This window comes from Rattus norvegicus, chromosome 3 (assembly GCF_021556685.1).
Source record: "Rattus norvegicus strain SHRSP/BbbUtx chromosome 3, alternate assembly SHRSP_T2T, whole genome shotgun sequence".
In the NCBI taxonomy this organism is placed as follows: domain Eukaryota; kingdom Metazoa; phylum Chordata; class Mammalia; order Rodentia; family Muridae; genus Rattus; species Rattus norvegicus.
This window is the reverse complement of record NC_141536.1, coordinates 82,930,792-83,507,507: the sequence shown is the minus strand read 5'-3', so window position 1 is coordinate 83,507,507 and position 576,716 is coordinate 82,930,792. Positions and strand designations below refer to the sequence as shown.

The 576,716-nt window shown below is 37.0% G+C and overlaps 1 protein-coding gene across 12 annotated transcripts in view; it reads right to left on the bottom strand.

Moving 5' to 3' along the window:
• Positions 1-538,629: 538,629 nt before the first annotated feature.
• Lrrc4c (leucine rich repeat containing 4C) overlaps positions 538,630-576,716 on the bottom strand; it is a 1,368,573-nt gene continuing 1,330,486 nt past the window's right edge. For 7 of the 12 annotated variants that reach the window (XM_087651928.1, XM_087651926.1, XM_087651927.1 and 4 more), the window contains 2 exons: positions 567,606-567,658; positions 540,493-543,158 (listed from right to left, as the gene is read on the bottom strand). In XM_087651928.1, coding sequence (XP_087508054.1) covers positions 541,194-543,116 — 1,923 coding nt within the window. In that variant the 5' untranslated portion in view covers positions 543,117-543,158; positions 567,606-567,658 and the 3' untranslated portion in view covers positions 540,493-541,193. 12 annotated transcript variants of the gene reach the window in all.

Here is a 576,716-nt window from a genome sequence, read left to right as displayed (position 1 = left end):
CCTTGAAAAAGAAAGAAAGAAATCTTCTTGCAACAATCCATAAAGAAGATAGCCACACAAATATAATTCCACCTCTCACAACAAAAATAACAGGGAAAATTATGATGCCTTAATATCTCATAAAATCAAGCGGCTCAATTCCAAACTAAAAAGGCACAGAATGACAGCCTGGATAAATAAACAGGACCAGCATTTTCCTGCACTTCAGTGTCAAAGAAAGATCCTGCCTAAGATTAAAGGCTGGGAAAAATTTTTTTCCAAGCAAATGGTATCAAGAAACAAGCTCGGGTAGAAATTCTAATATCAAGTAAAATCAACTTTCAACCAAAAGTTATCAAAAAAGAAAAGGAAGGACATTTTAAATTCATTAAAGTAAAAATCTACCAAGATGAACTTTCAATTCAGAACGTATATGCTCCAAATGCAAGGGCACCTACATTCATAAAAGAAACTTTACTGAAGCTCAATGAATACATTGTACCACATACGATAATAGTAGGAGACTTCAACACAGCACTCTCATCAAAGGACAGATCATGGAAACAGAAACTAAGTGGAAACACAGTGAAACTAACAGAAATTATGAACCAAATGGATTTAACACAGATCTCTAGAAGATTTCATCCTAAAACAAAAGAATGTACCTTTTTCTCCATGCCTCATGGTACCTTCTCAAAAATTAATCATATAATTGGTAACAAAACAGGGCTCAATAGATAAAAGGAAATCAAAATAATAATACGAATTCTATCAGATCACCATGGACTAAGACTGTTCTTCAAAAATAATGAAAATATCAGAAAGCCCACATGCACTTGGAAGATGAATAACACTCTATTGAATGACAACTTAGTCAAGAAAAAAAATTAATTAAATACATTTTAAAATTTAGTGAAAACAAAGGCACAACATACCCAAACTTATGGGACACAATAAAAGCAGTGCTAAGGAAACAAAAACAAAAACTTATAGCTCTGACTGCCTCTGAAAAAAAAAAAAAGGAGAGAGCATACCTCAGCAGTTAGACAGCACACCTGAAAACTCTAAAATATAAAGATGCAAATTCACCCAAGGGGATTATACAGCAGGAAATAGTCAAACTCAGGACTGAAATCCACCAAGTATGAACTATACAAGAATAAATAAAACCAGGAGCCGATTATTTGAAAAAAATCAACAAGATAGATAAACCCTTAGCAAGACTAACCAAAGAGACAACATCCAAATTAACAAAATCAGAAAAGAAAAGGATGAAAAGGGAGACATAGCAACAGAAACTGAGAAAATTAAAAAAATTAACAGATCCTACTACAAAACTCTCCACTCAACACAACTGGAAAATCTAAAGGAAATGGACCATTTTCTAGACAGATACCAGGAACCAAAGATAAATCAAGATCAGATAAACAATTTAAACAGTCCCTCAACCCTCTAAAGAAATCAAAGCAGTCATTAAAAGTCTCCCAACCAAAAAAAGCCCATGACTGGGTTTAGTGTAGAATTCTATTAGACCTACAAAGAAGACCTAATACCAATACTTTTCAAACTATTCCACAAAATAGAAACAGAAGTAACACTACCCAATTCATTCTTTGAAAGCACAATCATGTTTATATTCAAACCACGCAAAAAGACCCTACAAAGAAAGAGTACTTTAGAACTATTGGCCTCATGAATATCAATGAAAAAAATACTCAATAAAATTCTCACAAACCGAATCCAAATACAAATCAAAACTTTATCCATCATGATCAAGTAGGCTTCATCACAGGGATACCATTGATCTACCTAATACATGGAAATCCATCAACATAATCCATTATGTAAAAAAAAAACTTAAGGAAAAAAACACTTGATTATTGCATTAGATGCTGAGAAAGTATGTGAGAAATTCAACACCCCTTTATGATAAAAATCTTGGAAACATAATAAAAGCAATATACATCAAAACAGTAGCCAACATCAAACTAAATGGAGAGAAACTTGAAGCAATCCCACTAAACTCAGGGAGAAGACAAGGCTGCCCTCTCTCTGCCTACTTATTCAATATGGTATTTGAAGTCCTAGCCAGAGCAATTGAAAAACAAAAGAAGTCAAAAGATTTCAAATTGTAGAGGAAAAAGTCAAAATATCACTATTTGCAGATGATATGACAGTATACTTAAGTGACCCCAAAAATTCTAAAATATAACTCCTACAGCTGATAAACAACTAAAGAAATGTGGTTGGATATACAATTAACTCAAATCAGTAGACTTCCTCTACTCATAGGATAAACAGGCTGAGAAAGAAATTGGGAAATGACACCCTTCACAATAGCCACAAATAATATAAAATACCTCAGTGTGACTCTAACCAAGCAAGTGAAAGATTTGTATGACAAGAACTTCAAGTCTCTGAAGAAAGAAATTAAAGATTATCTCAGAAAAGGGAAAGGCCTCCACTCTTATGGTTTGGCATGAATAATAGAGTTAATGGCCATCTTGCTGAAAGCAATCTACAGATTCAATGCAATCCCCATCAAAATTTTAACTCAATTCTTCACAGAATTAGAAAGAGTAATTTGCAGTTTCATTAGGAAAAGCAAAAAAGCCAGGATAGCAAAAACTATTTGCAACAATACAAGAACTTCTTGGGGAAACACAATCCCTGACCTTAACCTGTATTACAGAGCAATAGTGATAAAAAAGAATGGTATTGGTACAGAGACAGGCAGGTAGATCAATGGAATAAAATTGAAGATCCAGAAAAGAAGCCACACACCTATGGTCACTTAATCTTTGACAAAGAGCTAAAACTCTGCAATGGAAAAGAGAGAACGTTTTCACCAAATGGTGCTGGTTGAACTGGAGTTCAGCATGTAGAAGTGTGCAAAATGACCCATTTGTGTCTTTTTCTACAAAGCTCAAGCCTATGTGGATCAAAGACCTTTACATAAAACCAGATATACTAAAACAAAAAGAGAAAGTGGGTATGCCTCTCAAATACATAGACACAGGAGAAATTTTCCTGAACAGAACATCAATGGTGTATGCTATAAGATCAAGAGTCAGCAAATGGGACCTCATAACATTGCAAAGCTTCTGTAAGGCAAAGGACACTGTCAATTAACCAAATGTCAGACAACAGATTGGGAAAAGGTCTTTACGAATCCTACATCTGAATGAAGGCTAATATTAAATATATACAAAGATCTCAAGAAGTTAGACTCCAGAGATTCAAATATTATTATTAAAACTGGGGTATACAGCTAAACAAAGAATTTTCAACTGGGGAATACCAAATACCTGGGAGTCACCTAAATAAATGTTAAACATCCTTAATCATCAGGAAAATCAAAAGACAACATCTCTGTGATACTATCTCACACTAGTCAAAATGACTAAGATCAAAAATTCAGATGACAGAAGATGTCAGTGAGGATGAGGAGAAAGAAGAGCACTCCTCTATTTTTGGTGGGATTGCAAGCTTGTACAACCACTGTGGAAATCAGTCTGGAGATTCCTCAGAAAATTAGACATTTTACTACCTGAAGACCCAGGTATACTACTCCTGGGAATACACCCAAAAGATGCTCCAACATACAACAAGGACACGTTATGTTCATAGCATTTGTATTTATAATAGCCAGAAGCTGGAAAGAACCCAGATGTCCCTTAATAGAAGAATGGATACCAGAAATGTGGTACATTTACACAATGGAATACTACTTAGCTATTAAAAACAATGACTACATGAAATTCTTAGGCAAATGGATGGAACTAGAAAATGGCATCCTGAGTGAAGTAACCAAAGTTAAAAAAATACACATTGTATCCATTCACTGAGAAGTGGATATTAGTCCAAAAGCTTGGAATACCTAAGAAAAAATTCACAGATCATATGAACCACAAGAAGGAAGACCAAAATGTGAATGCCTCATTCCTTCTTAGAAAGTAGAACATAATATTCATGGGAGGAAATACAGGGGCAAAGAGTGGAGCAGGGATTGAATAAAAGGTCAATCAGAGATTGCCCCACCTGAGGATCTATCCCTTATGCAGCCACCAAACCCAGTCAGTATTGCTGATTCTAAGAAGTGCTAGCTTGCAAGAACCAGATATGTGTGTCTCCTGAAAGTTTCAGCCAGTGCCATATTGATACAGATGAGAATGGTTTCTGTCTACCATTGGACTGAAAAGGGGACCCCAGTGGAAGAGTTAGATAAAAGACTGAAAGAATGGTTGTGGTTTGCAACATCAAAGGAAGAACAACAATATCAATCAACCAAACCTCATCAGAACTCCTGGGGACTGAACCTCCAACTAATGAGTATACACAGAGGCTCCTATGTCTCCAGCCACATATGTGGCAGAGGATGGCTTTGTCCAGCATCAATGGAATAAAAAGCCCTTGATCTTGTGAAGGCTTGTTTCCCCAATGTAGGGTAATCCCTGGGCATTGTTGTTGGAGTAGATGGATGGGAATTATAGCATCCTCATAGAAGCGGGGGATGGGGATAGGGGGTCTGGGAGAGAGGAGAAAGGGGATACCATTTGAAATGTAAATTCATAAAATATCCAAGAAAATAGAATTATTAGAGATAAAGATAGTGATAAAACCCATGCCCATATTACATATTAGAAATATTATATAATGTGTACTCCACTTTTTAAAGAGAACTTAAAATCAAGTAGCTCCTGTTTTGCTGTAAAAAGAAACTTTTAAACAAAAGTTTTTATGACCCAAAATCACATTGGGGAGAGAACTGGACCCTCAGAAGTGTAGACACGCTGGAGAATTCAGAGGAGACAACTACCTTCTGCTCACATTTCTGACCCAGGAAATCACCTAGTGCTATCTGTGACCTCTGGGCACAGGGACCAAGGAACAGTCAGGGGCAGGACCACTCGGTTTTTGCCTGAAGCAAGAGCTGAAAGCCAGTCACCAGGAGCACCCACATACTAGAGAGCAGAGGTAAGAACAACTTTTCTGCTCCAAGTGACCTGCCTGGTGGCCCTAGGACACACTTCCAGTTTCTGGCTGTACCAGGAAGTGAATTGAACTCATCCCACAGCTTCCTGCACTCAAACCCCCTGGATGGGCAGGGGAGGGGAGTACAGACAATCCTGAGACCTGAGGACAGACCACCACTTCTGCCTGCTGCTGCCCATGTACCTGGCCCAAGAGGAAACTGCATAGTGCTTCTGGATACAGGAATATGTGAGCAGTTATCAGCAGGAACCTTCTGGTTTCTGCCTGTGCCTGAAAATGAAATAAAACAGTCCCACAGCTCCCTGTACCCAAATCCAATGGGGTAGAGAAATGGACCCTATGTGTGGACACTCCTGAGAACTCAGAGGGGACAACTACTTTCTGCCCACAACACTGACCCAAGAGGAAATTGCCTAGTGCCATCAGTGACCTCTGGTCACAGGGACCTAAGAGCGGTAAGGGAAAGGAAGCTTCTTTTTTCTCCCTGCACTGTGAGTTGAAAGCAAGTCGCCAAAAGCACCTACACACCTGATAGCAGAGCTCTCTGTTCCCAAATTCGGCTGAAAGAAAACATGACTATAGCAGCGCTGACTCACAGAACTACAGGACATTAAAGCAACTGTCAGAGACAGCAAGACAAACCAAAACCAGAGAGAACATGATGACAAGAAGCAAGCACAGGAACCTAAGCAACAGAAAGAAAGACTACTTGGCAACATTAGCACCCAGTTCTCCCAACAAAGCAAATGTTGGATATTCAAACACACCTGAAAAGGAAGATTTAGATTTAAAATAATATTTTGTGATGATGACAGAAGACTTTAAAAAGACAAAAATAACTTCCATACACAACAGAAAATATCAACACCATCGTCAAAGATAATGTAAAACTCAAAAAAGTTCCTAGCCCAAAACATCCAAGAAATTCGGGACATAATGAGAAGATCAAACATAAGGATTATAGGTATAAAAGAGAGTGAAGACTCCCAACTTAAAGGGCTAGGAAATATCTTAAACAAAATTATAGAAGAAAATGTTCCTAACATAAAGAGATGCCCACAAACATAAGAAGCACACAGAACACCAAATAGATTGGACTGGAAAAGAAATTCCTCCTATCACATAATAGTCAAAACACCAAATGCATAAAACTAAGAAAGAATATTAAAAACAGTAAGGGAAAAAGGTCAAGTAACATTAAAGGCAAACCTATCAGAATTACGCCAGACTTCTCACCAGAGACTATGAAAGCCACAAGATCCTGGGCAGATGTCATACAGACCAAAGAGAAGACACATGTCAGTCCAGGCTACTATATCCAGCAAAACTCTCAATTAACATAGATGGAGAAACTAAGATATACCATGACAAAACCAAACATATACAGTATCTTTCTATAAATCCAACCCTACAAAGGATAATACATGGAAAATTCCAACAAAATGGAGAGAAAATACACCCTAGAAAAAGCAAAAAAGAAATTTCCTTGCAATAAAAGCAAATAACAGAGATACACAAACGTGATTCCACCTCTAACAATAAAAATACAGGAAGCAACAATCACTATTCTTTAATATCTCTTAATATCAATGGATTGAATTCCCAAATAAAAGGACATAGACTAGCACACTGGATACATAAAGAGGACCCAGTAGATTGCTGTGTACAGGAAACACACCTTAGAGACCAAGACAGAGACTACCTCAGAGTAAAAGGCTGAAAAACAATTTTCTAAGCACATGGTCCAAAGAAACAAATTGGAATAGCCATTCTAATATTGAATGAAAATGACTTTTAACCAAAAGTTATTAAAACAGATAAGGAAGTACACTTCATTTTCATCAAAGGAAAAATCCACCAAGATGAACTCTCAATCCTAAATATCTATGTTCTAAATGCATGTGCACCGACATTTATAAAAGAAACCTTACTAAAGTTTAAATCACACATTGCACCAACACAATTATAATGAGAGATTTCAATACTCCACTATCATCAATGGACAGATCATGGAAATGGAAATTAAACAGAGACACAGAAAAACTAAAAGAAGTTATGAACCAAATGAACTTAACAGATATTTATAGAACATGTCATCCAAAACCAAAAGAATGTAACTTCTCAGTACCTTATGATACTTTTTCTAAAACTGACCACATATTCAGCTACAAAATGGGCTTGAACAGATACAAGAAGTAGAAATAACACCATGCATCCTATAAGATCAGCATGGAATTAGGCTGGTCTTCAATAACAACAAAATCACCAGACAGCCCACATATACATTGAAGTTGAACAATGCTCTACTCAATGATAACTTGGACAAGGAAGAAATAAAGAAAGTAATCAAAGGCATTTTTGAATTTAAAGAAAATGAAAGTACAACACACCCAAACATATGGGAAACAATGAAAGCAGTGCTAAGAGGAAAACTCATAGCTCTGAGTGCCTCCAAAAAGAAACAGGAGAGAGCAGACATTAGAAGCATGACAGCACACATAAAAACTCTAGAACAATAGGAAACAAACACACCCAAGAGTAATAGAAAGCAGGAAATAATCAAACTCAGGGCTGAAACAAGTAAAAACAAAAAGGACTATACAAAGGATCAATAAAACCAGGAGCTGATTCTTGAGAAATTCAAAAACATAGATAAACCCTTAGCCAAACAAAGGAGAGGACACAGAGAATGAATGTAAATTAACAAAACCAGAAATGTAAAAAGAGACATAACAACAGAATTTGAGGAAATTCAAAAAATTCATCAGATCCTATTACAAAAGCCTCTATACAACAAAACTGAAAAATCTGGAGGAAATGGAAATTTTTTCTAGAAAAATACAAGGTAACAAAGTTAAATCAGCAACAGATAAACCATCTAAACAATCCCAAAACTCCTAGAAGTAGTTACTAAATGTCTCCCAACCAAAAAGAGATTACGACCAGATGTGAATAACAGAGAATTCTATCAGACCTCCATAGCAGACCTCATACCAATACTGTCCAAACTAGTCCACAAAATAGAAACAGATGGAGCACTACCCAATTCCTTCTATAAAACCACACTCATGTTTATACCTAAACTACACAAAACCCTAACAAAGTAAGAGAACTTCAGATGAATTTCCCTTATGAATATCGATGCAAAAAAAATCAAAGTTTCACAAACCGAATACAGGAACACATAAAAATTATCATTCGTCATGATCAAGTAGTTTTCATCCCAGTTATGCAGGGATGGTTCAATATACAGAAATCCATCAACGTAACCTACAATAAACAAACTCAAAGGAAAAAAATAACACATGATCATTTCCTTAAATACTGAGAAACCATTTGACAAAATTCAACACTTTTCATGATAAAAGTTCTGGAAGAAACAGGAAGTCAAGGCCAATACCTTAACATAGTAAAAGCCATGTACAGCAAACTAGTAACTAAACTAGTAAACTAAACAGAAACTTGAAGCAATCCCACTAAAATCAGGCACTAGACAAGTCTGCCCACTCTCTCCCTACTTATTCAATGTAGTACTCAATGTTCTAGCCAGAGGAATCAGGCAACAAAAGAAGGACAAAGGAAAGAAATTGGAAAGGAATAAGTCAATATATTACTATTTGCAGATGATATGATAGTATACATAAGTGACTCCCCAAATTCCACCAGAGAACACCTACAGCTGATGATCAACTTCAGCAAAGTGGCTTGGTATAAAATTAACTCAAGCAAATCAGTAGGCTTCCTCTACTGAAAGGATAAACACACTGAGAAAGAAAAGGGAAATGACACACTTAACAAAAGTCCCAAATAATATAAAATACCTTGGTGTGCCTCAAATCAAGTAAGTGAAAAATCTGTATGACAAGAACTTCAAGACTCTGAAGAAAGAAATCAAAGATCTTAGAAATTGGAAAGATCTCCCATGCTCAAGGATTGACAGAATTAATATAGTAAAAATGGCCATTTTGCCAAAAGCAATTTACAGATTCAATAAAACCCAATCAAAATTTCAACTCAATTCTTCATAATGTTAGAAAGAGGAATTTGGAAATTAATTTGGAGTAACAAAAAATCCAGGATAGCAAAAAATATACCCAACAATTGAAGAACTTCTGGGAGAATCATCCCTGACCTCAAGCAATTTTACAGAGAAACAGTGATTAAAAACTATATGATATTGGTACAAAGACAGGCAAATAGATCAGCAGAATAGAATTGAAGAAGCAAAAACGAACTTACATCTATTGTCACTTGATCTTAGTAAAAGGAGCTAAAAACATCCACTGGAAAAGAGATAGCATTTTCAACAAATGGTGCTGGTTCAACTGGACGTTAGCATGTGGAAGTATGCAAATCAATTCATTCTTATCACCCTGTACAAAGCTTAAGTCCAAGTGTATCAAGGATCTCCACATCAAACCAGATACATTCAAACTAATAGAAGAAAAAAGTGGAGAAGAGTCTTGAACACATGGGCACTAGGGAAAATTTTCTCAAAAAAACACCAATGGCTTATGTTCTAAGATCAAGAATCAACAAATGGGATCTCATAAAACTGCAAAGCTTCTGTAAGGCAAAGGACACTGTTCTTAGGACAAAACAGCAACCAACAGATTGGGAAAAGATCTTTACCAATCAATCCTAAAACTGATAGAGGGCTTATATCCAAAATATACAAAGAACTCAAGAAGTTAGATTGCACGGAGACAAATAACCCTATTAAAAATGGGGTTCAGAGCTAAACAAAGAATCCACAGTTGAGGAATGCCGAATGGCTGAGAAACACCTAAAGAAATGCTCAACATCCTTAATCATCAGGAAGATGCAAATCAAAACAACCATTATATTCCACCTCACACCAGTCAGAATGGCTAAGATCAAAAACTCAGTAGACAGCAAATGCTGCTAGGATGTAGAGAAAGAGGAATACTCCTCCATTGTTGGTGGGGTTGCAAACTGGTACAACCACTCTGGAAATCAGTTTGGCGGCTCCTCAGAAAATTGGACATGGTATTACCTGAGGAGTCAGCTATATCACTCCTGGGTCTATACCCAAAAGATGCTTCAACATACAAAAAAGACACATGCTCCACTATGTTCATGGCAGCCTTATTTATAAGAACCAGATGTTGGAAAGAACCAAAATGCCCTTAAACAGAGGAATGGATTCAGACAATATCCTATATATACACAATGGAGTACTACTTAGCTATCAAAAACAATGACTTCATGAAATTCATAGGCAAATGGAATGAACTAGAAAATATCAGTGTGAGCGAGGTAACGCAATCACAGAAAAAAACACATGGTGAGTATACAGTGATAAGTGGATATTAGCTCAAAAGCTCGAATTACCCAAGATGCAATCTACAGACCACATGAATCTCAAGAAGAAGGGTGACCAAAATGCAGGTGCTTCATTCCTTCTTAAACTGGGAAACAAAAATATCCATAGGAGGGGATATGGAGGCAAAGTTTAAAGCAGAGACTGAAGGAATGGTCATTCAGTGCCTGTCCCCCATGCGGCCCATATATATACAGTCACTAAAACTAGTTAAGACTGATGAAACTATTAAGTGCATCCTTACAGGAACTAGATATAGATCTCTTCTGAGAGACTCAACCAGAGAAAGTCAAATACACAGGCAAACTCTAGCAGCAAATCACTGAATTGAGAACAGGACCCCTTGGGGGGAATTAGAGGAAGTATTGAAAGAGTTGAACAACAATGCCAACCAACCAGAGCTTCCAGGGACTAAACCACTACCCATAGACTATACATGGACTAACCCATGGCTCCAACTGAATATCTAGCAGAGCCTTGTTGGGCACCAGTGGAAGGAGAGGCTCTTTGTCCTGCCAAAGTTGGACCCCCACTGCAGGAGATGTCAGGGGGGGTGTTGGTAAGGGGGAGTGGATGTGGAGGAAGTAACAACATTTTATGGGAGGAGAAGAGGGGGGATTTTGGGCTTATGGACAGAAAACCAGGAAAGGGAATAATATTTGAAATGTAAATAAAGAAATATATCCAACTAAAAATTACATATATATATATATATATATATATATATATTAACGATCAAAAATATACAATAAAAAACTTTTGTTACTGTTGTTTTGTATATATTCTATGACATGCATGTCTGCAAGGAAGAAAGGGCATTGACTACAGCAACAAACACTAGTTAGTCATATTGGCTCTTCAGACAGGAAACAGTAAGCAAGCCATAATTGGGGCTTGCAAATTAAATCTCAAGTCCTGCTTTACATGTCTTCCCTCCTACAGCCAAGTGTCTACCTCTTAAAATCTCGGTAGCCTTGCCAAACACCTCTACACCTTGGATATTCTATCTATTGCAACATGGAGTTCTTTTCATATTTCATCAACAATATTCACTAATATAAGCTACTGTTGACATCAAACAGTAAGAATAGCTGCACACCCAATGTAATTCTTAATTTCTTGTCTTCCTGTAGAAATTGGAATCTTCATTGGTAGTTGAAATTCTGTCTATGGGGTTGAACTTTTGTTACTTTTCTAAAGTACTGAAGAAAATTTTGGGAATAGAATATCAGTAATTTCCCAATATGAGTAGCATGTCAAAATGATGCTTTCCAATCAGTTGTAACGTTGTTATATATACATTACTATCTATGAAAGCTTAATGAAGATATTTTAAATGATATTTTTAATAAAATACTTAAGGGAATTTACTCAATATATTTTTCTCACATACTTGTTAAATATTCTTAACTTAGGGTTAAAATGTGGTCATTTCAATTTGATATTCTGTGATCCTTAATACCTTAAATAGGCTTTAGTAGTGCTAATGTTTGGAAAGATATTACTTTAATTGTACCTTGTAGGAAAAGAATACTTAATATTCATTAATCAAATTACTTCGTAAGGTAGTTAATGTCACAAACAGCTTTGCTTCAAAATATATTTAGATGTCGCTGTTTATATTGCTGTTGAGATCAATAATCATCAAATTATTTAAACTAATTAATTCACTATTGGAAACTATAAATATTTATAGTTTAAATTATTTATGATTATAAATAATATTTTCAGTGCAATAATTATCTAGACTATAAATGGAAAAGAAATGTAAAGTAAGAATAAATAATGCACTCTGTACAAAAAGTAGCTATTAAGTACATGGAATAGGTTCGTAAGATAATAATGGAATCTATACATACATAGGACAATGTATTATCCATATAATAATGTAAGCATTGATCAGCATTTATTGCTTAACAGTCCAAGCTTACAGCCCAACAATTAATCTCTGTCAAACTGTGACAAAATCTCTGTCCAGAAAAGGGATGTATATGCTGTGCAATGTCTTAATTGGTAAACTTGTTTGACTACCATTGCAAACAGGGACCCATCAATCCACCCATAAAAATGTCAACCCCAAATTTGTCCTACCTACAAGATGCACAGGGATAAAGATAGAGCAGAGACTGAGGGCATGTCCAAGCAATGACTGCTCCAACTTGAGTCCCATCCCATGGGAAAAAAGCCAACTCCTGACAAAACTAATTCTCTACCATGCTTCTAGAAAGGAGCCTAATATTACTGTCTCCTAAGAGGCTTCATCCAGCAACAGATGAAAAAAGACACAGAGACTCACATCCAAAAATCAGAGCCAAGGAGGTCCTGTGGAACAGTTGTGGATAGAATTGAGCAAGTCAGAGGGCTCAAAGATACCACAGAAAAAGACCTATAAAGTCAAGTAACTTGGAGCCATAGGGACTCACAGAGATGAAACCACCAATCAAAGAGCATGAAGGGGCTGGACCTAGGCCCTGTGCATATTTGTAGCTGATATCAAATTTGTTTTTCATATAGGACCCCCAAAAATTTGAAGAGAGGCTTTCTCAGACTCTGTTGCCTGCCACTGAATCCCCTTCCCCTACCTAGACTGCCTGATGGGGACTCAATATAAAAGGATGTGATTAATCCTGCTGGGACTAGATGTCCAAGGGTAGGTTAATAAAAAAAGGGGGTCCTCACCTTCTCTAAGGACAAGGGAGTAGTCAATTAAAGGCTATATGCAAAGAAAAAAACAAAAATAGAAAGGAAAAGAAAACATGTTGGACTACAAAAATATGCAATTGTCAAATATTTTAATATATACAGAGAACTTAAGGTATTTTTTCTCTAAACAAGAATAAGGTATCAACAGAAAAAAACATAGAAACATTGTAATACAATAAATATGAAATAAAATGGCTAGAAAATTGCAAATGAGCAAGGGAGCTATCTAAATTTGCTTACTTTTCTTAATTAGTTTTGCATATCTGTGTAACATATTCTCTCTAAAATGAAGATGAGATTGAAACAAAATATTTTCTGTGGGACCAGATTAAGAAAATGATCACACTCACACTTTTCAGGCGTAAGAATAACTATGGCCAGCTTTTATGTTTTAGTTACTACTATAATGGATAAGTACATATGTCCAATAATTGTAAAATTCCACTTACAGAGATTTGTTCTCTGTTACTGTAAATTTCAAGTAATGCTCTCTTTTACCCCACACTAGTGACAGAACCATGGGGCCTCATGGCATCTGTTTGTTTATTTTCATCTCAGTCAACAAAGTGTTTCACCTGCTTTGCTCCATCCCATATCACACTGCAGATGGCTACTCTCTGAGCCTGGTAAAAATCTCCCTACCCATCTAGTTCCCAAAGTAGGCTGCCACCATGTCAGACGTACACATCCCAATTCCGTTGTGGCCCAGTGTCTCCAGCCACCACACACTCTCTTAAATTTAATTAAATTGCTACATGAAAGAACACACAACACAATAACTTCTGATCCAATTGATAATGTATAATTGCCCACCTAGACATACAAAACCCTGTACACGTCCATACCTTAAGAATATTCATAACAACCTGTAAATGTACAGAGAGGAATCTTAACATCTGCCTCCATGTTTTCTTGGCTGCTACTCCTGTCCTTTAGACTCTTCCTCCTCTCTGAAACTTTTCTCCCGCCCATCCTTCCTTCTTGTCCAATGACAGGCCTTGTTCTATCTTGTACCTGCCTTCACCTGCATAATGGCATCATCCTACAGTCCTCAAGACAGAATTAGATGGATATACAATAATGTTCATAAAATAAAATGGTAGGAATGGTTAAATTTTCTTCAGTTTTTTATACAAACTCTTTAATCAACAAAACTTTCAAGTTAGTCTTCTTAGTTTGTTTTTCATAAATGGACAACTTGAAGTAACTTGAAGTAACAGCTCTGAGGAACAATCCAGGCTCTCACTTAATCAGCTTTTCATAATCAGATAATTTTAAGGAACCGAGTGAGTTGGACTATTTTATCTGTTGAATGTCCCTCAGCTTCCCTGTACTTCAATAGCAAGGCAGCTTGTAGACTATTTGAAGTTAAGTGCTGGTAAGCTCACGGTCTACCTGTAAAGTAAAATCATTTTGTAACCAAAAGGTCAGTTTGGAACATGCTTGTATCAGATCGGCCTGTAGGCCAGTCTGTGGGCATTTTCTTTGTTAATGATTCATATCAAAGGGGTAAGCCACTTTAGGTGGTACCAACTTTAAGCACTGTTTTTGGTATATATATATATACACCAGAGAAACAGTTTGGTAAGTAATGTTCCTACTTTACTTGTCTTCTGCCTCAGATCTCAACTCTCAGTTGCTGACTAGAGTTTCTGCCCACTCCTTTCTTCATGACAGACTGGAAGCTGGAAGCAAAAATATACCTTGTCACCCGAAATTTGCTTTTTTTTCACGGTATTTTGGCAACCCAAAGAAAAGTAAACAGAGATAGAATTTAGTACTCGCAAAAAGTGGCACCGATGTCACAGACCTGACCATCATTTGAGGGAAAATGGAGGAAAAAATTTACACTGGATAGATCATGTAGTGATTGAACCTTAATTGCATCTTCTGTAGGAGCTGTGAAGACATGACTACTGACAGACATGCAAACAAAGGAAGCCTGGCTGGTAAAATTTAGAAGGAATTAGAAGAGTCACTCAAAGACTCTACTGGGAATCTTATTAGATATTCTATACTGATTTCATGGTTGCTGGACAATTCACGCTGAAGAATCACCAGTAATTAATAAGAGACATGCATTACTGAAGGGAAATCTTTGTTTTACAGTGAAAGTTAATGCTGGTTTAGATGGAGCTCAAATATTAGCTGTCATTAACAAGGGACCAGCATAACTCAAATTAAATTCTTTTTGTAAGCACTTCATGGAGGTCAGTACATAGTATCATGGACGAGTAGAGGATAACGATACATCTCAAGCTCTCAAGCATACCTCATACTACACTAGAGTCACCTGCATGTTGCTGATTTTGCCAGTGTGAGAGCTGCTTGTTTGAGGTGGTCATGGAAATAATTTGATATTTGACAGCACTGAAATCACTGTGGCGAAGACAGAAAAACACTAGGGAGGTTGCATCAGAGAAAGTTGAACATTTAAAAGACTCAGTGAATATTTGTTTCTAAACAATTTTATACTGTGACTATAACAGGAGAATTTTGTGGATAAACAAAAGAAGAAATGATATAGTCTAATTCTCACATGTTTGTCAAGTTGACAAAGTCTTCACATTTTTTTTTTTGTCAACATGGACACAAGCTGGAGTCATCTTGGTATAGAGAAGAGAGTTGAGAAAATTCTTCCATTAGATTTGCCTGTAAGAAAGTATGTGAGGCATTATTTTGAATAATGACTAATGTGGAAAGGCCAAGGTCTATTATAGGCCATGTAACTCCTAGCAGGTGATCTCAGTTTAAGAAAACATACTGAGCAAGCCCATAAGTCATGTCCCTACTTGGTCCTTGCTTCAGAATCTGCCTCCACATTCTCCCTGATGATAGATGTGTTGTAAGCTGAATGAACCCTTTCCTATCCAAGTTGCTTTTTGGTTGTTACATTTTGTTACAGCAATGGAATGCAAACTAAGAAAAGAAAAAGGATAAAAGGTTTAGAACATGGCTACTATTCAATCTTCCCTTAGTACTTTACATATTATGATTAATAATATGATCCAAGGCTATTCCTTAGCCCCTATTATATTGTCTGTACAAGATTTGCCCTGCCAGAAGGGAATGGGGTACAGTCGCTTTTCAGTGAAAAGATAACTGTCACAGCAGCTACTTGTTCATTCCTTGTCCTATATGGAGAATAGATTCCTGTACTATATTGCTGTGTCCACAGTTTCCTGATATCTGCAGCCCAGATGGTTGTAATTTTCCTGGGGCAAACATGTGAGGAGACAGCTACATTTTTCTAACTCTGGAGATAGCAGCTAAAGGATTTTATTATTTATTTGACATGTTTTGGTGGCAGTGGCTTCTTGACCCATGGATCACACTGGTGCAGCATTGATTTTTCTTCCACAATTCAGAAGGACAAAGCCTGCTTCTTGACAACTAGTCTTCCAGACTGAAAGAAAGATAGCTGTTTCCTCAGAGAAGGGTTCAAGAGTTTTGTTCTGGAAAGAATTCTTGCTGGCACAGTTTTGAACTAACTTTTGAATCCATACTAGCAATTTGGAAAATAGCCTAATTTTTCTCTTTGTAACAGTTAATCATAGGCTATATATTCATCATTGGATGAACATTAAATTTGTTTCCTATATTTAATCATTGAAACAATTCAAATAATGTATTAGGAAACAGGAGCAATTTTATAATATTTATACATAATGACATATAATAAAATAACTGAATTTAAAAGCTACATGTATTCATTAATTAAAATGAAAATGCATTTTGTATTGTGCTGACTAATGGTGTAGGTTACACAATATGATTGTGTATTTGTGTCTATAGTAAGAGAGCTGAAAGCAATAGTGCAAAACTACTATTCTTCAGTGCTACTATTTGAAGCCATTCTCACAATCTTTTGTATATACTCGTGTAGTCGTAAAGTTTGTTGAAGAACCTTGGCTTTATAATATCAAAAACCTACATTCTTTGTGATAAAGACAAGACAACACTATTATTTCAGTCAGAGGGTATGAATTTCATTATTCATTGAGTTGTCTGACTTTCTCATGTATAATTTTACATTAATTAAATTGTATCAGCCATATTCAGTTCCTTTTAAAATTATGATGATAAAGAGCTAGGATAAGATATGAATGCTCATTATTCTCTTATTTTACAAACTACCTTTTAACAAGTACTTTTTACTTGTCTTAATATATTCACTTCACATGGCATTCTTGACAAAGCTTTCCACATACATTGAATGTAAAAACCCTTTTTACTTTAATTGAACAATTATGTGTTCTTGGTATCATACTTAGGTGAAACTGTGAACGTTCAATACTTTCTTCTTTAATTCTCCTATGTAGTTAATAAATCTAATATACTTGTATTTTTCTTACTTTCTCTTTACTTACATTGTAAACTGTAGGAAGTAAAAAGAAAAGATCAAAGCTGTGTTTTGTGATCAGATATAAGAAAATATTGTCCATGTGATAACACTTGAGATTGTGTCACCTTCAGTGATGTTCAGTGGTTGTGGCTTTTGTCTTTTGTTTTGTTTTGCTTTGTTTGCATATCCCAGAATTCTGTAGATGATCAGAACCCATAGAATAAGTAGATATTAAAGTATATGTATTACCTTAGCTACCAATACCATGATGTTGGTAGCAGAAAAATGTCTGTGCCTATATCCTAATATTTTTTTTTCAATCTGTGAAGCTAGATACCTCAGCCGTCCAAGTCTAGGACAAAAGGGGTAAAAGATTCCTGGAGATTTATTGGTCTTCAGTCTACATTGGAAGGCAGAAAGGCTGGGTTTTGATGTCCTTGAGCTACAAGTGGAAGAAACAGTAGCAGAAGCAGCAGCAGCAGCAGCAGCAGCAGCAGCAGCAGCAGCAGCAGCAGCAGCAAAATATAAACTCCCAGGTAGATGTGGACAGGGTTGGCGAACTTGCAAGTACAAGAAGACAATGTAGAACGGTGTCTCTCAACCTGGAGATCCAGCAATCCTCTCACAGGGCTTAAATAAGCCCATAAGAAAACACAGATATTAATGTTACTAATCATAATCATCATGAAATTACAATTAGGAATTAACAATGGAAGCTATTTTATGGTTGCGGGTCACCACAACATGAGGAAGTCTATTTAAAGGTTTCAGCATTAGGGAATTAAGAATGGTGAATTTGTTCACCATTTGAAAACCTTCCTATTTCAATGTACTTTGGAAAACAAAATTTTGGTTGGGGTAAGATTCAAAGGAAAGCATTTGTCCTTAGCTCTACCTTTTTGTACAGATGAGCTTTAAAGTGATGATCTCAGTTTTTACATTAGTTCGTAGTTTATTCTTTGTATACTAGATTCATCCTAAATTCTAAACTACTGCTCTATGAGGGATTCCAAAGTAGGATTTCCAAGTCGGCAAGCTAGAATTATTACAATAATTGTTCCATAATTCTATCATTAATAGTTACTCTTTTTATGTTATGATTCTTACTGCTGAGAAGAGACACTATGACCACAGCAAGCCTTATGAGGGGGAACATTTCTTTGGGTTGGCTGACAGGCTCAGAGGATCAGTCCATTATTACCATTGTAGAAAGCATGGCTGAGTGAAGGCAGGCAGGCATGGTGAGTGCAAAGCAGGAACCAAAAATTTTATATTTGGAATGACAGGGAGCAGTAAGAAAGAATGGCAATTGGCCTGGCATGAGCATTTGAAATCCCAAAGCTCATCCACAGTGACATACTCTATCCAACAAAGTTACATCCACTCTAACAAGGCCATGCCCCCCAATAATGTCAATTCCTCTGGAGGCTGTTTTCACTCAAACCTCCATAGCTCCTGAATAAGTTTTTCCTCTCCTTGGTGATATTTTCTTAGAGTTTTGAATTTCAGAGTCTATTTCAGACACTTCTTGACACATTTGAAATTTTGAATTGAACATCACTCATAACAATTTTGTTATATTTTTCTGGTTTGTTTATAATCACTGCTTTGAATATTCCTTCAACTCCCCAACACCTTTTCTTTTTCCTTATGCTATTTTGTAACTCAGTTTCTAGCCATTCAAAATTACACGGTTAAAAATTATTTTGGCATGTTTCCCAAGGCTTATTTTATTTTAATATATTTCCTCGTATAAATATTTTAGATTATATTGTACTTTATTATTAAATATCTTCTCTTTGTTTTTTTGTGATTGTAATATATTAAGAAAAGAAAGAATCCATATATGAGGTTTTGAGATAGGACCATGATATTTAGATTAGATAAAGTCATCACCATACATCATCCATGATTAAAAGATTGATCATTTCATTAGAAGAAGAAAGAGACCAGATGGCAAATGCACAGATAAGCGTACATTCACATTCCCTAGCACTTGCCACGAGATGCCCTGCACCATATCTGGACTTGTTTGTCATAATCAGGCAAACACACACTTGTGCCAGAACTGTGAGCGAAGGTAAAGACATTTTCTGCCTAAAAGTGCCTATCAGTGGGGGTTCTGTTATAGCAATAACAAGAAAAGAAATACAGAAATTGTTTGCTATCTTGAAGGGCTATTACTGAAAATGAATGCCTAAAAATATAGAAAATCCATTTAGATGTAAATAATGAGCACAGGCTGGAAGAAATGAGAAGCAGGCTAGAAAGCATTTGAGATAAATGCTTCTCTATAAATGATAACACTTCCTTAGATAAGGAACCTTGGGAAGCGGTCCAATAGGGAGAAAGGATTTTGCTGGTATGTAGCTTTAAGAAAAAGAGTATCTTGTGATTTTTGGCTATGGGTAAAACCTTAAGTACAGTGGAGTTTGAAGACATGCTGAATCTGCATCATGAGCTTTCTTCTACCACTTATATCACATCACTTTTCTAAAACAACAAGACGAGTAAAAGAGCCATTTGTTTGATATGAGACAGAAACTTCTGGCTCACATCCTTTAAGAATCATTCAACCCACAACCATCAAGAAAAGAGTACGAAGGTAGAGAAGTATAGACTTAGGGAAATTGAAGAACTTCAAGTCTTTGCATACCTTCATTACTTAATTTTTTATTAATAATTCCATTTGTTAACTTCTCAAATGATATCTTACTTCTTGGTTACCCCTTCCACCAACACTCCATCCCATGATATCCCACGTCCCAGTTACCCCTCCATCCCATCCCACATCTGCTGTCCCCTCACCCTCTACCTTTGTTACTTTAATTCCTCAAATCTTTGGAGTCTTCCCTGTGTAGTGTCTTAGGCAGACTGAGGATTTCTTCAAACACTTTGTCTCATCACAGGTGAAAAAATTCTAGATTCGAAAGTTGAAACTGTTAGATTCTAGAGTATCTATTTCTCTGTCATTTTCGCCACCATAAGACAAATAACTCTAGAAAATACAGTTATACTAATATCTTTCAAATCAAAGCATTTTATAACCACAACAGGTTATTTGCTTGATCATACAAAACTAAATAATCATTTTATATACACTGATTTTTATATTAGTTTCTAGATTTCTACAATCTAGAAAGCTGAATTATTTTTTACTATAAGGGGAATTTCAATGAAAAGACATTTCAAAAATCTTAGGACACGAAGTTAGAAGAAAACATGGCCTTCATGGAGCTGGTTAAAGAGCACTGGATTCAATTTTCAGTGAGAAAGCAAGTAAAAATGGAGCTCCTTCTCCTCCTCACCCCCAATTATTAGGCTCTAACATATGCCAGACATAGAAACATGAATTTCAATTTCAAACCTATCATTTCTTTAACTAAAAGTTTCAGGTACATTCCCATCACAGGGACTATAAAGTAACCAAATATTTGAGTGCCACAGTCTTTTCCTTTCCTGTTTTTCTCTTATCTAACAGAAGTGACACTATTTTCTTTCTTCCAGTGCTAGAAAAAAAGAGTGATCTCTTTTCCAAATTTCTCTCCATTTTCTTTTTTTTTATTAACTTGAGTATTTCTTATATACATTTCAAGTGTTATTCCCTTTCCCGGTTTCCGGGCAAACATCCCCCTCCCCCCTTCCCTTCCTTATGGGTGCCCCCCTCCCAACCCTCCCCCCATTGCCGCCCTCCCCCCATAGTCTAGTTCACTGGGGGTTCAGTCTTAGCAGACCCCAGGGCTTCCCCTTCCACTGGTGCTCTTACTAGGATATTCATTGCTACCTATGGGGTCAGAGTCCAGGGTCAGTCCATGTATAGTATTTAGGTAGTGGCTTAGTCCCTGGAAGCTCTGGTTGCTTGACATTGTTGTACTTTTGGGGTCTCGAGCCCCTTCAAGCTCTTCCAGTTCTTTCTCTGATTCCTTCAACGGGGGACCTATTCTCAGTTCAGTGCTTTGCTGCTGGCATTCGCCTCTGTATTTGCTGTATTCTGGCTGTGTCTCTCAGGAGCAATCTACATCCAGCTCCTGTCAGTCTGCACTTCTTTGCTTCATCCATCTTGTCCAATTGGGTGGCTGTATATGTATGGGCCACCTGTGGGGCAGGCTCTGAATGGGTGTTCCTTCAGTCTCTGTTTTAATCTTTGCCTCTCCCTTCCCAGCCAAGGGTATTCTTTTTCCTCATTTAAAGAAGGAGTGAAGCATTCACATTTTGATCATCCGTCTTGGGTTTCGTTTGTTCTAGGGATCTAGGGTAATTCAAGCATTTGGGCTAATAGCCACTTATCAATGAGTGCATACCATGTATGTCTTTCTGTGATGGGGTTAGCTCACGCAGGATGATATTTTCCAGTTCCAAACATTTGCCTACGAATTTCATAAACTCGTTGTTTTTGATAGCTGGGTAATATTCCATTGTGTAGATGTACCACATTTTCTGTATCCATTCCTCTGTTGAAGGGCATCTGGGTTCTTTCCATTTTCTGGCTATTATAAATAAGGCTGCGATGAACGTAGTGGAGCACGTGTCTCTTTTATATGTTGAGGCATCTTTTGGGTATATGCCCAAGAGAGGTATAGCTGGATCCTCAGGCAGTTCAATGTCCAATTTTCTGAGGAACCTCCAGACTGATTTCCAGAATGGTTTTACCAGTCTGCAATCCCACCAACAATGGAGGAGTGTTCCTCTTTCTCCACATCCTCGCCAGCATCTGCTGTCACCTGAGTTTTTGATCTTAGCCATTCTCACTGGTGTGAGGTGAAATCTCAGGGTTGTTTTGATTTGCATTTCCCTTATGAATAAAGATGTTGAACATTTCTTTAGGTGTTTCTCAGCCATTCGGCATTCCTCAGCTGTGAATTCTTTGTTTAGCTCTGAACCCCATTTTTCAATAGGGTTATTTGTTTCCCTGCGGTCTAACTTCTTGAGTTCTTTGTATATTTTGGATATAAGGCCTCTATCTGTTGTAGTATTGGTAAAGATCTTTTCCCAATCTATTGGTTGCCGTTTTGTCCTAACCACAGTGTCCTTTGCCTTACAGAAGCTTTGCAGTTTTATGAGATCCCATTTGTCGATTCTTGATCTCAGAGCATAAGCCATTGGTATTTTGTTCAGGAAATTTTTTCCAGTGCCTATGTGTTCCAGATGCTTCCCTAGTTTTTCTTCTATTAGTTTGAGTGTGTCTGGTTTGATGTGGAGGTCCTTGATCCACTTGGACTTAAGCTTTGTACAGGGTGATAAGCATGGATCGATCTGCATTCTTCTACATGTTGCCCTCCAGTTGAACCAGTACCATTTGCCGAAAATGCTATCTTTTTTCCATTGGATGGTTTTGGCTCCTTTGTCAAAAATCAAGTGACCATAGGTGTGTGGGTTCATTTCTGGGTCTTCAATTCTATTCCATTGGTCTATCTGTCTGTCTCTGTACCAATACCATGCAGTTTTTATCACTATTGCTCTGTAATACTGCTTGAGTTCAGGGATAGTGATTCCCCCTGAAGTCCTTTTATTGTTGAGGATAGCTTTAGCTATCCTGGTTTTTTTGTTATTCCAGATGAATTTGCAAATTGTTCTGTCTAACTCTTTGAAGAATTGGATTGGTATTTTGATGGGGATTGCATTGAATCTGTAGATTGCTTTTGGTAAAATGGCCATTTTTACTATATTAATCCTGCCAATCCATGAGCATGGGAGATCTTTCCATCTTCTGAGGTCTTATTCAATTTCTTTCCTCAGTGTCTTGAAGTTCTTATTGTACAGATCTTTTACTTCCTTGATTAAAGTCACACTGAGGTACTTTATATTATTTGGGTCTATTATGAAGGGTGTCGTTTCCCTAATTTCTTTCTCGGCTTGTTTCTCTTTTGTATAGAGGAAGGCAACTGATTTATTTGAGTTAATTTTATACCCAGCCACTTTGCTGAAGTTGTTTATCAGCTTTAGTAGTTCTCTGGTGGAACTTTTGGGATCACTTAAATATACTATCATGTCATCTGCAAATAGTGATATTTTGACCTCTTCTTTTCCGATCTGTATCCCCTTGATCTCCTTTTGTTGTCTGATTGCTCTGGCTAGAACTTCAAGAACTATATTCAATAAGTAGGGAGAGAGTGGGCAGCCTTGTCTAGTCCCTGATTTTAGTGGGATTGCTTCAAGTTTCTCTCCATTTAGTTTAAAGTTAGCAACTGGTTTGCTGTATATGGCTTTTATTTTGTTTAGGTATGGGCCTTGAATTCCTATTCTTTCCAGGACTTTTATCATGAAGGGGTGTTGAATTTTGTCAAATGCTTTCTCAGCATCTAATGAAATGATCATGTGGTTCTGTTCTTTCAGTTTGTTTATATAATGGATCACATTGATGGTTTTCCGTATATTAAACCATCCCTGCATGCCTGGGATGAAGCCTACTTGATCATGGTGGATGATTGTTTTGATGTGCTCTTGAATTCGGTTTGCCAGAATTTTATTGAGTATTTTTGCATCGATATTCATAAGGAAAATTGGTCTGAAGTTCTCTTTCTTTGTTGTGTCTTTGTGTGGTTTAGGTATAAGAGTAATTGTGGCTTCGTAGAAGGAATTCGGTAGGGCTCCATCTGTTTCAATTTTGTGGAATAGTTTGGATAATATTGGTATGAGGTCTTCTATGAAGGTTTGATAGGATTCTGCACTAAACCCGTCTGGACCTGGGCTCTTTTTGGTTGGGAGACCTTTAATGACTGCTTCTATTTCCTTAGGAGTTATGGGGTTGTTTAACTGGTTTATCTGTTCCTGATTTAACTTCGATACCTGGTATCTGTCTAGGAAATTGTCCATTTCCTGAAGATTTTCAAGTTTTGTTGAATATAGGTTTTTATAGTAAGATCTGATGATTTTTTGAATTTCCTCTGAATCTGTAGTTATGTCTCCCTTTTCATTTCTGATTTTGTTAATTTGGACGCACTCTCTGTGTCCTCTCGTTAGTCTGGCTAAGGGTTTATCTATCTTGTTGATTTTCTCAAAGAACCAACTTTTGGTTCTGTTGATTCTTTCTATGGTCCTTTTTGTTTCTACTTGGTTGATTTCAGCTCTGAGTTTGATTATTTCCTGCCTTCTACTCCTCCTGGGTGTATTTGCTTCTTTTTGTTCTAGAGCTTTTAGGTGTTCTGTCAAGCTGCTGACATATGCTCTTTCCTGTTTCTTTCTGCAGGCACTCAGCGCTATGAGATTTCCTCTTAGCACAGCTTTCATTGTGTCCCATAAGTTTGGGTATGTTGTATCTTCATTTTCATTAAATTCTAAAAAGTTTTTAATTTCTTTCTTTACTTCTTCCTTGACCAGGTTATCATTGAGTAGAGCATTGTTCGATTTCCACGTATATGTGGGCATTCTTCCCTTATTGTTATTGAAGACCAGTTTTAGGCCGTGGTGGTCCGATAGCACGCATGGTATTATTTCTATCTTTCTGTACCTGTTGAGGCCCGTTTTTTGACCAATTATATGGTCAATTTTGGAGAAAGTACCATGAGGAGCTGAGTAGAAGGTATACCCTTTTGCTTTAGGATAGAATGTTCTATAAATATCCGTTAAGTCCTTTTGGCTCATGACTTCTCTTAGTCTGTCGACATCACTGTTTAATTTCTGTTTCCATGATCTGTCCATTGATGAGAGTGGGGTGTTGAAATCTCCCACTATTATTGTGTGAGGTACAATGTGTGCTTTGAGCTTTAGTAAGGTTTCTTTTACGTATGTAGGTGCCCTTGTATTTGGGGCATAGATATTTAGGATTGAGAGTTCATCTTGGTGGATTTTTCCTTTGATGAATATGAAGTCTCCTTCCTTATCTTTTTTGATGACTTTTAGTTGGAAATTGATTTTATTTGATATTAGAATGGCTACTCCAGCTTGCTTCTTCAGACCATTTGCTTGGAAAGTTGTTTTCCAGCCTTCCACTCTGAGGTAGTGTCTGTCTTTGTCTCTGAGGTGTGTTTCCTGTAGGCAGCAGAATGCAGGGTCCTCGTTGTGTATCCAGTTTGTTAATCTATGTCTTTTTATTGGGGAGTTGAGGCCATTGATATTGAATGATATTAAGGAATAGTGATTATTGCTTCCCTTTATATTCATATTTGGATGTGAGGTTATGTTTGTGTGCTTTCATTCTCTTTGTTTTGTTGCCAAGACGATTAGTTTCTTGCTTCTTCTAGGGTATAGCTTGCCTCCTTATGTTGGGTTTTACCATTTATTATCCTTTGTAGTGCTGGATTTGTGGAAAGATATTGTGTAAATTTGGTTTTGTAATGGAATATCTTGGTTTCTCCATCAATGTTAATTGAGAGTTTTGCTGGATACAGTAACCTGGGCTGGCATTTGTGTTATCTTAGGGTCTGTATAACATCAGTCCAGGATCTTCTGGCCTTCATAGTTTCTGGCGAGAAGTCTGGTATGATTCTGATAGGTCTGCCTTTATATGTTACTTGACCTTTTTCCCTTACTGCTTTTAATATTCTTTCTTTATTTTGTGCGTTTGGTGTTTTGACAATTATGTGACCGGAGGTGTTTCTTTTCTGGTCCAATCTATTTGGAGTTCTGTAGGCTTCTTGTATGTCTATGGGTATCTCTTTTTTTAGGTTAGGGAAGTTTTCTTCTATGATTTTGTTGAAGATATTTATTGTTCCTTTGAGCTGGGAGTCTTCACTCTCTTCTATACCTACTATCCTTAGGTTTGATCTTCTCATTGAGTCCTGGATTTCCTGTATGTTTTGGACCAGTAGCTTTTTCCGCTTTACATTATCTTTGACCGTTGAGTCAATGATTTCTATGGAATCTTCTGCTCCTGAGATTCTCTCTTCCATCTCTTGTATTCTGTTGGTGAAGCTTGTATCTACAGCTTCTTGTCTCTTCTTTTGGTTTTCTATATCCAGGGTTGTTTCCATGTGTTCTTTCTTGATTGCTTCTATTTCCATTTTTAATTCCTTCAACTGTTTGATTGTGTTTTCCTGGAATTCTTTCAGGGATTTTTGTGTCTCCTCTCTATGGGCTTCTACCTGTTTATTTATGTTTTCCTGGAATTCTTTCAGGGATTTTTGTGTCTCCTCTCTATGGGCTTCTACTTGTTTATTTATGTTTTCCTGGAATTCTTTCAGGGATTTTTGCGATTCTTTCAGGCATTTTTGCGATTCCTCTCTGTAGGCTTCTACTTGTTCTCTAAGGGAGTTCTTCACGTCTTTCTTGAAGTTCTCCAGCATCATGATCAAAAATGATTTTGGAACTAGATCTTGCTTTTCTGGTGTGTTTGGATATTCCATGTTTGTTTTGATGGTAGAATTAGGCTCCGATGGTGCCATGTAGTCTTGGTTTCTGTTGCTTGGGTTCCTGCGCTTGCCTCTCGCCATCAGATTATCTCTAGTGTTACTTTGTTCTGCTATTTCTGACAGTGGCTAGACTGTCCTATAAGCCTGTGTGTCAGGAGTGCTGTAGACCTGTTTTCCTCTCTTTCAGTCAGTTATGGGGACAGAGTGTTCTGCTTTCAGGCGTGTGGTTTTTCCTTTCTAGAGGTCTTCAGCTGTTCTTGTGGGCCTCTGTCTTGAGTTCACCAGGCAGCTTTCTTGCAGCAGAAAAGTTGGTCTTACCTGTGGTCCCCGGCTCAAGTTCGCTCGTGGGGTGCTGCCCACGGGCTCTCTGCAGCGGCAGCAACCAGGAAGACCTGTGCCGCCGTTTCCGGGAGCTTCAGTGCACCAGGGTTCCAGATGGTCTTTGGCTTTTTCCTCTGGCGTCCGAGATGTGTGTGCAGAGAGCAGTCTCTTCTGGTTTCCCAGGCTTGTCTGTCTCTCTGAAGGTTCAGCTCTCCCTCCCACGGGATTTGGGTGCAGAGAACTGTTTATCCGGTCTGTTTCCTTCTGGTACTGGTGGTGTCTCAGGCACAGGGGTCCTGCCGCTCCTGGGCCCTCCCCCACGGGAGCCCAGAGGCCTTATACAGTTTCCTCTTGGGCCAGGGATGTGGGCAGGGGTGAGCAGTGTTGGTGGTCTCTTCTGCTCTGCAGCCTCAGGAGTGCCCACCTGACCAGGCGGTTGGGTCTCTCTCTCACAGGGTCTGGGGCAGAGAGCTGCTGCGGGCCGGGATCCGCGGGTCTTCTCTCCATTTTCTAAATCCTACTAATACAATTTTAATAGTGACACCATTTCAGTGATCTCCAAACACAAAGTATGTATCCTCCACTTATCATCACTCCTTTCACTGAATCTTAAAAACAAATTGTATATGTGGGTGACTAAAACTGACAGTGTCTCTTGACCTATATTCTCTACATGCCCTCCACATAGTACAGTCTTTTTATTACAGCAGAAATGGTCATTCAATAGCCTCCAAACAGTCCAGATACTAATGAAGTCAATATAGACGGATCACCACTGGCCATTAAACCATTACTTGATGAACAAAATTGTACAATTACATGTGGTTAAAAACAGTGGTACATCTCCAGCTCTAGGCTACCACTCAGACAAAATTTGCCTCATTGCTACATATCCTGTCTGCTTAGTTTCCCTAGTCACTTCTCTACTAGCATTTAACTTATTGCTTCTAAGACCACTTTGATAAGCAGATAGCTTGAGCACTGAGAGAGAGCTTCGACAGAGCATGAAATTTCTGTCTCAACTTTTTAAAATTCTACTACAGAACAGATGTTGAAATGGAAAATGTTCCAACTGCTCTTAGAGGAATTTACCCAGAGAAATGGTGAATTAAAATGCTTTCTTCCCTTCGGTTGCTGGAAGAAATACTTGTTTATCTGTGCTGCTTTTTGGGAAATGCCATAAGAAAAAGTTGTGCTGAAACCATCTGAAAGATCCATTATTCTCCTACCCTTTAGTATCTGTCCTCTACAAATTTCAGTACCTGTTAAAAAATTGAAATCATTAATGTGAGATAAGAAGTCACAGATACATATTTATTAAACTTCATATTTACTAATTTTTTTTATTTCTTCCCTGACCAAATTATCATTGAGTAGAGAGTTGTTCAGTTCCCATGTCTATGTGAGCTTTCTGTTGTTTGTGCTGTTATTGAAGAAGAGACTTAGGCCATGGAAGTGTTGTAGGGTGCATGGGATTATTTCAAATTTCTTGTATCATTGAGGATTGTTCTGTGACAAATTATATGATCATTTTTGGAAAAGGTACCACGAGGTGCTAAGAAGAATGTGCATTCTTTTGTTTTAAGGTGAAATGTTCTGAAAATATCTGTTAAATCCATTTGATTCATAACCTCTATTAGTATCACTATGTTCTTTAGTTTCGGTTTCAGTTACTTATCCATTCGTGAGAATGTGGTATTGAGTGTCCCGCTATTAGTGTATGGGGCTCAATATATGTTTTGAGCTTTAGTAATGTTCCTTTTATGAATGTGGGTGACCTTGCATTTAGGGTATAGATGTTCAGAATTGAGAGTTTCTCTTGGTGGATATTCACTTTGATAAATATGAAGTATACTTCCTCATCATGCTTGATAACTTTTGGTTGAAAGTCTATTTTATTGGATATTAGAATGGCAACTCCAGTTGCTTGGAAGACCATTTTCTATCCTTTTACTCTGTCTGCTTTTGTTATTGAAGTGTGTTTCTTGTATGCAGCAAAATGCTGGATCTTGTTTGCATATCTAGTCTGTTAGCTTATATATATATATATATTTTTTTTTTATTAACTTGAGTATTTCTTATATACATTTCGAGTGTTATTCCCTTTCCCGGTTTCCGGGCAATCACCCCCCTCCCCCTCCCCTTTTTTATGGGTGTTCCCCTCCCCATCCTCCCCCCTTGTTGCCCTCCCCCCAAAAATCTGGTTCACTGGGGTTCAGTCTTCACAGGACCCAGGGCTTCCCCTTCCACTGGTGCTCTTACTAGGATATTCATTGCTACCTATGAGGTCAGAGTCCAGGGTCAGTCCATGTATAGTCTTTAGGTAGTGGCTTAGTCCCTGGAAGCTCTGGTTGCTTGGCATTGTTGTACATATGGGATCTCAAGCTTATGTCTTTTTATTATGAGTTCAGTCCATTAATATTGAGATATATTAAAGACAGATGACCATTGACTCCTGTTACATTTGTTTTTGTAGGAGGATTTATATGCTTGAGGTTCTCTCCTTTTGGCTTTGTTGTGAGACACTTAATATCTTGTCTTTTCTTTGGTATAGGAAACTTCCATGTGTTGGCGTTTTCCTTCTATGATCCTCTGGATTGCTGGATTGATATATGTGTGTGTGTGTGTGTGTGTGTGTGTGTGTGTGTGTGTGTGTGTGTGTGCTCTTCTGGCTTTTACAGTATCTGTTGAGAAGTCTAGTGTAATTCTGATGGTCTACCTTTGTATGTTATTTGGCTCTTTTCCCTTGCAGCTTTTAATATTCTTTCTTTATTCTGCGTGTTTAGTGTTTTGATTATTATGTGATAAGAGGAATTTCTTTTCTGGTCCCATTTTGTGTTCTATAGGCTTCTGTAAGGCAAAGGACATAATCAGTAAGACAAATATACAACCTAGAGATTGGGGGAAAAATCTTCACTAATCCCACATCCAATAGATGGCTAATATCTAAAATATGTAAAGATCTCAAGAGTCTAACCACCAAAAATACCCCCAAATAACCCTATCAAACAATGGAATATAGAACTAAACCAAGAATTCACAACAATGAAAACTCTAATGGCTGAGAAGCACCTAAAGAAATGTTCAAAGTCCTTAGTGATCAGAGAAATGCAAATTAAAATAACCTTGAGATTCCACTCTACACCAATCAAAATGGCTAAGATCGAAACCTCAGGTAAGGATATGTTGGTAAAAATATAGAGAAAGAGGAACACCTGTCCATTCCTAGTGTCATTGCAAACTTGTACAACCACTCTGGAAATCAATTTGGAGGTTTTTCAGAAATTTGGAAATAGATCTGCCTGAAGACCCAGCAATACAACTCGTGCGAATTTTCCCAAAACATTCCCCACCAAGCCATAAGGGCACATGTTCTATTAAGTTGATAGCAACATTGTCATTGATAACATTGATAATCAGAAGCTGGAAACAACTCCTGAGTATGGCAATACAGATTCAAAAGAACATGCCTGGTATTTCCTCATTAAGAAGTGGATATTTGCCAAAGCATACAGAATACCCAAGATACAGTCCACAGAACTCAAAAAGTTCAACAAGCTGAAGGGCTTAAGTGAGGATACCTTAGTCCCTCTTGGGAGGGAGAAGAAAGCAACCAAAAAGAGGGAGGGAGAGACGTGTGAGGGAAAGTGAATGGGAGTAAGGTGAGCGGGGAACATGATTTGGTATTGGGTGGGAGAAAAGGACTAAAGCCCTGAGGGCCAACAGAAAAAGGAAATTGACTACCTTGGGAAGTAGGATGTAAGGAGGACCCTCCAGAATGCACCAGATACCTGGGAGTTAAGAGACTCTCAGAGATCAAAGGGTGGGGATCCCTAGATGAAATGCCCTACAATGGGGAGAGTGAACTTGTAGAACCGACCTCCAGCAGAAAGACAGAACATCAAGTGAGGGATGGGGTTGCTATCCCACAGTCAAGACTCTGCTCCTGTGGCTGAATTAGGAAAAAGCTGGAGGAAGCTGAGGTGGAGGATGACCCTCCCTGTAAGAGGACTAGTAGTCTCAATTAACGTGGACCACTGAGATGTATCACACACTGAATCACCCACCAGACAGCATACACCAGCTGATATCAGGCCCCCAACACATATACAGCAGAGGACTACCGGGTCTGGGTTCAGTCAGAGAAGATGCACCTAAACCTCCAAGGACTGGAGGCAACAGGAAGTTTGAGTTCTGGAGGGGTAGGTGGGATGCAGACATCCTTGTGGAGATAGGGAGTGTGGGGAGGAGGTATGGTATGTGGAACAGTTGGACAGTGGATGAGGAGGGGAATAAAATCTGGGCAGTAAAAATAAATAAATAAATAAATAAATAAATAAATAAATAAGTCACATATAGCTGTATGTACTTATAACTTAAGATCAGTCATTTAATACATCCTTTACCTAAAATTCTCACATTCCTGGAATATGTTTGATTCAAATTCACTCCTCATTCCCTTCTATAAAATTCTTCCAATCTGTCCCACTACTTTCCAAATTTTATGTGCCCTTTTCAAGTGCTCACTGATTCATGTCACTGTCACCTGTCTGTACATGCATGTAAGCTGCTACTAGAGCCTGGGTAGCCTCTCAATGGCTGTAACTATGAAAAAAAATATAACTTTCCTCCCTGCTAGCCATCATTTGCCAATAACTTCTCTAATAATTATAAGATGTGCACATTTTAAAAATTTATCAAAGGCACATGAATATGTTCTTTTACTTTTAAAATCTGCACTGTTTCTGCAACCATCTGATTTTTTCAAGTTATATAGTTTTTGTTTGAAGACTCCCAACAAAAATCTTACTGTGCTTTTTTACATATATGTGCTGTGAAAAATAAATATAATTGATTCAAAGTTGAGGACTCAAATCCTTAGATGATTAGGCATACCCTCTCCCACTGAGGTCAGATAAGGCAGTCCTCTGCTACATATGTGCTGAGGACTTGGACCATCCTATGTATGCTCTTCAGATGGTGGCTTACTCTCTGGGAGCTCCCAGGGGTACAGATTAGTTGACAGGTTTGGCCTTCATATGCGGTTGCCAAACGATCTCTGACCTCAGTCCAATGGTTGGTTGTAAGTATCTGCATCTTTCTTGGTCAGGTGCTAGTAAAGCCTCTCAGAGAGCAGCCATGCTAGGCTCCTGTCTGCAAGCATAACACAGCATTAGTTATAGTATCAGTATTTGGTGCCTGTCTATGGGATCCATTATTGGGCCAGTCTCTGGTCAGCCTTTCCTTCAGTCTCTGCTTTACTTTTCTCCCTGCATTTATATTACACAGGAACAATTCTGGGTCAAAATTTTTGAATGTGCATTGTGTCCCTATCTCTCTCCCCGGGGAGCCATACCTTACTACGAGAGGTTCTCTCTTCAGATTTCATCTTCCCACCTTTGTGTGACCTTAGCAAAAATGCCCAAGAGTGGGGTTTTCTTTTTCTAAGTATTTCTTATCACATCCCAGTCACCAGGCTCTTCAAAAAGAGACCATGGATGGCAAAGGCTGTTTATTTCGCTTTATTGCATATTACCAGTCTTCTATGTCATTTGCTAGATTACTATAAAATTTTCTCAACTCAAATACCAATGGAGAGCTGAGGAAGAGTCTACCATCCATTAGTCTATATACAATTACTCAAACACATTTTGTGCTAGCATTCATTATTCATCCATCTATCACTTTCTGGGAAAAGTGTGAATATTATTAATTCAGCAGATACTACTAAAACTATAGAAACATATCGGGGGTTGCTAAGCTCAGTACTTTAGCAACATCTTTCAAGCTTTAAAACTATTCAGGGTGAAGCTTGTTAGCACATGCTTATAATCCTTGTTAGGCCAGACTGAAGCAAGAATAAAGGGTTTGAGACCATCTTGGGTTTCATATGGAGTTTGCCCATTTTCAGCTATATAATGAGAGGTCCAAAACATGGTCCACTTCCCTATGTATTCTTCCGTAATAGATATACTACATTTCTTGAAAGAAACTAGTTTATTTCTGAGATAGGGAATAGCTATAAAATATATGATATGCAAATCACATGTATAAAACAAGTGAATGTAAAATGAACAATTACGTACTCTTTATTTCCATACATCAAATACCAAATTCTCTGTTCCTCTGTGTTTTCACATTGTTAATTTCATTTATTTATTTAAGCTTTGGAGCATATTTTATCTTCTAAATACTTGAGTATATATGTATATAATCTCAGTACAAAACATCCTCTTAAACAACTACAGAAAAATTGCCAAATTATTTAAACATATATAAATATATTAAAATTTTGTAAAATATTATATAGCTCCATCATTTTCAATCAAGTCACTAATATTTCTAGTCTTCAATTACTTGTGAGACAGAGCCTAATCTTAGCATTTTATTACATGAGCTTTTAATATGTTTTCATTTCTTTGTATGCAGAAGACTTCATCATCATTTTGGTCTTTTGTGTCACTGATAGATTGGACTCTACAGGACATTGGCTTTGTGCTCTTAGTCATTCCACCACAGTCACCTAATGCTGACTTAAAGGTATCCACCATGTTCTGTTGTGCAGTTATAGGTGTTATATAGTAAGGGAATTGTGTTTTGTGAATTATTTTATCTCTTTGCTCTGGTGTGGAAACTATTCAAGACATTTTTCCTAAGGAGCTTTTTAATTCTACCTACAATATGCCAATCATTCTGCCACTATCTTTAAGGAGACTCTGAAATTTCTGACATAACGACTACAATCATCCAACAAAACCAAGAAAAATATTCAAACTCATTGTTTCCCCAGCGTAACATCAAATATTCCTCAAAATAATATTCCTTCTGAAGCCTACCCTATTAGAATTATGAAAATTAATACATTTTAGTGGAAACTCTGGTTAATTTTGACCTGTATTATAAAAATACACCAAGAATTAAGTGTGTATTTTAGGCTCAGACGACATTTGGGACATTCACATTTTTCTGCCACATTAAAGCAGCTTCTTATAAAATAAACATTTAAAATTCTGAGAGGAGTTAATTATAGGCATTTCTGTATCCTTCCAGCACCAGATTCAAATGAACTGGAAATCTCACAGGTCAACTGTATTTTCGTTTTTATTATCCCAGCTGTGTATCCTTTTAGACCAATCACAACTCATTGTCCTGTGTGATTCTACTCCAACCCTTTCTGATGTGTGTGCCTAAAGCATGAATAATTTCTCTAGAGTGCTTTGCTAAAACCTACTTTGAAAGAGGTAATCCTAAATTCTTCCAGAAACAGATATCTCTTTTTAACACTCCAACATCAGCAAGTCAATAAGGGCCACACAAGGCAAACAAGAGATTGGTTTCCTGTGTCTGTTACTCTTCTAAATGCATTAAGCAAATATCTGGCAAGAAGCAACTTGAGGGGTCAAGAATTTATTTTGGCTATTAGTGCAAAGATACTGTCTCCTATGATGCAGAGGGGTTAATCACATTTTATCCACAGTAGGGAAGTAGAAAGCAAACCCAGGATAGCACTGGCCTTAAACAATTGGGAATGTCACCACTAGTTTGTAATTCTATTATCTCTATTATAACCTCCAACCTTTCTAAATATGGTAAAGACCTTACAATATACAATGCTCGCATGTGCTGCCTGTTCAATACGTGTTTGTTTAGCAATTTTGGATTATTGAATATAATCAGTTAAGCTACATGTTAGAGGAGAATAGTTTTAAATTTTTTGAAACATATAGAATATTTGAGAAAAGTGTAATTCTATTTACCACTGAAAGGTTTATTGTTCCTTTTTATTACAGAGATGGAGAATGCGTGCTTAAATTGAAGGCATGACAATAATTTCTCAATATCTCTGAACATAAGTGAAGACGCTTTACAGTTACTTGGAGTCAGTACAAGGGTAATTTTAGAATGCTTGTTTTCCCTAACTCTTGACTCATTTGATCTCTCATCTTCTACCTTAACCACATGTACTTTTATTATTTCTGATTCATCCCTTTTATTCTAGGTGATCTTTCTTAATAGTAGCTTATTGCTTCTGATTCATCCCTTTTGCTCCATGTAACCATTCTTAATAGTAGCTTATCAAAGACTGCACCAGGAATTCTTCCCTCTGACTTGTCAAGTTTCTAATATCTAGGTCAATTAAAGTTATAATCTTCTTGATTCCATTCAACTGCTCTTAATTGCATACTTGGAAAACTCAGTACATTTAGCATTCATTAGTCTCTTCATATTTTTTTCTATGAAGTTTAAGACCCCTTTACTTCAATGTTTCTGAAAGTGTGTCTGAAACTTTTTTATTGTGGTTCTGCACTTTAATGCTTTATTGATGCATAATGTTCATGACATTCTCTTCTATCCATCCACTTTCTCCAGTCTCTCTTAGAAAGTGAAATTGCCACAGAGAGAAGATTGGAAAAATTAATGGCTTTCTGGATAGCAAATTCTGAGTTCAAGTTCTAGATTTTTAACAGATAGTCTATAATCCTTTGCAATTTTCTTAACCTCTTTAAGCCTTGGGTTAATTGGGATAAAGAAAATCATCATAAAGCCACTACATATGTTGAAGAGATAGTTTGTGTAATAGGTCTGTCACTTGAAATAAACTCAAGAACTGATAATGCCACAATTATTATTGGTGTGCATAATTTTGTTTGTTTTTGAAGCTGTGGTCCACTCACATTAATACCAACCTTTATCTAATGCCTATTGCCATTTCCACTTATCTCAAATTAATTACTGTGATTTATTATTAAACCAGCTTACATTCCTTCACTGATGTCAGATACTTGTCTCAGTCATCACCGTATTTACAGAATCTATGAGAAAATCTATTATGAGAGCGACTCAGTACATTTCTAAGGAATTGGATAAATTGTGAGCCATTGGTACTTTAAATTCCAAAGTACTGTGAAGTATAGTGGGATAAAAAGAAGTATGTAAAATTTAAAATGTATCAAAATATGGATAAAATTAATTATTTATTAACTTATAGACACTCCAGTGATTAATTATCAAGTTGTACTTAAGCTATCTGAGAGGCTATAAGGATTGTTGTGTTTTAGCCAAATATTAGGTGTAGCTTGTGAAATTCTGCAGAGGAGGGAGAAGAAGGAATATAGGAGTCAATGGGGTCAAGCCTGCCATAAAAACCCCACAAAATCAACTAGCCTGGGTCAATATGAGCTCACGGAGACTGAACAGCCAAACAAGGAGCCCTACATCGGATTGACCTACTCTGCACATACGTTACAGTCAGGTAGCTTGGCCTCTTCTGGGACTCCTAACATTAGGAGCTGGGAATGTCTATCTCTATTGCCTACCATTGGGATCCTTCCTCCTTCTGGGATGCCTCTTCTAGGCTCAATAGGAGAGGATGTTTCCAGTATTACTGCAACTTGATATCCCAGGGCTGGTTGATATTCACGTGAAACCTCCTCTTTTCTAAAAACAGAAGAGTGAATAGTGGGGAAAATTAGTAGATGAAGGAAGGACCAGGAAGAGAGGAGGGTGATGAGACTGCAGTTGGGATACAAAATTAATTAGTTAATTAATCAATCAAGCATAAAGAAATTTTTAGAAAATTAAAACATTCAGAAAAATGAATTGTAGTGCTGCTGGTGGCAATTAGGTTCATCCAAATGAATGGAACTTTCTCATTCATGAAAATGTCTCCTGAATTAGGTGAAGGTGCTAATGGATAGTATTAATTTGGGAACATGATCTGAGCACAAGGCCTAAGTGTGATGCTCAGTTGGATAAATTATGGTTTGATTGTTCATTGCCCTTTGAATATATGAGCAAAAATTTGTTTTGAGGGAAAATCACACAGCGTTTGATAATAAGAATAGGGCCCATATACCAAGGCACGCACAGTGTATGGTTTGACATAGTAACGAATATTTTCACATTATTGATTAGGGATTTGGGTGGATTCCACAGCTATTAAAATAATCCAAATTAATAAACACTACTCTTGTTTGTAAGATAAAAAAGTATTGCAATTAAAAAAACATTATTTTAGATATTAACCACTCAGAATTTTGATGTCTCCAACATTATTGAAAACATTCTTTCTGTACTTTATTTTATATTTTATGTTTTGCATGTAAGTACTTTTATGTATATTTTTTGAAATATAAATAGTCTTTATTGATTTTGCTCTTGTCTATTGCCACACTTTTGAGGAATAAAGAATACATTAAGATTTATATCATATGGGTTGGGGATTTAGCTCAATGGTAGAGCTCCAGAAAAAAACAAAAGAAAAGAAAAGAAAGATTTATATCATATTTAATGTAAGATGTAGTTTTTAATATTTTTAGGAACTTGACAAACAGGCAAAGAGAAAACGTTTTTGGAAGTTTTTTTTTATTTAATTGGCTGTTTTATATTTACATTTCATATGTTATCACACATATTTGGTTTCCTATCCATAATCCTCCTATCCCCTCACCCCTCGCCCACTGCCCCTTCTTCTATGATGGTGCTCCCCCACCCACATGCCCACCCTTTCCTGCCTCCCCGCCCTGACATTCCCCTACACTGGGGGATCGAGCCTTGACAGGACGAAGGGCTTCTTCTCCCTTTGGTGCCCAGCAAGGCCATCCTCTGATACATATGCAGCTGGAGCCATGGGTCTGTCCAAGTGTACTCTTTCAATGGTTCAATCCCTGGGAGCTCTGGGTGGTGGGTATTGTTTCTGTTATGGGGTTACAAACCCCTTCAGCTCCTTCAATCCTTTCTCTAACTTCTCCAATAAGGACCTTGCCCTCAGTTCACTGGTTGGTTGGCTGCCAGTGTCTGCCTCTGTATTTTTTATGCTCTGGCAGAGCCTCTCAGGAGACAGCTACATCAGACTCCTGTCAGCATGCACTTCTTGGCATCCGCAATATTGTCTGGGTTTGGTAGTTGTATGTAGATGGGCTAGATCCCCAGGTGGGGCAGTCTCTGAATGGCCTTGAGGAAACTCTTAACTGAAGAAGTGACTCCGTGAAATTGGTCTATGGGGATTTCTCTGTAGAATTTACTTATCTGCTATTTGATGTGAGATAACCCATGTTTCTTTGGCTAGTGCCATGCCTAGACAACTGGACCTAGCATGAAAAGAAAAAAAAAAGAAAAAATGAACAAGGAAAATAAATATCTAGGTTTATCAAGAGCCTGAGCAAAAGATAGTAAGCAGCTATTCCAGATTGTCAGTTAAATACACCTGAAATTAACTAAAACACGTGGTGCTGAGCAAATCTGTGAGCCATTGCATTTTAATTAAATCATTTGAAGTAGGAAGAAACACTTTATTTTTTACATAAAGTACACTGTTCGCTTTTTTATTTATTTATTTTTTTACATTTCAAATGTTATTCACTTTCCCAGTTTCTTGCCCATAAGCACCCTATCCTATCCCGCTCCCCTACTTCTATAAGAGTATTCCCCTTCCCCAACCTGACATTCTCTTACACTTGGGAGTCCAGTCTTGGCAGGAATAAGGGCTTCTGCTGCAAACAGTTTTAATCCGGATCTTTCGAAGTTGGAATATATACCATTAATACAGGTTATGCCTTCTGCTCACAGCCTACATAAAGGACTTGGAAGAAGGAAACTTGATTCCCCTGCCTGCTGCTTTCACTGACAAATCCATTCCTTCAGTGACATTAGAGTCTGCTTCTTCAGATTCTGATATATATGGAAGACAAACTGAGACATGTAGCCTCATAAAATGAACAGGTACTGGATTCTTGGACCTTTCATTGGTATACAAATATTTTTCCCCTAAACAGACTACAGCCTATATAAAAAACAATTATAATAAATATATGTATAATAGATAATAATATGTAAAAGTTATTATAATTATAATATAGAATAAATATATGACAGATATGTTTTATTATACGTATGTTTTTCTAGAAAACCCTAATAAAGATTTTGATACGACATGTAGTTCTAAAGCAAGAGATGTATAAGGACAGATATTTTACAAAACCATGATAGGCTTTTTAATTTGCTAACATAGTTACTGATGTCTCTACTGAGAGGTAGAGATTACTGAACAATCTCTGACCATTTCACACAATTAAGGAGAAAAATGCAGTTGATTATCCTGATTTACTAATTCTGAGAGACAACAAGTTTGGTGATTCTTTATATATATTTTTTCATAATTTGTAGAAAAATAAGAAGAATGATTAATCTGGTCAGTTGTTCCTATCGGTTCTGGATGAGACCCATGAAAAAAGAGACAAACAGCACTTTAGAATGGGTTGAAGGACAACAATGGACTCAGGGTTAAAACTAACTGCTTCAAGTACTACATAAATTCTGAAGCCGTGGTTCTGAACTTTCTTTTTAAAATTTTTATTGGATATTATATGTATTTATATTTCAAATGTTATCTCCCTTGCTCCCTCCTCCACCTCACCCTCTTTTCCTGCTTCTATGAAGATGCTCCCACTGTCACCTATCCACTCCCACCTCAATGACCTCGCATTCCTCTACACTGGGGAAATGAGTCTTCACAGACCAAGAGTTTCTTGATGCCAGACAATGTCATCCTCTACTACATTTGAAGCTGGAGCTATAGGTCCCTCCTTGTGTACTCTCTGGTTGGTGGTTTAGTCCCTGGGAGCTCTGATGGATCTGGTTGTTTTATATTGTTGTTTTTCTTATGGGGTTTCAAACCACTTCAGCTCCTTTAGTTCTTTCTCTAACATCTCCATTGGGATCTGACCCTTCTAAATGCTGTAACCTTTTAATATATTTTTTTATGCTGTGGTGATCCTCAACCATAAAATTATTTCAATACTACTTTATAACTATAATTTTTGCTGTTATGATTTGTAATGTAAATATGTTAAGCAGAATATCTGTTATGCATCTCCCAAAGGGGTCATATCCTTCAGGTTGAAAAATGCTGTTGTAAGCTTTCTATGCTTGTCCTGGAAGAGAATCTTGCCTTCAGCAGCCAGAGAACTCATGTTTTGAAAAATCAAACCAAAGTTCTCATTACAAAGTTGTCTGAATTACAGAAAAATTCATGTCCCAGCCTTGCAGGCTATTCATGGTTAAAGTAAGCATATTAATTGGTAAAGAATGTTATCCTATTACACTATGTAGAGTAGTGTGAGACCATTGAAGTTGGAACCACTTATACTCAGTTTGATTACAATGCTTTTAATTGGGTCCTAAAGTAACAGGGGTCAGGTGTAAGCACTGAAACTCTGAATAGCAAAGTAATTTTGAATGTAGTGATGAGAAAATAGACAAATATCTATGATGTCCTAACTGAAATAGGTAGCATAGCTAAATGAAGTTTATGGTATCATGACTTGTATGAACTTTTGCTAATGTCAAATTAATCCTAATATTCCAGTCATAAAATAGATAAAAAGCCTACTGCCTCATGTGATATACCCAAGAATTGAATAAGTGAAGAAGAGAGGACCAGGGCTTGGTTTATGATCATTATCATTATCATTATGTGGGTATTACCCAGAAGTGGACAGCTACAGAATTACAACCCCTTTCTAGGACAAATCTGAAAGACACAACGTAAGAGAAATCTTCACGGTGTGCAAAATTTCTGGCAGTTTCCATGGCCGTACATTATGTTTGAGAGGAAAATTTGTAAAAGTAAATTTTACATATCTGAATTAATTGTTGTCTTGGAGGCTTATAGCTGAATAAGGTCTTTCTTTCTAGTTCTAACTGTACTCTTCCTGGCTGATTCAACTCAGCTGCTCTGGCTTAAATTCCTCTCCAAGATAATTGATTCAATCTGTCTTCTCTCAACTTCTCGATGAATTGCTCTGCTTGGCTTTAGACTACCTCTGGCAGTTTGTTCTAGTTTTCTGAGACTTTCCTATTCTCTAACTTTAACTACCTCTGCTTCCCTGCACTGAATTACCTGAAATCAGGAGCAAACTCAACTCCACTACACTGTGCTAATTTCACTGACTCCCAACTGATGGATGAACTGATTCAATTCCAAACTGACTCACGTCAGTTCTACCAGAACCATTATATGCATACATATTTACAGAATATTTTATCTACCATCATATTAATTTACTCTGTATTGCTTCTAACCAAGGAACATTCTTCATATCTAAATAAGAGTGACAATACACAGAATCTTTGATTCTATTGGTATTACAATTTTCCTATTATTTTGAAGCCGCTAGTTTGAGAGAAAGTTATAATGGACTTTTGAAGACACAGTTACAATGCCACAGTTGTATGGCAGCAACTTGATGAGCTGAAGGATCACTCTCCAGAAGGTAGTATATGTTTTGAATTAGTTTCCAATATATGGTGTAGTTTCTCCCATAACCAGGATCCTTTGAGCCAGGAATCAAAGGGTGGAAAAGGTAATAATAGTTCCACTCATTATCAACCCTAGTGAACCACTAGGAAAATTTTGCTTTTTGTTCCAATGATCATTATTTCTGCTCGTCTAGTAATTTTGGTTAGGGAATTGGGACTGTACCTTCCAGGAGATACAACAACCATTCATTGATATATAGCAGCTTAGAGTTCCCCTGGGCCACTTTGAAGTTCTAATACCATTAAGTAACCAGGATAAGACAGGGATAATAGTATAAGTAAGGATGAATGATCAAGATTACAAAACAGAGATTGTATTGCTTGACTAGAGTAGAAGTAGGAAAGATTACTTCTGGAGTGTAGGATATCCTTTAGGGCAGCTCTTGATATCACCATGCCCTGTGGTTCAGTAAGTGGGAAACTGTAAGAGTCTAATCCAGGAAGTATTGTAAAGGGCACAGACCCTCCAGCGATGAAGGTTTGAGTTAGCTATATGGGAAAGCAACAGAGACCTGATGAGATCCTTCCTAAGAGAGGAGAAAATTCAAAATTTGTAAGAGAGGAGAGTAATAAATGCTAGCTAAAGCTGAAAAGTTGCAGAAATAAGGATCGTAAGTGACACGGGGCTTTTGGTTTTATTTTCTTAAGAATGTGTATAGATTTTTATATTTTTATTCTTTGATTTCCTTTTCATGTAAGTAATATCTATTGAGAGAGTACTAGTGATTATCATATTTAAGTTTGACACACTAAAAGAATGCTCCCCATGAGACATTGAAAGTTCTTTTAAATTAATATTGTGTTTCTAGTAATAGGGAGAATTAAATCATGTCAGGCATAATTATGGCCTAGCTATTGTTTTCATTTAGAATTTAAGCATGGCACTAGGAGATATTATTGTTTGTCAAGTTGATAAGAGGTAGACATGTTATAGCTATTCTTGGTTATCAACTTGACTATACCTGTAATTAACTAAAACCCAAGTTGCTGCATACATCTATGAGGAAATTTATAAGTTAATTCTATAATTTGAAGTGAGAAAAGCCAAATTCAATATGTATCTTTTGAAGTAGAAATATAGATCTTTAATTTTGTTTATACTGTCTATTTGAAGAAAGAAGTATGCTCTCTTACCCATTCACTCCCTTGTCCCTGCCCTGTCATTTCCCTATACTGGCACATCGAGCCATCCCAGGACTAAGGGCTTTTCCTCCCATTAATGTCTTATAAGGCCATCCTCTGCAAGACGTGCAGCTGGAGCCATGGATCTCACCATGTATACTCTTTGGTTGGAGGTTAATCCCTGGGAGCACTGACAGGTCTCGTTGTTTGATATTGTTATTCTTCTTCTAACTCCACCATTGGGGACCCCATGCTCAGTCCAATGATTGGCTACCAGCCTCTGCATTTGTCATGCTCTGGAAACAACTATATCAGGCTTCTGTCAACAAGCACTATTTGGCCTTCACAATACAGTCTAGGTATCGAATCTGCCTATGGGATGGATTTCCAGAGGGGGGCAGCCTCTGGATGGCCTTTTCTTAACCTCTACTCCACATTTTGTCTCCATATTTTCTCCCTTGAGTCTCACCTTCTAAGAAGGACAGAAGTATCCACATTTTGGTCTTCTTCTTCTTCTTGAGCTTCATGTGGTTTGTGAAATGTATCTGCAAGCTTTGGGGCTAATATCCACTGATCAGTGACTGCATGGTTTGTGTGTTCATTTGTGACTGGGTTACCTCATACAAGGTGATATTTTCTAATTCCATTTATTTGCCTAAGAATTTCATGAAGTCATTGTTTCTAAGAGATGAGTAGTATCCATTGTGTAAATGGACTATATTTTCTGTATTCATTCCTTAGTTCAAGGACATCTGGGTTCTTTCCAGATCCTGGCTAATGTAAATAAGACTTCTATAAGCATAGTAGAGCATGTGTCCTTGTTATATGCTCAAGCTTTTTTTGATTATATGCCAAGGAGTGTTATAACTGGCTCCTCAGTTACTACTAGGTCCAATTTTCTGAGAAACCACCAGACTGATTTCCACAGTGGTTGTACCAGGTTGCAATCCCACCAAAAATGGAGGAGTGTTCATCTTTTCCACATCCTTGCAAGCATCTGTTATCACCTGAGCTTTTGTTTTTTATAAATTTTTATTAGGTATATATTTTTTTGCTTACATTTCAAATATTATTCCCCTTCCCGAATTCCTGTCCCTAAGTCCCCATCCACTTCCCTTCCCCTTCCACATAAAGGTATTTCCCCCATACATCCCCCTTACTGCCACCCCCATATTCCCCTGCACTGGGGGTCCAACATAGGCAGGATCAAGGGTTTCCCTTTCCACTGGTGTCCCAACAATGCTATTCTGTGCTACATATGCAGTTGGAGCCCTGTGTCAGTCCATGTATAATCTTTCGGTAGTGGTTTAATCCCTGGAAGCTCTGCTGGGTTGGCATTGTTGATTTTATGAAGTTGCAAACTCTTTCAATTCTTTCAATACTTCCTCTAATTCTCCCCCAAGGCGGTCTTGTTCTCAGTTCAGTGGTTTGCTGCTAGCATTGACCTCTGTACTGGATATGCTCTGGATATGTCTCTCAGGAGAGATCTATATCCAGTCCCTTACAGCATGCATTTTTTAGCTTCATCAAATTTACCTAGTTTTGGTGGCTGTATTTATTTGGGCCACATGTAGGACAGACTCTGAATGGCCTTTTTTTGTGTCACTGCTCTAAACTTTGCTTCCATATCCCTTCCTCTGGCTATTTTCCCCTATAAAGAAGGAGTAGGAGCATCCCCATAATGGTCATCCTTCTCCTTAAGCTTCCTGTAGTCTATGGATTGAATCTTGGGTAATTTGAGCTTTTTGGCTAATATCCACTTATCAATTAGTGAATACCAAGTGTGTTTTTCTGTGATTGAGTTACCTCACTCAGGATGATAGATTTTAGTTCATTCAATTTGCCTATGAATTTCATGAAGACATGGTTTTGAATAGCTAAGTAGTACTCCATAGTGTAGATGTACCACATTTTTTGAATCCATTAATCTGTTGAAGGGCATCTGGGTTCTTTCCATCTTCTGGCTATTATAAATAAGGCTGCTATGAACATAGTGGAGCATGTGTCTTTGTTGTTTGTTGGAGCATCTTTTGGGTATATGCCCAGGAGAGATATAGCTGGGTCCTCAAGTTGTGGAATGTCCAATTTTCTGAGAAACTCCAGATGTTTTTCCAGAGTGGTTGTACCAGTTTGCAATGGCAACAAAAATGGAGGAGTGTTCCTCTTTCTCTGCATCCTTGCCAGCATCTGCAGTCACATGAGGTTTTTTTTTATTTGTTTTGTTTTGTTTTGTTTTGTTTTATATTAGCCATTCTGACTGATGTGAGGTGGAATCTAAGGGTTGTTTTGATTTGCATTTCTATGATGAGTAAGGATGTTGAACATTTCTTAAGGTGCTTTTTGACAATTTGATTATCCTCAGCTGAGAATGTTTGTTTAGCTCTGTACCCCATTTTTAATAGGGTTATTTGGCTCTCTGGAGTCTAACTTCTTGAGATATTTGTATATTTTAGATATTAGCCCTCTATCAGATGTAGGTTTGGTAAAGATCTTTTCCCAATATGTTGGTTGCCATTATGTCCTAATAACAGTGTCTTTTGCCTTACAGAAGCTTTGCAGTTATATGAAGTTCAATTTGTCAATTCATGATCTTAGAGCATAAGATTGGTGTTTTGTTCAGGAAATTTTCCGCAGTGCCCCTGTGTTTGAGACTGTTCCCCACTCATTTCTTCTATTAGTTTGAGTGTAGCTGGTTTGATGTGGAGGTCCTTCATCCACTTGGACTTTAGCTTTGTACAGGGTGATAAGCATGGATCGATCTGTATTCTTCTACATGTTGATCTCCAGTTGAACCAGCACTATTTGCTGAAAATGCTCTCTTTCCTCCATTGGATTGTTTTAGCTCCTTTGTCAAAGATCAAGTGACCATAGGTGCATGGGTTCATTTCTGGGTCTTCAATTCTCTTCCACTAATATATCTGCCTATTTCTGTACCAATACCATACAGTTTTTATGACTATTACTCTATAATACTGCTTGAAGTCAGAAATGGTGATTCCTCCAGAAGTTTTTATTATTGACTATAATTTTCGCTATACTGGATTTTTTCTTATTCCAAATGAATTTGCAAATTGCTCTTACTATCTCTTTAAAGAATTGAGTAGGAATTTTTATGGGGATTGCATTGAATTTGTAGAATTTCTTTGGGGAAATGGTCATCTTTACTTTATTAATCATGCCAATCCATGAGCAAGGAAGATCTTTTCATCTTCTGAGACCTTCCTCAATTTCTTTCTTCAGAAACTTTAAGTTCTTGTCATACAGCTCTTTCACTTGCATGGTTGAAGTCATTCCAAGATATTTTATACTATTTTGTATTATTGTGAAGGGTGTCATTTCCATAATTTCTTTCTCAGCCTGTTTATCCTTGATTAGAGGAAGGCCACTGATTTGTTGTAGTTGATTTTATACCCAACCACTTTGCTGAAGTTGTTTAACAGCTTACATAGCTCTCTGGTAAAACTTTTGGGGTCACTTAAGTACACTATCATATCATTTACAAATAGTGATATTTTGATTTCTTCCCTTCCAATTTGTATCTCTTTGATCTCCTTTCGCTGTCTGATTGCTCTGGCTACGAATTTGAGTACTATCTTGAATAAGTAGGGTCAGAGTGGGCAGCCTATGTCCAGTCCCTGAGTTTAGTGGGATTGCTTCAAGTTTCTCTCTGTTTAGATTGATGTTACCTACTCATTTGCTGTATATTGCTTTTGCTATGTTTAGATATGGGCCTTGAATTCCTGATCTTTCTAGGGTTTTTATCATGAAGGGGTGTTGAATTTTGTCAAATGCTTTCTCAGAATCTAATGAAATGATCATGTGGTTCTTATATTTGAGTTTGTTTATATAGTGGATTACATTGATGGATTTTTGTATATTAAACCATCCCTCAATCCCTGGGATGAAGCCTAATTGATCATGAGGGATGACTGTTTTGATGAGTTCTTGGATTCGGTTTGCAAGAATTTTATTGAATATTTTTGCATCAATATTTATAAGGGAAACTTCTGAAGTTCTCTTTCTTTGTTGGGTCTTTGTGTGGTTGTGGTATAAGAGTAATTGTGGTTTCATAGAAGGAATTTGGTAGTGCTCTGTCTGTTTCAATTTTGTGGAATAGTTTGGACTCTATTGGTATAAGGTCTTCTATGAAGGTCTGATAGAATTCTTCACTGAACCCATCTGGACCTGGGCTCTTTTTGATTGGGAGACTTTTAATAACTGCTTCTATTTCTATAGGAATTATGGGGTTATTTAGATGTTTTATTTGTTCCTGATTTAACTTGGGTACCTAATATCTGTCTAGATAATTGTCCATTTCCTCCAGATTTTCCAGCTTTCTTGAATACAGGCTTTTGTAGTAGGATCTGATGATTTTTTTAAATTTCTTCAGATTATGTTGTTATGTCTTCCTTTTCATTTCTGATTTTGTTAATTTGGATACACTTTCTATGACCTCTGGCTAGTCTGGCTAAGGGTTTATCTATCCTGTTGATTTTCTCAAAAAACCAGCTCCTGGTTTTGTTGATTCTTTGTATTGTTCTTTTCATTTCTACTTGGTTGATTTCAGCCCTGAGTTTGATTATTTCCTGCCTTCTACTCCTCTTTGGTATATTTATTTCTTTTAGTTCTAGAGCTTTTAGGTCTGCTGTCAAAATGCTGACATATGCTCTCTCCTGTTTCTTTTTTCTGGGCACTAAGATCTATGAGGTTTTCTCTTAATACAGCTTTCATTGTGTCCCATAAGTTTGGGAATGTTGTATCTTCATTTTCATCAAATTCTAAGAAGTCTTTAAATTCTTTCTTATTTCTTCCTTGACCAAGTTGTTATTGAGTAGAGCATTGTTCAACTTCCATGTATACGTGGGCTTTCTGTCATTATTGTTGTTATTGAAGACCAGTGTTAGTGTGTGGTGATCTGATAGGATGTATGGGATTATTTCTGTCTTCCTGTATCTGTTGAGGGCTGTTTTGTGACCGATTATATGATCAATTTTCAGAGAAGGTTCCATGAGGTGCTGTTAAGAAGGTATATCCTTTTTATTAAGGTTGAAATGTTCTATAAATACCTGTTAAATCCATTTGGTTCATAACTTCTGTTAGTTTCTCTATATCTCTGTTTAATTTCTGTTTCAATGATTTGTCCATTGATGATAGTGGGGTGTCAAAATCTCCTACTATTAATGTGTGAGGTGCAATGTGTGCTTTGAGCTTTAGTAAGATTTCTTTTATGAAGGTAGGTTCCCTTGCATTTGGAACCCTTTTTATCTTAGCCATTTTCGTATGAGATGGAATCTCAGATTTGTTTTGATTTCCATTTCCCTGGTGACTAAGGATATTTAACATTTCTTTAGGTGCTTCTCAGCATTTGATATTCTTCAGATAAGAATTTTATTTTTAGCTTTGTACCCTATTTTTAATAGGGTTATTTTTGGTTCTCTGGAGACTAACTTCTTGAGATATTTTTATATATTGGATATTTACCCTCTATGTAATATAGGTTTGGTAAAGATAAATCTATTTCTTCACTAGCATTACGACACTACTTCTTTGGAATTCTGCTGTACATTAAAGGCCAGCATAGAAATCAAGCCTCATGAACAAAACCATTACTGAATGTTTTCTTGTACCTTCAGTTGATAAAACAAGAATTATTGAACTAGCTGGAATACAGCCTCTAATCCATTTAATAATTTCCTTTTATCTATATCATACATTTTTATCTATAACATATGCCATTTTATCTACATTATATAAAATGAATATATATATATATATAATATCAATATGCTATAGCTAAAATGAATATATATCATACATATGATATACATAAAATTAATTAAGTGATATAAGTATTTCATCTATATATGATATAGATTAGAGGAATATATTAAATATACATGTGTATATATGTGTATATACTTTATTTCTTTTATCTAGCTTATACAGACATATTCATATTCATTCTACCTGTTTTGTTCTTCTACACAATTCTGATTAATACAGCGGAATTCCTCTATATTCTTATTTCAGTTCCAGACTTGAGACCTTTCCTTAAGTATCTGCCCTGATTTCCTTCGGTGATAAATTGTGACCAGAATGTGAAAGATGAAATAAACCCATTTCTTCACAAATTGTTTTATGTTGGGATATTTATTGGCTTCTACCTATATGTCATAAGAATCTTCATATGACAGCACTCTTAGCAAAAACATATTTTCCTTAATAAGGTAGAATAACATTATGCTTTCATGTATAGGGACTAATTTTCATTAGATTGTCTGGGATTTCTCTGTTTCATTTATGATAATATTTTTAATATTATAAATGATTCCCTCTGTTAAAAGAACATTCTTTACATGAATCTTTTCATACTTGTTTGATTTTCCCAATATAACCAATTTGCAAGTAGAATTGCTTCAACAAATCATCCTAAAGAATTTTTTGTTTGATAGTTATTATATTCTGAAAAGCAGTTTCTATGTTTCATTATCCTTTTTATTAGAGGACAGTGTTAAACCTTTCTACTTTCATGATTATTGAGAGATGAAACATCATATCTTAATATTAATTAATATGAACAGATTTTATATTCATGTTTAGATATACTGAATTTTATTGATTTCCAGCTTTGCTCATTAATGATATGATAGAGTTCATAAGCAACCCCAAAAATTCCACCAGAGAACTACTTAACCTGATAAACCACTTCAGCAAAGTGTCAAGGTAAATTAACTCTAACAAATGAGTAGCCTTCCTCTACTCAAACGATAAACAGGCTGAGGAAGAAATTAGGAAAATGACACCCTTCATAATGGTCCCAAATAATATAGAATATCTTGGTGTGGCTTTAACCAAGCAAGTGAAATATCTGTATGACAGTAATGTCAAGTCTCTGAAGATGAAATTGAGGAAGATCTCAGAAGATGGAAAGATCTTCCATGCTCATGGATTGGCACGATTAAAGATGGCAATTTTGCCAAAAGCAATCTACAAATTCAATGCAATCCCAATCAAAATTCCTACTCAATTCATTATAGAGATAGAAAGAGCAATATGCAAATTCATTTGGAATGACAAATCCCAGGATATCAAAACTATACTCAACAATAAAAGAACTTCGGGGGAATCACTATCCCTGAACTCAAGCAGTATTACAGAGCAATAGTCATAAAAACTGTATGGTATTGGTACAGAAACAGGCAAGTAGAGCAGTGGAACAGAATTGAAGACCCAGAAATGAACCCACACAACTATAGCTACTTGATCTTTGACAAAGGAGCTAACACCATCCAATGCAAGAAAGATAGCATTTTCAAGAAATGGTGTTGGTTCAACTGGAGGTCAGCATGCGGAAGAATACAAATTGATCCATTCTTATCACCATGTACAAAGCTTAAGTCCAAGTGGATCAAGGACCTCCACATCAAACCAGACACACTCAAATTAATAGAAGAAAAAGTGGGGAATAGTCTCAAATACATGGGCACTGGAGAAAATTTCCTGAACAAAACACCAATGACTTATGTTCTAAGATCAAGAATCGACAAATGGGACTTCATAAAACTACAAAGCTTTTGTAAAGCAAAAGACACTGTCATAAGGACAAAACAGCAACCAACAGATTGGGAAAAGATCTTTACTAATCCTACATCTGAAAGAGGGCTAATATCCAAAATATATAAAAAATCTCAAGAAGTTAGACTGGAGAGAGCCAAATCACCCTATTAAAAATGGGGTACAGAGCTAAACAAAACATTCTCAGCTGAGAATTATTAAAAAAAGGTTCAACATCCTTAGTCTTCAGGGAAATGCATTTCAAAAGAACCCTGAGATTCTACCTCACACCAGTCAGAATGATTAAGATAAAACATTCAGGTAACAGCAGATGCTGGCAAGTATGTGGAGAAAGAGGAATACACCTCCATTGTTGTTGGGATTGCAAAGTGATACAACCACTCTGGAAATCCATCTGGAGGTTCCTCAGAAAATTGGTCATTGCACTACCTGAGGACCCAGCTATACATCTCGTGCATATACCCAAAAGGTGCTCCAACATACAACAAAGACACATGCTCCACTATGTTCATAGCAGCCTTATCTATAGTAGCCAGAATCCAGAAAGAACACAGTTGCCTTTCAACAGATGAATGGATTAAAAACATGTGATACATCTACACAAAGGACTACTACTCAGCTATGAAAAACAATGACTTCATGAAATTCATAGCCAAATGGAGTGAACTAGAAAATATCCTGACTGAGGTTACTCAATCACAGAAAAACACCCTTGATATGCACTCATTGATAAGTGTATATTAGCCAAAAATCTCAAATCACCCAAGATGCAATCTACAGACCACAGGAAGCTCAAGAAGAAGAATGACCAAAATGCAGATGCTCCCACTCCTTCTTTTTTTTTTTCCTTTATTAACTTGAGTATTTCTTATTTACATTTCAATTGTTATCGGTTTCCGGGCCAACATCCCCCTAGCCCCTCCCCTTCCTCCCCCCATTACCACCCTCCCCCCAACAATCACGTTCACTGGCTCCCACTCCTTCTTAAAACAGGGAAATATATTTAAAGGAGGGGTATGGAAGGAAAGTTTAGAGCAGCGACCCAAGGAATGGCCATTCAGAACCTGGCACACGTGGCCCATATATATATGTACAGCCACCAAAACTAGATAAGGTTGATGAAGCTAAAAAATGAATGCGGAAAGGGACTGGATATAGATGTCTCCTGAGAGACATATCCAGAGCATGTCCAATACAGAGGTGAATGTTAGCAGCAAACCACTGAACTGAGAACAAGGCCCCCTTGCGGGGAATTAGAGGAAGTATTGAAAGAATTGAAGGAGCTTGCAACCCCATGAAAACAACAATGACAACCAACCAGAGCTTCCAGGGACTAATCCACTACCAAAAGACTATACATGGACTGACCCAGGACTCCAAATGCATATATAGCACAGAATAGCCTTGTTGGGGTACCAGTGGAAGGGAAAGCCCTTGGTCTTACCAAGGTTGGTCCCCCACTGCAGGGGAATATGGGGGAGGGCACTAAGGGGAATGTATGATGGGAATGTATAAGGGGGAGGGGGAGGGGAGTGGTGGGAGCTTATGGATAGGAAAGCGGGAAGGGGAATAACACTTGAAATATAAGTAAAGAAATATATAATAAAAAATTTTTTAAAATGTACCTTACAAATTTTACTCATTTTGTTTAAAGGTAAAAGCACTTCTTAAGACACTGTTCAGATATTTCAAACTGTGTACGTATGCATATTCTTTATTTATCTCTTTCCAGTTACACAAATATGACAAAATTACATTTATAAAATATGCTCATTAATTAATATAACATATTCCATAATTTAAAAATTAATATGAAAATACAAATATACTATTACAATTAACTTAAATTTTGTGAACATTTTTTCAGGAATGGATAAAAGTTGTAGACTGAAACAAACTACATGAAGAGTAACTACATATGAATATATGTTGTTATATATTGCAATCCTCTCACAGAAAGTCCTCAGGCTCATTGTAAGAAATACAAAATTATTTTCTTGACTTTTCTATTATTGCTTAAAAAGTTATTTTTTTTAACTTTTGTGCTTTAAATTTATAATGTGCACGCTTTTAGAATATGTGTAATTCTCTATTTTCAATTCTAATAATGTTATATGTAATTCAGAATGAACTGTTCAGATACTTCAGGGTTTACTAAAACACACTTTTCTTTTTTTGGGAAATAAGCAATTGTATTTTACCACTGATATTTATGATTGCTTTAACCTCAGCATGACCCAGTCCATGGACCAGTAGCACAGAAATTGGTATTGGAGATGAGAAAGTGTTATAGAAAAACCACCTAACAAAATACATGGCAGTATTTTAAGAAGCAGAGAAAAGTCTGCAGAAATAATTTTTGGATACCAGAATGATGACAATCTATGTCATCCAATAACAGTAACTCCATGCCTTACAATACTAAACGAACTTCTCCATAAAATTACTCCTGAAAACATGAGGTAGCATATGCTGATTTCTGCTGCCTCCAGGCAGCAATGAAAAGATTTCAGAAGAGAATGAATTGGTTTGTAGACCGAATGAAAGGAAAATTAAGAAATCTGTCTCTAATATTTGAGGAACTTTATAGTCGAGGGGTAGGTTGTCCATCCCTAATGCTAGAAGAAAATTAGGAAGCATGTTGACACAAATAATAAAGGAAAAAACACCTGAGTAAAAACATTTTAGTAAGAAATCTAAGATAGAAATCTTTACATTCTCTTTACTAATTTCTAGATAGATCGCTTTGTCATTTGGATGAACTGGCTCTAGAAAAAGTAGGTTAATAATGGACATTTCACCATAGTCAAAAGATATGTAATTATGTTGAGAGTTCTAAGTTATGAAAACAGTATTAAATTGGGGGAAGGGGGGCAATGGGGGGAGGATGGGGAGGGGAACACCCATAAAGAAGGGGAGGGGGAGGGATTAGGGGGATGTTTGCCCAGAAACTGGGAAAGGGAATAACACTGGAAATATAAATAAGAAATACTCAAGTTAATAATAATTAAAAAAAAACTTAAAAAAATTGATGGATATTTGTTATTTCTTATTCTATGGGACAAAGCTCTATTATAACTTATACTTTATAAATCAATGTGAAAGTGTGTGGACACATAAGTTTGGGTGCATAGTACTGTGTATCACAGTGTCTAGTACAGAGGCTGACATTCAATCTCTTTCCCTGCAGGGGTATACAACTTCAAGTTGTCCTCTGCTTTTAAATGGCACTTGAGGTCATTAAGCAGTTAACCCTAAGCCATCTTGCCAGCATCCATGCTAAAAGGACTTTTGATACTAAAAGTTCATTCTTTACACCAATATAGCTTTAATATAAAAGTGAAGAGAAACATGAAATTATATTGGTTCATGGACCTTGACTATTTTTCCTTATAGCATGAGAACAAAATCAACATGTACTTCCATTTATCATTTTCATAAAATGCCGCTATTTGATTATCTTTTGATGATTTTAGTTGCTCTATTTTTCTATAAACATAAAATTCTGATTATAGATAGATAGATATGAGAAAAACAGAGACATGGTAAATATATGATAGCTAAAAGTCAACAGCAAAATTTTAAACATTTTATACGTAATTTAATGAACCAATCTTTGTTACTATGGGGATAATTGTATATAAAAATAATACAAAATAATACTGACATCACCAAAAGCCTCATAATGAATAGCTTGATCTAAATTGGCAGTGAAACTAAAGGACTCTGATTGAATTACCCCATAAAGTAATAATTATTATCAGAAAGAGACATCTCAAGCTCCTATAAAACTAAATGCAATTTCTGTCATCAATAGATGGAGTAGCATGAAATCAGGATCAGACACAGGTGAAAGGCTTAAATGATGGACACAGGTTGAGTAATATGCAAAGTTATATCTGCCTTTTGAGTGATGGAGCCCTTACTGAAATTAAGAACAAAAACAAGGGCTAATGGTTCCAAATATTAAAATTATACTAATGCCTTATGAGTGTTTGAGCTTTAAGTTGAATATTCAATCTTAATTGCAATGATATGTTTAACTACTAAACCCAGGATAAGGTAAGAGGTGGGATAAAAAAAACATTGGAAATTTAAGGAGTAATGAAAAAAGAATCAAATACTTATTATTGTTCTTTTTCAATCTTTGCTCTCAAATTCATGATATATTTTAAATGTGTTTTATTTTGCATTTACGTTTGTATATATGTAATTGTGTATGTAGGAAGATGCAGGGATGGAGGAAAGGGGGAAGGAGAGAGAAATCTTACATAAAAGCCAAAGAGAGAGAGAGAGAGAGAGAGTGTGTGTGTGTGTGTGGGTGTGTGTGTGTGTGGGTGTGGGTGTGTGTGTGTATGTGTGTGTGTGTGTGTGTGTGTGTATGTGTGTAAAACTGAATTGCTTATATTTTTCCATCATATGGGTTACCTAGATTACTTCAGGTTCATATGCTTGAATGAAAAAACAATTAAGTTTATTATTAATTACTCTAAAATCTGTGCATGTAGGTTGACTAATGTGTACACTGTCATTCAGTAGGACAAGTAACCTTTAAAACACAGTTAAGAACTTCATGTACAATAAATTACATCATGATAATTCAGCACACAATGGATAGTACACATTATAGAACTCTGCCATTGCTAATATTATTCAATGTGTCAGAATATATTTTCATTGTCACTCAAAAGGAGTAATATGTGTAGTTTTTATAAAAGATATATGTAGGATATTCAGTAAAAGAGAAATGAGTGAAAACATAGTATGTTCAGTACTTTGTGCAATTCTAATTTAGTATGCCAGATAAACATTATGTAAGATCTTTAAAATAAATATTCTTATTGACAAAGAATGAAAACCACAGTGATAACGTCAGATTAAACAGAAAACTCAATGGGAAGAACTGAATATGTGTGATACATTTGTCAGTTGAGTAGAAGAGAGAATGAAGATTTGAATTATGGTTGTCATCATGGAAATTTAGATTCTATATACTTTAACACCCTCAATATCAGTCTAACAACATATGTTACTTTTTATTCATAGACAATACAAAGTTATCTTATATAGTTAAATGATATGACAATGGTTACTTTGGTTGTCTTTTCTGGTCTGCTAACCTTCGTGTTCTCAGTATCTGTAAAGAATGGAAAACATTTAAACCACTGCCTATTTTGTGTCTGTTACCTTGTTTTGTGTTCAGTTGATGCTAGGCATTGTTATGCAAAATAAAGTGTAGGTATTATGAATCATTTCACCAAGCTTATTGTATTCAACATTTACAAATTTAACAAAGACAGATTGTCTCCTGACTAAATATATACCTTAATTATAGCATTTATTTATCAATCAATGTAACTATTATTTATTTTGTATGTGGACATTCTGTGTGTGTGTGTGTGTGTGTGTGTGTGTGTGTGTGTGTGTGTGTGTGTTGCACATGATGCAGTCTACATATAGGTGGTTGATCGACAGTTTGTTTTCACCTTCTACTATGTGAATTCCAGGGATTTAACTCAGGTCGTTGTGAGACTTGGTGTCAAATACATTTAATTGAGGAACTAGTTCAGCAATTCTGTAGTTTACAATTTAAAATAATGTAAACTTGGAAGTTATAATTTTCTCATATGAGCCTATGCTACTAATAAATTATGCATACCTGTTGATAACCTTACATGGTCTGAGCAATGTCTCAGAATAAACGACATAAATGTATGTGCATGAATGGCCAAACTTAAATTGTTTGAATGATTATGTGTGGTCACAGATAGTAAATAAATAAAGAAATGTCATGCTCATTAGAGAAATGAGGACATTTGCCACTAGTGACAGAAATGATACTGCATAACCATCTCAGAGGATTGGAAGTCTCCGTGAAGAAATTATGTTTGGGTACATCAACCAGGTACCTGAGCATCTTTAATTTATCTTTAATTAAGTGAACTTACATGCTAAGTCCAAGATCCCCATCCAAATGAAGCAACTCAACAGAGATAACCAAAGCATCTCCCCTTCATTGATATTCTATTATTATTCTTCACACACACGGTCATAGCTACAACTCACACACTGGTGGAAATATTTCATACTGCAGGGAAACAATAGAATTATGACTTGAGGACAGATCTGTTCTACTGCCAGGGACCTTGTATCTCTCCATTAATTTCACTGTTTCTCTTATCTCTCCCTGTTAATTTCTAGGAAAAAAAAAGTGATGTTCTCAGCAATGAGATGAAACTATGAAAAGAACAATGTTTTTAAAACAATGGAAAGAAACCCTAACATTTGAACATCTTAGATGTCTTGACAGTTCAATTTAAAAAGAACAATTCCTTAACGTCTTACCACTTATCTAATTAACAACATGGAATAATACTAACAATTTCTCTTTTAAAATATTTAACAATTGATTTATTTGGTTATCTTCTTTGCAATTTTATACCAAAGGAAAAACAACATAAGTTCAGAAAGATGCATTTTTAAATTGAAAATGAGAGAAATGCTCATGAAAATTAACACTGCATAGAATTAAGGAGAGTTAGGACTTCAAAACAAATAATTACGTAGTGGTTAATGTTTGTTAAATTAATTCAACAACACAAAATTATGAATTTTCTACAGTATGTATTAGCTCTTTTGATATGTGAGCTAATATGCTTTCGTGATGTCTTGACCCAGAGGGTAAGGAGAAAAGAACAGGCTAATTAAGAAACTGGAAATGCGTCAACAGATGCAAGAAAATTGAAATAACACCTTGTATTATGAGACCACCATGGATTAAAGCTGGGTTTCAACAACAACAGGAACACCAGAAAGACTAAACACTCATGAAACTCTCTACTCAATGATGTCTGAATTATAGAAGAAATAAAGAAATAAATTAAAGATTTTCTAAAATTGAATGTAACTTAAGACATGCCATATCCATATTGATAGGACACAATGAAAGCAATGCTAAGAGGCAAGTTCATAGCACTAAATGCCTCCAAAAAGAAATTAAAAATTTTAGATGGCAGCAATTTAAAAATTCAACAGAAAGATCTAGAAAAAAAACAAGCACACTTAGGAGGAATAGAAGTTAGAAAATAATTGAAATCAAAACAAAAGTCAATCAGTTAGAAGCAAAGAAAATAATACAAAGAATCAAAAAAATCAAGAGCTGGTTCCTTTAGAAAATCAACAAGACAGTCAAATCCTTACTCATACTAATCAAATGGACAATTTACAAATAAACAAAACAAGAAATGAAAAGTGGGGGAAATTCAAAGAATCATTAGGTCTTACTTCAAAAGCCTGTACTCCAAAAAATTGAAAAAATCTTAATGAAACTGTTCACTTTCTAGAGAGAAACCCCATACCAAAGTTAAATAAAGATCAGATTAACAATTTAAACATACCTAAGCCCCTAAAATAATAGAAACACTCAGTAAAAGTCTCCCAACAACAAAAACAAAGACTAGATCCAGAAAGTTTTAGTACAGAATGCCACCAGACTTTCAAATCAGAGGCAATTTCAATACTTCTCAAGCTATTGCACAAAATAGAAACAGGGAGAATACTGCTAAAGTCACTCTGTGAAGATACATGCACCCTGATACCTAAACAATACAAACAATCAACAAAGAAAGAAAATTTCAGATCTATTTCTCTTAAGAACGTTGAAGCAATAAACTCTAAATTACTCATAATACAAGTTCAAAAACATATAAAAAACATCATCCATCATGATCAATTAGTCTTGTTAACTGTGATGCTGGTATGGTTTATTATACCAAAGTCAAACAACATAATGCACTATATAAAGAAACTTAAAGAAAAACACATTATCATCTCATTAGATGTTGAAAACATTTTTTGACATATATCCAACACCCCTCATGTTATAAGTATTAGACAGACAATGGTAGCAATGCATATTTAAACATAATCAAAGCAATATACAGGAAGCCAATAGTCAATGAAGCTGAATAGAGAGAAATTTTAAGCAATTCCAGTAAAATTATGGACAAGACAAGGGTGCTCAATCTCTCCTATCTATTCAATATTACTTGAAATTCTAGCCAGAGAAATAATAAAAATAATTGAGATCAATTGGAAAGAAAGCAGAAAAGAACAAGTCAAAAAGTATTGCTGTTCGCAGATGATATGATAGCATACATAATTGACCCCCAAAATTCAACCAGATAATTCCTACAGCTAATAAACAGCTCCAAAAAGTGGCTGGATAAAAATTTAACACAAAAATATCAGTAGCTCTCTTTTAAATAGGCAGAAATAAAAATTATGGAAAGAACACCCTTTTAAAAAGCCATGAAAATATTAAATATTTCGGTGTAACTCTAATCAAGCAAGTGAAAAATCAGCAAGACAACTTCAAGTCCTTGAAGAAGATATCAAACGATAAAAAAAAAAAAAACCTCCCATGATCATGGGTAGACAGAACTAACATAGTGAAAATATCACCTGTTCCCAAGAGCAATCTACAGATTCAATGAAATCTACATAAAAATTCCAACACAATATTTATAAACCTCAAAAGATCAGTTTTCAACTTTATATGGAAAAAATAAAAAACCCAGGATATCCAAGACAATCTTGAACAATAAAATAACTTATTGAGAAATCAAAATTCATGACCTCAAGCTGTATTACAGAACAGTAATGATATTAGTTACATGATATTTGTATAGAAACATACAGGTTGATTAATGAATTGAATTGAAGACTCACAAAAACCCCATACACATATGGGCATTTTATTTTGGATGAAATAAAATGAAAAAGAGAAAACATCTTCAACAAATGGTGCTGATCTAACTGGATGTCTACATAGAGAGGAAAGAAAAAAATCCATATTTATCACCCTGCGCAAAACTCAAGTCTTAGTGGATCAAGGACCTCAAAATAAAACTGGACACCCTAAATCTTATGGAAGAGAAAGTTAGAAATACCCTTGAAAATATTGGCAACAAAAGAATTTCCTGAAGAAAGTACAAATGCTCGGGCTCTAAGATCAATAACTGATAAATGGGACCCATGAAACTACAAAGTTTCTGTAAGGCAAAAGACATTCTCAATATGACAAAACAGTAGCCTATAGATTGGGAAGGAATCTTCACCAACCGTACATCTGACCAAAGGGGCTAATATCCAAAATTTATAAAGAATTCAAAAAGATTCACACCATCAACTCAAATAACAAAATTAAAAAATTGAGCACAGAGCTAAACAGAGAATTCTCAACAAAGCACTCATGAAGAGCCAAGAAGCACTTAAAGAAATATTCAGAGACATTAGTGATCAAGAAAATGCAAATCAAAACTACCCTGAGAATCCATTTTACACTGGTCAGAATGCCTAAGATCAAAATCTCAAGTAATACCACATGCTGGCAAAGATATACAGTGAAAGACACACTCCTCAATTGCTGCGGGACTGCAAATTTGAAAACCACTTTGGAAATCAATTTGATGGTTTCTCAGAAAAATGAGAATAGCTCTACCTCAGTAACTAGATATATTACTCATGGGCATATAGCCAAAAGCTGTTCCACCAATCCAAAAAAACAGTTGCTCAACTATGTTCATAGCAGCTTTATTCCTAAAAGTCAAAAACTGTCAACAGCCTTGATGTCCCTCAAGTGAAGAATGGATAAAGGAAGAGTTGTACATCTACATAATGGAGAACTATTCAGCTATTAAAAACAAAGATGTCATAATCTTGCAGGCAAGTGGAGGTATCTTGAGAATATCATCCTCTTTCTATAGCCGAACAGGAACTACAATAGAATGATAGGGACACAAAAATCCCCACAAATATTTCAACCCAAAATTTTTCCTTTCTACAAGAAATATGGGAGCAGGGAGTGAAGTGGGGACTGAGGGAATGGCCAAACAATAACTTGCTCCAACTTGAGACCTACCCCATGGGCAAGCACTAATTCCTGACAGTATTAATGATACTCTGTCAAGCTTGCAGACAGGAGTTTAGCATGGCTGCCCTTGAGAGACTTCACCCAGCAGCTGACTCAGGTACATGCAGATACCCACAGCCACATAGTGGATTAAGCTTGGGGACTCTTAGGGAAGAATAGAAGAAAAGATTGTGGGACCCTAAGAGGATAGAAATTCCAAAAGAAGCCTAATAGAATCAACTAAGTAAGCCCGTGGGGCTCTTGAAGACTGTACCACCAACCAAAGGACATACATGTGCTAAACTAGGCCTCCCTGCACATATTTAGCAGATGTGCAGCTTGGTTTTCATATGGGTCCTGAACCACTGGAGCAGGGGCTATTCCAAAAGCTCCTGCATTTATGTAGAATATATTCTTTTAGCTAGGGGTATTTGTCTGTCCTCATTGCAAAAGATATGCCTAGCCTCACAGATTCTTGATGTGTCAGTTTGAGGGGATACTTACAGAGGGGGTTGGTTGGTTACCTAAGAGGAGAAGTTCACTGGGAATGGGGGAAGGATTATATTTGGGTGTGTGAGGGGGTGGGGGATGACTTGCAGGGAACAGTTGGTGAGATGTAAAGTGAATATGTGGAAATAAAGAAAGGAAGGAAGGAAGAATGAGAAAAGGAAAGAAAAGAAGAAAAAGAGGAAAGAATTATATAATTGGCCAAATTGTGAGACTGAAGCTCAGTGGTAAAGCACTTGCCAAGCATGTATTAGGCCCTAAAACCAAACTCCTCTTCTCTCCTCTCCTCTCCTCTCCTCTCCTCTCCTCTCCTCTCCTCTCCTCTCCTCTCCTCTCCTCTCCTCTCCTCTCCTCTCTCTGAGTGTGTGTCTGTGTGTCTCTGTGTGTGTGTGTGTGTGTGTGTGCACGAGAGATTCAGAGACAGAGACAGAGAGACAGAGAGTCAGACAGAGACAAACAGAGAGACAGACAGAGGCAGAGAGACATACAGAGGCAGAGAAATAGACAGACAGACACATAGAGAGAGAAAGACACACACACACACACACACACACACAGAGAGAGAGAGAGAGAGAGAGAGAGAGAGAGAGAGAGAGAGAGAGAACCATATTTAAAATGGCACCTGAAGCATCTTTTAAGTTCCATAGAACCATGAAAAAGGAGAAAGCAAAGAAATGAGGATGTGTGGACATTGTAGTAACAAGAAGGAAGAATCACTGAACAAATATTTCTTTTTTTTTTTTATTATTAACTTGAGTATTTCTTATATACATTTCGAGTGTTATTCCCTTTCCCGGTTTCCGGGCAAACATCCCCCTCCCCCCTCCCCTTCCTTATGGGTGTTCCCCTCCCAACCCTCCCCCCATTGCCGCCCTCCCCCAATAGACTAGTTCACTGGGGGTTCAGTCTTAGCAGGACCCAGGGCTTCCCCTTCCACTGGTGCTCTTACTAGGATATTCATTGCTACCTATGGGGTCAGAGTCCAGGGTCAGTCCATGTATAGTCTTTAGGTAGTGGCTTAGTCCCTGGAAGCTCTGGTTGCTTGGCATTGTTGTACTTTTGGGGTCTCGAGCCCCTTCAAGCTCTTCCAGTTCTTTCTCTGATTCCTTCAATAGGGGACCTATTCTCAGTTCAGTGGTTTGCTGCTGGCATTCGCCTCTATATTTGCTGTATTCTGGCTGTGTCTCTCAGGAGCGATCTACATCCGGCTCCTGTCGGTCTGCACTTCTTTGCTTCATCCATCTTGTCTAATTGGGTGGCTGTATATGTATGGGCCACATGTGGGGCAGGCTCTGAATGGGTGTTCCTTCAGTCTCTGTTTTAATCTTTGCCTCTCCCTTCCCTGCCAAGGGTATTCTTTTTCCTCATTTAAAGAAGGAGTGAAGCATTCACATTTTGATCATCCGTCTTGAGTTTAGTTTGTTCTAGGGATCTAGGGTAATTCAAGCATTTGGGCTAATAGCCACTTATCAATGAGTGCATACCATGTATGTCTTTCTGTGATTGGGTTAGCTCACTCAGGATGATATTTTCCAGTTCCAACCATTTGCCTACGAATTTCATAAACTCGTTGTTTTTGATAGCTGAGTAATATTCCATTGTGTAGATGTACCACATTTTCTGTATCCATTCCTCTGTTGAAGGGCATCTGGGTTCTTTCCATTTTCTGGCTATTATAAATAAGGCTGCGATGAACATAGTGGAGCACGTGTCTCTTTTATATGTTGAGGCATCTTTTGGGTATATGCCCAAGAGAGGTATAGCTGGATCCTCAGGCAGTTCAATGTCCAATTTTCTGAGGAACCTCCAGACTGATTTCCAGAATGGTTTTACCAGTCTGCAATCCCACCAACAATGGAGGAGTGTTCCTCTTTCTCCACATCCTCGCCAGCATCTGCTGTCACCTGAGTTTGTGATCTTAGCCAATCGCACTGGTGTGAGGTGAAATCTCAGGGTTGTTTTGATTTGCATTTCCCTTATGACTAAAGATGTTGAACATTTCTTTAGGTGTTTCTCAGCCATTCGGCATTCCTCAGCTGTGAATTCTTTGTTTAGCTCTGAACCCCATTTTTTAATAGGGTTATTTGTTTCCCTGCGGTCTAACTTCTTGAGTTCTTTGTATATTTTGGATATAAGGCCTCTATCTGTTGTAGGATTGGTAAAGATCTTTTCCCAATCTGTTGGTTGCCGTTTTGTCCTAACCACAGTGTCCTTTGCCTTACAGAAGCTTTGCAGTTTTATGAGATTGAACAAATATTTCTAATGCTGAGTGAAATATGTAGCATTCCTTATAACTCTCCATATGTTAAAAAGATTTCAATATATGTTTGTCAAATCTTCACGTCTTTGAAACATGGAAAAGAGTTGATTCTCAGTAGTTTACTGGGTTCTTATCTTAGCAGAGGCAATGACTATAAGCAAGATGAAACTTACGTATTTTTTCTCAACTCTTTCACACTCCCTTATTTAACACTCCCTTATTTCCAAGACAAACCAATCCTATTTAAACCTGTTGCCATCTTTAAGGACTGTCAATTATAACTTCTAACCTATTACAGGGACAAGAGCCATGGAAGCAATGACAGATCTGACTGTAAACACAGCATTCTAAAATGTTAACTAACATCTTAACTTAAAGATCATATAAACTCCCATCAAATAAGGTTCTTTGCATGGAGTTCCAGAGTGGTGGAACTGAATGTTGTCAGGGAGAATGAATTGAGCTAATGATATTCTGAGCTATTTAGTAAATGAGAAATAAAAAGTGTTTCCAGGTGCATGTAAACTAAAAAATGTTTCTTTGAATTGCTCATTAATAGGTCATTTAAAATGTATTTTAACTTAAATAAAGACAACAGTTTTAATTTTCTTTTATGTTTAAATTTATTATGTCACTAACTTGAATTATTTATTAAAATATTTGAAATAAATAGATTGTATGAATTGTCCACAAAACATAAATATATAAAAATGAATCAATCAATAAATGCTGCAACTATTAATACAGCTTCAATGGCAATCTTGTTATTTTCTACCATTTGGTTAGAAAAATGAGATCAGCCAAAATTTTTGTTAAAGAGTAATTAGTTGATTCATTTCATGAAAAATATGAGGTCAAACTTACATATGAACTTTGAAGGCCTTATTAAAGACTTTAGGTTTTCCTTTGACTTAGACAGAAGAATTGTGTATTTGCTATCACAAATCTTCCAACTGTAAATATGTACAAGGCGGAGAGCCACAACAAGTGTACAAATAAATAAGATGAGATTAATCACTCCCCAACATGCAAACTCTTCAGAATCTTTTCTCTGACATGTCGTGTTTGGAATTCCCCTTTGAATCTGAGTTGGAAACATGAATATTATATTTTCAGAATGCTACTGACCCATAGGGTCACCTATGTTCCTTCCCAGAGATTACTTTGAGGGTTTCATACATGGTAGGACTAACGATATCTTTGTGTGTGTGTGTGTGTGTGTGTGTGTGTGTGTGTGTCACTATTTCTTCCTTTTCATAAGGGTTTCAGTGTTAATGAATACTTTTTTTTCAGCTTCATGAAACTTAACAAATTCTGAGAAAAACTTGCTTGCTCTTATGGCTCTTGTCTCATGTCCTATCAATATAATCATGCTATACAGTAATTATTACAAACAGCTATTTTCCCTATGGGAAAAAGAACAGGATTCAAACACTCCCCAGGCATGACTGGCACCCTTCATTTTAAAACTATTGCTATTGTCTAGCTCATTTTCACACAAAGGCATATCTTTTTTTTATCTTTATTAACTTGTGTATTTCTTATTTACATTTCGATTGTTATTACCTTTCCTGGTTTCTGGGCTAAATCCCCCAACCCCTTCCACTCCCCTTCTCTATGGGTGCTCCCCTCCCCATCCTCCCCCCATTATCGCCCTCTCCCCAACAATCTTGTTCACTGGTGGTTCAGTCTTGACAGGACCAAGGCATTTCTTAATGACCCCAGTGAGAGAAAGCACACCACACCTTCATTTCCATAGCATCCTTGATAGAAATCAGAGTTTGTTATTTTGATTTTCCTTTTGTTTATTTATTTTCCTCACAAGACTCTTTCTTGAACATGAAGGCTATATTTTTTTGTCCTTGCTTCAAGCATTATCAGTAATGTCGCATATGCACAAGTTTGACTGAGTGAATAAAAGATACATCATATTGTTGTAATTCCTTATATGAAAGTTGATACAGAAAGTGCTTCTGCCCACCAATACTTCCCTTACTATTTCTGGTCATAAAGTTACTAGAACTCTTAAATCAAGGTCAAGCAATAAGGATTTCAATTCTAAAATTCCTCCTTTGTTTCTTTGGTTTCTAATCTGACTACAAAGGATTTGAAGGAGACAGTATCATTGCTGTTGGTTAGAGTGACCCTGATGCCCGGTGTGAGACAATGGGGCCAGGGTCCTCCTCTGAGTCACTTACAACAGAGAGCCAGGTTTCCTGAGCGACTCATTAGTACAGTCTATAATTGATAATCTTGGACAAATTTGCAAAAACAATAAGTTTATTATTTTATCTGAAACATACTCAATATGGTTTCAAATATTTAGACTAGCAAAGTTAATATTTCAGGAACATTGTTGAAAAACAAACATTAATTGTTGTTAGATAAAAGAAAAATGGTTTTGAACTGTATGTCTGACTTTATTGTTTTCTTTGAGGACATATTACATTTTTGTAAAGTACTTGATTTGTTTGTTGCTCTGATAACCTAATATATGGAGAGTTTGGCAGATTGAATTAAGTTGGATTATACCTCCATGTAGATATACATTTATCAGTCTTTGACCTAATGTTTATTTAGGATGGAAATAAAAGAAGGGTGGGGGTGGAAGTGGAAGGATGGAGGGGAAGGAGAGAGAGAGGGAGAGAGCGAGAGCGAGAGAGAGAGAGAGCGAGAGAGAGCGAGAGAGAGAGAGAGAGAATTTACAAACATTTAATAATGATATATCACATACACTTCTTTGGATGTGAAATGGACCTAAGTGATACCTGAGCTTCACTCCCAGAAAGCATGCACTTCCAACACTGCACAAAATTTCCATGGTTGTTCTTTAAGTAATTATTCACTCTTTCTTTCTTCTCAGCTGTGAAATCACAAAACTATGAAGTTAAGCTCTCAACTACTTAGTTATGGGTTTCTTTCAAATAGTTCTTTTTTCTACTTCAAAATTACTACCAAAAACACTTTACTGTTACCTAAAAAAATATTAGTACAGTTCTTCCACTTACAGAATAGTTCTAGCTGTTTTATGCCAGTTCATCATGTAGTTTCCATCTTCGTTCTGGTAGAGTGGGGATATTGATTTTCGGATGGTGTGCTTTCATTCAATGTAAGAACAGCTCACTTCCTTCCCACAAAGTGTGGGGATGAGAGTTTGTTGCATGAACAACAGAATAAATAGGGAATAAGTATTGTATTATGTATTCAAACTTCCACATCATAGGAGTAAAAAGTGATTGAAATGGTCCACTTATGTAAATTACTACCATCCATATACTAACAATGATGCTTGTTTCCTCAAGCTACTAAAGTCTAGGGCATAAGTGTTTTTAGGAATGCATTTTAAGAGATTAAAATGGCTCTGTAGTTACAAGTGCTTGTTGCTCTTCTAAAAGTCTGAACTAAAGTTCAATTCTCAGCACCCAGAGTGGTTGGTTTTAAATCACCTGTTAAACTAGCTATAACTGGATTCACCATCCTTTTGTGGCCTCCATGGTCACCCACACACATATTTTTTTCAAAATATAAAGTAAACTGTGCTATTACTTTTTAAAGGACTGATTGATAAAGAAATGGATGGCTATATATACAAGAGACAGAGAAACAGAGACACAGCAAGTCATTCTGCCTTAATGAGCACTTGAATTTTCTCCAATTAACCTGTTTATTTTATAAACATTTCCTCAATGATGTTGATTGTTAATAGTGTTTAATTTTCATCTCTTCCTTTGTTAAAGTTTACTTCCTACTTATCCAGGATTATGAAAGCTTTCCTTTCGGGATATTTACCACCTAGTCATTGGGTATCTCTACCAGTCTGTGGCCTCATCCGAACAATAATATGCTTTGAGTTGTGGAGAGAAGAAAAATAAATATTTGTTTATTTTCTCTAGAATATATCATGATTGAGTTATTCATTATTTAAAGCCTGTTAACATAAAGAAAGCATTTAATCCAGGTTTAGTGAATATAACATTTACTGGTATAGATGGATTCAGAAATTAAGTTCCCCGCAACAGAGATTATATGTATATGTATATGTGTATGTATATGTGTATGTATATGTGTATGTATATGTGTATGTATATGTATATGTATATGATGTATATGATGTATATGATGTATATGTATATGTATATGTATGTGTATGTGTATGTGTATGTGTATGTGTATGTGTATGTGTATGTGTATGTGTATGTGTATGTGTATGTGTATGTGTATGTGTATGTGTATATGTATATGTATATGTATATGTATATACATACTAAGGACATGAAATAGAGGGGCACTGAGCAATGCACATTTCTTTGCTGTGTCTCTGCCTTTGCTTATTTTTCCTGGGTATAGAGAGTGCCTCTGTGGGGTGAAAACCTCCTTGCTTCAGAGGAAGACAACACAATTCTTTTACTCTGAACATACTGTGACAGAAATTTAGAGACACAAGCCTTATTTTTATGTACTCTCAAGTACGAAGGCTTCATATTTTCCCTGAATATTGTCATTTCTATTACTACAACAATCACCAAATTACTGTCCCTTTATCCTTAAAGAATTAATATTGTAAAAATGTAAGTAAAATAGTATCATTTCCCATCACAAAATGCAGCAATCACCTGTATGACTTTTCAATTCCCTCTATAACATTAAGGGTGTAATGGTTCAAAGCTCCATGAATTAGATTCACAATTTTACTGTCATTGAGGCAGATGTTTGAAATGAGTCTATTAGAGCTAGAATTAAAGTGCTATTGGCACTTCCTCTGAATACTCATTGAGAATACATTTTCTGGCTCTTCCCAGTTAGTAAAGGCCACCTTCATGCCTTACCTTGCAGCTATTCATCCTTATGCAATGCTTCTTGCTTAGTCAAATACTCTTCTACTGACTTGGTTTGTTTTCTTCCTACTAATAACCACAGTGCTTAGATCCACCACCCAGAATACCTCTCATCTCAAGATCACTAATGACATTTGCAAATTTTAGTTTCACACATGAGATAACATATTTATAGATTCCACAAGCAAGAATTTAGGAATATTTGGAGGATACTATTCTATGTGCCATACATTCTCATCTCAGTCAAGTGAAAGCATAGTATTCTTCAACATTATTGAATTTATGAAGATGAGGCACTGTAGAAATAATCAGTTGTACAATGACATGAGACCACATCAACTTCAGATATAAAAATAATCTGTATGATATGGAATAAAAAATTGTCTATAAACACTGGCTAATGACTGTGATATAAAACTAAGAAGAATTTGGTAACTTTATTTTTTTATTTGTAAAAATATTTATTTCTTTTTTCCCATCTTTATTAACTTGAGTATTTCTTATTTACATTTTGATTGTTATTCCCCTTACCGGTTTCCAGTCCAGCATCCCCCTAACCCCTCCACCTCACCTTCTCTATGGGTGTTCCCCTCCCCATCTTCCCCCCCTTACTGCCCTCCCCCCAACAATCACGTTCAATGAGGTTTCAGGACCAAGGGCTTCCACTTCCACTGGTGCTCTTACTAGGCTATTCATTTCTACCTATGAGGTTGGAGCCCAGGGTCAGTCCATATATAGATATTGGGTAGTGGCCTAGTCCCTGGAAGCTTTGGTTGGTTGGCATTATTGTTCATATGGGATTTCAAGCCCCTTCAAGCTCTTCCAGTCCTTTCTCTGATTCCTTCAATGGGGGTCCCGTTCTCAGTACAGTGGTTGGCTGCTAGCATTCGCCTATGTATTTGCTGTATTCTGGCTGTGTCTCTCAGGAGAGATCCACATCCGGTTCCTCTCAGACTGCACTTCTTTGCTACATCCATCTTGTCTAATTGGGTGGCTGTACATGTATGGGCCACATGTGGGGCAGGCTCTCAATTGGTGTTCCTTCTGTCTCTGTTTTAATCTTTGCCTCCATATTCCCTCCCCAGGGTATTCTTGTTCCCCTTGTAAAGGAGTGAAGCATTCTCATATTGGTCATCCTTCTTGAGTTTCATGTGTTCTGTGCATCTACGGTAATTCGAGAATATGGGCTAATATCCACTTATCAATGAGTGCATACCATGTGTATTTTTCTGTGATTGGATTACCTCACTCAGGATGATACCTTCCAGTTCCATCCATTTACCTATGAGTTTCATAAAGTCATTGTTTTTGATAGCTGAGTAATATTCCATTGTGTAGATGTACCATATTTTCTGTATACATTCCTCTGTTGAAGGGCATCTGGTTTCTTTCCAGCTTCTGGTTATCATAAATAAGGCTGCTATGAACATAATGGAGCACATGTCATTTTTATATGTTGGGGCATCTTTTGGGTATATGCCCAAGAGAGGTATGGCTGGGTCATCAGGTAGTTCAATGTAAAATTTTCTGAGGAACCTCCACACTGATTTCCAGAATGGCTGTACCAGTCTGCAATCCCACCAACAATGGAGGAGTGTTCCTCTTTCTCTACATCCTCACCAGCATTTGCTGTCACCTGAGTTTTTGATCTTACCCATTCTGATTTGTGTGAGGTGGAACCTCTGGTTTCTTTTGACTTGCATTTCCCTTATGACTAAAGATGTTGAACATTTCTTTAGGTGTTTAGCATTTGGCATTCCTCAGCTGTGAATTTTTTGTTTAGCTCTGAACGCCATTTTTAATAGGGTTATTTCTCTCCCTGCGGTCTAACTTCTTGAATTCTCTTAATATTTTGGATATAAACCCTCTATCAGATGTAGGATAGGTAAAGATCTTTTCCCAATATGTTGGTTGTCCTTTTATCCTAACAAGAGTGTCCCTTGCCTTACAGAAGCTTTGCAGTTTTATGAAATCCCATTTGTTGATTCTTGATCTTAGAACATAAGTCATTGGTGTTTTGTTCAGGAAATTTTCTCCAGTGCCCATGTGTTCCAGATGCTTCCCCACTTTTTCTTCTAGTAGCTTCAGTGTGTCTGGTTTGATGTGGAGGTCCTTGATCCACTTGGACTTAAGTTTTGTACAGGGTGATAAGCCTGGATCGATCTTTATTCTTCTACATGCTGACCTCCAGTTGACCAGCACCATTTGCTGAAAATGCTATCTTTTTTCCATTGGATGGTTCTGGCTCCTTTGTCAAAAATCAAGTGACCATAGGTGTGTGGGTTCATTTCTGCATCTTCAATCTTATTCCACTGGTCTATCTGTCTGTCTCTGCACCAATACCATGCAGTTTTTATCACTATTGCTCTGTAATACTGCTTGAGTTCAGGGATAGTGATTCCCCCAGAAGTCCTTTATTGTTGAGGATAGTTTTAGGTATCCTGGGTTTTTTGTTATTCCAGATGAATTTGCAAATTGTTCTGTCTAATTCCATGAAGAATTGGATTGGCATTTTGATTCAATGCGGATTGCATTGAATCTGAAAATCGCTTTTGGTAAAATGGCCATTTTTACTATATTAATTCTGCCAATCCATGAGCATGGGAGATCTTTCCATCTCCTGATTTCTTCTTCAATTTCTTTCTGCAGAGGCTTGAAGTTCTTATCATACAGATCTTTTACTTGCTTGGTTAAAGTCACACCGAGATATTTTATATTATTTGGGACTATTATGAATGGTGTCATTTCCCTAATTTCTTTCTCAGCTTGTTTCTCTTTGTGTAGAGGAAGGCTACTGATTTATTTGAGTTAATTTTATATCCAGCCACTTTCCTGAAGGTGTTTATCAGCTTTAGTAGTTCTCTGGTGGAACGTTTGGGATCACTCAAATATACTATCATATCATCTGCAAATAGTGATATTTTTTACTTCTCCTTTTACAATCTGTATCCCTTAGATCTCCTTTTGTTGTCTGATTGCTCTGGCTAGAACATCGAGAACTATATTGAATAAGTAGGGAGAGAGTTGGCAGCCTTGTCTAGTACCTGATTTTAGTGAGATTGCTTCAAGTTTCTCTCCATTTAGTTTAAGGTTAGCTACTTGTTTGCTGTATATCTCTTTTAATATTTTTAGGTATGGGCCTTCAATTCCTATTCTTTCCAGGACTTTTATCATGAAGGGGTGTTGAATTTTGTCAAATGCTTTCTCAGCATCTAATGAAATGATCATGTGGTTTTTATCTTTCTGTTTTTTTTATATAATTGATTATGTTGATGGTTTTCCATAAATTAAACCATCCCTGCATGTGTGGTATGAAGCCTACTTGATCATGGTGGATGATTGTTTTGATGTGCTCTTGAATTTGGTTTGCCAGAATTTTATGGAATATGTTTGCATCGATATTCATAAGAGAAATTGGTCTGAAGTTCTCTTTCTTTGTTGGGTCTTTGTGTGGTTTAGGTATAAGTGTAATTGTGGCTTCATAGAACGAATTCGGTAGTGCTCCACCTGTTTCAATTTTGTGGAATAGTTTGGATAGTATTGGTATGAGGTCTTCTATGAAGGTCTGATAGAATTCTGCACTGAACCCATCTGGACCTGGGCTCCTTTTGGTTGGGAGAAATTTAATGACTGCTTCTATTTCTTTAGGAGTTATGGGGTTGTTTAAATGGTTTATCTCTTCCTGATTTAAGTTTGGTACCTTGTATCTGTCTAGGAAATTGTCCATTTCCTACAGATTTTCAAGTTTTTTGAATATAGGCTTTTGTAGTAGGATCTGATGATTTTTTGAATTTCCTCTGATTCTGCAGTTTTGTCTCCCTTTTCCTTTCTGATGTTGTTAATTTGGACACACTCTCTGTGTCCTCTCGTTAGTCTGGCTAAGGGTTTATCTATCTTTTTGGTTTTCTCAAAGAACCAACTTTTGGTTCTGTTGATTTTTTTATGATCCTTTTTGTTTCTACTTGGTTGACTTCAGCTCTGAGTTTTATTATTTTTGCCTTCTACTCCTCCTGGGTGTATTTGCTTTTTTTTGCTCTATAGTTTTTAGGTGTGCTGTCAAGCTGCTGATTTATGTTCTCTCCTGTTTCTTTCTACAGGCACTCAGAGGTGTGAGTTTTACTATTAACACAGGTTTCATTGTGTCCCATAAGTTTGGGTATGTTGTACCTTCATTTTCATTAAATTCTAAGAAGTCTTTAATTTCTTTCTTTATTTCTTCCTTGACCAGGTTATCATTGAGTAGAGCATTGTTCAACTTCCATGTATATGTGTGCGTTCTCCCCTTATTGTTACTGAAGATCAGATTTAGCCCATGGTGGTCTAATAGGACACATGGGATTATTTCTATCTTTCTGTACTTCTATCTTTTATGGTCAATTTTGGAGAAAGTACCATGAGGAGCTGAGAAGAATGTATATTCTTTTGGTTTAGGATAGAATGTTCTATAAATATCTGTTAAGTCCATTTAGTTCATGACTTTTCTTAGTCTGTCTATGTCTCTGTTTAATTTCTGTTTCCATGATCTGTCCATTGATGAGAGTGGGGTGTTGAAATCACCTACTATTATTGTGTGAGGTGCACTGTGTGCTTTGAGCTTTAGTAAGGTTTCTTTTATGTATGTAAGTGCTCTTGTGTTTGGAGCATAGATATTTAGGATTGAGAGTTCATCTTGGTGGATTTTTCCTTTGATGTATATGAAGTTTCCTACCTTATGTTTTTGATTACTTTTAGTTGAAAATTGATTTTATTCGATATTAGAATGGCTACACCAGCTTGCTTCTTCATACCTTTTGCTTAGAAAGTTGTTTTCCACCTTTCACTCTGAGGTAGTGTCTGTCTTTGTCTCTGAGATGTGTTTCCTGTACGCAGCAGAATGCAGGGTTCTCATTGCGTATCATTGTGTTAATCTATGTCTTTTTATTGGCGAGTTGAGACCATTGATGTTGAGAGGTATTAAGGAATAGTGATTATTACTTCCTGTTATATTCATATTTGGATGTGAGTTTATGTTTGTGTGCTTTTCTTCTCTTTGTTTTGTTGCCAAGACAATTAGTTTCTTGCTTTTTCTAGGATGTATCTTGCCTCCTTATGTTGGGCTTTACCATTTATTATCATTTGTAGTGCTGGATTTGTAGAAAGATATTGTGTAAATTTGGTTTTGTCATGGAACATCTTGGTTTCTCCATCTATGTTAATTGAGAGTTTTGCTGGGTACAGTAACCTGGGCTGGCATTTGTGTTCTCTTAGGGTCTGTATGACATCTGTCCAGGATCTTCTGGCTTTCATAGTCTCTGGAGAAAAGTCTGGTGTGATTCTGATAGGTCTGCCTTTATATGTTACTTGACCTTTTTCCCTTACTGCTCTTAAAATTCTTTCTCTGTTTTGTGCATTTGGTGTTTTGACTATTATGTGACGGGAGGAGGTTTTTTTTTTTTTTTTTTTCTGGTCCAATATATTTGGAGTTCCATAGGCTTCTTATACGTTTATGGGCATCTCTTTCTTTAGATTAGGAAAGTTTTCTTCTATGATTTTATTGAAGATATTTACTGGTCCTTTGAGCTGGAACTCTTCACTCTCTTCTATACCTATTATCCTTAGGGTTGACCTTCTAATTGAGTCCTGGATTTCCTGTATGTTTTGGACCAGTAGCTTTTTCTGTTTTACATTATCTTTGACTGTTGTGTCAATGATACCTTTGGAATCTTCTGCTCCTGAGATTCTCTCTTCCATTTCTTGTATTCTGTTGGTTATGCTTGTATCTATGGCTCCTTGTCTCTTCCTTTGGTTTTCTATATCCAGGGTTGTTTCCCTTTGTGCTTTCTTTGTTTCTATTTCCATTTTTAACTCCTTCACCTGTTTGATTGTGTTTTTCTAGAATTCTTTCAGGGATTTTTGTGTATCTTCCCAATAATCTTCTATTTGTTTATTTATATTTTCCTTCGTTTCTCTAAGGGAGTTCTTTATGTCTTTCTTGAAGTCCTCCATCATCATTATCAAATGTGATTTTAAATCTATATCTTGCTTTTCTGGTGTGTTTGGATATACAGTGTTTGCTTTGGTGGGAGAATTGGGCTCCGATGATGCCATGAGGTCTTGGTTTCTGTTGCTTGGGTTCCTGGGCTTGCCTCTTGCCATCAGGTTTTCTCTGGTGTTACCTTGTTTTACTATTTCTCTAGTTGCTAGACCGTCTATATTCCTGTGTGTCAGGATTGCTTCAGACCTGTTTTCCTGTTTTCTTTCAGCCAGTTATGGGAACAGAGTGTTCTGCTTTCGTGTGTGTAGTCTTTCCTGTCTACTGGTCTTCCACTGTTCCTGTGTGCCTGTGTTCTGAGTCCACAAGGTCCTTCGCTTGGAGCAGAAAAGTAGATCTTACCTGTGGTCCCACGGCTGAAGTTTCTTGTGGTGGGCTGCTTTTTGAGCTCTCTGTGAAGGTGGCAACACGGAGGGCCTGTGCTGCCTTTTCCCAGTGACTCCATGCACTGCGTCCCAGATGGCATTAGGTGTTTTCCTCTGGAGTCAGAAATGTGGGCAGAGTATATTCTCTTTTGGCTTCCCAGGCATGTCTGCCCCCTTGAAGGTTTAGCTCTCCCTCCCACGGGATTTGGGTGCAGAGAAATATTGACCAGGTCCCTTCAGGTCCGGGCGGTGTCTGGACCACAGGGTACCTGCTGCTTGAGTGCCCATATCTTCATGTTCCCAGAGGCCCTATACAGTTTCCTCTTGGGTCACAGATGTGGGCAGGAGTGGGCAGTATTGGTGGTCTCTCCTGCTCTGCAGTCTCAGGAGTGCCCACCTGTCTGGGTGATGAGCTCTCTCTCCCAAAGGGTTTTGGAGCAGTGAGCTATCGACCCGGATCAGTGAGGTTGGGGCTCCAGCTAAAAACCAGAAGTGTCTGGGCAGAGGAATTTTACCTCTGTGTGTCCTGAGTCCACCAGGCAGGTTGCTTGGAACAGAAAAGTTGGTCTTACCTGTGTTCCCGTGCCTGATGTTGCTTGTGGGGGGCTGCTTTCGAGCTCTCCATGAGGGTGACAACCAGGTGGGCCTCCGCTGCCTTTTCCCAGACTCCTGTGCACCAGGGTCCCAGATGGCATTAGGTGTTTTCCTCTGGAGTCCGTAACTTTATTTTAATATATGCATATATTTATTTATTTTGAGAATTCCACGTGTAATAATTATATTTACATAATTTCCTCCCTATCTCTTCTCTTTAATTATTATAATGTACATAATTTATAACACTACTTTATGTTTCTCATAAACATGTTTATGGCTGATCTTTTCTCACTGACCACCTATCAGGGAGATAATTCTTAGGTCAGACTGATTCTTCTTCTCACAGAAATCAATATAACCCCATAAGTCTTCATCTAGAGGTAGGGAGTTCTGACCTTCACCCCATCCAAATTGGCCTACAAATTGTTGGTGACACTTTTCAGATCTTATTTAAACCATCTTTTCTTCAGATTTCATGGATTTACTTACCCTGTCATATATAGAAGATACTATATCACAACAGATATTTTGATACTTGGCTCTTATAATTTTTCCATTCTCTTTTCTTTGTTTCCTGAGTCTTTGGTGTATGCATACATTGTAGCTATTCTCTGTGTCTTGACCAGTTATATCTTTCTATAATCTCATCCTACCTCAAATAACAGCTACTTAGATGGGGGAATACTATTATACTATTCAGCTATTAAAACACGACTTAAGAAATTTGCAGGAATCAAAAGTTTCCAAATGGAACTAGAAAATAACATCCTAAGTGTGGTAACCCAGGCACAAAAGAACACACATGGTATGTACTCATTGATAAGTGGATATTAGGCTAATCTCCAAATACTCACAATGTAAATCACAGACGATATGAGCTCAAGAAGAAGGAAAAACAAAGTGTGGATGCTTAAGTCCTTAGAAACGGAAACAACATACACACAGGAGATACAGGGTGGGAGTGACTTGAAAAAACACAAGAAAGAGAAGGGGAAATGGGAGAATCAAATATGGGAGGAAAGGAGGATGATTGGGAACTAGGGGTAGCCACCAGAAAGTCCCAGATGCCAGAAATGCAAGAGTTTCCCAGGACCCAACAGAGATGACATTAGCTAAAATACCAAACAAATTGGAAGGAGAACCTGTAGAGAACATATCCAGGGGTTAGGCAAGGCCACCAGTTGAGTGATGTGGCCACTCACACTTCTCAAAATTTTAATCCAGAATTGTTCCTGTCTAAAAGTATTAAGAGAAATTTATTGAGTATCTTTCCATTGATATTAATGAGGGAGATTGGTCTGAAGTTCGCTTTCTTTGTAGGGTCCTTGTGTGCTTTAGGTATAAATGTAATTGTGGCTTCAAGAACAAATTGAGTAGTGTTCTTTCTGTTTCTAGTTTGTGGAACAGCTTGAACAGTATTGGCATTTGGTCTTCATTGATGGTCTAATAGAATTCTACTCTAAACCTATCAGGTCCTGGGCTTCTTTTGGTTGGGAGACTTTTCATGACTAGTTCTATTTATTTAGGGGTTATGGAACTGTTTAAATGGTTTCTCTGACCCTGATTTAAATCTGGTACCAGGTATCTCTCTAGAAAATTTTCCATTTCATCCAGATTTTTTCCAGTTTTGTTGATTTTGTATAGGATTTTAGAGTAAGAGCTGATTTTTTTAATTTCCTCAGTTTCTGCTGTTATGTCTCCCTTTTTATTTCTGATTTGCTTAATTTGGATACTCTCTGTGTGTCATCTGGTAGTGTCTGACAAAAGGTTTGTCTATCTTATTAATTTCTTCAATTAACCGGCTCCAGGTTTTGTTGATTCTTTGTATAGTTCTTTTTGTTTCTACTTGGTTGATTTCAGACTTAAGTTTGACTTTTCTCGCCATCTACTCCTCTTGGGTGAATTTGATTCTTTTTGTTCTAGGGTTTCAGGTATGCTATCCAACGGTTAGTGTACGCTCTCTCCAGTTTCTTTGTGGAGACACTCAGAGCTATGAGTTTTCCTTGTAGCTCTGCTTTCATTGTGTTCCATAAATTTGGGTATGTTGTGCGTTCATTTTCATTAAATTCTAAAAAGAAGTCCTTAATGTCTTTCTTTATTTCTTCCTTGACCAATTTATCATTGAGTATAGTATTTCTCACTTTTATTCAAGTAAGTAGCTTTTTCCTTACAATAATAAGCTATATAAAATAATAAAAATTGTGCCAACTATCAAGAATAATTTTTATTCATAATGTCCAGTCCATGTAGATTTGACAAACTTGGAGAAATTATTCTACTATTTATTCTACCTTGATGAGTTCAGAATTCTGTACTTAAATTAATTCCCATCATAACTTGCTTCACCAACCTAAAACATCTTCTTAGACTTAAGAATATTTTATTAAATCCTAAACATCTTAAACATAATTGTGAGGCTATAACCATTAGTCTTCTATGCCATAATAGACATGGGATAGAATAATTATTACTCAAGTATCCAAGAAGTTCAAAGCAAGAATCTTCCAAAATTCTAGAAATGAGAGAGAAACTGGTTGCCTAGACAGTCAACCAATGTTTGTCATCATTGTAGGAGCATCCATCTTCTGCTCACTGGTGCAGAATATCTGACAGACATTTTTTTTTTAAAGCAGGACTGCTTACTTTGTCTTGGGAAATATCAGGAGTTGACTCCTTATGTGTTATTTGTCCAGTTTGAACAGTATTCTGTTAGCAGTGGAAACAGGGGCAGTTTCTTGACCAGTAGAAAGTGTTCTATTTTTGAAGCAAACACTATATGAAGGTTATCTAATACTCATCTTCCTTGAAGTAGATTGGGCATGGGGCCAGCAGCAGCTACACCTCATTGTCAAAAACAACAAACAACAAACAAAACAAAACAAAAATATTTTAATATTAAAACTTCTTTAAATGCTACATTATGTAGATTTTTGATGTTTTTGAAGAACAGCTCTCTATAGTATATCAGAATAGGGAACTCTTGTTACAGTCGTTTATGTATGTTCAACCTTGAAAATAATGTTTGGTAATTACTAAACAAGTATCTAAAATAACGATAAGTTTGATTTTTCTAATGACTAACTTGCATTACTTAGTTATCCTACACAGTTTACACTAGAACTACTCACCCTGAAAAAGAATTTATGAGTTCTCTGCACCCAAATCCCGTGGGAGGGAGAGCTAAACCTACAGAGAGGCAGACAAGCCTGGGAAACCAGAAGAGACTGCTCCCTGCACACACATCTCGGACGCCAGAGGAAAAAGCCAAAGACCATCTGTAACCCTGGTGCACTGAAGCTCCCGGAAGGGGCGGCACAGGTCTTCCTGGTTGCTGCCGCTGCAGAGAGCCCGTGGGCAGCACCCCACGAGCGAAGCTGAGCCTCGGGACCACAGGTAAGACCAAATTTTCTGCTGCAAGAAAGCTGCCTGGTGAGCTTGGAACACACGGAAGCAGAATTTCTCTAGGACCAGGCACGTTCTGTGTTTACCTGAAGTCCCACACCCGCGGATCCCAGCCCGCAGCAGCTCTCTGCTCCCAGACCCGGTGAGAGAGAGACCCAACCTCCTGGTCAGGTGGGCACTCCTGAGGCTGCAGAGCGGAAGAGACCAACAACACTGCTCACCCCTGCCCACATCCCTGGCCCAAGAGGAAACTGTATAAGGCCTCTGGGCTCCCGTGGGGGAGGGCCCAGGAGCGGCAGGACCCCTGCCTGAGACACCACCGGACCCTGAAAGAAACAGACCAGATAAACAGTTCTCTGCACCCAAATCCCGTGGGAGGGAGAGCTAAACCTTCAGAGAGGCAGACAAGCCTGGGAAACCAGAAGAGACTGCTCCCTGCACACACATCTCGGACGCCAGAGGAAAAAGCCAAAGACCATCTGGAACCCTGGTGCACTGAAGCTCCCGGAAGGGGCAGCACAGGTCTTCCTGGTTGCTGCCGCTGCAGAGAGCCCGTGGGCAGCACCCCACGAGCGAACCTGAGCCTCGGGACCACAGGTAAGACCAAATTTTCTGCTGCAAGAAAGCTGCCTGGTGAACTCAAGACACAGGCCCACAGGAACAGCTGAAGACCTGTAGAGAGGAAAAACTACACGCCCAAAAGCAGAACACTCTGTCCCCATAACTGACTGAAAGAGAGGAAAACAGGTCTACAGCACTCCTGACACACAGGCATATAGGACAGTCTAGCCACTGTCAGAAATAGCAGAACAAAGTAACACTAGAGATAATCTGATGGCGAGAGGCAAGCGCAGGAACCCAAGCAAGAGAAACCAAGACTACATGGCACCATCGGAGCCCAATTCTCCCATCAAAACAAACATGGAATATCCAAACACACCAGAAAAGCAAGATCTATTTTCAAAATCATATTTGATCATGATGCTGGAGGACTTCAAGAAAGACATGAAGAACTCCCTTAGAGAACAAGTAGAAGCCTACAGAGAGGAATCGCAAAAATGCCTGAAAGAATCGCAAAAATCCCTGAAAGAATTCCAGGAAAACATAAATAAACGAGTAGAAGCCCATAGAGAGGAGACACAAAAATCCCTGAAAGAATTCCAGGAAAACATAAATAAACAAGTAGAAGCCCTTAGAGAGGAGACACAAAAATCCCTGAAAGAATTCCAGGAAAACACAATCAAACAGTTGAAGGAATTAAAAATGGAAATTGAAGCAATCAAGAAAGAACACATGGAAACAACCCTGGATATAGAAAACCAAAAGAAGAGACAAGGAGCTGTAGATACAAGCTTCACCAACAGAATACAAGAGATGGAAGAGAGAATCTCAGGAGCAGAAGATTCCATAGAAATCATTGACTCAACTGTCAAAGATAATGTAAAGCGGAAAAAAGCTACCGGTCCAAAACATACAGGAAATCCAGGACTCAATGAGAAGATCAAACCTAAGGATAATAGGTATAGAAGAGAGTGAAGACTCCCAGCTCAAAGGACCAGTAAGTATCTTCAACAAAATCATAGAAGAAAACTTCCCTAACCTAAAAAAAGAGATACCCATAGACATACAAGAAGCCTACAGAACTCCAAATAGATTGGACCAGAAAAGAAACACCTCCCATCACATAATTGTCAAAACACCAAACGCACAAAATAAAGAAAGAATACTAAAAGCAGTAAGGGAAAAAGGTCAAGTAACATATAAAGGGAGACCTATCAGAATCACACCAGACTTCTCGCCAGAAACTATGAAGGCCAGAAGATCCTGGACTGATGTCATACAGACCCTAAGAGAACACAAATGGCAGCCCAGGTTACTGTATCCAGCAAAACTCTAAATTAACATTGATGGAGAAACCAAGATATTCCATGACAAAACCAAATTTACACAATATCTTTCTACAAATCCAGCACTACAAAGGATAATAAATGGTAAAGCCCAACATAAGGAGGCAAGCTATACCCTAGAAGAAGCGAGAAACTAATCGTCTTGGCAACAAAACAAAGAGAATGAAAGCACACAAACATGACCTCACATCCAAATATGAATATAAAGGGAAGCAATAATCACTATTCCTTAATATCTCTCAATATCAATGGCCTCAACTCCCCAATAAAAAGACATAGATTAACAAACTGGATACGCAATGAGGACCCTGCATTCTGCTGCCTACAGGAAACACACCTCAGATACAAAGACAGACACTACCTCAGAGTGAAAGGCTGGAAAACAACTTTCCAAGCAAATGGTCAGAAGAAGCAAGCTGGAGTAGCCATTCTAATATCAAATAAAATCAATTTTCAACCAAAAGTCATCAAAAAAGATAAGGAAGGACACTTCATATTCATCAAAGGAAAAATCCACCAAGATGAACTCTCAATCCTAAATAACTATGCCCCAAATACAAGGGCACCTACATACGTAAAAGAAACCTTACTAAAGCTCAAAACACACATTGCACCTCACACAATAATGGTGGGAGATTTCAAAACACCACTCTCATCAATGGACAGATCATGGAAACAGAAATTAAACAGTGATGTCGACAGACTAAGAGAAGTCATGAGCCAAATGGACTTAACGGATATTTATAGAACATTCTATCCTAAAGCAAAAGGATATACCTTCTTCTCAGCTCCTCATGGTACTTTCTCCAAAATTGACCATATAATTGGTCAAAAAACGGGCCTCAACAGGTACAGAAAGATAGAAATAATCCCATGCGTGCTATCGGACCACCACGGCCTAAAACTGGTCTTCAATAACAATAAGGGAAGAATGCCCACATATACGTGGAAATTGAACAATGCTCTACTCAATGATAACCTGGTCAAGGAAGAAATAAAGAAAGAAATTAAAAACTTTTTAGAATTTAATGAAAATGAAGATACAACATACCCAAACTTATGGGACACAATGAAAGCTGTGCTAAGAGGAAAACTCATAGCGCTGAGTGCCTGCAGAAAGAAACAGGAAAGAGCATATGTCAGCAGCTTGACAGCACACCTAAAAGCTCTAGAACAAAAAGAAGCAAATACACCCAGGAGGAGTAGAAGGCAGGAAATAATCAAACTCAGAGCTGAAGTCAACCAAGTAGAAACAAAAAGGACCATAGAAAGAATCAACAGAACCAAAAGTTGGTTCTTTGAGAAAATCAACAAGATAGATAAACCCTTAGCCAGACTAACGAGAGTACACAGAGAGTGCGTCCAAATTAACAAAATCAGAAATGAAAAGGGAGACATAACTACAGATTCAGAGGAAATTCAAAAATCATCAGATCTTACTATAGAAACCTATATTCAACATAACATTAAAATCTTCAGGAAATGGACAATTTCCTAGACAGATACCAGGTATCGAATTTAAATCAGGAACAGATAAACCAGTTAAACAACCCCATAACTCCTAAGGAAATAGAAGCAGTCATTAAAGGTCTCCCAACCAAAAAGAGCCCAGGTCCAGACAGGTTTAGTGCAGAATTCTATCAAACCTTCATAGAAGACCTCATACCAATATTATCCAAACTATTCCACAAAATTGAAACAGATGGAGCACTACCGAATTCCTTCTACGAAGCCACAATTACTCTTATACCTAAACCACACAAAGACAGAACAAAGAAAGAGAACTTCAGACCAATTTCCCTTATGAATATCGACGGAAAAATACTCAATAAAATTCTGGCAAACCGAATTCAAGAGCACATCAAAACAATCATCCACCATGATCAAGTAGGCTTCATCCCAGGCATGCAGGGATGGTTTAATATACGGAAAACCATCAACGTGATCCATTATATACACAAACTGAAAGAACAAAACCACATGATCATTTCATTAGATGCTGAGAAAGCATTTGACAAAATCAACACCACTTCATGATAAAAGTCCTGGAAAGAATAGGAATTCAAGGCCGTACCTAACCATAGTAAAAGCCATATATAGCAAACCAGTTGCTAACATTAAACTAAATGGAGAGATACTTGAAGGAATCCCACTAAAATCAGGGACTAGACAAGGCTGCCCACTCTCTCCCTACTTATTCAATATAGTTCTTGAAATTCTAGCCAGAGCAATCAGACAACAAAAGGAGATAAAGGGGATACAGATCGGAAAAGAAGAGGTCAAAATATCACTATTTGCAGATGACATGATAGTATATTTAAGTGATCCCAAAAGTTCCACCAGAGAACTACTAAAGCTGATAAACAACTTCAGCAAAGTGGCTGGGTATAAAATTAACTCAAATAAATAAGTTGCCTTCCTCTATACAAAAGAGAAACAAGCCGAGAAAGAAATTAGGGAAACGACACCCTTCATAATAGACCCAAATAAATAAAGTACCTCGGTGTGACTTTAAACAAGCAAGTAAAAGATCTGTACAATAAGAACTTCAAGACACTGAGGAAAGAAATTGAAGAAGACCTCAGAAGATGGAAAGATCTCCAATGCTCATGGATTGGCAGGATTAATATAGTAAAAATGGCCATTTTACCAAAAGCAATCTACAGATTCAGTGCAATTCCCATCAAAATACCAATCCAATTCTTCAAAGAGTTAGACAGAACAATTTGCAAATTCATCTGGAATAACAAAAAACCCAGGATAGCTAAAGCTATCCTCAACAATAAAAGGACTTCAGGGGGAATCACTATCCCTGAACTCAAGCAGTATTACAGAGCAATAGTGATAAAAACTGCATGGTATTGGTACAGAGACAGACCAATAGACCAATGGAATAGAATTGAAGACCCAGAAATGAACCCACACACCTATGGTCACTGGATTTTTGACAAAGGAGCCAAAACCATCAAATGGAAAAAAGATAGCATTTTCAGCAAATGGTGCTGGTTCAACTGGAGGGCAACAAGTAGAAGAATGCAGATCGATCCATGCTTAGCACCCTGTACAAAGCTTAAGACTAAGTGGATCACAGACCTCCACATCAAACCAGACACACTCAAACTAATAGAAGAAAAACTAGGGAAGCATCTGGAACACATAGGCACTGGAAAAAATTTCATGAACAAAACACCAATGGCTTATGCTCTAAGATCAAGAATCGACAAATGGGATCTCATAAAACTGCAAAGCTTCTGTAAGGTAAAGGACACTGTGGTTAGGACAAAACAGCAACCAACAGATTGGGAAAAGATCTTTACCAATCCTACAACAGATAGAGGCCTTATATCCAAAATATACAAAGAACTCAAGAAGTTAGACCGCAGGGACCAAATAACCCTTTTAAAAAATGGGGTTCAGAGCTAAACAAAGAATTCACAGCTGAGGAATGCCAAATGGCTGAGAAACACCTAAAGAAATGTTCAACATCTTTAGTCATAAGGGAAATGAAATCAAAACAACCCTGAGATTTCACCTCACACCAGTGAGAATGGCTAAGATCAAAAACTCAGGGGACAGCAGATGCTGGCGAGGATGTGGAGAAAGAGGAACACTCCTCCATTGTTGGTGGGATTGCAGACTGGTAAAACCATTCTGGAAATCAGTCTGGAGGTTCCTCAGAAAATTGGACATTGAACTGCCTGAGGATCCAGCTATACCACTCTTGGGCATATACCCAAAAGATGCCTCAACATATAAAAGAGACACGTGGTCCACTATGTTCATCGCAGCCTTATTTATAATAGCCAGAAGCTGGAAAGAACCCAGATGCCCTTCAACAGAGGAATGGATACAGAAAATGTGGTACATCTACACAATGGAATATTACTCAGCTATCAAAAACAACGAGTTTCTGAAATTCGTAGGCAAATGGTTGGAACTGGAAAATATCATCCTGAGTGAGCTAACCCAATCACAGAAAGACATACATGGTATGCACTCGTTGATAAGTGGCTATTAGCCCAAATGCTTGAATTACCCTAGATCCCTAGAACAAACGAAACTCAAGATGGATGATCAAAATGTGAATGCTTCACTCCTTCTTTAAATGAGGAAAAAGAATACCCTTGGCAGGGAAGGGAGAGGCAAAGATTAAAACAGAGACTGAAGGAACACCCATTCAGAGCCTGCCCCATATTTGGCCCATACATATACAGCCACCCAATTAGACAAGATGGATGAAGCAAAGAAGTGCAGACGACAGGAGCTGGATGTAGATTGCTCCTGAGAGACACAGCCAGAATACAGCAAATACAGAGGCGAATGCCAGCAGCAAACCACTGAACTGAGAAAAGGACCCCTGTTGAAGGAATCAGAGAAAGAACTGGAAGAGCTTGAAGGGGCTCGAGACCCCAAAAGTACAACAATGCCAAGCAACCAGAGCTTCCAGGGACTAAGCCACTACCTAAAGACTATACATGGACTGACCCTGGACTCTGACCCCATAGGTAGCAATGAATATCCTAGTAAGAGCACCAGTGGAAGGGGAAGCCCTGGGTCCTGCTAAGACTGAACCCCCAGTGAACTAGTCTATGGGGGGAGGGCGGCAATGGGGGGAGGGTTGGGAGGGGAACACCCATAAGGAAGGGGAGGGGGGAGGGGGATGTTTGCCCGGAAACCGGGAAAGGGAATAACACTCGAAATGTATATAAGAAATACTCAAGTTAATAAAAAAAAAAAAGAAAAAAAAAGAAAAAGAATTTATACACACACACACACACACACACACACACACACACACACACAAAACCATCCTAATTTGTAAAAATATAGATAATCCATACCAAATATAAAAATATTTGGCTTGTTGATAGACTCTGGTTTAAAATTTGATGCAATAAATTATCCTTTTACCTTACTCTTCCTATATTTTTCTTTTCATCCTATCTCCCAACTATTCTCTCTAACATTCATAGGAGAAAAAAGAAGGATAAAGGAAAGGAAAAGAAAGAGATAAACATTCCTGAAGATAGCCTACCTCATTACATTTCCTCCTTTCCAAGACCATAACAACTTATAACTGCCCTCTTAATCTATGGTAAACATCCACCATTCATAGAACAACCAAAAACCATCCACCCTATCTCTTGGGAATGGATGTATAACACTCTTTTTATTACTAAACATTTCATCTATTTACATTTCAAATATTACCCCCCTTCTTGTTGTTCTGTCGACTAACTCTCCACCTTATCCTCTCTCCACTTTGCCTGTAAGATGATACTCTCCAACCCACTCACTCACTCCTACCTAATCCCTCTAGCATCCCCCTTCTATAGGGCATGAAGCCTACACAAGACCAAGCACCTCACATCCCACTGATGCTAAATAAATAGTCCTCTGCTACATATGTATTAGGAGCCATGGACCAGCTCATGTACACTCTGGTTTTGCCTTAGTCCTCCCCCTAACTCTTCCATTGGGGTCTTTGGAGTCAGTCCAATGGTTGGTTGTGAGGGTGTGCATCTGCCTTCATCAGGTCCCTCAGAACAACTCAGAGGACAGCCATATTAGGGTCTTCTGTGCAAGTATACCTTGGCATCAGTAATAGTGTTGGGATTTTGTGTCTGTGGATGGGATGAAACCCAAGGTAAAGCAGGTTCTGGATGGCCTTTCCTTCAGGATCTGATCAATTTTTTGACCCTGCATTTTCTTGAGATAGAAACAAATCTTGGTTAAAAATTTAGAGATAGATTGGTGGCTCTATCCTTCAACTGGGGGCTGTGCATGTCTACTGAGCGTAGTCTCTTCTGGGTTTGTCTTCCCTCTGTTGATTATCCCAATTGATTCCTGGGAGCCTCTCACATGTCTGGGACTCTCTTGTGGTTCTGCCCCATCCCTGTTCCTTATCCTTTCTGGGGGCACTACTACATATTTCTATTCATTCCCCTAGCCCTCTAACACCTTTCCTGTCGTCCTCCTATGTCGATCTCCCTTTTCTCCCATTTTTCCCTCCCACCAAGACCCCTCCATCACTGCCTCTTATGATTATTTTGCCCCCCTTCTAATTTTGACCTTCCTTCTTGTTAAGCTTTATATGGTCTCTGAGATGTATTATGAATATTCTGAGCCTTTGGACTAATATCCATTTATTAATGAGCACATTCCATTTATTTACTTTTAGGTCTAGTTTACCTTACCTAGTCTTAGAACTTGAGCCATTGCTATTCCCTTCAGAAAAATGTCCCCTGTTCCAAGGTGTTTGAGAATATTTTCCACTGTCTCTTCTATTAGATTCAGGGTGTCTGGTTTTATGTGGAGGTCCTTGAACCACTTGGACTTGAGCTTTGTAAAAGGAGACAAAAAATAATCAATTGTCATTCTTCTACCTGCAGACTGCCAGTTAGATCAGTACAATTTATTGAAGATGCTTTCTTCATTCTATGATAGGTTTTGGGTTTGTGTCTGGGTCTTCATATTAAACTACATGTCTGTTTCTGTACAAATACCATCATGTTTTTAATCACTAGTGCTCTGTAAGTCAGCTTGAGGTCAGGAATGGTGATTTCCCAGAAGTTCTTTTATCTTTCTCTGTGAAGAATTGAGTGGGAATTTTGATGGGAATTGCATTGAATCTGTAGATTCTTTTTGGTAGGATGAGCATTTTTTACTGTGTTAGTCCTACCAATCTATGAGCATGAGGGACTTTCCATCTTCTGATGCTTTCGATTTCTTTCTTTAGGGACTTGAAATTCTTGTCATACAGATCTTTCAGTTGCTTAGTCTGTGTTACACCAAATCATTTTTAATTATTTTTGACTACTCTAAAAGGTGTTTTTTCCCTAAATTTTTCTCTGTCCATTTTCCCTGTGTAGAGGAAGACTGCTGATTTAAATTTATTTTATATTCAGCCATATTGCTGAAGTTGTTTATCAGATGTAGGTGCTCTCTTGTAGAATTTCTAAGGTCTTCTATGTATACTACAGTATCATCATTATTCTTAAATTTATGTAGCTAGAATTTTTAATTACACCAGCTTGTTTCTTGGGACCATTTGCTCAGAAAACTTTTTCTAGACATTTACTCTGAGGTAGTCACTGAGGTGCATTTTTTGTAAGCAGTAAAATGCTAGGTATATTTATATAACCACAATGTTATCCTATGTCTTTTTATAGGAGAATTGAATCTATTGGTGCTGTCCAATGATTAAAGACGAATGATTGTTGCCATTATTTTTGTTGTTAGAGATGGTATTATGTTTGTGTAGTTTTGTTCATTTAGGTTTGTTGTAAGGATATTATTTTGCTGGATTTCTTGAGTACAATTTCCCTCCTTGTGTTGGAGTTTTCCTTTTGTAACATTTGTAGGGCTGAGTGAGTGGAAATGTATTCTTTTTTTTTTTATTAACTTGAGTATTTCTTATATACATTTCAAGTGTTATTCCCTTTCCCGGTTTCCGGGCAAACATCACCCTCCCCCCTCCCCTTCCTTATGGGTGTTCCCCTCCCAACCCTCCCCCCATTGCCGCCCTCCCCCCAACAGTCTAGTTCACTGGGGGTTCAGTCTTAGCAGGACCCAGGGTTTCCCCTTCCACTGGTGCTCTTACTAGGCTATTCATTGCTATCTATGGGGTCAGAGTCCAGGGTCAGTCCATGTATAGTCTTTAGGTAGTGGCTTAGTCCCTGGAGCTCTGGTTGCTTGGCATTGTTGTACTTTTGGGGTCTCAAGCCCCTTCAAGCACTTCCAGTTCTTTCTCTGATTCCTTCAACGGGGGTCCTATTCTCAGTTCAGTGGTTTGCTGCTGGCATTCGCCTCTGTATTTGCTGTATTCTGGCTGTGTCTCTCAGGAGCAATCTACATCCGGCTCCTGTCGGTCTGCACTTCTTTGCTTCATCCATCTTGTCTAATTGGGTGGCTGTATATGTATGGGCCACATGTGGGGCAGGCTCTGAATGGGTGTTCCTTCAGTCTCTGTTTTAATCTTTGCCTCTCCCTTCCCTGCCAAGGGTATTCTTTTTCCTCATTTAAAGAAGGAGTGAAACATTCACATTTTGATCATCTGTCTTGAGTTTCGTTTGTTCTAGGGATCTAGGGTAATTCAAGCATTTGGGCTAATAGCCACTTATCAACGAGTGCATTCCATGTATGTCTTTCTGTGATTGGGTTAGCTCACTCACGATGATATTTTCCAGTTCCAACGAAATTGCCTACGAATTTCAGAAACTCGTTGTTTTTGATAGCTGAGTAATATTCCATTGTGTAGATGTACCACATTTTCTGTATCCATTCCTCTGTTGAAGGGCATCTGGGTTCTTTCCAGTTTCTGGCTATTATAAATAAGGCTGCGATGAACATAGTGGACCACGTGTCTCTTTTATATGTTGAGGCATCTTTTGGGTATATGCCCAAGAGAGGTATAGCTGGATCCTCAGGCAGTTCAATGTCCAATTTTCTGAGGAACCTCCAGACTGATTTCCAGAATGGTTTTACCAGTCTGCAATCCCACCAACAATGGGGGAGTGTTCCTCTTTCTCCACATCCTCGCCAGCATCCGCTGTCACCTGAGTTTTTGATCGTAGCCATTCTCACTGGTGTGAGGTGAAATCTCAGGGTTGTTTTGATTTGCATTTCCCTTATGACTAAAGATGTTGAACATTTCTTTAGGTGTTTCTCAGCCATTCGGCATTCCTCAGCTGTGAATTTTTTGTTTAGCTCTGAACCCCATTTTTTAAAAGGGTTATTTGTTTCCCTGAGGTCTAACTTCTTGAGTTCTTTGTATATTTTGGATATAAGGCCTCTATCTGTTGTAGGATTGGTAAAGATCTTTTCCCAATCTGTTGGTTGCCGTTTTGTCCTAACCACAGTGTCCTTTGCCTTACAGAAGCTTTGCAGTTTTATGAGATCCCATTTGTCGATTCTTGATCTTAGAGCATAAGCCATTGGTGTTTTGTTTAGGAAATTTTTTCCAGTGCCCATGTGTTCCAGATGCTTCCCTAGTTTTTCTTCTATTAGTTTGAGTGTGTCTGGTTTGATGTGGAGGTCCTTGATCCACTTGGACTTAAGCTTTGTACAGGGTGATAAGCATGGATTGATCTGCATTCTTCTCCATGTTGACCTCCAGTTGAATCAGCACCATTTGCTGAAAATGCTATCTTTTTTCCATTTGATAGTTTTGGCTCCTTTGTCAAAAATCAAGTGACCATAGGTTTGTGGGTTCATTTCTGGGTCTTCAATTCTATTCCATTGGTCTATCTGTCTGTCTCTGTACCAATACCATGCAGTTTTTATCACTATTGCTCTGTAATACTGCTTGAGTTCAGGGATAGTGATACCCCTGAAGTCCTTTTATTGTTAATGATAGCTTTAGCTATCCTGGGTTTTTTGTTATTCCAGATGAATTTGCAAATTGTTCTGTCTAACTCTTTGAAGAATTGGATTGGTATTTTGATGGGGATTGCATTGAATCTGTAGATTGCTTTTGGTAAAATGGCCATTTTTACTATATTAATCCTGCCAATCCATGAGCATTGGAGATCTTTCCATCTTCTGAGGTCTTCTTCAATTTCTTTCCTCAGTGTCTTGAAGTTCTTATTGTACAGATCTTTTGCATGCTTGGTTAAAGTCACACCGAGGTACTTTATATTATTTGGGTCTATTATGAAGGGTGTCATTTCCCTAATTTCTTTCTCGGCTTGTTTCTCTTTTGTATAGAGGAAGGCAACTTATTTATTTGAGTTAATTTTATACCCAGCCACTTTGCTGAAGTTGTTTATCAGCTTTAGTAGTTCTCTGGTGGAACTTTTGGGATCACTTAAATATACAATCATGTCATCTGCAAATAGTGATATTTTGACCTCTTCTTTTCTGATCTGTATCCCCTTGATCTCCTTTTGTTGTCTGATTGCTCTGGCTAGAACTTCAAGAACTATATTGAATAAGTAGGGAGAGAGTGGGCAGCCTTGTCTAGTCCCTGATTTTAGTGGGATTGCTTCAAGTTTCTCTCCATTTAGTTTAATGTTAGCAACTGGTTTGCTGTATATGGCTTTTACTATGTTTAGGTATGGGCCTTGAATTCCTATTCTTTCCAAGACTTTTATCATGAAGGGGTATTGAATTTTGTCAAATGCTTTCTCAGCATCTAATGAAATGATCATGTGGTTCTGTTCTTTCAGTTTGTTTATATAATGGATCACGTTGATAGTTTTCCGTATATTAAACCATCCCTGCATGCCTGGGATGAAGCCTACTTGATCATGGTGGATGATTGTTTTGATGTGCTCTAGAATTCGGTTTGCCAGAATTTTATTGAGTATTTTTGCGTCGATATTCAAAAGGGAAATTGGTCTGAAGTTCTCTTTCTTTGTTGTGTCTTTGTGTGGTTTAGGTATAAGAGTAATTGTGGCTTCATAGAAGGAATTCGGTAGTGCTCCATCTGTTTCAATTTTGTGGAATAGTTTGGATAATATTGGTATGAGGTCTTCTTCTATGAAGGTTTGACAGAATTCTGCACCAAACCCGTCTGGACCTGGGCTCTTTTTGGTTGGGAGACCTTTAATGACTGCTTCTATTTCCTTAGGAGTTATGGGGTTGTTTAACTGGTTTATCTGTTCCTGATTCAACTTCGATACCTGGTATCTGTCTAGGAAATTGTCCATTTCCTGAAGATTTTCAAGTTTTGTTGAATATAGGTTTCTATAGTAAGATCTGATGATTTTTGAATTTCCTCTGAATCTGTAGTTATGTCTCCCTTTTCATTTCTGATTTTGTTAATTTGGATGCACTCTCTGTGTCCTCTCGTTAGTCTGGCTAAGGGTTTATCTATCTTGTTGATTTTCTCAAAGAACCAACTTTTGGTTCTGTTGATTCTTTCTATGGTCCTTTTTGTTTCTACTTGGTTGATTTCAGCTCTGAGTCTGATTATTTCCTGCCTTCTACTCCTCCTGGGTGTATTTGCTTCTTTTTGTTCTAGAGTTTTTGGGGTGCTGTCAAGCTGCTGACATATGCTCTTTCCTGTTTCTTTCTGCAGGCACTCAGCGGTATGAGATTTCCTCTTAGCACAGCTTTCATTGTGTCCCATAAGTTTGGGTATGTTGTATCTTCATTTTCATTAAATTCTAAAAAGTTTTTAATTTCTTTCTTTATTTCTTCCTTGACCAGGTCATCATTGAGTAGAGCATTGTTCAATTTCCATGTATATGTGGGCATTCTTCCCTTATTGTTATTGAAGACCAGTTTTAGGCCGTGGTGGTCCGATAGCACGCATGGGATTATTTCTATCTTTCTGTACCTGTTGAGGCCCGTTTTTTGACCAATTATATGGTCAATTTTGGAGAAAGTACCATGAGGAGCTGAGAAGAAGGTATATCCTTTTGCTTTAGGATAGAATGTTCTATAAATATCCGTTAAGTCCATTTGGCTCATGACTTCTCTTAGTCTGTCGACATCACTGTTTAATTTCTGTTTCCATGATCTGTCCATTGATGAGAGTGGGGTGTTGAAATCTCCCACTACTATTGTGTGAGGTGCAATGTGTGTTTTGAGCTTTAGTAAGATTTCTTTTACGTATGTAGGTGCCCTTGTATTTGGGGCATAGATATTTAGGATTGAGAGTTCATCTTGGTGGATTTTTCCTTTGATGAATATGAAGTGTCCTTCCTTATCTTTTTAGATGACTTTTAGTTGGATATTGATTTTATTTGATATTAGAATGGCTACAACAGCTTGGTTCTTCTGACCATTTGCTTGGAAAGTTGTTTTCCAGCCTTTCACTCTGAGGTAGTGTCTGTCTTTGTGTCTGAGGTGTGTTTCCTGTAGGCAGCAGAATGCAGGGTCCTCGTTGCGTATCCAGTTTGTTAATCTATGTCTTTTTATTAGGGAGTTGAGGCCATTGATATTGAGAGATATTAAGGAATAGTGATTATTGCTTCCCTTTATATTCATATTTGGATGTGAGGTTATGTTTGTGTGCTTTTCTTCTCTTTGTTTTGTTGCCAAGACGATTAGTTTCTTGCTTCTTCTAGGGTATAGCTTGCCTCCTTATGTTGGGCTTTACCATTTATTATCCTTTGTAGTGCTGGATTTGTAGAAAGATATTGTGTAAATTTGGTTTTGTCATGGAATATCTTGGTTTCTCCATCAATTTTAATTGAGAGTTTTGCTAGATACAGTAACCCAGGCTGGCATTTGTGTTCTCTTAGGGTCTGTATGACATCAGTCCAGGATCTTCTGGCCTTCATAGTTTCTGGCGAGAAGTCTGGTGTGATTCTGATAGGTCTGCCTTTATATGTTACTTGACCTTTTTCCCTTACTGCTTTTAATATTCTTTCTTTATTTTGTGCGTTTGGTGTTTTGACAATTATGTGAAGGGAGGTGTTTCTTTTCTGGTCCAATCTATTTGGAGTTCTGTAGGCTTCTTGTATGCCTATGGGCATCTCTTTTTTTAGGTTAGGGAAGTTTTCTTCTATGATTTTGTTGAAGATATTTACTGGTCCTTTGATCTGGGAGTCTTCACTTTCTTCTATACCTATTATCCTTAGGTTTGATCTTCTCATTGAGTCCTGGATTTCCTGTATGTTTTGGACCAGTAGCTTTTTCCGCTTTACATTATCTTTGACCGTTGAGTCAATGATTTCTATGGAATCTTCTGCTCCTGAGATTCTCTCTTCCATCTCTTGTATTCTGTTGGTGAAGCTTGTATCTACAGCTCCTTGTCTCTTCTTTTGGTTTTCTATATCCAGGGTTGTTTCCATGTGTTCTTCCTTGATTGCTTCTATTTCCATTTTTAATTCCTTCAACTGTTTGATTGTGTTTTCCTGGAATTCTTTCAGGGATTTTTGTGTCTCCTCTCTATGGGCTTCTACTTGTTTATTTATGTTTTCCTGGAATTCTTTCAGGGATTTTTGTGTCTCCTCTCTATGGGCATCTACTTGTTTATTTATGTTTTCCTGGAATTCTTTCAGGGATTTTTGTGTCTCCTCTCTATGGGCTTCTACTTGTTTATTTATGTTTTCCTCGAATTCTTTCAGGCATTTTTGCGATTCTTTCAGGCATTTTTGCGATTCCTCTCTGTAGGCTTCTACTTGTTCTCTAAGGGAGTTCTTCACGTCTTTCTTGAAGTCCTCCAGCATCATGATCAAAAATGATTTTGAAACTAGATCTTGCTTTTCTGGTGTGTTTGGATATTCCATGTTTGTTTTGATGGGAGAATTGGGCTCCGATGGTGCCATGTAATCTTGGTTTCTGTTGCTTGGGTTCCTGTGCTTGCCTCTCGCCATCAGATTATCTCTAGTGTTACTTTGTTCTGCTATTTCTGATAGTGGCTAGACTGTCCCATAAGCCTGTGTGTCAGAAGTGGTGTAGACCTGTTTTCCTCTCTTTCAGTCAGTTATGGGGACAGAGTGTTCTGCTTTCGGGCGTGTAGTTTTTCCTCTCTACAGGTCTTCAGCTGTTCCTGTGGGCCTGTGTCTTGAGTTCACCAGGCAGCTTTCTTGCAGCAGAAAATTTTGTCTTACCTGTGGTCCCGAGGCTCAAGTTCGCTCGTGGGGTGCTGCCCACGGGCTCTCTGCAGCGGCAGCAACCAGGAAGACCCGTGATGCCGTTTCCGGGAGCTTCAGTGCACCAGGGTTCCAGATGATCTTTGGCTTTTTCCTCTGGCGTCCGAGATGTGTGTGCAGGGAGCAGTCTCTTCTGGTTTCCCAGGCTTGTCTGCCTCTCTGAAGGTTTAGCTCTCCCTCCCACAGGATTTGGGTGCAGAGAACTGTTTATCTGGTCTGTTTCCTTCAGGTTCCAGCGGTGTCTCAGGCAGGGGTCCTGCCTCTCCTGGGCCCTCCCCCACGGGAGCCCAGAGGCCTTATACAGTTTCCTCTTGGGCCAGGGATGTGGGCAGGGGTGAGCAGTGTTGGTGGTCTCTTCTGCTCTGCAGCCTCAGGAGTGCCCACCTGACCAGGCGGTGAGGTCTCTCTTTCTCACGGGGTCTGGGAGTAGAGAGCTCGGAAATGTATTCTTTAAATTTGGTTTTGTCGTGGACTATCTTTTTTTCTTCCATCTATGGTGAGTGAGAGTTTTGCTGGTTATAGTAGTGTTGACTGGCATTTCTGTTCTATTTGGGTCTTCCAACATCTGTCCAGGATCTTCTGGCTTTCAGAATTTCTGTTGAGAAGTCTTGTATAATTATTATAGGTTTTCCTTTACTTATTTCTAGGCCTTTTTGCCTTATACCTTTTAATATTCTTTCTTTGTTCTGTGTAGAGTTTTGATTCTTATGTGATAGGAGAATTTTCTCTTTTGTTCCATTCTATTTGGCTGTAGGCTTTTTGTAGGTTTATGGCCATCTTTCTTTAGGTTAGGGAAGTTTTCTTTTATGATTTTATTAAAGATGTTTTCGGATCCTGAGTCAGGAATCACCACCCTCTTCTATTCCTATCACTCTTAGGTTTTGTCTTTTCATTGTGTCCTGGATTTGATTCATGTTTGGTATTTTCTTAGACTGTTCTTCAATGGTATTTTTTGTCTGAGATTCTCCTGTTTATTGTATTCTGTTGATGATGCTTGTTCTCTTACTCCAGATCTCTTGCCTAAGTTTCCCACATCTAGATCTTTCTCTGTTTGTGATTTCTTTGTTGCTTTTATTGCCATTTTTAGGTCCTGGATGGTTTTGTTCAATTCTTTCACTTATTTGATTATATTTTCCTGTATTTCCTTAAGAGAGTTACTTATGCCCATCTCTACTTAAGTCCTCTATTATCTTCATGAGTTGCAATTTTAGGTCAGAATCTTGCTGTTCAGGTGTTAGAGTATCCTGGGTTTGATATCATGGAAGATGGTACTAAGTGGTATTGGTTTCTGTTGCTTGTATTCTTATACTTGCCTGTTGCCATCAGATTATCTCTAGTATTAACTGCCCTTGCTGTCTCTGACTGGAGCCTGCACCTCCTTGTAGGTAGGTGGAGCTCTGTGAACTGCTTAAAGCAGGCTCCAATGGGAGGTTAAGAGTGCTATCTCTCCTTTGGGGAGCCTTCTGTGTCCCTAGTTAAGGCAGGCCTCCTCTGACACTGACTATAGCAGAACTCCTGGAGTCAGGCTGTCTTTGTGGGGTTGTTGGGTCTGGGCTGGAACATCTCATTTGCCCCAGGTGGAGTTGTAGATTGAAACAAAAATGTGTCTCTGGAGACCAGCACCCACAACTAACCTGGAACCCTGAGATATCTCAGAAACTGAGCCACCAACCAGGCAGCATACAAGAGCTGGTCCAAGGTCCCTGACACATGTATAGTATAAGACTGCCTGGTCTGACCTCAGAGAGAGAAGAGTCACCTAATCCTTAATGAACTTGAGGATCCAGAGAATATGGAGGCCTGGCAGGGTGGGCAGGTTGGGGTGGGGATGGTGGTATGGACATCCTCTTGGAGATAGGGGAGGAGGAATGGTATGGGAAACTATGAGAGAACAGATAAAAATGAAAGTAAGGGGACAGGACTATAAAAAAAGGTTAAAAATAATAATAAACTTTTTTTAAAAAGGAAATAAAATGTGTCTCCAGCCTATAACTCTCTGAAAATTATTTCATGCTGTCTTTGGTATTGTTTTCCTTTTACCCCCTAGCCCCAAATCAATTGGCATTTTGGTCAGAATTAAGAAAGATGATTATTTTCTGAAAAGGGGGAACAAAAATATTCATAATAGCAGATATGGAGTCAAAGCTTAGAGCAGAGACTGAAGGAATGTGGATTCAGAGCCTGCCCCACCTGGGGATCCAGCCCATATACATAGAGCTACCAAACCCAGACAATATTGCTGATGCCAAGAAGTACATGCTGACAGGAGCCTTAGAGCTGTCTCCTGAGAGGCTCTGCCAGTGCATGAAACATACAGAAGTGAATGCTTGCAGCGAACCATTAAAATGAGAACTGGGTCCTCATTGGAGCAGTTAGAGAAAGGATTGAAGGAACTGAAGGGATTTGTAACCCAATAAGAATAACAATACCAACCAACCATAGAACCCAGGGGGTAAACCACCATCCAAAGAATATACATGGATAGACTTAGGACTCCAGATTCATATGTAGCAGAGGATGCCCTTTTTGGGCAACAATGAGAGAAGAAGCCCTTGGTGCTGCCAAGGCTGGACCTCTCGTATTAGGGGAATGTCAGGGCAGGTAGGTGGGGGGTGGGGAGTGGATGGGTGGATGAACACCCTTCTAGAAGAAGGGGGAGCATAGATAGGATAGAGGGTTTATGGACAGAAATCTGGGAAAGGGAAAACATTTGAAATGTGAATAAAAAAATCCAACAAATAAAAGTCTTAAAAAAATAAAGAAAGATGATTTTTATCAAAGTTGATTTTATCAACTGGAAAGGATTTTCCTCCTGTGGAAACCATTATAAAGCCTCTCCCCCTGGATAACATACTTACTTCTCTGCATTCTGAGATTAGGAAATCCTTAATATATAGATACTTGTTTAGTTTACCAGCTTTTTACCCCATAATCCAGTGTACTTCAGTAGCTACACTAATTCACTAGCATTTTTCTAAAATCTAAAGTTAATACTGCATTATCTAAGCTATTTTGGGAGCTCTCTTTTTCCCCTTTCATTCTAGTAGCATGTCCTTTAAAGTTCTTAGATCTTTCTGTAATTGCCTGTGTTTTAGGATTTTAAGGAATACCAATAACAATGTCAATGCCATAATGTATTAAGATGTTGCATTCTTATAGATACACGTGGCTGAACATGATTAGCTTTAATCTGCAAGACATTTCAATATTGCCACCATATCTAATAAATGTGGAATCTCAGAATCAGCCTTTTTAGAACTTAATGCAAAAATATATTCAAATCCTGAGTCTGAATCAACTGTATGATGTGTTAACATATATGCATTCTTTATTTCTCCGGACTCTGCCAAGTGGAAAACATAATCTATTTTATAATATTTCTTTAAGTTAGCATGGTTTAAAAGAATATGGATTCTTAAGTCAGAATATTGCGTCTCTGTGGACTGCCTTTTTAATTCCTCAAGGCTTTATGAATTTTTCTCATATTGAAGTACATTTTCTGCAGGATCCACATTAGGTTTTTTGAATATTCTTTACTCTTACTTAAAGAATTCTTCAATCTCTGTTCTATGCCCCAATCTAGCATTCCATCTATCAGTCTTTTCTGTCCCTAAGTCTGCTTTATTCTGATATTTTTTTTAAAAAGGATGTATACAACTACAATTTTTACTGATTTGTATGCTGATCTTAAGTATAAAACTATAGAGTCAAGTGTCCTCTGGCATTTCATTTTTCACCATTTTTAAAGCATAGATAATATTGTCTTTTTAATATCTAATTTATCCTTAAAGACTTTTCTAGTCTGTTGACTATTTGGCTTTTTCTACTATACCTTTTCACTACCACCATACACACATAATCCTGTTTACACACACCCTGCCCTTTGTGTGTGTAGGATCTTTCTGCCCTTTAGCTAGCTTGTGCCTATAGTTTCTAGCTCCATGTCCTTATCCTGGGCTAGCAGGCTGTAGACCCTTGTTTCTGCCCCATTTGTGTAGGTCTCTTTCTCTGGGAAGTTTTAGACTTTTCCCAGCAAAGACTGAAATTGGGCCCTCTTTCTGTCTCTAGCGGGCTTTTTGACCATTCTCTGGAACCATGTGGTGCTTGGGAGAAACCACAACTATTATACCCTCAGATTCTGGTTCTAGAGAGACCATGAACAGCTCCATCATGAAGTTAGCCCCTATGCCTCGGCTAACTACCCTCTGCTTATTGTGCTGCAAAGCTTTGGTTTCTCTTGAAGAAACTAGGCCTGTGAAATACACTGGAATTTGGTTCCCCATATCTTTCTCAGAAAATTTTTTTGTTTGTTTTGTTTTGTTTTGTTTTTTTGCAAGGAGTGCTTTTTCATGCCTTCCACCCAGAGATTTTCAGGCCCCAAGTTTGGATTCCATGCCACAAATTGGGGGCCATTTTTAACTGCAGGCTTTACCACCCACCCACAGGATCCACAAAATAATGACTCCGAGACTTCTTATAGATGAATAAGTGCTTATGACAATAGTTTAAGATCATTTCACCTAGTTTAAGTCATGCAACATGCTTAGATACCTCTCTTCACTTTCATTTGTTTATCGAAATCAGCATTCAGGGTGAATTTCCTTACGCACTTAACTCTTTCCCAGAATCCTCTATCTCTGCAGCATATCTCACCTTCTATTCCTGCCTCAGCTCGTTGTCCATAGGCTTTTATTAATAGGTGATAGTCTCACACACAACATAAAGATTCTCTATACACTCCAATCACATGCTCATATTCTTATATCTGTTTTGAACCATTTCCAATAGAAGTCTCCCAATTCTCCCTGGGGCTATCAGACCTTTACATAAATATGTCTGTATCACCTCTATATTTAAATTTTTTTCTACAGTATACAAAATTATCTAGATACTTACACTGTGAGGTTTCATGCACTTCTCTATGTCAATTCACCCAAAACAATATACACAACCTAAGACCCTGACATGTGTTTAATAAGCAAATCAATAATGCAAGGAATAAATTATTTTCAGTTTATATATTTTCTATTTAAAATCACTGTTCTTGTAACCAGGTTTTAGGAAAATGATTTAGGACTTTTTTTTGCTTCTGCAAATTATTGATTTATGGGAAATCTAGTTAATCTTACCCAAACCACAGACCTCAGCATAAATTATATTTCCTCATTCTTCATATGTTTTTGAAATTATTTAAGCATCTTGATTACCTACTCAGCATTTTAAATGATTTCCATTTTCTTCTTACTTATGTTTCAGAATGTTTAAAAGGAGAGGGAGAAATGGATATAGATAGATAGATGTTTGATAGATAGATGATAGATAGATAGATAGATAGATAGATAGATAGATAGATAGATAGACAGACAGACAGATGGATTTACAGGGAAGAACTTACTTTCTTCAACCTTCTTGTCATTTCTGATCTAGTTTTAAACAAAGGTGCCAAGTGGAGGTGAACCAGAGAAATTGATTTAAATACACCGTTACCTAAGTTAAGAGACTTAAAAAAGCAAAGCCTAGGATCAAGGGAAAACTTATCTGAAATTCTGCTTATGTTTACTAAGTAATGAGCAGTAGTATAGAAATAGGACCTGGCAAATCATATAACACTAACTAACCAATAAAGTCAGGAGTCAAGACAGTCTCATGTTCTTATTCCTTGTGGCTTCTCTGTGAGTACAGGACAGGATTCTTTCTAGAGTGAACATCTATTCAACTACTTTCAGACAGGTTACAAATTTCATTTCCAGAGCTTACATGAAATATGTGAAAATTAGAGTACTATATCTAGGTTTTTACAACTTAGTCTAAGGAGTACAGTTTCAGTTACTACAACTTGTCTTAGGAACAGAGAACACTGATTTTCATGAGTACATTTCTGGATAGAAGAGTACATTTCTGGGTAAAAGAGTAACAGATCATGAGAAAGAACTTTCTTCTAATATCATTTAGTTCAAACATCAGGCATTCTGGAGCACTATTTATTAGAGGTATCTGTGGGCCATAACAGTCACATCAGGAAAGTGGTTAATTTCTCCTACTTTTACTATCTGATTATTTGGCTAGATTCTGCTTGTGATTCAAATTTTATTTCTCCCAAATACACAGACTATATTAACTGCAATTTGCATTTTCATCATGAAACATTGGGACAGATGACCCTTACCTTAGCATCAAATCTTTGAATCTTCCAATCTTTCTCATTGTATTAAAGTACAGTTTCTCTTTTGAGTGTATGTGGTCTACATGGAGAATTTTATAGTGATGAAATCTTTTTCATTCACTTCTTTATTTCTGTGGTAAAATAGAAACTAAATGTCCTGTTTGTTAGTAATAGAGTAAGTAAATAAGTAAATAAGTAAGTAAGTAAGTAAGTAAGTAAGTAAGTAAGTAAGTAAGTAAAAAAGAAAGTAATTTCTCAGTATGCAAGTAAGTAAGGCTTATTTCAGGCTCACAGTTGAGAAAGTGTAGGATTGTGAGTCTGTAGTTCATATTGTGTTTGTCATTGGGAATCAGAAAGAAGAATGATGATACTAAGATGTGCCTCCCAGTTGCTTTTTCAGTTCAGAATCCTGGTCTATGAAATAATGTGACCTGTAAAAGTAGTTGAGTCTTCCAACCTCAGTTAAACCTCTTTCCAACTGTCCTTACAGACATAAACAAAATTTAGCTTCCATTAAATTGACAAGGTTACCCATCACAAAATGAAGGTTACATTCTTTTGTGGAAAGTAACACGCCTCACTTAAGATTACATAGCTAATGAGCTACATAAGGGAAACCAACTAAAGTAGGTGATCAAAAAGATAACTACAGTTTTTGTATGTTTCTGCTGTATATTTTTATCACCATTGTTGTTTGTTTTGTTTTAACTTAATTTATTTCCTTAAGAGCATAAAGGACATTCGGAATTCAAATTCAATTTCTGTATTGATAAAATTACTTAGAGGGTTAGAGAAATCTTTTTTGTTTTAATTTATTTTTATTCGATATTTTATTTATTTACATTTCAAATGTTACCCCTTTCCAAGTTTCCCCTCTGGAAGCTCCCTATACCATCCTCCCTCTGCCTGCTTCAATGAAGGTGCTCCGCCCACATCCACTCCTGTCTCCTCACCCTGGCATTCCCCTACACTAGGGCATCATGCCTTCCCAGGAACAAAGGCCTCTCCTCCCATTGGTGTCTGACAAGACCATCCTCTGCTACATTTGTGGCTGGAGCCAGGGGTCCATCCAGGTAACTACTTCTGATCGAAATGTATCCAAAATGCTAACTAGAGGTTGCGTCCTTAGTGAGTAGGGTTAATTTATTTCTTTTTCTTATTTATTCTCTTCCCAAACACTCATGCCCCTTGCCCTTACCTTTTCCCCTTCTCCTCCTAGAGGGTGGTGCCACCCCCTGGGTATCCTCTAAACCTAGCAAGTCACGTTCCTGTAGGATTATGGGCACATTCTGCTGCTGCCAGACAGAACATATTCCATTATCAGGAACAAGCTCCATAATCAGTCTCCATTCCAGTTGCTGGGGGACTCACTTGAAAATTGAGCTGCATATGTGCTGGGGGCCTCAGTCATGCCCATGTATGCTCTTTGGTTTGTGGTTCAATCTCTGAAAGCTCTCAGTGGCTCAGTTTATTTGACACTGTTAATCTTCATGTGAAGTTCCTATCTCCTTCAGGACCTTCAATTCTTTCCCCATCTCTTTCACAAGAGTGGCAAACTGCCATCCAATGTTTTGACTGTAAGTGTCTGCTTCTCTTTCAGTCAGCTGTTGAGTAGAACCTATCAGTTATGCTAGACTATCATTAAATAGTCTCTAGGATTAGTGTGTGTCCTTAAGATGAGTCTGAAGTTGACTGATTTCTTAAGTCTCTAATCTATTTTTGACACTGAATTTCTTTTAGTCAGCACAAGTTTGAGCTTGAAACTTTTCTGGGTGGGTTTGTGTCCTTATCCCTCCATTGGGGATTGGGCCTGGCTACAAATGAGGGCTTCTTCTAGTTCCATGTCCCCACTCTTAGGCATCTCCACTAAGGTATTGAACATTGACTCCTGGGAGCCTCCTACATCCCAGGTCTCTGAACCTTCCTAAAGATTCTCCCTATATCCCCATCCTGAGAAGTCACAGATTTCCATTCATTCTCCTGACCCTTTGGTCTTCTCTTCTGTCTCTTCTCATACCTGATTCTACCCAGTTTCATTACCCCTTCCTCTCCCACTCAGTTCTCTCCATCTTTCTGCCTCCTATGGCTATTTTATTCCCCTTTCTTTGTGAGATTCATGCAACCTCAACTTAGACCTCCATTCTTGTATAACTTCTTTGGGTATATGGATTTATCATTAATTTGTAAATATAAAAGAAACAGAATGTAACAGATCATTTGGTTAGAAGTAGAGTCTCCAGATATAGTGACATTTCATAATTTGACTCATCAACTATTCAAAATATTACCATATTAGTCCCAGGATTTTGGAATATGTAAGCATTCATCATTTACATGTATCTTATGTAGGCTCAGATTATTTTCAAAACCTACTTTGTTAAGGGTTCTTAAGTTCTAATATTTCTCCTCTATTTGTCAAAACATAGGTAGAGGGAAAAAAAACAAGGTTTGTAGGAAAAGGGTGAAGTGGACCTGTTTAAAAGATCTTCCTTGGAACAATTCCACTCTTTGTTGCCAGAATATCAGCAGTCCATTTCAATACCCAACACCAAACACAAATAGTGGCAACATGATCCAGAAAAAAACAGCAAGTCTCCACCAAATTGTCATGAGTTACCAGTCAGAATCAAGAGGAGTGCCATGAGAAGTCCTTTGGCATGTCTCTCGTTATAAAGTGATGACCAACAAAGATGCGCAAAGACGAGCAGTGTCCTATCACTGTATGTGGGGTTCCATTATATTTTTTCTAACCATCATGTGCCCTCTCAAGTATCCGTTTTCAGCAAAACAGCTAATGTCCTTTAACAAGACAGCTTCCAGAAAAACATCATGTTACACAACTGAGTTGTTGAATAAACTAGAAATTAACACTTCACACTTGTTTCTTTATTTAATCATACTGTATTGCTTGATAGAATACACAACATTTAGACACAGTATCAGAAATATTGCAATAAACTCTGGGAAGATAGAAAGATGTTATTAGGTTTGTGTAGTCTCAGACAACTACAAATTGTCCACATCAGCATATTTTCTTCACAATGCACAACTTTTAGATATACTTTTGATAAATTTTCAGAAAACATAATACATTTTGACATAGAAAAGGTAATTAATTTTAAATTAGGATAAGGCATAAGTGAGTTTCATAGAAATAATAAAATAATGCAATGCAATGAACTCAGTACCTCTGATAATCACTATTTCTGACTACAGGGTCCCATTATAATTACTTTACCAGACTTACTGCCAAGGAGCAAATGATTTTTCCACTGAAGACCTACACTTTATGAATTACTGGTGGCAACTATAGAACATTTACTTAAAAAATTATTTTAGATTTAGGCTCCATTCTTAATAATGCAGGCTCTGAGAGGACAGTCTAATTTTTCACATCTCACTATTGCAGTCTCAGAATAGTATATGACACACAGTATCAAAAATGATTGGAAGGAATAAAACCTATAAAAAGATTATAAGGGTATGCTCAGAAGGTACTGAACATTGGGCTGAGGGGTTAGCTCAGGTGATAGTGTGCTTGTCTAGCATGCTCCACATGCAGGATCACATAAACCAAACATGCTGTCACATTCCTGTAATCTCAGCACTTTGGTGATAGACAAAGAATGGAGGATCCCTTACTGCACATAAAGTTGGAGGCCGTCTGGCACTGTAGTGCCCCATGACATCTCTTTGATATTTTCATCTCACACAACAAAGCATCTCACCTGCTTTACTCCATCCCATATCGCATTGCTGATGGCTACTCTCTGAAGCCTGGCAACAATCTCTCTATCCATTTAGTTCCCAAGGCAGGTTGCCAAACATAAGCATCCCAAGTCTGTGGCGGCCCAATGTCCTGCCACCACACACTCTCTTGAACTCAATTAAATCACCACATGAAAGTACACACAATACAATAACCTCTCATCCAATTGATAATATATAATTGCCTACCTAGACATCGAAATCCATCCCTTAAAAATATTCATAACAACCTGTAAATGTGCAGAAAGGAATCTTAACATCAGCCTCCATGTTCTCTCTACTGCTTCTCCTCCTCTCTTGCTCCTGTCTCCTCCCCCTCTCTTATAATTTTCTCCCACCCATCCTTCCTTTTGTCCAATAACCTTGTTCTATCCTACACCTGTCTTCACCTGTATAATGACATCATCTTACACATCCTGGGTTACATGATATCTTTTCTCAAACAAAATAAAATAAAAACTATGTTTCTTCATTTTCTTAAACATACATGGGACTGTAGTGGGCTCAGTGGCTAAATGCCTGCCCACATATATGAGAATCCTCAGAATCCATGTAAACAAACAGTGAGTGGTTTTAATGATTCACATATAATTCAGGTCTCTGATTGCAGACAAAGGGAATTCCCAGAGAAAGACTAACCCTATTGGTAAAGTCTGTGTTTCATTAAGAGACTCTGCTTCACTAAGTAATGTTTTAGAAAAGCAATGAAAGATTATTCTGCACATCCGCTATGCTGCACCATAGGTATATGCATGCATGGTCATGCACACATAATGAACAAGCACATATAATATAATACATACAAATATACTTGGAAAATGAAAATCACACATGCTCAGATATAATAGATACAAAAGGGTCATAGAAAGTTGTTAGGGCTAATTGAGTGATTATGTTGATTTCTGGGTAAACTTTATTAAGAGTAACTTTGTTTTAAGAGTTAACTAATATTGAAAATAACAGTCTCTGTAATAGGAATTACATAAGATTTTTAACAGTGCAGGCTAGAGATCTAGGATTTATTTTTGTCACTAAAACTACCTAACTTTATGCTGAAAAGATGGTAAAACAGTGCTCATCTATGAGCTACAACCCTACATCCTGTATAGCTTTCTAGTGAAAATTCTCTTTGATGTGAGTAAAACTTAGAACAACTGAAAGTTACAGCATTTTTGAATAAATACAAATATCCAAATACACTAAAATGTTGCTCATCCGTCTTAGAATAGAGTATCTGATATGTTTGCTTCTTTACTTGCTTCTTACCTTAGGTGACATTTTGTGCACAATCTCTAAATAGAAACTTAGAGATAAAATTACTTTCACAATTGTAAATCTTAAGTTTTCAGATGTTCTCAGGCTGTTTACATTCAAGGATATTGATGACTTGATTTTCCTCAAGACTACAATGTTGCAGCAAAAATTTAAAAGAATGTTTTCTACTAGTTCCCACAAGCTGGATTCGCTTGCTCCGGATGCTACTCTACTATGTGGTCCTCAAGCAGTCCTCCTCCAGCTGCCTCCCTTTCAGCTGCTTGCTCCACACGGTCCCCTGGTCGGTAGTTACCATGCCTGACTCCCTCACACACATATCTCGTTCTGTGGGCCCTGCGTGATCTCACTCCTTGTGGGCAACAGAATCAGATCTGACACTTCCCACTGCCTCTCAGCCATCTCTCGCACACACTGTCCTCTTTAGCCAGGTAAAATCAAAGTTTCAGAAACTTGTAATTTAGCAGTTAGATTTACATGTTAAATTCTCGATCCACAATTCATCCACATAATAAATTCACTGCCAATTGATAAAGATATAAAATGCCCGCCTAGACAAGATAAAAATCAATCTAGTTCACCTAAATCTGAACTATCCTCCTCCATAGACTCATCTTGACCTCCCTCCTTCTTCCTTCTTCTGCCTCACAAAAACCTTGTTGCCACCCCACTCTTTACTGTCCAGTCATATATTGCCTTGACATCAGCCTACACTACAAATCATTGAGGACACACAACATAGTTCTTTTTCATTGTAGCATCACAGTAACCTTGTACTGGTGATCAATCAGAATATTTGATTGGTAGGAACATGTTCCATCCTGATGACAGAGTAAAAATACAATTAATGACTCACATGAGACATGTTTAGATGCAATCCTCATGTATTACAGAGCTGCTCTTGTGGACACTTGAAGCAGTCACTTGAATTAATGTTTTTATGGTATCTGGAGCTACTACTCCTGCTCTGAGCTTGTCACAATGCTTAGAATCACTTCTATCATTAGTGTTATCATCCTCAGCGCTGAGAACTGCTTTTGCACTGACTTTAACTCCCTGGTAAATTTTTCAACAGTTGCTCTTGGAACACATGCAACTCCCTGGTTTAATGTTCACTGACTCCTTCCTTTATGGTTGATGTGCACACAGATCATAATTTATGTTATCACAGGTAATCCCAGCTCGCTTTGTACAGAAGCTTTGCCTGACATTGAGGCCAGTGTTTCAAATTTTCTGTGTACCATCTGGATGTGGATCACAGGAGGCAATAACAGGGAAGACATCGGTTAGTCAGCAAGAGATTTGCCATCTCACTATGATCCCTCTAACAGCCCACTGAAGTGTGCTTGCCCTCATTTTTCAGATGACAATACTGGAACTGAGGGCCTTTACATCTTGTGCTCAAGGCCACTGGGCAAAAGTAAGTACCACAGTAAGCTGTTATAAGACACATAACACGGTAGCAAATATATACACATAAAGTGCAAGGCTTGTATATTTAATCTTTGTGATGTTGGTAGGCAGCATTCCATGGCTACTTCATCACAGTTCACTGAAAATCTAAGTAATTTCAGCAAAGTATCAATTTTATTTGCTGAACTGAAATATAATGGATTTCCAACACAGAAAATAAAACAGTGACAACCCTGAAAAACAGTTTAATGATAAGTACAGTCATTTGTTTCAGGAGAAAAACTGTCTTAACTGTGCATGTCTCTGTGTGTATTTGTGCATGCTTTTGTGTGTGTGTGTGTGTGTGTGTGTGTGTGTGTGTGTGCCTGTGTTTGTGTGTGCATGCACTTGTGGGAGATGTATGAATGTGTTCTTACTTGCTAAAAGGGTTTTACACAGATAGCACCAACTTCAATGAAGTGGTAAAAGAAAGTTGGTTTAGCCACTATGGTTTAAAAACATTCAGTCCCATGTTAAAAATGAGATTGCTAACACCTCTGGGTTGTCTCTGTATGAATTTTCCATCCGTCTCCCCTCTCACTTGTGCATAGCAGTACTTTTAATATTTTCCATGACAGTAGGAAGAAAGCATTAGCAGAAGGTATCTTTCCTTTAATTAAAAATATTAAACTTAAGGCAAAGCAGTCTTGAGACTCACAGATTACATCTTGTTGAGGATCTATTTTAGGTTATACCTACCCCACAAGTACAGGAAAAGGCTTCAAAGAGTTCACAAACCCCTGAAACTTTATAAAAATATATTTGCATAGTTCTCAGTGTGTGTTCATAACTTTCATTAAATTCCAGCATGGCTGAAAAATCACACTGCACTTGTCTTCTCTAGCACCTGTGCCAACTTGATACCTTAATTAACTTTTTTTTAAAAGATTTGTACTATAAGGTGCAACATCTAAATGTTTGCACCACAAATACAAAGAAAATAGTTGCCTCTATAATTAAAAGTTGAATTAAAAATGTGAAAATAACCAGCAACCCTTCGTTTGAATTCAATCACTTAACTATAAGCAGATATTCATCTTTCTCTAGAAATACTCATCTGAGTCAGTCTCATGTTTATTTGTGGAATTGTTAGTTAAAACATAAGTATAAATAATTGATAGCATTTATAGTAAGAAACCAAGAAGGAGCAGTCCTGAGAAATCATTTCTAGCACATTGGATCTTTTATGACACAAAACAGCACAAATGAAATCTAGAGGATTTATTTACATATTTGTGCATAATTGTGTGTGTGAGAGAGTTTAACAATGTCTGCAAAATGAAAAGGGGCATATCATTTTGCAAGCAAAATGGAACATGAATGCTGTTGAAGAAAGGGTACTTTGAAGAAGATGGGAGGAAAAATGAAGAAAGTGATGTGTTCATATTTCAACTAAAGTCTATAAAATTCAATAACAAGAAATATTTGGTTTTTGAATCCCAAAATTAACAAAGTTGAATTTCTACATAGTTACATGACAATAAAAAGGTTTCATATATTTTCAAAACACACAAACTAATAACATATTTTTAAATACTTAAAATTTTGTCAAGGCGTTACTGGCCATAAGAAATAGTCCACTTCTCAACATGCAGTGTCTCTTTCCTTTCCTTTCCTTTTTCTTTTTTTTTTTTTGGATACTTTTATTTACATTTCAAATGTTATCCCCTTTCTCGGTTTCCTGACCATAACCCTGCCCCCACGCAATCCCCCCTTCCCCTTCTTCTATGAGAGTGTTCTCCCACCCATCCTGTCACTGACATTCCCCTACACTGGGGGTTGAACCTTGGCAGGATTAAGGGCTTCTCCTCCCATTGGTGCCCAACAATGCCATCCTCTGCTGCATATGCAGCTGGAGCTATGGGTCTCTTCATGTGTACACATTGGATGGTGGTTTAGTCCCTGGTATGTTGGTATTGCTGTTCTTGTGGAGTTGCAAACCCCTTCAGCTCCTTCAATCCTTTCTGTAACTTTTCCAATGTGAGCCCCATTCTTAGATCAATGGTTGGCTATGAGCATCTGCCTCTGTATTTGCCATGCTCTGGCAGAGCCTCTCAGGAGACAGCTATATCAGGCTCCTGTCAGCAAGAACTTCTTGGCATCAGCAATATTGTCTGGATTTGGTGGCTGTATGTATATGGGCTGGATCCCCAGGAGGGGTAGTTTTTGGATGGCCTTTCCTTCAGTCTCTGCTCCAAACTTTGTTGAATTGTCTCTTTATACTAACTCTACTACTACAGTATAGGCATGCTTAACTTTACCTCCTCATTTTTAAACCAGCTTCTAGTGCTTTATCTCATCATTTTCCTTACTTCATGTCTAGTCACATCTTGAGGAGAAAGAGAAAAAGGTTTTGGGCTCTTAGTAAAGGTGCTGTCAGATAAATAATGTGTGGTGGTGCTTTACTGCATAGTGTACCTGTTCTTTAAAAGCATGACTAGTGTGAATATGTAAGATAACCGAGTTTCAAAGCATTGGCTCTGCAATTGAAATAACCTGTTAAACATACAATTTTCTACACACAAACAACTCATTTGCAAAATATATTTTGTAACACATTGTTTGATGGTCTTCATAAAGGCCAAGGAATATTAAACCCATCCCACTGTCTGTTGTAGAAGTTTAGCAGATGAGCACCCTTACACTGGCTTCCTTTCCTCTCTGTGTATGCTGAGACATCATACCTGCCTCTAGATTGATCTGCTTGCAGAAAATCAAAGCCAACACCATTTTTCAAGCATGCACTGTTTCTTGAGATATTTTTCAAGTGTCTTCATCATAATTAAAAGTATTTTTTCCTCTGAAAGCATATTAAGCATATATTTTCATACATCTCATCAAGTTGAATGTTTCAAACTTTGTCTTATATCTTTTATCTTTTGTGTTATTCAATAATTTTATATTCTATTTTATCTGGGCAACTCTTTCATATGTCTCTCTGTACACATCATTTTGTCTGTTTCTCTGACTCTGTGTTTTTCTCCCTGTTTATCCATTTCTCGGTCTCTCTATCTCCCTGTGTGTGTTTCTCTATGTCTGTCTGCCTGTCTGCCTGTCTGCCTGTCTGCCTGTCTGTCTGTCTGTCTCTCTTCTTGTAAAATCATCCTAGTGCTTTTCTCTCTTATTTTCCACTAAATTATCCTGTAATAGTACATTAAATGAATCTGATAATTTTCATACACAGACATTTGATCAAATTACAGATGTGGAAATATTTCCCTTTCTCTTCAGAAACTCACAATAGTTGGCTTCACCTGAGGTTCTGAAACTAATTAGATGTTATTTCTATTGATACAAAATAAAAAGAAAATTAAGACATACTACATTTCTGCAAAGGCTATTCTTATTCTGTATATCACAAATTAAATGACAAACATCTTAGATTTCTGGAAAAATATATTTGGATGATATTATGAACACATAATGATCATGTAATGATCCTAAGATCATTATTAAAAGTGAATTTGTGAGAAAAGGACAAAGAGTTGAATGGTGTCAATTTGTCTTATTAGGTAAATCTTTACTTAAAATTCTAAACTCAGTTGTTCTCATTGCCGTCTGGTATTTCTCTTATTCTTCATATGCAAATTCTAGACAATAGATGTTGCTCTGCTAGCATTATTTGTGCTGTCAATTAATTAAAGACAAAGTGTTTCTTGGAGTAAAGCAACATTTTTAGTGAAGGAAGCTCCTGAGAAATACAAGACGTTACAAAGGAAATTAAGGTAACAGAAGTCAAGTCAACAAAATCTTCAAGTGCTTAGAAGAATTGGCTTTGTTCTCTCCACCTACACATGATTTGGAAAATATAATGAGGCATAATTTCAGAAGACATGCTTGCTGCTTTCAATGACTTATTACTGCTGTGATTGTGTTTCATTTTTCTTGTTATTCTCTGAAAAACACTAATTGCCAACTGTGGTATTCTTCCTGTGGCATATCTTTTGACATCAAAAAACATAAACCAGTATTACAGCTCAAACCCAGTTACATAACTTTTTGGTTTAAGCAATCTTATGATCATCTAAGTAAAGTCTCCTTATTTTCATATCCATTAATAACTTCCTGTTGAATGAATGAATGGATAAGTGATCACAAACCATGTCAGATTAAGAAACATAAAAACCAATAGAGGGTGTGATCTCTAATAACTACATGCCACTTATCAAAGTTCTTCAAATTCACATCGTGCCATTTAAAGCTTTGCTAGGTGATCGTGCTTTCTGGTAAGCAGCAGTATTCATTATTAGCTTCTTCCTAGATTGGTCTAAGCAACATATAGAATTCCAACAAAAATTGTAGGCAAGTAACTCGAAGATGGCTCAGGGCTTAAGAGTTCATTGATGCTTTTGTAGAGGACACAGAATGCATAGCCACCTGTGACACTAGATCATAAACATGCAATGTCCCCTTCTAGTCTCCACAGGCATCACAGAAGAAGCTCTACTTTGAAATGTAAGACAGAAGACTGCTAAAAATGAAGCCTAGTATGTTATTGCCTCTAAAATTCGAATAGCATTAATATCTATTTCTTGAAATTCTTGAAAAGGAGAAATAGTAAGTCAAAAAAAGAACTAGCTTTCACAAAGTGAAATTACATGGAATAGTGGTAGTTACATGATATCACAGCTGTTGTGAGTTATAGGCAGGAAAATCAATAGTTCAACATCATCCTCTGGTTAAAGGACAGTCTAAACTATACCATACTTCATCCTAAATAAAACCAAAACTGTTGTTTTTAAGTTAAATATATTTAATATATCAATGCGTAACAGTAAATGTAAAGCAGAAACTTTTGGTGAAGTTAAGACTTTGTATTGTGTTTATTGCTAACTTCAGGAATTATTTATCCTTAAAAGTACAGTATAGTCAGTAGAAACCATGCATGTCTTTTGGGACTGAGTTGCCTCACTCAAGATGATACTTTCTAGTTCTATCCATTTGCCTGCAAAACTCAGGATGTCCTTGTTATTAATAGCTGATTTGTATTCCATTGTGTAAATGAACCACACTTTCTGTATCCACTCTTCTATCATGAAACATCTGGGATTTTTCCAGGTTCTGGCTATCACAAATAAGACTGCTATGAACATAGTGGAACACATGCCTCTGTGGCCTGGCAGGGCATAATTTGGGTATATTTCTAAGAGTGGGATTGCTTGATCTTTAGGTATATCTATTTCCAATTTTCTGAGGAACCTTCAAATTGATTTCCAGAATGGTTGTACCAGTTTGCAAACCCACCAGCAAAGGAGGGGTGTTCTTCTTTCTTCACATCGTTGCTATCATGTGTTGTCACCTGAGATTTTGATCTTAGCCATTCTGATTGGTGTAAGGTGGAATGTCCAGGAAGTTTTGATTGGCCTTTCTCTGCTCACTAACAACTTCAAACATTTCTTTAGGTGCTTCTTAGCTGTTCAATATTCCTCTGGTGTGAATTCTTGGTTTAGTTCTATACCCCATCTTTTATTTGGGTTGTTTGGGATTTTAGTGGATATCTTCTTGCCTTTTGTACATTTTGGATATTAGCCCTCTATCAGATGTGGTTAGTGAAGTTTTCCCCAATCTGTAGGTTGTCAATTTGTCTTATTGACTATGTCCTTTGGTTTTCAGAAGCTTTCCAGTTTCATGATGTCTCACTGATTAATTCTTTATCTTAGTACGTGAGCCATTGGAGTTCTGTTTAGTAAATTTCCCTCTGTACCAATGAGTTCAAAGCTCTTTCCCACTTTATCTTCTATTAGATTAATTGTATCTAAATTTATGTTGAAGTCTTCCATCCATTTGGACTTGAGCTTTGTGCAAGGTAACAAATATGGGTCTATTTTCATTTTTCTATATACGGAGAGCCACTTAGACTAGCACTACTTATTAAAGATGCTTTCTTTTTTGATTGCATATTTTTTGATTCTTTGTGAAATATCAACTGTACACGTGTGGTTTTATTTCTGGGTCTTCAATTCTATTCCATTGATCAAAGTGTCTGTCTCTGTACCAATACTATGCAATTGCAATTGTTATCATTATGGCTCTGTAGTATAGCTTGAGGTCAGGGATGGTGATTTCCTCCAGCAGTTGTTTTATTGTTACAATATTTTTCGCTTTCCTGGGTATTTTGAGTTTCCAGATGAATTTAATAGTTGTTTTTTCTTTGTCTTTGATGAATTGTGTTGGGGTTTCGATGGATATTGCATTTAATCTGTGGATTGCCAATGATAAGATGGCCATTTTTATAATGTTAAGTCTGCCAATCCATGAGCATGGGAGATCTCTCCATTTTCTGAGATCTTTTTTTTTATTTTTTCTTGAGAAATTTGAAGTTATTGTCATACAGATATTGCACTCTTTTGGCTGGAGATATTCCAAGATATTTTATATTATTTGTGGCTATTGTGAAGGAAGTTGTTTCCCTAATTTCCTTCTCAGCCTGTTTATCATTTATATAAAGGAAGGCAACTGAATTATTTGACTTAATTTTATATCCAACCACTTTTCTGAAGTTGTTTATCAGCTGGAGAAGTTCTCTGGTAGAATTTTTGGGATCACTTAAGTATATTATCATATCATCCTCTAATAGTGATACCTTTTTTTCTTCTTTAAGATAATTTTTATCCTCTTGATCTTCTTTTGTTGTATTACTCTTCTAGCTACCACTTAGAATACTATATTGAATACTCATGGATGGAGTGGGCATACTTGTTTTGTCCCTGATTTTTGTAGGATTGCTTCAAGTATCTTTCTGTTTAGTTTGATATTGGCTGTTGGTTTGAAGTAAATTGCTTTTATTATGTTTAGATCCCGGCCTTGAATTCCTGATCTCTCCAATACTTTTAAGATGAAGGGATATTGTGTTTTGTCAATTGCCTAAGGCATTTCTTTCTCTAAGGAGAAGATCAAGTGATGTTTTTTTCTTTGATTTTGTTTATATAATGGAATGCGATCATGGATTTTCCTATATTAAAACAACTTTGCATCTCTGGGATGAGGCATACTGGATTGTGCTGAATGATAGTTTTGATGTGTTCTTTGATTCAACTTGCAAGAATTTTATTCAGTATTTTTGCATCAGTATTCATTAGCAAGATTTTTTGATTGGGTCTCTGTGACTTATGTATCAGTGCAATTGTGAATTAGTGTTCCTTCTTTTTCTATTTTATGGAAGATTGAGGAATTTTCATGTTAGGTCTTCTTTGAAGGTCTGGTAGAATCCGTCTGGCCCTTTCATACCTAAGATCCCAACCATAGAACTCAAAAAGTTCAACAAGCTGAAGGGTACAAGGGAAGACACCTCAATTCCACTTGGGAAAGAGAAGAAAGGAATCACATGGGGTGAGTGAGGAAGGGATCTCAGAGGGAAATGGGGCAGGAGGTTGAGAAGGGAGCATGATCTGCTATTGGGTGGGGGAAAAGGACTGAAGCCCTGAGGGCCTTCAAAAAGAAGAGAAACAGGCAACCTCAAGAGTTAGAAAGTTAGGTGGACTCTCCAGAATCTACCAGAGACCTGGGAGTGAAGAGATTCTCAGGACTCAAAGGGAGGGATCTTAGATGAAATGCCCTACAGTGGGGAGAGAAAAATTGTAGAGCCCACCTCCAGCAGAAAGATGCAGCATCAAGTAAGGGATTGGGTTGCCATCTAACAGTCAAAATTCTGACCCATAAGAGTTCCTGTCTGAAAGTACTGAAATTATAGAAATGGAGAAGAGCCGGAAGAAACGAAGGTCCAGCAACAGGCCCAAAGTATGATCGAGCTGAAGGGGAGGTCCCAAGGCCTGACCCTAAGCATCCCTTAATAATGCCTGACCTCTGAAAGACCTAACAAGCAGCTGAAAGAGTCAGATGCAGATATTTGTACCCTATCAATGGACAGAAGCTGCTGACCCCTGTGGATGAATTAGGGAAAAGCTGGAAGAAGCTGAGGAGGAGGACTACCTTGTAGGAAGACAAGCAGTCTCAATTAACCTGGACACCTAAGATCGCTCAGAGACTAGACCACCAACCAGGAAGCATATACCAGGTAATATGAGGCTCCAAACACATACATAGCAGAAGAATTCTGGGTCTGCCTTCAGTCAGAAAAGATGTACATAACCCTCAAGAGACTGGAGGCCTCAGGGAGTTCAGACGTCTGGTGGGGTGAGGGTGTGGGTGGGGACATCCTTGTGGACATGGTGGTGGGGCATGGAGGAGGTATGGGATGTGGAATAGTTGGGAGGTGAAATGGGATGGGAATAAAATCTGAGTGTAAAAAAATAAATAAAAATCATACAGTATAATCTCTGATAATCTTCCAAGAAAATAATACTACAATAGTCAAACACCATTTCTTCTCCTATTTATGAATGACATCAGACTCTTCTTAATAATTTAAATATTCTTCTTTTGCACAAGGAGTCGAGGAATGAAGTAAAAGACATAAAATATTTGTAAGAATGTAAATAAATTCTAAAAAAATGTGTGTTTGGAGGTTTATTGGTCATACAAGTTACACATCTCCTTTTGAGTGAAACCAAGATTTCAATAAAGTCTTGAGTGATCAGAATTAGCTTTCTACATGGCACCTTAAATAAAAGCAAGTCAGGAAAGGAGAGCACATATCCAATAGAATGTGCGCATGACTAAAATTGCTCTCAGTGTATCAGATAAAATGATTAGGTTCACTCACTAAAGGAACTTTGTACCATCAAAGAAGTGTCAACCCTTTCCAAAGACTTTAATGATGAGATATAAGCAGAGGTTCCATGAGCAAATTTGCATTTGAGAAAGATGAAGGTATTATCAAAGTAAGGGGTCGTTCTTTTTTTTTTTTTTATTAACTTGAGTATTTCTTATATACATTTCGAGTGTTATTCCCTTTCCCGGTTTCCGGGCAAACATCCCCCTCCCCCTTCCCCTTCCTTATGGGGTCGTTCTTGAAGGGAGACATAGTAAGGAAAGAAAGAAAATTCCAAGCTTAGTTTAAATGTACAAAAGGACCAAATGATTAGAGATTTAACTGAGTGATATTTCTGTGCAGGAATAGAAGACAATGAATCTTGAAGATAAGTACAAGGAAGAGCAAAATTTTCTGAAAGTGTACAAGTTGTAGGCTAATGAAAGGAAAGAGAAAATATTTACAGGAAATTGCATACATGTACACTCCTGACAAACTGTTCACTGGAATGGAGAACTCTGAAGAATATTTCAGGTTTACCAGGCCTGAAGGTATCAGTCTTCAAAACATTAAGTCAAAAATACTATGAGATGGATACAATTTAGTTCCATGCTGTAAATATTATGTTTTATGGTCATAAGTAATATTAAACTAAATTTAACTATTGTGTCTATAGACAGTTCCTACTAATCTGTGCAAAACACAGATGAGACTGCTGGACCTGCTTCTGATCAGTGGTCATCTTCGGCTTAACTGAGCCAAAAAATCTCTAATGAATTACTTACTATGAAGTTTTGCTCATCTTATATTCTCCATCTTTGAAAAATTTTGTACCATTTTAATGTCTACTACATGGCAAAAGTCTCTCTTGATTTTGAAATGGCAAAGATGTATCAAGTCTATTAGTCATTATAGCTACTAGAATAAAGAAATAACTTAGTACAATGAAAGAAATGGATATGAAAGGTGATTGGGGTAAGAATGGTGAAATTTCAATAATTATGGCTTTATTATTTTATACATTGTTAATGAGAAAATTAATTCAAAGCTAGGGTAGAAAATAACCTTGTTATTATTACACAAGTATAAAAATTACTAGATAAAAATTTTTAAAATGAAAATATTCTGTAGAATAAAACACTAGAATAATGAATCAAGGTTTTAACTATTTTAATTTTCATAAATAAAAATGTAATTTTAAAAAATAAAATTAAAAAATGAAATGAGAGGCTTGGGAAATTGGTTCAGTTGGTAAAGTACTTGCTATCTATGCATGAACAAACTACTTTTGGCATATGTCTCCAAGAATACATATATATGTATACCTAGCTTTGTAATTTCTAGTGAGTTTTCATAGAAAATTTAACAAGAATGTCAAAGTTAAAGAACTCTTTCAAAGAACCACATGACTTATGTCCTGGAAAAATCTGGTTATTTATTTTTACTATTGTCCTATTTTATTTTTTGAGATTATTATTCTATAATTTGGCCCTTCCCTTTCCTGACTCCTGGATCCATATGTGTATCCCCTTACTCTCTTTCAAATTAATAGCTTCTTTTTCTTTACTTTTTGTTCTTGTCTTTGGTGTGTGAATGTCGGCCTCTGAATGCTGGTTGGAGAGCATATATTCCTAAATACATAAAATATAACATGTTCAGTCTGTAAGACTGTTTAATGTGATCTGTATGTACATGTTTTCATGGAAAACCTGCCTTTATACATTCATCAGAAAAATTCTATGTTATAAATGGTGTTATGTGAATGACAAAATGTGGGAATAGCTCCAAAGATTCAAGAAGAACTTCTTATTGACTGGCCAAGTCAAGTGACTTTACAGCTTAATTAAGCCTTTCCTGTGGCATATTCCTTAGCCTTGCCACATTAGTGAGAAGACATAAAAGGAAAGTTAAAATATAACTTTGGGGTCTATACAATACAATATCATAATTTACAAAATTATATCGTAATTTTCATAATTTCCAAATGACACTCATGAATTTGAGTCTCATTGCCATTTGCACCAAGAAGTACAACTTAAAATACGGCCACCTATAAAACTGAACTTCTTTACATTTTCCTTTGGTAATTTTACAGGCATGTTAAATATTACTTTCATATTGAACCCCATCAAATATTCCACCATACCCAAGGAAGAGCAATGTATTTGTTCACAGACGAATTCTCATGGAAAGGGTATGAACAAATACCTTCCTTTATAGACTCAATGAAAATTAATTCAATATTTTCATTATTATGAGATTAGATATAGTTGTTAAAACATTTAAATTATAAGAGCATCTTTTTTATTTATTTTAGCAAGTGAATGAAGTTAATTTAAGTGCTAAAGCTACACATTTTTAATGGGATTTGATAATGAACTACAAATCCAAGTTTAGTAATTTATTTAATGTAATTAAATAAAACTAATTCAAAACTAAATTGTATCACTCAAAACAAATAAAATTATTAAAACCGATATTTGATTTTAATAGCCAAACCTAAAAGTAGCTGGTCAAGGCAAATATTATTAACTCGTTATAGTAAATTTTCTTTCTTTTAGAAATTGAGTTTTAAAAATTTATTTACATTTCAAATGTTGTTACTCTTCCCAGTATCCTCTCTGCAAATTCCTTACTTCAGCCCACCTCTGCTTGGCCTCTAAGAGATATTCCCCTACTCACTCACCCACTCCTGCCTCACCCCTCTAGCATCCTACTTCACTGGGGTAAGGAGCCTCCACCAGACCAAGTACCTCCCCGCCTATAGATTCCAGGTAAAGCAACCCTCTGCTACATATATAGCTGGAACCATAGACCCCACCAGCTTTGAGGGGTCTGGTTAGTTGTTCTGTAGTTCTTCCTATGGGGTTGAATCCTCTTTGGCTCCTGTAGACCTTTCCCTAACTCTTTTGTTGAGGTCTGCGAACTCCATCCAGTGGTTGGCAGTGAGTGTGTGCATCTGTCTTAGTCAGGTGCTGGCAGAGAATATTGGAGGAAAATCCTACTGGGCTCCTGTCTGCAAGAACACCTTGGCATCAGCAATAGTGCTGGGGTTTGGTATCTACAGATTGGACAGATCTCACAGTGGGACAGTCTATGGATGGTCTTTCCTTCAGTCTCTGCTCCATTTTCTGTCCCTGCATTTCCTTTAGACTGGTAAAATTCTGGGTTAAAAATTTTGAAATAGGTGAGTGGCCAGTTCCCTCAGTTGGGAGTCATGCCTATCTACTGGGGGTAGTCTTTTCAGGTTCTATCTCCTTTATTTATTTATTTATTTATTTATTTATTTATTTATTTATTTATTTATTATTTTTCGCTAATGCCTTTCCCATTGGGTCTTGGGAGTCTCTTATATCCCTCATTTCTTGGAATTTTTAGTGGTTTTCACACACACACACACACACACACACACACACACACACACACACACTGATACATATTTCTATTCATTCTCCTGGGCCTCTGGAGTTCTCTCCTGTGTCTTGCCATACATGAGATTTGCCCCACCCTTTTCCCCCCTCCCTATCACCTCTCCCTCTCAGAACACTATATCCTTCTGCCTCCAGTGATTTTTAATTATTTTGCTCCCGCTTCTAGGTGGGATTGAAGCATCCACACTTTAGCTTTCCTCCTTGTTAAGCTTCACATGGACCAGAGCAGTATTTTCCATCTATGGCAGAATTTTGACATAGAGAGTCTTGGAGGACAATCCTATTGGGCTCCTGTCTGCAGGAGCCTTGACCTTGAGCAGGTCATTTATCTGGTAATCCTAGCTGGTCTGAGATTTTGAAAGTGAGGGCAAATGAAGCCTAGAAGTTTTAATTTTGTGACATTATTTTTCATAATTTAAATCTGACATCCGTTCTACATCCTCTTCTGTGATGGTCTCTGAACATTAGTTAAGGTTATGTCCAGCTTTAGGACAGCCTACATCACAATATTGATGATATTTTCTGGAAAAGGAAAAAAAATGATCTATATTGATAGTAGCTCCAGACTATAAATTTAAAAATAAATAATTTAGAAGGCAATATGACATTTTAGTCATAAGCTTTTGACAGGATTACAGTGACAGGCACGAAAATACCTGCTGTACAACAGGTCTTATATCAATCAGAATTCTGTTAGTTACTCCACAAGACATGTTATTATTGCACCAGTGAGCACAAATTGCCTTTTAGATAGGTCCTGTAGAATTCAGGATCCAGCACTTGGTAATATGATTGATCACCCCCCCCACACACACACACAAATACACACACACTCAAGCACACACACACAAACACACACACAAACACACACACACACACACACACACACACACACACACACACACACCAGTTCCACACAAACTTGGTACTTTGAAAAGCACTGTTGTATGCTATGAATACCAGCTTGTGAGGAAGATATTTCCAGGTTGGTTTAAGATCAATTTATTAATATCTAGCAGCCAAAATGATGCCTGGCCATGAGGATTTAGCAACAGAGCCTTCATGCTTAGATACAGTGTCTAACCACAGGCAATAGCAGTAATTTGTGTCGCATAGAAGACTTCTGGAGATGCCTATGGAAATGGTCCGTCCCTTTGACTCTGAATATCACTATAATCCAACTCTTATGGGAGTCCTACTAACATTTTGAAAAAAAGAAAATAATGTCACAAAAGCATGTTCACTTCTCTGTGTATTTGAACACTGATCAAATGAGATAGGAAATGGCAACAAAATAAGTATGAACTGATGGAAGATTGCATAAAGAAAATATAGTCCACACTGATATTGAGATAAGTAAATATTAAAGTGAACAAAAGCCTGTCAACTATGACAGTGGGGATGGAAATGGAGTCATCACTGTGTTAATGGTGATAAGGCAGGCCTAGAAAGGTAGAATACAATAAAGTCATGCTTATAGAAGGAGAGTAGAATGTTGATAACTAGAAACTATGAAGAGTAGCTCAGTGAAGGATATGATATAAAATGGGTAGTTAGTTATAGTCAGTAGAAAGTTCTAGTGTGCTTCTCATAGTAGGATAACCATAGATAATTGTGAATACTATATTTTCAAGAAAATGAAAGAAGTCTCTTGGTGTTTTTAAGAACAAATAATGAATATTTGGAATATATATTTACTTAGCATAATTTAAACATTCCACAATTTACACACTTACTAGAATATCACAGTATACACTATTAACATGATATGTATGTATCACTTACACGTCACTGATATTAAAGGGTAACAAATTAAGAGAGATTTATTCACCTTTGTGATTCTTATGCCTTATACAATATAGATTTCATCTCTGGCTTCTGATAGTAAAACACTTTAGGAGTGATCAGTATTCCAGATTTCATTGATACATACTGAAAGTCAATGCAGGTCAAATAAAAATAAAAAAATATGAATGATATGCTTAATTAAAGGAGAAGGGGAACAAGTAACCTCTGTACAAAAATAGCTGTAACAAGGGAAAAATAATTTATACTCAATAAAATGATGATATTGTTAGTAATTCTTAAACATCAGAAGTTTTTTGTTTTTTTGTATTTCCTTTGAAATTAAAATATAAAGATATTTAATTTAATAAATAATATATTTTCAACTTCTAGCACTTCCCATACATCCCATTCCTTTTTCTAAAATCAAGCAATGTCTAAAATATTCTTTTTTGTAATTGTTGCTACATACATATAACATATACGTATTAATTTCTGAAACATATACAAATGCACATGCACACAGACACACAGACACAGACACACACACACACACACACACACACACACATGATATGCTCTGTCCATATAATGCTACTTATGTTGACTATTTCAAGTCTCACTACTTCATATTTAATAATCCATTGCAGTGCCTTATCTGGATAAAACCCAAGGTCTCTGATCTAGTCACTAATGTTTGTTTACCCAAAGAGTCTTGTATAGATTCCTTCAAATGTAGGAGACCTTAAGTCCATTCCAAAATTGGTTGGTTACTTCCATAAATTTTGTGCCACCCACCATATTCCTTGCATATTTTGCAGGCAGGACAAATTTGAGATGTATGGTTTTGTGGCTGCCATTGAAGGTTTTCTTTTGGTAGCCTGCAGAGTACCTTTTCATCCAAAAGAAAGTAGAATATAGTGTTCAAGTTTCCATGTAGTCACCAGCTTGACCTTTCTATTTTCAGTTAGATGAATGAGTGTTCAAAATAAGACCTTACTGTCAATTTGTAGAAAGCATCCTACTGTATTGACAAAAGTCTGTGTTTTTCATGAATTTACCTGGGACTCCTTTGGCCAATGACTTCAAGGAGCTTCAAATCAGCACTCAATTCTAGATTTCTTTGCCCACATTCCCTTTCCCAAATATACCTCTCTTCCTCTACCTACTTGATCATTCTGGTCTCCATTCCCTCTCCTCCTATCCATAGAGATGCAAATCAACACAACCCTGAGATTCCACCTCACACCAGTCAGAATGGCTAAGATCAAAAACTCAGATGACAGCAGATACTGGTGAGGAAAAAGAGAAAGAAGAACACTCCTCCATTTTTGGTGGCATTGTAAGCTGGTATAACCACTCTGGAAATCAGTCTGGAGGTTTCTTACAAAATTCGACATAATGCTTGCTACCTGAGGACAAAGCTATACTACCCCTTTGCATATAACCAAAAATGCTCTAACATATAACAAGGACACATGCTCCACTATGTTCATAGCAGCCTTATTTGTAGTAGCCAGAAGCTGGAAAGAACCCAGATGTCCTTCAACAGAGGAATGGATACAAAAAATGAGGTACATTTATACAAGGGAGTATTACTCAGCTATTAAAATCAATGAGTTCATGAAATTCATAGGCAAATGGATGGAACTAGAAAACAACCTGAATGAGATAACCCAATCACAAAAAAAAAAAAATCACACATGTTATGCACTCACTGATAGGTGGATATTAGCCCAAAAGCTTGGAATACCAAAGAAACAATTCTCAGATCACATGAAGCTCAAGAAGGATGGCCAAGGGCCATTGGTTCAGTTCTTTTTAAAAGGAGGAAAAAAAATATTCAGAGAGGGAGACATGGAGACCAAGTTTGGAGCACAGACTGAAGAAGTGCCCATTCAGAGACTGCCCCACTGCTCCAGCCCATATACATACAGCCACAAATCCCAGACAATATTGCTGATGCCAAGAATCCCATGCTGAAAGAGCCCAATACAGCTGTCTCCTGAGAGGCTCTGCCAGAACATGACAAATACAGAGGCAAATACTCGCAGCCAACCATTGAACTGAGAAAAGGGTCCCCATTTAAGGACATAGAGAAAATATCGAAGGTACTGAAGGGGTTTCCAACCCCATAAGAACAACAATACCAACCAACCATAGCTCCCAGGGACTAAACCACCATCCAAAGAGTACACATGAATAAACCCATGCGTACTTCAGCTCTTGGCTTCAGTGGCATGTGTAGCAAAGGATGGCCTTGTTTGGCACCAATAATAATCACAGCACATGACGATGGAAATAGAAGTATTAGCGGAATGAGGATACCTTAATTAAGCATCAGTTTTGTATTTGGTATATTTGAATCACCCCGTCTCTTACACAAAATTATGTACCGAAGTCTAATGTTATTCGTTTTTATTCTCAATAGGTCTTTACTACATTACCAATCAATGCATTTACATATATATATATATATATATATATATATATATATATATATATATATATATATATATATAGAACCACACGACTTATGTCCTGGACTTATGTCCATATATATATATATATATATATATATATATATATATATATATGTATATGGCTAGACTTGATCCTCAAGATGTGTACATTATATTTGTGCTTCAAAAGTGCTAAGTATTAACAAATAATATTCTATTAATAGGAAATTTATGGAACAAAAGTAGAGAGACACAAAAAGTAGGAAACACTTCACTTTTATTTTTACAAGTGTTAAAAGTTCAAAAATATTTACTGAGAAATTCCATGTCATTGCCTTGCTGTTCCTCAGGATCAGGAAACAGTTTTTTCCAGAAGATCAAGTTGAATGGTGTAAGGACAGAACAAAGCTATACCACATGTATTGGAAGAACAACTGTCAGAAGATAATCATTGTTAGAATTCAGCACAGTCTTTCGACTTTATCATTACCTTTACTTTTCTCTTGCCTAAGTATCTAATTCCAGAAACTTTAGTATTTTCACTGACAAAATTATAGTCTTCCAAGCACTAGAGATTTTTCTGTTTTTACTGTTGATTTCATATCCTCTGGTGATCCACCAGGTGATTATCATCATTATGACTGAATTAATAAACACATACAAATGTATGGGTGAAGGAAGGAACAGTTTGTGAATGGATGAATACTCCAAGTTGACTAATTTTCTGTAATTTAGGCATATGTTTCATTAAATTTTTTGAAAACTACATAGCTCATTATAGAGCAATTTAGTTAAGATTCCTTAGAATATTTCCTATTTAAAACCTTTTGATTCTAAGATATTTTTGATATCTTTGGGCTCTCTCTCTCTCTCTCTCTCTCTCTCTCTCTCTCTCTCTCTCCCTCTCTTTATCCTTTATCTCTCTTTCTTCTTCTTCTTCTTCTTCTTCTTCTTCTTCTTCTTCTTCTTCTTCTTCTTCTTCTTCTTCTTCTTCTTCTTCTTCTCCTTCTCCTCCTCCTCCTCCTCCTCCTCCTCCTCCTCCTCTTCCTCCTCTTCCTCCTTCTTCTGTCAATGACTGATGTGTATCTTTATTCACTTTAGAGTTTTCTATTAAGATAGGACCTCTGTAGCTAGACTGGCTGGCTTGTCAATCCTAGGTATCCTTCCCAGCCTTCTGAAATCTGATTTAGTGCTAGTATTAAGGATACTCCCCTTCTGAGTTTTACATTGGTGATCCACATTCATATCCTTATGCTTGGATCGAAAGAACTGTATTCATTCAGCTTCCTTCAGCTCTTGTTTAAAAACATTTACAGTTATTTTTATGCTAATGGGATTTTAACTCATCTACTTTAAACAGAACATTCACAATGCACAGAACATTATGAGCGTTAATCCTACATATATCATAACAATTTAAATTTCAAATGCTGATATACCATCTGCTTCTTCTAATACTTTAAATCACCCATTAAATTCATAGCCAAAGGAGATATAAGATTTGTAACACGAGAGAACAATGGAATATATGCTAGAGAAGGTCAAACAAATCAAGGACGACCAAAATTAGGCCTTACTATATAATTGTCACCTACCATGAGCATGGATTCAGAAAAGTTTTGGCTATTCTAGTTTCTGGAATTTTAGTTTAAAAGAATCATAAGCTAAAAACTGAGTAGCCTGTGTCATATTTCAAACCTTGGAGAAGCTCTTGGTTACCTATCCATATCAGAACCCCGTAGATGTGTCAACCCTTATCACCACATTGGATTGTCAGATATGTCACAAGTGAGCAAAAGCACAACAAAGCAATTATGTAGCATATTCCAGTTAAACAGCTTAGTGACACACTCAAAAGTCTCATTTTGCACTCCATTACCTAGAGGCTAACTGCAGCCTGCAGGGAACACTAATTAATGTAAACCCATTCACCCAGCCACAATATTCTGTTTGCTTATTGGTTATTTCTTTGTAAACTTTAAGAAGAACAAAAAGACCCTGTTCTTCTTGGCAGTGTGTTTTCATAATGCCATGCCAGTTCAAATCATGGTAAGCTATTCATCATATTATTTAAAGACTTAACTCCCTGTAATATTTTATCAATTAAACATAAACAAATATTCAAATATTTAGCTGCACAAATCTTCTCTTAAGGTTAATAATACAGATCAAACAATGGAAGACACTTTCAGAGTCTTCTATTGTTGAGGTAGATACTATGTTACAGAAAAGTGGTGGCTTAGTAGTGTTCTGAGATGTATTATAAGAGACTAAAAAGGTTATTAGAAAATTTATTAATAGCCATAGACAGACAGAGAGGCAACAACATTTCCAGCACTACAAAGAAATTTCATGCCTCAGCACAAGAGCCAGACACATGGTAGTTCTCTACATAGAATCTGAGCCCATTTGTTAGAAGGAAAGTCTCTTACACCTTTTGAGGATAGGAATTTTTTCTAGCAAAAGTCTGAACCTAGTTTGTCCCATTCCCAGACACAAAGAAGGGAGAAATATACAGAATAATATATGACAAACATTTGATGTACATTCGCATCCCAGGCGATTGATACATCATGGCACGCATATGTTGGCCAACTCAGAACTCATTGTTGGAGCAATTATATCTGTCAATCCCTATAAAAGGGTAAAATCTCTTGAAAATATTATAAATTCACAGGGCCTATATGCTAAAATTTATATCTTAGGTAAAATATATGTCAAAATATATGTCAACCTTTAATAGCTATCACATTGTCTATTCCCATCCCTTTTCTCTTTATTATTCCTCAGTTTTCATAGTGAGAGTACAAAAGTATGTAAATTGAAATTGTTGGCATTGAGGATGATATGTATAAATGACTGAGTACCAGCTTTATGTTCTCTTCTCTTGTCAGGCACTCCAAACTATGTCAGGGAGGAATGTTCCCTATTTTGCTCTAAAGTCTATTATATTGTTCCTGTATTCTTTTGGAAATGAGGGAGAATAGAGGATGTCCTTCCATGCCCTTCTTCTTGGATATTTATATGCTTGAGAGTACTCACCTGGAATATCTCTTTCCTTCCATCTCTGTATATCCCCATATTCAACATATCTAGCTCATTCAAATCCTGATAACAAACAAGTTTAGTAGCAAATTTCTTTGATAGGAAGAATATAGACAATAGCAGAGTAACACAATGATAAGATACAAATATACCTGGTCTTAGAAGACACCATAAAGACAAAGCAGAAGCTTTATAGCTATGATCAATGTTTGATTCTTAGATAACTTAACAAAGAAGTAAACACTCCACCTTGGTTGCAGAGTTTTCAAATACTGCATATAATCTTAAATTTTTTTAGAAATCATTTTCATATTAACTCTGACATTTGGCTTTTCATTTTTTTATTCTACCCTAGACTATATTTGTGAAATTTTAAACACATAGTTCATTAACATCTTGTTTCTTCCCATCTGCAAGATCTATGAAGACTTGTATTAGTCTATTACGTTCTCTCTCATTGATCTACACCTAAAACTGAACTAGATAGCTAAGATTTTACAAATGTCATTGCTTTAATACACATCATTTTAAAAGTATTCCTCATAAATTTAAATTTTTCTACATAATCCTTTATGACAGACATTTTCTTCAGAATTTCATTATTTTCCCCCTTTTCTAATTACTCTTGTAATTGAAAGGTACTTTACTGATAATCACCTTCAAAAACTTCATTTCAATACTGTGAGTTTTCCAGTCTTGAGTATTCTAGTATTCCTTTTTTACATCTACTTTCTGAAGCTTGGGTGTTTTGAACACTGCTAGGCACATTAGAATGAAGTCTGCAGTTTGATACCGATGTGTTTTCCTTGTAAAATTGTGCTCGACACCAAATAGTATTATAATGTTTTCAGGATAATATTTAAATGAAATTTTACTCTTAAATTGTTATTTCCGCTTGCGAAGAAAACCTTTCTATTAAGCACACACTCGAAATGTTGAAATTAAATCTCTTCCTGGTAAAGTAATGGCCCAGGGCAGCTCCTTAATAGATAAGAAGGCAAGAGTCATTTAACTTCCTAGAGTGTTCTGCAGAGATTCAGAAATCCTCTCCCTTTTCTTTTTACTGTGATGCCACAACTAAATTGTTTATCTATTATGAGCCCCATCTTTGCAGTTGGAAAATGGTTTTGAGATTCTAAAACATAATGCTTTAAATGGCCAGAAACTTTATGTGTCACCTCTTTCTGTTTAATAAAAATAATATAATTTATATCATTCATTATTTTGAATGTAAAATTATGTCATATGTATAACATTTGCTTTTAATTGCTTGCCTTTTGTTAGTATTTTGCTTTAGTGTATCCACGAAATCATCAAGATATGTAGAGAACATTTTAAGGGTGTCTAGCATGAAATCAATAATTCAGTAAATATCTTCTTCCTTTTCTATATATCTTGTTTACATTTATGGGAGACTGTATTTTTTCACTCAAACTTTACTCTACTAATGCCTTTCTTACTTATTTTGAAAAGCATATGAGATTTGTATCATTCCATTTGTCACAAATTTTGGTGTAGTATATCGGATCTCTGCATTTTCTGAAAGTGTTGGATCAATTCCACACACCATGCCTGGCTTGTTTTCACACTGAAACATAAATCCCAAGGAAGATCAAGATACCTCACATAGATCTTTGCAGACAGTCAACATATCAATATGCCTAGAAGCAAAAGATGAATTTCCCCACTGTTTGATCAATAGAGCAATAACTGCAAGTGCTATGGATGAAGATAAAGCTCTCCTTTCTGTTTTCATATCTCACCACTTTATTTGACTTGATCTCATCTGCTTTAGAGAATTCTATTGCCTGACTACACACAATGCAAAGAACATATTTCATTCTATTGATTCTCAATTTCCTCATCATTAATTTCATTGACTCAGTATTAGGCTTTTAAATTAGAGCCAAAGGAAGCTCAAATGGTGAAGTTCTGTCAATTTACTAATACAAATTCTTTTACTTACTTACCTCCCTGCCTTTTCCTTCCCTTATTTCCTTCCTACCTTTTCTGTGTTCCTTCTTTTCCTCTCCCCCTTTCTCTTCTTCTTCCCTTGTGCTTCCCTTCTTTCCTTCCTGTCTTATTTTTGCATATTGAAGGTGTAGAGTTCTTGCTATTGTAGGGTTTTTCCATGATACCCCCAAAGCAAACAAACTTTACACTGAAATCTCTACTTTTAGTAGTACTGTAGTGAATGACTCCAAAATGACCTCTAATTAGTGTTTATATAATTCAATCTAAATTCAAGACTAATGTTTGTTCACATGATCATCAGTGAGGAACTCTGAGTTGGTGATCTACTGGTATTAAGACAAAAAAATGTGAGATCTTTGGATGAAAAGTAATGAACATTATAATGAAATACATGAGAACATGACAAATATCAAAACGATATCATCTTACCAGATGTACATTTGGAAAAAGATGATGGAGAGCAGGGAGCACCTGCCATTGATAACTAATTAATCTTTAATTTTCATGTGGTCTATTTGTTTTCATACTATTATAAGGTCCAATCTTTGCATTATGAGCTCCTTTTTTTCTTACATTCCAACTGAAGACAAGAATTAGTATTGTATAGCACAATAGTGAGCAAAGCAAATGGTACCTTACTGTAAGTATGGATCTAGAGTATTAGAAGAAATCCCCCTGTTCAGAATTGTATTCAAATTATTCAAAATCTGGGTAGTTGTAATGTATTGACATGAGTGCTCTGATAAAATCTGATTCGAAACATATATTCTTTCTTCTTTCAATTTTCAAGCAAAATATAAATTTAGATATAACTATCTATAAAGCTACAACCATTGTCCTTGCTCCCAATTCAGAGTACCCAAAGAATATCCCATCCCTCTCTTCCTTGTTCACAATTATGAGAAAAAATTCATAAATTATTTAAGAATACCACAAAATAATTTAAGTTGTACTCTTGAGTATATGTATCAGTAAGTTATGGCCAATTGAACAAAGTACACGAAATACCTTATCATGATAATGAGGCCAACAATGTGTCTAAAGAGAAGAATAAACAGAAGAAAAACAAGAATATTTTATTTTATTTGGTATTAAATTTTCATAATGCTCACTTCATAAATTCTAATTCACTAAATAACTGGAACAAATAAAAATATATTTATGTTGGCACAGGTGAAAACTGAAATGAAAGAAATTGGTTAAATGAATACTTAAATATTTTCAAATAGAAAATATCCTGAGTTGTCCCACATATTTTTGTATTTAAATTAGCCAATTATAATTCTATAGGTGTTAGCAACTTCATTATAAAACATATATGTAAGAACCTGGATTCAAGCCAAAACATTTTTTCTAAAAGTCAATGACCTGACTATTATTGTTTTAGCATTAGTGAAAAAATTCAATTTCTTTTGAGAGACAATTGTTCAATTAAGCATTGACTTCAACACTACAAAATATACCATGCTAAAATTCAACTCATAACTTAAATAATTACATCAAATAAGTTGTATTTACACTAAGAAATAAAGTCACATAATCCCTATTTCAGCAGTTATGAGTCGTGACATAGAGTAAGATAGATGCCTATTGGGCATTAACACACTTAAAGTTTTGAGGGAGAATAAGGTAAATTATCCTTCATGTCTTTCATTTATGAAAATTAAAAACCTTCATAAACACATGATGATATTATTTTCTGTGTCTAGGTTTGTGACCGTTTGATTTTCTACTATGAATATTGGTTTTAAATATACCGTATTGCATGAGTGCATGAATAAGTAACTCTCGTGGCCTCAGTTGAACATATCTGTCCTATTTAAAAGAAATATATTGTGTCTTTTTTTTTTTGCTATGTGAGAAAAAAACTAGCAACAATAAAAAGAATGAGAAAGTTAAATAAGTACTACTATGGGTGATGAAGAAGCCAAAAGGGGAAACTACAGAAACATCATATAAAAAGCACTATTTTGTATAATTTTGCTGATAAATGTGTTTAGGCAGAATCCGTTTTCATAGACAATGTATTCTCTGAGGTCCTTTCTCTTTCTGCTACGCTGTTGCTCTTCTTCCTTTTTGTGTGTGTTTGTGAGGATCATATGTGTGAGTGTTTTTCATGAGTGCAACGGTGTATCTGTAGCCAGGCTGGTAGTCCACATTTACTTACATACACATGCAGACGCTTCTTAGAAAACCTACACATTTGAAAATGCTATTACCCTAGGAAGAATTAGAATAATAACAGAGAGTAATCATTAAAAATTAAGTAATAATTAAAAATCTGCTTTTGTGTTTTGAATTTTGCCTTCATAATTTTTATTTATTTTGCCTCCTCTGGTCATTGTCAAATTTCACAAATGATTAATCTTTAATGTTTTGTTCTTCTGGTGGTCTTGGTTACTCCGTTTCAACTTACTCGATATATTTGTCCCCTATTGTAAATGGGAGCATAAGGTGAAATGTTTGTGGGAGTACAGAGAAGGGAAAGGATAGGGAAGAAAAAGAACACATTGAAGTTCTCTGTGAACGCGTGATATCTAACAACTCTATTCTACACACACACACACACACACACACACACACACACACACACACACACACACGTAATGTTTTTTTCTTTTGACTCCATGGGAATTAAAAGTGGTTTTTCAATCTGAATTTGTTTTTAAATTGAAAATACATTCTTCTCTTATATAATACATAAAACAACATCCTCACCCACTCTATTCCTCCTTGGTTTCCCCTAAACTCCCCTCTCCCCATGAGCCACTTAGCTGAGAAGTCTTCAAGAAACAATAAGCAAAATTACAAAAAAAATACAATGTAACAGGGAAAAACCTCTTACACTAAGGCTGGACAGGCAACCCAACAGGAGGAATAGAGCCCTAAGAGCAGGTTCATCATAGGCCCATCTTCTTCTACACTTATGAGTCACACACACACACACACACACACACACACACACGCACGCACGCACGCACGCACGCACGCACACACCCTAACAGCAAGAACAAATATGGAGAGTACCTAGTGCAGACCCCTACAGGATACATGCTTCCGCTTCAATTTCTCTGACCCCATATATATTCTCCTAAGTTTATCCAGTGGATCTTTTTCCCCTGTTATCATCTCTCGACTCTGATTCCTTGGATCTTTCTTCCTTCTCATCCACAGAATTCTTGCCACTCCAGGGAAAGGACACAATGGAGACTTCCAAATTAGAAACTCTTTCTGCTTAATGTGTAACTGTGAATCTCTCCATCCTCTCCTATCTGTTGCCAGGTGAAACCTCTCAGATGAAGATTGTATAAGACACAGATCTATGAGAATGTCAGAATATCATTAGGAATTATTTCTTTTAAGACCAGATGTATTTGTTCTTGCCCTGGAACAGGGCCTTGTTTGCCATTCAGTCTCTTGTTCCTGGTCATCTGTGCAGTGTAGGTCATGGGCTTTCTTATATTTGGAGTCAGACTCAGGTTAAATCAAACATTGGTTAGATACTCCCAATATTCTGTGCCATCAAGCAGACAGGACATGTAGGTCATGTTTTCTTGCTGGGTTGGTGTTGACATTTCCTTTTAGCAGAGTACATAGTAGGCTTTCTTTGCCTTTCATTGTCAAAGAGCCTAGAGCATAGGCAGGGGAAGCTCTGTTTCCATGTTTAATTTATCTGTGTGTATGATGTCCTCTTCAAAGGGACCCAATACCAATTACAGAGATCATCGATCTCTCTGTTTACCAGTCAAGGTTGTTTGAATATCTCCAGGCAACAGGCTCAGCCAAAAGCTCAAACATATCTAACCCAGTGTTTCCCATGGGAACCTTGTTCACCTACAAAAGACCACCAGTTCTGAGTCCATAACCTTACTACTAGAGAATTAGTGATATTAATGATGCTAGAAGTGACTCACTAAGGTCAGCCTCACAGGATCCAGGAAGTTCTCACTGAATTGCATTTATAAATTCTCCACTAATTCCACCAATCCACCCCTATACTCTCTCCCTCCATCTTGTTTTTCCCCTAACCTGGTCACTCTGCCCATTTAACCCACCTTCAGTCTACTTGAAAACACTATTCTCTTTCAGTATCCCAGGGAGATTCATGCTTCCCCTTAGGAACTCTCCTCTTAATTTCTCTTGGTCTGTGGATTTATAGCTTGACTATATTTATTAATGGCTAGTATCTGTTGATAAGTGAATACATACCCTATATGTCCTTCTAAGTTTGGGTTACCTCACTCAGGAAAATTTTTTGTTGCTGATTTTTTTTTGTTGTTGTTGTCTTGCTTTGCTTTGTTTGTTTGTTGTTTTTGTGACAGAAGCCATCTAAGAAAGGCTATGGCAAGCAAATGAGTTTCTTGGAGATGTCCCAGTATTTTGCATGGCTCCTAAGGGGATAATCTGGAGCACCATTAGTGATAGGTGCAAGAAGGTATCTCACAGTAGTTTTAATTTACATTTCCCTGGTGGTAAAAGAGCATTTCTTTAAGGGTTTTCCAGATTCTTCAATTGGAAATTGTCTGTTTAATTCTGTACTCGATTGTTACTCATGTAATTTGGCTTTACAGTTTTGGCATTTTTTAATATCTAGGTTTTCTATTTTGCTTTCTTTATATATTTTGGATATTAGTCTCTATCACGTATAGATTGGGAAAAAAATACTTTCCCACTCTTGAGAATATCATTTGAGACAATTCATAATGCCCTTTGCCTTAAAGAATCCTTTAGTATTATGAGACCATATGTATTAATTGTTGATCTGAATGCCTGCATGATCAGTGATTTATTCAAACAGTCTTCTGTGCCAATGCATTCAGGGTATTCCCAAGGGTTTTCTTCTATCAGTATCAGTGTATCGGGAATTGTGTTAAGGTCATTAGTCCATTTTGACTTGATTTTTTTCAGGGTGATGGGGATGTATGTATTTTCATTCTCCTACATATAGATTTTCAGTTTGACTGGCACAATTTGTTGAAGATGCTATATTTTATCTAGTGTGTATTACTGGCTTCTTTATGAAAACTAAGAGGTGCATAGGGGTATGATAAACATCTAGGTCTTCACTTTGACTACATTGACCAATCAATGTATCCATTTCTTTACAATACTATGTTTCGTTGTTTGTTTGTTCACTAAAACTATGTAGTGCACCTTGAAATCAGGAATGGTGATACCTCTAGAAGTACTTTTATTATTCAGAATTCTTTTAGCTATCCTGGATATTTTGTTTTTCCACATCTATATGAGAAATTTCCTTCCAAAGTCTATATAGAATTGTGTTGTTGCTATTGTTTTTTTAATATGGATTGCACTGATTCTGTTAATTGATTTTAGTAGAATGGCATTTTTTGTTTTTTGGTTTTTTTTTTTACTATGTTAATTGTGCCAATCCATGAGTATTGGCAGAATCTTTTCATCTTCTGATATAATTTTCAATTTTTTCTACAGTGATTGATGTTATATCATACAAGTTTTTCACTAGCTTGGTTTGGGTTACTCCAAGATATTTTATATTATATTATTTATATTATTTTATTTTATTGTAAAGGGTGTTATTTGACTGATTTCCCTCTTAGTCCATTTGTAATTTGTATTAAGAGGTCTATACAATTTTCTTTTTTGAGTTAATCGTATATCAAACTACTTTACTGATGCCATATATCAGGTATAGGAGTTCTCACTACGAATTTTTGAGGGCACTTATGTATGCTATCACATCATCTGTAAATGACAATACTTTGACTTCTTTCATTCAATTTTGAGTCTCCTTCAACTTAGCTACTCTTATAGCTCTAGCTTAAATTTCATAAACTATATTGAATAGATATGGAGAAAATTAGATGAACTGTCTTGTCCCTGATTTCAAAGAATTCCTGAATTTTATTTCCATTTCATTCGATATTAGCTATAGTATTATTGCAAGTTACCTTTATTATGTTTTATTTTTTTCCATGAATCAACAATGTCTCCTAGACTTTTAGAATGGAGTGATGATGAATTTTAAAAAGACAATTTTGTATCTAATAAGAGGATCATGAGTTTTAATCTTAATTTGCAACTTTTGTAATTACTCCAGAAAAGAAATACCTAGCCATTACATTTTGACTTTTTAAAACATATTTCAGTACAGATGATTTTTTTTAAAAACTGACCAACGAAGAAGTGTTTCTATTTCATCACATCCTTGCCAGCATCTGCTGTCGCCTAAAATATTTGATGATGTTGTTCTTTAGAAATGTACATATTTTTAAATTGGATATTTTTTATTTATATTTCAAAGGTTATCCCTTTTCGCAGTTTCCCATACATAAACAACTTATTGAATTCCCCCCTCACCTATAAGGGTGTGCCCCATCCCCAACCACCAGTCTTCCAGTCTCTCTGCTCTAAAATTCCCCTACAGTTGGGGATCCAGTCTTGGCAGGACAAAAGGCTTTTCCTCCCATAGTTTCCCAACAAGGTCATCCTCTGCAACATATGCAGTTGGAGCCATGAGTGTGTCCATGTGTACTTTTGGTTTGTGGCTTAGACCTTGGAAGCTCTAGGTGTTGCTCCTTCTGTCATTTCTCTAACTCCTACAATGGGATCCAGTTCTCTGTTCAATGGTTGGCAGCAAGCATCTGCCTCTGTATTTTTCATGAGCTGGCAGAGCCTCTCATAAGACAGCTATATCAGGCTCCTGTCAGCATGCACTTCTTGGCATTAGCAATATTGTCTGGGTTTGGTGACTGTATGTATATGTATGGCTGGATCCCAAGGTGAGACAGGTTCAGGATATCCTTCCCTACAATCTCTGCTTCACACTTTGTCTCCATATTTCCTCTTTCCAATATTTAATTGACCCTCCTAAGAAGGACTGAAGCATCTGCACATTGATCCTCCTCCTTGAACTTCATATGGTCTGTGCATTTTATCATTGGATAATACAAGCTATTGAGCTAATATCCACTTATCAGTGAGTGCCTAACATGTGTGTTTTTTTGTGATTGTGCTACCTCAATCAGGATGATAGATGATATTTTCTAATTCTATCTACTTGCCTATGAGTTTCATGAAGACATTGTTTTTAATAGCTGAGTAGTGCTTCATTGTATAAATATTCCATATTTTCTGTAGTCATTCATTTGTTGAGGGACATCTGGGTTCTTTCCAGCTCCTGGCTATTATAAATAAGGCTGCTATGGATATAGTGGAGCATGTGTTCTTATAAGTTGGAGCATCTTTAGGGTATATGCACATGAGTGGTAGAACTGGGTCAACAGCTATATTTTGTCGAATTTTTTGAAAAATCTCCAAGCTGATTTCAAGAGTAGTTGTACCAGCTTGCAATCCCACCAACAATGGAAGAAGGTTCCTCTATCTGAACGTCTTTGCCAGCATCTATTGTCACCTGAGATTTGATCTTAGCCATTCTGACTGGTGTAAGGTGAAATCTCAAGGTTGTTTTGATTTGCATTCCGCTGATGACTAAGGATGTTGAACATTGCTTTACATACTTCTCAGCTATTCAATATTCCTCAGCTGAGAATTCATTGTTCAGCTCTGCTCCCAATTTTTTAATAGGGTTATTTGATTCTCTGGAGTTTACCTTCTTGAGTTCTTTGTATATATATGGGATATTAACCCTAAAACTGATATAGGATTCCTAAAGATCTTTTCCCAATCTATTGTTTGCTGTTTGTCCTAATGACAGTGTCTTTTGACTTAAAAAACTGCAATTTTATAAGGTCCCATTTGTCAATTCTTGACCTTAGAGCATAAGTCATTGGTGTTGTGTTCAGGAAACTTTCCCTAGTCCCCAAGTATTTGAGTCTCTTCCCCACTTTTTCTTCTGTTAGTTTTTATATGGTTGGTTTGATGTTGAGTCCTTGATCCCCTTGGACTTCAGCTTTTTACAGGATAATAAAAATGGATTGATTTGCATTCTTCTACACACTGACCACCAGTTGAGCCAACACTGTTTGTTAAAAATGTTATTTTTTTCCACTGGATGGTTTTAGCTCCTTTGACAAAGATCAAGAGACCATTTGTGTGTGTTCATTTCTGGGTATTCAATTCTATCCTATTTATCTACCTACCTGTCACTGTATCAATACTATATAGTTTTTATCACTATTGCTCTGTAATACAGTTTGAGGTCAGGGATGGTGAGTGGCATATAAGTTCTTTTATTTTTGAGGATAGTTTCCCCTATCCTGTGTTTATTGTTATACCAAATGAATTTGAAAGTTGATCTTTTTAACTCTATGAAGAACTGAGTTGGAATTTTGATGAGGATTGAATTGAATCTGTAGATTACTTTCAGTAAGTTGGCCATTTTTACAATATTAATCCTGCCAATCCCTGAGTATTGAAGATCTTTCCATTTTTGAGATCTTCTTCAATTTCTTTTTTCACAAACTTCAAGTTCTTGACATACAGAAATTTTATTTTCTTTTTTACAGTTTATAATATTTGTGAATGTTTTGAAGAGTGTCATTTCCCTAATTTTTTTTTTATTAACTTGAGTGTTTCTTGCATACATTTTGACTGTTATTCCCTTTCCCGGTTTCCGGGCAAACATGCCCCTCCCCTCTCCCCTTCTTTATGGGTGGTCCCTTCCCAATCCTCCCCCCATTGCCGCCCTCCCCACAACAATCTAGTTCACTGGGGGTTCAGTCTTAGCGGGACCCAGGGCTTCCCCTTCCACTGGTGCTCTTACTAGGATATCCATTGCTACCTATGAGGTCAGAGTCCAGGGTCACGGCATGTATAGTCTTTAGGTAGTGGCTTAGTCCCTGGAAGCTCTGGTTGCTTGGCATTATTGTACCTATGGGGTCTCGAGCCCCTTCAAGCTCTTCCAGTTCTTTCTCTGATTCTTTCAACGGGGGTCCTATTCTCAATTCAGTGGTTTGCTGCTGGCATACGCCTCTGTGTTTGCTCTATTCTGGCTGTGTCTCTCAGGAGCGATCTACATCCGGCTCCTGTCGGCCTGCACTCCTTTGCTTCATCCATCTTGTCTAATTGGATGGCTGTATATGTATGGGTCATATGTGGGGCAGGCTCTGAATGGGTGTTCCTTCAGTCTCTGTTTTAATCTTTGCCTCTCCCTTCCCTACCAAGGGTATTCTTTTTCCTCATTTAAAGAAGGAGTGAAGCATTCATATTTTGATCATCCGTCTTGAGTTTCGTTTGTTCTAGGGATCTAGGGTAATTCAAGCATTTGGGCTAATAGCCACTTATCAATGAGTGCATACCATGTATGTCTTTCTGTGAATGGGTTAGCTCACTCACGATGATATTTTCCAGTTCCAACCATTTGCCTACGAATTTCATAAACTCGTTGTTTTTGATAGCTGAGTAATATTCCATTGTGTAGATGTACCACATTTTCTGAATCCATTCCTCTGTTGAAGGGCATCTGGGTTCTTTCCAGCTTCTGGCTATTATAAATAAGGCTGCGATGAACATAGTGGAGCACGTGTCTTTTTTATATGCTGGGGCAACTTTTGGGTATATGCCCAAGAGAGCTATAGCTGGATCCTCAGGCAGTTCAATGTCCAATTTTCTGAGGAACCTCCAGACTTATTTCCAGAATGGTTGCACCAGTCTGCAATCCCACCAACAATGGAGGAGTGTTCCTCTTTCTCCACATCCTAGCCAGCATCTGCTGTCACATGAGTTTTTGGTCTTAGCCATTCTCACTGGTGTGAGGTGAAATCTCAGGGTTGTTTTGATTTGCATTTCCCTTATGACTAAAGATGTTGAACATTTCTTTAGGTGTTTCTCAGCCATTTGGCATTCCTCAGCTGTGAATTCTTTGTTTAGCTCTGAACCCCATTTTTTAATAGGGTTATTTGTCTCCCTGCGGTCTAACTTCTTGAGTTCTTTGTATATTATGGATATAAGGCCTCTATCTCTTGTAGGATTGGTAAATATCTTTTCCCAATCTGTTGGTTGCCGTTTTGTCCTAACCACAGTGCCCTTTGCCTTACAGAAGCTTTGCAGTTTTATGAGATCCCATTTGTTGATTCTTGATCTTAGAGCATAAGCCATTGGCGATTTGTTCAGGAAATTTTTTCCAGTGCCCATGTGTTCCAGATGCTTCCCTAATTTTTTTTTCTATTCGTTTGAGTGTATCTGGTTTGATGTGGAGGTACTTGATCCACTTGGACTTAAGTTTTGTACAGGGTGATAAGCATGGATTGATCTGCATTCTTCTACATGTTGACCTCCAGTTGAACCAGCACCATTTGCTGAAAATGCTATCTTTTTTCCATTTGATGGTTTTGGCTCCTTTGTCAAAAATCAAATGCCCATAGGTGTGAGGGTTCATTTCTGGGTCTTCAATTCTGTTCCATTGGTCTATCTGTCTGTCTCTGTACCAATACCATGCAGTTTTTATCACGATTGCTCTGTAATACTGTTTGAGTTCAGGGATAGTGATTCCCCCTGAAGTCCTTTTATTGTTGAGGATAGTTTTAGCCATCCTGGGTTTTTTGTTATTCCAGATGAATTTGCAAAATGTTCTGTCTAACTCTTTGAAGAATTGGATTGGTATTTTGATGGGCATTGCATTGAATCTGTAGAACGCATTTGGTAAAATGGCCATTTTTACTATGTTAATCCTGCCAATCCATGAGCATGGGAGACCTTTCCATCTTCTGAGGACTTCTTCAATTTCTTTCTTCAGAGTCTTGTAGTATTTATTGTACAAATCTTTTACATGCTTGGTTAAAGTCACACTGAGGTACTTTACATTATTCGGGTCTATTATGAAGGGTGTCGTTTCCCTAATTTCTTTCTTGGCTTGTTTCTCTTTTGTGTAGAGGAAGGCTACTGATTTATTTGAGTTAATTTTATACCCAGCCACTTTGCTGAAGTTGTTTATCAGCTTTAGTAGTTCTCTGGTGGAACTTTTGGGATCACTTAAATATACTATCATATCATCTGCAAATAGTGATATTTTGACTTCTTCTTTTCCGATCTGTATCCCCTTGACCTCCTTTTGTTGTCTGATTGCTCTGGCTAGAACTTCAAGAACTATATTGAATAAGTAGGGAGAGAGTGGGCAGCCTTGTCTAGTCCCTGATTTTAGTGGGATTGCTTCAAGTTTCTCTCCATTTAGTTTAATGTTAGCAACTGGTTTGCTGTATATGGCTTTTACTATGTTTAGGTATGGGCCTTGAATTCCTATTCTTTCCAGGACTTTTATAATGAAGGGGTATTGAATTTTGTCAAATGCTTTCTCAGAATCTAATGAAATGATCATATGGTTTTGTTCTTTCAGTTTGTTTATATAATGGATCACGTTGATGGTTTTCCACATATTAAACCATCCCTGCATGCTTGGGATGAAGCCTACTTGATCATGGTGGATTATTGTTTTGATGTGCTCTTGGATTCGGTTTACCCGAATTTTATTGAGTATTTTTGCGTCGATATTCATAAGGGAAATTGGTCTGAAGTTCTCTTTCTTTGTTGGGTCTTTGTGTGGTTTAGGTATAAGAGTAATTTTGGCTTCATAGGGGGAATTCGGTAGTGCTCCATCTGTTTCAATTTTGTGGAATAGTTTGGATAGTATTGGTATGAGGTCTTCTATGAAGGTCTGAAAAAATTCTGCACTAGCCCATCTGGACGTGGGCTCTTTTTGGTTCAGAGACCTTTAATGATTGCTTCTATTTCCTTAGGAGTTATGGGGTTGTTTAAGTGGTTTATCTGTTCCTGATTTAATTTTGGTACCTGGGATTGTCTAGGAAATTGTCCATTTCCTGCAGATTTTCAAATTTTGTTGAATATAGGCTTTAATAGTAAGATCTGATGATTTTTTTAATTTCCTCTGATTCTGTAGTTATGTTCCCTTTTCATTTCTGATTTTGTTAATTTGGACACACTCTCTGTGTCCTCTCATTATTCTGGCTAAGGGTTTATCTATCTTGTTGATTTTCTCAAAGAACCAACTTTTGGTTCTGTTGATTCTTTCTATGGTCCTTTTTGTTTCTACTTGGTTGATTTCAGCTCTGAGTTTGATTATTTCCTGCCTTCTACTCCTCCTGGGTGTATTTGCTTCTTTTTGTTCTCGAGCTTTTAGGTGTGCTGTCAAGGTGCTGACATATGCTCTTTCCTGTTTCTTTCTGCAGGCACTCAGCGCTATGAGTATTCCTTTTAGCAAAGCTTTCATTGTGTCCCATAAGTTTGGTTATGTTGTACCTTCATTTTCATTAAATTCTAAATTCTTTCTTTATTTCTTCTTTGACGAGGTTATCATTGAGTAGAGCATTGTTCAATTTCCAAGTATATGTGGACATTCTTCCTTGATTGTTATTGAAGACCAGTTTTATGCCGTGGTGGTCCGATAGCACGCATGGGATTATTTCTATCTTTCTCTACCTGTTGAGGCCCGTTTTTTGACCAATTATATGGTCAGTTTTGGAGAAAGTACCATGAGGAGCTGAGAAGAAGTTATATCCTTTTGCTTTAGGATAGAATGTTCTATAAATATCTGTTAAGTCCATTTGGCTCATAACTTCTCTTAGTCTGTCTACATCTCTGTTTAATTTCTGTTTCCATGATCTGTCCATTGATGAGAGTGGGGTGTTGAAATCTCCCACTATTATTGTGTGAGGTGCAATGTGTGTTTTGAACTTTAGTAAGGTTTCTTTTACGTATGTAGGTGCCCTTGTATTTGGGGCATAGATATTTAGGATTGAGAGTTCATCTTGGTGGATTTTTCCTTTGATGAATATGAAGTGTCCTTCCTTATCTTTTTTGATGACTTTTATTTGAAAATTGATTTTATTTGATATTAGAATGGCTACTCCAGCTTGCTTCTTCTGACCATTTGCTTGGAAAGTTGTTTTCCAGCCTTTCACTCTGAGGTAGTATCTGTCTATGTCTCTGAGGTTTGTTTCCTGTAGGCAGCAGAATGCAGGGTCCTTGTTGCGTATCTACTTTGTTAACCTATGTCTTTTATTGGGGAGTTGAGGCCATTGATGTTGAGAGATATTAAGGAATAGTGATTATTGCTTCCTGTTATATTCATATTTGGATATGAGGTTATGTTTGTGTGCTTTTCTTCTCTTTGTTTTGTTGCCAAGACGATTAGTTTCTTGCTTCTTCAAGGGTATAGCTTGCCTCCTTATGTTGGGCTCTACCATTTATTATCCTTTGTAGTGCTGGATTTGTAGAAAGATATTGTGTAAATTTGGTTTTGTCATGGAATATCTTGGTTTCTCCATCTATGTTAATTGAGAGTTTTGCAGGATACTGTAACATGGGTTGGCATTTGTGTTCTCCTAGGGTCTGTATGACATCTGTCCAGGATCTTCTGGCTTTCATTGTTTCTGGCGAAAAGTCTGGTGTGATTCTGATAGGTTTGCCTTTATATGTTACTTGACCTTTTTCCCTCACTGCTTTTAATATTCTTTCTCTGTTTTGTGCGTTTGGTGTTTTGACTATTATGTGACGGGAGGTGTTTCTTTTCTGGTCCAATCTATTTGGAGTTCTGTAGGCTTCTTGTATGCCTATGGGTACCTCTTTTTTTAAGTTAGGGAAGTTTTCTTCTATGATTTTGTTGAAGATATTTACTGGTCCTTTGAGCTGGGAGTCTTCACTCTCTTCTATACGTATTATCCTTAGGCTTGATCTTCTCATTGAGTCCTGAATTTCCTGTTTGTTTTGAACCAGTAGCTTTTTCCGCTTTACATTATTTTTAACAGTTGAGTCAATGATTTCTATGGAATCCTCTGCTACTGAGATTCTCTCTTCCATCTCTTGTATTCTGTTGGTGAAGCTCGTATCAACAGCTCCTTGTCTCTTCTTTTGGTTTTCTATATCCAGTGTTGTTTCCATGTGTTCTTTCTTGATTGCTTCTATTTCCATTTTTAATTCCTTCAACTGTTAGATTGTGTTTTCCTGGAATTCTTTCAGGGATTTTTGTTACTCCTCTCTATGGGCTTCTACTTGTTTATTTATGTTTTCCTGAAATTCTTTCAGGGATTTTTGCAATTCCTCTCTGTAGGCTTCCACTTGTTTATTAATGTTTTCCTGTGTCTTTCTAAGGGAGTTCTTCACATCGTTCATGAAGTCCTCTAGCATCATGATCAAATGTGATTGTAAATCTAGATCTTGCTTTTGTTGTGTGTTTGGATATTCCTTGTTTGCTCTGGTGGGGGAATTGGGCTCCGATGATGCCATGTAGTCTTGATTTCTGTTGCTTGGGTTCCTGAGCTTCCCTCTTGCCATCAGATTATCTCTAGTGTTACTTTGTTCTGCTATTTCTGACAGTGGCTAGACTATCCTATAAGCCTGTGTGTCAGGAGTGCTGTACACCTGTTTTCCTGTTTTCTTTCAGCCAGTTATGGGGACAGAGTGTTCTGCTTTCGGGCGTGTAGTTTTTCCTATCTACAGGTCTTCAGCTATTTTGTGGGCCTGTGTCTGGAGTTCAACAGGCAGGTCACTTGCAGCAGAAAAGTTGGTGTTACCTGTGGTTTCGAGGCTCAAGTTTGCTCGTGGGGTGTTGCTTATGAGCTCTCCGCAGTGGCAGCAACCAGGAAGATCTTCGCTGCCCTTTCCGTGAATTTCTGTGCACCAGGGTTCCAGATGGCATTTGGTGTTTTCCTCTGGCGTCAGAGATGTGTGCAGAGTGCAGTCTCTTCTGGTTTCCCAGGTGTGTCTGCCTCTCTGAAGGTTTAGCTCTCCCTTCCATGGGATTTGGGTTCAGAGAACTGTTCATCTGGTATGTCCCTTCAGGTTCTGGCAGTGTCTCACATGCATCCGTCCTGTTGCTCCTGGGCCTTCCTCTATGGGAACCCAGAGGCCATATACAGTTTCCTCTTGGGCCAGGGTTGTGGGCAGGGGTGGGCAGTGTTGGTGGTCTCTTCCGCTCTGCAGCCTCAGGAGTACCCACCTGACCAGTATGTGAGGTCTCTCTCCCACAGGGTTTGGGAGCAGAGAGCTGCTGGGGACCGGGATCCGAGGGTTTGGGACTCCCAGTAAACACTGGAAGTGCCCGGTCCTAGAGGAATTTTGCCTCTGTGTGTCCTGAGTTCAGCAGGCAGGTCTCTTGCAGCAGAAAAGTTGGTCTTTTTTTTTTTTTTTTTTTCTTAACTTGAGTATTTCTTATATAAATTTCGAGTGTTATTCCCTTTCCCGGTTTCTGGACAAACATCCCCCTCCCCTTCTTTATGGGCGTTCCCCTCCCCACCCTCCCCCCTTGCCGCCCTCCCCCCAACAATCTAGTTCACTGGGGGTTCAGTCTTAGCAGGACCTAGGGCTTCCCCTTCCACTGGTCCTCTTACTAGGATATTTATTGCTACCTATGAGGTCAGAGTCCAGTGTCAGTCCATGTTTAGTCTTTAGGTAGTGGCTTAGTCCCTGGAAGCTCTGGTTGCTTGGCATTGTTGTACCTATGGGGTCTCGAGCTCATTCAAGCTCTTCCAGTTCTTTCTCTGATTCCTTCAATGGGGGTCCTATTCTCAATTCAGTGGTTTGCTGCTGGCATACGCCTCTGTGTTTGCTGTATTCTGGCTGTGTCTCTCGGGAGAGATCTACATCCAGCTCCTGTCAGCCTGCACTTCTTTGCTTCATCCATCTTGTCTAATTGGATGGCTGTATATGCATGGGCCACATGTGGGGCAGGCTCTGAATGGGTGTTCCTTCTGTCTCTGTTTTAATCTTTGCCTCTCTATTCCCTGCCAAGGGTATTCTTGTTCCCCTTTTAAAGAAGGAGTGAAGTATTCACATTTTGATCATCCATCTTGAGTTTCATTTGTTTTTACCTGTGGTCCCGAGGCTCAAGTTTGCTCATGGGGTGCTGCCTACAAGCTCTCCACGGCGGCAGCCTCCCTAATTTCTTATTCAGCTTGTGTATCCTTTGAGTAGAGGAAGGCTACTGATTTCTTTAACTTAATTTTATATCCAGCCATTTTGGTGCAATTGGTTATCAGGTTTCAGAATTCTCTGGTGGAACTTTTGGGGTCTATTAAATGTATTATCCTTTCATCTGAAAATAGTGATATTTTCATCTTCCTTTCCTATTTGTATCCTTTTGAACTCATTTTGTTGTCTGATTGCTCTACTTAGGACTTCTAGCACTATATTAAATAATTAGAAAGGATTTGGGTAGCCTTGTCTAGACTTGTCTTTCATGGGATTGCTTCAAGTTTCTCTCTATTTAGTTTGACATTATCTACTTGTTTGATGTCTATTACTTTTACTGTGTTTAGGTATGAAACTTGAATTCCTGATCTTTCTAAGCCTTTTAACATGACAGAGTGTTGAATTTTGTCGAATGCTTTCTCATCATCTATTGAGATTATATTGTGGTTTTTCACTTTGAGTTTGATAATATAGTGTAGTTTGTTGATGGATTTCCATATTTTGAATGATTCCTGCATCCCTGGGATGAAGCCTACTTGATCATGATGGATGATCATTCTGATGTGTTCTTTGATTCAGTGTGTGAGAATTTTATTGAGTATTTTTATGTTGATATTCATAAGGGAAATTGGTCTGATGTTCTCTTTCTTTGTTGGATCTTTTTGTGGATAAGGTATAAGTGTAATTGTGGCTTCATAGAAGGAATTTGGTACTTTTCTTCTATTTCAATTTTGTGGAATAGTTTTGAAAGTATTGGTATTAGGTCTTCTATCAAGGTCAGGTAGAATTCTCCAATAAACCAATCAGGTCCTGTGCTTTTTTTGATTGAGAGATATTTAATAACTGCTCCAATTTCTTTAGAACTTTTGGGACTGTTTAGGTGGTTCATCTGATCCTGATTTAACTTTGGTCTATAGTATCTGTCTTAAAAAATCTCCATTTCTTTCAGATTTTCCAGTTGTATCAAGTATAGGCTTTTGTAGTAGGATCTGATGATTTTTTAAATTTCCTCAGATTCTGTTGTTTTCTCTCCCTTTTCATTTCTGATTTTGTTAATTTGAATATTCTCTCTGTGTCCTCTGATTAGTCTGACAAAGCCTTTATCTATCTGATTTTTACTATATTGGTGCTGCCATTCTGTGAGCATGGGAGATCTTTCCATCTTCTGAGATCTTCTTCAATTTCTTTCATTAGAGATTTGAAGTTCTTGTCATAGAGAACTTTAATTTGCATATAAGCACTCTAAAAATAAGTCTGGTTGACCATCAGAAAATTGGACATAGTTCTACCTGAGGACCCAGCTATACCAATCCTGGGCATATACACAAAAAGATGCTCCAACATATAACAAGGACACATACTTCACTGTGTTCATAGCAGCCTTATTTATCATAGCCAGAAGTTGGAAAGAATCCAGATGTCCTTCAACAGATGACTGGACAGAGGACCTGTGGTACATTTATACAATAGAGTGCTACTCAGCTATAAAACAGTGAGTTCATGAAGTTCTTAGGAAAATTCATGGAATTACAAAATATCATCTTGAATGAGGTAACCCTGTCACAAAAAAAAAAACAAACATGGTGTGCAATCATGGATATTTGGATATTAGTCAAAAAGCACAGAAAACCCAAGATAACATTTACAGACAACATGAAGCTCAAGAAGAAGTAGAACAAAAGCATGTATGCTTCAGTCCTACTTAGAAAGGAGAACAAAATACTGAAGGAAGTTACTATGGAGACGAAGCGTAGAGCAGAGCCTCAAGGAAAGACCATCCAGAAACTGTTCCAGCTGAGAATCCATCCCATACCCAGATACCAAACCCAGAAACTATTATGTATGCCAAGAAGTGCTTGCTGACAGGAACCTGATATAGCTGTCTCCTGAGTGGCTTCACCAGAGTCTGACAAATACTGAGGCAAATGCTTGCAGCCAAATATTGTACTGAGCATGGAATCCCCAATAGAGGAGTTAGAGCAAGGACTGAAGGAGCTGAAGATTTGCAACCCATAAGAAGAACAATAATATCAAACAACCTGATTTCCTTCTCCCCAGAGCTTCCAGATTCTAAACCACCAACCATAGAGTATACACGGAGAGACCCCTGGCTCCAGCTGCTTATGTAGTAAAGCATGGCTTTGTAGGACATCAATGGGAGGAGAGGCCCTTGATCCTGTGACAGATACCCCAGTGTAGGGAAATCTCATTTCAGGAAGTCTGGAGTTGGTGGGTGTGTTGGGGAGCACCCTCATACAAGCAGATGGAAGGAGGATCATATGCAGAATTTCTAGAGGGAAAACTGGAGAAGGGAGTAACATTTGTTATGTGAGTAAATAAAATATCCAATAAAAATAAAACCAAAAATATGACCAATGTTGTTTATTCTTGTGAAACATTAAACGTGAATAATATTTTAGCATTTTCAAGAATTATTTAACTGTATTATATTTAAAATATTCTGACCGGAAAAAATCATTTGAAATCCAGCCAGGATCTAAGAAAATAACAAGATTTAAATCTACTTTTCTAAATCTTAATTTTCTCAAGTGTAATCTGAAATAAACATAAATTCAGACTGATTCAAAAATGTTTATGAACTTTATTTTCACATAAATACTAATTACACAAATAAATATTGTAAATCTATTCTCTACTTTTAAGGCAAATTCTTGGCTTGAGAATATTGCTTAAATGATACTTTTTCAGCAATAAAAATGTTTTTATAAGACAAAATTATTCTTTGTTGTTTCTTTTTTTACAAATTTTCTTTCATGTGATTAGGAAACCCTTTGAATTTGTAAACAGAGGGAAATACTGCAGTTTCACTCAAGATTAATTTCATTTATATACTTTTAATGGCATATTAAAAATTAAATGCTGTACCAAGATGTACTTGGAGAGAGAAGTCTGGTATGACTGTCCTCTAAGAGGCTCAGCCAGCACCTGACTAAACAGAAAGCAACCACTGCACTGAGTCTGGGCACCTTAATGGAAGAAATAGGGGATAAAAGAATCATTCAGGATTGCAACTCCATACGAAGAACAAAGGTATTAATCAACCAAACTCCTCAGAGCTCCCAAGGGCTAAACCACCAACCAAAGGGTGTACATGGGTGCATCTATGGCTCTTGCTACATATGTAGCAGAGGACTGACTTATCTGACATGTATTGGATGGGTTGCACTCAGTACTGTGGAAACTTGTTGCCCCACTGAGGGGGGCAGGTGCTAGAGAAGTGAGGAGGGAGTCGGTGGGTTGGTGTAGGAGTACCATCTTAGAGGTAAAGGAGAGGGAAGATGGAATGAGGGTTTGTGGAGGGGAGACCAGGAAGGGGGACAACATGGTATGTATTCACATTAAGTGAATATTAGCACAAAACTTCAGAATACCAAAGATACAACTCACAAACCATATGAAACTTAAGACGAAAGTGTGGATGTTTCAATTAAACTTAGAAGGGGGAATAAAATAATCACAGGAGGTAGAGGGAAAAATAGTATTGGGAGGAAAAGAAGAGGGGGAGGATGGAAAGGGTACAGAATTAGGTGTGGGAATAGACAGGAGAAAAAGTATAGAGGGTCAGGAAAATGAACAGAAATACATAGCAGTGAGTAATGGGGAATTGGGGGTAGTCACTAGAAGGTCCCATATGCCAGGTAAGTGAGAGGTTCCTAGGATCCAACTGGGATGACATTAGCAGAAATACTCAATTAAGGGGAGATAGAACATGTAGAGACAACCTCTAGTAGATAGACAACGTCCCCTGGTGAGTAATGGTGCCCACCCATCTCAAAAAATTTAACCAAGAATTTCTCCTTTCTACGGAAATACAGGGACAAAGAGTAGAGCAGAGACTGAAGGAAAGGCCATCCCCTGACTGCCCCACCTTGACATCCATCCTATCTGTAGACACCAAACCCCAAAACTATTGCTGGTGCCAAGAAGAACTTGCTGACAAGAGCCTGGTATACCTGTCCCATAAGAGGCTCTACAAGCACCTAACACAGACACAGAAATTTACATCCAACCATCAGACTGAGCACCAGGGCCCCAATGGAAGAACTGGCAGATAGACTGAAGGAGCCAAATTGGATTGCAACCCTAAAGGAAGGACTACAGTATCAACTCACTGGACCCCTCAGTGCTCTCAGGAACTAAGCCATCAATCAAAGAGTATACATAGGCCAGTCAGTGGCTCCTGCTACATAAGTACCAGAGGCCTGACTTATGTGGCATCAGTGTGGGGTGGGTGGGGATAATTTGTATTGTGCAGGCTTTTTGTCCCAAAGAAGGGGGATGCTAAAGGGATGAGGTAGGATTGGTTGCATGGATGATGGGGCACCCTCTTATAGGCAAAGAGGATGGGGTATGGAGTAGAGGTTCATGGAGGTGAAACTTGGGAGTGAGACAGCATTTGAAATGCAAATAAACAAAATAATTAACAAAAAGAAAAAAAGAAAAAAATTTCTATTGTTAAGTATTATGAATGAGCATAATAATTCTTAGTATCTAATGATAGTACTTAAATAATTATTAAGGAATATCAGAAGTTTTGCATATTTGATCATAGGAACTTGCTGGTTAGTCAACGTTTAGTACTTAGTGTTGTCCAGGATATTGAGAAACCTTAACTAATGAAATTAATATCGCCTTTAACTGGCTACTAATGAACAATTCCTAAAGTTTATTATGACTTTCATATACCTGTACACCTAAGTGAACACACACAATAAGCTAGATACAGAGAGATATAGAGACAGAGACAGAAACACACACACACACACACACACACACACACACAGAGAGAGAGAGAGAGAGAGAGAGAGAGAGAGAGAGAGAGAGAGAGAGAATTATTTCACATTTAGAAATTGTGGGAAATAGTGTCTTTTCATTTCTTTGCCATCATCTATTCTGAAGTATTTCTTAGGTACTTTGTCCTTTGCTTATGTGTAAAGGGTAGAATAGTGATTACAGGAAATGAAGACTCCATTAGCTTGAGTAGTGCCCTTTGACTGATAGACATAATATTCTCAAACTACAGTGCTTCACACTGCCAATCTTTTCTAATGGAGAATCACTACACGCCTATCTATGGATCTCTGGAAATACGTTTTCTCCTTATAATGAGTGGAACAGAAGCAGGTAAAACATAAGAAATCATTCATTAAGTGAAGCTAGAGAGCCATTCTGCTCATAATTCCTGAGCATTAAGAAAGACATTATAAACCTTGAAGAGTGAAAATCACAGGTATACACATATGTCACCAGCAGAGAGGGGGAAAGGTTAAAATGCCACAGCTGATATAGAAGGCCTTTCTTCTTTGGAAACTCCTTCATACACATCCAAATAAATTTCTTATCAAAGTATTTTCTCAGTATAATTAACATAAAATTTCAAGTGAACTCCCATTATTTATCAAAATTAATGTGATTTTCATGTCTCAATTTTTGAGAACAATGACTTAAATTATAAACCAATAAACCATACAGGAAAAAATGACTCAAAAATAAAAAAAATAATGATTTGAGTATCTATTACAATCAAAATTATTCGAAATTACCCATATGTAAATTTTATATGCTTAAAGATATAATTGCTACATTAACTAAAAGCACTGTTTAATTAATTGAGACAACGCTGCCTTAAAAAAGGAATAGAGATTGCTTGAGATGTTTGTGTTCCTATGTTTACAGCTACAGAGTAAGAAGGCAGTAGCAGATGGATCAACTGTGAAGACTTTTCACAAAATTGACTTAGCAGCTAGAATAGGTGCAAACCCTACAAACTCTATGTGAGGTTCATATTCTATAAGCTAAGTAACATTCTTTTTTTTATTATAACATGTTTTTTTATTTAATGATTAACTTTCAGTAGATACTTTCTATGCATTAAATTACTTAATTTTATTTATTTATTTATTTTTATTAACTTGAGTATTTCTTATATACATTTCTAGTGTTATTCCCTTTCCCGGTTTCCGGGCAAAAACCCCCCTCCCCCCTCCCGCATCCCCTTTATTATGGGTATTCCCCTCCCAACCTTCCCCCCATTGCCACCCTCCCTCCAACAGTCTAGTTCACTGGGGGTTCAGTCTTAGCAGGACCCAGGGCTTCCCCTTCCACTGGTGCTCTTACTAGGATATTCATTGCTACCTATGAGGTCAGAGTCCAGGGTCAGTCCATGTATAGTCTTTAGGTAGTGGCTTAGTCCCTGGAAGCTATAGTTGCTTGGCATTGTTGTACATATGGGGTCTCGAGCCCCTTCAAGCTCATCCAGTTCTTTCTCTGATTCCTTCAACGGGGGTTCTATTCTCAGTTCAGTGGTTTGCTGCTGGCATTCGCCTCTATATTTTCTGTATTCTGGCTGTGTCTCTCAGGAGCGATCTACATCCGGCTCCTGTCAGCCTGCACTTCTTTGCTTCATCCATCTTGTCTAATTGGGTGGCTGTATATGTATGGGTCACATGTGGGGCAGGCTCTGAATGGGTGTTACTTCAGTCTCTGTTTTAATCTTTGCCTCTCTCTTCCCTGCCAAGGGTATTCTTGTTCCCCTTTTAAAGAAGGCGTGAAACATTCACATTTTGATCATCCGTCTTGAGTTTCATTTATTCTAGGCACGTAGGGTAATTCAAGCATTTGGGCTAATAGCCACTTATCAATGAATGCATACCATGTATGTCTTTCTGTGATTGGGTTAGCTCACTCAGAATGATATTTTCCAGTTCCAACCATTTGCCTACGAATTTCATAAAGCCATTGTTTTTGATAGCTGAGTAATATTCCATTGTGTAGATGTAACACATTTTCTGTATCCATTCCTCTGTTGAAGGGCATCTGGGTTCTTTCCAGCTTCTGGCTATTATAAATAAGGCTGCGATGAACATAGTGGAGCACGTGTCTTTTTTATATGTTGGGGCATCTTTTCGGTATATGCCCAAAAGAGGTATAGCTGGATCCTCAGGTTCTTCAATGTCCAATTTTCTGAGGAACCTCCAGACTGATTTCCAGAATGGTTGTACCACTCTGCAATCCCACCAACAATGGAGGAGTGTTCCTCTTTCTCCGCATCCTCGCCAGCATCTGCTGTCACCTGAGTTTTTGATCTTAGCCATTCTCACTGGTGTGAGGTGAAATCTCAGGGTTGTTTTGATTTGCATTTCCCTTATGACTAAAGATGTTGAACATTTCTTTAGGTGTTTCTCAGCCATTCGGCATTCCTCAGCTGTGAATTCTTGTTTAGCTCTGAACCCCATTTTTTAATAGGGTTATTTGTCTCCCTGTGGCCTAACTTCTTGAGTTCTTTGTATATTTTGGATATAAGGCTTCTATCTGTTGTAGGATTGGTAAAGATCTTTTCCAATCTGTTGGTTGCCGTTTTGTCCTAACCACAGTGTCCTTTGCCTTACAGAAGCTTTGCAGTTTTATGAGATCCCATTTGTTGATTCTTGATCTTAGAGCATAAGCCATTGGTGTTTTGTTCAGGAAATTTTTTCCAGTGCCCATGTGTTCCAGATGCATCCCTAGTTTTTCTTCTATTAGTTTGAGTGTGTCTGGTTTGATGTGGAGGTCCTTGATCCACTTACACTTAAGCTTTGTATAGGGTGATAAGCATGGATCGATCTGCATTCTTCTACATATTGACGTCAAGTTGGACCAGCACCATTTGCTGAAAATGCTATCTTTTCTCCATTGGATGGTTTTGGCTCCTTTGTCAAAAACCAAGTGACCATAGGTGTGTGGGTTCATTTCTGGGTCTTCAATTCTATTCCATTGGTCTGTCTGTCTGTCTCTGTACCAATACCATGCAGTTTTTATCACTATTGCTCTGTAATACTGCTTGAGTTCAGGGATAGTGATTCCCCCTGAAGTCCTTTTATTGTTGAGGATAGTTTTAGCTATCCTGGGTTTTTTGTTATTCCAGATGAATTTGCAAATTGTTCTGTCTAACTCTTTGACGAATTGGATTGGTATTTTGATGGGGATTGCATTGAATCTGTAGATCGCTTTTGGTAAAATGGCCATGTTTACTATATTGATCCTGCCAATCCATGAGCATGGGAGATCTTTGAATCTACTAAGGTCTTCTTCAATTTCTTTCTTCAGTGTCTTGAAGTTCTTATTGTACAGATCTTTTACTTGCTTGGTTAAAGTCACACCGAGGTACTTTATATTATTTGGGTCTATTATGAAGGGTGTCGTTTCCCTAATTTCTTTCTCGGCTTGTTTCTCTTTTGTGTAGAGGAAGGCTACTGATTTATTTGAGTTAATTTTATACCCAGCCACTTTGCTGAAGTTCTTTATCAGTTTTAGTAGTTTTCTGGTGGAACTTTTGGGATCACTTAAATATACTATCATATCATCTGCAAATAGTGATATTTTGACTTCTTCTTTTCCGATCTGTATCCCCTTGACCTCCTTTTGTTGTCTGATTGCTCTGGCTAGAACTTCAAGAACTATATTGAATAAGTAGGGAGAGAGTGGGCAGCCTTGTCTAGTCCCTGATTTTAGTGGGATTGCTTCAAGTTTCTCTCCATTTAGTTTAACATTAGCAACTGGTTTGCTCTATATGGCTTTTACTATGTTTAGTTATGGGCCTTGAATTCCTGTTCTTTCCAGGACTTTTATCATGAAGGGGTGTTGAATTTTGTCAAATGCTTTCTCAGCATCTAATGAAATGATCATATGGTTTTGTTCTTTCAGTGTGTTTATATAATGGATCACGTTAATAGTTTTCCATATGTTAAACCATCCCTGCATGCCTGGGATGAAGCCTACTTGATCATGGTGGATGATTGTTTTGATGTGCTCTTGAATTCGGTTTGCCAGAATTTTATTGAGTATTTTTGCGTCAATATTCATAAGGGAAATTGGTCTGAAGTTCTCTTTCTTTGTTGGGTCTTTGTGTGGTTTAGGTATAAGAGTAGTTGTGGCTTCATAGAAGGAATTCGGTAGTGCTCCATCTGTTTCAATTTTGTGGAATAGTTTGGATAATATTGGTATGAGGTCTTCTATGAAGTTCTGATTGAATTCTGCACTAAACCCGTCTGGACCTGGGCTCTTTTTGGTTGGGAGACCTTTAATGACTGATTCTATTTCCTTAGGAGTTATGGGGTTGTTTAACTGGTTTATCTGTTCCTGATTTAACTTCGGTACCTGGTATCTGTCTAGGAAATTGTCCATTTCCTGCAGATTTTCAAATTTTGTTGAATATAGGCTTTTATAGTAGGATCTGATGACTTTTTGAATTTCCTCTGAATCTATAGTTATGTCTCCCTTTTCATTTTTGATTTTATTAATTTGGACACACTCTCTGTGTCCTTTCGTTAGTCTGGCTAAGGGTTTATCTATCTTGTTGATTTTCTCAAAGAACCAACTTTTGTTTCTGTTGATTCTTTCTATGGTCCTTTTTGTTTCTACTTGGTTGATTTCAGCTCTGAGTTTGATTATTTCCTGCCTTCTACTCCTCCTGTGTGTATTTCCTTCTTTTTGTTCTAGAGATTTTAGGTGTGCTGTCAAGGTGCTGACATATCCTCTTTCCTGTTTCTTTCTGCAGGCACTCAGTGCTATGAATTTTCCTCTTAGCAAAGCTTTCATTGTGTCCCATAAGTTTGAGTATGTTGTACCTTCATTTTCATTAAATTCTAAAAAGTCTTTAATTTCTTTCTTTATTTCTTCCTTGACCAGGTTATCATTGAGTAGAGCATTGTTCAATTTCCACATATATATGGGCATTCTTCCCTTATTGTTATTGAAGACCAGTTTCAGACCGTGGTGGTCCGATAGCACGCATGGGATTATTTCTATCTTTCTGTACCTGTTGAAGCCCGTTTTTTGACCAATTATAAGGTCAATTTTGGAGAAAGTACCATGAGGAGCTGAGAAGAAGTTATATCCTTTTGCTTTAGGATAGAATGTTCTATAAATATACTTTAAGTCCATTTGGCTCATGACTTCTCTTAGTCTGTATATGTCTCTGTTTAATTTCTCTTTCCATGATCTGTCCATTGATGAGAGTGGGGTGTTGAAATTTCCCACTATTATTGTATGAGTTGCAATGTGTGTTTTGAGTTTAGTAGGTTTCTTTTACGTATGTAGGTGCCCTTGTATTTGGGGCATAGATATTTAGGATTGAGAATTCATCTTGGTTGATTTTTCCTTTGATGAATATGAAGTGTCCTTCCTTATCTTTTTTGATGACTTTTAGTTGAAAATTGATTTTATCTGATATTAGAATGGCAACTCCAGCTTGCTTCTTCCGACCATTTGCTTGGAAAATTGTTTTCCAGCCTTTCACTCTGAGGTAGTGTCTGTCTTTGTCTCTGAGGTGTGTTTCCTGTAGGCAGCAGAATGCAGGGTCCTCGTTGTGTATCCAGTTTGTTAATCTATGTCTCTTTATTGGGGAGTTGAGGCCATTGATATTGAGAGATATTAAGGAATAGTGATTATTGCTTCCTGTCGTATTCATATTTGGATGTGAGGTTATGTTTGTTTGCTTTTCTTCTCTTTGTTTTGTTGCCAAGACGATTAGTTTCTTGCTTCTTCTAGGGTATAGCTTGCCTCCTTATGTTGGGCTTTACCATTTATTATCCTTTGTAGTGCTGGATTTGTAGAAAGATATTGTGTAAATTTGGTTTTGTCATGGAATATCTTGGTTTCTCCATCTATGTTAATTGTGAGTTTTGCAGGATACAGTAACCTGTGCTGGCATCGTGTTCTCTTAGGGTCTGTATGAAATCTGTCCAGGATCTTCTGGCCTTCATAGTTTCTGGTGAACAGTCTGGTGTGATTCTGATAGGTCTGCCTTTATATGTTACTTGACCTTTTTCCCTTACTGCTTTTAATATTCTTTCTTTATTTTGTGCGTTTGGTGTTTTGACTATTATGTGACGGGAGGTGTTTCTTTTCTGGTCCAATCTATTTGGAGTTCTGTAGGCTTCTTGTATGCCTATGGGTATCTCTTTTTTTAGGTTAGGGAAGTTTTCTTCTATGATTTTGTTGAAGATATTTACTGGTCCTTTGAGCTGGGAGTCTTCACTCTCTTCTATACCTATTATTCTTAGGTTTGATCTTCTCATCTAGTCCTGGATTTCCTGTATGTTTTGGACCAGTAGCTTTTTCTGCTTTACATTATCTTTAACAGTTGAGTCAATGATTTCTATGGAATCTTCTGCTCCTGAGATTCTCTCTTCCATCTCCTGTATTCTGTTGGTGAAGCTTATATCTACAGCTCCTTGTTTCTTCTTTTGGTTTTCTATATCCAGGGTTGTTTCCATGTGTTCTTTCTTGATTGCTTCTATTTCCATTTTTAATTCCTTCAACTGTTTGATTGTGTTTTCCTGGAATTCTTTCAGGGATTTTTGTGACTCCTCTCTATGGACTTCTACTTGTTTAATTATGTTTTCCTGGAATTCTTTCAGGCATTTTTGTGATTCCTCTCTGTAGGCTTCTACTTGTTCTCTAAGGGAGTTCTTCACGTCTTTCTTGAAGTCCTCCAGCATCATGATCAAATATGATTTTGAAACTAGATCTTGCTTTTCTGGTGTGTTTGGATATTCCATGTTTGTTTTGGTGGGAGTATTGGGCTCCGATGGTGCCATGTAGTCTTGGTTTCTGTTGCTTGGGTTCCTGCGCTTGCCTCTTGCCATCAGATTATCTCTAGTGTTACTTTGTTCTGCTATTTCTGACAGTGGCTAGACTGCCCTATAAGCCTGTGTGTCAGGAGTGCTGTAGTCCTGTTTTCCTGTTTTCTTTCAGCCTGTTATGGCGACAGAGTGTTCTGCTTTCGGGCGTGTAGTTTTCCCTCTCTACAGGTCTTCAGCTGTTCCTGTGGGCCTGTGTGTTGAGTTCACCAGACAGGTCACTTGCAGCAGAAAAGTTGGTGTTACCTGTGGTCCCGAGGCTCAATTTTGCTCTCGGGGTGCTGCCCAAGAGTTCTCCATGGCAGCAGCAACCTGGAAGATATGTGCCGCCTTTTCTGGGAGCTTCAGTGCACCAGGGTTCCAGATGGCGTTTGGTGTTTTCCTCTGGCGTCCAAGATGTGTATGTAGAGTGCAGTCTCTTCTGGTTTCCCAGGCGTGTCTGCCTCTCTGAGGGTTTAGCTCTCCCTCCCACGGGATTTGGGTGCAGAGAACTGTTTATCTGGTCTGTTTCCTTCAGGTTCCGGCGGTGTCTCAGAGGCAGTGGTCCTGCTGCTCCTGGGCCCTCCCCCACGGGAACCCAGAGGCCTTATACAGTTTCCTCTTGGGCCATTGATCTGGGCAGGGGTGGGCAGTGTTGGTGGTCTCTTCCGCTCTGCAGCCTCAGGAGTGCCCACCTGACCAGGCGGTCGGGTCTCTCTCCCACGGTGTCTGGGAGCAGAGAGCTAAGTAACTTTCACATCCAAAGAGTCCACTGTTTCCAATTTCCAGTAACAGCCATGAAAATATTCTTTTTGCTAAATCTGCATGGTTGTTGAGCCTTGAGGATTGGAGAAGTATGGCTGAATAAAATATGCTTCTATTCTTATTACAGAAGCACAGAACTTTAGAAATATATTTTCAAAGTTACAGGTTTAAAAGAACACATCAAGAGCCATGAACATCTATACAACTGCTACATTATTCTTGTCCAAGAGAAAAGAGAAAGGTGGGTGACAGACAATTCAATGTCATGAATCTCATTTGCAATCCAATGCAAAGTTATTATGGCATGTAACATATTTTCTGATTGTCTATCCCCCACTTATTTTAATCAGACTTTCAAGAGTGACAGACACTCATATTTATATATATATTATTTTCCCTAAATTTCATAGATAGCACTTCTACATCTATATTACAGTCAGACAAACTAAGGTCCAGGCTATGAATGTGGACATGTCAATCATTCAGCTGACTAGATAACTAGCTATAGGCAGGAGAACTGACATTTTTGAGGTATACCTTCTAAGAAGAATGAGGCCTTATCTCAAAAACAAAGAGAATACAATTCAAAAATAAAAGTAATTCTCATAATTCACCAAGATGATAAGCATTGTCTCTGAAAAATGAAAATCAACAAACTTAGTTTCCTAATGCATTCTTTTCATTGCTTTGAAACATGGTTACTTTTATAATAATGGAGAATTCACTGTGCATTAGCTTTATGACAGATACAACAAAGTATACAATGGTTGGATTTAGTTTGATATAGCAAATTATGTAGGTTAAGGAGAAAATGCATACCTCCAACATATCAAGTTTATTCAAATATTAATATCATGAAGGATTAATTATCTGAACAAATGGTATTAGTTCTTGCAGATTTAGCAACATTATGAAATACCTTCACAATGAGGTAATTGATTTAATAAAAGACTCACTTTACAGAAGAAAAATTGCAATCACTAAGGAATAAAATAACTACTGTTATATAGCAAATACATTAATGGGAAGCAATGTAATGTAAACAGTGATCCACACAGCATCGATATTGACATGGAAACTATATGCAGCCTTGTGTAGATATGTGCTTAGAACTTAAGTGAGAGACTGTCTGCTACATATTCCATATGCTCCAAGCAACCATAAAAGGTAAGATAAGCAGGGATCATCATGTGTTTAAATTTAGAGATATTATTAAAGACTTAAAATGATAGGCACTTTGTGTCTGGTGATAAAGTCCAAGGATTCAAGCCTGTCTGTCATTGTCTCACAGTGTGCTGCAATGGTACTTTGCTGATTCCCAATATGTACCTACAGCCATTTCATTCAATTTTTGTCCACTCTGATTATGGTCTCTATTTTCCACATAAGTAATATAGCACATTACTATCCCATCAAATTGTCCTCGTATTTCTTTTTAACAACTAATAATAGTAAGAGAAAAGAGTAATTTTATTTAAAAAATGCAGAGTCTGGCATCCTTTTCTCAATTAAAATTTTAACTCATTTCATGTCTGTTTAAATTCTCTGTGGGAAAGAAACTTGTATAAGAGTTAAACATCACATAAATGTCTGTTTACATCTTTGATTATTCAATATATGATTGTCCATTTTTATACTGCAGACTACTTGAAAGAAATAATCTCGTAGTCTACTTTTGATCTGTAGTTTTAAAACTGTCAGGCATCCTGTTAGAAATTAGCAAAGCTGTTATTCATTATGACCAAGCTTCTGATAGTTATGCAGAAGTGGCGCTATACAGAGAATTACTCAAAATATTGTAGTTGATATGGACAGATAAAACCAAATAGAAAAAAATAGAAAAGCTGATAACGATAATAGTATTTGACTTCAAAATATGATTTAGGTCAACAATGGGGGAAGGTGCATTACCAGATTTTATTTTATTCAGTAGAATGCCTTCCAATAATTTGTTTCTAAAAAAAAAATAGCTTAAGTCTAAGTGTATCAAGCTTCTAATACAGAGGAACCTACGTTCTTGAGCACAGGGAAAAACATTCTGAACAGGACACCAAGGGCTTATGCTTAAAAAGCAGCAATCCCTATATGGGACCTCATAAATTTGAAAAGCTTTTGTAAAGCAAAGGACACTATCAATAGAGCAAAAGAGAAATCCACAGATTGGAAAAATGTACCAACCCTACATTTAATAGAGGGTTAATATCAAATATATACAAAGACCACAAGAAGTTATACTCCAGAGAACGAAATAACCCTATTAAAAAGAAGAGTACAGATTGCAGTTTTCACCTGCACCCTGAGCTGGCCCAATACCACATCTCTCTTTACCCAGATCCCATAAGGAACAGAGATGGACTCTCAGAAGTGCAGATAATCCTGAGAGCTCAGGGGAGACCATTAATTCTGCTCACATTCCTGGCCCAAAAGGAACCCACTTAGAATTGTCTGGAGACAGGAAATTAGGACAGTCAGGGACAGGATCCCTCCAGTCTCTGCCTGAGCCAAGAGCAGATAGACAGACTCCAGGAGCTCTGACCCAACTTAGAACAGAGGTAAGACCACCTCTTCTACTCTGAGGGACCCGCCTAGAGCCCTCGGAATACAGGAACCCAGGAGCACTCTGGAACAGGATACTTCTGGTTCTACCATTCACCCTGATCTGAACACTATCACACGTATCTGTACACAGATCCCATGGGGGAGAGAGCTAGACTCTCAGAAGTATAGACAATCCTGAGAGTTCAGAGGAAACCACCAATTCTGCTCACATTCCTGACCCAAGAGAAACCCGCTTAGAGTACTCTGGACACAGGAACATAGAAGCAGTCTAGGACAGGATCGTTCCTGTTTCTGCCTGCACCCTGAGCTGAACCTCTGGGTGACACAGTTTTCTGTACCCAGATCCCACTGGAAGAAGGTCAGTCCCCAAAAGTGTTGACACACAGACTTATAGCAGGAACAAGCCACTGTCAGAGACAGAAATACAAGCTAACACCAGAATAACCAGATGGTGTCAGGCAAGAGCAGAAACTGAAGCAACAGAAACCAAGACTACTTGGCATCATCGGAGCCCAGTTCTCCCAACAAAGATAATAGTAAATATCCCAACACACTGGAAAATCAAGATTTGGAATTAAAAACACATCTCATTATGATGATAGAGGACTTTAAGAAGTAGATAAATAACTATTGTAGAGAAGTACAGAACAAAACAGGCAAACAAGTAGAGGCCTCTAAAGAGGAAATACAAAATTCTCGTAAGGAATTACTGGAAAACACAACCAAAAAGGAGAAGGAATTGAACAAAACAATCCACGAGTCAAATAAGTAAACAGAAACAGTAAAGAAATCATAAAGGGAGACAACCCTGGAGACAGAAAACCTAGGAAAGAGATCAAGAGTAATAGATACAAGCATCAACAAAACAATTAAAGATATAGAAGAAAAATTTCAGGGGCAGGAGACACTATAGAGAAAGGCTGCCTACTCTCTCCCTACTTATTCAGTATAGTTCTTGTTCTAGCCAGAGCAATCAGACAACAAAACGAGATCAAAGGGATACAGATTGGAAAAGAAGTCAAAATATCACTATTTGCAGATGATATGATAGTATATTTATGTAACTCCAAAAGTTCCACAAGAGAACTAGTAAACCTGATAAACACCTTCAGCAAAGTGACTGGGTATAAAATTAACTCAAATAAATCAGTAGCCTTCCTCTACACAAAAGAGAAACGATCCAAGAAAGAAATTAGGGAAACAACACCCTTCATAATAGTACCAAATAATATAAAATACCTCGGTGTGACTTTAACCAAGCAAATGAAAGATCTGTATGTTAAGAACTTCAAGCCCACACCCGAGGATCCCGGCCCGCAGCAGCTCTCTTCTCCCAGACCCGGTGAGAGAGAGAGACCCAACCGACTGGTCAGGTGGGCACTCCTGAGGCTGCAGAGCAGAAGAGACCACCAACACTGCTCACCCCTGCCCACATCCCTGGCCCAAGAGGAAACTGTATAAGGCCTCTGGGCTCCCGTGGGGGAGGGCCCAGGAGCAGCAGGACACCTGCCAGAGACACCGCTGGACCCTGAAGGAAACAGACCGGATAAACAGTTCTCTGCACCCAAATCCCATGGGAGGGAGAGCTAAACCTTCAGAGAGGCAGACAGGCCTGGGAAACCAGAAGAGACTGCTCCCTGCACACACATCTCGGACGCCAGAGGAAAAAGCCAAAGACCATCTGGAACCCTGGTGCACTGAAGCTCCCGGATGGGGTGGCACAGGTCTTCCTGGTTGCTGCCGCTGCAGAGAGCCCGTGGGCAGCACCCCACGAGTGAACCTGAGCCTCGGGACCACAGGTAAGACCAAATTTTCTGCTGCAAGAAAGCTGCCTGGTGAACTCAAGACACAGGCCCACAGGAACAGCTGAAGACCTGTAGAGAGGAAAAACTACACGCCCGAAAGCAGAACACTCTGTCCCCATAACTGACTGAAAGAGAGGAAAACAGGTCTACAGCACTCCTGACACACAGGCTTATAGGACAGTCTAGCCACTGTCAGAAATAGCAGAACAAAGTAACACTAGAGATAATCTGATGGCGAGAGGCAAGCGCAGGAACCCAAGCAACAGAAACCAAGACTACATGCCATCATCGGAGCCCAATTATCCCACCAAAACAAACATGGAATATCCAAACACACCAGAAAAGCAAGATCTAGTTTCAAAATCATATTTGATCATGACGCTGGAGGACTTCAAGAAAGACATGAACACACTTAGGGAAGCACAGGAAAACATTAATAAACAAGTAAAAGCCTACAGAGAGGAATCGCAAAAATCCCTGAAAGAATTCCAGGAAAACACAATCAAACAGTTGAAGGAATTAAAAATGGAAATAGAAGCAATCAAGAAAGAACACATGGAAACAACCCTGGATATAGAAAACCAAAAGAAGAGACAAGGAGCTGTAGATACAAGCTTCACCAACAGAATACAAGAGATGGAAGAGAGAATCTCAGGAGCAGAAGATTCCATAGAAATCATTGACTCAACTGTCAAAGATAATGTAAGCGGAAAAAGCTACTGGTCCAAAACATACAGGAAATCCAGGACTCAATGAGAAGATCAAACCTAAGGATAATAGGTATAGAAGAGAGTGAAGACTACCAGCTCAAAGGACCAGTAAATATCTTCAACAAAATCATAGAAGAAAACTTCCCTAACCTAAAAAAAGAGATACCCATAGACATACAAGAAGCCTACAGAACTCCAAACAGATTGGACCAGAAAAGAAACACCTCCCGTCACATAATTGTCAAAACACCAAACGCACAAAATAAAGAAAGAATATTAAAAGCAGTAAGGGAAAAAGGTCAAGTAACATATAAAGGGAGACCTATCAGAACCACACCAGACTTCTCGCCAGAAACTATGAAGGCCAGAAGATCCTGGACTGATGTTATACAGACCCTAAGAGAACACAAATGCCAGCCCAGGTTACTGTATCCAGCAAAACTCTCAATTAACATTGATGGAGAAACCAAGATATTCCATGACAAAACCAAATTTACACAATATCTTTCTACAAATCCAGCACTACAAAGGATAATAAATGGTAAAGCCCAACATAAGGAGGCAAGCTATACCCTAGAAGAAGCAAGAAACTAATCGTCTTGGCAACAAAACAAAGAGAATGAAAGCACACAAACATAACCTCACATCCAAATATGAATATAACGGGAAGCAATAATCACTATTCCTTAATATCTCTCAATATCAATGGCCTCAACTCCCCAATAAAAAGACATAGATTAACAAACTGGATACGCAACGAGGACCCTGCATTCTGCTGCCTACAGGAAACACACCTCAGAGACAAAGACATACACTACCTCAGAGTGAAAGGCTGGAAAACAACTTTCCAAGCAAATGGTCAGAAGAAGCAAGCTGGAGTAGCCATTCTAATATCAAATAAAATCAATTTCCAACTAAAAGTCATCAAAAAAGATAAGGAAGGACACTTCATATTCATCAAAGGAAAAATCAACCAAGATGAACTCTCAATCCTAAATATCTATGCCGCAAATACAAGGGCACCTACATACGTAAAAGAAACCTTACTAAAGCTCAAAACACACATTGCACCTCACACAATAATAGTGGGAGATTTCAACACCCCACTCTCATCAATTTCCAAATTCATCTGGAATAACAAAAAACCCAGGATATCTAAAACTATACTCATTAATAAAAGGACTTCCGGGGGAATCACTCTCCCTGAACTCAAGCAGTATTATAGAGCAATAGTGATTTAAAAAAAATTGCATGGTATTGCTACAGAGGCAGACAGATAAACCAGTGTAATAGAATTGAAGACCCAGAAATGAACCCACACACCTATGGTCACTTGATTTTTGACAAAGGAGCCAAAACCATCCAATGGAAAAAAGATAGCATTTTCAGCAAATGCTGCTTGTTCAACATGTAGATGAATGCAGATAGATCCATGCTTAGCACCTTGTAAAAAGCTTAAGTCCAAGTGGATCAAGGACCTCCACATCAAATCAGATACACTCAAACTAAAAGAAGAAAAGTGGGGAAGAATCTCGAACACATGGGCATTGGAGAAAATTTCCTGAACAAAACACCAATGGCTTATGCAATAAGATCAAGAATTAACAAATGGGATCTCATAAAACTACAAAGCTTCTGTAAGGCAAAGGTTACTGTTGTTAGGACAAAACAGCAACCAACACATTGGGAAAAGATCTTTACCAATCCTGATAGAGGGCTTATATCCAAAATATACAAAGAACTCAAGAAGTTAGACTACAGGGAGACAAATAACCCTATTAAAACTGGGGTTCAGAGCTTGACAAAGAATTCACAACTGAGCAATGCCAAATGGCTGAGAAACACTTAAAGAAATGTTCAACATCTTTAGTCATAAGGGAAATGCAAATCAAAACAACCCGAGATTTCACTTCACACCAGTGAGAATGGCTAAGATCAAAAACTCATGTGACAGCAAATGGTGGTGAGGATGTGAAGAAAGAAGAGCAATCCTCCATTGTTGGGGGGATTGCAGACTGGTACAACCATTCTGGAAATCTTCATGGAGGGTCCTCAGAAAATTGGACATTGAACTACCTGAGAACCCAGCTATACCTCTCTTGGGCATATATCCAAAAGATGCCCCAGAAGCTGGAAAGATCCCAGATGCCCTTTAACAGAGGAATGGATACAGAAAATGTTGTACATCTACACAAAGGAATCTTACTCAGCTATCAAAAAATGTCTTTATGATATTCATAGGCAAATGAATGGAAATGGAAAATATCATCCTGAGTGAGGTAACCCAGTCATAGAAAAACACACATGGTATGCACTAATTGATAAGTGGATATTAGCCCAAACGCTTGAATGACCCTAGATGCACAGAACACATGAAACACAAGAAGGATGACCAAAATGCAAATGCTTCATTGCTTCTTAAAAGGGGAACAATAATACACTTGGGAGGGATTAGGGAGACAAATTTATAACAGAGGCAGAAGGAACACCCATTCAGAGCCTGCCCCACATGTGGCCTATACATATGTGGCCATCAAACTAGATAAGATGGATGAAGCAAAGAAGTGCAGGCCTACAGGAACCAGATATAGATCTCTCCTGAGAGACACAGCCAGAATACAGCAAATACATAGGCGTATGCCATCATTAAACCACTGAACTGAGAACAGACCCTTGTTTAAAGAATCTTAGAAAGGACTGACAGAGCTTGAAGAGGCTTGAGTCCCCATATGAACAGCAATGCCAAACAACCAGAGCTTCCAGGGACTAAGTCATTACCAAAAGACTATACATGGACTGACCCTCGACTCCAACTGCATACATAGCAATGAATAGCCTCTTAAGATTACCAGTGGAAGGGGAAGCCCTTGGTCCTGCCAAGACTGAACCCTGAATGAACGTAATTGTTAGCGGGAGGGCAGTAATGGTGGGATTATGGGGAGGGGAACACCCATAAAGAAGGGGAGAAGGTGGGGTTGGGGGATGTTGGCCAGGAAACTGGGAAGCACAGTAACAATTGAAATGTAAATAAGAAATACTATAGTTAATAAAGATGAAAAAAAGAGAAAACATTGACAGAACCATCAAAGATAATCTAAAACACAAAAAGCTCCTAAACCAAAACATCCAGGAAATCAAGAATACAAGAAGAAGATCAAATCTAAGGATAATAGGTATAGAAGAGAGTGAAATTCCCAACCTAAAGAGTTAGTAAACATCTTGAACAAAATTATAGAAGAAAACTCTTCTAAATTAAAGAAAGAGATGCCTATAAACATAAAAGAAGCCTATAAAAATCCAAATAGACTGGACCAGAAAAGAAATCCCTCCCATCACATAATAGTCATAACAAAGAAAACATAATGCAGAAAAGAAAGAAAAAATATTAAAAGAAGTAAGGGCAAAATGTCAAGTAATACATAAAGGCAGACCTATAAGAATTACACCAGACTTCTCATCAGAGACTATAAAAGCCAGAAGATACTGGGCAGATGTCATACAGATCCTAAGAGAACAGAAATACCAGCTCAGGCTATTATATCCAGCAAAACTCTCAATTAACATAGACAAAGAAACCAAGATATTCCATGACAAAATAAATTCAGACAATATCTTTCCACAAATCCAGCCCTACAAAGGATAATAGACAAAAAATTCCAACCCCCCCCCAAAAAAGCAAGAAAGTAATCTCTAGCAAAAAGGCAAAAAGAAGAGATCCACAAAAACATAATTCCACCTCTATAAACAAAAATAACAGGAAAAACAATCACTATTCCTTACTATCAATGGACTAAATTCCCCAATAAAAAGACATAGTTTAACAGACTCTATACACAAAGAAGACCCCGTATTTTGCTTCATACAAGAAACACACCTCAGTTACAAAGACAATTAATACCTAAGAATAAAATATTGAGAAAAATTTTCCAATCAAATGGGCCTAAGAAACAAGATGGAGTTGCCATTCTAATTTTGAATAAAATCAACTTTCAACCAAAAGCTTTCAAAAAGATAAGGAAGGAGACTTCATATTCATAAAAGGAAAAATCCACCAAGATGAACTCTCAATCCAGAATATATATGCTTCAAATGAAAGGGCCCTACATTCAGAAAAGAAACCTTACTAAAGCAAAAGAACCAATTTCAAGTCACAGAATAATAATGGCAGACTTTAACACCCCACTCTCAGCAAAAGACAGTTCATGGAAACAGAAACTAAACACAGACGCAGAAAAGCTAACAGAAGTTACGAACCAAATGAATTTAATAGGAATCTATTGAACATTTCATCCTAAAACAAAATAATATATCTTATATCTTATTCTCAATATCTCATGGCACCTTCTAAAAAATTGACTATATAATCAGGTACAAAACAGCCTCAACAGATACAAGAAGATTGAAATAATATCACTCACCCTATCAGATCACCACAGACTAAGGCTGGTCTTCAATAACACCAGAAACGACAGAAAACCCACATAGAGATGGAAGTTGAACAACACTCTACTCATTGATAACTTGGTCAAGTAAGGAATAAAGAAATTAAATAGTTTCTTAGAATATAAGGAAAATAAATGAAGGTATAACATACCTAAACTTATGGGACACAATGAAAGCAGTACTAAGAAAACTCATAGATCTGAGTGCCTCCACAAAGAAACTGGACAGAGCATACACGAGCAGCTTAACCGCACATGTAAAAGGTTTAGATCAAAAGAAGTAAACACATCCATGAGGAGTAGACAGCCAGAAATAACCAAACTCAGGGCTGAAATCAACCAAGTAGAAGCAAAAAGAATACAAAGAATCAACAAAAACCAGGAGCTCATTCTTTAAGAAAACCAATAAGACAGATCAATGCTTAGCCAGACTGATCAGAGGGCACAGAGAAAGTATCCAAATTAACAAAATCAGAGAAGAAAATGGTGACATAACAACAGTATCTGAGGAAATTAGAAAAAAAAATAATCAGAACCAACTACAAAAGCCTACACTCAAAGAAACTGGAAAATCTGGATGAAATGGATAATTTTATAGATAGATACTGGGTACCAAAGTTAAATCAGGATCAGAAAAAAACATCTAAACAGTCCCAAAACTCCTAAAGAAATAGAAGAAGATTTTAAAAGTCTCCCAACCAAAAAACCCAGGACCAGATGGGTTTATTAGAGAATTCTACCAGACTTCATAGAAGACCTAAAACCAATACTGTCAAAATTATTTCACAAAATAGAACCAGAAACAACCCTACCTAAATCCTTCTATGAAGCCACATTTATGTTTATACCTATAACACAAAGACCTAACAAATAAAGAGAACCATAGACGAATTTCCCTTATGAATACCAACACACAAATACACAATAAAATTCTCACAAACTGAATCTAAGAACACATCGAAACGATCATCTATCATGATCAAGTAGGCTTTATCCAAGGGATTCAGGGAACGTTCTAAATATGGAAATCCATCAATGAAATCCACTATATAAACAAACACAAAAAAATACTACATAATCATCTTATTAGATGCTAAGGAAGTATTTGACAAAATTCAATACCCCTTCAAGATGAAAGTTTTAGAAATATCAGGAATTGAAGGCCCACACCTAAACATAGTAAAAGTATCATACAGCAAACTAGTAGCCAACGACAAACTAAATGGAGAGAAACTTGAAGCAATCCCACTAAAATCAGGGACTAGACAAGGCTGCCCACTCTCTTGCTACTTAGTCAATATAGTACTGAAAGTCCTAGCCAGAGCAATCAGACAACAAAAGGAGTGGAAAAGGTTACAAATTAGAAAGGCAGAAAGCAAAATATCACTATTTGAAGATGATAGGATAGTATACTTAAGTGACCCCCAAATTTCCACCAAAGAACTCCTAATTTTGATAAACAACTTTAGCACAGTGTTATTAAGTATTAAGTCAACTCAAACAAATCAGCAGCCTTCCTCTACTCAAAGGATACACAGGCTGAATAAGAAATTAGAAAAATGATACACTTCACTATAGTCACATATAGTGTAAAATTCCTCGGAGTGACTCTAAACAAGCAAGTGAAAGAGCTCTATGACAAGAACTTCAAGTCTTTGAAGAAAGAAATTGAAGATCTCAAAAGGTGGAAAGATCTCCAATGTTCATGGATCGCTAAGATTGATATTGTAAAAATACCCATCTTACTGAAAGCAATGTACAGATTCAATGGAATCCCTATCAAAAATCCAAATCAATTCTCCATAGAGTTAGAAAGAGCAGTTTTCAAATTCATTTGGAATAACAATAAACCCATGATATCATAAACTCTCCTCCCAATTGAAGAACTTCTGTGGGGATCACCCTCCATGGCCTCAAGCTGTATTACAAAACAGTAGTGATAAAAACTGTATGGTATTGGTATAGAGACAGGCAAGTAGATGAGTGGAATAGAACTGAAGACCCAGAAATGAACTCACAAAACTTTGGTCACTTGACCTTTCTCAAAGTATCTAAAACCATCCAGTGGAAAAAATGAGCATTTTAAGGAAATGGTGGTGGTTCAACTGTTGGTCAGTGTGTAGAAGAATGCAAATCAATTATTTCTTACTGCCCTGTACAAAGCTCAAGTCCAAGTGGTCAAGGACCTCCACATTAAACCAGATACACTCAACTCAATAGAAGAAAAATTGTAGAAGAGTCTCAAACACGGGAATATTTCTGGAACAGAACACCAATGGCTTATGCTCTAAGATCAAGAATCAACAAGTGGGACTCATAAAATTGCAAAGTTTCTGTAAGACAAAGGACAATATCAATAGCACAAAACTGCAACTAACATATTCAGAAAAGATCTGTACTAATTATACATTTAATCGACAGCTAATATCCAATATATACAAAGAATTAAAGAAGTTTGACTGCAGAGAATCAAATAACACTATTAAAAAATGGGGTACAGAGCTAAATAAAGAATTTTCATTTGAGGAAGTTTGAATGATTGAGAAGTGACTACAGACATGTTCACCATCCTTTTTCCTCAGGGAAATGCAAATCAAACAACAGCAACAACAAAATAAAAACAAAAACAAAAACAAAAATAAACTGTGAGATTTCACATTACACCAGCCAGAATGTCTAAAATCTAAAGCTCAGGTGACAAGAGATGCTAGTAAAGATGTGGAGAAGGAATACTCCTCCCTTGTTGGGATTTCAAGCTACTACAACCAATCTGGAAATCAGTCTGGAGGTTCCTCTGAAAATTAGACATAGTGCTACGTGAGTACCCGGCTATACCATACCTGGGTGAATAACCCAAAAGATGCTCCAACATATTACAAGGACACATGCTCCACTAGGTTCGTAGCATTCTTACCTATAATAGCCAGAAGCTGGAAAGAACCCAGATGTCCCTCAACAGATGAATAGGTACAGAAAATGTGGAACATTTACACAATGGAATACTACTCAGCTGTTAAAAAATAATGATTTCATGGATCTCTTAGGCAAATATATGGATGTAGAAAATATCATCCTGAGGTAACCAAATCACAAAAAAATCACAAATGGTATGCATTCACTGATAAGTGGATGTTAGCTCAATATCACACCACATAAAACTCAAGAAGTAGAGCAACAGAAGTGTGAATGCTTCAGTCCTTCTTAGAAGGGAGAACAAAAATATTCATAGGAGGAGAAATGGAGTCAATGTTTGGAGCAGAGGCTGAGGAAATGGACATTCAGAGCTTGCCACACCTGGGCATCCAACACATAGACATAAAACCACGAAACCTGGACAATATTGCTGATGCCAAGAAGTGCATGCTGACAGGAGGCTGATATAGCTGTTTCTTGAGAGGTTCTGCCAGAGTATGACAAATACAGAGAAGAATGCTAGCTGGTAACCATGGAACTGATATTCTTTCTTCTATCTCTTGTATTTTCTTGGTGATCAACGACTCCTATCTCTTTCCTAGGTTTTCTATCTCTGGGGTTGTCTCCCTTTATGATTTTTTTATTGTTTCTATTTAATTTTTTGAGTCCTGGCTTGTTTTGTTCAACTCCTTCACCTGCTTGGTTGTGTTTTCTTGTAATTCTTAAGGGATTTTTGTGTTTCCTCTTTAAGGGATTTTACTTGTTTACCTGTGTTGTCCTGTATTTCTTTAAGGGAGTTATTTATGTCCTTCTTAGAGTCCTCTTTCATCATCATGAGATGTGATTGTAAATACAAATCTTGCACTTTCTGTGTATTTGGATATCCAATACTTGTTGTGGAGAAAGAACTTGGTTTCTGTTGCTTAGGTTCTTGCACTTGCCTCTTGCCATCTGGTTTTCTCTGATGTTAGTTGGTCTTGCTTTCTCTGAATGAAGTTTGTCCCTTCTGTGGACCTGTGATCCTGTGATCTTAGAAGTGAAACAACAGGAATGGGAGACCAGCTCTCTCCTGACAGGTTTTGGTCCAGAGGGCTGTTGTTAGCTCTGGGTGCAGATGTAGACCTGAAATGTCCTGTTCCAGACTGTTCTGCAAGTCCTGAGCCCTGTGTGCTCTGCTGGGTCCCTCTTTGGACAGGCAGTGGAGAGAATGTTGGGCCTTACCAATGGGCTTAAGAGTGAGAGCACACCTGGTAGACCAGTTCTCTCTGGGTAAGTTTTGGGTCCAGAGGTCTGGGGGATTGCATTAGCTCTGTTGTCTATTTTTTTTAATGTTGTTTATTTACATTCCAACCTTTTCCCTCCCTTTCTTTCCTCCCTCCCATAGTTCCTCACCCCATTCGGCCTCCCCCTTGCCTTCGAGAACATGCTGGCCCTCCCACCCAATATCTCCCTTCCCTAGAGCTTCAAGTTATTGGAGAATTAGCAGAATCTTCTCCCGCTGAGACCAGACTAGTCAGTCTTCTGCAATATATGTTCCAGGGGCTTCAAACCATCCTGTGTATGTATGCTGTTATCCAATCATAGCTGGCTCTGTTCTTTGAACCCAACACTCTCTGGTGCCTCCAATCTTGCCTTCCTGCCTGTCTGTCTTTATGTGAATTTAATTCACAACATTTTGCATTTTTGGTTTCTTTTCATTGTTAGATTTGAGTTCAAATGCCACATTTTGGAAACAATTTCCAGAGTAATTATTTAAAATGATTTTATATCTTCTTCCCCACCAAGTTATATTTATATATAGCCCACTATTCCATACATATTTTTTGTACTTCAGTAATTCATTTTCTTTCTGTCTCTTGTACAATTGATCATGCATTATTCTCATGAAGAATAAGGTCTTGTTTCCTACTGAATTCTCATTATTGAAAATATACCTTGATAGACAACATAAATTATTAAACACTTGATTGACATAGCTATCAATTTTATATATTTGAATTTTATTTGTGCTAACATCCACATTTAATAGGTTTTGTTAACTGCCCACACTGGATAAACTTCTTTTAAGAAAAATGTTGAAAATTAGATATGAAGATACTCAGAATGGTACATTGAAGCAAAGCAAAGCAGACATCTAAGCAAAGTAGAGAATCAAAAATAAATATGCTAAATAGTTTTGTTCTAGTAGATTTGTTCATATAAAATTCACAATTTTAACTGTAGCTTGAAGTACTGTCAAATCTAACTATGTGAAGTTGCTCTAAAGTGGCAATGAAATAAACCCCATTAGTTCAGACCACAAATGCTCTAACATTATTTTTTTCTTAGTCTAATTTTTACTGGTTATTATATTTATTTGCATTTCAAATGTTATCCCCTTTCCCAGTTTCCCCTCCACGAGCTTGTTATCCCCTTCTCCCTCCCCCTCCCCCTATGACAGTTCTCTCACACCCATCCACCCACTCCTGCCTAAGTGGTTTGTATTCCCCTATCCTGGATAATCAAGCCTCCACAGGACAAAGGGGCTTCCCTCCCACTGATGCCAGGTAATGCAACCCTGTGCTTCATATCCAGCTGGAGCCATGGTTAACCACTGTGCACTCTTTTGTTGGTGGTTTCATCCCTGGGAGTTTTGGGAGGGAGGGTTCTGGTTGTTTGATATTGTTGTTCTTTTTATATGGTTGCAAACCCATTCAGCTCTTATAGTCCTTGCCCTAACTGAACCACTGGGGTACCTGCACTTAATCCAATGCTTCCCTGTGTAAATCCACATCTGTATTGGTCCAGTTCTAGCAGAGCCTCCGAGGAGACAGCTATACCAGGATCCTGTCAATAAGTACTTCTTGGCATCAGCAATAGTATCTGGGTTTGGTGTCAGCAGATGAGATGGATCCTAAGTGAAGCAGACTCTGGATGACTTTTCTTTCAATTTCTGCTCTACTCTTTACCCTTGCATTTCCTTTCGACAGGAGGAATTCTGTATTAATATTTTTGAAGTGGGTGTATGGTCCCATCCCCCAACTAGGGGCCATGCATATCCATTGGATGTAGTCTTTACAGGTTATAGCTCTACTTTGTTGGGTAATTTGGCTAAAGTCCTCCCTGTTGGATCCTGAGAACCTCTTGGGTCCCTGGCTCCTGACACTTTATACTGCCTAGACCCAGGACCCCCTCCTCCACTACTATACACCTATTTTCAAGTTCTTGACCCTCTATATTTCTTCCTCATCTTCTCCCATATCTGAACTGCCCCTCCTTTTCCTCCCACCCTCTCTCCCTTCCAGATCTTTCCCTCCCTCTACTTCCCAGATATAATTCTCTTACTCCTACTGAGTAGTACTGTAGCGTCCACTCTTTGGTGTAATCTTTTTTCTTCTTGAGTTTCATATGGTCTGTGAGTTGTATCATAGGTATTTAAGCTTCTATTGGGCTAACATTCAATTATCAGTGAGTAATTCACTTATGTGTTCTTTTATGACTGGGTTTATATCACTCAGGATATTTTCAAGTTCCATCCATTTGCCTGTGAATGTCATGAAATCATTGTTTTTCATACCTGAGCAGTACTCCATTGTGTAAATGTTCCACATTTTCTGCATTTTTTCCTCTGTTGAGGGACATCTCAGTCATTACCAGCTTCTGGCGATTATGTATAAGGCTGCTATGAACATAGTAGAGCATTTATCTTTGTTAGATGTGGAGCATTTTTTGGGTATATGCCCAGGAGGAGTGGTACAGCTGGGTCATCAAATATAACTGTTTCCAATTTTCTGAGGAACCACCAGACTGATATCCAGAGTGGTTGCACCAGCTTGCAATTCCACCAGCAATGGAGAAGTGTTTCCCATTCTACATCCTAACTAGCATCTTCTGTTACTTGAGTTTTTTACTTTAGAAAGTCTGACTGGTGTGAGGTTCCCCATTCCCAGGGTTGTTTTGATTTGTATTTCCCTGATGACTAAGGATGTTGAATATCTGTTTAAGTGCTTGTCAGCCATTTGACATTCCTTAGCTTAGAATTCACTGTTTAGCTCTGTACCCCATTTTTAATAGGGTTATTTGGTTCTCTGGAGTCTAACTTTTCAGTTCTTTGTATATTTTGGATATTAGCCTCTATTGGATATAGGGTTGGTAAAGATCTCTTCCAATATATACATTGTTATTTTGTCCTATTGAGAGTGTCCTTTGCCTTACAGAAACATTAAAATTTTTTTTCGGAGCTGGGGACCGAACCCAGGGCCTTTCGCTTCCTAGGCAAGGGCTCTACCACTGAGTTAAATCCCCAACCCCGAAACATTTCAATTTTATGGGGTCCCATATGTCAATATTTTGACATAGCATAAGACATTGCTGTTCTGTTCAGGAAATTTTCCCCTACACCAATGCATTCAAGGCTCTTTACCACTTTCTCTTCTATTAGATACATCATATCTAGTTTTATATGGAGGTCATTGAACCACTTGGACTTGAGCTTTTTACAAAGAGATAAGAATGAGTCAATTTGCCTTCTTCTATATGCTGACCTCAAGTTGAGCCAGCAACATTTGTTGAAAATGCTGCCTTTTTCTCTACTTGAGAGTTTTGGCACCTTTGTCAATGATCAAGTGACTATAGGTGTATAGGTTCATTTCTGGGTCTTCAGATCCTTTACATTGATCTTCCTGTCTTTGTAAAAATACCATGTGGTTTTTATCACTATTGCTCTGTAGTATAGCTTGATGTCAAGGATGGTGACTCCTCCAGTTCTTTTATTGTTGAGAATGGTTTTTGATATCCTGTGATTTTTGTTATTCCCAATGGATTTGCAAATTTCTCTTTCTAAGTCTATGAAGAATTGAGTTGGACTTTTGAAGGTGATTGCACTGAATCTGTAGATTGCTTTCAGCAAGATGGCCATTTTTATAATGTTAATTCTGCCTGATCCATAGAAAACAAGACACAGCATTTTGCTGCATACAGGAATGTTGCTATAAATAATGCAAAATTCTCAACTGGTTCCCATGCTCAGCCTGTGGTCACTGTCTCACTAGTTCTGGCTCTGGGAGGCTAATGGAATTAGTGCTAATTTATCTCAGCAGCTCCATGCTGCCCCCAAATACTTTCTGATCCAGGCAGTCAGTGAATGAGCCATTCTACTGTGGCACCTGTCAAGCCACCCTACCCTCACTCACAGCTACCTTGGTGGGTTGTTACCAGCCAGGCATGAACATTCCAATTCTATGGCAGGCAAAGTGTGTACCATCACTATACCATCTCTTGAACTCAATTAAGTTGCCACATGCAAGAACACACTACACAATATTCTCTGATAAAATTGATAAGATATGATTTGCCCTACTAGATAACATAAAATCCTGTACACACCCATCCCTTAAAAATGGTTATTATAGGCTAAGATCAAAAACTCAGGTGACAGCAGATGCTGGCGAGGATGTGGAGAAAGAGGAACACTCATCCATTGTTGGTGGGATTGCAGACTGGTAAAACCATTCTGGAAATCAGTCTGGAGGTTCCTCAGAAAATTGGACATTGAACTGCCTGAGGATCCAGCTATACCTCTCTTGGGCATATACCCAAAAGATTCCTCAACATACAAAAGAGACACGTGCTCCACTATGTTCATCGCAGCCTTATTTATAATAGCCAGAAACTGGAAAGAACCCAGATGCCCTTCAACAGAGGAATGGATTCAGAAAATGTGGTACATCTACACAATGGAATATTACTCAGCTATCAAAAACAACGAGTTTATGAAATTCGTAGGCAAATGGTTGGAACTGGAAAATATCATCGTGAGTGAGCTAACCCATTCACAGAAAGACATACATGGTATGCACTCATTGATAAGTGGCTATTAGCCCAAATGCTTGAATTACCCTAGATCCCTAGAACAAACGAAACTCAAGACGGATGATCAAAATGTGAATGCTTCACTCCTTCTTTAAATGAGGAAAAAGAATACCCTTGGTAGGGAAGGGAGAGGCAAAGATTAAAACAGAGACTGAAGGAACACCCATTCAGAGCCTGCCCCACATATGACCCATACATATACAGCCACCCAATTAGACAAGATGGATGAAGCAAAGAAGTGCAGACCGACAGGAGCCGGATGTAGATCGCTCCTGAGAGACACAGCCAGAATACAGCAAATACAGAGGCGAATGCCAGCAGCAAACCACTGAACTGAGAATAGGCCCCCGTTGAAGGAATCAGAGAAAGAACTGGAAGAGCTTGAAGGGGCTCGAGACCCCAAAAGTACAACAATGTCAAGCAACCAGAGCTTCCAGGGACTAAGCCACTACCTAAAAACTATACATGGACTGACCCTGGACTCTGACCCCATAGGTAGCAATGAATATCCTAGTAAGAGCACCAGTGGAAGGGAAAGCCCTGGGTCCTGCTAAGACAGAACCCCCAGTGAACTAGACTATGGGGGGAGGGCGGCAATGGGGGGAGGGTTGGGAGGGGAACACCCATAAGGAAAGGGAGGGGGGAGGGGGATGTTTGCCCGGAAACCGGGAAAGGGAATAACACTCGAAATGTATATAAGAAATACTCAAGTTAATTAAAAAAATGGTTATTATAACTTGCAACTATGTGCAAGAAGAATCTGTACATCTGCCACTATGTTCTCTAAGCTTCCTCTTCCTCCCTCCAGCCTCCTCTTTCCTCTTCTCCCTCCCTTCTAAAACCTCTGTTCCTGCCTCCCTTCCTTTTAGTACAATGACAGGCCTTGTTTTATATTGACTGCTTTCACCTGCATAGTAGCAGCGGTCTACACAAGAAACACATCTCAGTTACAAAGACAGGCATTAACTAAAATAAAAGGCAGAAAAAATTTCCAGGCAAATAATCCCAAGAAATAGACATTCAGTAAAATAGACTTTCAACCAAAAGTTATCAAAAATATGGAGGTCACTGCATACTCATCACAGGAAAAATCCACAAAGAAAACTCTCAATTCTGAACATCTATGCCCCAAATGCAAGGGTACCCACATGTGTAAAAGAAACATTATTGAAGCTCAAACCATACATTGATAGTGGGAAACTTTAACACCCCACTCTCACCAATGCATCATTGAAACAGAAACTAAACAAAGACATGGTGAAACTAACAGAAGTTATTAAACAAATGGACGTAATAGATATCTACAGACCATTTCATCCTAAAACAAAAGTATATACCTTTTCTTAACACCTTATGATACCTTCTCCAAAACTGACCAAATAATTGGACACAAAACAAGCCTCAACAGATATAAGAAGATTGAAATAATCCCATGCATTCTATCAAATCACCACAGACTAAGGCTTGAATAACAACAAAAACAATAGAAAGCCCACATACACATGGAAGCTGAACAATGCTCTACTCAATAATTTGGTCAAAGGAGAAATAAAGAAAGAAATTAAGAACTTTAAAATTCAATGAAAATGAAAGTACACCATACCAAAACTTGAAAACAATGAAGGCTAAGAGGAAAACTCAGCTCTGAGTGCTTCCATCAAGAACTTGGAGAGAGCATACATTAATAGCTTGACAGCAACCTGAAGGCTGTAGAACAAGAAAGGTACAAATGCACCCAAGATGAGTAGAAGGCAGGAAACAGTTAAACTGAGGACTGAAATCAACCAAGTGGAAACAAGAGAACTTTACAAAGAATCAACAAAAACAAGGGCTTGCTGTTTGAGAAGAATCAACAAGAGAGTTAAACCTTCAGTCAGACTAACAAGAGGGCACAGGGTCAGAAACAAATTAACAAAATCAGAAATGAAAACAGGAAGATCACAACAGAAACTGAAGAAATTGGAAAAAATTATCAGATCCTACTACAAAAACCTATACTTAGAAAAACTGGAAAATCTAAATGAAATGGATAATTTTCTAGACAGATACCAAGTACCAAAATTAAATCAGGATCAAGTAAACCATGTAAACTGTCCCAAAACCCTTAAAGAAATAGAAGCAGTTATTAAAATTCTTCCAATGAAAAAACCCCCAAGGACCAGATGGTTTTAGTGCAGATTCTATCAGACCTTCAGAGAAGACCTAATACCAATACTTCTCAAAGTATTTCATAAAAGAGAAGGAACACTATAATGCATTCTATGAAGCCACTGTTACACTAATAGTTCAGCCACATAAAGATCCAACAAAGAAAGAGAACTTCAGACCAATTTTCCTCATGATTATTGATGCAAAAATATCCGAAAGACACTTGCAAACTGAATCCAAGAACACATCAGAACAATCATTCACCACGTTCAATTAGGCTTCATCCCAGGGATACAGGGATGTTTCAATATAGAAAAATCTATCAATATAGACCACTATATAAACTAACTCAAAAAAAATAAGCACATGAGCATCTCATTTGATGTTGAAAAAGCATTTGAAAAAATTCAATACCTTTTCATGTTAAAAGTTTTGGAAAGATCAGGAATTCAAGGCCTATATCAAAATATAATAAAAGCAATATAAGGCAAGCCAATATCCAATATCAAACTAAATGGAGAGAATCTTGAAGTAATCCTAGTAAAATCAGATAGAAGACAAGCCTACCCACTCCTCTCCCTATTTATTCAATATAGTGCTTGAAGTTCTAGCCACAGCAATTAGGCAACAAAGGAAGATCAAAGGGATACAAATTAGAAAGGAGGAAGTCAAGATATCACTATTAGCAGATTATATGACAGCATACATAAGTGGCCAAAAAGATTCATGATAGAACTCTTATAGCTAATAAACAACTTCAATAAAGGGGTTAGATACAGAATTAACTCAAATAGATTAGTTACTTTCCTCTACTCAAAGGATAAATAGGCTGAGATAGAAATCAGGGAAATGACACCCCTTACAATAGTCACAAATAATATGAAATATTTTGATGTGATGCTAACAAGATCTGTATGACAAGACCTTCAAATCTCTGAAGAAAGAAATTGAAGAAGACCTCAGAGCATAGAAAGAACTCCCATGCTCATGGATGGGCTGGATATAATGTTATATCTTATAAGAGAAGGAAGTTAGATAAGCAAATGGAGAAGATCCCAATAAAACAATGCAAAAGCAAGCATTTCTGAGTGAAAAAAAAATAGCCTCAGCAGAATTCCAGAATTCACCCACATCTTTATGTTTATCTCATTATGTCTAGCCCCCAGGAACTAAGAAAATGCCAATCTCTTCTGTTTTGTTTTTTAAGCAATCAATACAAAATTCATACAGTTATGATCTCAACACCAAACTCGAATTTGGAAAAAAGCTATACGACTGTCTCATAGTTTGTCTACTGCTACTAGCAACATCAACCAGACACAGATAAAAGAGGCAGCAAATGGAGAAAAGCAAAGTATAACAAGGCAGGATAGGTGAAGGAAATTGCTACCACAGCAGCTCATGCTGTTAACTAGAAGGATGAGAGTTCCAATCTGTGCTGGCCACGACAGAACTTAGTGATTTACATCAAATGGGAAGTGAAAGCCCACAATTCACAAGAGTGAATTTATTTTTAGGGGAAGTGTATAATGATATCACAGTTATTTCATAACAACTAAAAACAAGAGAAATTGTTATATGGTATTTATTATTATTCCAACCCTGCTTCTACACTTGAAATGCAAATTCTCTGGAGACTAAATCACAATAAATATAAAACATTGAACACCAGGAGATTTTAACTATCTCATCTAACAGTGTAAACACAGCACTTACAGAGCTTTGTGGAAGCAGGACGTGTTTGCTTTTTAAATCCATAACCAGATGTGATTACTGGTCTTTGTTTCAGCCACAATGATGATGGGGAGGAAGAAATTAATTGCAATTTTGATGAATGGAATGCCCAACACAATAATAGTTTTCAGCAGATCATTGTTTTCACTCTTTAATTTCCATCCAGCAAAGTTTTGTTTCAATGGTACATCATCATAATTGTCATTTTTATAAACATCAAATAGTGCAGGTGCATTTGAAAACTCACCCTCTGCTTCAAATACCAGGCACTAAAGAAATTCAGAAGTGATTGTGGGACTGTCTAATTCCTTTGATGGTTTGCAGAATATCTGCCCTAAACAAACAAACAAACAAAAAATCTGCAATTCATCTGGTTCCTCCAGCAGACAACTGTGTTCATCATTTTTTGTCGGTCTGACCAAAACACCTGATGAAATAACAGAAGAGTGAATTACTGTAATTTGTGGTATTAGAAGATTTCAGCTCATCTTCTTGGGTGGGAGTCCCATGACAAACTTCTGGCAAATGGAAACTGTGGCCCTTGCTCTTCACAGCACACCTGACCAGAAAGTGCTGCATGTGAGTGAAACTAAACGTCCCTTTTTAGAGTTCCCTAAACTCTATCATAGACCCTAAATCCTAACAGTTCCATATATATAGCATGGAAGTGAAAAAGCTGCCAGCTAGGACCCAAATTGTCATAGCTGTAGGGATAATTCATATTTATACCACAATAAAACATTTGCATACACTATATATTTAACCACATACTAATTTATTTTTATTTTCTACTCCCCAAATTTAGTTACAATACTATATCTACTGCACTTGAAAATTCAAATTCTTTTGCATATATCAGCATTTAATCAGATATGATGATCAGCTATCCTATGATTAATGTATAACATAATGATTTAAAGGAAGATCAATGTATTTATGGTACCACTAATAAAATTAGAATGTTGGCTACATAGGAATGATGACTGCCCCAAAGTCTGTCATTTAAACCTCAGTTTGAAGGTTATATTAATTAATTCTTCAGATGTCCTTTATTCAAATTTCTGAATGTATACCTGGATATGGTTTCTATTTATACATACTTGCTTCATGCAGGAGGACTTGGGGTTTAAATTTTGTCAATATTAAATTCTGGCATGAATTTCAAAATCCATGTTCAATATAGTATGCTCAATGTCTCTGTATTCTCTCTGAAAATGATCAGTGAATGTATGCAACTTTCCTATTTTCAGTACATTTATCAGAATAGAGAATAACTAACATAAGAAACAACCATTGTATTTTTTTTAATGAGAAATTTTTCTTACTGAACCATACCACCAGTTTAGTTGCTTACTATGTTTGTTTACTATCCCTGGTAGGCCTGATATTTCTGGAGGTAAACAGAGGACAAGTAGGTCTAGGGAAAAGAGGAAGTGGCAGAGGGAGGAGTGGTGGAAGTGGAAGCTGAAGCTATGGTTGATATGTAAAACAACAAACCAAAAATAGATGGAACTCCATACAAAAAAATGTCACCTCTAATAGTTTGGTGTTGTTGGGGTTTTTTTTGGAAATTTTTTGTTTGATTGATTGTTGCTATGGTATGTTGGTATATGTTTGTGTACATGGATATGTGCATGTAAACATGCATGTGGATGCACATGCCTGTCTCTGTGAGAGCATAAGCATATGTGTGTGCGTGTGTGTATACATGTGCATATGCGTGTGTGTGTGTGTGTGTGTGATGACTTTACAAAATTCTACTTTTGAACATATACTCATTATATGATATAAAACTAAATTTCATACACATATCTTTCTCCCAACCACTCAGTGAAACTAAAACCCATTTTATTTGAATGCTCTATGGTTTAGAACATAGTTTCAAAGTAAGGAAAATTTTTTCTATGATTGTAGAATATATATTTTAAAAAGATAAGAGAGAACATAGCTGAATTTGACCTTCTTCACTAGCCCTTTGATTTAAAGAATGTAATTTTCTTACATAATCGTCATTTAAATATTTGAAAATATCCATCATATGTCATTCTAAGTTTTCTCTGTCTAAAGTATATTTTATTACTTCTTTAAGTGTTCCTTTTTAAAACTCAGGTTCAATATAAATGCAGTAGTTAATAATGAAATATAATTTGGGAGATATGGGTTTAAATTTGACTGTAGGGCAGTGATTGAGCACACATGGTTAGAGAAAGAAGAAATATATAAAAGTGTTAATGTTAATAAATGGTATGAAAGAAATTCTGAGGGTGTCATGATCATGAATTAAAGACATTAACTAAAAGCAAAATTATCAGTCACACGAAAATAATTTCCTTGAAAGAAAGAAATACATTCTAGAGAAATAGATAACATGACAAATTCAGGGAAATACCTGGAGATACTCTCTCCAAGAAAAAAAAAGTTTGTCTCCCTAACATAACAACTTTCAAAACAGAAATTGATATTGGACCCCAAAAGAGATCTGTGTTAGTTACCAGGATGCCTAGTACATAGGATGCCTTGTAAAAAGAGTAGGAAATTTGGGCAAATTTTGAACATAGAATGCAGTCTAATGAATTCTTGATTTCTTGTGTTTTAGAGTTGTAAAAAAATTTGCTTATATTAAATAAAAATTCTGTACAAAGTGTACGATGAAGCCATTTATTACTATTTTGAGTTTTATATAATGTAAAATATGATTAACAAAATTGCTAAGAGAAAAAAAGTCTAAAATTTTTAGCCAAATTAGACTATGTGGAAAATGTAAACCCAAATACCATTTTGAACATGTCACAATACACAAAATTTCCCAAGAAGAAGTATAAATAAAACATTCGCTAAGGTTAATTTTTAAATTATTTTTCCTTTTCGCTTTTCTTTTATTGGATATTTTCTTTATTTGCATTTCCATTGTTATCCCTTTTCCCAATTTTCCCTATCCCAACCCCCCTCACATCGTTTCTGTGAAGGTGCTCCCTCTCCTACTCACCCACTCCTAGCTCATTACCCTGGCATTCCCCTACCCTGAGGCATCGAATCTTCACAGGATCAAGTGCCTCTCCTCCTACTGATGCCAGAGAAGGCCATCCTCTGTTACATATGCAGTGTACTCTTTGGTTGGTGGGTTTTATACCTTAACAAAAGCTTGATGATCATTATTAAAAAGTATAGTAAAAAGTCTTATGTAAAACTCTGGAAAGGTTGCCTGCTTATTGATGGTCAATCACCACCGAAAAGCTAATATATTTCTAGAAAAAAATACAAATGGATTTAGCTTTAGAACACTGAACACTGGAAAAGTTATAATGATATATGTATAAAATTAGCATGGTTTATGTTCCCAAACATATACACAAGAAACTGTGAAGTATTTGGGGGCATATCTACATCATTTCTGTGAGATTCACTTAAGAGACATTGAGTCTTAAGTCCAAAATCATCACACGGTGGGATTAGAATTATTCAGCGTAGATTGCTAATTATAGAAGCAAAATTATAAAAGGAAGAATATATCGGCTGGGGATTTAGCTCAGTGGGGCTGGGGATTTAGCTCAGTGGTAGAGCGCTTACCTAGGAAGCGCAAGACCCTGGGTTCGGTCCCCAGCTCCGGAAAATAAGAACCAAAAAAAAAAAAAGAATATATCAGTAGGTCATGATGTGTATCATAGAGGGAGAAATGAGACTATACTATATATGTATTAAAACTAGGGGAAAACATAGAAAACACAGAAATATATGGTGTTTCAATAATGTAAGTGGGCAAACAGTAAGAAAGGGAATGATAGTTTCTGATATGTTTTAATATTTGCATTTTGATGCAGTTATATTTTTTCATAGCCATAGTTCAAAATAAATTAAAAATAAAGGTTAGAAATTTGGTGAAAAACAGATTCTGAAACATATTTTTATATAATATTGAAAGTGTGAAGAAATATGGATATGGTGCTGTTGGTACAGTGCTTGCCCTTCTATACATGAGGCTTTCAATTTCAATTCTACCTCTTCTCTAAAGTGAAAAACAAATAGTCTCCAACAAATAAAAAAAACTGTAAAGGATTAACCACACATCAAATATTACAAGCTTTAGTGCTAAACGTTATAGTACACTTACCTGTAAATGAATGAATTCTAAGGTATGAAAGAGCTCAAAATATCAAAACTTATCTCTAGTTTTGACTTTAGTAAGAGTACTAGTAACTTACGTAAACTCATTTTCATATATTATAGAATACTGAATTATAAGTATTCTAGTAAATGTCAAAAGTTTTACATTTAAAAGTGAAAAATTAAATAAGTTACAAATGTGAAATCTGAATAACAAGGAGGTTTGTGTGATTTTGCATTCAGATTGCACTGTCCAGTGAGTTAATGTTTTGTGAAAATCGTCTTTCTAGCTCTATGCCCAGAGTAGCTAAGAAACAATGTTATTTCAGTATCAATTCACACTCCTAATTACAGAGATGTGTTTTCTTCATACCATTAATTTTCTTTTAATAGATTATTTCAGTAAGTGGAAGTTGCTAGGCGTTGATAATGAAAATATAGTGAACTAAAAATTGCATTTGGAAAAACCAAAACCAAGAAACTAAAACATGAAATTTCCATGAACCAAATAAGAATCCATTTCATTCTGAAAATGAATAATTAATAATAAGCTCGGATCATAGAACATTTAGCAAAACAAGCTACTAAACTGCAGTACTCTTAACAGTAATGATTGGGGGTGAGAGTGTGTAACAGTAAAAAAAAATTATAGACTAAAATCTACCTATTATGCATGGAAGAAAAAATGGCATTAAAAATATCTACTTTGGAAACTCAAAGCTCAAAATATAAACTTCCATAAAGAAAAATAAAAACATATGCAAACTGAACTCAAATCAAGTAATTGAACAATCTCCCTGATATTGCCTAAAGAATTGAAGAAATGTCATATAAACCATAATCATATAAGTATTTCCCTTTTAAGTTCATGTTAAGAAAAATTCTTGGGCTGGAGAGATGGCTCAGCAGTAAGGAGTATTAGCTGCTCTTCCACAGGTTCTAAGTTCAGTTCCCAACAACCTCATGGTGGCTCACAACCATCTACAATGTGATACAACGCCATCTTCTGGTGTCTCTGAAGGCAGCTACAGTGTACTCATATAAAATAAATAAATAAATAAATAAATAAATAAATAAATAAATAAATAAATAAATAAATAAATCTTTAAAAAATAAAAAAAAAATAACCTCCATATTGAATCAAAAAGCAGAAGCCAGAGAAAATCTAAAGTTGTAAATGTGCTAATGTGGCTTTTGAAACAACACAGTCTTTCCCCCTGTGTGCAATATGAGTACCCATTATTCATCTGCTCCAAAGGATTCATTAATTTGGTAATTCTTTTTCAGGAGAAATTGGGAGCTCATGACAGAAAAATTCTAACATCTTCAAAGTAACCTTCAAGTTCTCAGAAGAATGATAATTAAAATTCTTTTAGAACGTGTCCATTCTTGTATTACGGGATAACAACAAAAGTGGACTATGAAGCTTTCTTTATGTTTTCATAGAAGAAGATTCTCAGTAATGACAAGGTGTAACTCAAGCTCTAACCTTAATATTTGGGTGATTTAAACAGAAAGTCTACAAATTCAGTATTAGGCTGTGACCATTGCACATATCTATGATTCCATCTCTATAGAACTTCCTTGTATCAAAACTAGAATGGGGTGGGTCTGGAGGGAGAAAGAGAGCTGGAGAGGGAAGAGAGAGAAAGAGAAAGAGAAAGAGGAGAGAGAAGAGAATGGGAAGGTAAAGGGGAGGCAGAGTTGGAGAAAGGTAGGGGAGATAAGGAAGAGAGGAGGAGAGGGAGCGAGAAAGACAGGCAGAATAATTGAGAATGTGGTAATGAAGAAAAATGAACAATAATAGAATTTAGCATTTCCTGGAATATACTTGGGATAAATCTCAATATATACATTCTTATTTTGAAAAGAAAAGAATGTGTATTTTAATACATATAAATTAATAAAACATGTACATCAAAGACATGAAGTTTCACATGACTGTGTAAAAACAGTGAAACCTTTTTCGAGTGAAATATCATACACACTGTAAGTATTAGCTTTTTCTGAGTTACTTTTACCTTGAACAAACTATGTAGACCATGACGTCCTCAGATTCTTCATCCTTGTCTGCAGAAACTGTAAGTCCTGAGTTTATGTGTTTGTTTCACCATGGCTCACCTTATTGTTAGTTTCTGAACAACCTGAAACTAATATAGCTATCTAGGCAAATCATTTAATTTTAGGAGATCGATGTCAAATCACCTTGAGATGTTTTGTAAAAGTAGTTCTAATAGTTTAATGAGAAATAAGTAGAATGGTGACAATTCATAACAAACATATGAATGTTAATAGTATATTCTTTTTGTACACCTTTGAAATGTGGTCATTACATAAACAGCAGAGAGGTTAAACTACATTTAACCACCACCTGGAAGAAGGAAGAGAAAAATGGTCAAAAAAATATAAAACCACACCAGATAAAATTATGATCTAAGATCAACAGTCAACAAATGGGATCTCAAAAATTGATTAGCTTCTGTAAGGCAAAGTACATGGTCAATAGGACAAAATAGCAACCAACAGAATGGGAAAAAATCTTTACCAATCCTGCCTTGAATAGAGGACAAATATCCAATATATACAAAGAACTCAAGAAGTTAGAATCCAGAGAACCAAATAGTCCTATTAATAATGTGGTATAGATCTAAGGGAAAAAATCTAGACTGAAGAACCTCAAATGGCTGAGAAACAACTAAAGAAATGTTCAACATCCTTAGTCAACGGGGAAATGCAAGTCAAAACAACCCTGAGATTCCACCTCATACCAATCAGAATGGTGAAGATCAAAAATTTTGGTGACAGCAGATGCTGGCAAGGATGTGGAGAGAGAAAATCACTCCTCTTGGAGTGATTGGTGGGGTTGCAACTGGTACAACCATGCTGGAAATCAGTCTGGCAGTTCCTCAGTAAATTGGACATCGTACTACTTGAGAACCTAGCTATATCACTCCTGGACATATACCACAAAGATGCTTCAACATATATGTACACATGCTCCACTATGTTCATAGCAGCCTTATTTATAGTAGCCAGAAGCTGGAAAGAACCCAGATATCCTTTAACAGAGGAATGGATACAGAAAATGTGTTACATTTACATAATGGAGTACTACTTGCAATTAAAAAAATATGACTTCATCAAGTTTGCAGGGAAATAGCACTAGAAAATATCGTCATGAGTGAGATAGCCAGTCACAAAAGAACACACATGGTATGTACTTATTGATAAGTGCATATTAGGCAAAAAACTCAAAATATCCACAATAAAATTTGCATACCATGTGAAGCTCACGAAAAAGGAAGACCAAAGTGTGGATACTTCATTCTAACTAAGAAGGGGAAACAAAATAATTATGGGAGGTAGAGGGTGGGAAGGATTTAGGGGGAAGGGAGGAGGGGAGGATAGAGGATCAGGTATGGGAGAAGATCGTGGCAAGTAATGCACAGATGTTCAGAAAATAGAATAGTGACGTGGAACAATGGGGGGTGGGGTGGGAAACTGGGAGTAGCCACCAGAAAGTCCCAAATGCCAGGAAACCAAGAGACTCCCAGGACCCAACAGGGATGACATTAACTGAAATATGCAACGAAGTAGAGAGAGAGAAAACCTGTAGAGACGGTACCCATCAGTTAGGCATGGTGCCCAGTTGAGGGATGGGGCCATCCATCCATCTTAAAAATTTTAACCCAGAATTGCTCCTGTCTAAAAGAAATCCAGGGACAAAGAGTGGAACAGAATCTGAAGGAAATGCCATCCAGAGACATTCCTACCTGGGGATCCATCCCATAAGCACCACCAAACCCAGGCACAATTGCTAATATCAACAAGTTCTTGCTGAGAGTTGCCTGACATAGCTGTGCCCTGAGAGGCTATGTCAGAGCCTGAACATCACAAAGGCAGAAGCTAGCACCCAACTATCAGATTGAGCCTGGCGACCCCAATAGAGAAGTTAGGGTAACCGCTGAAGAAGCTAGAGGGGTTTATAATCCCACAGGAAGAACAACACTATCAACCAACTAGAACCCTCCCCCACCCCAGAGGTTCCAGGGGATAAACCACCGACTAAAAAGTACTGTGGAGGGACCCATAGCTCCAACTGCATATGTAACAGAGATTGGCCTTATCTGGCATAAATGTGAGGGAAGGCCCATGGTCCTATGAAGGCTTGATACTCCAGTCTAGGGAAATGCTAGGGCAGTAAGGTGTGGGAGGGTGGGTAGGGTAGCTCACTCATAGAAGCAGGGGAAAGGTGACACAATTAAGGAATGTGGAGGAGAAACCAGGAAAGGGGAAAACTTTCGAAGTGTAAATAAGAGAATGTGCGTGATCACATACATGCTTATGCTGTATATGCATATGTATGTGGAGGCCCAAGATCCCCTGATGTTGGGAACCATTTTTGATGGTTCTGTAAGATATTTCCCATCTCTATATTGTTCTGATGTACACCTAGTATTTATTAAGATCCAAGAACATGAAATCCAAATTTCTTACTTTTCTGGAATGTACCATAAGTGCTGAACCATATCTCAGGATGCCTGCACTATAACTTTAAAAATCAATTGATATTTGAAGGTTTGAAACATTGTTATAGACAAATATTTCTCTGTAGAATGTAAGTATTATGTTTTACTAGATATTTCAAGCATACACACTAAACTATCCAGGAACAAACAGTTGTTGCACATACTTATATAACATGGTATTGCAACTACACGTGAATTAGCAACTTGTTCATTTCTGCTTTTCTTCTTGTGATCTAATGAATTAGAGAAAAAGAAAAAGGGAACAATTTGCTCTGTGAGACTAGATAGTATTGCGGATGCCAATAAGTGCATGCTGACAGGAACCTGATATAGCTGTCTGCTGAAAGGCTCTACCAGAATCTGACAAATACAGACACGAATGCTTTCAGCCAACCATTGGACTGAGAATGGGGTCCCCAATGTAGGAGTTAGAGAAAGAACTGAAGGAGTACAAGAGGTTTGCAATCCCATAGGAAGAACAACATCAACTAACCAGACCCCCTAGAGCTCCCAGGGACTAAACAACCAACCAAAGAGTACACAAAGGAGGGATCCATGGTTCAAGCCCTATATGTAAGCAGATGATGATGGCCTTGTCTAGCATCAATAGAAGAGACCCTTGTTCCTGTGAAGGCTCCAGGGTAGGGGGATGCCAGGACTGGGAGGATTGAGGGAGTGGGTGGATATTTGGGGATCACCCTCATAGAAGAGGGGGAGAGGTGGTGGAATAGGGAATTTTTGGAGGAGAAACCAGGAAAGGAATAACATTTGGATTGTTAATAAAGAAAATATCCAATAACATAAAAAAGAAGTATTTTTCATTTCTTCAAGGAAAACAAGTGACAATGTGCAAGTAAATTAAACATCATATATCTGCAACAAAGTAAATTTCACACTTTTTAAAAGTAACATCTGCAACTACAATACAAAAACATAAATAGAAACCCTCAGTCTGAGCTTTCTTTTACATATGCATAGCAAACATTGTTGAGTTTCTCCCTACGGAATAGTGCTATAGTCACATGACATCTTAGGTACCCTCAAGTTCACTTCAAGTACTTGGTGATTTACTGTGAGATTCATTCAATGTTTTTTTTAGTACATATTTGACCCATGTAATATCAAGTATGGAAATTTCAAGAATGAATAATAGTTTTAGCCTAGACTAGCAGTACTGTGTATAAGGTACAAATAAGACTAGACTAGAAAACTATAAACAAGCAATATTTCAGATAGAAAACAGAAAAGACATTTTTTTAAATTCCTTGATGACTTTTATTCTACCTTTTTTTAACTTCCAATATTTTTTTTAATTTTTTATTTACAATCCAGCCATTACCTCTCTTCCTGTTTCCCTATCCCATAGTCCCTCATCTTGTTTCTATTCCCTCTGTCTCCAAGAAGAAGTTGCTCCCCCACCATACCTGCCCCCCTTCCATGGAACCTCTCCCTTATTCTATTGAGGCCAGACCAGGCAGCCCTCTTCAATATATGTGTCAGGGCTTCAGTCCAGCCCCTGTAATGCTTCCTGGTTGGTGGCTCAGTTTCTGAGAGCTCCCAGGTAGTCAAGTTAGTTGAGACTGCTGGTTTTCCTATGGAATCACCCTCCTAATTTAATAGTCGGGGTCCCCCGAGTGTAAGCATCTGCATCTGTCTCTGTCAGCTATCGATAGAGCCTCTCAGATGACTCCTATGCTAGGCTCCTGTCCATAAACACAATATCACATCAGTTGTCAGGCAGTAAGGCCTCCACATGAGATGGTTTCCAAGTTGAGTTGGTGACTAGAATACATTTCCTTCAGTCTCTTCTCCATTTTTGTCCCAGTAGCTCTTTTAGACAGGAACAATTCTGGGTCCAAAATGTTGACTGTGCAATGGCAACCCCATTCCCCCAACTGGGCCCACTTTATCTACTGGAGGTTGACTCTCATAGTCCCCTCTGCCCATTTGTGGGCATTCCATCTTTGGTCAGTCCCATTGAGTTCTGAAAGTCTCTCATTTCTAGGTCTTCAGTACTATCTAGAGGGTCCCTCAACCTCCCACTCCAATGCCATGCTGCTTGTCTCCATTATTATGCTAGCCCTCTAGGATTCTCTCCTATGCCTCATCCCCACACCTGATAATGTTTCCATATTACCCACCTCCTCCCTCCTCCTACCCAGACCCCTCCCTCCCTCTGCCTCCTGTGACTATTTTCTCCCCCTTAAGTTTTGTGGGTTGTATTCTAGGTGTTCTGTCCTTTTTGTGTAATGTCAATTTATTAGTGAGTACTTACCCTGTATGTCCTCTTGTGTCTGGGTTACCTCACTCAGGATGATATTTTCTAGTTCCTTCCATTTGACTAGAAAACTCATAATACCCTCATTCTTAATGGCTAAATAGTATTCTAGTAACTCTTGGAAGCAATGTACAGATAAGTCAATCGCCTGGATTTTTACTCTCACATTGTTTGCCAGCTTATAAGAACAATGACCAAAATGAGTAAAATGTTTCTAGGACTCCTAGTTATTGAAATCAGTGAATCTGTTGGAAAGACCTGTTTTACACACACACACACACACACACACACACACACACACACACACACACACATTTGTGTGGAAGGAACGAGATAAGCTGGTATTGATATAGACATAGACATATGCTTAACTTAAATGAAAAATTATCTTCTTAGAAACTCATTTCTTTCTCTTTCTTTTTTCTTTCCTTTCTTTCTTTCTTTCTTTCTTTCTTGTAAAACACCCTTGTATCTTTCAAATGTCTAAGAATCAGAGGTAACACAACTGGGGCTGAAACAAAGGATTTAATAGCAATTAAAGAATTATAAAAATAATCTAGAACCTGTAGAATGGGTTGTGATCACTAGCTTGTTTTCATGGTGTGTTACTGTTGCACCACCGTGACAGAATGTCTAAGAGAAACAAGTCAAGGAAGAGAGGGTTTATTTCAGCTCATTGCCATTTCAGCTTTTCTGATCATCTTCTTGGTAAGTCATAATTCTGAGGCTATTTTTTAGGAGTTGCATCCTGTTTTGGAAACTATTCTACTATGAAGTAGAAAGCAAAGCTCAAAGTGATCAGGAAAATATATCTGTAAGATCCATATCTATTGACCTGCTTCGCAAGTTAAGTCCCATGTCACCAAACTTCCAGACTCTTTGAAACACCAACACCAATAGAGATGTAACATTCGAACAGTAGCATAAGTAAAGAAGTATGACTCCAGTTACTATCACCTATTGTTTTTCATTGTCTATTTTGTTTTCATACTTAATATTTTGGAGCATTTTCAACTCAGTTTTGAGATTATAATTCTATCTTTAAGTCACTTCCTAAAACCTGTCTTTGGATATTATTGAATTTGGCTCTTCAAATCTCATGATTAGATCATGCAAAGTTTTCTCAAGCAGTTCCTTCAGGCCAATCACATAAATGAGTCGATTTTTGTCACATTCAAGTAGATTTCTTTGGAAAACTCTTAATAATTATTCAACCACTTCTTTATCTCTGCCATAAATACTTAAATTTTGAGACTGTCCTAATTGGAATCTTTTGGGTAACAAAATGAGTTATAATATTGCAGATTATGTAGTCAAAATTTCCAATAAGGCACAGTTGACATAGATTGATTCTTTATAACACTGAGTTCTCAGTTAATAAAAATCAAGTTGATATGCACAAATGGCCAGATACGTCACTCATCAGAAAGCTACTTCTTGCATTCATTGAGGACATGCTCCGGGATTTAACATGAACCTGTCTACAGCAGTCTTCTAGAAGTCCAAGTGACTTTTTTATATATACATGCTGGACATCAATGGGAATTGGATGCTTCAAGAGCCAAAGTTCTGTAATAATGACTATTAGACACTGAATGGCTTTATAGATGAAAATCAGAATAGCCAGTGACAACATTAATGTAGTGTACTGTTTTAAGCTCTGATAAGTTTAAGATGCTCTACTCGGGGTACATCAAATGATTCTTAAATAAACCTTAAAAAGTTCAGAGCTTCAAAATGCAATGATTGTTGAGCTGTTAAGTCATTTCTATTGCATTCTGAAAGATCAAAAGAGGGATTTTTAGTAGTTTTAAGGCAATCTGTGAAGAAATGGACTGCTTATTCAGGAACATGTGTGAGCCTTTCTGAGTAACATATTGACACAGCAGACTACATAAAAGGGCCCATTAAACAGAACTGTTTATCTAAAACAATACAAGAAGCAAATCATAATTGGCAATATGCACTCAGTGATTTCTAGAAAAAAATATAAGGAGAATTTCTTTTCAAGACATTAGACATATGTCTAAAATAAATAACAAAACAATTATTTCTGGGTTTTATTTATTTATTAGATATAATATCCATGTTTGACATTAATTTTTATTCAAAAATCTCTGCAATTTCTCTATGTAACTTTCTGAGCTCTCTATAATGAAAAGAAACCAATTAGGGCAAGCTGCTTGCTAAGACACAAAGTTAAATTCAATAAATGAAAAGATGTTTGTATTTGTGTTTTCCTGACACAATAAAACCTTGAAATAAAAACTTTGTCGTTAACACAAAAGTATAAAGTTTTCCAGGTATGGTGTGGCACCTGCATTTGAATCCTCCACTCTTTGGGCCAAATTAGGCGGCTGTGAGTTTGAAGTCAAATTAGTCTGCATAGTCTGCCCCAAGGTAGTCAGGAATCAAGGGAATCCAATGAGACCCACCACCTCCAAAAAAAGTCAAAGTTATCAGGTAAGTTCACCTCATTGCAAAGGTGGCACTTGATCAAGCCACAAAAATTAAGATTGCAATTGAAATCATGTTATAAATACTGAGAAAATCATATCACAGAAGCAGAACTTGATAGAACTGCATAGAGTTATCTAAGAATTCTGCACTGAACAAAATTATATATTTTAATACTCTCAGCAATAATTTGCTTTAACTATTTTGTGTTTTTAATCAATCATTCCATTCATTTACATATCAAATGATATCCCCCTTCCTGGTTACACCTCCACAAATCCCCCATCCCTCATCTGCCTTCTCCCCCATCCCATTTGCCTTTTTGAGGGTGCTCCCCTACCCACCCACCCACTCCAAACCCACTGACTCAGCATCCCCTTATTCTGGGGCATCAAACCTCCACAGGACCAAGGGCCTCCCCCAAATTCCCCTTGGAAACTTCCAACTCTGACAACTGAGGCTAAGAGGGAATTGAGGAATGATTAGACAGCTGGGGAACTCACTATGTAAATGGATAAGAAGGGAAGGCATGTGGCAGCTGGAGTTAATGAAAATCTAACAGCTACCAGACAGACCCAGAAAGGCCACAGACACATGTGAGCAAGGACATCATGGATGTCATGGCAGTGATCTCTCCAGGCTATGATGTTCTTCATAGTCACTTTGAGTACTGCAGTCTTATATTTCCACAGGCTCATTTCATCCCTATATAACCAGGACTAATTCTTCTTAATTAGAAAAGAAAGCCAAGTAAGCATGGGCTTTTATTTTTCCTAAATGGGAAAGGAGATGCCTTAGATAACAGTTTTGTCATCAAGGCAATATCAAATTGCAGACCCTCTAATTATATTGGGCAAAATAACACCGGATCTTAACTGATGGCCTTCCTAATTCAGGAGCTAAGAAATCAAATTAAAATGGGAGATATTATGCTTATGGGCTAATTTGTCCAGAGTTGATTATATTGGAGGCTTACAAAAGAGCTTTGTGAATAATTACTTTGCATTGTCTACTTCCTCAATATTAGATCTGATATCATCTATCTAGACCCAATCAAGTCACATCAACGTCAAATCAATGAACTGACAGAACCAAGAGTGACTTGAATGTGTAGCCAAGCAGCAACAAGTTTAAACATGCCATTACTTCAGAGCACATGTGAAATTGCAGCACCAAACAAGATATTTAGTTACTACAGAATTGTACAGTTGTGAATAATATATTCATTTTTTCAAATAAACACAACTTTTAATCTTCTTCTAAATACTTAACTTGACATATGAGTATCTTCTAATCCAAATCTTATACAATTATAATAATAATAAAAGGAAAGCAAATAAAAGTTAACTGTCAGTGGTATACATTTGTTTAACTCAATTTAATTTTATAATTTCATGTGTTTTTATTAGTGTTACTTTATACACACACACACACACACACACATACACACACACAAAGCCATTCAGCTCAAACATTTTCCCTGATTTTTACTTGAAAAAAGCATCCACTTATATGAGGGATCTTATTACATACATCCCTCAAATAAGTAAGACACTATCAGGGCAAAAAGAGAGGAACCTTAAATGAAATGCCCTAAGGAGGGGGAATGCACCTTGTAGATTACAGCTCTAGTAGAAAGGCATGGCATCAAGTAGCGGGATGGGGTTGAAATCCCACAGTCAAAACCTCTGACCCAGAATTGTTCCTGTCTGAAAGAAATGTAGGGTCAAAAGTAGATAAATGTCTGAGGGAAAGGAGGTCCAATGACAGACTCAAATTAGGATCCAGGGCAATGGGAAACTCCAAGCCTGACACTATTACTGATGCTATGGTGGAGCCTAGCATGACTGTCCTCCAAAAGACCCAACAAGCAGCTGAAAGAGTCAGATACAGATATTTGCTCCCTACTAATTGACAAAAGCCGGTGACCCCTGTGGTCGAATTAAGGAAAAGCTGGAAGAAACTGAGGAGAACGACGACTCTATAGGATAACCAGCAGTTTCAACTAACCTGGACACACCAGCTGGTATGAGGCCCCCAACAGATATACAGCATAAGACTGCCTGGTCTGGACTCAGGGAGAGATGATGTACCTAACCCTCAAGAGATTTGAGGACTTTAGTGCATGGGCGTGGGGGGATGGGGATATCCTCTTGGAGATGGGGCTGGGAAGGTATGGTATGAGGAACAGTCAGAGGGTGGACTGGGAGGGAGAAAAAGACTGGACTGTAATAAAAGATTAAAGAGGAAAAAAGTATTGACTTTTGAATGCTTTATAGTTATATGGACCCAGAACTCATAAACAGACTGCCCTATCTTGAGTGAATTTCGATGTCATTGATACCACCTGCCATTTTCTTTCTATAAATTTAGTCAGATAAGCCTTTTTGGATCTTGATATCTCTTTCCCTTCTTTGCTTAAGAAGTGATCATAATAGCATTTGACTTTTATTTCTGATAATACTGCTCTTTGGCCAAACTCTGAAGCCAGACATTATTTACTACCAATTCTAGAAGAAATCATACATGTATATATGGAATAGGAATAAGAAAAACATCTAACCACATTCCCTCTTTTGTCTAACAATGTCAAACCACTAAATTTTTATTAATAGATGATTGATTGACATATGTAGAATCATTGTGAAACAAAACTACTCCCAGAACATAAAGAAACCTGTGGAAGCTCTTTGACTTTAATAAGAATATTAAACAACCACACATATCCCTTTCTAGGATGTGATTCCTGTCCCTGTCTCTATTTTGTTATTGTTTGTTTGTTTTTATTTTGTTTATGTGTGTGTTCATTTTTTGTTTTATTTTGTTCTTTGATTTTTGTTTTTGGCTTTTGGGGGGTTTTATTGTTGTTTTTCTTTGTTCATTCGTTTGTTTTGGGGGTTTTGTGAATTTTCTTGTTTTTTTTTTCTTTTTGTTTTTAAATTCACTGTCCCAGAACCTGATTCTAGGCATGAAAACATTCTTCTCTGTATTGTTTTTTTAAGCATTAGACTTAGATTTAGGGTTATTTCTAGATATGCTGAGAAGCAGAAAACTTTCAATAATTTCTCAAAACCTGGGTAGATTCTTCTATTGTGTTTCAAAAAAATTGTTTTGAATTCCAGAATCTAAAGAGGTACCTTTTTAAAACATGATTACTCTTTGGATTTCCATGGATGAAAAGATTTGTATATTGCTTCCCCCTGCCTAGGTAACTTTGGTAATAAAATATGTTCTCTAGATAAAAAGGAAAATCCTATATAAAAGGAATTGTTATTCACCTGATGTAATTATCATCTCTGAGGATTACTTTGAAATAACCTCACCCTTTCTAGCACTTTCTGGTCATGGAGTGACTGGTGCAATTCTGCTCTTTTGAGTAAAACTCTTCTCCAAGGTGACTGGTTAAATTTATTTTTCTTTCCACTTCTCACTGAATTTTTCTGCTTAGTCTCAAACTAATTCTGGAAATTAGACCTAAGTCTCTGGCCCCTTATTCTCTTGCTCCAACTCTCTGCTTACCTGCACTGCATAAACTTTGCAAAGTGAATAAAAGTCAAGAAAAAACTCAATTGAAATCAACAGCATTCAACTTAACTGTGCAGAACTGAACCGCTCAGCTGATCTCATCTACATTTAACTGTACAAACCAAACTAATTCATTTTCTCTCCCTTTGCTCCTCTTTAAATAGTTTCTTTATCTGTGCTATTCTTCTGGGAGTTGAACATGTCCTATCTCTGAATGATTCTGTCAAATCTTTCTCTGATCCAGTGATGGCACTTTGTCTGCTCCTTAATTAGAAGTTGCTTTTAAACATGGATGCTTTCTTTTATAAACTAATTTTACCTTAAAGGTGAATAATAAGAGAGTGTCTGCATTCCATCCAGGTCACAAATTCCTAGATCTTTGGATGTGATCCCTTGTCTGAGCAGTCATGTTGCTGGATTAAAATTGAAAACTGCTGAAACAATTAATAGTTAATATCTGCATTAACTGAAATGAAGGGTCCTAGTGTCTTAGTTTTCTTTCCAGATCCCATGACAAAATACATCCACATAAACAACTTAGAAGAGAAAATAGTTATAATTAGGAATAGGAGCATAGATGCATGTGTGTATGTGTGCTCAGGTCACTGCCTTATCATCAACAGTGTATGGCCAGCCCAGGAAATGGTGATACCCAAATATTGAGGAAAGGGCCTCTCCTCCCATTCAAGGTCATTCTCTGCTACATATGCAGTCGGCACCACAGGTCCTTCCAAGTGTACTCTTTGATTGGTGGTTTATCTCTGGGAGCTCTAGGGGAGCGAGTGGCTGATTCTTTGATATTTTTTCTTCTGATGGGTTGCAAATCCCTTTAGCAACTTCAGTCCTTTCTCTAACTCCACGATTGGGAACCTTGTGCTCAGTCTAATGTTTGACTGCAAGCATCTGCCTCTGTATTTGTCAGATTCTGGCATAGCCTCTCAGGAGTCAGCTACGTCAGTCACCTGACAGCAAGCACTTTGTGCCATCGGCAATAGTGTCTGCATTTGGTATCTGTATATGGATTGGATCCCCAGGTAAGGCAGTCTTTGGATGGCTTGAATGAAGTACTAAACTGCTGTCTTGTGCAATGTGTATGGACATCCATTGCAAAAACTTTCAGGGCTTTTCTATGTAGGTCCAAACTTCTTTCTAATGCCTGGCCTCAACTGCTGGTCATGACCATACAGTCTTACATGATTTACAATTCAAGAACCATAACTACATAGATTCTACTAATAGGACTGCTAATGTCTTGTGCAAGTATGGGGTATAATTTATTCTTCTGAGAACACAGCTATGTCTACTCTTGTATGCATGGCTTGGGGAAACATTAATTGGGTTATTTTATTGTTTTTGTTGTTGTTGTTGTTGTAGTTGATGTTATTGTTGTTTATTTTATATCCTCCCTGCTACAATATTCCCTCCCTCCTATAGCCCTAGTCCTTTCCCTCACCTCACTTTCCCTGAAGTCTTCCCTCAGTGTTTCTCTTAAAATAAGAGATATCAGCAATACTAGTATATCGAGTTGCAGTAAGACTAGGTGCTTCCTCTCTTTTGAGGCTGGAAGAGGCAGCAGAATAGGAGAAAAAGATCGCAAAGGCAGCCAACAGAATCAGATATATTCCTGTTGCTAGGAACCACACACGAACATGAAGATGAACTATAACATAGGTGTAGAGTGTAGAGAACCTATGTTAGTCCCACATAGGCTCCCTGGTTGGGGGGTTCTGATGCTGTGAGCCCCTATGGACTCAGGTTATTTGATTCTATTGGTTTTCTTGCTTGTGGTGTCTTTGACCCTATAGCTCCTAAACTTCATCCTCCCAACACCTCTATTTTCACAGGATTCCCAATCTCTTCCCAATGTTTGACTGTGGGTCTCTATATATGTTTTCATCAGTGGCTGGGTAAAGCCTCTCTGACAACTATTCTAGGCTCCTGTCCTTAAGTATAGTAATACATAATTAGAAAGGGATAGGCTTCCTCTCATGGCATGGGTCTGAAACTCATGTCTGCATGTATAGCATATTATCATTAGCAGTGTCAAGGGAAAGTTCCATCTCATGCTGTGGGTCAAAAGCTGAAACATTCATTGGTTGGTCAACCCCCCTCATTTTCTGCTCTATATTTTTCCCAAAACATCTTTTAGGCAGGGTCTTGTAGATTGACGGTTTTATGGCTGGGTTGTTGTCTCAATTCCATCACTGGAAGTGTTGCTCTTTAAGGCAGATGGTCAGTTCAGGCTTCATTTCCTCCATCATTAGAAGTCACTCTCATAGATTCACAAACTTTCATTTGCCCTAAGTTCCTAGATCATCCTAGAAATTCCCACTCCCCTTTCAATTGTCTCTCCCAGTATTCTATCCCTCCATCTTTTTCATACCTCATCTGTCCTGTTTTCATCCCCACCATTGTCTAGTGCCTTCTACCCATCTACCCACAGTAGATTATTTTCAGTCAGATTTATCTGCTTCCCTCCTTGAGCCCTCCTTCTTCCATATCTTCATTGGGTTTCTTGGTTATAGCATGGCTGTTCCTTACATCATAGCTATTATGTACATAGAATAAATACCATGTTTGTCTTTCTGTGTCTGGGTTACTTCAGTGTGATATTGTATAATTCCATCTATTTGCCTGCAGATTCCTTAATATTGTTACATTTAAAAGCTAAGCAATGCCCCATTGTGTAAATAAGCCACATTGTCTTTATTCATTCTTCAGTTGAGGGACATCTAGGTTGTTTTCACTTTCTGGCTATTAATATTAAAGCTGTTGTGCACATATTTGAGCAAGAGTCCTTTTGGTATAGTTGAGCATCCTTTGGTTATATTTCCAGGAGTTGGATATCTAAATCTCAAGGTAGATCAATTTCCAATGTTCTCAGAAACCACCCAATTTAATTCCAAAATGGCTGCACAAGATTGCACTACAACAGGCAATGGGAGAGTATTCTCCTTGCTCCACATCCTCACTGGCATGAACTATCCATTTGAGTTTTTGCTCTTAGCCATTCGGAAATATGCAAGATGGAATCTCAGAATCATTTGATTGACCTTTCCCTGAGGCTAAGGATGTTTACCATTTCAGTCAGTGCTTCATAGAGATTCTTGTGTTGAGAATCCTTGTTTGGTTCTGTAACCTCTTTTTTTTTGTGGTTGTATTTGGTTTGTTAATATTTTGTTCCTTGAGTTCTGCATATATTTTGAATATCAGTTGTGGTGGTTTGTTGCAGGAGGTGTGTCATGGTGTGAGTAGTCTTTAAGGTCCTATGCCCAAGCTCAGTCTAGTGGAGAGCCTTCTCCTACCTTCAGATCAAGCTGTAGACCTCTTACCTTCTCCAGAAACAAGTCTGCCAACATGATGCCATGCTTGCAATCATGATAATTTAAATCAGCCCCAGTCAAATATTTTCCTTTATAAGAATTGTCTTGGCCATGCTGTTTCTTCACAGAATTGAAACCATAACTAAGACATCAGCCCTTTGTTGGTGATGACCTTTGCCTATTTAATAGGCTGCCATTTTGCTTTGCTGATAGTATCTTTTACTAGTACTTTACATTTCAGTTTCACGGGTTTTGTTCTTCAATTTTAGACCTTAGTGTCTACCCTTTTGGTGTTATCTTCAGGCAGTTGTCTCCTGTGCCAATGTGTTCAAGTCTATTTCTTATTTTCTCTTCTATCAAGTTTAGTGCATCAAGTTTTCCTGTGAGGCCTTTGGAACCACTTGGACCTGAGCTTTGTGCAGGATGATAGATATAATTCTATTTGCATTCTTTCACATGCAGACTCCCAGTTAGACCAATATCATTGGTTGAATGTGCTTTTGTTATATAATTGTGGCTTATTTATTAAAAAACCACATGTTCCTAGTTGTGTGAATTTAGTTCTGGGTCTTCAGTTTGTTTCTGTTGATCAACCTGTATAATTTTGTGCAAACACCATGTGTTTATTATTGTTCTGTGGTGCAGCTTGAAATTTTAAAGAGACAAGAACCTTTTATTTAGTCTCCTTCAAAAAACAGCTTGAATTCTAACAGATTGAACAGAATTCTCCCAATATCATGCAGAAGGCTTCACTATAACTGTGTCAATCTCTTTATTGAATATGGCTGCTTCCATGTAAACAGCCTAACTGCCCCATTGCTTTCAAGTTTCTTTGACCAAATTAACTAGCCCATTTTCTTTAAGTTCAGATACAAGCAGGTTCTTGTACATGTAGAATAAATCCATTTTGGGGACAGAATAAAAATATCACATGAATGACTCTGAATCCAGTTCCTGATATATACTTTTAGAGGGAATAAACAGTATCATATATATATATATATATATATATATATATATATATATATATATATATATATATATATTACGTTACATATTGCAACGGACAATAATGGTGGTTCTTACCATATCAATTATCTCAATTAAGAAAATATCTCATAGATATGCCTCTACCTAGCCAGATCTAGAAAATCTATAAACTACACCCATTAGAAATATCTTTAATTAGTGTAGTATTAAGAGTTTATTTTTAGGTAAAGTGAACTTGAATTACATACAAACCTCTAAGTCAGACCCATAGTAGACAGGTGAAAACTCAACTCTATTGGTCAGGACATTAGAGCTGATTTCTAAAAAGTATTTGGGTAAATTACTAAGCAAACACAGGCACAACAAAGAAGAATCAGACTGGGTGCCTTCTATGGTATGTATATTGTGCTAACAAATACACATATATTATATTTATCACTTTATGAAAGCCTCACTGAAGGAGGAGAGTGTGTCATACTTCTAACATTCATATCTATCTTGGAATATGTGCAAGTGTTTTGAACTAGTCTATGGGGGAGGGCGGCAATGGGGGGAGGGTTGGGAGGGGAACACCCATAAGGAAGGGGAGGGGGGAGGGGGATGTTTGCCCGGAAACCGGGAAAGGGAATAACACTCGAAATGTATATAAGAAATACTCAAGTTAATAAAAAAAAAATAAAAAAAAAACGAAAAAAAAAAACTGGTAGCTTAAAATTACTTTTATAAAATACAATTCATGAAGATGTATGATATGTGTACTGCAACATCCATCAATTTGCGGGTACACTGATGTTAACACTCAATGAACTTTATAAAATGAAATTATCTACATACTTCCATGTTAAAATTTTATTTCAATTCTTCATCACTTTTAAAATATCCATTTATATTAATTATACCTACCATCTGACCCTAGCTAATTATGTTAAAATAACATGATATAAAACATTACACAAGAAATTATCTTTGTGGTGGTAGGTGATTAGAAGTATGAAGATTGCTTAAGTGAATACAGTTCATAGAGTGTAGGAGAGACTTTAAAATTCTAAATGATATTAAGCGGAAACTACCATTGGCTTCAGCCAATATGGGAAATTCTAAATGTGCATCTATATAATTGTCCTAAAGGAGATTCAAGCATCTTGGATTCAGTTTGTGTATAAGTGATCTCATATTTACAACACTGGGTTCTGCCCATCCTTACAGATTCTTCTTTACCACATAGACAGGGTTCTGAGAGTCTTAAAACCTATTAGTTGAACTACACATAATAAATGCTGTCAGTTCTAATTCTGGATGTTTTTAATAATTTTGAGAAATGTGCCATTTAAGTTCCTGAAATTGTAATGAATAGAAATTGTAACTGATAGAGTGATAGAGAATGTCATGGAAGAGACAGGAATATACCAGGACTTTCTAGCTACCTTAAGTCTTGTTAAAGAAAACTATGATGTTCATGTTCAGTGAAAGAATCTGACTGAGAAAATAAGAGAGAGAGCAAAAGGCGACATCAGGCATCCCTGTCTAGGCTCTGCTCATGTATATATGGGTACATACTCTTATATTTGTGCACTAAATATACCCACAGATTAATAAATATATATATACATACAATTAAGTTGTATGAACATAACCCAAGATTAATCAGCTAAGCCATCACTAGAGATGGAGTCTACAGCATGGCTTTGCTCACCTAATGCTCAGATCTGGACAATTTCAAAATTAAAATGGAAACTTCTTAAGGTTCTTGGAGTTTTCATTCTTTTGCTATACTACATTTTTGTGTCACTGATAACTGTCTACATGACTTAAAGAGCTGCAAGGTCTTGAGAGATAAATATTCATAATTCAAATAGGGAATATTATTAGTAAGAACATGGTATTTGCACTCAGTCACAATACATCTCACTATATGAATCTATGTAGGGATCCTTGCAGTTTTATGTATTTGGTAAGATTGCAGCATCAAAGTTGTTGTTTTTATTTATAATAAATGCTATTTTATTCAAATACAAAAATACGTACTTCTTGACCCAAAGAATATATTTACATTTCAATACACTCTTCTTTTTCTTTGCAATTCTCATAGACATTTTGATAACTCTAAATCCAAATACTGATAATTCTGTATGTCAGATCCCAAATGCAATTTAAAAGCCACAATACTTAAAGCCTTTTATACCATTATATCTGGATGCGTTCCCTTCTGATTATGTCTTCCAAGTCTCACATTAACTTTTACCAGACATGTATATTTCAAATACAGCTAAAGCAAAGAGCTAGACAATCATCTCTAGAGAGGATGAACAAGCTTATTCATGATTAATTGGCCTTTTTAAATCTGGCTTCTTCATTGGAAGCCTCTGATACTGACAGTTTGAAGAGATAAATAGGACATGAGTGGTCATTACACAGAGATATGCCCAAGCACATTAGAGTATTCTTGTCTTCACTTTCAATTTACATAATTTCTAAATGTGCTAAGAATGGAAAGCATTGTTCATTGATGGCAGTTTCTACTACAGAACAATCAGCATAACAAAACAGTTTGGCTTAACCCGAGCTGAGAAAGTGATTGCTAGAAAGTTTTTCTAATCCGTTTCTTTGTAAAGTTTTTTTTTTCTTTTTTTCTTTTTTGGTTTCACACCACAGCTGTTTCTATCAGCCACATAAGGCACATTTAAAAGTGGCCTAAGAAGGAAATGGGAGCAACTATGGAACGTAGCTTGGGAAGGACAATGTGTGGGGTCAATTACATCAACAAAAATTAAAGGTTTTTATTTGTTTGTTTATTTTTTATTAAAAGAAGAGTTGTGAAGGAAGAGAAGAACTATAAAGGAACAAAGAAGGGGAAGTAGAGATAAATGGATGGGGGTATAAGTGAAGAGAGAAAGAAGGAAACTATCAGTTTTGAGAGACTGAGGATAAACAGAAAGAAAGGTAATGCTGAAAGAAGACAGGCAGTCAGGAAGGCACAAGATGAAGGGAAGGCAGATCCCTGGTAACATTAAATCCTTACAGTTCTTAAATTCCCGAGACAATTATAGATGACAAGGTATTAAGCACAATATGACCCCTTTTGTTAATATAATTAAGTGAAAGTTAAAGTTTTATATGCCCCACAATAGAAATAATATATCAGAAATTTTCTGTCTGACTTATTATACAACTAGATATTCCCAAGTTGGAATAGCTTCTTTATTCTTCAAGCCTTTTAAAGCTCAAGATATCGCATACTCTTGATTTCTCCCTCTTTCTAGGTTTTCTATCAATGTTTCATAGACAGTGAAATGGTATAGGAAATTCCATCTTGGCAGTTTGTGGGTACTTGAAAGAACAAGGATTTTGATCTACTTATCATTCTATCAATGAAAAAGAATCAATGCCAAAAATGACTGAGGTATTTTGAAGACTTGATACTATGGTGAGACCTGAGCTCACAGCCCCAGTCTTGTTCTAGTCCTTGTTTGAATGCATTGTGGTTAGTGATCATCTACATGAACTTAATTAATTTATAATATACTTATCAAAAATATTCTGTGTTCAAACCACTGTGCCAGGTGTTAGAAAATAGAGTATCTTATTTCATTCAGAAAAATAATATTCCAATATAATAAAAAACATAGTAAAATATTTGCTGTTAAATAGATCTTATTTCTTCCACTGAAGGGGAAAAATGTGGAGACTGACATTACATGAAAAATGTCACTTAATTTGAAGCAAGTACATGAATGTACTCATGCAAATCTTTGTGCTCATGCACAAATGTACATCTTTCTGGATAATGACTCTATCTTATAAGTTTATATGTACCATTTAGTATGCATATTATACTTCTCAAACATCCCACAATACCACTGATACCATATTTGGTGTAGATAAATTGTCCACATATTGCTAAAATATTCTTTTACTAATTCTATTGGAAAACACAAAAGTAGATACTTTTTGACATAAACATACCAAAATTTGAAACTAAAGTCTAATATTATAAGAGATTTTTAATCCTTTACTAATTATTATTGGAGTGCAATTCATCCTACCTTATTTACTAACTGAGAAAATAAATATATTCTGAGAATTTCTTAAGTTTGATTGGAATTGACATGTATTCCATTGAGGTATAAAAAAGTTAAATACAGAAAAATGGAATGTGTTTTGCAAATTCTAAAAGAAAAGTGTTTTATTTTATGTAGAGATACATACTAACAAAGAAAAGTAGAACTAGAGAATTTGTGTAGTAAAATTACTGTTAGCACTACATTATATTTATTGTATTATCAGTTTTTGAGAATTTCATCCAAGATGAATTGATTATATTCACTCTATCCATCTATTTCCAGATTAATTTACAATCTCTATTCTACTTTGTGTCCTACTTTTTAAAAAACCTTGAAAATCAATTTGTGCAACCAAGGCCATGGAGCTGTTGACAACTCTTCATTTTCTGGCATCTGATGGGTCACCTATTCTCCAGTGGAAGACCATATATCTGAGAATACTTGCATATCATCATTGCATTATAAAATATTTTATTTTAATGGGAATATGGCATGGTTTTTTGGGTGCTTCGTTTCTTAGAGAGCAAGAAATCCCAACAGGTGCTTGTTGCTTTCTGTGATTGTGATTCTAGCACTAAGTAGGTAGTTCTAAAGGAAATAGAGGTTCAAGTCATCTCTTGGTACATAGTAAATTTGAGACCAGTCTGAGGTGTACGATAAAGTGTAGGTTGATATCATTATGCAGGTGAAGGCAGGTACAGGGCAGAACAAGGTCTGTCTTTGGATGAAAAGGAAGGATGGGTGGGAAAAAAGCTTTAGAGAGGGAGAGGAGACTGGAGCAAGGAATGAGGAGTGGAGAGAACATGCCGGCAGATGCTAAGATTCCTCTCGCCACATATTACAGTTTGTTATGACTATTCTTAAGGGATGGATGTGTACAGGATTTTGTGTTGTCCAGATGGGAAAATTATATCTTAACAATTGGGTCAGAGGATATTGTGTGATATATTTTTTCATGCGGAGATGTAATTGAGTTCAAGAGAATTTACAGTGGCAGGATACACAGACTTATGTGTTTGAACATGATTCAGTCAGAAAGTGGCACTATTAGGAAGTGTCGCCTTGCTTGACTGAGTGTCACTGTAGGAGTGGGCCTTAGAGCCTCCTCCTAGCAAACTGGAAGAAAATCATCTCCTGGAAATTGCTTTCAGATTAAAATGTAGAACTCTCAGCTTCACCCATGCCAGGCCAGTCTGGATGCAGCTGTGTTTCCTGCTGGATAATAATGGACTAAACCTCTGAATCTGTAAGGCAGCTCCAGTTAAACATTGTCCTTCAGAAAAGTCTTGGTCAGGTTTCTCTCCACAGCAATGGAAGCCCAAACTGAAACAGGCAATAGAGTGGGTTTCAATTTTTTTATGATTTCCAAATTCTTTTCTTTTTTCCCTTTTCTTTTTTTTTTTTTTTGGAGCTGGGGACCGAACCCAAGGCCTTGCGCTTCCTAGGCAAGCACTCTACCACTGAGCTAAATCCCCAACCCCATGATTTCCAAATTCTTAAGTACATTCTAATCATTTCAAGCTTCCTACTCCTATTTCTATTTTGTCTATTTCACTTTGTCTCTGTGTGCAGCGGTCTCTTTTGCTAGTCACCCATCTGAGAACAGTAATTTAAATTAGTTTTCCTTCAAAGTTCCAAGATCTCCAAGGATATTTTGGTTGATCTAACCAAAGTTGAACTTAATGGAGTGGCTATGGATCATTTGGAGAAGAACAAGACTGTGTATATTAATGTCTTGCTTATTTCATCGAAAACATCATAACATAGAAATTCATACTTACAACATGTTATTTGTGCTTGCCACTTTCCTAGTGTTTTGCATAGAACATCCATGATAAGTTGGTTACAGGCATATTTTCTATATCTTCTTTACTATATAAAAAGATATCCAAGGTATATTGAGATAAGTGCACAAGTTGCCAAATCCAGAATTAAAAAATTAGGACTCTTCACCATCATCATCTATTAAGACATGAGAACCCTGGAGTTAATGTCAGGATAAAGTAGGTGTGAGCTGATACCTGTTAAATCACTGCCTCAAAAACATGTGTACGCAATTTGTGGAGCATACAGGTATATATTTTATTTATTATGATGTTGGAGACACACCACATTAAGTTTGAGATGCCTGGGAACCTTGATAACAAGAAAAAATACCTGCTTGTGGTACTGTGTCTTAGAGCATGGGACTATGAACTCTTGTGGTCCCCAGTATGAGTACTGAGAAGCCTCAAGGCCTGCTTCTTTGGCACAAGCACCTTACAATGTTATTTCTGCATCTAATCTTAATACTTATCATATTCTTGTCAATTTACTGTTCTTTCTCTTTCCTCCTTCCTTAATTAAACCAGTATTTAGTGACCTGGCAAGATCTAGTAGGAGGCTGCTTGATATCCAGGAACTAGATGTTGTCAGTAATATTAAAGTTGAAGCTGTTCATTAATTCAAGAGAAATGTGTGTTATGGTCACTGAATCCAGGTGGAAATGAAAGTAACCTAGAGCTGCAGGGAGGGATGAGGAAATCTGCAGCTGTTCCCCTTGTCTTAGTCTCAATTCTAGATAATAAAAAAGGACTTTTTTATCATAAAACTGAGGATGAAATAACATACAGATATTTCCCAGACAATCAGCGATGGCGGCAACCCCCTTAAATTCTCCATACAGGTTAAGTGAGGCTTTTTTTTGTAGACAGACAGAGTCCAAAAGTTACAAAGACTGCAGGGTCAGCAGTATGACTTCATATTTGCCCTTTTATGAAACTATACTGTCTCACAAATGTTTGAAAGAGACTGACTTTGCAACAGCAATACTGCTGCCCCCGACCACACTGGAGACTCGTGGTCAAGAGATATTAAAAAAAAATGTGCTTGCTGTAAAATTTTAATGTTTGAGATTGTATGGTTCCCTTTTCTCTATTCTAAATCTGTACTACTTTGTATCACAAGAAAATGTTGGCACAGGCAAATAAAGAAGCATTTACCCACCCCCTATAAGCTTTGTAACCCAACTTCCTTGTATGGTTTTAATGAAAGACTGGGCTGAGTTAAGTCTGTATGATCACCCTGACTCTTGAGTTCAGAGGCTCTCACACTAAGATCAGACTGTCTCTCAATTGTGTGACACATAATAATGTAAAAAATCATTCTAATCTACAAATCACAAACTCAATATAATCAAGTCTCTGCATTAATATATCTCACTATAGGGGGTTGAGGATTTAGCTCAGTGCTTGCCTAGCAAATGCAAGGCCCTGGGTTCGGTCCTCAGCTCCGGAAAAAAAAATCTCACTATAACACTGGTTATAGGAAAATCCATGGAAAACTAAATGTAATTGTCCTATCAACAGTTTAAAATCATAGGAAGGAGAGGTGAGCCTAGAGGTCATTTGAGACAGAACATGGTTCACATGCATTAAGGCTGCTGGGATCAATCTGTAGTACCGGAACACACACACACACACACACACACACACACACACACACACACACACACACACCTCATATTGTAGAGAAATACAATTGTATAGTACAGTAAGAAACAATCAAGTGCAATCATCAAACAAAATGTATATAAGTTGTTTAGAGGTTGATTTGAACAAACCAAAATACATTATTAACCTTGAGTGAATAGGAAAGACTTAAATGTACTTTATCTTAATTATATTTCATAATCAAAGTTAAAATAGAGGAGAAAAAATGTTTGTTACACTCTCCCCATCCCCAACAAATAAATTAGTAACCAGTTCTGAGCATGATTAAAAAAATAGCATGTCTAAAATTCAACGTACCATGCTCTAGATGTTAGATAATATCTCTACATTGAACAAAATGGAATGTTTAGATGAGGACTATATAATACAAGGAGAATGAGAGTTAGCTATTGTTTAAGCTGAAAGGGGGCACAATTTTATTATGTTGTTAGTTCTATACTGTATATGCTTTTCCAGTGCAATTTACTAAAAGACATAAAGTCCCCGGAGAGATCATTCACAAAATTCCTAGTCATTCAAATTTAGTGAATCCTATGGTGAAAATTATTATTGTACCAAAATTTCATATGAGCAATTTGTTTCATGCCAATATTAAACTAAATCTTATAATTTGTATATCAGCAGTTTTTCAGAATCAATAGTAATATTTACACTAACTGCCAAAATGAATATAAATTAATCTTCATAGCTGCATTTTGAAAACTTGAATGTATTCAACCTCAAAGTGATTTGTTAACATATTTCAATAATAAATAATTCTTTAATTAGAGAGTTAGACACAAATATGAACATAGGAACATTGATATGTTCTCCAATTCTATCTATGCAAAACTATCTAGAATATTTCCTCAGCTTAATAATGTATTAATATTATTTTCATAATTCTTCAGCAATGTTAATGATTTAATTCAGTTCATTGCCCAAGATTATTGCTTGACAATGAAATAGTTATCTTTATTTCTTGATAAAAAATGTATCTTTCTATAGTGGAAAAAGTAACATTCATATATCTCCACATGCATATGAAATCTCTTTTGTACACACGTGTGTGTCTTGCAGATAAATACTATCTGCATATTTTTTTCAGAATTCTTAAACTGCCCTATACTTTTATAAGTTAAATTAATAAAGTAGGAGTAATTATTTTTGTTTTATCAATGAAATTTCATTCTGTAAATTAGTGTATCTTCTCTTTTTCATATCCCTAGGAATCATTTTACTAAAGTAGCAAATAAGGGTCATGCAAGGATCTGCCCCAGGTCCTCTGTTTATGTTTCTTGCTGTTACCTTGGTGTTTCTGTGGAACTCCTAAAAGTGGGAGCAGGAGTTGCTCTGACTTCTTTGTCTCCTCTTGAGTCTCTTTTCTCCTATTGGGTTGCCTTGACCAGCTTCAATATGAGGTTAGTTCTTTCTTTCTGTTTGTTTGTTTGTTTGTTTGTTTGTTTGTTTTGGTTGCCCTGTCTTATTATACCTTGTTCTGGAGGTATGGAGAAGCTTGGAATGGAGGGAGGGAAAACTGTGGTCAGAAGGTCAAAATATTCTTTTTGAATATATATATATATATATATATATATATATATATATATAAATTCTTCAATTGTATTCATTAATTTACTTATAATTTAATGTATATTATTTTCAATTATGTATATAATCTAAATTATATTGCTTTAAATACTAGATCCATAAGTATCTGATGTTATAATATAGATTGACCTATTAAATATCCAGGCTTTATGACATTTATAACATAGAAATTATTTTAAGAATTACAATCTATTTGTACATTAGTAATAGATTTAAATACCATCTAAAATTTTCCTCATAATGTGTACATAGCAAGGGGGCATTAATATTTATAATCAGAAAAGGAAAATAGACAATATAATAAATGATAATTTACTTATTAATGTAGAAGTTGAGTAAACAAAGTTGAATGCAGATAAGCAAAGAAAGGTAATAACAGTAAAGTCTGCATGTATATAAATTTTTTTTGAGATCAAGTAATAGAATGGTTTGGAAAACAGGATAAAACAAAGTTCAGTTAGTTGCAGTCTAAAACTCTTACTTGGCATAAACACACTCCAAAACTGAGATATACAATTACTAAAGAGTTCAGTGAAATTTGTAGAGTTGAATAGTGGAAAGCTACAGAGACTGACTTAACATATGGATATCTAATTTATTAACATTAAGTTCAGAAATCTTCTAACTTCCTACCTTAATGAAAATGTTTATTCTCCCAAATTTATTTTCCTACACTGAAAATGAATATCTATTACACAAAATTGGAGTTGATATTACACTGGAAACATATATTCAGGCTATATATTAATATAATAATTTCAAAATGAATTATTTATTATTATAAATGTTATTTATTATATTTGCATTTTGTTATGGAGAAAGTTTTAACAATTATTGGGTATCTCGGTAAATAAAAAATGTTAATGCAAAAGTTTAATTTCATTTTATTATTGTATTTTGTTTATGTGATTCTTTGTAAGTGTGTGTTCCTTATATGTTTAGATATTCACGAAGACCAGAAGGAGAGTGAGATCTCTTGCAGCTAGGAGTACAGTTGTTTGTGAGCCACCTGACCTGGAATCTGGGCAAGACGGCTAAGTGCATGAATGTATTTACTCTTAAGCATGATGATTAGAGTCTGCATCCCTAAGACATGTATGGTAAAAGCAAAGAACAAATTCCACAAGTTGTCATCTGACTTACACACACAAACAGACAGACACAGACAAACAATCAGACAGACAGAAAGATGCAGGTACACATACATACTTACATACATGCACTTGTATACACACACTCATATATACACATTTGTGCACACACACAGACACTGTACAAACAAATGAATATACCAAATGATTTTAAAATAAAATAAATTAATGGAGTTACTTATGTCATTTTTGAGCACATGACATAAAGTATGGATATTTATGTAATAATTAGTACACAGGATATATTTAATTTATAATTACCATTTTGTAAATTATTGTGATATGAATAGTATTGATTCATCAACTTCCCTCAGTATAGTCTGAGGAAATTTATTTTTCAACCAAAGATATTCTTCCCCAAATAGTCATGTGAACAATCAGAAATGCATACACTTTTAATGTAGTGTTCACTTCCAGAATGTTCCATCAAGATAATAATGTTTGGTGATATTTTCCATGATGTTTGATGACAGTTTCCATACAAGGATAAGTTGGGCAATGCAAATAACATGTCACATATTCAATGGAAACAACAATCTTTATTTCTTATATATGCATAAATTCAAATTAAAATGTTAGAAATAATGCAAATATTTAATGGAGGTGTGTTACATATTATCTATCAGTTGGACAGTTGTTGATAAATACTCATATAATACTCAAGTATAATAAATTAAGACCTAGGAACTTAACTGTAATCATTGTATTTTTAAATTGTTATTTTTCTTCCCTACAGGCAGAAAGGCAATGACTAGCCTTGGTCTTTCACTTTCTATTGTTTCATCTTGACTTCTGAAATATTATTGGAGAAGAAAGCAGGACCATCAATTGATACCAAGCTTGACTTCAGGATAATAGCTTCTAACCTTATGGGACTTGTTTATCAAGCACCAAGGATCTATTGCCTTCTCCATATAGGTCCTCCTGTCTTCTGGATCATTGATCATTACTCACTTTTATCCAAAGGGTTAGAATTACAATCTCTACTGCCTCCTCGATTACACTGAATATTTTAATCTACCAATTTAATACAAATGTTTATTAAATTCTTTCTGGGGAAGGAAAATTAAATGATCTCAGAAAAACAAGACCTTTATTAGTAGGCCAGTAAGCTTGTAATGTTTATTGCAGTGCAGAGATTCAGCAAATGCCTTTTAACAGAACTTATTTTGTAGCGGTCTCCTAGTAACTTTGTTAAATTCAGTAATAATTAACATTTACGCATGTAGGTGAATTGAAATGAACATCTGTGAGTGATAGGTGAATTAGCTGTTTATGAATACTGAAAATGAAATAAGGGAATGTGGGACTGGATTGAGAGAAATGGCCATCACTGCTGCAGTTTCATTCATGCATATGGATTTACAAAACATTAATTTGTATTGTCAATTATCTTCAAAATTACATGTGTTGTCAATAATTATATTTATGAGCTGTGAAATGGTTGAAATATCTTTTTGATATAATCATCTTGAGATTTATTTACAAAAAAGCTGTAAAATACTTTCTTCAACATGTACACTTCTTAAATAAATAAGAGGGATTGAATGAATGTACATCACTCTAATTGTGTAATTTAAAATATTAATTCATTTTTCTTCTTCCTTCCTTCTTTCCTTCCTTCCTTCCTTCCTTCCTTAACTCCTTCCTTCCTTTTTTTCCCTTTCCTTTCTTTTCCTTTCCTTCCCTTTCCTTTGCTTTCCTTAACTTTCTTTCTTTCCCCTAGGCATCTAATATACAATTAAGTACTAATGACTTAAACTTTTTTTGAATGTTAGAAGTTTTTTTCTTTAATTTTTATAAAATTGGATGTTTCTTATTTACATTTCAAATGTTAATCCCTTTCCCGGATTCCTGTCCATCAGCCCCTTTACCATTCCCTCTCCCCTCTATATGGGTGTTGCCCTACCCATCCACCCCTCCCATTAACCCCTCCAACAATCTCCTACACTGGGTCACCAACCTTGGCAGGACCAAGGGCCACCCATTCCACTGGTGCCCCAACAAGTCTATTCACTGCTACTTATGCAGTTGGAGCCCAGGGTCAATCCATGTATAGTCTTTGGGTAGTGGTTTAGTCCCTGGAAGCTCTGGTTGGTTGGCATTGTTGTTCTTATGGGATCTCAAGCCCCTTCAGCGCCTTCAGACATTTAAGTATTTCCTCCAATGGGAGTCTCGTTCTTGGTCCAGTGGTTTGCTGCTGGAATTCTCCTCTGTATTTGACATGTTCTGGCTGCAACTCTCAGAAGGTTCCTGTCAGCATGTACTTCTTAGCTTCATCCATCTTATCTAGTTTTGGTGGAATATATATATATATATACTCTGCTCCAAATGTTGTCTCCCTAAACCCTTCGATAGGTATTTTTGTTCGCCTTTTAAAGAAGGAATGAAGTATCCCCATTTTGTTCATCCTTCTTGAGTTTCATGTGGTCTGTGCCTCTTGGGTAATTCAAACATTTAGGCTAATATCAACTTATGAATGAGTTCATAACATGTGTATTTTTCTGTGATTGGGTTTCCTCACCTGGGATGGTATTTTCTAGGTCTGTCCATTTTCCTATGAATTTCATGAAGTGATTGTTTTTGATAGCTGAGTAGTACTCCACTGTGTAGATGTACCACATTTTCTGTATCCATTCTTGTGTTGAAGGGCATTTGGATTCTTTCTAGCTTCTGGTTATTATAAATAAGGCTGCTATGAACATAGTGGATCATGTGTCTTTGTTGTATGTTGGAGCATCTTTTGGGTATATCCCCAGAGATGTATAGCTGGGTCCTGGGATAGTGCAATGTCTAATTTTCTAAGGAACCTCCAGACTGATTTCCAGAATGGTTGTACCAATCTGCAATCTCACCAACAATAGAGGAGTGTTCCTCATTCTCCACATCCTTGCCAGCATCTGCTGTTTTCTGAGTTTTTATTCTTATTCTTTCTGACTGGTGTGAGGTGGAATCTCAGGGTTGTTTTGATTTGCATTTCCCTGATGACTAAGGATGTTGAACAGCTGTGAATTCTTTGTTTAGCTCTGTACTCCATTTTTAATAGGGTTATATGACTCTCTGGAGTCTATCTTCATGAGATTTTTTGTATATTTTGGATATTTGTCTCTATCAGATATAGGATTGGTAAAGATCTTTTCCTAATCTCTTAGTTGCCATTTGTCCTAATGTTAGTGCCCTTTGCCTAACAGAAGCTTTGCAGCTTTATGGGTTCCCATTTGCCAATTGTTGATCTTAGAGCTTAAGCCATTGGTGTTCTCTTCAGGAAATTTTTTCATTGCCCATGTGTTTGAGACTCTTCCCCACTTTTTCTTCTATTAAGTTGAGTGTATCTGGTTTGATGTTGAAGTCCTTGATCCACTTGACTGACTTCATCTTTAATGAACATCCTCAACATAATGATTAAGTTGCATCACTTTTTTCTACTCATATTCAAATTGAAATTGAAGTCACATGTGGTCTTTGTTTTTTTTTTTTATTTATTTTTTTTTTTTATTAACTTGAGTATTTCTTATATACATTTCGAGTGTTATTCCCTTTCCCGGTTTCCGGGCAAACATCCCCCTCCCCCCTCCCCTTCCTTATGGGTGTTCCCCTCCCAACCCTCCCCCCATTGCCGCCCTCCCCCCATAGACTAGTTCACTGGGGGTTCAGTCTTAGCAGGACCCAGGGCTTCCCCTTCCACTGGTGCTCTTACTAGGATATTCATTGCTACCTATGGGGTCAGAGTCCAGGGTCAGTCCATGTATAGTCTTTAGGTAGTGGCTTAGTCCCTGGAAGCTCTGATTGCTTGGCATTGTTGTACTTTTGGGGTCTCGAGCCCCTTCAAGCTCTTCCAGTTCTTTCCCTGATTCCTTCAATAGGGGACCTATTCTCAGTTCAGTGGTTTGCTGCTGGCATTCACCTCTGTATTTGCTGTATTCTGGCTGTGTCTCTCAGGAGAGATCTACATCCGGCTCCTGTCGGTCTGCACTTCTTTGCTTCATCCATCTTGTCTAATTGGGTGGCTGTATATGTATGGGCCACATGTGGGGCAGGCTCTGAATGGGTGTTCCTTCAGTCTCTGTTTTAATCTTTGCCTCTCCCTTCCCTGCCAAGGGTATTCTTTTTCCTCATTTAAAGAAGGAGTGAAGCATTCACATTTTGATCATCCGTTTTGAGTTTCGTTTGTTCTAGGGATCTAGGGTAATTCAAGCATTTGGGCTAATAGCCACTTATCAATGAGTGCATACCATGTATGTCTTTCTGTGATTGGGTTAGCTCACTCAGGATGATATTTTCCAGTTCCAACCATTTGCCTACGAATTTCATAAACTCGTTGTTTTTGATAGCTGAGTAATATTCCATTGTGTAGATGTGGTCTTTGTAAACAAATAATACAGTGTACTACTGATAGTCTCTCAAGCCATCAAACCCAACTTACGATGTATGTATATAAAGTAACTAATGATAGGCTATAACATTTGGATGGCTGGCTTTGTGTTATGTCACTATCCTTATACCTTATACAGTAGTTTTATTCCCCCCTTTTGTAAGTTAGACCCATTTAGCCTGTTCTGCACTATGATGCTCTAGCATTTTTTTCCTCCTATAACATTATCACTACAGATCACTTCACAGGTGTTCCTTAGTGTTGGTCAGATATTAGCTTTACTGTACCTCACAGGGCTAGATCTTTGAATGTTCCCTATAGTAGTTATTAAGCAATTATTTTTCAAAAACCATGGGATTGTATCACTCTCTATCTGATATATAATTTTTATTTTTATTCATTATTATTAGGGTTCAGTTCCCCTACCTTGATAATATAAATCAAGGACTAAGCTGGGCTTGCTAACACAGATTAGTAATCTGAGTAATTAGGAATCATTGGTGCAAACTTTACTGTGAGTCAGAGGTCAACATGGATTCTGTTTAATGGTAATCTGTTTAAGCGTAGCCTAGCAAACAAAGCCCTCCCTTGAAAACAATAATTTAAAATATATTACATCTCTCATTAAATGTGACTTTTCAATATCATTGCTTTAATCACCAATATGTATTACAGAGTCAACACAGATGATTTTATGAAATAAATTACAGTAATTATATTAATAAAACATTAATATACACTAATAGGTACATGCACCTAAGCATTTGAAACACAACAATGTGAATCATCTTCAAAGAAAGAAAACTGATATTTGTCTAATGAACTTCAAAATCATTGAGAGTTCTACTATGACATTCATTCATAGTATATGCATAAAAGCATAATCTTTATAGCATGTACTATAAATAACACATTACAGTTTATTTTATGAAAATATTTATACCATTTAAGAAATTTGATTGTTTCTCCTAAAAGTACTCAGTACTGACTCAAGTCATACTTAAGATTTCTCTTTTGCTTATCATTAACATATCTTTCACTCTAGAAGTAGCAAATAAACAATGATATTCTGTATATTTACTTCAATTGGGATATAGGATGAAAGAAAAGAAATAATTAGCTCTATACAATAACAAATAAAAAATAAAATTACATTATATTTACAGTAATACAAAATTTAAAACTGGAAATAATAATTTACAAATAATACATGGGAATTTCATGCATAGCTCTAAAGTGTCCTATAAACTCAGAGGTTAATTTTTTCTATTTATTAGCTGAAAGACAATAGATTAAATGCTACATTCTCCCAAAATATTATGTTGATTTACTTTTAATGAAAAAGGAATAAAAATTTTGAGACTTATATTTTATTCATTTAAGTTATATTTTATTTATGATGCCATTTCACTTTTCATTTTTTATTATACTTAGTTGATTTATTAGTCCTAGTCCAGGAGAGCTGAAAGTTATTGTATTTATATTTCTGTTCTTATGTTCTCTATGAACAACAGTGAAAAATACTAAGAAAAGACAAAAATCTAGGTTACATTAACATTGAATGTTTGAGTTTATTATAAATTACAAAAGTAAAATATAAACATGTCACAAATTGAAATTCTTTGCAATAAGTATAGCTAAGAATCCATAATTATGTTTCATTTTGTCTACAATGTATGTACATTTGTCCTGAAAAACAATTAAAATAAAAGCAATCTATTTAAAAATGGATCAGTTCTTTTTTCTTTTTTTTTTCATCTTTATTAAATTGGGTATTTCTTATTTACATTTCAATTGTTATTTCCTTTCCCGGCTTCCAGGCCAACATCCCCCTAACCACCCCCCCCTCCTCTTCTCTATGGGTTCCCCTCCCCATCTCCCCCCATTACCGCCCTTCCCTTAACAATCATGTTCACTGGGGGTTCAGTCTTGGCAGGACCAAGGGCTTCCCCTTCCACTGGCGCTCTTACTAGACTATTCATTGCTACTTAGGAGGTTGGAGACCAGGGTCAGTCCATGTATACTCTTTGGGTAGTGGCTTAGTCCCTGGAAGCTCTGGTTGCTTGGCATTGTTGTTCATATGGGGTCTTAAGCCCCTTCAAGCACTTTCAGTCCTTTCTAAGATTCCTTCAATGGGGATCTGGATCTCAGTTCAGTGGATTGCTGCTGGCATTCGCCTATGTATTTGCTGTATTCGGGCTGTGTCTCTCAGTAGAGATCTACATCCGGTTCCTGTCAGCCTGTACTTCTTTGCTTCATCCATTTTATCTAGTTTGGTGGCTGTATATGTATGGGCCACATGTGGGGCAGGCTCTGAATGGATGTTCCTTCTGCCTCTGTTCTAAGCTTTGCCTCCCTATTCCCTGCCAAGGGTTTTCCTGTTCCCCTTTTAAAGAAGGAGTGAAGCATTCGCATTTTGGTCATCTTTATGAGTTTCATGTGTTCTGTGCATCTAGGGTAATTCAAGCATTTGGGCTATTACCCACTTATCAATGAGTGCATACCATGTGTGTTTTTCTGTGATTGTGTTACCTCACCCACAATATTTTCCAGTTCCATCCATTTGCCTATGAATTTCATAAAGTCATTGTTTTTGATACCTGAATAATATTCCATTGTGTAGATGTACCACATATTCTGTATCCATTCCTCTGTTGAAGGGCATCTGGGTTCTTTCCAGCTTCTGGCTATATAAATAAGGCTGCTATGAACTTAGTGGAGCATGTGTCTTTGTTATAAGTTGGGGCATCTTTTGGGTTTATGCCCAAGAGAGGTATAGCCGCGTCCCCACGTAGTTCAATGTCCAATTTTCTGAGTAACCTCCAGACTGATTTCCAGAATGGTTGTACCAGTATGCAGTCCCACCAGCAATGGAGGAGTGTTCCTCTTTCTCCACATCCTTTAATGTTGAAAGATTAGCAAAATTTAGCAAAAATTTATTTTATCTTAATCATGAAACTTTAATTCAATAAGGACAAATATTCATAAAATTTGTGGTCCAATAAGTATTGTGTATGGCAAAAAATCATGTATCAGATTTATCACAACTAAATGGTATATTTGTGCCTTATGTCCCACATTCCTTACATACATATAATATATATTCAATATGTTTTTTCTCTGCATGTCAATATTTTTGATGGTTTTCCTATCTAGACTCATGCATTGCAGGCATTTTCAAATGAAAAACATTCAAATAGCATTGTAAACCGATTCAAAACTCATTTCATAATACCGGTACTGCCATAGTTAGAATTAACTGTTAAATCCTATAGTTACATAATAATCAAAACACCAAATGCAGAAAAACAAAGAAAGAATATTAAAAGCAGTAAGGGAAAAAGGTCAAGTGATATATAAAGGCAGATTTATCAGAATTACACCAGAAATCTCACCAGAGAATATTAAAGACAGAAGATCCTGAGCAAATATCATATAGACCCTAGAAGAACACAAATGCCAGTGCAAGCTACTATATCCAGCAAAACTCTGAATTAACATAGATGGAGAAAAGAGGATGTTGTATGAAAAGAGCAAATTTACACGATCTATTTCCACAAATACATTCCTACAAAGGATAATAGATAGAAAAATCCAATACAAGGAGGGAAACTACATCCTGAAAAAAATCAAGAAAATAATCTTCTTTCAACAAACCGAAAAGAAGAGAGCCACGCAAACATAATTCAACCTCTAACAACAAAAATAACATAAAACAACAATCACTAGTCTTTAATATCTCTTAATATCAATGGACTAAATTCCCCAATAAAAGGACACCAACAGAAGTTATGGACCAAATAAATTTAGCAGATATTTATACAACATTTCAATCTAAAATAATATGCCTTCTTCTAAGCACTTAATACTACCTTCTCCAAAATTAACCATTTAATTAGTCATAAAACAGGCCTCAACAGATACAAAAAGATTGAAATAATCCAATGCATCCTATCAGACCACCATGGATTAAGACTGGTCTGCAATAACAACAAAATCAACAGAGAGCCCACATACAAAGAGAACTTGGACAATACTCTACTTAATGATACTTTGATCAAAGAAGAAATAAAGAAATTAAAGAATTTTTAGAATTTAATGGAGATGAAGGAATAAAATACCCAAAAGTATGGGATACAATAAAAACAGTGCTAAAAGTAAAATTCATAGCTCTGAGTGCCTCCAAAAGAAACTGGAAAGAGGATACATTAGTAACTGGACAGCAAACCTAAAAGCTCTAGAACAAAAGGAGATATGGCACAAGAGTTTTAGTATATATTTTGAAGAACATACCAAAACACTTTTACTTTATCTCTGTTATAAATATTCTTCTTCTTAAAGAATGCAACAATTTGATAAGAAATTAACCTCACAAAGATGACCATTGAACACCAATTCAAAGGCTGTTATAAGTTTTTGTGATCATTGATATATCTGCAGAAAAGTAAAGTATGTCAATCTCTTTCATTATGTGATACTGTTCATGATTTTATGCAATAGGATGACCTTGAATAGCAAAATATTTTAAATAAATTTCAGATTTGACATGAGAAGATCCTCTATTTTAAAAACTAATTTCACTTATTATTGTTGTCTATTATTGTCGATTTGTCAGTAGGTGGGTGTTGCCTATGTGCCTCTGAGCCCATGCAGAGGTGAAAGGATAACAAGGCAGAGTTACTTTTCTTCTACTTATACACAGGCTATAGCAATTGAACTCAAATCATCTAACCTGTGCAGCAAGTACCTTACATAATGCTCTGAGCCTTCTCACGCAATCCTAATTTTGATGTTAAGCATTAAATTTCTGTTAAGATCCTTTTCAACTGTGTGAAATCTCCTCAAACTTTTTTCCACTACAAATTGTATAAGTTTAGATTCATTGACCAGGAATACATAGTATAGAAAATAAATGTTAAAATTCAAAGTGAAAACATATACAAAAAAATACTGTCATCAACAATAAAATTTCATTTTAGAGTGAAAATCACATAAGGTACCATGTCTCCATGTCTTAGTTATGGTTTATATTACTACAGTCAAAAGCCATGACGAAAAGAAGCAAATTGCAAAGGGAAAGGTTTATTTAGATCACACTCACTCATCACTGTAGATCGAAAAGGAATTCAGGATAGGAACTCAAACAGTGTATGAACCTGGAGGCAGGAGTTGATGTAGGGTTATGTAGGGTTAATTACTGGCTTGCTCCTCATGGCCTGTTGAATTAGAGCGCTCTCTCTCTCTCTTTCTCTCTCTCTCTCTCTCTCTCTCTCTCTCTCTCTCTCTCTCTCTCTCTCCCCCTCTCTCTCTCATTTCTAATAATTTATTTATTCACTTTACATTCTGATCGCTGACCCACCCCCTCCTTCTCACAAAGTCCCCAAGACTATACCTTAATATCAACATTACAATTCAAACATTCCAAAAATTTAAAGCCCTTGGATTTTAAAAATTTAACCATTTAAAAAATTCTCTTTAAAATATTCAATATTGTTAAAAATCCAAAATCATTTTTGAAAGTATAAATTTTTCAGCTGTGAGTTTCTATACAATTGAAAACTAAATTAAATTCCTTTTCACCTAAAGACGGACAAACCACGAAATAATAACAACAGGCACATGACAAAAACAAACACAAAATGTATAAATAACCCAAGGAACAATGCCTGAGGTTAACTCAAAATCTTCTGGACTTATTCAATAGGTCTCTGTCTGCCTTCTGTCGTACACAGAGCTTGTATTCTGTTTGTGCAGCCAGTCTAAAACTGTAATTGTGATTGTTGCATGATACTACTGCCAACTCCAAAATGCTAGGGTCTTTTGCTAAAACTGAGCTATATGTTCACCAGTAGACTCTGCTTGCCTCTTTCTTATTCATTCGCTTTTTTATTGGATATTTCTTTACCGACATTTCAAATGTTATCCCTCATCCCTGTTTCCCCTCCTGAAACCCCCTATTCCATTCTCCCACCTCCTGACTCTATGATGGTGCTTCCCCACCCACCCACCCAAGCCCTTCCATCTCCCCACCCTGGAATTCCCCTGCACTGAGGCATCAAGCCTTTAGAGAACCTGGGGACTCTTTTTATAGTGCCACCTTGACTTTTCTGCATGACTCCTTGAATCCTGGGCCTTCAACTGCTAGTAAGGTTGTACCTTCACCAATGTCCTTTCCCAATCTTTCAGACTGCTAGGGTTCAGCTATTCTCTATTTTCTCTACATGAACTCCAAATCATTATCTCTGGTATAACTCTTATACTACCAACTTTGACTTCAAGCATTGAGGTACAAACTTGGTCACCACTAAATCACAGCGTCTGCATGTAGACGCACATGCAACATGACCCTCAACATTTCACTACAATGATGCTGTTCTTTTCTTTATCACTGCTGTTTTCTCTGTTCCTCATCACAAGCATTGAATATCCCAGTAAAGTTTCTCTTTTACAGTTCTGGTATATTGTTAAATGAAGATGATTCTTTAGCCCTAGCTAACTACAAAATTCAGAAACTTTATTAAAAAATTAAAAATCCCTTTAGAGTCCTTTTTTATTGGATATTTTTATTTACATATCAAATGTTTTTCCCTTTACTGGTTTCCCCAACATAAGCTCCCTCTTCTGTCCCCCTCCCCCTTCTTGGTAAGTGTATTCCCAATCCCCAACCATTCCCATTCCCATCCCCCAACACTCCCCTACATTGAGGGGTTCAGTCTTGTCCAGATCAAAAGCTTCACCTCCCATCTGTGCTGAGCAAGGCCATCCTCTGCTACAAATGCAGCTGGAGCCATGAGTATCTCCATGTGTATACTCTGGGAAGTGGCTTAGTCCCTGGGAGTTCTGGTTGGTTGGTACTGTTATTCTTATGGGATTGCAAGCACCTTCAACTCCTTCAATCTTTTCTCTAACTCCTACAATGAGGACCCTGTTCTCAGTTCAATGGTTGGCTGTGAGCACTTACCTCTGTATTTGTCATGCTCTGGCAGAGCCTCTTAGGAGATAGCTATATCAGACTCCTGTCACCATGCACTTCTTGGCATCAGCTATATTGTCTGGTGGCTGTATATAAATGGACGAGATCCCCAGGTGGGGCAGGCTCTGAATGGCCATTCCTACAGTCTCTTCTCCAAACTTTGTCTCCATATCTCCTTCTATGAATATTTTTGTTCCCCCTTTTAGAAGAACTGAAGCACCCACATTTTAGTCGTCCTTCTTCATGTGGTCTGTGGATGTATCATGAGTAATTCAAGCTTTTGAGCTAATCCACTTATCAATAAGTTAATACCATATGTGTGGGGTTTGGGGGCTTTTTTGTTGTTGTTGTTTTGCTTTATTTTGTTTGTTTGTTTTTGTTATTGGGTTACCTCACTCAGGATGATATTTTCTAGTTCCATTCAATTGTCTGAGTATTTCATGAAGTCATTGTTTTTGATAGCTGAGTAGTACTCCATTGTGTAGCTATACTACATATTGTGTATCCATTCCTCTGACAAAAGGTAACTGGGTTCTTTACAGCTTCTGGCTATTACAAATAAGGCTGCTATAAACATAGTGGAGTGTGTCTCTTCGTGGTATGTTGGAGCATCATTTGGGTATATGCCCAGGAGAGGTATAGCTGGGTCCTCGGGGGTACAATGTCCAATTTTCTGAGGAATCTCCAGGCTGATTTTCTGAATGGTTGTACCGGCTAGTAATTCCACCAACAGTGGAAAAGTGCTTCTTTTCTCCACATTATCACCAGCAAATATTATCACTTGAGGTTTTGATCTTACCCATTCTGACTGGTATAACGTGGAATCCCAGGGTTGTTTTGATTTGCATTTCCCTGGTAACTAGCGATGTTAACTATTACCTTAGGTATTTCTCATGAATTCAGTATTCCTCAGCTGAGAATTCTTTGTTTAGCTCTGTACCCCACTTTTAATATGGTTATTTGGCTCTCTGGAGTCTAACTTCTAGAGTTCCTTGTATATATTGGATATTAGCCCTCTACCAGATGTAGGATTGGTAAAGATCTTTTCCCAATCTGGTGGTTGCCATTTTGTCCTAATGTCTTTCCAGTATGTTTATCATGAAGGAATGTTGAATTTTGTCCAACGCCTTCTCAGCATCAAATGAGATGATCACGTGTTTTTGTTTTGTTTTTTTTTACATTTGATTACATAGGGGACTACCTTGATGTAATTCCATATATTGAACAATCCTGCATCCCTGGGATGAAGTCTACTTGATCATAATGGATGATCATTTTGATGTGTTCTTGGATTCAGTTTGCATGAATTTTATTAAGTATTTTTGCATCAATATGCATAAGGGAAGTTGGTCAGAAGCTCTCTTTCTTTGCTGGGTCTTTGTGTGGTTTACGGATAAGGGTAATTGTGGCTTCATAGAAAAAATGGGTATTGATCCTTCTGTTTCTATCTTGTGGAATAGGAAGACAGTATTGCTATTAGGTTGCCTATGAAGGTCTGATAGAATTATGTACTAAACACATCTGGTTCTAGGCTCTATTTTGGTTGGGAGAATTTTAATAACTGCTTTCATTTCTTTAGGAGTTATTGGATTGTTTATCTGACCCAGTTTATATCTGATACCTGGTATTTGTTAGGAAAATTCTATATTCCCTCTGGATTTTCCAGTTTTGTTGAATATAGGCTTTTGTAGTAGGATTTGATGATTTTTTTAATCTCTTCAGATTCTGTTGTTATGTCTCCCTTTCCATTTCTGATTTTCTTAATTTGGATACTGTCTTTTTGCCCTCTGGTTAGTATGGCTAAGAGTTTATCTATCTTGTTGATTTTCTCAAAGAACCAGCTCCTGGTTTTGTTGATTCTTTTTATAATTCTTTTTCTTTCTACTTGGTTGATTTCAGCCCCGAACAAGACTATTTCCTGCCTTCTACTCTTCTTGCGTGTATTTGCTTCTTTTTGTTCTAGAGGTTTTAGATGTCCTGTCAAGCTGCTAATGTATGCTCTCTCTAATTTCTTTTTGGAGACACTCAGAGCTATGAGTTTTCCTTTTAGCACTAATTTCACTGTGTTCCATAATTTTGGGTATGCTGTGCTATCATTTTCATTAAATTCTAAAAATTCTTTAATTCCTTATTTATTCCATTCTTGACCAAGTTATTGAGTAGAGCATTGTTCAACTTCAGTGTATATATGGTCTCTGTTGTTTTTGTAGTTATTGCAGACAAGCTTTAATCTGTGGTGATCTGATAGGATGCATGGGACTTTTTCAATCTTCTTGTACCTGTTGAGACCTGTTTTGTGACTGATTATATGGTCAGTTTTGGAGAAAGTATAATGAGTTGTTGAGAGAATGTTACATTCTTTTGTCTTAGAATAAAATGTTCTATAAATATCTGTTAAATCCATTTGTTTTATAACTTCTGTTAGTTTCTCTATGTCTCTATTTAGTTTCTGTTTCCAAGGTTTGTTCATTGATGAGAGTTGGGTGTTGAAATCTGCCACCATTATTGTGCGAGGTACAATATTTGCTTTGAGCTTTAGTAAAATTTCCTTTATGAATGTAGGAGCCCTTGCATTTGGAGCATTGGTATTCAGGATTCAGAGTTCATCTTGGTGGATTTTTTTTCTTTGATGAATGTGAAGTGTCCTTATCTTTTTTGATAATTTTGGTTGAAGGATGATTTTATTCAATATTAGAATGGCTACTCCAGCTTGTTTCATTGGAAATTTTTCTTGGAAAATTGTTTTCCAGCCTTGTACCCTAGAGAGTATCTGTCTTTGTCACTGACATGTGTTTCCTGTATCCAGAAAAAAAACAGGATCCTCTTTACATGTCTTTTATTGGGGAATTGAATTCCCCAATTGAATTGATATTAAGAGATATTAAGGAATAGTGATTGTTGTTTCCTCTTATTTTTGTTGTTAGAGGTGGAACTGTGTTTGTGTGTCTCTCTTCTTTTTGGTTCATTGCAAGGAACTTATTTTCTTGCTTTTTCTAGGGTGTAGCTTCCTTCTTTGTGTTGGAGATTTTCATCTATTATCATTTGTATGGATGGATTTGTTGAAAAATATCATGTTACTTTGATTTTGTCATAGAATACCTTGGTTTCTCCATCTATGTTGATTGAGAGTGTTGCGGAATATAGTAGCCTGCACTGGCATTTGTGTTCTCTTAGTGTCTGTATGACATCTGCCCAGGATATTCTGCCTTTCATAATCTCTGGTGAGAAGTCTGGTGAAATATTTATAGGTCTGCCTTTATATGTCACTTGACCTTCTTCCCTAACTGGTTTTAATATTCTTTCTTTGTTTTTTGCATATTTGGTGTTTTGACTATTATGTGACAGGAGGAATTTCTTTTTTTTAAAGATTTATTTATCACTTTTTCAGACACACCAGAAGAAGGCATCAGATCCTGTTACAGATAGTTGTGAGCCACCATGTGTTTGCTTGGAATTAAACTCAGGACCTCAGGAAGAGCAGTCCTCTTAACCGCTGAGCCATCTCACCAGCCCGAGGAATTTCTTTTCCGGTCCTATATATTTGGAGTTCTGTAGGATTCTTGTATGTTTATGGGCATCTTTTTCATTAGGTTAGGGAAGTTTTCTTCTATGATTTTGTTCAAGATATTTCTTGACCCATTAAATTGGGTGTCATTACTCTCTTCTATACCTATTTTCCTTAGGCTTGATCTTCTCATTGTGTCCTGAACTTCCTGGATGTTTTGGACAAGGAGCTTTTTGCATTTTACATTATCATTGGCAGTTATGCCAATGTTTTCTATGACATCTTCTGCCCCTGAGAGTTGCACTTCTATCTGTTGTATACTGTTGGTGATCCTTGAGTCTATGGCTCCTGATCTCTTTCCTGGGTTTTCAATCTACAGAGTTGTCTCCTTTCATGGTTTCTTTAGTGTTTCTACTTCCATTTTTAAATCCTAGATGACTTTGTTCAATCACTTCATTTGTTTGATTGTGTTTTCCTATAATTCTTCATGAGATTTTTGTGTTTCCTCTTTAAGGGCTTCTACTTGTTTACCTCTGTTGTCCTGTATTTCTTTAAGGGAGTTATTTATGTCCTTCTTAAAGTCCTCTATCATCATCATGAGATGTGATTTTAAATCCAAATCTTTTGTTTCTGGTGTATTTGGACATCAGTATTTGCTTTGGTCAGAGAACTGGGCTCTGATGATGCCAAGTAGTCTTGGTTTCTATTGCTTAGGATCCAACACTTGCCTCTTGCAATCAGGTTGTCTCTGATGTTAGCTTGTCTTGCTGTCTCTGACAGTGCCTTGATCCACCTGTAAGCCTGTGTCAGGACTCCTGTAGACATGTTTTCTTTCAGCGGGAACTGGGTACAGTGAGCTATGAGACCAAGTTAGCTACTGGCATAGGCAGAAACTTGAAATGTCATATCCCAGACTGCTCCTGAGGCCGCTAGGCAGCTGCTTGGAGGAAAAGAGTTGGTCTTACCTCTGCTCTCACATGAGTAGGTACTCCTGTAGACTGGCTTTCAGCTCTGGGCACAGGCAGAAAGGAGAAGGTGCCTGCCCCTAACTGGTCCTAGGTTACTGTGCCCAGAGGGCATAGAGGGCACTAGGCTGGTTCCTCCTGGGCCAGAAATGTGTGCAGAAGTAGTTGTCCCTCTGAGTACTCAGGACAGTCAGCACTTCTGAGAATCTACTTCTCTCCTCCACAAGATTTGGGTACGGAGACCTGTGGGACTAGTTCAGCTCTGGGTGCAGGCAGAAAGCAGGAGGTTCCATTGCCTCACTGCTTCTAGGTTTCTATATCCAGAAGCCACTAGGCAGACTCCTCTTGTGTCAGGAGTGGTGGTCTCCCATGAGCTCTCAGGATTGTCTGCACTTCTGAGGCTTCAGCTCTCTCCCCCACAGGATTTGGGTACTGAGAGCTGTAAGACTAGTTCAGCTTGGGGCACAGGCAGAAACTGGAAGTCCATGAGACTTTTTCAACTTCTCTCTGAAACTTCACAAGTCCAGCTCCTTCTTCTACATCATTCTCAATATTCTTTTTTTAAAAACATAGTTTAATGTATTTTAATAGCAAACTCACAGGAATAACAGAGAAGACAGACAATATTAAAAACATGTACTTGGATGTAGGACAACTCGGTTAGAAAAATAGAGTTAATGGATGGAATTGACTGTATAATAAAAATGCTAAAAACCCACATGATCATTTCATTAGATGCTGAGAAGGCATTTGAAAAAATTCAACATTCTTCATGATAAAAGTCCTGGAAAGAACAGGAGTTCAAAGTCCATTCTTAAACATAGTAAAAGCTATATACAAAAAAATAGCTAATATTAAACTAGAAGGAGAAAAACTTGAAGCAGTCCCACTAAAATCAGGGACTAGACAAGGCTGCCCATTCTCTCCCTACTTATTCAATATAGTTCTTGAATTCCTAGCCAGAGCAGTCTGACAACAAAAGGAGACCAAAGGGATACAGATTGGAAAGGAAAAAGTCAAAATATCACTATTTGAAGATGATATGATAGTATATTTAAGTGATCCCAAAAGTTCCACCAGAGAACTACTAAACCTGTGAAACACCTTCAGCAAAGTGGCTGGGTGTAAAATTAACTCAAATATATCAGTAGCCTTCCTCTACACAAAAAAGAAACAAGGTGAGAAAGAAATTAGGGAAACGACACCCTTCATAACAGTCCAAAAAATATAGAATACCTCGGTGTGACTTTAACCAAGCAAGTGAAAGATCTGTATGATAAGAACTTCAAGCTTCTGAAGAAAGAAATTGAAAAAGATCTCAGAAGATGGGAATATCTTCCATGGGTTGGCAGGATTAATATAGTAAAAATGGCCATTTTACAAAGCAATCTACAGATTCAATGCAATCCCCATCAAAATTCCAATCCAATTCTTCAGATAGATAGACAGAACAATTTGCAAATTCATCTGAAAAACAAAAAACCCAGGATAGCTAAAACTATCCTCAAGAATAAAAGGACTTCTGGGGGAAATCACTATCCCTGAACTTAAGCAGTATTACAGAACAATAGTGACAAAAACTGTAGGGTATTGGTAGAGAGACAGACAGATCAGTGGAATAGAATTGAAGACAGAGAAATGAACCCATACACCTGTATCACTTGATTTTTGACAAAGGAGCCAAAACCATCCAATGGAAAAAAGATAGCATTTTCAAGAAATGGTGCTGGTTCAACTGGAGGTCAGCATGTAGAAGAATGCTGATTGATCCACTCTTATCACCCTGTTCAAAGCTTAAGTCCAAGTGGATCGAGGACCTCCACATCAAACCAGATACACTCAAACTAATAGAAGAAAAAGTGGGGAAGCATCTCGAACACAGGGGCACTGAAGAAAATTTCCTGAACAAAACACCAATGGCTTATGCTCTAAGATCAAGAATTAACAAATGGGATCTCATAAAACTACAAAGCTTATGTAAGGCAAAGGACACTGTTGGAACAAGAATACCTTTGGGAGGGGACAGGGAGTCAAAGTTCAGAACAGAGACTGGAGCAATGCCCATTCGGAGCCTGCCCCACATGTGGCCCATAATATACAGCCACCAAACTAGATAAGATGGATGAAGCAAAGAAGTGCAGCCTGACAGGAACTGGATGTAGATCTCTCCTGAGAGAAACAGCCAGAATACGGCAGAACATAGGCGAATGCCAGCAGCAAACTACTGAAAGGAGAATGGGACCCTGTTGAAGGAATCAGAGAAAGGATTGAACGAGCTTGAAGGGGCTTGTGACCCCATATGTTCAACAATGCCAGCCAACCAAAGCTTCCAGATACTAAGCCACTCCCCAAAGACTATACATGGACTGATCCTGGGCACCAACTGCAGAGGTAGCAATGAATAGCCTAGTAAGGGCACCAGTAGAAGGTGAAGACCTTGGTCCTGTCAAGACTGAACCCCCAGTGAATGGGATTGTTGGGGGGAGGGCAGTAAAAGGGGGAGGACGGGGAGGGGAACACCCCTATAGAAGTAGAGGGGGAGGGTTTAAGGGGATGTTGGCCTGGAAACTGGGAAAGGGAATAACAATTGAAATGTGAATAAGAAATACCCAATTTAATAAAGATGGAGAAAAAATGGCAAAAGCACCACTTGGTTGCCCTCAATAAGAAATTTCCTTATTAAAAAAAATCCAAATGCTGACACTGTCCAGAAAATTTTAACAGGTTTCTTTATTATTGTTATAAAGTTGAACTCTTGAAACGGTTTTACTGGAACATTTTGCATGCATTAATGCTTTATGTCTTGCATTTATATTAAAAATACACAACCAAATGAATGTTGACAAACTGCATTCTTATTATCTAAGAAGTTACAGGATGGCTTACCATGTATTGAAGATTCAATTGATTTTCTTGCATTACTTTCCAAAATCTTTCCACCATCTACCCAAGTCAACATTGTCAGGTTCATTACAGCAATACCTCACAATCCTAATACCAGTTAGGCCTACTTAATATTTTTGGCACTGCTAAGAGACGCCATAATAAAAAATTAACTTGGGGAAGAAAGAATTTATTTCACGTACACTTCCATTTCACTGTTAATCATCAAAAGATGTTAGAATGGAACTCAGGGTAGGAATCTGGAGGCACAATCTAATGCAGAGACCATGGAAGGGGTATTGCTTACTGACTTGTTCCACATAGCTTCTCAGAAAATCTTAGCTTTCTGACAAACCCAAGGGTCACTCAAGACAGTGATGATACCACCTACAATGACATGTTTTTATTCCTTACCAATTACTGGTTAAGAAAATCTCCTGCGTTAGGATCTTACGAAGGCATTTTAACAACTGAGGTTGCCACCTTTCAGATAAGACTAGCTGACATGAAACCAGCCAGGACAGACCACATGAATTTTTTTTTTTTACATACACAGCTCACAGTAGCATGTCACTGTAATTTTTTGTTCATTGCAACACTTGAGCTCATTAATCTGCTCTTGCACTCGCCCAAACTGTCAAAATACAATTTGCAAACTTTAAAATGTGATTAAATATATGTCAAACCTTTGCAAATTAGTGTTTGTGGAAGGACATTTTTAGAAATGGTATTTATAATCTACTTGTTTAGGAAATCTGAAACACGTGCACCGAATCAAAAATAAACCCATTAATAACCAAGACACAATAAATTATTACCTTTTGAATTACAGCAAAAAATATAACTTGTGACTTTAGTATTCTATGTTTTTACTTGATACAAACAATGAAATTAAGTAAAGGTATAAATTCTCTTAACACATCATAAATTCTTGTGTAACTTAAACCGTTACTCAGTACAAAGGACATGGATATCAGGTTTACTTCATTTCTAACATTGAAGTAACTTATTATGATTTATAGATTTCAACTAAAATTTATAAGTGCATATTATGTGTATGATGTGTACATATATAAGCTAACTTATTATACATGTACACTTAAACAATTACTAGGAAATTTAAAATTGATACTTTCCTAAAATTTTGGATTTTAGCATGGGTATACTGCAGAGCTTACTTAATGATACTTTCTGTCTAAGAAGTAATAGGAACATTAATCTGAGATGAGCTAAATTAAGGTAAATATTGCAAAAATCCATATCAAAACCCAAAACATATGAGCCTTTTCAAGAGTTGAATATTATGATGAACTCTGAATATTTAAAGAGAAAGCATAAATTTGAGAATTATATAAATGTACTGTTTTTCTATCAACTTTTTGATGGTAAAGTTAAGATGGAGAATATTTTAGAAATATACACTTAAGAATTAGTAATCAAAGCTACCCTGAGCAGCCTGCTGTCCCAAGCGGACATCCATTCTCCTGCAAATTCTTCACCAACCTTCACATGACCTGTAGCTTCTGAACTGTACAGACCTACAGATCCTGAACAATACAGACCTGCAGATCTAAAAACATACACACCTAGGATATACATCAGAGGCCTGCCGCATAGGACCATCGAGGTGAACCCCCAGGCAGTTACCTACTACAACTCCAAAATAAATAAATAAATGAATAAATAAATAAATAAGAGAAAAGAAAACAAAACGAAATGAAAAACAAAAACAAAAACAAACAAACAAACAAACAAACAAAACCCAAATAACCCAATTTAAAAATCAGGTATAGAGCTGAACAGAGAATTCACAACATGGGAATCTCAAATGGCTGAGAAATACTTAAAGAAATGTTCAAAGTCCCTAGTCATAAGGGAATGCAAATCAAAATGACCCCAAGATTACAACATACACCAATCAAAATGGCTAAGAACAAAACCTCAAGCAACAGAGCATTCTGGTAAGAATGTGAGGAAAGAAGAACATTCCTTCATTGCTCATGGGCTTCCAAACTGGTACAACCACTCTGGAGATCAATCTGGTATTTCCTCAGAAACATTTCAGAGATTTCTGGGGTGACTCCTACAACCTTTTCTTCTACATTTCCACTGAGTTCCCTGAGCGCTGGGTCTCTCTCTCTCTCTCTCTCTCTCTCTCTCTCTCTCTCTCTCTCTCTCTCTCTCTCTGTCCCTCTCCATCTCTTGCTACCTCCCTCTCCCCTTTTCTGTACCCCTCCACCCTTTCACTTTCTGAATATAGTCCAAGTACAGGTCTTTGTATCTGCTCCAATTTGTCGTCCCTGTTTGAGGAAGAGGAAGCCAGCTCTACAGTACACTGAATTACAAGTCTACCAGAACATCATTAAGAATCTTTCAAGTTTGTTTGTTTATTTGTTTGTTTATTCATTTGTTTACTTATTTGACATTTATGTTTGGTTATACCCAATGTCTCTGATCTATCCATTTTCAGTTCGTAGCTCTCCAGGCAATATAGGGACCTGGGCTCTGTCTTGTTATGGGCCTCAAGATATAGAAATCTTTGTTTTACTATTGTTCCTACCACCTATTTTAATCAGCTTATAACTACCAATGCAGTCGAGCATTTTCTACCATTGTTTACCTATAAAAATTCTTGTATTCAATTTGAGAAAAAGACAAAGAAAACTTCATCAGGGGAGAGGGATGGCTCAGCGTATACAGCCTGAGGCCCTGAGTTTGAGCCTTAGCTTTCAGATTCTGCCTTCCTTTTCCCAGTTACAGCATTATTGAAGAGTTTCACCATTCATTTTCAGGAAGACAAACAGGCAGACACACAACTCTCCTTCTCACACATACATAGATTCTTTAGGAAAACACCATTATCCTCAGATTTGATGTCTATATGTACTTTAGTACTAGATAATTTTTCCTAAAGATAGCAATCTGCAAAGATACTACAATTTAGAAATGAAAGCAAACAATTTCTCACAGCATTAAACCTTCTGCATGGCTGTACTTGGTTCTACTAGGCTATACTCAGAGATATACTCGTCCATAATAGAATGTGCCATTTTGGTTCCCACCTATGACGAGCCACTTCTGATTTTCCTTCTTTTTATTTTATTTTTTTACTTTTTAAATTTTTTTCTTTTTAAAAATTTTTTTAAGTTTGGTGGCTGTACTACAAGGACAGAGAGGGAATCTGTTACTTTTCTCATATCTGTGACCATATGCAGACAGAAGTAATTGCAAGAGTGTAGGATTTGTTTGAGTTTATGATTTGAGTGGATTCAATCCATCATGGCTAGGGAAGGCATGGCAACTGGAACATGAGGTACCTGAACAAATCACAGCAACTGACAGGAGGCAGACACATAAGGAGCAGAAAGGAAGGTAAGGTATAAGTCACAAAGGCCCATCTCTAGCTTCCATTCAGACTATGCAGGATTCCTACAGAAGCATTAGAGTTCTTTTCTTTGAAAGATGGAAATGATTAGGAAAATTTCAGACACATTGTCCATATGTACCATTCTTTCATCACAAGCAGAGGATAATTTCTGTGCCTTGAATGCTGCAGAGCAGTCCATGAAAGATCTATCATTTCTTCGACAAAGGAAAGACACACCTTCAGATTTGCTTGTATAAGTAAGAATAAAAATTTATATCAATATTTCAGTGTTGTATAATTTGCCTAGTATTCATGAGAGCATGCATTTATCTCCAACACCTAAATAAATAGTGTGTGTGTGTGTGTGTGTGTGTGTGTGTGTGTGTGTGTGTGTGCGTGTGTGAGATGTGCATGCTTGGTTTTAGCATTGAGCCACAATATGAATATGTGTCCTGGAAACAAAATCTCTGTGTCCTCTTCAAAAACAAATGATCTTAAACCTTGTTCCACCCTTGACCCCTGAATTTCCTAAATCTTAGTGTGCCTCATTCTAGTACTGCTTGAGTTTTAATGAAATGTGCTTCAGGATGGCGTTTTTCACATTGGAGGAAAGTGTAGACACAACTTTAGCATTACAAATAACAGAAAAATGTGTTTTAAGAGGTAGTTCCTTGATTTTTTTTTTTGTGGTTTATATATGGTCTTATTTTTTATTACTATTTTCGTTTACAGTTCAGTCCTTATCCCCCTCTAGCTGTTCCACACACCATACTTCCTCTTTCCCCCATCTCTAAAAGGATACACCCATCTCCCTCCCCACAGACCTCCTTATTCCCTGGGGCCTCAAGTCTTGTGAGGGTTAGGTGAATCTTCTCTCCCTGAGTCCAGACCCAGCAGTTCTTTGCTGTATATGTGTTGGAGGCCTCATATAAGCTGGTATATGTGCCCGGTTGGTGGCTCAGTGTCTGAGAGCTCTCAGAGGTGCAGGTTTGTTGAGATTCCTAGTCTTCCTATAGGGAGAGTCTTTCTCCTCTTCAGTTTCTTCTAGTAGCTTTTCCCTAATTCAACCCGAGGGGTCACCAGCTTCTACCCATTGGTTGAGTATTAGTATCTACATCTGACTCTTTCATTTGATTTTTGGGTCTTTTGGAGGGCAGTCATGATAGGCCCTTATTTGTAAGCACACCATAGTACTGATAATAGTGCCAGATCTTGGGGCGTCTCCCTGAGCTGGATTCCAATCTGGCCCTGTCACTGAACTCTTTTTTTCTCAAGATCTTCTCCATTTTTGTCCCTGCAGCTCCCATAAACAGTAACAATTCTGGATCAAAGTTTCTGACCTTGGGATGGCAACCCCATCCCTCCACTTGATTTTCTCTTCCCACTGGAGGTGGACTTCAAAAGCTCCCTCTCCCTACTGTAGGACATTTCATCTCAGGTCCCTCCCATTGAGTCCTGAGAGACTCCCACCTCCCAGGCCTCCAGTATATTCTAGAGGGTCCCCATACCCCCTGTCTCCTGGGGTTGCCTGTTTCCATTCTTTCTGCTGGCCCTCAGGGCTTCAGTCCTGTTTCTGTTTCTACCCAATGCCTGATGATATTCCCTCTTCCTCTCACTGTCCCCTTTCCCACCTAGGTCCCTCTATCTCTCACCCTCCTGTAAAAGTAACTTTAAAAAACAAATCAATGCCAATTTTATTACCCATATTACTTATACCATATTTTTCTCAAAACAAAAAACGTTAAACTCAAAATTAGGAGATTTAAAGCTTAAAACAATGTTTAAATCTACCAAATGATACAGTACATGGAAAAAAATAAATGATATGTCTGATAGGTCAGTGTGCAGGTAGGCAAACATATTTGAGATCCAAGAATAATTAAAAGCTTCACATAAAATTTCATGAAATTATTTTTAAATGATAAAATTTGTTTTTCATAATATAAATGTTTAAACAAATTAATATGAAATAGAAATAATATAAAAATATGTTAAGTATGTTTCTTAAAATCATTTCAATTTAATCCTAATTTAATTTAAATAGTCACCGATGCTAATTTTTAAACCACTATTAAGTTATGCTAAATGTCTGGATATTATTTTGAGAAACCTTGCTCAGACAATAAAACTATGTTCTTAATTTTGTGCCTGAATATTCTATAATATGTTGTAGGGAAAATACTTAGAATAGTAACATTTTGAAGAGAAATTAATTAAATAGTCAGCATGAAAAGGAAAATCTGAACATTTATAAAAAGAAAAAAATGTTTGATGCCTACTTGTTACAGAATACTATTCATCAAATATAGTTTACTTTTGAGAACTAATTAGTACAGCATAATGCTCAAGTAAGTACTCTACAATAGACAAAATACACAGTAATATGTTTGCAGATGGTAGAATTCACATTTTATAAACACACATCATATATGTAATTATATATATATATATATTAATTATATTTCTTTCTTGCTAAGTATATTATTGTCTATAAATTTCATTATCTACAATTCATCTCTAGGGAGAAAATGCAATGAGATTATTACCCCACACGATTTTCTTTGATATCAATTTATTGATTGACATTTCTTAGGGAGAACTTAACACTTCTAAATTAAGAAATCAAATGCTTTAGTTAGTATAATGGAATTAATTGGATTTACAACCAAAATTTTACATCTGTGCCCTCCTTTTGCCAGCTTCAGTTGTCTTTGCACATCTTTGCATACTGTAGCAAAGAATTAATGCACAGGCTAGAAAAATGCATGAGGTCTCAAAGCTGATGGAATGGTTAGAGTATGCAGAAACTACTTCCCAATTGTAGTTAGAAGTGAAAATTCCTTTGAAGTCATCACAATCTATAATTCTTGTCTTCCCAAATCTTGGTAGCTCACCAATCTATTTAGCAAGTAATATTCAAATTTCACGCCCAAACTCTTAAAATCAAACACAATTAAATTATATTTTATCCCATGGATGAACAAGTAGGAAAATATTCTTATTGTAAACAGATGAAAAGTTAAGGAGTGTTATCTGTTAAAATTGAGGCAGCCAAGGTTCAGTGGAATTTACAAACACCCTTAATTTGTTTTTAGTGTCTTCTAATCAACTCATGCTTTGATCTTCCATGTCAAAATGAAATGTAATAGCAATAGTCTGAAATACTATATTTCCTCTACTACATTGTCAAATTTCCTTTATGAAGATCTCCACCTACATTCACCAAACTCAGTAAAAAGAAAGAGATACAGGATCCAAATGAGACCTTGAAATAGCCTGTTATCTAATGTACTTATAGATATTTACCTATATCAAAACATGAGACATAAACAAGAACTTTGACCAGTTTCCTATCTGTTCATCACAAAGGTCAATGAAAGTGACCTGTTGCTTGTCCTTATGAATATTATTATGTTTCAGCATGTGTGTTTGTGTGCATATAAGTGTATGCATGTGTGTGTGTATGTGTGTGTGTGTGTGTGTGTGTGTGTGTGTCTGTGTGCACGTAGTCTTACATGTGCAGAGTAAAACTTATAAGAATCAGTTTTGTCAGTTTCACTATGTGGTTCTGTAGGACAAAATACATGTCAGGCATTACAGAGATGTTAAATCCAAAGCCTCAAGATTTCATTGTTTTCTAGCGAATTTGTGGGATGCAACTCTGACATCTAGTACTCAGAAAGACACATGTTGTGGGGTTTGTTGGTGGGATTTGCTTTGATATGAGATAATGACTTAATTGTATTGTTTTCTATATAGATATTAGTTGTCTCAGCACTCAATTTGAAATGAGAGCAATTTCTCTGTGTACTAGGTTTAAATTCTTTGTCACAAATCTTATTGAATCTATTTTGCCAACCTTTATAACATAACAAGGGTTGATTGGGATACAATTGCTTGTGTGGTGGCAAAAGAACTCCACCTGGCTCCTACTTAAGGCCTTCCTTTTCCTGCATGGTTTTTAAGTACTCACAAGAAAACCGACATTCGATAATAACAAATGACTTTACTGAAGCTGTCTAATGATCTGTCTATTCTGTGTCAGGACACAGGAGTTCAAAGAGGGTGCCTTTCTATGAGTACAAGGACATCTGGCCTAGGTAGTGAGCTACAGCACAGTGAAGACTATGAGGAAAGACCCTGTCTCAAATATTAAAATAAAATACTACTGCTGCTGCTGCTGCTACTACTACTACTACTACTACTAATAATAATAATAATAATAATAATAATAATAATAAATTACTTAATCCCGAGAGTGTTCTATACATATTGTTTCATTCTCATAATTTTTGTGTAGAATTTTTATGACCCTCTATGTTAAGATCACATCATATAAAAATCTCATTTTTCTTGTGACTACTGTTAGGGAAAATAGAGTACTGTTTTGTTTTTTTTTTGTTTTTTTTTTTAATCTGTACTGAAAAAGGATGGGAAACAGAAAAATATGAAACCCAGGCATGAAAATGCACCTGTGGCAGTAAAAGTCCAACTCAGATAAGCCCATACAAGGAAAACACAACTCAATATGAAGAGAAACTTCATGTCTAGATGGGGCAGATCTACCACTACAGTACTATATTCCAGATCTAGAAAATCCCTTACAACTTGTGTTTTCTCCAGGCCACATGTTTCTGCTCCAGTTTCCTTCCTCCTGCTCTTCTATATTCCCCACTCCTTCTCCTCATCTTCCTTTGTCTCTCTCTCTCCCTCTCTCTCTCTAAAACTTTTCAGTTCCGCTTTTCCTTCCTTTCCTTCCACTCCTGTAACCTTTATTTTACAAGCTAAAATGGGCAGAGGGTTCACATGGAGTCACCTGAGTAAGTCAGAGAAATCCCCTCTTAGGGAAGTGAAATAAGTATCAAAGTAAAAACAACTCCAGGACAATCCACAGCACGAACCCCTAACTAGGAGCCAGGTTGAGTTCTTTTGCCATCAAATGAGCAATTCTAGCACAATTAACACTTGTTATAAAGGCTGCCAATAGAGATTTAATAATAGTTTCATGTTTAGATATTTTATAGAAACTATGAACCAGCCTTGTACCTTTCTTTAAATGTCATCTGAGAATCTCACATGATAGCTACTTTAATTAAAAGTAAGGTATGCTATGTTCCCATAATCTTAACATAGATTTTGGATTTACCAATTGTAATCCTTCCAGGTGGTCCTCAGGAACCACTAGTAAAAATCATTTTTACGTTTCATAGCCAACTATGTTAAGATAGTCATCTTCAATCCTACTAAAGCCTATATAAAACTATAGTTAAAGACAAACAACCCCAATGGCACAATGCCTCCTCTTTTTTTTTTCTGGAGCTGGGGACTGAACCCAGGGCCTTGCGTTTGCTAGGCAAGTGTTCTACCACTGAGCCAAATCTCCAACCCTACAATGCCTCCTCTTTAAGGAACCTTTATTCACACTTGAATATACTTTGTTATGTTTGTCTCTATCTATGGGAATCTGCATTCATGGTTTTGATGTACCTTACTTTCTTCTGAATGTCACTCTTTATCTAAACTTTGATGCTTAAACTTCTTTAAAAAATGAATTTGCTAAACTCCAACTATTCTTCATTAAATGACTATCTTGAAATTACTTTCTGCCTCAAAGATACAGTCCCAGTTTGGCCTGAGTTAAGTTACCAAATATCTGAAGGAACTCATTTAGCTGTGGTAATTATATTGGAGGGAAGACGCTCCTGCCTATGTTCCCCAAACACTGAAGCATATATCCCCCAATCAAGTTGTCATATTACTTTTGGTTTTTGTTCTCTTAATGTGATCTTCTCCCATCATGGCTTACTAAATGTTATATCAACTTTGTATTTTTGGACTAAATTTAATTGATACATATATGTCCTAGGATTCAGTTTGGTAAGATTTTTTTTTTGAGTAGTTTTCAAATGCTTGTCTGCATTTTACTGAGACGTCGACCCTACATCTCTGGACTTACCAGTCCACTGAACTTCATCAAATAAATTCAGATAACACACTGAGTATAGTCCAGGAGAAAGACACCCTGAATCACTCTGAACCATGAGAGGAGGGAAGAACTAAGGGACATTTTAAGTAAAACACTCACTGAGTGGAGGAAATGTATCATTGTGCCGTGTATTGTCTTCTAGTGTCTCTAAACAGACAGACAGTTCTGTGAAGAATTTTTTTCAGTTGATTGACAGCCCTCCTCTTAAAGGAGGATACCTTGATGTTTCTTTGTTCTTTGAAGCAAAGTCTTGATAGCAGCTTTATATTCTCTGACAACTCAGATGGAAGGGCTTTCCCTGAGGGCCCAACACACCTCAGACCCAATCCTAATGCTCCAAAATCATCCACTAGAGCTAACCGATGAGAAGAAGGAAAAAATAGATGAGTCTGCAAAAGCAGCCATGCTTTCTGTGGAGAACAAATAGCATTCCCTTGATGGGTCAAAGTAAAGTCCTTCTGCCTCCATTCTGTTCCTGTTGAATGGCATTTTAAACCTCTGGGAAACCAGAGGAAGACAATTGTGATTGATGTTTTCTCCCCGGTTCAAATTGGTATATTAACAGGAATATAGGAGGTAAGATCTAAAGCCTATTGTGAAGGAAGACTCCTTCTTGAAGCCCTTCAAATATGCTAATTTGTTTGTGTAGCGTTCCCATGTATATAGGAAAATCGTCAGGATGTGTGTGTGTGTGTGTGTGTGTGTGTGTGTGTGTGTGTGTGCAACTTTGTTCCTGTGTTCCCTTGTGTACTTAGGACTTAGAACAATCTCCAGTGTCACTTCTGTCATTGGCCAGAGACTCCCCATATAGTCTCAGCTAGCTGGCCTGTGAGACTAGCTAGCTGCGTGTTTCTGCCTTCTCTGGGCTGCCAATAATATGTAGCCACAAACAGCTTTATTTTCTCATGGGATTGAAGTTGGGTACTTTTGCTTGTAAGGCTAGCATTTTTACTGAGTGAGCTATCTCCCCAGTCCAAACTTGCTATTTCTAGCCAGCAACCAAGCAAGAGTAGTGAAGACAAAGCCCATCAACTCTGGGGTGATTTTCATAGGATTGCAATCATCTTCTTGGTAATGATTTTTCTTTCCTTTCAAGTGTTAGTGTGTTAGGCTTTTATACGAATTACTTTATTTCATCAAAGTCATCTAATTTGTTGACATGTAGTTTTATTAATTTCCTGAGGATATCATAACAGATGGTTACAAACTTGAAGTCTTGAAACAGCAGACATCTATTCTCTCACATTTCTTTAGGGCGAATATCTAAAATCAATTTGTCAGCAGGACAACAAGCACCCTGGAGTCTCTCGGGGAGATTTGTGTCCTGCTTCTTCCAATTCTCATTTCTATTCTCCTGGCACTTCATGACATATTGCAGCCTAGGTCATTTTCTGTATTCCTCTTCTAATGCACGTATCTTTTCTTGGTCTCCATTATTTTTTAGATTAAGGATATTTTCCATTGTTTCAACACTTTTTATTCAATATACATGCAGCTATTCGTTCTTTCAAATACGATCACAATTTCGGATGGCTATTTTCAGAAATCATCATTCCAGTTAGTATACCTGACCAGTGTTCTAATAATAACAGCAACACTACCCTTTCCTTTCAATTTATATAATTGTATGTCTTCTCTCGCTTTCCTTCAGTGACAAAAGGCATCTATTTTCTCTCTGTTTTCTGGAAACCAATTTAGAAGTTGGGTGCTGATTTTTTCTATCATATTTATTTTTATAATTTGCTGTTCCCATTTTATTTAATCTCTTTATACTTTATTTACTGGTCTCACTCTCTTGAATCTTAAAATACATTTTAGTCCCCTCTCTCTAATATCTAATATTGGCAACTTCAGTTGTCTATTAACAACATCCTGTGACTTCTCCCATTTTGTAATGTTGCAGGAGAGTAGTTAAGAGACGAAAGTCAAAGAAGGAGAGAAGCCAGTTTAAGAGAGGAAGATGAAACTACGACAACTGAAACCCTCTAGGAATATGTGGAACAATGTAGAAGGTGTGCATGAAAAACCTACAGCGTGAGTTACCAAAAGTCTTCAGTTGGAGGATATAAAAAGTCTCAATCCTTTGTACAGCACTTTGCCATTCACTGCTAAATTCTGCTCGAATATCTGGCCGATTTCCACTCCTCAACATGTCCTTTTCTTTAAAAAGTTTTTCTGTGTACATGAGGTGTCGGGACTGTATGGAATGATTTGGAAGGGGGAGGAGAGCTGATGTTATTATAGAATAATCACAAAATATAAAGAAAAAGAAAAAGGTGTATCAATTTCTATCAATAACATATCATTGTATAATTTGATCTAAGATACAAGAATTTGGAAATCGCAACCAGTAATATTTACATACAAAATTAATTGTCTCTATTTACCGCTTCAAGTATATAAGTATTAGTGTTCTATTTTTCCATAAATTCATGAAATTCTTAAACTTCTTTTATCGTCGATGTCTAATCCCTTTTAACTATGGCCAGGAGACATGGATTGTATAATTCCAAGCCTTGTAAATGAACCAGGATTTTTTTGTGTCATGAGCAAATGGTCTAGTTGGGAAAATAATGTGTGTGCTGTTGATAACAATATGGATTCTGCTTGTGCCAAGTGGAGTTCCAACAGATGTTGTGCTATGTTTATTTGTATTGTAATGCTAGTCAAATTTTCTGTTTTCTTATTTACGCTATGCTGTTATATTTAATGCTGAATGTAAGATATTGGTGGTTTCATGATTATTCAAATGTATCTTCTCCCTGCAATTCTATAAAAAAAGAAGTTGTAGAGACTGTGCCCAGATCTGAAGGGACCTGGTCAAACAGCTCCCTGCACCCAAACCCTGTGGGAGGGAGAGCTAGACCTTAAGAGGGGCAGACACGCCTGGGAAACCAGAGGAAACTACTCTCTGCCTACATTTCTGACTCTAGAGGAAAACCCCTAGTGCCTTCAGGGTCCCCTGTACACAGGGACCCAGAAGTTGGGTCAGGCCCTCTGGTTGCTGCCCTCACAGAGAGCTGAAAATAAGCCCCAAGGAGCGATCTTAAGCCCGAGACCAGAGGTAAGACCAACTTTTCTGCTCCAAGTGACCTGCCTGGTGGACTCAAGACACATGCCCACAGGAACAGCTGAAAGCCAGTGGAGAGGAACGACTACATGCCTGAAAGCAGAACACTCTTTTCCATAAAGGGCTGAAAGAAAACAGGAACTGGTCTACAGCACTCCTGACATACAGGCCTATAGGACGGTCTAAACACTCTCAGAAATAGCAACAAAAGGTAACACCAGAGACAATCTGATGGCAAGAGGCAAACACAGGAACCCAAGCAACAGAAACCAAGACAACATGGCATCATCAGAGCCCAATTCTCCTACCAAAGCAAACACTGAATATCCAAACAAACCAGAAAAACAAGATCTAGATTTAAAATCACATTTGATCATGATGATGGAGGACTTCAAGAAAGACATAAGGAACTCCCTTTAAGAAATGCAGGAAAACACAAATAAACAAGCAGAAGCCTATAGAGAGGAAATGCAAAAATTCCTTAAAGAATTAGAGGAAAACACAATCAAACAGATAAAGGAAATAAAAATGGAAATAGAAGTAATAAAGAAAGCACAAAGGGAGACAACTCTGGATATAGAACACCAAAGGAAGAGACAAGGAGCCATAGATACAAACATCACCAACAAAATGCAAGAGATAGAAGACAGAAGCTCAGGAGCAGAAGATTCCATAAAAATCATTGAAACAACTGTCAAAAAATAATGTAAAACGGAAAAAGATACTGGCCCAAAACATACAGGAAATCCAGGTCACAATGAGAAGATCAAACCTAAGGATAATAGATATAGAACAAAGAGAAGACTCCCAACTCAAATGACCAGTAAATATCTTCAACAAAATCATAAAAGAAAATTTTTCTAACCTAAAGAAAGAGGTGTCCATAAACATAAAAGAAGCCTACAGAACTCCAAATAGATTGAAGAAGAAAAGAAACTCCTCCTTTCATCGGATAGTCAAAATGCCAAATGCACAAAACAAAGAAAGAATAGTAAACGTGGGGAAGAATTTCAAACACATGGACACTGGAGAAAATTTCCTGAAAAAAAAAAACACCAATGGCTTATGCTCTAAGATCAATAATCAACAATTGGGATCTCATAAAACTGCAAAGCTTCTGTAAGGCAAAGGACATTGTTGTTAGGACAAAACACAAAACAACAACCAACACGTTGGATAAAGATCTTTACAAATCCTACAACAGATAGAGGGCTTATATCCAAAATAGACAAAGAACTCATGAAGTTAGACTGCAGGAAGACAAATAACCCTATTAAAATGGGGTTCAGAACTATACAAAGAATTCACAGATGAGGAATGCCGAATGGCTGAGAAACACCTAAAGAAATGTTCAACATCTTTAGTCATAAGGGAAATGCAAACCAAAACAACCCTGAGATCCCACCTCACACCAGTCAGAATGGCTAAGATCAAAACCTCTGTCGACAGCAGATGCTGGTGAGGATGTGGAGAAAGAGGAACATGCCTCCATTTTTGGTGGGATTGCAGACTGGTACAACCATTCTGGAAATCAGTCTGGAGGTTCCTCAGAAAATTGGACACTGAACTACCTGAGGACCCAGCTATACCTCTCGTCGGCATATACCCAAAAGATGCTACAACATGTAATAAAGACACATGCTCCACTATGTTCATAGCAGCCTTATTTATTATAGCCAGAAGCTGGAAAGAACCCAGATGCCCTTCAACAGAGGAATGGATACAGAAATTGTGGTACATCTACACAATGGAATACGACTCAGCTATCAAAAACAATGACTTTATGAAATTCATAGCAAGTGGAATGAACTGGAAAATATCATCCTGAGTGAGGTAACCGAATTACAGAAAAACACACATGGTATGCACTCATTGATAAGTGGATGTTAGCCCAAATGCTCAAATTACCCTAAATGCACAGAACACATGAAACTCAAGAAGGATGACCAAAATGTAAATGCTTCTTTCCTTCTTTAAAAGGGGAACAAAATACCCTTGGGAGGGTATAGGGAGGCAAAGTTTAGAACAGAGGCAGTAGGAACACCTATTCAGAGTCTGCCCCACATGTGGCCCATACATATACAGCCGCCAAACTAAATAAGATAGATGAAGCAAAGAAATGAAGGCTGACAGGAACCGGATGTAGATCTCTCCTGAGAGACACAGTCAGAATACAGCAAAGACAAAGGCGAATGCCAGCAGCAAACCACTGAACTGAGAACAGGACCCCCGTTGAAGGATTCAGAGAAAGAACTGAAAGTGCCTGAATGGGCTTGAGACCCCATATGAACAACAATGCCCACCAACCAGAGCTTCCAGGGACTAAGCCACTACACAAAGACTATACATGGACTGACCCTGGACTCCAACCTCATAGGTAGCAATGAATAGCCTAGTAAGAGCACCAGTGGAAGGGGAAGCCCTTGGTCCTGCCAAGACTGAACCCCCTGTGAACGGGATTGGCAGGGAGGGTGGCAATGGGGGGAGGATGATGAGGGGATCACCTATATAGAAGGGGAGGGGGAGGGGTTAGGGGGATGTTGGCCAGGAAACCCGGAAAGGGAATAACAATTGAAATGTAAATAAGAAATACCCAGTTTAATAAAGATAGAAAAATGTATAAAATTAAAAAAATAAACTTTATGTTGTAGAGTCTGTTTTTAGATGCATATATGCATGCAAAGGTGGCAAGTACCTTAGGGATTAATGCATTTATTCTTAGCAGAGTCATTCTTACTCTTAGTTATGCCTTTAACTTAACTCTTCTTTGATTTTTATACACCTCTTTGCCTTTCTTTTAGTATGATACAGTTTTCAATTTCATTTTCATAACCCTATTCATTTCTTTGAAGATAAAGGGTCCCTCCTTTTGACAGCATGGAATTAGATTCTGTTGTGACACAATTATTCATTCCTACATTTGATAAGATCGTTTTGATCTTGTTTTTGATGGTGTTTCTGAGGTCATTGAATATATATATATATATATATATATATATATATATATATATATATATATAAATTTCACATTTAATACTCTACCTATTTCACAATTTTTAATTTACTTTTCTCTTTCCTCCTTTAATTTCTTTAGCAATATTAGCGAATATTAATACATAAAATCTTTTACATTTTTAACTGCATCTCTAATTTTATATTGCTTTTAGTGTTCCATGACTTACCAAATATATTTTAATTTATCACTTTCTAATTGAGACAAATAAAATAGAATAGACATTTATTATCTCTTGATTCTTATTACAGCTCTTGTCTGTGGTACTATATAGTATATTTTAAATTTGTATATCACAAATCTAGAAATTAATTTTTACTTTTGTTGTCATGCATTGCTTAAGAGTGGGTGCATAGTCCAAAATGGAGTGTTAGGCAGTTTTGTCAATATGTAAATACAAGAAATGTACTTGAAAGCTAATGTGGCTATGCACTCATTAAAAAATATAATCTTATGAGGTTATTACCTTATATGTGATTCACCATTCACTGAATTTCACCAAACAGCTCATGAGATCATTACACAATTTTATATATTTCTATGAAGCTCAAAGATGAAAGCAAACATTTTATAGGTAATTTCCATAAGAATCTTTCTATTTGGCAGTTTGGTTTATCTTCATTTATTTTTATAATCTGGATTAATTTCTTGCCATTATTTTACTACAAGTTTAGTTTCCCACAACCCTTTGCATTACTGTTGTATAACCACAGCAAATTAATTCTATGTATATAATCTTATAAATCAAATTTCTTATCAGAACACAAAGGAGATGAAGTAGAAGTTCATATAATATTATAACAAAATTACTTTTCCTTCTCCACTGTTTGAAAGCAGCTGTGTCAGGTCTCACACTATTCTTCTAAGGGGTTGTTTTAAGTTGCTTCAGTTTTGTTTCATTTTGTTTTTTCAACATAGTTCTGTTAAAATACAATCCTTTTTATCTTCTATTTATCTGTAAAATCTTTTAGCTCTCTCTGCTTCAGATACTTTATTCTATCACCTTGTTTATGTTTTCATTCTGATGTGAACCTCACTAATGCTCATACCTTCTATCTGATGAATCATTCACCCTATACTTCATAAAAAGACTTCTATTTCATTTGGAGCCTTTCTAACTTTATTGCAAGACAATGTCTTTGCCTTGATTCGATTTGAAATTGTCTGGGTTTCTTACAAATATTCTTCGTATTTATAACTAAATTTGCTACATTTTCAGTACCTTCTTCATTCTCTATATATGATATTTCCTTTTTATTCCTTTTCCTTTTTTTAATTACTCATTCCATTAGTTTATACCTCAACTGATTTCCCACATCCTGGTTATCCCTCCACAACAGCCCCACCCCAATCACACATCCACCCTTTCCCCATCCACTTTGACTCTATGAGGGTGCTCCACTACCCACTACCCACACTCTCCTGCCCCACTTCTCCAGCATCCCACTATGTTGGGACATCAAACCTTCATAGAAACAAAGGCCTCCCATCCCACCAATGTCAGACAAGGCCATCCTGTGCTAGATATGTTATCTTGAGACATGGATCCCTACCTGTACAATTCTTGGTTGCTGTCCTAGTCCCTTGGAGGACTTGGTGGTCCAGCCAGCCAATGTTGTTCCTCCTATGGGTGTACAATCCTGTTCAGCTCCTCTAGTCCTTCTGCCAGCTACCCCACTAGGATCCTTGAGCTCCAACTGATGGTTGGCTCCAAGCATCCACATCTGCATTGTTTAGTTGCTGGCAGAACCTATTTCCTAGGGTCATTTGTTCCATTTGGTCTATTTTATCTCAATGGCAAATGAGCTTTTCTTGCTAGTAACTACTTCAATCTAGAAGTTTGCTCATTTTGTGAATTTTTTTTGGTGTTGTTAATAACTTCAGTCAAAAAATAAAACCAGCTATTGAATATTTATTCCAAAGATTTAGCTTTATTAAAAGTCTTTATCATTGCTTGTGTAGATGAGAGCTACTGATTTCTTTGAGTTAATTTTGCTGAAGTTGGTTATCACATTTAGGAGTTCTCTGGTAGAATTTTTTCGGGCCATTTATGTATGGCATATAACATCTGTGATTAGTGATATTTTAACTTCTTCTTTTCCAATTTATATCACCTTGATCCCTTTTAATTGTCTTATTGCCCTAGCCAGAACATTGATCACAAAATTGAAGAAGTATAGGGAGAGTGCACAGCCTTGTATTATCCCTGATTTTAGTGGAAATACTTGAAGTTTCTCATCATTTAATTTGATATTGGCTATTGGCTTGCTGTACATTACCTTTATTTTGTTGAGCTATGCTCCTTGTATTCTTTTCTAAGACATTTATCAAAAAACGGTTGTTGGATTGTGTCTACAATTTGTTTTTAGCATTTTGTGATATCATCATGTGGGGTTTTTTTGTTCATTTTGTTTGTATGAAGGATTGTATTGATGGGTTGTCATATATTGAACCACCCCTGCATTCCAGGAATGAATCCTACCTGAAACATCTTTGATGTGTTCTTGGATTCAGTTTGTAAGTATTTTATTGAGTATTTTTGGATCAATGTTTGTGAGGAAATTTGTCTAAAGTCTTTCCTTGTTGAAACTATGTGTAGTTTATGTATCAGGGTGGCTGTGGCCTCAGAGAATAAGTTTGACAGCATTTTTCTATTTTATGGAATAGTCTGAGGAGTATTGGCATTAGCTCTTCTTTGAGAATCTGGTACAATTCTCTACTAAAGCCATCTGGTCCAAAATATTTTATGGTTGAAAGATTTTTAGTGACTGCTACTATTTCTTTAGGGGTTATAGATGTATTGATGGTTTACCTAATCTTGATATAACATTGTAAATTGTTGTCTGTTTTAAAATTCATCTATTTTATTTACATTTTCAAATAGGGTGTATAGACTTTTGAAGTAAGACCTGATGATTCTTTGGAATTTCCTCAGTGTCTGTTGTTATGTATCCCTTTTCATCTCTGATTTTATTAATGTGGAGACTGTAGCTCTGCCTATTTCTTAGTTTGGCTAAGGGTTTATTTATCTAATTGATTTTCTCAGAGAACCAGCTCTTGATTTTGATTATTTTTTAATTGTTCTCCTTTTTCTAGCTGATATATTTAAGGTCTGAGTTTATTTCCTGTCAACACTCCTCCAGGGTGAGTTTGATACTTTTTCTTCTAGAGAGTTCAGATATGCTTTTAATGCATTATTTTGTGAACTCTCTAATCTCTCTATGAGAGCTCTTAGTGCAATAAACTTTCCTCTTAGCACTGCTCTCATAAGTTTTGGTATGCAGTGCCCTAATTTACCTTGAATTCTAGAAAGTCTGTAATTGCTCTCTTTATTTCTTCCCTGATCAAATGGTCATTGATTAGAGAGTTGTTTAGTTTCCATGACTATGTTAGCTCTCTCTTCTTTCTATTTTAGTTGAAGTCCAGCTTAATCTATGGGGGTCGAATAAGATACCTGTGTGTATTTCAATGTTTATTTCTGTTGAGGTTTGCATTTGAACAATTTGGTGAAGGTATATTCTTTTGTGGTTGAGTGAAATATATTACAGATTTTTGTTAAGTTCATTTAAATCATAATAAATGTATGTTTCATTATTTATCTGTCGAGTTTGTCTCAATGATCTGTGCATTGGTGAGAGTGGGGTGTTGAGGTCTCCCACTATTAATGTGTCGGGTTTCATGTGTGATTGAAGCTTTAGTAATGTTTGTTTTGTGAATGTGGTTACCCTTGCATTTGTGACATAGATGTTCTGAATTGAGATATCTTCTTGGTTAATTTTTCCTTTGATGAGTATGAAGAATCCTTCCCTGTCACTTTTGTCTAATTCAGCTGGAAGACTATTTTATTAGATATTAGAATGGCTAAATGATTTATACAATAGAGTTCTACTCAGCTATTAAAAACAATGACTTCAGGAAATTCACAGGCAAATGGATGGAACTAGAAAATATTATCCTGCGTGAGGTAACTCAGTCACAAAATAACACACATGTTATGTGCTCTATGATAAATGGATATTAGGAAAAAGCTTGGAATACTCATGATACAACTAACAGACCATATGAAGCTCAAAAAGAAGGAATACCAAAGTGTGGGTTATCAGTACTTCTTAGAAGGGGGAACAAAATACTCACAGGAGGCAGAAGGTAGGAGGGACTTGGGAGGAGGAGAGGAAAAAGCAGGTGCAGGATCACATATGGGAGGAGAAAGGGATGCTATAACAGGGTCAGGAAATTGAACTGAGGTGTAGCAGTAGGGAATGGGAAAGTGGAGATAGCCAACAGAACATCTCAGATGCCAGGAAAGTAAGAGGCTCTCAGTACCCAATAGAGATGAGATTAGCTGAAATGCCCAACAAAATGAGTAGAGACCATATCAAGAGGTTATGCAAGGCCCTGAGTTGGGGGATGGGACCACTCACTCATTTCCAAATTTTTAGCCCAGAATTTCTCCTGTCTAATGGAAATACAGCGACAAAGAGTGGAGCAGAAACTAAAGGAAAGGCCATTCAGAGACCACCTGGGGATCCATACCATAAGCAGCCACCAAACTCAGACAGCATTCTGAATGCCAAGAAATGCTTGCTGACAGAAGCCTGATATAGCTGTCTCAGAGCTAAAGCTAGCTCTGCCAGAGTCTAACAAACACATATGCAGATGCTTGCAGCCAACCAGTGGACTGAGCATGAGGGCCCAATGGAGGGATTAGGGAAAAAACTGAAGTAGCTGAAGGGGTGTACAAGACCATAGGAAGAACAACAATGTCGACCAGAGTTCACAGGGAATAAACCACCAACTAAATACATATGGAGGGACACATAGTTCCAATTGCACATGTAGCAGAGAATGGCCTTATCTGGAATCAATGGGAGGAGGGTACCTTGATCCTGTGAAGGCTCCATGCCCCAGTGTAGGGAGAGGTGGAAGTGGGTGGTTGCGTGCAGGAGTACCTTTATGGAAGCAGTGGGAGGGAGAATGAGAAAGGGGGTTTCTGAAAGGGGAAACCCTGAAAGGGATAAGATTTGAAAAGTAAATAAATAAAATATCCAAAAAATTGGCTACACCAGCTTGTTTCTTGCATCAATATGATTGGAAAACATTTTCCCAGCCCTTTATACTGAGATAATGATTATCTTTGTTGCTAAGATGTTTCTTGTATACAGCAGAATGATAGATTATATGGATTGTGCTTATGTGTTCATTCTCTTAGCCTGTGTGACTTTTTAGTAGGAATTGAGTCCATTGATTTTGAGAGATATCAATGACCAATTATTGTTACTTCCTATTATTTTGATGGTGGTGGTGGTGGTGGTGGTGGTGGTGGTGGTGTTGGTGGTGGTGGTGGGGTGTGTGTGTGTGTGTGTGTGTGTGTGTGTGTGTGTGTGTGTGTGTGTTTCTCTTCTACTGCTTCTAATGGTGTGGAGTTATATATTTCTTGTGTTTTCTTACATATGGTTAGACTCATTGGATTAGAGTTTTCCTTCAAGTAACCTCTGTAGGGTTGGGTTAGTGGAAAGGTATTATTTGAGTTTGACTTTTTTTGTTTGTTGTATGTTTGTTTATTTTGTTTTGCTTTTTTCATGGAATATCTTGGTTTCTCTATGGTGTTTGAAAGTTTTACTGGGTATAGTAGTCTTGGCACCCATGGTCTGTTGGGATTTGCAGGACCTTTGCCCAGGCCTTTCTAACTTTTAGTATCTCAGATGAGAAATTGGGTGTAGTTCTGATAAGTTTGCCTTCATATGTTACTTGCTTTTTACCCCCTTATACCTTTACAATTCTTTCTTTGTTCTGTATTTTTTTGTTTTTATTATTATGTAGCAGGAGGGTTTTCTTTTCTGGTTCAATCTTTTTGGTGTTCTCTTAGCTTTTTGTACCTTTATAGGAATCTCTTTAGGTTAGAGAAATTTTCTTCTATGATTCTGTTGCATATGTTTTCTGTAGCTCTGAACTGGAAATCTTCTTCTGTTCCCATAAGATGCCCCACCTTAACCCAAGAATACATCTTCCAACATGTTCATAGCAGCTTTATTCATAACATCCAGAAATTGGTAGCAACCCAGATGTCCCTCGACTGAAAAAAAATGGACATGGAAAATGTGGGACATTTATACAGTAAATACTACTCAGTTATTAAAAAGAAAGACATCATGAATTTCACACGAAACTAGATGGAACTAGAAAATATTATCCTGAGTGAGGTAACTCAGACTCAAAGGGACATGTATGGTTTGTACTCAGTGATAAGTAGATATTAGTCAAAATGTTCAGAACACCCATGATACATCCCATAGACACAAAGAAGTTAAACAAGAAGGAAGGCCCATGTGAGCATGCTTAAATCTAACTTAGAAAGGGAAACAAAATAATCATGGAAGACAGAGCAAGTAAGGGACCTAGGTGAGAGATCAGAGGACAAGAGAAAGAACTGGGCAGGATAAGGTATGGAAAGAGGCAAAAGAGAGTCCCAGAGAGCCAGGAAAATGAATGAAAATATGCACCTGTGAGTTGGGAATTCTCTAGAAAGTTCCAGAGACCTGTGATGGGGGAGTCAATACAGTTGAATTTAGCTGAAATGTTCAACAGTGGAGATATGGAACCTGTCTAATTAGGGCTTTACTGCTGTGAAGAGACACCTTGACCAAGGCAATTATTATAAAGGACAGTATTTAATTGGGGCTGGTTTAAAGGGGAAGGTTCAGAAATTCAGTCCATTATCATCAAGATAGGAGCATGGTAGCATACAAGAAGGCTGAGTGCAGGCAAAGCTGAGGGTTCTACATCTTCATCTGAATGCTGCTAGCAGAATAGTACTTTCAAGACAGCTAGGACTAGGGAATTAAAGCCCACACCCTCAGTGACATACATATTCCAACAAGACCACACCTTTTAATAGTGCCACTCCCTGGCCCAAGCATATACAAACTACCAGAGAGCCTAAAGAGGTCACCATCAGTGGCCACATAGGACCCCCGGTAGAGGAATGGGGACAGCAATATACTTATAAAACTTTTGACCCAAATTGTTACTGTCTTAAAGAAATGCAGAGTCAAAGCTGGAGCAAAAACTGAAGGAAAGGCTGACCATTGATACTGTAGGCCAGCCCATCTTGAGACCTATTCCATAGCCAGTCACTATTACCCTAACACTATTAATGATGTTATGCTCTGCTTGCGCCAGGAGCCTCCTAGCATAGCATCCCTCTGAGAGGCCCTACCCAGCAGCTGACTGAGTCAGATGCAGATACCCAGAGACAAACATGGGCTGGATGTTGAGGACCTCTAAGGAAAACTTAGGAGGAACATTGAAGTTCCTCAAGAATATGGCAACCCCACCAGAAGACCAACTGAGTCAACTAACCTAGACATTTTAGAACTCTCAGAGACTGATCTGCCAGCCAAAAACATACAGGGGTTGGTCTGAATCCCCTAGAACATATGTAGTATAGGGTTGCCATGCCAGAACTGAGTGGGAGAAGATGAACCCAATTTTAGAGACTTGATACACCACGGTGGAGGGATACCAGAAAGATTGTTTTAATTGATATTCCTGTCAAAAGAAGATAACTTCCTTCATTTATTGCTGCAGGCATGACCTAATAACTAGGTGGATACATTCATAATGCCATTTTATACCATGTGTTTCCTAAATCCCAGCTTAAGCTTCTTACAGATGTCTCTCTTTTATTGCTATGTCAAGCTTTCTTTGGTACGCTATGCAGTTATTTTGTTGGAAACTGGCATTTTAGATTAAATAGCCACTCTCAATACTGACCCCTCCCTAAAAGGCTACTTTTCTTGATTGGCTTAAGACTGTGTTGATTTGATTAAATTATCTTAATGATGGTTATTTTCTTTCCAATATTTCCTCCTCTTCTTTACAATCAAGAACATGGATCTGCAGTGTTCTCAACATGGTAATTCCAAATGATGCTCATCAGTCAGTGTTTAATATACTTAAATAAAAATCTTAGAAGGAAGAAAACCTATAAGGCATATAGACCTTATTTTAACTAAACTAGACAATGGCAGTCTAAATAAAAGAAACGAGGAAGGAGTTAAAAGGCATAGGAATTAGTGAATATAAATTTAATAATTTATTTCATCATTTTAAAATAGAAACTTTAAAACCATGGCTGAGAAGGCTCATCCTAAGGATCTATATGGCTAAGTGATGAGTGGAGCACATGCATAACATAGAAAAGGACCTTGATTGAGCTACATAAGAACAAACATGGTAATTTTTACTCTCAGCCCCCACAAAAGCTACATGTGAACATAGAACAAAGCTCTCTTTTAGGATCATATGTTAGAAACATCCATGTTAAAGTATCATAGTCTTGAAAGCTGAATTATGCTAGTTATATTGAGGGAAAAGAGAAAAGAGTGAGCACAGCAGTATTCCAGGAATTTATGGTCTGAATCAAGGGAAATTTTTTTCTACATGAAAACTTTGAAAAAGCCATAAGTTAACAGACCCCCACAGAATGGAACTACATGGAAATGAATGAGTTTTGAGCCTATAAGAAAGTAGCAATCCAGTTCTACTGATATAGGCCTGTAATTGCTACTCATGAGGATGAAGCATGAGGATCACAAGTACAAGGCTGGTCTGGGCTACAGAACAGTTACAAAATCAGTTTGAGCAATTTAATAAGACTGACAGTCAACATAAGTATGGCCTGAATATGATTTATAATTTAGAACTAGGTTAGTCTAACACAGTGGCAGTATTGGAATTTGTCTTTTTCTTCTATGAACACTATCGTCAAGAAGCTAGCTAATTTTTCCAGCATCAAACATGCCAATATTTGTTGTGGTTCATAGGTGTTTCATTTGGGTTAGGACTTTGTAATTGCTTTGGTTCCTTGGATCCTGTATTGTATTTTATGGATGTCTGGAAATTAGACTTTGAGAAAGAGTCTTTAAGGTCTGATCCATTTCAAGCCATCCAAATCCAGTATCCTAATTGTGTGTTGTCTTTATCAATAAGGCCCTACCCTCAAGCCATGAGGTGTAGACAAAGGCTGTATCAATAATTTATATTGCCTAGGGAGTTATGTGGACTACTTTTATAAAAAAAATAAATAAACAAATAAAAATCACAAAAATTAGATAAGCATGTAGATATGTACTAGAGTCTCTCTTAACTCATCAGACTCCAAGTTTAATGACCAAAATGACAGAAAAGGTTTCAAAAATATAATTTAAATTTTTTCTTCAAATTCCATTAATATGTGGTTTTGATATTTTGTGAAACTTTACACTTTACCATTGGATAAAAGAATAATATAAAGCCAAAAATTTGAAATTTGTAATCACTACCTGCCTTTTGAATATTAAATCTGATTTGAACTTGCAGGCAAGGTTAAAAAAATCAACACCAGTTGAGGAGAAATGTGTAATAAAATAGCAGGTGGAGCAAGAGCTCTGAGAAATAATGTGATAATGTAAAATTAATCACAGCTGAACCAGACTGCAGAAAGATCATTTAGAAGGCCGCTTCACCCTGACACTGGTCCTTTATCTTAATGAAGAGTGGCCTTTAGAAACCCACTGAAGTTTAAGATACCACCTAAAGATGAGAAGCCTTTCTCTTATTACTTACCTTACTGTGACTCTTTACCACTTTAACATGTGTATTAGCCAGAGCTGAAAGATAGTTAGGACGGTCTCAATACTCATCGGTCCTCTATGAGCAGGTAAGGAAAGATCATTGAATAGCATTCACTACATTCATATATATTTCACATATAAGAGCCAAAAGAAAAGATCATTTTAACATTGCTAAAGTGTTCCTCCTTCTCCCACTGCTCGCTCTCTCTCTCTCTCTCTCTCTCTCTCTCTCTCTCTCTCTGTGTGTGTGTGTGTGTGTGTGTGTGTGTGTGTGTGTGTGTGTGTGTGTGTGTGTTTAGGTACCAATCTTTAAAGAAAACCAGGTTCATAGAGACACAGAGGTGGCTTAGGAGAGAAGACACAAATTAATTCAACTGAAATTCATCACATTCAGTTTACATTTGCTATTTGGTTTTACTTGTTTTGATTTCCCTAAAATCCACATGCTGGAATTTAGACATAAGGCCTGACATAGTTTGAATCTAAACTGTCCTACACACATTCATGTTGGAAATTTTATCAACTGCTGGTGGCATTGTTTTGAGAGGCCATGGTACTGTCAGAACATGGGAGCTCAGTACCAGAAGTAAGGCACTAGACTCACTAGACTAGGGGCTTCCCTTTGAAGGTTTGAGCTCTGACTATCATGTCCTAGTCTGGTACAGTATGAACATTCTCTGACCCAAGCTTTTGCTGCCAGGCAGAGTTTCTCTGTCATGAATCCTCTGCCTTGAGAGACTTCAATGCCTTAGAACCATAGAATCCAGAAAGGAGAATCCACCTATAAAAGACTGAAAAAGAAGGCATGTTATGAAGGTTATCTTCAAAAATAATATTTGTACAATTTTAGGAGAAAACTGTAAAACTAATGGGGTAGCTGGATGACAGAGGATCTTCTTACCTTGTCTGAGGCTATGGATCTAAGCAAAAGCACTTGAGAGGTAATAGACAAAAATATTATGAGACACAAGATAGGGAAATTCCTTCTCTTAAGAAAACAAAGAGGAATGATAGCACTATGCAACCAGAAACAGGAACTTCTGCACAAATTGCGCAAATTACCAGCTCTTTGACCCAAGATTCCACATGCAAAATGGTGAAAAGTATATTTCTGTATTTTCAGCAGTCAATTTTTTATTATTTTCTTATAAGGGCACCTTAGAGTGACAGAAAATATATAAGATTATGCCACAAGAATGAAGAGCACAGATGTAGGGTGTCATTGGCAGATGATTAACTGTAGATAAATTAGGATCCGTAGTATAGAGATGCATTTAACTTTAAAAAAACTATGCTGTAAGATTAGAATATATTAATTAAGCTTCTACATAATTAAGAAAAATTACAGTCTTATAAGATAAAGGCCATTTTTTAAGTCTTCTAAGCATGACACAAACACTAAGGAAAATATGAATGTCATATAACTCAATAATTAACTGTTTACTCATTTAAAAATGATACGTTTTTTTATAGCAGATCCTGTAATGCAATGGACAGGAACATTGACAAAGATGGAGAGGTTATCTTCAGAGAACCATGATAATTTTAATTGAACAGAATATGTACCAATTCATATATTTTGAAAAGAATATGAAAAAAATACTAGGTATTTTTAAAAAGTTTGCAAAGGCCAAATGGTTCTTTTTGATTGTGTTCATATTATTTACATTATTTATATTGTTGGCAATTTAGATTCATCATTTAACCTCACAACTTCAGTCTGGTGATGTATTAAAATAAGCATTTAATAGAGTTAGGGCTTGAAATATTTGTCTGATTTCATAGTCCAATCCAACATTGGACTGAATTTCTGGAATTATTTTGGTTCTCCACTGTAAAAACAGCCATGTGTCCTCTGTGTTTATTAAGTGAAACTCATCTGGACCCTACTTTCTTCAAATTCTTTTCAAGAAGGCTATTCTAATGACTAATATGTTTTACTTGGATTTTAAAGACCCCAGGTTGTGATTAGCATTGCCTCTAAATTGCTGTTCACACACATACTAAATTTCAAGGTTCTCATTTCTATTTTTCTTCTTTCCTCCTTCCCTCCCTCTTTTCCCCTCCCTTCCTTCCTTTGTCACTCCTCTCTGTCTTCCTTCCTTCCTTCCTTCCTTCCTTCCTTCCTTCCTTCCTACCTTCGTTCCTTCTTTCTTTCTTTCTTTCTTTCTTTCTTTCTTTCTTTCTTTCACTTGGGAGTCAGTCTTCTAGCACAAAACAAAAGAAAACGTTTATTTAATTTTAATTTTTCTTGTGCTGTCTACTTCACATTGACTCTTTAATTTCTAGTGGTCCTGATGTCTGGGTGATGACCTACTAAAGATTCAGTGCTATGTGAAACTCTGTGTTATCTTTTCCTCAATGGAATAAAGAACCTTTGAACACTTCTTTGGAAGAGAATTTTATTGAATAGAATACACTTTTGTTTACTGTGTTAAAGTTTCAATTCCCAATGCACCATTCTAGAAAATATACAGGTGTATAAAACTTAGTTAGTAGTGTAGAGGACCATTGAGGAAGAGTGACAAATAGCATTAGACTTGTGGAATGATTCCCTCTGGTTTGCATCTTTATGATGGGTGTGCCTGGAGAGGAGAGCACAGAGAACTGAGAGTCCTAGGGACTTCATGCTCTTGTGGAGCCATACTGCTGTGGAATTTTGTTAGACTTGTCACCTTCACATCCCTCTTAATCAAATTGTATGAAAACTCTAAGCAGACTTCCAGCCCTTCACTGGGCAGTGTCATGGGAACTTACAAAAATAGTCCTGGATCTTTGTCAAGCATTGCTACTGGAGCAGATTAAAGATTCAGTTGCCATTCTTAGAAAGAACTAGGAGTATAGAATATCAGCAATGACCCTTAGAAAGCATTTGGAAAAATACATTGTTAATAAAGGTAGGGTAGGGTATTATTGTTAGTGGCTTCGATGCAGAAAATCTTAGGGAACAGTCTGACGTTCAGAAAAACACAGTTTCAACAGTTGAGCTGGAGACTTTTTGAAGTCAGGAAATGAGGACAATGAAAGCCTAACTAGCATTGGCTGATGTGACTCTTACTTAGGCTGTTCTGTGATGATCAACTTCTTGTAACAATTTTTACCCTCAGTTTCTTGAAATGAGTTAAAAATTGTTGATGTGCAGATAAGCATTCTGAGGATCTAAAGTAGAGTTGACATATTATTATTATTATTATCATCATCATCACCATCATCATCATCATCATTACTATTATTAAATCTGTTTTAATAGTTCAGTCATTATCCCACGCCCAGTCCACCCTTAGACATTTCCTCATGCCATTGCTTCTCCCCTGTCTCCAAGAGGACGGCCCCACACTCTCTCATCCCATTAGACTTCCCCCATCTCTGGGGCTCAGGTCTCTCAAGGGTTAGGTGCTTCTTCTCTCACAGAAGAAGAAAATGTTTAGATGTGAGATTTCATGTCTTTAGAATTTTGTAAGAATACTTTTTAAAATAAAAATATAAAATCGTTGAGTCTTTCTTTGTAACTGCAAATTGCTGCCTGCCAGTAAGAAAAGCTAGCTGAAAAAGAATTATTTGCTTTTTCACACGTTTTTAATCCTTAACAAGTTGCTTAGTATGAATGTAATTTTTTTACCTTTACAATGTAGAAAGATACATTTTTTTCATATAAAGCAATTGGGAAAACATACAGTTGATATATATATATATATAATTTCTTTTAGTGAGTGAATATATATAATCACTCACTAAAAGAAATTGAAAGTAGTCACTGTAATTTCTATACAGCTTGAAAGATTTTGTTGGGTTATATAAGCTGTGGAAGAAAAATAAGGTTGAAAAAGCTTGCTTGATGGAGCTTGTGGAAGTATGTGTTTATGTGTGTTTGTGTGTGTGCACATGTGTGTTTGTGCACTTGTGTGTGTGTGTGTGTGTGTGTATGATTCTTTCCCCCTTTTCTCTGTTTCTTTTCTGTTTCTTTGTTTCATTTGTTTCTTCCTTTTCTTCCTTCCTTCCTTCCTTCTTTCCTTCCTTCTTTCCTTTCCTCATTGCTTTTCATTCCTTCCTTTCTTTCTTTCTCTCTTTCTTTCTTTCTTTCTTTCTTTCTTTCTTTCTTTCTTTCTTTCTTTCTTTCTTTAACCTTTGGTGGTGCCAAGGATTTTTTTCAAAAGCCTCTTGTGGCCTCTAAGAGAATTCTTCATTAGGGCCCTGATGGCTCCAGTCACTGACTGTTCCCAGCCCGGCCTCAGTTTATCCTGGATGTCAATGTTGGTCTTTGACAGAGTAGTTAAGTACAGCATAGAAGGAGAAAACATAAATATGAGTCCTACGTAGCAGTTTTCCAAGAAGTATACATAGGAGAAAAAAAATGAAGAAAATATTTAAATTGTTCTGAGAAAGGCTGTTTCTCTTCATTCAGAAATCTCATTACAAATTTGATCTATCTTCTCATCTCCTACTAACCTCTCTTAAAAATTATTGCCTCATGCCAAATTTATATTGCTCCTTTCTTTGAAGCACTGTTTTTCAGATAATATTAATCAAGTCTGGCTTTGTCAGGAGAGTGTCAGAGACTAACTTTTTTTTGAGAGAAATAAATTTGTATAATTACATTGGGAAGCATGCAGAATGCTGTCATTCTACCATGCTTCGATGGTAACAAATATTATAAGGAGAATCTGTATTTATTAATGGCAAATTTCATAAATAGTTGGACTTACCTGCAAAGGTGATGTCCCTCAAAATCCAGCAGATCCACTATCCTCAGCAACTCCTGTTTTCATGAGATTTATCTCCTAGGCAATCTTAGTGTTCAATGGGTCATTTCACACCTAAATTCCAAAGTGTATCCAAATACCCTACGAGTTTTGTTTGCATCTCCTTGTCTAATAGCATTTCAACTCATTGTGAGCCTGAATTGTGAGCACCGAGCCATTCCTTTGCACTTCAATGTCTATCAGAGACTACTGACTGTATTTCTGCATCTTGCTAAAAAGGATATGGGTCAAAACAATTTCAATTTGTTGTTTCCTCTTGCTAGAGAATGACTATTGTATATGCTGGTTCATCTTATCTGATCTTCATAATTCCATTTTTCCGACTCCTACTAGAAATGAAGTTGTGAGTGATTTTCTACTTAATAAATACTGTACATCTCTCTTGATTCCACCTTTAAATTCATTTAACTTACCTAAATTTACTTCTCAAACCCTAGTCATGTTCAGAAAATTCTTGAAGAATACAAATTATTTAAACTAACTTTTTCTAGTTGGTGGAAATAAAAGCTGAATAACCCATTTTGTGATTTATCCATTTGATCTCTATTATTTCATAACAGCAGGAATAATACAACTTAGTAGTATTTATCATTCATTTTTGAAAGCATTCATTCATTTGAGAGTCCACAAAAATTACAGACACACAAAAGATAAATTTTTGGAAAGCATATTTAGTTTTCTGGGGTTTTTTTTCTATTTTAATTTGTGGCAGGGTTGTAAAATTAAAAATGGAAGTTGCCTATATTTAAACTTTACTGTAGGTATGAATTACCTTTGTGGCTTTAAAAGGTATAAAGCAAATTCTGACTCTTAAATATTTAGTTGAGTTATCATTTAATTTTTCACAGATATATACAAAGCTTTTTAAAGTTTAAATATTTTCAAACTTTCATTGGTGAAACATAAATAGAATATATAACAATTTTCAAAAGTTAATAACATTTGTTATGACAGACACCATTGTCTTAGAGATATGTGAAAAATCAAAGATCATATAACCTAGGTGAGTTTTTCACATTATATTGCAATTAATTTCATATTAAAAATACATATGTCCTTAGGGACTATTTATGCTTAGAAATGCTACATATTTGACCATGTTTATAAACCTGTTATTGTTATGTAAGCCATGCTCAAGTGGGATGTCTGAAGCTGTACTTATGTGTGTGAATTTGAGTTTAAATTATCTGCCACAATTAGTTACATCATTGTAGAAGTAGCTAAGTGTTTTCTCTATATTCTTTATACAAAAAAATAGTAATGAAATACAAAGTGATGTGAATTGCCTGAATTTTAACTATATTATTTCCTAGATAGTGTAAACAGGAGAGGGAGGTAAACAAAAGTCTTAGGAATATTGCTCTATATCTCACCAGATAAGCATGTCTCTAAAAAAAAAACACATGCATAATATCATTTTTAATCATAGTATATTACCTACATAGCAAATTTTCAAGACCTGAATGGAAAACATGTCTCAATTTGACTTTGTGATGTGATTGGTTTAAAAACAAAATGAATTTATCATATAAGCATATTGTGAAACTATTATTAGATTTTATTATTTAAAAATTATTGGATTAAAATGATATCCAAATGCTACTCATCATTCCATAATAAATTTTAATTCATCTCAAATATAAGATTCCAAACATATAATAAAATTATATATATGGAAGTTAGATATTCTTCCTAGGTCCTATATGTTTGCTAGGCAAATGCCAGGTGTAACATATTTTTTCTTACTAAAATACAAATATAAAAATAAGTAATGCTATTCCCTGTTTCTTCTCTCACAAATAAATAAATACTGTGATGGAATCCATGTTGAAGGGAACTATAAAAATTGAGAAAAATTCCAACCCTTCATTTCTATGAGAAGACCATAAAAGCAGCTGTTTTCTAAAATCAGTATTTTATTTATTTCATGTACATTAAAAAACTTCCTAATAGTTTTCTTTTTAATTTTCTTGTCTGTAATATTTTCCAACACAAGATGAGTATGAAACAAACTATTAAGTTAGTTTAAGATAGCTCCAACAATTCTCCTTTGGAAGTGTTTTTGCACTCTGGAATAAAAAGATAAATGGATTTTTGGCATCTATTGTTATCTAAAGTGATTACCTATAAACATAGGTTAGAACTATGCCATCTTCAACAGAAATTAGGAAGGTCTGGTATCTTTGAAATTAACCTGTACCAAATAACTGTACTGTTTTTCAATGAATAGATACTTAAAATGGTTTGGGGGCTTTAGCTAATTGATGCCCCTGCTCCAACAAAGCCCAAGAACTATTAAGCAACTATTCATTGAGAATTGGAAAAGAACACTCTTCTTTTCAAGATGAACTGTTGGAAATGTTTTTCTGAAAATTAATGAAAGCAGAAAACTTACAAAGTATAGTAAATATGCTCTTCAGGTCTTTAGAAATTATAGAATTTTGTTTAAATAACTATCTGTAACTTTCATCTGTCATGTATTATCCAGTTGTAACTTTCTTCCAAAGTTATTTTTTAGCACATTTGAACTGATTTCTAGCAATTAATCCCATCATCTACCCAGTTCACTTCAATACACACACACACACACACACACACACACACACACACACACACAAACACACACAATTAATAAAAGTATTGTGTGGTAATGTATCTTTCCAGGGAAATATATCAAACATAATACAATGAGAGAAACAGATTTTAAAGCTGTAATAATTTTAAGAAAAAATAAAATGTATTTAAGTATATAAAATATATAAAACACTATATAGAGAGAATTTTAGTAAAAAGTATAAAGAAGAAGATATAAATTCTAATAATACTTTATAAGAAAATATTTGAAACTATAAGCATCATTTTTTATTATTGTATTAATATCAGATAAAAATTAGACAATTAATTAGAAATAATAACTATGATAAGGACTCATATTCACTTCTAATACTCCCAATTTTCTTATGCCATCTATAGCAACATTAAATTTAAATTAATAGTTATGAATTTATGTAGTGAATATGTTAAATACTTTTAGAGGTAGATAGTTCCATATGAATCCTTTTTGGGTATATTTTGTAAGATTTTACTGTGTTCACTTACTAAATTGACTTATAGATGCAAAGTATCTAATGAGCAGCTGACGGCTGGCTGTAGCTCCAAAGAGTCCATTTATTCTAGGAACCCGGAAACTGATTTTTCGGAAGTGTCATAATTGGACATGAATTAGCATACATTTAATGTTTCTGATTAGAGTGATAATGTGTGAATAGCCATTTTTCCTTAGAGGCAAATGTGATTTGGAGTTAGAGCTTAAATATGGATCAGCAGAAGTTATATATTCCAATGCATAAAAATGATGTACTCTTGGACAAGCAGACATATATTGCAGAAGAATTTTGTTCTGCCTTCACCAAAGATATCTTGGATTTAAATTAGCATTTGCATTTTGATTCAGCATAGTTTAACAGACGAAAATTTAGTATCATAGAACTGTATTGGAAGTAGAAGTTATTAGTTAATATTTAAAATTATTTAATGATCAAAATAAAAATTCCAAATAACTAAACAATAACAAACAAAAAAGTATAAGAGTGAGTAAAAAAAAATTACACCCAGTTTTTGACCATAGAGAAATGGAAGTATATTCATCAGAATTTCTACATTTCTGTATAAGTCACACTCAAGTCTCTCAACTAACTGTCATTATTTACTCAAGCTAGGATGTGTGCAATGAAATGGTTTTGGCAAAAAGATGACAAAAATTTTCATCAGTAATCACCTCTGAGAATACAATAATTATTGGCAGAATAAAAGTATTATAATTTAAATTTTTTATTGGATTTTTTTATTTATGTTTCAAATGTTATTCGCTTTCCCATTCTCCTGTCCATAAGCCTCCTATTCAGATCTTTTATGTGGTTACAGTTGTTAACTGTTCAGCTTCTACTTTCAGAATACTTGGAAGCATTAACAAAAAAAGTCAGTCTGTTCCTTTCGTTGCTGTCTTAGAATGACCAAGTACTAATCATGGAGGTAAAGAAACCTTAACCTTGGTCAGAGAAAGCATCAGAACACCATTATGAAATGTTCAGTGAAATCTATGTTGATCAACACAGGAAAGTGATCCTTTAAGCAGCAAGTGCTGGGCAATATACCACTGGTTCAAATCGAGACAGATCTGAAACATTGAACACAATAAACAGACTTTCTGAACAGAAAACCATTAACAAACAATAAGACCAACAATATGACTTCATGAGATTGAAAAAGGTTCTGTAATGAAAAGGGACACTATTATTCAGATAAGCAAAAAATATAAAATTAAAAAAAACTGCTTATTTTCATAAAATTAAAAAAAAAAACTGGTGATTTTTACCAACCCCACATTGAACAGTGGACAAATATCCAAAATATATAAAGAACTCAGAAAACTAGATATCACAAACAATTAACCAAACTAGTAAATGGAGTACAGAACTGATCAAAATTCTCATTAGAAGAAAATAAAACAGCTGAAAAACACTTAAAGAATACTCAACATCTTTCACCATCAGGATAATGCAAATCAAAATGACTTTGAAACTCTTAACTGTCCAAGGGTTACTATGAATAAAACAAGTGACAGGTCATGTTGGGAGGGTGTGGAACAAAAAGGACACTCCACTGCTAGTGGGAAGGTAAATGTGCAGCCACTTCAGGGATCAGAATGGCAGTTCCTTCAAAAGATAGGAATGGCTCTCCATGAAAATCCAGCTATGTGACTCTTGTGCATGTGCCCAAAGATTGCTTCATCCTACCACAAAGATATTTGCTTACTCATGTTCTTTGCTCCTTTATTCAAGATAGAGAGCAACTAAAAGCAACCACGATGTCCTTCGAAAGAAGAATGTATAAAGAGAATGTGATACTTTTATTCAATGAAATATTACTCCACTATTAAAACAAAATGACATCATGGAATTTGGTGGGCTAAATGTATATAACTAGATAAAAATCCTGAGGAAGATAACCAACACCCCGAAAGATTAATATGTTACATATTCATTTATTTGTAGATATTAGCTATTAAACACACAATAACCAAGTTACAATCTGGAGACAGAGAGAGTTTAGATGTAGAGGAAGAGATTGGGGTTGACCCCTTTATCTCCCTGGGAAGGTGAAGTGGAATAAATTTTATGGGTGGACTGGAGTCTTGAAGAATAAATTGGAGAAAGGGATAGAAGGGGAGTTAGTGAGGGAGTGCTAAGAGAGACAGCTATAATTGTAAACCACTTGAGATACGCTAAGGAAAATGGGTGCACTGTAAACTTCCTAAAATATATAAATGTGATCTTAATAAAATCTCCAAAATGAGATGGATAGAGTCACAACTGGCCATCCCTTGTCATCAAACAAAGCTTCTGGGAATAGAGTACATCTAATTGAGCTGTTGGCCAAGAGGATCCCATGGAAACACCCAAATAACCCATACTGTGGGCAAAACAATAGGTGTCCCTGCCTAAACTAACAGCAAGACCCTGATTGCTGAGACTAACATCTGCCCAACTCATTGGAACTGGAGAGGTCAAACTGGTCACTACATAGAACTCTAATACCTGTGCTTCAGACTTCCAAAAGAGAAAAATAAACAGAACCAGCCACGAAAACTTTTAACTACAGTCTGTCCTGCCTGCAAATCACACTAATGAAATGGTTATACAAAACCTGTGGGATAAGCAACCAACAACTGATTTAAGGCGGAACTCCACAAGATGGGACTTTTACTAAGCACGACTTGGGTGGCCAAGAAACAGCAAATCAATATTCCAGAAACCTAGGGCAAAATATTGGTCAAAAGATGAACAATAAGATTATACTTAATGGTAATGTGTTTTATTCTTAAAATGGTATCTTCATTTACCCATCATAAGAGAAACTTCCTCTGGCAGCAGAGGGGAAGAAATACAGAGGCACACATCCAAACAATATACAGAGAGACTTTAGATCACTTATTCTAAATGAGATGTCTCTATTAAATCCTCCACTCAAAGCCCACAGAAGAGGAAGCATGAGGATTGTGCAAACCAGAAGGGATAGAGGATATTAGAAGAACAAGACGCTCTAAATCATCTAAGAAAACTTGTGTGAACTCACATAGACTGCACCAGCAAGCACAAGGTGTACTCAGTCATGTACCAGGTCCTCTGTGTATATATTACAGATTTCAGTTTAGTATTTTTATGGGAATCCTGCATGTGCGTGTGTGGGTCTCTAATTATTATGCCTTTTCTTGTGTTTATTGATACTTTCCTTCTCTCTGTTTTTCTTTTCTTTTCTTTGTGTCTGTGTGTGTGTGTTCGTGTGTGTGTGTGTGTGTGTGTGTGTGTGTGTGTGTGTGTGTGTGTGTGTGTAATTTTTTTATTAGATATATTTCTTTACTTACATTTCAAATGTTATTCCCTTTCCCGGTTTCCTGTCCATAAGCCCCCACCACCCTTCGCCCATACGGGTATTCCCCTCATCCATAACCCTTACTGCCCGCCATCCATAACCCTTACTGCACCCCATATTTCCCTGCACTGGGGGTCTAACCTTGGCAGAACCAAGGGCTTCCCCTTCCACTGGTGCCCCAAGAAGGCTATTCTCTGCTACATATGCAGTTCGAGTCCTGGGTCAGTCCATGTCTAGTCTTTCGGGAGTTTAGTCCTGAAAGCTCTGGTTGGTTGGCATTGTTGCTCTCATGAGGTTGCAAACTCCTTCATATTTTCTTTTCATTTTTACCTTCAATGTGATTTTGTTTCTTTTATTGTATTTTATTTTGTTATGTTTTGTTGTTGTCTCTTAGAAACATGCCATTTGCTAATGAGGAACAGAAAGGAAGATGATCAAGATGGGAAGGACGGTATTAAAAATCTGGGGTAGAGAGTGAGGAATCTTTAAGTAGGTTATGTTGTATGAAAACGTATAGATATATAATAAAATAAGAAAAAATAATGAATACTTTTCAATGAAAAGGCACAAAATCATACATTTTCAGAAGTGAAAAAAGGATTTTAAAAAAAGAATTATCTGGCAAAATATATTAGAAAATAATTAAAAGTTTTCTAGAAATTTAAGATTGATAATTTAAGGAATTGAAAGAGAAGGGAAGCCTTCATTGTTTTGATAAATATGTTTGTCTGAAAATTCTAAAAGTTTTATTTAGGATAATTCCTAAAACATTCCCAGGATGGAGATAACAGAAAAGTCAGTAATATTAAATTTATCAGTGACTCAAGGTTAGGCTACATATCTGAGCAAGGAGTCAGGATTTATCTCACACATCAACAGCATCACACAGAAGTGTTTTATTTGTCATAACACCTGTAAGGATATAAAAGCAAAATTTCTTCTGTGTAACAGTGAAACCTACAATATAATCTCACTATATTAAACACAACCATAATCAACAATCACTGTTCGTTTGTATGTACAATGTCACATATGTACCAAGCATTGTTTTATTTTAGGAGATGTGTAATAAACTTGGGATAGGGTAAGACTAAAGGAAGTCTGTATGGGGGAGACAGATATGACATTTATAACCTCACCCTACTTTCATACTTTTGTGTCATGGTCTACAGAGATTTGGATTAAGCAGCAAAATCCTTCCCCAGCCACCACAGACAAGCTTCATTCATTCTATACCTTCTCCAAGATGGCAGACTACATCATCTTAAATCATAAGCCGAAACAAATATTTTCTCCACTGGTAATTTTAGCAATATATGTGCCCATATCCACAGCGACAACGGCAAAAATAATACTGACACTGACATACCCACCTGCACCCAACTTTTCCGAATGCTAATGGAAGGACTGTTGCTTTCAGAGTCTTGGGAACTTCACCATTGTGCAAAAACCTGTAATACTCATTCATGTGAGCTGGAGAAGAAAGAAAAGCAGGTAATTTCACTGTGCTATTAGTGCCTTAGTCTAATTATGCTGCTATAAATACAAATGATAGATATTTAATGACCTTTCACTAGTGATTTAACAAAGATTCTAGAGCCACTGACTGACCCATATTAAAGACCATAAAATATGATTATATAACTAAGTATGTGCAGGGGTGTGTGTGTGTGTGTGTGTGTGTGTGTGTGTGTGTGTGTTTGTGTGTTTAAGCTCAGGAACCTCATTGAACTCATAGTTTGTTTTTTTCAATCTTTATTCAATTGAGTATTTCTTATTTACATTTCAAGTGTTATTTCCTTTCCCCGTTTCCAAGCCAACATCACCCTAACCTCTCCCCCTTCCCTTCTATATGGCTGTTCCGCTCCCGGTCCTCTGTCCATTACCGCCCTCCCCCTAAGAATCCCATTCACTGGGGGTCAAGCCTTGGCATGACCAAGGGCCTCCCCTTCCACTGGTGACTTTACTAGGCTATTCATTACTACCTATGCAGCTGGAGCCCAGGGTCAGTATAGTCTATGGGCATAGGCTTAGTCCCTGGAAGCTCTGGTTGGTGGGCATTGTTGCTCATATGGGGTCTCAAACCCCTTCAGCTCTTTCAGTCCTTTCTCTGACTCCTTCAACTGGGGTCCTGTTCTCAGTTCAGTGATTTGCTGGTGGCATTTGCCTATGTATTTCCCTTATTCCAGCCATGTCTCTCAGGAGAGATCAAAATCCAGTTCCTGTCAGCCTGCACTTCTTTGCTTCATCCATCTTATCAAGTTTGGTGACTGTATATGTATGGGCCACATGTGGGTCAGGCTCTAAATGGGCGTTCCTTCATTGTCCGCTCTAAACTTTACCTTCCTATCCCCTCCTAAGGGTATTTTTGTTCACCTTTTAAAGAAGAAGAGAAGCAGCCGCATTTTTGTGGTCCTTCTTGAGTTTTATTGTTCTGTGCATCTAGGGTAATTCGAGAATACGGGCTAATATCCACTTATCAATGAGTGCATACCATGTGTATTTTTCTGTGATTGGATTACCTCCTTCAGGATGATATTTTTTAGTTCATTCCACTTGCTATGAATTTCATAAAGTCATTGTTTTTGATAGCTGAGTAGTATTCCATTCTGTAGATATACCACATTTTCTGTATCCATTCTTCTGTTGAAGGGCATCAGGGTTCTTTCCAGCTTCTGGCTATTATAAATAAGGCTACAATGAACATAGTGAATCATGTGTCTTTATTACATGTTGGAGAATCTTTTGGGTGGATGCCTAAGAGAGATATACCTGGGTCCTAAGGTAGTACAAAGTCCAATATCTGAGGAACCTCCAGACTGATTTCCAGAATGGTTGATCCAGTCTGCAATTCCACCAACAATAGAGGAGTGTTCCTCTTTCTCCACATTCTCACCAGCATCTGCTATCACCAGAGTTTTTGATATTAGCCATTGTGACTGATGTGAGTTGGAATATCAGGGATGTTTTGATTTGCATTTCCCTTATGACTAAAAATATAGATTTCTTTAGGTGCTTCTCAGCCATCCAGCATTCCTGAGCTGTTAATTCTTTGTTTAGCTCCGAACCACATTTTTAATAGGGTTATTTGTCTGCCTGCAGTCTAATTCATGAGTTCTTTTTATATTTGGGATTTAAGTCCTCTATCAGTTGTAAGAATGGGAAAGATCTTTTTTCCCAATCTCTTGGTTGTCGTTTTGTCTTAACAACAGTGTCCTTTGCCTAACACAAGCTTTGTAGTTTTATGAGATCACATTTGTCGATTCTTGATCTTAGAGCATAAGCCATTGGTGTTTTGTTCAGGAAATTTTCTCCAGTGCCCATGTATTCGAGATTCTTTCCAACCTTTTCTTCTATTAGTTTGAGTGTATCTGGTTTGATGTGGAGGTCGTTGAACCACACAGACTTAAGCCTTGTACAGGGAGATAAAGATGAATCGATCTGCATTCTTCTACATGTTGACCTCCAGTTGAACAAGCACCATTTGCTGAAAATGCTATCTTTTTTCCATTGGATTATTTTGTCTCCTTTGTCAAGAACCAGGTGACCATAGGTGTGTGGGTTCATTCCTGGGTCTTTAATTCTATTCCATTGGTCTATCTGTCTGTCTCTGTACCAATACCATGCAGTTTTTATCACTATTGCTCTGTAATACTGCTTGAGTTCAGGGATAGTGATTCCCCCTGAAGTCCTTTTATTGTTGAGGATAGGTTTAGCTATCCTGGGTTTTTGTTATTCCAGATGAATTTGCAAATTGTTCTAACTCTATGAAGGATTGGTTTGGAATTTTGATGGGGAATGCATTGAAATTGTAGATCGCCTTTGGTAAAATGGCAATTTTTACTATATTAATCTTGCCAATCCATGAGCGTGGGAGATCTTTCCATCTTCTCAGATCTTCAATTTCTTTCTTCAGGTCTTGAAGTTCTCATCATCCAGATGTTTCACTTGCTTGGTTAAAGTCACACTAAGGTATTTTATATTGTATGGGAACATTATGAATGGTGTCATTTCCCTAATTTCTTTCTCAGCTTGTTTCTCTTTTGTGTAGAGGAAGGCTACTGATTTATTTGAGTTCGTTTTATACCCAGCCACTTTGCTGAAGGTCTTTATCAGGTTTAGTAGTTCTCTGGTGGAACTTTGGGGATCACTTAAATATACTATCATATCATCTGCAAACAGTGATATTTTGACTTCTTCCTTTCCAATCTATATCGCTTTGATCTCCTTTTGTTGTCTGACTGCTCTGGCTAGGACTTCGAGAACTATATTGCATAAGTAGAGATAGAGTGGGCAGCCTTGTCTAGTCCCTGATTTTAGTAGGATTGCTTCCAAGTTCCTCTCCATTTAGTTTAATATTAGCTACTGGTATGCTGTATATAGTTTTTAGTAGGTATTGGCCTTCCTCGAATTCCTGTTCTTTCCAGGACTTTTATCATGAAGGGGTATTGAATTTTGTCAAATGCTTTCTCAGCATCTAATGAAATGATCATGTGGTTTTTATCTTTCATTTTGTTTATATAGTGGATTACGTTGATGGTTTCCCATATATTATACAATCCCTGCATCCCTGTAATGAAGCCTACTTGATCATGATGGATGATTGTTTTGGTGTGCTCTTGGATTCGGTTTGCAAGAGTTTTATTGAGTATCATGGCATCAATATTCATAATGGACATTAGTTTGAAGTTCTCTTTCTTTGTTGGGTCTTTGTGTGGTTTAGGTATAAGAGTAATTGTGGCTTCATAGAAGGAATTCAGTAACACTCCATCCGTTTCAATTTTTGTGAAATAGTTTAGATAGTATTGGTATGAGGTCTTCTGTGAAGGTCTGATAGAATTCTGCACTGAACCCATTAGGACCTGGTCTCTTTTTGGTTGGGAGACTTTTAATGACTGATTCTATTTCTTTAGAAGTTATGGGGTTGATTTTCTTGTTGATTTTCTCAATGAATCAGCTTTTGGTTCTGTTGATTCTTTGTATAGTCTGTTTTGTTTCTACTTGGTTGATTTCAGCTCTGAGTTTGATTATTTCTTGCCTTCTACTACTCCTGGGCTTGTTTACTTCTTTTTGTTCTAGAGATTTTGAATGTGCTGTCAAGCTGCTGATGTATGTTCTCTCCTATTTCTTTCTGCAGGCACTCTGAGCTCTGAGTTTTCCTCTTAACACAGCTTCCATTTGTCCTATAAGTTTGGGTATGTTGTACCTTCATTTTCATTAAACTCTAAGAAGTCTTTTTTTTTTCATCTTTATTAACTTGGGTATTTCTTATTTACATTTTGATTGTTATTCCCTTTCCTGTTTTCCAGGCCAACATCCCCCTAACCCCTCCCTCTCCTCTTCTCTCTGGGTGTTCCCCTCCCCATCCTCCCCCCATTACTGCCCTCCCCACAACGATCATGTTCACTTGGGGTTCAGTCTCAGCAGGACCCAGGGCTTCCCCTTCCACTGCTGCTCTTACTAGTCTATTCATTGCTACCTATGAGGTCTTTAATTTATTTCTTTATTTCTTCCTTGACCAGGTTATCATTGAGTAGAGCATTGTTTAACTAACTAATGTGGGCATTCTTTCCTTACTGTTATAGAAGACCAGCTTTAGCCTGTGGTGTTCTGATAGGACGCATGGGATTATTTCTATCTTTCTGTATCTGTTGAGGCCTGTTTTATGACCGATTATATGGTCATTTTTGTAGAAAGATACATGAGGTGGTGAGAAGAAGGTATATCCTTCTGTTTTAGGATAGAATGTTCTATAAATATCTGTTAAATCCATTTGGTTCATGACTCTTCTTAGTCTGTCTATGTTTCTGTTTAATTTCTGTTTCCATGATCTGTTGATTGATGACAGTAGGATGATGAAATCTCCTACTATTATTATGTGAGGTACAATGTGTGCTTTGAGCTTTAGTAAGTTTTTTTTTTTTAATGTATGTAGGTGCCCTTGTATTTGGAGCATAGATATTTAGGATTGAGAGTTCATCTTGGTGGATTTTTCCTTTGATAAATATGAAATGTCCTTACTTATTTTTTTTGATGACTTTTGATTGAAAATTGATTTTATTCGATATGAGAATGGGTACTCCAGCTTGCTTCTTCAGACCATTTACTTAGAATGTTGTTTTATAGCTTTTTACTCTGAGATAGTGTCTATCTTTGTCTCTGCATTATGTTTCCTGTAGGCAGCAAAATGTTTGGTAATCATTGCTTATTCAGTTTGTTAATCTGCGTCTTTTTATTGGGGAATTGAGTCCATTGATGTTGAGAGCTATTAAAGAATAGTGATTGTTGCTTCCTGTTATATTCGTGTTTGGATGTGAGATTATGTTTCTGTGCTTGTCTTCTCTTTGTTTTCTTGCAAACTAATTACTTTCTTGCTTTTTCTTTTTCTTTTTTTTTTTTTTTTTTTTTTTTTTTTTTTTTTTTTTTGGAGCTGGGGACCGAACCCAGGGCCTTGCGCTTCCTAGGCAAGCGCTCTACCACTGAGCTAAATCCCCAACCCTGTCTTTCTTGCTTTTTCTAGAGTGTATCTTGCCTCATTGTGTGGGACTTTACCATTTATTATCCTTTGAAGTGCTAAATTTGTAGAAAGATATTGTGTAAATTTGGATTTGTCATGGAGTATCTTGGTTTCTCCATCTATGTTAATTGAGAGTTTTGGTGGATACAGTAACCTGGGCTTGTATTTGTGTTCTCTTAGGGTCTGTATGACATCTGTTCAGGATCTTCTGGCTTTCATAATCTCTGGTGACAACTCTGGTGTAATTCTGATAGGTCTGCCTTTATATGTTACTTGACCTTTTTCCCTTACTGCTTTTAATATTCTTTCTCTGTTTTGTGCATTTTATGTTTTGACTATGGTGTGACAGGAGGAGTTTCTTTTCTGGTCCAATCTATTTGGAGTTCTGTAGGTTTACTGATTTTTTATCAGCATCTCTTTCTTTAGGTTAGGAAAGTTTTCTTTTATGATTTTGTTGAAGATATTTACTGGTACTTCGAGTTGGGAGTCTTCATTCTTTTCTATAGCTATTATCCTTAAGTTTGATCTTTTCATTGAGTCCTGGATTTCCTATATGTTTTGGACCAGTAGCTTTTTCTGTTTTACATCATCTTTGACAGTTGTGTCCATGATTTCTATGGAATCTTCTGCTCCTGAGATTCTCTCTTCTATCTCTTGTATTCTGTTGATGATGTTTGTATCTACAGCTCCTTGTCTTCCTTTGGTTTTCTATATCCAAAGTTGTCTCCCTTTGTGCTTCCTTTATTGCTTCTATTTCCATGTTTAGTTCCTTCACTTGATTGTGTTTTCCTATAATTCTTTCTGTGATTTTTGTGCTTTCTCTCTATAGGCTTTTGCTTTTCTATTTGTGTTTCCTTCATTTCTCTAAGTGAGTTCTTTATGTCTTTCTTGAAGTCCTCCATCATCATGATCAAATGTGATTTTAAATCTAGATCTTGCTTTTCTGGTGTGTTTGGATATTCAGTGTTTGCTTTGGTAGGGAATTGGGCTCTGATAGTGCCATGTAAACTTGGTTTCTGTTGATTGGGTTACTGCGCTTGCCTCTTGCCATCACGTTGTCTCTGTTGTTACCTTGTTGTGCTGTTTCTGACAGTGCTTAGACCGTCCTATAGGCCTGTGTGTCAGGAGTGCTGTAGGCCTGTTTTCCTGTTTTGTTTCAGCCAGTTATGGGAACAGAGTGTTCTGTAGTCGGTCCTGTCTACTGGTCTTCAGGTGTTCCTGTGAGCCTGTGTCCTGAATTCACCAGGCAGGTCACTTGGAGCAGAAAAGTTGGTCTTACCTCTGGTCTCAGGTCTGAAGTCGCTCCTTGAACCTGGGTTTCAGTTTTTCATGAGGGAGGAAACCAGAAGGGCCTGCCCTGCCTTCTCTCTGGACCCTGTGCCCAGGGGGTCCAGATGGTGCTAGGTGTTTTCCTCTAGAGTCAGAAATGAGGGCAGAGTGTAGTCTCCTCTGGCTTCCTAGGCATGTCTGCCACTCTGAAGGTCTAGCTCTCCCTCCCACGGGATTTGTGTGCAGGGAACTGTTTGACCGGGTCCCTTCAGATCCAGGAGGTGTCTGGACTGCAGAGTTGAGTGCCCCTATCTTCCTGTTCCCTGAGACCCTAAACAGTTTCCTCTTGGACCAGGGGTATGGACAAGGGTGGGTAGTACTGGCGGTCTCTCCTTTCCTGCAGTCTCAGGAGTACCCGCCTCTCTGGGCAATGAGCTCTCTCTCCCATGGGGTTTGGGATCAGAAAGCTGTGGGCCAGGATCAGTAAGGATCAGTAAGGCCCAGATGAAAACCAGCATTGACCGGTTCTGGAGGAATTTTGCCTTTGTGTGTCCTGAGTCTACCAGGAAGGTCACTTGGAGGAGAAAAGTTGATCTTACCTCTGGTCTTGGGCCTGAAGTTGCTCCTCAGAGCCAGGTTTCAGCTCTCTGTGAGGGCAGCAACCAGAAGGGCCTGCCCTGCCTTTGCTCGGAACCCTGTGCACAGGGCCCCCAGATGGCACTAGGCGTTTTCCTCTAGAGTCAGAAATGTGGGCACAGAGGAGTCTCTTCTGGCTTCCCTCTGAAGGTCTAGCTCTCCCTCCCATGGGATTTGGGTGGAGGGAGTTGTTTGACTGAATCTCCAGATCCGCTTGGAGTCTGGACCACAGAGTTGAGTGCCCCTATCTTCCTGTTCCCAGAGGCCCTATACAGGGAGCTGTGGGCTGGGATCAGCGAGGTTCTGAGACCTACTTCTTTCAGTAAACCTCAATCTCCTGAGTTTCTATGAATTTCCAAAGCATTACCAGAAGCTGGGGACCAAGTGTTCAAACACATGCATCTTTGTATAAATATTTGACCTTAAAACTGAGGCAAATGTTGACAAAACAGATCGCAGCTGGTAAAAATCACTTGCTTCTAGTCTCCAAGGACTTGAGTTTGAGCCCATGAACCTACATGCTAAAATAACACAATATATTCCTGAAGACGTCTTTTGATTACTACACGTTTGCTGTGCTACACACACACACACACACACACACACACACACACACACACACCACGGTGACTAAATAAATTTCCAATCTTAAGGCAAGGAAGCATATGACAGTGTTTTAGAAACCCAGGACTCCATTTGGTTTTGGCATTGCACATATGCCTCTTCTAAATATAAACATAAAAGCTGAAGATGATTACTTGCACATGTTTTCATATACACTACACCCAGTCCAATGTATTTAATAAAATATTAGTGATCTACTGGTTAGTGGCACAAGATACAAGCTCATATTCAATTACATGCACAGCCCTAACAAGAATGTTTCTCCTCTTTTTTAGTGAATCAAATTTGCATCTTATTCAGTTGTACTCCAGTCAAGCATATGTATCCAGGTAGAGAAATCAATCTGACATGAACTGTTTCTTTAGTTTGACTGCACTCAGGTAAACAATGTAGCAAATCAACTTATATAATAATGGCTCTTCATCATCTCATATCTCCTAATATTAGGCATGGATAAGGTTAAAATTAGATGCATTATATTAAATAACCCTTACTTATTTTAAGATACATTATCAAGAATCTGGAACACCCAAAACAGACCCAGATCACTGGTAATATTCACAAGTTACATCATGCCCTAAAGTGTAATAAATTTGAAATTTCTTCATTATAAACTTTTCAATTGCTATAAAATATGCTTTATTTATTTCTTTTAAATCGCCTCAGGTTGTATAAGAAATACCATGTTGAATGGAAGACAGCTAAAAATTTTTCATCTAAGACCTAGAACAAATCAATTATGTCTAATTTTTCTTATCTTAGTCAACATATTGATGGCATTCAAAGGTAATTGTGGAAGAAAAAGAAAGAACATTCCGTTTTTGAAAGGATGAACTCAATTATGCAATTTCTGTTGCTGTCATTTTTTCAATATAGAAGATGATACATATGGGGAAAATAAAATCAAGTTAGAAGTCATAAGTACATTGAGCAATATTATAGGTTTCATCATCAGCACATAGTGATGGAACTAGAAAGTAACATCCAGAGTGACGTAAACCAGTTACAAAAGAACACATATGGTATGTACTTACTGATAACTGTATATTAGGTAAAAAAAAAAAAAAACTCGGAATATCCATGATACAACCTACAGACCATATGAAGCTCAAGAAGGAAGACCGAAGTGTGGATGCTTCAGTACTACTTAGAAGGGAGAACAAAATTATCATGGGAGGTAGAGGGTAGGAAGGATTTGGGAGGAATAGAGGAGGGGGAAATGTAAAAGGGGGTGCAAGATCAGGTGTGGGAGGAGATGGGCAAGATGTACAATGGGTCAGGAAATTGAACAGAGGTATATAGCAGTGGGGGATGGGGAACTAGGAGTAGGCAACAGAAAGTCCCAGATGCCAGGTAGCAAGAAGCTCCCAATGTCTACCTGGGATGACATTAGTTGAAATACTCAACAAAAGGGAGAGAGAACCTGTAGAAACCATATCCAGTGATTAGACACCTCTTCCAGTTGAGGGATGGGGCCACCTACTCTTCTCCAAATTGCTCCTGTCTAAAGGAAATACAGGGAAAAAGAGTGGATCAGAGACTGAAGAAAAGGCCATTCAAAGACTTCCCTACCTGAGGATCCATCCCAAATGCAGTTACTAAACCCTGTCACTACAGCTGATGCTAAGAAGTGCATGCTGACAGAAGCCTAACATGGATGTTTCCTGAAAGGCCCTACCAGAGCCTTACCAATACAGTTGCAGATACTTGCAGCCAACCATCAGACTGAGCATGGGGAACCCAATGGAGGAGTTACCGTAAGAATGGAAGGACCTGAAGGGGTTTGCAACCTCATAGGAAGGACAATATCAACCAACCAGATGCCCCAGAGCTCCCAGGAAGTAAACCACCAACCAAAGAGTACACACTGAGAAACCCATTACTCTAGATGCATATGTAGAATACAATTGTCTTATCTGGCAGCAGTGGGAAGGGTGGCCCCTGGTACTGTGAAGGGCTTGATGCCCCAGCGTATCGGAATGCTAGAACATTCTGTGACACAGAAGTAGATGCACTGGTGCGGGAGCACTCTCATAAAAGAAGGGAGGAAGGGTGTGATAGGGGGTTTTCAGAGGGGAACCCAGGAAAGGGGGATAACATATGAAATTAAAATAAGTAAATAATCAATAAAAATATAAAACAAAATAATTTACAGTTAATAACATTTTATAGAACAGAAAAATATACAATATCTGGGAACATGGAATGGAATGATATAATAGAGTCATGATTAGGGATAATTGATTAAGATACAGGAAAAAAAATAGAACATATGTTCGTGTAAGGTCTTTCATTATTTAATAGAAGACTAGTTGCAATTAGGAAACAGTGTAGATTATAACAATCAAAGGAAAAACAGACAAGAATATTAAAGTAAAAACTAAAACATGTTTATTTGGACTAGGGAAATATCATACATTGTGATTTCACATATTGGTGAGATTAGGGAGCACGTCACCAGTGCAAAGTGTTCAAAAAATTATGGTTCAGAGACCCCATAGAGCTCAAGAAGAAGGAAGAACAAAAGTGTGGATGCTTCTGTTCTTCTTAGAAAGAGAAACAAAAATACTCAGAAAAAAAATACTGAGACAAAGTTTAGAGCAGAGTCTGAAGGAAAGGCCATCCAGAGACTGTCCCACCTGGGGATCCAGTCCATATACATATAGCCACCAAACCCAGACAATATTGCTGATGTCAAGAAATACATGCTGACAGGAGTCTGATATAGAAATCTCCTGAGAGGCTCTGCCAGAGCATGACAAAAACAGAGGCGAATGCTCATAGCCAACTATTGAATTGAGAATGGAGTTATAGAAAGGACTGAAGTAGCTGAAGGGGTTTGCAAACCCATAAGAAGAATAACATTATCAACCAAACAGACCCTCCAGAGCTCACAGGGACGAAACCAGCATCCCAAGTATACACAGGGATGGACCCATGACTCCAGCTGCATATGTAGCAGAGGATGGGCCTTGTCAAGCATCAATGAAAGGAGAGGTCTTTGGTCCCGTCAAGGCTTGATGCTGCAGTGAAGGGGAATGTCTGGGTGGGAAGGTGGGAAGAAGTGTTGGTGGTGGGAAACACCCTCATAGAAACTGTAGAGAGCTGCGATGTGCTGTGCCTCAGAGATGGTGCTGGTTTCCGCCTTCCACCCTCCCAACGGTGAGCGCTCCTTGCAGTAAACAAGTCCTTATTTGGCTAGGTCTGCCTGGCCCACTAGCTTCCACATAGTGACAGCCTATCTACATGACCCACGTGGCTTGCTAGGACTGCCAGTGCTAGCTATTTAAGTGTGGTGCAGGGTGTTCCCCAGAGAGAGAGAGAAAGAGAGGGAGAGAGAGAGAGAGAGAGAGAGAGAGAGAGAGAGAGAGAGAGAGAGAGAGAGAGAGAAAGAGAGAGAGAGTCAAAAGAGAGAGAGTCAGAGAAGAGAGAGTCAGAAAAGAGAGAGTCAAAGGAGAGAGAGTCAGAGGAGAGAGAGTCCGAAAAGATAGAGGTCAGAAGATTGTATCAAGGTTCTTGAGTAAAACTGCTTGAAGAAGATCTCCTGTGGTCATGTCTTCCTTGCTGGTCGAGGTTGGGCATGGCAAGAAACAAGGGGAGATAACTGGTTTCTGGAGGGGAAACCTGGAAAAGGGATAACATTTGAAATGTAAATTTAAAAAAGGGGGGGGAAAGAAATGCAGAAATATTAAAAGTTCAAAGCCTTAAGAATCCCATAAAAGTGACAAGTTCACTAGGACCTTCTCTGCCAGAGTAAGCAGGGTCAGCTGCAAAGATTCTGACAAAACCAGCTGCCTGAGAGAAGCTGCCTGGAGTGTCACTTGAAAAGGACACTCTCTCACCTGTTGATGTTCCTGCAGTCCATGCAGTGTGCTCCAGGTTCCCAGCTTTGTGAGCTGTCACCCATGGTGGGGTGGACCTTGGTGATAGAGTTGTCTTTTCTGCTCTTGTCAGTAACTTCTTGTGGATATTCCTCGAGGTAACCCCAATAAAGCTCATTGGTTCACTAAAGAAATGTTATTTTTGATCCATGTGCAATTTGGAATGAAATGCTTCAAAAAGAGGAATATGCTAGAGATCCACAGATTTGCTCATTTGTTCATTGATTTCACTTACTGTAAGACAATGGAAGTTGTATTTAAAATAGAAATGAGAGATCACCATTTTAATGAAATATAATCATTGTAAAATCAGTATGACTGCTTTCTAGCTACCCCATGGAGAAGTTAGTATTAGAAGATTAACAAGTTTGGATTGTGGTGAATATTAAGTTAGACTTCTCATATAAAGCTGTTGATAATAGACTACAAATAGGAAAGTGACTTTAATGTGGAAATGACATTCTTTAGGAAGCAAACTTCCTCTGGTCTAAGAAGAGCACAGGCCTCTGTTTGCACTGAGATATTTCCACTTATCTATGAAATCACTCTTATTTACATTGTAGTTAGTTCCTTAATAACTAACTTATTGAACTTATGTTTCTCATTGAACTCTTTACTCAAGGAACACCAGGAGCTTAACATTTGTTCACTTTTGTAAAACCATCAAAACTCCACATACTTGCTCTCTTATTGTACGGCCTACATGGACTTTCATGTTTACAACAAAGAATTTAGCCAACAGGACACAGCTTCACAAAGGATGGAAAAAGTGAGTAGAACAGTTCACACTCCCACTACATGCTTTAACAAGAGTGTTCTTCCACTCAACTGATATATAAAGCACTTCAGCCACCGATGTTCTTACCGTGCACTTCAAGTAAAGGCTCAGGTCAGTTCCAATGAAGACTCACTTTATTCAAAATAGATTCTTTTGTCATATAATATATTTTGATTATAGTTCCCCTTTCGCATACATCTCCCATGACCTGCCTTCCTCCATTCCTCTCTGGGTCTACTATCTTTCTGTATCTCATTAGCAAAGAATGGAATTCTAATAGAAAACAGCCAAAAATAACAAAATAAAATATAATGAAATAATAAAAATTATCATATCAAAGTTGGACACAGCAACCTAACAGGAAGAAAAGTGTTCCAATAGCAGCCTTAAGAGTTAGCAGCCCACTCATTTTCACAGCCATGACTCCCATAAAAATATTAAGTTTATTAACTATAATATATACATAGAATGCCTATTGAGGACCCATGCTGGACCTTGTGCTGGTTACTTCTGTTTCTGTGAGTTTAGAGGTGTTTTACTTACTTGACTTGATGGGCCCTGCTCTACTGATGTGCCCTATCTTCTCTGGTTCTTAGAATCTTTCCATCTCTTCTTCTGCATGATGCTCTGAGTTCTGAGAGGAGGGGTTTGATGGAGTTGTACATTTAGACTCTTTGCCCATAAAGTGTCTGGCTGTGGTAGCTGCATATGTTTCCATCTGATGCCAAAGGATGTCTTGCTGATAATGACTAAACAAATCATGGTTCTATGAGTAGAGCAGAATATCATTACTGATAATATTTTTGGTTTTATGTTAGATCTCAGGGATATTTAGACTCTGGTTCTTGGTTATCCAACTAGTTTTTGATATGATTCTTTCTCATGAACGTTAAGTCAAATGAAACAGCAGATAGTCACTTCCAAAATACTTGTACCCTCATCGCCCAAGCATAAGTTACAAGCTGGACAGATTGTAGGCAAAAAATTTTGTGGCTGATTCAATGTGCTGATTTGACTATGAATGGTTTCTATAGATTTATGTTTTTGAATGTGTTGCCCATAGGGAATGGCACTATTAGAAGTGTGGCAGTGTTGGAGGAATTGTGCCATTGTACGGGTAGGTTTAAAGGTATCAGATAGTCAAACTGAGCTTAGCGACACTTTCACTTTTGCTGTTAATCAAGATGTAGAACTCTCAGATTCTTCTCAAGTATCATTCCTGCATCTTGCCATGTTTCCACTCATGCTAATTGACTAAACGTCTGAAACTGTTAGCCAGCTCCAATTAAACAATTTCTTTTGTAAAAGTTATCATAGTCATGATATTTCTTCACGACAATTGACACCCTATCAAGGACAGTTGCAGTTCATGTTTTTCTCTTAGTAGCCTGAAGAATATCTTACTGAACAAAAGATGTTAGAATGTAGAGATGGAGCTCATATTTAAGCACTAGATTGACCTCTCCATGCTCTGTGAGTTTTGTCAGTGATGTACTTGGCAATGGTGGACTACGGTGTGTTTGTGGAGAACAACCCATTATCTTAGGAATGTCCTGGGTTTTTTTAGTATTTCTATGGGCCCCACCTTTACCAACAACTCAATTCCATGAAGGATATCACCCAGTGGTATTAGATGAAATGAGAGGTCTGTGGAAATATATAGATTTCCTGGGAACAAAAAAAAAATAGATGGATTGCAAAAGCCCATTGGAAGCAAGTAAGGTCAGGAACAGTGGATCAAGTTGGGGTGGCTGGAGGGAAAGAGTGAGAGAGAGATGTCAGGAGTTAGCAAGCTTGTGGGGGTGTGGAAGCCTATTGTCATAGACTACTCCTAGAGGGTATGAAGATTATCCTAATGAGGACTCCTCATATGGAAAATGCAGAGGCACTACTTACGGAACACCTTTATACTGCCATTCTCATTAATCATGCTAATGAAGGAGAATGGAGTAATTAAATTCAGAGGGATCCTGGAGAAAGAGGTTGCTTCATCAAAAACTCTTATCAGGATCACTTCCCTTTCCATCTCTTCCAATTAACAAGCAGCTGGGTGAACTAGATTTTATATTCTTCCTCCCAAGTCACCTGGAACTAAAGTCACTTTTGATTGCTGTACTGTTTTTTAGAATAAAAATATCTTTTTCTTTGTCAAAAGTGAAAAGAAAGTGTTTATGAAGTTTCAGAAAAGTAACTTCTCAAACCTAACAAATACCACCTGAGATGAGTGATCTCTGAGGAGAAAAAGAGGCAGAGCTGCTGAAAAAGGTTACTGGTGTTGTCAGTTTTGTTCCCCAGTTGAGTCTCATAGAACAAGAGTCAGAGATGTTCAGAAAGAGCCCACCAATTAGGAACTGCATTACATTCGCTTTAGATTTAGGTGTATTCTCATCATCCGTAAGGCCAGCGCTGAGAGGAGTGTATGGAAAACAACTACTTGAGAATGAATTAGATAAACATTCTATTCCTTGGATTTCATCCCCACCAAATCAAATTGACACATTCTTACAAGTAAAATCTGAATACAAACTATTAAACTGATCAAGATTGACAAATTTCTTGTAAGAAAATCTAATAACTACCCTCACAAACAGGTCAATTTCCTAATAGTTTTCTCTTTGAAATCTGTGCTTTGCATTGCTTTCACACTTACCTATTGTTTATAGCCTTAATGCTCTAGGAGCCTAAAAATGAGATGTTATATCAGTGCTCTTCCTTCTGGAGCTTCTATGTCTTGATCTACTAAACCAACTGAAAAGTATTATCCATCTTTAATCTATATATAACTTTGTTTTAAGCCATGTATACCCAGTAATGAATAATAAGCCCTCTGATGAAGGAGATTCACTTTGATGTCAATCCCTATGTTTAAGATCTTGATTGTATATTATGTTCTCAAACAATACTATTGAAAAATGTGGATTGATAAATGGGAAAACATAGGACCACATGATAATTCAATGGATAAAAGAATTTGTAAAAAGACTAATGAATTGACTTCCACTCCCTAGTCAGACATTATGACAGGAGGGAACTAACTACCAGAAGTTATTCCTTGACTTCCATACCCAACACATGCATAGACAAAAACAGATATGCACATGTGTTTAAAAAGTAGTATAGAAGGGGTAATACTTATTCTAATATATAATTCTTAACTAAAAATGTACAGATCTACAAAAACAGTATGGGTGAAATAATTTGTATTACTTTTGCTTAAAATATAGATTCTTAGTAAAACAAGAGAATAAATATATCCACTTCAGAGATGACTAAAATTCTCACATGAAGAAATTGAAGTGAATTTAAAAAAATAAAAATTCTTAAATAAGCAATAAAATGAAGTAATGGGAAATTATAGGCATGTAAAACAGATGGATAGTGGTAACAAATTTAGAAGACCAAAACCAATGGAAACATAAGATATTCAGAAATGTAAGGAGCCACCCAATGTGAACTGGATTGTTCTAGAAATATGCAAGAATTTGGAGATTATCAGAACTTCCACAAGTGTGAAAAAAATAGATAAAATCAGAAGAGTAACTTTTAAAAAAAATTTATTCTTTCTTTATTTTTTACACTCTAGTCTTTAACCCATCCCATCCACTCTCTGACTGTTCCTCATCTCATACCTCCCCTCCACTCCAGTCTTAAAGAGGATGTGTCCATTCACCATTCCCACCCGACTAGACCACCCCACTCCCTGGAGCCTCAAATCTCCTGACGGTAATGTTCATCTTCTGTCACTGAGTCCAGACTTGGCAACCCTCTGCTGTATATGTGTTGGGGACCTTGTATAAGCTGGTGATGCTGCCGTGTTAGTTGCTCAGGGTCTGAGAGATCTCAGGGGTCCAGGTTAGTTGACACTACTGCTCTACCTTTATGGTCACCCTCCTCCTCAGCTAAAGTTTGCTTATGAATTTATTGGATACATTGATCTTCAGCCTGCCAAACATCTTTTCCTGCTATAGAAAAAAAAAGTGTGTTCTCTCGACAGAGACAATATATAGTTTTGAATCAGCAGGGTGTTTTAAGATCTGTGAGGGAAAAGTAGATATTTTAAAGACATAAGAATATTTGTAAATGTATTAATGTTATATAAATGTAACAGTGAATTAATGCAGCAGTGAATTAATAGTATTGTATTAATATGATATAATATTAATTAGTATTAATATAGTAATTATATTATATTTATATAGTAATTAATATAGTATTAATATAGTATATATATATATATTAATTAATAGTAAATGTATTAATGTTATATAAATGTAGCAGTGAATTAATGTATTTCTTTACATTTGATCATCTTCAATAGCCACACAGAGAAACCAAGACTTCTTTCAATCTAAACTCCCAATATGTAGGCGGTTAAATTATTTACCTTAACCCTCCTATGCTAATCTGGCTTTCTCCAAGACCCACCCACATAATACTTGCAGTTTTATATTGTTTTATCTCTTTCTGCTTCAGATATTTCTTTCCATACTGTCTTCTTAGACACTTTCCCCTTCATGGATGATCTGAATCTCCCTTCAGCTCTCTCTTCTTGTCTGGCTAATGGAAGGTTTTGCCCTATGCTCTCTCTGACCAGCCATTGGAAGATCAGCATTTGTAGACAAAGCCAAGAATAAATGGCAAGAATTGAGAGTTGTTTACACAAACTTAAGTTAGGAGACTTTGGATATTACAATGCCATGTCCAGATTGAAAAAAGATATGTCAGAGAAAACAGAATTTGAATAAAAAATTTTAACCATTATACAGTGCATAAAAACATGCCTACAGATACTCAATACATGTCACAGGTAGTTGAATAACTGAATTGAACTAAAGAGGATAATACATTTTCATTGGAGGAATTATATAATTTCCCCCAAGTTAGTTTTCTTTTTTCTCAACTTATCATTTAGAATATTGAAGACATTATAATCACTAAGTGATATATAAAAATCAAAGGTTTAATATGTGAATACATTTTTCAGTTCTTTGCATAATGTAGTGCTAAGCTCATATTAAGTACTATAATTATCCCAATAATATGTAATGATAAAGATATTTATGATCTAGGGCCAAAAGAATAAAGATTATCCTAGTATTAGGTTGAGAAATATTCATATATGATATGCCTTGATAGTTGTTTAGAGTTGAGATTACTACATTACAAAATTCAATTTTAATTTTCCATCGATAAACTCATGTAGTCACTCTGAAGATCCTATTTAACGTTCCAGAGCTTTTCCTCTTAATCCTGTAAAACTGCAAAATATCAAAACTATCTGAGAAGATTTTCTAGCAGACCACATGTACAATGTAAAGTCTGGGGGGATGTGGAATTATATAGTGAAATGTTGTATTCTTCCTGAAATAGGCTAATATAACTCATGAGCTCAGTGGATCGGTGGTTACCCACAAACCTGAATGAGTTTTAGTCACTAAAATGCCAGAATGGCATGAGGTGAGGCTTGAGCACCAACCAACTAATTTCAGCAATGCAACTAATTTCAGTTGATGGTTGCTGAGTAGAAAGTTCTTTCTTTGAAGTTGAGTGTCCATGCTCCAATGCTTTGCTCTCAATCCATTTAAATGTAGGTAATAGTAGTCACACTCATGGTTTATTAAAAATAAAGGGAAAGAAGACATAAAGGTAAGTAGAATAAATGCTGCATGGAATGCAGAGGGAGTTAGAGAGGTATAATGTAAACAGATGTTAGCAAATTACAAGGAATAATTTGCTAAATTATCAAAAATAATTAATTATATTTTAAAGTTATTAGAGTTCCCTGTGGCATAAATAACTCCTAAAATAGAAGTGGTTTATTCAGTATAAGATAACACACAAAATGTTGGCCACTAGCAAAACTGTAGCTATCTTGGGTTTTTCAAATATTCTTTGATGTTCACACAGTGATGAAATCAGTTAAAGTTGCATTTCTCAGGAAGTTTTCAGATAATTGGTTGATTCATGATTTCACCATTTTAAAAAATGTATTCTGTAGAAAATGAGATAATTTTGTTATTTTTTTTCTTTTTTTTTCTTTTTTTTATTAACTTGAGTATTTCTTATATACATTTCGAGTGTTATTCCCTTTCCCGGTTTCCGGGCAAACATCCCCCTCCCCCCTCCCCTTCCTTATGGGTGTTCCCCTCCCAACCCTCCCACCATTGCCGCCCTCCCCCCATAGACTAGTTCACTGGGGGTTCAGTCTTAGCAGGACCCAGGGCTTCCCCTTCCACTGGTGCTCTTACTAGGATATTCATTGCTACCTATGGGGTCAGAGTCCAGGGTCAGTCCATGTATAGTCTTTAGGTAGTGGCTTAGTCCCTGGAAGCTCTGGTTGCTTGGCATTGTTGTACTTTTGGGGTCTCGAGCCCCTTCAAGCTCTTCCAGTTCTTTCTCTGATTCCTTCAATAGGGGACCTATTCTCAGTTCAGTGGTTTGCTGCTGGCATTCGCCTCTGTATTTGCTGTATTCTGGCTGTGTCTCTCAGGAGCGAACTACATCCGGCTCCTGTCGGTCTGCACTTCTTTGCTTCATCCATCTAGTCCAATTGGGTGGCTGTATATGTATGGGCCAAATGTGGGACAGGCTCTGAATGGGTGTTCCTTCAGTCTCTGTTTTAATCTTTGCCTCTCCCTTCCCTGCCAAGGGTATTCTTTTTCCTCATTTAAAGAAGGAGTGAAGCATTCACATTTTGATCATCCGTCTTGAGTTTCGTTTGTTCTAGGGATCTAGGGTAATTCAAGCATTTGGGCTAATAGCCCCTTATCAATGAGTGCATACCGTGTATGTCTTTCTGTGATTGGGTTAGTTCACTCAGGATGATATTTTCCAGTTCCAACCATTTGCCTACGAATTTCATAAACTCGTTGTTTTTGATAGCTGAGTAGTATTCCATTGTGTAGATGTACCACATTTTCTGTATCCATTCCTCTGTTGAAGGGCATCTGGGTTCTTTCCATTTTCTGGCTATTATAAATAAGGCTGCGATGAACATAGTGGAGCACGTGTCTCTTTTATATGTTGAGGCATCTTTTGGGTATATGCCCAAGAGAGGTATAGCTGGATCCTCAGGCAGTTCAATGTCCAATTTTCTGAGGAACCTCCAGACTGATTTCCAGAATGGTTTTACCAGTCTGCAATCCCACCAACAATGGAGGAGTGTTCCTCTTTCTCCACAACCTCGCCAGCATCTGCTGTCACCTGAGTTTTTGATCTTAGCCAATCGCACTGGTGTGAGGTGAAATCTCACGGTTGTTTTGATTTGCATTTCCCTTATGACTAAAGATGTTGAACATTTCTTTAGGTGTTTCTCAGCCATTCGGCATTCCTCAGCTGTGAATTCTTTGTTTAGCTCTGAACCCCATTTTTTAATAGGGTTATTTGTTTCCCTGCGGTCTAACTTCTTGAGTTCTTTGTATATTTTGGATATAAGGCCTCTATCTGTTGTAGGGTTGGTAAAGATCTTTTCCCAATCTGTTGGTTGCCGTTTTGTCCTAACCACAGTGTCCTTTGCCTTACAGAAGCTTTGCAGTTTTATGAGATCCCATTTGTCAATTCTTGATCTTAGAGCATAAGCCATTGGTGTTTTGTTCAGGAAATTTTTTCCAGTGCCCATGTGTTCCAGATGCTTCCCTAGTTTTTCTTCTATTAGTTTGAGTGTGTCTGGTTTGATGTGGAGGTCCTTGATCCACTTCGACTTAAGCTTTGTACAGGGTGATAAGCATGGATCGATCTGCATTCTTCTACATGTTGCCCTCCAGTTGAACCAGCACCATTTGCTGAAAATGCTATCTTTTTTCCATTGGATGGTTTTGGCTCCTTTGTCAAAAATCAAGTGACCATAGGTGTGTGGGTTCATTTCTGGGTCTTCAATTCTATTCCATTGGTCTATCTGTCTGTCTCTGTACCAATACCATGCAGTTTTTATCACTATTGCTCTGTAATACTGCTTGAGTTCAGGGATAGTGATTCCCCCTGAAGTCCTTTTATTGTTGAGGATAGCTTTAGCTATCCTGGGTTTTTTGTTATTCCAGATGAATTTGCAAATTGTTCTGTCTAACTCTTTGAAGAATTGGATTGGTATTTTGATGGGGATTGCATTGAATCTGTAGATTGCTTTTGGTAAAATGGCCATTTTTACTATATTAATCCTGCCAATCCATGAGCATGGGAGATCTTTCCATCTTCTGAGGTCTTCTTCAATTTCTTTCTTCAGTGTCTTGAAGTTCTTATTGTACAGATCTTTTACTTGCTTGGTTAAAGTCACACCGAGGTACTTTATATTATTTGGGTCTATTATGAAGGGTGTCGTTTCCCTAATTTCTTTCTCGGCTTGTTTCTCTTTTGTATAGAGGAAGGCAACTGATTTATTTGAGTTAATTTTATACCCAGCCACTTTGCTGAAGTTGTTTATCAGCTTTAGTAGTTCTCTGGTGGAACTTTTGGGATCCCTTAAATATACTATCATATCATCTGCAAATAGTGATATTTTGACCTCTTCTTTTCCGATCTGTATCCCTTTGATCTCCTTTTGTTGTCTGATTGCTCTGGCTAGAACTTCAAGAACTATATTGAATAAGTAGGGAGACAGTGGGCAGCCTTGTCTAGTCCCTGATTTTAGTGGGATTGCTTCAAGTTTCTCTCCATTTAGTTTAATGTTAGCAACTGGTTTGCTGTATATGGCTTTTACTATGTTTAGGTATGGGCCTTGAATTCCTATCCTTTCCAGGACTTTTATCATGAAGGGGTGTTGAATTTTGTCAAATGCTTTCTCAGCATCTAATGAAATGATCATGTGGTTCTGTTCTTTCAGTTTGTTTATATAATGGATCACGTTGATGGTTTTCCGTATATTAAACCATCCCTGCATGCCTGGGATGAAGCCTACTTGATCATGGTGGATGATTGTTTTGATGTGCTCTTGAATTCGGTTTGCCAGAATTTTATTGAGTATTTTTGCATCGATATTCATAAGGGAAATTGGTCTGAAGTTCTCTTTCTTTGTTGTGTCTTTGTGTGGTTTAGGTATAAGAGTAATTGTAGATTCGTAGAAGGAATTCGGTAGGGCTCCATCTGTTTCAATTTTGTGGAATAGTTTGGATAATATTGGTATGAGGTCTTCTATGAAGGTTTGATAGAATTCTGCACTAAACCCATCTGGACCTGGGCTCTTTTTGGTTGGGAGACCTTTAATGACTGCTTCTATTTCCTTAGGAGTTATGGGGTTGTTTAACTGGTTTATCTGTTCCTGATTTAACTTTGATACCTGGTATCTGTCTAGGAAATTGTCCATTTCCTGAAGATTTTCAAATTTTGTTGAATATAGGTTTTTATAGTAAGATCTGATGATTTTTTGAATTTCCTCTGAATCTGTAGTTATGTCTCCCTTTTCATTTCTGATTTTGTTAATTTGGACGCACTCTCTGTGTCCTCTCGTTAGTCTGGCTAAGGGTTTATCTATCTTGTTGATTTTCTCAAAGAACCAACTTTTGGTCCTGTTGATTCTTTCTATGGTCCTTTTTGTTTCTACTTGGTTGATTTCAGCTCTGAGTTTGATTATTTCCTGCCTTCTACTCCTCCTGGGTGTATTTGCTTCTTTTTGTTCTAGAGCTTTTAGGTGTGCTGTCAAGCTGCTGACATATGCTCTTTCCTGTTTCTTTCTGCAGGCACTCAGCGCTATGAGTTTTCCTCTTAGCACAGCTTTCATTGTGTCCCATAAGTTTGAGTATGTTGTATCTTCATTTTCATTAAATTCTAAAAAGTTTTTAATTTCTTTCTTTATTTCTTCCTTGACCAGGTTATCATTGAGTAGAGCATTGTTCAATTTCCACGTATATGTGGGCATTCTTCCCTTATTGTTATTGAAGACCAGTTTTAGGCCGTGGTGGTCCGATAGCACGCATGGGATTATTTCTATCTTTCTGTACCTGTTGAGGCCCGTTTTTTGACCAATTATATGGTCAATTTTGGAGAAAGTACCATGAGGAGCTGAGAAGAAGGTATATCCTTTTGCTTTAGGATAGAATGTTCTATAAATATCCGTTAAGTCCATTTGGCTCATGACTTCTCTTAGTCTGTCGACATCACTGTTTAATTTCTGTTTCCATGATCTGTCCATTGATGAGAGTGGGGTGTTGAAATCTCCCACTATTATTGTGTGAGGTGCAATGTGTGTTTTGAGCTTTAGTAAGGTTTCTTTTACGTATGTAGGTGCCCTTGTATTTGGGGCATAGATATTTAGGATTGAGAGTTCATCTTGGTGGATTTTTCCTTTGATGAATATGAAGTGTCCTTCCTTATCTTTTTTGATGACTTTTAGTTGGAAATTGATTTTATTTGATATTAGAATGGCTACTCCAGCTTGCTTCTTCTGACCATTTGCTTGGAAAGTTGTTTTCCAGCCTTTCACTCTGAGGTAGTGTCTGTCTTTGTCTCTGAGGTGTGTTTCCTGTAGGCAGCAGAATGCAGGGTCCTCGTTGCGTATCCAGTTTGTTAATCTATGTCTTTTTATTGGGGAGTTGAGGCCATTGATATTGAGAGATATTAAGGAATAGTGATTATTGTTTCCCTTTATATTCATATTTGGATGTGAGGTTATGTTTGTGTGCTTTCATTCTCTTTGTTTTGTTGCCAAGACGATTAGTTTCTTGCTTCTTCTAGGGTATAGCTTGCCTCCTTATGTTGGGCTTTACCATTTATTATCCTTTGTAGTGCTGGATTTGTAGAAAGATATTGTGTAAATTTGGTTTTGTCATGGAATATCTTGGTTTCTCCATCAATGTTAATTGAGAGTTTTGCTGGATACAGTAACCTGGGCTGGCATTTGTGTTCTCTTACGGTCTGTATGACATCAGTCCAGGATCTTCTGGCCTTCATAGTTTCTGGCGAGAAGTCTGGTGTGATTCTGATAGGTCTCCCTTTATATGTTACTTGACCTTTTTCCCTTACTGCTTTTAATATTCTTTCTTTATTTTGTGCGTTTGGTGTTTTGACAATTATGTGACGGGAGGTGTTTCTTTTCTGGTCCAATCTATTTGGAGTTCTGTAGGCTTCTTGTATGCCTATGGGTATCTCTTTTTTTAGGTTAGGGAAGTTTTCTTCTATGATTTTGTTGAAGATATTTACTGGTCCTTTGAGCTGGGAGTCTTCACTCTCTTCTATACCTATTATCCTTAGGTTTGATCTTCTCATTGAGTCCTGGATTTCCTGTATGTTTTGGACCAGTAGCTTTTTCCGCTTTACATTATCTTTGACAGTTGAGTCAATGATTTCTATGGAATCTTCTGCTCCTGAGATTCTCTCTTCCATCTCTTGTATTCTGTTGGTGAAGCTTGTATCTACAGCTCCTTGTCTCTTCTTTTGGTTTTCTATATCCAGGGTTGTTTCCATGTGTTCTTTCTTGATTGCTTCTATTTCCATTTTTAATTCCTTCATCTGTTTGATTGTGTTTTCCTGGAATTCTTTCAGGGATTTTTGCCATTCCTCTCTGTAGGCCTCTACTTGTTTATTAATGATTTCCTGTGTTTCCCTAAGTGTGTTCATGTCTTTCTTGAAGTCCTCCAGCATCATGATCAAATATGATTTTGAAACTAGATCTTGCTTTTCTGGTGTGTTTGGATATTCCATGTTTGTTTTGGCGGGAGAATTGGGCTCCGATGATGGCATGCAGTCTTGGTTTCTGTTGCTTGGGTTCCTGCGCTTGCCTCTCGCCATCAGATTATCTCTAGTGTTACTTTGTTCTGCTATTTTTGACAGTGGCTAGACTGACCTATAAGCCTGTGTGTCAGGAGTGCTGTAGACCTGTTTTCCTCTCTTTCAGTCAGTTATGGGGACAGTGTGTTCTGCTTTCCGGCGTGTAGTTTTTCCTCTCTACAGGTCTTCAGCTGTTCCTGTGGGCCTGTGTCTTGAGTTCACCAGGCAGCTTTCTTGCAGCAGAAAATTTGGTCTTACCTGTGGTCCCGAGGCTCAGGTTCGCTCGTGGGGTGCTGCCCAGGGGCTCTCTGCAGCAGCAGCAACCAGGAAGACCTGTGCCGCCCCTTCCGGGAGCTTCAGTGCACCAGGGTTCCAGATGGTCTTTGGCTTTTTCCTCTGGCGTCCGAGATGTGTGTGCAGGGAGCAGTCTCTTCTGGTTTCCCAGGCTTGTCTGCCTCTCTGAAGGTTTAGCTCTCCCTCCCACGGGATTTGGGTGCAGAGAACTGTTTATCAGGTCTGTTTCCTTCAGGTTCCGGCGGTGTCTCAATTTTTTTATTTTTAAACTATACTTCTTTATGTGTAATGCAGTATTTCTGACCTCTCTACTCTTTTCATCATTCGTTACTGCCACAGGCACACATACATACATACACAAGTTCACACAAGCTCACACACTCACACACTCACACACACACACATACACACACACACCTGGGAGAGAGAGAGAGAGGAATTGTAAGAATTACATTAGTCTTATTCCCTGTTATGTCAAAATTCTGAATTTTTTATGAATATCTATAATTATTTTAATTTTTGTTCTTTGAAATTCAAATTTGTATCAATACATCTTATTCCATGATTTTTATTTTTGTAGTATAATATATTAAATGAGAATAATACTTTTAGAACAGTAGACATGTTTGTAAGTATTTCAAATTTGATCCAAAAATGTGTGCCAGTTTATATATTTTAAAAATCTTTATTAATTTTTCACTTCTTAGTATTTTATATTACATAAAACATCTTTCTCCTCCCATTTTATTTTCTTCCTCCATCCATTCTTCATTCCTCTGTGATAGGTGATTTCTATCAGCAATTTCTTTCCCTGAGCCCTATAGACACTAGGTATATTATCAACGTATTGTCAGCATGTACCTCTTGGCATCAGCAAAAATAAATGTTTGATGACTGCACGTGGGATGGATCTCCATGTGTGGCAGTCACTGGATGACCTTTCTTTCAGTCTCTGCTCCACACTTTGTCTCCATATTTCCTCCTGGGAGTATTTTGTTCCCCATTCTAAGAAAGACTTAAGCATTCACTTTGTTCTTTCTTCTTCTTGAGTTTTATGTGGTCCTTAAATTGTATCTTGGGTATTCTGAGCCTTTGAGCTAATATCCATTTATCAGTGAGTGCATGTCATGTGTGCTCTTTTGTGATTGGGTTACCTCACTCAGGATGATATTTTCTAGTTCCATCTTTTGTCTAAAAATTTCATGATGTCATTTTTTGTAATAACTGTGTAGTATCCCATTGTGGAATTGAACCACATTTTCTGTATCCATTTCTCTGTTGGAAGACATCTGGTTTTTTCTAGCTTCTGGCTATTATAAATAAGGCTACTATGAACATAGTGGAGCATTTGTCCTTCTTATATGCTGGAGCATCTTTTGGGTATATAACCAGGAGTGGTATATTAGCCCAAATGTTCGGAATACCCAACATACAATTCACAGGTCATATGAAGCTCAAGAAGAAGGACAACCAAAATGTGAATGCTTCCTAGAAAGGGGAACAAAATATTCATGGGGGAAATACAGGAACAAAGAGTGGAGCAGAGACTGAGGAAAGGCTAAGCAGAGACTGCCCCACCTGGAATTCCAACCCATATGTAGCCACCAAACCCAGTTACTATTGTGATGCCAAGAAGGGCATGCTGACAGGAGCCTGATATGAATATCTCCTGAGAGGCTCTGCCAGAGCCTCACCAATAAAGATGGGGATGCTTGCTTGCAGTCAACCATCAGACTGAGCATGGATCTCAATAGAGGAGTTAGGGAAAGGACTCAAGGAGCTGAACGGGTTTGCAACTATATAGGAAGAACAATGATATCAACCAACCATAACACCCAGAGCTCCCAGGGCTAAACCACCAACCAAAGAGTAAACATGGAGGGGCTCATGGCTTTAGCTGCATATGTAGCGGAGGATGGCATTGTCTGGAATCAATAGGAGAAGAAGCCCTTGATTCTGTGAATTCTCATTTCCCCAGTGTAGGGGAATGCTAGGGTGTTGAGGTGGGAGTGGGTCGGTGGAAGGGGAAGCATCCTCATAGAAGCAGTGGGAGGGGGAATGAGAGAGTGGAACCAGGAAAGGGGATAATATTTGAAATGTAAATACATAAACTATCCAATAAAAAAATCAGACCAGAATCCTTGTTAGATAACTCCATGGAGTACCACAAATAAAAGAAGAATGATAATTGTAATATGAAGTTATCGCATCAACATGGCAACTTTAGCTGAGACTCCATATGATTAGAGTAATTTGTGCTACTTTTAAAATAAGTACAATATGGAAGACCATAACTTATGAGTGTAGATATGGGACTGGAATAGATGTTTATACTGATCTGAGACATCAATATACTTTAACAATAATTAACCTCTAGAGTAAAGACTATCATTCCATGCCATAGTTATTTGAAGTTCTTTCATTGGACTTATCAATCATTCTGATTTGAGTAGAAGTTGGAATCACACCTTATACTATATCATACAATGAATGCCATTTGTAGACAAGAAAGTCCTAGAGTTAAATGGAGATCACATCAATCCTGTCATGTCTGACAACAATAATAATTGATACCAACATAAATGAATAAAACCATATCATCTGTAAAGAAGTATTAGAAAAGAGTCATATAAATGCCACCTATTCTGTTTTATCAATCAACCTATATGAGCATATAAACAGTAACCTATATAATTCTACTTGCCACCTTACAAATTAAAAAGCAAGAACAAAATCTCATTTACTTATTGACATTTATAGAATTTATTTAATGTGAAACAAGTAATTCATATATGAAATACCTATTTTGTTTGGTTAACATTTTAAGATGTACAGATTTACAAAGTGGAAAGAGATATCTCAATTAAAAATCTATGTGAATGAACACAATACACAATGCTTAAAATTTTAAAAAGTTTTACTTTGGTCCTGCTAATTTTATATCATTTATGATATAACTCATATTAAAATATGAATATCATATCTGGATATGCATTTCATTTTATTTTATCCTAATTTTTACTATATTTTTAAAAATAAAACTCATTGACAAATAAAACTAATTGTCAAAAGAATCCTTCAACAGATATACTTGAAACTCATTACCTTGGAATAGTAAAAACAGGTGTAAATGTGACTCCCAAAATATTCATGGTCACACGAGTATAGGGGAATGTGGATGCTTCAGTCCTTCCTAGAAGGGAGGACGAAATGACGAAAAATATGTGGGGAAGTATTCTGCATCATGGATGATAAATTGATGCTCATAATGTAAAATAACTAATAGTTATTGAAAGTTCAAAATACACCAATGCCCAAGACGGATTGAGATGAGAGGAGGAAGTGCAGGGGGCCTGGAGAAAATCGTAGCCATCTGCAACAGATCACTATGAAATGCAAGCCGAGAGTGTAATGCAATGATGAATTGAAAAGGAAAGTATTGGACCCCCAGTGTAGGGGAATGTCGGGAGAGGGAGAAGGGGAGGGTCCTTCAGGAGGGGAAAACCCTTATAAAAGAAGGGGTGGGAGATGGGATAGGGGTCTTATGTACAGGTAACCAGGAACATTTCAAATGTAAATAAAAAAATATCCAATAAAAGAAAAAAAAGCAGCATTGCTATGAAAAAAAAAAAAGGAAGGTATTCCTTTACAGCAGGACATCAGTCAGAGTTATTAGTCATAAGCGAAAAAACAGAAAGACATTTTCTTAAAAGATTAATGATACAGAATCCCTGTGAGGTCCGTCTAATATGACATGGATGAGACTACTAGTAAATTGTACACAGATACTTTACTTACATTGCTCTTACACCACTTGATGCTCATCTATGACGTCATACAACATATGAAGGAAAGCTGGCTACAGATGTTCCTGAGCATTTAACTCATGAACAAGGATGTAATGGACCTTCTATGATGCTTAGAAAGCAACAAGGAAGAAAATAATTAAAATGGTACTTGTAATGAAGCAAAAATGTCATAAATTACAAGGTCTTTTATTTTTTATAAGCATAATCTATCCATTATATACATCTACAAAAATTCTGTGTCTGCATCCCACAAAATTTCTGATGTGGCCTTTTAAAGTATCTTGCTTCTTTTACCCAATACCATGGTCTTTTCTCTAGTAGGCTCAATTGAACTTGGCTCCATGATTTGTTTATATCCAGTCACTTAAATGGCTCCATTATTTTATACTGAAAAGATTGGAAACAAACCTTGCTTTTGCATAGCTCAGGAGCAAATGTGAACTACTCTAATCCCATTGTTTCTTTCAAGAATACACACACACACACACACACACACACACACATACACACACACTCACACACGCACACACACACAGACACACACACACATCTCCAGCCTGAGTTTTACCTACTGCTGAGTGTACATCACAGGTATAACCCAATTGTAATAGTGGAAGGAAATGTTCACTCATAAATTTACAAATTTTGTGGAATTTGTGAAAAAAATCTGTCATTATCTAATATACTCACATATAAACGTGTTGGAAAAATATTCATATTTTTATAAGGACTATCTTTTCACAATACTAAAACTAGGTCATTCAAAAAGAAAATAAAATCCTGGTCTCACAAACACACATAAAAGCTGGGCAGGTATACTAGCACCAACGAGGTAGAGACAGAGAGTCCCAGGAATGAGAGGACTAACTAGAATATCCAGAATCTGGAATCTCTGGATACTACAATAATTAAAGTATTGAACACCTGAGGAAGACCCCATCTTTTATTTCAAGCTTATGTGCCTGCATCTGCACACGTGCGCGCGCGCACACACACACACACAGAGAGAGAGAGAGAGAGAGAGAGAGAGAGAGAGAGAGAGAGATCTATACATGAAAACATGTGTATACACATATTAATGCACCAACCTCATGCATTCAAAAAAGCAATAGTAAAAATAACAGATCAGTAGTTCCTATATAAAGTAAAGCCTAATTTCAAGAATTGCAAGCTGATACAACCACTGTGGAAATCAGTCTGGCGGTTCCTCAGAAAATTGGACATAGTACTACTTGAGGATCCAGCTACATCAGTCCTGGGCATATACCCAAAAGATGTTCCAACATATAACAGAGCACATACACCACTATGTTCATAGCAGACTTATTTGTAACAGCTAGAAGCTGGAAAGAACCCAGATGTCCTTCAACAGAGGAAGAGAGAAAATGAGGTACATTTACATAATGGAGTAATACTCAGATATTAAAAACAATGACTTCATGAAATTCTTAGGCAAATGAATGAAATTAGAAAGTATTATCCTGAGTGACCTAACCCAGTCACAAAAGAACACTCATAGTATGCACTTACTGAAAAGTGTATATTAGCCCAAAAACTCAGAATACCCAAAATACAACTTGCAGACCTAATGAATGCTTCAATCCTTCTTAAGGGGGAAAAAAGTTGGCTTCAAGCATCCATGTCTGTATTTACAGGCTCTGAAGAGCCTCTCAGGAGATAGCTATATCTGGGTCCTGTCAGCATGTAATAGTGTCTGGGTTTGATCACTGTATGTGGGAATGGATCCCCACTTTTGTCAGCATCTTGATGGCCTTTCCTTTAGTCCTTACTCCACTCTTTGTCCCTGTGTTTTTTCTCATGAGGATTTTGTTCCCCTTTCTAAGCATTCACAATGGAGGAGTTAGATAAAGGACTGAATTAGCTGAAGAGGTTCGCAACCTCATAGGAAGAACAACAATATCACCAACCAGACACCCCAGATCTCCTGGGGACTAAACCACCAACCAAAGATTACACATGGAAGGACCCATGGCTCCAGTCACATATGTAGCAGAGGATGGCATTGTCTGGCATCAATAGGAGGAGAAGCCACTGGTTCTGTGAAGGTTTGTCTCCCCAGTATAGGGGAATACCAGGGTGTTGAAGTTGGTTGGAGTGGTTGGGAGGAGGGGAAGGGAGGACAGGAGGCAAAGGGCATAATATTTGAAATCTAAATACATAAAATATCCAAGAAAAAAGAACAAAATCTTAAGAACAAGAGCCTGAAAAGTGGTGGTGGGTCGGGGGTGACAAAATAGTCAAGGGAGGAAATACCGAGGCAAAGTGTGGAGCAGAGGAAGGAAAGGCCATTCCAAAACAGCCCCACCTTGGGACCCATCCATTATACAAAATCAGACACTATTAAGGATGCCAAGAAGTGCTTGCTGAGAGGAGCCTGATATAGCTGTCTCCTAAGTGCCTCAGATTGGAGGCTCACAGCTAACCATTGGACTGAGCATAGGATCCCCAATGGAGGACTTAAAGAAAGGACTGGAAGAGCTAAAGGGGTTTGTAACCTGTAGGAAGGAAGAGTTAGGGAAAGTACTCAAGGAGCTGAAGGGGTTTGTAATCCCATAGGAAGAACATCAGTATTGGCCAACCAGAATCCCCAGTGGTCCCAGAGACCAACCCACCAACCAAAGAGTGCACAGGGAGGGAACCATGGCTCCAGCCTCATATGTAGCATAGGATGACCATGTTGGATAACAATGGGAGGAGAGGCTCTGTTAAAGCTCAATGCCCTAATATAGAGGAATGACAGGGTGGGCAGGCCAGGCGGTAGTGGGTAGGTGTGTGGTGGAGCACCCTCATAGAGTGGGGGGATGGTAACATCCTCTTGTAGTCGGTATGGGAAGCAGGAGGTATATGGGTTGCGAAACAGTCAGAAGATGGATAGGAGAGGGGTAAAGACTGGACTTTAAAAAAAATAAAGAGGGAAAAATATTAGCTTCTGTGAATTTGATAGTCTTGGTCATTTAATCATAACATCAATACTGTACAGGAAAAGAAATCTGTGACTTCTGACGATGCAATAAGTGTTATCACCAAAATAAAGTAAAATGGATAAAGAAAAATAAATAAGTAAATATAAATAAATAAATAAATAAATAAATAAATAAATAAATAAATAAATAAATGGAAACAGTTCATTCTGAGAGGAAGTAAATCTGCATCCCAAAGCCACAGATGCTGGTGCGCCACCCCAGACTCACTTCAAATTGCCTTACTCCTGCTGGTCTGCAGTATCCCTTTCCATACAAACTGCAGACAGACTCTGAGCTACAGCGAAGCCTTACCTTGTGGGAGGCACTGTTCAGTTTTCACTGCCTGTCCTATCAGCATAACATTTCAGAAATAAACTCTCTACCTAAGAAACATTTCTTAGCAAAAAATGTTAGGGATTAAACCTAACATTTCTCCCTATTTCTCCAGTAAAGATTTCTCCAGTAAAGATGTGCTTAAAGAAAAAACCTTTTAAAGTTTCTATACACAACAAAGTCAGCTAAATCTATATTATTCATTTATGCTGACTCTTCAGTTCCTGTTTCTCCACCCAGTTCCAGATTTTCCTTTCATGTAGGTCATTACTGTTTTTAATCAAGATTTTCTTCTATATACTAGTTTTATTATTTGGAAACTATGGAACATTATACAGGAAAAAATACAATTTGTGTTGCCCAATTACACATTGGAATATGGTCAAACTTCCTGTGGCCAGTCCTTTGAAAATAAGTAAGACCTGCCACTACCTTACCAGAAGCCACTTTCCTGGTCAATGCAGCCTCCAAAAATCATATGGATCTGTCCTGAGGAGGATGTTACAGGTGAGGAAGAAGCTTTTGAAATGATATGGATGAGATTGATGCAGATTCATAAACGGGAATGAGTGACGCAGAAGACTTCTGCAACAACCTCTCTGCCTACCAAACCAAATAGAAACAAACAAACAAAAAACCAGTCCAGCTTGGAAGCCATTGATGAGAGTCCTTAAAATATGATAAAGAAGGCAAAGTGCTTCTCTTCACAGTTGATGACTTCTGTTTATTTTGTTTTGTTTGTTTGTTTTTAAGAAATTTCAAATATAAGAGAAATTTACCTACAAAGGTTTGAAAATATAATTTTCACAATTTCCATGAAATGACAGTTCTTTCCTCTCATGCAAAAAGTATTTGTCTTTGCAAGATTTACATGATGGTTTTCTTGTATTTCCCATCAAATACAATGATATTTCACATATTTCCAAGATATATTATGATTTTAACTCTAGGTAGGAAGCAAAGGCATGCATACTGAGGAACATACAATAAAGTCAGCCTACTTTCTTTGAAGAAACTTACATTGAAAATAAGATGCAGGGGTTGGGGATTTAGCTCAGTGGTAGAGCGCTTGCCTAGCAAGCTCAAGGCCCTGGGTTCGGTCCCCAGCTCCGAAAAATAGAAAAAAAAAATAAGATGCAGCATTAGCTGTCTTAGCAAAACTACTTGTGTAATCAATGTATTGTCCGATCTTTTTCAATAAATACTTTTTCAATCCCTACTGTGTTCTAAGTGCTATCTCAGGCTTGATGTTTTTTGTATGTCAAGAAGACACATATATTCTGTTAGTGTAGCCCGATTAAAAAGTAAGTAAAAAATATTTTAAAAACTAAATTTAATACTACAATGTGAAGAAAAATACAGCAGAAGAATGAATATGAAATCATTTTATTTATTACTAAAAGGAGTGTCAAAGAATACTTACATCGATTGTTAGCCATCTCACTAAGTTGATACTGATTTGAAAGCAAATGTCAGATAGTTTCAGTGCAAACATGTTAGGAAGGAATGTCTCAAAATTAATTTCCCTGACCCTTGGGAAACTATTATTTTCCACAAGAACATTGAATGTAGAAAAGTAAAAAGTCATGAATGAAGGTGGAGCTACTGATTGAAAAGAGTTAACATCATCCCTATTGTGAGCTAATGAGGCGTTCTCCCACACAAGGGTTTTGTTCTGACATCAGGTTTACATGCAGGTTTTCTATTGAGAGAAAACATGTCCTGCCTTCAGTCACATATTTGATTATTTGAATAATAATAGATTAAGTGAGGATTGAAATGAAAGCAGGTGAACCATACATGAGGTCTTTGCAAATAAACCAGGAAAAGAATCATGATCAAAAAGTAACAGTCTATATGAAAGAAGTTATTAGGATTATAAACACAAATGGGAATTAAACACTCATGAGATATAAAGGGGGAGAAATCAAGGATAAAACAAAATTTTTACATCTCAAAATTTTTCATAAAAACCTTGTTATATTTTAGAGAACTTTTCAAGTTTGAGGTCACTGAAATGGGAGAAATTGCAGGTCTGATGTTATAAATATTATATCCAAATGTTACATTATTTTTCTGAGGAAACATTCTAGTAGTACTTATATTGTTCCATGTAATCAGTAGCATAATTAGTCTGAAATCTTATTTGCTGTTTCTTTCCCTGAAGACAATGAATAAATTGTATTTATCCTCTAAATTCTTAACCATTCAGATGTCATTCACATCAATAGTTGAAACAAATAAGAATCAAATTGAGAAGGTATTATCACATTGCCACCTTTTCAATCAACCCAAATCATAACATAGATTTCACTCTTCCTGACATGGACTTTGATTATTTATATTTTAGTTTGACAAAATTGATTTTACTATTGCTAGTAAATTTTGAACAATTAAAATCATTGCATCAAAAATACATAAAGAAAGCAGAAATTGTTTCCCATGTGGAGAAGAGCTTGCCTACCAGGCACAAACACAGTTTCTACTCCAGCATTGAACAATCATACCCTTAAGTGCACACTTATTTTTCCCTCAGGATTTTGGAGGTATACCCATGAGGAATAGGGCTTCAAGATTATCCTCAAATAGCAAGGAATTTTAAAACTACTGCAGAATATATGTCTCAAAAATACTATTATCTACGTTGAACTTTTTAGTAGTAACTGTTAAAGTTTGACAGTATCCTAATTTCACCAATTTTGACATTTAAATGCTAAAAAGAGAACTGAGGCAAGATCATTCCAGATACTTTCTTTATTTTGTGACTACATGTATACACTAATTAGCCCATATTAAAACGTGGAAATTTTTAAGCTACAGAGATATTCAGGAAGACAAAAGTAAAAGACCTAAGAAGAGCAACCATTTTTTTTAAATTTATTTAAGACTTAATAATAATTCTTTGGTTTCCAGGCAAACATCCCCCTCCCCCCTCCCCTTCCTTATAGGTGTTCCCCTCCCAACCCTCCCCCCATTGCCGCCCTCCCCCCAACAGTGACATTCACTGGGGATTCAGTCTTAGCAGGACCCAGTGCTTCCCCTTCCACTGGTGCTCTTACTAGGATATTCATTGCTACCTATGAGGTCAGAGTCCAGGGTCAGTCCATGTATAGTCTTTAGGTAGTGGCTTAGTCCCTGGAAGCTCTGGTTGCTTGGCATTGTTGTTCATATGGGGTCTCCAGCCCCTTCAAGCTCTTCCAGTTCTTTCTCTGATTCCTTCAACGGGGGTCCTATTCTCAGTTCAGTGGTTTGCTGCTGGCATTCGCCTCTGTATTTGCTGTATTCTGGCTGTGTCTCTCAGGAGGGATCTACATCTGGCTCCTGTCGGTCTGCACTTCTTTGCTTCATCCATCTTGTCTAATTGGGTGGCTGTATATGTATGGGCCACATGTGGGGCAGGCTCTGAATGGGTGTTCCTTCAGTCTCTGTTTTAATCTTTGCCTCTCTCTTCCCTGCCAAGGGTATTCTTGTTCCCCTTTTAGAGAAGGAGTGAAGCATTCACATTTTGATCATCCGTCTTGAGTTTCATTTGTTCTAGGCATCTAGGGTAATTCAAGCATTTGGGCTAATAGCCACTTATCAGTGAGTGCATACCATGTATGTCTTTCTGTGATTGGGTTAGCTCACTCAGGATGATATTTTCCAGTTCCAACCATTTGCCTACGAATTTCATAAAGCCGTGTTTTTGATAGCTGAGTAATATTCCATTGTGTAGATGTACCACATTTTCTGTATCCATTCCTCTGTTGAAGGGCATCTGGGTTCTTTCCAGCTTCTGGCTATTATAAATAAGGCTGTGATGAACATAGTGGAGCACGTGTCTTTTTTATATGTTGGGGCATCTTTTGGGTCTATGCCCAAGAGAGGTATAGCTGGATCCTCAGGCAGTTCAATGTCCAATTTTCTGAGGAACCTCCAGACTGATTTCCAGAATGGTTGGACCAGTTTGCAATCCCACCAACAATGGAGGAGTGTTCCTCTTTCTCCGCATCCTCGCCAGCATCTGCTGTCACCTGAGTTTTTGATCTTAGCCATTCTCACTGGTGTGAGGTGAAATCTCAGGGTTGTTTTGATTTGCATTTCCCTTATGACTAAAGATGTTGAACATTTCTTTAGGTGTTTCTCAGCCATTCGGCATTCCTCAGCTGTGAATTCCTTGTTTAGCTCTGAACCCCATTTTTAATAGGGTTATTTGTCTCCCTGCGGTCTCAGAGAAGGATCCTTTCTATTCCTGGCCATCCATAGCTTGTACGCAGAGGAGGAGTCATTCTGTTCCCTGGATGTCCACAGGACAAATGTAAAGCAGAAGAATGACTGCTGATTTGGAATTTTGATGGAGATTGCATTGAATCTGTGCATAGCTTTCAGCAAGATGGCCATTTTTACTACATTAATCCTGCCAATCCAAGAACATGGGAGATCTTCAATTTCTGAGATCTTTAATTTCTTTCCTCAGAGACTTGATGATCTTGTCATATAGATCTTTCACTTGCTTTGTTAGAGTCACACAAAGGTATTTTATATTATTTTTGACTATTGTGAAGGGTGTTGTTTCCATAGTTTCTTTCTCAGCCTGTTCATCCTTTGAGTAGAAGAAGGCTACTGATTTGTTTGAGTTAATGTTACACCCAGCCAATTTGCTGAAGTTTTTTATCAGCTGTAGGAGTTCTTTGGTGGAATTTTTGGAATCACTTAACTATCTATCAAATCGTCTGAAAATAGTGATATTTTTACTTCTTCCTTTCTGATTTGTATCCCTTTGACCCTTTTTGTTGCCTAATTGCTCCGACTAGGACTTGAAGTATTATACTGAATAGGTAGTGAGAGAGTGGGCAGCCTTGTCTAATTCTTGATTTTAATGGGATCGCTTCAAGTTTCTCTTCATTTAACTTGATGTTGGCTATTGTTTTTTTTTTTTTTATATTGCTTTTACTATGTTTAGGTATGGGTGTGGAATTCCTAATCTTCCTAAGACTTTTAACATGAAGGAGTGTTGAATTTTGTCAAATGTTTTCTTAGGATCTAATGAGATGATCATGTGTTTTTTATCTTTGAGTTTCTTTATGTAGTGGATTACGTTGATGAATTTCTGTATATTGAACCATCCCTGCATCACTGGGATGAAGCCTACTTGATCATGGTGAATGACTGTTTTGATATGTTCTTGGATTCAGTTTGCAACAATCGTATTTAGTATTTGGCATTGTTATTCTTGGTCCAAAGTTCTCTGTTTATTTGTTGGGTATTTCTGTGGTTTAGGTATAAGCAAAAGTATGGCTTCATAGAAGGAACTGGGTAGTGTTCTTTCTGTTTCTATTTTGTGGAATAGTTTGGAGAGTATTGGTATTAGGTCTTCTTTGAAGGTCTGATAGAATTCAGCACTAACCCTATCTGGTCCTGGGCTTTATTTCTGGGTGGGGGCGAGGCTTTTAATGACTGCTTCTATTTCTTTAGGGGTTATGGAACTGTTTGTATGGTTTATCTGATCCTGATTTAACTTTGGTATCTGGTATCTGTCTAGAAAATGGTCCATTTCCTTCAGATTTTACAGTTTTGGTGTGTGTAGGCTTTCGTAGTAGGATCTGATATTTTTTTTTAAATTTCCTCAGTTTCTTTTGTTATGTCCCTCTTTTCATATCCGATTTTGTTAATTTGGATAATGTCTCTGTGCCCTCTGATTAGTCTGGCTAAGGGTTTATCTATCCTATTGATTTTCTCAAAGAACCAGTTCCTAGTTTTGTTGATTCTTTGTATAGTTCTTGTTTCTACTCGGTTGATTTCAGTTCTGAGTTTAATTATTTCCTGCTTTCTACTCTTCTTGGGTGAATTTGCTTCTTTTTGTTCTAGAGTTTCTGGTGTGCTCTCAAACTGATAGTGTATGTGCTCTCCAGTTTCTTTTTAGAGCCACTCAGAACTCTGGGATTTCCTCTTAGCACTTCTTTCATTTTTTTTGGCATTAATGGGAGGAGAGACCTTTGGTCATGTCAAAGTTCAATGCCCCAGTGTAAGGGAATGTCAGGTATGGGAGGTGGGAGATAGTGGGTGCATGGGTGGGTGAGGGTCTACTATCATTGAAGCAAGGGGAGGGAGGAGGATGGGATAGCAGGTTTCTGGAGGGGAATCTGGAAAGGGGGATAGCATTTAAAATGTAAATAAAAAATCCAATAAAAGAAAAAAGGTAAGGGGTTGGGGATTTAGCTCAGTGGTAGAGCACTTGCTTAGCAAGCCCAAGACCCTGGGTTTGGTCCCAAGCTCCGAAAAAAAAAAAAGAAAAGAAAAACAAGGTAAAAAAAAATAAAAAGAAGTGCATGCTGACAGGAGCCTGATATAGCTCTCTCCCAAGAGTCTCCGCCAGAGCCTGACAAATGCAGATGAGGATGCTTGCAACCACACATGGAATTGAGCACATGGATTCCAGTGAAGGAGATAGGGCAAAGACTGAAGGAGTTGAAGGGGATTGCCACCCAATAAGATCAATAACGATATCAACCAACCAGATTGGAGGGAGGGGATAGAGGTATGTAGAAGGGAAACCAGGAAAGGGGATATCATTTGACATGTAAATAAATTAAACATCCAATATTTAAAAAAAAATGTTGACAAGACAGAGGCTAAATTATTTCATACTGCTTCAGTTTTGTGGGACTTAAAGAAAGTTCAAAATGGAGAACAATATCTTAGCATTCTGACTAATCAGTAGAAATTATGGGGGAGTCCCACACCTGCGGATCCCAGCCCGCAGCAGCTCTCTGCTCCCAGATCCCGTGGGAGAGAGACCCCACCGCCTGGTCAGGTGGGCACTCCTGAGGCTGCAGAGCAGAAGAGACCACTAACACTGCCCACCCCTGCCCACATCCCTGGCCCAAGATGAAACTGTATAAGGCCTCTGGGTTCCCGTAGGGGAGGGCCCAGGAGCGCCAGGACCCCTGCACCTGAGACACCACCGGAACCTGAAGGAACAGAACAGATAAACAGTTCTCTGCACCCAAATCCCGTGGGAGGGAGAGCTAAACCTTCAGAGAGGCAGACACGCCTGGGAAACCAGAAGAGACTGCACTCTGCACACACATCTTGGACGCCAGAGGAAAACACCAAACGCTATCTGGAATCCTGGTGCACAGAAGCTCCCAGAAAGTGCAGCGCAGTTCTTCCTGGTTGCTGCCTCCACAGTGAGCTCGTGGGCAGCACCCCGCGAGCTAACTTGAGCCTCCAGAGCACAGGTAAGAGCAAGTTTTCTGCTGCAAGTGACCTGCCTGGTGAACTCAAGACACAGGCCCACAGGAATAGCTGAAGACCTGTAGAGAGGAAAAACTACATGCCCGAAAGCAGAACACTCTGTCCCAATAACTGGCTGAAAGAAAACAGGAAAACAGGTCTACAGCACTCCTGACACACAGGCTTATAGGACAGTCTAGCCACTGTCAGAAATAGCAAAACAAAGTAACACTAGAAATAGTCTGATGGTGAGAGGCAAGCACAGGAACCCAAGCAACAAAAACCAAGACTACATGGCATCATCAGAGCCCAATTCTCCCAAGAAAACAAACATGGAATATCCAAACACACCAGGAAGGCAAGATCTAGTTTCAAAATCATATTTGATCATGATGCTGGAGGACTTCAAGAAAGACGTGAAGAGCTCCCTTAGAGAAACACAGGAAAACATTAACAAACAAGTAGAAGCCTACAGAGAGGAATCGCAAAAATCCCTGAAAGAATTCCAGGAAAACACAATCAAACATTTGAAGGAATTAAAAATGGAAATAGAAGCAATTAAGAAAGAACACATGGAAACAACACTGGATATAGAAAACCAAAAGAAGAGACAAGGAGCTGTACATACAAGCTTCACCAACAGAATACAAGAGATGGAAGAGAGAATCTTGGGAGCAGAGGATTCCATAGAAATCATTGACTCAACTCTCAAAGATAATGTAAAGCAGAAAAAGCTACTGGTCCAAAACATACAGGAAATCCAGGACTCAATGAGAAGATCAAACCTAAGGATAATAGGTATAGAAGAGAGTGAAGACTCCCAGCTCAAAGGACCAGTAAATATCTTCAACAAAATCATAGAAAAAAACTTCCCTAACTTAAAAAAAGAGATACCCATAGGCATACAGGAAGCCTACAGAACTCCAAATAGATTGGACCAGAAAAAAAACACCTCCTGTCACATAATAGTCAAAACACCAAACGCACAAAATAAAGAAAAAATATTAAAAGCAGTAAGGGAAAAAGGTCAAGTAACATATAAAGGCAGACCTATCAGAATCACACCAGATTTTTCGCCAGAAACTATGAAGGCCAGAAGATCCTAGACAGATGTCATACAGACCCTAAGAGAACACAAATGCCAGCCCAGGTTACTGTATCCTGCAAAACTCTCAATTAACATAGATGGAGAAACCAAGATATTCCATGACAAAACCAAATTTACACAATATGTTTCTACAAATCCAGCACTGCAAAGGATAATAAATGGTAAAGCCCAACATAAGGAGGCAAACTATACCCTAGAAGAAGCAAGAAACTAATTGTCTTGGCAACAAAACAAAGAGAAGAAAAGCACACAAACATACCCTCACATCCAAATATGAATATAACATGAAGCAATAATGACTATTCCTTGATATCTCTCAACATCAATGGCCTCAACTCCCCAATAAAAAGACATAGATTAACAAACTGGATAGGCAACAAGGACCCTGCATTCTGCTGCCTACAGGAAACACACCTCAGAGACAAAGACAGACACTACCTCAGAATGAAAGGCTGGAAAACAACTTTCCAAGCAAATGGTCAGAAGAAGCAAGCTGGAGTAGCCATTCTAATATCAAATAAAATCAATTTTCAACTAAAACTCATCAAAAAAGATAAGGAAGGACACTTCATATTCATCAAAGGAAAAATCCACCAAGATAAACTCTCAATCCTAAATATCTATGCCCCAAATACAAGGGCACCTACATACGTAGGTGTACCAGTAGATTTTTCTGCTACTAAAGCTCAAAACACACATTGCACCTCACACAATAATAGTGGGAGATTTAAACACCCCACTCTCATCAATGGACAGATCATAGAAACAGAAATTAAACAGAGACGTAGACAGACTAAGAGAAGTCATGAGCCAAATGGACTTAACGGATATTTATAGAACATTCTATCCTAAAGCAAAAGGATATACCTTCTTCTCAGCTCCTCATGGTACTTTCTCTATAATTGACCATATAATTGGTCAAAAAAACGGTCCTCAACAGGTACAGAAAGATAGAAATAATCCCATGCATGCTATCAGACCACCACGACCTAAAAGTGCTCTTCAATAACAATAAGGGAAGAATGCCCACATATACGTAGAAATTGAACAATGCTCTACTCAATGATAACCTCGTCAAGGAAGAAATAAAGAAAGAAATTATAAACTTTTTAGAATTTAATGAAAATGAAGGTACAACATACCCAAACTTATGGAACACAATGAAAACTCATAGCGCTGAGAGCCTGCAGAAAGAAACAGGAAAGAGCATATGTCAGCACCTTGACAGCACACCTAAAAGCTCTAGAACAAAAAGAAGCAAATACACCCAGGAGGAGTAGAAGGCAGGAAATAATCAAACTCAGAGCTGAAATCAACCAAGTAGAAACAAAAAGGACCATAGAAAGAATCAACAGAACCAAAAGTTGGTTCTTTGAGAAAATCAACAAGATAGATAAACCCTTAGCCAGACTAACGAGAGGACACAGAGAGTGTGTCCAAATTAACAAAATCAGAAATGAAAAGGGAGACATAACTACAGATTCACAGGAAATTTAAAAAAATCATCAGATCTTACTATAAAAGCCTATATTCAACAAAACTTGAAAATCTACAGGAAATGGACAATTTGCTAGACAGATACCAGGTACCGAAGTTAAATCAGGAACAGATAAACCAGTTAAACAACCCCATAACTCCTAAGGAAATAGAAGCAGTCATTAAAGGTCTCCCAACCAAAAAGTGCCCAGGTCCAGACGGGTTTAGTACAGAATTCTATCAAACCTTCATAGAAGACCTCATACAAATATTATCCAAACTATTCCACAAAATTGAAACAGATGGATCACTCCCGAATTCCTTCTATGAAGCCACAATTATAAGAGTTTACACCTAAACCACACAAAGAGCCAACAAAGAAAGAGAACTTCAGACCAATTTCCCTTATGAATACCGACGCAAAAATACTCAATAAAATTCTGGCAAACCGAATCCAAGAGCACATCAAAACAATCATCCACCACGATCAAGTAGGCTTCACCCCAGGCATGCAGGGATGGTTTAATATACGAAAAACCATCAACGTGATCCATTATATAAACAAACAGAAAGAACAAAACCACATGATCATTTCATTAGATGCTAAGAAAGCATTTGACAACACCCCTTCATGATAAAAGTCCTGGAAAGAATAGGAATTCAAGGCCCATACCTAAACATAGTAAAAGCCATATACAGCAAACCAGTTGCTAACATTAAACTAAATGGAGAGAAACTTGAAGCAATCCCACTAAAATCAGGGACTAGACAAGGCTGCCCACTCTCTCCCTACTTATTCAATATAGTTCTTGAAATTCTATCCAAAGCAATCAGACAACAAAAGGAGGTCAAGGGGATCAGATCGGAAAAGAAGAATTCAAAATATCACTATTTGCCGATGATATGATAGTTTATTTAAGTGATCCCAAAAGTTCCACCAGAAAACTACTAAAGCTGATATACAACTTCAGCAAAGTGGCTGGGTATAAAATTAACTCAAATAAATCAGTAGCCTTCCTCTACACAAAAGAGAAACAAGCCGAGAAAGAAATTAGGGAAACGACACCCTTCATAATAGACCCGAATAATGTAAAGTACCTCGGTGTGACTTTAACCAACCAAGCGAAAGATCTGTACAATAAGAACTTCAAGACACTGAAGAAAGAAATTGAAGAAGACCTCAGAAGATGGAAAGATCTCCCATGCTCATGGATTGGCAGGATTAATATAGTAAAAATGGCCATTTAACCAAAAGTGATCGACAGATTCAATGCAATCCCCATCAAAATACCAATCCAACTCTTCAAAGAGTTAGACAGAACAGTTTGCAAATTCATCTGGAATAACAAAAAACCCAGGATAGCTAAAACTATCCTCAACAATAAAAGGACTTCAGGGGGAATCACTATCCCTGAACTCAAGCAGTATTACAGAGCAATAGTGATAAAAACTGCATGGTATTGGTACAGAGACAGACAGATAGACCAATGGAATAGAATTGAAGACCCAGAAATGAACCCACACACCTATGGTCACTTGATTTTTGACAAAGGAGCCAAAACCATCCAATGGAAAAAAGATAGCATTTTCAGCAAATGGTGATGGTTCATCTGGAGGTCAACATGTAGAAGAATGCAGATTGATCCATGCTTATCACCCTGTACAAAGCTTAAGTCCAAGTGGATCAAGGACCTCCACATCAAACCAGACACACTCAAACTAATACAAGAAAAACTAGGGAAGCATCTGGAACACATGGGCACTGGAAAAAATTTCCTGAACAAAACACCAATGGCTTATGCTCTAAGATCAAGAATCGACAGATGGGATCTCATAAAACTGCAAAGCTTCTGTAAGGCAAAGGACACTGTGGTTAGGACAAAAAGGCAACCAACAGATTGGGAAAAGATCTTTACCAATCCTACAACAGATAGAGGCCTTATATCCAAAATATAAAGAACTCAAGAAGTTAGACTGCAGGGAGACAAATAACCCTATTAAAAAAAATGGGGTTCAGAGCTAAACAAAGAATTCACAGGTGAGGAATGCTGAATGGCTGAGAAACATCTAAACAAATGTTCAACATCTTTAGTCATAAGGGACATGCAAATCAAAACAACCCTGAGATTTCACCTCACACCAGTGAGAATGGCTAAGATCAAAAACTCAGGTCACAGCAGATGCTGGCGAGGATGCGGAAAAAGAGGAACACTCCTCCATTGTTGGTGGGATTGCAGACTGGTACAACCATTCTGGAAATCAGTCTGGAGGTTCCTCAGAAAATTGGACATTGAACTGCCTGAGGATCCAGCTATACCTCTCTTGGGCATATACACAAAAGATGCCCCAACATATAAAAAAGACACGTGCTCTACTATGTTCATCTCAGCCTTATTTATAATAGCCAGAAGCTGGAAATTACCCAGATGCCCTTCAACAGAGGAATGGATACAGAAAATGTGGTACATCTACACAATGGTATATTACTCAGCTATCAAAAACAACGACTTTATGAAATTCGTAGGCAAATGGTTGGAACTGGAAAATATCATCCTGAGTGAGCTAACCCAATCACAGAAAGACATACATGGTATGCAGTCACTGATACGTGGCTATTAGCCCAAATGCTTGAATTACCCTAGATGCCTAGAACAAATGAAACTCAAGACGGATGATCAACCCATTCAGAGCCTGCCCCACATGTGGTCCATACATATACAGCCACCCAATTAGACAAGATGGATGAAGCAAAGAAGTGCAGACCGACAGGAGCAGGATGTAGATCGCTCCTGAAAGACACAGCCAGAATACAGCAAATTCAGATGCGAATGCCAGCAGCAAAACACTGAACTGAGAATAGGACCCCCGTTGAAAGAATCAGAGAAAGAACTGGAAGAGTTTGAAGGGGCTCGAGACCCCATATGTACAACAATGCCAAGCAGCAGGGCTTCCAGGGACTAAGCCAATACCTAAAGACTATACATGGACTGACTCTGTACTCTGACCTCATAGATAGCAATTAATATCCTTGTAAGAGCACCAGTGGAAGGGGAAGCCCTGGGTCCTGCTTAGACTGAACCCCCAGTGAACTAGACTGTTGGGGGGAGGGCGGCAATGAGGGGAGGATTGGGAGGGGAACACCCATAAGGAAGGGGAGGGGGAGGGGGATGTTTGCCCTGGAAACCAGGAAAGGGAATAACACTCGAAATGTATATAAGAAATACTCAAGTTAATAAAAAAATATTATATAAATAAAATCTGACAAAACAATAAAAAAAAAAGAAATTATGGATACAGACATGTCAATCTGAGGAGCTGATTCATAATCTGAAAGGAACAGAAGACCATGTAGTGTCCTTGGTAGCACCCACATCTTCCCAAAAAAAGAAGAGATAGAAGAATTTACAAAGGTTTTATGGCTTGGTGTAGGGCAATAGCAGGATGAGGAAGCAGGAGGAGTACCTGGTTTGGGGAGCCCCCTCAAGGAAGCAGGGTGTGGGGACTGGGATGGGGGGATTTCCAAGGGGAAACTGGGAACAGGGGATAATATTTGAAATACAAATGATGAAAATATCTGATAAAAGAAAATAAAATGAATAAAACATAATATTAATGAAAAATATGCAATGAAGTAAAATATTATAACTCCCTTACTCCCTTGTCTTTGCAGTAGGGTGTGTGTGTGTGTGCGTGTGCGTGTGCGTGTGTGTGTGTGTGTGTTTGTGTGTGTGTGTGTTGTACTAGTATGGCAGCATCTTCTTAGACATAGGAATGACTTGTGTCAGCAATGTTGTAGTTAGAGGAATAGAACACAAGTCATGGCGGAGGCAGATTTGAAACACCATAACCAAAATTCTCCAAGCTAAGTGGATCTCATTTTTAAGTACTGGCTGCTGATTAGTACATTAAATATCAGCTTTGTGCTAGCTTTTTCGGGAGTGTTCATAGTTTTCAAGGGTCCTAGAATGCATTGCAAATATAAATCTGGCCCAAGACAGGTAATGCTAGAAGGAAACTTGACCAAAATAATTGAGTACTCAGTATTCTTTCCTCTCTTATGAGACATTCTGCATCCTCGGCCACTCAAAAACACTCAAAAAAATCTAAATTAAAACTATGATTTCTTCTTTAGCTAGTCACAAAAAGGTGAATGATAGTTTTCATACCCCAAACCATTGTCATGTTGAAAGGAGAGAAATTAGCATCTTTTTAGTGCAAAATACAAAGAACAAAGAGTTTACCACCAATTTTATGTCTTATCTAGAGTGCTACTGTCATCTAATGTATGCATTTTTACTTGTAATCTGTTAAAATAACCTTCTTCATTTCCTGTTTTTATTTACCTCCTCTCAGCAACTTTCGTTTGTCTCATCTGTAACTGCATCTCTGTAACACCAAAATTTTCCTACAAATATCCCTATCCAACCCTTTGTTTAAATTCTTTTGTCAAAAAGATTAAAAACTTATGAAGGTAATTTAGGGCTCTTGGTATGAAAAGAATAAGTAAAATGGAAAAAGACTCTATGGCTATAGGGTTGACATGGAATGTTTCAGTCCTAGACTCAGTTGATCTTTGGCAAACTTTAACTCCATTAGTAACCATTTATTAAACATACCATGGTAAAATAACATCTTTGTGACTGTCATATAAATTCTATGAGATGTATGAATAGATCTTCAAAACCTAAGAATACAATCAGGTGGCAATCTAGGCCTATAGTTTTGTTGAAACCCATCTACTGATTATGTACACCAATATATTTGAAAATAATTATTCATGACTTTCTTTGCTCTATTATTATAAAAACTATTTTATGAAATATATATCACACAGCATGTGGAACTTTGGATAATCTTCAAAGCACCTGTGTTACTAGAGCATGGCTAGTCATATAGTTATGTATCAATAACTCTCCCTTTTGAGATGAAAGTTGTAATTTTTCCTGTATGCCAATGATCCTCTCTCTCTCTCTCTCTCTCTCTCTCTCTCTCTCTCTCTCTCTCTCTCTCTTTGTGCAAGCACCTCCAAGAATGAATGGATGGATGGATGGATGGATGGATGGATGGATGGATGGATGGATAGGTGGGTGGAAGGATGGATTGATGGCTAAGGTACACAAACAGAAGCCCTATAGTAGTTAATCTTGGTTGTCAATTTGACTGGTTCTGAGATCAACTACGGACTTTTGTTAAGATATCATTTGAAATGAGAAGACATGTCCTAAATGTGGATGGCATTCTATGTTGTCACTCAGGTAAGAGTAAAGGAAAGTGAAATTTGCTCTTCTCAAGCATTAATTCACTGTTGCTAGTAAGATCATCTACCATCTTATTACCATTGTTGCATTCCTTTGCTAACATTTGTTATCAGTTTCTTAAGGCTATCTCCATAAACTGAAGACTAGCAGCTTTCAAGACTCTCTACAGCCTTTAGCACCAAATTAGGACTTCTGAGCAATCAGCCTTGCAAATTTAGCAACTACTGTATTTTACATCTCTCTGATATAAATCACCCATTGGTGGAATGGAAAGACAGGTTTTTAAGCCAATTTCCTAAAACTATATATATATATATATATATATATATATATATATATATATATATATATATATATATATAGAGAGAGAGAGAGAGAGAGAGAGAGATTCTATTGTTTCTATACTTCTGCTAATAATTAATAGGTACTTTTTATACTTGAAATATTAATGTTTGAACTTTTCAAGAAATATCATTGCTCATCTAAAAATTTATCGAGATAACCCATCTTCAACATTTCATGTTTTGTATAACCATTTAGGCTACATTTTATTTATTTTTACTTTATGTGTATGTTTGAATGCTCGCACATATATATGTGCTTTAAAAGGGTCAAATTTAGTGGGATGGAGGCACTTGAGCCACTCACTGTGGGTGCTGGTGAAAAAGCCAGGTTGCCTGTAAAAGCAGTGAGTGCTCTTAATCACTGAGCCATCTCTCCACTCCAAGGAGATTAAATAAGAGGTTTCCAGTGAAATGCGATGTTTGAATGAGTTCTGTTCTCTGCTGCACTTAAGCAGGCAGAATCCAGGAATTAGGCAGCAAGTCTGGGGACCATTCAATGTTTGCATCTCAATAACATCTGTTCAGACACACTGGTATACTGTATTTCAGTTTCAAGGGCCCATTTTCCTGCTCACAGCAAGAATAATTCCAGTGGAACTGTGTAGGTACAGGAACAACATACATGTATTTAATTAGAAGTCTTCAAAAGTGTCATTATTTATCACCAGATTAATAGCTCCAGGGTTTAATCATTTCCAACTTTACCACAACAAATGACACAATCTGATTGTGTAAACTGTCATACAAGGTTACCCAGAAGGGTGGCAAATGTCTTATTTTTGCTCATTCCTTTGTGTTGTCACTTTTACCTGCATCCAGTTTTTCAAAACAGATTTGAAGTGCAAGGTATAAGCTATACTCCAGAGTATTTATTTGCATAATATGTATATACCTTTTAATTTTAACTAAAATGACAGCTACTAGATTGGAATGAAATAACAATGCCAAATAATGCTAACCTAGTAATTTCCTGTTTCTATATTGAGGACCTGTGCCAATTAATAAAAGAATTCCATCATAGGAGAAAATGAGTATGTTTCTGGTGCCAAATGTAGGCCAAGTATAGGCAGCATTCCTCCCTAGGGGTGTGAACAATCTAGATAATTGTCTCGTGTATCTTGGTTGGTGACTTTCATAGATGAAGCTGCTTTGAGGAATAGAATCTGTAGCAGCAGAAGAAGGTCTCCTGAGAATCAGTCTTTGGACAATAATGTCCTCATTTAAAGGTGTCAAGTATAAATAGTTGATCCTGCAATAAGCACACAGGTTAGTCTATTTTTCAACATTGGCTCTAACTGTTAACTTTTGAAACTATAAAAAATATAAAAATATATTGTTGTTGCTATATTTTTGTTTTACAACTGTCAGTATTGTAAGCTTTCATTTGTAGAAATTGGCCTTTTAATGGACTAGATTTTAGAAGTGGCTGATGTGTGTAGATAAAAATAGGTGACATCAACTAAGCTTATACCAGGCTCTATCTGAACCCCAATTCATACCCAAATATTGAGAGTCTTTACCAAGAAACTTACAGCTCATCAGAGAAATATGTCAGACACAAATCTTATTCATATGCTGAATACTCCAGTTGAAGTTACACAAGGTTAAATGTCTACTTTTGGCATTCACTTGGATATTTCTTTAGAATCTCCACCTTGATGTCTACTGTTGAGCACCTACTAATGCCAATAATTTCAGCCTCTCAGCTCCTAATTTTTCTCACATTTCATTTGACAGCATCCAAACTCTTCTCATTTATTAGTCAAAAAAGGTTAAGGGAGTACTCCACATCACACACACACACACACACACACACACACACCACATTTTTCTAATATATAGGTATATATATATACATATATATGTATATATATACACTACATATACATACACACACACACACACACACATATATATATATATATATATATATATATATATATATATATGAATTATTTCTCCATGTTTCCACTGGTCTCCCAGTTGTCTCTCTTTATCATCGATCTCAAAACTCACAGGCTGTTACAATTATTCTTTCTTGTAATCTTAAGCTTATTTAGACCATAGAAATGAGACATAATCTCTCCTTAAATATTTTTCTCAGTCTCAGGTTGTAGAGTTGGCTCACTGAGAAAAAGAAAAAAGAAAAAGTAAATATTGGCTACACAAGTCTTGAGTTTGTACTCCCTGCAGTAGCAACAATGTTGATAGAACCGAGAAAAACATATCTCAGGAACTCACTGTTCACTCTTATCAGGCATATATTAATCTACTTTTTACTTCTCTCATTTCCCAAAAAATAATTAATGGCCTGTTATTTTGTGCATAGCCACACACAATGCAAGTTCCTAAAAATAATGCATGTTTTTAACGATTGCGGAGATAGTAACTACATTTAGTAGAGTAACAATTAATAGGTAAATGGAAAAAAATATATAAAAGGGACACAAAAGAACTAGAAAATAAAGTGAAAGGTACATTTTGAAATTAGTTTCAAAGAATGTTTAATCGTACATACAAAAACCTCAAAATGTTTCAAATATTTATATTTAAAACTATTATTTTCCACTGCAAAATACTGTGTATTTCTGTGTATAAAATCATACCTTCACACTAATCAAAAATATTGTTACAATTATTTCTCAAATTGTTGTCCTTTAGTTACTATATGGCAGAAATGAAAGATACTATTTCTCATATTGAAAATTATCTGTAATTCTCTCAAAAATCATCTGAATATATTCTATCTCAAACATAAAAGCACTATCAAAATTCTTTTTATATTCAAAATTATAATTGTCATTGTTTCTTTTAATGTAAATCCCAGAAATTCTATGCTTAAAATTGCAAGTGCATAATAAGGTAATTTACTCCAGAACTCTGTAATAAAATTAATGATTTGATGATGTTTTATTAGAGCAATGAATGAAAAAGAAACTTTACACATATAACAACTGAGGTAATAGTTGAATTTTTTTTTTAGAAATCAAATTATAGTGGGATTAAGAAGACAGTGTGTTTTGTTCTGAAACAATTAGGTTTCCGCCAAGCCAATTTTGTACTTTAGTATGTAATGTAAATAGCTATTTATTCATGAATATGCCTAGAGTGAACATAAATCTACCAGAATTGCTGGAGTATGTTCAGGTTATTTTAAAAAGACAATTTTTAATCTCTTTATTTAAATATAAGATTCTGATAATCTATAATTATATGGTATTTCAAAGACACTTTTCTAAGAGAAAACATTGCTCTTATGTAAAGACAATATAGGAAAAACCTGTCTGGCTAGTTCATTAAAATACACTAAATTAGAGATCTAACTAACAGAGAATATAAAACAACATATTTATTATTAAATCTATACCCGCAAATAACACCTAAAGCATTGTCCAAAATAATAGCCAGTCACTCTGTGTCTCAACACATCTCATGACTGTACAATCTGAGAAATTCATTTTAAAAGCAAGAGAATGCTATCAAATGCAATTTCACATAAAGGCATAGCATTTTCTTATTCAGCTCTTGTATTAGCTAAAATTAGAGTTGTCTGTTCATTTTGCACTTCACTCTTTATATACAATAGTCATGCCTTTTGAAGATTCATCACAATTTCAGTTTAACCACCACTGAGAATCTATAGAAAAATTGGATATTCTATTTAAAATAAACTCTAGGGAATGCATATTATGTTAATCACTTTTCATTGCTATAACAACACACCAGAGGAAAAACTAACAAGGGAAAACAGTTTACCTTGACCTATGGTTTTAGAAGTTTGATTCAGTGCTCAGTTTCATCCATTGTTTATAGACCTAGAAAACAGATCAGAAGGTAGAGTGAGAAAAGGTACCACGATCATGCAGTTAGGATGCAGAGGTTAGGAAAACAAAGACCTGAAAATTGGACAAATCCACAGGATGCATGCCACACTGACTACTTCCTTCCTCTTGGCCCTGACTCTGCTTGTTCAGTATCAAATCATGAATGAATTAAACTACCTATGAAGGCCGTGCTTTCGTAGTCCAATTGCATCCCAGTATTGATGTCAGCTGCAGTCAAGCCTTTAACACTCCTGCCTATTTTAGCCTTTTTATTATATAACCCACAATAATAGCACCTTTCTTTAATTTGTGCACACCTAGAAAATAATGGAATATTTCTACTCACTGTTAAAATGTGTTTCATAAACTAGATAGCTACAAGATTTGTCAGGAAAAAATGAAAGTTTAAAAAAATAAGATGAAGCAGAGCTAACATAAATTTTAAAAAATGTTAAAAGTCATTTATTAGTTTTTAAATTATCCTTTCTCTTTGCACCACCTGCCAGGTGTAACAGAATGTCACATTTTCACACAAGCATTCCTTCCTATAATTGTTGAAAAACCAATTTTCTTCGTGCTTTTTGATATTTTATTAATTTCCATTTGTTACTTTAGAAAGTATTTCACTTAACTTGTAAGTAATAAATGTGAATCATTAAATATTTCTTCTGCTTTTCAGCTTCCCTACACACACTAAGACACACAGCACCCTGTATTATAAATTAGGCTGAGTAAATCATTACTGACATTACAACTTAGAGAAATTAAAGAACATGTGCCAGAGAGGCATATAAAGAAACCACAGGTAAGTATAGGTTTATCTAGCAATAAATGATCAGTTTCTGTGTCTTAGACATTTCTAAGTCTTCTCTCTTCCCATCTATACCCTATAGATGCCAGACACTTACTTAGGTTAATCAAAAGGGAAGAGTTTGAATTGCAATGCAGGAAGGTGAAAGATGCTATTTCAGAAAAGTAATATTCCTGAATCCAGTATATCTAAATACAAAGCAGTGTTGCCCATAGATCCAGCAAAAACTATTTAGTATATTGCTTAACATGCTTACAAATTGGTATTTTAAAATATGTAAAAAGAATACCTATTGAATATATTTCATTAATTTCACAGAATATATAATCCTTGAATCACATGTTATATAATTAATATGAAAAATTTCAAACATTGTTGTTTTGGAATTATTACTCTTCACCTATGTTTTTAGACCATCATCGGTAAATAAAAGAAAATCTCATAATATATGTTTCCAGCATGGGAAGTGTTATTCAGAGACACAGCTCCTGAAAAATATTACATAGTATGCACATGTTTATCATCCTTGGTACAGTTCCTCAGGTTTCATGAAAATACTTACGTCATTGTATTTATAAGAAAATCTTTAAACAATTCACTTAATTAATTACTACTTTATTTTCAATTGTGAGTCTGATTTCACAGAACACTCTAGATTTTCCCTTCTCTTAATTGTTTTAGGTGACTCCTCATTGCCCTATAAGCAAACCTTAATTGAAGTTATTTCCCACAGTTGCATTTTCCTCAAAAAGAATTTTGTACTTCAGAACCAAATAGATGAGACCACTGTGTTTTGGCAAAGATGGAAACATGAGTGTCTAAAGGTTAAAACAGCAAAATAAGAAGAGTGGCAAGAGTGTAGGGGGTGTAATTCAGACATTTTGTTTCTTGAAGATGAAGATTTTCTTTTTTTTTTCTTTTTTTTTTTTTTTCGGAGCTGGGGACCGAACCCAGGGCCTTGCCCTTCCTACGTAAGCGCTCTACCACTGAGCTAAATCCCCAGCCCAGAAGAGGAAGATTTTCTAAAGATCAGATCCTCCATCTATACCTCCAAGTAATCTGATGAAAATAACGTTATACAGAACAGTGGGAATGTTGGAAAATGTTATTCAGAAAAGATTTCAATTCCTAGGCAACTTGTGCATGGCCATTTTATTCCCCTATCCATCCATCCCACAGCTCAGAGGAATTGCATTCTTTCCATTCCCTGGAAACCTTAGGGACATTTCTAGTAAGTGTATCTTCTGTGTTAGTGCTCTCTGCTTAGCTAAATTCCATTCATCAAAAAAACAAAAACAAAAACAAAAACAAAAACAAAAAAAAAAAACAAAAAAAAAAAAAACAAAAACGGAATAAAGGTGCTGAGTGGCTTTCAAATATAGGAGCTAACAACAGACCATGTAACTCATTAACCACCTTGGCTGCAACAAAGGCAAGATTGTTACTAAGACTCACATGAAATGGTTCTATGACGAGCTAAGGGGACTCCTTAGCTTAGGAGGGGCTGGTGAGAGGCAAACTTGGAAAGCAGGCTTTTTCTAGAACTCTCCTTTCTCACACTACTTTACATCTAATTATCACTGTCAAAAGATTAATATCTGTCAGGGACTATATAGCAAGCTGGCCTTTGTAAAGAAATACATAACTGAAGTACCTGACCACTGAGCGGGCTGGTCTACTTATCAACAGCAGCGTTTAAATAATTCAAAGTTAACAATGATAATTTACATTGTCATACTCAACTGTACCATTTAAATGGACAAATTTCTCTCAGCAGCTTCAAACCCAAGAACTAATGCTACCATGTGGTACTGAAATTGAAAACAACTTGGAAAAAAATCACATATTTTGGTGGAAATGATGTAACTGTCAGGTTGTGGAGTTCAATTTCAAGGCCATTTAAATATGAATACATAAAAGTTTCTTTTCTTTGTTATACATATGACTCATGACAAACTCCTGGTAAATGCCTTTATTTTAGTGGATATATTCCAGATCACATGAATTGACTTTGTTTTCTGACATTTTAATTTTTGATGATGTTTTTAACTTAAATCATTTAGAAACATCCACAGATAAAGTAGCCTTTTATACTCCTACCTTTTCTGATCCTTCCGTATCAGCAGGAACTACAGCTGTATGCCTTTCATGCTAGCTTTAGGGAGTCACTAAAATAATCAGAATTTTATAATTAGCAAAAAGAAAATCTGGCTTAATTTATCTTTGGCCTCCTACCGTCTAAACTGAGCATCAACCTGAACTATCAGAAGCAAGAAAGTAAAACAAAGCCCCATCATTTAGAGTGAATGATGCTTACTGCTTATAAGCACTTCTCTTGACCTCGAGCAGTAATGTTTACAGAATGGATTTTCTGAGCATTTTGTAACTACAGGCAAACCGACTTCTCATTATTAACATGATGCAGCGAAAGTAGACATGAAAACATCTGAGGAATAAGTGTTTGTCTGTCTACCAGACAGAACATTTCAGGTACAATGAGGAAAGTAAATAATACAGAACAAGAACCATTCAATATTCTGGTTCAGAAAGGCCCAGCTCTCCCAAGGAAAATGAGTTATAAAAGCATTTTTATTTATAAAACTTTGAAAGTCTGGGTAAAACATAAAAATCACTGTTTCTGTCCATTCTACTTTATAACCTTATTGACCAGAATCCTATAATTTCCATGACTCCAAAGGGAAAAAAATAAACAATTATTTAGAATGAAGTTTTGGGGCAAGTTGTAATCAATAGCCTAACCCTACAAGTAATATAAAGTCACATTTAGAAATGCTGTCACAGAAAGTTTCAGTAATATCGACTTGACTCTATTTGAGCATATTTCTAATTTACTGTGACTATTGAATTATATCTATATAATTATTTGGGATTTTAAAACTTCCTTTGACTGAATACAACCAGCACATTCCTGTTTTGATGCCTTCTTTTGTTTATTAAAAGCCTATGGTCAGTATAAAATATTATTGAGAATATTATTATTTTAAATATGAAGCTTTGTGCATTTCAAATATACAAATTACTAATGGCACTGTGTGTGCGCGCGTGCACACACACACACACACACACACATGGCTGAATCTCTTTCTATTGTTTGGGTGTATAATATTTCAAGATAGAGATTAATTCTTCTTCTCCCAGGAGTCAATACTTGCCCGCAGTTCATTGTCTGAAGGTGGGAGACTGTAAAAATTCTCCTGTCCACATTAGTCTAACAAATACATTCAAACACAAACAATCAGTCATTTGGGCACAGGAAGAGTTTGAGCAAGAGTAAATAAGAGGGACTTGGGAAAGGAAGAGAAGAAAAATAATGCAATTCTATTTCAATAAAAATTTAAAAGCTAAAGTAATTGACTGATAAAAAATTCAACTAAGTTTCACTTTTAAATTATTTCATGTTCTTACACTTTTATTCACTTTTTCATTGTCACTAGCAGAAACAAAATATAAAAATAAAAATATTTATTAATTAAGGCATCAATTTTTTTGACCCAGGTCTAAAAGTAACTAAGTTGTTTACATTTGAAGATATGAAGGTAAATTGTTAATTTGCATGTGTAAATTACTAAACAAAGTGAACAAACAAAACCAGTTTATATTTTAATATTCTATTGAAAAATAGTTTGTCTTTCATACAATAGATTCTGATTATGTTTTTGTTCCCATATCCTTCAATGTCTATCCCCTGTCCGATGTATGTCACACATTTTCAGTTGTAAAAATTATATATATATATATTCTATCATGCAGAGGAATATTCAAAAACATAGAAATCTCATAAAAACAAAAAATTGGAAGTCACAATATATACCAATGTATCCATATTAGAAAAAAACTGATAAAAAGCATTATAAAATATCTGAGTTTGTTATTTTTTGTCCATCAAGGCTTGGGATCTGCCCTTAAGAGTATTTTATGCCCTCAGTGACCCTCCATTGGAGATGATTACGTTTTCATTTGCAAGTGTTTCTCAACTGAAGAAAGTTTCTGCGTTAGGGATGGGGACTTGTGTTCACTTCCTTTCTCAGTGCTGGGATCCCATTTATTACAGAATGTCAGGACCTGTGTATGATGCCACAGTCTCTGAGAATTATATTCATGGTTCTGGCTATGTTTGGAAGGCTCTGTTTGCTTTGTTTCTTCTATCTCCTGTGGCTCTTAAAGTCTTTGTGTCTTCTCTTTTGCAATTTCCTTGTCCATACCAGGATGGATTTGGTGGAAACATAAAATTAGAACTAAATGTTCCAAGGTCTCTCACTATCTATGCATTATCTAGCTGTGGGTCTCAGTATTTGTTACAATCTGTTAAAGAGGAAGCTTCTATTAGCAGTTGCTAAGAAAATAAAATTAGAAAATTCATAGGTTAATTGACAAAGCAAGAAAAAATATCATCCTGAGTGAGGTAACTCAGATCCAGAGGGACAACTATGATATATATTCACTTAAGTGTAGATGCTAGATTTTAAGTCTTAGATAGACAGTCTAATATTTAATTTTGCAATACAGAATTTTCAAGGGAAAATAGCTGCTTTAAACACTTCGCTCATATTCTTTATAGATTACATCCCTCAACAGTGTTGATATTTAAAACATTCTCTCTTTTTTGGAATATATATATATATGTATATATATTTGTATTATCTCTTTAAATTGTCTATAATATTCTGAAAATCAATTATAGCTTACTGTTAATTTGAGGAATCAAAATGTTTTGTTCTTTCTTGCCCTGTGTAAAAGTCAAAAGAAGCAAAAATAAAATAAAAGCCAGAAGAACAAGGATTACAACGGATGAGTCCATGTAGAAATGCTATTTGTAGCTTCCCTGCTTGATTTCTTCCCCGTGTGAGCCTTTCTTTTATTGTTAATAAAATCTCCCTGTGTCTTCATGAATTTCTATATTGTTCTTTCCTCAAAATAAACTCCTTCAAAGTGTGATGTGTAAGGGAGAGTTAAAAAAATGTTAGACTTTCTCTGACAGAAACATAAAATACTATTACACTGTAAGAGAAATAAACCTGCAATTGGAAGATCAGCTAAACCTTGGTCCAGACTTTAACTGTTCAAAGGTGTGAAATTCCACTCCCTACTGGCACACCTAGGAACTGTGCAACCTTGATAATTAATGTGATTGCTCATCTGAAAGATGAGCTTATACTGTGAAGGATGCCCTTGGGATTAAAGAAAAATATTGACACAAAACTCTGAAAAATTCATGTCATTTCATTTGCAACCATGTTCTGAGGTTAACCACTTGGAGACCAATTCTGGCTTTTACTACTTTCAAATTTAGTAAACCTATGTGTTATATAAACAGCCTAATTTAGCAAGCTCACTCTCATAATCTATAGACAAAACCCAGGAATATTTCATGGAAAGATTCATCCATTAAAATTCACAATGCTAATTTTAGTTTTTGAAACTTTCTCCTTCCCACTAGTAAACTGTGGTGGTATCTGTAGTTTATCAGATTATCTTTGAAAAGGTATTTTTAAGGAACTTTTCTCAGTGTACTCTTTTGTTTTTCTATAACTAATTTATCTTTTCTGATGCTGAACACAGGTAGATTTATAGCCACAACTTCTTGATTTTGGAACATATATGCTCTTTTGGCCTATTGACAATGGCGAAAAGTCATAAGCCAGAGATGGCTGTCTTTCCTGACCTAGTTCCTTCTGCACTATGATGGAGCGAGGCCAAATAAGTAATTTTGCCTGGGAACATATGGGATCTAAGGAATAGACTTAGGACCAACATTCCTACCTTCCATCAAACTGAGGACCAAAACACACATCTGTTATCTGTAGTAATGAATAACGAAACCTACCCTGAGAGGCTGGGAACTTTGATTAGATTTTTCACTAGGCAAGATTATCCATCCCAAATGATCTTCCAATCTTAATTTACTTTTTTTTGTGTGTGTGTGACCTAAATAAAAGCCTAGAATTTCAAAAGAAAAGCACATGAAACACAAAAATAAAAACAGAAGCATGGTGCTCTCACACACTCTAGTCTAGTATTTAGATTTGCTTAAAAATAAAAATAGCAGCAATTCAATGATATTGTTCTGGACATTAATTATACTCTGATGTATAAATTTGAGTGAGAAAAAAGGCTACATACCACCAATTTCTTTAGAATAGCACCAAAAAAATTTAGTTACTTTTTTTCTTTGTGAGACAATGAGAGCTGGTCTTTTTTACAATATCAAAGTGTTAAGAAACAATGACTGATTGCCTAATATTTGTATATTTTTAAATATCTTAAGTGACATTTTCATGTTATCCTATACATCTAAAAATTTAAGCATGTAAAATTTACATTTTCAAATTTTCAAAAAACAAAACAAAAAGACTCTTTCTCTTTCTCTCTGCCTTTCTTTGTTCCTACAACTCTCTCAACTCCCTTCAGTATGCCCTGAATAAACACTATTCTATGCCAAAAAAAAAAACTATGAATTTGTTCAAAAAATTTGAAAGCGATTAATTACCAAAATTAATTTTAAGCAAACATAATGAAACTTTTATATAAATAATCATTTTTGAACAAATGACAATTCTGGAGGTTTGAATGAAAATAGACCTTATAGTTCCATAGGGAGTGACCTTCTCACGAGGAATAGACTTGTAGGAGGTATTGTGGCTTGGTAGAGGAAATGCATCCCTGGGGATGGACTTTGAGTTTTCAAATGCCAAAGTGTCAGTCCTTCTGCCATCTGCAGATCTAGGATGTAGAATTCCTGCCCCTTCTCCTGCACTATGTCCGTCTACAAGCTGCCAGGCTTCCCATCATGAATATAATGGATTGTACCGCTCAACTGTATGTCATACCCCATACCTCAAATGTTTTTCCTTAGAAGACTTGTCATGTTCATGGAATCTCTACACAGCAGCAAAAATCCCAATTAAAACAACTATCACAACTATTATTTAGGTTCAAAATTTATATAAAGTAGTTGCAGTTGTGTGAAACACACAGCTATGAATGTGTTTCAAAAGTATTCAAATTTTATCACATTTATCTGAAACTTCCTAGAAGAGTCTAGTGGATACTGACTTATAGGGAACCAATTTTATTCTAAACCTACTATAATGGTGTTGATGTTTTAAAATGTCATGGCCAAATGACAACTAAGGAAGAGTTTATTTTGACTCACAGTTTCAGAGGAATATAGCCCATAATAATGGAGTAGACATAACAACAGGATCAGGAAGCTGATCTCATTTCAGAATCAGGAGCAATCCCATTTCACCAGCACACTGGAAGCAGATAGTAGATACAGAGGCCAGATGGATGGACACTATGCTATAAATTCTCAAAGTTGATACACAGTCACAGAATGCTCTCTTTCAGTATCACTGTGCACCCTAGAGATTTCTTTGCCTCCCCCAAATAGTGCCACCAAAAGTGATCTAGTGTTTAAATCCTAGATAAAATGAGGAATATTATTGTTATTGGACCCTCAATTACACAGAATTAACAATAGCTTTAATTCACACATGAGGAAAATTAGAGTCAGTTAATCACCTTATTCCAGGTCACATAAATAACAGCTTGAAAAATATATTTCATTGCAAGTTTATCTGACTTTGAAATTCACTTAGATAAATTGTTTCAGTTTTTAGTAATCTCTGAATATTTGTCATGCACAGCTCCCACTTCATCTTGGTGTTCTATGTTTTTGAATAAACCATTAATTAAACTACCATTTAATAAATACATAATGATCTTCCAACCTTAATTTACATTTGTGTGTGTGACCTGCTACTACCCACAGGTCCCATCTGTATTGCATCCAACATGTCCAACAAACATGTTTCTCTGTGAACCAGCTAGGATTCATTCTAACAGCCACCATTCACAAAGTCCCTTTTTGTACTCTACCCAATTAATTCCTCAAGCTAAGCCTACCATGTCCTTTATCATGGTCTATCCATGTAAGTATACCCATCCATGTAACTTCCCGTAACTGACAGATCTACCCCAGGCTTCAAACACAGAAATCCCACTTCCTCTGCCTCCTGAGTGCTGGGATTCAAAGTTTGCATCACCAAAACAGGCTTAACTATTAACTATTTACACTAAAAGGCTATATAATCCACTTCAATGTATAAATATATACACACAATTTAAATAAGATTTTTCTCCTCTGGAATGACAAAATTGTCTCTGAGGGGTAAAAGGAACCCCTACACACACCCAAATACAGACATAAGAAGCTGTAATTTAGTTGTTGGTCAGTTTGACAGAGTCCCAAAACATATGAGCTATGACCATTGCCTTAATTTCCCCCAAGGGATGACAAGAAAATCACTATTGGTGAATACAAAGAGGTCTAAGTGGACTCTGAAGTATAATAGATCTGAAGTCTCCTCCTGAAGACTACCTTTCATGGTAACTTAAGGTACTATGAAAGTTTCAAAAGGAGGGAACAACAGTTTGCTTATCCAGCTATAATGATGGTGTGTAGGATTATGTCATTATACAAGTGAAGGCAGGTATAGGATAGAATGAATCCTTTCATTGGATGAGGAGGATGTGCAGGAGAAAAGTTTTAGAGAGGGGGAGGAGACAGGAGCAAAGGGGGAGATAAGGGGAGAAGCAACAGAGAGAGCATGGGACTGGAAGTTATGATTCCTCTCTTCACATTTACAGGTTGTTATGAATATTCTTAAGGGATAGATGTGTACAGTGCATTGTATGTCTAGATGTGCAAATTACATATTATCAATTGGAACAGGGGTTATCGTGTTGTGTGTTCTTTCATGTAGAGATTTAAGTTCAAGAGAGAGTATGGTGACTAGATACACTAGCCCACCACAAATTTGGGATGTGTATGTCTGGCATAGTAGCAACCTGCCTTGGGAACTAGATGGGTAGAGAGATTGTTTCCAGGCTCAGAAAGTAACCATTGGCAGTGTGATGTAGAATAGAACAAAGCGGGTGAGACTCTTTGCTGACTGAGATAAAGATATCTAACAGATGTCATGGGGCACCAAGCTGCTGAATCAAGTGTTGGATAAAAGACAGAATTTTATTTTAATTTTACAGGAATAACAGTGGTTGTCATTGCATTTGGGGCATAGATATTCAGAATTAAGATATAATCTTGGTAAATTTTTCCTTCAATGAGCATGAAGTGTCCTTTCCCATCTGCTCTGGTAAATTTTTATTGAAAGTCTATTTTTCTAGACATTAGAATGGCTGTTCCAGGGAGGAGAGAATTGAGAGGGTGAAAGGTGGTGGAATGAAATGGGGAGTCAGGATCACTTCATAGGAGAAACAGAAAAGAAGCCCTGCATACTAGTAGAATGAATGAAAATCTGCTGCAGTTCCTCTCTCTCTCTCTCTCTCTCTCTCTCTCTCTCTCTCTCTCTGTGTGTGTGTGTGTGTCTGTGTGTCTGTGTGTCTGTGTGTGTCTGTGAGTCTGTGTGTCTGTGTGTCTGTGTGTGTGTAGGGATCAGCTCTGAAAGGTCCCATGGACCTCAGATAGGAGAAGATCCCAGTCGTCAATGCTGGTGACCTCTGCCAGGGAGGTCATGGAGCCGGAAAGGCATGTGCTATAGTCAGGAAGGACCCCGAGTGGAAGGATTGCAACACAAATCCACCCACGAAACTTTTGATGACAGATGTTTCCAGTTTAAAAGAAATTCATGGATGGAGCAGAGACTAAAAGAAAGGCCAATTCAAACTCCATACCGTGGGCAAACACTAATCCATTAACTCTAGGTCTTAGACAAGGCTCATTACAGAGAAAAATCACTTTTCTGAGCAAATGAGCTCTTTAAACAACAGCTTTCGAAGTTCCTTACCATATCCAAAATAAAGACACACAGCTTTTGAAAACATTCAAACACACAAATTGCCTTTGAATAAATTACAACATTCATAAAAAAGACTATTGGTTAACTTTGTGTCTCAATCACTATTCTATTCTATTGTTGTGACAAAACTCATGAACATGACGATTCTTACAAAGGAAAGCAAGTAATTTGGGTTAACTTACAGTGTCAGAAGTTTAGTCTATTACCATTATGGTGGGGAACATGGCAGCCCAAAGGCAGACATGATGCTGAAGAAAGAGGCAAGAGTTCTATAGTTGGATTCTCAGGGAGCAGGAGGAAGAGTGAGACACTGGGTCTGACCCAGGCTTTTGAAACCATAAATTTCATCTCCAGGGACATACTTCATCTAATAAAACTACACATACTTGAACTTTTCCACACCTTGTAAGCATTCTCAACTAGAGTCATTTCCTAATGACTAAGCATCCCAACATAAGATTGTCTCAGATTCCTTCTAAGAACTATCTAATAAAAGTTGCTTCTGAATTGTCTCCAATATGTGTGGAAGGGTACATTTTCACTTAATAACTTACAACCATTAACTTGATAAATAATAGCATTTATGGTTATTGTTTCTGTACCAGCTTAGATGTTAGTAACCTGTCTGAAATAATTTTTCCTAAAATACAAGGATTCCTCAAGTCACATCTGGATACCACTAAGAGAATTGTAATCAATGGATGAAGAAAAATACACTAAGAACAAAAATGTATTGTATACATAATAACAAATGAATTCGGTAGCAGAAAAAAATGAAATATCCTACTGTGCAAGTATTGTTTTAAAGTACATATTTGTTACATGAAATAAATTTTTATTAAACATTACTATAATAATTTGTGGAATCATGATGAATTGATAAATAATTTCACATTTTAGTAAAACTTGTAATGTGGTCTGAATTCTTTGACAATGACACGTGTTCAGAGCTTACTTTTTAAAATGATATTAAAACTAAGGGGTTGGAGATTTAGCTCAGTGGTAGAGTGGTAGAGTTCGGTCCCCAGCTCCGGAAGAAAGAAATAAAAAAAAAAAAAAAAAACTAAGGCCTGGTAAAAAATAGAATCCATAGCCCTTCTCTTTAGAGAGATATTGCTAACATTTACTTTATGCCAATTTTAAATTGAGCTCATTCTCCACCTTACAAAAAAGAGGAAGATGGTTTGGCATCATCTGTATTACTGAATCCATGAAGAAGGCAACCAAATTTTTCTCTATGTCTATGCTTAGAGCTCTGATTTGTTTCTGTAATTACACCCATGCTACCACATGCTATATGAATTCACTAAGACTTCTAAGGGAATTTCATTCTCTTATGTAGATGATTTGGAAAAATTCTCCACTAGCCGCTGAAAAATCTGGCAGAGGTAATGGATAGGTCTGGAGGCTTCTTACCATAGGAAGCAACACTATGGTCCATCTGCGTAATCACAGCAATGATGAAATCTGCTAAAGTCTTTTTCTGAAACTTGCAGCAGGAGGTTGAGGTTCATTGGGAGGGAAATGCAAATTGAAGCTGAATATTTTAAAAGATATTTTTGCTATAAAAAAAGAGAGAGGGAGAGAGCAAAACAGAAAGTTCTTAATACAGCTCTGTGTCAACACAAGTTCCTTGCTTGATAGGAATTGTCATAGTCAGCCTTTCTTAGCTCCTTGACACAGTGAGAATTTTACTCCTGTCAAACCCACTATATCAGTCTTGGATGAGACAGAATATTGCTATTAAAAAATCTGCTGAACAATTCATAAATATCCAGCAAAGATATTCTTCTCCAGCAGTCATGTTGATGTTAATGGGTGGTCCATTATAAACTGTAAGCCCCACTTTCAGAGAGACCTTCTATATTTTCATTTTAGCAGATACTTCACTATTGACTGTTGTTCCAGCACCAGGATTTTCAACATTATGCATGTTTTATTATCAAAATGACACCAATGAATTCTAGGAGAGAAATAGTTCATTCCCTTGAGTGTTTCTTAACTCACCTGCATAAATCTGAATTATTGTTTAGTAACTATCACACAGCTCGTTTTATAGGTCTGTATCACTGAAAAAACTTGACTCTAATTTGAGTACTTGAAAACAAAATCTGCCTTAGAGCTTCCAATATTTGTGATAAGCCCAAAGACTATTTATATGTAGCATAAAACTTGCTTTGTAGGAGAACCACTGTCCATGACCACCCTCAGCCATCCTGCGGATGGTGGTAGGAGAAAGGAAGGAGGCTTCTTGCCACAAAGAATATTTTTGCTTTACATATTCTAAAGGAAGCTCATTTGATTCATAGCACATGGCAGGAAGGCAAGTTATCAAGAAGAGAAAGGATAAAATAGGAACCTGAAATTTCTTACCATCTTGGCACATGTCTTGAACCTTCTGTTCATGAAACTCTTTCCCTTGTAAAGTGAGACTACGTAACACCACTCTTTAATATATAGGCATGAGAAAAAAATGAGACACTCAACATGAATCCAAAGTTATAGAAAAAACCACTAAGTCATTCAGTTCTTCTGAAATGAGTCTCTGAAATGCATCTTCATGCACGTGTATACATATATATGTTAATGTAGAAAATTGCTTATGATTTCTAATGACATATTTCTGAGTATGACTGCACTATTTTATTTTAGCTATGAAATAAAGGAATTTCTATGTCTTCAATTTCAATACATTTCATTACATATAAGGTTACTATAATTATATGACAATATTGATCTATCAGTGTTTTCCTAATCTAAGAAAAAATAAAGGCTGCCATAAAAAAATCATGGTGCCTTTTTTTTATAATAGCATAGATTTTATTTTAGCTGAACTCATTTTCAAAATCTGTGCCATATAGAACTCATATCCAAACATACAATGGTTTCTCCAGAATATGCAACATAATTAACATCTTACTTGTCTCAATTACTTTCAGCTTGGAGCTGCTAGAGTCCAGGATTTTTCTGAGTATTCTTTGTTCGAAGAATTGTGAAGAGGAAATTACTTAACAGGTCAATATAATGGCCTCTTACCATCTCCAGCCATCATCTGACTTTTAATACAGACTCTCTTGACCGACGAAGTTTTAACCCAGAAATATTCCTGTCTAAAGGAAAGCCAGGGACAAAATAATAGAGCAGAGACTGAAGGAAGGGACATCCAGGGACCATCCCACGAGGATTCATTTCATCTGCAGACACCAATCCCTGACACTATTGCTGTTGCCAAGAGGCGCTTGCTGGCAGGAACCTGGTGTGCCAGCAGCTAACAGTGCAGATGTGGATGTTTGGAGTCATGTTCTTTCTCTCTCCATGTTTCTTGTTTTTTCCAGAGATGGGTTTGTGGCCCAATTTCTCAAGTGTAGAACTTGCCTATCTGTAGGTGGTCTCTACAGGTTCTATGTCCCCTTCATTTAGTATTTTGGCTAAAGTCATTCCAGTTCGGGTCGGGAAGCCTCTTGCTTCCCTGGCATCTAGGACACTCCGGTGGCTAACCCCAGTTCCTCATCCCCCACAGCACATGTTTTACTTGATTTCCTGTCACTCTTGTAGTTCTCTCCCTTCTGTAACTGATACTGCCTCCCACCCCCGTATTTTTCTCCCTGTTCTCTCTCCCTCCCAGGTCCCCTCCTTTCTCCACCTCCAACGATCCGATGATCATTCTGTGCCTTCTCAATGCTGAACTGAAGCATCCATACCCTGGTCTTCCTTCCTCCTAAGTTCCCTAAGGTCTGTGGGTTGTGTCGTGAGAATTGTGAGGTTTGGGGATATTATTCCCTTACCAGTGAGTACATACCATGTATTTTTTCTTTGTGTCTGGGTTACCCAACCCAAACTGGTAGACTCTCTCTAAGTGTATGAAGAAAAAGAAATTCAACATTCAATGATTCTTTTATTTTGAATCGTACCAACTTTGGAACATTTGGTCTTAAATGTCTACACAATTAAAAGTATTTTAGAATATGAACAGAAAGAAATGGACAATGGAGATTAAAAAACGTCCTCCTATTTGTACCCTAAAGGCTTACAACCTGAGACATGCAATTGGAAACCCATGCTATATTTAGGAAGCGTGGGAACCCCTTTTGTGGAGCTGGCAGAAGGACTGGAGGAGCTGAGAAGATTGCAACACTATAGGAAGAACAAAGTCAGTTGGCCCAGTGCTCCCAGAGAACATCACCAAGCAAGGAGTTCACGACATATGTAGCAGAGCATGGCCTTGTCTCAAGGCGAGACCCTTGTTCCTGTGAATGTTTCATACCCGAGCATAAAAGGATACTGGAGCTGTGGGGCAGGAGTAGGTGGTTGGGTGGATGGGTGAGCAGCCTTATAGAGGCAAAGAGGAAGGGGAAGAGGTTAGGTGTGGCGTGCGGATTTTGTGGAGAGTTAACTGGGAAGGAGGATATCATTTGAGATGTAAACAAATGGAACGATTAATAAAAGTGAAATTAGTTTAAATGGTATTTAGATTGTGCAAATAAAAAGGTAGCACACTAATCAGCTTGCTACCACCTCAACAAATACCTGAGAAAATGAGCTTATAAATACCAAAGATTTATTACCTCCTGCTTCTTGAGGTTCTTGTCAAGAATGGAGGATTTATTGTTCTGGAGCTATGGTAAGGTGACCTTATGGTGGGAAATGTAGGTGAACAAAGCTGTATACCTCATACACAGTAAACAAAAGCAATGAGGGAGCAGGTAGGGATCTCATGGTATCCGTGTCTGCTAGATGAACCGTCACATAAGGACTTTAGGCCACACTTCCTAAATATAGCATGGCTTTCCAAATGCATGGCTCAGGTGAGTAAGTCTCTAGTGCACAGATAAAAATTTGTAACATGTAAATTAGAGAAAAATATAGGAATTATGAAGCACAATTGGTAAACATTAAAATACTTAAAAAATACAAAGAGCCTAACACAGACTTGATGTTGTGAAGATTTGTCTGTTATGTAGTTATAGAAATATGAGTTTGAGGCCTAATTAGGAAAATAAATCTGTCAGAAAGAAGTTTATATGAAGATACCAAGTGGTGCGAATTTACTATCACTTGGTTAAAACTCAAATAAGCTTACTCTTTGACAATGATCTCAGTGAAGATGTGATTATCACTGAAAATACAAGAGAAAATAGGATTCTTAAAGTTTCATTATTTTATTCCAAACAACTACGCTGATATGAAATGGATACATAGGTTGGACATTTTCTGAGTGTGTACAGGTTGCTGTGGGTTAAAGTAGAAAACTTGCAGAATAATTCACTTATAAACACAGAATTTATTGCTCTAAACTCTAATTTTATATACTCCAAGTTCAGAGGGCAACAGAATCCATGTCTGACGTGGGGTTGTTACTTCTTTGAAGAATTGAAGAATACAGTACTTCCTTCCTATGTTCTAAGGTGATGGCATGTGCTCTTGTATACTGTCCTTGAGATCCCACTCTTGAAAGTAAAATATTTAGGACTTAATTCCCTTCCAAAATGTCCTCTTAATACTCTAGTAGAATAGATTAATGTTACCCATTAAACAGTGTGCACCTGGAGAGCTTCAGAATTTGAGGAAATGTGGATCACAGCAGTACCATTGCCTCAACCATACCAGCTTTGTCAGGGGTTCAAACACTTTGTCATGACTTCATATGCTTTGTCATATGGGTATCTCTGCTTATTAGTAGGACTTTAATATACCCACAAAACTTTTTGCAGGAATTTTACATAATTCTTATACCCAATAGAGGTATCATTTTCTTTGCTTTATAGCCCCCCCCCCATGTCTGTTGCTGTCTTCATTTGCAGATCCTGGTACAGTTTCCAGTACATTATCATACCTTGAGTTGTCATCACATTAAAAAAAACATTTAAACATATATTTATTATATTCCATTACCATGTGTTATGATTTGAGTTTGAATGATTATCAGTGACTTCAGATATTAAAAACTTTTGAAGGTCAATATGGTTTATGACTGATGGTTATGGTGTCATGATATAAGAGGTGCTTAATATCTCCTCTTCCTACTCATGCTCCTCCTCCTCCTCTTCTGGTTCCTTCTCCCTTATTATCTGTTTGACTGTTTTGCACCCCACATGCTTCCACCATAATATGGTATTTTGCTGAATGTTCCAAAAACAATGGATGGGAGCTAACTGACCAAAGAGCATGATCTTTGAAATGCATAGAGAAATAAATCTTCACTAGTTTAAGATACTGTAGTCAGGCATATGTCTTAGCAATGAATAAACTAATTTTTCTGATTAAACAGTGTGCACCAAGAGAACAACTCTCATGCATTACTGATTTTTATGTTTTCTCAAATATCTAGCAAAGAGTGATACTGAATCAATGGTAATAAATAACTATAGAGATAAATCGAATTTTTAAAATTGCTTTGGTCCCCAAGTAGCCACTTCCTTCAACCATGTCAAACAAAGTGAGCTCTTTCCCTTTGGCAACACTAAATTTTACATGCCCAGGAGCCAAAATGCCTGCAGCATGGTGTCAAGTGAAATACTCGTAAAGGTACTGCATTGGAGATACTAAGTCATTTTTTTGCAGCCATGCTGTGCCACCAACATAATTAGAAAATATTGAGCTTTAATTAGTCAGGGAAGATAGCTGCCCTTTAATTTTTGTCTCAAGAGAGACATCTCATCTCTGTGACAGACACATGTGTCTTCATTGGTGTAATTTCACTTCTCTATACTTGGAAGGAATCCAGAACAGTAGTCAATGTTCAATCCATTCTTAAGGCTCATTAGGAAATTTACTCAAAACCAAGCTAATCCAATTTGCCACTTTGATGTCATAATTGCTACATATTGAAAAACACTATTTTACTACTACCATTTTCTAGGGGGAGGTGTCCAGAATTGAAGTCCACTTGTTCTGATAACTATGGACAACTAGAGCAGTTCATTCTTTTGTCATAGATGTCTATGTTTTGTTGTATGTAAAAGAATGGATTTTACATTTCTCTCTATCACCAAAAAGTATTACACTCTGATCTCTTAAACTTTCAATGCACAAAAATCAGCTCTCCCATCTCTAGAATCTCTGGCCATTATTAGTGACCAAACTGTAAATAAACAGATATGGACCAGAAGTTTTATTCTGCAGCATCTTTCTTTCATGATGAATGAATTATAATTAATATAATTTATAAATTTCATGGTTTAGAAGCAGAATCCACTCCCTGACTCCAGGACACTGCTTATATTCTGCCCTGGCATACAGGTCTCCCTTGCAAACTACACCATATATGCTTCAGACAGGAGTTTCACTTTGGGTCCCAAACACGTAACAAAAATCATTTCTTAAATAAATAGCGATCTTTATAAGAAAACATTTTATTTTAATGGATGTTATATGAAATATATTAGTGAATCTCATGGGCACACTCAGCAAAATATCTAAAAAAGTAGAAATAGAAGGGAGACAGGGAACCATCTCCAATAACATCATCTAAAGCTAGTCCAGTGAGGATATAAAAATATTATAATTTTTCTAGGTTGACAAGAATTTTCTTTAATTTTCACCTATGGGAAGCTTCAGAAAATTGTACATGTAGATATCCAAAGTTCACTATTATTTATATATATAATCTATGCTGCTTCCTGTCCTCGTGAGTATAAAATAACTGAACCTGTATACAGTAGTACAGACAGTTTTGAGCTGGGTGATAAATATATTATACGATCAGGATTCTAATCAAGAACAAATAATGTGTTTATTTGTTTAGTTTGCTGCCCTTGTTTAGCATTTACCTATTCTCAGTTCTGTTCAAAATTGTTCTACAAGAATTACTTCAATCTTTGTATTATACCTTTGAAGTCATCACACATACAGGACAGTTTCCTTGTGGGGAAATTCAAAGCAAGCATTACCATTCAAGCATTTTGAGTGTGTAGATAGTGAGGCATAAGTTTTCTGCAAATCATCAAATCTAAACACACACTCCCATCAAATTATTCTTGAGGCAATTCAGAAGGAAACTATTATAGAAACCCATAACTGATCAAAGCACTGAGAGCAATAGAACACAGGTTCTCAACCCTAAATGATACACCTATAGCACAACCCTGTAGGGATATGTTTATGTCTATTTAGTATTGCTCATACTCATGCAAGTTTAGGGCTCTGTGAAGATGTGTTCCTGTCTTTCCTTGCCTAAATAAGGATCCTTCTGATTGGTCAATATAAAATGCTGATAGTCTATAGCAAATGGCTGAGTAGTAAGCTAGGATTTTTGGACACAGAAACCCTGGAGAAAAGTCAGGGGTGAGAGATTCTGATATTCCAGTCATGAGAAACTGAAGAAAGGTAACCAGTCATGTGGCAAACATAAGATAGGATAAATGGGTTAATAGAAGTTAAGAGTTAGTTTTTGGGTATGCCTAACCTAAGGGGAAAGGCATTGTAAATAAGCTTCCATGTCATTGTGTAGGAACTGGAATGGGCATAAAACAGGCGCAAATATCTATACAACCTTATGTCAAAAGTCTATGAACTTCACTGGGAAGATGTGGAAAATTCTAAGAGTGAGACAACTCAGCTATGTGTCAGAAATAATGTCTTCTATTCAAAACATGGAAGCTACAGTCAAGAAATCTCAAAATTAGGGGAATGACAACACCAGTTAACCATACTGATGTTGATGTGCACCAGCCTAGAAGAAGAACTATATATAGGTAATGACTGATTGCTAATACGGGAGAATCAGTTTTCACCAGGAAAAAAATGGCCAATTGACAATCTAACCCCAAGTGGTCAGCCCTAAACACATATGAATATGAGCAATACTCATTGGAACCAGCAGGTTCTATATGTATTGATGAATGTGTACAAATACAACATATGTATCAATGATGATGATGATGATGATGATGGTGGTGATGATGGTGATGATGATGGTGGTGGTGGTGGTGGTGGTGGTGGTGGTGGTGATGATATGGCGGTGTTGATGATGATGATGATGATGATGATGATGATGATATGATGATAAAGAATAGGTCAATAATCTGAGAGGTTGTTGGGGGACAAGAAAGGTCTTTGTGAGGGGCAGACTAAAAAGCAAAAAAGATGTGGATAAAAATAGTCATGCATGAAATTCTCAAAAAGTTAAAAATCAAAAACATTAATTCAGCTAAGAAAAATGAGACAAAAACAAAACAAAAATCTAACTTATATTCCCAGTTTACACTATTTATAACAAAAGTGAGCCTTGTACAGAACAAATTATACAAAGGGAAAGATTTAGTTAAATAACTTGATTTTGTAGTGAAGAGTAAGGAACAAAAAACACATGGATAGAATACCCATAACTTACATATATAGAATAGGAAATATGCTACTGCTTCTCAAGATAACACTTTGTTTTATAAAAGTTGGTCTCTACCTGGCTTGGGAAACTGCTTTGTGCATCTTCACATCAAGCAGGATTCTAAACCTCTACCAAAACTAGATTACATGTTCCCCTATCTCAGTTATGAAGACCAAATATTACTAACATGATACCATGTGTCCCCTGTGGGTAAAAGCTCACTGTGATAGCAAAAGAAATTTATGTGACTTTAATTTCTTCTCTTATTTATTTATCAGATTTTGCTAAGAAAGTCTGTAGTGTACTGTAAGGAAATAAAACAAAGAAAATACTCTCATAATAAGAGTGAAAACCTACTTAGAAATAAGAATACAGACTTAATATAGGAATAGTAAGAAATCTAATTTCTTTTGTTTCCTATGCCAGGAAATAGTCTTTTAGCTCTCTTTCTCTTAGTCTCATACACACACACACACACACACACACACACACACACACACACACACACACACACATGCATTTGCAATACTCTTGTTCTTAACTCAGAGACCCATCAATATTTTTAGTTTTGTCTTCAAACAGCTTCCTGTGTTTTCACTGCTGGAGAAATGCACAACAGAGGCCAGGAGATCAACCCTGAAAATTCCTCAGTGTTCCTTGATATTTTCCAAAAACAAAACGAAAGAAAATGCAAGTGTCAAGGACCATCACATCCTTATAATGTCTACTGCTTCTACTAGATAAACTGGTTCAAGTGTAATACCAGGTGTGTGTGTGTGTGTGTGTGTGTGTGTGTGTGTGTGTGTGTCTGTGTGTCTGTGTGTCTGTGTGTGTGTGTAAAATAAAAATAACATATCAGACTTATTTAAACAGCACTCATCACAATTATGTTTTTATACCATGAAAACACATTAAGAAAATTTATTGTATATCATGCCTTTATTTAAGAGTAGAATATAATCATTTACAGTAACCTAACCATTGTTATATGCCTCTTAACTTAATTCCCAAGACACTGCATTTTTTTCTTTAAGCTAACAGTGGCTATTTTGCTCCATCCTATTCTAAATACCAGAGTTCAAATAATGGAAACTCAATTTTCTTTTAACAAAATGTATTAATTTTTAGTAGGGAATAAAAACAGAAATTGCATTTGTATTCTAATCTTTTTATTAGTTCTTTGCTTCAACTTGATAAACAAAGAAAAGGGGCCACATCTTACTAGTTAAATATTCAGATATAAGATTATTTCCCTTAAGTAATTTAGCATCAGTAATTTAAGTATAATTCAAATTTATGTATAAGGATCAATTTCTATGAAATATCGTCCTTTCTGAATAAATCTGCATTTTCTCCTGACTAACATCTAAGTATTAGGTTCCTGCTTATGTAATATGCTATTTTTATAAGCAATCTAGACTAAATCTTTTTTGGTTTTAGGGGGGATTAATTTTAGTTTAAATTTTCATCTCTTAATAGACTTTAAAAGAAATATAACATCAAGACAATTTCATTAATTCAGTTTCCACTAATAGACTTATAAATATATTAGTTTTATCAAGTTAACTGGTAATTTTATGTAATTGCTAATAGGATTTTTAGTGAGATCTGATAAATTTCTGCATTATTATGTTTGAGAATGATAACTTCTTTGAGGCCAATGATCTTCATAGCTGCTTGGCTATGTTTTATACATAGGCCAGTGTTAGTAATAAAATATTAAATGCTTAATATGTATGAGTCACATTTATGAATAGTTTCAAAGAACATGAGAATCATTGTGGATAAATGTTCTCAATATTCAGTGATTCTTATGAGCTTGAAACCTGTACCTAGCAAGCAGGAAAGCTAAAACTGAAAATCTAACTTCACACAGTCAGTGCAAATCTACAAACCAGATTCAAATACAAAGCAAAAAATGTATGTAGACTGCACAGTCTGCAATAACTCAGTCTTCTTAATCCCATGCAAATAAGATACACAGATTCTCACATCTCAGAGTGCTATGCACCTTTGGATTGTATAGCACACCTTGGGACAGTCAAAAATCAACAGTCTCACAGTGCATCTGTTTCAGATGAATTAGAATCTGTATCTGCTGTGTACCTGTTTCATCAAAATTGAAGCATTTCCTCTTGAAGGATATCAGTAGTTCATGGGATTTGAGAATGTCAGGAAACTTACAAGACTTATAGGGCAGTCAAGGAATGATCCCTGAGGGAGTGGAGTGCTTCTCAATTGCAATAGACTTGACCTCTAGATGTTGAGGAGGATAATAGAATGCTTCCAAATACCTGGCCTAAATGGAGTTACTTAGAGTTAAACTTTTTAGCAATGCAAACATTGGCACTGGAAGCAAAGCAGGAACTGGATGAATAGTACAGTTGGGAGACATGGCTGCCTGATCCAAGGGTACGGTCAATACCTGTCATGGGCCTTGTTCTTTATCTCTATATATGCACACAGTCTACTTCTCTCTTGTACAGGAATGACCTTTTTCTGAAATCAGATTTAGTAATTTTAGATTTCTAGTTCCTATGATAAAATGAACTCAAATGTAGATGCTGTTCTTCCAGTACTAAACAAATTTTTGTAGGAAGATATCTTCAAAATGGAAAGCTTGAACTGCAATCAGTGCTGTCAGAGAAGGTAATCTTATGAGAGTGACTTCCCACTGACCCCTACTTGTTAAACTTGTGTTAACAATAAGGAATCAGGATTTGCCCTATTTCTGATTGGACTATAAATGAAAATCATCTCAGATATTGATTGATAGGAAACCCCAAATCAAGCTGTTCATTTACACCATTTATATAAGGTTTCAATGTACTGAACTTCTAGAACTTCACAGACTTCTGGATTTTTGGAGGGTTAGAATTAGATCACAGAAAATTGAAATTAATTCTAGGGTTTATTTTTTCTTCCATGTGAATGGATTGTAAGTAATTTTGATCTCTTGATAAATTTTCTATGGAAATAAGATCTACCATAACCTCATATGTCTCTTAAAATCTCCATAGAAGCAATAGATTGTTTAATCTAACAATGGGAATTTCAAATTTTATTTTATCTTGTCTATTTTTTGGCTAATGCTGGTTTTGCTTTTAAACAGCAGTTATTGGAAACATGGTGATAAAGGCTGTTTAAAAATTGACAAATACATGGTGCATTGATTTTACTTGTTGAAAATACTTTCATACCTCTCAAAAATAAAATTAAAAAAATAATGTACAGTTATGGAGCTTCTATAAAGTTTAACAAATATAAATATTAAAATCCATTGTAAATCATGGATTTAACACCATGACTTTAACATCATAGTTGTCATGCCACTTTCCTTCATAATTTTACTGAAGTGCCTATCCCAAGCGTAAAATGTCAGTATAAAAATGAAAATATATGTGTTCATTTGGTTTGTCCAAAGAATCATGTAAATTAAGAGCTAGTTTTTGGTTCATATTTTCTTTTTTTAATTAGTAATTGTATTCATTTATATTTCAAATGATATTCCCCATCCAGGTTAACCCTCTACAACTGCCCCATCCCATTCCCATCCCTTCTCACCTTTGCCTCTATGAGGGTACTCCTCCACCCATTCACCAACTCTGCCTCACCACCCTAGCATCCCCTTACTTTGGGGTATCGAACCTCTACATGACCAAGGAAGGGTCTCCTCTCCCACTGATGTCAGATAAGGCCATCCTCTGCTACATAAGCAGCTGGAACCATTGTTCCCTCCATGTATATTCTTTCGTTGGTGGTTTAGTCCCTGAAAGCTCTGGGTGGTCCATTAGTTCATTGATATTGTTCTTCCTATGGGGTTGCAATCCCCTTCAGCTCCTTCAGTCCTTTCCCTAGCTCTTCCACTGGAGTCCCTGGACCCAGTCTGATGGTTGATTAAAACTTGAAAGTTTGAGATCAGCCCTACATTTTGAGGTTCTATCAAAATGCTTAGATTTGCTGTTTTGTTGTAAGTATGTAAAGGGTAATTATTTTCTGACTCAGATAACTACAACTCTTCAAAATTAAATAAGTAAATAAATAAAGCTCTTAAGAATGAACTTCAGTGTTAGAGAACTTGTTTAGCATTTCTAAAGTTCTAGGTTCAATCCTAATTATTATACAGATATATTATGTAGATGGAGAGAAGGCTCAGACTGTAAGAGCACATGCTCTTCTTCCAGAGGAAGCTAGCTTGGTTCCAAGCAACCATGTCAGGTGACTCATAACCATATGCACCTAATCTCTAGGGAACTTATGGTTTCTTCTGATATTCACATGTAACCATAGAAATATTACAAACATATACATACATGTAATTGAAAATAAAATGAATCGTAAAGTATAAGGTACAATTTGAGTATTAAATGAAAATAGTCTATGGACATAGAGGTATTTGCTTATCTAATAGATGGAAATAATGAAAGCTGTTTTATAAGTAAGACATTTCAAATAATTAGAAGCAGGGTAAAGATCTCAGAAGATATGTTAACCCTAAATTACACTTTTTTCTTATTTAACATTGCCCTAAATATTAGTCTTAAAAAGATAATATGTTCAAAATTTTAAAAAAATCCCTAAATCATTTTTATGAATACTCTGGTTAATTTCCAATGTCAAATTCTATTTAACATAGTTGAAGTATTCATTCTGGTATTTTTGTTTTAACTTAAAATAAGAACGGAACTGAAAGGGCAATTTTTTTGAATAAGTTTGAAACACAGATACTCATTGTGTCCTGTAATATTCACAGCAATCCTTAATTATAATATCATTTCAACTTAAAGAAAGAGATAATTAGGTCAGGAAATTAAATACCTTTTTCTGTGGGCACACAGCCCCAAAGTGACAAAGAAATGGAAGTAAATTTCTTCTAGGTTAGTCAGGGGTAATCAAACATTGTTCTGGATGTCCAAAAAGATGTATGTATGTAGCAATAAGACTGCTGTAAGGCCATGAACTAAAGACATGTGCTAAGGCACAGCAGGAAACATTATGATGAAGAAAAAGGTTGTTTTCTAAAAAACAAGAACCACTCTTCCCAAACATCCAAGGGTGTTTCCTTTTAATTTATGTTGTATTTAAATGCAGGTCTAATGTCAATATTGAACGATTTCACTCAGGACTGAAAATCTCATTCATCCATTACTTAATTTGTAATGGTAGTGAGAAACAATTCAAGGGACTGATTTTGTAGACATAAGAAAAATCATAATAAAACAAAAGAAAACAAAATACAACAATGCTTACAAAACAATGGAGCCCTGTGCTTCAGTCATATGAATAAGAGGACAAGATGTGTGGATTCTAGGGTTCAGGGAAGGACACCAAATTTATTTGAAAGAATAAGCCACTCAAACTGAACCAATAACAGGATCACGTTGAAGAAACATCTTGAAGAGATAGACACACAGAACACATTCTAATCAAGGTGATTATAGATCAGTGAAATTAAATGAAACTTTCTGAGATCACATTTGATTTATCACTCTTATCCCCTCCAAGATCTTACCCGACACTGCACTAAGACCTGGGACTCCTGTACCTGTGTCACTGGCCTAAGATCTTAAAAAGGAACTTCTTGTGATTGTCAGTTTTCACTTGCTCTGGAAACCATAGTACAGCAAAGCATATAAATAAAAGAATAAACACAACTCCTGGCAAAACAGTGAATGATTTACAATGAGTGTAAGGTATCTTTAGTAGGAAAACATTATTATTTCTTAATAAACATGTAGGCAGTTACCTGATTATAGAATTTCACTGTCATTGAATTCTTCACATATGACATAAGATTATTTTGGGTGGAGATTACTTAATACAATAAAAAATGATTCTAAATAAACACAAAAAGTTTTTCTATCCCAGGTTCAATTGACTTGCAACCATTTCTTATAATATAGATTGATTTGCCTGTTTAATAGTAGTGTTCCATAATGCATGAGAAATGTCATTATAAAATCATTCTTTTCTTCAATGAATATGCATTAATAGTCATACAAGATTTAAGACTGTTTTTAACTATAAAATCCATAATATACATTGAACAAACAACTCACCAAAAAGTAATATACATAATGAATGGTTTAAAATTCTGATTTAAAACATGCATTCGACTGGCATTCTCTTTTGAAAAAAAATGTAATATATTTTAAAATATATTTTAAATGATTATTTTATTTTATATTATGCATATGAGTGGTGGGCATATGTACATGTATATAAGCACCCTCAGAGAATAGATCTATAAGCACCTGAAGCTGGAGTTACCGTCTTATAAGCAATTGAGAGTTTCTTGTCATGTGCTCTGGGAACTAAATTCAGGCCCTACGTAAGAACAGTCTCTATTAAGCAGTACCCCAAATTATAAGGCCATATCTATAACACCTTTATTACTGTAATATATTTCTTCATGAGACTGTGAATTTTATCTTTTACTAAAAACAAATCATTTAGCAAACTTAAGTTAAACGGGTGTGGTATTCAGACACTACAAAGAAGAGATAATTGTCGGATATGTGGGAAAAGAGATCCTGGGCATATACTCCTAGGTAGTTTTTGAGATAAAAAATGTCCTTATTCATGAATATATCTATCAGTATTCACAGAGAGTGATCTACATCTATATATCAGAGAGCAGTAAATTTGTATAGCTTTTTCATGAGTTAGATTTGAAAGCAAAACACATAAAAGTATAGTAAACATCTAAACTTGATGATCTTGACTATTATGGTATTAGTTTTGCCCACATTTTAAAAAGAGATAGAACATGAACACTAAATGATCCTGACATCCTCTTAATCATATTTTCAGTTTTCTAGGGATATAAATAATTTCAAATTTTCTCTTTAACTTGAGAAAAGTGTTTCTCCCTTAGCAATAGCACTCAGAGTATATATGTAAACCAACTGATTTGTGGCTCCTTTTTATGTCTAAAGAATAAACTAAACATGAATACTCAGCTCAAGAGGCACACATACTTACACATTGAACAAAATTGAGACAATAGTAAGTGGTCCATTCTAATCAAAGAAATGATAAAACCAAAGCAGGTGACATCACTTCTCTCCTGAAGAACAAGAATCAATGTTATCCTCATGTACTTGCACACACAGAGTGAACAGGGGAGGGAGAGGGGGAAGAAGAGGGGAGGGGGAAGAAGAAGAGAGGGGGAGAGAGAGAGAGAGAGAGAGAGAGAGAGAGAGAGAGAGAGGTGCCACCTATATGCCTATATGATTGCATGACTCAGCCACCCTGGAGATATTTAGGAAAGTAATCAGTGATATCAGGAAGATGGAAACCAAGGACTTTGCCTTGACATCATCACCACACTTTAACTAAAGCATGGGCAATATTATAAATTTACTGTGCATGTATAAATGGCTTCACTCATTCTTACAGGCCCCTTCAATATATCAATCAGTAGGTTCATAAGCTGAAATGGCCAATTTTCTTCAAATTGGCAAACATACTCTGTCTATGCATCCATAACATATTTTATACTTAATTTCTACTAGTCTGTGAATACTACCTAAATCCTAAACAGGTGAACACAATGAAAGACAAATACAAATTCAACTAACTTATTACACATGTATTCACAGGATGCATATTACCTCTGTGGGGAGAGAGCTTAAGCTGGGTCATAGATATTATTTGAATAATGTAATTTCCATATTTCTAGAAAAAATAATAACAGAATACTATATTTAACAACCCTAGGCTCTGTGTTTAAGTTATTATCGTTGAAATATAGAATCACGTCTTTAAAAAGTCCACGTTTGTAGTGTATATTTGAAGAACATCTTAAATCATCTTACTACCTTTCTGAAATCTAAACTCTTACAATTGATTATATGTGTTCAAATATCTGAGATCTGCTTTCTTCTCTATAATACATGCATATTGTGTCAGCTTATAAAGGACTTTTACCTCTCAAAATGATTTCTTCAGGTTTGAATCTGTAGATAGTTTAGTATATTTTGGTAACCGAGCTTCATATATACCCACAATCCCAAGACATCTTATTAAGTTGTGTGTGCATCTCTCTCTCTCTCTCTCTCTCTCTCTCTCTCTCTCTCTCTCTCTCTCTCTCTGTGTGTGTGTGTGTGTGTGTGTGTGTGTGTGTGTGTGTGTGTGTGTGTGTGTTTGTGTGTGAATGTACATGCAGGTACATGAGGATAAATTTGACTCTTGTTCTTCAGGGGAGTTGCCGCCTGCCTTTGTTTATTTGTTTATTTGTTTGTTTGTTTAGAAAGGGTCACTCACCTTTCTGAAGTTTTTCCAATATATAGCGTGGCTTCCCAAGAAGCCTCAAGGGTCTTCTGTGTTGTCTCTTAACCACTGAGGTTAAGAGCTCATAATAGTACTCAAGTTTTTGGTAATCTAAAAAAGTTCCTCCTGTTTGCAAGGCTCATTACTGAATTGGATGCTCTTTTAGTCAGGGTTTCTATTCCTGCACAAACACCATGACCAAGAAGCAAATTGGGGAGGAAAGGTTTTATTCAGCTTACTTACAAGTTGCTGTTCATCACCAAAGGAAGTCAGGAGTGGAAGTCAGGAAGCAGGATCTGATGCAGTGACCATGAAGGGATGTTACTTACTGGCTTGCTTCCCCTGGCTTGTACGGCTTGTTCTACTGTAAAACCCAAGACTATCAGTCCAGTGACGGCACCACCCACAATGGACTGGGTTCTCCCGCCTTGATCACAAGTTGAGAAATGCCTTACAGCTTGGTCTCATGGAGATATTTCCTCAAGGGAGGCTCTTTTCTCTGTGATAACTCCAGCTTGTGTCAAGTTGACACACAAAACTAGCCAGTCAAGAGGCCATCTAAGTCCATGATTAATCTTTAACAAACATTGGGTTGTCTACTGCTTGGATAAAGTCACCTTACTTTTTTTCAATATGGTAACAATCATCTTCTCTACAGCACAGACTTAGAAAGAAAAGACTTTATGTCTAAGGAAACACAAGAAAAATTAAGTCTAATAAGATGACAATTATGTGAAGGTACTAATAATAATAAAATGAAATAACCTTTTTTATAAATCAATTGATCAATCAATCAATGCCAGAGTGAGATGTAAGATCCAGAGGATGAAGAATTCCTATAAACATTTGGTAATCATCCACATAATAGATGTCAGTGACCCATATCATAACTATGACCAGTGTTAAAAGGGGAGTGCACAGATGTCATGTCATTCTCAGATCAAGAGAAGATGGCCAAAGAGGATCTGAATCACCATGCCATCCAAACACATATTTAGGATACTCTAAATAGCAGATTCCAATGTGGAAGCACTTAAATTTCATTCAGTTTATATTCTTTTTTATTATTATAATTTATTTCTTTATTCACTTTACATCGCAATATCAGCCTCCTTTCTCCTTCCAGTACCCCTTCAGGGAGATTCTTCCCCCATTCCAACCTCCCCTTCTCCTCTGAGAAGGGTGAGCAACCCTGTAGCATCATCACTCTAACCCCTACTCTGTCTCCTCTAACCCACCACACCAAGCACATATCAAGTCACTGCAGGAGAAGCAAGTTCTCTCCCACTGAGGTCAGAGTAGGGAGCTTAGTTAAAGGAACAAGATCTAAATGCAGCCAACAGATTCAGAGACAGTCCCTGCTCCAATTGTTGGGAGATCCCCATGAAGCGCAAACTGCACATCTGTGGATTGATGTCTATATGCAGGTAAGGGCAGGTACAAGGTAAGGCAAGGCCTGTGATTAGGCATTGAAAAATAAAGGTGGGGACAGAGTTTTTGAGAGGCCGGAGAGAAAGGGAAGGGAGGAAGAAGAGACGATGGAGGAGAAGAAGGATGACTCACCCCTCGTGGGGCTTTAATTACCTACAGGTAGCTATGAATGTTATATAAGGGCTGGATTATTATAAGATAACTTGTCTTATCTAAGTGGACAGCTTATATTAATATCAACTGGCTTTGAGTTTACTATGTGGACATTATTTGGAGTGAGAATTTGCTCATTTAAATATGATTGGTAAATTACAAGCTTCTAGAGTTTTGATTTTAACAGGATACTGGGAATTGTGACAATAACCACAAGGGGTAGATGCTGGGAGTGTGAGCAGAATTTACAGCAAAGAGTTGCAAAAGGTTGGCCACTGCTTGGGCCTGAGAGTAGTTGTCACCAATGTGGGGGTAGCCATGGAGGAGGAGACCACCGGAGACGGAGAGTAACAGGAGGTAGTGTGGCATGGTGCTTGGTGTCTTGCTTACATTGTTTAATATTTACCACAACACACATCTGCCACACATGTGCCAGGGGGTGGGGATTAAGTCCAGCCCATGTTTGCTCTTTGGTTGGTGGTTCCGTGTGTTGAAGCTCTCTAGGATCCAGGCTAGTTGACTCTGTTGGTCTTTCTGTGGAGTTTCTGTTCTCTTTGATTCCCTCAGCCCTTCCCACAATGCTCCATAAGACTATCCTGCTCCATCTAATGTTTGATTGTGGTTCTCCAAATCTGTTTCAATTGACTGCTGTTGAGCCTCTCAAAAGATAGTTATGCTATACTTCTGTCTATATATCATTGTCTGTATTATTAATAGTGTTGGGGATTGATTTTGCTTATGGGATGAGTCTCAATTTTGGCTGGTCGATGATTGGTCAATGGTTGGTCCTTCTCTTTGTCTCTGCTCTATTTTTGTCCTTACACATCTTGTGGGTAGGACACATTTTGGATGGGAGGTTTCGTGGGTGGGTTGATGTCCTTATTCATCCGCAGGGAGTTCTGCCTGGCTGCAGGAAGTGGCTACTTCAAGATTCATTTGCTTCACTGCTAGAAATCTCAACTAGGATTGCCCTCATAGACAGCCTGGGACCTCCCGCCCACTATCCAAAATCCTAAAGATTGCCACCATCCCCCCACAGCTGATTTCACTTCTTTCCTCCTACACCTGATCTCCACAGGCCTGCTACCCACCCCACCCCCTTGCTCCATCTACCTCTAATATCTATTTCGCCCCTTCTGAGAAAGATTTAACTCTCCTCCCTTGGGTTCCCCTTATTATTTGACTTATTTCGGTCTGTGTATTATGGAACAGTGCTGGAATTCTTTAATCTTTTTAGGAATGCCAGGATGAGGAGATCTTCCCTCTCTTCTGAAGTCCTGTAATTTTTCCTTGCCTTTCCATTGTGTTTCAGAACATGTATCAATCAGCCAAGTCCAATCGTGCAAGTGCTATTTCCCCTTGTAAGCCCCTTCCAATTTCAGTTCACCTGGCAACAAATGGACAAAGTATCCTTGAGTACACCTTCTCTTTCAGTCTGGAATTAGCTGGGGGCTATTCTCTGTAAGATTTTTTAAATTCTCCCACTGCTACAGTATCTGATAATATCCATAGCCTCAGACTTCTCTCTGTGCTCACAGCTGCATTTCATAAACGCTGCCTCCCAGAAGCAGCAATATCATTGACAATTTTCTAAGTGCAAACTTTTCTGAAAGATTCGAGTATCACCCAAAGATCTGCCTTCCAGGGAACAGTCTGCTATCTCTTTCCTGAATCTGCATTTATTCTCAGAAATCTCATGGAAAAAATATTAATGGGAATGAAGTGACTTTGTTAAAAAGAGTTCTTCTATTTTATACTCAGACATAAGCCTAACAAGGATTGGAGAAGAAAATTTCATGAAAGCAGCAGATGTGAGTAAAGAAATAACTAAAAGGCAGTTAAAATATGTTTTATTAAGATAAAAAAAGCAGGGACTATATTTAAAAAGACTTGCAATCATGGAAGCAGGTATTAGTTGTTTTTTTTTTTTGTTCATTGTTTTTTTTTTTATTTTTTGTTTTTTTTTTGCCACTGAAAAAAACTGGTAATAAATTGAGAAAGCAATTTCACTCAATTTATTTGTTTATTTATTTATTTATTTGTTTATTATTCTTTAATCTTTTTTAATATTCCTGTCTTTATTCCCCTCCCAGTCCACCATCTGACTGTTCCTCATCCCATTCCTCCTTTCTCCCACCCAAGTCTCCAAGAGGACGTCCATCTTCAATCCCCACACCCACCCCAACAGACTGTCCCAATACCTGAGGCCTTAAGTCTCCCAAGAATTAGGTGCATCTTTTCTCACTGATGCCAAAATAGGCAGTGGTTGGCTGGATGGCCTCATATCAGCTGGTGTATGTGCGTAATTGGTGGCTCAGTGTCTGAGAGATCTCAGGAGTCCAGGTTAGTTGAGACTGCTGTTCTTCTTATTGGGTCTCCCTCCTCCTTCTCAGCTTTTCCCAGCTTTTCCATAATTCAATAACAGGGGTCCTCAGCTTCTGTCCATTGGCTAGGTGTACATATTTGCATCTGACTCTTTCAACTGCTTGTTGGATCTCTTGGTGGGCAGCCATACTAAGCACACCATACCTTCAGGAATAGTGTCAGGCCTTGGAACCTTCCCTTGAGCTAGATCCCAATTTGGACCTGTCACTGGACCTCCTTTCCCACAGTTTCTTCTCCATTTCCATCCCTGCAATTCTTTCAGACAGGAACAATTACAGATTAGACTTTTGACTGTGGGATACCAACCCTATCCCTCCACTTGATGCCCTTTCTCTCTACTGGAGTTTGACTCTACAAGTTCCCTCTCCCCACTGCTGGGCATTTCATCTAAGGTCCCTCCTTCTCAGTCCTGAGCATTTCTCACCTCCCATGTCTCTGGTACATTCCAGAGGGTCCCCCCACCTACTCCCTCCAGAGATTGCCTGTTTGCATTCTTTCTGCTGACCCTCAAGGTCATTCTGGTCTTAAATGCCAGAAAAGAAAACTATTTGAGAAAATATATTCCTTGGCAGTAATTTAGACTTCTTCTCAATTGTGCAACTATCCTTAATCTGGATTTTCCTATTGTCCTTTCTTAGATAAGTGGATTCATATAATGGTGTAGGAGAAAACAGCTTACATTAATTTGCATTTAAAAGTCATGAATTACCTAAAGATAGGGTCATTAAAACAGATCCTAAGGGGAAAACACTTATACTTGACATTAAAATTATTCTTTCTGTGAAAGCAAATAAATTTAGCTCTGGGCATTGATTTCACAATTTTCTGTAAATGATAAAGGAAGGTTATTATTCTGTTTAACACCACATAGCAAAAATGAAATGTAAAATGATGTATTACATGGAAAAATATGAGTAAAACTAACTTGTGTACATGAGCAAAATAATCAAACATTATACCTTAATAACGACACACATAATAATACACACTTGAAGAATCTATAAATAGCACTGTCATGATAAATTCAGTTACAAAGGCCACATAAAGATTATTTGTTTGTGTTTGTTTTGTTCTGGTTGGTTGTTTTGCATAAAGTTCTTTAAAAGTAGTAAATACAACTTCATGATTTATTTTCATGTACCCTGACTCAATTTGCAGGAAGAAAGATTCTGGCCTCAAACCCTGTGCTGACTACTTTGTGACCTTACTCACAATCACATATACTTAAATGTCTTTAGTAATATTAAAACAGGGATATTATTGAAAAGTAAAAGATAGAAGCAGAGCCTAGTGCTTTGTCTGTTCCTTAAGAGAGAGAGAGAGAGAGAGAGAGAGAGAGAGAGAGAGAGAGAGAGTTCTGTCCCCTTCTAATGTGCTTCCCTTCCTCTGCAGAGAGTCACTGATTCCATTCAAAAGACACTCTCAGAATGTAGGGAAATCTCACACTTGGGTCAATCCACCATTTCAATACCTGGGGTAAAATATACTTACAAATTTATTTCACTAAAGTTTAGAAACCAAGAAGAAAATTAACAAAAAACCCCACAAATTATTGACATACTATTTAAGATTTGACTTAAGTGTGAGTGCCTACATATATGTATACAAACCATATGCATAACTGGTGCCAGCTAAATACAGAAAACAGTGTTAGATTCCCTGGACTGAAATGACAGGCAACTGTGAAACTTTATGTGGGTGATGGGAATAGGACCCAGGTTCTCTGAAACAGCAACAAATATTCTTAAGTGGTAAGCTATGTCTCTAGCTGCACAAACAACACATTCTATAAAAGGGGCTGTGGGAGGAAGAAAAGCAAAGGAAAAATGCCTTTGTTTGAAAATCCAAACAGAAGTTATACATTTGTCGCCATTCAAATGTCTTCATTCTAATGTAACTATTTTTTTCCTAGTATAGATTTATACTTATCTCACCTAATCCATCCCTGGTTCTGCTTCAGAACAAAGGCTCCAGCCATGAGTGGGAATCTGGAACAACAAAGCAACACTTGATTTTAGAGAATCTTTTTAATATTTAGCCAGTAAGAACAAATAAATAATGAAGTAAATGAATTGCTAAACACCCAAATTTGGACATTATACATAGTGTCTACATATTAAAAATCAAATAATAGTCTATAAATGTGCACAGTTATTACTGCATTCGTGAAAAACAAAATGTAACTTAGTCTCTCTAGGTTACAGAAGACATTCTAAAGATTGGTCCTGACAGGAGTAAAGTGTAGAGGTGAAAGTGATCTCATATCCCTTGTATCAGGTGAGCAATACTAGCCAGGGTTTGCAGAAGGTGACCGTCCTGGAAAAAGAAAATCAGTGGGTGCTAAAACAAACAAAAGTCAATGGCTCCTGGAAACTCAGAAAATGAAGATTCCAGAAAATGGGTAAGTGGTTTTCTAGAAAGGAGTTTAGTGTACAGAGAGGGAGAGGGAGGGAGAGGAAGGAGGGAAAGAGGAGTAAAGGACGGAAGGAAGTGATGGAGGGAGGAGAGAGGAAGGAAAATGATCTAATAAAGCAAGAGTAGATCCCAGCAATGGATTGCATGTAAAGATCCGCAACTAGGAAATAAAAGGCTTTCCTAGATTGAGGGCCTTAGAAGTAAAGTGCTGTTGAGTTCTCTTCTGCTAGCCACAATCCCATGTTACCATGTCCACCTTCCACACAGTGATGCTCATTTAGCAAAACAAGGGGTCAGAGCACCATATAGTTCTGGAATTTCTAGACACTGGCCAAAAAAGAAGCAAGGATCCCTTCCAAGGGTCTTTCTGGCCATGAACAATAATCAGAACTACTTGGTTTCAAAGTTCTGATCTTTAAAACTGCCTACCCAGTTTGCATCACCTGTTTGTCAGTAATATGATTCTTTCCTTCAAAAACAGAAAAGGAAAGAAAAGTCCAATGAAAAGAAAAGAAAAAGTAAAACTGTCATTTGAATTGGAGAGTTGTTCAAGTGTTTGCTCTGCAGGCAAAAGAGAGCTGACTTTGACCTGCAGAATTGATGGGAGGAAACAAAAATCTAGGTGTGGAAGTTACACATCACTTGTATTCTGTCAGCAAAGCTTTCAGAGATAGAGAAATCCCTTAGATGTACTGGCACATTCAGCCAAATACATTGTAAAATGGATAGTAATTGAATATGACACAATTTTAACTCTCTGTAAACTCTTCAACATATCCATGTAAATATAAATACACAAACACATGCACACACATGTGTGCACACACCCACATGCATGTGTGCACGTTCGTGCATGTGCGTGCACACACACACACACACAATGCCCAAATATACCAAACACACAAAATTCCCACATATAGTACTTTGACCCTTAAATGATTTCTGATATAATTTACAACAAAATAATTCACACCCTGAAGGAAATGCTAGAATCACTGATGATAATATAAATTAGTTTATTTGGATAAGTCTGATTTAAATCTGATTTAAATATATATAATATATTACTACACTTCAAAGAACTGTCTATTGAAAAATCTAACTTTAATATCAAAGCACCAAACTCTTCCAAATCTCTTCAAATTATCTATTTTTATATCTTCCATATCTTAGAAATTTTCATTCACTAATCAAAATATTTGTATTACAAATATATTTAGGGATTAGGTGTAATCCAGATGTAGTTGTATAAATTTCACACTATAAATTGTTACTACAATAACTTGATGTATATAGTAGGGCCTCTTCTTGGATATTTAATTTAATGAAGTTCCAAACAAATATTATAAATAAATAATCCATATACCATGTACTGTGGACAACATTGATGTGACAAATTCTCTATTTGTGTATTTATCTTTCTCTCTGTGTCTGTCTCTCTGTCCCTTTCTGTGTCACTTTGTCTTTCTCTCTCTGTGGTGTGTGTGTTTGTGTGTGTGAATGTGAGTGTGTGTGTGTGTGTGTGTGTGTGTGTGTGTCCTTCCAGCCTTCTTCTAATGTGTTATTCATTTATTTTAATTGACATCTATTCCCTGTACATGAGGGAAATAATGAGGTTGATAAAGATTTTTTCATACAAGTACATCACATATTTTGGTCAAATTCAACATCCTTTCTTTCCCTTCTACCCCTCTTATTTCTATTCCTTCCTATAGTGTCACTTCTAGTTTGTGTCCTTTTTGATTTTACGATCTATTTAAATTATAAGAGCCACAAAAGAAATCAAGGAACAGTCTTGTATATCCCAGACTATCCTAAAGCCTGTACTCCTTCTGGATCAACACCTATACTTCTGGGATGATAGGTCTATCCCATCATCTCTGGCTATTCTCAGATGTAAATATTTTGGCTTGGCCCTTATTAGCTCTGGAACTTCATGAATAAACCTTTTTACATCTACTAGTCATATAGGAACAAAATATTTAACAATTCATTCTTAATAATACCTGATTGAGTTATAGGTGACTTCAATAATTTAATTTGACACATTTTTTACATATTCTATTGTCATGCTGTCTGTAGAAACAGTAACAACTGTACAATGTTTAGTATGTTCTACAGAGAAACACAAACAAACAAAATGCACATGGAACAAGGCTCCACATTCTATTTTAAAAGTTGATACAAAGTTAGAATCCAATGAAGGACTGCTTAAAGTGTGAAATGTTAAATTGGTATGACTCATAGCAACACCTAGATTAGTGGTCAATATTTGAAGATATCAAAGTTATTAAACTTAGGCTTCTGCTCCCTGGAGATCTAGAAAGCAATATTCTTTTCAAAGAGCTATTACAAAGGCAGCGGAAATAAAGTGTCATTTGTAATTAAAATGAGGGTTTGAATGTTGCTTCTGGATAAAAATTCAGTGCCCATCTCTTCAAAATAACTTAATTACAAAGATAATATGGGGGATTAACTGAGTTTTGAGGAGATTCTTTTAGAAAACAAATGATGAGAATGAAATATTACAGATGTGCAGATACAAAAAACTTCCATGGAAACAAATTATTCATTGATAATCCAATTACTGTTGCTTGCAGATCTCCAATCTGTTAATTACCTCCATTTATTTTGAATCAGCTCTCAGCCACCAAGATTCGTTTTGGTCCATTCGAGCCCTGGTATAGTTTAACACATTTCTAGAAACAACCTAGCTAACTTTCTCTTTAGCACTCACATTTATATTTCGGTGCAGTCCTATCAAGGTGTTTTGCATTAGTATTATTTTCCTCTGACATGAAAACCTGGTCAAGCTGAGCCTCCAAGGGAAGAGCAATTGTTGACTCTATCATGTTTGTATTGACAGTGTTTATGGAATTCCATAAATGCACATAGTCCTTTATAGAAACATAAAAGCAAAATTCATCTCACATGATGTTAGTATCCATTTCTATTCCAGTTCATACTGCATTGCTATTTCCTTATTCTAGTGTGGTATCATTATGTATTCATAACCTGGTGCTACAGAAGTACAGTACAAGAAAATGGAAAGAGCTTAGTTTTTCTTTCTTTCTGTTCTTCCTTTCCTTTTTATTTGTTCACTCCTTGTCATTGATTGTACAGGTTATCATCATTTTCACTATCCTCAAAGGGTAGTCTAACAAGCATCATGGGAATATTTAAAACATCTCTATAGGTCTATAGATTAAGAAGTCTATACAAGCAGGAGTACATAGGTGGTCTGCTACTAAATAGAAATGATATTGAAAAGAATAAAAAGATCTTTGTAAACAGAGTGAGAATAGCTACATAAAAGTGTAATGTTATTTTTTTCCCATCAACTAAATGTATCCTGGCAGATCACCATTTTTCAGAGCTTAGCATCGGTGTTTCCCAGCTCAGATCTTTAAACAAGAGACTGATGACTCAAGTTAACGTCTTCAAAAATGACTCATTAATCATGGTGATACTAGCAGGTATGCAATAGGTGAGATTAATTTTGTTTAAATACTCAGCTCATCTCAGCTCCCCAAACATGACACTGTGATTCTAAGTAAGCATATTAGAGTTAGACAGCGAGCTCTCTCCGGTATCATATAATTAAAATGGTTCAGTGTTTGCATCTTTGGTTATTTTTCTTCCTACAAAGGACACAGTTGTGAACACATGGTTCTTTTGATCTATATTCATGTTTGGCAGACAGGCAATGTATATGGTCTCTTTTGACAGGTCTTTTCTGGTTTTCCAGATTTTGTAATATCTTTCTTTTGTTCTTCATAACATACAACCATCACAAGCATAAAAGCAATTTCTTGTTTTGTTGCTGTTCTTTTAATGCATATTAGAGATAAGGAGATGTGGAAGGTATGTATGTACAGGCCAAAATCAACATGAACCATCTGTAAGCAATGGACTTTAAATAAAATCTAGACACAAATAAATGAAAATGTTCACTTAAAAGTAAACCACAGACGAAACATTTGACTCAGAACTGTTCCTGTCTAAAAGAAATACATGGACAAAAATGGAGAGGAGACTGAAGGAAAAGCTGCCCAGTGACCATTCCAACTTGGGATCCATCTCATGACGGTAGTGTGGCAACGCCGAGGCCTGACAGTATTATTGATGCTATAATGTACTTATAGACAGGAGTCTAGAATGGCTGTCCTCTGAGAGGCCTAACCAACAGACTGAGAAAGATGCAGATACTTATATCCAACCATTGGACTGAAGTAGGGGCCCCTATGGAGGAATTAGGGGAAGGGTTGAAGGAGCTAAATAGGAGGGTGACCCCATAGGAAGACCAACAGTCTCAACTAACCCTGACTCCTGGGAGCTCCCAGAGATTAAGTCACCAACCAGGCAGCATACAAAGACTGGTTCAAGGCCCTGGCAAATATGTAGCAGACTACCTGGACTAGCCTAAGTGAGACAAGCTGTGCCTAACTCTCATAGACTTGAGACCCCAGGGAAGGGTTATGCCCAAGATGGGGGTGGAGCACCCTCTCAAAGGCAGAGGGGAGAGGGAAGGAATGAGGAACTTTGGGAGTGGTGACCTGGAAGGGGGAAAGACTGGAAAGTAAGCAAATAAAATTATTAATTAATAAAATAGAAAAAGAAAATGGCATGACATCCAAGGCCATGAAATCAGTGGATATGCTTTATTACATTCTGGTTGAAATAAGAGATCTGGAAACTGGAAAATTAATAGCAACTAACTTATCAGGTTTTCATAAGACTTAAATGTGTCAACGTTTAAAATTACTGATATATACATATATACTGCATACATGCAAGGGTCAGGTGAAATGTATACCAGATTAGAAGCTAGGAAGACAAGCAGCTGCCAGGTATAAAAAGAATATTTTAGAATGTAGGTTAAAACCTTGTGGAAATGTGCACCACACATGTGAATGTTGGTAGCTCCTGGTGAAGCACACTGTGAAGACTGGAGTGAGAAGAATGCATTTCAGAAGTGTGCCATGGCAAATGATGCATTCCTTCTGTGCCTAGATTTTAATGAATGGAAATCACAGACTATTTGTGAAACAAACACATGAACTCATCAATTAGAAAGTTAATACAGGTAAATTTTACTACGTATCTAACATCACATACTCTCATGAGATATTTTTTAACTACAAAAAGATGGAGAGTTAAGATATTTATTCTTTGTGACCATGGTAGTGTACATTTTTAATCTAAGTACTGGAGATGCGAGGGCAGGTGGATTGCTGTGAGTTCAAGGATAGCCTGCTTTACAGAGTGATTCTGAACCAGACAGAGCTACATAGTGAGATCCTTTTTCAGAAAAAGAAATAGTCCTTGTTAAACTAATACTTTTAATATTTTAATTTCCTATATAATAAAAACTTAATATTTTGATTTTAGTGTTTTCTAAAAGATATATATTTTTCTCTAGTAATGTAACTTCAAAAAAAGTATATCTATTATCCTTCACAATAGTGAGTCATACAATATTTATTCTATTTATCACCAAAAAATTAATAGCAAGGAAACAGCAAATCTTCATGCACAAAGAGTAAATTTAGATACAAGTTTATTTAATTTCAATTTTCAACCTTTCTACTTTATTGTGCTTAAAATAAAATTTAATGTAACTGTTCCTTATATTTGTTTTATACATGTGTCTTTTTTATATTGTTACCATGTTTACTCTGTATTTTTTTAAAGTTGATTAAATAATTAATTAAAGAACTCATCACAGATGATATTCGTCATCACAGAAACATTTCTTATCTGTTATTTACTCCTGTCTCTGCTTAAACAAAAGAACTTGAGTAAATATTTTTGAGCAAGCAATGTTGGCACAATTTGTAGATAATTATTTCTTGTGGGCAATATTTTAAAACGTATTAAGAGAGGGGCATAAAATAATACTGCAACCCACATGGTGATAATTAGCATGTATTTAGATCTATCTCAGAGTTCACAACCAGAGCCTTTGATAGCCTGTGCTGGGAACTGAGAGTTGGCATATATTATTAAAAAATATCTTCATTTCTGGAAAAACTGTATGCATATATCAGTGAAATAAAAGTACCAATTTAGGTTCAATATAGCACATCAGTTTTGCTATTATCTCAGAAGGGTTAATTTCTCTAATTTTTTTCATGATTGTGTGCCCAGGCTTTTTTCTTTTCCTCAAATGTATTTTTCTTTCTTTTTTCTTTTTTTTCAAATCTTCAAAAATGACCTCAACATTCCAAAGAAACCCAATTTCTGCCAGTGGGTGGCTCAATTAAGTTCAGTTAGACTTGCTATGGTATATAGAAATCAGCTAAAATGTGTAAAACATGACATCTTAACACTGGGAAATTGTTTCCTTTCATGTGTAATTAGCAATGCCTTCTTGGGCAGCTTAAAAGACTGCATCAGGTACCCCTGCAATCACTCACAAATGTAGAGTCTTTGCAGTAAAAACACCACCTCTTTTCTTGGTTGCTCAGATATAAGAGAAGAATGCCAAGAATCAAGTTTAGTAACAAATTTCTTTTTTTTTATTATTGGATTTTTTTATTTGCACTTCAAATGTTATTCCCTTTCCTGGTTTCCTGTCCATATTACCCCTTTCCCATTCCCCTGTCCCTTCTTTTATGAGGGTGTACCCCACATCCAACTACCCACCCCTTTCCACCTCTCCAACCTGACATTCCCCTACAATAGGGGGTCCAGCCTTGGCTGGACCTAGGGCTTCTCCTTCCACTGGTGCCCAACTTGGCCATCCTCTGCTACATTTGCAGCTGGAGCCATGTGTCAGTCCATGTGTACTCTTTGGATGATGGTTTAGTCCTTGGGAGCTCTGGTTGGTTGGTATTTTTGTTCTAATGGGGTTGCAAACCTTTTCAGCTCCTTCAATCCTTTCTTTAACTCCTATTTACATATGTATTTATTAACTTATTTCATGTTGAGAAGATATAGCATGGAATTAGACATCTGAATAAAATTTTATGATCAGCATAATGCATTTGAACTATAGAGACAATGTGGTACTGCATGTTAGAGTTTATTTATCCTGCATAACTGCAGATTTATTCCTGATAAATGTCTTCTAAGAATTCTTTCTGACACACTGAACCACCTTTTGGATCATCCTCTTACCACATGTACAATTTGAAGACCCGATTACTTTTTAATGTAACTTCAATTTCCTCTTGAGGAAACATTCATGGTACTTTCAGAGTTACAGTATATGAAGCAAAAATTTTTAAATTTTCCACCAATATCTTCATTTTAAATAGTAAATAAAATTTTAGTCATTGTGTACAAGTTAGGTTCCAGAATCTGTATCCTATGTAGTGACTAAGTGGAGATAAATATACATTTTTTCATACCGTTACCATTTTATGTTGTAGAAAATATGTTGTGAGGAAAAAACTCAGATTCTTTTCCCAAATACATGTTTACCAGTTATAACACCAGGTTGTGCATGAAGACGCATGAAAATATTCCTGTATTAGTATAGTTATCATGTTACATCCTTTGACCAATCTTACCCTAAGAACATTGAACATTTTTTTATTAACTTGAGTATTTCTTATTTACATTTCGAATGTTATTCCCTTTCCCGGTTTCCAAGCAAACATCCTCCTAATCCCTCCCCCTCCCCTTCTTTATGGGTGTTCCCCTCCCCATACTCCCCCCATTGCCACTGTCCCCCCAACAATCACGTTCACTGGGGGTTCAGTCTTAGCAGAACCAAGGGCTTCCCCTTCCACTGGTGATCTTTAGGATATTCATTGCTACCTATGAGGTCAGAGTCCAGGGTCAGTCCATGTATAGTCTTTAGGTAATGGCTTGGTCCCTGGAAGCTCTGCTTGCTTGGCATTGTTGTTCATAAGGGGTCTCAAGCCCCTTCGAGCTCTTCCAGTTCTTTCTCTGATTCCTTCAACGGGGGTTCTATTCTCAGTTCAGTGGTTTGCTGCTTGCATTCGCCTCTGTATTTGCTGTATTCTGGCTGTGTCTCTCAGGAGCGATCTACATCCAGTTCCTGTTGGCCTGCACTTCTTTGCTTCATCCATCTTGTCTAATTGGGTGGCTGTATATGTATAGGCCACATGTTTGGCAGGCTCTGAATGGATGTTCCTTCTGTGTCTGTTTTAATCTTTGCCTCTCTATTCCCTGCCAAGGGTGTTCTTCTTCCCATTTTAAAGAAGGAGTGAAGCATTCACATTTTGATCCTCAGTCTTGAGTTTCATGTGAACATTGAACATTTTTTACATACTTCTCAACCATTATGATTCTTCTGTCCAGAATTCTCTGTTTAGATCTGTACTCCCATTTTTTCAATTGGCTTACTTGTTTTATTGATATTTGATTTCTTGAGTTCTTCATAAAATTTTGGATATCATCCCTCTGTCATATATGGGATTAATAAAGATCATTTCTCATTCTGTAGACTGAAATTTTGTCCTTCTGAATGTATACTTTGCCTTACAGCAGCTGTTCACTTTCTTGAAGTCCCATTCATTAATTGTTTATCTTAGTGCCTGAACTAATGGTGGGTTTTGTCCAGAATGTTCTTGCTTGTGACAATGCACTCAACGTTATCCCCCACCTTTTCTTATATCAACTTTAGAATACCTGGTTTTATTTTGAGGTCTTTGAGACATTTAGACTCAAGTTTTGTGTAGGGTGACATGTATGGATCTAGACTTAGTCCAAGATACTTTATAATATTTTTGGCTATTATTAATGATCTTGTCTTAATTTCATTCTCTGCCCCTTTACCATTTGTATATATAAGCTACCGATATTGTTGAGGTAATTTTGTATACTAATACTTCACTGAAGGTGTTTATCATCTATAGGGATCTCAATAGAATTTTGGGAGTGACTAATACAGAGTACTGTCTGCAAATAGTGATACTTTGACTTCTTCCTTTCCCATTTGTATCTCCATTTATCTCCTTTAATCGTTTTTTTTTTTTTTGCTCTAGTTAAAACAAGTACTATATGATATAGATACAGAATGAGTGGATATCCTTGTCTTGCCCCTGAATTTAGTGGAATTGCTTTAAATTTTTCTTCATTTAGTTGATGTTGGCTATTGGTTTGCAGTATATTGCCTTTATTATGTGACTTGAATCCCTGAACTCGTTGAAACCTTTACTATGAAGGGGTATTTGAATTTTTTCAAAGGTTCTTTTCAGCATCTGAAGGGATGAGCATGTATTCATTGATGCAAAATAATAGGAGAACCCTGCTACTAAGATAACAGTCCCCATGACAGTAGCTTAACTCAGCCAAACCTGGGGCATTCCCTTTCTCATCGCGGCTTCCCTTTTCCTACCTGACTGGAGAGTGTTCCTGAACATAGGTGCTCAGTCTTACCTAAAGAATGTCCTTATAGAGAGCCGTTTAACTCAGCACCCACTCTTGCTTCCCACCTGATTAATTAGGTTCTGTATGATGACCAATTAGCCTTTTCCATCATATCCCTTAATTCCCTTTTTTAGCCCGGAATAGTAACTTTGAGCTATCTCACTGAAGCCGCTGCTAAGTTAATACTTTGGTAATGTGGATGTTGTCCCTAGTCTTAGTCCAACTCCCCCCTTCCAACCTCTGCTCCCCTCACCCTTATGGAAAAGTGGCCAGTGATCAATTAAGAATGAAAGACCCACAGTTCTTGAGGAAAATCCACTTAAAATATCTTTTTTTGTTGCGTCTTTGTGAGGTTTCAGTATCAGGGTGATGACTGTGGAAACATAAAATAAATTTCATGATGTTCCTTCTGTTTCTTACTTGTGAAATAATTATAAGAGTATTGGTATAGCTCTTCTTCGAAAGTCTGATAGAAATCCTGTGGGGGAGATAGCTGAACACACAGAAATGCGGACAATCCTGAGATCACAGGACAGACCACCAATTCTGTCCACCTCTGCCTTCATCCCTATCCCAAGAGGAAATGGCATAGTGCCTCTGGATACAGGAATATAGGAGCACTCCACAGCAGGAACCTGCTGGGTCCGACCTCGGCCCAGAACTGAACTGAACCGGTCACAAAGCTGCCTGCAGTCAAATCCCAAGGGGGAGAGAGTTGGACCCTCAGAAGTGTGGACACTCCTGAGAACCCAGAGGAAACTACTCTCTGCCCACATTCCCAAACCAAGAGGAAATCGCCTAGTGCCATTTGTGCCTTCTAGGCACAGGGACCTAGGAGCAGTCAGAGGCAGGACCCTTTGGGCTTCTCCCTACACTAAGAGCTGAAAACCAGTCACCAGGAGCGCCTACACACCTGAGAGCAGAGGTAAGACCAACTTTTCTGCTTCAGGTGACCTGCCAGGTGGACTCAGGTCACACAAAGACAGAAGTACATTGGGTCAAGGCACTTCTGCTTTCTGGCTATCCCCAGAACTAAACTCAATTGATCCAACAGCACCCTGCACCCAAATCAGGTGGGTTGGCGAGCTGAACACCCAGAAGTGCTGACAATCCTGAGACCTCAGGACAGAACGCCACTTCTGCCCACCTCTGCCATCATCCCTATCCCAAGAGGAAACTGCATAGTGCCTCTGGATACAGGAATATAGGAGCAGTCAGCATCAGGAACGTATTGGGTCCACATGCGCCTGGAATTGAAATGAACTGGTCATACAGATCCCTGCAGAAAAATCCTGTGAGGGAGAGATCTGGACCCTCAGAAGTGTGGACACTCCTGAGAACTCAAAGAAGATTACTCTCTGCCCACATTCCCAACCAATGAGAAAATCACCTAGTGCCATTTCGGCCTGCTAAGCACAGGGAGCTAAGAGCAGTCAGGGGCAGGACTCTGAGGGTTTCTGCCTGCACCAAGAGTTGAAAGCCAGTTGCCAGGAGCGCCTACATACCTGAGAGCAGAGATAAGACCAACATTTCTGCTCCAAGCAACCTGCCTAGTGGACTCAGGTCACACAAAGGCAGAAGTCTTCTGGGACAAGACACTTCCGGTTTCTGGTTTGATGTGGAGGTCCTCGATCCACTTGGACTTAAACTTCATACAGGGTGATAAGAACGGATTGATTTACATTCTTCTGCATGCTGGCCTTCAATTGAACCAAACACCATTTGGAACCCTGGTGCACGGAAGCTCCCGGAAACGGCGGGGCAGATCTTCCTGGTTGCTGCCACCGCAGAGAGCTCGTGGGCAGCATCCCGCAAGCGAACTTGAGCCTCGGAACCACAGGTAAGACCAACTTTTCAGCTGCAAGAGACCTGCCTGGTGAACTCAGGAAACTCAGAGGCAGAATTCCTCTAGGACCGGGCACTTCTGGTGTTTACCTGGAGTCCCAAACCCGCGGATCCTGGCCCACAGCAGCTCTCTGCTCCCAGACCCCGTGGGAGAGAGACCTCACCGCCTGGTCCGATGGGCACTCCTGAGGCTGCAGAGTGGAAGAGACCACCAACACTGCCCACCCCTGCCAACATCCCTGGCCCAAGAGGAAACTGTATAAGGCCTCTGGGTTCCCGTGGAGGAGGGCCCAAGAGCAGCAGGACCGCTGTATCTGAGACACCAACAGAACCTGAAGGGATCTACCTGATAAACAGTTCTCTACAACCAAATCCCATGGGAGCGAGAGCTAAACCTTCAGAGAGGCAGACACGCCTGGGAAACCAGAAGAGACTGCACTCTGCACACATCTCAGACGCCAGTGGAAAACACCAAACACCATCTGGAACCCTGGTGCACTGAAGCTCCCGGAAACGGCAGCGCAGATCTTCCTTGTTGCTGACGCCATAGAGAGCTCGTGGGCAGCACCCTGGGAGCAAACTTGAGCCTCGCGACCACAGGTAAGACCAATGTTTCTGCTGCAAGTGACCTGCCTGGTGAACTCAAGGGACAGGCTCACAGGAACAGCTGAAGACCTGTAGAGAGGAAAAACTACACGCCCGAAGGCAGAACACTCTGTCCCCATAACTGGCTGAAAGAAAACAGGAAAACAGGTCTACAGCACTCCTGACACACAGGCTTATATGACAGTCTAGCCACTGTCAGAAATAGCAGAACAAAGTAACACTAGAGATAATCTGGTGGCAAGAGGCAAGCGCAGGAACCCAAGCAACAGAAACCAAGACTACATGGCATCATCGGAGCCTAATACTCCCATCAAAACAAACATGGAATATTCAAACACAGCAGAAAAGCAAGATCTAGTTTCAAAATCATATTTGATCATGATGCTGGAGGACTTCAAGAAAGACGTGAAGAACTCCCTTAGAGAAACAAAGGAAAACATTAATAAACAAGTAGAAGCCTACAGAGAGGAATCACAAAAATCCCTGAAAGAATTCCAGGAAAACACAATCTAACATTTGAAGGAATTAAAAATGGAAATAGAAGCAATCAAGAAAGAACACATGGAAACAACCCTGGATATAGAAAACCAAAAGAAGAGACAAGGAGCTGTAAATACAAGCTTCAAGAACAGAATACAAGAGATGGAAGAGAGAATCTCAGGAGCAGAAGATTCCATAGAAATCATTGACTCAACTATGAAAGATAATGTAAAGCGGAAAAAGCTACTGTTCCAAAACATACAGGATCCAGGACTCCATGAGAAGATCAAATTTAAGGATAATAGGTATAGAAGAGAGTGAAGACTCCCAGCTCAAAGGACCAGTAAATATCTTCAACAAAATCATAGAAGAAAACTTCCCTAACCTAAAAAAAGAGATACCCATAGGCATACAAGAAGCCTACAGAACTCCAAATAGATTGGAACAGAAAAGAAAAACCTCCCGTCACATAATAGTCATAACACAAAACTCACAAAATAAAGAAAGAATATTAAAAGCAGTAAGGGAAAAGGTCAAGTAACATATAAAGGCAGACCTATCAGAATCACACCAGACTTCTCGCCAGAAACTATGAAGGCCAGAAGATCCTGGACTGATGTCATACAGACCCTAAGAGAACACAAATGCCAGCCCAGGTTACTGTATCCAGCAAAACTCTCAATTAACATTGATGGAGAAACCAAGATATTCCATGACAAAACCAAATTTACACAATATCTTTCTATAAATCCAGCACTACAAAGGACAATAAATGGTAAAGCCCAGCATAAGGAGGCAAGCTATACCCTAGAAGAAGCAAGAAACTAATCGTCTTGGCAACAAAACAAAGAGAAGAAAAGCACACAAACATAACCTCACATCCAAATATGAATATAACAGGAAGCAATAATCACTATTCCTTAATATCTCTCAACATCAATGGCCGCAACTCCCCAATAAAAAGACATAGATTAACAAACTGGATACGCAACAAGGACCCTGCAATATGCTGCCTACAGGAAACACACCTCAGAGACAAAGACAGACACTACCTCAGAGTGAAAGGCTGGAAAACACCTTTCCAAGCAAATGGTGAGAAGAAGCAAGCTGGAGTAGCCATTCTAATATGAAATAAAAACAATTTTCAACTAAAAGTCATCAAAAAAGATAAGGAAGGACACTTCATACTCATCAAAGGAAAAATCCACCAAGATCCTAACTCTCAATCCTAAATATCTATGCCCCAAATACAAGGGCACCTACATACATAAAAGAAACCTTACTAAAGCTCAAAACACACATTGCACCTCACACAATAATAGGAGGAGGCTTCAACACCCCGCTCTCATCAATGGACAGATCATGGAAACAGAAATTAAACAGAGACGTAGACAGACTAAGAGAAGTCATGAGATTCTTATGGAACACAAAGAAAGCTGTGCTAAGAGGAAAACTCATAGCACTGAGTGCCTGCAGAAAGAAACAGGAAAGAGAATATGTCAGCAGCTTGACAGCACACCTAAAATCTCTAGAACAAAAAGAATCAAATACACCCAGGAGGAGTAGAAGGCAGGAAATAATCAAACTCAGAGCTGAAATCAACCAAGTAGAAACAAAAAGGACCATAGAAAGAATCAACAGAACCAAAAGTTGGTTCTTTGGGAAAATCAACATGATAGATAAACCCTTAGCCAGACTAAGGAGAGGACACAGAGAGTGTATCCAAATTAACAAAATCAAAAATGAAAAGGGAGACATAACAATAGAGCCAGAGGAAATTCAAAAAATCATCAGATCTTACTATAAAAGCCTATACTCAACAAAACTTGAAAATCTGCAGGAAATGGACAATTTCCTAGACAGATACCAGGTACCAAAGTTAAATCAGGAACAGATAAACCAGTTAAACAACCCCATAACTCCTAAGGAAATAGAAGCTGTCATTAAAGGTCTCCCAACCAAAAATAGCCCAGGTCCAGACGGGTTTAGTGCAGAATTCTATCAGACCTTCATAGAAGACCTCGTACCAATATTATCCAAACTATTCCACAAAATTGAAACTGATGGAGCACTACCGAATTCTTTCTATGAAGCCACAATTACTCTTATACCTAAACCACACAAAGACCTAACAAAAAAGAGAACTTCAGACCAATTTCCCCTATGAATATCGACGCAAAAATACTCAATAAAATTCTGGCAAACCGAATCCAAGAGCACATCAAAACAATCATCCACCATGATCAAGTAGGCTTCATCCCAGGCCTGCAGGGATGGTTTAATATACAGAAAACCATCAACGTGATCCATTATATAAACAAACTGAAAGAACAAAACCACATGATCATTTCATTAGATGCTGAGAAAGCATTTGACAAAATTCAACACCCCTTCATGATAAAAGTCCTGGAAAGAATAGGAATTCAAGGCCCATACCTAAACATAGTAAGAGCCATATACAGCAAACCAGTTGCTAACATTAAACTAAATGGAGAGAAACTTGAAGCAATCCCACTAAAATCAGGGACTAGACAAGGCTGCCCGCTCTCTCCCTACTTATTCAATATAGTTCTTGAAGATCTAGCCAGAGCAATCAGACAACAAAAGGAGGTCAAGGGGATACAGATCGGAAAAGAAGAAGTCAAAATATCACTATTTGCAGATGATATGAAAGTATATTTAAGTGACCCCAAAAGTTCCACCAGAGAACTACTAAAGCTGATAGACAACTTCAGCAACGTGGATGGGTATAAAATTAACTCAAATAAATCAGTAGGCTTCCTCTACACAAAAGAGAAACAAGCCGAGAAAGAAATTAGGGAAACAACACCCTTCATAATAGACCCAAATAATATAAAGTACCTCGGTGTGACTTTATCCAAGCAAGTAAAAGATTTGTACAATAAGCACTTCAAGACTCTGAAGAAAGAAATTGAAGAAGTCCTCAGAAGATGGAAAGATCTCCCATGATCATGGATTGGCAGGATTAATATAGTAAAAATTGCCATTTTACCAAAAGCGATCTACAGATTCAATGCAATCCCCATCAAAATACCAATCCAATTCTTCAAATAGTTAGACAGAACAATTTGCAAATTCATCTGGAATAACAAAAAACCCAGGATAGCTAAAATTATCCTCAACAATAAAAGGACTTCAGGGGGAATCACTATCCCTGAACTCAAGCAGTATTACAGAGCAATAGTGATAAAAACTGCATGGTATTGGTACAGAGACAGACAGATATACCAATGGAATAGAATTGAAGACCCAGAAATGAACCCACACACCTATGGTCACTTTATTTTTGACAAAGGAGCCAAAACCATCCAATGGAAAAAAGATAGCATTTTAAGCAAATGGTGCTGGTTCAACTGGAGGTCAACATGTAAAGAATGCAGATCAATCCATGCTTATCACCCTGTACAAAGCTTAAGTCCAAGTGGATGTAGGACCTCCACATCAAACCAGATACACTCAAACTAATAGAATAAAAACTAGGGAAGCATCTGGAACACATGGGCACTGGAAAAAATTTCCTGAACAAAACACCAATGGCTTATGCTCTAAGATCAAGAATCGACAAATGGGATCTCATAAAACTGCAAGGCTTCTCTAAGGCAAAGGACACTGTGGTTAGGACAAAACAGCAACCAACAGATTGGGAAAAGATCTTTACCAATCCTATAACAGATAGAGGCCTTATATCCAAAATATACAAAGAACTCAAGAAGTTAGACCACAGGGAGACAAATAACCCTATTAAAAAATGGGGTTCAGAGCTAAACAAAGAATTCACAGCTGAGGAATGCCGAATGGCTGAGAAACACCTAAAGAAATGTTCAACATCTTTAGTCATAAGGAAAATGCAAATCAAAACAACCCTGAGATTTCACCTCACACCAGTGAGAATGGCTAAGATTAAAAACTCAGGTGACAGCAGATTCTGGCGACGATGCGAGAAAGAGGAACACTCCTCCATTTTTGGTGGGATTGCAGATGGGTACAACCATTCTGGAAATCAGTCCGGAGGTTCCTCAGAAAATTGGACATTGAACTGCCTGAGGATCCAGCTATACCTCTCTTGGGCATATACCCAAAAGATGCCCCAACATATAAAAAAGTCACGTGCTCCAATATGTTCATCGCAGCCTTATTTATAATAGCCAGAAGATGGAAAAAACCCAGATGCCCTTCAACAGAGAAATGGATACAGAAAATGTGGTACATCTACACAATGGAATATTACTCAGCTATCAAAAACAATGACTTTATGAAATTTGTAGGTAAATGGTTGGAACTGGAAAATATCATCCTGAATGAGGTAACCCAATCACAGAAAAACACACATGGTATGGACTCTTTGATAAGTAGCTATTAGTCCAAATGTTTGAATTACCCAAGATGCCTAGAACAAATGAAACTCAAGACGGATGATCAAAATGTGAATGCTTCACTCCTTCTTTAAAATGGGAACAAGAATACCCTTCACAGGGAATAGACAGGCAAAGATTAAAACAGACACAGAAGGAACACCCATTCAGAGCCTGCCCCACATGTGGCCCATGCATATACAGCCACCCAATTAGACAAGATGGATGAAGCAAAGAAGTGCAGGCTGACAGGAGCTGGGTGTAGATCTCTCCCGAGAGACACAGCCAGAATACAGCAAACACAGAGGCGTATGCCAGCAGCAAACCACTGAATTGGGAATAGGACCCCCGTGAAGGAATAGAGAAAGAACTGGAAGAGCTTGAAGGGGCTCGCGACCCCATATGTACAACAATGCCAAGCAACCAGAGCTTCCAGGGACTAAGGCACTACCTAAAGACTATACATGGACTGACCCTGGACTCTGACCTCATAGGTAGCAATGAATATCCTAGTAAGAGCACCAGTGGAAGGGGAAGCCCTGGGTCCTGCTAAGACTGAACCCCCAGTGAACGTGATTGTTGGGGTAGGGCGGCAATGGGGGGAGGGTGGGGAGGGGAACACCCATAAAGAAAGGGAGGGGGGAGGGGGATGTTTGCCCAGAAACCGGGAAAGGGAGTAACACTCGAAATGTATATAAGAAATACTCAAGTTATTAAGAAGAAAAAAGAAAAAAAAGAGAAATACTCAAGTTAATAAAAAAAGTAAAAAAAAAACAGAAATGGTTTTAATTAAAAAATGGTTTTTATGGCAAAAAAAAGAAAATTCTATTTTTTTAATTGGATGGTTTTAGCTCTTATAAAATATCAAGTGACCATAGGTGTGTGGGTTCATTTCTGGGTTTCAATTCTATTCCAATGATCTAATTGCCTATCACTGTACCAATACCATACAGATTTTATCACTATTGCTCCGTAATTCTGCTTGAGGTCAGGGATGGTGATTCCCCCATAAGTTTTTTTATTGTAGAAGATAGTTTTCAATATCCTAGGGATTTTTTTTTATTCAAAATGAATTTTCAAATTTCTCCGTTTAACTCTACAAAAAGTTAAGTTGGAAATTTGATGGGGATTAATACAGATATTTTAAGGAAGACATATCCTTTGGATTACCATGCAGTCTACACTTTTTTTTTCAATTATGTCCTAAAATCATATAATTTTAATGTTGTTCTATATTTGAATTTTATCTATTTAAGCTATGAAATTATGGCAAAGAACATGGTGTGATTATTATTTCTATTACATTCAGTGGACATATGAAATGGAATTAAAATGTGCATAACACAACAAATATATTTCTAACACACCTTGGACACTGTTTTTTCTCCCATTCCCATTTCTGTTTTTCTTCCCTCCATCTTTATTAATTTGGGTATTTCTTGTTTACATTTCCACTGCTATTCCCTTTCCCAGTTTCCAGGCCAACATACTCCTTGTCCCTACCCTGCCCCATCCTTCACCCATTACTGCCCTCCCCCCAAAATTCACGTTCAGTGGGGGTTCAGTCTGGGCAGGACCAAGTGCTTCCCCTTCCACTGGTGCTCTTACTAGTCTCTTCATTGCTACCTATTAGGTTGGAGCCCAGGGTCAGTTCATGTATAGTCTTTGGGTAGTGCCTTAGTCCCTGGAAGATCTGATTGGTTGGCATTATTGTACATATAGGGTCTCAAGTCCCTTCAACCTCTGTCAGTCCTTTCTCTAATTTCTTCAATGGGGGTCCTGTTCTCAATTCAGTGGATTGCTGCTGGCATTCGCCTCTGTATTTGCCTTATTCTCGCTGTGTCTCTCAGGAGAGATCTACATCCCATTCCTATCAGTCTGCACTTCTTTGCTTCATCCATCTTACCTAGTTTGGTACCCACATGTATATATGTATGGGTCACATGTGGGGCAGGCTCTGAATGGGTGTTTGTTCAGCCTCTGTTCTAAACTTTACCTACTTATTCCCTCCGAAGGGTATTCTTGTTCACCTTTTAGAAAATGGGTGAAGCATTCACATTTTCGTCAACCTTCTTGAGTTTCATGTGTTCTGTGCATCTTGGGTAAATCGAGCATTTGGGCTAATATCCACATATCATTGACTGCATACCCTGTGTGTTTTTCTGTGATTGGGTTACTTCACTCAGGATGTTATTTTCCAGTTCCAGCCATTTGCCTATGAATTTCATAAAGTAATTCTTTTTGATAGCTAGGTATTATTCCATTGTGTAGATGTACCACATATTCTGTATCCATTCCTCTGTTGAAAGGCATCTGGGTTCTTTCCAGCTTCTGGCTACTATAAATAAGGCTGCTATAAACATAGTGGAGCACGTGTCTTTGTTATATGTTGGGGCATCTTTTGGGTATATGCCCAAGAGACGCATAGCTGGGTCCTCAGGTAGTTCAATGTCCAATTTTCTGAGGAACCTCCAGACTGATTTCCAGAATGGTTGTACCAGTCTGCAATCCCACCAACAATGGAGGAGTGTTCCTCTTTCTCCAAATCCTTGGCTGTATCTGCTGTCACCTCAGTTTTTTATCTTAGCCATTCTCACTGGCATAAGGTGGAATCTCAGGGCTGTTTTGATGTACATTTCCCTTATGACTAAAGATGTTGAACATTTCTCAGCCATTCGGCATTCCTCAGCTGTGAATTTTTTATTTAGCTCAGAACCCCATTCTTTTTTTTTTCTTTTTTTTTTTTTTTTCGGAGCTGGGGACCAAACCCAGGGCCTTGCGCTTGTTAGGCAAGCACTCTATCACTGAGCTAAATCCCCAACCCCAGAACCCCATTCTTAATAGGGTTATTTGTCTCCCTGCAGACTAACTTCTTGAGTTCTTTGTATATTTTGGATATAAGCCCTGTATCAGATGGAGGATTGACAAAGATCTTTTCCCAACATGTTGGTTGTTGTTTTGTCCTAACCACAGTGTCCTTTGCCTTACAGAAGTGTTGCAGTTTTATGAGATCCCATTTTTCAATTCTTGATTTTAGTGCATAAGCCATTGGTGTAGTGTTCAGGAAATTTTCTCCAGTGCTCATGTGTTCAAGATTCTTCCCCAGGTTTCCTTCTATCAGTTTGAGTGTATCTGGTTTGATGTGGAGGTCCTTGATCCACTTGGACTTAAACTTTGTACAGGATGATATGTATGGATCGATCTGCATTTTTCTACATGCTCTCCTCCAGTTGAACCAGCATCGTTTGCTGAAAATGCTATCTTTTTTTCCATTGGATGCTTTTGACTCTTTTGTCAAAAATCAAGTGACCATCAGTGTGTGGGTTCATTTCTGGGTCTTCAATTCTGTTCCATTGGTCTATCTGTCTGTCTCTGTACCAATACCATGCAGTTTTTATCACTATTGCTCTGTAATACTGCTTTAATTCAGGGATAGTGATTCCCCCGGAAGTCTCTTTATTGTTGAGGACAGTTTTATCTATCTTGGGTTTTTGTAATTCCAGATGCATTTGAAAATTGTTCTGTCAAACTCTATGAATAATTGGGTTGGAATTTTAATGGGGATTGCATTGAATCTGTAGATTACTTTTGGTAAATAGGCCATTTTTACTATATTCATCCTGCCAATCCATGAGCATGGGAGATATTTCCATCTTCTGAGATCTTATTCAATTTTGTTTTTCAGAGGCTTGACATTCTTAGCCTACAGATCTTTCACTTGCTTGGTTAAAGTCACACTGAGGTATTTTATATTATTTAAGACTATTACAAAGGGTGTCATTTCCCTAATTTCTTTCTCTGCTTCTTTCTCTTTTGTGTAGAAGAAGGCTACTGATATTTGAGTTAATTTTATACCCAGTCACTTTGCTGAAGGTGTTTATCAGGCATAGTAATTATCTGGTGGACCTTTTGGGATCACTTAAATATACAATCATATCATCTGCAAATAGTGATATTTTGACTTCTTCCTTTCCAATCTGTATCCCTTTGATCTCTGTTTGTTGTCTGATTGCTCTGGCTAGGACTTCGAGAACTACATTGAATAAGTAGGGATATAGTGGGCAGCCTTGTCTAGTCCCTGATTTTAGTGGGATTGCTTCAAGTTTCTCTCCATTTAGTTTAATGTTAGCAACTGGTTTGCCGTATATGGCTTTTAATATGTTTAGATATGGGCCTTCCTTGAATTCCTGGTCTTACCAGGACTTTTATCATGAAGGGGTGTTGAATTTTGTCAAATGCTTTCCCAGCATCTAATGAAATGATCATGTGGTTTTGTTCTTTCAGTTTGTTTATATAATGGATCACGTTAATGGTTTTCTGTATATTAAACCATCCCTGCATGCCTGGGATGAAGCCTACTTGATCATGGTGGATGATTATTTTGATGTGCTCTTGGATTCGGTTTGCCAGAATTTTATTGACTATTTTTGTGTCGATATTCATAAGGGAAATTGGTCTGAATTTCTCTTTCTTTGTTGGGTCTTTGTGTGGTTTAGGTATAAGAGTAATTGTGGCTTCATAGAAGGAATTTGGTAGCGCTCCATCAGTTTCAATTTTGTGGAATAGTTTGGATAATATTGGTATGAGGTCTTCTATGAAGGTCTGCTAGAATTCGGAACTAAACCCGTCTGGACCTGGGCTCTTTTTGGTTCGGAGACTTTTAATGAATGCTTCTATTTCTTTAGGAGTTATGGGGTTGTTTAAATGGTTTATTTGTTCCTGATTTAACTTTGGTACCTAGTATCTGTCTAGGAAATTGTCCATTTCCTGCAGATTTTCATGTTTTGTTGAATATAGCATTTTTAGTAGGATCTGATGATTTTTTTTTAATTTCCTCTGGCTCTATTGTTATTTCTCCCTTTTCATTTCTGATTTTGTTAATTTGGACACATTCTCTGTATGCTCTGGTTAGTCTGACTAAGGGTTTATCTATCTTGTTGATATTCTCAAAGAACCAACTTTTGGTTCTGTTGATTCTTTGTATAGTCCTTTTCTTGTTTCTACTTGGTTGATTTCAGCTCTGAGTTTGATTATATCCTGCCTTCTACTCCTCCAGGGTGTGTTTGCTTTTTTTTTTATTCTAGAACTTTTAGGTGTGCTGTTAAGCTGCTGATATATGTTCTCTCCTGTTTCTTTCTGCAGACACTCAGAGCTATGAGTTTTCCTCTTAGCACAGCTTTCATTGTGTCCCATAAGTTTGGGTATGTTGTACCTTCATTTTCATTAAATTCTAAGAAGTCTTTAATTTCTTTCTTTATTTCTTCCTTAATCAGGTTATCACTGAGTAGAGCATTATTCAACTCCCATGTGTATGTGGGCATTTTTCCTTATTGTTATTTAAGACCAGCTTTAGCCCATGGTGATCTGATAGGAGGCATGGGATTATTTCTATCTTTCTGTATCTCTTGAGCCCTGCTTTATGACTGATTATATGGTCAGTTTTGGAGAAAGTACCATGAGGTGGTGAGAAGAAGGTATATCCTTTTGTTTTAGGATAGAATATTCTATACATATCTGTTAAATTCATTTCGTTCATGACTTCTCCTGGTCTGTCTATGTCTCTGTTTAATTTCTGTGTCAATGATCTGTCCTTTGATGAGAGTGGGGTGTTGAAATCTCCTACTATTATTGTAAGGTGCAATGTGTGCTTTGAGATTTAGTAAGGTTTCTTTTATGTATGTAGGTGCCCTTGTATTTGGAGCATAGATATTTAGGATTGAGAGTTCATTTGGTGGATTTTTCCTTTGATGAATATGAAGTGCCTTCCTTATCTTTTTGATGACTTTTGGTTGAAAATTGATTTTATTCGATATTAGAATGGCTACTCTATCTTGCTTCTTCAGACCATTTGCTTGTAAAGTTGTTTTCCAGCCTTTTTCTCTGAGGTAGTGTCTCTCTTTGCCTCTGAGGTGTGTTTCCTGTAGGCAGCAAAATGTTGGGTCCTCATTGCATATCCAGTTTGTTATCTGTGTCTTTTTATTGGGGAATTGAGTCCATTGATGTTGAGAGATATTAAGGAGTAGTGATTGTTGCTTCCTGTTATATTTGTGTTTGGATGTGAGATTATGTTTCTGCTTGTCTTCTATTTGTTTTGTTGCAAAATGATTAGTTTCTTGCTTTTTCTAGGGTGTAGCTTGCCTCCTTGTTTTGGGCTTTACCCTTTATTATCTTTTGTAGGACTGGATTTGTAGAAAGATATTGTGTAAATTTGGTTTTGTCATGGAATATCTTGGTTTCTCCACCTATGTTAATTGAGAGTTTTGCTAGATACAGTAACTTGGGCTGGCATTTGTGTTCTCTTAGGGTCTGTATGACATCTGTTCAGGATCTTCTGGCTTTCATAGTCTCTGGTGATAAGTCTTGTGTAATTCTGATAGGTCTGCCTTTATATGTTACTTGACCTCTTTCCCTTACTGCTTTTAATATTCTTTCTCTGTTTTGTGCATTTGGTGTTTTGACTATAATGTGACGGGAGGAGTTTCTTTTCTGGTCCAATATATTTGGAGTTCTGTAAGCTTCTTGTATGTTTATAGGCATCTCTTTCTTTAGGTTAGGGAAGTTTTCTTCTATGATTTTGTTGAAGATATTTACTAGTCCTTTGAGTTGGGAGTCTTCACTCTCTTCTATACCTGTTATCCTTAGGTTTGATCTTCTCATTGCTGTCTGGATTTCCTGTATGTTTTGGGCCAGGAGCTTTTTCCATTTTACATTATATTTTACAGTTGTGTCAATTATTTCTATGGAATCTTCTGCTTCTGCTCTTCTATATCTTGTATTCTGTTTGTTGTGCTTGATTCTAAGGCTCCTTGTCTCTTCCTTTGGTTTTCTATATTCAGGGTTGTCTCCCTTTGTGCTTTCTTTATTGCTTCTATTTACATTTTTAATTCCTTCACCTGTTTGATTGTGTTTTCCTGTAATTGTTTCAGGGATTTTTGCATTTCCTCTCTATAGGCTTCTTCTTGTTTAGTTGTGTTTTCCTGCATTTCTCTAAGGGAGTTCTTTATGTCTTTCTTGAAATCCTCCATCATCATGATCAAATGTCATTTTAAATCTACATCTTGCTTTTCTTGTGTGTTTGGATATTTTCAGTGTTTGCTTTGGTGGGAGAATTGGGCTCCGATGATGCCATGAAGTCTAGGTTTCTGTTGCTTAGGTTCCTGCGCTTGCCTCTCGCCATCAGGTTGTCTCTGGTATTACCTTTTTCTGCTATTTCTGACAGTTGCTAGACTGTCCTATAGGCCTGTGTGTCAGTAGTGCTGTAGACCTGTTTTCCTGTTCTCTTTCAGCCAGTTATGGAAAAGAGTGTTCCGCTTTCAGTCATGTAGTTGTTCCTGTCTACTGGTCTTCAGTTGTTCCTGTGGACATGTGTCCTGAGTTCACCAGGCAGGTCACTTGAAGCAGAAAAGTTGGTCTTATTTCTGATCTCATGCCTGGAGTCCCTCCTCAGAGTGGGGTTTCAGCTTTAATTGAAGGCAGCCCCGCCTTCGCTTGCAATCCTGTCCACAGTGGGCCCAGATGGTGCTAGACCTTTTCCTCTGGAGTCAGAAATCTGGGCACAGAGTAGTCTCCTCTGGCTTCCCAGGCATGTCTGCCAGTCTGGAGGTCTAGCTCTCCCTCCCACCGGATTTGGGTGCTGGGAGCTGTTTGACTGGGTCCCTTCATATCCAGGGTGGTGTCTTGGAGTCTATTCTTATGTCACTATTTTCAGTTTTTATTTTCTTAACTTGAATATTTTCTCTTTTTCTCTTTTTTAATCTTTTTTCTTTTCCTTTCCTTTTTTTTTCTTTTTTTGCTAATTTGAGGACTGTTTCCTTATGCTGTTGATTCTCTCCAAGAAGCAGCTACTTGTTTCTTGTTTATTGTTCTCTCAGCAGCTCTTTCCTTGATTTTCATCTGAGTTTGATTATTTTTTTTCTTAGTCTATTGTTCTTGTGTGTGTGTTCTTTCATTTAGTTCTAGAAGTATCAAGTATGCTATTGAGTCACCAGTATGAGGTCTCACCAATCTTTTAATGAATGCACATATTGGTATGACCTTTTCTCTTAGCATAGCTTTTATTTTGTCCCATAAGTGTGGGTATGTTCTTCATTGATTTTCATTTACTTCTAGAAAGTTTTTATTTTTTTATTTGTCTCTTGGTACATAAATCCTGATTCTTCAAGATAAGTAGTGCATGAAACATCTGCAGTGATATGTAACCTTGAAGATGAAAACAGTAATTATCTAATTCAATAGATAAGTACTTGGTGAATATAGCAACTTTTGTCACAAAGTCAGTTGTCATATTCAAAATTTAATACAAGTGAATACTCTATCTCAATCTAACACATGTTTTAGAAGTGGGGTGAACATTTAATGGAAATAATTTGAACTTGTTTATTATAAGTATAGGTGTTTACTGTTTATAATTCTGTGATTATTAGAACACAAAGAACTACCTTTACTGTAAACATAATTTGTAATAGTTTTCTTGGTGTAGAAAGCTCCTTGGGTCCCTGCCTTCATATAGTATTATTTCTAGAGCATTTTATTACATTGGGACTCTAAAAGTATTGAGTAGCTTATGGCTATTTATCCTAATTACCACATGCTAAACAGTCATTAATCTACAGTTTGAATTGCTGATCACTAAGTTGTAAGTTTCAACCATACTGCCTTCCCATGCATCAGTTAAAAGGTATTTAGATTATTTCCAGGTTAGGACTATCATGAAGACCATCATTATACAATTATATACAATGAGTTTTCTGGATTGATTTCTCTTGGGTGAAGTATTAGGACAGAAATTAACAGGACATCTATTAATTTACTTTCTTGATGTATACAAAATTCTCTACAAAGTGGCTATAATTTGCCTACCTTCTTATAACATATGAATTTTTTATTTTATCATCTCTAGCAATAACTACTGACCCTATTTATTGAAGCAAAAGAAAGTATCTCATTTTATCTTGGTTTACATTCACTAATAATTAGTGTTGTGCATTGTAGCATGTCATTACTGGCCACTTAGGTTATTTCTTTGAAAAAATGTGGGTTCAAGTAAGGACTGGCGCACATATTTCTAATTTTGTATATTGAAATCATAATGCCTTTGTTTGATTATTAGCTTATTTAATTATCTTCTTCATTGGGAGAAAATTGTGTCAGGAAAATGGGGCCATCACACATACAGTGCCAGCCCTTATAAGAGATACCAGAAAGCTTACTTGTAAGAATTCTTAAACAACAGCAACTGTTTTAGACTTCAGCTTAATGTATTTTGAAGCTTTTTGCTTTTTTGTTATTGTGAAATGAAATGATCTTCTAATTTTAGCTTCAATATATGTCCTAATTGGGTAGGAACTTTGCTCTGTTTGGTCCTAGAGAATATTGTCAAACTAATTAATTTATTAGGTTTGTAGTGAATACACATTTGTATCTGTGTTATGACTGCATTGCTTCATTACTTTTTCTACAAGAAGTTCATGCTGTCTGAAATTAAAGGCAATATATCTTCCTTCCCAATCTGACTACTTTTCTTCTTTCCCTTAGTATATTAACATTTCGATGTATGATTATATTAATTACTACAATTCTTTAAACTCTTATTTATTTTCCAGAAAATACCTTATCTTTGAGAGGTCTATCATTTTGATATTTACTTTCTGTAAATTTCAGATTTCTTTTTCTTTTTGTAGGCTTGTTGAATACTATACAGTACACCCTTTAAGTACACTTCATTTAACATTCCTATGATCATTCTAAGATTTAAAATATGGCTTGTAAATAAGCCAAAATCACCAGATGATGTGTTAGATCATGAGGAAAAGGTTTGAGTTTTAAGTATGTTAATGTCACACAGATCTGTTCATTCATTCATCAAGCTCCTGTTAAGTCTCATCCATTCATCTCACTGTGATAAGTGGAATAAACTAGTTTTCCTATGAGTGCACCTCTGCAAGGGCATGAAATTAAAATCAAAAGATGAACAATTTCATGGAGTTCAGCATTTGATGCAAACACAGTGATGTCTTCCTCTTCCAGTTCTCAGAGGAAAGCTATCTGTCTGTAGCCACAAGATATAACAACAAATGCAGAAATTGGTTTCATTTATTTTTACATATCAATCAAGTCTCAGAGCTGAGGGAAGAGATCCTTGGGTGTAAGTCTATTGGTTCCACTAGTGTTACCACTTACTCTGAAACAGACATCTGTTTTTCCATTTATACATAAATAACATGAGTATCCTACTCATAAATGAGATGCCAAGATTGTGTACCAATACTTGTATATATTGTATAATATGTAAATGAGTTTAAACATTCATTTTTCCTTAGAAACCAAAATATCTTTTAAGAATGTTTGGCACTGAGATCTTACGTGTAGGTATAAAACTTATTATTCTACAGCTGCTGATGAAGAATCTCTTCCTGACACTGGGTTGTTTGTATAAATGACATTGGAGTGTATATAACCTTCAATTTTTCTAATGAGTATATATAAGTGATCTTGAAGCAAGCAAGCTAACAGGAGGAAGGAAAAATACAGTCTCCAGTCTATATTAAACTAATTCTATGTCTTGAGGCTCATTAAATAAAATCTTAATTTTAAATTTCATATAATTATAAATTTATCATTATATGTATTATATATACATATATATATAGTTGAGGCTTTAAGAATGTGAATTTGGCATATAACTTTGATGTATTTTATTTATTTATGACATATTACATAAATAAATCTGCAGATATATTTCAGCAGATGAAGTCATGAGGATACGGATATACAAGTATGCAATTGCATTGGCATATGTTTGAGAATATGTATATAGACCAGAATTCCACTCTGGATGTTGTTCTTCAGAAGCTATTCATCTTGGGGTTTGAGACAGCCTCTCAATATGATCTAGGGCTTACATATTAGACAAGATGAGCTCACCAGGAAGCTCTAGCAATCAGCTTTGCCCTAAAGATTATCAGCACAATCCCCAACACAGGGTTCTTTATTTTGATACTAGAAAAAGAATTTGGGTCTTCATCATTATGTGGAAAGCTCTTTACATAAAAGTATGGACCCAAAGCCATGAAAAATATCACTTAATTGTGTTAAAAAAAAGACCACTTGTGATGTGGTTGTTTGAATGACAATGTCCCCTCCTCATAATTTTGAATGGTTCATTTGCAAGTAGTGGAACTCTTTGAAATGAATTTGTACATGCAGCTTTAATGGAGTAGGTATGGCCTTGTAGGGATGGCCTTTAAGGTTTTAAAACCCCATGTCTGGCCCTGTCTTTGTCTCACTCTATCTGCTGCATGTGGATTAGGATGAAAAGTTGTCAGTGACTCTTCAAGGGGCATCCTTGTCTGCTTCCTCCAATGATGGTCATGGATCAAACTGTATGAAGCTGTAAACAAGCCTCCAATTAAAGCTTCATTCAATAATTTCCTTAGTCATGATATTTCATCACATTGATGGAGTAACTAAGACATGGGGAACTTAAGTTGATATCATTTACTTCAAATGTTGCACATTTTACCAAAGTCATTATTTCATGATGAAGTCCAAAAATATAACTTGAAAGCATGAGAAAAAAATATATATTTGTCTATTCCAATGGTATAGCATTTTGTTGAGTTATATGGTCTTTGCATCTATTTAATTTTGAAGTGTGTTTATTTAATTCTAATGTGCTTTTATTACAAAGTTTAAAATAAAATTTAAATTTAAACTTCTTTATAGTTTGTATACTTTGTATTCTTAGCCCCTATAGATAGGTACTTACAGACAAGTAATAGTTACTGACCGTATGCAGAAGCGTAAATTAATTTGAAAAATCTGAGTTGGCATACACAGTCAAAATTGATGACTTCATCTATTAGCATGAATTCATCGCCTAAAATAGAGAACTATCAAGATCATAAAAAACTCTGGAATTTTTTTTTATGTAAGAGCAAAAATCTTGCTTTTTGCCCTCCAGATTTCTACTTTCTACAAAGTGATTTATTTTTGAAAAGCAAAATCAAGGGGTGTATATAACAGAAAGCAAGATAAAAGAGAAGGAAACCCTGTAATCCTGTCTGTTTCAGTAGAAGCATTCATCTGGGAGATAAAGGAGTCATTCTGTCCCTGGATTTGTAAAAACAACTATAAAAACAAGATAAAATCCCAGTCCATGTCTATCAACCAGTAAATCGCCATCCAATGCCCTATCATCTTCCCATGCCATGGATCCCTCAGTGATTTAGCAGAAGAGGAAATCAGCAACTCAGTTGATTATTACATATTCAGGCAAATAGGTTATTAGCTGAGATTTACGACTTGAAAAAGAGCCAGTGTTACAAATTGCCAGAGAGATAAGATCGGCTGTGGGAGGTATCTTGCAATGTCATGCTTTCACTTTAAAGGACAAGCACCTAGAGGCAGGAGCCATGAACCATGTCAAGAAAATAAATTTGAATCCTGAAAAAGATCAGCCTGCCTACAAATAAAAACTCCACACCCCCATACACAGGGGGCAAGCCCTTCGAAGGGTCAAACTGAGAGCTGGCTGTATGGTTGGTAAGCCAAAAGTGACTGGCGATAAATGATGCTCAAGCCTGGCTCTTCTGGATGCTAGTGGGGCTGATTTAATATAGAAAGTTACATCAGTTGTGAAATGAGACTCCACCGGCCACACAGCATTAATAATACTTTGGTTTTATTCATGAGGATTGTATTGTCTTTACTATGGGCTTAAAAATCTCCTTCAGGATTTCTGTTGCGTAAGTGTCTCTTGCTATCTCAAGCTCAGCTAAATTGCTTCTAAGAACAGTGGAAAGAAGTTGTAAATTGCAGACTTCCCAATTCCCAGAGCTACTCAAGAAACTTTTCCAGTTGAGGGATGTTAATATCTCATACAAGCCTGCTGCAGTCTTGAAAGATACAAATAAAAGCCCTTCCTCCCTCTCTACCGCATTTGCTGTTCTATTATTTCGTGGCGAATAAAAATATTTCCCACGCTCATTTTCTCTATGACCTCAGTGCCTTTTCCCCTCTGGGCGGGATAATCGTTTACTGTTGTCAGCTTTGGTTCTAACCTTTGATGACTTTGGAGGCTTTCCTGTACCGTAAATATGTGTACATGACACTGGAGTCTCCATGGTCTTGTTCTTTCTGAGGAGCAACTTCTCTGTCTGCAGGAATGCAAGAGCTCTAACGAAACAGCTGAAAACAAAACAAGCAATCAAACAACAATGAATCACGTAATAAAAGTGAATCGAGTGACCCTCTGCTTGGATTTGACAAGTGCATTTGTAAGTTGAAACAGAAGTCATTGTCTGAATGAGCATGAAAGTGTAAAAGCATCAGGAAGTACCCTTGAGATCACCTCCATTTTCTGTGTTTGCCAAAGGATGAATGTCTCCTTGTGTTTGACTAGACGATTTAACCTGGGAGTTGAACCAACGAGACCTGGTTGGTCTATTAGAAGTTATTTACCAAAGTAATGGCTCACTTTTGAACAGGCCAGAGGAGCTAACAGTTAACTAAGATCCACAAACTGATGGGTTACTTTGTTAAGAAATAATGATAAGTAACCCCAGAAACTATGCATTCTAAGTTCATCAGAAAGTTATTTCTCCACATATCCTCTCTGGAATAACCAAATTTGCACTCATTAGAGACAAGATTTGAAAAAAAAAAAAAACAAGAGCATTCTTTGTTGAAAGAATAAACTGTTCTGTTGAAGAGAAAAAAATTAAAGTATTTTATTAAAAAATGACAGAAATTTGTGGATCATAGCATTTTAAAGTAGGATATAAGAAAATGTAAATTGGAGCCAATATTTAAAAGCAGGTAACATTTTAAAACAAGGAGTTTCAATTTGTATGTCATCCTCATCATCGTCATTGTCGTCGTCGTCATATTATTATTATTAATTTTATTTATTTACATCTCAAATATTGTCACCCTTCCCAGTTTCCCTTCTGAAAAACTCCTTATCCCATCCCCCATCCCCTGTCTCTGTGAGTGTTCTCTTCCCCTCACCCACCTACTCCTGCCTATGCCAGGGTATGGAGCCTCCATAGGACCAAGTATATCCCTCCTTTTGATGCCAGGTAAGGCCGTCCTCTGCTACATATGCAGCTGGACCTATGGGTCCCTCCTTGTGTACTCTTTGGTTGGTGTTCTAGTCCCTGGGAGCTCTGGGAGGTCTGTTTTGTTGATATTGCTATTCTTCTTATGGAACTTCAACTCATTCAGTTCTTCCCCTAACTCTTTCATTGGGGTCCCAGTGCTCATTCTGATGGTTATCTGAAAGCATCCACATCTGTATTGGTCAGGTGCTAGCAGAGCCTCTCAGTGGACCAGGATCCTGTTAGCAACCACTTCTTGGCATCAGCAATGAATGGTGTCTGGGTTTGGGGTCTGCGGATGCTATGGATCCCTAGGTGAGGTGGTCTCTGGATGGCCTTTCCTTCAGTCTCTGATCCACATTTTGTCCCTGCATGTCTTTTTAAACAGGAACAATTCTGGGTTAAAGTTTTGAATTGGGTGGTTGGCCCCATATATCAAACGGTGGGTGACTATTCACTGGATATGATCTCTACAGGTTCTATTTTCTCTTTCTTGGATATTTCAGCTAACATCATCCCTGTTGGATCCTGGAAACCTCTTGCTTCCCAGCATTTGGGATTATCTAGTGGCTACCTTCAGCTCCCCATTCACCACTGCTTCACACTTCTGTTCACTTTCCTGACCCTCAGTACTTTTTCTTGTCTCTTCAAACATGATCCTACCCCCTTTTTTCCTCCCTGTCCTCTCTTCCTCCCAGGATACCCCCTATCTCTACCTTCTGTGATTATTTTCTTCCCCATTCTAAGAAGGACTGAAGCATTCACATTTTGGTCTTCCTTCTTCTTGAGCTTCATATGGTCTGCGAGTTATATCGTGGGTATTCCAAGCTTTCATGGTATGTACTTACTGATAAGTGAATATTAGCACAAAAGCTAGATTTTTATCTTAACAGAAAATGGTAGCTACCAAGCATGGGCATGTTCCTATAACAGAAATCAGACTAAACCATGTGGGTTTGGTGCGTGGTGTGGGTTCCATCTACCATATGTTGTGTCTTCACAAATTTGCAGAAATGTGACAAGAGGACACAAGAATTTAGGGCCCACTGTGTTTTAAAGACACCCTTACTTGTGTTTCTACTGTTCATTTTGTTGGCCAGAAACATTTCTTATGGTTGTTGTTTCTATCCACAGAAGAGGGACAAGAAATGAGCGCACAGATTTATCTCTGCTCCCAGACATATAAGATGAACTAGGAATGTCAAATATGAAAAGAAGGAGATTATGGTATAATTGTTAAATTCTAATGATGGTAAACATAAGACTTATGAATCTATTTGAGTGATAGTGAGAAAATTATCAGGTATAATAATGAATCAGTTCTATAGTAAACAACAAAGAAATATTCAGCAATGAGGGTTATGTCTAGCCTTGGGAAAGCTCATAAATGTTGTTGTCATTAACCAAAATAAAATGTGAAGGAAAGGAAGAACCAGTGCAGATTTTATGAGGTTATCAAGGTAATATATGGAGCTTATAGAACATGCTAAATCAAATGTGTGTATAGCAGCCAGTGGAGTATATTCACAGGTGGAAAAGCAGGCTGATAAATCATCTGGCATATTAAAATTACTTAATTTAGTAGTAATAATATTATTGAAATTCTCAAAAGGTTTTTTTGTTGTTTTTTGTTGTTGCTGTTGCTCTTGTTTTTGTTTTAGATAAAAATCCCTAAAAAGTATATTAATTTAACTTATATACAAAGAAAGAGGATGTAAGTATATTTATGCTCAGAGATATTAATCTCCAGGTAAAGAAAAATGAATAGAAATTTATGTAAATGTTTTTAAGTGTAGATGAAAAATAAATGAACATCAATATAAATATTTTAAGGATATTGGTATGAAAAAATAAATCCAGGCCTTCATTCTCAATGCTTAGGAAAAAAAGGAAAGGACAATAAAGTTTCTTTTGAGGCTAAAGCCAAACTAATCTATAAACAAATCTGGGCCACCTAAAGCAACACAAAACCCTATCTCAATAAATAATAATTGTCTTAAAAAATCACTAAAACCAGAAAGTTATATAATTTGTCTATGAGCACGGTAAAGGCTGAGCTTGTAATATTTGACATTCAGCTCTGAAGACAATTGTTGGCTACCACTTTAAGTCAGGTGAAATACAGACATGAACAAATCAAGGAGAGAACAGTAGCCGTGGGCTTTGACTATTCAGTCTAATACTTGATTTTGCATTTCCTGATGCCTTGGTTGTGAGCAGAGTTACTTTTAAAAAACAGTACATAATAAACACATACGTATACTAAAAATGTCAAACAATACACCTTCCATTCACTCGGCATTTGAACATTGAAGGAGCAAGTTATTGTGAGTTAAATGAGAAAAGGCCAGGCAAATCAGTATGCCCTTATACACTGTTGCACAAATAATTGGGTTAGGCTTCCAGGCAGCATTATGAAAATATATTGTATCACAGTTTTGAGGGAATCCTTACAGACCATCTTAGCATAACACAGTCTCTATACACTTTTATATTTTTTCTTAGGTATGTTGATAGGTAAATGAATATTAAGAAAAAATAAACTGACAAATATTTGTTTGGTGACTTTTTTACACTAATCAGGTTTTTTATATTATTTTACTGCAGGTCTTTATGAAAGCACTAGATGAAAAAAGCTTTTCACGTAATCCAATGAGTCTAACTTATATTGTTTATAAAATTAAGTCATTCAATTTGATTCTAATAATAAGCATGACCCTTAAGTATTATATTGATGGTGCATTAATAATACATCAAAAATATTAGATCACCTGGTCATGTGAGAAACTAATGACATTTTGTTGGTTTTATTTTTGGAATTGAATAATTTGTGAATATATATGTTATCAACTATATTCCTTAAAATACATTGGCCCCTTCAGTCTATCAAACTTCATACTATGATGTCTAAAAACTCTATATTTCTAACTTTTGATGAAGCAAATTTGACTTCCCAGATAGTATATAATAATTGTTTTGTTTCCAAAGTAATTGAATATATCACCAATAATCCATCGCTACCACAAGGGCTTCTGCTCAGGTATTCATGCCTCTCCATAAATATCTGTGCTGAAACTAGTAATAAAAAGACTGAACGTTTATTTGTTCATTCACTCTTCCCATCTCCAGTGAATGATAGCTCTATAATTTCGGCATCTTTTACAACTTACACATTAAGTACTACTATGAGAAGAATGCAATAAATCTGCACAAAACTCATCCAAAGTACTACTATCTTCATAAAAATTCTGTGAAGATCCCAAATTTTAAGGGCCCTTCTTTGTCTCCACCTTGAAGCTAGCTTAGAAATAGGTACACAAAGGCAGTGAACACTTTAATTCAATAATAATGTGATGCAAAATAATTCTCATGTTAGTAAGACAAAGATAGAAAAAATGTAGTCAGGCTCTTTCAGAATTGTCTATGTTAAAAGGAATACAATGAATTTAGTACAAATTAATCATTTAAATCAGATGTATTGATAATTTATCACACTCTGACATAAGAAGATTATAACATATGAAAAATGAATAAATTTTCATGTACTGAATAGGAGACGTTATTCAAATGTCATATGTGCAAACACACACACAAACACACACACACACAGGCAGACACACACAGCTTATATTACTATTATTTGCTTGTAATCAGAAACAAATTTAACCCTGTTGATATTCCCATTATTCATCCTTATTTCTGCAATTTCCTCATAAATTATTCCATAAATATTTTCATGTTGGGTGTCTTGATTGCTGAAGAGGAAGAAAAGAATACAAAAATGAAACTATCAGGATTTAAATGTATCAAAATGATGGTTTATTTATTGTCAACTTTGCAACTTTGACACACCATGTGCTTAAAGTAGCTGTTGAGGATAAAAGGACAAGTGATAAAAAAATAGAAGACATGGTAATATAAACTATATCAGCTACAAAGTAACTTACTTTGTTTCTCCTCACTTAGTGTCTCCAAATTCTACATGCTATCACATAAATTTCAATGGCAGTAGTGACCTTCTGTGCTATAATGCACTTGTCTAACATGCATAAAACCCAATGCTGGGAAAAGGAGAGAAGCAGAAGCCAATACGCATAGCTTCATGTTTTAGTTTCTACCACAACAGCCCCATTCTCTGCTCTTATAAGTACTGGATGTAGGGGTAAGGGAGGATCTGTCTGAAGGTGTACTAATAGAGTTAGCACTAGTATTGGGATGTAAAATAAATAGGTAAATAAATATTCTAAATCAGTACTGGATGTGGATATTATGCAAACATAACATTAAATAGCTAGAATATGTTTAAAAACAGTTTTTATAAACAAACTTTCCCCCCTTTCAGAGTCTTCCAAGCTCCTAGGTAGTTTATCATCAGAGGACATCTCCTAATTTCAATTGGGGTATACATATTCTAGCCTGTCATTTCAAAAATTAGATTTCAGAGTCATTTTTTAAAGTATATCACCAATTCTAATCACTTTCATAATAAAACGCTTTATCTTTTAGAAATTATAATATGTAGGCAAGAAACTTCATATAACCTAGTATGGAATATGTCTTTATACCAGGTTTTAGAGTGTGACACATTTGAACTTGAATATTAGTTCTTTTCTACGTCCATTGTGTCTGGTATCCATTTCAAATACTCTCTTCTCTATGTGTCATCCATGGAAGAGACTTTCTGCCATGTATGGGAGGAGACAATGAAATGATATGGCATGGATCATGCTCTAGTTTGCAATAAGTGCTTAACAAATAATAGTTGGTTCTAATTTGCCATAATAGAGTTTACCATACAATGTTTTGTTTGATAATTTGTAGCAAAACAAAAAATGATGATAAGGCTTCATTTTTCTAGCTTCACTTGGTTTGAGACTCACTATATTGTTCAGGCTAGACTCGTGTCCTGTTTGTGTTTGTTTAATTTTATTTATTTATTTTATTGTTTATTTGTTTTTACAATCCAGATTTAACTCCCCTTGTGGTCCAACTCCCACCCCCAATAGTTCCACATCCCATACAGCCTCCCCGCCTACCCCATGCCCTTGTCTCCACAAGGATATCCCTACCCCACCCAACCAACAAGACCTCTAAACTTCCTGAGGCCTCCAATCTCTTGAGGGTTACTTGCACCTTTTCTGTCTAAACCCAGACCCCGGATTCCCCTTCTGTGTATCTGTTGGAGGTCTCATCTTAGTTGGTGTATGCTGCCTGGTTAGTGATCCAGTGTCTGAAAATTCTCGGGGGTCCAGGTTGATACTGGTAGTCCTCCTATAGGTTTGGCCTCCTCCTTAGCTTCCTCCAGCTATTACCTACTTCAGAAACTAGAGGGGTCATCAACTTCTGTTCATTGGTTTGGTGTACATATCCGCATCAGACTCTTTCAGCTGCTGGTTGGGTCTTTTGGAGGGCAGTCATAATAGGTCCCTTTTCGTGAAAACTACATAGCCTGAGTAATGGTTGCAGCTCTTGGGGCCTTCCCTTGAGCTTGATCTTCCTTTGGGCCTGTTAGTGGATCTTCCTTCCTTCAGGCTCTTCTTCATTTCCATTCCTTCATTTTCTTTCAGGCAGAAAGAAATATGGGTCAGAGCTTTGAGTGTGGGATAGTAAACTCATCCTGCTTTTAAAGCCCTGTCTTTCTGCTGTAGGTGGTCTCTACAGGTTCTCTCTCCCCACTGTGGGGCATTTAATCTAGGGTACCCTGCTTTGTGTCTTGAGAGTCTCTTACTTCCCAGATCTCTGGTACTTTATAGAAGGTCCTTCCAACCTCCTTCCTCTCAAGGTCACCTGTTTCCGTTCTTTCTGCTGGCCCCCCAGGGCTTCAGTCCTTTTCCCCCACCCAATACCAGATTATGTTCCTCTTTCCCCCAATCCCAATTCCCTTTCCCTTCCCTGCTTCTCCATCTCTCCTCCATTGTGGTTGCTTTCTTCTCCCTCCCAAGTGGGAATGAGGAATCCTCAGCTTATTGACCTTTTTGAGTTCTAAGGACTATATCTTGGGTATTCTGTACTTTTTTTTTGGCCAATATCAACTTACTAGTGAGAATATGCCTTGAATGCCATTTTAGTTCTGAGTTACCTCACTCAAGATATTTTCTAGTTCCGTCCATTTGCCTGAAAAACTCAGAATATCCTTCTTCTTAATAGCTGAGTAGTATTCCACTGTATAAATGAACCACATTTTCTGAATCCATTCTTCTGTCATGGGACATCTAGGTTGTTTCCCACTTCTGGCTATCACAAATAAAGCTGCTATGAACATAGTGGAACATGTGCTCCTGTGGCATGGTGGGATGTCTTTTGAGTATATTCCCAAGAGTGGTATTTCTGGATCTTTAGGTAGGTCTATTTCTAATTCTCTGAGGAACCTCCAAATTGATTTCCAGAGTGGTTGTACCAGTTTACAATCCCATCAGCAATGGTGGACTGACTGTTCCTCCTCCACATCTTCACCAACATTTGTTGTCACCTGAGGTTTTGATCTTAGCCATTCTGACTGCTGTAAGGTGGAGTCTCAGGGTCCTTTTGATTTGCATTTCTCTGATCACTAAAGACTTTGAATATTTCATGACATGCTTCTCAGCCATTCGTGATTTCCTGTTGTAAATTCTTGGTTTAGATCTATATCCCATTCTTTGATTGGGTTGTTTGGTCTTTTTGGTGGTTAGCTTCTTGAGTTCTTTATATATTTTGGTTATTAGCCCTCTATCAGATGTGAGGGCAGTGAAGATTTTTTTCCAGTTTTTCCCGATCTGTAGGTTGCCAATTTGTTTTATTGACTATATTCTTTGCCTTACAGAAGACTTCCAGTTTCATGAGGTACCATTTATCAATTCTTTTTTTATAATATTTATTTATTATGTATACATCATACAGCTTTCTTTCTGCATGTATGCCTGCAGGCCAGAAGAGGGCACCAGATCTCATTACAGATGGTTGTGAGCCACCATTTGGTTGCTGGGAATTGAACCCAGGACCTCTGGAAGAGCTGAGCCATCTCACCAGCCCACATTTATCAATTCTTGATTTTAGAGCATGAGCCATGGGAGTTCTCTTTAGGAAATTTTTCCTGGTGCTAATGGGTCCAAGGCTCTTTCCCACTTCCTCTTAGATTTAGTTTGTCTGGTTTTATCTTGAGGTCCTTGATTCACTGAGTAGTATTCTTGCATATATATTCATCACATATTTGTTGGATACCTACAGACTCCAGAGGAGGATGTCAGTTGTTATCTTCAACAACTAGAGTTAGAGGTGTTATAAGCAGTCAATTATGGATGCTTGGATCAGAGTCTGTATTAAGCAGAAATGAAGCACATACTCTGAAACACTGAGTCATCTCTTCAGCCAATTAAATAGTCTTATGAACAAATTCTTTCTTACCAATACTTATTAATAATATCTACCATCAGTACTCTAGGAAAACACCCAATCGAAGCTGCCAATACACTGACAACCTTGACTTATGATTAAAGTAACACCCACATGTTTTCTGAGACAGAACTAGAAATCTTCATTGATAGTTTTTATTATTATATAAATTAAGCACAAAGTTCTTCTTATATATCATACTTGTGCTTATATGTAACCTTTGATTTGATTTTATACTTCCAATTATACAGTATACCTATATGCAATATTTAGACATGGAAAATTTTATATTAAATGAATTAATAAAGCCAGACATTATAAAAATACTTCTGATTGTAAAATAGAATATATAGATTTCATAATTGCCACTTTAAGAATGAGATTATTACTTTAAACCTGAATGAATTTATTTACTGATTTTTCTACCCAATACAAGTAGTATTTTTTCTTTTGTCTTTAAAACATGCTGCATTGTGGTAGGCATATAAACTGCTCCAAAGAAAGGCTTACTGAATGATTCATATCTAAGCAAAGAAAAATCCTACATAGAAGGTGATAAATTTCTGACACCATTAATATATCATTTGCTATTGATTACATCTGAACACTACACATGGATAACAGTATAAGACAAACTGTCTTGGATTGCTGAATACACAAAGATAATATGTATTTATTGAGAAACAGAATGTATCCTATAAGTTGATGAACAACCTCCTCATGTGTAAAACATTTGTTGAGAGGTAAGTGCAAATACATGTCCTCTGCCATTTACAGATGCAAAGACTAAGATAGGAAAATAAAAATAATATTTGGTCTAGCTAAGGCAAGCTATGTGTGGTCATGCCAAGACTTTTCTGGGTCATTTATGACCTTATAGTCAGTACTGCAGCACACTGTTCTTCAAAATGCCCATATTATTCTTAACTAAATATTATCTTGGCGATATTTTTCAATGAACATAGTTTTGATGACTATAAAGAACCCATGAGAGAATAGTGTATCATTTCCTGTTTTCTCACTTGTGCTATCTGCCAATTTCCTAGGTAATATTTTCTTGAAATTGGGACCCACTGTGGCTAACTGGAACATGTCTACACTAGAGATAAAGGGCAATTTACATAAGTACCTAACAATTTGCATTTATCTTCCAGAAAATTATAGCAATGATCTTTCAATTGCAAATACCTCATTGCTATGAGACCCCTTCTTTATACACAGTGTTTTCTTTTTTAAAATATGACTCATTGTGAGCCACAGTGAAGGACAAACATAAATCCATGAGAATCTCGTGATCTGGTCAATGATTAGATCTCCTCTTGCTATGGTTAAGTGACTCACAAAGACTGTGGAGATTTGCAAATCTACAAAAATTGTCTCTAATGTTATACTCAGTTGAAAACAGAGATATTGTACAGTAAAAGAAGACTAAAAGAAACATGCCTCTATATAGACAAAGAATGAAGCTCTTTCCGTTAAATATTTATTATTTTATTTTAGCCAAGAAAAGGACGAAAAGCTGTTAATTCTATCAAATGCTTAGGTGGTAAAAATTTGGACATTTTAGCTGGTTGATCATTTATGAAATTGGTAAAGCAATTTGTGTTCTGATATGCACATATCAAATGGTTTAAACTCCATTCTGATTCCACTTACTGCTGGTGAAGAGTGAGGAATAACAGAACTAGAACTATGCGTTTAAAAGATGAGAAGTTCAACTTTCCAACTTGACAATGATGAAAATACAAGAGCTGAGATCCTAGCACAAGATGCTGGGGTTTACTGACAGGTTGTGTTCTATTGAGTCACAGGAATCTGGGAAGAAAACTGCAAGGTATCAATGTCATTTTCATCCTAATTGAAGTAAAGTAAAATGCCTCAGTGATAGTAGGATATAAACCATTTCTATAAAAGATATCACAAAGTACCTTAGTAGAGCATTTGAAATCTGATCTTTCTAGTTTATCTTCCAGACTCATTATCAACAGCTTTTATCATAACATCATTTTTCTCTTCAATAGGAGCCTCAAAATAATATGGCAATACTGAATGTTATCTAGAATCATGAAAAGGTATTGTTATTTTACATGGATTATACAAATTTTAAATGATAACCAAATATGCTTCTGATTCCCCTATTCCTCTTATATTTCATATATATTCTCATTCCCTAGGGCAGCAGGAGCAGAATCTCCAAGGAGCATGGTAGTAAATCATCATTGGTTCTACAACTTTGAAATTACACACTTCTTGCATGTATCCTGGGGTTTTGTGATACATAATGTTGATTGTGGTACACAAAACAATTAAAAACTAGCAGGAAAAACCAAAAAATATTTTGAAGATTAAAAACAAGTGTCACAATCATAATTATACTACTAAATAGTTGCTATTTGAATAATTTACTTTTCCAATGATTAATATTCTTCATTTATAACTGATTTTAACTCCTGTAATGATTCATATAACTTTAGAATTAGACAAAATATAAGGAAATACTTCAGAAAACCATCAAGTCTTAAAACAATGATACTCTGCTACTATGTATTATTTTATCCACCAAAGGATATTTCATCATGTCTTAGTGAATTTTTAGTGGTCATCACTGGAGGAGAAGGGTTTCTACTTATATTGAACTAGAAGAGAGCAAAGACTTTACCCATATCCTATACATAGCAGGATGGGTCCTCACAATGGAGTATTGTTTAATTCAAATGTCAGTAATGTTAAGGTTAGGAAGATGAACTAAGACAAGGTACTCATTCAAATGATAGTTTTATGATCTACTTTTTCATCACTATTCTTTCATTTGCATATTCTCTATAGATAGTTCTTGAATATCGACAATGATAATTTGCATTCATTTAAACTATTTAGCATGAGTAAGGTTGCAGGTGAAAAGGTTTCTTTCCTTTTCATCTTTGGAAATCATTTATCTAACACTAACACATTTAAAAGGTTCATTTTCCTCACATCAAAAAGAAATTAATTTGAAGATCTCACTGCAGTTCAATTCAAAGAATATTTTTGTTCCTCTATCTTGCTTATTATAAATCTCTGGCTCTAGCAAACCCAATAATAATAGAAGTAGAAAGTAATCTTATTGCTACACTTTCTTTCTTCACACTGTTTGCTATCTTGCTATAACTTCACATATTCAAGTTTACCATGTGTTTAAAACAAGCCAGGCAAATTAAAGTAGTAAGGAAAAGACACATTTTATCAGGATCTTGGCAGATTAAATGAAAAAGAATAATTTATTTTTTTTCCTTTTCATACTTTCCAGCCCACTCTTGGATGACAAATCCCATATGGTGATGACAATGAAAATGGATCGTCTAAAGATATCTTGCCACCATACTGCTTACAACCTTCAGGAAAGAATGAAAAGGCAGTAAAGCTGCCGCAAGAAAGTGGTTGATGAATGATGTCTAGAAGATAACTAAAATAGATTACATACTTACATTTTCTGTCATGCTTGCCACAGAGATTTCATTCTTTATTATAGGACATCATATCCACATCACTGATGCTGTAGAGATCTATTGCATTATATATCATGCGCACGTCCAAAGGGCTGTAAATTAGAAAATAACAAACCAGAGTCAAGTTTTATATAGATAAGACATTGGAGCATCAAACATTAAAAGACAACAACCTCATCCATGCTTTAGCAGTTTCCTCTAATTAAACTCAGTAGGGTACATAGAGGAAGAGTACATGAAAGTAGGATGGGAATCACATTTAGAAAAAGGGAACAAATGGAAAAGGTAGAGGGGAGAGTAAAGAGATAAGAGTCAATTACAAAACTGTTCTAAAATATATGGAATTATACAAAATAAATGAAAAAACATAATTATCTCATTGTCAAAGTGTAGCTAAAAATATGGTATTGCTGCATTTTTTCTTTCAAAATAGAAGAGATGATATTGCTCTTTGTGACTTTCTACACTCCATGTATTCTTGGATGTAAAAATACGTCATAATACTAGAAAAAAAGGCAAGTTTAAACTTATGCTCACTAGTTGTAGAGATAACACATCAAGTCATAAACTTGATTCGTCTTTGAACTTAGAGACTGAGGAAATTTATCAGTCCATGAGCAGCATAACTAAACTGTTGAATATATAAAAAATTGAAAGGGTATTGCCTTGGAAATCTGACTGACATGTAACAAGTTGAATGACAGATGTTCCACTGACATTGGAGATACATTAAACACACACACACACACACACACACACACAATTTCCCATTGCAGAAAATGCTCTTCTTCAAAAATATCAATCCTGTATTCCCAAAAATAGTTGTTATATGACAGAAAACCTATTAGAGTATGATTAATTGCAAGATTCTTATATGGGGAGATTACTCTAGGTTAATTATATAGGCTTGATCTAAATGCACAGAAGGAATGATTCCTGCATGTGGATGTGGGATAGAATGTGTCCTTTATTCTGGCTTAAAGAGTTGAAGAATATGGGCCTCCAGCCAAGAGAGCTAGGTAATTTCTAGAACTTGGCGAAAAATGAAGAGAGATTGTCTTGCATATTTTAAAGTACAAGAAATCCTGATCTTCCAAGGTGGTTATTATATAGGCATCCTTAATGAGTATTTGGCAACAAAGGATTGTCATTATCTTGCTTGTAAGTTGTACAGAATTATGAAAAAATCACAAAGACTTGTTGCCAAATACAGGAAAACAGACTTTACTAATGGAACATCAGATAACATATGATTCTAAATTTGAATGAAATTCAATTTTTTTATTAATTCTAAGACAGTAGTGAAAAGCTTCATTATAATTTTCCTGAGGGAGTAAAAAACTACCAGCATTAAAAAAATATATCCAGGTAATAACAGTCATGATAAGACTCATGATTCCAAACAAAGTATCACGTAAAGTATCAAGGATCCTAGGAACCAAGCCTCTAGACATACAGAATGTTACCTGCCCAATACTTAAGTGGAAAAATGATTTCTCCAACCTGCATTACCCAGTGCGTACTTTGTGCTGTGCTTATTACATACAAAGAGCTCAGTAATAGAAAACAGAGTAATTAGTTGACAGATTCAGTATTAGAAGGAATTACAATATCAATTACACTAAAGTTATTGAAGGACACATATACATATATACATACACTAGTCATGTGAACATTAGCCACCTGGTCAGTTAGAATCGTAAAACAAATGTTAACTAGCAGTAACAAAGAAGTCAATGAAACTAGTGCGGTCCAACAGGCTTAATTAGCATCTTGCTGAGCTGTTCAGCTGCTGAAAAAGAAAGACTCAAACACACCATAAGGAGTTGTTGATAGGGTCTCCGTCCGCACACAGAGCTGGACACAAAACCTGCCTGCAGAGAGCAGGACTGCCAGGAACACTCTCACTCCTAAAACATAGACTTAGAGACTATATTCCTAAAGAGGACCTAGCATTTTGCTCCATACAGCAAACATACTACAGTGACAAAGACAGACACTACCTCAGAGTAAAAGACTGAGAAAATTTTTTCCAAGCAAATGGTTCCAAGAAACAAGATGGACTAGCCATTCTAATATTAAATGAAATCTACTTCCAACCAATAGTTATCAACAAGGATAAGGAAGGACACTTCAAACTCATCCAAGGTAAAATCTACCAAGATGAAATCTCAATTCTGAACATCTGTGCTCCAAAAACAAGGGCACCCACATTCATAAAAGAAACTTTACTAAAGCTCAAAGCATACATTATACCACATACAATAAGAGTAGGAGACTTCAACATATCACTCTCTTCAATGGACAGATCATGGAAACAGAACTAAACAGAAACAAAGTAAAACTAACATAAGTTATGAACCAAAAAGATTTAACAGATATCTATAGAACATTTCATCTTAAAACAAAAGAATATACCTTCTTCTCAGTACCTCATGATACTTTCTCAAAAATTGACCACATAATTGGTCACAAAATGGGTCTCAATAGATACAAGGAGATTGAAATAATCCCATGCATCATATCAGATAAATACAGACTAAGGCTGGTCTTCAAAAACAACAAAAATGACAGAAAGTCCATATATACATGGAAACTGAAAAAGGCTCTTCTTGGTCAATGGAAGAATATAGAAAGAAATTAAAAACTTTTTAGAATTTAATAAAAATGAAAGCATAACATACCCAAGCTTATGGAATACAATGAAAACAGTGTTAAGAAGGAAACTCATACTTCTGAGTGCTTCTAAAAAGAAACTGAAGAGCATACATTATCAGCATAGGAAGACTGAAAGCTCTAGAACCAAGAAGCAAATTCACCCAAAAGGAGGAGATAATCAAACTCAGGGCTGAAATCAGCCAAGTAGAAGCAAAATGAACTGTACAAAAAGACAACAAATCTAGGAGCTGGTTCTCTTAAAAAAATCAACAAGATAGATAAACCCTTAGCCAGAATAATGAGAAGGCAGACAGTATCTGAATAACAAAATCAGATTTGAAAAGGGAGATATAATAAGAGAAACTGAAGAAATTCGAAGAAAAAATCAGATCCTAGTACAAAAGTCTAGTCAACAAACTGGAAAATCTGGACAAAATGGACACATTTCTAGACAGATACCAGGTACCAAAGTTAAATCAGGATCAGATTAAACTATCTAAACCATCCTACAATGCCTAAAGAAATTGAGGTTTTTATTTAAAGTCCCCCAAACAAAAAAATCCCAGGACCATATGGATTTATTTCAGAATTCTATCAGACCTTCAAAGAAGATGTAATAACAATACTGCCCAGACTATTCCACAAAATAAAACAGAATGAACACTACCCAATTCGTTCTTTGAAACCATGTTTACACTTACACATATACCACACAACGATCCTACAAAGAGAGAGATAGTCTCATTAGTTTCCTTCATGCATATCAATGCAAACATACTCAATAAAATTTTTGCAAACAGAATTCAAGAACACATGAAATGGTCATTCAACATGATCAAGTAGGCTTCATCCTAGGGATGCAAGGATGGTTCGATATATGGAAATCCACCAGCATAATCCAGTATAAATCAAGGAAAAAAAAACCACAGGATCATTTCATTAGATGCTGAGAAAGCATTTGACAAAACTAAACATCCCTTCATAATAAAAGATCAGGAATTCAAGGAGTATACCTAAAAATAGTAAAAGCAATATACAGCTAACAAGTAACTAACATCAAACTAAGCATTCCCACTAAAATCAAGAACTAAATAAGGCTGTCCACTCTCTCCCTACTTATTCAATATAGTACTAAATATCTTAGCTAGAGCAATCAAACAACAAAGGGGGGGTCACAGGATACAAATTGGAAAGGAAGAAGTCAATACATCACTATTTGAAGATGATATGATAGTAGACTTAAGTGATTTCAAAAGTTCCATCAGACAACTACTAAGCTTGAAAAACAACTTCAGCAAATTAACTCAAACGAAATCAGTGGCCTTCCTCTACTCAAAGGATAAACAGGCTGAGAAAGAAATTAGGGAAATGACACCCTTCACATTAGTCACAAATAACATAAATTACAATGATGTGATTCTAACCAAGCAAGTGAAAGATCTGTATGACAAGAACCTCAAGTCTCTGAAGACGTAAATCGAAGAAGATCAAAGAAATTGGAAAGATCTCCTGTGCTCATGGATTGGCATAACTAATATAGTAAAAATGGCCATCTTACTGAAAGTAATTTACAGATTCAATGCGATTCCCATCAAAATTCCAGCTCAGTTCTTCATAGAATTAGAGAGAGCAATTTGCAGAATCATTTGAAAAGGAAAAACCTCAGATTGCAAAAAGGACTCTCAACAATGAAAGAACTTCTGGTGAAATCACCATTTCTCAAATCAAGCTGTTTTACAGAGCAATCATGATTAAAAACTACATGGTATTGGTACAGAGAAAGGCAGGCAGATCAGTGGAATAGAATTGAAGACCAAGAAATGAACCAACACACTGATGGTCACTTGATCTTTGGAAAAGGAGCAAAAACTGTCCAGTGGGGAAAAAAACACCATGTTCAATAAATGGTGCTGGTTCAACTAGAGGTCAGCATGTAGAACAGAAATTGACTCATTATTATCTCCTTGTACAAATCTCAAGTACAAGTGGATCAAAGACCTCCACATAAAGTCAGAAACACTCAAACTAAGGGAAGAAATAGGGAAGAGCTTTGAACACAGAGACACATGGAAAATTTCCTGAAGAGAACATTAATGGCTTATGCTCTAAAATCAAGATTCAACAAATGGAACCTCATAAAACTGCAAAGCTTCTGTAAGGCAAAGGACACTATAGATAAGACAAAACAGCAAACAACAGATTAGGAAAAGGTTCTTACCAATACTACATCAGATAGAGAGATAATATCTAGTATATACAAAATACTCAAGAAGTCAGACCCGAGAGATTCAAATAATCCTATTTAAAAATGGGGTACAAAACTAAACAAAGAATTCTCAACTGAAGAATGGCTGAGAAGAATGTAAAGAAATGTTAAACATCTTTAGTCATCAGGAAAATGCAAATCAAAACAACCTGGGATACCACCTCACAACAGTCAGAATGGTAAATATCAAAAATTCAGGTGACCCTAGTTGCTGTCGAGGATGTAGAGAAATAGGAACACTCTTCCATTGTTGGTGGAAATGAAATCTGGTACAACCAATCTGGAAATTAGTCTGGAGGTTCCTCAGAAAATTGGACATAGTACTACCTGAGGACCCAGCTACACCACTCCTGGGCATATACCCTAAAGATGCCCCAACATGTAACAAGGACACATGCTCTACTATGTATATAATAGCCAGAAGCTGCAAGGAACCCAGATGCCCTTCAACAGAAGAATGGATTCAGGAAATGTGGTGCATCTACACAATGGAATACTACTCAGCTATTTAAAACAATGACTTCCTGAAATTAATAGGCAAGTGAATGAACTACAAAATATCATCTTGAGTGAGGTAACCCAATCACAAAAAACACACATGGTATGCACTCACTGATAAGTAGATATTAGCCCAAAACCTCAGATTACCCAAGATACAATCCACAGACCACATAAAGTTCAAGAAGGACAGTTAAGTGCAGATGCTTCAGTCCTTCTTAGAAGGTAGAACAAAATTATTCATAGGCAATATGGAGACAAAGTTTGGAGCAGAAACTGAAGGAATGGACATTCAGAGCCTGCCACACCTGGGGATCCAGCCCATATACATACAGTCACCAAATCCAGACAATATTGCTGATGCCAAGAAGTGCATGCTGATAGGAGCCTGATATATGTGTCTCCTGAAAGGCTCAGCCAGAGCATGACAAATACAGAGGAAATGCTAGCAGCAAACCATTGAACTGAGAAATGGGGCCCTTTCAGAGGAGTTAGAGAAATGATTGGATGAGCTGAAGGGACTTGCAACCCCATAAAAACAACAATACCAACCAACAAGAGCTTCCAGGGACTAAACTACCATCAAAAGAGTACACATGGATAGTTCTATGGCTCCAGCTACATTTGTAGCAGAGGATGGACTTGTTGGGCACCTGCGGGAGAAAAAGCCCTTGACCCTGCCAAGGCTGGAGCCCCCTTTGTAGGGGAATTTCAGGACAGGGAGGAGCTAGGAGTTGGTGGTTGGGTTTGGGAAAGGGGATATCATTTAAAATATAAATAAAAAACAATAAAAATAAACAAAGTAAAAAATAAAAACAAAAACAAATCAATGACTACATGACATTCTTAGGCCAATGGACAGAACTAGAAAATATGCTGAGTGAGGTAACCCAGTCACAAAAGAACACAGATGGTATGCACTCACTGATAAGTGGCTACTAGCCCGAAAGCAGGGAATACCTAAGAAAAAAATCACAGATCATATGAAATGCAAGAAGAAAGATGACAAAATGTTTAAACTTCATTCCTTCTAAGAAAAGAGAACAAAATACTCATGGGAGGAGAAAAGGGCCAAAGAGTGGAGCAGGGACTGAAGATAAGGTCTTTCAGAGACTGTCCCTCCTGGTGATCCATAACATATGCAGTCACTAATCCCAGTCATTATTTTAATGCCAAGAAGTGCTTGCTGATAGGAGCCAGACATGGGTGTCTCCTAAAGGTTCTGCCAGAGCCCTACTGATACAGATAAGAATGCTTGCAGCTAACTATTGGGCTGACCAAGGGGACCCGAAAGGAGGAGTTAAGAGAAAAGACTGAAGGAGCTAAAGGAGTTTGCAACATCATAGGAAAAACAAAAATACCAACCAACCAGACCCCACCAGAGCTCCCAGGGCCTAAACCACCCAACCAATGAGTACACATGGAGGGACCAATGACTCCAGCCATATACGTAGCAGAGGATGTCATTGTCTAGCATCAATAGAAGGAAAAGCCCTTGTTCCTATGAAGGTTCATTTCCCCTATGTAGGGGAACGCCAGAATTATGAATTGGGAGTGGGTGTGTGTGAGTGCAACCATCCTCATTGAAGCAGGGGGAGGGAGTTTGGGAGAGGGGGGAAATAAGATAACATTTGAAATGTAAATGCATAAATTATCCAAGAAAATATTTTTTAAAAGTTGTTGATAATCATGAATAGAGAGATAATTGAATTCAGTAACTAGAAAACAAGTACAAATATATATTTAATGGTTTGTTAGATTCTCTCTAATCCTTATAACAGCTTTCTAGACAAGATTAAAATAAGTTCAATATATAGATAAGAAACTCAAAGTGAACTCTCCTTGAATTTCTCCTACCTTTCTCCTGAGCTTATTGAAAATGTTCTATTATTTTACCATCAGATTGAATAGTTTTAATTAATTATCAACTCGGTACCAGCTAGATTCACTTGGAGTTTCAGTAAATGAGATTTGTCTAGGTCGGTTTGCATGTCTTGGTAATTGAAGTGAGGCTTTTCCATGGTGGGTTGCACCATTCTGTGAGCAGGTGATTGGGATTCTGTGAGACTAAAGGAAGCCATCTGAGCACCAGCCTGCATTGGTTCACTACTCTCTGCTCTGGACAACAGCTATGTGAGCAGGTATCTCAAGCTCCTACTACTGTCCCTTCCCTGTCATGATATAAGTTAGTCTTGAATTTCACCAAGAAAACACTTTCTCTCTTAAGTTGTTGTTGTCAGAAGAGATTGTTACATCATAATACAAGCTAAGACAACTATCAACTCAATCCCAATGCTTTATTGTCAATAATTTTCCTCCTTAATTTCGACTGAGTGACTGATTAAGAGTGTCAATAACCTTTATAATAGCAACATTTTCCCTTTTCACTGATTTAAAATTAACTTCACTCACACAGTTTATGCCACTTTCTTTTGTGAAGTTAGCATGTGAGTATTTAAGGCATCTTTTATAGAGTCCTGCTTTTCCAATAGTCCTATAATTAAAAAACACTAAATCAGATAATCTTTATATGAAAATTTCAGATCAAAATTTTCTCCCACTGAAGTAGAAGCATACTTTCAATTTTCATATAAATAATTTTCTGTGGATGAAGGATACAAATGAAACTCAAGACGGATGATCAAAATGTGAATGCTTCACTCCTTCTTTAAAAGGGGAACAAGAATACCCTTGGCAGGGAAGAGAGAGGCAAAGATTAAAACAGAGACTGAAGGAACACCCATTCAGAGTCTGCCCCACATGTGGCCCATACATATATAGCCACCCAATTAGACAAGATGGATGAAGCAAAGAAGTGCAGACCGACAGGAGCCGGATGTAGATCGCTCCTAAGAGACACAGCCAGAATACAGCAAATACAGAGGCGAATGCCAGCAGCAAACCACTGAACTGAGAATAGGACCCCCGTTGAAGGAAGCAGAGAAAGAACTGGAAGAGCTTGAAGGGGCTCGAGACTCCATATGTACAACAATGCCAAGCAACCAGAGCTTCCAGGGACTAAGCCCCTACCCAAAGACTATACATGGACTGACCCTGGACTCTGACCTCATAGGTAGCAATGCATATCCTAGTAAGCACCAGTGGAAGGGGAAGCCCTGGGTCCTGCTAAGACTGAACCCCCAGTGAACTAGACTGGTGGGGGGAGGGCGGCAATGGGGGGAGGGTTGGGAGGGGAACACCCATAAGGAAGGGGAGGGGGGAGGGGGATGTTTGCCCGGATACCGGGAAAGGGAATAACACTTGAAATGTATATAAGAAATACTCAAGTTAATAAAAAAATATACCCTATTATTAAATCTTTTATATTAAAATCTATTATTTTTAAAAATTTTCTCTCATCCTTTATTCTTGTTCGGGCTTGGTGAAGCATAACTTTAATTCCATTACTCAGGAGGCAAAGGCAGGTAGATCTCAGTGAGTTCAAGGCCAGCATGCTTGAAAGAGTGATTTCCAGGACATCCAGGGCTATATAGTAAGCATCTGTCACATAAAACTCAGACAACAATGAAATAATTTTGACTCTAAACATTGATTTAGTGTTCTTTTACATATTATATCATATATTGTTATTCGGATTCTAATTGATCTTATAATATAAAATTTATATACTTCTATTCCAAGTGTATAAAGACTAAAACAAATTTCAACAGCTGAGGTACAGTGACATTGAAAGGCCTACCAAAGCATTTTACTGTGCTGCAGGTAAAAAGTATCCATCCTGTAGGAAGAACAATTTGCTGGTACATCACTTAACTATCAATAGCAAATATTTTCTATAAGACTTTTCATGGTTAGGTTTAATGTCCTCCTTTTTAATATTCTTGAACACAAAATACTTGTATTTTCCTCTTTGCTTAATATTTTGAAGTATGATACGTCTATATTGGTTGCAACTGGTTGATTTTTTGGAATTCTTTTGACTTGACTGGTATAGCCATTAAATAAGTGCAGAGAGTGAAGAGATTGGCTAACACGATGATAGACTATGAGTAACTGATTATAATCTTGGTTGGCTTATATGTACAGAGGGAAAAATGAGGTCTGCACAGTCATTATTTAATTGTCAATATTCATCTAACTCAAAATTCATTTTAGGCAAATTGAGACTCTAATGTTGTTCCCCTTTAATCATGCATAATTTTTTGGACCAGGACTAGTAAGTAAATCACCTCAACTCTAACTTTTGGTCGAAGGCTTTTTCATATACATTTAATGTGAATACAGTAGTACAGTCATTACCTTAAAGAATATAAAATCCCAACTATAATCTATTTAACCATCTATTATACAAACTTAAATGAGGGAAAGAGTGAAAAGTCTTAATGACTTCATCCGAATTAGGTAATATTATGAAGCCATTAGTCTGGGGAGAAAAGTAGGAAGCTTACTGAAACTGAGCTATCTATTTAATTCCCCTGCTGCTAGGTTTGGCATGATCTTTTTCTGTCATAACAAATTGGAATATTTTTCTCAGTGAAGAATAAGGTATACTAATATATGTTGTAATCCATGCAAGCTGGTGAAATCTCCATTAAGCACAAGGAGCATAGGAAGAAAGATATGTAGTCCTCATGAACTAGCATTAGCCGTGATGACCTCGTAAGTGTTAATGAAAAAGAAAGGAAGAAAGAAAGAGAGAAAGAGAGAGAAAGAAAGAAAGGAAGAAAGGAAGGAAGAAAGAAAGAAAGAAAGAGAGAAAGAAAGAAGAGAGAAAGGAAGAAAGAGAGAAAGAAGGAAAGAAAGAGAGAAAGGAAGAAAGAAAGAAAGAAAGAAAGAAAGAAAGAAAGAAAGAAAGAAAGAAAGGAAGAAAGAAAGAGAGAAGGAGAGAATGTCTTCAATGGCCTGAATGCAAAAATGTGCTGTTTCCTTTCAACACTTACAAAACCCCAATGAAACCTTAGTGATTAATAATAATTGAACTCAATAATGATTAGCTTAAGCATCTGCTATGGGCAGCTCTTGGGCACTCACATGACCTTTTCTGTGTTAATTAAAAACCTCACTGATCCAAATGGCCTGAACTGAAGTTTATAAGCCCACTGCATCAGAAGACACTGCCCTGCACAGGGACCCATAAAGAAAATGTAGACAGGCTTTCTTTTCAAATCGAACTCTAAATTTAATTTAAACCCAAAAGTGACCATTAGGTTAATTGTACCTGTGAGCACTTCAGGGTTTTAAATAGGCTTAAGGGAACATATAGATGTGGAAACTATTTAACTTATGTATGCACTACTGTAATATATGGTTATTTACAAGAATAACTTAGAAAACATCATTTTCCTAAAGAAGATTTGGTCTTTAGAAGACAAATAAAAACATATATATTCTTTTAAAGTTATATAGAACTTATTGCTAGGTTTGGAACAAAATGTAAGACATCGATAGTGCTTGAACAATGTCCTAATTATTGTTTTTAATTTTAAAATTCCAGCTACATCTCACTGTGCTTCTTTGCTTTAAATTTCATACAATAATTTAAAATTAAGCAATATATTTGCCTTGAGAACTCACATACTACTTAGGGCCAGAAAAAAAATTCTAATTATCTAGAAGGTTTTGGCAAAAAGCCTCCATGCTACACAGATCTAGTTGAGTAACTCAGAGAGTCAAATGTGCGTGCCACCCAGCCTTGTCCAAGCTTCTCCATACCAAATGACTACTGCAAATGGTGGCTGATAAGGAGTACAAGCTTTCAAGGTGCTAGAAGAAAATCCCTGCCAAGTCAGACTATTCTGTGCAAGCATTTTACTTGCTCAAAGTTATAGTAATGAGAGAAGTTTAATGGCTAGGGTGAGGCCTAAGGGAAAGGCATACAAAGAGAAGATAATGACGCTGGTTCATTAGTACCACTTTAGAGTTTATTTTAGAGCTTATTTTCACCGCCCTATTTACATGTAACTGGAATTTTTTTTTGACAGGGTATGAACTTCTCACAGTAGCTAGTGATAGGAAGTAACATAGACTACATTAAAAAAAAAATCAAGTGAGGGCATGCCTGAGAGAAAAGGGAAAAATAGTACTAGGGACATGTCTGTAACCAAGTAAGACATGCACTGATTTATTCAGTACTATAATTTTAGGAAATAAATAACAGTGCATTGCCTAAAAGATACTCATGTTCTACTTCTGTGTGTATAATGCTAGGGTCTTCTGAAGTAGCAATGATGAATGGACACTGTTGAAGATGGTGGAGTAGGTCTTTTAAAATAACATAAAGGCAAAAAGCAAAAGGATATTAAGGTTATTTTGAAATTAAATTTCTGGATAAAAATTGTAATTTTCAATGACAAGAAAAGCTAACCATTTGTAACTCGAAATAAGTGCATATCATTATGCATTTCCTGAGTTACATTTTGTTCTGGATCGTAGCAAAATGAAGCAAATTCACATGGGTGAGGATAGAATAATCATTCTCATTATATAGTCTATTTACATTATTTTTTTTTAAAAAAATGTGTGGCTTTTGGAAGAAAATCCTTTGGTTATATATTAAATAAAAATCAATCTAAAATGTTACTGTAAACATTGAATGACCCAGATTTAAGTCATTTTATCTTATTGATATTTAAATATTTATAAGAAAATATTTAATTATTAGAAATACGTATTATAGTGATAGTTTTATCTGTTTAATCATTTCGCCTGGAGAATCACCCCTGCTCTGCCTTCTACTACCAGAGGGATGTGGAGAAGTGAAGGTGAAGTCAAGATCTACATCTGTCTCTTGTTATTCATTTATTGGGGACGAACACATGACTATAACTATTTGTAGACAAATAACAGTTTTTCCCCAACTTGTGATAAAACTTGTCATGGAGTTGTTCTGTTTCTATTTATCAGTACTCATATATTAAAGTCATTTTAGAGGTATTAAAATGTACAAAATTTTTATGATCGACGGTTTCCACTTTTAAAACAAGGCTTCCATTTTCTTCAGGATGGAATGTTTCCATCAATCATAGTTGGAAAACATAACTAGATGGGAGGTTCTGAGGAAGGTGTCCTTGGATTGTAGCATCTTCACCCTTCCAAAATTCACAGCAATAATTAACAATTTCCAGTTGTTTCACATGAATTCTCCAAGAAATGTGTGATCAGCACCCATCAAGTCAAGAAAATATGGCTAAGCTGTGTAGAGTGGGAGTGATGGAGTAAGATCACAAATTTGAGGAGGGAATTATGAGAAAATATTGCTGGATTTCTAACAAATATCAGCATTGCTATTAATTAAGAGCAATTATACCTATATCAGTCAAAATTATTTGTATCTAGATGAAGGATGTGGATCAACAAAAATTAGCTTCATTTTCCTGTGTTCAATTCTCCTGATTATCTTTTGATTTTATTAAAACTGCACTGGACTTACATGACCAGATTTAGCTAGAAAAATTCAACTTATTTGGAAAGTAGGTAGAACTAAGATAACTTTATTAATTTTAAATTTACTACTGACATCATGATGTCATTTTGACTTGAATTTCACTTTTCCTGTGTCAACACACAAGAAACCTAGCAATAAAATTCATCTGATAATTTTGGAGGGAAGTGCGTGGTGAACATGAAGCAGCAATAATCTAGTAGGCGACATTGCTTTCGTGTGCACCCAAGGTTCAATAAATTAATCTCTTTCATGAGACTGACCTTCTTGCGTTTTTTCCAAGCTGTGTCTCCTGAGTTTCACAATATCACAACATTAGCATTGCCTCCATTCTGAACTACCCATCTGCATTCCTTTTTATTGATTTATACAGCCCTATGTACACCTCTATCCTGGCCTTTTGTTGTAAATAAACAAGTAAACTTGGCAGATAATAAAAAAGGTTTTAAAGAATTACTGCCCACATATTTTCAGTCCAAAATGATTTTATAGACAAGTCAATTTTTCTTCCACAGGTAAGAACAAATAATTCACATAATATATAAAGGTGATGGAATGTTTTTCTATTTTATATTATGATTTAAACATACTTCTAAAATATAACATATAAAAACTATAGTAAGAAATAAGAGAATAAAATATCATACCATATTACTTATCAAAACGCATCCAACTCTAGACTTAGAAAGCAACCTATGAGTAAAACTAATAATGCATAATATTCAAAATTTCTTCAACAAACTGCAAATTGAAAAATGTTTAATATAATTAATTATACAAAGAATAAAATTCTTTGTCAAAGAATAAAAATTCTTTGTAATTCTTTGTAATTAATTATACAAAGAATAAAAATTAAAGCAAAGACCTTAAGAGTATTTGATAATAAAATGCACAGTGACATCTTTACATTTAATAAAAAAATATAACTTAAGAGATGATAAAGGACTTCTTGAACATGTACAGTATACAGCTGCATAGTCTTGAGTGACTTCACCTATAAACAACTCACAGAATATTATTGATGTACCACCATCATATCCGCAATATTATTGCAGAAATATAGGCAAAGAGTGAGCATGCATTTATCCTGTAGAATTCTAAAATTGAGAACACAGATACATCAGTGGATTCAGGCAGTGGCACTCCCCTCTTTCACAAAGTGCTCTGTTTTGTATATAACCCTTTGTGATGATGAATTTAAAATAACAATGAAAAATATTTGGGAAAATATTATTTAAATATAAATGAACTAACAATGATAGATAAAAATAAATAAATTAAAGTTTAAAAGCAAATCGGGAAAAATATTTTAAAATAGCAACAACAAAATGAAATATAGGTTATGTTCATGTCAATCAAAATATAATAGTGAAATTTGTCTATTTCTGAGTTGATAAAAGCATGGTAACAAATTAACTTGGGTAAACTATTAAATTTAGTGCAAATATATAGTAATGCTATGCTCAGCCTTTATCTTTTATAAGAATGAAGTTTCAAACATATAAAAAGTCTGACACTAAAAAAAGATTAATGTGTATATTTATGTAGGCTCTACAGCTTGAGATCTGGAAATCACAAATTGGCTACCACTTAAGTAGACTAGAATATATTTTGAATTCTTTGTAATATTCCTATTTGGAGAAAATAGTATCTATTTAGCCAGTTACATATATTAAGGATATCATGTACATGCTTATTATATATATTTGATGAAATATGTATACATACGTTATATAGATATGTCATACATACAGGATAATATTTGTGTATTATTAACAGTTACCATGAAATAGTTGTTTATTTGTTGTGTTTATTTACTTATCTGGACTGCACAGGTTTTACGTGAACAGCAGTTCTTTCCAGAAAATTAAAAACGGTATCTGGGGTTGGGGATTTAGCTCAGTGGTAGAGCGCTTGCCTAGGAAGCACAAGGCCCTGGGTTCGGTCCTCAGCTCCGAAAAAAAAAAAAAAAAGAAAAGAAAAAAATAAAAACAGTATCAATACAGTGTTTGAATCATATTCCAAAATTTTCACGGTAGTCTGCATATCACAAATATTTAGTAAATACACATTGGACAATTGTCTACATTACTCAGAAACTTCTGCTCATTCCTGTGAAAGAGCAAAGGTTAGTAGTCCCTGATTCCTTCATATTCTTTGATCAAATTTCTGTATTTTCTGGGATTATAGCTCTGCTCTTTAGGTGTAAAAAGAACTTTCACCAAATTAAAATTTACAAGGTTTGCCTTTACTCTGTGCCAGGGGGAAAACGGCAGCAAAACAGAAATGTGTGAGACCTGTTACTCTGCAGCACTCTAAAAACAATATCGACCCAAATACTGCAAAGTCTAAATTAGGTAAAAAATACAACTTGATTTGATGCAGATGCAAGATTGAGAGGTCTACCATGTCTCGAAGATTTGAAATGGGACCATTTCTTCCTTTGCAATTTTCAAGCAAAGCTAAGTAAGGGTTTGGAAATGAACTGCGTTCACCTTGGTGTTCATTTAGCTTATTTTGTTTGAAAACATTTATGTAGTGAAGAACTGCTAATGACATCCTGATAACCCCGGAGCTATGAGGAAAGAGATTGCCTCTTTGTGCTAAATGTTCATTTTACCCTTTTACTTCTTCTAAATACCTCTATTGCTAATGACTTTCTTCCACCTGAAATTCATATTTCCTAAGCAATCTGCAAACATAGTAGAGTCAGGAAGGGACAATATCTATTAAAATTGGCTGTCTTCTCCCTTCCACAAATGAGCAGAATTTCATTCAGGAGAAAACTTATTTCTATTACAGGAAATTGAGCTGGAAGTCTTTATTGCCTGAGAGGGGATTGTCTTAAAGGTAATCCAAAGGATAGGTGATTTATCACACTCTACATTGACTCTGTTATTCTTTCTACAAACAAATTTTAAAAGTAAAAATTGTTAGAGGCCTCTTTTCAGAATGAGAGACAAAGACAAAGAACCATATAAATATTGCCATAAAATTACAAGTAAAATTGATGTGTGCATAAGTTAAGATAATAATTTATAGCAAAATTAGGCTAAATTGTTTAAAATTGATTTTTGTTTATGCACTATTCAATGACTTAGCTATTGTCTCAAGACAAGGAAATAAATATAAATTGAAGAAGGCAAATTTTCCTTATATGTAAGCACCATAAGGACTCAAAAAATTCAAAAACAAAAATTTTATAAACACTTTCAGCATAGACAAGGGTTTTTTGAAGAATACTCAGTAGCATAAAGAATGTTCCCAAAAATTCAAGCACAGAGTTATGTAATTTTAAAATCATCTGCACTGCAAATAAAATAAGAGGAGTGAAGAAACTGCCTATGGAATAGAAAAAGAAGCCCTTTACAAAAAAGTAGAAGCCAGACAGAATTATACTCAGAATATGAAAAGAATATTAAGTATTAAGCCCCTATAAAGCAATTCATCTAATGAATAAGTGGTACTCAAGAACTAAAAACAAATGTTCATAATAGAAAAGTACAAATGGGCAGCAAATACTTGAATAAAGTGCTCAATATCCATTCCATTTTTATGGACAAAAGAATTTATCTGAGCTTAGAGTACCAAAAGACTAAGAGTTCATCATAGTAGGGATGTATAGCAGCAAGTAGCATGTTTGATTGATGGAAAAAGATCCTGAGGGATAACATCTTCAACCATAATCACAAAACAGAGAGAATGTCATAATTTTAGTTTTACAGGTATATCCATATAATTTTGTACTTTGGTGATGATGTGAGAAAGATGTTACATGTGTACAGTTTTTTTTTTCTTCCTCTTTAATTTCCTCTGACCGAACACAATTTCTCTATTGAATTTCATACAAAGCACCCTGCTCATACTTGCTTCCCATTACACAGAGTTTCACTCTCTCATTTTACACCTTCCCCTAACAAAGAAAAGGAACTACACTAAGTCTATTTGTGCTGCCTTTATACTCACTGGAACATGGTCAAATCTCCAGTGGGCAGCCCCTTAAAGAAAACTGAGTCTTTCCTCATTCCAGACACCCTGCCTCACCTCACACCCTCCAGAAGCCATCAGTAACACTAGCATATTTATCACAATTTTTAAGAGTAACTTCAATAACTTTCTGTCTAGACTGGGTCTTGGGGGGCTGAAGGGAGAGAGGTGAGTGAGCCTGTCAGAGAGGCCTTTGATGTCTCTCATTCTCAATTATGAGTCTACTGTCACTGAAACTGCTTCAAAAGAAACTTCCTTGCTAAAAACAGGCAGCAGCATCACAGATCGTGAACCTCCACATAGCTTCCAGCAGAAGCAGCATGGACCACAAACATCCACAGAGCCTCTGGAGGCAACAGAAAATACATTGTTCAACACAGTGGCTGTGGCAGCATAGATCATGGACATCAACCCGCACTCTAGCAGCAACACTGACTGTAGATGCCAGCACAGTATCTGGCTGCAACAAGGACTATGGACACCAACATGCCCTCTTACAGAAGCCCAGACAGCTGAGCAGGCAGATTTTGCATTCTCTATCAGTGCAAAATCTTTATTCATGAAAGAAAGGAATGAAAAGAGAAAGGAAGAAAGAAAGAAGAAAAGAAAAGAAAAAAGAAAAAAATTTGCTTTGAAAATTTATGTCAAATATTCCATTAACAGGATGGTTATCATGAAGAAAACAAATGTCAATAAATGTTGGCAAAGATATTGGGGAAAGGGCATCCTTCATACATCATTAGTCAGAATGCAAACTACTATATCTACCACACATAAATCAACGTGGAGTTATCAAAAATCAAATGATAGATCACAAATACTGTGTGATCTCAGCATTCCTGGGTATACACCTGAAGGGCTCCAAGTCAGAACAGCAGAGATCTTGCATACTCATATTTATTGAGCTATAATACATGATAATAAGCCATGATGCCCATTAGTAAAAGACTATTTTTCTGTCAATTATGAAATTATGGTCTATGCATCAATGATATTTTATACATAGAGACAGAAAAGAAAATCGTGACATCTGTTTAAAGATGCATGTACCTGGGAAATAATGAAGATAAGGGATAGATAGATAGATAGATAGATAGATAGATAGATAGATAGATGACTCAAAAAACAAACACATCATTTTTGAAGTTAGACTTGTGTGTATGCATAGACACACACACATACACACACATACATGTATATAAACATGAATGTTGTATGTGTGCCTCTGTGTAGTAGAAATTAAGAATTATCTATGTGTCTGTATCTCATGAATGCATGTTTAAACCACGGAATTAGAAAAAGAATGATGGGAAAAAAACAAAATCTTAAGAGGTGGGGAAAAGGAGTGTCATAGAATATATGATATATAATAAGATAGATAATAAGTCAAGAGAGACCGTCTCAGGGAAGAAAGAGGACCAGGCAGAAGGAAAAATTGGTCATTGGAGAGAGCAGTCAGTTGGAATAAATATTAACATTGTACAGTGCCACAAATTCATGAAAATTTTACAATGAAACACAATAGTTTACTGTTAAAATAAATAATTTATTTTAAAAATTATATGTAAATATGAAATATCCAATCACATATTTCACAAATTTTATAATAGAAAATGGCTTTATCATTAATATTGTGAGAATCAATGTTTTATTTTACCCAATATTTTTTTTATTTTTAGAAAATATTAGACAAAAACCTGCTGTGTGCATGAATTTTTCTGATATACAAAATGAGTACCATATATCACTCTCTGATATGCACAATATAATTCATTAGTATAAATAATTTATGGAAGTTATAGAAAATGGGGAAAAGAAACTGTGACTATTTACAAATTTCAAGTAGGATTAGCCAAGCTGAGCTTATCAATATATATTTCAGCTTAAAAATTTAAAAGGTTTAAATTTGCTAGCCTCATAAAGAGAAGAATGTCTCAGATGGAGGATATAGCCAAGAATAAACAAGGACACTAGGTAGAAACACTTCTGTTTGAGAATAAGCAAGAAGGACAGTTAGCTGGAGACTGAAGTAAAGGGATCGAGGATAAAAAGGGACTTGGATACATGACGCACTACATGTGGTGTTCAAGAGGATTAAGGAAGGGATGAGTATGTATGAGGGACTTCAAGAGGTGTTCAAGCCCCATCTTAGAGTAGTATGAGTTCACTCTGCGTGAAATTAAGAGCTGAGTCTTCTCTGTGTTCTGCATTAAAAAAAAATCAACCTGACCAACGAAGCTTACTTTTAAGAATTATTCTGTCTACTATGTGAGGAAGTATGTGGATGAGCTAAAGATGCTGCTGAAAGGGTCACCAAGGCAGTGTCCCAAGGGACTCAATGAGAAATGACAGTGAATGTGACCTTGAGCGAAGATGAGAGTAAAGTAGTGATGAAAGACACTTGCTAAGTGTATTCTTACACTGACTACAGATTGGGGGCTGGGGCCTTCTGATAGGCAATGCCATTTGTGATGGGGAGGCCATCTGAATGAATCACTTTATCTGCATTAGTAATATTAAAATCTTAGTGAGATCAGTCTCCTAAATAGGAGACTTTAGTAGCTTTTTTACTAGAATCCCTCCTTTTCCCCTTTTCTGTTACCACATCTCCACAGCAACTGAATAATCCTTGAGAATTTGGTTATCATTAACCCAGAAAAATTAACTTCCTGGGCTCCCCAGTTCAATCATTATATAAATTTTAATGTATGATCTTAAATGAACTTTCTTAATTCTCCAAGACAATTTTATACAGTTCATACTGTTTCTATGTCACATGTTCTCTATCAGTTTCCTACCTGTGTTTTGCACTTATTTTAAAAGTTATTTACCATGGAAGATAGTGCCTATATCCACCACCTAAATTAGCTCCCAGCTTATTACCTGTGCCAAAAGTTTTGTAGCATGATTTTGTTATTAGTCATTTTCAGTGACAATATTCATATGAACCTGTAAGTCCATGGCAAAAAGACCTTGCTTATTTTATTTGAAGTGGCATTTTCTCAATTAAACTGACACCCAATGAATGCTATTTGATGGAATAAAGTAAGTTATGACAAATTCTGCTTGACGGCAATAGGATTTTCATAACTAGAAGACGGCTGAGCCTTTGGGACATCCTCTACTCAATTTCAAACTCTCTTCCTTTGATTTTAATTCCTAGTCTGTTAGAGGCATGTTGAAAAGCATTTTTAATTGCAGCGTTTGCTATTATTTTAGCTATGTTGTCTGAATTAAAGTATTCCATTATTAACTAAAGAGAAAATCAGTAGCCCTCCTTTATACAAATAATAAATTGGCTGAGAAAGATATCAGGTGCCAGGATTCCCATGCTGGCATTGAGATACTGATGTAAGACACACCCTCTAAAGAAGGATAAATGTGGTGATTACCTCTTGCCTGGCAACTTCCTTTACTGTTCTGGGGGCCAGAAGCTCATGGCTTGTAGCAATTCAACTCTCTCTTGCAATTCTGGCGCCAAAAGCTGCTGGCTTCTGGCAATTTAACTCTTTCTCTTGTCATTCTGGGCCCAGAAGTTACTGGGCTCTGACAATAAAACCCTGCTGAAAGAAGCAGAAGAATAAAAAAAGGTTTAGATACTAGAGTGCTTTTCTCTCTGGCTTAAGAACCCCTGTCCAGGCAAGAGGCTTAGAGTTTGTTTGTTTGTTTTTTCTTTCTTTTCTTTTCTTTTTTATGAGTAATTAGTATCTTTTATTGGATGTTTTCTTATTTACATTTCAAATGCTAGCCATTTCCTGTTTTCCCCTCTGCAAATCCCCACACAGTGAAAAATCAAAACTACAAAAGATAGGAATAGAATAGGGTAAGATTCCCACCTCAAAGGACAAGAAAATATCTTCAACAAAATCATAAAAAATTTCCCTAGCCTAAAGAAAGGTAAGGAAAATGGTCAAGTAACATATAAAGTCAGACCTACCAGAATTATCCTAGACTTCACAGCAGAGACTTTAAAAGCCAAAAGATCCTGAACAAATGTCAGGCAGACTCTAAGAGAAAACAAATTCCAGCCATGGCTACATCACCCGGAAAAACTCTCAATCACAATACACAGGGAAACCAAGATATTTCATGATGAAACCAAATTTAAACAAATCTTTCTACTAATCCAGTCCTACAGAAGATACTATAAGAAAAACAAGGAGGATAACTATATCCAAGAAAATACAGTAAACAAACTCAAGGAGAAAAAAAAATCACATGATCATCTCATTAAAAGCTGAAAAGGCTGTACACAAAATACAACAGCCCTTCATGTTAAAATTCTTGGAGAGATCAGGAACTCTTGACACATACCTAAACATAATAAAAGCAATATATATAAAACCAACAGACAACATCATACTAAATGGAGAGAAACTAGAAACAATGCCACTAAAATCAGGAACAAGACAAGTGTGCCCACTCTTCCCCTATCTATTCAATATAGCGCTTGACATTCTAGCAAGAACAATTTGAAAACAAAAGGATATCAAGGGAAAATAAATTGGAAGGGAAGAAGTGAAAGCATCACTATTTGCAGATTATATGTTAGTATACCTAAGAACCCCAAAATCACACCAGAGAACTACTTCAGCTGATACACAACTTCAGTAAAGTAGAGCTATATAAAATTGACTCAAATAAATCAGTAGCTTTCCTTTTTTAAAATCGTTGTCATTCAAATGTTTTATTGGATTTTTCTATATTTACACTTCAAATGTTATCCCTTTCCTCCTCCTCATGCCCCTCCATCCCTGGCTCTATAAAGACACTCCCACTCCCACCTTAATACACTGGCATTACCATACACTAGGGAAACAAGCATTCACAGAAACAAAGGGCTTTTCCTCCTATTGATGCCAAACAATGCCATTTGCTCCATATGTAACTGGAGCCATGGGTCCCTCCCTGTGTCCTCTTTAATGGGCAGTTTAGCCCCTGGTAGCTTTGGGGGATCTGGGTGGTTCATATTATTGTTCTTCCTATGGGATTGCAAACCCCTTCAGTTTCTTCAGTCCTTTCTCTAACTCCTCTATTGGGGTCCCTGTGCTCAGGCTGATAGATAGGTACAAGCATCCTCATGTGTATCCCTAAAGCTCTGGCAGAGCCTATCAGGAAGCATCCATATCAGGCTCCTGTCAGCGAGCTCTTCTTGGCATCAGCAATATTGACTGGCTTTGGTGGCTGCATATGAGATGGGTTCCCAGGTGGAGCAGTCTCTGCATGACCTTTCCCTCAGTCCCTTCTTCGTTTTTTGCCCCTGTACTTTCTCCCATGAGTATTTCGATCCCTCTTCTAAGAAGGACTGAAGGATCAGATCAACTCCAAGTGATGAAAGTCCTCCACATAATACCAGATACACTGGAACTAATAGAAGAGAAAAAGGGGAAGAGCATAAAACACATAGGCACAAGGGAAAATTTCCTGAACAAAACACCAATGGTTTATGCTCTAAGATCAAGAATCAACAAATGGGACCTCATAAAATTGCAAAATTTCTGTAAGGCAAAGGAAACTGTCAATAGGACAAAATGGCAGCCAACAAATTGTGAAAAGGTGTTTATAAATTCTAGATCCAATAGAGGGCTAATATCTAATACATACAAATACCCAAAAAAGTTAGACTCCTGATACTCAAAAAGTTCAATTTTAAAAATGTGGTACAGAGCTAACAAAGAATTCTCAGCTGAAGAATACAAAATGTCTGAGAAGCACCTAAAGAAATGTTCAACATCCTTAGTCATCAGGGAAATGCAAAAAACAAACAAACAAAAAAAAACAAACCCTGAGATATCACCTCATTACAGTCAGAATGGCTAAGATCGAAAGACAGTAGATGCTGGAGAGGATGTGGAGAAATAGGAACACTCCTCCATTGTTGGTAGGAATGAAAGATAGTACAACCACTCTGGAAATCATTCTGGTAGCTCCTCAGAAAATTGGACATAGTTCTAACTGAGGACCCAGCTATACCATTCATGGGCATACACCCAAAAATGCTCCAACATATAACAAGGACACATGCTCTACTGTGTTCATAGCAGCCTTGTTTATAACACCTAGAAGCTAGAAAAAATCTAGATGTACTTCAACAGAGGAATGGATACAGAAAATGTGGTATATTTACACAGTGGAGTACTATTCAGCTATAAAAACAATGAATATGTGAAGTTCTTAGGCAAATGGATGGAACTAGAAAATCTCATCCTGAGTAAGGTCACCTAGTCACAAAAGAACACACATGCTATGCACTCACTGGTAGGAGGATAGTAGCCCAAAAGATTGGAATACCCAAGAAATATTTCACAGTAGTTCTATCTTATACAAATGATAAACAGGCTGAAAATGAAATTAGGGAAAAAATACCCTTGACCTTAGTCATAAATAGTATAAAATATCTTGTTGTAACTCTTACCTAGCAAGTTAAAAATCTTTATGAAGGGAACTTTAAATCCCTAAAGAAAGTTATCAAAGAAATCGCAGAAGATGGAACCATCTCCCATACTCATGGAATGGTAGGATTAGCATTGTGAAAAAGGCTAACTTACCAAAAGCAATCTATTGATTCAGTGCAAACCCCATGAAAATTACAACAAAATTCTTCTCTGAAAAGGAAAGAGCAATTCTCAACTTCTTATCAAAAAGCAAAAATCCAGGCTAGACAAAATGATTCTCTACAATAAAAGATCTTCTGGGGGAGTCACCATCCCTGACCTCAAGCTGTACTATGGAGGAATAGTGATAAACAACACTGTGGTATGGCTACAGAGATAGACAGATTGGTCAATGGAAGAGAATCCAAGATCCAAAAGTAAACCCATACACCCATGGACACTTGATCTTTGACAAAGAGGTCAAAACTAGAGTGGAAAAGAAAGAAATGTCAATAAATGGTGCTGGTCTAACTGACTGTCTGTATGTAAAAGAATGAAAATAGATTCATATGTATATCATTAAATAAAGCTCCAGTCCAACTGGATCAAGGGAATCAGCATCAAATAAGACACATTGACTCTAATAGAAGAGAAAGTGGCTCAAAAAGCTGAAACTCATTGGCATAGGAAGAAATTTCCTGAACAAAACATGAGTGACTCAGGCTGTAATATCAGCAATTGTTAAATGGGACCTCAAGAAACTGAGAGATTTCTGTAAGGCAAAAGACACCATCAATGGGGCAAATTGGCAACCTAAAGACTGAAAAAAAAATTCACTAAACCTACATTTGATAAAGGGATAATACCCAAAATATTCAAAGAATGAAAGAAGCTAACCTCAAAAAAAAAATTAAAAAATGGTATCCTAAACAGAAATTTCACTTCACAAGAATGTTGAATGGGCAATAATCCCTTGTAGAAATGTTTTTATTCATCAGGGAAATGCAAAAATGATTCTGTGATTCAACCTAATATCAATCACAATGGCTAAAATCAAAATCTCAAGTGATAGCACATTCTGGCAAGGAGGTGAAGAAAGGAGAGCAATCCTCCATTGCTGGTGGGATTGCAAACTGGTACAATCACTCTGGAAATCAAGCTGGTGGTTCTTCAGAAAATTGGAAATTGTTCTATCTGAAGAAGGTCTACCACTCTTAGGCACTCTTGACCCAACGAGTGGCATTATTTGAAAGTGTGGTCTTGTTAGAATCAGTGTATCGCTGTGAGCATAGGATTTAAGAGCTTCATCCTTGCTGACTGGAACTCAATACTCTGCTATCAGGCTTCAGATGAAGATATAGAGCTCTCAGCTCTTTCTGCACCATACCTGCCTAAATGCTGCCATGATCCTTCCTTTGTGATAAAGGACTGAATCTCTGACTCTATAAGCCAGCCCCAATTAAATGTTATTCTTAGAAGAGTTGCGTTGGTCATTGTACCTGTTTACAGCAGTAAAACCCTAAATAAGACGGAAAATACCCAAAAGATACTCCACCATACCACAAGGACAAGTGTATCACTATGTCTGTAGAGCCATATTTGAAATAGCCAGAAGCTGGAAACAATTCACATGTCCCTCAAGGGAAAAATGTATGTAGAAAATGTGGTACCTTTATACGAGGTACATTAAATGAGGGCATCATGAAATTTGCAGGGAGCTGGATGGAACTAGAAATTAGCATCCTGTGTGAGGGAACCCAGAACCAAAATGACATACATGGTATGTACTTACTGGTAAGTGGATATTAGCCAAAATGTATAGATTACATAGGATACAACCAACAGACTGAAAGAGTATAACAAGCAGAAAAGCCCAAGAAAGGATGCTTTTATCCCGCTAAGAAGGGGGAACAAAATAATAAAAGGAAGAAGAGGGAAGGAAGGACCTATGTGGAAGAGTTGAGGATGAGGAGAAAAGGACCACAGGACCAGGATCAGGTATGGGGTGGGTGACCGGAGAGAAGCCCAGAGGACTAGAAGAATTCAGCATTGGGGCGTGGGAGGTGGGGGACCCAGCAGAGAGAGATTCTCAGGACTCAGTGGGGTAACCTTAGCCAAAATGCTCAACAATGGAAAGAGTGAACTCAGATAGTCTACATCCAGTAGATAGAAAGGGCCTCAAGTGGTGGGCTGGATTTAATAACTTACAGTCGAAATTTCTGACCCAGAACTGTTTCTGTTAAAAGAATTAAAGGGACAAAAAGAAGAGACTGAAGCCAGAAGCCTATCATGACTGTCCTCTGAAAGACTCTACTTCTAGCTGACTTAAACTGAGGCATATACTTACATCCAACCATTGCACTGAAGTTGGAAAACCCTAAGGTTGAATTTGGGGAGGGATTAAAGAAGCTGAAGGGGAATGTGACTACATAGGATGACCTGTAGTCTCAATTAACCTGGCTCCAGGGAGCTCCCAGAGAGTGAGCCACCAACCATACAGCATACACATATATAACAGAGGACAATATATCTGACCTCAGTGGGAAAAGGTGCACCTAATCCTAGAGAGATCTGAGGTCCCAGGGAAGGTGGAGGCCTGGTAGTAGGGAGCACCCTGTTGGAGATAAGGGGAGGAACTGTAGGAAGGGAACGAGGAAGTGGAACAACAGCTGCAATGTATAAAAATAAACTAATTTTAAAACATTGTTCTTAGACTGCTTTCTTTTCCCAGTGCAATTAGCCCATGACACATAAAGGTTTACACAGCACTATTTGCAGCTTTTCTTTCTCTAGAATCCATTAGATTCTTTATATCAATTTGTGAATTCTATTAAATCATTGTCAGGAATTATGGAATCTTCTATTCATCTATGTACCATTCCTCTATGAGAGTACATCTTCATATTGTTTCTGAAGGAAATCTGCCCAAACTGATGGACAAAGGTCCAGCAATCATTAAGCCATGTAATGGTGATAGAAAAGGCATAACAGCAGCAGGAAGCAAGGCTGGAAGGAAGTTTCTAAGGACCCTGAATTCTCAGAGCACAACCATCCGAGTCATGCAAAATAGCTCCAGAAAACTCATTTGCTTGCCATAGCCTTTCCTGGATGGTTCATAACAATCAAGGAGACAACAGACTTCATTATAGCTATAAATAAATCTATAAAATATCTTACTTTTACTCTAACACAGCAACTAAAAGACCTATATGACAATAACTTCTATCTCTGAGGAAAGATTTCCGAAGATTGAAAGATCTCATGTATCAGTAGGATTAAAAGAATGAAACTGGCAATCTTACCAAAGGCAATCTACAGACTAAATGAAATTCCAATCAAAATTTGTTTGTTGTTTGTCTGCTTGTTGCTTACTTTCTTTTGGTTTTTTGACAAAACCATACAATGAGAAAGAAAGGGAGAAAGAAAGAAAGAAAGAGAGAGAGAGAGAGAGTGAGAGAGAGAGAGAGAAAGAAAGAAAGAAAAAGAAAGAAAGAGAAAGAAAGAAAGAAAGAAAGAAAGAAAGAAAGAAAGAAAGAAAGAAAGAAAGAAAGAAAATATTTCAAACAAACAGTGCTGGGTTAACTAGATGTCTGCATGATGAAAAATACAAATCGATCTGTATTTATCACCCTGCATGAAACTCAAGATAAAAGGCCTCAACATAAAACCAGATATACTAAATTTAATAAAAGAGAAAGTGGGGAATAGCCTTGAATGCATTGGTACGGGATACGACTTCCTGAACAGAATACCCATAGCTCAGACTCTAAGATCAACAATTAATAAATGGGACCTCATAAAACTGAAATGCTCCTGTAAGGCAAAGGACACCATCCATAAGACAAAACAGCAGCCTATGGAATGAGAAAAGATCTTCGCCAACCCTACATCTGGCAGTGGACTAACATCTAAAATTAGAGACCGGGGATGGGGAAGGTTCCAGGGAGTCTCATACTTTATCTGAGGCTTGTAGCAATAGGACCTTGGACCTTGAAGTGACGAACTTCTATAGTCAGGCAGGACTCCCAGTGAAAGGATAAGGACACCAACACACAAAACCTTTAACCCAAAATGTGTCCTGCCTACAAGAAGTGCAGGGACAAAATGGGGCAGAATGAAGGAATGACATCCAGTGATAGGCCCAACTTGAGACCCATCCCCTGGACACAAAACAATCCCTGACACTATGAGTGATACTTTGCCATGTTTGCAGATGAGAGAGAGGCGCCATTCAGCTTTTGACTGAAATCAGTGCAGACACAGAACTAAACATAAGATAAAGCTTGGGGTCCATTGTGGAAGAGTTAGTGTAAGGATTGAGAGACCAGAAGGAAAAAGGAGTCCAGAGGAAGACTAACAGTGGCAACTAACCTGGGCATTCAATGGCCCCCAGAGACTTAACCACTAATGAAAGAGCATACACGGGGCTGGAACTAGACCTACTCCTACATATATAGCTGAACTGCAACTTGGTCTTCATGTCGGTTCCCCACCAACTGGAGCTATAGCTGTCCCTGATATTGTTGCCTGCCTATTGATCCTGTTGCCCTAACGGGGATGTCATGTTTGGCCTCACAGAGTTTGTATCTAGTCGTGCAGTGACATGATGTGTCAGGATCTGTTGGTAACAGCAGAGGGTGCTCCCCATTCTTAGAGAGGAAGGGAAGGTGGGATTGGGGGAGGGAATAATTGTGAGGGGGACTGAGCAAGGGAACAGTCTGTGATTAGGATATGAAGTAAGTAAAGAAATTAATTAATGGGGAAAAAAGAAAGAAACAATTCTTTGAGAAAAGAGAAAGAAAATATCTAAGACTGAGGAAGTTAATGAAATATACTAATCCAGCCTGGGGAAGCTCTGAAATTTGCAAAGTTTATAAAGCCTTTTCTTACATTGATACAAGCAAGAAACAATTGCTGTGGTCAGGAGACTCTTCCGTAGAGTTGGCTGTTAGTTGTGTCTAGAATTCCAGTGAAGAAATAGATACCCGTGGCATTGCTTAGTTTTATACCAACTTGACGATGCTAGGGTCAACAGAGGATGGAGCCTCAATTGAGAAAATGCCTCCATAATATCTTGCTATAGACAAGCCTGTAGGGCATTGTCTTAATTAATGATTGATGTAGGGGGTCTGGGTCTTTTTGTATGGTGCCATCAATCTATTAGTGGCCTGGGGTTCTATAAGAAGTAGGGTAAGCAAGCTATGAGGAACAAGCCAGTAAGCAACATTTCTCAGTGGTCTCTGTATCAACTCGTACTTCTCGGTACCTATCCTACTTGAATTCTTGCCCTCACTGCTTTTGATAATGAAATTTTATGGAGATTTGTGAATAAAATAAACCCTTTCTTGCCCAAGTTACTTTTGGTCGGGTTTCTATGAAACACACACCTAAGGATTATTCTGTGATGCGGGTGCTTCTGAGTCATTCTTGCTTCTATATGTAGCTCCAGTCTACTCATTGGTTCAATAGATAGGATTGGGTGGGACTATTTATTTCGTATCCAGTCAGTGCTGTTGGATTGAGCACATAAGTATTTACATCACGCCCCCCTAAAAAAATGGAACTTTGAAAAACTGTATGAATAACCACTCTTTCTTACACCCTGATATTACTTTCAATTTGATTACAAAATAAAGACTGATGATATCTTCCATGTTATTTTAATGAATATAAAAGCAGGAAAAGAATCACTTGGATTTTTGAGAATATATTTATGTAGCTTCTTATGAAATATATATTTAAATCCCACATAGTCATTAATCATTTATTAATAAACAACTGGCATCAAACTATGTAAAGGAAAAGAATGTATCAATTTAAAATTAGCATCTCTTTTTAAGTAATAAGGAAGCTGTTAAGACATGCTTATCATTAATAACAACATTGATATATACATCATCAATTTACAGTGCTGCTTACAATGACAAAATGATAAAATGCTACATTTTTTAGTGGAGATATGCAGAGTCAAGTTGTTTTGTAGGGAATATCAAAGTAGTCTCAAAATTACTAAACCTAGGTTACGAATAGTTTTCCAGAAATTTTAAAGGTTTTGTTCTTGGTTTGTTTTCTTGATTATTCATTTTTCTTTTACTCTTTTTTTCTTTGTGTGTGTGTGTGTGTGTGTGTGTGTGTGTGTGTGTGTGTGTGTGTGTGTGTGTGTTGAGGGGGGACAGGTTTTCTGTATGTATCCTTTGATGTCCTGGAATTTTCTTTGTAGAGCAGATTGGCGTGAACCTGGGAGATCCTCCTGCCTCTGCTGGGATTGAAGACCAGTAGTGCTACAACTGTCTGACTTTCTTTTCATTTTGTAAGGATAGTAAATGTAATAAGTTTTTTTAATAATAGATAAACATCTAAGTTCTAAAACAGCATAGAGGAATAGCACACATCACCAAATGTCCAATTTTATGATGTGAACAAATACATGTCAAATCAGCTCAAAAAATGCATAGGGATTACCAAGGATCAAAACAAAGCTAAGACCACAGACTTCAGCTAAAATTAAAATCTTCACCAGTTGGTTCTCAACAAGATCTTTTCTGTCTTGGCACTCCAGCATTACTGGCAAGCTACTGGGATGAAAAGAAAATCCCATTAGTCACTTTATTTTCTACAATTCCTAAACTGAAGAGCTGTTGTGGTATGGATTTCACTTTCGCTTCATGTTGCAAGCCTAGATCAGGACTCAGTTGTGTGGGTGAACTGTTTTAGACATACTAAAAGCCACTGACATCTACTTTGGACAGTAATATTAGCTATTTCTCTGTCTTAAATTCTAAATTTGCAATCTTTCTATAAAATTTCTCTCAGAATTTTAAGAATATTAAGCTGCTAAATATCTTACAGCTATCATATAAACATAATAAGCAAGAAATTTATTTGAATATTCTACAATATGTAGGTAGAAAGTACAAATGCCTTTTATGAAAAACAAGAAGTCATTCAGGAAGCAATACTCCAGTCTTGGTTCCCGTGAGCAGCATACCTATCGTTCCCCAGTAACTCACAGATGATTACCACATATATTTTTTTGCTTGCTTTTTTTTTAATTAACTTGAGTATTTCTTATATACATTTCGAGTGTTATTCCCTTTCCCAGTTTCCGGGCAAACATCCCCCTCCCCCCTCCCCTTCCTTATGGGTGTTCCCCACCCACACCTCCCCCCATAGCCGCCCTCTCCCCCACAGTCTAGTTCACTGGGGATTCAGTCTTAGAGGACCCAGGGCTTCCCCTTCCACTGGTGCTCTTACTAGGATATTCATTGCTACCTATGAGGTCAGAGTCCAGGGTCAGTCCATGTATAGTCTTTAGGTAGTGCCTTAGTCCCTGGAAGCTCTGGTTGCTTGGCATTGTTGTACATATGGGGTCTCGAGCCCCTTCAAGCTCTTCCAGTTCTTTCTCTGATTCCTTCAACGGGGGTCCTATTCTCAGTTCAGTGGTTTGCTGCGGGCATTCGCCTCTGTATTTGCTGTATTCTGGCTGTGTCTCTCAGGAGCGATCTACATCCGGCTCCTATCGGTCTGCACTTCTTTGCTTCATCCATCTTGTCTAATTGGGTGGCTGTATATGTATGGGCAACATGTGGTGCAGGCTCTGAATGGGTGTTCCTTCAGTCTCTGTTTTAATCTTTGCCTCTCCCTTCCCTGCCAAGGGTATTCTTTTTCCTCATTTAAAGAAGGAGTGAAGCATTCACATTTTGATCATCCGTCTTGAGTTTCCTTTGTTCTAGGGATCTAGGGTAATTCAAGCATTTGGGCTAATAGCCACTTATCAATGAGTGCATACCATGTATGTCTTTCTGTGATTGGGTTAGCTCACTCAGGATGATATTCTCCAGTTCCAACCATTTGCCTACGGATTTCATAAACTCGTTGTTTTTGATAGCTGAGTAATATTCCATTGTGTAGATGTACCACATTTTCTGTATCCATTCCTCTGTTGAAGGGCATCTGGGTTCTTTCCAGTTTCTGGCTATTATAAATACGGCTGCGATGAACATAGTGGAGCACATGTCTCTTTTATATGTTGAGGCATCTTTTGGGTATATGCCCAAGAGAGGTATAGCTGGATCCTCAGGCAGTTCAATGTCCAATTTTCTGAGGAACCTCCAGACTGATTTCCAGAATGGTTTTACCAGTCTGCAATCCCACCAACAATGGAGGAGTGTTCCTCTTTCTCCACATCCTCGCCAGCATCTGCTGTCACCTGAGTTTTTGATCTTAGCCATTCTCACTGGTATGAGGTGAAATCTCAGGGTTGTTTTGATTTGCATTTCCCTTATGACTAAAAATGTTGAACATTTCTTTAGGTGTTTCTCAGCCATTTGGCATTCCTCAGCTGTGAATTCTTTGTTTAGCTCTGAACCCCATTTTTAATAGGGTTATTTGTTTCCCTGCGGTCTAACTTCTTGAGTTCTTTGTATATTTTGGATATAAGGCCTCTATCTGTTGTAGGATTGGTAAAGATCTTATCCCAATCTGTTGGTTGCCGTTTTGTCCTAACCACAGTGTCCTTTGCCTTACAGAAGCTTTGCAGTTTTATGAGATCCCATTTGTCAGTTCTTGATCTTAGAGCATAAGCCATTGGTGTTTTGTTCAGGAAATTTTTTCCAGTGCCCATGTGTTCCAGATGCTTCCCTAGTTTTTCTTCTATTAGTTTGAGTGTGTCTGGTTTGATGTGGAGGTCCGTGATCCACATAGACTTAAGCTTTGTACAGGGTGATAAGCATGGATCGATTTGCATTCTTCTACATGTTGACCTCCAGTTGAACCAGCACCATTTGCTGAAAATGCTATCTTTTTATCATTGGATGGTTTTGGCTCCTTTGTCAAAAATCAAGTGACCATAGGTGTGTGGGTTCATTTCTGGGTCTTCAATTCTATTCCATTGGTCTATCTGTCTGTCTCTGTACCAATACCATGCAGTTTTTATCACTATTGCTCTGTAGTACTGCTTGAGTTCAGGGATAGTGATTCCCCCTGAAGTCCTTTTATTGTTGAGGATAGCTTTAGCTATCCTGGGTTTTTTGTTATTCCAGATGAATTTGCAAATTGTTCTGTCTAACTCTTTGAAGAATTGGATTGGTATTTTGATGGGAATTGCATTGAATCTGTAGATTGCTTTTGGTAAAATGGCCATTTTTACTATATTAATCCTGACAATCCATGAGCATGGGAGATCTTTCCATCTTCTGAGGTCTTCTTCAATTTCTTTCCTCAGTGTCTTGAAGTTCTTATTGTACAGATCTTTTAATTGCTTGGTTAAATTCACACCGAGGTACTTTATATTATTTGGGTCTATTATGAAGGGTGTCGTTTCCCTAATTTCTTTCTCGGCTTGTTTCTCTTTTGTATAGAGGAAGGCAACTGATTTATTTGAATTAATTTTATACCCAGCCACTTTGCTGAAGTTGTTTATCAGCTTTAGTAGTTCTCTGGTGGAACTTTTGGGATCACTTAAATATACTATCATATCATCTGCAAATAGTGATATTTTGACTTCTTCTTTTCCGATCTGTATCCCCTTGACCTCCTTTTGTTGTCTGATTGCTCTGGCTAGAACTTCAAGAACTATATTGAATAAGTAGGGAGAGAGTGGGCAGCCTTGTCTAGTCCCTGATTTTAGTGGGATTGCTTCAAGTTTCTCTCCATTTAGTTTAATGTTAGCAACTGGTTTGCTGTATATGGCTTTTACTATGTTTAGGTATGGGCCTTGAATTCCTATTCTTTCCAGGACTTTTATCATGAAGGGGTGTTGAATTTTGTCAAATGCTTTCTCAGCATCTAATGAAATGATCATGTGGTTCTGTTCTTTCAGTTTGTTTATATAATGGATCATGTTGATGGTTTTCCGTATATTAAACCATCCCTGCATGCCTGGGATGAAGCCTACTTGATCATGGTGGATGATTGTTTTGATGTGCTCTTGAATTCGGTTTGCCAGAATTTTATTGAGTATTTTTGCGTCGATATTAATAAGGGAAATTGGTCTGAAGTTCTCTTTCTTTGTTGTGCCTTTGTGTGGTTTATGTGTAAGAGTAATTGTGGCTTCGTAGAAGGTATTCGGTAGTGATCCATCTGTTTCAATTTTGTGGAATAGTTTGGATAATATTGGTATGAGGTCTTCTATGAAGGTTTGAGAGAATTCTGGACTAAACCCGTCTGGACCTGGGCTCTTTTTGGTTGGGAGACCTTTAATGACTGCTTCTATTTCCTTAGGAGTTATGGGGTTGTTTAACTGGTTTATCTGTTCCTGATTTAACTTCGATACCTGGTATCTGTCTATGACATTGTCCATTTCCTGAAGATTTTCAAGTTTTGTTGAATATAGGTTTTTATAGTAAGATCTGATGATTTTTTGAATTTCCTCTGAATCTGTAGTTATGTCTCCCTTTTCATTTCTGATTTTGTTAATTTGGACGCACTCTCTGTGTCCTCTAGTTAGTCTGGCTAAGGGTTTATCTACCTTGTTGATTTTCTCAAAGAACCAACTTTTGTTTCTGTTGATTCTTTCTATGGTCCTTTTTGTTTCTACTTGGTTGATTTCAGCTCTGAGTTTGATTATTTCCGGCCTTCTACTCCTCCTGGGTGTATTTGCTTCTTTTTGTTCTAGAGCTTTTAGGTGTGCTGTCAAGCTGCTGACATATGCTCTTTCCTGTTTCTTTCTGCAGGCACACAGCGCTATGAGTCTTCCTCTTAGCACAGCTTTAATTGTGCCCCATAAGTTTGTGTATGTTGTACCTTCATTTTCATTAAATTCTAAAAAGTTTTTAATTTCTTTCTTTATTTCTTCCTTGACCAGGTTATCATTGAGTAGAGCATTGTTCAATTTCCACGTATATATGGGCATTCTTCCCTTATTGTTATTGAAGACCAGTTTTAGGCTGTGGTGGTCCGATAGCACACATGCTATTATTTCTATCTTTCTGTACCTGTTGAGGCCCGTTTTTTGACCAGTTATATGGTCAATTTTGGAGAAAGTACCATGAGGAGCTGAGAAGAAGGTATATCCTTTTGCTTTAGTATAGAATGTTCTATAAATATCTGTTAAGTCCATTTGGCTCATGACTTCTCTTAGTCTGTCTACATCTCTGTTTAATTTCTGTTTCCATGATCTGTCCATTGATGAGAGTGGGGCGTTGAAATCTCCCACTATTATTGTGTGAGGTGCAATGTGTGTTTTGAGCTTTAGTAAGGTTTCTTTTACGTATGTAGGTGCCCTTGTATTTGGGGCACAGATATTTAGGATTGAGAGTTCATCTTGGTGGATTTTTCCTTTGAGGAATATGAAGTGTCCTTCCTTATCTTTTTTGATGACTTTTAGTTGAAAATTGATTTTATTTGATATTAGAATGGCTACTCCAGCTTGCTTCTTCTGACCATTTGCTTGGAAAGGTGTTTTCCAGCCTTTCACTCTGAGGTAGTGTCTGTCTTTGTCTCTGAGGTGTGTTTCCTGTAGGCAGCAGAATGCAGGGTCCTCGTTGCCTATCCAGTTTGTTAATCTATTTCTTTTTATTGTGGAGTTGAAGCCATTGATGTTGAGAGATATTAAGCAATAGTGATTATTGCTTCCTGTTATATTCATATTTGGATGTGAGGTTATGTTTGTGTGCTTTCATTCTCTTTGTTTTGTTTCCAAGACGATTAGTTTCTTGCTTCTTCTAGGGTATAGCTTGCCTCCTTATGTTGGGCTTTACCATTTATTATCCTTTGTAGTGCTGGATTTGTAGAAAGATATTGTGTAAATTTGGTTTTGTCATGGAATATCTTGGTTTCTCCATCTATGTTAATTGAGAGTTTTGCAGTATACAGCAACCTGGGCTGGCATTGTGTTCTCCTAGGGTCTGTATGGCATCAGTCCAGGATCTTCTGGCCTTCATAGTTTCTGGCGAGAAGTCTGGTGTGATTCTGATAGGTCTGCCTTTATATGTTACTTGACCTTTTTCCCTTACTGCTTTTAATATTCTTTCGTTATTTTGTGCGTTTGTTGTTTTGACAATTATGTGACGAGAGGTGTTTCTTTTCTGGCCCAATCTATTTGGAGTTCTGTAGGCTTCTTGTATGCCTATGGGTATCTCTTTTTTTTAGGTTAGGGAAGTTTTCTTCTATGATTTTGTTGAAGATATTTACTGGTCCTTTGAGCTGGGAGTCTTCACTCTCTTTTATACCTATTTTCCTTAGGTTTGATCTTCTCATTGAGTCCTGGATTTCCTGTATGTTTTGGACCAGTAGCTTTTTCTGCTTTACATTTTCCTTGACAGTTGAGTCAATGATTTCTATGGAATCTTCTGCTCCTGAGATTCTCTCTTCCATCTCTTGTATTCTGTTGGTGAAGCTTGTATCTACAGCTCCTTGTCTCTTCTTTTGGTTTTCTATATCCAGGGTTGTTTCCATGTGTTCTTTCTTGATTGCTTCTATTTCCATTTTTAATTCCTTCAACTGTTTGATTGTGTTTTCCAGGAATTCTTTCAGGGATTTTTGCGTCTCCTCTCTATGGGTTTCTACTTGTTTATTTATGTTTTCCTGGAATTCTTTCAGGGATTTTTGCGATTCCTCTCTGTAGGCTTCTACTTGTTCTCTAAGGGAGTTCTTCACGTCTTTCTTGAAGTCCTCCAGCATCATGATCAAATATGATTTTGAAACTAGATCTTGCTTTTCTGGTGTGTTTGGATATTCCATGTTTGTTTTGGTGGGAGAATTGGGCTCCGATGATGGCATGTAGTCTTGGTTTCTGTTGCTTGGATTCCTGCGCTTGCCTCTCGCCATCAGATTATCTCTAGTGTTACTTTGTTCTGTTATTTCTGACAGTGGCTAGACTGTCCTATAAGCCTGTGTGTCAGGAGTGCTGTAGACCTGTTTTCCTCTCTTTCAGTCAGTTATGGGGACAGAGTGTTCTGCTTTCGGGCATGTAGTTTCTCCTCTCTACAGGTCTTCAGCTGTTCCTGTGGGCCTGTGTCCGGAGCTCAACAGGCAGCTTTCTTGCAGCAGAAAATTTGGTCTTACCTGTGGTCCCGAGGCTCAAGTTTGCTCGTGGGGTGCTGCCCACGGGCTCTCTGCAGCAGCAGCAACCAGGAAGATATGCGCCGCCCCTTCCGGGAGCTTCAGTGCACCAGGGTTCCAGATGGCCTTTGGTGTTTTCCTCTGGCGTCCGAGATGTGTGTGCAGAGAGCAGTCTCTTCTGGTTTCCCAGGCTTGTCTGCCTCTCTGAAGGTTTAGCTCTCCCTCCCACGGGATTTGGGTGCAGAGAACTGTTTATCTGGTCTGTTTCCTTCAGGTTCCAGAGGTGTCTCAGGCAGGGGTCCTGCCACTCCTGGGCCCTCCCCCACGGGAGCCCAGAGGCCTTATACAGTTTCCTCTTGGGCCAGGGGTGTGGGCAGGGGTGGGCAGTGTTGGTGGTCTCTTCCGCTCTGCAGCCTCAGGAGTGCCCACCTGACCAGGCGGTTGGGTCTCTCTCTCACGGGGTCTGGGAGCAGAGAGCTGCTGCAGGCCGGGATCCGAGGGTGTGGGACTTCCGGTAAACACAGGACGTGCCCGGTCCTAGAGGAATTCTGCCTCTGTGTGTCCCGAGCTCACCAGGCAGCTTTCTTGCAGCAGAAAAGTTGGTCTTACCTGTGGTCCCGAGGCTCAAGTTTGCTCGTGGGGTGCTGCCCATGGGCTCTCTGCAGCGGCAGCAACCAGCCACATATTTTTTTTTTTACTTCTTAAATCCCATGAACTGTGAATAGCAGTGATTATTAAAACAATGGGCTTCCAGGGTCCTAAAAGCATTTAAGCATAATGGTTAACTTTTGAAATATGATGCTCTGAAGTTTTCAATGTTAAATGAATCCATATCAGTAGTTAAAATCTTGAAAGTTATTTTGAAGAAGAAAGACTTATTTTTTCCATAAGAGATAATTTAAGCACCTTAAGAGTCACAACTCTTATTAGGCATTCTCTAGTATTTCATCAATAAGAACTTTAATTATTTTTACTTTAATAATATGTGAAATTAATTAGGTTTTCCAGAAAGACTGTTTTACTTGGCACTGTGTTACTTAAAGAAATGGACGTTTTGTCTCTTATAAAAGCTGGAGCAGTGACAATTGTTTAGAATTGAATCTATAGAACAGTTTCACACAAGGGGCTACCAAAATCTTCTTTTTATTTGAAACCTCATAAAACTGATGCACCTCTTTCAAGGTAATTAAGCTCAAATCACAAAAAGATTTGGCCACAAGGCTCAAGGGATCCAGTAATAAGATATTCAGCCTTTTATCTCCATGAAATTGGCTTGAGAGTGTATTGAGCTGATAATGGATAAAAGCAGCAAGTGTGTGCCAAAAGATTCAGGGTTCCTGAGAGCTGGTTTGTGAGTCCCGGACTGTTTTCATGTTTTAGTTGCTAACTGGTTTCTCCTTAATCATTTGAAGGGCAGAATCTTGCTATTAAATACCTCCCTACTCTCAACGTTACATATCATTTTCAGTTTGTGTGTCCTTACAGCCAACATTAAACTACTCAGAAATTATTATCCTTCCTGTCTTCATAAACCAATGATATACAAGGAGACATAAAGATTTGTTTTTAAATTAATACTTGATCCAAAAGAAGCTTTTCTTAGACATCAGAAACTATCAGTTCTGTATATGATTTTTCAGGTAGGAAAATCTTAATGCTCAGGTCTGAAGAAGTGGTTCTAAGGTTAGGATCATGTATGACATTCATGTGACTCACAACTGCCCTCCAGTAACTCCAAATGTAGGAAATTTGACACATTCTTCTCATCTCTTTCTGAACCTCCACTAATGTGCACATACTCACAAAAGAGACATGCGCTTACACATAATTATAACTATAATATGTGCTTAAAAACTACAACACTGAGTGTCATTCATTCCAGCTAAAGGATTATGACTGAAAGGAAAGGGGAAAACACAAAGAAGGAGTGTATAATTTTGATGCACAGCCAAAAAATGATTTATTAACACATTTTTATCATTCCCTTGGTTTGCTATTTTAAAAGTTACTGCTATAAAATAAGTAAATTTTAAGCAACCTATTTTCAACTGGTTAATGTAACAAAGCATTAGTCATATGCTCTGGTACTAGTATGTGTAGAAGTATTGAGTGTCATTGATGGGAAATTCCAATTTGCTCATCTATTTTCTTATTAGTGAACATTAAATATATTGTTTAGTTCTTTGTTATTCTAACACTTACATAAACATTCTCCGAGTGTGCTTACAACTTTATCTTATGTTTTTTGAGAATGTAGAGATTTTGTACATTTGCCCATTCATTTTGCATTCAGTCAGCAAAATTTTTACCATTGGGCATGAGTTTATTTTCTCAGTATATGTGTATAATAAACTGATTACAAGAAGTGTGTCTATAAACTTCATATTATAGAAAGAGGACAATGTCAACATGAAAAAATACTTTTTCTCTTATTTTTAGTGGTAGTGCGTTCAATGATAGAAATAAGTAACCCAATGTTGGGTGAAATGTTGAGGTGGTTGAGAAAATTCTACTGAATAATTACTTGAAAGATGTTATAATTCATTTACAGGATGCCTGCATCCCCGAATCTTGCCAATAGGAGAGTGATCAGTGTTTATAATGGGTGAAGCAAACAAACTTCCCAGTTTCTGTGTAATCTATGCAAGTATAACTTTAAGAACATATTGAAAATCTTCCATCTCTTTCATTATTATTAGTATTTTCTTCTTAATTCTCTGTCCACGGTCACAGTGCAGTTTTCTATTGATTTGTCATCCTCCATTAACCAATAATTAAATATTTATATAAATATTAAATTCATACATATATGGTATATATAATTTAAATTTTTTATTACTTCAGTTTATTTTGTCTTTTTATCTGAATGCCTGAATCACTGGAAATTACTTGTCATATACCTTCCAAATGCATCATTTCTCATATTTGATGAAAGATGATTAAGCATCAGTAAGCTCTACCTAATTATGTCTTCAATGTACAAGTTCTTGATTATATGACTTTTGTATATTTTTTTGAAATTTGCTTATATAAATTTTCTTCCTTTCCTTCATTTTGGTGGCCAAATTTATGCTTTCCCAAATCCCTGAACTGACCAATAATGTGGCACTATCCCTAGGTTTCCACCTCCTCTCACTTTCCCCCAAGGTTTTACATTCTCTAAAACTTAACTCAACTTCATTGTTTTATTGCATATAGTCACTGTGTGTTCCACTTTTCTGTGTAGAACATTCTCATACAAGAATATATTGTAGTTTTGCTAATGCCTGAAAGACCCCCCCCCTTAAAAGGAAAATTATATGAGCTTAAGGTCCACAACTATAAAAGTAAAAAGTAAGTCTTAAGACTCACAGACTCAGAGCTAAAACAGGCCCGGGTGAGCCCAGGCACGCCCAGGCCCTGTGGGGCCTGCCTGGCCATTAAGACTTAACAGACCATAAAGATAAGGAAAAAGGAATGCAGGAACCAGCTGGAGTTATCAGTGCTGACTCATAGGCCATCTGGCAGGAAGGGATAAGCCCCTAGCCCCTGACATTCCAGACACCCCAGCCTGCACATACTCTTTTGCTGTGTAACCATGCATCCCTGCCTCGTTTGAATCCACCAATCAAGTCCCTGTAACCATGCATCTGCTTCTGTATGACTGCTTCTGCTCCCCAGAACCCTATAAAAACCTGCTTCAGGATACATAGGAAGTTATTTAAGCTATACATTGTAAATATGACTGATATCAACAGTGATATGTTCTTTTAATTCAGTTTTTAACTAAACTCCTGATTCTTTTACTCTTTTATTATAGATAATTTATTTATACATACAATATAATCTGAATACAGTTTTCCCTCACTTTGTTGTCCAAGTACATCTCTGCTATCTCTCCTGTTTCTCTTATCTACTACTCCCTTTCTCTCTCTCATTAGAAAAGAAGAGGCTTCAAAGAAATAACAACAAAATACAACAAAATAAAATATAACAGGATGTCAAGGGTCAGCATTGCTTGCTAAGGGATTCCTGAGAAATGGGGTGCTTGAGAGTGGAGAAAAAACATAACTCAAAATTAAATCTTGGAACACAAGTTGATGGTGTGTTTTCTGCTTACGACAGCTTTCTGGATAGCTCCGCTCTGACTGACAAAGCCCCAGGTTTTTATTTACATATCAATTTAGTCATTTACTCCAGATTCACTTTTAATGATCCCATGAATCACCATTGCATGACCCCCACTGCTTATTCACAGAAAATGATGACAAGCACATTTTACCATGAAATGAATTCCGAGATCTACCTGCCTTTGTAAGCATAAGGAATAAACTTAACTAGGTGGGATTTGGTCCTAAGATTACCATTCCAACCATGATGCCTGGACCTAAATTTTCTCTGTCCCAGGCTGAATTTGAACTCAGGAATCTGCTGAAAGATTAAAAGATGCAGCTAAGACGTCAGAAGTTTAAAAATGCTATCTCATCCCTAAGAAGCCCTAAATATCTCAAATTCCAAGCCCTGTCCTCTACCTAGAAGTAGGTAAAAGGTCACATTTCTTGAGTCTGCTCTCCCAAGAACTACATGAAAGGACATAAGATAAGGCCCTTAGACATGTGATTCCCGATCTACTAAAGATAATAGAAAGCTTCTCCCAGAAACTAGCTGACAAGAAAGTTAAATTAGAATCTTAAGAGAACAACTTTGAGAAGCAGGAAGCTTCTCCTAGGAACTAAATGGAACACAAAGTTAAGCAATCTTGAGAGACAGGAAGCTCCTCCTTGTGATTTTTTCACTGGTATTCTCAGCACTTTTCAATGATGCCATCCTTGCCCCCTCGCCCCTTCGCCCCCTCAGGTTGTGGTTTCTCCCTTTAAATACCCTTTCTCCCAGTCTCTCAGGGTCAAACTCCACTGCCCCTGCGTGGAATATGAGTCTCGACCCTAGTGCACTGGTTCCTATCGATAAACCTCAGGTGATTACAGCAAGGACGGTCTTATGTGAGTTCTTGGGGGGGTCGCGTCATCCCAAGACTTGAGTGAGAGTCTCGCCGCTCTGGGGGTCTTTCACTGCCTGCCTACATTTGTAACTTTCTGATAGCCTCACTCATAGTGCTACTGCCTCTGTTCATTTCATATACTTCCTATTTCATCGTTATATTTTGCATAGGTGAGAAATTACATAATTTTGAACTCATATTTACAGAGTTCTATCCCATAGTCTTAAGGGTTATCGAGAAGGTCACAGCATTTACCATTTTGAGGAGATATTGGCCACATCCTTGCTTCCAAGACTGGTGCTCTCTGATTATCATGGAATCATTAACCTTGAGAGAGAGTTGTAAAATTCTGGTAATTGAACAGAAAGCCTTCTGAGGCTTGGTATAAAATTGAGAGACTCCCTTAGTTAGCAAAGTCGCTCCTTCTCTGACCTTGTCTGGAATAGTCTAAGCCCCAACACTCACCTCTACTTGAGGAATTTCACATAGACTCAACTAGTTTATAGGATCAGTTTCCTTTCTCCTGACAAAACCTGCTCAACCAGCATTTGAAATTCCTGAAATGCTTCCCCATGGTAATGATGCATTCCAGGTCCCCTAAACCTACAGCTAATGACCTTTGCCCATTCTGGATGTCCCTTCCCTCAGTTCCCATGTTATAAGCCTTGAATCACCGTAAGTAAAGTTGGTATGCATACAGCCAAACAATGCCAGTATGGCCACAGGGCTTCTGATCCCCTGGTTCTACTGGCCTCATGGATGGTGATCAAGGAAGACAGGGAAACCCATGGAGAGGACATTCCTTAAATAAGGAACATGAAAATATATACATTATTATACAAAAAAGCCTTATGCCCATATCAACAATCGACACCTATGGAGCCCATGCCCTATGGCTGTGTTCCAGGTGTGGGAAACAGGTGACTCTGTCACTTGCATGGTCATGATGCAAAATTCAGCAGTAAGATAAAAATACAACATATTAAAGCTGGACAAGACAGCAACAGAAAAATAAAGGACTTACATAGGCTGGCACAAGGATCAGAGATCCAGCCATTAAGGCATTCAAGAATTCCATAAAAGTGCTCAACTGAAAACTATAATACATATGCAAAGGGCCTGGTATAGACCAGTCTCAGCCCTATGATTGCTGCTTCCATTTCTATAAGTTTATATGAGCTTTCTTCAGTTGTAACACTTGGTGTAACAAAGTTAAATTTGTGAAGAGGAAATTTTTGTTTCTATTTTTGTTTGTCTTTAGTCAGAATTTCTACATAGCACAGACTAGACTTAAACTCATTTTCTTAATGTATTATGTGTAATCTTTAGTGATGGAATTACTGCTGTTTCATGCAGTCAAGATAATATTGTTTTTTAAAAAACCTTTAGTATTATAAAAACATAAAATTCAAAACTATGTAGGTAGCTGTGATTCAAATGACTTATACACATTCTGTATAGGTTTCAAATAAGTTCTATCCATAATATGCTCTTGTACTAACTAAATTAAGAAAACAAGAGAATAATCTTAATTTAAGCAATGACCAAGAGTAGATGGTATTGATGACTGTTATTAAAGTACCTATGCTATAAAATTAAGTGAAGAGAATTTTAATTGGATAAAAGGACACAGATATACTAAAGCATTGCTATGAATCAGTTCTGTTTAACTTGTACATTATGGGAATTACTTATCTAATCTATATTGTAATTTCTATTTGGTTGACACTCTGGTTTTCTCTCTACTTTCTTTCCTTTCTCTTTCTTGTTTTTAATTTTTTTTAATTTTTTTTCCATTTTGTCATTGTTGTGGTTTAGAGTTCAGGTCAGTCACAAACAATGTAATGTAGGCTAGCCTTATACATTTTTCCTCACCCTCTTTAGTATTAGAATTTAAATATGTGTCATCATTTCCAGAATCTGCATTAACTTCGTCAAGCAGATAGGTAGGTAGTTAGTTGTTAGGTTGGAAGGTAGGATCTAGGTACCATTCATGTAATAAATTCAGAATACAATATGGGAGAGTCAATTTTCTCCTTCCACTGTGAAGATTTCTAAGATTGAAGTCTAGATAGCAGGCTTGCAGATGAGGGCTGTTTGTTTTTTGTTTGTTTGTTTGCTTGCTTGCTTGCTTGCTTGCTTGCTTACTAATGATCTGAACTTCTTTTTAGCACTAGACCATGTCTTCTTAACTGAAGTGACTGTTACTAAAATACAGTAACTTGTCAATAAATGTCTCTGTGTTTCCTAAATATTGCTGCATTCTATTTTCATTTCTGTACTAAAATGGTAGCCAACTTACTTAAATGTCAATACCAAGAAAGTCTCTCACTGTTAGTTTATCTTCATTCTTCTTACCGTGTCATAGTATTTTCATGTCCAGGCTTGCTACTTCTGTTCATCATCTTAAATATCCTCCTTTTGTTAAACAAAACAAAACAGAACAAAGCAGAAAACTATCTTATGAACATGGCCTTGTAAAACAAGGTATTTGTACAGGCTTGACAATAGGGTATAAGACTGTAGATGTTCATTGTTTCCTCTTCCTAAAGATGTACCATGCACCGTAATCAATCGGCATGTATATCTACACCATGTGGAAAGTCCTCACATTCCTATGAAAAGTAGTCTAGGAACATAGGGATTGTGAAGGCTAGAGAGAAGGGTTAAGCATAGTCAGAATAAATTCCCATCATAATGTGTTTTACCCATAAAGGAAACTATCATTTCTCAGCTGAATTGCTCTAAAAGTCTACTTTGTCACCTATTCTCTCTTTTCGTTAACAATTCTTATAGAACTCACTTTCTGAATATTGGGTCAGTATATATTGTTTGCAATGCTTTTATCATATTTTTATTAGTTAATGCCCAGGATATCACTTTCTATGACCATTTTATTTATTCACTGGTTTAACCTCTATTCAGACTTACTTTCCATGCCACATAAACATGGTTGAACTTTTATTTCCTAGTGCTAAAACAGCAGACACATTTAAAATATACATCCTGAAAAAGTGAGCTTATGTACTGCTTGCTACCTCTACCTCTCTGTTTTCAGCACAGCTGGCATGCTATTAATAAATGTAAGACATTATTATAGTAACATTCCTGAGTATAGAAACTAAACACATCTTGTGCTCACATTTGGTGTTACATCATTCTTCATTCTCACAATACAAAAATTCAAAAGAAAAAGAGTTGTCTATATTTCTTTTTATACTATTTTCTAATACCCCACTGCATCAAAAGAAAATAATTATCAAAGGCTATCTGTTAGATTACCATGAAGATTTTGGAGAAATTATTAAGGTGTTTCTCAAATCCAGAGTTATCTTCCAAAGAGTAATAACCTGAAATTTTATCAAATGCTGGATGAACCATATGTTTTTGCATGTATATCTCAGTCTTATCCAAGTTACAGACTTTTAGAAATGACCAAATAATTAATAAGTTATATTTAAACTTCTTGGATGGATGATGAATAAATTATTCTTCTTAAGAGATTATATGGTAAGGTTGGTATCTAACATGGGTTTTACTTAAAGAATTTCCACTATACACCCCATAACCTCCATTTATTTAATTATTTGTTCAATATCTCAAATAATTAGTCATTTCTGGTAATTCAAGTAACCAAAAATTCTACTCCTAGACATTTGGGTTTGGAAAAATAGGAAATTTTTGCTTACCAGGTTAACATTTACAATATCTTACAAACATGCATATGTGTCAAGATACATGATATGCATTGCTGCTGTGTGTCTCTCCAGGAGACACACAGAAGGCTTGGTGAAATGCAGTGAAAAATGCTTAGTTTTGCTCCATGTATAGGCGATTTGGGCAGTTATGAAGTCTATGACCGTAAGTCCTATTGGTCATTCTTCTGGGTTTGCTATAGTATGAGGTAAAACCTTGAAAAAATTTTTTTGCGTTTACCAGAGAAGCAGAGTGGGCTCCTCACAGGGAGATACTGATTATGAGCTGTTAATCATTGATGGCTCTAACAAACAGAGGGTAAGCTCAGAGCTGAATCAGTTCCTGAAACATCTGGCCAAAAGAAATACCAAGACTGGAGCTGAGTTGATTCCTAGAATTTCCTCAAGACCTCACAAAATATAATAAAACTAACATAGTAGCTTAGCTATGTTACATAGAAAGAGTACATATAAACTGTCCTAAGTAACTTCCCCAGAACCCACCAATGAAATTATAGGTTACTTAATCTTTACTAAAATTCCCTTAGTTTCCTATAAGAGGCTTGTGAAACTTTGTCTGGAATCACCATTTTAATAAATGGTTGACCCCTGTATGCTGGGTAATTTCTATAGAATAAATAGTCTTTGTCATTGCATATTACTGGAGTCTGGGGTCTTCCTTCAATAATTCTCAAAAAAAGGTTGACTTTCAGGTAATCTATTATCCATTTATTTGGAAAACTGAAAAAAGAGAGTTTACTGAATTTCTTAGAAGCTCTACACCAAGCTCCAGCTAATTTTCATGGGGTAGGGGACAAGATGTTATGAGGGAGAGCAGCAGTGATCAGGACCACCCAAAACAAGCCTTAGACAATATATCATTTCTTCTATATTCTGAAGGATTTGGAAGATTTCTCAAAACTGTGAGGGAGTATTTGCTTCTGGATGACATGATTGAAAAGTCCATTTGTTGGGGTGATACTAAGAAGTAGGCCTTTTCTAAAATTAATGGATCAGAATCAGAAACATTACTTCTGCTGACACAATATACTGTTCAAAACCATTAGTTGAAAACAGTCATACATAAATGATATAATGACTCCTAAAATCATTTACACCAAAGAGCACATATAAACACAGATAAAGTTATGTATGAAAATACTGTCAAAGCTTCACCTACCACAACCTTCTAAAAATCCAATCCCCCATTCTAGATCTGCAACAGACCACCTGTTGAGGCCTCCTCCACCCTGCCCACTATACATTGGAACACACAGGTCTTCTCCTCCTAACCTCTCTCCACTCATTCATTGTTGTATCCCAGACCTTAACTCCAGCAAGCAATTCCTGGAAATCTTCAGGCTACTCTGCCCAAAGAAGCAGATCAGTGCCTCGCTCAGTCATTTTCAGAGAAGCTTCCTCCTGCAGTAGATGAGAGCAAATACCTGCAGTCAAACAGTATTCAGACAGTGAGAGACCTTCAAACACTCAGCTTTACATGGGATGTCTTTATAAAATCCCAACCCTGAGGGCTCATGCATAAGAGAAGGCAGAAAGAGTTTAAGAGACAGAGAGGTGGAAGGACACCAAAAAAGAAGCCCTCTGTTTTAAATTTCCTATGAACTTATTAAAACAGGCAGCATGCACATGTCCTGCACAGATCTACATCCGTCCTCTGCATAGATATCTTCCAGTTTAGTGCTTTCAATGCAAAGAAAGAATTATTTCTTATTATAATTATTACTTAAATACATTGACTAAATATTTTAATAACGGAAAGCTAAAATTATCCAGAATTAATTTCTTTCCAAGTCTATCGGACAATGGGAACTTTACTTTTTTTTTTCAGCATTGAGCTTGAACTCAATATGCTTTATATTCTTGTTTATTCAGAATAAATTTTAATACAGAAAAATGCTAAAATAAAAAAATTCTCAAGGCTTAATATTTAGCAGGGTGCACATTTATGAGAAAAGTAAACCAAATCTTTTAAACCATTTATTGAAAAAATTGACTAAGCAAATTTTCAGACTTTGCAAAATAATTATATGTAAACATTTAAAATTTTATGCATTCAAATGATCTATTTTAAATTTCTCTATAAATCTACACAGCAATTGCCCCTTCATCATGTGCTGCTTTTACATAAAATTACAGCATATGTGTATTTCTATAATACCCACACAGGAAAAGAATTTAAGGGTACAAACTGGGAAACCATATTGTACTGTGAAAATGTTTTGAAATTAGGAAAGTTGACATAAGGATAGGATCCAAGAAAAGCTACTGGTATTTGATCACTGGGAATTATGAAAGAGGATGTGGTGTGAAAATGAGAATGGGCAAAGAAACTCCCTGAAAGCAGGGGTGAAAGGATACAGCACAGACATAAAAACCCGGGAGGCTGGGGCTAAGGTCACTTACCAGTATACTTCTCTGCCTTGTCAAATTCAACTGCCTGCTCTCACTTTGTCATTGTCTTCCAATAAGCAACAGGAGCTTGAAGGCTATCTCCCTGGTTTCATCTTAATGAGTCTCACAGCAGAGATATTTGGTTATGCAACAGCCACAGGGGAGTTCTCATGAGCAGATACTGTGATAAAAGTTGCAGAATCTGTAGACTGAGCATTTGGTTGTTGCTGAAGTGCTTAATCCCCATCACTCAGGCAAAAGCCCAGAAGGGTTACAAACACTGGTAATGCCAATGCTAGGGGTGTGGGGAAAGGAGATTCACTGGGGTTAGCCAGCCAGGTACAGTGAGTGATCCTGAGTCAGATATGGAGAACAATTGAAGAAGATGACCAACCAATGTCAACTTTAGCCTTTCAACCTACTCACATACACACACACACACACATTGAGAGAGAGAGAGAGAGAGAGAGACAGACAGACAGACAGACAGACAGACACAGACACAGACACAGACACAGACACAGACACAGACACAGACACAGACACAGACACAGACACAGACACAGACACAGACACAGACACAGACACAGACACAGACACAGACACAGACACAGACACAGACACAGACACAGAGAGAGAAACGGAGAGAGAGAGTAGTGGGGTGAAAAACTAAACAGTAAGTTTCCCGATTTGTGGAGCTGAGGACATAACTGAGTAATATTTCTGTGATTATCTGAATAATCTGATAAATAAATAAACATAGATAGCTATCTTTGTTTAGACGTCTTCCTCATGTTGTCTTTAGTTATTTCTGTTTGCTTTCTAGCTAAATATCATAATTATTGTAAGATAATCCTGGTCTAAAAAATATGACAGACTACTGTTAGTTATAAAGTAATTTTATTTCACTGAAATACCTAACTCAATCTTCATCTATAGTTCTCTCATATGTGCCTTGAGACAGAGCTTAGTCACATACTATTGACCCATATAGTACAGAGTACCTCTGCCTAGTACAGAGTAGGAGGTCAAAGTCAGATGGCTATGACACACTAGAATCATTACAGTATGTGTATAAAACCATATATAGTTAATATTAAAATTATCATTTGTGATGGTCATGTTCAAGATCCCCAAGTGCTTTGTCCAATAGCAGCCTAAACCTCACTGCAAAGGTGTTTTGATACTAGTATGTCTTGTTAACATTAGTAAACATTGAATCAAGATGACTATCTACCACTTAATGAGGGTTGTATCAACCATCTGTCAACCAGACATCCCCCCCCCACAGCTCCCAGGGACTAAACCACCAAAGAGTACACATGGAGGGACCCATGGCTCCAGCCACATATATAGCAGAGGATGGCTTTATTGAATAACAATGAGAGGAGAGATCAATCAATGGAGATACCCCAGTATAAGGAAATGCCAGAGCAGGGAGACAGGAGTAGGTGGGAGGATGGGGGAGCACCCTCATAGAAGCAGGGGAGGGCAGATGGATAGGGGGTTTCTGGAGGGAAAACTGGGAAAGCAGATAACATTTAAAATGTAAATACATATAATATCCAGGGAAAATAAAATTAACAAAAAGAAGTAACAGCAATATAGGGAAAGAGGCTTTAGACAGATAAGAAGGAGTTAGAAAAGTAAAAGGAATGATTTTAAAAACAGTAGCATCTTGGTAAAAGTAATAAAGTCTTTTACTGCATAAGATTCATAATCTCTGGTCAAAACTATTACTCTACCATGTACCAGACAACATTAGGTTAATGTAAGTCTTCTTTTGTATAATCAGAACATAAATATAATGTTGACAGATATTAGGTTAGGTTAGCATAGTATTGTTTTTTAGACGAAGCAGTAAAATACCAGTACTAAAAATGAATTTTTCTTTTGAGCATATGCAAATGCCATTGTTTTTCACCTGAGAGGAATATGAGAACAGAATGCATCATATTGCCCGTACATGCATGAAATCCTCTAAGAGGTTTGTTGTTAAATGAAAAATGTTGACTGGGTCAGGAAGTTACGATTTATTGTTAAAATGAAACAAACAAACAAACAAAACAAAACAAAACATATAAAACAACCATTCCCTTTGTCACCCAACATAGTCACACTTTCTTTCTTTTTTTTTTTTCTTTTGGTTCTTTTTTTCGGAGCTGGGGACCAAACCCAGGGCCTTGCGCTTCCTAGGCAAGCGCTCTACCACTGAGCTAAATCCCCAACCCATAGTCACACTTTTTAATGCTGTTTTTATATTTAAATAAGATAACCATAATGAATATATTCCCAAAAACTTCAGAAAACTGTTATTTTAAAGAAATCACCTCAAGATTAGAGGAAGAAAGGACATTGTCATCAGCATAGAATGTTACTCAGATATTTATTTTTGCTTCAGTACTACTTATTTATTCTAGTTTCAAAGCTTTACTCTGTTACAATCCATTTTCTAGCATTGGGAGCCAATAGTTTTTTTCAAGAGGATGAACCAGACATGAGAAATTGCAGCTCATTTCATTCTACCATGAAGATTTGGTAAATGGTAACTCTTTTTCTCCTTATTAATGAATTATTTTATAGTTATTACATAAGGAGTTTCCCATTCTTAGGAATTAACAATTTAAACTGCACTATCTGTTAGCTTCACTGTAGAGTTCTCTTCTAACCAAAGAAAGACTAGATAGAATTGATTATGTGCTTTAGCAATACTAGCGCTTTTGTGTTTCCCAGTGAATTCTTATTCTATCTGTCATAAAGTCACATGTTACAGGCTAGATGTTAGATAGATTTGCCCCTCCATCAGTAATGGTTATACAGTCTTTCAGTTTTTATGTGGACCCTATTAAAAATAGTAACTGTGTATTTTTGATCATTCCTGTCACATGAAGTACCGCATCTGGTACATAAAACCAGAACCTGGCCAAATAAAAAGAACCGCTATTTGTCATCCAGTCTGCTCAGCCCTTCTTATAGCATACTCTCTGAACAAGGCATATTGTTCTGTAACTGATCATCACTATAAAGCTTAACGTAAGTTGTCTTACCCAAACATAAAAACTGACCATATAAGAGTTAAGCTCAAACACTTATTTTTGTCTTAGAAATATAACCAGATTAATTTTAAGATATTTTAAATTTAAGAAGAATTTTTCTACATAGAAGATTGAATCACACATAAAATCATTATTATTGTGGTGGTTTTGACTCATGGTAAGTGGCATTATTATTATGTGTGGCCTTGTTGGAATACGTGTGGCATGCTGGAAGAAGTGTGTCATTGTACAGATGGGTTTTGAGGTCTTCTGTAGCTCAAACTCTGCCCAGTGCAGAAGACAGCCTCCTCCTGGCTGCCTGCAAAAGACAGACTCCTCCTGGCTTCTTTCTGATCAAGATAAAGAACTCCCAACTCTGTCTACAAAACATGTCTGCCTGCAGACTGCCATCCTTCCTGCCATGACAATAACGGACTGAACCTGTAAAACTGTAAGCCAGCCCCAATTAAATGTTTGCCTCTATAAGAGTTGCCCTGGTCATGGTGTCACTTCACAGCAATAAAACTCAAATTAAGACAAAGATTGGTACCAGAGACTGGGTATGGAGTGAGAGATCTGACCATGTTTTGGTTTGGAGGAAGGTGGATTTGGGAATTTTGGATGAGTAAAGCAGTGTGATGCTTTAAATGGACTTTAATGAGTCATATTAATAGTGACATGGAAAACAGTGGTAGCAATGGCACTTTGAACTGTGGGGGTCTGGCTCCAGGGGTTTCAGAGAAGAAGATTTTTAGTGTTTCCTTAAGAATGTTCCTTTAATATTTTGCTGAAATACGTGGGTGCTGTTTCTGCATGAAGCTAAGGTAAAGAGATTAAGATAAGTACATTGACAAATAGAGTCTCAAAAAAAAAAAAGCCTAGGTTTGACTTTGTCTTGTGGGTCACACTTATGGGGAGAGTTTTGATCAAGCATAGTAAGCTTAGGAAAGAAAAAAACATAACATGTATGGCTCAAAGACTAAAGAGACACCATGAAGAAGAATGGAGCTAAATCATGCATTCAAAGATATTAAATGGAATTAAGGGAGTGGCGACCTTGAAGCAAGATTCCATCCAGCTAAGCTTATTGTTTATGTGTTTTCAGTTGAAAAAAGGATATTTATATCATGTCAGTCATTAGTATGAACTGGCTATTATTGTCATTTGTATATAAGACGATAGAATTATGTTTCAAATTGACAAGGAGTGAATTGTAATGGTTATTGTTACATGTCAACTTGATTATATCTACAATGAACTACAATCCAGAACTTATAAAGATCTTGTGAAAAGGTTAAGAAAGGCTTATCTCCCAGCATATTGGTAAACCCCTTTAATCCTAGCATTCAGGAGGCAGATCTCTAAGTTCAATGTGAGTCTACAGAACAAGCTCCATGACAGCAAAGCATAGGCAATAAAGGTATTGGGAAAGAGAAAGCCTGTGATGATGTAATAGAACAAGGGGATGGGGGTCAGGGATGTTCCAGTCCCAGCAAGCAGCAGAACTAGGCAGGTTCAGACATGTGGCTCTGGCTTTGTACTCAAGAATAGAAGGTATTATAGGGATAATTGATGGTGGTTAGCTCGATCTAAGAAATTAGTAGTGATTAAGAAGAGACCAGTGTTACTAAGACGAAATCTTTTGGGAAGTGTTTTCTGAGAGAACTACAAAGCTGTATTCCAGAGAAAGACATCTTACTGACAACCAAAATTGGTAAATTGTTAGAATTACCCAAGTGATACTAGTTCTGAAGGCATAAGGAGTCATGGGGAACAGTTGTGAGAAGTCAGGGAAGGCCATTGGTAAAGGTGCAGCCTCGGCTGCAGTTAACAGCTCAGGACTAAAGGGGTCATGCAAATAAGTTGATGCCATGAGAGGCTAGTGGCACTAGAACATCCCAGCATATTGGAATGACAATATCATGGGATAACCACCAAGAACAGCACCAACAGTTGAGTGGAATGGAGTCAATAAGAGCCTAGAATGCTATATAGGGACTAGCTGGAGAAGTGACCAAAGCCCTCTAGAGCCCAGAAGATTATGTGTGGAACCCAGTCATTGGAACAAAAACCTATAATGTTGAAGTTGCCTTGGATAGCACAAGGTGCTAAAGATACCAGACCCACAGGATACCTGCCAAGGAAAGCTGATAACAGGGAGTAGAATCAGCCCAAGACAAAAAAGGTGATAGAGATCTGAAGAGTACTTTGATTTCAGATATAGAGATGTAGTTTGGGGTTTTCTCAACTGTTTTTCTGTCATGCTTGGGTTCAGTATTGACTCACTGTGATGGTTTAGAATGGTAATGTATATCCTGTAATTTTGGAAGTATGTGACCTGCTTTTCTATTTTAATTTGGTAGGGGATTGTAGTTAAGAGATTGCATGAATCTCAAAAAAAACCTTAAACTATTAAACTATGAACATCTTTAAGACTGTGATTGAATATAGGGACTTTTTAAGTAGAACTAAATGCATTTTGCATTATGCTGTGGCTAGGTATTACCCTATAGACTCTTGTATTTGAACAAGCCTATGAGAAGCAGGTAATTTGTATACACTTGACTCTTGGAAAGTAGAATTATTTGGCGGTTTGGCACTGTTAGAATAGTGTTGGCCTAAATGGAGGAAGTGTGCCACTGTATATGTGGGCTTTGAGGTTGTCTAGTGCTCCAGCTCTGCCCCTTGCAGAAGAGAGACTTTTCCTGGCTGTGTTCAGATCAAGAAGTAGAACACACGACTCCTCTGGCACTACATCTGTCTGAAGGCTGCCATACTTCTTACCATGATGATAATGAACAAAACCTCTGAAACTGTAAGTCAGCCCTGTAGACATAAAATTTTTGCAGCCTGTTTTAATAAGGGTTCAATCTCTTCTCTTGCCCACTACCGAGGTGGACCTGTTCATCAATAGTTTTTTTTTTTTTTGGAGGGTAAGCTCTCTTTTTTTTGGCAGCAGTTCAATCTTATAGTAAATACCAAATATGAATTAGCAGTTTCAGACCAGTCCTCTAGGCAGGCAGACATAAGGCAGCTGTGTTTCATTACTGAAGAAATCACCAGGCTCGCCAAATGGCTGACAGGAGGCTGCAAAAGCAGCATGCTGCCACAGGAACTTCATGATCAGTTCTCGGGTGAGTTTTTCTCAATGGTACCATTACTACAAGTTGAGCTCAATGATGGTATATAAGGTGAAACAATATATGTGTGTCTTTAGTGAAGAATAGTGAGGTATCCAGCAAGCCAAACCAAAGCTCAGTGTTCTCCCACTGTCTGTGGGGTAATATTCTTATTCCTTCATCAAGTGACCTTTTATATGTCTGCTATATCCAAACATTCTTTCACCTGTGTCTACTTCAGGAAAAAAAAAATCTTTCATGTGTTTGCTTTAGCAAGACATCCTTTCACCTATGTGCCCCAGAAAAAAAAAATATAATTTGACATAACTAATTTTCCAAAGAACAAGAAGTTTCCCCTTTACAGCCCCAATTAAATGTTGTTCTTTATAAGAGTTGCCTTGATCAAGGTGAAACTCTAAATAACACAACTACTCATTTCAAATAATAAAAGTATATTGCCAGGGGTTGGGGATTTAGCTCAGTGGTAGAGCGCTTGCCTAGCAAGCGCAAGGCCCTGGGTTTGGTCCTCAGCTCCAAAAAAAAAAAAAAAAAAAAAAAAAAAAAACAGTATATTGCCATTCAAATGAACTCTCATAAGCCAGAAGAATACACATATGGAGAGCAAGTATTATCACAAAATGATAGCTGATCTGAGCACATGGTGCACACACATTAATTTATCTCACACAATTAAGCATCTGTTTATGATGGCATATTTGTTGTATTAATGAATGTCCACTGATTGTGGATAATGAATTGGAAGTATACTGCATATCACCACATACCTAGAAGAGATACATTACTGTTTTGTAATATGTTAGCCAAGAAATAATAGTCTCCAAAATGACTTTAATTGGAACAAAAATATGGCATAGAAGTAAATCAAATTATAAGACAATGAAAGAATTGAGAATACACCCACAGCTCAGTAAAAATTTGAGCCTTTGGGTCACAACAAGGCAGATACCAGAAGTGAAAATATAGATTGAGATGTGGAAAGAAGAAAAACAAATTGCAACTAAGCTCAGGACAGCAAATGGATTAAGACAGTGCAAAGCAAAGCCATCATCCTGTGTGCCAAGAGCTGTGGACATGTGAGCTCTTAAGACAAAGGCCGCTGCCACCAAGCCTGCCTGAGGCAGGCTTATCCACTGAAAACGGCTGTGAGGCACTTACCATGCCTGTTTTTGCTTCTGTTGCTATAGCCAAATGGGGAAGGATGAGACTAGAGTTTGGAACTCTTCTAATCATATTTTTGTCCCACTGTGTGGGAAGTGTTGGAAATAATAAAACTATTCCTAAGATACCATTCCTTGGCTTTCTGTGGAAGAAAAACAGCTCCAGTGCAAGTTAACAGTCTCCACTCAAAAGAACTCAAAATTTTGTCTGAAGGGCATAGTATTAGAATCATCAGCAATTATCATGTTATGAGAACAGTCTTCCCTGAATAATTAGGAAGGATAATGATAATTTAATTATTTTGAGTAAGACATACATAAAAGCAGGCCATTGATTTTTGTTTTGTTTTGTTTGTTTTTGTAGTGAGTGTGTGTGTGTGTGTGTGTGTGTGTGTGCGCGCGTGCATGTGTGTGTGTGTGAAGCTGATTAAGCCAAGCCAAGGCAACATGAAGACTGAATGAACCAGGCAGCTTTCCTCTGTACAAACTGCAGTATATTGACATCTTTTCTTGGACACATTTATATACATGTGAATTTTAGAAACAAGCTCCCAGGCTGTACCAATTTTAGAGCCAATCCACCAAGTAGCTATAATCATTGCTATTTTAATAACTGTATTCATTTCAAAGAAACTCAAGTAATGCAGCTCCCTGCAAAAGCTTTGAAACTGACTAAGCCCTTGGGATATCAGCATTTCTAAAGGAAAAAGGGTTCACAGTTTACCATGCTATTTATAAGTATATGAAAGGGAAAGATTAAAAACAACATTGTAAGTGTCTCCCTAAAATTTTATGCCTGCCAATGCTTTACTCACATTATAGAAAGGAAAATATGTATGACAGTAAACTGCAAAGATAAAATCTTGATTAAATTAAATAAGTGAGAAAAAATAGTTTCTATATTATTCTGGTAAATGTCTTGAGGTCTATGATAAAAACCGTAGCCTTGCAAAGACCCTCACAATTTTTGGAGTGTCTGTCTATATATTCCCCTAGTTGAATACCTCCACAAGAATTCACAGATCCATCTAATTCTGCCCTGATTCCTTCCCTGCTGATAAACAACAGATTATATTCTCAAATAGCTTGCATGATCTCCACGTGGGTTGATGCTCTCCAACTTCTTCTGAAATTCCTCAAGCTTTTTTTCCAGCCAGCCCTGAAAACAATGTGGTGCTTTCTGCACAGAAGGTGCTAAATATTTTATTTAAAGTCTGAGTCATTATGCTTAGTGTATTTACCATGGCTTCCATATTTGTCACACAAAGACATTTGACTCAGACTGTATTGTAACCACACATAATTTGTTCAGGAGCCTAGTATTTTTATAATAGTTTCTGGGCATAATGAATCTAGACAGAATTCATAACCTTTATTTCATATTCACTAAAAAACTTGCTAGTAAGGGAAATAAGTCTGCAATTTTGGTACTCAATATTTCTAGAGAGGATCTTAGGAGAAGAAATGCTTTCAGATTTCAGAGGAGAGTGAGATGAAAAAGAATACCGGCATGCTTTCTTCTACCCTTCAAAGTCACTAGCGCTACCTCAGTTGTAAATTGTGTGATGGTATATAGACCATAATACTCAACTCTGAGATTCTAGGAATCGTCTTTGGACAAGATTCTTGTTATTGAGATAACTTGAATAGAGACTAGGAAAAATGAAACATTTATACCTTCTTTTTTTAAAAAACTGAGAACAGATTATAAATTCTAAATATTTCACCTAACCAGAAACACTTGATGGGAACACAGAAATGTTTACATTTCTGAAGTTCTATTGTCTTCAAGTCAAACTCATATATAATTACATAACTGCTGGAATATAATCATTTGTATATATTCTTTAAGCATCAAAAATTCTTGATGTATACTCTTTTTTTCTGGGTGGAACCTTCAGTATTTTAATTTATAATCTTTAAAAGATTGGATCAATCCACACGGATGTTGGAAGGGTTGGGGAAGACTTACGTCACAGTCATTATGAAAGAAATAATGTTCTTGACCTCTAGTTATATTTCTCACAGGTTAAGTATTTTTGTAATATTTTTGAAGCAAATGCCATTTATTTTGAACCTAAGATATTCAAAATTGTCTTCCCTTTCAAAGTCAGGCCTTCTTATGTCTTTCTTATAAAAAAGAATATGAAATGTCACAAATTAATTTATAACCTAAAATGGAGAAGGGCATTCAAAGGAGATTTATAATCTCTTGAGACAGATTTGTAGTAAGGTAAGTTGCAAGAGACTTTGCCCAAATCAGCTTCATGTAGTACTAGGAATCCAGAACAAGGCCTCTATACTTGAGTGTCACCATTATAAATGTGATGCTAATAAACCCATGTGAGAGTTTCTTTCTCTGTCAGATATAATGTCCTTTCTGCAGCTTATATATTTTCTAGATTAAATAGTATTATTCTGAATGAAAAATTAAAGCATGAGCTTAAAAACAAAGATGGTTTTATAAGAGCAAAATGTGAAATAAGGTACATGATCATCTCATCTATGTCCATTGAAAGAAATCAAATTTAATTATTGCTAAGAAAAAAGGTGATTCAAACATGACTAGATTTTTAAAGTAAAGTAAAATAAGCCAGATTTATATTTGATGTAAATACTTCATAAAATTCATCAATTCACTCTTTACTTCTTGGTATCTCTCATTTACTAAGCCACTGTATTATACTCTCTGAGTACCCCTAATCACACGATATCCATAAACACAAATAAATACATTTTTTTCTACAGCTTTTCCCCAATTCTGTGAACAGTCTGACCAAATCACCTCTGTTCAATCCCCTTTCAATATTAGAAGCAATGACTTTTTAGTATCACAAAGTGAAGTAACTATGCTAGAAACTTGGAATTAACTTTTAAAAATGAAGGAAAAAGGACAGGGATTATCTGAAAGAAGATGCTTATGCCAAAAATTAAAATTGTAAACAATTGTACCTTTGCTTATTTTTCTATTCTTCTTCACATATGTGTCATCCAGGAATAATTCATGAAGAACTAATCTGTGTTTTTAAAATAAAATAGAAAAAAAGAATCATCGTGTGGCTGAACAAACTTTTTCCATATTGCTTTATTTTCTGTGTAGGGACCTTTCCTTCTTACTGCTGGTTCCAATAGTGTTTCAGACTGTAGTCTCATCAATATGAGAGAAGAAAAATGAAACTACAAAGGTTTTAAGGACATGTAAATATCTGCCCAAAAATAATCATCCCTTTGTGATCTGGCTCACAGCATACCGAATGCTATGAGTATCTAAAGATGGAACAAGGAGCTATTTACATTTTAGTGAGGTTACAAGAAGGATTTCTTAGAGTGGTCAGGGATAAAACCAGAGAAGAAGACTGTTATCATCAATAAAAATGTCTACATTAGTTAGATGCTGCTGTGATAAAATATCCTGAGATGAATAAGTTAAGGAATAAAGAGTTCAATTTGACCGAAAGAGTTCAATTTGACCTAATGTGCAATGGAGCCCATTATGGCAAGAAGCAGTGACATAAGTAGGGAGCTTGCTGATTACATTTTAATCTACACAGGAGGAAGAGATAAAACAGAAATCATGCAAGGATATGTACCGACAAAAACCAACATAGAGTCATACTTCTTCCAGTCATGATGTAGCTCCTGAAACTTTCATAACTTCCTCCAAACAGCACCACAAATCGGCAGTCGAATATCCCAATACAAAAAAAGCCCACTGGAGACATTTTCCATCAAATTGCCACAGGGCCTATTATAAAGCATGATTCTCAGTGTAAAGTATAATGACTTCTGCTACAGAATTATTTGCTTTATGAACCAGAGGTAGGTGTTTTGGGAACACTTTTCTACACAAAGTATTTTAATTATCTTTTAATCATGTTTTACTTTTCTAATCCAATGATTCAAGTTTTATTTATTCCTAGAGAACTGTATTCCTTGTACATATTGAATAATTGAGGTAATTGTTAGGAATCACCCAAGAATACAAGCTTCTATTACACAGAAGAATATAGAACGTGTGTGCTATTTTATGTTTCATTTAATTTAATTCATAGAACCATTTATTGTTATATTATATGTGCATTATAAGTAGAGAAAGATTAAACCTAGGGCTATATAGGCTAGATATTTTAATTTCCAGAATAAAATTAAAAAATGGACCAGGAAGTCAGTAACTGAATATGCTACCTAAATTGATTTTAGAACCTAAGTCAATCTTAGAACCAGAGAATTTGTTTAAATGGAGATGTTTTGATCTTAAAATAGGTGATGATGACTCTTTTCATGACCTCAATTCTGTTTAAGTAGTTTTAAATGATCTTCAAACTGATACCTATGATTTTGGGTATTTGGGAAGAGGGTATGTAGGGATTAAAATTGGATTTAAAATTTAGGCAAATATATTCATTAAATTTTTTCATAAAAATATTTTTACTATAATAATGGGAGGAGACAGGAAGAAAAAATGTAAAATTTGGCCAAAATAAAGCTGGAGGAAAGTTGTACAGAATGGAAGCTGTTAAGCATACCAACTACAGATTCAATCAAAACTACAAAACAAGTGCTAGAAAGATGACCCAAGTTGGTTTCTGGAATGCACATCTGGCAAGTCACTGTATCCCATAGTTCTAGATCCAGTGACTCCAAGCCCATTTCTGGCCTCCCCGTGCACTCCCCTCACATGTATACACTGATACATACATATGTACACAATTAAAAACAAAATGTTAAAACTAAAATTTTACTATATGGTATAGAACACTGGATGTTTCTCGCAGGTGAGCTCCATTTATTCTCTCTAGGTACATTGTTTATTTTTTTATTAACTTGAGTATTTCTTATATACATTTCGAGTGTTATTCCCTTTCCCGGTTTCCGGGCAAACATCCCCCTCTCCCATCCCCTTCCTTATGGGTGTTCCCCTCCCAACCCTCCCCCCAATGTCGCACTCCGCCCAACAGTCTAGTTCACTGGGGGTTAACTCTTAGCAGGACCCAGGGCTTCCCCTTCCACTGGTGCTCTTACTAGGATATTCATTGCTAACTATGAGGTCAGAGTCCAGGTTCAGTCCATGTATAGACTTTAGGTAGTGGCTTAGTCCCTGGAAGCTCTGGTTGCTTGGCATTGTTGTACATATGGGGTCGCAAGCCCCTTCAAGCTCTTCCAGTTCTTTCTCTGATTCCTTCAACGGGGGTCCTATTCTCAGTTCAGTGGTTTGCTGCTGGCATTCGCCTCTGTATTTGCTGTATTCTGGCTGTGTCTCTCAGGAGTTATCTACATCCGACTCCTGTCGGTCTGCACTTCTTTGCTTCATCCATCTTGTCTAATTGGGTGGCTGTATATGTATGGGCCACATGTGGGGCAGGCTCTGAATGGGTGTTCCTTCAGTCTCTGTTTTAATCTTTGCCTCTCTCTTCCCTGCCAAGGGTATTCTTGTTCCCCTTTTAAAGAAGGAGTGAAGCATTCACATTTTGATCATCCGTCTTGAGTTTCATTTGTTCTAGGGATCTAGGGTAATTCAAGCATTTGGGCTAATAGCCACTTATCAATGAGTGCATACCATGTATGTCTTTCTGTGATTGGGTTACCTCACTCAGGATGATATTTTCCAGTTCCAAACATTTGCCTACGAATTTCATAAAGTCATTGTTTTTGATAGCTGAGTAATATTCCATTGTGTAGATGTACCACATTTTCTGTATCCATTCCTCTGTTGAAGGGCATCTGGGTTCTTTCCAGCTTCTGGCTATTATAAATAAGACTGCGATGAACATAGTGGAGCACGTGTCTCTTTTATATGTTGAGGCATCTTTTGGGTATATGCCCAAGAGAGGTATAGCTGGATCCTCAGGCAGTTCAACGTCCAATTTTCTGAGGAACCTCCAGACTGATTTCCAGAATGGTTTTACCAGTCTGCAATCCCACCAACAATGGAGGAGTGTTCCTCTTTTTCCACATCCTCGCCAGCATTTGCTGTCACCTGAGCTTTTGATCTTAGCCATTCTCACTGCTGTGAGGTGAAATCTCAGGGTTGTTTTGATTTGCATTTCCCTTATGACTAAAGATGTTGAACATTTCTTTAGGTGTTTCTCAGCCATTCGGCATTCCGCAGCTGTGAATTCTTTGTTTAGCTCTGAACCCCAATTTTTAATAGGGTTATTTGTCTCCCTGCCGTCTAACTTCTTGAGTTCTTTGTATATTTTGGATATCTGTTGTAGGATTGGTAAAGATCTTTTCCCAATCTGTTGGTTGCCGTTTTGTCCTAACCACAGTGTCCTTTGCCTTACAGAAGCTTTGCAGTTTAATGAGATCCCATTTGTCGGTTCTTGATCTTAGAGCATAAGCCATTGGTGTTTTGTTCAGGAAATTTTTTCAGTGCCCATGTGTTCCAGATGCTTCCCTAGTTTTTCTTCTATTAGTTTGAGTGTGTCTGGTTTGATGTGGAGGTCCTTGATCCACTAGGACTTAAGCTTTTTTACAAGGTTATAAGCATGGATCGATCTGCATTCTTCTATATGTTAACCTCCAGTTGAACCAGCACCATTTGCTGAAAATGCTATCTTTTTTCCATTGGATGGTTTTGGCTCCTTTGTCAAAAATCTAGTGACCATAGGTGTGTGGGTTCATTTCTGGGTCTTCAATTCTATTCCATTGGTCTATCTGTCTGTCTCTGTACCAATACCATGCAGTTTTTATCACTATTGCTCTGTAATACTGCTTGAGTTCAGGGATGGTGATTCCCCCTGAAGTCCTTTTATTGTTGAGGATAGTTTTAGCAATCCTGGGTTTTTTGTTATTTCAGATGAATTTGCAAATTGTTCTGTCTAACTCTTTGAAGAATTGGATTGGTATTTTGATAGGGATTGCACTGAATCTGTAGATCGCTTTTCGTAAAATGGCCATTTTTACTATATTAATCCTGCCAATCCATGAGCATGGGAGATCTTTCCATCTTCTGAGGTCTTCAATTTCTTTCCTCAGTGTCTTGAAGTTCTTACTGTACAGATCTTTTACTTGCTTGGTTAAAGTCACACCGAGGTACTTTATATTATTTGGGTCTATTATGAAGGGTGTCGTTTCCCTAATTTCTTTCTCGGCTTGTTTCTCTTTTGTATAGAGGAAGGCAACTGATTTATTTGAGTTAATTTTATACCCAGCCACTTTGCTGAAGTTGTTTATCAGCTTTAGTAGTTCTCTGGTGGAACTTTTGGGATCACTTAAATATACTATCATGTCATCTGCAAATAGTGATATTTTGACCTCTTCTTTTCCGATCTGTATCCCCTTGATCGCCTTTTGTTGTCTGATTGCTCTGGCTAGAACTTCAAGAACTATATTGAATAAGTAGGGAGAGAGTGGGCAGCCTTGTCTAGTCCCTGATTTTAGTGGGATTGCTTCAAGTTTCTCTCCATTTAGTTTAATATTAGCAACTGGTTTGCTGTATATGGCTTTTACTATGTTTAGGTATGGGCCTTGAATTCCTATTCTTTCCAGGACTTTTATCATGAAGGGGTGTTGAATTTTGTCAAGTGCTTTCTCAGCATCTCATGAAATGATCATGTGGTTTTGTTCTTTCAGTTTGTTTATATAATGGATCATGTTGATGGTTTTCCGTATATTAAACCATCCCTGCATGCCTGGGATGAAGCCTACTTGGTCATGGTGGATGATTGTTTTGATGTGCTCTTGGATTCGGTTTGCCAGAATTTTATTGAGTATTTTTGCATTGATATTCATAAGGGAAATTGGTCTGAAGTTCTCTTTCTTTGTTGGGTCTTTGTGTGGTTTAGGTATAAGAGTAATTGTGGCTTCATAGAAGGAATTCGGGAGTGATCCATCTGTTTCAATTTTGTGGAATAGTTTGGATAATATTGGTATGAGGTCTTCTATGAAGGTTTGATAGAATTCTGCACTAAACCCTTCTGGACCTGGGCTCCTTTTGGTTGGGAGAACTTTAATGACTGCTTCTATTTCCTTAGGAGTTATGGGGTTGTTTAACTGGTTTATCTGTTCCTGATTTAACTTCGGTACCTGGTATCTGTCTAGCAAATTGTCCATTTCCTGTAGATTTTCAAGTTTTGTTGAATATAGGCTTTTATAGTAAGATCTGATGATTTTTTGAATTTCCACTGAATCTGTAGTTATGTCTCCCTTTTCATTTCTGCTTTTGTTAATTTGGACACACTCTCTGTGTCCTCTCGTTAGTCTGGCTAAGGGTTTATCTATCTTGTTGATTTTCTCAAAGAACCAACTTTTGGTTCTGTTGATTCTTTCTATGGTCCTTTTTGTTTCTACTTGGTTGATTTCAGCTCTGAGTTTGATTATTTCCTGCCTTCTATTCCTCCTGGGTGTATTTGCTTCTTTTTGTTCTACAGCTTTGAGGTGTGCTGTCAAGCTGCTGACATATGCTCTTTCCTGTTTCTTTCTGCAGGCACTCAGCACTATGGGTTTTCCTCTTAGCACAGCTTTCATTGTGTCCCATAAGTTTGGGTATGTTGTACCTTCATTTTCATTAAATTCTAAAAAGTCTTTAATTTCTTTCTTTATTTCTTCCTTGAGCAGGTTATCATTGAGTAGAGCATTGTTCAATTTCCACGTATATGTGGGCATTCTTCCCTCATTGTTATTGAAGACCAGTTTTAAGCCGTGGTTGTTTGATAGCACGCGTGCGATTATTTCTATCTTTCTGTACCTGTTGAGGCCTGTTTTTTGACCAATTATATGGTCAATTTTGGAGAAAGTACCATGACGAGCTGAGAAGAAGGTATATCCTTTTGCTTTAGGATAGAATGTTCTATAAATATCTGTTAAGTCCATTTGGCTCATGACTTCTCTTAGTCTGTCTATGTCTCTGTTTAATTTCTGTTTCCATGATCTGTCCATTGATGAGAGTGGGGTGTTGAAATCTCCTCCTATTATTGTGTGAGGTGAAATGTGTGTTTTGAGCTTTAGTAAGGTTTATTTTACGTATGTAGGTGCCCTTGTATTTGGGGCATAGATATTTAGGATTGAGAGTTCATCTTGATGGATTTTTCCTTTGATGAATATGAAGTGTCCTTCCTTATCTTTTTTGATGACTTTTAGTTGAAAATTGATTTTATTTCATATTAGAATGGCTACTCCACCTTGCTTCTTCCGACCATTTGCTTGGAAAATTGTTTTCCAGTCTTTTACTCTGAGGTAGTGTCTGTCTTTGTCTCTGAGGTGTGTTTCTTGTAGGCAGCAGAATGCAAGGTCCTCATTGCATATCCAGTTTTTAATCTATGTCTTCTTATTGGGGAGTTGAGGCCATTGATGTTGAGAGATATTAAGGAATAGTGATTATTGCTTCCTGTTATATTCATATTTGGATGTGAGGTTATGTTTGTGTGCTTTTCTTCTCTTTGTTTTGTTGCCAAGACGATTAGTTTCTTGCTTCTTCAAGGGTGTAGCTTGCCAACTTATGTTGGGCTTTACCATTTATTATCCTTTGTAGTGCTGGATTTGTAGAAAGATATTGTGTAAATTTGGTTTTGTCATGGAATATCTTGGTTTCTCCATCTATGTTAATTGAGAGTTTTGCAGGATACAGTAACCTGGGCTGGCATTTGTGTTCTCTTAGGGTCTGTAGGACATCAGTCCAGGTTCTTCTGGCCTTCATAGTTTCTGGCGAAAAGTCTGGTGTGATTCTGTTAGGTCTGCCTTTATATGTTACTTAACCTTTTTCCCTTACTGCTTTTAATATTCTTTCTTTATTTTGTGCTTTTGGTGTTTTGACTATTATGTGACCGGAGGTGTTTCTTTTCTGGTCCAATCTATTTGGAGTTCTGTAGGCTTCTTGTATGCCTATGGGTATCTCTTTTTTTAGGTTAGGGAAGTTTTCTTCTATGATTTTGTTGAAGATATTTACTGGTCCTTTGAGCTGGGAGTCTTCACTCTCTTCTATACCTATTATCCTTAGGTTTCATCTTCTCATTGAGTCCTGGATTTCCTGTATGTTTTGGACCAGTAGCTTTTTCTGCTTTACATTATCTTTGACAGTTGAGCCAATTGTTTCTATGGAATCTTCTGCTCCTGAGATTCTCTCTTCCATCTCTTGTATTCTGTTGGTGAAGCTTGTACCTACAGCTCCTTGTCTCTTCTTTTGGTTTTCTATATCCAGTGTTGTTTCCATGTGTTCTTTCTTGATTGCTTCTATTTCCATTTTTAATTCCTTCAACTGTTTGATTGTGTTTTCCTGGAATTCTTTCAGGAATTTTTGTGTCTCCTCTCTATGGGCTTCTACTTGTTTATTTATGTTTTCCTGGAATTCTTTCAGGCGTTTTAGCAATTCCTCTCTGTAGGCTTCTACTTGTTTATTAATGTTTTCCTGTGTTTCTCTAAGGGAGTTCTTCACGTCTTTCTTGAAGTCCTCCAGCATCATGATTAAATATGATTTTGAAACTAGATCTTGCTTTTCTGGTGTGTTTGGATATTCCATGTTTCTTTTGATGGGAGAATTGGGCTCCGATGGTGCCATGTAGTCTTGGTTTCTGTTGCTTGGGTTCCTGCGCTTGCCTCTCGCCATCAGACTATCTCTAGTGTTACTTTGTTCTGCTATTTCTGACAGTGGCTAGAGTGTCCTATAAGCCTGTGTGTCAGGAGTGCTGTAGACCTGCTTTCCTGTTTTCTTTCATCCAGTTATGGGGACAGAGTGTTCTGCTTTCGGGTGTGTAGTTTTTCCTCTCTACAGGTCTTCAGCTGTTCCTGTGGGCCTGTGTCTTGAGTTCACCAGTCAGGTCACTTGCAGCAGAAAATTTGGTCTTACCTGTGGTCCCGAGGCTCAACTTTGCTTGCGGGGTGCTGCCCACGAGCTCTCTGTGGTGGCAGCAACCAGGAAGATCTGCGCCACCGTTTCTGGGAGCTTCAGTGCACCAGGGTTCCAGTTGGCGTTTGGTGTTTTACTCTGGCGTCTGAGATGTGTGCAGAGTGTAGTCTCTTCTGGTTTCCCAGGCGTGTCTGCCTCTCTGAAGGTTTAGCTCTCCCTCCCATGGGATTTGGTTGCAGAGAACTGTTTATCCAGTCTGTTCCTTCAGGTTCTGGCGGTGTGGGTACATTGTGTTCTTAAGAGTTGTTTTACTTGTAGTTAATAGATCAAGCAAAAAAAAATCTCAATTTCATGCTAAGAAGTACAGTCAGGAAGTTGATAAACTTAGGTGCTAATGAAGAAAGAACTTGTGGAAGCAGTCAGTAAGAGATTTTCTATACTCGTCAATTAAATTATTGTATTGTTATATTTGTGTTCTTATGAGTTCTGTATTTTAGCATGTAGAAGGCCAAAGCTTTCAGCGATCCTTGATTTGGCCTATTATTTCTGAAGAATAAGATTTTACTTTTAATACACTCAACTCTATACTTCAAATTAGACCTTTGTCCTATAGTTGTCAACTTGACAGGGTAAAGAATGTCCACGGGCACATACATGTAGATGTCTCTATCAGTGTATTTACATTCCTGGATTGTTAAAATGGAAAACAGGAAATGAGCACCAGCATTTATCTTTCTCTATATTTCAACTGTAGATTCAGCATGACCAGCTTCCTCATATTCTAGGAACCATGCCTTCCCTTACTTGCAAATGTGTAACTTCCAAATGTAAGCCAAAACAATCCTTTCTTACATTAGCTTCTTTGTGTTAGGTTCAAAATGAGAAAAGTAAGGAAAACTACCAAATTTCGAGGTTCTCTTTACATCTGAAAGAGTCAGATGCAGATGCACACACCCAAGCAATGGACAGAAGCCAGGGACCCCGGGGTTGAATTAGGAAAAGCTGGAAGAAGCTGAGGAGGAGGGCAACCCCATAGGAAGAGCAGCAGTCTCAACTAACCTGGACCCCCGAGATCTCTCACTGAGTCACCAACTGGGCAGAATACATGAGCTGATCTGCGGCTGCCGACATACATAGAGCAGAGTACTGCCTTGTCTGGACACAGTCCGAGGAGAAGATGCACCTAACCCTGAAGAGACTTGAGGCCCCAGGGAGTAGGGGTCTGGCAGACTTAGGTTGTGCGGTTGAATATATCATTTCGGAGACAGGAGAGGAGGAATGGAAAGAGGAATAGTCCGCACAGACCGGGAGGGAATAATGACTGGATTATAAAAATAGATTAAAAATAATAAATTAATTAAATTATTTAAACAAACAAATAAGGATACTCTAAAATAGACAGGTACCCTCTGCAGCTTTCTGGTATAGATACAGACAAATCCGCACTACACAGCATATTTCCCCAGAATATAAGACATTCTTGGGTATGAGAAACCTATGTGAACTTTATTATTATTAGTCAGAAATAAACATCAAACATCAAATCAGGTTCCTTTAAATCCAGGATTTTTACTACTGTAAGGAAAATAGAAGAAATTTCTTAAATTAACCAGTTTTTGTCTGTTTGCCTGTTCTTTTGCTGGTTTGTTCAGGTCTACATTTAAATATTACATATATTTGAAGAACACAATACACGTGAAAGTCATGTAACTTACAAGCTGTATGAGTGAACATGGCATATGTGGTGCTTTGATCTAAAAACTGGGCTTGTGTTAAGTTATCTCAAAGTCTAATCATCAAAGTGGATAAAAAAACTGTTATATATCATGAAACATGGGTCCAATATTGTGATTTATGTAGAGCTCATTCAAAGTTTATATGTAGACAACAGGTTAAAAATAAAACTCTCTGTGACATCTAGTGTAAAACAGTTATCCCAACACTGAGTTTAGTGAGGCCTCAGCAAAAGAGGATGTGCCTAATCCTGTAGAGACTTGATGCTCCAGAGAAAGGAGATGCCCAGGATTGACGGGGTAAGGTGAGGTGGGGAGGATGGGGTAGGTTTTCGGGTAAGGAACACACTCTCAAAAGTAAAGGGTAGAGAGGTATGAAGAACTCTGGGAGAGGGAATCTAGGTGGAAGCAACATAATTTTTCATGTAAAACAAACAAACAAACAAACAAACAAATAAATAAATAAATAAATAAATGGATAAATAAAAATAAAAAATAAAAAAGTGATGATATAATACACAGACTGAGATGTGATGGTTCAGTATGCAGACCTGTAGGCAACTTAATCATTTCTATGAATGGTGGAGAAGGAAAATACGAAATAAAATGTTTTTATACCCTTGTACTTAATAAGTAAAAAAAATGCCAGTATACTTTAATTATTACATTAAAAAAAATGAATGCCCAGACTTTCAAACTCTGACATGAGTAATGAAATAGCAGAAACAAAGTCAAGGAATTCTCTGCGGATTAAGGCTAGCCACAGTAAACACAGAGTCTGAATGTGTAACATTAATAAGTTTATCAAATCTAAGTCAGATCTATTGAACTAAATGTTGTACTTTCAAGATCTGAGAATTTAAATTCATTCTGATGTATTCTGGGTAATTTTAACTTTGGTGAACAAAACATATTGAAACTAATGATTTAAAAAACCATTCATTGTGAGATAAAGGGTCACCCTATAAGACAGAATAACCCACATTCATCTTTGCATATAACTCTCAAGTGCTGAAAAACCCCAATACTAAACTACAAGGTGAAAATAACTGAAATGGATGCTATAATCCGTAGTCCCAGGGAGTCTAAGTAACAGGAAGGGCTCACGTGCTGAAAGCAAGAATCTCCCTGGGAAGGAAAAATAGTGTCATTTTCATGGCTAAACAGGGGTTAAATGTAGACAGGAACAGGATGATCAGGTTGGGAAACGAAGGGAGAGGGTACTGGGAAAGACAACTGACACAGGGTGGGCATTTCCTGGGCAAGGGAGAAATCTAATACAAAGGAAACAGCCTGGAATCTACAAGGGTAACTAGCTAAGTAATGAGGGATGAAGTTCTAACTGGCCATTTTATGTAACCAAGCACGACTTCCACTGGATGGATTGGGACATCAACCTAGCCACAGAAAACTAGACCTAAAATTTGTCCTGCCTATAAGATGTTCTGGGGTAAAGGTGATACCATTCTTACCTTTGTAGATCCCTGTATTCACATGGGGCACATATTCATACCTAGGCATGTACATACACATAAGATTAAAAAATGAATTCCTTAGGAGAAACCAATGTAGCCTCTGTATGTGTATACTGTGTATAAAACCTTAAGTATTGGCAGTATATGAACCATTCTCATCACAAATACAGAGATTAATCTTTCTTTCTTAATACTATTTGAGAAATCAGGGATCATGGATACCAAGTTGACATCTCTTACACTTAAGATCAGAATGAGGTCACAGAAGTTGCGTAACAAGACCCAGGCCTCTCTTTTAAAGTAATCTAGTAGTATTAATCAGGGGACACATATTTAAAAGAAAAACGAAAGAATGAAAGAACAAAAGAACAAAATGTAAGAAAGAAGGAAAGGAAGAATGTAAGAAAGAAGGAAAGGAAGAATGGAAGGAAGGAAGGGAGGAAGGAGGAAGGAAGGAAGGAAGGAAAGAAGGAAGGAAGGAAGGAAGGAGGGAGGAAGGAAGGAAAGAAGGAAGGAAGGAAGGAAGGAAGGAGGAAGGGAGGGAAGAAGGAAGGAAGGAAGGAGGAAGGGAGGGAAGAAGGGAGGGAGAAAGGAAAGAAGGAAGGGAAAAGAAAAACATTTTTCATAATTACTTTCCTGAGGAATTTAATAATTCTCAAACAACCCAAGCTACTTACACATACTCTCACTTGATTGTGTTGAACAGTGAAAAGGAATACACTCCAAACTGCAACTCTATACAATTAAGGCTAGATTTTCCTTAATCTTTCCTTCTGTTCTATTTATGCAACCAATACATATTTTGAAAGTTATTAGCAAAATTTTAGAATGAGGAATATTTACAAACATTTTACATAAAGAAGAGTGGCAGCACAGATGCTTTCTATAAAGCTACTCGTCAATTAAGAACCTCAGTCTGAAAGTACCTTTTGCTTTATTCCTTGATTTTGCTTTACTATTTCACTGACTAGCTTCTCTCAGGTTGTAAAGTCACATTTGAATATCATATGAAATTGAGTAATACTTTCAGGAAAACTAATATCCCCCATCAAGATTAACTGGCCTTGTATGCATAAGCATACTGATTAGAATTCTAAATCCAGAATCCAGTATGCAGTGGTTAATATAGAACAGACATGATATTAGTCATTCAAATATGTTATAGTTTGTTAAAGAGATTTCATAGATATCTCATCTCTCTCACTTTGTCGATATGTAGTATGTGAATGAAAATGGGGTAACGATTCTAAATATGTAGACTTTCAGTTTGAGACAATGGGAAAATAATAAGGAGTTAATCACATTTTTACAGAGTAACTGTACCTTCATAGAGTGAACTAGGTAATGTCCCTTATGTTTCTAATGTATGGAATAGTTGGTAGAGTGTTTGTATTAGCTCTTCTTTGAAGGCCTGATAGAATTCTGCACAAAAGCAATCTGGTTCTGAAGATTTTACTTTCGTTTTGTTTTCTTTTTTGGGAGGTTTTTTTTCTTTGGAGGTTTTGAATGATTTCATCTAATTCCTTAGGGAATATGATACTGCTAATAGTTACCTGATTTCCTTAAAGAGCCAACTTTTTTGCTTTGCTTTGTTCTGAATGAGGTAGTGATATTATTTGATTGAATATTCAGACTTTCTGGCTATGTCAGGGGGTCAGAGCTACACTGTTATTCCTTACATTTGCTAGGAAACCCATGGCTACTCTCTGGATTTGATAACATGACAAGAAGGAAGGCTTTCTGTGAGCTATTCTCATGAATCCTGCAATGGTTTTATATGGTGATTGCCTTTAGAGACTTGGACTACTGCTTTCTTTTCTTTCCTTTCTTTCTTTCTTTTCATAATTTATTTAAAGTATATGAGTACACTGCAGCTCTCTTCAGACACACCAGAAGAGGGCACCAGATCCCATTACAGATGGTTGTGAGCTACCCTGTGGTTGCTGAGAATTGAACTCAGGACCTCTGGATGAAAAGTCAGGGCTCTTAACCACTGAGCCATCTCTCCAGCTCAGTACTTTCTTTTCTTTCTTAATTAATTTTTATTTTTCTTCAATATTTTATGTATTTACATTTCAAATGTTATCCCCTTTTCCACCTCTCCCATACCATGCCTCCCTCTCCCTGCTTCCATGAAGATGCTCCTACTCCCACCCACCCACACCCACCTCAACAACCTGGCATTCCCCTACATTGGGGAAATGAGCCTTCACGGGACCAAGGGCTTTTCCTCCTATTGATGCTGGACAATGCCATCCTCTGCTACATATATAGCTTAAGTCATGGGTCCCTTCATATGTACTTATTGGTTGGTGGTTTAGTCCTTGGAGCTCTTGTGGGGTCTGGGTAGTAAATTAGTTGTTCTTCCTATGGTGATGCAAACACCTTCAGCTTTTTCAGTCTTTTCTCTAACTCCTACACTGGGGTCAAGTTTTTCAGTCCAATGGTTATTATTACAAGTATCTTCATCTGTATTATTAGGGCTCCAAAACCTCCAAAGGAAAAAAAACTCCCAAAAAAGAAAACAAAACGAAAGTAAAATCTTCAGAACCAGATTGCTTTAAGAGATACCCATATCTGGCTTCTGTCAGCAAGCACTTCTTGGCATCAGCAATAGTGACTGGGTTTGGTGGCTGCTCCAATCTTTGTCCCCATATTTCCTCCCATGAATATTTTGTTCCCCTTTGAAGAAGGAATGAAGAATCCATATTTTGGTATTCATTGTTCTTGAGCTTCATCTCATCTGTGAATTTTTTGTAGGTATTCCAAGATTTTTGGGATAATATCCACTTGTCAGTGAGTGCATACCATGTGTGTTCTATTGTGACTGGATTACCTCAATCAGGATGACATTTTCTAGTTCCATCCATTTGCCTAAGAATTTCAGGTAGTCATTGTTTCTAATAGCTGAGTAACACTCCATTGTGTAAATGTACCACATTTTTGGTATCCATTCCTCTGTTAATGGACATCTAAGTTCTTTATAGATTCTGACTATTATAAATAAGGATACTATGAACATACTAGAGAATGTGTCCTTGTTACATGTTGGAGCACCATTTGTGTGTATGGCCAGGAGTAGTATACATGGGTTGCCAGATAGTACTATGACCAATTATCTGAGCAACACCCAGACTGATTTCCAGAGTGGTTGTACCAACTTGCAATTCCACCAACAATGGATGAATGTTTCTCTTTCTCCAAGTCCTCTCAAGCATCTACTGTCACCTAAGTGTTTGATCTTAGCCAATCTGACAGCTGAGAAGTAGAATCCCAGGGTTGTTTTGAGTTGCATTTCCCTGATGACTAAGGATGTTGAACATTTCTTTAGGTGCTTCTCAGTCATTTGTCAAAGACCAAGTGACCATAGGTGTGTACTATCATTTCTGGGTATTCAATTCTATTTCACTGATCTACCTGCCTGTCTCTGTACCAATATCATGCGGTATTTATCGGGATTGCTCTGTAATGCAGCTTGAGGTCAGGCATGGTGATTACCCAAGAAGTTCTTTTATTGCTGAGAATAGTTTTCAATATCCTGTGTTTTTTGTTATTGCAAATGAATTTGCAAATTACTCCTACTAACTCTATGAAGAATTGAGTTGGATTATTTTCTGTTCATTTCTTTTCTTTTTTTTTCCTTTGGATATTTTTTATTTACATTCCAAATGTTATTCCCATTCTTGGTTTCCTGTCCATAAACCCCCTATCCCCTCCCTCTCTCACTTCTTCTATAAGGGTGTTCCCCCTCCTAAACCACTCCCCCTTCCCACCTCCCTGCCCTGGAGTTCCGCCATACTGGGGGATCCATCCTTGGCAGGACCAAGGGCTTATCCTCCCACTGGTGTCCCACAAGACCATCGTCTCCATCCTCTGCGGATGGAAGCATGGGTCTGTCCATGTGTAGTCTTTGGATGGTAGTTTAGTCCCTGGTAGCTCTGGTTGGTTGACGTTGCTGCTCTTATGGGGTTGCAAGCCCTTTTACCCCCATCAATCCTTTCTCTAATTCCTCTAAGGAGACCCTGTTTTTAGTTCAATGGTTTGCTGCTAGCATTCACCTCTGTATTTGTCATGCTCTGGCTAAGCCTCTCAGGAGACAGCTATATCAGGATTCTGTCAGCATGCATTTCTTGACTTCATCAATATTATCTAGTTTTGGTGGCAGTATATAAATGAGCTGTATATCCAGGTGGGGCAGGCTCTGAATGGCCATTCCATCAGTCTCTGCTCTAAACTTTGTCTCCATATCTCCTCCTATGAATAATTTTCTTCCACCTTTTAAGAAGGACTAAAGCATCCTCACTTTGGTCATTCTTCTTATTAACCTTCTTGTGGTCTGTGGATTGTATCTTGGGTAATTCAAGCTTTTGGGCTAATATTCACTTGTCAGTGAGTGCATGTGTATTTTTACTGTGATTGGGTTATGTCAGTCAGGACATTTTCTAATTCAATCCATTTGCCTATGAATTTCATTAAGTCATTATTTTTGATAGCTGAGTAGTACTCCATTGTGTAGATGAGCCAAATTTTCTTTTTCCATTCCTGTGTTGAAGGGCATCTGGGTAATTGCCAACTTCTGTCTATTATAAATAAGGCTGATATAGCCATAGAGGATCTTGTGCCTTCATTGTCTGTTGGAGCATCATTTGGGTATATGCCCAGGAATGTTGTAGCTAGGTCCTCAGGCAATCATTGTCCAATTTTTTTTCAGGGGAATCTCCTGATTGATTTTCAGAGTGGTTGTACCAGTTTGCAATCCCACCAACAATGGAAGAGTGTTGCTCCTTCTCCACATCCTCACCAGCATCTATTGTCACCAGAGTTTTTGATCTTAGCCATTCTGACTGGTGTAAGGTAGAATTTCAGGGTTGTCTTGATTTGCATTTCACTGATGACTAATGTCAAACATTTCTTTAGAGACTTCTCAATCATTTGATATTCCTCAGCTGAGAATTCCTTGTTTAGCTCTGTACCCCATTTTTAATAGGGTTATTTGGCTCTTTCAAGTCTAACTCCTTGAGTTCCTTGTATATATTGGATATTAGCCCTCTATCAGATGTAGGACTGGTAAGGATCTTTTCCCAATCTGTTGATTGCCGTTTTGTTCTAATAACAGTGTCTTTGCCTTACAGAAGCTTTGCAGTTTTATGAAGTCCCAACTGTTGATTCTTTTTTTTTTTTTTGAAATTTTTTCATTAGATATATTTCTTTATTTACATTTCAAATGTTATTCCCTTTCCCGGTTTTCTGTCCATAAGGCCCCACCACCCTTCGCCCATACGGGTATTCCCCTCATCCATAACCCTTACTGCCCCCCATCCATAACCCTTACTGCACCCCATATTCTCCTGCACTGGGGGTCTAACCTTGGCAAGACCAAGGGCTTCCCCTTCCACTGGTGCCCAAACAAGGCTATTCTCTGCTACATATGCAGTTGGAGCCCACGGTCAGGCCATGGGAGACCAGGGTCAGGTCTTTGGGTAGTGGTTTAGTCCCTGGAAGCTCTGGTTGGTTGGCATTGTTGCTCTTATGGGCTTGCAAGTCCCTTTACCTCTTTTAATTCTTCCTCTACTTCCCCCAAGGTGGGTCCTGTTCTCAGTTCAGTGGTTTGCTGCTAGCACTGACATCTAAATTTGGCATGCTCTGGATGTGTCTCTCAGAAGAGATCTATGTCTGTTCCCTTTCAGCACGCACTTTTTAGCTTCATCAATCTTATCTAGTTTTGGTGGCTATATATATAGGGACCACATGTGAGGCAGGCTCTGAACGGCCGTTCCTTCAGCTGCTGCTCTAAACTTTGCCTCCATATCCCCTCCTATGGATATTTTTTTCCCTTTTTAAGGAGTGGGAGCATCTGCATTTTGGTTATCTTTCTTCTTGAGCTTCCTGTGGTCTGTGGATTGCATCTTGAGTAATTCAAGCTTTTGGGCTAATATCCACTTATCAATGAATGCATACCAAGTGTGTTTTTCTGTGATTGGCTTACCTCACTCAGGATGATGTTTTCTAGTTCATTCCATTTGCCTATGAATTTTATGAAGTCATTGTTTTTGATAGCTGAGTAGTATTCCATTGTGTAGATGTACCACATTTTCTGTATCCATTCCTCTGTTGAAGGGCATCTGGGTTCTTTCTAGCTTCTGGCTATTATAAATAAGGCTGCTATGAATGTAGTGGAGCATGTGTCTTTATTATATGTTGGAGCATCTTTTGGGTATATGCCCAGGAGAGGTATAGCTGGGTCCTCAGGTAGTGGAATGTCCAATTTTCTGAGGAACCTCCAGACTGATTTTCAGAGTGGTTGTACCAGTTTGCAGTCCCACCAACAATGGAGGAGTGTTCTTCTGTCTCCACATCTTTGCTAGCATCTGCTGTCACCTGAGTTTTTGATCTTAGAACATAAATCATTGGTGTTTTGTTCAAGAAAAATTTTCCAGTGCCCATGTGTTTGAGGTTTTTTCCCCGCTTTTTCTTTTTCTATTTGTTTTAGTGTGTCTGGTTTTATGTGGAGGTCCTTGGGCCACTCGGAAGTAAGCTTTGTACAGGGCAATAAGAATGGGTTGATTTTCATTCTTCAACATGCTGATCTCCTGTTGAACCAGCACCATTTGTTGAAAATGCTATCTTTTATCCACTGGATAGTTTTTTGCTCCTTTGTCAAAGATCAAGTGATTATAGGTGTGTGGGTTCATTTCTGGGTCTTCAGTTCTATTCCCTTGATTTACCTTCCTGTCTCAGTAGTTTTTATCACTATTGCTCTGAAATACAACTTTAGGTCAGGGATGGTGATTTCCCCAAGAATTTCTTTTTTTATTGTTAAGGATAGTTTTGCTGTCCTGGGTTTTTGTTGTTCCAAATGAATTTGCAAATTTTTCTTTCTAACTGTATTAAGAATTGAACTGGAATTTTTATGGGGATTGCATTGAATCTGTAGATTGCTTTTGACAAAATGGCCATTTTTACTATATTTATCCTGCCAGTCCATGAGCATGGAAGGTCTTTCATCTTCTGAAATCGTCCTCAGTTTCTTTCTTCAGAGACTTGAGATTCTCGTCATATGTATCTTTCATTGGCTTGCTTACTGTCATACCAAGGTATTTTATGTAATTAGTGACGATTATGAAGGGTATCATTTCCCTAAGTCCTTTCTCGTCCTATTTATTCTTTAAGTAGAGGACGTATACCGATTTATTTAAGTTAACATTTTTATTGGATTTTTTAAATTTACATTTCAAATGATACTACTGCCTTTCCTGGTTTCCTGGCCATAAGCTCTCTATCCCATCCCCATCCTCTTCTTCTATGAGGGTGCTCCCCTTCCCCAACCACCCCCACTTCCCAACTCCCCTGACATTCCCCTGCACTGTGGGGGTCCAGCCTTGGCAGGATCAAGGGCTTCTCCTCCCATTGGTGCCTAACAAGGCCATTCTCCACTGGAGAATGGGACTGGAGCCATGGCTCTGTTCATGTGAAGACTTTGGTTAGTGGTTTAATCCCTGGGAGCTCTGCTTGGTTGGTATTGTTGTTCTTATGGGGTTGCCAGCCCTTTCAGCTCCTTGAGTTAATTTTACATTAAGCCACTTTGCTGAAGTGGTTTATCAGGTTTCATGTTTCTCTGGTGTATCTTTTGGGTCACTTAAGTCTACTATCATATCATATGCAAATAGTGATATTTGGATTTCTTCCTTTTCAATTTGTATCCCTTTGGACTTCTGTTTTCTGATTGCTCTAACTAGGGCATCACATACTACATTAGGCATAGGCCTTGAATGCCTTATCTTTGCAAGACTTATCATGAAGGGGTGCTGAATTTTGTCAAATGCTCTCTCAGCATCTAAGAAGATGATCATGTGTTTTTTTTTTCTTTTTTGTTTGTGTTTGTTTACGTAGTGGATTATGTTCATGGATTTCCATGTATTGAACTATCCCTGCATCCCTGGGATGAAGCCTACTTGATCATGATGGATGATCATTTTGATGTGTTCCTTGATTCGGTTTGTGAGCATTTTATTGAGTATTTTTGTTTGGAGATTCATAAGGGAAATTGGTCTGAAGTTCTCTATCTATTTTGTGTCTTTGTGTGGTTTATGTAGAAGAGTAATTGTGGCCTCTTTGAAGAACTTGTGTAATCCTCCGTCTGTTACTATTTTGTGGAATAGTTTGGACGATATTGGTGTGAGGTCTTCTGTAAAGATGTGATAAAATTCTTCATTAAATCCATCTGGTCCTGTGCTTTTTTTGGTTGGAAGACTTTTAATAACTGCTTCTATTTCTTTAGGAGTTATGTGATTGTTCAGATGGTCTATCTGATCCTGATTTAACTTTGTTCCCTAGTATCTATCTAGAAAATTGCCCATTTCATTGAGATTTTCCAGTTTTGGTGAATATAGGTATTTCAGTAGGATCTAATGATTTTTTTTAATTTCCTCAGATTCTGTTTTTATGTCTTTTCATTTCTGGTTTTGTTAATTTAGATACAGTCTCTGTGTCCTCTGGTTAGTCTGGCTAAGGGTTTATCTATCTTGTTGATTTTATCAAATAACCACCTCCTGGTTTTCTCGATTCTTTGTATAGTTCTTTTTGTTTCTACTTGGTTAATTTCAGCCCTGATTTTGATTATTTTCTGCAGTCTACTACTATTGGCTGTATTTTCTTCATTTTGTTCTACAGCTTTTAGGTGTGCTATCAAGCTGCTAATGTATGCTCTCTCCAGTATCTTTTTGGAGGCACTCACTCAGAGCTATGAGCATGTCTCTAAGCACTGTTTTCATTGTGTCCCATAAGTTTGGGTATATTGTGCCTTCATTTCCATTAAATTCTAAAAAGTCTTTCATTTCTTTCTTTCTTGACCAAGTTATCATTTAGTAGAACGTTGATCAAATTCCATGTATACATGGGCTTTCTGTCGTTTTTAATTGTGGTTTTTGTTATTGAAGACCAGCATTATTCCGTGGTGATCTGATAGGATGCATGGGATTATTTTAATCTTCTTCTATCTGTTGAGGCCTGTTTTTGTGACCAATTATATGAGAAAGTAACATGAGGTCTGAGAAGAAGTTATATTTTTTGTTTCAGGATGAAATGTTTTATAAATATCTGTTAAATCCATTTAATTCATAACTTCTGTTATTTTCTCTATGTCTCTGTTTAATTTCAGTTCCCATGATCTGTCCATTGATGAGAATGGGGTGTTGAAATCCCCCACTATTAATGTGTGATGTACAATGATTGTTTTGACGTTTAATAAGGTTTCTTTTATGAATGTAGGTGTGCTTGCATTTGGAGCACAGATATTAAGGATTGAGAGTTCATCTTGGTGGATTTTTCCTTTGATGAATATGAAGTGTCATTCCTTACCTTTTTTTTTTTTGATAATTTTTGGTTGAAAGTCAATTTTATTTGCTATTCAAATGACTTCTCTAACTTGTTTATTTGGACTATTTGCTTGGAAAGCTGTTTTCCAGCCTTTTACTCTGAGATAATATCTATCTTTTTCACTGAGGTATGTTCCATATATGTAGCAAAATGCTGGGTCTTCTTTATGTATCCAGTCTATTAGACTATGTCTGTTTTTTTGAGGAATTGAGTCCATTAATGTTAAGAGATATTAAGGAATAGTGATTTTTGTTTCCTGTTATTTTTGTTGTTAGAAGTGAAATTATTTTTGTGTGGCTTTTTTCCTATTGTTTGATGGAAAGAGATTATTTTCTTCCTTCTTCTTGGGTGTAGTTTCCCTTCTTGTATTGGAGTTTTCCATCTATTATCCATTGTAGGGTTGGATTTGTGGAAAGATATTGTGTAAATTTATTTTTGTCATGGAATATCTGGGTTCCTTTGTCTATGATAATTGAGACTTTTGCTGGATATAGTTGCTTGGAGTGGCATTTGTGCTCCCTTAGAGTCTGTATGACATCTGCCCAGGCTTTCATAGTATCTAATGAGAAATCTGGTTTAATTCTGATAGGTCTGCCTTTATGTTACTTGGCCTTTTTCCCTTACTATTTTTTCTATTCTTTCTTTGTTCTGTGCATTTGGTGTTTTGACTGTTTTGTGACAGGAGGAATTTCTTTTCTGGTCCAATCTATTGGGAGTTCTGAAGGCTTCTTGTACGTTTATGGGCATCTCTTTCTTTAGGTTAGGGAAGTTTTCTTCTATAATTTTGTTGAAGATATTTACTGGCCATTTATGTTGGGAATTTTGTCTCTCTTCTATACCTATTATCCTTAAGTTTGGTCTTCTCATTGTGTCTTGGATTTCCTGGATGTTTTGGGTTAGGAGCTTTATGCTTTTTGTATTTTCTTTGACTATTGTGTCAATGTTTTCTAGATATCTTCTGCCCCCTGAGATCCTCTCTTCAGTCTCCAGTATTCTGTTGGTGTTGCTTTTGTGTCTCCAGATCTCTTTCCTAGGTTTTCTATCTCCCAAATTGTCTCCCTTTGTGATTTCTTTATTATTTTTTAATACTTTATTCAATTCCTTCACCTGTTGGGTTGTGTTTTCCTGTAATTCTTTAAGGGTTTTTTTTGTGTTTCCTCTTAATGGCTTCTACTTGTTTACCAGTTGTGATGGTTTGCATAGACTTGGTCCAGGAAATGGAATGTGATGGTTTGCACATGCTTGGCGCAGGGAGTGGCACTATTAGAAGGTTGACGTTTTAGAGGAAGTGTGCTATTTTGGACTTGGGGACCCTCCTTCTAGCTCCTTTTAGGATGCTGAGTCTATTCCTGGTTTCCTTAGTGTTAAGGTGAAGAACTCTCAGCAATTCCTGCACCATGACAACCTGGATGCTGTGATGCTGCCATGCTCCTGTCTTCATGATAATAGACGGAACCTCTGAACCTAAATGTTGTCCTTTAGTGGTCACAGTAATAAAACCCTAATTAAGATGCCCGTGTTCTCTTGTATTTCTTTAAGGAAGTTTTTTTTTGTCCTTTTTAAAGTCCTCTATTATCATCATGATATGTGATTTTAATTCCAAATCTCACTCTTTTCCTGTATGTTGGGATATCCAGTATTTCCTGGGGCGGGAAAACTGGGTTCTAATGATGACAAGTAGTCTTGGTTTCTGTTGCTTAAGTTATTTCGCTTGTCTCTTGACTGTTAATCTCTGGTGTTAATTGGTCTTGCTGTCTCTTACTAGAGCTTGTCCCTCCTGTGGGTTTGTGAGCCTGTGAGCCTGTGAACTTAGGAGTGAGAGTGCCCCTGGGTAACCTGCTCTCTCTGGGCAGGTTTTGAGTTTGGAGATCTGTGGGACAGCCTTAATTCTGGCTGCAGATGGAGACAGGAAGGGTCCTGTTCTAGGCTGCCCTGTGCCTCCCATGTCCTGTGTCCTCCTGGTCAGTCTCTCCTTGGACAGTCAGTGGAGCAAAAGTGGGATCCCACCACCATCCCTGACCTCTAACTGTCCTACAGATAAAGATTGAAAAACAGCACACGGTGTTAGTACAGAAAGAGACATACTGATCAATGAAATAGAATTGAAGACCCAAAAATACGCTAAAACTCTTAAGGCCACTTAATCTTCCACAAAAAAGACAAAAATATACAATAGAAAAAAAGAAAACATGTTCAACAAGTGGTGCTGGTCTAACTGGCAGTCTGAAATGGATATATATATGTATATGTATATATGTATATATATATATATATATATATATATATATATATATCCTTATTTGCTACTTGCACAAAGCTCAAGTCCAAGTGGATCAACCTGAACATACAACCAGGTACATTGAATTGAGTAGAAGAAAAGCGAGAAAGAGCCTCAAACTCATTGGCACAGGGGAAAATTCCTAAACAGAATACCAATGGCTCAGGCTCTAAGATCAACAATCGATAAATGGGACCTCATGAAACTGAAAAGCTTCTGTTAGGCAAAGGTCGTAGTCAATAGAACAAATTAGCAACCCAAAGATTAGGGAAAAAATGTTAACCAACCTCACATTTTACAAAGGACAAATATCCAAAATATATAAAGAACCCAAAAAGCTTACCTCCAAAAAACACAATTAAAAAATGGGCTACAGAGCTACACAGAAAATTCTCAACTGAGGAATCTCAAATGGCTGAGAAGCACCTGAAGAAATCTTCAACTCCCATAGTGATCAGGGAAATGCAAATCAAAAGGACTCTGAGATTCTACCTAGACCACTGACAATGGTTAAGATAAAAACTCTGGTAACAGCAGATGCTAGCGATTATGTGGAGAAAGGAACATTTCTCCATTCCTGGTGGGATTACAAGCTGGTACGATCATTTTGCAAATCAATTTGATACTTCCAAAAGATTGGAAATAGTTCTAAGTGAATACCCAGTTATACCACTACTGGGCATATACCCAAAAGATACTCCAAAAAATTATGACACATGTTCCACTGTGTTCATAGCAGCCTTATTTATAATAGCCAGAACCTGGAAAAAACCCAGATATTCCTCAACAGAAAAATGATACAGAAAATGCAGTACATTAACACAACAGAATATGACATAGCTATTAAAAATGACAACTTCAGGGGCCGGGAAAAAATGACAACTTCATGAATTTTGCCAGTAAATGGATGGAATTAGAAAATATCCTGAGTGAGGTAACCCAAAACAAAAGGTCATATATGGTATGTACTGACTGACAAGTGGATATTAGCTCAAATGAGAACTGAAAGAGCATATGAAGCTCAAACAGAAGGAGGACCCAAGTGCAGATGCTTCAATCCCACTTAGAAGAGGGAACAAAATAATCATGGGAGGTAGAGAGAGGAAGGGTACTGGGTGGGAGAGAAGAGGGGAAGAGAAAAAGGGGAAGGGAAATGACAGAAAAAAGGTATGGGAAATGACAGAAATACACAGGATCAAAAGAATAAATAAAATTACGTAGCAGGGGAAAGGGGACAGGGAATGGGAGGAACCACTAGAAAGTTCCAGGAGCCAGGTATGCTAAAGGCTCCCAGAAACCAATGTGGATGACATTAGCCTAAATACCCAGCAGAGGGGAGATAGAACCTGAAGAGACCACCTCCAGCATATAGGCATGGCCCCAGCTGAGGGAAGGGGGCCACTCACTCATCTCAAAAGTTTGAACTGAGATTTGTTTCTGTTTAAGAAAAGGCAGGGACAAAAAGTGGAACAAAGCCGGAAGGAAAGGCTATCCAGAGACCACCCCACCTTAGGACAGGAAGAACAACACTATCAACTAAGTAGTCCCCTGCCCCTGAATTTTCAGGAACTATTCTACCAACCAAAGACTGTACATGGGTAGGTCCATGGCTCCTGCTACATATGTAGCAGAAGATTGCTTATCTGGCATCAATGGGAGGGGAGGCACTTGGTCCTGTGGAGGCTTGTTGTCCAAGTGAAGCAACACGCTAGAGGGGTGAGGTGGGAGTGGGTGTAAGAGTACCCTCTTAGAGGCAAAGGGGGGTAGGGATGGGATTAGAAGTATGTGGAAGAGACATTGGAAAGAGGAACATTCGACATGTAAATAAATAAAATAATCATTTTTTAAAAATAGAATCAATGGAGGTGTCATTAGCTGTGACTCACAGCACTGAGGATATGGAACCTGAAAAGCCCACCTTCCATAGCCAGCAGGAACCCCAATTGAGCCTTAGGGACACCAATTCACCCACAGAATTTGCACCCCAAAATTTGCCTTATCTAAAAGAAATACAGAACAGGGGATGGAACAGAGAACTGCAGGAATGGCCAAGCAATAACTGGACAAACTTGAGAACTTTGAAATGGGCAAGCACTAATCCCAGACACTAGCAATGATACTACTTTGTTATGCAGGCAGGAATCTAGCAATGCTGTCCTCTGAGAGGCTATACCTAGCAGCTAACAAAGAGATTCAGACACCCACAGCCAAATAGTGGATCGAGCTTGGGGACTTTTATCTAAGAATAGGAGGAAGCATTGTGGCCTCTAAGGGGATAGGAACTCCACAGGAAGACCAACAGAGCTAAGTAACCTAGACCATTGGGGCTCTTAGAGACCAAACCATCAAACAAAGAATGGCTGTAAACTGCCTGCCATTGTGAACAAACTTGTCAGATCAGAACTTTTCTGATATTTTAGAAAAACAATGAACAGACAGCCTTTACTCAAGCAAGGCAGTGTACAGTAAATAAAGGTATCACTATTTGCAGATGATATGATAGTATACATAAGTGACCCCCAAAATTCCGTCAGATAACTTCTCCAGCTGATAAACAACTTCAGTAAAGTGGCTGGATATAAAATTAACTCAAATAAATCAGCAGCTTTCTTTATACAAACGATAAATAGGCAGAGAAAAAAATTACGGGGGTTGGGGATTTAGCTCAGTGGTAGAGCGCTTGCCTAGGAAGCGCAAGGCCCTGGGTTCGGTCCCCAGCTCTGAAAAAAAAGAACCAAAAAAAAAATTACAGAAACAACTCCCTTCACAATAGCCACAAATAATATAAAATACCCTGGTGTGACTCTAACCAAGCAAGATCTGGCTGGATGGGTGGGGTGGGGATATCTAGTGGAGACAGTGGGGACAGGGAGGAGGTGTGAGATATGGAATAATAGGAGGTGGACCGGGAGGGGAATAAAATCTTGAGTGTGTAAAAAAAATTAAAGAAAGAAAGAAAGAAAGGAAAAGAAAGAGAAAGAAAGAAAGAAAGAAAGAAAGAAAGAAAGAAAGAAAGAAAGAAAGAAAGAGAAAGAAAAGAAAAATGATGGTGGTCTTATGTCAAATACAAAAGAAATATAGAGGAAAGAAGGGAAGATTTAAACAAGGTTCAGAGAAATTGAACTTTTGTAGAAAGTCAAATTTGATACAATAGGTAGTACGGAATAACTTTTGGTCTATTAATTCTGTGCCCAACTGAAATAGATCAAATTCAAATAGAATCATTCTGTCTGGTATTTCTGTAACCACAAAGGCTTTATGACACCAATCTTAAGGAAGAAGATGCAGAGTTAATAGAAAATTGATTTTATCATAATGCTAATTTTTTAGCTCTTATAAAATTGCTGATTGTTTGCTTTGAACCTCTTTCAATATTCTTATAAAATCAATAAAGACTTTAAAAGAAAATATATTTTGAAAAGCTGTGTAATCAATGTATAAAGTTTCTGAGGAAATTATTTTATGTATAAATAAAAGCACATGGAAGACACAGGTTGTCAGAGTAAGTCAAGCCATCCATAGATATGTTTCCTGTCTATCTGGTCTCTCATGAAACAAAGGTGAAAAAATGATTTTCTAAGCATATGACTTGAAATTTCTCATGAAACATCTCTTAGACAGACCATAGGTAGATGTATGCTTCTAAGCATATGGCATTATTTCCAATATTGACTGTATATAGTGCTATTTATCAGACAGGCAATCTATATATGTAAAAATGAAACATGGTCAATATGGCTATGGCAGTGGAAAGAAATTGAAGTCTTTGTCATCAACTTAACATGCTCGTTGTTTTCAAAGGAAGTGTTTATTAATGCTCAGATTAGACATACATTCTTTTTCTTCTTCCTTGGTGCTCATACTTGACCTATCTTGTCTAATTTCTGGCCTTTATTTAGGATATACGGTCTCTACAAATTATGTCTCAGAATGGAATCCTACAGCACTGCTAAAGATTTCTTTTGGTGTTGAGGGCATACATCAATGGTAAAAGATTGACTAGAATGGCAAGACCTATTTTGCTTTTCATCTCCAACATCAATAAAAAAGATAGTTTATATCATGTTTTTAGTGTTAGTTTGGTCCTGATAGATTTAAAGAAGATTTAAACAAAAAGCAAACTATTTTAAAATGAAGATGGGCTTATTGACAGGGTGTTGCTTCAATGTTATTTCAATTAAAAAAAACATGCTGTGTCTTCTCTTACTGGCAATAGCATAAAAATGATAAGTACATGAACTCTTCTATAATTATTGTTGCACATATACTTTTTGGTGCATGGGCATGACCATTTGAGATGGGCTTATCCCATCATGGGAAAAGGTATAGAGGAGGTTTATTTTTATCCTGTTCACAGCACTAATTCCCTGAAATTTGTCTTCTAGGGTTTAGACCTGGTGATATCTCCCCTAGTCTCTTTTTATGTTTCAACTGTCATTATTCAGGTCTTGTTTGAACAACCATATAGTTGATAAGTCATGGATACAGAATTCTTGTCATATCTATAAATGACGCTACTAACAACAGATTTCCTGGTCCCCTAGATCTTAAAATCTTTCCACCCCGTCCTTTGTGATGCTTCTTGAGCCTTGTGTAAAGGGGTGGCCTGACAACTCATAGTCACTCATTCTCTGCTTCTTAACCATTTCTGGGTCTCTAGTATCCTTTCTACATCTGTTACAAAAGGTAGTTTCTTAATGAGAGATGAGGAAATACATGTATCTCTAGGCACAAGGATAAACATTTAAAATACAGTTAGAAATTATATTAGTTAAGAAAAATGTAATCAGTAGATTCTCCTCTGTACTCCATGACCTTTCAATTTAAGGATGTTTGGCTAAATTTATAGGACCAAGTATGGAGTCCCTTCTATTAAATGGGTCTTAAGCCAAATTAGATGAATAAATAGTGAGCAAAACCTTGCCTATGGATATGGATCACTAACTCCTATTCTAGAATAAGAGAAATTCTTCAATTAAAATATATAACAGAATGAAAATAAATTCATGTGAACAAACTATCTATGACTAGTATAATTCACAACGAAGTGAGTCCTCATTTAATAATGTTTCATTTCTCATAGTTTTTGAAAAATAGTTACCCAAACACCTTTCTCTACACAACCAAGAAATTGTTTTCTTATTCTGTGAAACATGGTCTCAATGAAAATTAGACTCATCAATCTAAGATTACCTTTTCATGTTCACTACAGGAGTAATATCATTTGCCTCACTTTATTTTTTACTACCACTGACGTACCTAAAATCTATTGATATATATTATTTTCTATGTATATGTGTGAACACATTCGTGTGTGTGTATGTGTGTGTGTATGTGTGTGTGTGTGTCTTACATGCATACACATATGTGAATGTGTGTGGGTCAGAGATCAACTTCAGGTATATTACAGAATAATTGTTTACACTGTTTCTTGGCAGTCTCTCACTAGGACATTGATCTAGACTGCCTAGTCAGCAAGCCCCAAGGATCCTTGTGTCTCTGCCTTTCCAGTGCTAACATAAGTAGCACCCATAATGATAGCTAACTTTGTGGGTGCTCAGGATTGAACTAATTTCATATTTTCATGGCAAACATGTTATGGACAGACCTATCTACCAACCTCAACTCATTTCATAAAAGTTTACTCATTTCATAAAAGTGCTAACGTCTTTTCACACAAATGGTATCTGACAATTCAATTTATTACTGCATCATGTTTGCATAATATAACAAGTACATAGCTTGATTTTGTTAATAATTCTTTTCTAAATATGGTCTATAGATTCTAGCTTGGTTTACTTTAGGACAAAATTATTCAGCATTAATTCCATCCAACATGAAGAGAAAAATAACATTTAATGCTAACTTCAAATCAGACATTGTGCTTTGACTGATTTATTAAACTTGTACATAATGATATTTAACCTATTATTTTCCATTCAAATATATATATAATTTTATATTACTATACAAAAACTTACTTCCCAATGTAATTTTAAATATTTCTGATTTTTCTAAGCGATTTTTATTCCAGTGATCTGAAAGCATTTTACAAATACTTTAGAAATGAGTGCTATTTAATGTAAGCCCCAAAACGATAATGAACAGAAGAAAGACTGTATAAGACACTAGTAAAAGATAGAGCATGCTCGTGTTTATCCTGGAGCTCTATTGGGATTCCTATAATGATTAATGATGCAATAATATAATAAGAACTCAGTGGCCATGAGGCAGTGGCATTTGCAAATAAAGAATGAGATTGGAAAGTAATCAGCAGCAGCTTTGAACTTAGTTAAGGTTCCAAGTTATGCACCATTTTTTATATCATGTTAGTTCATTTCCTTTCATATTACTACCTTAAATCATTTTGCTCTAAGGAAGAAAGAACAGCTGAGTTGAGTATGAAGATTAACGGGCACTATATCTATTTCTATTTGCTAGGTTGAACATCTAAAGTTTAGATAGCAGATCACAACTCCTGGGTTTGCAAATTGGACTGGAAAATCGCCCAACATTCAAATTTCCTGTTAAGCATGCTTTCAAACAAGGAAACTCTGGTACTTATTAAACCAAATCCAAGCTGTGAAGGGACCTCAAATTTGTAACTAGAATTCCTAGCAAATTGAAAGAAACTGTATCATCTCAAAAGTTTAATTTAATTAGGTTGAAACCCTCGTAATTTGAAAGGGAGATACTTATTAGTTCTGTGTACAGCTGTCAGGACCTTGCATCCCTCACTTTTGAAATTACTTTCTTTTGATAACCACAGACGCCCACATCAACTCACAGACTGTTACATGCATCTACAAATCTCAGCTTAAGTTTTATCAGTAGCACAAATCTATTATATTCATATAAAATTTGCCACCCTTCCCTAAAGGTATCTGATATTAGCACCAGTCAGATGAATTCATTTCTCCTTTCTATCCCTTTCTTTTCTAATATCTTACACAAATCACAGTCTCCATCCTTAGTCCTTTCTATTTTGTTCCTTCTCGCCTGCATTACCCTAATATAAGCCTTTCGAGCATTTCTACTTTGTCATTGTAATAGCCTTTCACTGCTCTGCTGCCTTCTCTCTCCAAGGCAACATTTTGCAACCCGATTAATCTTCCTAAATTATAGCTCTGACAATAACCTGCTCACACACTTCCTAGCTCTTCAATTTCGAGCAAATTAAGGATGAATTTCTTGTCTGTTCATTCAAGGTCTCCAAGAACTATTTTTCCTTCTACATCTAACAGGTGTAACTGAATCTAGACTTCGAACTGGACAAATCCTACATTTGCTTCCAAGGCCAGTGTTCTTTCTCACGGAACCTCTGTCAGGAATGTTTGCTGTTTGCTATGCAAGGAAAGCCAGAGTATCGATCTCACATAGGAGTTTCCTTATCATCATATTTCTGCTTCTGTGGATCAAGCTTACCCTTTACTTACAGTGTGTCTCCTTACTCTATGCTATGTACCATTCGGGTAATAACTATGCACTGGCCACCTTTACCTACTTCTTAGCATCTTTCATGGCATATGATAGATGCAAGAGACAAAAATAACTACATTCAGAACAAAAGAAATGAGGATATGACTAAACTTTTCCCATCCATGGTGGTTTCTTGTTCTTTGAATATAGAATTCCTGTTATTCCAATCTCACATTGATTGAGATTGTATGATGTTCATGTGTGTTTATGTTTTTCAAATACTTGTGTGCTAAAGGATACCAAATGTATTAAAATTAATCGAACATCAAAGGCAAATGTGTGATACAAAGACTTGTTTGTTTTGAACATATTTATGAAAACCTAGCTATATACATATTTTTAGTTGCAACTGTGGAATTCTGATAAATATATCATGTTGATATCCATAGCTACTGTAATCAGATACACTGATCTGTTACGTTTTTGACAGATAACAAGTACTGCTATTACAGCTGTCATTTCTCACATAAACAAATAGATAACAAATAATAGGTTTCATTATTTGAGTGCATAGATAAAAATATCAAAGAAATACTATGTATCATAAAAACTTGGTAAAACAGTTATAAATCTTAATCAAATTTTACGGATATTTTACTGTTTTTTTGTTGTTTGTTTATCTGTTTGTAGGACTTTAAATCATGCATTTCCAGCTAGAAGAATTGTTTTCTTAACCCTCTAAGACTAAAGTTATATCTCTCCCAGAATTTACATATCTATATTCATTTTAAAGCTTAGAAAAACTCAGAATTTTTTGCGATGCTGGCTTAGAATTCCCAATTCACTTTACAGTAGTTCAAAGCAATGTTTATAGTTCAAACATTTAAATCCTAGAAAAAAGACTACTTTTAAAGAAATTCCACAACTTTTTAACTTAAATCTTAAGCACGTCTTTCACACAAAATCCTTTTTTGAGTTTTCAGACAAAACTATCTTTATATTGAAACTTTCGACACAGAACAATGTAATCAAAACATTTTTTCCAAGTATTCCTTTCTCAAAAAGGCTATAGTATAAGCTTGACAAGCTAATCTGTAATGTATAGAATCAGAAAAGGGCAGAATAATGGTTGTAATTTTATTATAAATCTAATGACAAGTATTACATGAAATCTAGAAATCTGTTTGAGAAAGTTAAATGAAGACAGAGTCAAGTATTTGGAGGATAAAGCTTGAGTCTTCCTCACTTTCTCTTTGTTAGGAATCTAAAATTGTGTCTACCTGAATGTTGTGGGTCTGTCCCTGGTCTTTCTGTCTGTGTGCCCATAATACAGGAAGTTTCCCAATGTTGTATTTAATAGCACTGAAGTCATAACATGTGGAAGGAATGGAGAATGCTTTACATAAACCCTTAATAGTGTTTTAGAAGGAGTGCTAGCTAGGGATTTGTTTTTCTTTTCTTTTTTTTTTTCGTTTCTTTTCTTTTCTTTGCTTTGCTTTGCTTTTTTCTTTACCTTTCCTTTTCCTCTGTCTTTGTCTCCATCTCAGTCTCCGTCTCTGTCTCTGTCTCCCTCTCCTTATCCCTCCCCCTCTCCCACTCCCCCTCCCCCTCTCTCCTTTCTTTTCTGCCAGCTTGATATATTGTGTCATCATTTGAGAAGAATGATTTCAATAAAGTAAAATGTTTCCACCAGCTTTGCCTGTTGGCAATTCTATAGTGCATTTTCTTGACTGATGAATAATATGGGAGGGCCCAGATAATTGTTATCAGTGCTACACCCTAGGCTGATGATCTTGGATGCTGTAAGAAAACAAGCTAAACCAATTAGTCTCGCCCAGTGTGGTATCGTTGAGGATAGTATCCACACTTACATTGAGTATAGTATCCATAAAAAGAGTGGGCCTATTTTGCTTACCTTCTCTGACTTTTCTAGGTAAGATTCTCAGTTTAAAATAGAATTCTTAAATTTCTTTATTTTTTAATTTTAAAGGTTTTTTATTTAATCGTTTTTTCTAGTCCAGATTTTATCTCCCTCCTGGTCTACCCTCTTACTACTCCTCCCCACAACTCCTGTCTCCAGAAGGATGTCCGCACACCCTCACATTCCACCCCACCAAACCTCCCCATTGCCTGGGGACTCCAGTCTCTTGAGGGTTAGATGCATCTTCCCTGACTGAGTCCATATTTCATCACAGAGAAATTTTGCTTTCTGGGTTATGTTTATTCCAAGTAGGCTTATTTTTAGGCCATTGGGCATAGGATTGGGTCATTCAAAAGCATGTTTCTCATTGAGTTATAAGAAAAAAACTTGTCAGTTCTAGTAATTTCCTAGCAGGTTCTTTAAAGTCTTTTATATATACACTTATGACAGCAGCAAATAAGGATAAACATTTCTTCCCTATTTGTATTTCCTCCTGTCTTAGTGTTCTAACTAAGATCAGTTTCACGGAATTCCTTAAGCTATTTTGAGTTGTTTGCCTTCCTTCTTAATGAATATCCCTGAAGGATGGAATAATTCAATTTCAAAGGAAACAATTGAAAGTGTGTCTGTGTGTGTAAATCTCCGCAGATTCTTCCCAGCAATGAAAACATGTGTGCTGTGTATTGTGTATTTCTTCCCCCTTCTCACCATCTATTGTCTTCTACCCCATAGATCCTCTTCTACAATACCATACATAGCTATATATACACACATTTGACTTTAGATTCTCTCTGGGAAAAAAAAGAACATTATAACCAATCCATTCTTTGCTTAGATTTACTAAAGTATTCTGCAAATGTATACCTGTGCCTTGTGCTGATTCTCTGAAACCTCAATTCTAGTGCAGTGGTTCTCAACATCCCTAATTCTCTGACCCTTTAAGAATAAAGCTTTAATATTGTGGTAACTCCCAAACATAAATTATTTTGTTGCTACTTCATAATTCCAATTTTGCTACTGTATAAATCATAATGTAAATATATAATATACAGGGTAACTGGCATATAGCGTCCATGGGGGTCTCGACCCACAGGTTGAGAACCATTGCTCTAGTGCCTCTCATTCTGAATGCTGTGCTGAAGAGTTGGTTTCTCGCTTATTTTCTCTTCTGAGCTCTAGGTCACACCTTCAAATGTTTACCCGATTACTTCATTTTGAGGTCTCATGGTTTTTCAGACAAGATTTTGTAAGAATCACTGTGCTCTCTAATGTCTAAACTCAGTCTTTATTCCCAAAATCCTGAGGTATATTATAGCGAGCTCTATACTCATCACTAGTTTTTCATCTAACATACAGTTCTCCCTCAGTGCTGTATTTGGTTACTTGGCTGGTACAATAATGCATTTCTTCCATCTATTTCTTTATAGTTCCATTTGGATTCTTCCAATGACCACCATTCTATCTCAGACTGATTATCACTAAAGCCTCTAAAAGCTTAACCTAACCTAGTATTCATATTACAGTCTAACTATCTTCCTGAAATAAAGCCAAGAAAATGGCATTCCTCACTAGACTTTTACTCTTGGAATGTAGGATCAACATGATAGCATGAGTTCCAAACTACTCTGTAAGCTGAACTATAATTTCTAGTCCAGACTTTACTTTCTTAATGTCGATGTTCTGTGTACTCACTTAAAGCTTCTTAAACATCTGTAATTATTAATCATATACACCTCTTTCTATAGGGACTTGAGGTTCTTGTCATACATATTTTTCACTGCCTCGTAAAAGTTACATACACTAAGGTATTTTATATTATTTGTGACTATTGTGAAGGACAACATTTCCCTAATTTCTTTTTCAGCTTGTTTAAACATAGAATAGGGGAAGGCTAATGATGTGCGTGAGTTAATTCTCTATCCAGTCACTTTGCTGAAATTGTTTATCAGGTTTAGGAGTTCTCTGGTGGAATTTTTGGGGTCACCTAATATACTATCATATCATCTGCAATTACTGATATTTTGATTTTTTTCCTTTCCAATTTACATCCCTTTGACCTCCATTTGTTTCTGATTGCTCTGGCTAGGACTTCGAGTAGTATCTTAAATAGGGAGGGAGAGAGTGGGCAGCCTTTCTAGTCCCTGATTTTAGTGGGATTGCTTCAAGTTTCTCTCCATTTAGTTTGAGGTTCGCTACTGGTTTATCGTATACTATTTTACTATGTTTATGTATGAGCCTTTACTTCTTGATCTTTCCAAACCTCTTTATCATGAAGGGGTGTTGAATTTAGTCCAATGTTTTCTCTGTATCTAATGCAATGATCATGTGATTTTTTTCTTTTAGTTTTTTATATAGTGTATTACAATGATCGATTTCCACATATTGAACAGTATGAAGCCTACTGGATCATGTTGAATGATTTTTTTTATTTCTTCTTGGATTCAGTTTGTGAGAATTTTATTGAGTATTTTTACATCGATATCCATAAGGAAATCGGTCTGAAGTTCTCTTTCTTTGGATCTTGGTGTGGCTTATGTGTAAAGGCAATCACAGTTTCATAGGATGAATTGCATAGCGTTCCTTCTGTTTCTTTGTGGAATAGTTGGAAGCATCTTGGTATTAGATCTTCTTTGAAGGTCTGATAGAATTCTGAACTAAACCCCATATGACAGTAGGATTTTGTTTTTGGTTGGGAGACTTTTAATGACTTCTTCTATTTCTTTAGGGCTTATGGGACTGTTCAGATGACTTATCTGATCCTGATCTAACTTTTATTGTACTTGATATCTGATTAGAAAATTGTCCATTTCCTTCAGATTTTCCAGTTTTATGGGGTGTAGACTTTTTTATTAGGATGTGATGATTGTTTGAATTTCTTCAGTTTCTATTGTTATGTCTCCCTTTTATGATTTTATTAATTTGGATAAGGTCTTTTATGCCCTCTCTTTAGTCTGTGTAAGGGTTTAATCTATCTTGTTGATTTTTCTCAAAGAACAAGCTCCTTGTTTCATTGATTCTTTACATAATTCTTTTTGTTTCTACTTGGTTGATTTCATGCTGAGTTTGAATATTTCCTGCAATGTACTCCTCTTGGGTGTGTCTGCTTCTTTTTGTTTTAGGAAATTTTACCTGTGCTGTAAAGCTGCTAGTGAATGTTCTCTCCAGATTCTTTTTGGAGGCACACAGAGCTATGAGGTTTCCTCTTAGCAGTGCTTTGATTGCGTGATGTAAGTCGTGGTATGTTGTGCCTTCATTTTCATTAAATTCTAAAAAGGCTTTAATTTCTTGCTTATGTCTTCCTTGACCAAATTATTATTGAGTAGAGCGTTGTTAAGCTTCCATGTGTATGTGAGCTTTCTGTTGTTTTTGTTGTTATTGAATTCCAGCCTTACTATATTGTGAACAGCTTGGATACATAGGATTATTTCTATCTTCTTGTATCTGTTGAGGCCTGTCTTGTGACCAATCATATGCTCAGTTTGGAGAAGGTACCATGAGGTGCTGAGAAGAAGTTATATTCTTTCATTTTAGGATGACGTATTTTAAAGATATCTGTTAAATTCATTTGGTTCATAACTTCTGTTAATTTCACTGTGTCTCTATTTAGTTTCTGTTTTCATGATCTGTACATTTCTGAGAATGGGGTGTTGAAAATCTCCCTCTATTTTTGTGTGAGGTGCAATGCGTACTTTGAGCTTTAATAAAGTTTCTTTTATGAATGTGGGTGCCCTTGCGTTTTAAGCATTGATGTTCAGAATTGAGAGTTTATTTTGGTAACTTTTTTTTAATGTATATGGACTGTCCTTCCTTATCTTTTTTGATAATTTTTGGTTGAAAGTTGAATTTATTCAATATTAGAATGGCTACTCCAGCTTGTTTCTTGGGACCCTTTGCTTGGAAATTTTTTTCAAGCCCTTTATTCTGAGGTAGTGTCTGTCTTTGTCATTGAGGTGCTTTTCCTGTATGCAGTAAAATGCTGGGTCCTGTTTATGTATCCAGTTCTTAATCTATGTCTTTTTATGGGGAATTGAATCCAGTGATGTTAAAAGATATTCAGAAAACCTGATTGTTGCTTCCTGTTATTTTTGTTGTTAGATGTGGAATTAAGTTTGTCTGGGTATCTTCTTTTGGGTTTGTTGAAAGATGATTGCTTTTTGTTTTTCCTAAGGTGTAGTTTCCTTCCTTGTGTTGGAGTTTTCCATCAATTATCCTCTGTAGGGCTGAATTTATGGAAGATATTGTGTAAATATGGTTTGTCATGGAATATTTTGGTTTCTTTATCTATGGTAACTAAAATTTTTGCTGCATATAGTAGCCTGGGATAGCATAGGTGTTCTCTTATAGTCTGTATGACATCTGCCCATGATCCTCTGGCTTTTAGAGTCTCTGGTGATAGAGTCTGTTGTAATTCTGATAGGTCTGCCTTTACATGTTACTTGATAACTTTCCCTTACTGCTTTCAATATTCTTTCTTTGTTCTCTTTATTTGGTGTTTTGTTTATTATTTGATGAGCAGAATTTCTTTTCTCTTCCCATGTATTTGTTTTTTTGTATGCCTCGTGTATATTTTTTGACATTTTTTCTTAAGATTAGGGAAGTTTTCTTCTATAATTTTCTTGATATTTGTTGGTCCTTTGAGTTGTTGTGTCGATGCCTTCTATTGTATTTTCTACTGTTTAGATTCTCCTATCTCTTGTAGTCTGTTGGTGATGCTTGCACCTGTGACTCCTGTTCTCTTTCCTAGGTTTTCCCTCTCCAGTGTTGTCTCCCTTTATGTTTTCTTTAGTGTTTCTATTTCCATTTTAAGATCCTGGATGGTTTCAATTACTTCACCTGTTTTATTATGTTCTTCTGTATATCTATAAGGGATTTATGTGTTTCATCTTTAAGGACTTTTACTTACTTACTTGTCTTCTACCATATTTCTTTAAAGGAATCTTTTATGTCCTTCTTAAAGTCCTCTATCATCTTCATATAATGAGCATTTAGATATAAATCTTTCTTTATAGGTGTGTTGGGGTATCCAGGACTTGCTGTGGTGGTAGAACTGGGTTCTGAAGCTACCACATCAAATTGGTTTCTGTTGTTTATGTGCTTATGCTTGCCTCTCACCATTTGGTTATCTCTGGTGTTACCTTGTGTCCCTGTCTCTGACTGGAGCCTGACCTTCCTGTGAGCCTGTGATCCTGTTGTCCTGAGATCCTGGATGTGTCAGAATCGTGGGAGTCAAGCTGTAACTGGGGAGTAGGCTATGCGGGTTCAGATCTAGAACCAAGTGTCTGCTTCCAGCACAGGTGTAAACTGGAAGGCATGCAGATCTCTGGTTAGGCAGAAAATTTGTGTCCAGGGTTTGCAGGGTTCCCAGTATGCAGGGTATTATAACAAGGTTTGGGGTCTCACGTGTGCTCCTGGATGCTTCAAAATACCTTGGGAGTCAAGCCGCAACTGGGTTGTAGGCTGTATTGGAACGGATCCAGAGCCAAGGTTCTGCTCCTGGCAGAAGTGGAAACCAGAAATGGGAACTTCATTTTTAAAAAAGAGAATGGTTGCAAACCGCTTAAGCTCTTCCAGTCCTTTCTCTCCTCCATTGGGGACTCTGTGCTCAATCCAAAAGTTGGCTGTGAGCAGCTGCCTCTGTATTTGTCAGACTCTGAGAGAGCCTCTCAAGAGACAACTATATCAGGCTCCCAACCAATAGGAAGAACAATATTAACCCACCAAACCGCCCAGAGCTCCCAGGGACTAAGCCACCAACCATTTAGTACACATGGACGAACCCATGGTTCCAACTGCATATATAGCAGAGGATGGCCTTGTTGCACATCAATGGGGAAAGAGGCCCTTGGTCCTATGATGAATCGATCCCCAGTGTAGGGGTATGCCAGGGCTAGGAGTTGGGGCTGGGTAGGTGGGTGGGGGAGCATCCACATAGAAGCAGGGGGGAAGGAGGATGGTATAGGGTGTTTCCAGAGGGGAAACCAGGAAAGGGAATAACATTTAAAATGTAAGTAAATAAAATATATAATAAAAAAAGAAAATGGTAAGTGGTGTTTACATCCAAAACAAAGTTAAAAATGAGATTGTGACTTCCACCTAGGCTGTCTTACTTTCTAGCTCATTTGAGTCAACAGAAGACAGCTATTGAGTTATGATCTTCCCTGTATAAAGGAATAATATGTAACAAATAACTGAATTAGCTATTCTTTTACAGTCAGAAAATATACAAAAGAAAGAAAGAAAATAGAGATTCACTATATCCAGCAGTTAATGAATGATTAACTGCCACTTGAAACCACATGAGTGCTCGGGATAAGTAGATTCTTCAGCAGGTGTGCTTTGAATTGAGAGCAAGCAGAGTAAAACCTTGATTACAACATTGTGAGACCACACAGCCTAAGGACCCAATTTAGGTGGGCCTAGGTTCCAGGCCTGCAGAAATTGTACAATAATAAGTATTTTGTTATTGTTTCCAGAGTATAAGTGTTTAGATAATTTGATGCACAATAATAATGTCCATAATATCAAGTATATGCAAAACATATTTCTTTTACCCTATTATTCTGCAGCATATTGTTCTATTTTCATATGACTTCCTCATCCCTCCTGTTTCTATCTCACCTCTTTTGCTTTATCCTTCTATTATTGTTACTGGACTCATGCTTGTGTCTCTAAACGTGGGCCTGAAGTATCCTCCATGTGTTTTTCTTATTATTAACATTAGCATCTCTCACTAGACCATAGCTATAATGGAGAGATAAAAACATTGTAGTGATGCATAAAGACAAAGGAACTGTTCTTCCCAAAGTCTAGTTCAAGCCTCTTGCCAGTACAATTAACACTTGTTTTGAAGGATGCAGACCCAGATATAATATTGCTGTTATATATAGATATTTTACGGTAACCTATATATGTTCCTGAGAGTCCCTATTCTATGCCTTGATAAACAAAATCCCTTCTGGTGCCTCTCAGTAATTGCCCTGTGATCTCATGTGTTTTGGTTTGTTTGTTTATTTGTTTGGCAACTATTTAAGACAGTAGTTTCAGGACCTTCCACAATTCTTTATATGACCTTTGTTAAGACCTCTGTCAAGGAAGCCAGGATCCCTCTTTATAAACCTTCCGCTAATGTATGCTTTGGGTTGTATCATACTCATAAGAAACTTGATGCTCCTAAACCTTGTGCTTACAATCTATGGTAAAGTCTCATTTAAAACACTCCAACTGTACTTTAGGAGCTGCTTGCTATGTACTTCTGCTCAACTTTAGAGACAAGGCTTTGGTTTTACATGAATCAAGGTCCATAAATGTTTAGGGGAACTCTTCGAAGTGCTTCCAGAGATAGTAGGGAACTCTGTTTTTATCCCTTTTGCCACTGATATTATTCCCATGCCTGCACACTCTATCTCATAATATATACTTGTTAATGATTTTTCATTGTGAATCCATGTGTAAGGCATTAGTAAAAATTTAAAAACATTTTTTTTGGTTCTTTTTTTCAGAGCTGGGCACCGAACCCAGGGCCTTGCGCTTCCTAGGTAAGCGCTCTACCACTGAGCTAAATCCCCAGCCCCTTAAAAACATTTTTAACTGACTCATAACTAAAATGATTAGACAGGCATGTATATTTCTTTTTAACATTAAGATGCTGTGAAAATAATGTGAATTCCACCCAACAACAAAATATATCTAAAATTTTAAATCTTTATATTTATTTCACCTAGGTATCTGGAACACATTGTAATGCTAGATAGAATCTACAACTTGGAGCTTTCAGTCATACATCCCATAATAAATAGTAGAAGAAACAGCATTGTGCTGTGGAGCTAGGCAATAATGTTTTTTTTTTCATTTAGAAGTATTGAATGTATTTTCTATTTAAGATAATTTCAATTTATGGTAGGTTATTTGATATATAATTCTGTCATGATTCAGGACATCTGCATTTCATTAGTTATGATAAAATTTGTAAAATTGAGCCATAAGATATAAAGGAAAATGGTAAAAGGATATAAATCTCAAACCCATGGTTTATTTGCCAACTTCTGTTTGTTACGCAATGTTAGAGTATAACAGTAGGAAGGATCTGGAGAATCGATTTGCGTTTATGTATTTTTGTGCCTCGCCTAAAAGTAATTTAGTGCTTCACCTTCACAAAGCCAAAATTGGAATCGGTTAGTTTATCGAAAGTTTCTTCAATTTTAATCATTTGGTACATCAAAAGACGAGAAGGTCACCTACTTCAAAGATCTCTGATGATAAAAGAGATTTTTCACCTAGATAAAATCTAAAAGACTCAATGGGGTATTTATTTATTATTGGACTTTATTCCAAGATCAAACAAGCCCCAACTCAGCCAGATACCAGTCTAAACTAGGTATCAATTGATCAAAAGAGAAGAAAGCCAATAAGTGAAACCAGTCAAATGCTAGTACTTAAAGACATGGCCATATGAAAACTGAAGCATGTAAAGGACTTTCCAGTCATATCATCCTAAAACTGAGGCAGCTTCCTGATTTAGCAAATCTGAAAGTGGAGGAACTGTGGATTATATAGAAGAACGTGAGTACCAACCAACAAAACCAGTCTAAGTCAAAGTGATTAAAAATGATAATAAATGAACTTGCAATATCTCCTGCAAATAAGATAAGCATTGCTATTTCTTTGTGCTAAGAATTTTATTCTTAGAGCTTTGCATTTGTCACACAAAATACCACCACTTTTGGTAACATGTGTATTACCTTCTGTGCATTCAGGCAGTGTGCTCCAGTCCATGTTATTTAGTTGAATTATAATGGTTAGTTCTTCTTCACCTGTGCCTTCCCTTAGTTTTATGACACATGAAAGAAAGTGTTATCCTTCTATCTTTTGTGCAAAGTGCCCAGCATACAATAAACAGTGTGCTTTCAGCCTTGATATATTGAATTGATGTGTATATCTTAGCAATCGTTTTTGTTTTTAGAATCACTTTCCCCAAAATCTTCCCTTTGAAATGAAAAACACTTTTCATGCCAAAAGTTTATCCTCAACTATGAAATAAAATTAATCTACAAAGTAGTTAAAAATATTCCTCCTATAAGCATGTAAACTAAAAAAATGACTTAAGGGTTGTACCTAAGAACACTTAAGAATTATTTGGGGTCACTTGTTCAAGTTCAGATTCCTGAACCACACATAGAGAGAGAATGAATCATTTTGTTTAGGACGAGGTCTGAAAAATCTTAATTTTCAAAAGTGTCTCTTTAATTACATTCTCACTATGGAAATTTTAGTGCCCAATATAACCACTATAAATTTATCACTGTGTCTAATAACATTCAGAAATTAATGAGTTAATGGAATTTAGAGACAAATCAAAAGAGTTTTGACACTTTATATCTGGCATGAGATAAAATCAAGAAAAAAAACCTTTAAAGTTTAAAAGTGTTTGACAACTACTGTCACACCAATTATTTATCCAGTGTTTTGCTAGTGATTGGCTTTATGTCAACCTGACTTCATTACAGTTTGTAAAGTCATGAATGGATAGAAGCATAGAATTTGGAGCTTAACTGGGATTAAGTTTCAGATCTACTACATTTTTGATTTCCATTGCTGTCCATGTATCACACAGTTTATTCATTTGCAAAATGAGTATAAACATAATGTATAAAGTTAATTTGAGATCGCTTATGTGGAGTACTTAGCAAAGCTTAAAGAGAGTACTCTTTTGAATGTTTTATTTTTTTCCAAAAGGTGCTAGATCTGTTTTTGTTATTGTTACTATTGCTATTTGTTTGTTTTTTGCTTGTTTGTTTTTTGTTTGTTTTCTTTTTTGAGATTGTCTTTAATTCCTAATATAAGACACTTTTAAAAGTGGTTTATTAATAACTATTAGACCAATATTTAAGCAAAGATGGTAGGGTGGGTGGCAGGATGGGGGGGGTCTAACCTTATAAACTATGCATATGCATATTAAGCAGTGTCCTAATGGTTTGGATTAATCAGTTGAAATAAGTCCCACAACTTAGAAGAAAGTCCTAAGATAAAGAAATTACAGCACAGGGATGGTGATTCCCCAAGAAGTTCTTTTATTGTTAAGGATAGTTTTCGCTATCCTCAGTTTTTTTGTTATTACAGATGAATTTGCAAATTGTTCTTTCTAACTCTATGAAGAATTCAGTTGGAATTTTGATGGGGATTGCATTGAATCTGTGGATTGCTTTTGGCAAAATAGTCATTTTTACTATAATTATCCTGCCAATCCATGAGCATGGAAGACTTTTCCATCATCTGAAATATGTTTCAATTTATTTCTTCAGCGACTTGAAGTTCTTGTCATACAGATATTTCATTTGTTTATTTAGAGTCACACCAGGTATTTTTTGTTATTTGGGACTATTGTGAAGGGTGTCATTTCCATAATTTCTTTCTCAGCCTGTTTTTTAACTTTGAGTAGAGGAAGGCTACTGATTTATTTGAGTTAATTTTATACCCCAACACTTTGCTGAAGTTGTTTATCAGGTTAAGTAGTTCTCTGGTGGAACTTTAGGGGTCACTTAAATATACTATCATTTCATCTGCAAATAGTGATATTTTGTCTTCTTCCTTTTGCACTTGAATTTCTTTGACCTCCATTTGTCGTCTGATGACTATGGCTAGGAATTTGAGATCTATACTGAATAAGTAGGAAAAGAGTGGACAGTATTGTCTAGTCCCTGGTTTTAGTGGAATTGTTTCAAGTTTCCCTCAATCTAGTTTGATGTTAACTAGTGGTTTGCTATTACGTTGCTTTTACTATGTTTAGGTATAGGACTTGAATTCCTTATCTTTCCAAGACTTTTAACATGAAAGGGTGTTGAATTTTGTCAAATGTTTCTCAGCATCTAATGAGATGATCATTACAGAGCAATAGTGATAAAAGCTGTATGGTATTGGTACAGAGACAGTCAAATAGAACAGTGGAATAGAATTGAAGACCCAGAAATGAACCCCCACACCTATGGTCACTTGATCTTTGACAATAAAGCTAAAACCATCTAGTAGATAAAAAGATGGCATTTCCAAAAATTGATGCTGGTTCAACTGAAGGTCAGCATGTAGAATGCAAATCAATCCATTCATATTGCCCTGTACAAAGTTTAAGTTCAAGTGATAAAAGGACCTCCACATAAAACCACATATACTCAAATAGAAGAAAAAGTAGGGAAGAGCCTGAAAATTTCCTGAAGAGAACACCAATGTCTTATGCTCTAAGATCAAGAATCAACAAGTGGGACCTCAAAAAATTGCAAAGCTTCTGTAAGGCAAAGGACACTGTCATTAGGACAAAATGGTAACCAACAGATTGGGAAAAGATTTTTACTAATCCTGATAATCTGATAGAGGGATTCAATATAATCAAAAAACTCAAGAAGTTAGACTCCAGAAAGTCAATGACCCTATTAAAATTGGGGTACAGAGCTGAAAAAGAATTCACAGCTGAGGAATGCCAAATGGCTGAGGAGAACCTAAAGAAAAGTTTAACATCCTTAGTTATCAGGGAAATGCAAATCAAAACAACCCTAAGATTCTACCTCACAACAATCAGAATGGCTAAGATCAAAAACTCGCCAGATGCTGGCGAGGATGTGGAGAAAGAGGAACACTCCTCCATTGTTGGTAGGATTGCTTGCTGGCACTGCCACTTTGGAAATCAGTCTGGAGGTTCCTCAGAAAATTGAACATTCCACTACCAGAGGACCCAGCTATATTACTCCTGGGCAAATGATGCTCCAACATATAACAAGGACACATACTGCACTATGTTCACAAGAGCCTTATTTATAATAGTCACTAACTAAAAGAACCCAGATGCCCCTCAACAGAGGAATGGATACAGAAAGTGTGGTGCATCTACACAAAAGAGTACTACTCAGCTATCAAAAACAATAACTTCATGAAATTCATAGGCAAATGGATGGAACTGGAGAACACCATCCTGAATGATTTAAGTCAATCACGAAAACCACACAGGGTATGCACTCATTGATAAGTGAATATTAGCCCAAAAGCTTGAATTACCCAAGATATAATCCACAGACCACATGAAACTCAAGATGATGGACAGCCAAAGTTCAGATGTTTCAGTCCTTCTTAAAAGGAATAAAAATATTCATATGAGGGGATATGGAGATAAAATTTGGAGGAAAGACTGAAGGAATGGCTATTCAGAACCTGCCCTACCTGGAGATTTAGCCCATATATATACATCCACAAATCCTAGACAATATTGATAAAGCCAAGAAATGCATGCTGACAGGAGCCTGATATAGCTGTCTTCTGAGAGGCTCAGCCAGATCATGACAAATACAGAGCCGAATGCTAGCAGCAAAACATTGAACTGAGAGCGAGATCCCCATTGGAGGAGTTAGAGAAAGGATTGAAGGAGTTGAATGGGCTTTCAACCCCATAAAAACAACAATACCAACCAACCAGAGCTCCCAGGGTCTAAACCACCATCCAATGAATACACATGGACAGAGCCATGGCTCCAGATGCATGTGTAGCAGAGGATGGCCTTGTTGGGCTACAATGGGAAGAGAAGCCCTTGGTCCTGCCAAGGCTGGATCCCCAATATAGGGGAGTGTCAGAGCAGGGAGGCAGGAAGGGGAGATAGTTGGGGAGGAGGAATACCCTCATAAAAGTAGGGGGAAAGCAGATGGGATAAGAGACTTATGGATAGGAAACTGGGAAAGGAATAAATTTAAAATATAAATAAAATATATCCAAAAAGAAGAAAGAAAGAAAGAAAGAAAGAAAGAAAGAGAGAGAGAGAGAGAGAAAGTGAGAGAGAAAGAAGGAAAGAAAGAAGGAAAGAAAGAAGGAAAGAAAGAAAGAAATGACAGCACAGAGCACTTAGGTAACTTGTCTGGATCTCAGAATTAAACAAAACATGGAGATTTGCCTTTACTCTTGGCTTCAGTTTCAGTGTCCTTTTCATTATTTCCATATTATGTGAAAGTAAAAGAAACATGCATGCCACAATTCTGTGAATTAGCGTTCTCCATATTTCAACCATGACTTCCTATGGAGTAAAGTAACTATAGTGTGAAGGCCATACTTGTGTAACCTGTACATAATGGTTCAGATACGAAGAATTCTTTTACAGGCAAAATCTTATTGAGATACTGACCTATGTTGATGAAATGAACAGGTCTCATGTCAAAAGAATAAAGAGATAAATTATCCTGGAGCTGGGTAGGAGAGACTATGGCCCTATGTTTTCAGAAATATGTCCCAGTAAGGTTTCAATTTCATCATCTACTTTAAGCAACATAAAGGAAGTCATAAAACAGCACACTTTTCAAACACATAGATGGTAGATAAATAACACCGACAGGGCATAGCAAAATGTTTATGTAGTGAGAGGACCCTATTATACACCTCAAACTCTATGTTATTATCGCTTCAGGGTTTAGGTTGATTGTAAAACTGTTTGTAAGTTACAAGTGATTTACTGAATGGCCTCAAATAAGCTAGATCACACAAACAAGTAGCAAAAAGTGACGCTTAAGGAGCCAAAGGTCACTCTAAGATATTCTGGCTCTACACTAAGAAATTCCAAATACTTCTTATCAACTGTTATAGTCACAGTTTGTTTTCTTTTTTTTTCTTTTCTTTTCTTTTTCCCCCCATTTTTAAAAATGGGAATCACACCTTCAACTAGTTTTAATATGTGGCCTGATGATTTATGATAATTTTCTTTGTAATATTTGTGCCCAATGCAGATTTACTTAGTGTCAGTAACCAAGTGAAGATCTCCTGTGGCACATATGGAACTGCAGCTCCACATGGCTTCAGCTTTAGATATTAATCATCTCTCAGATGAAGGGTGCTACAGAGTAATCATAATAAAAACCTCATGGTATTGGTACAAGATGATCAATGGAATAGAATTGAGGACAAAGAAATAAACCCACACATTATGGATACTTGTATTTTGACAAAGAAGCCAAACTTCAAATTTTTCTGCTCCACCAAGTAAGTTTGGATTACTGACATGTGTCAACTTGCCTATTGCGAGTACTGGAAATCAAACCAATGGCTTTGTTTAGGAGGCAAACGCTCCATCAACTGACATCTATTCATGGTCCAATTAAGATTATTATTTTTGTTTTAACATCCTTGAACCAATTTAAGCAATATTATGGCACCTCTTAAAACTTATCCCATGGCATCCCATGGCATAGAGGGGATGGTTCTGCCTTAGTGGTTGCTTATACAGTTAATGTGATCATAGGAAGTCAAGGTAAAAGTGAGTTAACTTGTCATTGCTTTCCATGAGAAGTACTATTCTGTGAGCTTGAGAAAGTTCAATTTTTACCTGAATATCTGGATATAAGTGGTGGATGTTTGTACAAACACTGACGTAATTTCCAACTTTGAGCTAGTTAGGAATACAGCATGTAGCCTTCCTAAGTATCATTACCACAAGTCCCATGAATATTGTCAAAGATACAACTTCACAGGGTCAAATATCCGCTGAATAACAGAAAAAAAATCATGATGTAATTCATATATGGCTCTAAATAAAAACAATAAAAACACATTAAAATAAGTTATGATGATATAATGAATGTAAATAGAAATTTGAAGTGATTTATATTAAAATATTATAGGAAATAAGACAAAGTAAAAGGAAATTTTCAACCACTAAAATGAGAGAAAAATATGCCACCAGAGGCTGATAGATATAAAAAGTAAGAAGGGCATATAGAATTAAATAGACTCTGTTTTACTTAAATGGGGAATTTTGAAAGTCCTTAACAAGTCAAAACATTTATTTATAATTCAATATCATATTAAGTGGTCACCTTCCCACACAGTACTCACTGAAAATAAGGACAGTTAAGCTGGAAAGCCTCCTGGTGTGTTCATTAGTGTAATTAGATATACAGTTTCCCCACAAGAAAATTTTTGTGAGCAAAAGAAAGGAATACCCAATCACAAATACAATCATGTAAACTCCATAATTGTGAGAAAGCATTTTCTCTTCTTTAACACTAGCATTCACATAATATCCACAGGTAGAGTCAAATCAGTTACTTTATCTATCACAAAATGTAAAACATTATTCCTCTAGAAATAATGAAAAAAATATAGCTTCATATCTTGTATAATGTACCTCTGAAATTTTATAGAACTCATTCAGTCTTCCAAGACTGAAAAATATTTAAATGTGTGTAATAAAAGTACTTTATGACACTAATATAATTTAATATGTGTGAAAATTAAGTAAATTTTAAAATTATATGTACTTTAATTAAAATAGAATTACATTAGCTTTCACTTCTCTTTTCTCACTCCAAACCTTCACATTTCTCTTCCAAAATTCCTCCTACAACTCTTCCATTCACAAATCTATTGTCCCTCCTTTTCCTTGATTATCATTGCAACTTATATGTATATTCATACACAAGTATATAAATATAACCTGGTAAGTCAATTTCTGTGCATCTATGGTTTAAGAGCTGGCAACTTTGCGGTGGAAAACCAAGAAATGTGGCAATATCTGGGATGGACCAATTTGTAGCTCTCTGTAATTCTTTGTTTAGGAGAGGGACCCCGTACAATTTTCTCCTTCTACATCAGCATGTCATCTGATAAATGATTGTTCAAGTCTTGCTCATGCAGCCATTACTAGCAGAGACAGTTTCAGAGCATGAATTCCTGGAATTCTAGTCATTCTTTTCCTCCTAGCCCATCTGATGTCCTTGGAGACATAGATGTATAACGTGTAATGCACATGTATTCATTGGTCTTGGGGTCTCATATTTTGTTGAACTGTTCATTTGTGTGAAGTTATGGTTTTCTGTGATGGTCTCTATTTGCTGTAAAGAGAATATTCCCCAGGCCCTTAGGGATGATAGCCCACTTTCTATGGCCAGTGAGGTCAAGGAACTTAGCAAAAGATCTTCTATCTCTCCTTTACTCAATCAGTGTAATTCCTTTCTTCATTCTACATTTTATCCTGATTTGCAGAGATATTTTTTTTGATTTCATGATAAATGTATTCTCCTCTGAATATTAGTACTAGAGGAATGAGTATAGGATATATTAATACATTTACTTCCTTAATAATTTAGTCATTAATCACTGAGAAAGCAAAGCACACCACTGAGTGTTAAGTAAATCCTGCTATGTGGAGAACACACAGGGCAGCATTCCTGGTGTTTGATGTGAAACGATAAGTCTGAAGTGATTTTTTTGAATAAAGAGCTTGATTTAAGGCTTTAATAGACACGAGGTTCAATTGAGATTTTTGTAACTATCTAACTTAAAAGAAAAAAAAATTTTGTATTGACATGTGCCATAACAATAAAAAAAGGAGAGATGGCAGGTAGGCTTACCCTGTAAAATTTTAGTGGCAAATAAAGTATGCAAATACTCATATTTTATCAAATATTCTGTGCTTTGAATGACTCAGCAGGCCCTCCCTAATATATTTATTTTATTTATTTGTTTAATCCTTTATTCATCCATTTATCAAATATTTCATAAACTCATTCATTGATAATCCTATATAAAACTCAGCTGACAGTCCCTCATACCAACTAATTCATTTGCATAATGAATATAATGTAGAAGAACTTTTGCATTTGCATTATCTCAGAAATGCATAAAGCACACTGAGTATGAGACATAATTTTGGGATACCAATACTGAAAGACATTTGAAGAAGAACATAAATCTATTTTTTTGGCATAAATGTTGTGTTAAGCGCAACTTTTTAAAATTATTTTTTATTTATTTATTTTTGCACTCCAGATTTTATTACTTCCTGGTCCACCCTCCAACTGTTCCACATCCTATACCTCTTCCACGACACCACCTCCACAAGGATGTCTGTACCCATTCACCCCACTAGACCTCTAAACTTCCAGGGCCTCCAGTCTCTTGAGGGTTAGGTGCAACTTCTCTGACTGAACCCAGACCTGGGAGTCCTCGGCTGTACATGTGTTGGAGACCCCCATCTCAGCTGGTGTATGCTGCCGGGTTGGTGATCTTGTGTCTGAGAGATCTCGGAGGTGCAGGTTAATTGAGACTGCTGGTCCTCCTACAGGGTTGGCCTGCTCCTCAGCTTCCTCCAGCTTTTCCCTAATTCAACCAGAGGGGTCTGCAATTTCTGTTCATTGGTTGGGTGCACATATCTACATCTGACTTTTTCAGCTGCTTGCTGAGTCTTTTGGAGGACAGCAATGATAGGCCCCTTTTTGTGAACGTCTCATAATGGTGTCAAGTTATGGGGCCTCCTCTTGACCTGGACCCCACTTTGGTCCTGTCGCTGGACCTTCTTTTCCTCAGGCCCCAAGGTCTCACATACCTGATTCTGCCCCCATTCCCTCCCCCTTTGCTTCCATGATTATTTTGTTCCCCCTTCTAAGTAGGACTGAAGTACCCACAATTTAATATTCCTTCTTGACTTTCTTATGGTCTGTAAGTTGTACATGGGTATTCCAAGCTTTTTTCCTAATATCCATTTATCAGTGAGTACATACCACGTGTGTTCTTTTGTGACTAGCTTACCTCACTCAGGATGATATTTCCTAGTTTCATCCATTTGCCTGTGAATTTCAAGAATTTTTTTAAATTGCTAGGTAGTACTCCATTGTGTAAATGTACCACAATTTTTGTATCCATTCCTCTGTTGAAGGACATCTGGGATCTGCAGTTTCTGGCTTTTATAAATAAGGATGCTTTGAATATAGTAGAGCATGCATGCTGGTTATATGTTGGAGCATCTTTTGTGTATATGCCCAGAAGTGGTATAGCTGGGTCCTCAGATAGTACTGTGTCCAGTTTTCTGAGGAACTGCCAGACTGGTTTGCACAGTGGTTGGACTAGCTAGCAATTCCACCAGCAATGGAGGAGTGTTTTTCCTTCTCCAAATCCTTGCCAGCGTCTGCTGTCACCTAAGTTTTTGATCTTAGCCATTCTGACTGGTGTGAGGCAGAATCTCAGTGTTGTTTTTATTTGCATTTCCCTGCTGACTAATGATGCTAGGATGTTGAAAATTTATTCAAGTTGGGAAAGATCTTTTCCCAGTCTGTGGGTTGTCATTTTGTCCTATTTAATGTACTTTACCTTACAAAAGCTTTTTAATTTTATGAGCTACAATTTGACAGTTGATGATCTTAGGGCATAATTCAAGATTCAGGAAATTTTTCCTAGTGCCCATGTGTTCAAGTTTTTCCCCAATATCTCTTCTCTTAGAAATAGTTTTAGAAGAGTTTCTAATATCTTGTTTTATGTAGAGGTCCTTGATACACTTGGAATTGAGCTCTGTATGTGGAGACTAAGAATGGGCCAATTTGCATTCTTCTACATGCGGACCTCCACTTAAGACAGCACCATTTGTTGAAAATGCTTTTTTTCCAATGAATGCTTTTAGCTTTTTGTCAAAGATCAAGTGACCATAGTGTGCAGGTGAAAGACCCCCGGACAGGTGAGACCCTCACTCAAGTCTCTGGATGCCGCGACCACCCAAGTACTCACATAAGATCATCCTTGATGTAATTTACCCAAGGTTTATTGATAGGAACCAGTGCACTTGGGTCGAGACTCTTATCCCATGCAGGGGCAGAGGAGTTCAACCCTGAGTGGCTGGGAGAAGAGGAATTTAAAGGAAGACATCATAACCTAAGTGGGTAGGGATGGTGTTATTGGAAAATGTCTAGAATACCAGTGGAAAATCACAAAGAGAAACTCCCTGCTTCTCAAGATTGTTTAACTTTATGGTCCACCAGTTCCTGGGAGAAGCTACCTGTTTCTCAAGATTGTTCTCTAAGATTTTAATCTAACTTTATGGTCAGTTAGTTCCTGGGAGGGAGTTGTTGAGCCAGCTGGTATAATTGCAATTCCAGGGCCTGGTCAGTTTCTTTCTTCTGCTCTAAACTTTTGTCTAGGGGAGCAACCTTAAAACTTCTACCTTTTACAGGTTCATTTCTGGGTCTTTAATTCTGTTCCATTGATCTACACACATTTCTCTGTAACAATACCATGTGTTTTCTATCACTATTGCTCTGTAGTAGAGCTTGAGGTCAGAAATGGTGATGCTGTCAGAAGTTCTATGATAACTGAGAATAATCTTCTCTATCCTGCTTTTTTTTGTGTTCTCAAGGAATTTGGGGGGATTTCTCTATCTCTTCGAAGAATTGAGGTATATTTTGATGGGGATTGCATTGAAACTTTTGGTAAAATGTTCATTTTTACTATAATAATCACACCTATCCATGAGCATGGTTGAACTTTCCATCTTCTGAAGTCTTTTTCATTTTCTTTTTCAGAGACTTGAATTCAGTTCTTCTCATAAGGAACTTTCAGGGGCATGGTAGGAGTCACACCAAGATATTATATATTATTTGTGACTATTGTGGTAACTATTATAAAGGATGTCGTTTCCCTAATTTCTTTCTCAGCCCATTTATCCTGGGATAAATTCCAACTCGATTCTTCAGAGTTAGAAAGAGCAATTTGAAAAATCATTTGGAAAAACAAAAGATCCAAGAGATGGAAAACTATTCTCAACAATAATAGAACTTCTGGGGAAATCACCATTCATGACCTCAAACTGTATTACACAACAATTGTGATTAAAAACTGCATGGTATTTGGAGCTTCATATCTGCAGGCCTCATATCTGTTTACAGTCATCTCTTTAATTAGGTTAGGGAAGTTTTCTTCTATAATTTTGTTGAAGATGTTTGCTGACCCTTGAGTTAGGAATCTTCTCTATTTTCTATGCCTATTATCTTTAGGTTTGGTCTTTTCATTCTGTCCTGGATTTCCTGGATGTTTTGGATTAGGAACTTTTTGCATTTTGCATTTTCTTTCACTCTTGTGTCAATGTTTTCTATGGTATCTTTTGCCCCTGACATTTTCTCTTCTATCTCTTGTACTTTGTTGGTGATGGTGCATCTTTGACTCCTGATCTATTTTCTAGTTTTTGTTGTTGTTGTTGTTGTTGTTGTTGTTGTTGTTTTTTTGTCACCAAGGTAACCTCCCTTTCTGACTTCATTATAGTTTCTCTTTCATTTTTTAGATCCTGGATGGTTTTGTTCAATTCTTTCACCTATTTGATTTTGTTTTCTTGTACTTCTTTAAGGAAATTATGAGTTTCCTCTTTAAAGGGCTTCTACCTGTTTACCTGTGTTCTCATGTATTTATTTAAGAGTGTAATTTATGTCCTTCTTAAAGTCCTCTATCATCAGCATAAGATGTGATTTTAAATCAGAATCTTGCGTTTCAGGTGTGTTTTGGTATCAAAGATTTTTTGTGTGGGAGAATTGTGTTCTGATGATGAGAATTGGGTTCTGAGCCTTGGTTTCTGTTGCCTTGGTTATTGTGCGTGCCTCTTGCCATCTGCGTATTACTGGTGTTAGCTGGTTCTGGTATCTCTGACTGGGGCTTGTCTTTCCTGTGAGCCCATGTGTCTGTGAGCCTGTGGTCTTAGGTACGTCAGCACTCTTGGGAGACAAACTCTCTTTGGGTGGCATTGGGATGCTGTTAGCTGTGATATTAGGTGTGTCAGCACTCATGGGAGACCTGCTGTCTCAGGAAGGGATTGGGGTGTGGATATCTGTAGCACAGGGTCAACCACAGGATGCAATTGGAAACTGGAAGAATCCCATCCAAGCCTTCTCCACAGTTTCTGGGTCCTGTGGTCTCCATGCAGGTTCACCTTGGGCCCTGTATTTGGACAGAAGCCATGGTTTCACCTCTGATCTTTGGTGTGTCAGCACTCCTGGGATACTTGCTCTCTCTGGGAGAGACTGGGGTACAGATAGCTGTAGCACAGGATCACCCCACAGGTACAGATAGAAACCAAAAGCTAAGCACAACTTTTTAATCCTATTTTCTAATACAATTTAGAGGAAGAGAGAATCTTTCCAGAATAAGGATGAGCATTTGGAATTCAGCTGTTCTTTGCCCTTTTGGTAGATCTGTATACTTATTCAGCGAGTCACTAAGTACACTGGACCTATTATTACCTTAGGCCACTCATGTTAATTAAACACCTGTAGAATAATCACTATGCAGTGCTACAATCACTGATTTCTATGCTTTTGTTATTGGTTCTAATGTTCTTCAAACCAGAAAGACTACAAATTGACCATTCATTCTCATTCAACTTAAATTCAGCAATTATCCAAAATAAATCCTTAAGAGCTCTGGTTCTCCTGGCTCCCATGAGATTTTGCTAGTGAAGTGGATTGCTTCCTCTTTTGTGGTCAAACATAGAGGTCACTGAAGACTATCAGAAAGCACAGGCATCTACACTGCAATGTATAACATTTTCAAAATTACAATTGTGGAGGAGCAACAAAATGAGTTTTGGTTAGGGTCACCACAACATGAGAAACTATATTAAATAGTGACAGCATTAGAAAGATTAAGACCACTGTGCTAGAACCTTTTTTAATTTAGCATAGTGAAAAAGAGTGTACATTGAGGGAAAGCAACATGGACTTTCTCTCTTCTAAGAAATGTCTGTTACTCAGCAATAAAAAAGTAAATTATTTGTAATCCTGTCATACCATAACTTAATATTTTATATATATTCTGCCACATAATCCCCACAAATGTTCCAGGATGGTCTGGGTTATTATATTTATGAGAGAAAACACTGACTGCCAGAGACTCATAATTCTCCAGATCCTCAAACTTGACTTTTCGAGCCTCATTGCAGCACTGTGATTTCATTGCTTTAAGACAAAAGTACCAGAATCATGCTCATTCATGGCTTTAGAACCAGTTATGTAGAAAGATATTTTTGAGGCAATAAAAACAAGCAAATAACCTATTATTGGATAACAGGATAGATATTTTAGTGCAGAAAATATTTATAAGCCTTTGAATTGTATTGAGTCTTCTGTTGTTTCAGGATATGATAATATTGTGATTAATAGAAAACAAGAAACCTAAAGACTAATGAGTTGGTGAGTGAAGGCACTTCCGTCAAATCTGATAGTCTGAATTCAGTGGTATAAGGAGAGGAATGATATCCACAAACAATATACTTAGTGTGTATTCTTGGACAAACAATGTCATGAACTAACTAAATAATGAAATGTAATTAATAATTCACAAAAATAAAATGCAGCAACTGGATAGCCTAAATACTTTGGCTGGGAAAAACTCAATGAAATAATTCCTAATGATATTCTAGATTCATGTATTAGTTCTTAGCCCAGTCATCATCACAGAAGCTTTTCCCAGCAGCTGATGAAAGCTGATACAGAGTCTCATAACTGGAAATCTCCACTGAATATTATCCCTTGGAGATCATTGAACCCTGCAGAAGAGACGAGGGATAAATTGTTGCAGCCACACGAATTGGGTCGAGGACACAAGGCAAACAGGATGGAATCAACTGAGCAGGGTTCATCAGGATTTATGGAGACAGAAGTGACAATTGGAGAGCTTGGATCCTTCTGTGCAACATACTCTCTATATGTTAATGGTTGTTATCTTGCTGTTTTTGTGGGACTCCTAACAGTGGGAGTGGAGGTGCCTCTGACTCATTTGGCTACACTTTGGACCATCTTCCTAATTCTGAGTTGACTTGTCCAGCCCGGATATGAAAGTTTGTGCCTAGTTTCATTGTTCTGTTGATATTCCTAGAATGCTGGCTCTTTTCTGAAGGGAACTGGAGGAGGAGTGGATCTCAGGAGAAGGGAGGGGATCTCAGGATTGGGGAGACTAGGAATGACTGGGGAGATGGGTGGCTGCAGTTAGGATATATTGCTTGAGAAAAGAAGAAAAAGAACCTTTTTTATTTTAATGCAGAATGGAAGAAGAAGCAAAGGATGAAAGATTATTTACAGGACTAGCATGTAAAAGATGCCAATATTAATAAAGAAATATATTTGGGGGAAAACATTGTATTTTAAAAGTAAATAAAGGTTGAATTGAATAAAGGGGGAAAAAGAAGCAAGGTATAAGTTTTTGAAATTCATTCTGTTTCCACTGTGAGAAGATGGCAGTCTTGGAGGATTTCTTGTTTTTACCTTCCAGCCTGAGACTGCCTTCAGACACTATCAAGACTCTGTGTTGTATGCTTATGTTGAAACATCTGAAAACTGAATTGTAAAGATGGCACCATGTTACCAAGTCTGGAGCTTGAAACTCCTTATTGTAGCACACTGTGATTATCTTCTGTCCCAGGAGAGATCCAAGAGAAAAGTAACCCTGGACTACATATCCACAAAATGTACTGTTCTACCTTTAATAAAGTGTGTTTCTTTTATACTTAAAAAGGCAAATAAATGCCTGATCATTAACTGTGACTACTAATGCAAAGTCAAAATTCGATTCCAATACTGTAAGTCCATATATTCCAGACTGAAATGTGCTAACTTGTTCTAGCCTCAAAGGTTGTGATAGTCACTTAACCTGACCCATGAGGGTAAACAGTAGTTAATCACCACATTGTGTACAGGTATTTTATATCTGCAACTATTTTATCCATTAAGTTACCAACAAGAATCTGTACAGTTTGAAATCATATGACAACTTTTATAAGACATACCTGTTTTAATTTAAAGTGATTTTTTAGACAAGTGTTTGGGAAAATTATTGTAGTTGTTTGCAGAAATGCAGTACAAATTTCCATACATGCCATTTTCATGCTTATTTAGAACACCATATGAAACTCAATGTTTGGCTCTTATTCACATTCTACTGTATTGATATTTCAATGGTATCTATATATAGTTATCAAGGTATTTTGACTGAAGTTTTCACTGTATTATATATTAAATTGTGTGAACATGAGTATGAGTGTTCACAAAAAGGGACCTATCATGGCTGCCCTCCAAAAGACCCAACAAGGAGCTGAAAGAGTCAGACGCAGATATTTGCACCCAATGAATGAAGAGAAGTTGCTAACCCCTGTGGTAGAATTAGGGAAAAGTTGCAAAAAACTGAGGAAGAAAGTGACCCTGTAGGAAGACCAGCAGTCTCAATTAACCTGGACCCCCAGGATCTCTTCAGATTTTGAATCACCAGCCAGGCAGCATATACCAACTGATATGAGAACCCTAACAGGGAATAAAATCTGGAGTGTAAAAGAAAAAATTAATAATAAATGAGACATAATTCAAAAAATTGTGGTGTGTGTGTGTGTGTGTGTGTGTGTGTGTGTGTGTGTGTTGGCACAGTCAACTAATTCAATCAGAATCTGAGAAATAAGCAGAGGATTTCAATATCAATATTTTAAAGAAACCTCACATGGTGCTTGCAATTGAGTGCCAGGATAAGCAAAGTGTGAATTGGAGCTTAAAAATGAGAAACAGTGTCTAAGAGAAGAATGTTTTATGAGGAAAAATTATTTTTCTTATCCATATTCTTAGATTATTAGGCATAAAAAATGTTTCTTAATGTTCAGTATTCCAAATGGAAATATGGAACTTGTTCAAGAGCACTCAGAAGATGTATGGGAAATAAGATATACATCAAGTCTGACTCTGAAATATATTAAATATTAATCTTAGTGAATTTTGAATACATTTCAACTGGCCTGCCAACTTTTCAAATCCTCTGCTGCTATTATCAAAATGTACTTGAAAGTAGGCTAATTTATTCTTTTATCTTTTCTTTGATGTGACTATAGATGGAAGTAGAACACGGTGTAATTGTGTTATTACAGACAATAAAACAAATCATCTCCCACAGAGAAGTAATCAAGCCATTCAGATTGTCACGGTTGGCTGAACACCTGTCTCATTTTCCAGAGGCCTGACTATATTTCCTAATGCTTTGGGGGAAACAAAACAGAAAAAAGAGAGAGGGAGAAAAAAGAGGGGGGGAGGGAGAGAGAGAGAGAAGAAAAAGAGAGAAGTCACAATATAAATATTTCTTTGTGAAAACTGCATTTAGCTGAAGTATCTAATGGATTCAGATATAATCTTAAGATGGTATGATAAGTTTCTAGGGAATATTTTTAAAACAAATATTTCTTTCCTTACAAAAGAAATTTGTGGTTAAAAAAATAAAAAAAAATGTCATTTTGATTCTCCTGAGACTCTAATTAATTTTTGCTTTGATATAATGAAAATATAGTCAAGATGGGTACAAACACTGCAGCATAGAAATCACAGGTCATTGTTGTACATCTAGTTTGCAAATTTCTGATTCAATTAAAAAGCTTAAAATTGGAATTCTGCTCTATGATTTTTTTTTAATCTCCTTGGAAAACTGCTAATGAATTGATGAATATAGGTAGGAATAATAGCTTGAATAGGTTTGAAGACATGAAACAAATATTTTGCAATATTTTCCTTTTATAATCTCCACTATTATTCTAAGGTTTTTGTAAGAGATAATATATTTTACTTTAAACTTCTTGCATCTTTATATATGACTTTTTGTGGTTTTCTAATCAAGTTTTTTCATTTGTCATGAATCCCGGGCTGTATTTGAAACCAAAATACAGAATTCTGATAATCTCAAAGTAATAGACATTTTCAGTGTCTCCATTAAATCCACACTGCTTGCCAGCAATATGATAAAGGCCAGGAGGTGAAGTTCTAGGCACCCATATGAGCTCAGCTCTGATTAGTAATAATCATTAGAAACATGAAGCTGAGAGGAAGATTTGGCATCACCTTTGTAAGTGTTGCCACTCTATTTTTTACAGATAATTTTTTTATGTGCCTAATGGACTTCTTCAGTGCTACAGTCGCAATGTCTCAGTTTTAGGTCAATGATAGGGTTCTGTAACTCTGAAACAGATTTTCTAAGACAGAGAAAGAATTTAGGGACATAATGTTTTGGGAATGTAGATACACTTTGGCTGTTTTTTTTAATGGACTTAAAAGTCCAACAACAATTAAATAATTTAAAAACATAATTGACACGTTTTAGTCATTTCATTTTTTACATGTTGATTTTTCCTTCTTGACAAAAGTGTGTGTGTGTGTGTGTGTGTGTGTGTGTGTGTGTGTGTGTGTGTGTGCGCCTGTATTTAGGGATGCACATGTATAAGTAGGTTTCATAAGAGTTTGCACCTGTAGGACAGAGGACAACCTCAGATGTCTATATTTTACTTCCAATTAACTAAGTTCCAGCATTCCTAAATGGCTTCCTGCCACTTCCAGCCTTCTGCATGCCCAGCTCTGTGTATATCAGCACACACCATCATACCTGAAATATTTTTATATAGGTTCTGGGAAAGAAACTTACTTCATATTGCTTGAATAATGATAATCTAACCAACTGAGCAAGACCCTGTAATTAATTTTTAGATTAGCATACAAAGTGATATATCATACTACAACATTTTATACAAATACATCATTATTCTTTCTTTGTATTTTTCCTGCAGCCCACTATCCTCTAACCATCCTGATCCTATCTTCTAGGTCCCTTATTGTCCCCATATACTTCCCCATTTACTGTTCATATAAACACAAAAAAATACATGACTGGAAATATCTGTTTTACAAGAAAAATTTTTAAAAAGGGAAATATATTGATTGGAATGAACAATGTTTTTAAACTCATATAGTGCTATAATTTGAATATTTTAAATCTGTTAGAAGTGGCCAAATAAAAAAGGGAGAAAATAGGTAGATTTAGAAGTTTTAAATTGCTGAAGAAAAAATGACTATTGTCATTGTTATTAAAAACTGATGAAATTTATAAAGATGTTATGCAAAAAGAAAAACATAAGCACAAAAGGCAAGTATGACATTTTCACATACGCAGATAAGACACAGAAAAATACACTCAAATAGGTTGTAGTCATGCAATTTAAAATAATTTTTATGAAAAAGTTGGAATTTAAAAGAAAATAATCAGTGTATTATCATCCATTTGTATAATAAAATATTTGATGGTGAAAATGAATAGTCATATTTAAAACAAAAACAATAATTTGATTACATTTTACCATCTTTTTAACCCTTCATGCCGATTTTAAATTTGCCTGTGAATGAAACTCAAGATAAAATTGATAAATCTGTTTGTTTTGACTACACTAAGAGAAGATCTGGCTATGTAGTTACTCTCAAGTGTTTAAATGAACCACTTCTATAAACCATGTATTTTTAACATTTATTTAGTATTATTACATTTGGTTTATTTTTTCCAGTTTTATTGGATTTTTTATTTATTTTTCATATATCATCTTGTTTCCCGGTTTCCTGTCCATAAGCCCCTTAACCCATTTTCCTCCCATTCTTCAATATGGGTACTCCCCCTCCCAACCACCTCCCTTTCTGCCTTCCTGCCCTGAGATTCAGCTATACTGGGGGGTCCACCCTTGGCAGGACCAAGAGCTTCTCCTCCTGTTGGTGCCCAACAAGGATACCAACTGCTACATATGCAGTTGGAGCCTTAAGTCTGTCCATGTGTACACTTTGGGTAGTGGTTTAGTCCCTAGGAGCTAGGGTTGGTTGATATTGTTGTTCTTATGGGGCTATAAGCTCCTTCAGTTCCTTCATTCCTTTCTCGAATTCCTCCAACAGGTACCACATTTTCAGTTCAATTGTTTGCTGCTAGCACTTGCCTTTGTATTTGTCATGTTTCTGGCTATTATAAATAAGGCTGCTAATAACAGAGTGAAGCATATGTCTTTGTTGAATGTTGGAAGCATCATTTGGGTATGTGCCAGGAGTGATATAATTGGGACTTCAGGTAGTACAATGTCAATTTTCTGAGGAAACTCCAGATTGATTTCCAGAGTGGTTGTACCAGCTTGCAATGGAGGAATATTCTTCTCCACATCCTTGCCAGCATCTGTTGTCACCTGAGTTTCTGACCTTAGCCATTCTGAAGTATATGAGGTGGAATCTCAGAGTTGTTTTGATTTGCATTTCCCTGATGAATAAGAATGGATGTTTAACATTTCTTTAGGTACTTGTCAGTCATTCAATATTCCTCAGCTGAGAATTCTTTATCTCTGTACCCCATTTTTAATAGGGTCATTTGGCTTTCTGCAGTCTAACTTCTTGAGTTCTTTGTATATATTGGATATTAGCTCTCCTTTGGGTGTAGGATTGGTAAAGAAGTTTTCCCAATCTCTTGGTTACCTTTTTTCCTAATGACAGAATCATTTGCCTTACAGAAGCTTTGGAATTTTATTGAAGTCCCAGTTGTTGATTCTTGATCTTAGAGCATAAGACATTGGTGTTCTCTTCAGGAAAATTTCAGGCTCTTCCCCACTTTTTCTTTGAGTATATATCATTTTATGTGGCGGTCCTTGATCCACTTGGACTTAAGCTTTGTACAGGGAGATAAGAATGAGTCAATTTGCATTCATCTCCTTTTATTTTACTTTACTTCTTTATTAATTTACTTTTTGATTTGCATTCTTCTACATGCTGACCTCCTATTGACCCAGCACCATTTGTTAAAAATGCAGTTGTTTTGCTATTGGATGGTTTTAGCTCCTTTGTCAAAGATCAAGTGACCATAGGTGTGTGGGATCATTTCTGGGTCTTCAATTCTGTTCCACTGCTCTATCTGCCTGTCTTTGTACCAATACCATACAGTTTTTATAACTATTGCTCTGTAATACTGTTTGAAGACAGGGATGGTGATTCCCCCAGAAGTTTTTTTTTTATTGTTGAGGTTAGCTTTGATATCCTGAGTTTTTTTATTCCAAATGATTTTGCAAATTGCCCTATCTAGTTAATGAAGAATTGAGTTGGAATTTTGATGGGGATTGCATTGAATCTGTAGATTGCTTTTGGCAAAATGGCCATTTTTACTATATTAATCCTGACAATCCTTGAGTATGGGAGGTCTTTCCATCTTCTGAAATCTTCCTTAACTTCTTTCTTCAGAGAATTGAAGTTCTTGTCATACAGATCTTTCACTTTCATGGTTACAGTCACACCGAGGTATTTTTATGTTATCTGTGACTATTGTGAAGGGAGTCAGTTCCCTAATTTCTTTCTCAGTCTTTTTATCCTTTGAGTAGAGGAAGGCTACTGATTTTTTGAGTTAATTTTATACCCAACCACTTTGATGAAGTTCTTTATCAGGCTTAGTAATTTTCTGTTTGACCTATTGTGGTCACTTAAATATAGTACCATATCATCTGCAAATAGTGATATTTTGACTTCTTCCTTTCCACTATGTATCCCTTTGACCTCCATTTGTTGTCTGATTGCTCTGGCTAGGATTTTGATTACTAGATTGAATAGGTAGGAGAGAGTGGGCAGCCTTTTCTACTCCCTGATTTTAGTGGCTTTGCTTCTAGTTTCTCTCCATTTAGTTTGATGTCACCTACTGGTTTGCTCTAAATTGCTTTTACTATGTTTAGGTATGGATGTTGAATTCCTGATCTTTCCAAGACTTTTAATATGAAGGGGTGTTGAATTTTGTCAAATGCTTTCTTAGCATCTAATGAGATGGTCATGTGTTTTTTTAATTTTCCTTTGAGTTTTTTTACATAGTGAATTATGTTAACAGATTTCCATATATTAAACCATCCCTGCATCTCTGGGATAAAGCCTACTTGATCATGATGGATGATCATTTTGATGTGTTCTTGGATACTGTTTGTAAGATATTGAGTACTTTTGTATCGATGTTCATAAGGCAAATTGGTTTCAGGTTCTATTTCTTTGTTGAGTCTTTGTGCTGTTTAGATATAAGCATAATTCTGGCTTCATAGGAGGAATTTGGTATTGGGCAATCTGTTTCTATTTTGTAGAATAATTTGTTATTAGGTCTCCTATGGAGGTCTGATAGAATTCTGTACCAAACCCATCAGGTCCTGGTATTTTTTTTTCTTTTGGTTGGGAGACTTTTACTAACTGCTTCTATTCCTTTAGGGATTATGGTACTATTCATATGATTTATCTGATACTGATTTAACTTCGGTACCTGGTATTTGTCTAGAAAATTGTCTATTTCATCCAGATTTTCCAGATTTGTTGAATATAAGCTTTTGTAGTAGGATCTGATGATTTTTTTTTAATTTCCTCAGATTCTGTTGTTATGTCTCCCTTTTCATTTTTGATTTTGTTAATTCAGGTACACCCTCTGTGCCCTCTGGGTAGTCTGCCTAAGGGTTTTCTATCTTGTTGATTTTCTCAAAGAATCAGCTCCTGGTTTTGCTGATTCTTCATATAGTTCTTTTTGTTTCTACTTGATTGAATTCAGCCCTGAGTTTGATTATTTCCTGCAATCTCCTCCTGTTGGGTGTATTTGCTTCTTTTTCTAGAGTTTTTAGATATGGTGTTAAGCTGCTGATGTATGTTCTCTACAATTTCTTTTTGGAGACACTCAGAGCTATGAGTTTTCCTCTTAGTACTGCTTTCATTGTGTCCCATAAATTTCGGTATGTTGTCCTTTCATTTTCATTAATTCTAAAGGTCTTTAATTTCTTTATTTTTTTCCTTTGAACAAATTATCATTGAGAAGAGCATTGTTCAGCTTCCATGTATATGTGGACTTTCTTTCATTTTTGTTGTTATTGAAGACAAGCCTTAGTCCATGGTGATCTGATAGGATGCATGGGATTTCTTTTAATCTTCGTGTATCTGTTGATGTCTGTTTTGTGACTGATAATATGGTCAGTTTTGGAGAAGGTACCATGAGATGCTGAGAAGAAGGTATATCCTTTTGTTTTAGGATGAAATGTTCTATAAATATGTTAGGTCAGTTTGGTTCATACTTCTGTTAATTTTCCTATATCTCTGTTTATTTTGCTTCCATGTTCTTTACACTGATAAGAGTGGGGTGTTGAAATCTCCCACTATTATTATGTAAGGTGCAACATGTGCTTTGAGCTTTAGTAAGGATTCTGTTATGAGTATAGGTGTCCTTGCATTTGGAGCATAGATATTCATGATTGAGAATCTTGGTGGATTTTTCCTTTGATGAATATTAAGTGTCCTTCTTAATTTTTTGATAACTTTTGGTTGAAAGTCGATTTTATTTGATATTATAATGCCTACTCCAGCATGTTTCTTTGGACCATTTCCATGGAAAGCTGTTTTCCAGCCTTTTGCTCTAAGGTAGTATCTATGTTTGTCACTAAGGTGTGTTTCCTGTACGCGGCCAAATGTTGGGTCCTCTTCAAGTATCCAGTCTGTAATGCTATGTCTTTCTTTGGGGAACTGAGTCCATTCACGTTAAGAGATATTAAGGAATAGTGGTTGTTGCTTCCTGCTATTTTTGTTGTTAGAGGTGGAATAATGTTTGTGTGGTTATCTTCTTTTGGGTTTGTTGCAAGAAGATTGATTTCTTGCTTTTTCTGTGGTGCAGCTTCCTGCCTTTTTGTTGGAGTTTTCAATCTATTATATTTTGTAGGGATGGATTATGTGGAAAGCTATTTTGTAAATTTGGTTTTGTCATAGAATATCTTGTTTTCTCCATTTATATTAATTGAGAGTTTTGCTGGATATAGTAGCTTGGGCTGGCATTTTTTTCTCTTAGGGTCTGTGTGACATCTACCCAGGATCTTCTGGCTTTCATAATCTCTGGCGGGAAGTCTGGTGTAATGCTAATAGTTCTGCCTTTATATGTTACTTGATTGTTTTCCCTTACTGCTTTTTAATATTCTGTCTTTAATTTTTGCATTTGGTGTTTTGACTATTATAAGATGGAAGGAATTTCTTTTCTGGTCTAATCTATTTGGAGTTCTGTAGGCTTCTTGTATGTTTATGGTTATCTCTTTCTTTTGGTTAGGGAAGTTTTTTTTCTATAATTTTGTTGAAGATATTTACTCACTCTTTCAGTTGGGGGGTCTTTACTATCTTCTACAACTATTATCCTTAGGTTGGATGACATCTTTGTATCCTGGATTTCCTGAATGTTTTGTGTTAGGACCTTATTGAATTTTACATTATCTTTGGTGCTTGTGTCAATGTTTTCTTTTTTTTCCCCATCTTTATTAACTTGAGTAATTCTTATTTACATTTCGATTTTTATTCCCCTTCCAGGTTTCCAGGCCAACATCCCCCTAGCCTCTCCCCATCCCCTTCTATATGGGTGTTCCCCTCCCCATCTTCCCCCCATTACCTCCCTCCCCCCAACAATCCTGTTCACTGGGGGTTCAGTCTTGGCAGGACCAAGGGCTTCCCCTTCCACTGGTGCTCTTACTAGGCTATTCATTGCTACCTATGAGGTTGGAGCCCGGGGTCAGTCCATGTATAGTCTTTGGGTAATGGTTTAGTCCTGGGAGCTCTGGTTGGTTGGCATTGTTGTTCATAAGGGGTCTCAAGTCCCTTCAAGCTCTTTCAGTCCTTTCTAAAATTCCTTCAACGGGGTCCTGTTCTCAGGTAGGTGGTTTGCTGCTGGCATTCGCCTCTGTATTTGCTGTATTCTGGGTGTGTCTCTCAGGAGAGATCTACATCTGGTTCCTGTCAGCCTGCACTTCTTTGCTTCATCCATCTTATCTAATTGGGTGGCTGTGTATGTATGGGCCACATGTGGGGCAGGCTCTGAATGGGTGTTCCTTCTGCCTCTGTTCTAAACTTTGCCTCCCTATTCCCTGCCAAGGGTATTCTTGTTCCCCTTTTAAAGAAGGAGTGAAGCATTCACATTTTGGTCATCCTTCTTGAGTTTCATGTGTTCTGTGCATCTAGAGTAATTCAAGCATTTGGGCTAGTAGCCACATATCAGTGAGTGCATACCATGTGTGTTTTTCTGTAATTGGGTTACCTCACTCAGGATGATATTTTCCAGATCCGTCCATTTGCCTATGAATTTCTATGGCATCTTTATCCCTGAGTTTCTCCCTTCTATTCATTGTATTCTGTTGGTGATGCTTGCCTCTATAATTCCCAATTTCTTTCCTAGTTTTTCTATCTCCTGGGTTGTTTCCTTTGTGCTTTCTTTAATTTTCTATTTCCATTTTTAAATTCTGGACAGTTTTGCTCAATTCCTTCACCTGTGGGTTTGAGGCTTTTGTAATTCTCTAAGAAATTTTTGTGTTTCCTCTTTAAAGGCTTCTATTTGTTTACCTGTGCTGTTCAATATTTCTCTAAGTGAGTTATTTAGTTATGTCCACCTTAATGTCCTCTAACATCATCATGAGATGTGATTTTAAATATAAATTTTGCTATTCCAGACTGTTTGAATATCCAGTATTTGCTTTGGTGGGAGAACTGGGCTCTGATGATGCCAAGTAGTCCTGCTTTCAATTGCTTAGGTTTCTGTGCTCACCATCAGATTCTCTCTGGTTTTTGTTTGTCTTGCTTGTCTGACAGTGGCTTGACTCTCCTGTATGCCTGTGTATCAGTACTCCTGTATACCTGTTTTCATTCAGTTGGATCTGGGAAGAAAGCTGCTCCTGAGCTTTTGTGCCCTGAGGACACCAGGTGGGTCACTTGGAGCAGAATAGTTGTTCTTACCTCTGCTGTCAGGTATGTCAGTGCTCTAGGTGACTGGCTTTCAGCTCCGGGCTAAGGCAGAAACCAGAAAGGTCCTGCACTGACTGCTCCTAGGTTTTTATATACAGCGGCCAGGAATGTGAGCAGAAGTGGTGATCTCCCCTCAGCTCTCAGGATTGTCTGCACTTCTGAGAGTCAAACTCTCTCTCCCACCTCTAGCTCTCTCCCCACTTATTTTATTTATGTATGATAAAATATATACTTAACTTCATTGTAAATGTTATACAACATGTGCACAGGTTGTCTTCTGAGGTTGGCAGAGGGCTTTGAATCCCTATAGCCACAATTAAAGACCTGAAATCCTGGAAAGTGAACCAGTGTTTTCTGCAAGCCAGAAAAAAAAATGTTTTCTTAGCAATGGGGTCATCTTTTCAGTTTCTAAACTGAATATTGTAAGCTGTGGGTTTTCCATAGCCATGGTCCAGATAAGCAGAAGTTTTTAGGTGTAACATATAATATAGAGCCATATAAATCTCTTGTTCTATAAAGATGTCTATGCTCACTGTCTAAAGACTAAGAGAAAATAAGTATAAGAGTAAAAATCCAGTGTATGTGTGGTTATTTATATACACAGATGTCATTCAGATGCTTTATAATTTAAAATTAAAGACTTTTTTCTCAATCTGTAGATTGCCAATTTGTCTTATTGACAATGTCCTTTGCCTTACAGAAGATTCCCAGTTTCATGAGGTCCCATTTATCAATTCTTGATCTTAGAGCATGAGCCATTGGAGTTCTGTTTAAGAAATTTCCTCCTGTGCCTATGACTTCAAGGCTCTTTCCCACTTTCTCTTCTATTTGATTCAGTCTATCTGGGTTTGTGTTGATGTGCTTGATAGTTTGGACTTGAGATTTTTGTGCAAGGTGACAAATATGGGTATATTTTCATTTTTCTGTATACAGCCACCCAGTTAGAACAGCACCATTTATTGAAGAGGCTTTCAATATTCCATTGGATATTTTTGGCTTCTTTGTCAAAGTTTGAGTGTGCATTAGTGAGTGGTTTTATTTCTGTTTCTTTAATTTTATTCCATTAATCAACCTGTCTGTCTCTGAATCAATAAAATGCAGTTTTTATCATTATTGCTCTGCACTATTGAGATCAGGGATGGTGATTCTCCCTGCAGTTCTTTTACTGTTAAGAATTGTTTTTCTTATTCTTATTCTTTTTCTTTCTTTCTTTCTTTCTCTCTCTCTTTCTTTCTTTTTTTTTTTTTTTTGATTTCCAGATGAATTTGAGAATTGCTTTTTCCATGCCTTTGAAGAATTGTGTTGGGATTTCATTGGGGATTGCATTAAATCTGTAGTTGCCTTTGGTAGGGTGGCCATTTTTATTATGTTAATTCTGCCAATCCATGAGCATGGGAGATCTCCATGTTTTCTGTGATCCTCTTCGATTTCTTTCTTGAGAGACTTGAAGTTCTTATCATAAAGATCATTTACTTGTTTGGTTAGAGTTACCCCAAGATATTTTATATTATTTGTGGCTATTGTGAAGGGAGTTGTTTCCCTAATTTCTTTTTCAGCCTCTTTATCGTTTGTATAAAGGAGGTCTACTTATTTATTTGAGTTAATTTTATAACCAGATAATTTGCTTAAGTTGCTTATTAGCTGGAGAAGTTCTCTGGTAGACTTTTTGGGGTTGCTTATGTGATGTCATTTGCAAATAGTGATACCTTCATTTCTTCCTTGTTAATTTTTATCACCTTGATCTGTTTTTGTTGACTTACTGGTTTAGCTAGCATTTTGAATACTATATAGAATAGACATGGGGAAAGTGGGCATCCTTGTCTTGTACCTGATTTCAGTGGAATTGATTCAAGTATCTCTCCACTTAATTTGATATGGGCTGTTGCTTTAAAGTAAATTGATTTGATTAATGTTTATATACGGCCCTTGAATTCCTGGTCACTCCAATGCATGAAGGTGTGTTTTATTTTGTCAAATGTTTTTTTCTGTATCTAAGGAAATCACCATGTGATTTATTTTCATTTGAGTTTGATTATATAGTAGATTATGTTAATGGATTTTTGCAAATTGAACCAACCTTGCATTGCTGGTATGAATCATTCTGGATTGTGCTGAATGATGTTTTTGATGTATTCTTGGATTCAGTTTGCAAAAAGATTATAGAGTATTTTTGCATTGATAATCATAAGTGAGATTGGCCTGAAATTCTCTTTTTTGGTTGGTTCCCTGTATGCTTTAGGTGTCAGAGTAACTGTGGCTTCAGAGAATGAATATGATAGTGTGCCTTCTGTTTCTATTTTATGGCATAGTTTGTGGAATACTGGTATCAGGTCTTCTTTAAAGGTCTGGAAGAATTTGCATTAAATCCATCTGGCCTGGAGTTTCACTAACCCACATCCAATAGAGGGATAATATCCAAAATATATAAAGAACTCAAGAAGCTAACCACCAAAAAAACCGAACAACCCAATTTAAAAAATGGGGTATAGAAATAAATCTTGAATTAAAAACAGAGGAATCTGGAATGACTGAGAAGCATCTAAAGAAATGGTCAAAGTCCTTAATGATCAGACAAATGCAAATCAAAATGACCCTGACATTCCACTTTATAACAATCCGAATGGCTAAGGTCAAACTTCAGGTGACAACACATGTTAGCGAGAATGTAGAAAAAGAGGAACACTCTTCCATTGCTGGTGGAAATTAGTACAAGCACTCTGGAAATCAATTTGGAGGTTCCTCAGAAAATTAGATATACACCTATCTAAAGATCCAGCAATACCACTCTTGGGAATATACCCAAAAGTTGTCCCACCATGCCCGAGGGGCACCTGTTCCAATATATTTGTTAATTGAGGCCTTATTCCAGAAGCTGGAAACAACCCAGATGTTCGAAGACAGAAGAATGAATGTAGCAAATGTGGTTTATTTATTCAATGGAATACTACTCAGTTATTGATAACAAGAACATCCTGAGTTTTGCAGACAAATGAATGGAACCAGAAAATATAATCATGATTGAAGGAACTTAGACCCAAAATGATGTGCACAGTATGTACTCACTAATAAGTGGATATTACCAAAAAAGTAAAAGTACAGAATACCTAAGATAACCTCCACAGAACTCAAAAAGTTCAACAGACTGAAGGGTCCAAGTGAGGATGCCTCAGTCCCATATGAGAGGGAGAAGAAAGCAATAAAAAGGGGGTCAGGAAGGAGAGAACTTGAAGGGAAATGGGATGTGGAGCTGAAACATGATCTGGTATTAGGTGGGAGAAAAGGACTGAAGCCCTCAAAGATTGGAAACAACCAAACTCAGCAGGTAGGAAGTGAGGAGGAGACTACAAAATGTACCAGAGACCTGGGAGGTGAGACACTTTCAAGACTCAAAGAGAGAACAAACCTAGATGAAATGGCCTACAGTAGAGAGAGAAAACTTATAGAGCCCATCCCCAGCAGAAAGACAAGGCATCATGTGTGGGATAGGGTTGCTATCCCACAGTCAAAACTCTGACCCTTATTTTTTCCTGTCTGAAAGAACTACAGAAATGGAAATGGTAAAGAGCCTGAGGGAAAATCCAGTGACAGGCCCAAAATAAGATCCAGCTCAAGGGGAGACACCAATGCCTGATACTACTACTGAGACTACACCAGATTTCTCAACAGAGACTCTAAAAGCCAGAAGATCCTAGGCAGATGTTATAAAGACCTTAGTAGAACAAAAATGCCAGCCCACACTACTATACCCAGCAAACCTCTCAATTAGCATAAATGGTGAAATCAAGAAATTCCATGAAAAAATGAAGAACAAAAACAAATGTAAACAATATATTGCAACCTTCAGCAAAAAGACAGGACATTAAGGGAGGGATGGAGTTGCCATCCCACAGTCAAAACTCTGACCCATAGTTGTTCCTGTCTGAAAAAAAAAAACTGAATGGATGGAAAAAGTGAAATGCCTGAGGAAAAGTAGGTCCACCAACAGGCTCAAAGTGGGATCCAGTTCAAGGGGAGGCCTCAAGACCTGACACCATTACTGAAGCTGTAGGATGCCTACAAAAAGGGACCTATCGTGACAGCTCTCCGAAAGACACAACAAGGAGCTGAAAGAGTCAGATGTAGATATTTGTAAGCAACCAATGAACTGAAGCCGCTGACTCCTCTGGTAGAATTAGGGGAACGTTAGTAAAAGCTTAGGAAGAGGGCAATCCTGTAGAAGGACCAGCAGTCTCAATTAACCTAGACTCCCGAGATCTCTCAGACACTGGATCACCAACCAGGCAGCATACAAAAGCTGAGATGAAGCCTCCAAAACATATAAAGCAGAGGACAGCTGGGTCTGGGTTCAGTCAGTGAAGAAGTACCTAACCATAAAGAGACTGGAGGCCCTAGGGACTTTAGAGATCTTTTGGGGAGGAGCTGGGATAGGGTGGAGACCTCCTTCTGGTGATAGGGTTGGGAGAATGGGGAGGCGGTATGGGATGTGGAGCTATCAGAGGGTAGACTGCAAGGGGAATAAAATCTGAATTATAAACATAAATAAAATAATAAATTAAAATTAATAAAATTGTGAAAAGCCTGGATTATGAACTAAGCCTATCTAATACTGTGCTAAATGCTGCTTTCTATGTCCTAAAAAGAAATATTGTAATAATTACTTTTTTCTTCTTTGATCTGCCAACCAATATAAATGAAAGAAAAAATAACAAGAAAACTAAAACAAAGAAAATAAATCTTCAAATAAAATCACAGAAGAAACGTCCCTATCTTAAAGAAAGAGATAGCCATAAATGGACAAGAAGCGTACAGAACACCAAATGGATGAGAACAGAAAAGAAAATCCTCCAGTCACATAAGCATCAAAACACTAAATGGACAGAACAAAGAAAGGATATTAAAAGCTGTAGAGAAAATGGGCAAGTAACATATTAAAGACCTATTTGAAGACCAGACTTCTCAACGGAGACTCTGAAACCCAGAAGATGCTGAACAGATGTCATCCATAACCTATGGGAACACAAATGCCATCACAGCCTACTATACCCAGCATAAGTCTCAATCACCACAGATGGAGAAACCAAGACATTCCATGACAAAACAAAATTTATGTGATATCTTTCTTCTAATTCAGCCATATAGAGGATCCTGGAACAAAATCTCCAATAAAAAGATATCTACATCCTATAAAACATAAAAATCCAATATTTTACAACAAACCCAAAAGAGGAGAATCATATACACATAATACCACTTCCAGCAATGAAATAGAAACAATCTTCTGTCTTTACTGTTTCTCTGTCAACATCATTTTACTCAAATCCCCAATAAAAAGACACAGCCTAACAAACTGGATAGTTAAACAGGATACAACATTTTACTCCCTGCAAGAAACACACCTCAGTAGCAAAGGCAGACACTACCTTAGAATAAAAAGTTTTTAAAGCAAATGGTCCTAAGAAACCAGATGGAGTAGTTATTCTAATATTGAATAAAAAAATTACTTTAAAAAAAGTTATCAAAGAAAATGGGAAAGGATAATTCATATTCATCAAGAGAAATTCTTTCTACCAAGAGAAAGTCTCAAATTTGAACTTCTATGCCCCAAATGCAATGATGCCCTCATTTGTAAAAGAAATTTTACTAAAGCTCAAGACACACATTGAACCTCTTACAATAATAGTGGGACATTTCAACACTCTACTCTTCACCAATGGACAAATCATTGAAACAGAAACTCAACAGAGACAGAGTGAAACTAACAGAAATTATGAACCGTATGGATTTAACAGATATCTCCAGAACATTTTTACCCCAAACAAAAGAAAATACCTTCTTCTCATGGAACCTGCCTCAAATCTGACGATATAATTGAACATAAAACAACCTTCAACAGATAAAAGAAGATTGAAATAATCCCATGAATTCTATCTGATCATCATAGACTAAGGCTAGATTCGATAACAACAAAAACAACAGAAAGCCCACATAACCATGAAAACTAAACTCTCTGCTCAATGCTAACTTGTTCAGGGTAGAAATAAAGAAATCAAAGACTTTAGAATTCAATGAAAATGAGGACACATCATACCCATACTTCTGGGACACATGAAAGCAGTATTAAGAGGAAAATTCAATTCCTAGCACTAAGTGCCGTCATATAGAAATTGGAGTGATCCCATGCAAGAAACTTAACAGAACACCAGAACACTCTACAAGAAAAAGAAACAAATGCTCTCAAAAGGAGTAGATGGCAGAAAAATAAAAACAAAATTCAAAACTTGATGATGAGTCATAGCACTTATTTTAGTTTTAGAAATAGAGACTGGCTTTTGTTTTAAAGGACTCTATGCATCATTTTTTGTGTTTTTCCACTGTATACCCAAGTCTCACCATTATTTTCTCACTCATCTTGGGATTTATTTCTCACAGTTCTTCATGATTTGCATTAGCATATGATTAGAATTTTTATTATCAGACAATCTAAGGATAAAGTTTCTATGTTATATTTGAAGTGTGTGTGTGTGTGTGTGTGTGTGTGTGTGTGTGTGTGTGTGTGTGTGTGATAAAAGATACCTATGGGCTAAACTGCAACTCAGTTGTACCATGTGCAAAGCTCTTTGGCAACTGGTCATTCATGAACAGAGTTTACATACAAATGTTTAATGTAAAATTAAACTAAGGATCTTTGTCATTTAATTAACAATTTAATATTGCTTCTCTTTGAAAAAGTATGAAGGTATATTTAAAACCACTGAGCTTTAGATCAATAACGAATATGACATATAAAGCCTTGAGTGTTTTGTCCCCATAACAGATGAGATGGAGACACAGATCTTCCGTTCAAGTTCACAGCTTATTAATCAGAGAAAGATAAATACACATACTCTGATTTCCAGATATTTTACTGATTTTATGTTGATGCCATAATGTGCTACTTAGAATATTCTAATATTCTAATCACAAGTTGAAAAGCCTGCATTTTTCCCAATTATAATATTACTTATCTGTTTTCTTTGGAAGGGTGCTTAGACCCTTTGCTTTAAGCCATTATGATATAAGTTAATAAGCTATTTAAGGCATTCTAATCTAATTTCATTTCTGTAATAGTCTCCACAGAATTCTGAATATCTTGTTTCATTGTTCTTCCTTTAAATGCAAATTTTCTTAATTTATTGTATATCAAGGGAGAAAAGAACTTCCTAAAATGAATTTATTATCCATGCAGGAAACTTATCAAAAACAAGTGTTTCTTTTTCCTTCAAACTACTGCAAATACTAAAAACATGAGGACATATAAAACTCCCATGGGAGGGGGAGCAACCTCAGAGAAGTAAGGAGAGGGGGATGGGAGGAGGGGAAACTAGGAAAGGGGATAACATTTGAAATGTAAATACATAAACTAAAAATAAAAAAAAGAAACTTGGGAATATACCCCAAAGATGCCCCACCATTTATTTCACAGGGCCACATGTTCCACTATGTTCATAGCCGCCTTATTTGTGATAGCCAGAAACTGGAAACAACCCAGATGTCTCACTGTCTCATGACAAACGAATGGATACAGTGAATGTCGTTCATTTTACACAATGAACTATTCAGCTATTAATAATGAGGGTATCCTGGGTTTTGCAGGCAAATGGATGGAACTAGAAAATGTCATCCTGAGTTAAGTAACTCAGACCCAAAAGGAGATGCATTGTATGTTCTTTCTAAAAAGTGGATATTAGCCAAAAAAAAAAACCCAAACAACAACAACAACAACAACAACAACAACAACAACAACAACAACAAAAACCGTACAGAAAACCCAAGATACAGTCCACAGACCTGAAAAAGGTCAACAAGCTGAAAGGTCTAAGTGAGGATGCCTCAGTTCCACCTGGGAAGGAGAAGACAGCCACCCTAAGAGGGAGGGAGGGAAAGGGGATAGGGGTGGGGGAATGAGGGGAACATGATCTGGTGGGGGAAAAGGACTGAAGCCCTGAGGGCCAGCAGAAAGAATAGAAACAGGTGACCTCGGGAGGAAAGAGGTTGGGACGACCTTCTAGAATGTACCACCGACCTGAGAAATAAGAGAATCTCAGGACGCAAAGTGGGGGGGGGTGCTAGATGAAAGACCCTACAGTGGGGAGAGGGAATGTATTGAACCTACCTCCAGCCTAAAAACAGGGCAGCAAGTGTGGAATGGGGTTGCTATTCAACCGCCAAAGCTTTGACCCATAATTCTTCCTGTCTGAAAGAAATGCAGGGATAGAAATGGAGAAGAGCCTGAGGAAAAGAAGGTCCAGTGATAGGCCCAAAGTGGGATCCAACTCAAGGGGAGGCCTCAAGACTTGACACCATTACTGAAGCTGTGGGGCATTCACAAAAAGGCTCCTATCATGACGGCTCTCCAAAAAAAAATCCAACAAGCAGCTGAAAGAGTCAGATGCAGATATGTGCACACAACCAAGGAACAAAAGCTGCTGACCCATCTGGTTGAATTAGGGAAAAGCTAGAGGAAACTAAGGAGGAGGGCAACCCCGTAGAAGAAACAGCAGTCTCAATTAACTGGGACCCCTGAGATCTCTTAGACATTAGACCACCTATGAGACAATGTATACCACTTGAGATGAGGCCTCGAACACATATAAAACAGAGGACTCCCGGGTCTGGGTTCAGTCAGAGAAGATGCACCTAACCCAAGAGACTGGAGGCCCTATTATGTTTCGAGTTCTGGTGGGGTAGGGACATTCTTGTGAAGATGGGGCAAGCAGGGGAGGATTGCAGGGTATGAGGGGGAGGTATGGGATGTGGAACTCTCCCGGGGGAGGGTGGACTGGGAGGGGAATAAAATCTGGAGTGTTTATATAAGCATATAAATAATTAAATTAAACTAAATCATTAGTAAAACAGTAAATAAAAAACAAATAAGCAAGAAAAAAACCCTAGATCCCCTCAGAAAATTTTCTTTACATCTCACTATATATTTTCTACTTTATTATGTTTTATATAATATAGAAAAATAGCATTAATTTTTTTATTTTAATGTACCATGAGTACTTTCTATTATATTCTCAAGTTGAATTAAATTGTAATTCATGACAATATCACTAATTTTCAGTTTACTATCAGTCTGAGTTCTCAGGTGAACATTGATATATATTGATCTCTTCAACCACTTCCTATTTTTCTTTTAAATAAATCCTGTTTTTCTGAGTCACAATCCTTCCTTTTTGTGTTATACTTTTCTGACATGAAAAGTTTCATGTTGAAGGATAGCAGCAACTTAAGTCTCAGGATAATTTTTTAAAGGGAGAGGAGACATTCCATTATACAGGGAAGCTTATTGTGATCAAGAAGCAAACAATTCAAAGTCTCCAGGAAGTACGTGACACCGATCAGATGCACTATGCTCAAAATATATATCCAATCTCTTTAAGCTGTCTGAAAATTTTGCAGTGAGTTCTTGGTTTCCAGATTTCCAGTTCTTGTGTCAAACATACCAAGAAGAGCATTTAGTGATTCAGGTGCCTTTGTGTCATCTTTGTTCCTCTAAGCAATCCATCACCCACACTCCAATGAATAACCCCAATAAGATGCATGTCCACACATTGGTAATGTCCTTATTTGGTTTGTGCTTAGTTTCCTACCTAGAGTGAGATGTTTGTTCAAGACACTTCTGAAAGTGTGGTAGACTAACTTTCATCTGCTTTATGTGACTTGTTAGTATCAATTAATATTAATCTTGTTGATTTTGGTGAATTAAAAAGTTCAACCTAGAACAAAGTCCCTTAAATTGCATTCTCAACTACTTATCTAATTTCATATCACTGCTGTAATCACATCGATAATTAAATGATCAGCTATGTCATCTGACTTCCTCTTTTAACCTGTAACCTTTTATAGCTATAACCTCATACAACTTACTTTACAAAATAAATAATAAAAAATAAAATGTCCAGGGCAAAGCTTAGTGCTTCTCATAAAGTCTCAACTGTCTTTAATATATTTAAAATCAATACTTTTCCTCTTTTCACATCTAAAAATGTGCTTATTTCTTATTGTTCTTTTTCCTACTGAATTTTTGTATTGCAAACTGGATTAATTCCCCAAATTATCAGTTTTCTTTGAAAGTTTTATATTGCAAGCTACAGAGTTAATACTGTCAATTTAAAAAAATGTTTCTTGATAGAATTCTGCACTAAACCCGTCTGGACCAGGGCTCTTTTTGGTTGGGAGACCTTTAATGACTGCTTCTATTTCCTTAGGAGTTATGGGGTTGTTTAACTGGTTTATCTGTTCCTGATTTAACTTCGATACCTGGTATCTGTCTAGGAAATTGTCCATTTCCTGAAGATTTTCAAATTTTGTTGAATATAGGTTTTTATAGTAAGATCTGATGATTTTTTGAATTTCCTCCGAATCTGTAGTTATGTCTCCCTTTTCATTTCTGATTTTGTTAATTTGGACACACTCTCTGTGTCCTCTCGTTAGTCTGGCTAAGGGTTTATCTATCTTGTTGATTTTCTCAAAGAACCAACTTTTGGTTCTGTTGATTCTTTCTATGGTCCTTTTTGTTTCTACTTGGTTGATTTCAGCTCTGAGTTTGATTATTTCCTGCCTTCTACTCCTCCTGGGTGTATTTGCTTCTTTTTGTTCTAGAGCTTTTAGGTGTGCTGTCAAGCTGCTGACATATGCTCTTTCCTGTTTCTTTCTGCAGGCACTCAGCGCTATGAGTTTTCCTCTTAGCACAGCTTTCATTGTGTCCCATAAGTTTGAGTATGTTGTATCTTCATTTTCATTAAATTCTAAAAAGTTTTTAATTTCTTTCTTTATTTCTTCCTTGACCAGGTTATCATTGAGTAGAGCATTGTTCAATTTCCACGTATATGTGGGCATTCTTCCCTTATTGTTATTGAAGACCAGTTTTAGGCCGTGGTGGTCCGATAGCACGCATGGGATTATTTCTATCTTTCTGTACCTGTTGAGGCCCGTTTTTTGACCAATTATATGGTCAATTTTGGAGAAAGTACCATGAGGAGCTGAGAAGAAGGTATATCCTTTTGCTTTAGAAGACCTCATACCAATATTATCCAAACTATTCCACAAAATTGAAACAGATGGAGCCCTACCGAATTCCTTCTATGAAGCCACAATTACTCTTATACCTAAACCACACAAAGACACAACAAAGAAAGAGAACTTCAGACCAATTTCCCTTATGAATATCGACGCAAAAATACTCAATAAAATTCTGGCAAACCGAATTCAAGAGCACATCAAAACAATCATCCACCATGATCAAGTAGGCTTCATCCCAGGCATGCAGGGATGGTTTAATATACGGAAAACCATCAACGTGATCCATTATATAAACAAACTGAAAGAACAGAACCACATGATCATTTCATTAGATGCTGAGAAAGCATTTGACAAAATTCAACACTCCTTCATGATAAAAGTCCTGGAAAGAATAGGAATTCAAGGCCCATACCTAAACATAGTAAAAGCCATATACAGCAAACCAGTTGCTAACATTAAACTAAATGGAGAGAAACTTGAAGCAATCCCACTAAAATCAGGGACTAGACAAGGCTGCCCACTCTCTCCCTACTTATTCAATATAGTTCTTGAATTTCTAGCCAGAGCAATCAGACAACAAAAGGAGATCAAAGGGATACAGATCGGAAAAGAAGAGGTCAAAATATCACTATTTGCAGATGACATGATAGTATATCTAAGTGATCCCAAAAGTTCCACCAGAGAACTACTAAAGCTGATAAACAACTTCAGCAAAGTGGCTGGGTATAAAATTAACTCAAATAAATCAGTTGCCTTCCTCTATACAAAAGAGAAACAAGCCGAGAAAGAAATTAGGGAAACGACACCCTTCATAATAGACCCAAATAATATAAAGTACCTCGGTGTGACTTTAACCAAGCAAGTAAAAGATCTGTACAATAAGAACTTCAAGACACTGAGGAAAGAAATTGAAGAAGACCTCAGAAGATGGAAAGATCTCCCATGCTCATGGATTGGCAGGATTAATATAGTAAAAATGGCCATTTTACCAAAAGCAATCTACAGATTCAATGCAATCCCCATCAAAATACCAATCCAATTCTTCAAAGAGTTAGACAGAACAATTTGCAAATTCATCTGGAATAACAAAAAACCCAGGATAGCTAAAACTATCCTCAACAATAAAAGGACTTCAGGGGGAATCACTATCCCTGAACTCAAGCAGTATTACAGAGCAATAGTGATAAAAACTGCATGGTATTGGTACAGAGACAGACAGATAGACCAATGGAACAGAATTGAAGACCCAGAAATGAACCCACACACCTATGGTCACTTGATTTTTGACAAAGGAGCCAAAACCATCCAATGGAAAAAAGATAGCATTTTCAGCAAATGGTGCTGGTTCAACTGGAGGGCAACATGTAGAAGAATGCAGATCGATCCATCCTTATCACCCTGTACAAAGCTTAAGTCCAAGTGGATCAAGGACCTCCACATCAAACCAGACACACTCAAACTAATAGAAGAAAAACTAGGGAAGCATCTGGAACACATGGGCACTGGAAAAAATTTCCTGAACAAAACACCAATGGCTTATGCTCTAAGATCAAGAATCGACAAATGGGATCTCATAAAACTGCAAAGCTTCTTTAAGGCAAAGTACACTGTGGTTAGGACAAAACGGCAACCAACAGATTGGGAAAAGATCTTTACCAATCCTACAACAGATAGAGGCCTTATATCCAAAATATACAAAGAACTCAAGAAGTTAGACCACAGGGAAACAAATAACCCTATTAAAAAATGGGGTTCAGAGCTAAACAAAGAATTCACAGCTGAGGAATGCCGAATGGCTGAGAAACACCTAAAGAAATGTTCAACATCTTTAGTCATAAGGGAAATGCAAATCAAAACAACCCTGAGATTTCACCTCACACCAGTGAGAATGGCTAAGATCAAAAACTCAGGTGACAGCAGATGCTGGCGAGGATGTGGAGAAAGAGGAACACTCCTCCATTGTTGGTGGGATTGCAGACTGGTAAAACCATTCTGGAAATCAGTCTGGAGGTTCCTCAGAAAATTGGACATTGAACTGCCTGAGGATCCAGCTATACCTCTCTTGGGCATATACCCAAAAGATGCCTCAACATATAAAAGAGACAGGTGCTCCACTATGTTCATCGCAGCCTTATTTATAATAGCCAGAAGCTGGAAAGAACCCAGATGCCCTTCAACAGAGGAATGGATACAGAAAATGTGGTACATCTACACAATGGAATATTACTCAGCTATCAAAAACAACGAGTTTATGAAATTCGTAGGCAAATGGTTGGAACTGGAAAATATCATCCTGAGTGAGCTAACCCAATCACAGAAAGACATACATGGTATGCACTCATTGATAAGTGGCTATTAGCCCAAATGCTTGAATTACCCTAGATCCCTAGAACAAACGAAACTCAAGACGGATGATCAAAATGTGAATGCTTCACTCCTTCTTTAAATGAGGAAAAAGAATACCCTTGGCAGGGAAGGGAGAGGCAAAGATTAAAACAGAGACTGAAGGAACACCCATTCAGAGCCTGCCCCACATTTGGCCCATACATATACAGCCACCCAATTAGACAAAGATGGATGAAGCAAAGAAGTGCAGACCGACAGGAGCCGGATGTAGATCGCTCCTGAGAGACATAGCCAGAATACAGCAAATACAGAGGCGAATGCCAGCAGCAAACCACTGAACTGAGAATAGGTCCCCTATTGAAGGAATCAGAGAAAGAACTGGAAGAGCTTGAAGGGGCTCGTGACCCCATATGTACAACAATGCCAAGCAACCAGAGCTTCCAGGGACTAAGCCACTACCTAAAGACTATACATGGACTGACCCTGGACTCTGACCCCATAGGTAGCAATGAATATCCTAGTAAGAGCACCAGTGGAAGGGGAAGCCCTGGGTCCTGCTAAGACTGAACCCCCAGTGAACTAGTCTATGGGGGGAGGGCAGCAATGGGGGGAGGGTTGGGAGGGGAACACCCATAAGGAAGGGGAGGGGGGAGGGGAATGTTTTCCCGGAAACCGGGAAAGGGAATAACACTCGAAATGTATATAAGAAATACTCAAGTTAATAAAAAAAATTTACTATGCAAAAATAAATAAATAAATAAATAAATAAATAAATAAAAAGAAAAAAAAATGTTTCTTGTCCGACACCTCTACTATGATTTCCCATAACTATTCAAACTCCTTTCACCAGTAATCCAAGGAAGAAGGCAACATCCTCTATTTCTTCTCTCTGGTAGCATTTATCATTCAGTTACTATTAACATCTTACTCTTCTTCCAGTCCAGTATTTCTACTGTTTAGTAAGTATAAGAAGCTGGAATCCCCCTGCTCATATTTTCCTTGGGATTAATGCTCAGATGCTAGCTGTCTGTGCTCTCTACTGTTTTTTCTTTGACTACTCGGATTAAGCTTTCCACGATGGAGTTATAGCTGAGTTTCAAACTATTTGGAGTGTTTTTTGATAACTTTGAGTTTGACAATTGCACATATTTATAAAATACATTCAGATTTCTCTCCCCACCTCCTTACCATCTAAATATCAACCTACTCTCTTTCTCCTTGTTACTTTCCAAGTTGCATGACTTTTGGTCTCTTGTGTGATATGTTTGACTTTACCAGTCATCTCTGTCACCACTGGATTTCAAGAATCAATTATTTCTGGTGCTATCACCTCACAAAACTGAAGACATTAGCAACCCTAGCCTTTTCACAAACCTATGCCTATGAAGTAGTTTGGTAGTAAGTCAGGGTCCATGAGTCCTTTCTCCATCTTTGTGCTCTCAGTGCACTCACACATAGTTCCTGAAAGTTCATGATTTTCCATATCTATGTATTTCCCAGAAGATGGCACTTCACAGCCCTTCTTATCTTCCAACGCTTTCTGTGCTCTTTCAACAATGTTCCTTGCTCAAAAGTCTATGGCAGGGAATGGGACAGACTTAGGGAGTACTTTACTTGGTTATTTGACTAAATCGATGTAGCAGGAAATCACAGCATAAAATCCTGTTTATATATTTTCAGATATCTACTTTTTACTCATCCTAACTGAATTTCTACCACTTGTAACTATCACACAGAAACACCCTTAAAATGAGTTTATATATTTGATACTTCTCCTTAAATGTAGTCTCCTCTATCGAAAACACAAGCCTGATAGTGCCGGTTATAAATAAAAGTCCATCAATTCTACACCTCAGGAATTCCAACAGTTGCATATTTTGAAAAAGAAAGTAAAGCAAAATAGGAAACTCTGTCAGGTTAGAATGCAGATGATGTCGTACTATTCTTCTCTGCAGACATTGCTCTACACTGTGTTGAGAATGCATGCACACATGTAATCCAAGGTGACTCCATTTTAGCTATGATGGTAGAAACAAATTATCATGTCATTAAGAAACAACACTGATTCCTCATATGAGTTACCCAGGCTTGGGTTGTGGCCCTTCTCTCTGTATAAGAAATACGTGCTACTGCTTTTTCCATTCACTTTAACAGAAACACTTGTCATGCACACTATGAGTTTCCTGCATACAAAGACTGTAACCTTATTGATTTTATTTTGAACTATCTCATTAATTTTGATATACAACATTTAGTGAGTGAATGGAAGACTAATTAGATGTTAAATGAAAAGATATGAACTTGGTGTAAATATTTAAAATTTGCTACTGGTTCAATATTGCAAAGTCTGTGGTCTATTCTTAATTGTGTTACTCTTGTATTTATGCATATTTCAGTGCTAGTTTATAGTAATCTGTTAAGTCATCTGTTACTTGACAATAATAGTTTTAATTTAAATTATTTGACAAAAGCAAAATTTACTAATATAAAATCAACAACTAATAAAATATCGAAGCTTTGCGTTGTCAAAGATAGCTTTGGAGCTAGTTAAATATTTTGTATTCAGTTTTGCTTGTCTGAACCCCTGACTTTTAAAAGTTAAGCCTTTGGATTAGAGCAATATGCCATATGCATGTGTTTGAGCAAGTCAAATACATACTTTACAATTAAAGGGCTATATTTTAAATATTTTAAACAGCTTTGGTAATGTATTGTATTCTGTGAAAAAATGAATTAAAAAACTTATTGACTTTATGTAAAGTTTATATTAGAATGTTATAGAACTATGGAGTTATGAGGAAATTGTCAAAGAAAAGGCACAAAAATATGATCTTTTTAGTGAATGTGTTATTCAGAGATATTCATCAGTGACATCTGATTAGAATATAAAAGTGAATCACAATGGAGCTCTAAAAATAAATTGCCTAAAACCGAATAATTATTTCAAAAAATAGTGTCAATTGATTTATTTTCATCTCTGAATGGTAGTCATGCCACAATGTCTACCGTCTGAATTTCTTCTGTGAAACTCAATGAAATTTAACGGAAAAAAATGTTTCAAACAGGCATTAACCAACCCAGGACTTCAAAGGTTTTGACTTTACTGACTTCAGCAGTGAACTTGAACACACAAGAACGAAACTGACATCAATTACCAAGAGATGTATCTCCCCAGAGAAGCCTATTTCCCAGGAGAACATGATCTCATAGAACCCAAGAGATGAAATATTCTGAGAAGAGTGTTCACAATTTTGTGTTCTGAATAATATATGCCATTTCTAAATCAAGGCTTGCAGTAGCCATCTGGAAGCTGTAGAGTTTTTTTTTCTTCTTTCTTTTTGTCCTTGATTTTCGTTCTAATTCTGGTCTGTGGGGAGAGAACTTTTAATTCTCTTTCTCTAAGCAAGAAGTAACCATGCCTACATTAAAGAGTTTTGTAAAACGAGAGATGATGCATGTGGCTGTAAGAACACGATTACTGGTAAACCTAGAACTCACCTCTTCCTAGAGGGCAAGCAGAGCTTACTCTACATCTGCCGAACTATAGTATGCTGTCTAAAACCAACCTAAAGAATTTGATATTTCTATTCCTTGGACTTGCTATGCCGTAGCTCAAGAAAGAAATGAGTATTTGAGACAGAAGGGATAAGTGAACACTTTAAGAGCACTTGCAGCTCTTGAAGACGACTAAGGTCAGTTGCCATTACCCATTATTGGGCTGCACATATGCACATAGCCACCTGTAATTCCAACTTCAAAGGACCAGACCCATTTCTTATCTTTCCTTTACACACATAAAGGTATATTACAAACACAGACATGGAGAGAGAGAGAGAGAGAGAGAGAGAGAGAGAGAGAGAGATAAGTTAAAAATAAAGTCTTTAACAAACATAATAAGTGATATTATTAGATAATATTATATCGTATTACCATAATCAATGAGACAGCCATACTAATATGCATTAGGGCATTAAGGCAGAATGGAATGTGGTGAGAGAACAATTTGCTCTGGATTGAGGAGTTTCTAGGAACAGGATTTTCAGTGCTAAACCAGAAACATCCAGGTCAATTAATCTCAATTGGTTATTTGGCTGCCATGGACATGAACTACTTTGATGACTCTGTATGTGCCTGAAGGCCTCAAATAGTGCCTGGGACTGAATGACCTGTACCAATCATTTATTGTATATAAAATTCATGAATATATATGAATTTGTTTTATTATCAAAACACTTTCTCTTTGTATTTTTAATATTAACTTCTCTGTCCTTTCTAAGGTTTCTTTCCATTATACATTTTTTGTTTTTGAATATATATTGACATATACATATGTACACAAACAGATTATGTAGTATTTTTTCTATATTTTAACACATAAACTCTCACTAAAACGTCCATGATGACCTTCATTGCATAATGTTCCCACTTCCAGGTCTGAATCGCTTGTGCTAGAGAAGTGCTATTGGACCCGCCTGTCATTGTTGCTGTGTTCTTTACTTTAACCTATCACTGTATGCCATACTAGAAAATGCAGTATTGAGGGATGTTTTGACAATTAAATTGAGTAGGCTATCACTTTTTCAAGGTTGAAGGGATGAAAAAGCAAATGAAAGGATTTTCTATTCTGTAAAGTACAAAATTTTGTGTTTTAAATCCTAAGACACAGTGGCATGAAGCTTAGGCTGCCCCATGTAAGCAAGGATGGTATGGTTTTCCTGTTCCTCCTGCCTCGACCTCGCACTGCTGGGTTTACAGGAAGTGGGCACCACATCCAGTTTTATCTTGGTAAAAGCTTGGAAAGCAGTCTTCAGGTTGAACTATATCTGCATACTCCTAAAATACAGTTTATGTTTGAATTCCTTCTGAATGCCTAAAATTAGCATTATAATTTCTGAGACCCTCTATTGTATCCAGAATTAATCTAATTGTAGATATTTTATTTTTAAAGGTAAAATCTTTTATTGTCTTTTATTTTTTTATATTTTTGACTCATTATTGCTTCTTACAGTGACTATTAAAAATTCCTTTGAAATAATTACAAAACAATTTCAGATTAAGAACTTATTCTTAATTGAACTCGATAGGATATTTGTGAAAATATCAATATAATAAAGCTACTGAAAAATCAATTACACTTTTATTTCATTAGCTTGCACCTGTAATCTGTAGGTATCCACACTCATCTTTTCATAAGACTTAGAATATGATATCATACTCTTCAAAATTAATGCAGTATTTTTTAAAGATTTTTCAGTATTATAAACTCGTCCATATTCTTGGAAGTACTCTTTAATAGATAAATAACGTTAAAATATTACATCTTTCTTAGAACATGGGACACCTTTAAGATTACTCTAAGCTGATCCCAAGAATGTAAAGAAAGGTATCCGACCAACATCGATGCAGGGAAGGTACCCCAACTCCCTGTTTTCACTGAAGCAGAGTTAAGGAACTGTGATGTACTATGACTTCAGAACCTCTAGCAGAGGTCTACATAGTAGCCGGCATCTCCATGCTCCTGTCACCTAGGCTGTCCCAGAGCAAATGACATAGTGTAAAACCTCCTGATAGCCCCCTGAAAGAATAAATAAGTATGTCGCTTTTCCTTTCTTGGGAGATTTTCTAAGATCTTCTCTGGGCCTTTCTATCATCCTGTCAGTGACGACAGTCTCTTATTCTTCCTTGACATTAGGGCTCCAATGATGTTCTTCTTCAGTTCTTAGCGGTGAGCTTCTTAGAGTCCTATTACTCCCACACAGGTTGTTTCTGATTTAATGTGCTGTCCCTTGTTAGTGCTCTCCTACCTCAAGAACCAATCGTGCTCCACATGGTCGCAGGCTCCTCTCTCCTAATAAAGCTTATTACCAAAAAGGTAATTTTGCATCATCTTCTCCTGAGCTAACCACCTTGGCACACTTTTTTCTATCTAGAAATCATTAAACTGAAATTGAGAGTAGCAGGGAAGAGGCATGGTCTCCAGTAAGGCTCCTGTAATGTGAAAATCTGTATGTGTCATGTGATATTTGAGATCACCAAGAAGCTGACTCAGGAAGTAGCAGAGAATGTCACCTAGAAAGTGTATTAATGTCAAGTGTTCTCCAGAACCCATTTTCTAACTCTAATTTGGAGAGGGAAAAACATCAAGCAGATGTTAAGGGCACTATATCCTTGAGAACAGTTAGAAGGTGAGCCATTTCCAACAAATGTATCTGTTGGTTATCTTCAATACAAAACAAACACGGAAATAAAACAGAAAGTAAACAACAGCAACAAAACAACGTGTATTGGAAAACATAATCTGGAAGCTGGTCTATGGAGAGATTAGAAAGGATCTTGCCAATCAAGAATTTTTGCTGATTTCTTAAATTCCCTAGGCAGCTTCCTCTGGAGCACTGTGTCTGATTCCTAGATGTGACCTTGCTGTGATGATGTATTTTTTCCGTGGGAATCTCACCAGACAGGACTCAATGCTCTATTCTGCTCTTCCTGAAACTCTCTAGATTGTGAACTCGTTATTTCAGTGGAGCTTTCTGGGCCTATTTCCGTCTACATTTTGAGTGTCTGCTTAAATGTTGCCACCTATCCACTGCTCTGTTTATCTGTTACTAGTTATTTATTCTTTTTATTTTTACTTGTTATGTACTTAATAAATCCATCCATGGAAACCAAAAGCACAGCTATTCTCTAAACCAAACAGAACCACCACCTCCAAATAAGTTACTCACTTATAAGAGTTCTTTAGCATTGAGTTGCTGATTGCATAATTAAATGTTGAGCAGCTGTGACAGGTTCTGATTTGGTACTGTTCTTCCAAAATGAGAAACCTTGGTAAGAAATCAACACTGTGGATAAAAATGCACTTCCCCATTGGTAAGACTGCAGACTGAAAACAAAGCTGCTATGGGGTATATAAAGGTTGCCATTAATTTATTCAGAGTGCCTTGTTTGTAAGAATAGGGAGTGTTTCTTTCACAAGCAAGTGCAGAGCAACTTGATGTGTTTAGATTCAAATTAAGTGAGGTTCCTTTTGCAACAGTCCACTCACACAGAGAAGGCTTTGAAACTTGAGTTAGCTGCTTGAAGACTTATGGAGAGCAAACTTGTATTACCCCACCCTCTCTTCTTTTTTTGTAACACTTAATTTTTAAAACTAGAAATAACAATACTACCTGAAAATCCATTCCAACATTTACCTTGAAGGAATTGTACACGTTACATTAATATACAATTTTTATAATTATTGCATTACCAAAAAACACTGTACGTTCCCAGTATTAAAAAGTATTTGTTTAAAGTTTTATAGAGCTAAGTCCAAAGAGTGTATTTCACAAAGTATATAATAATACTTTGTTTATACTTTAATACAATAAGTGGGGTCTTAGTATCATTCAGGCTTTGACTTCATCTATATTTCTGTCCACCTTTCCTTTTGTTCTTCATCTATATTTCTCATAGAGAACTATACAAGGTGCAAAGCAAGCAGATGTACTTGAAAATCTGTTGCTAGATTTCATGATGTTTTTGCTGTTTCTTAAATGGGTGACCAAGGTCTGGATAAATAAGGAGATTAAGCAATTGTCACAATAATCTTTTCGTATTTCTCTGTTTCTTATTGTCTTGTCTTGTTTTGTTTTGTCTTGTTATATGCACAGGTAGGCAAGTGATGGGTAGATAAGTTTCCATCATGATAACAAACCCATAATTGAATTAAGTGAATGTGAGAGAACGTTTTCTATGTCAGAAGTCATAAATCAGATTGGGTTCCAACTTCTCCACTGAGACTAGACTCTCAAAAGAAAAAAATACCTTATAAAATAGTCCATCAAATACAAATAAAATAAACATACTATTTCTGGCAGTCAAATAAAGTCAGAATTGGTGGTATTTGCAAGGGTAAAATGCTGAATTCCCTATCATATGTTATAAACAAAATACTAATGACCAGGAAAAATAAATTATTGGAATAAATATGAAAAATAAGTTTTTTTTTTTTTTACAATCTGACATTCTCCGGGGTTTGCCTTATTCATTTTGTGTAGAGGACATATGGATTTTTAGTACACATAATAAATTTTGCCAAATGATTTATTAATACTGAAAACTTTTGTCAAAATAGCTTTGGTCATTGTCTCTCTGTCAGAAAAATATCTATCTCCTCTTTTTACTTTTTTCTGAGAAAAAGAAAAGTGAACAGTTGCTTTACTACTGCTGAACAATTGCTGTAAAATTGAACTATAGAATCTGAAATATAGTTTGTATGTATTCCTCAATGGTAAGAAAGATTGAAGTCTCAGAAATTTTGGCAGCTTTTCCTAAGAAATAATATGGTATGAATTGGCATACGTTGTGAGAATGCTTCATTCATTATCTATATTTAGGTCCTGATTGACAGTATGCTATATTAATTTTAGAAAGTGTCTTTTGTCTCTCACACTGCCAGATGTATCTCGGTCTTTATCTTGGTAGAATATAGAAAAACAACAGTGTCACAGCTGCTTCAAGCTCCAACAGAGAGCACAAAGCAATCCTGATTTTATCTCATTAAAGTAATAGAAATAGAAGGTATCTCAGGTTTTGGAAGGAAACCTTTTAGACTTTTTAAAATTTTTCTGCAAGAGTATTCACTGTGCAGAAATCATATTCTAATCAAATAATGAGATGCATATAATGTGAGAAGCAGGTCAACTACTTTTCAGAGAGTGCACATTCTCATACTGTATTTTAAAAGAAACAATTGGTTTCCTACAGAAAAATTACTCATACCCTAGGCATTCCTATGTTACGTCAGTGATATTGAATTAGAGAATTAACTTCGAGTTCTTGTTGAAATGGTTACAAGAAACAAGTAGTAACTAAACATAATATTTAAAAATTGTGATACTTAAGAGTACGTGTTTGCAGACATTTATCTAAGGTTTTCATTCATTTAAATACCATTAAGGTTATTTTGAAAGAAGACAGACTGGGGAGTTGGTTTTGACGCTGTTGTTTGTTTGTTTGTTTGTTTGTTTGTTTTTTCCTACTTTGGTTAATGTGCACCTTGGAAAGGTTGTGTACTCTAAAGTCATTATCTAACATGTCTCTAATATTTCTTTAGGTCCTGTGATTAAAATGCTTTATTACTTTTCACTGTACAGAGTACTAACACTTCTTTTGTCCTTTCCTGGTATGACTTTATTCATATTATCCTAGCCTAAGTATCTTAAATATTATGCAGATTTTTGATTCTCTGACTTTAAGGATGAAATTTATCATGGAGTAGCAGTATTTTTCTTCTTTACTAGTCTCTGTTTCCAGATAGAGTGACCTTTATAAAGTATGATAAATAAAGATAGTTGATTCCAGAATATTTAGGAGATGAAAGTTATTGAAGTTATGATAGATTCTATGTGTTTGAAATACCCAAATTCTTCCAATGTTTTATCAAGGTATGTACATTACATCTGAGATGTTGGTCATAGTCAAAAATGAAGTTTGATTCACAATAAATAATAATTTTTTTTCAGAAATGTCTGTGAAAATATGACCCCCCCAACACACCTACACATACATACACGCACGCACGTGCACACACACACACACACACACACACACAATTTTACATGTTATCATGTAACTTGTTTGGAGCAAGAATATGTAAGTGATCATATAGAATTTTTCTCATCAAGAAAATCAAGGTATTTCTCTAGCACACCAAGTCATTAGTGAACCAGTGTGCATAATATTAACTGGAAGAGCTTTTGAGTCAACTTCAGTTTCGTTTAAAATAAGTAATTCTTACAGCTGCAATAAGAACTGCTTGTACAATATTTAATTTGATATATAACTCAATTTAATTAATTTAAACCTTCCATACGTGTATTTTATTTCTGAAATGTGTTGTTTCAATCTATTGTAGTATTCTGGTCGCAGGTATCTCATAGTTTTGATTTTCTACTCACTGATTTTGGTTTGTCTGTTCGTCTATTGTTTGTTTTATTTGGTTATTTTATATTCCATTGCATTTAGGACAATTTGTCTAACTGTTTAGCCATGACAAATAGTATATGGTTTGAACATTTTTGGGTACCCTTATAATAATCATAAGCTTAACATGAGAGAGTCAAGAGGCAGAAGTTTGTAAACAAAAACTAGGAACAGAATTAAGAAAAGAAGGCACCACCCATTTCTTCACTCATTAATATCCCCCTTCTTTGTCCCAGATCTAGTTAATATTTAAAATGTATATGTTTGTGTATGAGTGTACGTTTCTGTTAGAATGCTATGCAACCACACACCATGCTATATATGTGAATGACAGTCCATATATGCTTGCCCTTTGCCTATGTCTACTGAACAGTAACAGAAAATGTAAATTAGGTTTGTGATAAAGGGAAGAAGGGATACAGGAGAAAATAGCCAAAGGGTGTGTGGCCAAAAAAACGAAACAGGACTTTTGTGTCTTTGCATCCATTTCTTAACTCTTCCTCCTATTTTTTTTAATCTACACTGTTAGAAATGACTGGTTTTTCAAACCCGGTGATCACGAAACCTGGTGTGAGGTCTAGACTGTAGAATTACATGCAAGTGTTCAAGCTGCTCATCCACTGGGAGATGCATTTCCCTCAATTTAGTCATTCGTTATCTCCTGGGTTTGATGGCAAGGACAGATTTCAAGGTCAGTGAGAAGTGTGTGTGGGGGAGTTGTGTGTGTTTGTGTGTGTCTGTCTCTCTGTCTCTCTGTCTGTCTCTCTGTCTATATATTGTACCACAGATAGAAAGATAAAGTTCATACACAAAGTATGTGAAAATATTGAGAGAATGCAAGCATTCACAACCAGTGGATTCTTTTTCTTTTTGAAAGCAATTTTCTGTCCTCTTAGCTAAGATTGCCACAGCTCCTTTAAAGAAAGTCCTGGTAAGTCATCATGTATTTCATCAGGCTTGTTTTCTGTTCATATGTGCCCATTATTTCACAATACTCCATTGTTTTTGCTTCTTAAACTCCTGGGAGTCTGTTTTCTGAAGAAGAAAGTTCTCTCCACCTGAAGCATGGCAGAAATCATGAATTCAGTAAGTTTCTATAACATTTTAATATTTTGCAATTTAGAGTGCCTAGGACACTATCATTTACCTATAAACATTAGTGCTAGTGCTTAGTAATACAGTGAGAAAAATCCTTGGAAATGATGCAAGGGCAGGAACTAGGCCTTGCTATTTGTGGACTCACATCAGCCAAGTGACCATTTAGCTCCTTTCTGCTCTGTGATAATTTTCAATGAATTGAACTAAATTTGCTAACACTCAGAACTCCAAATTCCTTTTCAACTGTGAGCAATTAAGAATGACTCGTCTTTTGTGGTACTATTTCAGCTGGTCTGCAGAGTTTTCTTTAGAAGAAAGAAAATATATCATACTGGTATTTTCTCCTTCCCTGAATTACATTTAGTTTGCAAATTGTTAACTTTCCATCCAAAAGGTTACAAGGGTCCCTCCTAGTAGGTAAGGCAAGAATATCTTAGTATCTTTGAATGTTGATGTGTAATAAGCAAATAAAACAGCAGAGACATGTAGGAAATAATGCTGTGATTAGAGGTTACTGTAGTGTTTGTTATCTTTCTTAGAAAACAAGGAATCTAATTACCTCCAGGTTTCTCACATTTGAGCCAGATTACAAATGAGCTATGTCCAGGTACAGAAAAACCAACAATATTTTATTTATAATCTTATTTTAAGCTTTTGAACTACAAATTCTGATTCTAGAGGTTTTTTTTTTCTTTTTCTTTTTAAAAGTCATGGGTTTTATAGATGCTCATATGTAAATTAATCTGCTGTTTGCTTACTTCTTTTTCTTTCTCCACAGAATGTCCTCCTCATAAATACAGAACAGGTTATTACATGAAAAATATAAGATCTTGCATTTTCCTCATTCTTTCTTAAAAATCTATTTCTAATATTGCATTCCCCATTGAACTACTTCATAAGGGCATGAAGGAAAAAGAAAATAATGAAAAAAATATAGAGAGAAAGAGACAAAATAGACTGGATCTCACCACTAGAATTCACCATAAAAATCTCAAAGTGTAACAGAATTCTTACAAAATTTCCTAGACCAGTTCTTTGGGGAGTTGAGATCTATGAAAAATATGGCAATCGGGGAGGGGAGGGAGGAGGTGTGGGAAAATAGTAAGTGCAGCAAAAACAGGTTCTGAGGAATACACATAATTTTGTCTGCTTTAGATCACAATAGAATTTTTAATAAATAAATTTCTTTTCTTTTTGTTTTTTTTTGTAAAGACACTTTTTTTGAAACAGTAGATTTAGCCCAGTCATTTGTGTCATTTTTTAATAAACTGTCTTTTTTGATTGTTTGTTTTCTGTAACTGTAAATGTTTTATATCTGAGTCTCTTGTACATTGTCTTTAGAGTTCATTCGGATCAATAACGGTTCATGCACTGAACTGTGTATTGAATTTATTGTGTTTACTGTTGTTGTGTGGTTGAAGGGAGATTTGTAAGAGTTATAATGGTTTAGGTGCTCATGCTCAATCGCAGGCATGGGCAGGTGGCTTTCCATGGGCGTGTCCCCAGTGATCTCATCATCCACGTTAATGATTTCAACAGTCCTCGTTGGAGCATGGTGATTTTGCCGATGGTGCTGTTTCCTCATCTTATAGAAAATGACCAGCATCACGGCAGCCATGAGAGTGATGGCCACAAAACACCCAATAATGATTTTTGTTGTTTTCATTACTTCATCAATTCCTGGGATTCCGCTGTTAATGTCAGTTACTGGGATGGTGAATGTTTTCTCTGTCGACCTTGTGCTCTGTGGCGTAAGAGATGTGGTTACATTGGTGGTCTCCCAATCGATCACTGGAGTGGGGCCCACATTGTTATCTGTGGTCCGTGCCTCATCCTGAGAAGGTTCCATAGTCTCTACTGTTACAGTTGAAAAGTACGAGAATGGAGTAGTGGTTGCCGCAGTAACATTCAAGGTGGCAGAAGCAGTGGTGTTGCCAACAGAATTACTCACCATACATGTGTACATGCCTGTGTCTTGCACAGTTACATTTGTGAAATTTAAAGTACCGTCGCTGAGCACAGCTATCCGCACTTTGTATGCCCCGTGGGTCATGACAGTTCCATTTGGAGTAATCCAAGATACGGAAGTCAGGGACGTAGACGCCCGACATTTCAGCTCAGCGGCCATGCCTTCAGTGACATTGAGGTCTGCAGGGGGCTCCACAATTACTGGAGCATAGCATGTAAAGTAATTCTGGTCCAGCTCTCCGATGTACCTCCCTTTCAGGTTGGGGGGAGTGTTACACCTGGCACAACAAGCCGTGTTGGAGGGGGCCATGTCTCTTATCCACCAGCTGAGCCACAGGATGTCACAGTTACAATTCCATGGGTTGTGGTGAAGGTGTATCCTCTCTAGATGATGCAAGGGTGTGAAGAGGTCATGAGGCAGTAATGTTAGATTGTTGTGTGCCAAGTTTATCTCCACTAGTGACTGAAGGTTATCAAAGGCATTCCGTTCAATCACTTGAATCTGAGACTGTATCATCCACAGTTTTTGAAGGTGCATCAACCCCTGAAAAGAGCCAGGCCTGATTGCAGACAAATGGTTCCCAGAAAGATCTAGCTCATCTAGTTTGATGAGCGGCGTGAGGTTAGGGATTTCCCGGAGGTTGCACATGGCAAGGTTCAAATACCTCAAGTTGGACAGACCTTCAAAGGCACCTTCTGAGATGTATGAAAGCCTTTTCAATTCCCCTAAGTCTAGGCGGCGCAAAGAAGGGATTCTGTTAAAAGCATAGGAAGGGATGCTTTCAATAGGGTTGTTCCGCAACCACAGCTCCTTCAGTTTAGACAAATATACAAAAGCTCCATTTGGGATGGTGGTAAGACGATTGTCAAAGAGTTCCAGAGTGTTGAGGTTCGCCAGACCATTGAAGGCCCCGATTTCAATGGTTCGAATATGGTTCCTGCTCAACTGGAGGATTTCCAAGTGCCTCAAATGCTTGAAGCTGTTCACTTTAATGATCTGGATTTGGTTCTCATGGAGGTTCAGCAGCCTCGTGTTGGTGGAGATGCCATCAGGAACCTCACGAAGGTTTTTCCGAACACAAATCACCTTGCTGAACTGGTTGCTACAAGAGCACACTGAAGGGCAGGTTTGAGCCCGAACCAGACCAGCCACCACAAGAAGTTGAAGAGCCAACAGCACCACAAGCAGGGGGTCAAATAGGGCCCTGTTAAACCTAGGACCTATCATTATCTGCTGTGGATGTAAGGTCATCTTGTTCAACATTCATAATTTATCTGGTGTTGGTCCTTCTGGAGTTTAAACAGTCTGAAAAACAATGGAAACAAAAAGAGTTATTACTTCATTAAATGTCTTCCTAGAGTATTGTTATTTATATATGTATGAGCTTAGGCCATTGTTGGTAAAAATTAACAGAAAAAACATGTGTGTTAGCCTTAATGGTAAACAAATTTAGTAGCTGTCTGTAGATTGCCAATACATTGCAGAGAAATTTACAGAGAAAGATTTCAGTAGTCCAAACTAGCAATCATTCACCACCTGCATACAATCAGGTGTTTAGTCATAGACAAATCGAACATTAAGGAAGAGGTCACTGGTGTAGTGCTTATCAATTGCTAACTTTGCAGATGCCAAATGCACCAAGGTATATGTGATGGACTTTATCTTTTGCTCCATGTCCATCTCAGATGAGATATATAAATAGCATTCAGGAACTAAACCCAGCCAACCAAAACCAAAACCTCCAATCAAAATTATTAAGAAGGGACACATCCATGAAATACATCCAATATGGCAGGTATCATGGGCTACATAATTATTAAACAATGCTATTCAGGAATACGTAATTAATTTTTGGTAACTAGTAAAGATAAATTGCATGATACCCTGTTAAAATTATTATTATTATTAATTATTATTATTATTGATTATTTTATTAAATTGGTTACATCTAGCCATGAACCAAAAACAGAAATGTTAAACTTGTTATCAGGTATACAATTGGACATGATGTATCCCAATGTCACTGCTAAGTAACATTTCAAACTCTGACAAGGGCACTAGTCTCTCCCCTTTGAAGAATAAGATTCATAGGAAAAAGAATATCATGCAAGAAGTCATATGGTTAACGTATGCAATCAGTACTCAGAGCCGTCAGACTCTCCTGAATGTGGTGAGGAACAGAGATCAGCACATCCTATGTTTCACAATTAATGTATTTAAAATGTCTTCCCCTGAGAGTAGCCTTCGATGGGAGTAAAAAACAACTTAATTCATGCTTTCTGTGAGAGTGGACTAATTTGGTTGTATGTATGAGCATGAGCTTCCATAGAGATTCACATATGTACGTTATTATAATGTAGCCTACTGATTCTCATTAATGTCTATTGCAGGGGGGTTGCGGGGGAGTCACCTGTTAAGTTCCTTGGATAATTGTAAAGTTTGATAACAGAAAAAAATGTGCAACAGTATTGTTACCTTGTGTCCTCATTATTATGGATTCTTATTCATTTGGGGAAATAAAATAATTTATTTCTTGCATTATTTCCAAGCAGCAATGTCTAAGGATATTTCATCAACCCAACTGGCTGATTATAAATCATATCTGTAAGTAATATATTCAAAAACTCTCCTCTTAACCTGTTGTTTCTACTAATCTTTTAGAAAGAAAGGAGGGTGGGAGTAAGAATTTCAATGAATTCCAATTAAAAGTAGACAAACTTAGCCTATATTAGGTACAACATTGGTCAAGTTACTTATACTTCCTATAGTTCAGCGTCCTTTTCTCACTGGTAAAATGGAAATGGTAGCACTTCTCAAGGAATATTCAGGCAATCTAGTTAATGCAGATAAAGAACTTAAAAAAACTACTTTCCATATTGTATAAGCTGAGTAAATATTAGACATTGTTATTATTATCATTGTTTCTAATCCTGTTGTGTCTCAGCAAGAACACTTGATGTGTACTAGACATAAAAAGATGAAGAGTGAAACCCACATCCCTAAGGAAATGTGAACTCAAATGGTGAGACATCAGGGGAATAGATGAGTAAAATAACTCATGTTTATTAGTATGAGACAATATATTGGCACCAGATCCTATTGCCAGAGTAGCACACTGCTGAAAAAATGGATGGGGGAGTGGGGCATTTAAAGAAGGTCACATTTCCTAGGTTCTGTATCTGTTTGATGGATAAAAGAAAGAGGGGTACTTGGGGTAAAAGGATTAACATGAGCTAAGACAAATGGTAGATGAAAAGAGCCAGTATATCCAGATCACACTATCTTTCTCCTGCTGCAGAAGACTGAAAGAGACAGTGTACATATACATATATTTTTTTTCCTCAGAGAAGAGAGAGGCCCCATGTGACACCCTCTTATGTGCCTATTGCAAACATAACTGACATAGTCGGGCAAGTTGCAAGTGGAGATAATAACGAGTGATATTTTCATATATAAGGTGGTACATTCTAATATAATTATTGTACCTGTCTTGATACTTTGATGTTCAGGATCTTTGCTGATCACAGAGAGATTACTGCTTCCATGACCTTGACATTTCTGGAATAAGACAGAACCCTTATGACTACGACCCTATTGCCTTACTCACCTCAAGATCTAGTAACAAATAGCAGAGGGAAACCCTTTGATATAGTCTGCAAAAAGGATTAAATTATCCACTTCTGAACCACACATGCATTTTTGTCTCACCCTATCTATGTGCTCACGGAGTCCAGCTATTCCCAGATTGACTCTGTTGCCTTCTCCTTTAGCAACCATGACTACAATCCCCTTTCATTCAAATATAAAAGAAATCATGTGATAATTCTCTAGCTTTTTGGTTTAGTGCAATGATCATCAGATCCATTTATTTTCAAGAAAATAATATACTTTTGTTATGGTTTAATGGCTGTTTAAATATTTCCCGGTTAGTGTTACCATAAGAATTAGCTGACATGATCAGGAATATACAAAAAAAAAAAGGGCATATGAACATTGATGGTAGTTTTAGGTTATATAATTCTCTTGTTCCTCTTTACCATGGTTGAATTGTAGTTTCTTGTTCTGGTTCCCTTCAAGGTCATTGTATTATTGCAATTAATGAGGTTTCTGATGAATCAATCATAAGTAATGATTCATGAATTATACTTGGTTCAAATCTAATTTATAACATATAGCAAATATTTGGGACCTTGCATTGAATCAAATAAACTACTATTAATAAAAGGTTTTCTACTTTAAAATCTAAATTATGTTATTTTTGCATCAAAAGCCCAGATTCAGCATCTCTTTTATAAGATGATTTTATCAGAACAAAGGAAATCAATTTAAATCAATGCACTATCCATTACAATGCCATTCCACAGCATTTACTTACAAATGGTTTGTGTGGCAGTTGGAATAAACCTACCATACCTTTAGGTATGTCCTGGAGGATACCTTGATTTCATCAATAGGTCTTTCTTCTCTCCTTATGCATCCCATGCATTGATAAACTAGTGTATGCATAAGTGTGGGTAAGGGAGAAATAAGTTTAAACTCAGTCAGATAGTGTTGACACAGGCTGACCATAGACATTAGAATAAATTTGGAAAAGAGGAAATAAATAGATGAATTGAGTTAATTAAAAAATCCCACTATGCACATGCATCTTTAAGGATTCTCAGTAATCATAGAGCACCGGAACTTCTACTTGCCCACCTGAAATATTAATAATGAGAATCTCAAATACATTTTCTTCATCTCTGCACCTCTCTCTCCCCCCACCCTCTCTCTCTCTCTCTCTTTCTCTCTCTCACACACACACACACACACACACACACACACACACACACACCACACCATTCTGTAAATTAAGTTTTTTCTTTTCATTTTTTGCATTTTTTTAAATTTACATTTCAAATGTTAGTCCCCTCTCTGGGTTTCCCCTCTGGAAACCCCTATCTCATTGCCCCTCCCCCTGCTTCTGTGAGGCTGCTCCCCTACTTACCCACTCACCCACTCACCCACTCCATCCCGCCTCCCCACCCTGGCATTCCCCTTCACTGGGCATCAAGCCTTCATAGAAGAACCAAGGGCCTCTCCTCCCATTGATGCCCGACAAGGCCATCCTCTGCAACTTATTCTGCAGGAGCCATAGACCGCTCCACTTTGGTTTGTTGGTTTAGTCCCTAGGAGCACTGGGGGGGTCTAGTTGTTTGATATTGTTGTTCTTCCTATGGTGTTGCAAACCCCTTCAGCTCCTTCAGTCCTTTCTCGATCTCCTCCACTGGGGAGCCTGTTCTCAGTCCAATGGTTGGCTGCAAGCATCCACCTTGTCCAAATTCTGTTTCCCAAATATGCTGGTATATGGCAACTCCACATAGCACAATTAGTCAAACAGGAGCCACACCTTTAAAGCAAACTGACATTTCTTTTTCAAAGAAGTAATCAATTGCTCATAACTCCTAAGATAGGGGTGAGACTTGTATATATCTCTCCCATCCATGCTGAAATTTTGTCTGACCTGGGATTATGCAGGCATATTGTATGCTGTTAAAACCACTGTGAGTTTAACTTTGTAACTGCTCTTTTGTCACAGGGAAACACTATTTCATGATAAACTTGAACATAAATATGGGAAACTCTGTTTCCATACTTCTTACACTTACTACCTTTCTGGTTCTCTTTCGTGATAATCTCTGAGCATTGGGAAAAGGTCATTTAGATGCAGATGTTTCATTTAGGGATGAATATTTCATAGTCCCTTATTCTCTGAACGTTAATATGTGGTAGGTTGCTAATTGGTGTCTACTAAATGGAGTTTCTCTCAACCTCAATTCCAGATGGATCAGAGACCTCAATAAACACTACGCCTTGAGACTAATAGAGAAAAATTGAGGATTATGATTGAATTTATACCATGTGAAAGGATTTTCTGAATTGGATCTTGATAGTTCAGTAATTAAGATCAGTAGTTGCCAGATGGGATGCCTATACTTCCTTGTCAAATTGACAACATCTAGCATTAACTAATAACCTAAGTCAAGTGATAGGGTGCACCTAGGAGGGATCTTTCTTAGTTAAGTCTTTTGAATTGGGAAGATCCACCTTTAATCTGTATCTTTTGAGATAGAAAAATGCATCTTTAATCTAGGCCATACCTTCTACTGACAGCCTAAATAAAAGAAATATAACAAAGAAGCATTTGAGCTTTGCCTACTTGCCTTTCTTCTTATTGGTAAGTCTACTTCTTCATTGACATTAAAACCTACTTCTTTAATATTCTAGTACATACTAAAGGCCAGCTTGGATATACAGCCTCATGGACTGAGTAATTGATGGATTCTTGTACTTTCTGTTGGTATAGAGAGCCATTGCAGCACTAGATGGTCCTTGGCCTGTAAGCCATTCCAATAAACATGTTCTTTTCTTTAAATTCTATTCCACTGAAATCTCTGAATACTTTATGGGACTGTGAGGAATTAAAATATTTCTTTACAGCAAAACAGATCATCATTTGAGTGAAGAGACCATACACCATAGAAAAATATTTACTACTTATACTTCTAAAATAATACTTGTGTCAGGAATATACAAGATGGGACTGGAGAAATGGCTTAGCATTTAAGAGCACTGACTGTCCTTCCAATGGATCTGGGTTCAACTCCTAACACTCTCATTGCAGCTCACAACTGTGCCTTGATACAAGATTTTAGATCCTCATACCTTAATAAAGGCATGCATGCAGGTAAAAGATCAACGCACATAAAATAAATTAAATTTTGAAAAGAATATATAAGGTATGCAGAAAACTGAGCACATTCACACACACACACACACACACACACACACATACACACTTAGAAATTGGGCCAAGACACATTTGTGTAGTTTGGTGTTCTTGTATGACTCTTAACAGTGGGAGCAGAAACTGTTTCTGAGCCTGTTTCTGTGCCTTTGGGACCCTTTTCCTTACTGGGTTACCTGTCTAGCTTTAGTAGAAGAGGAAATGCCTGGTCTTACTGCAACTTGATATGCCCTAGCTGGTTGACATTCATGAGGCCAGTCATTTTCTAAAGAGGAAGAGAGGTGGCACGAATGTGAAAGAGGGGTCTGGGAGGTACTGGACAGATTGAAGCGAGGGGAAACTGTGAAAAATGTAAAATAAATAAAACTAATGTAAAAGTCAATAAAATAAAACTAAAATTAGGACAAGAAACTAAAGGGAGAGTTCTTAGAAAAGAAATGCAAATGAGTGAGAAATGTATTTTTTTCATATTCAAGTCTTTTGCCATCAAGGAAATACAAATGATAACTACTTTGAGCCTTTTGAGACTTCAACTTACCTATTCAGAATGGATAAGATGAAAAATATAAAAGTTTGCAGATATTTACATGACTGTGGAGGAAAGGGCATGCTCATTCATTGTTTATGGGAATACAAATTGGTAAAACCACTATGGAAATTAGTGTGGAGGATCACAAAAAGATAGAAAAGCATCCTGCACAGGAAATAGTTAAACTACATTCGCCTAAGTACACAAAATCATCCATATATTCTTACAGAGCAACTTGTTCATTCATGTTCATTGCTGAAGTAGCTACAATAGCTATGAATGGAAACAATTTGGATATCTATCAACTGAAGATTGCATAATAAAATATGATAAATTTATAAATTGAATATTAAAGTAAAATTATGAAATTTATTGTTTAGTGGATGGTTCTGAAATCCAGTTACCTTATGTGAGAAAATCTGACTCAGAAAGAAAAATGGTCCTTATCTATTTCTATTTGGATGCTAGCTTTGTATCTTTAGGTATTTATGTTTCATTTGGAATACCTGTCTATATCAGGAAATTATTAAGATTCTATGAATAGGATACTTTCAAGGGAGTAGAGATACAATGAAAGGATACAATAGAGAAAGAGGAAAAATAAAATGAGTGATTAATTAAGGTGGGGAATGGGAGAGCAGGATTAACCATAATAATGGGTAACTTGCTCTGTAGCTTCCTGAAAAACTCATGGAAACCTTTCTTCTGTAGAAGATTCATATAATATCTAAACCCACATTTAAAAATAAATTAAATATATTTACTATTATATAGGTGTAAAACACCCCTACTAGACACTCTCATACCAGGAATGGATTATTTTGCTTTCGTATTTTGCCAATAGAATCCCCTCGATCACAAAACATTACAAACTGCTATCATTTTTTTTATTATGACCTAGAACTTGGTAATAAAACCATATTGGTTGATGAAACCTCCTCATAAAATTATGTCATAAAATTTGGAGAAATCAATATGGTATTGAAGTAGAAGCTTCATTCCTACTGGGTAGCTCTCAAGGATAGAAGGTGCTGTTCATCTTATTAAATGAGAAAAGTTGTTGTGGTTTGCCCTGGAGTTATCTGTATTTTGATGCTAATTCCACTGCCCCAAGGACAGCTGCCTAGTCACTACTCATGAATCAGGTGACTTCACCAGAACCTTCTCCCCATTGAATTTGTAAAATACAGGTGAGGGGCAGGTACAGGATAGAAGGAGGCCTATCATTGGAGGAGAAGGAAGGATGGGCGGGAGAGAAGTTTGAAGGGAGAGGAGGAGACTGGAACAGAAAGGAAGAGACAGGAGGGAGAGAGAAGGGGAGAAGCTGTGGCAAAACAATGGAGGCTGACTAAAGATCTCACTCTGTGTATTTACAGGTTGTTATCAATGTTCTAGGGGATGGTTGGTACTAGGCTTTGTATGTTTAAGTGGGCAATTATAGCTTATCTATTGGATCTAAGATTATTGTGTTGTGTGTTCTTTTATGTGACAGTTTGAGTGTAGGAAAGTGTGCGGCAGCAGGAGACACTGGGCCGCCGAGGAGTGGGGATGTGTTTCTGCCAAGATATCTAGCAGATATATTGGGGCACCGGGGTGCTGGACCTAACGAGGTAAAAGACAACAATACATTTTTTATTTTTATATTTTTACAACAACAAAAAGTAGTCAACAATTTCAAACAGCCGTGAAAGCCATGAGCTACAATAACCCTAACAAATTATGCCCAGAGGTACAATAGTGATATAAATGTTACTGGAATCACCGACCTACCCAAGAAGGGACTTAGATGTGATATTTTTGCTATGGCCAGAAACTTATAGCTAGATAATTCACAGGCTAGGGAGAATCTGCTTCTATTAGTTTGCTATATGCATAGGCTATTTATTGAGCCAACAGCTAATGACTTATCAGTATAGCCACATATATTGTATCTTTCAACCCTTATTCATTGTCTTCAAAGCAGTTCATTCCTTTTCTGGGACTATCCTTTCAGCAAATGATTCATTAGTAGTATTTTTGGTGGTTAGTTGATTGGTTGAGAAAGTCTCATGTATTCCAGAATGATTTAAAATTCTCTATGTACTAATCCTTAACTATTTAGAGTACCTAGAACTTCTGATCTTTCTGCCTTTACTTCCGCACTTCTGACATTACAGGTAAGCACTAGTATTCCAGGTTTATGAGATACTGGTAACAGAACCCCGGGCTTCCTGCTTGCTAGCAAAACAGTCTTCTCAGTATTATCCCTAGTATAGATGTGTAAACATTTTCCTGGAATCTTTCCACAAGGATTTGTACTCTGAGATTTATAAAGTCTTTTACAATAACGTGTTATGGCCATCCCCTTACATTATTATGTCCTAAAGGCAACCAAGTTACCACTGAAAAATTTTCCTCAATCTACTTTCCCAATTTGAATGAAGTAAGACTACATCTTTACAGCTATACTCATTAACATTGTCAAATATTTTTGAGATGATCTTCACTTTTATCATAGTAAGGAATGAATTCAGCTGTTTTAATTTCTTGAGACAGAGTTGCTTTAAGAATATTTTTGTCATGTGAAAATTAGGCTTTTTTTATATTGTAATTGAACATCAACCAAAATGCAATATACCTACAGGGTTTTTGTACAACATTTTCTAATTCTTTCCTTTTTTGAGGAGAATTAAATTCAATAGAACTGACCCCTCAAAAAATTACTGTATTATCTGCCTTTAGAGGAGGATGGTGCTGTGTTTACAGGTGAATAGATTTCTTTTTAAGTTAGGTCTACGTGAGTTTTCTGCAAATGGACACATAGAAAACATTTTAAGCACTCCAATCTACCACTATAGCAGCCATGGGCTTCACATCCTTCACATCAACCAACAGTCATAACCATGCTGCAGTCCAATTGACTATAGACATGGACATTTGATTTTAGTATACTTGTCACATATTTCAAAATATTACTCCCTATCTTCAGCCTAAACATTTATTCATCAAAAAAATATTTCTAGCTTGCACAGCACACATATAACACTTGGCAGGCCAATGTGTAGGCTATATATTGTTAGCTTCTTAAGTAAACATAGACATGTTGATATCTGCTGTTAAAAATTAGTTAATTCTTGGCATTGGACAAAAGTTAGCTGGTTAAATACAAGGAATTGGCAGCTGAGAAGATATAAAATCTTTTTCCTCTCATAAATAACAAAATGGGGTGAGATTGGATTTATAAATGGATATCTAGTTCTATATTATGTTTCTGGAATAATTTGAGAGAATAAGATATCTGGAGTTGCAGAAATTTTGTTCAAAAGAAAAAGACCTGACAGTGAAGTTGATAGAGCAAAAAAAAGTAAAACATAAAGTGCAAAGAACTTCTTTGAAGTTGTGATGAACAAGTCTACTAAATGACATAGTAATGGTTCTTTCTGTGTACACTTTTAATACTATCAAACCACTTATCCTTGAATGTATAACGTTTTTTTGTTTGTTTACTTCTTTTGTTTTGTTTTCAGGTTATAAGCAACTAAACATATTTTGATATAGCCTATCAATATCTATCTATCTATCTATCTATCTATCTATCTATCTATCTATTATCTATCTCTACCATCTATCCATCTTCTCTGTATATCTGTCTCCGTCTTTCTCTTTCTTTCTCTCTGTCTCTCTGTCTGTCTCACTTGCAATCATCTCATCAAATTAATACCATAGAAAAAAACAAAGGTAGTTGAAAATTCTAATTTCCTACAACATTTGACATACTGAATTCTTCTCATTATATTAACCACAGTTACCCTGGTTTAACTATAAGAAACTAACTAAAGTTTATTCCCACCATGACAAAAAGATTTTCTGCTGAAAAATTATTTGTCAACATCTTTCCATATTTAAAAATGCTAGAGGGCTGGAGATATAGCTAAGCCGTTAAAGGCTAGGCTTACAACCAAAAATATAAAAATGCTAGAAAAGAAAAAGGCACAAATTAAGTCACAGAATTACCAAAGGGAGCTCACCTTTTCAATTCAAATTTGTTTTAGCAGTATTTTCTAATGTAGACTACACGCCATTTTTAAATCAATCTTTACAAGCATACTGATCTGTCTCTCTTTGAGAAGGGGTACAAATACATGGAGCATTTTAAGGAATATTTTATAGACAAATATGCCCAAGACCAGCCTTAGGTAAGTGTAATGAAAACAGTACAGGTTTTAAATGGCTGCAACTCAGGGACTTGACACATGAAGTCAACAGACAGCTGTTTTTGAAGCACAATGACTAAAAATTCTTCTAAGATGATGTTTAGATGTGAGAAAGTATGTTTTATGAGAAATAATCTGCTTCTACATTTGAATTTTTAAGAAGCCCTGTTTATAACTTTATAATATATGATGAGTGATTAGATGTGACATTAGGATATAATTAAATGAGGAAGCACTGAATATAGATAGAATGTTATAGAAGGAGGAAAAGGAGGAGGAGGAAGAGGAGGAGGAGGAAGAGGAAGAGGAGGAGGAGGAGGAGGAGGAGGAGGAGGAGGAGGAGGAGGAGGGGGATAGCAACCAATTTAATGTTATGCTCTGGAGAATAAAGCAAGGGTTATTTAACCAAGTACCCCTGTTGCAGAAGAGTTAAATTTGGACGTGTAACTTGGTCCACTGGGGTTTGCTGCACATCTGACATAATTGTTCAGATTTATTTCAATGAAAATATTTGAGACAAAAAACCTTGAGAACTTTAAGCATGAAAGGAGACTGTGACAGCATTGTTTTCAAATGTTTCTGACTTTGTGGAGAAGGCACAAAGACAGGGGAAAGAAGGGGACCAGTTTATGGAAAAAGGTGACTTCAATAATACGTACACCACACATTACTCTAAAATTGCATGGAGCTGATATTCAGTTTGATTGCCTGACAACAGAGTTCCGAAGTTGGAAATTAACCCAGCCTAGTTAACATCTCAAAGAACAGGAAATATAAATTGCACAGAGGCAGGACTGAGATGGTATAGAAATTATCATCCTGAAGTCATACACGAATCATCTCTGCTGCTCAAATCTACAGGGTGAATTGTGTGAAAGGAGAAGTAAGCATGCAAGTAATAACGGCCTCAGTTATTTTACAACCTAGAAACGTATTTAAGTGTATGGCGGAGAATTTCTAGTTTCTCACAGCAGTATTGAGTGGAATAAAAGCCAGATTTGGAGTGAAATGACTTCTGTTGGAGGGTTAGTTTACTGCTATTATTCAGTTGATCTTTACTAAAAGGGCCTTTTGTGAGCTGTATTTTCATAAGTAGGCATGGTAAAGTAGGCACAGTGAAGACTGCATGAACTAAATAGCATAGCATGCACGGAAACCTGCCTCTGTCCCTCTATCAATGCTAGTAACATATACCATGTAGTTCAAGGCAAAAATGTACTTTTCGTTGATTTGTCTTCTTTTCCTGTATTCACACCATGCCAGACACTGCTCTCCTAGCAGTACACCTAAACATAGTCAAGTATTTCCCTTCTTATGCATGACATTTTCATTTTTAACTTGGACACCCCTAAAGTATCTTATCAGGTTCTCCCTTTTCACAATTGGCTGGTCGTATCTAATCCTCCATGAAACATGTTTAGTGCATTTTAAATATATAAATATGTTTTTGTCATCCCTTCCTTGAAATTCTTATTTTCTCTTATATTCTTGTAAACTGATGCAAAATATGTTTCTAATTCATTCTTTGCTCTTTTCATTTTATTGTAATCTTCTTTATTTCTTCAACTTCATGGACCTTTCTTAATTTTCTAAATGTTTCAACTTGATGTAATTTTTCCCTTTAGAGTAGGATTCCTAACTTGCAATATGTCACATTTTATTTGATCATTGAGAGTAACATCAAGAAGTTTTTACCTACTCAGAATGTCATGGTAAGTTACTATGCCTAGTCACTCCCCGTAAAATTTTAAAATATTTCAATTTCATCAAAGTGTCAGTATTAACTATTTTCTTCGATACACGCATGATTCTCTTACTGCCTATTGAGTCTTGATGCAAGGTTAATTATCAAAATAGAGATGTACTCACATAGTAGTAGTTCCCTGAAAGTATACTGTTCATGTATTAAAGCATGCATCCATGATGAATGCAGAGTGTAGACAGTTAAGACTGTAGGCCCACTGTTCCTGGAGCCTATTGATGGACCCTCAGCCCCTGGTACATTCCCATTACTATAGCAAGAATTTCATCCATTTCTGAGTTGATCTTTTTCTGGCTTGTAGTTACTGTCATATGAACCTTGATACACTAAAGAGCTGGAACAACTTAGCAAATTGAAGATCATCTCACTGCCTCTTTGCTCATGCATGCTTTGTGGATGGAGAAAGTAGAGAAGATTTTCCGCTTTTTCCTTTTTCCTTTATTGTTATCCTTGGCAGCCCTGTTTGATGTTTGACCAAACAATGCCCTCTGCTGTTTGTGCCTAAAATAACATGGCTGTCTCAAAATTGCTACTTTCAGGAAGGAGATTCTTTCCATGATTTGCTTCGCAAGACTTCTCTCTACATTTCGGGACTGGATAATAATGTTCACTATTTGGTTCTAGCTACTGTTTTTTTTTCCTTTCCTTTCCTTTTTCTTCCACACTCAGTTTTTTTTTAAAGCAGAGGATAAGAAATCATATAGTCCGTAAAGGCAAATGACCTTTAAAGGGCATGGCCTCTTAATCAATGCAAAATGTGCTTCATAGAAACATTAGGATCATTTTTCTTAAAATCCATGAAAGAAAATTTCTGTGAGCTATTGTCACAATCCAAAGCAGCATATTACAATAGATGAGCAGGCTAAGGAGACAGTCACAGCTCAAACTTTATATTAGCTAGAAAAAGTTAACCTCATCTACATCTAAAAATACACACACAATCAGTATCCTCTTGGCAAAGCTAAACATAAAATTAATTTGGTATTGGTTTCCCTGTTTGCTTCCCTTCTTATGATGCAAAGAAAATCAAGATAGCTGGTATGAACCTTCTGTCTGGGTATGAATCCTTTAGATCATATCCACTTTTTGAGATTGATTATTTATGAAAATATAAAATATATATGACTTAGTTGTTTCACAAATTAGGTGGTAGGATTAGAGTTGTTCAGTACTATGTTTGTATTTTTATAACAACTATTTGTTTAGCAAAATGCTTAGTCAAAGCAGGGAGTTGGATCTCAAAGTCTCAAAGCCCAAATTCTTCTCTGTATTTGATTCTTCTGGTTATGCAATCAGAATTCTCCAGCTGTTAGAAATCTGCATCGCATATCGCGAGCACCATCCTTTGTGTGAATGCTATAACATCTGTGACCCGAAGGCCACATCTTCCTCTTCTCTTTTTCTTCAGGTTCACACTACACCAAATGATCAGTGCCTGTTTCTCCTTATCTCAAAGTTATTTTCTTTTCATATTTTCCCAAAGTAATTGTTCACAGTCATAGCTTTTGCTTCAAGTAACTGAAATTATTATCAGATGAGAAACTAGGCAACAAGTGTACAAATAAATATACCTGACAATAAATTACTTGGTCCTTTACTGAATGCACCCACTAGATGCCAGTAGCAATCCCAGAAGTGAAAACTACAATGTCTTCCAGTATTCCAGACAGCCCCCTGTAGGTCCAAATCATCCCTGATAAACAATGCCTTAGCATGGTGTGTGAGGTGTTCACTCCAAGGTGCTGTATATCATTGTTGTCCCCATCCTGTTTACTAAGGTTCTTACTACAGTAATAGTGGCATTCAATTCAATTTAGATCCTCCTACATTTCCTCTTTAGATATTTTTCTTCTTTTGGCTTTGAATTCCTCACTCAGATTATTCATTTAGATTATGTCCAGCCAGAACCTATTTACCATAACCAACTCTCTTCTATCTCATGATTTTTACTAATTCATCTTCCCCTAGTGGTCAGTAAAGCCAAGATTAAAACTTACGAAATTTATTTATAAGATCAATGTTTGTCTAGGTGCCCATCCCATTTATTTATTCACAAGAATAGACTGGATTCCATCTAGCTACTTAATAAATAGTTGTTACATTGAATTATTGATTATATAACAGATTTGATTCTAAGTTAGGAACCATGTAGATAAAGCTGTCTTGTAATAATCGATACCTAAAGGCTATTAATAAAACTCGGGTGAACCAAGATGTCTTAAGTTATTTCTGTTATCCGTAAAATTAGTGAAAGATGGACTGGATGATTATTTCTTATAACTTCCACAAAAGAAGCATAAAACGTGAGTGAATTAAGAATGTAAACAGTGAATCCGCTAGCAAGTATTTAAGTAGGACATTGAAAGCAATGAAGATGAACTATAGCCTAAATCCCCTACACAGACTGCCAGACATTGGTGCACATTCAGTGCATATGTATTGACTGCGTGAAAAAGAAAGAGATGGCCTCAAAGAAAAGTTGTTTGTTATCAATTTTCAATTGCTCCAACAACTAAGCAAACACAACTGAAAAACAAATTTAAAACTCAGAGATCTATGTGTCTGCCCTGTTTTTCTGTGAAACTGCTGTGAATTTGTATTTCTTGATTTCTATTCTATGCTATTATGGTGACAGAAGGTTTAATAAAGAGAAAAGATTAGAAGGGTGTTTAAATATTTGATATTTGTTTTGTTTATATTGTCTTTTCTGTGTTTATTCCTGACAGCTTCAGTTCATCTATTGCAGCTTACTGGAATATGCCTATCTCAATCTGATATTATATCAAGTGAATCATACTATTGAGTCTTCAAAATATTACTAAAACTATGGTAACACCGTGGTTCCCAATAATTTTGCTAGTTGATTTTAAGTCATTTGTACAATCTTTGAAATTTTATGACTTTTGTTTAAATGTGATTCTATACATATATTTTACAAAGTAATTATTAAGTGAACCAGAGAATCTATGGTTCGAAAATGGGTACATTCTATGCACAAAGATTGGGGATGTCTGTTGGGGTGGGGAGTTGGGGGTGGGTACCTCCTGTGGAGACAGCTGATGGGAGGAGGAGGTGTGGAATGTGGAACAGTCAGAGGGGGGACCAAGAGGGCATAAAATCTGAACTGTAAAAAAAAAGATTAAATAAAAATTTTTAAAAAATAATTTATCGCAGTGGGATCTCCCTTTGTGTCAATTAGTTATGTTTGGTTCTAAGTGTGTGTAGTGCTGTATTGGGATGAGATATTGACTTCTGTAAGTAGGATGAAAGAATTAAATCCACTTCCTCAGCAAGTTTTCAGGAAAAATATCTACAGGAAAATTCTTGGGACGTAGATTGCTGTGGTGTCACATGTATTTGCCATGTACCCTAAATATTGACAGTACAGTCAGTCAGTTATTCTATGTCACAATAGACAATAGACAAAACAGACAATAATAGAGCCTATGTGGAGGAAGAGAAAATAAGATACTGGAGAAATTTCCACAGTGGAGGAATGTGACTGTGCCTGTTCCAGAACCTTTTTCACATGAGTATAGTGTATTCCTAAAGGGGTATTGGCACTCACAATTACATTACTGTTTACTTATCTTTCAGGCTGTTGGTCATCACCATGACTGGTGTCAAATGAAGAAATATTCATGTCATTGACATCAGGGAAGAACAATGATGAGAATCAATGAAAAATGATATTTCGTAAAAAGAATATAACAAAATCCCCAAATAAGCTATCAAGCAACCTAGCAAACAAGCCTTCATATAGGATATTGAGGAAAGATAAATTTTAGAAGGCGGGCACAGATTTTAGCCTCCCTGGATATGAAATGGGATGACTTCCTTTAGACTTTGCAAGTGAGGATGGTGAATGAGGATGACAAGATAGAAAACAAGTCCAATTGTGTGGTGTTGAGGAAAACATTTGGAGAAAGGAGGTCACTGGGTTATGTTTGAGGGTGTATATCTTGATCCCAGCCCCTTCCTGCTCCTCTCTTCTTCCTAGCCACCGTGAGGTGAACAGAATGAGACACATGTTCCCACCTTTGGCCTAAAGCAAAGATTCCAGGAACCATGAACTGGCTAATCTAAAATAAACCTTTCTTGTCTTGTTTCTCCAGATATGCTGTTGTGACTGAAACCTAACACAAGGTCATTTTTCTCAAAAAGATAAACACTAAAATGTCACTAACTTGAACTAATATGTGGCTCTGGTTAAGACCAGAATTTTTAAGTACAATGAACAGATTTGTAAAATGGCCTGTTAATCTCATCAGTCTAATTACATGTTAAAAGATAATATGTTTTATATTTGGATTAAATAAGGTATATTTTAGAGTTTATTTTAACACACACACACACACACACACACACACACACACACACACACACACACACAAGAAAACAAGTCCAAGCTTCTCAAATTGTGCTAACTAGAGTAGCCCAAAGGAACTCAATATCCGGATATTTTCTTTTATTTCCACTTATTTGATATATGTATATTTATATATGGCATATGTATTAACTCAAAATGATTGGTTTTCATTAATCTCTCTCATATATGTGCATATTTAACATGTGTGTGTGTGTGTGTGTGTGTGTGTGTATAAAACAAAATACCAAATAAGAAAGTAATGAATAACAATTTTTTCTGATCTTATTCAGGTAAGTGAAAGCTTTTGAACATCCAGAAAGAAAGTCCTTAGCAAGTCAGGCAAAGAAGAATCTGAGTTCAGAAAGTTGGTAATGCAGTTAATGGCCTTGATGCCTATGCTTCCTTTGGATTGATGACTAGCTGGGAGGAATTGATAGTCATTAACCCCCAACTGCTCATTAATCCTTAGGAAATGCCTTGTGTCAAGGTCATCATTGCCTCCATAGACTGAAAACAAACAAAGCAACAATAACACCCAAAAGGCATATGGATTTTTGTAATGAGTAATGCAATTTAAATTGCTACGTGAGGCAATCTGAAGAGAATAAATAGCATGCGTACAGAGTCATTCAGATTGTAAAAACCACCTTCCAATGTTTTCCTCAGTGCTTACTTCCTTGTTCATTATTAAAGAGTACATAGCTCCAATTTCCTAGACAGTAACCAAAGCTATATATATAAAACCCCTAGCAAAAATCATTAAACATATCTAGGATTCATTTTATGGTAGCATTGAGAAAGAGAATTTTTAAAGTTCCCTTCAGCACTGTTAATATATGTCTAAGCATGCTTACCAACACAGCACCCAGAGGGAATTTCTGAAATTCTGTAAGTCTCCCTCATTGATCATTTGAAACAGAATACTAAAACTAGCCTAGCAGAGATGATTGAGTCATAAAGCAATGCTATGCCCCACACTGAATGAGTGAGTGTTGTTAGTGGATAATTATTAGTTCAGAGAGAACCAGCAGGGTTTAGCAGTCAGGAAGACCTTGCAGACCTGAGATAGAGTAACATACCTTGGTTATAATGAGAAAAACATCTAGTGTTCTGAGGGAGAGACAGACAGACATTGCCCTCCGTAATGTTTGTTGAGTGCCCACTGAGAGCCAGGCAATGTACTCACCTATTCATGCTTATGCCCACATATCTAAGGATGTGACTGCATAGGACAGTAGACAAGTGACTGCCCAAGGATTTACGCAAAACTCTAGAAAAATTTGAACAGAGTTATAGCTCTACTAATAGTGAAGAAGGTAATGAATCGGGACAAAAAAAGGGTGGTTTGAAAGTAAATACCAGTTAGGTAGCAAGAGAATGACAGCAAATGTGAATGGGAGAAAGCAAGGACGTGTAGTGAAGTGGAGCGGAATAGAAACTAGGAGGAATGAAACAATCCCAATGGTGAACACACACACACACACACACACACACACACACACACACACACACACACACACACTCAGTTGTGCATGCTCTATATAAAGGAATTAAAGAGACTTTTTAGTCTTCATGACAGAGGAGGATAGGAAACTGAGGAGAGCATATTTAAGTCAGAGCAAGGCAACAGTAGTATGTATTGGGAACAGGAAACTAACAGTGTCCTTCCTAAAAACTTCTGAAACAATGATGGCCTGGGGTAGAAATCATGATCTTAAAATAAAGCCTAATACAATGTCATGGTTTTTCTGTATCTACCTTGGAAATTTCAGAAACTCATGTTTCCATTTCATCAGAACTCCTGAGCTCGTGTTATTAGATGTTCTGACTTTTGTACAGTTCTGTGTCTAAAACACAGGAGGGGCAAGTCCTGAATATCTAGTTTAGCCTCTTACTGAATCTCTAGGCCACATATCTTATAGTTTAGCATGACTTAAGAGTTTAATAAATTCAGTAAAATGACCCACAGAAGCCTGATAAAGAAACTCTTTAATTGAGTCTGTGTTTATGAGATCTAAACAAGGGAAGGAAATAGAACAGACTTTCTGTGATTTCCAGGCAATGCATTTAATCAGAATGCAGATAGCAGGGATGTCCTCCTAATTGGAACTGGAAACTGGTTTCAAGTAACCTCAACCCTGTTAACAGTGCATAATGAGGAAACCTCGGTGATGACAAGTCAGATAACGGAAATGACTGGAATCAGTGATTTCTTTGTTTCACCTTAATGACCACAAAAGAGGAAACCATTCAGCAAATGCAGACATCTGAAAATTGGATTCTTATTTATTGTTTTTGAGGCAGCCCTGCTTTCACATTAGCCTTAGGTTGTGCACATTGGAAGTGAGTGGCCCCACTGCACGGCCTTGTATTTGCTCTCAAGTTGTCATTGAGACTTGAAGGCTGAGGACTCAGTTTTAATATTAATGGGTTTCACTTAACATAGCACCTTACAAAGTAAAAACACCTTGTGTTTCTCTGTACCTCTAGTGTATATATTGCAGTAAAGATGGCAAAAGAAACATTTAGACATATGCATGAAAAAAAACTAAACAAGGAAGTACCCCTCAGCATCTTGAAGGGACAAGGAAGGAGGCCAGGGTATGCTGTTCTTTCAATCGTCAGTAGTTAATCTACTTTTGTTACTTTAGATAAAAATCCCTTCATGGTTGCTTCTCCCACCATCTGTCTTTGTTCTCTGAAGAGTTCATTAAAAAAAAACCACACATTCCATTTTAAAAAGAGCCAGAGCGTAGGGTGGGAGGCTCATTGTAAAACCCTGGAAATGACATTACAATGGCAATTATGGATACATAATAGCAATTGCATAGGATGTACAAAATAAACAAACAAACACACACACATGCATGCATGCATGCACACACATGCACGTGAAAGGAGAGGAGAGAGTGTAAAAGAGAGGCAGCAAAAGGACTGGTTGTGAGGAATAAGTGGGTCATGAGCTGTGGGAGGGGAAACAAGATAACTGAGTAGGGGGATGTGTTCACAATACATTACATGCACTTAAGCAACAACAACAACAAAGAACAAAAAATGCCTTAGAAAGCACAAGGCATCATTGAATATGGATATTCCAGATATTGGGTAAAAATAATGTAACTCAGACTTTGTCTGCCATTCAGAAAACAATACATGCTTTATTTCTATGCCAAGTGCATAGTAGAAAGATAAAGGTAATGAAAACCTAAGTAAAAATCACCACAAAAATGTAAAGGCTGGTGAGGGTGGCTGTGGCTCTCAAGTTGTCTATTCCCACTCTCAAAGCTGCAACCACCAAGGACAAGGACAGAACAGATATGCAGAAAAATGTGAAACTCTAATGTCAGTGTTTGGAAACCAGCTCTGTCTACAGGTAAAATGTGGCCCACAATTGTATATGAAGTTCTAATAAAACAATTCAGCAATCATTTCTTAAGTATTATCTTAGTGTTTCTTTCATAGTTCTTAAAGCTTTCATATTTTGAAGAATCTCACACATGAATAAACTCTATTTACATCCCTATACCTCTCTTTCTCTCCTTTCTTACTCTTCCTATTTTCTCCACCAACTCTTATGACTTCTTCTATGATGATTATTATCAAACACACACACACACACACACACACACACACACACACATACACACACACACAAAACCTACCTATTCGAGTTAGTGTCATCTATAAGCTTATGTGGTTAGGCATGTCCACATGACCACTTGGCAATGCATAACCCATGAGAGACTTTGTCTCTGGTGACAATTGCTTCTTTTTCCCTTAACAAACTAACTGCCTGTAGCCTCCATCTACAGTGGCCCTTCTGAAGTTTTCTATATTGGCATGTCAAGGTAACATGAAGACAGCCAAATGTCTATATTTAATTCATGGATGACAATTATAAGCTTCTATTTATAATTAATTTTCATATAAAAACTAAAATATGAAATTAAACCACACTTATATGATTGTCAATGGTATCGTGGATCACATTACATGGATAAGGAATCCTAATAGACAGGAGTGCTTGGACAGATGGGCTGGGTGGTTTATATGCTTGCACTACAGTGAATAGCATGGCTATCTATGGGGCTGTCTGTGTGGTTTAAGGCATTCTAATATATAACTTTAAATTAGACATCTGATTTAAAATGGAGCTTGTGACTTAAGACAATTCTTCTAACAGTTATATAGGAGTATCATAATGAAGCATTTACAGATGCACAGCAGTAAAAGGAGCACCAATAACCCACAAAGTTATTCGACAATGTCCTGATTAACCCTGTATACCTGGGTTTTTCCATGAATGTGTGTCTTAATAGTACTTTACAAATAACTGCTTTCATGAGGAGTCTTGTCTCAGTGAGCTTGGTTCTAGCTGTGCTTCCTCATGTTTCATCACAGAGATTCTTACTAATCCTTCAGTTATCCGGCATCCTTTACCAGTGAAAATTTAGTTGTTTAGTTCTTTAAAAATGTATTTTTTACTATTTTTCTCCAACCCCAGTGCTTACTCATATTGCTAAACAAAATCAACACCTTGTTCATCCTGTGGCTTCATTTTTCAGTTCTTTGGGAGCACGAGGAGACATTTCGTCACAGGTCTGAGACAGATGCACATATCTGTCCTCTCCTTTCTTTGCCTCCAGCCCAACAGATTATCTTCCTTTCACCTTCACTAGAAAGATGAACTCTAAGTCATATCAGTTGGCATTTAGCCCGTACATCTTGGAAGAGAAGCCCAAAATTAGAAATAATGAATTTGAGGTGTTTAACATTGGAAAAGGCTCCTAGAAATAGGATAAAGTCAGTTATCTCATTCAGGATAGCAGGATTATATTCTCAGCAACTCTGAAGCTCTATTTTGTATCCTTCTCAGTAGGTTTTTTTTTCTTCTGCCATTGATTTCATGTTATTTTAATTTTCATAAACCTTTTATGAGATTATTTTAAACTATATATATTAAGTTTAACTTGGAGATTGTTTTTGTTTGATATTTTTCTCTGCTTTGAATCCATATTGAGAACGAAAAGCATAAGAAAAATGGAGTGAGATTGACAGAAGTTATAGCCCATAGTGCATGTTTTTACAGAAGTTAAGTAGCACATATGTATGTTACTTTATATATATATATATATACACACACACATATATATATACATATATATATTCCTGAACAGTTCCAAGAATTATGACTCATGATGCTGCCATTAAATGAGGAATCAAATACTGCACATTTGAATTTTATCCCCAGTGGTATAGCTAGTGATTGATTCCGTATCTGTCTAAATCTTTTCCTTGAACTGCTGTAACATATATGTGATGTTTAGGTACTGTGGTTCCAAATAACTATATAAACTTTGCATAAAGCGGAAACCACCTTTTCAACTTCCTTATGAAGCAAGAGGGAAAGAGTGCTCTTATAATTTACTGCTGTATTGATGAATAATTCTTCCTCTGACACTTCAGTTGACATTTAATTCAGATGCTAGAGGCTACCGTTTAGCTATATTACTAGGCCCTCACACTTGTTTTTATATTTTATTTTGAGATAAGGTGCCATTGAGTTTTCCAGACCGGTCTTTTTATCCCTGTATAGATAGACAGGACAGGTCTGAACTTACTCTATAGATCAGACTGCCGTTAAAATTGAGACTATCTGGACTCAGCCTTCTGAGTAGCTAGGATGACAGGCTGGTGTCCCAAGGCATAATTGAATTATTACCTTTAAGCCTAGTAAAACCCCATGGTTTAGATGTGTTCACATTCATGCTGTTTTTGTGAAACTAAGATTGCATACTTCCACACCTCTCTACGTTGCTGTAATTACTTGGGGTGCAGTCTAAACTTGTACCATCAGGTTCATTTCTTTTTTGTGAAGTTTGTTAGTTGACAACTTAGACAAAAACACCTAACAAAGTCTCTGGATCCTGATAGTATGTTTTTTTTTCTTTCCCAGAACAACTATTCTATTCTCCTGTATTAATATAATCAAATGTGGTCCTGCTGCCTTCTGAAAGTTGAGGCTGAGAAAAACATTCCACCTCACTTGAATAAATCAAGGAATAATCATGGCTGAAGAGGAAAGTGGATCTTGATACATGCACCACAAACTTGTAACCAGAGTTTCCTTCCTGCCAGCATGCATTACATTGGTAAACTTCACTCTCAATTCTTTTTATTTTTGAAGAAAAACATTTCCAGCTAATAACACAATTACACTTAAGTATCAGAGTGCATTTTAGTATTATTGCATTTGTTAGATCTAACTGAGTCCAAATTACTTCCTCGATGTTAATAAGAGACAGAGAAAGGGAAAAGCAGGAGAAGGGGGAAGAGGAGGAAGGGTTGAGGGACAAAGAGAGGGAGGAGCAGACTTGGAGCAAGTGATGGTTTTAAGGGTTTAATGAAGCAAAGAAGATTCACGTGCACGATGATGGAGAGGAAAATAGAGATATCAAAGCTCCATATAGCCTCAAGCCCAATGAATGTCAGTTAAACTTACTGCCCACAGTTTCTATGGAAACTCCTTAAGTTAAGAATGGAGCATAGACATTTTTGGACTGCAATCCTAAAGCTGTTTATTTAATTATAATGAAACATGAGACTGTTAAGGACAATACTATTATCATACTGATAGCATTTAGGAATCAACAAATGGGTTTTGCAAAATAAAGTGCTGATTTTAAAAAAGCTGTTAACTTCATGTTAATGCCATGTGAATAAAAGGTGCCTTGTATTTACAGGACTTCACACATTATTTCCCTCAGGCGAACCCCAAATTAACCAAATGACATTCGTTGAAAAGAGAGTTCTTCAGAGGCTTCATGCCAATTATACCCCCCCTTCGCCCAGTGAACAAAACCAAGGTCACAGCATATTTTCAATTAAACCCAAGATAGTACCAAAGTGCAGCACAGCTGGAAAAGCCAGCACATTATTACCCTATAGATCATTTGTGAGCAATGAATAGGTCTCCAGTGCTTTTCTGTTTTATAGGCATTTGAATATAAAAATAAAGAAAATTGCTTCAGACCAGCTTTTGCCTTCCAAAATAAACAAACATTTTCAGGGCATTGTGCCTTGTGGCCAGAGGAAAAAAAATATTTCAAGTAATCAGAATTTCTCCGGTCTTTAATTTGGCCACAGAGATCCATTTGATTGATGGATTTTTTCATTTCTTCCTTCTTTTCCTAAGCAAATCTGTCTTTTTTTTTAAGTACACAATGTCAGTGCCAGTGCTAAAGGACAGAGAAGGCAGGATATTATACACTCTCCCCTTCTTTTATTATACACTTGTTCCAGACTAATAATTGACTGATTTGGTCACTATACTGTAATGTGGAAGGAATATGATTTACAGGCACTGGATAAAGTTGGCCTCCTCCAGGAGATTGCAATTTAGTGAGACAAAGGGATGCATAATCATAAAGAAAGAGTCTTTATCCGGCCTTCTGCCTCGTGGCCTTAGGCCTCCATAAGTAGGATTATCATTGTGGCTGTTGTGGTCATAGAAATTAAAAAAAAAAGTGTGTGTGCGTGTGTGTGTGTGTGTGTGTGTGTGTGTGTGTGTGTGTGTTTGTTTGTTTGTGAGAGAGAGGGGGGAAGAGAGAGGGAAAGGGAGAAGGGGAGGGGGAGGGAGATGAAGGGAGGGGCTATTCATTGGAGGAACTATGATTGGTGGTCTATCAGGGCTGTTCTCAGAGGAGAGCCACATAAAAGTTGTGCTTACAAACCCCAAGACCTATGCAAAAATATTTATTCTATACAATGTTGTGAAGGAAGAGTGTTTCACAAGAGAAGCTATTCTCAAGATCAGTTATCTCTCAGGAAGCACTATGCCTATCTCAAAAGGAAACCTACACAGAATCAGAAAATAAGACTCAGCGGACAGGTTATTTCTGCCATTTTGTAGGGCTTTGTTGCTGTTGTTATTGTTGTTTTAATTCAGTTCCTTTTTTGTAGTGGCTGGGCTTCCTACAAATTGCTTCGGCGGGGGAAGTCTGTCATTGCTGTTATCGGATTTGACAGCATATAATGAGCCACGTCATGTTAGCTGCTGTTGTAGTGTTCAGCATATTGTAGGAACCATTTAGAATGAATCACATCACCCACCTTGTTCTCCATTAGGGGTCTCTATGCAGTAAATAGGCAACGTGTTTGCCAACCTAAAAAACAAAAACAAAAATAAACCTTATCCATTGGAACAATCCAGCACATTTCTTGATCGGCCATGACCAACTACACAGATACCACTGGTGACAGTATTTATTGAATCACCACTGTATTTTAACACAGCTCTGGGCAGAAAGCCAAGGCATCTATTTTAACCATTGGCCATTTGGAATAATGCACTTCTCTAATGACGACAAGAAAACCATGCATTTGGATTCAGATCTGCAGTCCACAATTGGTTTTCATTTATTAGATTTGTGAGCTTACGCACATCAATTTTTCTTTGTGATAGAATGTCCCAGTCATAATCACCTCATGGATCAAATCAAACAATGCCTAAAATAAGTGGGCAGTTGAGAGTTAAACATTATCCAATTAGAAATGCCAAATGACATGTTAAGAGTTTAACATAAGTATCTGGTACAGATTTTATTTGGGTATTTTTTCCCTTATATTTAAAAACAAGAAAAAATTACACATATTTTCTTTGAGAAGTGTTATGCAAAGAAGATGGAAAGTATAATCAAAATTTGAGAACCACACAATGTATAAAGCAATGATACACTAGATGACAGAATTTGTGTTTCTTCTAGTATAAGTGAAATTAAATAAATACTTTTTAAACCTAACAATTACAGTAATTTATCTCAAGATTGAAGATTTGTTTGATACAGACAATTGTACTGAGATGAGACCCAGGCAACTGCAGATAGGGAAATCACACAATCAGAAATTGAAATCAAACACTGGAATGAATATGAAATCATGAAGAATTCTATTGGTAGCTGGATGAGAGAATACGGAGTGGGGTAAGCACATATTTAAATCTTTAAGCAGTGAAGAAGAAATGAAAATAAGAACTCTGGTTAACTTGGACAAGGAGGCCTTAGTAGGTAGCATATCCTGTTAGTTCAACAAACGAGTTTCAATGGTGGGTATTTTAATGTGTGAGATGGCTTCATTTGTAACAGAGAGTAAAATAAACACTTTTACAAAGCTATTCACTATTAGTAGTCAACATTATCATTAAACAAATAGAACTGAGTTTTAGTGAGAGAGATTTTAGTGATAATATGTAATTTTGAAGTTATTAATCTGAAAAATATGTAAACTCAACTTCATAATAACTGCTAGCAAATCTTAATTTTGTAAGAAATCTTGGCTATCCTCCCATAGGGCATGTGAAGCATAGACTAGAAGGTGATGGGCATGGTACTAACAGCACCTCAAGGAAAGCACAGGAGATAGAAAGAAGTGTGTGAGGCAAAAACCAAAGGATGAAAGGAGATTCTATTATTGAATCAAGAAACTAATTCTCAATTTTCATATTCCTCAAAGTTCAGTAGGATTTTACATAGTAACTACCAGTCTCTACTTTCTGAAAAACATCTCACACTTGACTGCTAGGAAGCTATTCTATTAATTTTTCTAATTCCCCAGTGATCACTCTACTGTGTATCTACTACAGATATTTTACTTCATGGAATACTGAACCCTGGAGAGTCCCTGTGCTAGAATTTACTCTATAGTCACAAACTAAGCATCAGTTCAGTAGCTTTAGATTCCATCTACTAACTACTTAAGATTCTAAAATTTGCTGAGGTTGTTTATCAGCTGTAGAAGTTCTCTGGTAGAATTTTTGGGGTCATGTATGTGTACTATCCTATCATCTGCAAATAGTGATACCTTGAGTTCTTCTTTGCCAATTTGTACCCCATTGATCTTCTTTTGTGATCTTAATGCTCTGGCTATAACATCAAGCGCTAAATTGAATAGATATAGGGAGAGAGGGCATTTTTGTCAAGTCCCTGATTATTTGATATTGGTTATTGAATTCAACTAGCTTTCAGATCAGTATATATAACCACTTTCTTAAGCCCATCACTTGAAATAACATGATAAATGTGATCACTCTAAAAATATATATTCAAACAAAATTTTCATGTTGAAAATATTTTAGTATTTTATGAGCAATGTAACATACTCAATTATGAAATAAAATATGTACAAAGCAATTTGTTGTGAGCATTGATTTTCATAGTAACTCAGTCTATACTCACACATATAACTTCTGGTTCTCGTATTTCTTAGCTTTGGCCCTTATGACTCTATGATTAACCCAACATATATATGATTTTATTTCTGTTATCAAGACTCTAGACAGCTCCAAAATTACCTCCTGATTCATTGTGTTTCCTTTGTAAAATTGGACTGTTCTATATTCTAATTCAAAATCTGTACTCATTTTTGCTATCGTTTCTCCAGAGACATAATCCTATCAAACTTAACATCCAATTGTAATTTTCTCTGTTCAGCACTCAAAGTAATATCAGTTACTTTCTAGTGTGTGTGTGTGTGTGTGTGTGTGTGTGTCCAGATTGTTTTATTTTTTATTAGATAGTTTTTTGTTTATATTTCAAATGTTTCTCCCTTTCTCATCCATAAGCCCCCTATCCTATCTCCCTTCTTTATATTATATCTTTGTTCTATTTCCCCTTCTTCTATAAGGTACACCTAGATTTTAAACTGATATTTAGTTACCACAAATTTATTACCAAGTACTTGTACATTTGTTTGCTCCCTGGACCTATGTAGCAGATAGGCAGCTTGGTCTCTATACTGGTCCCTGGAACACTGGAGTAGATCTGTAACGCAGTGACTTGATGTGCTTGGGTGAGGTAATACGCAAGGGTTGGGGGCTGCCCCATGGTCAGATGAGAAAGGAAGTGGGGAATGGGAGGAAGAGATATGTGAGGGTGAACTTGGAGGAGAGGAGGCTGATATTAGAATGCAAAATAAATTAATTAACTTAAATAAAGTAAAACAATTACACATTTACAGGTCAGATGTATTAATTATGACAATGTTTAATGTTTATATTATCATTTTTGAGAAAATATTATAATTATATCTTTGTTCTATTTTCCTTTCCTGCCTCCTATCCCTCCCATATATTATCTTCTTGCTCTTTTACAAATTTATGGCCTTTTTTGTAAGAATCAGGACTCAAACATACATTCCATTGATAAACCATTATTATAACACCAATATTTGGCTCTGAGTTGTGAAAAACTCTTTTACATCATTGCTCCTCATGGAGAATAGCAACCAAGGTAATAAAGAAGCAATGCATGATGACAATAGAAATGTCCTCCATCTTCTGTACTCACTCAATCCAGCAGCTGAATGATAAAGATGTCCTATGGCTCAGTTGCCTTGTAGTGTGTACTCATCTCTATACCCTAAGTATAGAGATGATAAAGAACCCATTTACTTCACTGAGCCATTAGAGTTCACTGGTGCTACGGTTCTTTCTTTCTAAAAGCCAAGGAATCCACATTGTTTCTCTAATATCACAGCTCAAATGTTATGTCTCACTTTTTTTTATTTAGTTTTTTTGGGGAGTGACTTGGTTCTTTCACATGGGACTTGTTCAGGAAAAGACTTTCAAGCACTTGCTTATTATGTATTCCCACTGTATTCTTTTCATTTTGTCTGTGATCACACCAATAACAAAGACAATCTGCAATGAATCAATCAGTCAATTTATCACCACAGTGTAAGTGGTTTGCATTTACTTGAAAAAGGTATTTTCTGTTGGAATTAAGAGGTATCTATAAATGCATCAAGGTACAGATACTACGCATTCATTTCTGTAGCAGATAATGTGGAGCCAAAACAAGGTGTGCGAACATAGGAAACGGTACATTCAGAGTGTTCTTGGCCTTTCAATAATAGCATGAGGCTGACCTCTACTCTTAATAATCTGAATGTCTACTGTGAAAGGACATATGAGAGCTGTGACATTTATCTCCATGAGAGTGGTGATGAAGGATGGATCAAGGCTAGCAGACTCATGCGTGACTTATCTGAGTCCTCACACAAGTGAAGATAAATGACACAAAATAGCCCACCGTGAATGATACACAGAATTTTCACATTGGTGTCTACTGCCCCAAACACTCTGTGCGCCTTTTCCCTGACCTGACTGTGTTTCCTTTTCAAAACCCTGAACAATAACAACAGAGATCCTAGGGGAAAGTAAGAGGGGATGAAAATTGCTAAAGCCTTTTCTGTAACACAGGTTACCCTGTGAGAGAAGACCTCAGAAAACCATCTCTCCGGGAACTGTGAACTGGTTGTAAGACTCAGAATCAGATTTTCATGTGTCTCTGGCTGTTGTCATTAAGCTAATGTCATAAAAGAATCACAAAGAGTCCCCACGGGTGATACACCGAATTTCTCTCTACTCTGTAGAAAATTCAAAAGATTTTAGTTCTAACAAATTCAGAAAGCTTCTAGTTTTTCACTGAGGGTCCTCTTAATCATTGTTATCCTGTAATGTTACTCAGTCACCTCAGATGATCAGTACTTCTAAATTTCTTAGTCAAACTAGAACAATCGGGCATGTTTCTTAAGCCTCTGATAAGATCTTTGGGGTACAGTTTCCATAATACCATCATGAAAGAAGGTATGCTGTATACCCTTTATAACTATGTGAGGTGGGTGCTGTATGCCAGTGGCACGACATAGACACAGTGTTATCAAGAATATGAAGCAAAGAAGTGCAGACCGACAGGAGCTGGATGTAGATCGCTCCTGAGAGACACAGCCAGAATACAGCAAATACAGAGGCGAATGCCAGCAGCAAACCACTGAACTGAGAATAGGTCCCCTATTGAAGGAATCAGAGAAAGAACTGGAAGAGCTTGAAGGGGCTCGAGACCCCAAAATTACAACAATGCCAAGCAACCAGAGCTTCCAGGGACTAAGCCACTACCTAAAGACTATACATGGACTGACCCTGGACTCTGACCCCATAGGTAGCAATGAATATCCTAGTAAGAGCACCAGTGGAAGGGGAAGCCCTGGGTCCTGCTAAGACTGAACCCCCGGTGAACTAGTCTATGGGGGGAGGGCGGCAATGGGGGGAGGGTTGGGAGGGGAACACCCATAAGGAAGGGGAGGGGGGAGGGGGATGTTTGCCCGGAAACCAGGAAAGGGAATAACACTCGAAATGTATATAAGAAATACTCAAGTTATTAAAAAAAAGAAAGAAAGAAAAAAAAAGAATGCATAGAATTGAATGAATTGACCCCAATCAAACTTAAACCTAGTCAGCATTTGTCCCTATTAGAAAACAACAACAACAACAACAACAACAACAACAACAACAACAACAACAAAAACCAACCAAGAAAAAAAAAACAACAAAATAAAACTTCTTCATGGAATCTACTAGAAAATGCCTATAACTAAATTGTCAGAAAGCTAAGCATTTTCTTTTTCACACCAAGTGAGAGTTGTAGTTTTTGCATCCATCCAGATGTTCCCCAGAATTCATAGTCCTTCTTAACATGCACTGGTAAACTCTCCCATGGCTTTAGCAAAGACAAATACTGCCTCTTCTGTCTAAACTCATGGTCATATTCAGTCTTATGTCACCGTTGCTTCAGATATGATGCTAGTCTTATATTCTAAAAGTTTATATTCTATATACCATAATACTTTGGTAAAATGTCTAATATAATTTCAAGAGGACATTTCTATATTATTTTAAAATATATTAAAACATAGTTGTTTTATCATCATCATCACCACACCACCACCACCACCATCATCATCATCCTAAACATTCAGGACCTAACTGATTTGCTTTGTCTATTTCTAGTTCTATTTGAACATTAGCACACTAATATCAAACGTTAATGCCTTTCATACTTTGTAACTTCAACATTAAATGAAGAGTTGCTAAACACAAGAGATGACTGAAGTCACTAGGAATTTTACAGTGATTTTGATAGAATTGCAGTCTCATCTCATGAAAATTAACTATTAAGATTAGATAAATAGTAAACAAAATTGTTCAATAATATAGTACTCAGAGACAAGTACTGGAAAGGAAATAAAAGATTGATGGAACAGCTAATATAAAGAGGAAATTTACATTGATTTATTTATAAAAAATGCTTCAGAAAAAGAGTCATACAAATGAAGGAATGACAAGAAGAAATTCAGACATCAAATTATGTAGGAGAAAAAATATTCCAAGATAACAGAATAGCAAATTTATATGCTCAGATTTTCTAAAGCGTGTTATCCTTAAATATTATACTTAACACACACACTAATATTTTATATACATATATACATATATATGATAAGTATTAAGCAAATATATAAACCATGATGTTGGCCTTGTTCTTTCTTCAGCTTAAAAATACCAGATTAACAAGCTGTCAGTGTACCTTCAGATGACCTTCTACTCTTCCACTGTGTATTATATAAACCACTTGTCAATGTGTTTAGGAAGGAACTGCAGCATTCAAAATGACTTTATACCCACAGTTGATTTATGTATTTTTTTTCAAACAAGCATACATCTACAAGTTCCACAGTTCATCCACTGGCATTCATGGCATGGTTTTAACATTTGATACATGATAGACAACTAAGTTTTGTAGACTAAAGAAGAAAATTCTTTTATATTCCTAAACAGTGGGAGGTCTTTAGAGCACTTTAAAGAATCTTTAGAAAGTGCCAGAGAGCTGGGTTGGGGGAGGCTCTTGGGAGTGAATGTAGCTACCCTTAGCCAATATGCGTAGTGGTGGATATATGGAAGCTACACGTCCAGTAGCCAAACAGAACCCCCAGTGGAGGAATAAGGGTACAAACCCACTCACAAAACTATTGACCCAATATTTTTTGTCCTGTCTAAAGGAAATGCAGGGACAAAGATTCAGCAGATACTGAGGGAATGACCAACTAATGGGGAAGCACCAATCTCGGACACTATTGATGATACTTTGTTATGCTTGCAGACAGGAGCCTATCATAACTGTTCTCTGAGAGGTTCTACCCAGCAACTGATTGAAACTTGCAGAAACCCACAGCTGAACATTGGATGGAGGCTGGGGACTCTTATGGAAGATTGAGAGGAAAGATTAAATGTCCTGAAGGGTATAAGAACTCCGAAGGAATACCTACAGAGTCAACTCATCAGGACCCTTGGGAGCTTTCAGATTGAGCCACCAACCAAAAAGCTTACACAGGCTGGGCTGAAGCTCCTGGTACATCTGTAGCAGATGTGTAACTCAGTCTCCCTGTGGATCTTTGAAGTTCTTGCCTGGCTGAAGAATTTATTTCCCAACAGGTCTGGCCTCAGAGACTTGATGCATGAGAGAGGAGAAGAGGATAAGGTGTTGTGGGAGGAATTCTGTGACATGGGGACTGGGAAGAGGAGGAGCAATTGGGATGTAAAAACTAGATTAAAAAAAATAAAATTTAAAAATAAACAGTTTTTTAAGGAAAGAAAATAACTGGTTCAGAGTTTTGAACATTAATTAAGAACTGATTAAAAGATTAATAGTCCATGTGAAAGACAGTGTGATCTTTGGTGGCAGTGACGGGACTAGAAAAGCTGGTAATATTGGATTTCTTTGGGCAGTAGAGTTGAAAAGATTTCCTTAGGAATTGCATGTGGACATGTTGGTGAGAGAAACCAAAAGAAAAAAAGACATTTGCCACCTACCAATGCAGCTGTCTAAATACCAGCTGCTCCCCAACCACCACTGACTTGTCCCATATCCCTGTAAAAGTATTTGTATCAAGGGATCAGCTCTACCTCCCTAGCCATTACTTGACCTTTGAAAATATCCTCTATGTTGGTTTGGTTCAATCCAAATCCCTACAACTACTTATGTTATCTCTATCTTTTCTGTGAAAGTTTGCCATGCCCAATGTCTATGTCTATATCTGTCTGCCTGCCTGACTCTCTCTCTCTCTCTCTCTCTCTCTCTCTCTCTCTCTCTCTCTCTCTCTCTCTCTCTCTCTATCAAATTTGTTCTTTTTTCTCATTCCTGTGAAGTTATAGTGCAACCCAGTCTGAGCCAAGGTAAAGACTTCTGATATGTCAAGAATTTTCTATACTTAATTTTTTTAAAAAGCAATTGAAACCCCTCTGGGAAGAGAGTTAACCAAGTTTAAGAGCCTAATACTTCAACAATTATTTTCCCAGAGGCATGTGTGTTCCCCATGCTAAATCTCTGAAGAACTATCTTCTAGACTCTTTTTACTTTATGGACCTTTTCTGGATAAGAGATTTATCTAATCAAAATAACACTATTTCTCAGAAATGTATGCTTGGAGAAAGGATTTCAAGTCAAGTTTAATTTTCCTCCATGGTTAGTTTTCACTTCTGATAGAAAAATGTGTCTTGAAGTGTTCTGAAGGAGCTCACTTAAGTAAAGATAAGTCATGGCAATATGTGATGTTTTATGTGGAGAAATTCCCCAGATAGAAGCCACATTTTCATGTTTACTCAGTTATTATATCCAGTTGCTTATAATGATTCTGGGGGAGGAAAAAGGCAACAGGTTATGGCTGCCGTGGCTTTCTGAAGTCAAGTTCTTCCTCTGTGCATTGTATCCACATATATATAAGAGAATCTGCAAAGGATTTCTTGGTCTAAAAGTCTGTCAAATTCATCTGAAATGAGATCAATATTTTAGAATAATTTCATCATCATAAATTATATTTACCAAAAACTGTGTTCAACTTGTCAATTTGGTCAGTCCTCTGTTCTTTTGTCACATGAAAAGAAAATAAATTTTAAGATACCAAAGAAATACAAACCCATGAATAGAAACATAACGATAAGAAGAGAAGGGCTGTGCTTTCTGTCTCAGGACTACACATCTTATAAAGCATATGAATTTTAGTGCAACTTGTCAAAGGGAGATTTTTAAAAAATATATATAGAAGGAAACTACTATCCAGAAGTAAACAGAACTAGTTGGCAATGTTTTCTATATGTGTCTGTGTGCATGCACACATAGACACAGTATATTCATGTATTTGAGCATGTGAGGACATAGAGAAGGATTGGATTCAATGGGATGTGAGTGTATGCTTTTGGAGGCCAATGTTGACGTCCAATATTTTTGTATATTGTTCTCCAGGAAATTATTTGTATCTCTGTCTCTGTCTCTCTCTGTCTCTCTCTGTCTCTGTGTCTCTCTGTTTGTCTGTCTGTCCCTGTCTCTGTCTCTG